The sequence below is a fragment of the Biomphalaria glabrata genome, chromosome 10 (genome assembly GCF_947242115.1).
Source record: "Biomphalaria glabrata chromosome 10, xgBioGlab47.1, whole genome shotgun sequence".
NCBI classification, from domain to species: domain Eukaryota; kingdom Metazoa; phylum Mollusca; class Gastropoda; family Planorbidae; genus Biomphalaria; species Biomphalaria glabrata.
Window position 1 is genome coordinate 15,554,916 of NC_074720.1, and position 487,512 is coordinate 16,042,427.

General features: G+C 36.5%; 15 protein-coding genes and 1 long non-coding RNA gene across 59 annotated transcripts; 8 read left to right on the forward strand and 8 right to left on the reverse strand.

Moving 5' to 3' along the window:
• The first annotated feature begins 5,198 nt into the window (after window positions 1–5,198).
• Window positions 5,199–6,554, forward strand: LOC129928764 (uncharacterized). Its single transcript, XM_056044566.1, has one exon. It carries the CDS (start codon window positions 5,199–5,201, stop codon window positions 6,552–6,554), a length of 1,356 nt encoding a protein of 451 aa, XP_055900541.1.
• A 10,329-nt stretch (window positions 6,555–16,883) lies between these two features.
• Window positions 16,884–25,298, forward strand: LOC106069901 (ABC transporter F family member 4-like). The gene is made up of 14 exons (XM_056043120.1): window positions 16,884–16,906; window positions 17,458–17,590; window positions 18,240–18,316; window positions 18,423–18,487; window positions 18,579–18,644; window positions 18,858–19,293; window positions 19,405–19,545; window positions 19,819–19,949; window positions 20,029–20,144; window positions 20,274–20,371; window positions 20,499–20,678; window positions 20,776–20,871; window positions 20,968–21,054; window positions 24,699–25,298. The coding sequence occupies exons 2-14, from the start codon at window positions 17,461–17,463 to the stop codon at window positions 24,744–24,746; spliced, it is 1,671 nt and encodes a 556-aa protein (XP_055899095.1). The 5' UTR covers window positions 16,884–16,906; window positions 17,458–17,460; the 3' UTR covers window positions 24,747–25,298.
• A 1,320-nt stretch (window positions 25,299–26,618) lies between these two features.
• LOC106069900 (liprin-alpha-1-like) lies at window positions 26,619–77,932 on the reverse strand. Of its 4 annotated transcripts, XM_013229674.2 has the most exons (25): window positions 77,351–77,932; window positions 56,022–56,123; window positions 53,088–53,327; window positions 50,541–50,684; window positions 50,093–50,314; window positions 49,785–49,931; window positions 49,070–49,204; window positions 48,811–48,894; window positions 48,293–48,487; window positions 47,965–48,041; window positions 47,779–47,860; window positions 47,090–47,307; window positions 46,188–46,389; window positions 43,584–43,676; window positions 43,340–43,482; window positions 42,831–43,030; window positions 42,352–42,439; window positions 41,797–41,878; window positions 41,001–41,201; window positions 39,831–40,006; window positions 39,546–39,643; window positions 39,031–39,206; window positions 37,471–37,539; window positions 34,988–35,020; window positions 31,352–31,491 (listed from the first exon to the last, which is right to left on the reverse strand). In XM_013229674.2, the coding sequence occupies exons 1-24, from the start codon at window positions 77,588–77,590 to the stop codon at window positions 35,000–35,002; spliced, it is 3,435 nt and encodes a 1,144-aa protein (XP_013085128.2). In that variant the 5' UTR covers window positions 77,591–77,932; the 3' UTR covers window positions 31,352–31,491; window positions 34,988–34,999. The 4 variants fall into 4 exon arrangements, with proteins under 4 accessions (XP_013085127.1, XP_013085126.2, XP_013085125.2 ...); XM_013229673.2 differs by lacking the exon at window positions 34,988–35,020 and having other exon boundaries at window positions 26,619–31,491; window positions 46,332–46,389; XM_013229672.2 differs by lacking the exon at window positions 34,988–35,020 and having other exon boundaries at window positions 26,619–31,491; window positions 42,831–43,027.
• A 7,405-nt stretch (window positions 77,933–85,337) lies between these two features.
• Window positions 85,338–99,139, forward strand: LOC106069899 (transmembrane protein 183-like). 4 transcript variants are annotated; one of them, XM_056043758.1, is made up of 9 exons: window positions 85,338–85,538; window positions 86,689–86,772; window positions 86,934–87,074; window positions 91,203–91,401; window positions 93,132–93,304; window positions 95,265–95,390; window positions 95,956–96,062; window positions 96,300–96,505; window positions 97,758–99,139. In XM_056043758.1, exons 1-8 carry the CDS (start codon window positions 85,478–85,480, stop codon window positions 96,468–96,470), a joined length of 1,062 nt encoding a protein of 353 aa, XP_055899733.1. In that variant the 5' UTR covers window positions 85,338–85,477; the 3' UTR covers window positions 96,471–96,505; window positions 97,758–99,139. The 4 variants fall into 4 exon arrangements, with proteins under 4 accessions (XP_055899733.1, XP_013085124.2, XP_055899734.1 ...); XM_013229670.2 differs by having other exon boundaries at window positions 96,300–99,139; XM_056043759.1 differs by having other exon boundaries at window positions 86,689–86,763; window positions 96,300–99,139.
• Window positions 99,140–99,532: 393 nt separating this feature from the next.
• On the reverse strand, window positions 99,533–116,743 carry LOC106069898 (transcriptional adapter 3-A-like). Its single transcript, XM_013229669.2, has 10 exons — window positions 116,637–116,743; window positions 111,671–111,808; window positions 109,919–110,094; window positions 109,142–109,303; window positions 108,516–108,777; window positions 106,990–107,110; window positions 106,238–106,341; window positions 104,949–105,059; window positions 102,702–102,895; window positions 99,533–101,732 (listed from the first exon to the last, which is right to left on the reverse strand). Exons 2-10 carry the CDS (start codon window positions 111,792–111,794, stop codon window positions 101,604–101,606), a joined length of 1,383 nt encoding a protein of 460 aa, XP_013085123.2. The 5' UTR covers window positions 111,795–111,808; window positions 116,637–116,743; the 3' UTR covers window positions 99,533–101,603.
• Window positions 116,744–116,773: 30 nt separating this feature from the next.
• Window positions 116,774–122,936, forward strand: LOC106069897 (GPI mannosyltransferase 2-like). Its single transcript, XM_013229668.2, has 3 exons — window positions 116,774–116,984; window positions 119,570–120,838; window positions 121,662–122,936. The coding sequence occupies exons 1-3, from the start codon at window positions 116,916–116,918 to the stop codon at window positions 121,977–121,979; spliced, it is 1,656 nt and encodes a 551-aa protein (XP_013085122.2). The 5' UTR covers window positions 116,774–116,915; the 3' UTR covers window positions 121,980–122,936.
• Window positions 122,937–126,350: 3,414 nt separating this feature from the next.
• LOC129928498 (trace amine-associated receptor 7d-like) lies at window positions 126,351–129,537 on the reverse strand. Its single transcript, XM_056042965.1, has 3 exons — window positions 129,256–129,537; window positions 128,674–128,837; window positions 126,351–127,079 (listed from the first exon to the last, which is right to left on the reverse strand). The coding sequence occupies exons 1-3, from the start codon at window positions 129,384–129,386 to the stop codon at window positions 126,373–126,375; spliced, it is 1,002 nt and encodes a 333-aa protein (XP_055898940.1). The 5' UTR covers window positions 129,387–129,537; the 3' UTR covers window positions 126,351–126,372.
• Window positions 129,538–139,957: 10,420 nt separating this feature from the next.
• Window positions 139,958–147,937, reverse strand: LOC106069896 (uncharacterized). Of its 2 annotated transcripts, none has more exons than XM_056045089.1 (3): window positions 147,811–147,937; window positions 141,590–142,485; window positions 139,958–140,472 (listed from the first exon to the last, which is right to left on the reverse strand). In XM_056045089.1, exons 2-3 carry the CDS (start codon window positions 142,471–142,473, stop codon window positions 140,301–140,303), a joined length of 1,056 nt encoding a protein of 351 aa, XP_055901064.1. In that variant the 5' UTR covers window positions 142,474–142,485; window positions 147,811–147,937; the 3' UTR covers window positions 139,958–140,300. The 2 variants fall into 2 exon arrangements, with proteins under 2 accessions (XP_055901064.1, XP_013085119.2); XM_013229665.2 differs by lacking the exon at window positions 147,811–147,937 and adding an exon at window positions 145,424–145,581.
• Window positions 147,938–183,305: 35,368 nt separating this feature from the next.
• LOC106067995 (probable G-protein coupled receptor B0563.6) lies at window positions 183,306–184,430 on the forward strand. The gene has a single exon (XM_013227280.2). The coding sequence runs from the start codon at window positions 183,306–183,308 to the stop codon at window positions 184,428–184,430; it is 1,125 nt and encodes a 374-aa protein (XP_013082734.2).
• Window positions 184,431–201,840: 17,410 nt separating this feature from the next.
• Window positions 201,841–296,908, reverse strand: LOC106067994 (oxysterol-binding protein-related protein 8-like). 10 transcript variants are annotated; one of them, XM_056044577.1, is made up of 22 exons: window positions 296,659–296,908; window positions 291,681–291,825; window positions 289,775–289,923; window positions 227,092–227,192; window positions 224,388–224,450; window positions 221,181–221,369; window positions 219,165–219,287; window positions 217,897–217,981; window positions 217,548–217,793; window positions 215,713–215,837; window positions 214,977–215,048; window positions 214,617–214,729; window positions 213,727–213,808; window positions 212,222–212,320; window positions 212,008–212,104; window positions 211,590–211,688; window positions 210,447–210,544; window positions 209,960–210,085; window positions 208,891–208,991; window positions 208,046–208,231; window positions 205,981–206,171; window positions 201,841–205,430 (listed from the first exon to the last, which is right to left on the reverse strand). In XM_056044577.1, the coding sequence occupies exons 3-22, from the start codon at window positions 289,866–289,868 to the stop codon at window positions 204,814–204,816; spliced, it is 2,907 nt and encodes a 968-aa protein (XP_055900552.1). In that variant the 5' UTR covers window positions 289,869–289,923; window positions 291,681–291,825; window positions 296,659–296,908; the 3' UTR covers window positions 201,841–204,813. The 10 variants fall into 10 exon arrangements, with proteins under 10 accessions (XP_055900552.1, XP_055900551.1, XP_055900549.1 ...); XM_056044576.1 differs by having other exon boundaries at window positions 296,653–296,908; XM_056044574.1 differs by lacking the exon at window positions 291,681–291,825.
• Window positions 296,909–297,125: 217 nt separating this feature from the next.
• Window positions 297,126–333,642, forward strand: LOC106054438 (vacuolar protein sorting-associated protein 18 homolog). Of its 3 annotated transcripts, none has more exons than XM_056044582.1 (30): window positions 297,126–297,344; window positions 300,807–300,916; window positions 301,434–301,507; window positions 301,829–301,938; window positions 302,994–303,142; window positions 303,960–304,044; window positions 304,141–304,220; window positions 304,739–304,839; window positions 305,128–305,216; window positions 305,309–305,413; window positions 306,216–306,294; window positions 306,387–306,473; window positions 306,683–306,740; window positions 312,521–312,624; window positions 314,170–314,230; window positions 314,741–314,805; window positions 315,183–315,318; window positions 315,791–315,946; window positions 317,321–317,414; window positions 317,918–317,991; window positions 320,106–320,261; window positions 320,404–320,544; window positions 322,106–322,237; window positions 322,450–322,534; window positions 323,104–323,231; window positions 323,732–323,853; window positions 328,537–328,654; window positions 328,773–328,904; window positions 331,567–331,625; window positions 332,512–333,642. In XM_056044582.1, the coding sequence occupies exons 2-30, from the start codon at window positions 300,839–300,841 to the stop codon at window positions 332,573–332,575; spliced, it is 2,922 nt and encodes a 973-aa protein (XP_055900557.1). In that variant the 5' UTR covers window positions 297,126–297,344; window positions 300,807–300,838; the 3' UTR covers window positions 332,576–333,642. The 3 variants fall into 3 exon arrangements, with proteins under 3 accessions (XP_055900557.1, XP_055900558.1, XP_055900559.1); XM_056044583.1 differs by lacking the exon at window positions 297,126–297,344 and adding an exon at window positions 298,889–299,104; XM_056044584.1 differs by lacking the exons at window positions 297,126–297,344; window positions 300,807–300,916; window positions 301,434–301,507; window positions 301,829–301,938; window positions 302,994–303,142 and adding an exon at window positions 303,245–303,346.
• Window positions 316,207–317,261, reverse strand: LOC129928769 (uncharacterized). Its single transcript, XR_008780234.1, has 2 exons — window positions 316,917–317,261; window positions 316,207–316,802 (listed from the first exon to the last, which is right to left on the reverse strand). It is a non-coding gene; the product is annotated as an uncharacterized LOC129928769 (long non-coding RNA).
• A 149-nt stretch (window positions 333,643–333,791) lies between the features above and the next one.
• LOC106054439 (uncharacterized) lies at window positions 333,792–354,394 on the reverse strand. Its single transcript, XM_056044586.1, has 4 exons — window positions 354,280–354,394; window positions 336,856–336,994; window positions 335,511–335,660; window positions 333,792–334,236 (listed from the first exon to the last, which is right to left on the reverse strand). The coding sequence occupies exons 1-4, from the start codon at window positions 354,332–354,334 to the stop codon at window positions 334,107–334,109; spliced, it is 474 nt and encodes a 157-aa protein (XP_055900561.1). The 5' UTR covers window positions 354,335–354,394; the 3' UTR covers window positions 333,792–334,106.
• An 8,073-nt stretch (window positions 354,395–362,467) lies between these two features.
• LOC106058482 (uncharacterized) lies at window positions 362,468–455,191 on the forward strand. Of its 20 annotated transcripts, none has more exons than XR_008780345.1 (15): window positions 362,468–362,725; window positions 399,490–399,717; window positions 417,099–417,518; window positions 418,143–418,934; window positions 427,348–427,414; window positions 428,837–428,864; window positions 429,569–429,626; window positions 429,849–430,811; window positions 433,262–433,722; window positions 434,568–434,717; window positions 436,948–437,224; window positions 444,496–444,537; window positions 448,009–448,092; window positions 449,166–449,289; window positions 451,413–451,552. XR_008780345.1 is itself a non-coding variant. In XM_056045131.1 (15 exons), the coding sequence occupies exons 2-15, from the start codon at window positions 399,535–399,537 to the stop codon at window positions 453,007–453,009; spliced, it is 3,864 nt and encodes a 1,287-aa protein (XP_055901106.1). In that variant the 5' UTR covers window positions 362,482–362,725; window positions 399,490–399,534; the 3' UTR covers window positions 453,010–455,191. The 20 variants fall into 20 exon arrangements, 18 of the variants coding, with proteins under 18 accessions (XP_055901118.1, XP_055901119.1, XP_055901115.1 ...); XM_056045131.1 differs by lacking the exon at window positions 449,166–449,289 and adding an exon at window positions 452,823–455,191 and having other exon boundaries at window positions 362,482–362,725; window positions 451,413–451,564; XM_056045146.1 differs by lacking the exons at window positions 418,143–418,934; window positions 449,166–449,289 and adding exons at window positions 419,581–419,688; window positions 452,823–455,191 and having other exon boundaries at window positions 362,492–362,725; window positions 451,413–451,564.
• Window positions 455,192–455,736: 545 nt separating this feature from the next.
• On the reverse strand, window positions 455,737–470,019 carry LOC106058484 (uncharacterized). 6 transcript variants are annotated; one of them, XM_056045160.1, is made up of 5 exons: window positions 469,918–470,019; window positions 461,867–461,966; window positions 461,347–461,494; window positions 456,962–457,189; window positions 455,737–456,775 (listed from the first exon to the last, which is right to left on the reverse strand). In XM_056045160.1, exons 3-5 carry the CDS (start codon window positions 461,486–461,488, stop codon window positions 456,363–456,365), a joined length of 783 nt encoding a protein of 260 aa, XP_055901135.1. In that variant the 5' UTR covers window positions 461,489–461,494; window positions 461,867–461,966; window positions 469,918–470,019; the 3' UTR covers window positions 455,737–456,362. The 6 variants fall into 6 exon arrangements, with proteins under 6 accessions (XP_055901135.1, XP_055901133.1, XP_055901134.1 ...); XM_056045158.1 differs by having other exon boundaries at window positions 461,867–462,380; window positions 469,918–469,992; XM_056045159.1 differs by lacking the exon at window positions 469,918–470,019 and adding an exon at window positions 469,166–469,343.
• A 40-nt stretch (window positions 470,020–470,059) lies between these two features.
• LOC106067913 (mediator of RNA polymerase II transcription subunit 18-like) lies at window positions 470,060–486,940 on the forward strand. 2 transcript variants are annotated; one of them, XM_056045163.1, is made up of 7 exons: window positions 470,060–470,248; window positions 481,923–482,037; window positions 482,560–482,644; window positions 483,485–483,607; window positions 483,965–484,043; window positions 485,831–485,970; window positions 486,781–486,940. In XM_056045163.1, the coding sequence occupies exons 1-7, from the start codon at window positions 470,183–470,185 to the stop codon at window positions 486,824–486,826; spliced, it is 654 nt and encodes a 217-aa protein (XP_055901138.1). In that variant the 5' UTR covers window positions 470,060–470,182; the 3' UTR covers window positions 486,827–486,940. The 2 variants fall into 2 exon arrangements, with proteins under 2 accessions (XP_055901138.1, XP_055901139.1); XM_056045164.1 differs by having other exon boundaries at window positions 482,569–482,644.
• Window positions 486,941–487,512: the final 572 nt, after the last annotated feature.

Below are 487,512 nucleotides of genomic sequence, written 5' to 3' on the forward strand. Positions count from 1 at the left end.
ACACCTCCCAATTTTTTTAAAATTAAATTCCTGGTAGATGGCTACGACATGAAGTGTTTTCACATCCATTTATAAACCTAAAAATATGTGTATCATGCAGATGATGTGTCATTATCATTTTTAAAAAGCCTTAAGCCCTGACCTATGCGGTTCTCCTGGTACGTGAAAAATAATGGTCGATTCCACATCTGTCAACTTTAACCTGGAGTCAAAATTAAATTTCTGCTGTGAAAGGAAAACCCTTATATTGGAAATGTATAGAAATGGACCATTCGCAGTACCGTTACAGTAGTTTAGCAGAAAATTTCAAAATAAAGTAGATTTTAACTAATTTCGACGAGCTGTTCCGCAAACATGCCTGCTCCGCAATAGTGACTCTACTATATGTGTCAGACGCGAATAGCCCAATTTTCAGTAAAAGAAATTACAAAAGTCATTTCTCTATAGAAGAAGTTACGAAGGCTATATAAAATGCAACCACAGACCTATATATACTACAATAAATATAGGTTTTTGATTGCTAGTTACGATTTATTTAGGTAAGTGCTTTTTTACTATTACATACCAAGTATTAGAGTTTAGAAAAACCCAGGTTTGTTTCTTGTGCAACGCTATTAGCTAACACCTCATGTCATCTCTCCATTAGTATATTTAGATCTATAATCTAATTCTAGTCTAGATCTATATATAAAAATCGAATAGATCTAGTAATAGTATAGATTCTATCTTGAGACTAGATTGCCGAGTCTAGCCTATGCTATGCCTATAGTCAGTTTTTATTAGAAAAAAGTATAGATATTAATAAAGACTAAAGTTTTTTAATTATTCGATTATTAGATATAGACATAAGACATAGATCTAATAATACTGTAATACGTTTACTGTACTCTATACTTAATCTACTAAACTAGAGATCTATGTATAGATCTATGTATAATCTAGTCAATCTAGATCTATACAATATTCATTATAATACTTCTACTTATGACTTATTTAATAAGTTATTACTTAGACTTAGATCTATTACATTTTATTAATAGATTAATTTTTTAATGCCTAGACCATAGACATAAATAAATATAGACTGGAAGTAGGAAGTTATTTTTATTTGGGGAAGTCAAATATGTTTTATGTACTCTATCTATGTGAAAAAAAATGGCGGCAATTGAGCTATAAATTCTAGGACTAACATTTCAGCCAATATATAATTATGATCTTTAGTTTTGAAAAGTACAAAACTGCCATATTCCCAATATTTTGCCTTTTTTTGATAATCATAGACATAGGCAAATATATATAGGTTTGTGATGTGGATCTATGTTTGTTGACATGGCTTCTTTATTAATGTATGGCGGTCGTCTTATCGATTCAAATTGTTAGAATTAGTTTTTAGTCAAAAAAGTCAAAGAAAATGAGCAGAACGTGCTCTAATGTTCGTAGTACGATAGGCCAAGGATAAATTCTAAAGTTTGAAAAAAAAATGAATATTATACACACTAACTTTTACTTTCAGTAAGTCAGAATAATTCAGTATCACTGTGACTGTGACTAATTTAATATTGATAGATCTAAATCTAATAAATATGACTAATATTTGTAATAACTAGGTCTAATACTTTTCATACTTTTTACTACTAACTATTAAACTAGTCAGTCTATCATCTATGCATGCAGACTATAGACTAGATCTAGTATAAGTATAGATTTTAGATCTAGTGACAATCTTGAATCAATCCTAGACTATTTATATACTAACTATAGACTATAGACTAGACTATACAGATTACAATTATAGTTTATAGTATAGTAGTATAGTACTAGTAAAAGTAGTATTTTTTTACTATAGTATCTATATAGACTAGATCTAAATCTAGTATTTAAAACTATTTATAATTAGGCACGATTATAGATATAATAATACAGAAGGGGTTCTATCAATTATGTAGGTTATGACTGAAAAGTCCTATTGGTGATCCTGGCCTCCTCGCGGCGGACTTTGGTAACGCTGTGAACGCCTCTAACAGCGGCTAACGGGGATCCCCTCCGTCTACGGTTTTCAAGGCCAAGTGGATGGAGCTTGTTAAATCCAGGATGTCCAACCCAATGTGTGGGTGCCTGGTTAAAAGCTGGATTAGGGTGCGCCGGAATGCGAGGCGCGCCCCATAAACGCCGTAGGCTCTAGAAGGTACGTTTCCGGATGTACGACATTGCATCTAGTCGCCCCACTGATGGCGAACTTTCTGGCGGTGAAAGCAACGAGTCTAGACAACCACTCATTATACCACAAGGTATTCGCGGCAAGCGTGACATTGGAAGCTAGCTCAGCGAACCCGAGTTCCTGAGTAGGTAGCATTGATCCCACTTGAGGAGATCGAATCCAACAGTCTAACATGCAACCAGTTTCGCCCGCACTCGGGTATTTCACTCACATGGCTTTACAAAATTTATCTATTAAACCCGAGTATGGGCATTACTCACTTGATAGGCCCCGCTCTATCAATCCTAACGACGGGTTGATGTTCAATAAGTTAGCTACCGTCGTTGTTCTTCAAGATGTCCGCCCACTAAGCTCACCGATATTGACAGCAAAAACTAACCAAGGGTTGCTGCAGGGTGGCCAGCGCCCCTCGACGCAAGTCGAGCCAAGCTACCCATCAAAAACCACGGACGGGGAAGTCGTGACCCCCACACCAAATGTGACCAATAAAAGCTCGGAAAAGGAACGCAAGAGGGACGGTCCCTCCAAGCCCAAACCTGTTAAAGGTACTGGGCAACTCAGAATCATATCATTCAATGCGAATAGGCAATTGCGCCTTAAAAAGCCTGAAATTGAGAGACTGCTGTCGGAACTCGAGGTTGATGCGTTCTTGGTGCAGGAAGCTGGCAACGCTGGTAGGAAACGGAGCTGTGTGCCCTCGCTCTCGGGCTTCACGGCCTTTACCTGTTCCTGTGTAAAATGTCAGAAGTTAGTCACTTTTGTCAGGAACCCTTTGCTTGCTCGTGTGAAGGGAGCCACCTCACGGGGATGTGGTGAGACCGACACGCTCTTGGTTGAAATATTTAAAGATGGACAGAGATTTGAATGCCTAAATGTCTATAATCCACCGCGAAGTGTCCTTACACTCGATAGCAAAAGCCTCTCCAGCACCAGAACGATAGTGGCGGGTGATTTCAATGCCAAAATCCAGGTTATAGGTTGTACAACAACCGATCTCTCGGGACAGAAAGTAATGGACTTATGCGACGGAACAAATTTGGTTCTCCTCAACGACGTTGATTCTCCAAACACATTCATTCACTCCGGGCATGGAGGGGAATCGAAACCAGATTTGTGCCTGGCGTCTGCGGACATAGTTGCTAAGAGTCGACTAGACGTCCTGGGGGACTTGGGATCGGATCATCTGCCGCTAATGGTCTCAATTGATCTCGGAACGACAAAACAAACAGCCTGCCCTAGACGTAAGTGGGTGTACGCTAAGGCGGACTGGGAGCTTTTCAGGATTTCATCAGATACACTCCTGGAAAGACTTGATATTGATTTTGAGAATATTGACGCAACTTACAGTCTCTTTGTGAAGGCTCTTTTATCTGCGGCTCGTAGGGCCATTCCGCGAACCAGTGGTAAGCGCAAGTACCGATCCTTTTGGTCTCGAAAGTTGGCACGTCTTGTCCGGCAACGAAAAGCAGCACGAAGACGGCTTGCTAGACAAAAAACGGAGGAGACGAGACGAGCCTACAATAAACTCACGGCATTGGTAAGGGATACGGTGTCAGAAGAGTCGTTAAAAAAGTGGTCGGAGACTTGTGCGAATCTGGACCTCGCGGATGGACGACAGGCATGGAAGTTACTAAACAACTTGGCTGGAGTGGGGGAACCGAGGGTAGCGGAGCCCCTGCAAACGCCTAGTGGCCCTGTTATTACTGACAAGAAGAGAGCGGAGGCTTTGAACAAACACTTTGCTGGAGTCTCCAAAGCACACAAAAAATCTTCCGTGTCGATGGCCCTTGACCGTGTTAGAAGAGCCAATGAAAAACGCAAGTGGGTCGACAGCAAGGCTGGGACGGAAACATTCTCAGAGCCCTTTACCATGATGGAGGTGGCTTTCGCGATAAAAAAGGCGAGACTACACAAGGCAGTGGGGCCAGATGGCATCAACGCTGAGATGCTAAAAAATCTTGGAACGATTGGCCTCCTGAAACTTCACGGCTTACTAAATCGGACATGGATTCAAGGGGACTTCCCAAAGGCATGGAGATTGGCTACCATTGTTCCTATCCTTAAAAAGGGCAAGAATGCAAACAGCCCTGAGAGTTACAGACCAATTTCCCTCACATTGTGTGTGGGGAAGATTGAGGAGAGAATCATTAACCGACGGCTTACGTGGTACCTAGAGTCCCACAATTTAATTTGTCAGGAACAGGGTGGTTTCAGACAGCGGCGTAGCGCAATGGATCATGTTACAGTCTTTATGCAAGAGGTGGCAGACGGTTTTCAGAGAGGCGGAAGGGAGAAGAAGGGTGAGTCGACACTCGCGGTCTTTCTGGATCTAAAACAGGCGTACGATAGGGTCTGGAGACAAGGTTTGTTGCTCAAGTTGATGGACCTTGGGGTAAACTCCAATATGTACCGATGGATCAAAAGCTTCCTAACGAACAGGTTAGTTCAAACACGTTATGGCGAGCAGTTATCGAATAAGAAGGTACTCGAGCAGGGGTTGCCTCAGGGCTCGTCACTCTCATGCACACTTTTTCTGGTATTCATCAACGATTTGACCAAACGCCTAGGGTGTCGCTCACTACTTTTTGCGGACGATTTGCTGATCTGGAAAACTGGGAGAACCGCAGCCGCTCTAGCTGCGGAAATCCAACGTGACCTAGTCACGATTTCTTGCTACACATGTTTGTGGAATATGGAGGTTAATTGCGCGAAAACAGTCTGGACCCTTTTCACTCTTGGCAAAGATATCTATAAAGAAAAGATTTCTCTCTCAATCAATGGTACCGAATTAAAGATGGAAGCCAAGCCGAAATACCTGGGAATCACCCTGGACCCAAAAATGGGTTTGTCCGACCATGTGAGAACAGTGCGAGAACAAGCGTCAGAGAGCCTTAAGGTAGTCAAGCGGTTAGCCACGACCAAGTGGGGGGCCAAAGCGAACGTGTTACGGGCCCTCTAAATTGGAGCGGTAAGGTCGAGGATGGAGTACTCGTCTCTTGCACAGGTCTATGCCTCACAAACGTCTCTAGTGGGGCTGGACTCAGTGCAGAACCAAGCAATTAGACTCATTTGTGGTGCATTTCGTACGACGCCAACTGCGGCATGTGAGGTCATGACAAATCTCCCACCACTGAGATTACGAAGGGAGCGAGCCGTTATGATCGCCTACGAAAAATTCAAACGGCTAGAAGAGGGCTGCCCAGTCAGGAGTCTGGTCGACAATTGGCAGGGCGGAAATCGGCTGAAGCGGAACTCTTTCATGCACTCGGTGCGGGAATTGTCCAAAGAAGTCGATTTACCCCAGAACAGAGCAGCTCTCGCTCTGCATGGGGCTTCTTCTCCGGCAAATGCTCCTGGAGTCCCAGAGGCGAGGAAATCGCTGATTGACCCAGAAGTTAACAAGAAATGCACAAAAACTGTCCTACGAAACACTGCCAGGAAAACTGTCGCCCAGTACCCAGCTGACTGCATTAAAGTGTACACAGATGGTTCCACGAGAGAGAACCTCGGACAAAAAACCTCTGGGTATGGTGTGGTGGTTCAATTCCCTGGCACGATTGAGAACGATGAGATTCTAGGTGCGTGTTCTGGCAGGAGCAATTACGTAGCTGAAATGGTTGCAATTCAAAATGCAGTAGAGTACATTGAAGAACGACTTAACGAGAAAACAGCACAACCCAGTCCTATTGTACTGTTTACAGACTCTCTGTCGAGCCTACAAGCCATTGAAAGCCCTGCAGATACGCTCCCGGAACCACTGGCAAAAACACTGGCGTGCGTGGGACGCCTCCAAGAAAAACACAAAATTCGGACGACATTCCAATACGTACCTGGACACGTGGATGTGGAGGGTAATGTGAAAGCTGACTTATTAGCCAAGCTCGGCACAAAACTGGACCCTGTGGACGAGCCACAGACTTTTGAGCAGGCGCGTACGATAGTGGACGAATGGGCAAGAAATAAATGGAGCAAAAGCTGGGAAAACGGTAATACGGGAAGGGAAGTCTGGCAAAACTTAAAAGGGCCCTCAAAATCGGACGAATGGTGGCAGCTAAATAGGGAAAAACAGGTGACAATCGCTAGGTACAGAACGGGACACTGTCCAATTGGTGCCTATTTTGCTAAATTTAAACCAAACTTCGACTCACGCTGCAGGCATTGTCGGGACGACATCGAAACAGTCAACCACATCCTTTACGAGTGCGCAACACTACACCCTAAACAAGGCCATTTGAGTGAAACAGAAACTGGTTTGCATGAAGAGCTGGCTCTGTACGGAGACAGAGAAGCTTTGAGAAGAACTGCCGCTTTCCTTGTCCGTGTTATCAGAGAATAGAGTTCTCAACACGGTGCCCCAGTGCGATGAGACTCACACGGTTATGACTGAAAAAAAAACAATTATAAATACTTTTAATTTTACACTGCTCATAACTGCTGTATAACTCATACAAACTTATCTTTTCCCAAATATTTCCCATAATAATTTTTATTTTATCGTCCAGTCTATATATATATATGTCTATGGCCTAGACCTAATAATAAAATTTGCGAATGATGTCTATAATGACTGATTATTTATTTATTTATTTTATAATAATAGGCCTACTAAATCTAGGTCTAGACTCCACTTAAATCTAGTAAAAAATAATGACTGTCTAAGACTCTAGATTATTGAGAAGTTCACATAGAGGTGTTTTTAATAATACGGCATGTCGGCTGAAAGTATATAAAGTGCTATTTTTTGGTAAAAATAAAAAAGAGGCTCCGGTACTCAGTGATAGATTGCCTAACTTTCAACTAATAATAAATTAACAATTAACGTTGAATTACAAGAAAAGTAATCATTTTTCCCGACATTGAAAAAAGGTGCCGGTACCCCGTACCGGTGCGTACCGTCACAAAAATATATGTAGGCCTATATCTCAATCTTCTTTCATTTAATTTTTTTTTTTTGCGGGGTTATTGCTACTTAATACATTGATACCGGATCGATTTAAATAGGGCCTAAGTATACAAGCAGGATTTCGAGCATTGGATAAATTTATTTTTTAAGTACAAAGTTTTATGGAAGAGGCAATATATTAGTTGTTTGAAGTTTGTAACTTCTTAAATTCAGGCTAAAAATATCGAAGCCTACATTTTTAAACCCTTTTCTAAACAATTTGAAGAGATGGACTGACTCATAGTGTAGCTTGTGTACATCTGCAAAAACACAAACTCAGTGAGACTTTCAAAACTATTAAAACAAAACTTAGTGATTATTTTTACTGTATAATTCTATTATTATTCCTTTTTAGAATTAGGATATAAACAAAAATCATTTAAAGTTTAAAATCACTACAATTTTTTCAACAATTATTTTGTGTATGAAATTGTGTATCGGAAAATGCCGGGAACATGAAATAAGCTAGTCCTAAAAAAGCAACACAGATCTTGGGTAAAATACTCATCAAATAAAGTACTGTAAATGTGTAGTTTCACGCGCTAGTTTCAGGTCTTTTCTTTTTATAGCCTCTATCGGGTTATATCCCAACTACCCTTATTTTTGTGCAGAATTTTTTTCTCTATCAGGTACACTTAAAATTATAGCATAATAATCTCAGTTTAATTTAAAAAGAGAACTGAAAAATACAAAGATATATAGGGAAAAAAGCGACTTCCGGCCCAATACTTTTTAATCAAAGAAACGAAACGGACTAGTCCAACAAACCCCATTGCACACCAATTTATCTTAGTTATCTTAAGAAAGACTTTGTTTTGGAAAATGTAGAATTCATACGAACTTTTTCATTTTAAGAGTAACAATTGAGATGAGTTATGAACCCAAATATTCTTTTCCTAGTCACCTTTTTCCAACCTTTACTCAATCTGATATTTTTCTAGTTAAACTCACAATTTATACTTAAATCCTAAAGATGCAAAAAAAAAAATTAGTGTAGAATCTAATCTTTACACTTAAATTCTCCTCCCACTTCCGAAATTTTTTGTTTAGAGCTTTGAATTATAGTTCTGTAACAAAACAAAGTTACAAACATGCCTATTGAACAAAATGTATTACTTATAAGTGAACTTTAAAAAAATATATATTATTTTTCGAATATTATTTTTTCGGCGGCGACACTCAAAGTCTTAATCTAAATATGTGGGGTATCCTATCTTTCATTGAACAAATCGGTTGTATTTGCAATGTAGAAAGGGCCTGTAAATTCATATTAGAATATTTTTCAAGTAAAACATTTTCAAAATGTCCTTTTTGAATAGGATGAATAATGAGCTTTTTTTTTTCACCAAAGGTTTTTTCACCAAAGGTTGTCGTTATTTTAAGATCCGCCAAACAGTCAAAGATCTTTAAGTTGAGACTTAAAGTTCGAATGGATTCGTATTTTTCAGTTCATTGTGTCTAACACAAAAGAGGTCAATTTAGCACCAACGCTATCGACAGTTACGGAAAAAGAATGCAAGCCATCACGGTGGAGCCTTGGCCGAGTAGTTTGTCCATGTCTAGACTGTACTTGTCCATGTCTAGACTGTACTTGTCCATGTCTAGTGTAATGTACTAGTTTAGAGAGTAGGTTAGTTTTGTTAGTTAAATATATTGTGTATAGTTTTAGCAACGGTAAAAGTAATGACGTAGTAAGACAGACTAATGACGTAGTAGACTTAGGCGAACAAGAGACCAACATGGCGTTATGTTAGAAGTAGGTTGTGTTTTGAATAGTAGTTGAATAGTAGTTAGATATAGCGACGTTTTAGAAAGACTGGACGAATTTCCCAGTGGTTAATAAAGTCTCATTTTATAGAACTGAATGTTGTTATCAAGTATATCTATTTTGTAATGTTCGGTGGCTAATGTTAAAGTAATAATTGATACATAGTCGAAGTCAGTTTAGATTAGCCCACAACACTAGACTGTACTTGTCCATGTCTAGACTGTACTTGTCCATGTCTAGACTGTACATTGACGTTAGACACATGCAGCGAGTCTCTCTGAACAACAGGAACTAAACCAATGAAGTCGAATGCAATCGCAATCAACAAATCGAACACTCAAAAAAAAAAATCTGCTCAGTGCCTGAGATATCTGCAGTTTCATCACTAAAATAGCCAGCAAATGCAGTAAATTCATGATGCTGCAGCTCGTATTATTTGGGTTCTTGCTGCTGCCAGTGCTCAGTTGATCCAACTCTACGTTTTGACTCAAACGATGGCATGTGAAGAACTTTCTTGTATCTCTGCTATTGTAAACTGGTGGACGTGTTTAACCTGCTGTTTTATCGAGCGCTGACACCGACCGCAACTCCGAAAGAGTACTGGACTGTCGCTCAGATTTATCTATGGTCCAGGGTTCAAACCCTGCCCACTCCCATCCGTCGTCGTCCTGCGGCAGGTTTGGACTAGGAAGTAAATATCTTCAACTCTGAAGAAACATCCGAAACATGCAAAACATTTTACAACTTTGAAAGGTCTAAAATATCATGATGTCGGATTATCAATATCTTTACTAGTTTACGAGATCTAAACGGGTCGGACAGACAGACATTCCACACAAAACTAATAGCGTCTTTTCCCCTTTCAGGAGCCGCTAAAAACGAGAAAATTCAAGACCAGAAACAATAACTATGCAAGCTGTTTTTTTTTTCCATAAAAATACACAATTTTTACATTTATTTACCATTAATAGAAACAAACTCAGGAGATGACTATATACCATATTTTTTTTACAAATTTATGCAAACGGTTTTAGATTTATTTATTTTTTTACAAATGTTTTACTAAGTTATGTAAGTTCTGTAACACCAATTACTGCATTTACCAAAACAAAGGTTACTATTTTTTTCTAAGAGAAAAACTCTCTGTAATATAAATATAAGTGGAACGTAATTTAAAACAATAATTAATAAGTAATTTTTCATATAATCGCATGAACTGCAGGGCGGCGACATAACTATAGGACACTTACCTATGGATTTTTATATTTTTAACGGAATTTTTTTTTTTTAGTTTGTGTTTCCACACAAACTGTCTTTGAAACTTTGTTATTGTTAGTCTATATCTATTACAAATTTAGGCTAAGAGAGTTTTTCTCTTAGAAAAAAATAGTAACCATGCTATTACAACTTTTTTATCCCTCCCAAAATGTTTTTAATTGATTAAAACTTAATCTAATAGTATTAGTTTCCCTTTGTAAAACAAGACTTTCTCCTTTTCAATTGTGTTTTTACCAAGGACAATGTTTTTAAAGTGTGGGGGGCTTTGATAATTTCTTTTTTTCTTTAGATTGTTTCTAAAAACGAGAACATTCAAGGCCAGAAATGAGTAGGTGCAGAAACAACAACTGGGAATCCCTCATGCGCTGCTATATTTTTTTTGTTTGTTCTGAAGTTTCCAAAAAATTTCTTATGTACGAATATCGTTTATATTTTCAAAGTATAATGGAATACCGGTAATTAGAATTTATATAAAATATAAGTAACTTTTTTATTTAACAAATTTTTTTAAAAAGTAAACTTGGAACTTGGAATAATGATTTGTCCCCCACCCCTAAATTCGACAATGCCCTCATTGCACAATATTATAGCTAGCGGCGGCCCTGCGTATACGGGTATTGACGAATTTATTATTAGGCTACGAATATGCAATATGGTACTAGCATTACCCACTGGCGGGTCCAGGGGGGGGGCGGTAGGGGCGGGCGAACTTTAGTATAGGATTCACACAATTTGTATACGAATTTATTACTTATGTTAAAAATATATACTAATTATTCATATTTCAACCTATTTTTAGATTATTTGGTCCCCCCCCCCTCTAGTATGTTGGCCGATTTGGTGGGGTCGGGAAGGGGCGACTTGGGATCGGATCATCTGCCGCTAATGGTCTCAATTGATCTCGGAACGACAAAAAAAACAGCCTGCCCTAGACGTAAGTGGGTGTACGCTAAGGCGGACTGGGAGCTTTTCAGGATTTCATCAGATACACTCCTGGAAAGACTTGATATTGATTTTGAGAATATTGACGCAACTTACAGTCTCTTTGTGAAGGCTCTTTTATCTGCGGCTCGTAGGGCCATTCCGCGAACCAGTGGTAAGCGCAAGTACCGATCCTTTTGGTCTCGAAAGTTGGCACGTCTTGTCCGGCAACGAAAAGCAGCACGAAGACGGCATGCTAGACAAAAAACGGAGGAGACGAGACGAGCCTACAATAAACTCACGGCATACGAATATGCAATATGGTACTAGCATTACCCACTGGCGGATCCAGGGGGGGGGGCGGTAGGGGCGGGCGAACTTTAGTATAGGATTCACACAATTTGTATACGAATTTATTACTTATGTTAAAAATATATACTAATTATTCATATTTCAACCTATTTTTAGATTATTTGGTCCCCCCCCCCTCTAGTATGTTGGCCGATTTGGTGGGGTCGGGAAGGGGCGATGGTATCAATCCCGCACCCCCCCCCCCTAAACTTTCGAGTGGGGGGGGGCGGTCTAATTTATTAGTAGAAATCACAGCTTGCTAACAAAATCAATTAAATATCTATGCTTTATATATTTGTTATTGATATTTTAGCCAATCTTTATATTATGTCGTTCCCTGTTTGCCGATTGGTGTAGGGGGGGGGGCGAATACCTCTACTGCCCTTCCCATCTAAACCCTTTGAGTGGGGGGGGGGGGCGTCCGTTTTTATGGAGAAATCATAGTTTGTGAACAAAATTAGTTGAATAAATATATAAATTGTATAATATGTCGCTCCCTTTCTGGTATTTTGGCCGATTCGGTGGGGTGAGGGGGGGGGGGCGATTGCATGTACTGCCCTCCCCACTCTAGCCCTCTGAGTGCTGGGGGGGCGGTCCTATTTTTGTGGAGAATCATAGTTTGTGAACAAAATTAGTTTAATATCTATATAATATAAACTACGTATTGATATGTGACCCATTGTATATTATGTCGTACCACACTCTAATCTCAAATTGTATCATTAGTAAATTTAAATGAAAAAGGGTTGTACCAGGTGCGAGGGGCGATACATGCAATCGCATTTCCCCCATCGGACAAATCAATACTTTTTCTTTTTGTATTACAGTTAAGAAATTACAAAATTTAAAAAATATGTCACTAATATAATTTATATATACTATAAATTAAATTCTTATATCGAGTCGCCCCAACCCTATTCTTTAATGCCAAATGCAATCTTTAGCAGAAATTATTAAAGGAGCAAGGATTAATCATTTTCACTCTACCGCCACTTCCCTTTCCAGACAAAGTTTATGTAATTTCCCATGAATTTATCATAATTATTTTAAGAAAGACTTTGCATTGGAAAAGTTAGAATTCAAACAAAATTTTTCAGTATAAGAGTCATGATTGAGATGAGTTCTAAACCCAGATAATCCTTTCTTAATCGCCTTTTCCCAACCTTTACTCAATCTGATATTTTTCTAGTTAAATAAATTTGGGACTATAACTCACAATTTATACTTTAATTTTCTTGAATACTATTTATCGAATAATTTTTTTTTCGGCGGCGATCCTCAAAGCAAAAATCTAAGTATAATGTGTATCCTATTTTTTCAAGGAACAAATCGATTTTATTTGCAATGTATTATGGGCCTATAAATTCATATTAGATTATTTTTAAAGTACAACATTATTCGAAAGGTCCTTTTTTAATAGTATGAATAATGAGCTTTAGGTCAGGAGAATCCGTTTCTGCAGTAAAGAATGCAAGAAAACACGTTTGGCGTCGGGGCTTCGCCCCGAACTCCATTGATGAATAATGAGCTGTACTTGTCAGGAGAATGCGTTTCTGCAGTAAAGAATGCAAGAAAACGCGTTTGGCGTCGGGGCTTTGCCCCGAACTCCATTGATGAATAATGAGTCGTAGATGTCAGGAGAATACGTTTTTACAGTGAAAAAAAGCAAGAAAACGCTTTTGGCGTCGGGGCTTCGCCCTGAACTCCATTGATGAATAATGAGCTGTACTTGTCAGGAGAATGCGTTTCTGCAGTGAAGAATGCAAGAAAACGCTTTTGGCGTCGGGTCTTCGCCCCGAACTTCACTGATGAATAATGAGCTGTAGATGTCAGAAGAATACGTTTCTGCAGTGAAAAAAGCAAGAAAACGCTTTTGGCGTCGGGGCTTCGCCCCGAACCCCACAAGAGAACCTTATGGCGCTGCCCCAGTTGTTTTGTTTTTCGCCGAAGGTTGAGAAATGATATATATATATATATGTGTGTGTGTGTGTATATATATATTCACCCCCCCCCCCGAATCCCCTGGGGGGATCGGAATTTAGTCACTGATTTTTTGCTTTGATTTTGTTTATTTTAGGTGAGATTTTAATACTAAACTATCACTTGCCTCAGCACAGCAAGGGAGGTTTTAGTTTAAAACCCCTACCAGGGGGTTTTGAGCTTAAAACCCCCTACAAGGGGTGTTTGAGGTTAAACCCCCCTGCTAGAGGGGGTTTGAGTTTAACCCCCCCCCCACCAGGGGTTTTTGCAGTTAAATTCCCCTCTTCTGTAACACAAAACAAACAAAAAATGCAAACGACAATCCCCCAAATTTCAGGAGCACAGTTAAGGAGGATTTTGATTTTTAAACCCCCTCCAAAATTTACGATAAACCCCCTCTTCAATATAAAAAAAAGAAAATCACACTCAAAATTCTACGAGCGTAGCCAAAGGGGTTTTGAGTTAACCCCCACTCCCTCTTCAGTAGGGTTTGAAGGTAAAAAATACCTCTTCAATACCCGGTATAAAAAAACGCAAATTACGCACTCAAAATGTTATAAGCGTAGCCAAATGGGGTTTGACTCAGTTTTGAATTTAAACCCCCGTTCAGCGGGGTTTGAAGCTAAAAAACCTCTTTAATATTAAAAACAAAGCAAATTATACACTTAACATGTTATGAGTGTATTCAAAGGGGTTTTGAGTTTAAATTCTCCTCCAGTGGAGTTTGAAGCTAAAAAATTCCTCTTCAATATAAAAAAAAAATAAAATTACACACTCAGAAATCTATGAGCATAGCAAAAGGGGTTTTGAGTTTAAACCCCCGCAAGCGGGGTTTGAAGGTAAAAATTACATCTTCAATGTAAGAAAAAAGCAAATTACGCACTCAAAATGCTATGAGCGTTGCCAAAAGGAGTTTTGAGTTTAAACCACCCTTCAGAGTGGTTTGATGCTAAAAAATACCTCTTCAATATAAAAAAAAATAAAAAATTACACACTAAAATTATTTGAGCGTAGCCAAGACGATTGGGGGTTTTGAGTTTAAATCCCTTTCCTACAGATGGCTTATTTTTTAAGTTTAAAACCCCGCCAGATGGTTTTGAGTTAAAAATCCCCATACAGAGCGTTTTGAGGGTGAAAACCTCTATCTTCAATATTATTCTAAAGCAAACTACAGTTACTAAATTCTATGACCGTAGCTAAATGGGGCTTTTAATTTTAGAACAAACATAACTCCAGAGATTTTTTAGTTTAAAACCCCCAACAGATGATTTTGACGATAAAACTTCCCTTTTCGATATAAAATCTAAAGCAAACTACAGTCACTTAATTCCAAGAGCGTATTCAAGAGAGGTTACACATTTCTACCAGTGGGGGGCTCAATTAATAAAGTGCAGTGAATAGTCATCTGCCGAAATTGAAAAACACTAAATGTGGCTCAACAAAGATGGCTAAGACAGATTTTAGGAGTCAGTTATAGAGATCAGGTTTAAATCAAGGAAATCCTATGCTAAACTGGGAGTCGACCCCTTAGTAAGATTGTGACAGAGCGTCACATGAGGTTTGCGGGACATGTTCTCCGACAAAATGAATTAGGCATAAGAAGAGTTGCAATAACATCCTAGTACAACTTGTTGCCACACATACATGGAGGTCCTCAGAGCAGGTGGGAAGAGGCTTCAGACATTACCAGTGACAGAATTTTGTGGAAACAGCTTGACGGCAAACGGCGCGGGAGGGTGTAAGTCAGTAAGAATAGCACTTTTTAATAGCAGGAAAATGCACTGTAGATACCTCAGAATATGCATTTTGTTGGCTTTCAATATCAGAAATAGTGTTTGGCGGCGGGGCTCCGCCCTAGCGCTCCCCCAGACCCCCTTGCTAGCAATGGCGGAAGTCTACAATTTTCGCACTAACTCCAGGAAGAACCTATTCTATGGCACAATAAGCGTCTTCCGAAAGAATGATGGGTCAGAATGTAATAAAGATTATATACACATACATACATACATACATATAAATTTTTTTTTCGAGGGGGGGAGGGCGGGGGGGGGAGAGAAAAAATCCCCCCCAACCCCCCCCCCCCCGAAAAAAAATCCTGGCTACGCCCATGATATATATTTATGTGTGTGTGTGTGTGTGCTGTACGTACGTTTATGCATAGGGTTAGGGTTTACTGGGCGTTAGGGTTAGGGTTTGGAAAAAAATCGCCCCCCCCCACTCCAAAGTTCTGGATCCGCTAGTGGTATTAACCAATAAAATCTTCTTTTCTAAAAGGCATGACAATTTTAGGGATATTACTTTTCAGGACTTGCTTATATTTAAAGGGGCCCACCGGCTCATTTAGGTACCGGCACACCGGGCATTTGCCCTAATGCCCATATAACCCCTCCCCCGCTTAGATCTACGTTAAAACTAAGTTTTGCAATTAAAGAAAAAAAAAGTTGCCTATCTACGAATAATGGCCAAATATTTGTCTTTCTTTTATAATTTCTAGATCTCTATAAGTTTCAGATGTTCCTTACAAAAAATAGGACCTAACTGTGAGTCCGATCGTCATGCTTGAATTCTAATTCGGGAGCATTCAGCATTGTAAAAGAGGTCTAAAACGCATATTAACAGCCACACAACTAACACATTCGTTTCAAACAATCTTATGATCATGCATAAGCATATAGGTCTAGATTTAGAATATGGAATATATTACAGAAGAACATAATAATTCGGGAGCATTCAGCATTGTAATAGCGGTCTAAAACGCATATTAACAGCCACGCAACTAACACATTCGTTTCAAACAATGTTATGACCATGCATAGTATATATATCTAGATATATAATTTGGAATATATAACAGATGAACAAAGTAAGGATAAATAGGATACAATATATTGTATATAAATTTTAGTTTCACCGCCGAAATGCACTTGTAGCCAGGAGGTAGTCTCTCCCATACAACAGTACAACAGATATCATGAATCTAAATGCATAGATCTAGATCTATATATTAGATTTTTTCGTTTGACTAAATAACAATTTTAAAATATAAAGCTGTTCAATCCTTTAAATGTTAAGGTTTAAGATGAACTATAGATCTATATACACTTGCTTTCATAAATATTTTGATCTATTACAGTGTACGAATGCATAGTTCAATTTATTTTCACATAATCCTAGCTATCGTGGCAATTTTGAAAAATCCGGCAATCCATGATCCCGCTGCAGAGCTAGCGCCGAACAGCGTTTTATTCAACGTGCGAACCCGGTAACGTTTTATTTTAGCTTTTGTTTATGTAATTTTTGTCCATTACGAAATATTTTGACGTCATGATTAATGATACTCATCATTGGCATCAAGGATATTTTTGTTTTTTGCTACATCAATTTTTGTTTGCGTCTAATCTAGATCTACTGTCTAGTCTGGAGTACTCGAGCAGATCTAGAATATCATGTAATCATCTCAGATCTGTGTCGACCTAATTCTAGATCTAGACATTTAATTAGACGTTCTAGCTAGACTTACTGCTAGATCTAGGATACAAACAAAGAATTTTCATAAAACAAATCTACAGACTTAAATAATTCCAATTGCTGTGCTAAGAGGCTAAGGATAATTAATATATTTTAGATAGTCCTCATCTATTCTAGTTACGCTAGATCTAGTAATCTAGTGTATAGGCTATAGCTATAGGTTTATTTTATAGAAAGCATTCATCTTCCCTTTCACCCATTTTCCCCATTAATTTTGTGTCTTCATTTTAAAAGAGTTCTAGATCTACAACTAATGGATTTAGATATATTAGTGTTAGGTACATTGTTACATTTGGTCATGCATAATCTAAATAATGTGAATAATTATGTCAATAAAAAAAAAGAAATAAAAAAATTATTTGCCATTTAGATCTGGCTGGATCTAATTGTGAATGTGGTTTTTAAATATTTAATTAGATTAATCAATATAAGTCATGCTTACTTTTAAATTAAACATGTTTTGATTCCTAGTTCATGATGGATTCTTCCTTATCAAATGGTGCCGGCAATGAAACACTTAAAGCAGAAGTAAAACAAGAAGCAGAAAAGTTTCCCAACTTTGATCTAGCAGAAGTCAAAACAGAACCAGATCAGTCTCTTTCTGGTAAGTACTGTTTTTATACAAATCCCATTCATTTTTTATGAATGGGTATTAGTTTACATGACTAGATACCTTAACTGACTGACATGTTGTGGCAAAGTTTAAAATAAAGCAGAATGGTCTCTTTTATCCAAAATACTGTCAACTTATTTGTTTGAATGTTTATTCACGCAAAGACTGTAACCCTAACCATTCCAATGATCAAGAAAATCTAGTTTGAGTTTGGATGACTTTCAGTGGAGCTAATTTGAAGTTACCAGTTTTTTTGTTTCCCTCAACCAATCATTTAGAGTGAATTTTCTAATTGGTAGAAGAAAAAAAAATCATGTAACATATAAAGTCAATGTCTAACAAATTCAATTCTAGCTTCTAGTTGTTCTGTCAATGTATGATTTTCATTTTATTAGTTTTATAATGTGAAAATCATTTATGATTTACATTTCCTCCTGGCATGGGTATGATCAGTCCTTTTCCTAAAATAGGCTTAGCTAAGCATTAATCCTGGATTAATTCATTGCTTATCTAGATGTAGAGATTTCGTGTAATTGCCAAGGAGTAGTGTGCTAGTTATTTTGAATAATTTCTAATGTTTTATTTTATAACTATAATAAAATCTGATCCTAATAATTTTTTGTTTTTGTAAAATTGATAGATGATGGAAAATCAAGTCGCTCCAAAAGGAAAAGAAAATTTAATAATTTAGCTGAAGATTCAGATTTATCAGATGGTGTAAGTATTGGCTAGCTTAAGAATCACAGCGTTTTAGTAACTTAAACATTAGGTAAATTTAATATACATAATCTTAAATATTTGTTTGAAAAATATTCATTTGTAGAGTCTTAATGAGAGTGCCAGTAAAACATCTAAACGTGGACGTGGTGGTGCTAGAGGGAGAGGGAGGTAACTATTTTATCATCCTACTTAGTTTGTTGATTTTTTGTTATGCAATGGTAAATAATGCAGCCTTAATATTTGAATTTATTCTTTTCAGGGGAAGGGGTAGAGGCAAAGATTTGCCTGCAAATATGGCTGACCCATCAAGAAGTCCCAGAATAGTGTAAGCTTTTATTCTTTTACATATATATTATTCTGATTTGTTTGGTACTAGTAAAAATGCATTTATAATATTTTAGTGGAAATCAATTTATCTATTATGCTGTAGCTTTATAACTGTTTATTTATTCTTACTATCAATATTAAAGCCATCTTAATTTGCTTGGATTAAAGTCTTAATATTTGAACATTATATTTCTGGTTTATCTGTAAACAGTCTGAAAAATATTACTACATCTGGGGATGACCTGATTCCACCAGAAAATATCAAACCTGATGTTGACAGCCCACAGCCTACCAGAGGAAGAGGAAGGGGCAGGACACCTAGAGCAAAAAGCACCCCTAAACCTAAACCCAAGGAAGAGCCAGAAGAAGAGGAGGAGGAAGAAGAGGAAGAAATGATTGATGATATGGATGATGAAGATGAAGACTTTGTGCCTGAAAAGAAAAAAGGAGGGCGTCAGTCTAGACAAGCTGTATCCAGGGGGAAGAAAGGCAAAGGGAAAAGAGGCAAACAGAGCCACAATTCAGAGGAAGAGGAAGAAGAAGAGGAGGAGGAGGAAGAGGAAAATGAAGATGAGGAGGAAGAAGAGAATGAGGTCCCTAATGAAGTTTCTGATAGTGGAGCAGATGCTAATCCTAACTCTGTACGGGTGAGTGCCTACTGTATATATTACTGTACTTATATTAAATTGGTATGATAATTCTGACTAACCATTTGTTTGGATATTACCCAATTCTCTCTATATCTATAATTTAAACAGACTGGTCAGTATCTCATTGAAAAGGCAGATCTTAGAAAATTGGAAAATTATCCTATTTGGCGCATGGAAGGTCCAAACATGCTTAGAAAATTTGAAATGATTGTTGCTGAAGGAAAGATCCGTCACAAGTCTCTTTATGCTGTATGTGAAATTATTATTTTTAATGGTCCAATTCTTCAGCTGTCTTTAAATTATATGAAATATTATTTTAAGTATATCCCCTTTGCAAGTGTTGATGTAATTTTGATGTTTCAATTAGACTCTTGCTGTTTTGTGATAATGTTGTAATCTTTTTTTTTAATAGTATTTCTTCTGTTCCTTTTTTTTATGCTTTAAGAAGAAATTTTTGCTCTTTTTGTGTGTGTGTGTGTCTTTTTGAAGTTTCTTGATTTTTTTATACAATACATCCTGCAGTATTCTTCATGGGCTCAGTCAATGATAGATCTATATGACAAGATTAAGATCAAACAAGTCTCTTCCCAGGATGGTGAAATCATAGTTGAGATTCAAGAAGAATTTATCCCACAGCCCCCCTCCCTGGAAAGGTAGTTTTCTTCTGCATTAGTTTATCGAAATATAACGACATAATGCGTGTACTTACAATGAAGTGATTTTGTGTTTCAGCCTGGAAAGTAAACTTGGTAATGATGAAAACCTGGACAGATACTATGTTTATGTTGAGGCCATGTTTAGACAAGCCATTGACCCCTCATTCTTAAAGCGTATCAAGGCAGAAGAAGGTGAGACTAATATCTATAGTCAGTGTGGAGTTTTACGTTAGCATATGAGCATGAAAACTTGACCATAAAGAATTTGTTTAAAATCTTTGCTTAACTGCAAATCTATATATTATTTTTTTTTCTTTTCAGATATGCATTTTATTGAACCTATCACCTATCTTGATAATATGATCAGAGAAAAGATTGCTTACATTGAATCACAGGTCTCTATGAAAGAAGATTTCAAGGCAAGAATTCTTTTTTTTTTTTATAGCATGTGGCATGTTTATGTCATATAATTTAAAAAAAAATAGTTAGAAATACATTACACTATGCTAAAGTTACCTTAAAACATAAACAATTTCATGTTCTCAGAACCGGGTACGCAATTGTCCCAACATGAAGACCATTCGGCGTCAAAATTGGTCTCAGACTGATCAAGCTACTGTCAACAAAACTACAGAGAAAGGAGTTCGTTCTGTGCTGATGTTTGGTTTTGGCTATGATCCATTTTATTTGGAAGAAGACAAATCTAAAGGAGTGGAAGTGGCACAGGTTTAAACAATTCTCTAGTGAACAGAAAACTTTCTTGATTATTAAGCATCTTATTATTTGGCTTTACAGTATTCTAATGCTATATTTTTAATTTTAGGAAGTAGTCATTGGCAATACAATGGATCAATACCTTGCTTCTTATCATGGCCTTACACATTTTAAGTATGATCTTTTAAGGAGATGCCAGGATAAGGTAGGTACATCTTCTTGAACCATTGGATTTTAGGTGTAGACTATAGTATTGCAGCTCTGTCAATAAAATGTATATTTTTTATTATTTTATTTTTAGGTTAAATTATTGACATCTCTTGTTCCCAACCTGGATCCTGTGACTGTACTGACCAGAAATTTGCACGACAGAGTTTGGATTTTACAGGTAACTTGAAATGTATTTTATTTCAAATATGTGGACCAGCTGGTTGTGTACATTTCCTTGTGGTTACTTTCAATGATTTTCCACCCCTATTATTGACCTGTTTCAAAGCATTCTTGATTCCATACTGATTTGTTCTTATTAGGGATTATCAGCCATGCACTATTTATATTGTTACTGAGCATGTTAGTGCTGAACAGAATTACAGGTTTTTAGCTGTTATATTTGTGATATGTTTTGATAGAGCAGCAGCAGTGGCATTGTTTTCTAAGGTTGCTGAAAGGAGGTAATGATTAAGAAGTAGCATTGAGTTGACATTTAAATTTTAACCTTAAAGTCTTATGGTTCAAATAACTATTGCTTATATATTATCAACATCAGAGTGAAATTGACTTTTTATCAGAACATTTTTTCTATGAAAAAATCTCAAATATAGTTATTACAAGTCATTTCTACTGAAATGCATTTTCATGTCAGTTATTGATTATTTCTATTTCAAAAGCTACAATTATTTAAATAGGGTTAAAAAAAACTTAGTACTGTGTTCGATCCCTTTAATCTGTTTCTTATTAGAGTCATTAGGCTTAGTATGTGTTTATATATTGGTAGCATAACAAAGAAGTCAAGGGGGGGAGGGGGGTCAAATTTCCCAACTTTTATTTTCTTCATAATCGTAAGATGGTCAAAAAAAAATTAATTTCTGCACACGTTAGTATGCCTGGTTAGTGGGTTTGGTCTCCATATTGACCAATATTTAGTTAACTATATTAGATGAACTTAAGGAAGAAACTTTTTATATGTATAATAAAAAACAAACCAATAAGTAAGAGTGCATAAGCATAATAATACTAAATCAGACACTAAGCACCTTTTTTATTTAATAGCTTGATGCTTTAAAATCACTTCTGTTATGACTAGCTCACCTTTTAGCCTTACACTGGCATTTTAAACAAAAATCTTTATTTGATTTCACTATTTGGAGTTACCTCCGTTTGACTTATCTGCATAAGACACAGCACGGGAGCACCTAACAATATTGTTACGTTCTTCTCTACCCTAATCAGGCCTTCTGTAAACACTGCTAAAAACACAGCAAATCTAACACAATAACTTGATAACAAGAGTTTCAAATAACAATGTTTTGGTTTAATGACAAATGCATCAACAGCCAATAAAACACTATTGGCTTCACTAACTTCAAATGCTTAACACAAAAGAACTGCCTACTAAACATTACTAGTCTCTCTAGCTCGTAAAGCTACATTCTCGAGGACTCACATCATACCGCACCGTCCTTGCTGTCCTGGACTCAACTGTCCTTTCTTACAGTCTCTTGATCGTAAAGGCTTTCGATCACATGACCATAACACTGGTCATAATTGCTTGTACTAGCAGTAATGTCCCTTGTTCAACAGCCGTTGACCTGTGTGTGATTCGCCTTAGTCTTGTGTGTCAGTAGGTCACACACATTAACCCTATCAGTCCACCACTGCAGTTAAAACAATATATTTTAAAATATTTATCCATAATTCACACAATTTTATCTATGACAGTTAAAAATATAAAATGATTGTCTCGAGCTCATTATCCAACTTCATTACCCAAAGAACAATCTAAAGAAAAAAAGAAATTATCAAAGCCCCCCACACTTTAAAAACATTGTCCTTGGTAAAAACACAATTGAAAAGGAGAAAGTCTTGTTTTACAAAGGGAAACTATTAGATTAAGTTTTAATCAATTAATAACATTTTGGGAGGGATAAAGGTTTAATAGCATCATTGCTAATCTAATTGAATTTGACTTAAATGCTAGGGTCAAATCAATGATGGTAGGTATTGTCAATTAGGAGAGAGTTAAACTAGCATTATTATATGTATATACATGTATATAATACATATATGTTAAATGGAATGCCTGAGCATTAACTATGGTTGGAACAATGTTGTCCACCCATTTCCCCAACGCTCCATGCAGCTGATATATCTGGCCAAGTTGGTCAACATCAGAATAAATGTGTTAGCTACACAAGTACCGTATTTTTTTTTAAAAATCACACCAAAAATTAGGAATGTGTATGCCCAAAATACTAAATAAAGACACTAAGCCCACCCCAGATCCATAAGTAATTATTACATTCTGTGCTTACCAGGGGTGCCACTTTTTCGGAATAACCCGGAAATCCGGGTTTTGAGGGGTCCAATTTTTCCTCCCTCCGGGATTGCCTTCTACAATTTTGTTAAAATCCGGGTTTTTAGTTGATATAGATTTTTTTCAAAATTTTCCCCGTTAATTTTAGTTTGCTAGTTCCGATCGCGCGAGCCGCTAATTGTAAACAAAATCGGCCAGTCTCGTGATTCGTAAGACTTTCACTTTGCATGCACACTAAGCTTTGTTTACCGGTACAGTATTTTTTTTTTAAAGTGTAAACATTCTATAGATCTAAAATTGCTAGACCTACGGAACGCGCCTCGAATCGGCTCGATTTAGAGTCTAGATCTATTTCTATGATCAATCTAGATCTGATCTAAAGTCTTGTATTTAGTATAGATCTAGATTAAGGCTAGGATAGTCTAGATCTACTCGCGTACCTAGTCCTAGATTTAGAATTATAAAAAAAATTCATGAGTGCGAAATAAGATTATTTTTTTTTCCTTTTCGTGTTTTATATTTTAATATTTGTATAGGTTCCATTCTAGACATTATAAAGCCTTAGCTTATGTCTAGAGCTATATTGGTCTAGAGTATTATAGAGGTAGGATCTAGATTTAGGTTGGACTAGATAACCATATTTACATTGTTTTTTAGATCAGAACTAGAATCAATGATTGAAGAATTAAATTAATAAGTTTGCGTTCGCCTGAAGACATAGAGGCTAGAAAAAATAGATCGATTGGTGATTGGTCAATAGATCTATGCAAATTATAATTATGTACATTCTAGCCATCTAAATCTACATTTAAATATTAGATGCTAAATCTAAATGTTCATTTTGGAGTAGATCTGGACTAAATCTGAAATCAATTTTATCTTTAGCAATACATTTACTGGTCCATGCGTGTACATTGATGGAATCAGTTTTATTTATGTTGATTAAAGTAGGCTGCTTCAAAGAAATAATGAGGGGAAAAAATGTTAAGAGAGAAACAACATTTAAAATAACTGTGTGCGGGGGGGGGGGGGGGTGTACAAGCATTTTTAATATAAAATTGTACTAAATACTTTTAACTTGTATTACGAACTTTATCAATAAACACACAATACACACAAACTCTATTTATTATAATGAAAAGCTTACTAATTACATATTTTTAAAACATGGGGGGCATATTATGATATAGATCTAGGTAGTAATTTACTACTGTTCTTCTTTCGTAAAATTTGGTGCTTAAATTGTATTTGCAGTACGTTTCAGGGTTGGTAAAGTTTGGGGTTTATGATTTCAGGGTTTGTAAAATTTGGAAATTCGGGTTTACAGGGTTTACTTGGTCTCATGGGTGGCACCCCTGGTGTTTACCCAATTTTTTTTTTTTTTAACTTTATCCAGACTTGGGAATTTTGTAAATTCCCTTTTTTTAAAAATAATTATAATAAAAGTTGTTTTTTATTATTTTTTTCAATTGTATTCTTACTATGTTTTTTTTTATTAGACCTTTGAGGACCTGAAGAGCTTGCTGGAGAATGAACATCTCTCATAAATGGATGCTGAAAACAAGCTGGAGAGCAAAACGTTTTTTTTTTTTTTCAACATTTCATTTTATCATTTGTGTATATTTCTGAGATGTTTCTAAGATGTAATATTTTATAACACAGCTAGCAAGTTTATCATTTGTATAACATTATTCCATTGTTATGTTTTTGGAAATGAAACAAAATATTCCAAAGTGGATTGGAATCTGTAAAATGTCTTTTCTAATTTGTGTAATTAATGCGACTACACCATTGATGTAAATTGACCATATATTTAGTTAGATCAATCCAGTGTGTGAATGTCAGGATAGATGGAAGATTGATTGGAAATGAATTGTGTACATGAACATAACTGGTAGATTAACTTCCTTTTTAGTTGAAAGCCAATGTTTTCTCCATGAGTTATTGTTTTACAATTATGCTGTTTAACTGTTGTGTTCCAGTTCATATAGAGTTTCATCATGAACTCGTAGTCATATTTTTAAGGACACATTTCAGAGAGAAATATGTCATGCATTATGTTTATGGCTATCAATAAAATTTGATTTTTATCTTATCAATTTTAAATTTCTTAGTCCATGATATATCCTATTTTGTCATGTGCAATTTGATATTGATAAGCTTGGGAACATAAGCATTTTCAGCATCTTAGCAGTTGATCCAAGTACAGCTCATAAGAATTTCAATTATACTTGCATAGATTATAAAACAACAGTTGTATTTCAATTACATTTTGATAGCTAGCAACCCAGTACCATGTACATGTAGTTATGATCATGATCACCTCTAAAACTTTTGTACACTATAGTACTCTTGTGTATACCAGGATCATTTATGTATATATTTCAAATTTAATCACTTATGTATATATTTAAACACCTGAAGTGGTAAATTCTATTACCTATAATACTAAAAAATGACTTTCATGGATGTGTGATATAGTTCTGTCTAGCTACTATTATAACAAGGTTTTGAATTTCTCATCCTGTAAACACTCATTCTTGGAAAAATCATTGAGACTTTAGAAATGTTGGATTTTGAGACATTCCCAAGTCTTCACTTCTGGCAAAGAAATGCATGAAAACCTGCCATAAAGACACTTTATGATAAGTGACTTGGAATGTTAGGAACATTTTCTAAGACCTTTTGACTGAACTTGTTGATCTTGATCATCATTTGTATTTACGATGTGGTGTTAGGAATAATACAACTTGAGCACTCACCTTAAGTTGCAAATAATTAAAGACTCAAATATAATCTGTAATAATACCCGTACTAGCTTAAGTTCAACAAGCAAACCAGAGAGAACTACCTATAAACCCAGGAAACTTCTATGGCACATTGTTTACAAAAACCCAATTGGCTGTACTACCATTTAAGGTGGCCAAAAAAAGTCACTAGAAAGCTCTTCAGCAAGTGAGGGAGTAGCTAAGAAAAGTTCAATTTCTATTAAGTTTTCACCAACAGAAGAGTTACAACAATTGAGTCCTCCCTTCTGTTTTTTCTAGCATTTTCAGGAAAAAAATGAATTAACACAATAGCTAGAGAACTTGGTATAATCATACAAAGTCAAAGAAGATCACAGCTCTGAGCAAAACAAAACCAAAAACCTGAGACTAAAACTATTGAGAATAAATCAGATTAATAAAGAATTGGAAGCATACAGACTGGCTAAAAAATGTCACCAAAAGAGCTCAACAGGTCTTGGAGTAGAGGGGTTAAATAAGATACCACCAACTGAGCTCAACAGGTCTTGGAGTAGAGGGGTTAAATAAGATAATCAGGTACCATGGTAGCATAATGGCTGTCACTTTCTCTTGTGGAGTGTTTTGAATGTTCAAGTCTTATACACTAATTATATTAATAAGTAACACCATGTATTTTCAAATTCAATGATCTTTTAATGAGGTTTTTATAGAATGACATAGAGCTTGATCTCAACTAAACATGACAATGTTTCTCATGGTCTTGGACTTTCTCTAGAACAGTTAGGAAGTAAACAAAATGCTATCACCATTGTGTATGTATGTGTGGTTTGCCACATTTCACTTCATCAAAAGTCAAACAAAATGAACACAAACTAACTGTACATTTGATTGATGTCATGCACAAGTGTCATACATGTCATCTACCAGTAGCAAAGAAACAAACTCAATGGTTGCAAACTAATTGTACACAACTTCATACAAAATGTAATTATTTGAAGTGCCATTATATATATATTTATATATATAACACTTTCTACTTCTGAGCCTTGTATATAAAAAAAAATATGTAAACACTAACAAATAAAATATTCCTGGAATACAATTTAAAATAAAATATATTACGCTACAACACTTCTGTAATCTAACATGCTTTAAAACAAAATATATATATTTTCACATATACATGTACTCAAGGCAAGTAACTCTAAGCTAACTATCATACTAGGTTATGGAAGCTTAGTTCACAGGTTGAACAAATAAATGAAAACACAACCTTGTCGTAAAGTAGGCAGTAGGTGCTATTGCACTGTCCCTCCACACATCCCCCCCCCCCCGCCCATTCAGTTGATATTGCATGTTTCTATGTATAAGAATTATGGTCCATTGGGTATCACTAAAAGTAATGTGCAGTGTTTTTATCTGTCATAACATAGGAGACAACTGTTGACTTGCGCAAGTAACAAGGGCTACAAATACACATGTATCTTAGAAGGCATTCTATTTTTTTTTAATCTAATGGTCAAGGTTAAGTTGTGTTCACATGTATCCAACATTAATCAAATGACTCTCACACAAAGTTTAATTATAGCATACATATAAGTGCTCTTAAGACCTCAATCTATAGTATATCAACATTGGAATTGGAGCCAATTTTCTTGTAAAAAATTTATAACTTTTTCAACATAAAAAACAAAAGGGCAGCCAAAATGATTCTCCAAACTGGCACTTGACAGTGTTGCAATTAGTCTAGAAAAAGTCCTAAATCTAGAAGTCTACACACACACATATGTAAATCTAGATCTATATTTACAATTGTGTGCCTATATTGACTTTATACTGATTTGTATTTTGAATATCATTTTCATGTGATAGATATTTTATGTTAATTATATAGGTTGGGCTTCACTTTTTGTAATCTATACTATAAAGCAGAATGTTTGGCGTATGTATGTATGTATGTCCCCGTATAGAAATAAAACCCGCTTTGACAAATCTTGATAAAACTTGGCAGAAATGTTCCTTGGGTACCAACTTAGACCGTAGTGAATGTATTGTGGCCCTAAAATAAACTTAAGACCCTAAAAAAAAAAATAGACCAACTCTATTACAGCTATAGTATTTAATGGATCTAGGCCATGTTTACAATGTTGATATGAGAAAAGATCGAAAGGATTTAGATCTAGATTTAATTTTAAGAAATACACTTTGCGCAGATAGTTTTTTACTTTGACACATGAAAATACAAAAGAAGGTCCATTGAATAAAATTAACCTTCAAATTTGTTTTTCAAAACCATTTTTTACATACATTAGTTCCTTATATCTGTGACTACAGATTTCCTGACGAACATTCTTTCATTAGACAATACTGTAATGTCCTAGATCTAAAACTCGAAGATGATAAAACTTCTCTTCGCACAGATAGTTTTATACTTGAATACATGAACATACTAATTATCATCCATTCATTTCATATTTTGATCAAATTAACATTCAAATTTGGTTTTCTAAAGCATTTTTAATACATTCGTTTACGAAAGCTGCGAAGCTGTGTTGAGATAGGCCTAGATCTATATTCATTCATGAATCGCATACTAAAAATTATTTGGTTTAATTGTTTGCTTCATTATCGCATTCATTTAACAAATCGGGTAAACCCGTTTTTAATATTAATCTATCGCTATTTTCGTTTTTAATAGATATGAATGTATCGGCTTCGGGTAAACCCATTTTCGCACAACTAATTTTATTTTCGTAGCGAAATAGAAAAAACTTGAAAGGATCATGAGCTAAGTTTAACATACATCTAAATCCAATCCACTAGATTAGTAAACCCAAACTTAGGCCCGCAGGCAATGTCAGGCTAGTTATGGTATAAAAACAATGTTGTTGAGCTACATGTTAGGTTTGTCCAATCTACATACAGTATACACAAGTTCTGCCACTGTAGAATTTGAGATCCTTGCTTTCACAAAGAGTGAAAGAAGATGTATTTTTTTGCCTTGTGTTTTAATACTATTAATGAGTAAATTTCTAGATCTTAATTTGTTCAATTCTAAAACAACACATTTTCAACGACATTAGTTTATAAACTCAGCCACTTTCATAGTCACTGCTTTTATCATGTCCAAAAAAAATTGTCTTATCTAAGAAGAGTTTGTAACTAATAAAAAAAAATTCAAATGACCTAACTCACTGTCAGCAGCAGACTAATGCACCTCCCATAGAACCATCTCCCAAATCATACCATCCTTCTTTTTTTTTTTTTTTTGGTTAGTCTCCTGCCCAGGATGTGGTGGCTGAGTACTTTGTTAGATATTTAAGTTCAAAGTCTGGTGAAGGCAAGGATTCCTTACAATTCTAAACAGAGTCAATTTTAAATAAAAAAAAAAAAATCGTAACTAAGAACAACTGAAAGTTGACTGTTATGAGAGTGTGTTTTTTTCATACAAGAGTAACTAATACTCATTTTTCTATTTTCATACCTTTGATAAAAAAAAAGGTGGTTGGAAAATTCTGCCAGGCTACTAAACGTAGGTGTCATAAGCCATATTAGTCAACTGTAAGACCTAGCCAAAAGTCAATATTTTTGAAAGACCCAGCCAGCAAAAAACTAGTAATCACTTCTGCAAAGGTTTCATTTCATTTATTCAACTAGTTCTTTAGGTTTGAAGACAGATCAACCCTAGCAATATTCTGAGGCCTGATGGGAGGCTGTGTAGAGTCAGCATATGGTTTGAAATAGACATAAACCAGAAATAGGAACATAATTGGAAATAACTGCAAATGTATCAGAACCATTCTATCTACTGTACAGTAAAGCTATGATAAATGCAGTGATAGGCAAGGTGCCCAGAAACATTCAAAATCTCACCTAAAGAAAAATGTTAAAAATAAAATAATTGACAAGCTTTGCTAAAAGACTAGATAAAAACCAAACTGTCTCAATAAATTACCATTGTACAATCCAAAATTAAAAAAAAAAAACTTTAATTTTAAAAAAATCGAACTATCCACTGGATAATGGTTTCAAGGGAAATAAAAATATATTACAAATTTTAATGTGACAATGTCATCTTTTTAATTTTTTTGGCATCTTCATATAATCTGCAAAGCAAAATAGAAAGAAAACTCAAACTAAATATAAATCAGTGTTAGATTTCTCTATGCCAGAATCTGGTGCAATACACTTACAGTCAAAGAACTGGCTTCACACACATCTACAGCTATGTACACATCACAAACACTGAATCAGATCATGTTCAGGACAAGGCTCTAAACGATCATGCCAAGGTCAAAGTTTGATCAAATCTAGTCCTAGACATCTCTCAACTGGTTGGTTATACCCAGGCTTTATTAGGTCTCTCCTCAAACAAAACTCAGCAGATTAGGTTTAGGACAAGGTTTCCTTGTCTAGGTCTCTAATGGAGCTTCAGCAGGTCTTGTCCAAGACATGGCTTAGCAGATCAACTTCACAGGTCAAATAATAAATTATGGGCTTGAGATTACATGGTCATACATATTGGTCCAACCTTCATAGTTTTGCTTGTACAACTAATAATGAGTAATGCAAACAACATCATAAACATGCTTTATGATTTTTGTTCATGAGTGAATAAATGGGTTTGAAGGAGCCTAGTTAAATATCACACACTCATGCACATAATGAACATTAATTGTAAACCAGAGTTTCTTAACCAGGTATGCACTGATATTCATCATGGTTCAACACAAAATGATCAGAAAAAAAAAGGAAGGAAAAACAACTAGATAGTATGGAAACAATGAAATAGATCACATTGCACTTGAACATCTTAGGGGATGAGTGGGGTGAGGACAAAGAGAAAGTCACAGAAACAAATGCAGCAAATCACAATTTGAGTTGTCTCAGCTCAAACAACAAAGTTGACTAATGGCCATTTTGTTTAGCCCTAAAATACATCTGCAGTTAACAACAAGGAGAAGGAAGAAGTAGAAAGAAGATTGAAGTGGTACAGATACAAGAACAGATGAAGATTGTATGATTGAAATGAAGACAGTTGGTAGATTCATCTAAAACTGTCTACTGAAAAAGCCCAGCAAAATTCTGTGTAATGAAAGAGTTTTGACTATGCAGCACAGTGTCTACGTTCCAATGATTGGCTGGTCTAAAAGTAATGCCGGCTACTTAATAAGTACAATAATTAAACAAACAAGACCATAACAACTCAGCAGTGTCTTTCATTTGGCGCTGGTTTCCTGCCATCTATGACAGATGGACCACCAATTAAAGGGTTGGTGTTGGAGGCTGCAGGACTGGAACCTGATGGAGAAGAGGTTGTGGCAGTTGCAGTCACAGTTGCTGAATTTGCAGCTGCTGCCGCCGCCGCTGCATTGGCCAAGGCAGTGTGTCGCCGTAAGTGCTGAGGGGATGATTGAACATAGGTGTCTGGTGGACTGGGGACAGCTCCAGCGGCCGTAGCCTCTCCTTCTTCACCACTTTTGCTGTCCTTATTGCGGAATTTTTTTCGCCAGGACGGAGCTCTTCGGAATCTCCCACCCTCACCCTGTAAAGAATAAAACAAAAGAAAAAAAATGAATAAATATCATAATGAGTAAATATGATTAAAGAAATTGAAAATAGAACAAAAATTACATTTAAGATTTCAATGTGTTTTAAGCACTTAAAAGTTCTGACAACAAAAGACATAAGCATTAGAACTCAGCCACATGCATTGTTTAGAAAAGAACATTAACTAATAATATTAAATACCTGCTTTATTCAAATACACATACATTACATTAACTTTCAGTTTTAAATTACACAAACATGAATCTTTTTATCATAGTGAAGTATACATTTTTTTAAATGCTGAAAGTTGAGAAAAATTAATAAAATTAAAAATAGAAACATTTATCTGTATAGTAGTTATTACATAAAAATAATTGTAAAAGTGAAGTCCTTCTTATAGTACTAATATACAAGACAGACTAAGACTTTCTAACAGATGATGTTTACATAAGTGAACAAGAGAAGCATTAGTTCTTAGTAACATATTCACAAGCTCTGTCTAAACTAAAGCTGACAAATAGTTAGTAGAAACAAGAATGTTAATCAAGGGGAAATAATGAGTGACATGCAACAAAACATGATTTTAAAAGAAACAAATAATAAACTCAAAGAAAATGTGTTGGGTGTTAGACAAGAAGTAAACAACATTATATGCTAAGAAATAGGTTTAGACTGAAACATAATAAACCAAACACAAACTATGTCAGTCAAAGATAAGTCACACCACATCTAAAACATTGTTTTTAAACTATTTGTCCAGACTTCTCCCCTTTCAACTACACCAAGCATAGATTCACCCTAATAAACAAAGTCCCATATTAAGTTTTGCAATATAGAGGTCTGACTATCCTAGATCAAACAAACCATGTTGTAGACAGCTTTACTAAAAACAAGTTGTAAAACCCATTGTGACTTTGAAAATGTTTAGAAAAAGTACAAGGCAATAAGGTTTCAAGTTAAGATCCCACTTATTGATTGATAGATAGTTTACACTACAATATGTTCAGCATTGTTGTAGTTCATAATTTTAAAGCTTATGTATGTACTATAGACTAAATCTCATGTCACATGACAAGATGAGAATTTCTAAAAGCTAATCATGGCAGTCCAAACATTTGTGTAAGTATTAGGAAAGCACTAAGTATCTAGAGAAGCAAAGGGAGTTAGAAGGCATTCAGTTCTTTTGATAAATACACGTGAATTACATTAAATCATTGCAGCTGAAGGAGAAGTTGAGCTTCATGATGTTAAACATTGTTTTTAATTTCAAAGTTCCAGTTATCTAGTTCCACTCTTTAAAGGAATATAGTGTGGTTACACTTGATGTATTGACAACTTGAGAGAAGATATTTTAATTAATAACAAAACTTAGTCTTAGCATTTTTTTTTTCAAAGTCTGACTGAGTTCACATTATAAAAAGTATGGATCTGAGTTTACATTATAAAGTATGGATCTGAGTTTACATTATAAAGTATGGATCTGAGTTTACATTATAAAGTGTGGATCTGAGTTAACATTATAAAGTGTGGATCTGAGTTTACATTATAAAGTATGGATCTGAGTTTATATTATAAAGTATGGATCTGAGTTTACATTATAAAGTGTGGATCTGAGTTTACATTATAAAGTATGGATCTGAGTTTACATTATAAAGTATGGATCTGAGTTTACATTATAAAGTGTGGATCTGAGTTTACATTATAAAGTATGGATCTGAGTTTACATTATAAAGTGTGGATCTGAGTTAACATTATAAAGTGTGGATCTGAGTTTACATTATAAAGTATGGATCTGAGTTTATATTATAAAGTATGGATCTGAGTTTACATTATAAAGTGTGGATCTGAGTTTACATTATAAAGTATGGATCTGAGTTTACATTATAAAGTATGGATCTGAGTTTACATTATAAAGTGTGGATCTGAGTTTACATTATAAAGTATGGATCTGAGTTTACATTATAAAGTATGGATCAGAGTTTACATTATAAAGTGTGTATCTGAGTTCATATTACAAAGTATCAATTGGTGTCATAATTAAGTGACAAAGCAAACAACTAAAGAATAGAAACTTTTGGATTTTAAGTTTCAAATGAGACTTTAAGGTTACACCCTTAAGACCTAAAATAAAAACTCCAGAAAAGTATCCATGAGACTTTAAAAATTAACTTTCTATAAAACATTCTTTAAGGCTTCAAAATTTTTTCACAAATGCATCAAGGCCTTAGAGGGAAACTTAACTAAAGGCACACAGATAATACTATACTCTAGAATAGATGAACTCAAACAAATGCAGAGATGCATGCACGTTTGATTCTGTGAGAATCCTAAGACCACAACCTTCAATGTAAAGGACAAAAATCAAAGCAAAAAAATATAAAAAAAATGAACAAATAAAGAGGGGAGAGGAAGGAAATCTCTGTATATAATGACAGTAAATATAAGGTGCACCCCTTGTCAAGGATATTTAATAAAGTCAGTGGCAGTCGGACAGACAAAGACAAATGGGTAGGAAGAAATAAATCATGGAACAGCTACAAATGATATTTCCCTTCTTCCTGTCTTAGTGTGGTACAACATTTAGAAAGTTAGATTGGTTTTATGATTTCACAACAACTACCATAGACAGTAGAAGCTTGTCCCCCTCCTAACCTCTTGATATTTGGTCTTCTACCTTTTGACTTGTTCTAACAAAATGAGAAATAGTGGTAGGTTTAAAGTCATTTTGTTGTAAACAGGATTGCAAAAGATGTTTTACACATGCTATGTTCATAAAACATTATCACAACAGCTGGGTTGTGATTTGTAGATTAGAAAACTAGTATTGATTTTAAAAAATAAAAATAGATGCTTCAAATTATTTTTAATGCTTAAAATTGAATTTTTTAATGAGAATTTATTTTTTTCAAAACTAAATAACTCTTTTAAAGAATATGAATTTAACAAAAACACTTGAGGCTCATTTTGTGAGAACTAGTCAAGTGCCTATAGATTTAAATGGAGAGTATTGAGAAAGGTAAAACTTTGTACACTCATGATCCCCAATACTAGCCCAGTGAATGATGAGATACACTCATGTTTTGAGATGCTCTAAATGATTTATAGTAAAACAAAAAGGGAATCTAAATAAATAGCTATAGATAAGTTCAATTTGTAGGGAATGAGGTTCTAATTGATTTCAAACATCATATTTATAGCTATTTTACAGTTATTTGATAAGTGTGTTTTATACTATCATATTCATGACCCAATTTTATATAATCATATCCATGACTTGGTTTTATATATCAGCCCAAATGATCTTTTAGTTTCACCAAAGGAATGAGTTAATAGAATCTAGCCAATTGTTAAAACCCGATCAGTTCAACACAAGCTCAAATGTTTTCAAAGAAATGATCTAAAGGACCAAAACAATTGCCAACAGTAAATAAAAATTGAAATAAAACGAAATGGCAATGAGTAGTGGCTGGGGTGGAGTGTGTAGGATTTACCTTGAGCTGTTCTCATCTGCGTTTGTTTTTAGCCTGGAGTGCAAAATAAATGTTACATAGAGATACATATATACACACAAACAAATCAAAGTAAAAAAAAACCTAATCATCCATTGGTGAAAGTTTTTTTTTTTAAAGCATATCTTAATTTCATGCATATGTAAAGCAGGAGAGATCAAACTTCTGCTTCATTAGAAACAGTAGCAGTATATGTGCATGAGTTGAGATAAGATAGACAATCTATTCTTAGTTTAAAAGATAAGATTAGGGTAATAATAGATTAACCTTTTAAAAGAAAATGTGAACATTTCTAGTCAAAACAAATTTCAAAAAAAAAAAAAAAATTAAAAAAAATACATATTTGAATGAAGAGATCAATCTTTGACCACAATCAGAAGACTATCAAGAATAGAACCAATGTTTTCCAAATTTTGAATCTAATATTCTTACTGCAGACAACAGGGAAAAATGGACAACAACAATTCAATGCAAAAGAATGCGATAATTGTATGACCTATCAAAGAATCTATAAACTAATTCAACAGCACCACAAGATAAATCCAAATGGGTATCAGTGTGGACTATGAAAGAGAATCAGTTTGATAGAGAACATGAAGGAAAGACCCTAGTCTTTAAATGCATAAAATAGTGTATGCACTGGCCTATGTCCTGCTTTTTATCTTGGTAAGGATCAAATTTTAAAAAATGCATCATAATTCCTCACCCATTTGGTAGGATGTACAGTAGATATAAACTTTCACCAGTGTCATAAAGCATAGCTCTATCTATAACAAATTAGAATGAGAAAAAAATATTCATATAAAAAAAAAAAGAGAGAGGCCCATTTAAGTAACATTTTCTGAATAGGCAAAGCTAACATTTACAAGAGGTAAAAAGAAAAAAACAGTGACAATAAAACAACATGAAACAAAACATTACACTGAGAATAATTCAAAAAACAACAAGGAAAGAGAAAGTAAAAAAGAAATACTTCTATATTATGGTTGAGGGTTAGGCTTATTATTCTAAGAATAACATCAACCTTTCAAGGATGTACAGCTTATATTAATGACTCTTTAATAAATAAAATCCTTAGTGTGCATAGATTTCTGACATTCATCCTATTTTATAATAGAAAATGTTGGTGACACATAAAAAGAAGAAGTCATAAAATATTGATATTTTCTAGAAGTGATGAATTAAACAATTAGAAAAGAACAAAAAAATAAAAAGATCAAGTAATAGGCATAAAGGTTTTTCTTAGATTTCCACTAAACTGAATGGTGACTTGTGGAAACAGCAGTCAAAGTCATGTAGAATGTATAATTTTTTTACACGAGTAACAGTTAAACTACAAATTCTTAGACTGAACAATGCAATTTACATTGTGATCCTGTTGGATTCAAGTATCCCCACTGTCGTTCAAAACATACAATAAATGATAACTTTTCTGAGTATACAAATTCAAGTTTAGTTCAAATTTAAAAGAGAGAAACCTGCTAATGTGAATAGCCAAGACATGCAACTAAAATATTCAGGACAAAAAAGCAAAATATATTTTGTTTTCATTTGAGTGTGAATGAACAGAGATGGAGCAATGGGAAAGAAGTGATATATAGAATTTAAAAAAATACCACCACAAATATACATAGCAGGAGGTGGCACATTTACAGAATGGTAAAACATAGCAAGAACATAATTGAACAATGGAAAAGAGAACAATGGAAATAATGAAACTCATGCAGATAATGCAAACTAACAATCAACTGTTAACTGTTGACTCCTAACTTGTTGGTAAGTCTTTCACAAACTAATCCAGACTAGTTGACATTTTATTTGGACACAGAGGGGAAATGGGAGTTGACTAATCTAAGAAATTCACTACACACTTTTGTTATGTGAAGAATAGAAACAATTATGGGGACAACAACATAAACTATTCCACCAGTGATATTAGGTAGAGTTTTTATACTCTATGCATAAATATCAAATCATGAAACACTACAAGATTGCATTGTTTTGTATAACTATTGTGCAATATTATTGCATATTGTATAATTGTATAACTATTGTGCAATAACTATATGTAACAACACATTAAATAATAATACCTAGCTTTTAAAATACTACTTTTAATTTTTTTTATAACATCTATCTGAATCATAATAGTTATATAGTATTTTGTATTACAACATAGTTATATAACATTATGAGCATTGCTTAAGCTATAAAAACGTGATGTGGGCACTATCAAAATGGTTTCCTAAATATTTTTAGTTTCTTTTCAACTTGACCTAAGGTTTCTCAATGTTCAATTAGAACTAAAATGGTGGAATCAGAGGTCAAAATGACTATGTTATGGCAGCCAATCCACTACACACCACGTGAAGGAAACAGCTCACTAAACACTTGCACTGTCTCCACAATGTTAAAGACGCACATTAAAAACACAGCTCTAATTATAGGCCACTCTATACACTTACTTCTTCTAAACGTCTATCTGTTCCTTTGGCTAAAAGATTATTAAATTCACGTTCTAAAATTTGACGAGCCTGAAATAGAAGGAAAACAGCTAATATCAATTTAAAATGTGTGAAAATATATGCACAGACATTTTAAAGCAACTAGACATGTTGACATCATTGCAAGATGTTCTATCGACTGTTACAAAACACAGAGAAAGCTGTTAAAGGCCTCCGAGCGGTGTTGATTCTTGACAATATGTCTAGTGTAGATCTGACTGGAAGTAACGCTGAACTTAACTAATTCAGTAACACCGGCGAAAGGCCGAAACAATCAAATATGTAGTCGACGCTGATGTTGTTCTATAACGATATTTAATAATGAAGAAGGGAATCGTCTGGTGTCAGCTATGTCTGTAAATCTGTATCTATTCTATTGTACTCAAGTCTACTACTCTACAAGAAGCGTCTTCCTTTTAGCATCGCTTAGAGCGTTCTTGTTTTTTAACCAACTTTACGTCATCGTCGCTAAGTAAAACTTTACCCTATTCCCGAAACAAATAACTAATTCCTAATCATGTCATAACAGTGCAAGAAATAGAAAAGAGAGGTAATCATCTTCATTGCCATTCAAGTTCTTTTATGGAAGACTGTATAGTTATCTATTGTTTCTATTTCATGTTTGTGTTCACTCAGACGACAAGCTAAAATAAAGGGGACTAATTCAGCTTATACCACCTCTTCAGTCAAGTACTATTTCAATACCCTTTTTGAGAAACCAAACAAAATAATTACCAATAATCAATTAACTAACTGTTAATTTTTTTTAATGATTCTTGTGTTGTCAGGTAAAAGAATAAATTGTGCGAAATTTCAGCTTCATTCGAGATTGGGTGTTGGAGAACAATGATGTGTACAAACTTTTGGCCAGACAGACACACAGACTGAGTTGATAAAAGCTTTGCAATTTTTTTTTAGCCAACTTGAAGCTATGGAGCAGACTTTTAAACAATGTGTCATTATCACTTTCCCCATTAAAGAGCTTTTAAGAAGAACATATTTAATTTCAGGTACGGTAAAAAGCAAATAACTGTACATTTTTTTTTTTAGCTATTCAACTAAATCCATTAATTGTAATAAATTTTGGGGAAAACAAAGGCTGTATACTTGATTAGCAAACACAATCAAGGCAAACAGAATGCAGATTTCCTTAAGAATTTCATTTGAAGATGTTAGTGTCTTCAGTTGTGTTTTTTTCATCTGTAGATTCAATGAGTAAAGCAACAACTTTTTATAGACAATTTTGTTTTCCATGAGATTAGTCTGATTTTAGTGTCGAGGGCTAATTTCAAGTTTTATAGACATTATTATATTATTTAGCCCAAGAGACCTTTGGAAAGCATCAAGTAAACCTAATATGTGGAGCAAGGGAAAGTAAATGCACTTCAACAAAACACACTTGGCCACAGACCATCTTTTAGTAGCACTACCTCAGTCAACTGAACTAAAGAGAAAGACTATGATATGAATGATGTACGTTTGCAAAGATGATGAAATCAAAGAACTCTTGTATCCTATTACCTGTTGGTTCTGAGTAGGTATCTGAAGAGCCAGAGCCATACTACAGTGATCAAAGCTTTCATCCAAGGCTATGAGTGCACCATGCACACCAGACTCTTGAAGATTGTTTGCATATTCTCTCAAGTTAATGATTTGAACCCACTTGATTACTCTCTCATTGGACCAGACTAAAACATCTGAAGTGGAAAGGATTACAATCAAATCAACATTAGCAATTAGAAATACTGTGACTTTATAGGATCTGATCAAAGAACTAAGTCTCATTGTGAGCATAAGAATTCAGTCCTTACATTGGGATGAACTGCTCATGGACTAGTCTTTTATTTTGAAACTACTGCTATCAAGTGAACTAATAAAAATTGAGTTATATTTTTGTCTGCAGTCTGATGTAGAGACTCATAATAACTTTAACCAGATTAACACATGCACAGGGTGTACTATTTTTCTTTTAGCATTTAGAATGTTTCAAATGTATATTTTGATGAGCTAGAACCCAGTATTTGGTTGTCACCAACCTTTCACATCATTCTGACTTTCTTCTCTCCTCCTCTCCAGCTCTTTCTTATCATAGTTGATTTTCTTTAAACAGTTAATGCCATACTGGAGACTTGTTCTACATTGAACAAAGAGAAAGAGATTAGATTAAACAATTTTAAAAAAATTAATATTAGTGTTTAAAGTTGCTGTTTTTTTTTAACTTATGACAGAACCTCTTCAGAATATTTTTTGTTTACTACATGCCTAGGACAGGTCTAAAATTTAAGTAAGAGAATCAGAGAGTAAAATAGTAAAAAAAAAACCTGTGAAAACTGTCAACCATTTTCAGTTGACCCCTGAGGTCTTTCTTGGTCAAGTGGTCAAGCATTCTAGCATCTACCAAACATTCCATAAAGTGACTTCTATACTGGGGCAAACCCAAGCTAGGAAGCCAGTCCTTACCAATCCATTCATGGTTCATATCACCAAATGCTAAAGTCTGAAACATAATCAATTGCAAATGTAACCTATGTTAACAAGAATTCTTTTAGTGGAAAATAAAAACATTAGTCCATAAAGCTATGAGCTGATCCAATGTTTGAAAATAGGAATTAAGAGACAGGTTTTGATCAACACAAAAGAAATAGAATGCAAACCATAAGTAGATTCACACATTGAGTTTGAAAAGAATATATTGAGGGCTAACCATATAAACAAGGAAGTATTTCATGTTAAATAAAACTAGTTTATTATTTAGAAACAATAGCAGAGATGTTGCATACTGTAGAATTACCAAACATTAGAAAAAGTTGACTCATTTAAATATCTAGAGTCAAACATAACAAGATAGAAGATCAATAAAAGAGATAAAAACCACTTAAAGCAAACTGTGGAAAATCTTCTCAGTGAAATTTAAACTGTATTCTTCGCTGATGGTCTCCGTACTCTTATATGGTTGTGAAAGTTGAACACTGAACATTGAAAGAAGAATCCAAGCTTTTGAGAGTAAATGGTACAGATAATGCTGGGTATCAGATACCAGAAAAAAAAAGGAGTTTGTATTCCTACAAGTCAACACTCTGGCTGGCAAAAAGGAAGAACTCATTACTGTGAAGAAACAAAAGCTGAGCTGGTTTGGTCATATTGTGAGACATGACTCATTATCAAAAGTCATTCTTCAAGGTACAGTGGAGGAAGCAGGAAGAAAGGGTTGTCCAAAGAAAAGCTGACTGGATAACATAACAGAATGGACTGGCCTCTATCTTGATATTCTGTTAAGAACAGCTGGTGACAGAGGAAAAGTGGAGGGATTTTGTTACGCAAACTGTCACAGCATTCCTAAAAAAGACAAGGGACAGACGATGATGAATAGTGGATGGAGGGTTGAGTGTTTACGCAAGTGGTAAGCTAAATGATATAATAATGCCAATCAAACTTATGAAGGAGGGTTCAAGTTTTATCAATATATAATTAAAATGAGTAGAAACAATTACCGTTCTGGAAGTCTTTGGAGCTGAAGGGCTGGTCAGTGAAACCATCTCTTGTATGGCCAGCCTCAGTTTCAGCCTGTGTAAAGGATTACTTATGCCAATCTCTCTCTGAATTTCTGTGTCAGACAGGGCAGACATTATGGCACCACTTTTCACATTGGCTCGACAAGCTGCTACATACCAAGCTGGCATACCAACCCATAACTGGTTGGCAGCAAACAAAAAGAAATGTAATGAATTAGTAACAAACAAAAGCAATTTCTTTACAACATCAAAACCAATTTAAAATGAATGAGTGCAGAATAAAATATTGTCTAGACTTAGAGTGTATGTGAGTGCATAGAGCTCAAACTAGTATTGCTTTATTTAAACTAAAAATTTAGTGTGTTTACAGCGCGAAGGTCTGTTACACAATAGTCATTAAATTTCTTACATTTTTTTTTTTGCATCAAAATATTTTTTAACAAAGTTTGCTCATGTTCCTAATGTTTACAATAACACTTAAGATAAAAAACAATGAAATCAAAATGTGATTGTATTTGATGAAAGGAAAACCTTAGAGTCAATACTAAAGAATAGTGCTTCAATGGCGACTTGTATATTTTTCTAATCTATTAAGATCAGAATTATTCTGATTCAATAATCTTTAAACAAAAAGTGTTTGATTAACAAATAGCATCTTCAGCGAGTGACTCAAAAGTTTGGTTGAGTAATTTGAAAAAAAAAATAAAAAAAAAAATATATATATATATATATATATATATATATATATATATAAATACAGATTTCCAAAACCTACTTCTAACCAAGCCACCACAGTTGGACCATTCCATAATGCAAAAGGCGTACTGGCTTTCATGGCTTCTTCCAAAAGTTCATGTCTAGTAAAATAAGGAAACAGAAAGCTAATGGCTAGAGTCTACTCAAATTGTACTGAAAACCCAAATGGAGCTAGCCCATCCACCTCTAACAGTAAGTTAAGAAATAAAGCAACAGCTGAAGAACACATTCTAACAACTTGTACTAGATGTTCAATAATAAACATTTTGCGAAAGTTTTTGGGAAATAAACATTTGGTTAAAAAAAAAATCTAAAATAATTTCTTTATACATCACTGTTTTAGTTTCACATTACTTTTAATGCAATAAACAGAAAAAAAAAGTTCAATAGATTCAATGTATTCCTATTTCATGAGCAATGTGTACACTAAAACACTAGCTGTATGGATAAGTCTATTTAAACAAAGCTTATAAAATACTATACAGTTACTAAAGACATACACAATCACAAACTTTAAGCAGCTCAAGTCCCAAAAGATTCAAGACAAAGTTCAAATAATGAAAATACTGCTTACTTCTTCTTTTTCCTCCTATCAAAGTCAGACTGACCCAGACCTATACCCATCTCTGAGCCACTGTTATCACCACCATCTATATAATTTCCTTCAAGATCAAACAAGCACATAAATTAAAATACATTTTTGTGTAAAACATCACATTTATTTTTACTATTGTGGTATTTAAGAAAAATTAGATTTACTTTTCTTTCCTAAAAAAAATTCAGTTTCTAAGTCATGTGATCTTTGGTCATATGACTTAGTTAGGTTTAAATTTTGAGTTCAAATCTTGTTTTATGATTATTAATTTTGTACCTACTAAAATGTCATAGATTTAAACTAAAATGTCCATATAAGAATGTAGAGAATGTATTGAGATATAGCTGAAAGTTAAGTGCAGAAAAGTTCTCTTATTGGCAGAAGATGCTATTTCTTTCACTTTATCACTAATTACAATTAGGATCAAAGAATCCAGCAGAGTTGAGACTAAATCTTACCTGCAGCCATTTCTCTAGCAAGCAGCTCCTTTGGTTTATGCTTCTCTTTTTTAGAAAAGAATCGACCTAGTGAACTCTTTAAGCCTTTTTTCTTTGGGTTGGGGTGTTGATGCTGTTTGTGGAGGGAGTCTTGACTGCTTGTCAAACTGCCCAGAGGACTGTTGGAGGAAACAATGCTGATCTCTTGTAAACGACTGCTGCTGAAACATAAAGACTCCTCTTTTAGAATGTATCCAAAAGGGGGGAAAGTTTAAGCGTAGTGAAAAAGTTCCAAAAATAGTAGGCCTATCTGGAAAAAATGTTAAGCTTTTTTTTTTTTATTATAGACTCTTTATATAAACAAAAAATAAATAAGATGAGTTTTTAACGACAAGGCTACATATGGAACATAGTTGTGGAGTTGAAATACACTTTTAGTGCTTATGTGAATCCTTTTCACTGTTTCCTCAAATGGTTAATACACACAGTATCTATTTTAATGTTCAAGTTTGATGAGACAAGCCTTTTACCTAATACTTTCTTCAGGACTTTTAGCTAGTGCTGCTGCCACTCTTTCAAGTCTTAGAGCCCGAGGTGTTGGAGGACTTGACTCACATTTTATTTGTCTAGATTCTTCTTTGGAATTGATGGAGCTGTCATCACGGCTATATTGCTGTGGGGGTTCAAAGACATGAAATATCCATTACAAATTGTAGTATTTATTGTCACTGTCTAAAAGGGAGATAAATACACATTATTTTTAAATTTGCTTACCTGTTGACCAGAAGGACTAGAATCAGCTGCTGTGGCTAGTTGAGGACTGGAAGAAGAGTATGTGTACATTTGTGCAGTCATACCAGCAGGCGCCTGAAACAATCAAATGGATCATACAAACACTTGGACAGTTAGCAGTCACTTGAATATAGAGTTTGCATTCTTAGTTCAGTGACAACAATCAAATATGCATGTAGAGAAGTTTCTGGTGGTTACAAAGGTTATTCAAGATAATGTTGTTTTTTCCACAGCAATATGTTACTTAAACAAAAGCTAAAAAACAATATTTCTTAAAATGATTTTTTCCCCACATTTTGTTCTTTTAAATCCTTCAAAGTTAATTTTGTTTTATTTCTTTTCTATTAACCATATTTTTTGTAAATCCCTTCTTTATGTAGCCACTGAAGCCAAGAATGATTTATGAGATTTGTAATCAATTGACAAAGCAGTAAATAGTTGCCTGAATATTCTAAAAAGAAAATAAAACTGTATGCTAGGTGTAGGTGATCTACATACACTTAAAGGAATGAAATATGTTTTAATAATACTATTAACAGTGAATGTACATAAACTTAAAGGAATGAAAACAAGTTTTAATAATATATGAACAGTGAAAGTGCAACTTCAATATTAATATCAAATATGTGATTCAAATTCATGAAAACATACAACATCATGCATTAGATTTTTTGAAAATCCTCTACCAGGCTTTAGAGTACAGGTTAACTGATATTAAATTTGTTTACGAGCTGCCAACTTTGAAGGAAAAAAAAGGTACTAAAGTTTGGTAATGTTATTTAAAAGCAACCAAATGGTCAACAATGGAAAAAAAACACATAATTACTTAGCTTATGAAACCAATGTAATGTTCACTATATGTCCTTTTATAACTTATTCTTTTAAAGTTTGAATCCTATGAAAGAAAACTGCAAGAGATTTATACCAGTGTGTGCACTAAATGGTGTAGGCCTTATTTATAAAGAAATAAAAGAAACATCTGAGTGTCCAAGAAAAAGAAGAATAGTATTCAAACACAAAATTGACTCAATCTCAATGTACATTTTTACTAATGATAATTTCTAAAGAAGGTTTGACATGAGACAAAGTGGGTTGAGGATTTGGACAAATGAGACTGAGTAATAACAAAAAATGGGTGAAGTAGACTTTGAAAAATACAAGTTCACTGCTGAACACATTTTTTTTTAAAGAAATCAGACATCTGAACTAATAAATATTTGAACAAATCAGACATCTGAACTTGAAAATGTTTGAACAAACATAAATAATTAAATAAAATTTCAAGTACTTTTTCATTTTATTCAATAGTTAATTTTTTTCTCTTTCTAGTTAATTACCCTAAAGTTAATTACACTAATGAATGAGTATGTTTAAAGATGGACTAACATATTCTAAGTAAATTGTGCCTGTTCACATTAATGGGTCTGTGAAAGAAGAGCTATCTAAAACTGTTACATCCATTGTGTATTTAAATGTCTCATACAATTTTAAATTGCAATTATTTAAAAATATGAAAAATCACACTAAAAATATAGAGATGGGCAGCTCAGCCTATAGCCTTTCATGTGCCATATTTTTTAAAATTGTGTTCTACAACTTATGTATCTTACATAAGCAGGGCAGCATCTAATTCAGAATAAAGCAATGGTGTTTTGCTAATTACAGTCTTTAACTTAGGACAAAAACACTGTTACACAATAAGTCATTAGTAGTCAGAGCATAAAACAACATGTCTGGTATTAAGAAACAAATTCCACAACATCAAATAATCAATACAAAGAAAAAAAAACATTAGTAGAATATGACTGTGTCGTGAGACAAGTGTAAATGGCTAACCAAACTGCAAGCAAAAATAGAACTGAGATTCAAACTTCAAGTGTCCAAATCAAAATGTATGTAAATCAAACTGGTACTAAGAGTGATGCAGGCAGGCAAGAGGTTACAACATCAATGACCAACTGCAGGGGAGGAGAACTCAGAACGCATTAGGAACCAATGCTAGTATCAAGTTAACCAATTTTTACATGTATGAGATGCTAATAGTTACATTCACAATCACACAATGTACTCTTCAAAGGAGTTTTAATCAATTAATTTTTTTTTTAATTCTTGGTTACTAAGTTGTAAAATTGAAGTGTTTGTTACTATCAAGTGTAGAAATGTTCTTCCCAGACTATGATTTATTTAGAAACTTATCAATTACAATGTTTTATTGAAAGCTTTATAATTCCGAGAGAGCAGGATTTGACAGCAAAAAGACATTCTACAATAATATTGAGTATTTACTGTCTTTATTTTCATTGAACTGATTTTCAGAAAAGTACTAAGAATGTAACTAAACTACTTAAATGAAATCTAATTGATTTTCTTAAGAGCTTAATACTTGACTACTAATGAATTTTGGGGAAAAATAATTTAAATTTATAAACATTTCAGTGAGTACATTTTAAAGGTGAACTATTTGTTATTTATATGGCTTTAAAAAAAATATTCAGATTTAAGAAACGGAAATATTAACAGGTTTCTCCTCTTCTGCAGAATGCCTCTAACACAGAGTGCAAAGGACATCCCAAGCCTGCAACTTACAGTGTGGTATTTCTGTAACGAATCTCTGGATTGGTAAGAGGATCGGGGGTGGGTAGGGGTTGAGCGACCACTAGCTGGTGGTGATGCTGAGCGCTCATAGCCCCGCCATCTCCCAGGTAAAGTATCCAAACTACCACTGCCTACCCTTATCTCCAGCTCATCTGCTCTCTGTTCTGTACTCTCCTTCTCTTCCTGGATTAACCTGTAATAATAGATGAAGAATGAGTCAATCCTAGACAACTGTTACAAATGGGAAATATTTTTCTTGGATTTACCAGTACTAACAACATGCTGAGGAGATATATATATATATATTATCACATACAAAACTTTTAAAATTTTTGTTCATCAAATAGAATTTTTTTTTATTGTAAGACTTTTTAAATGCCCACCAAACCAGAGCTGTAATGACAATAGAGTGACCACAAACCACTGCAAGATGGACAGGGAGTCTAACTAGGATAACTAAATGAATAATTTCAAATGAATGTTCAGAAGTTTTCAAGTTGTGTTTTATGATTAGTTGATATTCTTTCTGCTACTTTACCTTGTTTTACATGACAATAAATAGATGTAGAGATACATCAATGAAGTTTAATGACCCTACTTTGGAAGTGTACACAGAAATGGAAAAATATAAAATGATAGAGACTAATAAATAATGCTTGTCTAAAACCACAAATTCTTTAACATACATAATTAAAAAAATACTAATATGGTATATGCAGCTAACAGATGAAACCCAGAAAAACTTTTAGATTTTTTTTGTTTGAACTATATAGCTTAGGAAAAAGTATTAGGTATCTACATCTATTTTAACATACATCTGAATCATAGCTTCATTTTAAATATTTTCAAATTGATTATAACTTCAATGTTAGAGATAGCATGAATGTAATGACCTGATTTCATTATTAATGGCATCAAGTTGTTCTTGAAGCATGATAGCCAGGGTCTGAGCTCCAGTGTGACCTGATGGGGAGAGCAGATCCACAGCCCCAAATAAAGACTCACTGTCATCTGTACCCTCTGTATCACTGGTATCAAAGGCATGTGCCACATTAGCCAACACATGAGCTTGCTGAATCTTTTCCCACTCTTGTTCATTGAGTGTATTCACCTAAAGAAAACGTTCATTTATTACAGTCTTATGAGGCTTAAAGGTCACGATTCATTTCTTTGTTACCCTAGCCACTACTATTTACTATTTTAAACTGTCTAGTACGCATTTAGTGGGGGAGAAAATAAAGGCAATCGCTCTTGTTCGTCATTGGCAACAGAAATGAATTAACTTTAATATTCTCTCTTTCTTAAATTAATGTTTTCTTACTTGATTCAACAACATTATTGCTTTCATTTCAGTTTGTATCATTAATTTATTGTACATCTTCATTTTCTCTTTTCGTATGCTTTTCAAAACGTTTTTTTTTTATAATACATGGTAAAGAAAAAGCTTCAAATAATTGTATCATAAAGTAACTGAATTTGTTTTCCTTTTACAAGTATGTCCACTCTCTTCAATCAAAAGAATTCAGTAAAAGTTAAAAAACAAAACAAAAAACTAGTATTGATTCAAAAAAGATTTCTAAACCTTGGTTGGATCATCTGTCAATGCTTGCTCTCTCCCTCGATGTCGTCGCCGAGACACATTATCTTCAAAGGCATAGCCAGCTCTGATAGAAACAACATATACTTAAAGCTTCATATATCTTTGACAAACACAACTGCATCTACAATAACATCTCAATTATGCTTCATCAGTAGTAATAACTAATACCTCATCAACTGTTCCATCTGCATACGAAGTGTTTCCACCTCTTTTCTGTATCTTAGCAAATCATCATTGATCCGCTCCTATAGTTTCAAAACAGACAGACTTAGTTTATACTACTTAATTTCATAGATATCAATCAAAACAAACAACTGCGACAAGCTGGAATAATTTAATCTAAATTTAATCTAAATTGTTTCAAATACTGAATATGAAAAGCAGGTTAAGAAATGGCTGACCAGGAAAGGCCCATTCAAGGTAGTTAATATTTTGAAATAGCAGCTGCACTTAAGCTAGGATAACTAAGACTTTCCTTGATCCTCTCATTCTTTACCTTTTCTTGCTGAGTGTCATCCAAAATTTTAGTAATCCTCTGTAACTCGGCAGTCAGCTGGTTCTTGTCTTCTAAAGCTGCCATTCTCTCCTTCAGGTGCAACTGGAGACGCTCGTTGGACTCAGTCAGCAACCTATCAACTGTGGTGGAAAGTCTGACATTGTGCTCTTCATTCATCTTCTCTCTCTGGCGAGACTGCAATGAGAAAACATGTTGGTCTTTAATCATACAGAAAGAAATACTACTAGAGTATGGAGATCAATCATTATAAAACCACCAATAGTTGTAGTAATACATTATTTATGTTTAAAATATCATCGATGAAATTGAAAAAGGCGTTGTTTAAAAATATATTAGTTCTATTTCGTGAGACTGCAATTTAATTAATGAATATATGTACATGAACAATAATAATAATAAGGCTTGTCTTCGAGACATGAACAATTGTTAAAATTTTCCCCATAAATTATGTAATCTTCAATTGGTACTATCATTATGAAATAAAGTTTGAGACTTACTCTGAGTAATTCTGATTCCTTATCATGTAATGCTTGCTCTAAATTCATGATTCTTTCTGCTGTAGATCCATGCTGTTCTTCAGCCTATGTAGAGATAAAGTACACACTTGACAAACATTCCTTTCAACAAATGGTTCATAAATAACTTGTACACGCTATGAGTACAAACAGATATGCCGATAAAGAAATCTTTCAAATAAAAGTAACTTTAAAAAACAAAAAAAGAATATCTAAAGTAAACTGCATGCCAGAAATATACCTGACTTAGTGCTTCTAATCTCTGCTGCAGTTCAGCTTCTATGGAAGGCATAGCCTCAACTTTCTTCAAAGATTGGGCTAATTTCTGCTCAAGATGTTCAACTTTCTCTTGCAAGCTTCGCATTTTTTCTTCCGCCTTGAAAGAAAAAAATTTCTATTAAGCTTTTTTTAAAAAGTATATATTGTTTCTTTTTGTCAAACTCCGTGCCATTAAAAAATAGCTTTTCTTTTCTAGTATTTCCTTTAGATCATACAATATATATATCTATCTATATATATCAAGCCTTAATGTAACCTTTGAACTATTACTTTGTTTTACATATTTTGGTCATTTTTTCCGATTTTAAGACTATTACATCTACAGAACGTCGGTGATAGAAATGGGCAGAAATTGAACCAGGGACCATCGAGACGACAATCTAGTGCACATACTAGATGACCAGGCAGAGATCCAGAGAGCCCTCTCAGTTTGACATCTGTTAGAAAAATTGGGTCAGACATGACCTTACAGACTTACAAACCGTTGGTCATAAAAACAGTTGAACTCTATCTGCCTCTAAGTAGGGAAATGTAGAAACTGAACTTTGACATTATAATTTGATTATTTGAACACGTAGCACTAGAGGATACCTACATTAACATAGCATTTATTTTATAGTATTTGTAGATAAGATTCTAGGTAAGCTAAACTGAGTTTCACCAAGTAATTGACTTACACTCTTTAAACTGGCTTCTTTTGTTTGAACTTCAGCTTCCAACTTGTCATTGAGATCATGTACAGAAGTAGACTCTCTCTGGGCATTAAGGTAACGTTTCTCCAGTGTAGCTATCCGCTCTTCTTGATCTTCTTTCTGGGCCTGGGACTGTTAAAAAAAATTAATCTCACACAATCAAAAAGAAAACAAATCCTTTTAGTTGAGCCCACTGTTCAATATTGAACTTTCAAAGGACTGGGGGTATTAAATGAGTCCATGTTGCATCAAGTTATATATTTCTGACATTAATCCTAAAGGATGAGACATACCTCTCTAAGGTCTCTCTGGAGCTTGTTGACAGCTTCTTGTGCTTTGGCCAACTCCTTCTGACTGGTGGTGAAGCTCTCATCCAGCTCTGTCAGTTTGTTGTTCAGCTCCAAGATCTTGGTCCTGGCAGACGTCAACTCTGTGTTCTGCTTCTCTACTGTCTCTTGCAGGTCCATTACTCGACCCATTTCAGAGTCTGGTTCAATGGAGCCATTTGATAACCTCTGAAAGGTGAAACAAAATAAATACATATTACAGCAGAAAAATAAATGAGCACAACAGAGAAACTGCTAAATGAGTCCAATCTTTTATGACCGTGGAAGTTTCTTCAATGTAACGTCCTTGAATGTATTGCCTAAAGAAACATGTTTCAAAGTTAGCAATGACTGTAATCAACTAGTTCTATGGAGGTCTAGAAGTTTAACCCTTACTTATATAACATGCACATACCTTGGGAAGGCCTGATGTGGTAGTGGAAGACTCGCGTGAGTCAGCATCTGCCTGACTCGTTGAGTCAGTACGGTTAGACTTGATGTCCTCCGCGCTGCCGCTTGAGTGGCGAGACTTAGTCGCCTGTTCTCGGAATGTGAACAACTGAAATAAAACGAACAAAAGAAATGTTCATATTCTCAGGTGAGATCTCAGGTATAATTTGTAATTCATTTAAACAACAGCAACAAAAATAGATTGATCAATAAAAGGTTTAATTCAAAGGCTTTTACTTTCAGAAATCATTGAGTCATCTAATTGAACAGCTTACTAGTTAGAGCAGTTCTATTATGCTGAGTTCTGTATCAAGTTGCCAGTTAAAGGACTAAAGAAAAAAATCAATACTTCTCATCTTAGCAGCCAGATGAAGGTGTCAGAAAGTGAGACTTTGGGAAAAGGAGCAACTGATGTGATAGAAAACTAAATTCTTCAAGTACCGACATTGTAAACGTAGGATTTGTTACCAGTCTGCAAGATGTTATTAGATAGACTGTATTGAGTAAAGCAATCCAGAGACATTTTAAAGTAATGACTTTTCTTGTGGACAGGCTTGGATCCAGCTGAACCAAACATAAAGTAGTTAAATATTTAGCACAATTTCCACGACTCCAATAACAAGCTTGCCTTCACTTCATTAGTCATGCTTCACTGAGTATCCCAGTTTAACACTTGGAAAACCAGCCAGAAGCCTATGTGCAAAAAAAGTACAGTTCTTTTGTATACTGATAAAGAACGCTCTCTGACAAGATAAAACTGAAAGACCCTGTGCACCCCAGGTGACTTGCTTTGAGTATTTAAAGGAGATATCTGGTTTAGTTCACGTTACATAGATGGGAATATTTGTCAGCTACTTAAAATGTCTGTGAGCAAGTAATATTCAGTAGTTAATAGCCTGACTGGCTAGTACCAAAAAACAAATTTTCCTAAATCTATGCACAAGTTAATTATTTAGTTTTCAACATGAAGATAGCAGTAGCAAGGATTAAAAGCATAGGGGGGATAAAATGTGTTGGTCTTTTCACAATTGTTTCAGTTCATTGTTTATATTTCAAGTTTAATGAAAAAAAGCATTTTTTTTGTGCTGGCTATAATTAGACTAACAACAGTTAAAAAAAAAAAAAAGATAGTTACAAAGAGAAAGACTGAAAATAAGGACGCCAGACACCAAAGAAACTGCAGCAGTTTGGATTGAAAAGGTATATTCTAATTATAAGCACTGATGAAAAAAAATTCTGTATTGAATCTCATGCCTAAGATATTGATAAAAAAAATTACATATGATTGAGAACTGTTAGCTCTGAGGAATGATTAGGTCTTTCTCCTTCTGTACTTTCTCCTGTACTATACACTCTTTACACTAATGACATAAGAAGCATCTATGACTCAGTTAAACTCATTAAATTCGCTGATGATACTGCCATAGTCGGTCTTATTTCAGGAGACGAAACTCAGTATCGAAGCTCGATAGAAGAGTTTACAAACTGGTGCACCGACAACTTTCTAGAACTGAATGTAACAAAAACTAAAGAACTTATAATAGATTTTAGAAAGAAAAAACAAACTATACGTGAACTGCAAATAAACACTACATCTATAGAACAAGTAAAGACATATAAATATCTAGGCGTTATCATCAACAACAAGCTTTCATAGGAAGACCACCTTGGAACTCTGACAAAGAAAACAGCCCAGCGACTCTTTTTTCTATACAAACTCAACAGTTTTAAATTAAACAAGAAGATCCTTGAGACATTTTACGGCGCGACTGTACAAAATCTGCTAACATACGGAATAAGTTGTTGGCAAGGCAACCCCTCATCTAAACTGTTGCAACGTCTAGAAAACATCATTAAAAAAGCATAAAAAATTACACTCACAACATTACCACATTTAAAGGAACTTTTTGAACAAACGTGCCTAAGAAAAATCGAAAAAATCTTGGAAGACAACGGCCACCCGCTCAATCAGAACTATGCCAGGTCATCACGAAGTGGGCGACTGCTGTCAATCAAAACAAGAACGGAGCGGTACAAAAACTCGTTCGTACCTCACTCGGTCAGACTCTATCACCGCCACTCATTGATCAGGGAACATGAAATGCACCAAGATACCTGTGTGTAGTCGCTGAATGAACTATTTATGTTGTCTGTTGTATTTATGTGTATTTTTCTGTTGTGTTGTCTTTATATGAGAAACGAGTCCTTGTAATCACAACAAATTTCCGTAAGGATCAATAAAGCAGTCTTAGTCTTAGTCTATATTACTTATTCAGCATTTCCAATTTTTCAATGAATTAGGTTTCATTAAAATAACTTGTGTTAGGCAACCAATAAACTTCAAAAAGATCTCTACTCTCACAACAGCTGCTAAATGATTGAAAATATGTGATATGTGACTGCATTGAGCAGTAGATAACAGACTGACAAATAAGCTAACATAAGGCAGAATTCATTGCTCTTAAATACTATAAGCTAGCTTCTTGACTGGTATTAACTATCTCCTACTAACCTCTTGATTGGCACTAGCTAGCTCCTCTTCCAGCTGGGCCACTCTTTCTAAGGCAACTCTAAGTCGTTCTCGCACCTTCTCATCCAGAGCCTTGTGGTGCTCAAAGAGAGACTTAAGGGCTTTGAGCACTTCCACTTCACTGGACACTCCAGCTGGAGAGGAGGCTTGCCGCTTGACCACTGTCATCCTGAGAGACCGTTCGTGACGGGAAACTAGGCACTCTAGGTGTTCTAGTAGCAACTATCAACAAAAGATTTTAGCAAAAAATTCATTAAAGTAAATCTAAATGTACTCAATTTAAATATCATCATGCCATTTAATTTAAACCACTTATTCAACATATCCTAACTATATATTTTATCCCCAAAACATATCGTGAATGATTTTTTTCCCTTAAGAAATAGTAATGTACTCTAATTAAATGTATCACAAAATCTTAAATGCTGCCAGTAAGATCAATGGAAAAAACAAAAAAAAAAGAAACATAACATAACCTAAAAACAATGTAAAACAATAAATCTGTGGGATTAAAAATATTTTGTTACCAATTGTTTTCGTTTAGCGCTATTTCCTGCTTTTAGCTTTCTCACTACACTATGATCCTATCACTGGACCAGTTGGGATAATGGGAGCTGGGGGAAGGGAGGAAAGAAAGGAAAAGCATTTAACAAAAAAAAAAAAAAAAGGGAACAGTCTGAATTTGAATTTGTCCTCAGTGCTAACCACTCTGCTAGTGAGGTACTAAGGACTAGAGGAGATTGTATAGTTATATATTGTTTGTTTCAATTTTGAGCAGCAACCTATAAAGGGGACTAATTAAGCTTATACCACCACTTCAGTCAAGTAATATTTCTTTCTCTTTTTCGAGATACCAAACAAAATAATTAATTACCAATAGTTAATTAACTAATTGGTTAATATTTTTATTGATTCTTGTGTTGCCAGGTAAAAGAAATAATTGTGTAAATTTTCAGCTTGATCCGAGATTGGGTGTTGGACAAATAACGTACAAGTTTTTTTACCAGACAGACAGAATGACTTGATATAAACTTTGAAAACATTAAAAAAAGAAACTTTTATGTTGATGTTATCCTAGTATCATTATAAAGATGATACACATCAACTATTCAAAAAAAAAAAAAAAAAAGAAATTAAAGAATAAAACTGATAAATAAAAACTAATTTAGAAATAATTAGAAATTATTTTTAATAAGTGCAAAGACTACCAGTGGGTTACCATCTTGTTCTTATTAATTAAATATGCATCAGTATCAAATTACATTTGTGTTTTGTTGAATAAGGTGAAAAAGGCAGTTCAAGGGAATCAATGTAAAGGATCTAGATAACATCAGAGTGTCATTACAATTCTTTAGTTCATTCAAGAAGCATCCACCTAGAATTGTATTAAATTTTTAAAACCAGAAACAGGATCTTGCTGGTCTTATTTAGTTCATCCTTTCCTTGTAATACCCATGAATTAAAACACATTACATAGCATAGGTTGTTATTTTTTTTATACCTACTATATATCTATATCTAACTATCTATCTCTATACATATCTATCTATCTATCTCTATATCTATATCTCCATCTATCTATCTATCTATCTATTTATCTATCTATCTATCTATCTATCTATCTATCTATCTATCTATCTATCTATCTATCTATCTATCTATATCTATATATCTATATCTATATATCTATATCTATATATCTATATCTATATCTATCTATATATCTATATCTATATCTATATCTATATCTATATCTATATCTATATCTATATATCTATATCTATCTATATATCTATATCTATATCTATATCTATATCTATATCTATATATCTATATCTATCTATATATCTATATCTATATCTATATCTATATCTATATCTATATATCTATATCTATCTATATATCTATATATCTATATATATATATATATATATCTATATCTATCTCTCTCTATATCTATATCTATCTATCTATAAATTGTTTGTGACTTTGCAAGCAAGTATTATTACATTTTGTCTTTGAGTTAGTGTGTCACCTTTTGTCGTGTTGCTTTTTTTTGTGCATCCCTTTTTTACTTTTTTGTTTGAAAATCATGTTTAAAAAAATATTAAGAAAGAAAAATTTGGCAACCCTATTTTAGAGGGTTTGAGTTCAAATCCTGCTGAAAACAAGGAATTTTGTATTGAATATTTCACTTCAACTGAGAGGTGTTTGCAGAGTACCTAACAGCTGCATGAAAACCTCTTCACCCACATGTCCACAAAAGAGCTTGGAAGCATGGAATATTATAATACAAAAACAATAATTAGACCAACTTAACATTGGTATCACTATAATCTGGCATTCTTATGTCTCTAGACACATGCCTACACACAGGTTTCTTCAGGAATACAGTAGAATAAATTTCAAGCAGCACATCAGACAATTTTAGTAGATCCATTGACTTCTTTTTTTCTTTTTTTTTCAGCAGTTGTGTTGCATTTTATAAAATCAAATAAAAGCAGAACCACAGTGGCTAGAACATCATAGATGCTCAATACTTACCAGCTGTGGTTACACCATCCATTTAAAACTCTTTACTTTAACCAGTCTCTGTCTACCTACTTGATCAATTTCTGTGTAAATTGACCTGTTTCTGATAAACTCCTTACATCACCCAGTTTCTGATGAATACCTTAAATTGACCAGTTTCTGCCTCCTGGCTAAATTGACCAGTTTCTGTTGAGCTTCTTACATTACTTTGTTTCTGACAACATTTCAAAGTTGACCTGTTTCCCTACTTCAGCTATTCATTAGATGTGAACATGACCAAATGCCAGAAAGCAATTCATTCACAAAGACTTCACATACAAACAACTGATTCAAATCAAAGTACAGAAAGTACAATAAGTCATCAGAGGCTAAACTAATACTTGCCCTGGTATTGTTCCTCTCTGCTTTAAGCTCAGATATTTCCTCTTCTCTTTCCAGAAGCTGTTCCCTGACCTGATTCAGCTCTTTAGTGACTGTGGCTAATTCCTGAAGGAAAGAGAACACATCAGTTATACAATGAACAGAAAAGTCAATCAATCTGAAGTCTAATCTTATTTTCTAAACACATTAATATTTTAACATGGTATTGGGTACTGTAAGGTATTGGTTTAAAAAGGACTTTAGGAGTGTCTGCAAGTTAATTTAAGTTTTCTAACATTTTGGTGGGTAAAATTACTCACTTATACAATTAATTTCAATTGTATGAATCATTCAATAAAAAAAATCCAGTAACCTATAAAATGATTTCTTTCCTGATGTTAAGATTTCATTCTAAAGAAAAGGCAACAAGTGACAATGCAATATCTTGTATGTATGTGTGTAACTTTAATATTTGCCCATCAAAATGCAAACAAAGTTACATTAGGTTTAAGTCTTCTATGGCTACTACACTGTTGGCAAAGTAAGATATATAAAATAGCATGCACTACTGAAAAAAAAAGCGCTCTGAACACACATCTTAGACTTACTTAGACTTAGGTCCTCCCGCGCCGTTCGGCGCATTGGGCGGCAAGCTGTCTCCATAATGATCTGTCACTGGCAATGTCTGGAGCCTCCTCCCATCTGGTGTCCACTGTTCTGAGGTCCTCCATGAAGGTGTGTCGCCAGGTAATACGAGGACGTCCCTGTTTGCGCTTTCCTCGTTTTGGCTTCCAGGTTATCGCAACTCTTGGTGTGCGTAATTCATTTTGACGTAGAACATGTCCCGCAAACCTCATGCGACGCTCAGTCACAACCTCACTAAGTGTTCGACTCCCAGTTCGGCATAGGATTTCCTTGTTTGAGATCCGGTCTGTGTAACTGACTCCCAAAATCCGTCTCAGCCATCTCTGTTGAGCCACATTTAGTCTTTTCTCAATTTTGACAGATGACTTCCACGTCTCACATGCATATGTAGCAGTTGGAATGACGATTGTGTTGAGAAGGTGTATTTTTGTCTCGAGTCCAATGGCTTGGCTAGTCCAAATAGGCTGCAGCCTTTGGAAAATGCTCCCTGCCTTTCCTATTCGACATGCTACATCATGGTAAGCATCTCCATCATTTGTTATGATGCTGCCAAGGTACGTGAACTTGTCCAGCTCTTCAAGCTTTGACTCGCCAAGTCTGATGGGGACACCCTTTGCCTTATATCCCACTCGCATAATTTTAGTCTTATCCAAGTTTATGCGGAGGCCAATTTTGGGTGCCTCTCTGTCTAGGCTCTCCGTCATTTCTTGAATGCATTTATTTGTAGCCCCGAGTAGTGCAACATCATCAGCAAAGTCCAAGTCCATCAATCGGAGTTGTTCATGCCATGGAATACCAAAGGCAGTCTGGTTCATTGCTCTCCTCATTATGTAGTCGATGGCTAGGAGGAAAAGGAAGGGAGATAAGATGCACCCCTGTCTCACACCTGTCTCGATTGTAAAAAACTCTGTTGTTCCCTCTTCTGTTTTAATGCAGCAACTAGACTGACTGTAAAGGCGTCGTAGGATCTGGACGAATTTTTCTGGGATACCGTATTCTCTAACTATTTTCCATAGTGATTCTCGGTGGACACTATCAAACGCTTTTTTGAAGTCCACAAAACTGATCATTAGCCGTTGTTGGTACTCAAGACTTTGTTCTATGATATTTCGTAAAACACATCTAATCTTAACAAAAGACAAACTCAAACTTATTTTCCTTTCTCATTCCAGCCAGTTCTACTGTAATCCTCTTCTTCAACCCACAAATAAAATACAAATCCAAAGGCAATCTATATCAGTTTATTTTTGAGTCATAGTTAGAATTTATGCTGTACATCTTTCCACTTCTTTGCCTATAGTTTCAACTTTTGAAGAATTCGTTTAATAGAAATGCAATTATTGATTTTTTTTTCTGACCAGCAAATAGCTAGCCTAAAAATAGTTTTTTAAATGATTTATAGACATTTTCTTTGTAAAACCATGATAGAACTGAAAGATGGAATTGCTGTCAAAAAAAAAAAAATAAATAAAACTACAGGTAACATGTTCCTTCAAATTAATTGTCCTCACAACATTGTTGGCCTGTTGGTGATGAGAACTTTGACAAAATTCAAAGAACTGTTTACTTCCTTGTTATCCATTCTAGTCAAATAAAGCTCACATCTCAAGCTAAGAATCTAGATTTTAGACCACAAGCTAAAACTTACAGTTTTAACCCCACCTAAAAACAATGTAAGTAAACAACAACCTAAATGAAGTGCAACTTTGTGTGGCAGATGACAAAACAATCATCAGTTTGTGTGATTAAGAGACCAGCATGATAGCAAAATTAGTTAACTCTTTGACCATAAATGTCTTGTAACTATTAGTGCTGGCTCGACACACAGGGATATCCATTTAGGTAAGTACTTGACCATTTAGTTATAATGTGTAATCATTTGATGCTGGTCAATAAAAAGCAGTGCTTGGAGTTTGAGACTCACAAAGGTTCAAATTATTTACTTTATAACATAGACTAAACTGAGTGTATGAATAGCTAAGTAAAGCAATGTGTGGCCAAGAATAGCCTAGTAAAGCAATGTGTGGCTCAGAATGGCCAAGTAAAGCAATGTGTGGCCAAGAATGGCCAAGTAAAGCAATGTGTAGCCAAGTAAAGCAATGTGTGGCCAAGAATAGCTAAGTAAAGCAATGTGTAGCCAAGAATAGCCAAGTAAAGCAATGTGTAGCCAAGAATAGCCAAGTAAAGCAATGTGTAGCCAAGTAAAGCAATGTGTGGCCAAGAATAGCCAAGTAAAGCAATGTGTGGCCAAGAATAGCCAAGTAAAGCAATGTGTAGCCAAGAATAGCCAAGTAAAGCAATGTGTGGCCAAGAATAGCCAAGTAAAGCAATGTGTGGCCAAGAATAGCCAAGTAAAGCAATGTGTAGCCAAGTAAAGCAATGTGTGGCCAAGAATAGCCAAGTAAAGCAATGTGTAGCCAAGTAAAGCAATGTGTAGCCAAGTAAAGCAATGTGTATCCAAGAATAGCCAAGTAAAGCAATGTGTAGCCAAGAATAGCCAAGTAAAGCAATGTGTGGCCAAGAATAGCCAAGTAAAGCAATGTGTATCCAAGAATAGCCAAGTAAAGCAATGTGTAGCCAAGAATAGCCAAGTAAAGCAATGTGTGGCCAAGAATAGCCAAGTAAAGCAATGTGTGGCCAAGAATAGCCAAGTAAAGCAATGTGTGGTCAAGAATAGCCAAGTAATGCAATGTGTGGTCAAGAATAGCCAAGTAAAGCAATGTGTGGCCAAGAATAGCCAAGTAAAGCAATGTGTGGCCAAGAATGGCCAAGTAAAGCAATGTTTGGCCAAGAATATCCAAGTAAAGCAATGTGTGGCCAAGAATGGCAAAGTAAAGCAATGTGTGGCCAAGAATAGCCAAGTAAAGCAATGTGTGGTCGAAATTTTTCTTAATATGCTTTTAATAAGTGTGACTTTCTATTTAATTCTAAGAATGTCAGGCAACAAGATTAAAAAAAAGATTTGAAATTCCCGACATCAGTTTATAAATGCATCATCCAACTTATGAGAAATTCCAATGTGTTTTAAACCACTAAATCAAACAAACATCAGTGGACCTAAAAACAAAGTCCAGCAGTATCAAGGAGTCCAACTTTATTGACTACTAACCCTATCAATAAACCCTGAACCCTACAAAAGAAAAGTACAAAAGAACTCTTAGTTCTAACCAATGATAACAGCCGTTCCCACAATTCCATGGTATTGATATAACCCATTAACTAGGTGGACAACACATCGTGGAGTTGAATAATAAGCAACCATCTAAAGCAACCATCTTTATTAGACCAATCAAACTCATCTTAAAACGTCAACCTTCACATGCTCTATGGCTAGTCTGGAGGGGCATGTCTTTGAACAGTAACCTTGTCACGTCTCAAGTGGATTCGAAAGAAGAAGAACAAGAAACAAAAGTTGGCTTTCCATTTATTCATCCACAATCTAAACATTGTAACTCGCAGTCCACTTTTGGCGGCACAATTGGCCATGTCGCAGACGATAAGAATATATTGGCTATTTACACCACCACACCAGTTTCCGATTCCCATTTCCATCTATTCGCGCTACCTGTCATCGATCCATCTTACAAATACCAACGGGGAGGGGGGTGTTGCTATGCCTTATGGAGCATTCCGACCCCCTCTCCGGCACAAGATTAATTTTGTAATCATAATTTCTATGATCAATTAATCTGTTTGCTCATGGGCTTTCCCGAGAGATTTCCCAAACACACATCGCCTAAGTGGAGATGAACTGTTTACCTACCACACACGCGCGCTGAAATCTGCTGGCCAAAGTTATCAGACGTGAAACTTGATGAAAGGTTTTACTGAAGCATGGAGAAACAGAAGCCAATAGAAAGACGCGTGACATATATCGAGCACATCTATATTGTTACAAACGTCTAGAGTGGAGGAAAGAACTGAGAGGAGCATTCTACAGATTAACCAAAATAATAATAATAATAATAATAATAATTTTATAAAGCGCTGTTAACAAACAAAAATTGTAGGCTCAAGGCGCTGTGATAACATCACAAACATAAACACGAGAGCTAAAGTGCTATTATCAGAAGTGGCAATAGATATAAGTATTCCACTAGCAGTCCACTGCATATAAAATGCTTCCAATCAAATGCGTCTCAAATAGCCTCTGACAACCAGTCCAACTCCTGACATCACGTGTGGCTCAGATATTAGGTCCGGTGGAACTCGTATCACTGACAGGGGAAGGGGCAAAGACGAGCTAGTAGTGCCTAAACCACTAAGCAGGAGGAACTCATTAGCCCTGGGGAAGGAAAAGTCTCAATCCAAACTTCTGCTGCTATACATAAACATGGGAGCCTACCCTAATGAAAACTTAGTAGCAGGTGACCCTTAGGCAACTTACAGCACACAGTGCTACACCCTGGTAGAACCTGTGAAGCCGCTGATCCCAAGCCATTCCTTTGGATACAGCAGCTGCGTGCAGTGGGGGTGAATTGTTGTGTGGGCGACAAGTTTCCGACCCTAACTAATGTAGACAAGGCTTTCAGCTCATTTCAAGGAGATGAACCATAGTCTTCCACGAAAGAAGAGGGCCAACAAAAGTGAGAAGGTTTTTCACTCCCTGAAAGTCCAAATAGCACGAAGAATATAGAACGCTCATGCTTTGATGAGTTCGAACTGAAATGATAGTGGAGAGAGAGAGAGACAGACTCCTAACTGGCAGCTTGATCAAAATTCGAATTCTCTTTTCTAAATGGTTTATTAAAAAGAAAAGAAAAAGTGTTCAGGGCTGACAATGCCACTTGGAGTCAACAAGAAACTGTGAGAGACTAACAATGCTATTTGGGTAACTTGGCAGAGGTCAGGGTAGGACAAGTTAAGTTTTGATTTGTTGATTTACTAGAGTGACAGAGCAGAAAGTAATGGTTTTGGATTAGAAAGCGATTCAATCTCAACTGGTTATTGTGCCGGGCAACCATTTCATTGAGTATCACCACGCGCTTCAACAATGGCGCAGCCATTGCAGACATTTCTAAGGTATCGATTGAGTTACTGATATTGATAGTTGTTTTTTTTTAAGGCAAGAGAAATCAAACAAGGATAGAAAAAAAGTACATGTTCAATGAAGTAGGTTCTATGGCAGGAGAGACGTGAACAAGTATTTGGAAGCCAAACAATCTCTTCTTCACATTATTCGGTCTCATACCATGACTAGTTCGTGATGCCCTAACCATAAGGTGAAGACTTGAGACGCCCAGGTTAACGGGAATCTCACTTGCAAGTGCTAATAATGTAAAATGTCACATGATCATGAGTACTAAGAGAGTTTTGAGATACCAAGTAGACATCAGCCGCAGCAACCAATACATCGTATTCCAAACAAGAGGGACTAGCTCGTCTACTTGGTCTTGGATACACCTAGAGTATCAAACACAACACATTGAGCTGATTGATTTAGTTTTAGTCCAATCCATCAATCAATATGCCTAATAATGAACACTCTGTGACAAGGTTCAAACTGGGTGAAAATGTTATAGTAGCTAGACAGGAAGTGAACTCGACTGTCACTAGACTATACAGATCTACCCTAATTACCTCACACACATTTTCGAGTTCCTAAATGTACATACGAAATTTCTCGGACGATATTGCTTCAGAAGACAATTCCTCGGTTAACGCTTTTGAAGGGAATGCATTAAATGTTGTTTCCCTAGAAGGAATAGAGAAAGACGATTAGCCCATGATTATACAATGTTTAAAAAGTCGTGTTTTTTTTTTAATTAAGAGTTTTTTCTCATTGCTAAAAGGGCAAACTAGGAATAAATCTGATTTGCTCATCACACAGCTGTTAATTAACGCTTCAAGTACATTGATTGTGAGAAATACCTTCGTTACAATGAGACAGCTTACATAGGACATGTGTGTGTGTGTGTGTGTGCGCGTAAATAAGGGGAAAAAAAGTGGGGTGGGGAAATTGAGCTGATTATTCACAGTTGACATTGCACGCGCCAGCACCGAGTTGCCCTCTGGACCAAGACAACATCCCAAGCGGGGCTAGCAGCCAGTACACGAAACCCTACCAGTCAGAACAAAAAGGTCTATCAGTACAGCACAAGGTACATAGACGGTGGACAGGGGTGAGAGCCCACTTCAGACCACGTGACGTAGTAGTGCACAGCGCACTTGAACAACAGTTATGGCAGCATTGAAACAAACCTTGTGAATTTTGAAACAAGACGTAAGTGTGGAAGAGATGCCAGTTGGACTACATTTCAGAGCAAGTCATGACAGTATTGAACCCGAACTACTTCTTCAATGTATTCACAAGATAGCACCCAGCGCAATGGGTTCAAAGTCGAAAATGAGTTTTTGATCCTACGGAATGAGAGACCCCTGGATAGAAAGGGTTCACTAAATGATACAAGGTAACGAGGATGCGTGAAAAACAACGACCCCATCGCTTTGTTACCCCTTTAACTTACCAGTATCTACGGATGAGCCACTCGACTGATACGACTTTCCAACCAACTCCAGTTCGTTTACACCCTCAACTGAAGTCCTTATCTCTTCACAAGTACATTACAGAATGTCCCCATGACCTAGCATTGCAACGAAAAGGGAAACCAAAACAAAAAACTCCACGCTATCTTAGAGTTGATAGACACGGGCACGCATGCTTACAAACTACTATGCTATAGCATATATAATCGGCGATTACTATACACCTCTTAAAGAAGTTAATTTGAACATTTTGGGCAACTGTCTACTATCTATATTTATTCAAGGAATCGTGTTGATTGGATGGAAACATGTTTGTAGGCATTTTACGTTTCAATGCGGCCGAGATAGACGGACCAAAAGATGAACTCAATAAATATACAAAAACAAAAAATCCTTTCTATGGACTAAAGACACGAGAGTAGCTGTAGATACTTAGGATGTCTGTATTTTGAACGAGAAATGTAAAACATTGACATAAACTATTGATAACACGTTTCTATTGATAACACGAATGTAAAGGCATGATGAGGACAAACAAACAGCAGGCTCGGGTTTGTTTTTTTTTACAAGATCTTAAGGAGTCAATTAAAGAGATCGGGTCTCATAAAAGGAAATCCTTTGCCAAACTCTGAGTCGACCACTTAATAAGGTTGTGACCGAGCGTCGCGTGATATTTGCGGGACATGTCCTCCGACAATATACCAAGAGTTGCGATGACATGGAAGTCAATATGAGGAAAGCGCAAACAGGGACGTCCTGGTATAACCTGGCGCCACACTTTCATGGAGGACCTCAGAGCATTGGACACCAAGTGAGAAGAGGCTTCAGTCATTGCCAGTGACATCTTTGTGGAGACAGCTTGCCGCCTAATGCGTCGAACGGCGCGGAAGGAAGAACGTCTTAATTGTAAAATACATTAATATTAATCACTAATACATCTCTTTATTCTCCTTGAAGAATTGTGTCTTACAATTGTCCATTACATCGAACAAAACATTACAACAAAAGCAAACAAAACATCCTAGAACAGTTTCAGTCAAACAACTTGAACAAAGAAACACGTGCAAGTTGATTTCATATCTCCCTTTAGTCTTCCAAATATGTGCTGGGACAGGTCTTAACAAGCCCAATCTTCTTTCAGACTTGTGTACTACCAACTAAATCTTGTTTGAAACATCCATTAACAAAGCATCACAATTGACATCAACATTTGTTCTCATACATTCAAGAAAGTACAACAATACATTAACGTAGAGTCAGACATCAACATTTGTTCACATACATTCAAGAAAGTACAACAATACATTAACGTAGAGTCAGACATCAACATTTGTTCACATACATTCAAGAAAGTACAACAATACATTAACGTAGAGTCAGACATCAACATTTGTTCTCATACATTCAAGAAAGTACAACAATACATTAACGTAGAGTCAGACATCAACATTTGTTCACATACATTCAAGAAAGTACAACAATACATTAACGTAGAGTCAGACATCAACATTTGTTCTCATACATTCAAGAAAGTACAACAATACATTAAGGTAGAGTCAGACATCAACATCTGTTCTCATACATTAAAGAAACTAGTCTCACGTAGACAAAACAGCGGAGATAGCGCTCATCTTTCTTTTTCAGACAGCATACAACATACTCCAAACCACGGCGCTCAAGGTCCAAGTGGATGTCCAGACCGTTGGCCATCGGGTAATTCCAAAGTCATGAGGGCCATTCAGTGACCTACTTCATAGTGACCTTATTCCAGAGCGCAGGAATGTTCTAGCTTTCATTTCTACATCTCCTTCTGCTGGACACTAATAAACCCGATGCTATGTTTTATTTCCGTAAAAGTCTCCATAGAATTAAGCACCAAGAAAAACATAGAACAACTTGAATCAAACTAGATTTAACGCTAAGTCCAACAGACTTGTAGGAATGCAAACAGTCAACAGTAAGTATGCTCAGAAAAATCCAGTGAAACACATCTGGAAAAAAAAAAACAACTAATTCTTTTCACTTCTCTTCTCCACCATGCCACGAAGTCTAGCTGGCGATGTCGCTCAAGCAAGAGACAGTGGACTGAGGCGAAATGTCCCCCAAGTTCTCACTTCAACTGCTGGCGTGTGACGACTTGGAACGGGGAGAGCAATCCCAGCTTTTTTTTTTTTTTAAATGCAAAGAATTGGGGGGGGGGGTGGGGGGATAGTGATGGCGAGGCAGGAAAGGGGAGGGGGTGTAGGCGGGGAGATACGAACTAATCAGGTGGAACCAACGCTTTCTTTTAGTCCTGTGACAATGGCGTGGAATGTGACATTTTCTCCTAATATAACCCAAAATAACAGAGCGCAATAAATAGCTATATCGACTTGCCTACGTCTACGTCTGCTAATAGATACACCAACACAACGTTCCATAAGTTCAGTACATTTTAAGAGACGTCTGAGAAAAAAGAAAATGGAACAGTGTTCACGTGAAGTGAATAAAAAAATCTGGCTCAACAAAATATTTCTGTTAGACACTACATTATTCCACTCAATATTTGAATTACACAATCCAAGACACATACAAAAAATGCAATGTACACGACAGAATTCAGAAGTTTATTAAAGAAAATACTAAAAATAGAAGACATGATTTTAAATTAGGAACTACGCTAAAAAAGAAGACCTGTTAAAATAAAGGACTTTACTATGTGATAGTGAGATAAAACACACGCACATAAGGGCATGCAAGTGAGGTAATGTACAAAGTAGACAAAACAGAATGGCGTTGTGAATCACTAAGCTAGTGAGTATCGATCCAGTTTGGGTAATCAAATCGAACATCTGAGATGGTATTTAAATCCATTCTCGATACATTCACACCTAGCATAATACCAACATGCGATTAAGTTAGCCTATAGAATCGTACAATCAACATCCATGCGCACCAATGTAATCCAAATGCTCTTTATTGTATGTTTTTTCTCCTCAACAACATTTTGATATTTTCCAAAAGGATCATGGAGTGCAGGAACACAATACTTAGCAAAAAAAATATATATTGTAAGCTACATGCTATCTATTTATATATCTAACAAGCCATCTCGAGCAGATGATTGTTCTTAACGGACAATGGAATCTCCCCGACATCGACCCAGACACTGAGTGTTTATTGGACATCCACACAAATACAATCGAGATTCCCATACAAGGTTGTGTGGACTACCCCAAAGTTACATGAGAAAGCTCGGTCTTGTACTATTGTACCACTCACCTGAATCAATAACAAGCCGGTACATGTGCAGGAATGTATTTGACTAGTGAATTCTAGAACCATAACGTTAACTTAACGCCCAGACCACCATCTTCAAAGGTCAGGTCGACACGCCCCGTGAAACTGATCAATACGCCCTCATTAAACATTTCAACAAGGGACCACACTTATGAAACCGGTAATGCCATTTTAATAGAAACTATTTGCCATATTATTATTGGGCAGCGCATTGCTTTTATTGCTCATGCATCTACTCTAGTGACCCCTGACCCACTCGTGAACGAAGAACAGCTTTGGAACAAAAAATATCTTTTACTTTTATCTACCGAGCTGTGAAAGGGGAAAGAGGGGGGGGGGCACTGCAACTGAGTGGAACGTTGCCTAGGTTACACCCGATCCAAACAAAGCTGTTTTCATTGCATTGCCTGTGGAACAAAAGGTCAAACTGGGCTTGCAAAATGCTGTACTCGTGGCTCAATAAACGATTGTTACTGGAGCTAACAACAATGATGCCTCACAGACTTCCTCCCAGACATTGTTCTCACTCACTTTGGCTTTGTTCACAGGTAATAGAAACCGCCAAAGTTGTATAGGTAAGTGAGACCACAAAAGTTGTATAGGTAAGTGAGACCGCCAAAGTTATGTAAGTTAATGAAACCGACAAAGCCTTTCATTAATAATTTAAGTGAAGCGTACACCCCTGACGAGACCCCGTCTCTTTCTTCAGCTTGGTCAGAGACAAACCTCAAAAGTAACCGTAATTCATCCAAAACATTGAGCAGTAGAGCACTATGCAGCCGAAACAAAACATTGAGCAGTAGAGCACTATGCAGCCGAAACAAAACATTGAGCAGTAGAGCACTATGCAGCCGAAACAAAACATTGAGCAGTAGAGCACTATGCAGCCGAAACAAAACATTGAGCAGTAGAGCACTATGCAGCCGAAACAAAACATTGAGCAGTAGAGCACTATGCAGCCGAAACAAAACATTGAGCAGTAGAGCACTATGCAGCCGAAACAAAACGTAAGTTTATAAGCCCACCATACTGCTCCTATGTTAATAAGCACGCCAAACTGATCCTATATAATAATCACGCCAAACTGCTCCTATGTTAATAAGCCCACCAAACTGCTCCTATATAATAAGTCAGTCAAACTGCTCCTATGTTTAAAAACCCACCAAACTGCTCCTATATAATAAGTCAGTCAAACTGCTCCTATGTTTATAAGCCCACCAAACTGCTCCTATATAATAAGTCAGTCAAACTGCTCCTATGTTAATAAGCACGCCAAACTGCTCCTGTGTTTATAAGCACGCCAAACTGCTCCTGTGTTTATAAACACGCCAGACTGCTCCTATGTTTATAAGCACGCCAAACTGCTCCTATGTTTAAAAGCCCGCCAAATCGCTCCTATGTTTATAAGCAAGCCAAACTGCTCCTATTTGATTTTGATAAACGAATATGTTTTTAAGCTATCATCCATTTGTACTTTGAATGTCAAAATGTACATCAATGTTTATGTTCACTCAATAAACATGAGCTAGCAAGCCTAAAAACAATATGCATCTCAATAAACATGAGCTAGCAAGACTAAAAACAATAGGTATATACAGGGGGTGGGGGTGGAGATGAAAGCAATCAATAAGGACGCTAATAAAAGTGATCTTTAAGATCACGTGCCTACATACACAGAGAATGGTGGTCAACTTTTATGCATATCTGGCGTTTTCATGACGACACTGTCAACCTTTTCACAGCGCTCAGACACGCCCAGTCCCTGCACACCTTTTCAAGTCATCAATCTTTAGGAACAGGGTGACAGCAGGCGAGACAACTCTGGTAGCACGAAAAGGACAACTTCGATTTTCAACAAATACGCACACAAATCAAATCTTTGACGTATGTTGACGGTCAATAGCACTTAGTGGACAGGTAGTGTGAGTGTGGGGTGCGCGGGTGAGTTGTAAGCCGGCTAGACTTGAGCATGGAACCCACAGCACTTTTGTCTAATAATCTAAGGGAGAAAAACAAGGAAATAGTTGAAAGACAACTGTGGTTAACATTGGCCATTTGTTATCAAATGCTTCTGGTACTTCCACTTCCTGGGGCAGTGGATTTTAAGAAAAAGAAAAGTTACATTTTTTAATATTGTAAACTACAGCAACGGTTTAAGATGAAGCTCTGTCAGTAGGGCAATGACTAAACATCACCAAGTCAGACACCCATTTGTTGTTGCTCGGTGGTTGGTTTGTGGCTCCCAGCAGCTAGTACAACTTAACTGATGTAGGCGTATTACATTCTTATTTAACTCATGACAAGTACACGTCTTGACTGACTCGTGTCTCTGGCTAATCTCTTCTTCAACGTTAACCCCAGTCCTTCTTAGTCAGCGTCAGACCAACTCGTAGTTTCATTAGAAACTCTTCAGCTTACACAAAGAAAATCATCTTCACCCCTTTTCTCATGGTTACACCCTAAACATGTGTATATGCACTCCATAACACCATGTCAATTACATCTGTATTTTTTTTAGAAGCCCCACACAATACTCGTGATAGACTTAAGTGGGATGTGTACTTTTGGAGAAATAATGAGAGTTTGGATTTCGGAACAAATTAATTTATACTAAAAGCAAATCACGTTTCTAGGGACGCTGGCTGTACGGGACTTGACTACAAAGAAACGAGAGGCGCGGTAAGATGGCAGTCACGTGATGTAGTTTCCATGACCCGGTCCTCTCTACTATTAAAACCTGTAAGTTCTTTCAAAACGAAATCACGCCAATACAAGAGAGTTGAGTGCCAGACATATACAATAGTCTCTTTCCGAGGCTCAACTAGTCAGCTTAAAACAAAAAAATGTGTTGGTCTTTTTATAGGCTCGGAATGGGATTTACGGAGCTAGTGAATAGGTGCAAAAATGATGGTCCAAACAGTTTTCTGTAACCACGCCTTGTACATCACACTGATTGTGTCAGTTCAGTTTTTCAATAAGGTGGTGATGTCATCTTAAAGTTAAGAGCTACTAGTCGCTGCTAAAAAAAAATGGACGTAGACGACTAGTAGTAAAATAAAGAAGGGAAAACAAGAATGGAAACAAAAGGGAGTTGTTTTCTTTTTCATACGGGGTCATTTTATTCTTATCAAAGAGGCCTACATAACAGACAAATCGTGACTGTTTACAAGATGGTCCCTGTTCGAACCTACGGATCACCACCGTCCTTTGCAAGGACGTTATAAAATAATCTTTTTTGTATTTGGCATTTATTTATTTTTGGAGGAGCTTCTGAAACTTACCTACAAGTCTAGGTGTTGACTTCAATTCACAGTTCACAACAGTTTCATTTTAAAAAATCATTGTAACTCAAAGCAATAACTATTTGTATGTAAAAGCGCCGTTAACAAACCTAATGTAGGCTCAAGCCAGACCAATCGTTATAGAAGACCTGAACACTGACCTGCAACGTCACAGAAATGGTCGCGGCTCAAGGCAGTATAATAAAACCTCTCAAAGTAGGCCACCCAGAAACACCAATTTCAAGACTGATTAAAGGTGACAAAGGGTTGGGTTGGGGAGCACTATTTGATCATTCAAAAAAAACCCAGCTCCGCGAAAGGAATCAATGTAGTTTTATGAATAATTTAGTCAAGTTATTTGTTAACTTCAATCCATATAACTAGTTTGTTAGAACTGGTGGAAATAACATGGGTAACGCTCTGTGTGTCAAGACTTTTTGCTCGTCTCTAATTCCTTGAGAATCAGTCAAGTCACACTATCTGTAGGCCAGCATGAACAATCATAACGACTGCACCAAGAAGAAATAAACTTAAAAGAAAAGCTCCCCTCCAAGAAAGGCGCATACGCGGAAAGAGAACGTGACTTCCAGTTCAATGTTTCTATTCCTTTGAATCAAATCACTTTATGACCTAATTTGCAAAAGGGTCTGATATTTTGGTGTTAAGTTTGAAGCTTGCATTTCCTACACCGTAATTCCGACCTCGCAGAATTTTGAGTGGCTTCAAAGAGCCCGCCATGACCCATATTGTATTTGGCATTTATTGACATCAATTTATTTATTGAAGCCACTCAAAATTCTTCCGTAAATTCGTGGATAGACGACAATGCCATAGTATTCTTACGGGTGACGACGTATTTGCTCATCGCTGTATTGTTTTCCCCAACAGACAACCCATACAGAAATGAACTAGTTAATATCTCAGAATACCAGAGAACATGAATAGATCGAATGATGGCGCGAAGTTGTCAGTCATCAGTTTTTTTCCCGACGACAGCGCCCCCAGCCCGACGAGGTCGGAATTACGGTGTAGGAATACTAAGAAATGCAAGCTTCAAACTCAACACCAAAATATCAGACCCTCTTGCAAATTAGGTCATAAAGTGATTGGATTCAGAGGAATAGAAACATTGTCTTCGTGAGATTGATAAAGTGAAACTAAATCTCAAACAGAACGTTGAAGTAGGCCTACACTTAGAGTAACTACAGAGAAAGTGTGCAGACGTATTTATCAGGCTTCGGCTAGGACTCGATCACATAATAATAATCTTTATTGCCCATATGGAAATTAGTCTTACAATTTGTGCATTACACCAAACAAAAAAAAAAACATTACAACTATAAGAAACCAAAGTGTACATTCACACCAGACTCACTCATAATTTGCATGTGACAAAGTTTATACCAGATTGTTCTTATTTAATGATTTGATTGCCAGGGGAACAAAAGAGTGTTTGTGTCTGTTTGTCTTTGCTATCGGTGTCTTGTATCTCTTTTGTGATGGTAAAATCACAAAATCCTGACACAAGGGGTGATTCTTATTTCGAGGATCTTGTTAGCCTTTTTTATAGATGTTTGTCTCAAACAAATGTCCAAATGGGTTTTGTTTTTTTGCCAATGATTTTACCAGCAGCATTTAGGATTCTATAAAGTTATTTTTATTTTTAATGCTCAGATTGCCATACCAGGCAGTGATATTGAAACTTAAAATATTGCAGATATGAGCGTGATAAAACATAGCCAAGGCCTTTTTGCTAACATTAAACAAGGACAGTTTTCTTAGTAATCGTAATCTTTTGCTGCCCTTTTTTGCTGATATAATCAGTATTTGCAGTCAAATTTAGTTTATTGTCTAGGATAGTAGTAACCAACAAGGTATTTAAAGGTTTGCACAATTTCAATAGTCTCTCCAGCTACAGAAACAATATCATTTTCCTTCTTTTCCCTACGAAAATCGATTATCATTTCTTTGGGGTTTTTTTACATTTAATAATAAAAAATTATCTTTACAGTATTTTTCAATGTGTTCTATTTCTTTGAAATACTCATTTACGTCTGAGCTCTCTGAGAGCAGAGCAAGAAGAGCCGCATCATCAGCGAATTTTGTGAAGGAGCAAAAAGGACTATCGTATTGAAAATCATTGGTGTACAAAATGAACCACAATGGCGATGTCACCGCCCCCTGGGGCGCGCCTGTGTTAACTATGCGTTCATTTGAAATAACATTGTTTACCCTAAACCTCTGAGATCTCTGGGTCAAAAATTCATTAGCCCATAGTATTATGTATGGACTAATCTTCAAAGCTTTCAGCTTTTCAATGAGTAAATGAAGTTGTATAGTGTTAAAAGCTGATGAGAAATCAATAAAGAACAATCTTACATAAGTGTTCGGTAAGTCCAGATGTTTCTAGACACAATTTAAAATATTTAGGATGGCATCGTCTACACCTTTACACTTTTTGGTAAGCAAATTGTAAAGGGTCTAAGTTATTACAAAGATCATTCAGAAGAAACATTTTAACCAATTTTTCTAAACATTTAGACACAATGGAAGTAAGTGAAACAGGTCTATAGTCAATCATTTCTTTCGGTTTGGAAACCTTTGGCACAGGTACAATTATAGATGACTTCCACACAGGTGGTATCTCATGGTTTAGTAATGAAGTAGAAAAAATATCTTGGAAAGGTTCAGCTAGTTGTTTAGCACATTCTTTTAAGATTCGCCCTTGTATTCCACCAGGCCCACTAGCTTTCATTGGGTTGACGTTTTTGAAAATGTTAAAAGATAAGTAAGTAGTTAGAACTGCAAGACTACATCCGGTCCATTAAACACACATATCAAACGCGCTTCTGTTCAACTGTGCAACAAATAGAACGCACAGGGTGAAAGTGCACATTTTTTGTCTCCCATTTGATAAGATAGATCGTGATGATCTAAGAATGCACGTGCTCATCTAGCGCCTTATTGACCACTATCACCATCTTGACCAACTGAAAAATGTGCTCCTCTACAGCCCAACTCTCCCGGCTTTTTTTTAAAACACCACTGAATGTTCGACCAAATCGGTGAGGGACGAAAATAGCTTCAAAGGGACGCAACACCACATGGGGATTAAGGTCGGCGAGATTACGCCGCTTGTATACACTTTTCAAGGCTCCAGAACACATATCGAATTAATTCCAGCCACCTTTTCTCTGACTGATACACGAATATAAAAAAAAAAAAAATACATAGATCTATGTATAATGCATCTTAGGCGCAAGTGTGTGTGTGAGGAATAAAGCAAAGGAATAATGCTAGAGTGGCCAGATTTGTGTAAGAAACTCAAAGACACTATTACACTTACATGAAGACTAGAATCTGGGTAGGTTGTAAAACAGTAAATAAAAAATAATAATCTCCATAGTGACACTGGAGAGTTGAGGTTACCGTTAAGTACAAGTTGAGTTCTCTCAACAGAGATCATGATGTCCTGAATATTGTTTAGATACATATAGTCAGAATTCAGAATTGTAACAAAAATTTCTAAGGATTTTTTTTCTTCATTCATTAATTCAGATTTACACTAGCAAAAAATTAAAAAGTCACGACGGCATAGTTAAATCTCGCCATCTACACAGTGTCCAGTAGTTTAAAATAATAATGACATTTGAGTACAGGTCTATTGGCTATTAGTCAATGTTCCCAAAACATATTCAATGTCTCAAATTCTGTCAATGACTTTCTCAAACTCGAAGTCACTTCTCTGTGTGTGCAGGCTTCAATACAAATCTCATATTTACAACCACGTTTATCACAAGCCCGAGAGTGTTTAGAAAAACAAAAAGTGGTTAGTGTCTCACAAGCTGTTCTGGTGATAAAGCAGTTGAACAAAGGACATCGCCATTCACAGTCCCCGCTGTTATGGTGATAAAGCAGTTTAACAAAGGACATCGCCATTCACAGTCCCCGCTGTTCTGGTGATAAAGCAGTTTAACAAAGGACATCACCATTCACAGTCCCCGCTGTTCTGGTGATAAAGCAGTTTAACAAAGGACATCACCATTCACAGTCCCCGCTGTTTTGGTGATAAAGCAGTTTAACAAAGGACATCGCCATTCACAGTCCCCGCTGTTCTGGTGATAAAGCAGTTTATCAAAGGACATCACCATTCACAGTCCTCAAGAAAAGACTTCACAAAAACAATCTATTGATAAAAATCAACTCATTCCTTAGAGAGACTTAACGAAATAAATCAATCAAGTGTAGAATATTACTGACTCGAGCATCTACTGAACAGCTTTGAGTTGCTAAATCTGACATGGGGAAAGAACAAGATATGCATCTAAGTGTACCGATGTCCACTAAGATTATTACACTTTTTAACCTTGAAGTCATATAAAACTCTTATTTCAAGTCCAAGGGCTCAGGAAAAGAGATGGGGGAGGGGAGGGGAGTAAGGATTCATTCGAAGTGACAGAGGCTAGCAAGTACCCTGTGTCCTAGCAATTACCCTATGTCGTCACATTCTTAAGCTGGCTGGATTTTTTTTTTTTTTATAGATTCCATGATAACTGCGGGTCATTCAAGGTACTACAATAAAGTTCCAATGATTGCACACTTGTTCTGCTTTTATCGGCTGGGAAAGTAGCATGGGTAAATCCCCACAAACATTGACCATTAAGTGCACAAGAAAATAGATCAGCCATTTCATTAGTGTGTAAGTGGTGGTAGGGGGGAGGAAGAGGTGCAACCTATTAACTCAATCGAGTGTCCTTCTGGTACAGCAACATTTGTCTTTTATATAAAGAAAAAATTTGATGAGGTATAATATTTTGGGGGAAGGTTAAAAAAAAAAAAGGGAGGGGGGGGGGGTAGCATTATTTATTGAACTCAGTAGCATAAATGTGCATATAAATACATCCGAAATAAAAATTAATCCAATGGGTAAAAGACTGGGGGAAAGAGTCAATATATACCCACCCACCCACCTACACACACAGGTGCATGAAATCTTGTCAGGTTGTGGTACATGTAAATGGTTTCTGTATCTTAACACTACAGCAGTGATTCCAAAATGTTTATTCAGCAAATCTTTTCAATGCAATGTAAGTGTCAATAAATCTCTGCAGTTATAATAGTAAACTAAACAAGCACAGAAAGACAGACACAGAAAGATATATATATATATTTTAACGAATTTTTAAAATTCTAAAATAGCTAAAAACATGTATAAATGTCTTTTTAAAAATAGTTTTCCTTGTATATATATATAGATATATATGCCTCTTTTAAGAAATAGTTTTCCTTATATATATATATATATATATATATATATATATATATATATATATATATATATATATATATATATATATATATAAGGCTTGTCTTCGAGTCTGAAGAGAGAGAGAGAGATAGGGAGAGAGAGAAAATAAGATTTATAAGATATATAGTAGATATATATGCTCCATTTGCATGCAATGATTATAGATCATATGCAGTAATCCTTATGAAAAATGTGTTTTTTAAATAGTTATTTTATATCTGACAAAAAGAATATGTAGCATGACAGATATACAAATAAAACATTTTTTTTTGTGTAAATCTAAATGTTTCAGAACAAAATGATACTTTTAACTTTATAGAAATTATTTTGTACTTTACTGTAACATTTCTTGGTTTAACAGTATGTACACTATTTTTCAATTTTGGATGCCTCACTGTTTAACATACTTGCACTAATGCATACCATACAAACTTATTAAGGTTGGATTGTGCCTTTTAAAACTGAGAATATATGCATTGCACATACTAACACTACCCACCAAAATGGATATTATACTACTATTATTTTGTTCACAGTTATCTTTTTACTACATATAAACTTTACTCATGTTCATGTTAAAAGCAACAGTATGATTACATTTTTTTTTACTCAAGTATTATTTGGGATTAACAGTTTTTGAGTTTTTGGCACATTGGCGCAAAGTGAGAAAACAAATTAATTTTAGAAAGAAATTTTTTTTTTTTTTTAAATTACTTGCACTGCTTTTTAAATATATTTTTGACCAATAAATTATTTTGTTGCCTTTTATTTCAATCATAAGGCTAACTCATTGTTGAAATATTTCATCAGCGTTAAAAATATAAACAAAGAAATAAAATTTTTAATATTCATGTTACACAAGTTAACACTGAGTTGTGTTATTATGTATTATTCCTGAATACAAATGCAATGCTGCTTTAGTCACTAGAGAAAACACTAGAAACAATACAAAGTAGACTACCAGTTTAAGCATCAACTAAGGAAATAATCACTTCAGTCGACTGAAATAGGATACAATTTGTTTTTCTTGTCGAGTCAAACACCAGTGACAATGTTTTAGAACAAAGAACTATTAAAGGCTGCTGCTAGATAAATTAAGTTCATTCCTTATTTTTAGCTGGCATAACAGCCATTTATTGGAAACATGCAGCTTAAAGATACAAGAAATATTAGAATAATAAGTAAATATTTTCATTAAAATTATTAAGTCTACAACAGATTCAATCAACTCTGTAAGTTAAAAGTAACAAAAAGAGTAAATAAAAAACTAAGAGTCAAAAAAAAAGAAATAAAATTATTAAAATTAAAGAATTAATGGTGTAATTGCATTGTTTTTTTTCCTAATAAATAAAAAAAGATTTTACAGAAAAACTTTATTAAGTATTTACAATTAATTTAATACGCTAATAAGTTCATTAAAAGTGATAATGGATCAAAAAGAAATGTTAATATGTGCAAATCTAAGTCAGACTAATCTGCAGCTTAAGCTTGAATATTGAGGAGATAAATTGTGTCTTCATTTATTTCTAACCATACTGACATTTATTCAACTAGACCTACATTCAAGTGTGTTAAAGTGGTTTTACACAAACAATTATTTCTGAAATGATAATACATAACAACAAAGGGAATAATTTATATTATATATATATATATATAAAGGATCATGTAATACTAGTAAAAGCTCTCTTAAGTTCTTAACCTATTCATTTAGTAGGCTAAGTCTTAAGTGATGACTGAGATGGAAAAGGGTAAAATTGGAATGCAACTTTAGTATATACTATAAAAAAGAAAAGTGTCTCTAACTCTGTGACTGTAGTCTGTATTATGCCACTGGGACTGGGAGGTATTTTAACAATTTTATCTGGCTAGTCACTAATTTCTTTATTTCTGTTAAACTTATCTCACACTACACAGACAGAAGGGATATTGATTATTATAGAATTATTTCCCTCCTGCTTGGCTCCATGCTAGACTTCAGAATTCTAGTGAATGAGTGAGTGGATCAATCAATACTACAGCATTCCAGAACGAGGATGCTATGACATCATTCAAGGGAGCTAGTCCATGATTATTATCAATCACTATAACATAGTCACATGTAGTCTAGAAATATTTACTCTTTAAATAGATCTAAATATTATTTATAAAACTTGCAATTTGTTTTAGGCTAGAGGAAGTAGATCTAGAATTGATCTGACCTTAAATAAACTTTTAGCTTTAGATCTACTATTTTACTAAACTATTAATTAGCATCTCATGCTTTATCCATTTTTATATGTATTAATTATTAACATAAATTTTAATGTTTTAATGACATAAAAGAAAGGGGAACTAAATCAAGAGTGGCTTACTTGAGGAGTGATTTGCTGCAGTTGTTTTTGCATAATTTCTCTATCTTTATTTGCTTCTAACAGTTTGGCTTCTGCTAGATCCAAAGCTTCCTGTTTTTCTCGCAGACTCTCCATCAATTTATCTCTCTCATCTAACATGTTGACCATTAACTGCTCGAAGTTTGAGTCGTCTCCAGAACCCTGAGACTCTCTATCATTAGAACCATCTTCAGAGATGGTAGGCATTACGTCGCACATCATTTTCGTAGAATTTTAAGTTATGTAGTGTAGGCTGTGAAATTTAAATATCCAACGAATGCACAAAACTATCAATCAGAACACACACAAGACCATTACTTAGCTCTGCCCTACACACTAAACACCGGTATATCTAGGTTGATGGTCTCCTGAGAACACAAGGATCAGTAAAGGCCCCATTAAAATTTTAATTACTACTGCTTTGTAAGTCCACTTGTGTATATTTTTCTGATCCATTTTAAACCAAAGAGAGACTGTCGAATGTATTAAATAATAAACGCATTAACCTCCCGATCCAAAATGGGAGGCCATTTTCTAGACGAAAAGTGTGTCATACCCATAATTCTCTATATCATGTTGGGGTAACTCCATTGAATTTTTCTGAAAGGGATGTAAATTAGAAAAGACTGCAAACGAACGTCGTAAGCCGAAAATTTTACGGTAAAACAACTAAATAAATGAAAAATGTACAGCGTTTGTTAAGTTGAAAATGTATGATTCTAGGTAGCGTCACCTTGCGGATAGGAGGAGAAAAAAATCCTTATCTGATCCCCATACGTGTAAAGTAGTCGTTGTTGATATAGTTCGAGTTCTCTTTATAACAATTCTTTCGTTATGAGCGTTTCATTTAGGAGGTCACATTGAGGTCAGTAAAACTAGAATTACAAGATGTTAATTTACCAGATTAAATTATAATTTAACCCTTTTTACCAAGCTTATATCAACTCACTCTGTATGTTTGGTAAAAAGTTTGTAGGTAGGCCTACATGTTATTTCTCCGACACCCAATAACGGATAAAGCTGAAAATGTGTACAATTATTTCTTTTACCTGACAACGCAAGAATAAAAAAATAAACTATTGGTAATTAATTATTTTGTTTGGTATCGCTAACAAGGGAAAGAAATTTTACTTGACAGAACCTGGTGGTACAAGCTGAATTACTCCTCTTGGTAGGTCGCCGCTTGAAAGTAAGCTTCTAACAAACAAAAGGTAATTTATACAATCTTCTTATCTTATCTTATATAATACAGACGTTACTTCAAAAAAGAAGATGATTACGTCCTACGCGTCATGCATTTAGTCATGCATATTAACCAATGACTTAAATTCTGCCAAGTCACTGGTTTTCCTGGCTAGCTCAGGCAACCCATTCCATGCTCTAATAGCACTAGGGAAGAAGGAGTATTTGTACAAATTTGTCCTAGCATATGGGACGAGGAATGTGCTATGAGTTCGAATTCAGGTCTGGTCACTTTAGTATTTCTTTATATAAAAACCTTTTCAAAATTTCATGCTTCGTTTCGCGCATTACTGAACCGATCCGTCAATGGCAGAAGCACTAACATTCTGTCCCTCGATAAACTTCTGCATGTAAAACAGCCGCAATGCTGACAACAAAATGAGGCCACAATTCATCACGTGGATTATAGTTAGGCTCTTCTCTTGTGAAAAGAAATATGATTTCAAAAGCAGGATATAATTTAAATAGTCTCTCCACCAAATACTTCAGAGCTAACCACCTGGTCTTTCTATAGCCCAAAATTCGACGAATTTGCTTAAAACAACAATTTCACTTTATTGTGGGTTGAAGCATCTGTGAACGCTGTCAAAAACTGGGTATGACTAACCTGCTTTTTTACTTTGTTCGTTATATAGGAGCCAAACCTTTTGCGAGGATTACTTCACATTTGGTTCTTGCACATTTTATTTTGGGTCATACTTTTTTAAAGTAATTTCAAAGTGCAGTCCATTGATGCAAAACTATTATTATGGAAAACTGTATGATAGCCGAAAGTACCTTTAGCTGCTGTGAATTGTTTTATTATACGATATTTAAATGTCGGAGATGTAGGCGTTGTGGGAGCTACCAACTGAAGATGACGATCTGCATTCAGATATTTGGTTATATCCACTTGTGTGACAGTAAACTATGATCGACATTTCCAGAATCATGATCCACCGTGGTGGTTGGGTTTTCTTGCCCTCTTTCTAAACGGGAACTCTGTTGTAAGTCCGTCTGAACTTCGATATTTCGTATACGACATCAGCGACATCCCTGTTCCTGTCATTGGCTTGAACAGAAAGGGAAGTCAAACCAAGGAATACGATGGAATTGATTATCAGAATCAGCGAAAATCATGCGGAACGACAACACTCCAAGAGTCGAAAGAAAATGTACTAATGTTGGTTTCTGAGAAGAAGGCAGGATGCTGTAAGCCTAAAATACATTCCTCTAGCACATGAGTTTGCTAGAGAGTGATCATGAAAAAAAGAAAATTCCGAAAGGTGGTAATTTTAAGTTATTAGTGAAAAGATTAAGAAAATGTTATAATAAAAAGTGACACTGATCGACTTTTTATGAAAGCGGCCGTCCCGCCCGGACATTTTATGAAAAGCTGAAAGACGGTCTAAGTCGGGACTGTCACGCCAAAGTCTGGTCACTTTAGTATTTCTTTAAAAAGTCTTGCATAACAAAACAGTTCGCTTTCTAAAGACGAAAAAGTAGATAAACTCTCAAAGCTGCAAAATAAATATTTTCCCTATTTTTATTTCTAGTTTTTTTAGCGGCCCCCGTAAGGGGAAAAAGCCGCTATTAGGTTTGTGCAAAATGTCCGTCTGTCCGTCTGTCACACTCAGATCTCGAAAACTAGAAGAGATATGAAAAATATTATTTTATCATTAAATGCGGCTTGAAAAGTTTAGGTGCAACGGCTACTTTTGGTTTTCTAAAAGCAAACCGTTTAATTTATAAAATTAATTATGCAAACGATTTTTTTCATAAAAAATACACCAATTCTAAAACAATTACGTAAATGTAAGGGAGGCAATGTTACAATATGCTAACAAAGGTGGACAATTTTTGTGTATTTTCAGTATCACTAAGTCAAATATATTTTAAAAATGTACAGGAAATGTTTACAACAAATATAAATAATAGTTAAAGATGTTTTTTCTGGTCAACTAGCTGCTAAAATTAAAAGAAAACATTTCTGTTTGTTTATAAAGGCTAATAATGCATTTTGTATGTAAATATCACGCACATTTTTTTAAATGGACTTTTTATGCAGCGATTTTCGTGCAGTAGCGTAACGTCGCAACATGGTCAGGCGCTAAACCAATTCCTTAAACTTTTAAAAAAAATCAGATTTTATTTATGTTTTGTTTAGTGCCCCCATCCGAATAAAAGAAGATTATTTTTGTGCGTTTTGTCTGTCGGTCGGTCTGTCCGTCACGATTAGATTAAAAAAACTAGAACTCTAAAAGCTATTGAAAATCTGATTTACACTTTAATGTTCCTCCCGTAACATCTCAATATTTTTAAGTATCTAAAAATTGATTGTTCCGGATTTTTTTGTGCAAAACTTATCAACCCCAACAAATGTTTGTTTGCTCTTCTAATTTATATTACATTCAATTCCACGCTTAAACGTTGCAAAAACACATTATCAATAATATGTTGTTCCGTTTTTTATGTAAATAGCATATTAATGCTAAATCAAAATCTCTATACTGACTTATATTTCATTAATTGTAAAAATGTTCCGGATATTGTTTTATAAAACATGAATTATGCCTAATGATTGTTTGAGATCGCATAATTTACTAATATTACACTTATATTATTTGACAATGCGTCACTATAATTTGGTTATCAATATCAAATTGTTCCGTATTTTCATCTTTAAACAAATTTTAAAAATATCGACAATATGTTGTTCAGGGCTTTAAAAAAAAGTAATTTACTAGAATTGATTACTGAAAATTACTTTTTAGACATTTAATTTTTTTGCTAAAACATAACATAGAAGTTTTGTAATCGATAAAGAAAGTTCCGGATTTTGTTTCTTACAAATCGTCGCCAGAAATTTCCGAATTTATTTAAAAATCTACTAACGCCAAATAATTGTTTGAACTCCCTCTTCTAATTAATAAACAAATAATCTTCTCACTTACGAAATAATGTTTTTACGGATTTTTATGAAAAATATTTTAACTCACTACTCCCTTACAGTACATTTAACTTTCTACCTAAAACATTAAAAAATCTAATTATCGTTAATATTATGTTCCGATTTTTAAGGAAAACAGAATCAAAACACCAAAGTAAGGTATGAAAATCTCTCCACATGGCTGTAGTACATTTAATTTTTATACGAGACCATCCAATAAATTTAATTAACGGTATTTCATTTATCTGAAATTCTCTTTTTCTTTTACTATTTATACAAACATCCGGAACAATTTATTATATAAACTTTTCAATTGTGTTCATACCTAAAAAATTATTGCGATGTTTTGAAACGTAGAATAAAGGTTAATCAATTTTTAATAACTTTTAGTTGTTTTTTTTTTTTTATATCAAGATGACGGACAGACCGACTGACAGACAAAACACAAAAAACATGCGGCTTTGATCCTTTTTAAATAAATTCTATTAGAACTCAGTGCACCAATGCCTATGAACCCTCGTTAAATATCTCGTGTAAATAAAGACATTTTTTTTTATGGTACCGGTACTAGCCTATTGTGAGGTAATGGAATTTTTTTTCTTTGACGTCATATGAATGGACTCTTTAAATGTAATGTTAAAAGAACGCACTCGGTGCACCAATGTCTATGAACACTCGAAAAATTGCTTGTATTAATGAAAACATATTTTAGTCTAACTAAGCCGTGTGACGTAGTGTTTTTTTTTCCTTTGACGTCATATGGAATGAATTCTTTAAAAGAAATGCTAAAAGAACGCACTCGGTGCACCAATGTCTATGAACACTCGATAAATGGCTCGTAATGATGAAGGTGATTTTTATTCTAGCTAGGCCGTGTGACGTAGTGTGTTTTTTTTCCTTTGACGTCATATGGAATGAATTCTTTAATTGAAATGCTTAAAGAACGCACTCGGTGCACCAAAGTCAATAAACACTCAATAAGTGGCTCGTATCGAAGAAGGCGATTTTTAGTCTAGCTAGGCCGTGTGACGTAGTGTTTTTTTTTTCCTCTGACGTTATATGGAATTAATTCTTCAAATGAAATGAAAAAAGAACTCGGTATAGTAATGTTTATTAAGCCTCGTTATGTGACTCGCGTTTAAAAAAGGTATCTTGATATCTTGATTTAGATCTAATCTAGATTTTTTAAACTAGATCTAGATTTTTATTACAGTATATCTAGATCTGGATTTATATTCTAATTAAAATTATTTTAGAGTCTATATCTAGAATTTCTAGATCTAGTTTAGACTAAAATAGACTAGATTAAGATGTAGAATTTCAATTTCTAAACTTAAAGTGTAAAAAAAAAGTGTAGATTTTCATTTCCAAACGTTTTGATCAATATATTGTAATGTTTTAATATACTAAAACTAATCTACTATTTTTTTATTTAATTTAAATTTAAATTTACGGCAAATGAATCTTTGAAACATTATTACTTTTGACCATCGGATGGCTGCCTGGTCATGCGGTTTGCGCACTGGACTGTCGTTCAGATTTATGGATGGTCCAGGGTTCAAACCCTGCCCGCTCCCATCCCCCGTCGTCCTGTGGGAGGTTTGGACTAGGAAGTAATTATCTTCAACTCTGAAGGAACATCCGAAACATGTAAAACATTTTACATCAAAATTAAATCACCTCTTGAATATTATTTGCGAATATGCAGATCCGACATGGATCCGACTTCGACGGGGGCCGCCTCTGAGTTTGTGTAACACAAACTCTCTTTGTAATCTTGTTAGTTTTGAACTTGACGAGCTGGCAGCCGTACTGACAGACAGATCAAACTAAATTAACGCGGCTTTTTTTTTTTTCCTCGCGGAAGCCGTTGTCATGAGCAAACTGGGTAACAACAGTCTCCAAGTAAAATTAAACTGTATTTCAGATGTCCATTCAGAGTTGAAGATAATCTACTTCTAAACCTCCAGCAGGACGACGGCCCGGGGGATGAGAGCGGGCAGAACTTAGAACCAGGACCGGTCTTAGTAGCTAGTAAGGCATAGGTAAAATTAAGCAGCCGTCCAATTGAAGGGGACCTCGCACAGAAAAACAACTTTCGAAAAAAAAAAAGCGAAACTTGGATCCACTCTCAGATACCTATAGCTGCGATCTATGTCTACTAGCCTAACTCTACTATGTCTATAACTCATGGTTTATTCGTGAAGGTTTAGAACTTTACATCTACTTGTTAGACTACTTTGTTAGAAAAGCTTTGCTTATTCCTATTGGTGAATAGGCCCTATGTCAAAACATTATTTCGAGTCTGATGCTAACGCAAAACGCAAAGGAAAATTTTTCGATTTTTTATTTTTCACTTCGCCTAGGGCCTCTGGTTACCTAAGGCCGGCACTGCCAGGACCATCGAGACGATTGAATGACAGCAAGATCAGAGACGAAAGCTGAGCTGGTTCAGTCATGTTGTAGCCTAAGTCATGACTCAGTGTCAAAAGTCATCCTTCATGGTACACTGGAGGAGCACTGGATCGTCGAAAGAAAAGCTGACTGGACAAAAGTAAAAGAATGGACCAGCCTCTCAAAGCCTCACTAAGAACAGGTGCTGATCAGGAAAAGTGTAGGAAATTGATTATTATGCAAACTGGATCATACTCCTACGTAGGGCCGGTCTTACAAATTGCAAGACGAAGACCGGTCTTACTAATTGCAAGACCCAATTTAATGGATGCTTGCGAGGCCCCTCTTCTAAATTTTTAAAATAACAACTATTATTATTAATTAGATCAAATTATATTGTTACGGTTCTCCAACTATCCAGACTCTCACTCACTCTCTTCAAACTGCACCACACGACACAACGAACTTAAAGAACCTCACAACTCAGGGCTCCAAAGTATCAGTAACAGTTTAATTTCAAATACATCATAATTGGCAACAACATTAACACTGACTGTCCAAAAACCTAGTCTCTGCTCCGGACTGACTTCACACACCGTGCTGGTTCTGACTTCGCCTCGTACTGGTCACATTGCGAGGTAGCGTGAAGTGTCTTGACTCTAATACAATCGCTCTTATATAGGCTTCCTACAGGCCTTCCAGAACCGGATGTAACGTCGCTTGACCACTCAGGTTGATTACATTCGCCGTGACTTGCACTACCCCCATCTGTCTCACCACCAAAGATTATTATACAATATGGGTGGCTGCCTGGTCGTGCGGTAGGCTATATGCGCGCTGGACCGTCGTTTGGACCTCGATGGTCTCTGGTTCATACCATGCCCGCTGCCATCGCCCTGCGGAAGGTTTGGACTATAGGGTAGTAATTAAATCATCTTCAACTCTGAAGGAACATCCGAAACATGTCAAACACTTTACATTTTACAAAAAACTCAAACGCAATAGGCGGTTTTTTTTTCTTCTTCTAATGGGTTAATTAAAATTACGCCAATCGTAGGCTACGCTAAATATGTTAATCATTTTAGTCCTACATAGATCTATTTGTGACAAGATCCATGGCTAAAGTAAAGAGATATGCTAAATGTTGCCTATATTTCGGTGGCCCTGCCAGGCGCGGGGCCCAATTTGGATCAATCGGCCTAAGGCGCCGGCCCTGCCCCTACGACGAAAGTCAATTTAAAGGATGAGAGATAAATAAAGAAATTAATGAATATAAATCTGGATCTATTATTTATAACATACATTTGGGCTTAACCATGCATTTTTAGTAGATCTATATGTACTTCTTTTTAGTGTTTTTACGGTACCAAAAAAAAAAAAGTACATATTACCGAGAATATCATCATTTTAACATGGCGTCAGATGTGTATTGCATCGTCGCCACTTTCGATTTCAGTTTACTAGAAATATAAAAATAAAAAAATGTAGACTATTGTAGACTTTCTCTCGTAGTTTATTTCACTCTGCTTATAAATAATTTCAAGATGCCCAGAGACGGGAAAAAGGCAAAAAGACGCCATGGCCACGGTCTACTCAGTAGTTCAGGTAGAAATAGTAAATAGTAATTTACTAGAGAGAGTAGAGGCTAGAGCCAGAGGCAATACTTCATTTTACTTGTGTCTTGACTTAGACTAGTACTAGTAGTGACTAGACTTGAGACACTACTCACTAGACGTCTAGAGTAGTTAGACTACTTAGTCTGACTTAGAGTTAGAGACTCTTAGAGTACTTAGACTAATAAGACTAAGACCTTCTACTCTAGATCTAGTAGTCCGTCTTAGTGACTTAGATCTAATTGACTTAATTTAAAATAGGTTATCTCTAGTCTTGACTCATGTCACTCATGTCTAAATCTCTAGACTGTCTCTATAGAGTCTAGACCTAGATCTAAGAATAGAGACTGAGTCAGTGAGAGATAGATCTAGTCTAGTAGACCCCAGACTGAACTACAAATTTAAATTACATATCTCTGCCTCTCTACTGACTACTGACTCTGGTCTTCAGAGAAGTTGAACATCAAATACATGATAGATCTAGTCTAGGTCTAATTTATTAATTAAACTATACTGACTCTAGATCTAAACTTGTCTAGATTATAGATATTGTCTAGTCTCTAGTAGTGCATATTGATCATATATAATTTTTAATTTAATATAAAAAATATATGTTAAAAGAGGCTTTTATATATTAATGTTATATAGACTTAGACTTAGATCTATAGATATTATATCTATAGATTTCAGATCTAGTCAATCTAGAATAATAGATCAAATCTAGACAAATAGACTCACATTAGATAATTAGAGGATAGTCAATATATATACTAATGTAGTCTAGATTTTATAAATCTAGATTCTAATCTAGACAATTGACATTCTAGTAAAGATATATAGGTATACAGAATCTAAATTTAATTAGTCTTAATAGTCTGCTGTATACTACTAAAAGAATATTTAAGAGTAAGTCTTATTTATATAGATCTAAGTGAAGTCTAGTCTATTAAAATTATTATACAATACATGTCTAGTATTAACTTATTAAATTGTGACTTTCATAAATAGAGGATCTATATCTAGACTAAAGATCTAGCTATAGGTCTTGATCTACATCTTGAATCTAAATTCAGACTAAATTTACATTTTCTTTTTTTTTTTAGACCAGACAAAGTGATAAACTTGTGTTTTAATTATTTTAGATGTATCACTTCTTGACTTTGCTGATGCTAGAATCCCCCAGTCTTGTGGTCGACTCAGGAAATCTGTGATAAGTGGTATGGGAGGTAAAGCTTTATTTATTTTCATTAGTTCAACAAACAAGTAAAAAAAAACAACAACTGGCATGTTTTAGAGTGTTAAATGTAATGATATAACTAAATTATTAAAAAAACAAGTGTGTACTCTGATGTTGGCTAACTGTATATCTATCTATTTTACTTTTTAGCAATACCAAAAACAGCAAGTGCACAGAACATAGTTCAGAAAGAAGAAGAGGAAACTCTTAGTTGGTTTGAGAAGGACCTAGAAGACTTTGTCATTGGCGATGAGCCCGAACAAGATGAAGAAGATGAATCAGGAGTAAAAGGTGAAACACAATTATGTTTTGTGTCTCTCTTTAGAAATAATTTTAAAAATAATAATAATAATGGCAATGTCTTTGATTCCAAAGATTAAGGACGAGTGCAGTGTTTCAAATGATTAGACAAACCCAGTTGCGCCTCACATATTTTTCCACATCTAATGCAGAAAAATCTGCACACTTGAAAAAGACCAGAACACCATATATATGTTTCATTTAGTGTAGGCTGGGTGTTTCCTCAGGCTTTTTAAAAATATATAAATATATAGTCCCCGCATTTTAAGGGAGTTTTCGGTCTTGGCAATTTTCTCCAATACTGACATAAAAGGAAACATCTAGGTCTGAAGACTGTAACCGGAATATCCATGGGACAAGGTGGGGTTGGCCAATGGTCCATTCTCCGCCATCCATAGAGCTCTCCAAATGGAACTTTTCTGCAGTAGAAAGCTTAAAGTGGACTGTGCCCTGGGTATGCTCTGTGGAATCGTCACATCCTGGATCCAGGCCCCTTCACGATATCACATTCACCAGATTTAAAAAAAAACACTTCATGATGGGTTTATGTCTAGTATTAGAATGTAGTGAGACAAGGACCTCCGTCTGGTGTAGTGCAATCCAGACCTCTGTCAAAAAGCACCTAGAGGGGGGGAAGGTCCACTATTATTCACTTAGTGAAATGCAAGTGGAAAGGCAGTGGGGTTATTTATTTCTCTTGGTCATTTCCAAGCCCCAATACCCACATGGGGGAGTATCGCCACAGAGTGGAGGTTTGGAGTCAGAGTTTTCCTTCTCCTAGATGGGTTGCGTTATTTAGGCTTACGTGCCCCATCAACACGAAGCTAAACTGGTTTTGAGGCGCCAGTGTTCCGCCTTTCATCCCTTCTCCTGTCAGTTTGTAAGAACAGGTTCCGCTGAAAAGAAAACCTTAAGACAGTTATACACTGGATATGTCAGATCTGTAATGGATAACTGTCTCTCCATACAAGTAGCTGCCAACAAAACCTATCAATCATCATTAGATACAATCTAAAACCAAGCCTTGTGGTTAATTAGTGGAGGTATGAGAACTACTCCAACAGCAGCCTGTGAAATAGACTCCAATATTGAACCTCTTAAGTTAAGGCGCAACAGAGCAGCATTAGAAGCTATTGAGAGATACAGAAGGTTGGAGGACGATCAAATAAATTACTAACACAGAGAAATAGGAAAAACAACCAAAAAAAGCAAAGGACTCTGATCCAACTTACTGACGAACTAGCCCTAAAACACCACCTACCCAATAACAGAGAAAAAATTACCAGGTTTTCAAACATTACACCCGGACTAAACTACAAACAACCAACCATCAAAACACATTTACTAAATAACACCTTAACAAAAGAATCAAATCCACTGGAGTTCAAAGTAGGCACGCTTGAAACAATCGAAAGCTATCAAAAAACAGCTATCCATATTTATACAGACGGATCGGCTTTCAAAGCTACCATCAATGCTGGTCTTGGTGCCTTCCTGGTCTTCCATAAAAATAAACACTTTGAGATAAGCGCACCCTGTGGTGATTACTGCTCAAACTTCCAAGCTGAAATTGAGGCAATTACCATAGCACTCCAGACAGTGGAAAACAAATTATATGAAGGAGTGCAACCACCATCAGATATTGTTGTCTTTACAGACTCCCAATCTACTCTGCAAGCACTTAACAGCAGCACCTCAAACAGCCCAAGAGAGTTGACAACACTCATTGTGATAATCCACCAGATGATATCAAAATTAAATATCAATATTACACTACAGTGGATCCCTGGACACATTGGCATCATGGGAAATGAAAAGGCAGATAAGCTATCAAAGGCAGGTTCATCTATGGAACAACCAGATAGACCTGTTAACTACCTCACCCTAAGGCCAATGTTAGTCAACAATCACAAAGAGGAGTGGCTCAACCAATGGGCATCAGGAAACACAGGCAGAGCCATGTACAGAGAAATGACTACGCCTAACAAACTGGACAGTATTAACCCCGCAAAGAACAATCTACAATCTTCCAACTAAGAACAGGACACACACCACTATTAAATTACCACCTGAACAAAATAAACTCCACACAACTACCCCTTTGCAGACATTGCACTCACCCCTTTGAAACCGTAAACCATATCCTCTTTGAATGCCCCTCCCTAATCCACCTTAGGCAGACCCTACTTCCACTACAGCCCAACATAACCAACATCCTGTACGGCAGTGCTGAACAGCTGAAGAAAACAGCACACTTTTTTTCCTTGGCACAGTCTGCAAAAGAGCTCACAGCTCAGCAGCAATAAAGCTGGCTAGAAGAAGAAGAAGAATATATGTTTCATATTAAAAATGTATAGAATTATCTCCCTGCAGAGATAAATATATATTTTTGTGTTGAATTTAAATGTAAATATATTGTAATATGTTTTCATATTTACTTACTTAATGCCGCAACCACACCTCTCCACCGAACTCAGTTCTGAGCAGCTTTCTTCATCTGCTCCATGTCATTCCAGTACCCTCAGCTTCACTGATGACTGACCTCTTCCAGGTTTGCTTGGGTCTGCCCACTTTCCTCTTTCCTTATGGGTTCCAGTCAAGTGCCTGCCTTGCAACATTGGTAGCTGGTTTTCACAGGGTGTGTCCTATCCAGCTCCATTTTCGTTTTGTGATGTCTTGGGCTATGGGCTTTTGTCTAGTTCTCTCCCACAAATCGATAGTAGTTATCTTTTCTGGCCACCTAATTCCTAATATCCGGCGTAGGCATCTGTTAACAAAAGTCTGGAGCTTTTCCATATTTGTTTTAGTGACTCTCCAAGTTTCTGAATTGTATAGGACAGACTTAACGTTTGTATTATAGATTCATATTTTGTTATGTAGAGATAGTGCTATGAGCGCCAGATTGTTTGAAGAGTTGAAAAGGCAGACCTAGTTTTATTGATCCGAATTAGTATATCATCATCAGCTCTGCCGTCTTTACTAACTCGACTTCCCTGATAAGTGAAGTGGTTCGTATCAAGGATGTTCTCTCCCTGTAGCATGATTGGGTTCTCTTGTCTGTTGTTTATTCTCATAACTTCTGTTTTCTTTTTGTTGATTAGAAGTCCAGTCTTTTTCGCTATTTCTGAGAATTTGGTGAGTTTGTTTTAAGTCCTCTAAATGTTGTGTTAGTGTCCATTGTATGCCGCTTTTATTATCTAAGACTGTCTCATGACCCAATCAATCACCAGCAAAAATATCAAGGGCGAAAGCACACATCCCTGCCCCACACCTGTCCCCACCCAAAAAGGGTTTCATATTTATGTATACATAATTGATGGTAAGAAATAAGAAATAAATGTAATATAGAATGTGCTTGTCTTGTCTGTCATGTACTATAATTCTAATGATTATGTTGGTGATATCAATTGAATGAGCTGATGAAATGTGCAAAGGTTAGTTAGTTGAAGCAGAGCATTGATATTGAAAGCAGACTTGAAACATAATGTTTGCATTTATTTCTAGCACAATGAGGATGCAAGTGAAATTAGATTTTCATTGGAACTTATATTTTTGAGATATGAATGTTACGTACAGACATATGTAACAAACATACCTGTGGTTCTCCATATAGTCTGCATAGCAATCAAACATTAGACTTGAATTATTTGTTTCATGCATAGTTGTTATATTCAGCAATCTATTTATCATTGTTGAATTGGGAAGTTGGGAAAGACTATTATTCCATTTGAAAATTTCTTTTCCCAGAGGAATCCAACATGTTAGAAACCTACTAAAGGCTTTATATCATAGTCTTTGACACAAGTTTTTGCATCATTATGTTAGGATAATGGGGGAAATGACAATTCTCAAAACAATGCACAAGAATGGATGTTCCTTCAGAAATGAAGATTATTATGTTCTAGTCCATACCTCTTGCTGCAGGCTGGGTTGAACTTGAGATCATTGTGACAATAGTCTGAAGAACATACCCTCCGCCAGTTTGAGCCTACTAAAACCTTTTTTCCATCATACTTCTTTTGGTGTTCTTTTTGGCATTCAGACCATCATATAATAAATATATATACTCTATACGCTTGAAAACATGTTGTTTTTTTTTTAAATTAAATTTTTGTTTAGAATCATCATCAGTGAATTCCAAGGATTTAAAAAAGAAGAAGAGAGAGAATTGTTCTGGGGGCATTGTTTATCCGGCTGACCTTTGGTTTCTGATTGGCAAATATGTACATCCTGAAGATATCGGCAGATTTGCTGGGACTTGCCAAGCAGCTCGATTTGTGACCCATACCTCAGCTTTCTGGAGAGACCTCTATGTAAGGTACTGACCCTGTCGCAGAAAAAGGTTTATTGTTTGAATGTATGATAGAATAGATTCAGTGTAGACAGACTTGACTGTAAGAATGTCAGAGTTGAAGTGACTTTAGTGCTAAATGTCATATCTTTGTCTCTCTAATGGAATGTTGCCCTTAGTCTTTTCATAGTCGTTTCATAAAATAATGTCAGATCAATGTACATGCTAGATGAAGATGTGCTGTTATCGTAACAGTATTTGTTACTTGTTATTTTTTAATTTGTTGTATGGCTCTTTTTGATCTGGAAGAAGTAATCTTTGCTGTTGTGTTCAAAGAAAGTTTCTTATAAAAAATGGTTACTAAAAAGATTCTTTGGTTTATAGAGATTTTCTTATCTAAAGGGAGATAATTCTAACATTTTTAAATTTTCAAAATTTAATTGTGCTTAAAAATGTTGTATAATACTTACAAAGAAAGGGATACCTTTTTTTTTTTCCCTTTGGATTTCTCATGAATTACTCTGCATTTAACTTCATGTATAATTCTATGCCTTTTTACAAAGCGTACATTTACTCACTCCATCTGTCTGTTGGTCTGTCAGATTTTTCTACTCATTTTTTTCTCCCACTTCCCATTCTCATTCTTATTATTGTTGATAACAACATATGAATCAATTGAAAAACAAAAGAACAAACAATTAATTGTTAAGTGGTAATTAATTAATTTTGTTTAATACAGAAAAAGAAATAAAAATCTTGCTGTATTTAGAGATAAGGCAGTTCTTCTTCCTCATTCTCATTATTATGTTGTAGCGTTCAGATGACTTAGACCAATATTTGAGATGAACTGCACAGTGGTTTCCAAATCAGGGAGCTTTACATATAGATACGGCAGTAATTGAGCAGTTATTTATCTAATATAAGCATTGTATTTTTAAAAGTAATTTTTATATTTTGCTTGTTGGTGATGAAAACAAAATGAATTCTGAAAGGGAAATGATTGAAAAAATGAAACTGGAACTAAAAATAATAGTAAAGTTTTGTTATTATTACCTCTTATTAGAATGTAAATTTACAGGTGCAAAAAAATAAATAAATAAAAATAAAATTACTAGCTAATTGGCCATACAGGGAAAGTTTTGGTTTGGCCATTATAATTTTTCAAAATATTATCATCCTAAAATTAAATTGGGTCTGTTTTGAACATGTCAGTGGGAATTCTGGCATGTATTCAGTAAAGAGTTTAATAAATAGATGTATAGACATTAAGGAACATTTTGTACACCATCTTGTGTATAAATCATTAGCTGGGCTTCTAATTTGTGACATTATACATATGTATATAATACTTATAGAATTTTTCAATATTCAATACTAAATATTTATTATATCTTTAACTAGATCCATCTATACAGTATCCCTAACTAGATCCAGTATTCTAGTGTAGACAACTGTCTTATAATGTTTCCCAGTCTGGATTTGCATTACCAAACTCTTGAATAGATTTCAACATGGGAATAACTAGGCTGGGGTAGAGGGGATATTGAATGGGGGTAAACATTTTTTTTTTATTTCTTTATTAATTATTCATTAGTTATTGCGAACAAAGTAATCACTCTTTCAAAATGTCATCAGCTTCATGAAGAAAGAATTTTTTACTTTTCAAACTTTTTTTTTTTCTATGTTCTTTTCCTCATAATTTTTGTATATGGTTTCTAGTTACCACAATAAATCATAGTCCTAGTGTTTCTCCCTAGGTATTATGGTAAAGGAAAAGATGGTTTACCTGAGCAAGTTAAGCCCCATAGCATGGAGAAACTACATGGTCTGAGGGCTCGGGTGATTAGGGCTATGTTTATTCTGTACCAGCCACTGGCTCAGCGTGTGCAGAGCAGGGGTCCAATGGAAGATGAGCCACATTTATTAATAGGTGAACCATTTATTGATACTCTCTACATTTATTGATACTCTCTACATTTATTGATATTCTCTACATTTATTGATACTCTCTACATTTATTGATACTTTCTACATTTATTGATACTTTCTACATTTATTGATACTCTCTACATTTATTGATACTCTCTACATTTATTGTTACTCTCTACATTTATTGATATTCTCTACATTTATTGATACTCTCTACACTTGCCGCCCAATGCGCCGAACGGCGCGGGAGGACCTAAGTCTAAGTAAGTAAGTCTACATTTATTGTTACTCTCTACATTTATTGATACTTTCTACAGTTATTGATACTCTCTACATTTATTGATACTTTCTACATTTATTGATACTCTACATTGATTGATACTCTCTACATTGATTGATACTTTCTACATTTAATGATACTCTCTACATTGATTGATACTCTATTCTATACAATGATTGATACTCTATTCTATACAATGATTGATACTCTATATGTTTCAATGTCATGTGCTTTATTTAAAAAAAAAAAAAAGTAGCAAAAATAAATGTGATGAGATAATCTAACATATGTTTTATTTGTTATAATTAGTTAAAGAACAAATGAAATGGTGAAAAGACATACTGTTCTACAAAGAAATAAATTGTACCGGGTGACTTGACCAGACTGATGACCTATAACTGTATGACTGGAGAGACCGTAAAAATGGGTGGGGAAATGCTAGTTGGACCGTAGAGAAAAATTAGATCAGTCTGAATAAGTAAAGGCAGTTGGTTGTTGTGCTGGCCTCATAATACCCTTGTTAAACATGGACCACAGAAACAGATGACCCTTACATCGTCTGCCCCATAGATAGCAAAGTCTGAAAGGGGAACTTTATTTTTAGTCTTAGGTGAACCTTTAAAGTGTCTAATCATTTACTAGACAAGGACTTCAACTTCTAATTTTTTATAAGAATTAATATTAAATTAGTATTACAGTTATATCAAACTTTTTTCTTTTTTTTTCCTTTTTTTAATATTGTGATTTAAATGAATGGCCTCTCCAGAATGTCAGCTGTTCAATACATGTGATAATTAAAGTACTGAGAAAATGAATATGACAAAGATTTGAAAACATTGCTTGTTGTAATCCAGTGTACACTAGTAGATTTGAATGAAAATATTTTTATGTATACTGCCCTTTTTTTTTTCTCTTAACTCTGCTTTAGTAACTGCTAAAGGAATTTTGTAACTTATGAATGCTGAAAAAAAGTAGGAAAAAATACTTGTGGAGATTATTCTTAAAAGAACTTTTAGATAAAGCTTTTGTCACTTTTTACAAAACTTATATTAACTGACTCTGTCTGTCTGGGTGGAATCTTGTAATTTCTCCCACTTCCTAATCTCGGATCAAGTTATTATTTATTGACGATGACAAAACATGAGTCTGTAAAAAATTTACCAATTAGTTAATCAATTAGTCAAAATTATTTTTGTTTTAAATAGAATATTAGGTGTTCACAAAAAATTTTAAACTAGTAAAAAGTAGTCTATTAAACCTTCTATTTTTATAAGTATCATGGTGCTTGAATAGCTCATTGGCTAGTATTTCGGCTTTTCATCATGGAGGCTCAAGACTTCGATTTCATTATCAGACTCGACTCTAGCAACTTTTAAAAAATTGCTTTTGAAAAAGCAGCACGGAAATCTTCTCCCAGATACCCCCCCCCCTCACTGGTTCACAAAACTGATGGAACCATAGCACACTGAGCATGCTAAAAGCATTAAAGTTGTGCTAAAGAAAATCAATTTTAAACAATTATTAAAAATATTTCTAATCTCACAAATTCATTATTGTTAGTCTGGATATAGTAAAAATTAATTAAATGATTAATTAGAAATACATTACAATTAATTTAATTTCATTCAATTTTAGCTTTTTTTTTAAACTATGTCTTATATTTCACTTGTTTACTGTTTAGGGCACAGATGTCTTTTAGCTTGGCACCAACCAGCTCCTAAAGGTTGGCTGTTTTGTTTTAAATTTCAAAAGCCCTCATTACAACCTTTGGCCAGTAAACCTGCCACGAAGATAGATATTTATAAAGGTCAGTTTTTCATCAGATGTGTTGTAAATGGAAAGTGCTGGTTAACATTGATTTATTTTTATTTGAGCAGTTAGTATCATTTTTTTTTTTTTTTCATTGTTCAACTGTTTTGTAATCCATTCAATTTTAGTTTAAAATTTGCCAAATAATCTTGGACTAATACACACTCCTGCATAAAATCTCTTATTTTTAAAGATCAAATTAAGCAATTGAAAAAAAGGTTTAGACTAAAAAAAAACGTTGTCTGTTGTTTGACTTATATCTTAATTCTACTTGAAACGTTTACAAAATACTATAGTCTTCTAAAATGATTTTTTTGTGTTCTCTAAGCATCTCCAGAAAAGACATGGAATCAATTTTTCTTTTAATAAATGGCCTTGACCAAAACATTTTCTAGACCTGTTGGTCTATATTTATGTAAACAAACGTATGCTCAGAGTCATTAATAGTCATTATTGAGTTTTTCACAGTAAACTTGATTAAACATAACGCTGTGATTTCGATTTAATGTTGATTTTGGATACATATCATGAGCAGATGTTTGAAATGATCTTCTCTAACCTAGGTTACAATGACCTGTTTTACAACCCAGAAGGAGGCTGCTCAGTGTTACAGGTCACTTGCTGTCATTTTGCCTCTGTCCAGGCTGTCATGGGATTGCTGATGAACCAGGTTAGTCCATTAGTACCTGGGTTATCTACCTTTGGATACACAAAACCAAAGTATCTGATATGTTGCTACTATTTCATATTATATTGTATCTTTTAAAAAAATTCCTACTAGATTTTCATTAATGCTTTATTTTTTTTTTGTTTACACGTCTTTCAAAAATGTCATTAACAGATGCTTTTTTTTTTCCATTATATTTTAGATTTATTATGCTTATTATATATTTGTTTGTTTCTTTAGGTCTATGTCACACTGAGTGCAGGTTTTCGTCACCATCGTCTGCGTTTACACTTTGATTCTAGATATACCTCCAACAACCATTCCTCGTCTGACACAGTGGTGGTCTTGGACGATGTGATCTCTATCAAAGTGATGAAGTGGTGGTACCCAGGCTACCCTTTCACCTCTTGATGTTCCGCAATGAAATATTTCAAATTATTTATTTTGTAAGGATCTTTACATGAATCTGTATGCGTCACTGTGATTTAAAGAGCTGAATTACAACTACAGACTAAAAATGAGACTAGTCACAAAATGTTTCAATAGGACAATAAATGTGCAAATAGTATTAGGGAAGTACTTTGTAATACTTACTTCATTGTAAGATTATATTAGGGTTTAGGGTTTGTTTTTTATACACACATTTTTTAGCCTATTTTAAAAATATTTTGTTCCGATTTTGTTTTTATTCTTTGTAAAAATGTATTTTTTCAATTAAATTAGATTAAAAATGCATTTACAGGTTTAATGCAAACTTCTGAGAAGTTCATATATTATTTATCTTTAGAAATGAAACAACCAGAACAAGTTTATAATTTCTGTTATATATCGTTGAAGTATCAAACTAGAATTGTAAAAACAAAACCTTATACTTGAAAAAATCTCTAATTGTATAAAGTTGTGTGTGTATGTGTATGAAATCATTAAACGTGTTACAATTGTCATTATCCAACATAAGAAAAAGAACTACTTTTCAAAATTTGAAAGAGTATATGGAACAAATAATGAGTTCAACATTGTTCTTAAGCTTTTGTTTTTAAATCAACTTTTTAGAAAAATGCCAGATTCTAATAAATTGATCTCTGACTTTGTCTGCATCAGCTGGATCTTTGAAAATGCTTTTTACATGTAAGAACTTATTTAACTGGTAAGCTTAAAACAAGTGAGCACCTTGCTACTTGAATAAATTTAATTGAAAGGAAAAACAGTCCTAATTCAAAACTAAATAATATGGTTAATATTAATGCTGAGAACTCGAAATGTACATGGTGGCAAGATTTTTTAAAATATATTTTCATCAAACTTTTTTTTTACAGAGGAACAATGTACAAGAAGGCACAAATAAGGGAATCTTATTTTTAACTTTCACAAAATTTTAGTCTAAAATGATCTCAAATTATAGCTATATAATTGTATACATTTTTAAAAAGCCAATTTCATCATGTAAAGGATTATCACTTCTCTATCACAAACTTGTGTGTTCTTTGTTTTCCAACTTAATCATTGAGAGTTGACAACTCAAAAAAGACCTACATCCTTTTTTTAAGCTTATAGTTTTCTCTTGACAAAAAAAAAAGACTTAATCTTATGTTTCTTCTTCTGTAAAATACTGCTCTGTTTGTTAACTGTTTCTTTTTATCTGTTCTGTTTTTTTTTTTTGGCTAACAAGTTTGATGTGATCTAATTTACAATCCTCAGTTAATCTTGTGTTCCTGAACACACTTGCTTCACCTAGTCAGAACAAAGTACCAAGTGCCTAAAACCTGTTAGTATTCAAAATCCAAACTTAATTTATTAGCTTCTCTGTGATTCTATCAACACTAATTACCAGTACATGGAAGATTTACATTTTTTACCTTATATAAATAAGTTTGTAAAATATTTTGTTTGTTTGCTAATTTTTTTTACACATGATTTTAGTTTTTGCGAATTTTTTGTTTTATGAGATTCATTTTTTGTAGCAGCCCCACAGATCTAGTTTGTATTATTTAGTAATGAAGTTAACTTTTGCATGCAACTTGTAACACCATACAGAGTAAATTTAGAATTAACCATTGACTAGCAACAGAAAATGTAAAGTATATTTAGTTTAACACTGAAATGTATGATGTGAGATAATAATAAATAAAGGCCTTTTCTTACTCCATATGCTAGGACATATTCATACAAGTGCTCCTTCTTCCCTAGTGCCATTAAAATATGGAATAGGTTGCCTGATTCAGCCAGGAAAAAACAAGTTAGTCTCCCAACATGCTTAATTAGACTGACACATAGATACGCTTAGGACATAATTATCTTTTAAAAGAACATCTGTAATTTATAAGATTAAGTAAGAACTTAACACTTCAAGTGTTCTGAGAAATCAAACATGTTGGCTTCAATGTTACTAAACTGTATTGTGGTACAAAGTTTTAATGTTAAATTATAGAATTTGTGAATGTACATTCCATAGAAATATATTCAACCAAGATTTGTCTTTACTTCGTGTGCGAGAATTTACAATTATGTTGTGGGATGAATGGCACAAGGCCACCTGAGTGGTCTCCAGTTGGATTCCTGAGATAGACTTGAGCTGGGTTATCTAAGATACCCCCCTCCCAACAGCAATAATTTATATTCAATGAAGATATCAGATGGTAAGAGTTTTAGGAACTTCAAATTATTTGCATTCAGTCTTTTAAAACTTAAGATTAGCAGAATGTCTCTTAGTAATATATAATTCAACATAATTTATGCAAATTAGGGAAATTCTTCAGCAAACTGTTCCTAGCAGTTATTGAAACTGTGGTAAAAATACTTTGTATCCATTTATTGGAGGATAGTAAATCTGTTTGAAAGGTATACAATGCTAAAAGTGGGTGATTTAATTTCTACCAGGTAACAGTACTTTGTTACAAATCTAAAATGACATATCAGAAGTGTGCATTATGTTGTGAAAAGCTAGTTGTGTTCATAGGTATCTTTTAGTGTATTTGAATATATTCAATCAGGTTGTTTGTTTCATCATGAAATGTCAAACAATCAGGTACACTGTTATTGTAGCCCTAACATAAAAATAAAACTTTTGTTTGAGAACATAATGTTTTCTTGTGGACTTCCTGTGAACCCACCACTTTGTTCATTAAATAGGATGTATCAATGATCAATGACAACCCTTGCTGAGAACAAAAGAATTGAAGCGGCCTTAATCAAGAGGGAAAAAAAGAAAGCTGCCCTGTCCGCTAGCCCTGAATCAAAGGCATACACATGTATGAATTGTGGCAAAGTCTGTCGTTCTAGAATTGGCTTGATTAGCCACACCAGATTCTGCCCCGTCTCAAGATTAAGCCAAAATCAGTGACTCATTTGGGCGCATCCATTGCCTTTCGAAACAAAAGGAACCATATATATCAATGATCAATTTTTCCCCCCATGAAATGAATTCTAGAATCTATTCGATATCAAACAACTTTCATCAAAAATAGAACACACTGTAAATCAATAACTTTTTAATGTATAAAAACGTTAAAAAAGATTCTCAAAGTATATCTCTTCAGTGCTGACATTTTTAAAGATAAAAAAAAATTAAAATGAAAACATTACGCAAAAAAATAAAACTGTAATGCGGGCAACATTTTACACCACAAAATTTTATAAATATAACACAAAATATAAAATTTTAACAGGATGCTGTGTAATAGTCACATAAGAACCATACAACATAATAAGATAACAAAGGACAACACATCATACAGTCACATAAGCGCTTCCCAACATAATACAGTCACATCAGGACCACACAACATTGTAGTCATATCATTAGATTTCATCAGCAGTAATTCAACTGTCCCAAAGTTCTCACAACCAAAACACTTTTTAATCAAGAAAGTCATTTCATAATCCTTCATACACTAGTAACAATGCATGCATAAAGGTATGGAAACATTCAAATAGTTCAGACATATTTGAACATTTCAGTTTTAAATTAGAAAGTTTTTTTTCCAGCTAACCTCTAAACGTGGGCAGTGTTTTTTTAAATAGAGATTTAGGCATTACAATTTTAAGAAAATCACATTGAATGCTCATTTTATTTAAAGAAATGAATACAAAAAAATATTTCTTGAACGCAGGTAATCTGAACATTTGGATTATCATTTTCAACAGATAGTGAAATCCTTTGTTGCTTTACATCTTTGAGGTTACATGTTCACTTTTTTCTATAGTACTTTAATGTCATATCGTGTATGGTATTAGTTGTATCTTGCAGGACAGACTTGCTCTCAAGTGTCAGTAATGTTTTGTAGCAACATTAATTGACTTCAGGGAACTGTACCAGGAAATAGAAGAAGAGGTAGACAGAGGAAATAATGGGAAGATATCATCAAAGAATGGACAGGCCTGTCATTGTATGAAATTCTATCTAAGGCGAAGGACAGAGAGGAATGTAGAAAGACGATTGACAGATCTTGTGTGGTGCCCAACGATTCAACAGACTCTGGGAGAGGTGATGGTGATATTGACTTCATTTTATTTATGATTTAAAAAATTGAAGAAAATATGTGGAGGTTGCATTATTTATTTGCAGTTGAAACATTCTAAAAAAAAAAAAATATTTTTTTTTTACTAATTAAATTTAATATTAGTTTGAGTCATAAGTCTCTAAGATTAAAAAATGTAATGAAATCCATACAGCCTCTGGGAGCAAAGCAGTCTTAGATAAGCTTAAATGTTTCAAATCAATCAATACATACCTACACATGTATAACTAAGATTACCTTCAGTAATAAATATAAATAATGATTTGTGACAAGGATTTGCATTCAGTTTTGCTTGCTGTTTAGATTCAAGTGATGTACTATCACTGAAAGTAGAAGCATCTCTTTGAAACTAATATAACTGTTTAAATGTTTGAGTTTCTTATTAGGGTATGCGTTAACCAATATTTGCTATACTCAGTTCACATGTTTCAATGTGTCAAATTTTGTACACGTCTGGTCCTCAAAGACTCTTGATTTTTTTTCTGAAGGGATATGCATTTGACTAAAAAAAAAGGGACAACTAATTGATTCAGGAAATATATTTTTTTAAAAGTTTTCTATAGATTAAATTAGAAACATTGAAAATTTATTAAAAATAAAATAAATTAGGTTCTACAAGTTTAGTCATCGTAAATAATGACAACATTGATACATGTCCATGTAGTTGATAGACCATAAATTAACAGTGTAACTGTACTAGTCAAAGACTTGCCCATAGAAATACAAATTATTATTGTCGATGGGGGTCTAGCTTCTGACTTTAAAAAACTATCCTTTCAGTTATTATTGCTCTGAAAGGTGATTATGCATCATGTCCAGTAGACCAGCCAACACATCAACTTTTATAAACTTATAACTTCAATAAATGCAGTTTAACTGACAAAATGGAGCATAAAAGTTGGTGACACACTGTATGCTACTGATACTGGCTGTTGAGTCAGTTTGTCAACTTCATGGAATTCAGCGTTGAATTCTGTAGATAGGGCAGTCGTAATACTTAAGCCATTTCCGAGAGAAACCCATGTTCTTACAATTCCAAAGCTTTGATCAGAGCTTCTCTGTCTTTGAGTACTTTCATAATGGTTTCTTTTTCCTTCTTTGTGGGGGATTTCTTTTTTTGCCTAGCAATTTGAATTTTCCTGTAAGCATCCATCACCTAAGAAGAAAAAAATGTAATATAAAACATACTGAAGTATTTTTTTAAAAATAGTAATACTCAATCCATAGTTTTATACCTCTAGCTTGAAAAGAAATGTACTTATTATATATAATAATTGGTTAACTTAGAGCAAAAAAAAAAAAAAAGAAAACAAAATTTACTTCAATGAAGATCAATGAAACAAAAAGTTTAAAAAAAAATTGAGTTGTCAAAGTTTAATTCTGTCCAGCGTTCCAATTCTTTTTTTTTTTTTTTTCTAGTTTAATAATAGTGTATTTCAAATGTATGTTTGAGTATTTTTTTATTAAGTTTCATGAAGTGATAGGTACAAAAACACCTCATTTCACCTCATATTTCCTTTTGGACAGTGCTTTTTTTTTTTTTACAAAGCTTATATCAACTCACTCTGTCTGTCTGTCTGTCTGGTAAAAGGTGTGTACACGTTATTACTCCCACACCCATTCTCTGAATCAAGTTGAAACTTCCCACATTATTCATTGGCATGAATTATAAAAAAAAAAAAAAGGAACCAATTAGACAATAAATTACTGGTAATGAAATATTTTGTCTGATACCAACAAGGGAACCAAATACTTCAGTATTCACAGATATGGCTAAATTTGTTGGATTTAGTCCCCTTAATAAATTGTTAACGCTATTTCTCCCTCAAATTTTCTCAGATCAAGTTGATTATTTATCGTACCTAACAAAATATGAATCAATAAACAAAACTACTCAATTAGTTCATTAATTTTTTTTTTTACATTGAATACAGAAAATAACTTGTACATTAGTGATAGATATAGTTTTAAGGGTAGAGTTCTTCCCCTTTGGATAATCTTTGTTAAATTACTTTTATCTTGTTTTATGTAAGTTTGATGATTTTATCTATCTAGATCACAATAAATGGATTAGAGAAATCCCAATGAACCAAGAAGAGGAAGAAAAAGATAAAGTATGACTTGCATCAGCATCTACAGCCTGCAGCTTCTTCTTCAAATCCTGTCTGGCCATGTCCTCCTGCCCCTGCCTATATAAACTCTTCAGTATGTTAACATTTTGTTGACTAATGGCTCTCAGCTCTTGTTGCTTCTTTCTCAGCTCAGCCAAAATTTCATCATTGGGGTCATCCTCTTCTTCAGCTTCTTTCTCCAGAATGCCTTAAAAGTTCAAAGTAAATCATGGGCTTACTTTTAGGAGAAGGTTAATGTCCACTAAACATAGTACAGCTTGTGAAGTCAACCTGTCTTAACACTAATTAGTAAGATAAAATAATTACAATCATAATGGAGTTCCCCCCCCCCAAATAAAAAATGTTTTCCTAAGCGTGTGTTTGAGTGTGTGTGTATTTTTAGGGGCCCCCGAAAGGGGAAAAGACGCTATTAGTTTCGTGTGAAATTTACACGAAAAAAAAAGTTTACTTTTAGGTAAAGAGAAAAATCTGTTTAGTATGCATATAAGTTGGACATAATTTAAATTTTTCATATTATCGCATGAACTGCATTGTAGAACACTTAACTAAAGGAAAATTTAATTTTTTTTTTTTTGAGGAGTTAGAGATTGACCATTTACAATTCAATTAGATCAATTAGCTATTCATTATAAGACATCAGTTACCCCAGGTTCACATTTAACTTCACATTCACTTTCACCTATCCTTTGGTCTGCTGGACCACTGGGGCACCACACAAGATCTGTCCACCTTCTTAATACATTCTTCTCTGTCATTTGTCTTTGATAAAATTTAATTCTGATGTTCTTTCTGAAAATATTGATACCTGCCTTTTTACCTGCCTGGGTGGACCACTTCAGCCCCCAATTTTGAGTTTGTGTTTCCACACAAACTGTCTTTCTAACCTTGTTTCATTTCAAATACTTAGTTCATTTTGATGATAAGTGACAGAGATCTCCCCCCCCCCAAATATTTTTTCCTAAGTGTGTGTGTGAAAAAGGGGGGGGGGGTAGTTTTTCATTTCAAATACTTAGTTCATTTTGATATTTTGATGAAAAGTGACAGAGTTCGAGCCTCTTCAATTAATTTTACCAAAAAAAAAAAAAAAAAAAAAAAAAATTCAAATATCATTTGGTCAAAGATTTTGAAATACGCAAATGTAGCTTGTCACCAATACAAAAATTGTTGTGCCAATGGAGAGTACTACAACCAATATATTATTGCAACCCTTCAAATCAAACACACTCACTGACAGGACATGTTATTTTCAAATGGTGAAATTTGAAGTACCCTAAAACAATAACAGGACCAATTTAATCATGAAAAGTTGAAGGACCCCCGAAAAAGCAGAAATATTTCAAATAAGTTGTTGTTGTTGTTGTTGATTTGAGGCACATCGGCACAATTTAGGCCATGTCGTGCCTGCAGTCCCTTAAGGACTACTCTCTCTCTAAACAACAAGGGCCAGATTCTATACAGTCATATAATTAAAATCAAGGTCTATTCACAGTTAAAATAGTAAAGGTAGTAAAAATTTTAATATCATCGCCCCTAAAGGCTTAAATACTCATACACTAACAGAAACACTTCAGTGACTAATACAGATAGAATGAAGTTCTGCCAACTTAACAAAATTTAAGAAAAATGAAAAAAAAAAAAAAAAAAAGGGATAAAGAAGAAAGAAAGTATAAAGAGATCAATGAAGCTTTGTCTGACAGAAAAAAACATTCTAAAGAGATGAGGTGAATGCTTCTCTTAAATGAACAACTAGGAAGCTACATAAGATAATGAGAAATAGATCTTCCTGTTGTAATGATGCTGATAATGAAAAAAAATATTTTGCTGAGAAGTGTTGCCAGCAGATAAAAACATCTGACTTCAATTCATACAAGTAAAAAAATATGATCCAGAAGACAGGAGAGTGGCTGAAGTCTTGGTCTCTATCACTCACTTCCCTTGTCTCTGCCCAAACTGTCCCACTGTCAGAAGCCATCTAAGCAAATTCAGGTTTATAACTTTCAAAAGCAGCAAGAAAGAAAGAAAAGGCAGGTTTCAGATAGGGAGGCAGCACAAAATAACAGATCTTAAATCTAGGTAGTAAAATCCTTTGCAAAATCTCTACTATGTCTTTGCTAATTTTAAGGCCTTTACTAAGTTCAGCATGGCCATGTTAAGAAAATTGAACAGCAAAAGAAAATACTTAAAACATCCAGAAACATGGATGGCAATAGTATATTTAGTTATGTGTATAAAATCTCTACCTTGTTCTTCAAGCTCTTTACGTATTCTCCTCTCCAGAGTGGCTGGGTTACCAATGTTGAGTTGTTTAGCCAGCATACGAGGGGATATAGCTGGCGCCTCATCAGCACATTCTAAAGAATACAAAAGTCATTTCTTTAACAGGGTCCACCCCAACAACATAAAAGTTAAAAGAGAATTTTAAAAAATTATTTATTCTATAACTAGATCTACAATAAAAAGAAATAAGAATGTCAACAGTATGTTTATATGTGTAGTGTTGTTGTTGTTGTTGGCATCCTTTAGTCATGGAATGAGTATAGTCAGAACTATGCAGCATACAAGCAATTCCCCCCCCCCCCCACCCCCTTCATGCAGCTGGTGTATCCAAAGGTTGCGAATACAGTTTGACAGTTTCGGATTAACTGCATCGCAGAGTGTACCATTGCGTGCTGCAAGCCGCAGAAAGGTCACTGGCTCCTGAATTTTCCTCAGGGATGACTCATGAAGCCTTTCTTATGTTTTGGTATAGCCGCAACGCAGCAGAGGTTTGAAGAGTTTTTCTTCCTTGTATAGTTGTAGATGTTTTAAAAGAAATAAACCTACACATGTATGTATGAATAAATTTATCAGGAAGTTGTGCAGACACTATGCTGTCAACTAAAACATTTTGAGAAGTCTTTATCTCATTCCAGACAATAGGGAGTACGTATTGTCATGCATATAACCCGCACACATGTATACCCCCCCCCCCCAAATAACAAAAAATGTAAAAATATAATAGTAAAACCCACACCCACATGTGAAGAGTCGATTTATGACCCAACTGCTGCTGCCAATATGCTTTGCTTATTGGAAGAAAAAAGTGAATGATACAAATTTTGATGGCTTCACTAACTATAGCAAGGACACTGACATAAGTGAGACTGGCAATTGATTGCGAATGTACCAGTATCTGCAAATGTGTTTAGTTGCTTATTTACTTGTCAAAATGATTACTGATATATTAAAGATTCTCTGCCACATCGGCACAATTTGTTTTCTTGAGGTTTGTAATGAGATGCTCATAAAGCTTTCCTATGTCCATTTCACAACCACACAGCCAACTCTAGGAGGTATGGTATGGCCATAGTTTCTGTTATGCAATATTTATGACTAAAATGAATATTTTAAACCCCGCACAGCTGCCATTGATTTGTAAAAACTTTGCCATTGATTTGTAAAAACTTGTATAACACATGTGGGTTATAAGCATGAAAACAAGATATTGGCATTATAAAACAGAAATAGTGTAAAAAAAGATTGCATTTACCAGCAGTATCTGTCATAGAATCATCAATAGGCGTCATCAGGTTATCTTCAATGAGAGCTGAAATCAATCTCTGAGTCAGAGGACCAAAAGGGGAATCATCCATGCTGAAAGTTAATATATAAATAAATTATATTTAAAAAAAAAGTGAATTCAAGACAAACAGAACAATCAAACATAAAAAAACTCATTGGCGCTTAGAAACCTAAGGCAATGAAGACCTTTTTATATTTGCACATATTCATATGCTAGTAAATCAACAGTGAAACAGGCAAAATAGAAAATTCCCTTAAAAAAAAAAAAAACCCAACAAAAAAACATAACTTATCAGTGAGGAAGTACTCCACATTTACAACTATATATCTCAATAATGTAGAAATAATTTCCTTTTTAGATATCAAACAAAAAAATTAATTACCAATAATTAGCTACAAACTGGTTAATTTTGAATTGATTCATGTTTTGTTAGGTACAATAAATAATTGTTTAAAGTTTGAGCCTGACTCGAGAATGGGTCAACTGACACCTGCTTGTTAACCTTTGGCCAAAGAAACAGATGACTTAACATCATTACCCTGGTCTGAAAGGGAAACTTTACAGAAGTAGGTATCTCCAATAGGGGCTGATGGATTAAAGATAATGCACACATTTGTTCTTTTTTTTTTTTCATGTTTTCTTAATTTCTCTACATTGCATCAACTATGTTTAGCTAAGAAATTTTTTTTTAGCTCAAATGCTTCATTAGTCAGACTCACAAGTAATCATATTTCTTATACTCTGCTTTTTTTAACAATGTGGCTGCATCAGAATTAGTGGTGCCATTGACACCATTGCTGGCATGGACGGAAGACTTTTTCTTTTCTGTTATCCTGGAACCTGTCCACAATTAAAAGAACAAACATGACAATAATTACATTTTTGTCCTTCTCAATTACCAAGTGCATTCTTCAAGAACAGAGCAATTATTGAGCTAAAGGTATCGAGGTGGATCTAGAAGATGTGTTTGTTTAAATGACCAGTTTGTTACTGTGTATATAGACTTAAAAAAATAAGTGACCATGGTGAAACATGTGTGTCCACTGAAATGAGAACTGTGCTGTCAAACAATAAATTATAATAATATCTTTATTGTCCTTAAAGAAATGTGTCTTATAATTTGAGCATTACATATTACAAACATTTTTTTAATAAATAGAATGAATTTGAACTGATTTATCCTATTATTTAGTGTTTATGAGTGACTGTGAGAATATAGGTTGAGTGACATACAGAAGAAATCCCAGACATCTAGCCCTCTGTTGACCCCCAAAATCCAACCACCTGTTGACACTGTGCCCACCCTTATGACACTGTCAATCACACCCTTTTTGAATGCCCCAATTTAATTCACCTTAGACAGACTCTATTACCACAACAACCAAGCATTATTTTTCTTTGGCACAGACAGCGAAAAAGCTTACAGCCTAGCAGCAAAAGCTGACTAGTTGAAGAAGGTTGAACAACAGGAGTAAGGAGGGAGTGACAGAAGGGTTTATTTAAGAAAGTGATTTATGAATCAAGCTGGTTGTTATAGAAACAAGATATTCAGTCATTTTGAAAGACTTCTTTTATAATTTTCTCTTCATATTAGACAATTCTGAGCAGAAAAATAAAGTAATTAAAAAAAGAAAAAAAAATGACTTTGAAAACACATCTTTGAAAACAAAAAAGCTAAGATTTTCATAGTATAATTTAATTACTAAGTAGATATATAAAGTATTTTAACTCTGAGAAGTTTTATTTAATACAGCCATAGAGCTAATGGGCATCTTTATAAAAAAAAATACCACAAGCTTGTCAATTTTTATCACATTGCAAAACAACCAAGTAGCATATAATAATAATAATAATTAGCCATCACCTGTTCCTTAGGCAGCACTTTACCTTCTAAGTGGTACAAGGCTACCAAGAGACATCACACTATTCCTTAGGTAGCACTTTAACTTACTTCTAAGTAGTACAAGGCTACCAAGAGACATCACACTTTTCCGTAGGTAGCACTTTACCTTTTAAGCAGAATAAGGCTACCAAGAGACACCACTCTTTTTCCTTAGGTAGCACTTTACCCTTTAATAGAATAAGGCTACCAAGAGACATCACACTATTCCTTAAGTAGCACTTTACCTTTTAAGCAGAATAAGGCTACCAAGAGACACCACTCTTTTTCCTTAGGTAGCACTTACTCTATTCCTGTGAATATTCCCCTTTTAAGTACTACAAGACTACCAGTGCCTCAACTTACCATCACTCTGCTCCTCCAGCAGATCTTCCTCAGCCCACCTCTGTGTATAGTGCACACCAAGGGGAGGAATTTTCATGTACTCCACTTCATCCTCATGAGCCTTCAACATTTCTTCAATTACTCGTAAGTCATCAGTGCTGATGGGTGCACAGAAAGGCTCCACAGACAACCAAAACCTATTCACAGCATCATTCTTGGGCACTTTTGGTGTCTCAGAGATGGATGTGTCAGAACCAGTAGGATCTTCAGACTGACCTTTGGACTTTTTTTTTTTTTTTAAATAATAAAGTGAAGTCAAGTTATCAACATGAAATAAAACAAATTACTGATAACAATTTTTGACTATTTCAAATTTACTGTACTAGCAATATCAAAGGAATTAAAGTGCAGTACATTATAACATCAGTAAGATAAAACACAAATGATCTCTTACAAAATTTCAGATTTTTTCTAGACTTTAAAGAGTTTAGTTTAGTGCAATTTTAATCCTGAAACTTTCTGTTTTATTCAAATATAATTGAATCAGCCAAGTTCTGATCAAACATTAAAGTTAACACACACACAAAATTTAATCCAGATTTCTATCTAATGTTAATTCAAGATTAAATAATAATTTAAAAAAATACCTGTGAATTTTTCCCTTTGCTTCTAGGCCCTGAGGTTGGCGTTGAAGGCTGGGACGGGCGGCCATTGGAATCTTTAAACTTTTTACTTGAAGATCTCTCTCTCTCATCTGTAGGAGTTCCTTTTCTTTTAGTAGGCGTGCTTGACCTAGATGGAGTTTCAGGCTTTAAATAAAGAAAATTAAGAAAATTTTGAAAGGATGAAGATTTCAGAACAATGCATGCTTAAGGAAAATAGTATTTTTAATGTACAACTTTGAGATCTAAAATCTGATAACTGATATAATACCATTGATGTTGAGAACTAGAAATACAATTTTCTTTTAGAAAGTGGACCATAAATGATAGATGAAGAACTGCAAATGTAATTGATTCCTTCTTTAAAAAGAGCTAAACATAGTGAATAATAGGTGTTAATCAATACTGAATATGTATAACAATAAGATGCAGATCGCAACTGGGATTTGCATAGTCAAGTGAAACACTGCACTCGTCCTAAATCTTAATCATAAATCTTTAGAATCAAAGACATTGCTATTCATTAAAAATATACAATTATGAGAGGAAAAAGTTTGATTCAGTAACAAAAGTTATTGCCCTTTCAACAGTGTAAAACAAATCAATTCATCCATATATAGATAGATAATCATGTTTTACTTTTATTTTTTTAAAGCTAATCAATAAATCTATCATCAAACTATAGTTGAGGGTTTCAGTGAACTATTTCACCATTAGCACTAAGATTAGCAAGGCAATTCATAGACAGAAGTCAAAACTCACCCCTTTTCCTACAGATTTTTTCCCATCTTTCTTTTCAGGCCAACTCGCAAGGATATTATTTTCTGAGCCCAACTGTCTAAGTCTCTTTCCTACAGAGGCTAGGAGTATTTCAATGTCTGCTTGCAACTGGTCCAGCTCCTCCAGACTGATGTGTCCACCCTCCTCCCTTGAAACCACTGAAAATTGACAAATCGCACAATAGCTCAAAAGGTAACAATTTTTTTTGTGACAATTTTATTGTGTGTCTTCTTTTCAAGATTTTACATTAAAAAATAAACATAATGTCAGAATGAAATGTATTGTTAGATTTCTACCATATATCATTGTTGGGTGTGATAGTCTTCAAGCAGTTGTATACAATGTTTATTTTAGCAGCAAAACACATCTGAGATTGGAGACATTTTACAGTTCACCACAATACCATAAGAGTTCCATATAAATATAATACACATTTTTTTATGAAGCTCACATTTATTTGTAACTATTGCCATTAAAATCTTTCTTTCTCTCTTTAGATGCAAGACAATACAGTTGTACTCAAAGAGGACAGGGAAAACCATATTGTTAACATGATCAAGTTGAAAGTATCAATACAAATCAAATGATGTTTTGGGTCACTATCAAAAACTGTTAAGACTAATGCTTTTTAAAACTATAAATGAAGAGAACACCAGAAATAAATGACACATCGAATCTGTTATCTTAAACACATGGGTCTCTGAATCACCAAGAAGGCAATGACACAATTGTTGTCATGGTTTAACTAATACAGTAGCTTTAAATAAAAACATTAGCTTTATCCAATACATTAAAATAAGTCCAGTAATCAATGCTTCTAGCAGAAACAAAGGGGTAAGGGATAGTTTTTTTTCCGTCGCATCTTATGGGGCATCATGCCAATGGATATTTATAAATCTTAAGCTATATTTATCAAATACCCTTAAAAAATATAAAAAATTCTACTAATGATAAGGGATGAGCCAGGTACTTTCCATCAGAAGGTTACTTGTACAAAGTAGCACAAGGTCTAGATATTCATATCTTGGACTCAATTTTGGAAAGTATTACATATATTATCAACCTGGAAACTATTTTAGATTGACCCAACTACCATAGCAAAATTATGTGTTACTTATTTGGTTTTAAATTCCAAACAAGTTTTTGACCTTGAAAAGTAAGTCACCTTCTAAAACTCAAACTGTCAAGTATTTTTGACAAGTTGCACTTGGTAGAGGATGAATTATTGTAAGAATATCTTTTGTTTGGATATGCTTAGGCTTACTTGAAAACAAAAATCAATTTTTGAATATTTTCCAATTAAAGAAAGGCTTTCAATAAAATGTTTACAGTAATCAAAATCATATGCTGAAAATTTGATATTATTGAGTTTTTAACCAGCCATTACAAAGAGGAGTGGCTGAACCAATGATACTTAAGAAACACAAGCCTAGCTCAGCTGTAAACAGAAAAATGAGCAGCCCCAATAAATCAGACAATATTAAACCCTTCCCCCATGCTGTGAGCAAATTATAATTTTCTCAGGACTCAAAACTTTATAACTACAGGATTTCCATTTAAAGAGAACAAATCCAGCACAACCACTCCACTACAGACATTTTCCTCACTCATATGAAACAGTCTGAGAAAGACCTCAACTACCTTGTATAAGAGCTGAATGGCTAAGAAGAACAGTATACTATTGTGTTCATGCCAGGAAACTAAAGGCTAGAAGAAGAATGTTATAAAATTTACCTTGAGCATATTTGATGCAGTCTTTATTGTGATCTACAGTGTTCAGATCAGGGAACTGAAGTGGGCAGTCTTTAATATCACGATCCTTATCCTTGTCTTGTGGAGCCTTTCCTTTTCCTTTCATGATTTATTTATAATCTGAATTCATCAAAATATTCAAAAAAGATTTTTTTGTAACAGTATTGAAGATTAGGAAGAAAAATGATATGTCATAACTAAATGCTTAATTATGAGATGGGAAATGTACATAAAAATAATTATCATAAGTACAAGGGCTATATTTCACACCTTGGCTCCCTAACAGTTTAGTAATGCTCAACAGAACTGTAATGTAGAGCAACTTCATAAAGATTAAAGTAGAAATATAATTAACTTTATATATATATATATATATATATGTGGATTGGATTCATTATCAGTCCACTTTATCATTAAATACATTTCTAAATTTGTTGGGTTTAGTCCCCTTAAAATTGTTAATGCTATTTCTCCCTCACGCATTCTCTGATCAAGTTGATATTTTAAACAATTATTTATTGCATCTAACAAAACATTAATCAATAAACAAAAATACTCCATTAGTCAATTAAATTGAAAAAGTGCCAACATTTGAACACATGTACAAGAATCAAAGTAGTGGTTAGAACAGCAAAATTTCCAGTGATACTTAAAACAACATCGAAAAAACATCCAAGGAAGAAAACGAAGATTGGCCCAAATAGCCAACAGATTAAAAACTATTTGCAATAGGATTTTTATTACACTGAAAGTGACACTTATTAGAAACGTGTATCTGTGTCATTTGTGTATTTATCTGCAATGAGGTACTGTCAAACCAATGAATGTAGCAATCTTTACGTCAGTCACACTTCAGTGCCATTTGACCATCTTAATTAGAGGCTACATTTAGGTCTAAGCACACAGATCATTTGTAGACTCTACCTTTTATTTGTCTGATCTTATCTTATATGATACAGACGTTACTTCAAAAAAGAAGATGATTACATCCTACGCGTCATGCATTTAGTCAAGCAGAAAAGAATTTTTTATTTAATAAGTATAGAATCTACATGCCTGTTAAAATTCTTCCCATTATCTTCATGACAGTCATACTAGACATTATATACAGATGTCTAAGATATATTTAATATAGTCTTAGTGATGTTAGTGACTTTTAAATTAAAAAGATAGTGGTACATGGGCATGATACTACTTCATTTTCAGTTTCCTCACTAGATGAAGTGTGGTCGACAAGCTAAGTACGCTTGAACTTGGCTTAGCTACATATGATGGGGGCTTGAGGTTCGACACCCGACTGAGCAGAGTTATGTTTACTGAGCACCTAAAGGCAGCACGTAGAAGCGCTCTGAGCACGCTATAAGCATGAAAGTAGCGCTATATAAAAGCAATAACTTAGATGACTAAGTGTCCTCATCAAAATGTGTTATAAATAATAAATAATAGAATCTAGAGTAGCAGAGAATCTAGATAGAATAAATAGATCTAATCTAGAATTCTCAACAGGTCTGGGAAACCAAACATTCTTGACCTGTATGGTGACATGTATGCACTACGCATAACAGCAAGTTTTCTGTCCAGGGCTTTTACAAGAGAGGATTAGAGTTTCTCAAGCCCTCACTCAAATGGAGTTTGGAGTTTAATAAATTTCTAATACAGATGACCTCTTCTAGTCTAGTACAGGCTAGGATGATAATTTTTGCCTAAATAGCTGAATCCTCTATAGATATATATACTATCAGCTAACTATCTCTATATTATATATAAATCTAGATTTTCTAGATCTATAAAATTCTATATAGTAGGTCTAGATCTACGCATTTCATTCAATGTATCAAGCTCACTCCAAACATTTGCCCATTGAACCATTTATTCTCTATAAAAAAACAACAACAAACAAACTAATATAAGATCATTAAAACTGATATCCAAAACTAGTTGTTTGGAATAAATTTTGGTGGGAAAATCGTAATTTAATACTAATAATACAAACACCCTATAAATTTTTTTTGCATGGAATCAAACAACTTGGCTTATGAATCAAATAAATCAGCTCCAAAAAACAGAATATAAATATATGTTGGTGGGCTCATCAGCATAGAAGACTGCCATAGACTTAGCCAACCAAAAAATGTAGTCTTAACCCTATGATTACTATGAAGTATGAAGAGGCAAAGTCATCCTAGTAACAGGAAAAAATAAACACCCTGTCCCTGACTTTTTTCTTTTTTCTTAAATTCTTACATAAAAAGACAGCTAATCAGCCAAATGGAAGGAAATTCACTATTCAGTCAGAATCATTGGAAAATGGACATGCACATTTTCACATTATTTTATATAGAATAGCATGCTATTCTTAGTTTCATAATTCATATTATTAAATATCAAAATAAAGATCATATGATGATAGTCATAGAATGATAGAAATAGATGTTAATGATTAATGACCACAAAAAAAAACAGCGAGTTGTTCGGATTCATTTTCATGTAATGTCCAGAATGTGAATTACTCTTGAAGTTTCAAATTCATTGAAATTAATCATTAATGAAATTGCACAATTTTTAGTTTCCTTAGTCTTAACTTTAGCGTTACAAGTTTTTATATAAGCAATCTCAGCTTCGTAAGATATCGAATGCCATTTTAATGTTAAAAATAAACATCAAAGGGATATAACCCAAAGAACACAAAATATTTAAATTATATATTTTTTAATTGTTATTTTTAAAAATAATGTAATGCAAAGTACATATATAAATTACCCATGTGTTACAATTTGTATCAGCTATTTGTGGTTTACCGTAAATGTGCTATATTTTTCTAAGTAAATAGATTTACATCGATATGCACTAATTGTACCCATTTTAAAAGCTTGATTTTATGACACATATAGTTTGATGCTATTATCATCGTTGTGCTACCATAGGTGCAAGGAATATAGAATATAACACAGGAACAATGAATTTAGAATATATCCAGTTGTGTTTTTTTTTTCAGATGCCCCATTCTATTAACTTCTGAATTATGTTTTATAAACCAATACCCAGCGCATGTGCTTGATGTGAAGAGATATTAATAAAACGAAAGGGCTAAGGGGGAGGTATAGAATGTAGATATGGTATTTTGAGATAAAAATGTCTTTGGTAGGTAAAAAAAAAAAGGGGGGGGGAGAGAAACAGTCCAGACACTGTATCAAGAGATCATCAATAATTGATCGACCATTAAAATGTGACGTCAGCCCCAAATACATAGTCAGTTGTGCTTCTCGATCTAGACGTGTGGCGCAGGGTCTAAAAAAATTATATATAAAGTACTATATACCATAAAGTATGATAAAGCCCATAATGAGCTACAAAGACACTCCTTTGAAACATCACAAATACTCAAAATAATAACAATAACACATTTAACCACTCTCTTATTCTGCCTACACCCCCTTACCCACGCTTTCTTCTTACGCAATTCCACTCTCCAACATTCACACTTTTTCAGTGCAAAGTAACAACGTAAATTTCAAGACTCAATCCAAACGCAGCCACCAGACTAACACACAACAAAAAAAAAAAGGTCAGTGACAGCCCAACACACAGGTGTAAACCTGGCCACCAACGCAGACCCCAAAACATTGTTCAAGTTGTAGTAAGAACAATGTTGAGGGGAAAGGGGGAGGAGCCATCATTCGAGTACCTAAGGTCAAGCCGCTAATTAGGTCACAAACACTAGGCGTGATAGATATATAGATATGTTGTTTGTGTGTGTGTGACAAATACTAAGCGTGCTCTAAAATACGGTGGTTTTTTTTTTGGTCAACCAGGTGGTTTAGGGAGGGCGGATCTATCTACATCTATAGGTAACACAGCTCGCAAGCTACCATAGCTTTTCAGCACCCCCCCCTTCCCCGCCCAGATCGAAAAATATCTAGCACTCACTTTTGGGCTGTTACATACACTGAGTGTGCTAGATCGGCGGCTAGTTACGTAGGGCCGCGTACCGTATGTTTTGTTTTTAGGTAAACCAAGTAAACTGTTGTGTCCTGCAATGACTTGGGGAGGATTATCTATTGGCTACCAAAGCTTATTAGGCTCTCCCTCAAATAGATAATATATGGATTTAATTTATTTATGCCTTATGTCTCAAAATAGCTTAGACCTAAATAAGTACTACGGTAATGCGTTACTGAGCTTAGCACCGTCAGTTTCTAAGCAGAGCTGATCAGTGATAGATTATAGATTCCTTCGATGTGGACCATGTGAAAATGACTAAAATCTGTCTGTCTTGACATGGCGCAAAAAGAAAATGATATAAATAAAAAAAAATATAGATTATAACACTTTTGAAACACCATACTTTTCACAAAATTTTAAGATTATAACACTTTTAATTTTTAAAACACCATACTTCTCATTTGTAACAATTTGTTCGATAAGTTCTTAATATGTTCGATAAGATAAGATAAAAAAGTGTTCGATAATTTAAGCTTTTGAAATCATCGACCTGACTCACTTTAACATCAAATATAAGTTTAACTTTGGTAGTAATAGAATAAAACATGTCTACTTTTTAAGAAAAATGGATGAGGAGTTCATATTCATAGATATAATCAGTTTTTTTCTAGGTCTAATTTTTACGGAGATACACAAATTCAAACATAAAAAATGTCGGCGAATGAGCTTAACTTGTTCGATAAACGTAAGTTACTGTAGACTAGAATCTAGATCAGACTAGTAGATCTAGTAGAGTAGAGTGGCTAGAGAATAATTTTAGATTTAGATTTAGTGTTAGATTTTAGATCTACACGACTACACCTCTGGTAAAAAATTAAGGTAATAATGCAGTTACTCTAAAATGAACATATATATCTAGATCTAGACACATCTAGATCTATATAGAGTCTAGATCTTTCATCCATGTCTATTTATCTAGATCTAGATATCTAGGTCTAATTCTTACTTTTGACTTTTTTTGTTATTCAGATTTTCAGCACATTTTATTTATTTTTTTTCCTCCGGAAGTTTACTGCTCAATTATTCTTGTCTGCGCATGTTCAGCTAATTTTCGTATACAAATGAAAAAAAAAAAGTTAATTTTCTTAAACTTCCACCCATAAGAACATGTATATAGCTAGAAAATCAGCAGCAATTGTTTATATTGACTGTCTAGATCCTAGATCTAGAGAGATCTATACTAGAGTCTAGTCTGTTTCTACTACACATAGAAGTAGGGCCTACAATGAACATATTTGAACATCGACTCTGTATATTTGCTTTTTACTCAAGATTGTCCATTTTACTTCTTCAGGTTAATAAGGCGTAGCCGTAGAACGTAGCGTAGTCTTCTAGTAGTAGTACTCACGTAGTCGTAGAAACTAGGATAGATCCTAGTCAGCCTAGTGACCTACAATATAGTAATACTATTACTAAGAATCTGAATACTAACTATTAGTATTAGAGTATTACACATTTTAGTATCACTTGTCACTATCATAGTAGCATTACATTAGATGATTAGTCTGAGAGTCTATACTGACTCTGAGTGAACTGAGTCTATACAATGTTTAATACATGATTAGATCAAGATCTGTGTATGTGTGGGAGGTCAATATTATAAGCAGGCCATTCTAATGAGGTAGTTCCGAATTCCCCCCGAGTCACGTGGTTGTGTGTATACAACGCGCACCGTGCTTAGTTTTAGTTAGTTTGTAGTGGGAATCTGAAGCGTTTTAAGTCAATATTTAGTGGTTTCAATTTACTCATTAGCGCTAAACTATAATTTGTTAATAACAGGAGAATCTAGAGATACATTTTTTTAATAGTTTCAACTAAAACAAATAGTTATACCTTTGATAGAAGGTATCGAAGCGTTGGCCTATAATCTGCCATACTGAGATCAAGATTTCTTCATCTACAATGAATGACTACACTTACAGTTCTTAGCATTCGGGTAACCAGTCCTAGAAAAAAAAGTAACACTTTCACCCCCCCCTCCCTTTTTTTCCTCTCTGCCCAAAAGTAAACAAACTTGAACTTGAGTAGAGAACACTAAAAGTTGGACAGTAGACCAGTGTGTATTGGTCAGATAGCTCTAGGGCTAGTGTGTAGTCGATATGTCGACTAGTTGTTATAAAAGATAAAAAGACTGCCATGAGTTTTCCTTGTGCGTAATAGGCTTCAGTTGTTTAGCAAACAAATAACACATCTGATAGTCAAGGATTAATCTAGACCTACTCTTACAGTTACACAGGCCAAATGCGACTTACCCCGCCCTTTCATTGTTAAATTTGGTTTGTAAGTAATAAAATGGATCTAGATTTGTTTCGTCGACGCATTTGTGAAACTTTAATGTAGGCCTAACATTTTGTGAATTTCTTAAAAATGATAGACCTTTTAATACAAAAAATAATTCTTAATGTTATCGATGTGCATAATGTATTTGTGATTGGCGGAATATGAAATACATATAACGTTAAAAAATAGCTGAAGTTTATGAAAATAACAATCTTTCAACTAATATGCATAATATCCCATATATAGGCCTATAAATATAAATAAATATATTATAATAATAAATAATTATATATATATAAGTGTGTGTGTTTGTGTAGTTTATACCAAGCCTTTTTTTTAATCTTACACGACACGTTTGTAAAAACATCTTCTTCTGTATGTGAATGTATCATCGGCAATGTGTTGACGCTTGTTGTGGACTATAAAGGAAATATCATTGATAATTTAAACCTATCCTTAAACAGTTCTTGGCCCTTTATGAAAACATTTGTATAATTATTGGAACATTCAGGGAGTTCGTTGATGTACTCTGTATATTTTAAAATGTTTGTAAATGTAAAATTTCGTAAAAAGAGAGGAGCAACAGCAATGGAAATATAGGAAGAAAAGGCCATTCTCCTCTTTGTTGTCCTACTATCACGTGACTTTGGTTAAAGTAGGTCAGAAATACGAACTACCTCATTCAACATTACAAACTATAATATAAATCATGGGCCAAAAAAAATTATGTTACACATTGTTAGAGATTTGAAGATAATTACATCCTAGCCCAAACCTCCTGCATGGTGATGGGAGTGGGCAGGGTTGAAATTCATGACCATTGATACCACTGAACAACAGATTTATTTTCTAAGGCAATAAGGGGAGGCAGGGGAAAGTGATACAGGTAATCAGATTCACTGAAATAAAGTATATGGTTGGGAGGGGTAGAGTTATAAAGTGGGGCATGCCAATTTATAAATGTAACAGATTATAAATTCAAGTTTTGAAGAGGTAGAGGGGTAGAGAGAAAAGTGATATCAAATTGACAGATGCGTTTCGGAAGGCATTTTAAAGTGGGTCGTTCCAATTAAACGTTATCATATGGCCAAAAGGGTGTGTGTGTGTTTAAATGCTGGCAGTTCTATTGAAAGTATAAAAAAATAAGGGGCAGGGGATATAGCCAAAGTATTATGTGAGCATTAAAATTTGCAGGATGTAAAAGGTGAAAAGGGGCGCTGTCCAAAAAATAGCCGATCTAATATTTTAAAATATCTGAAAAGCAGAAGAATAGTCCAGACTCCAGTCTCTACAATCTGCTATCTAGATCTATTTATATCTGGAAGATTAAAGACCTACTATCTCTTTTTCTTTTTGACTGTCCCAGACTTTATATGAATTTCCATTTTGATTTGACAGAAGTTATGCAAGCCACTTGCTCTTTTTGTAAACATTTATTATTACTCCTCTATATATATGTGCTACTCACATCTGCAAGAAGACCTGACCCTCTGACATTTGTTGGAGTTTAATGGTGATTTTGATTAATATATATATTTTTTACTTTAAAATGTTTTTGATGTTGCTTCTGTTCATGAATACTTTTTTTTTTCATTTCAGTTTGTTTCAAATTTTCTTGTTCCTGACCATGATGCTAAAGTTTTCAACCCACCTCCAGAGCTGGATGATAACTCCTGGCTAGACCAACTTGTTCTCTACTTTGTTGGTGGTCTAAGAAGATGGGATGCTGTTTATTTTACACACATTATGCAATATGGATACACATATGAAAATTGTGTGGCATTTTTTCCTTTTTATCCTTTACTTGTGTCTAATTTTTCCAAAGCATTTTCCTTTGGGCTACTGAACTTCAGCTCTTGTCTCCTGCTTGTGGGAGTTGTTGTAAACATTCTATTATTTGTTGCCACATCACTGGTGTTATATAGGTTAGGTAAATTAGTGCTGAGCACAGACAAGGAAGCATTTTATGCCAGTTTGCTATTTTGTATTAATCCAGCAAGTATTTTTATGACTGCTCTTTATTCAGAAGTATTGTTTTCATTTTTGTTATTTTCTGGTCTGCTGGCCCTGAATCATGATAAGAAAATACTTTCTGCATTCTTAATAGGACTAAGTATTTTTACAAGGTCAAATGGATTGATTGCGATTGGATTCATTGCCCACTTGATCATTAAATCATCAATTCATACATTTCTAAAGCTCAAAGCAACATCTGTAAAATGCTCTAGTATTTTCAGTTTGGTTTTTAAAACTGTGATAGAAGTATTATTTTATTCTTTTATTTGTGTCATTCCATTTTTTATATTTCAATACTACATTTATGTCTTGTATTGTAAATCCTCCCCAGATTGGCCAAAGCATGTCATAGACTATGGCCGGTCTAAAGGGTATAAATTAGCAGGTGATGAGCCTTCATTGTGGTGTAATGAAACAATCCCACTCTCCTATTCCTATATACAGAAGCATCATTGGAATGTTGGGTTTCTTACATATTACACTTTGAAGCAGCTACCAAACTTTCTTCTTGCCCTTCCTGTTCTCCTCCTCAGTTTTAGGGCCTGCTCTTTCTATATTAAAAACAATGTTATGTCGTTTTGTTTTCTTGGTCTTACTTGTTCCAATAACAACGGTAGCAGTGGATCGTCACATGTGGAAATTTCAGACAGCAATCGTGAAGATGAAAAGCAGAGGAATAGATTTCTGCTTGATAAAAAAATTGAAAACTATGCTGGAGGCCAATGGGATGAAGTTAACAGCAACAAAAAACTGAAATGTGAAAAAAATAGTTGCAGGCAAACAGATCTGATTGTGTATGTTTATCATCTAGCGTTTCTCACCATTTTTGGCTGCTTCTTCATGCACATTCAGGTAATTAAAGGTCTTAATTTTACAGTTTGTTCTTCCAAATGATCAATGCAAACATAGATGTTGAATCTAGCCATTATCTTATTTTATTTTTTTACTTTTAAATATGAGACACTCCTAGTGCTTAATTCTGAAACAAATGGTGGTTTAAATAGTTTGTTAAATATTTAAAACAAACTGTAAAATTATTTTTTTTCTCTGCTAAAGCAAAGGTTTGTATAAATTAGGACTTTATAAATGTGAATCACAATTTTGAAAGTATTCATCTATGAATTCTATCTTTAATATAATATGACATACAAAAAATTCATTTATTCAGTGAAACATTCTCTTCTCACTTATTCACTTCTCATTAACCGTTGGACAAAGAAACAGATCATCATCATCCTTAACATCATCTGCCCTATTGATCAAAAGGTCTGAATGGGGAACTCTTTTTTTAAAACTCTCTTCTCACTTATTCAAAGTACAGATTTTGTATCAATCTCTTTTCTGTTATTCAATAATATTTTAAATAAATTATCTTCCCAAATCTACCATCTCTAAGCAGTCATAAAAAGCAATATGAAAGCCTTAACTTAACCTTAACCAGCAAACACTGTTGATGGTGGCATTTATGACCTTAGAGCCAACCATCATCTGGAACTCTGTGTTACCACTCATAACAATACATTTGTGACCAAGTAGCGTTATTTCAGTAATGTAATGGCAAAGGTGCTCCGTGCGGCTTACCTAATCCCTTTCCTTGACTGTCTTAACAAAAACTAATTTTTAAATCTTACACAAATATTCTAATTTTATGGTCATTTTCTTTCTTGTCTTATAGGTTCTCACACGAATGCTGTTTTCATCAAGCCCTCTATTATACTGGTACGTCGGCACTTTGTTCATCAACGGCAGTCGCAGGTTTAAACCCTCATCCCCTGCTGACAAGAAAACAAGAGAGGCAGAAAGTTTCAAGCAGGGCATAAATCTTCCTCAGTTCCTACAAAGTCTTCTTTCACTTTTCAAACTCACGTTCATCTCAGAGGCATTTAAAAATTGGTACTGCTTAAATGGGGAGTTTCGTGCCATCTTTGTTTATTTTCTGACCTACTCTGTGCTTGGAACTGTTATGTTTTCCAATTTTCTTCCATGGACTTGAAGCTTTATGTTGTTTTTTTATAGAAATAAATGAATTGATCTGACATGTCAGTTTCTTAATTGATTGTATTAATGATAATTTGCATTTTAATGTATGAAATTAGAACAAACATTGCAGCATAGTTTAGTTTATTTATGTTATTTAAAACGGTGGACTGTGCTTCTGTTATACAATTTTCCGTACAGAGTTATAACTAGTCGGTTTAGTCTTGCTTTCTATTTGTTGTTTATTACATTCTTGAATTTTGAATTCTTTATTTATTTAAGTTATGACTTATGGACTTCAGGTTGTATTCATAAAGTGGAACATAGTGACACATTTCTTAATATCATAATATCAGCAGAAGGGCAGTAAAGTTATTTATCCCCACTCCTGCTCAACTAACTCTATTTAATCATGTTTTTGTGGAGAAATTAATACATTTTGTGTGAACAAAAATCAATTTAACAATTAATTAATTATCCATCCATCCATCCCAGTGGAACTATAGGCAGACCAAGAAGGGCTCTGGCCTGCTTCAACACATCCCTCCATTCAGATCTTTACTGGGCCTTTCGTCCTAACCCCAAGCTGTTGCAGATCTGCCTCCACATCACGAATCCATCGCATTTGGGGTCTGCCTTTGGGTCCCCTTCCTTTTGTTTTTTGCATTAATTAATTATACATGTTTTTTTATTGATATGTCAAAGCCCTTTTCTAATTTGAAATTCAGCATTTGAAGCAAGTCAACAATGGGGACAAATATCTAAGAATTAGTAGTAAATAAAAAGGTGAAGGGGCGCTATCTGTTTAACATCTTCTCAAGGTCACAACTTTTTTTTTTACTTTGTAAAATTTTGTATCTTGATATGTATAATCATATTGAGATTAAAAAAAAAAAAAGACTTTATTTTATGTATGTATTTATTGAAGTATGAATGGAGCACATGAGATCAAAATAAATTTGATTTTTTGTTTCGTTTTTGCCTCCTCTGATTTTTTTTGTATTCAATGTCAAGGTATTTCTATTCTATACAAATAATTGTGTATTTGGATTTTGCTAATGTTTAAAATGTCTAAAATACGAGTCATTTGTAAACAATAAAAAAAAATTCATTAGGTGAATGGATTTTTCTAAGAGAAATGTTTTAATCAGGGACCCCCCCCCCACCCACCAATTCAAACGTTTAGATCTGTTGTTACTTTGAATGCCGACGTTATTCTACAACTACATGTTGGATTTTAATTGCAGCACTTACGAAAATCCCATCATAACAGTTTTTAGTTACTTTTTTTTTTTAAAGTTGCATACCGGTTACTTTAAATTGTAATTTCAGATGGTCTCCCATCAAATAAGAACATCTTTATATCTTCCATTTCTCAATATATATCAAGTCATTGATTAACATGCATGACTAGATTGACCTAGGGACACGCGTAGGACGTAATCATTTTTTAATTTATTTTTTTTTTTAAAGTAGCGTCTGTATTTGTTAATATAAGATAACACGAGGAAGGAAATGTGGGAAAGGTAGAAATGCCAGAAAGAATTCGTAGGTAGCGTTATAACGGATGTCATGATGAAGAAGACTTATGTTAAGGTCTTAAGTAATATAGTTAAATTTTACGAATGATCTGGTTAATAAAATTAAAAAAAAAATCACAATATGTATTTCTACAATTATTTTTATGTGTGAAATTGTGTATTGGAAAATGCCGGGTACTTGAAATAGACTAGTCATAAAAAAAATACATAGATCTTGGGTAAAATACTCATTATATAAAGTACTGTAAATTGTAAACACACTTGAGTCGGGTCTTTTCTTCTTATGAGCTGTATCGGGTGTTAGCCTAACTCCCCGTATTTTTTTGCAGATTTCTTTCTCCTGTTAGTTACACTTAAATTCACAGCCTAATAATGCCAGTTGTGATAGGCCTTGCCCTTGTTATTGGCTGTCTTACCTCGACAGATTACTCTGGAGATGTTTGCGTTTCTAGTACTAGTGTATTCGATGTACTTAACTAACACGTAACAAGGCCTACACATGGAACAAATAGAAATAAGTCCAAACCGTTATTCAAAATACATATGATGTTTTAATATTGAAAAGGCCAAAGTCGACTCTCTGTAATAGCACGTTATCCCTATGACGTCCTAACACCAACTGACTATATTTACATAAATAATCTCTAACCCAACTAAGTCGTGACGTCACTTAATGTGTTCAAAGTCTGTCAACTATGGTGCGTCTCTATACAAACTAATAATATTAAGTGTTTCACACAGTTTAATTTAAAAACAGAAATTAAAAAATGCAAAAGATATATAAGGAAAGTGATACTTCCGTCCCTTTCTAGTTTTGATCCAAGAAACGAAACGCGTCTGCGCAATATTGGCCATTGATACACTTTAAAAAAATATTTTTTGTATTTTGCGTGTTATTCCTATATATGTATAAGTACGTCTGCATCATGTAAATAGTTTCGGTTAAATTTAAACTTAGGCTCAGGCTGTACATTGTGATTGAATCATTGATCACCTTATCTTATCTTCTTATCTTATATGATAAAGAAGATGATTACGTCCTACGCGTCATGCATTTAGTCATGCATATTAACCAATGACCTAAATTCTGCCAAGTCACTGGTTTTCCTGGCTAGCTCAGGCAACTCATTCCATGCTCTAATAGCGCTAGGGAAGAAGGAGCATTTGTACATATGGAACGAAGAATGTGCCTTTATCGTGTGTCTTTCTTAGTATTTTATTAAATTTTGTATTTGAAGATTATGGTTCAGTGTTTTATGTATAAATGCTACTTTACTTTTGAGTCTTCTATCCTGAAGGCTTTCTAAATTTAGTGATTTTACTAAAGGTGTTACTCTTGTCAAATGTGAATATTCGTTTGTCATGAATCTCACTGCTCTATTTTGTGTCTGTTCCAGTTTCTTTATGTTTTTTTGAGTTGAGGGGTCCCAAACAGAGGATGCTTATTCTATTATTGACCTAACTAAGGTTAAATAACATTTCAGTGTTATGTTCTTGTTTGATTTATAGAGATTTTTTAAAATAAACCCTAATGCTTTGTTTGATTTTTTTAATAGTTTCATGACAGTTTTTCATTTATTATAACACCTAGGCATTTTGCGTTTTTAGTCTGTGTTACTGGTTTACCATAAGTGGAATTAATTTGTTTTAGTTTTTTGTTATTCTTAATAACTGACACTTTTCTGGGTGGAAAGACATGCTCCATTTTGATTCCCATTTCTGTAATTCATCTAATTCTCTTTGAAAAATTTCCGTATTTTGTGTTGTTTTTATTATTCTAAATATTATGCAATCGTCTGCAAATAATCTGACTTTTGTTCCTGAACTAATGCAATTTGGTAAATCATTTATGTAAATTAAAAATAGTAGTGGGCCTAGGACTGTTCCTTGAGATACACCTGAGTTTACTGTTATTGGTGTTGATTCAGAGCTATTTATTATTACAGTTTGTTCTCTCCCTATCAGAAAATCTTTTATCCACTGATGCAATGGACCATCAATGCCAAAATGTTTTAATTTTGTTAAGCAAACTATGGTGGTGAACTTTGTCAAAAGCCTTGGAAAAATCTAGTAAGATAGCATCTATTTGCTCACTATCGTCTAAATCTTTTGAAAAATCATCAATTAGTCCTATTAGTTGAGTTTCCCATGATCTATATTTCCTAAAGCCATGTTGGTATGGAGTAAGGACATTATGTTTGTCTAAGTGGCTTATGATATCGCTACATATTATGAGTTCTAGGATTTTACATGTAATGCTGGTAAGTGATACTGGTCTGTAGTTTCCTGGGTCAGATTTTTCTCCTTTTTTAAATAGTGGGTGACTTTAGCTTCTTTCCAGTTCCTTGGTACTCTGCCCTGGTTAAGATATGCCTGAAAAAGTATTTTGCACACTGGTGCTAGCTCATTGCTTAGTTCTTTGAGTAATCTAGCTGGAATATCAGCATGTCCAGATGATTTATTCGGCTTGATGTTGGCTAATAGTTTTTGGATTCCCTTTTCTTGTACTTACATATCTCCTATGTTGTCTACTTGATTCAAATTAAGTAATATGTCTTTGTCTCCTGGAGCTGAGAATGCTAATGCAAAGTATTTAGTTAGGATGTTAGCTTTAGTTTCATTATCATTATATGTGAAGTTATCTTCTCCTTTTAATAGCGCTATGCCTGTTGTTTCCATTTTCTTAGACTTAATATATGACCATAGGTTTTTATTGTTATCTTTCGATATTACATTGCAGCTGTCTGCTTACTTTTTGGGTTAGGTGTTTAATTTTCATATACTTTTTATAAACTCTGTCTGCCTTAGTTTCTTTAAATTTTCTCTGTAGGTTTCCTTCTGTTCACAAAGCTTTCTTGAAAAAAAGTGCTAATGTTTTTGTCTTTTATCAAAATTCATAACGATATGAAACATTTTTCTGTACTGGGAGCTCATTCTGTAATAGACAAATATACTGGTGCTGGAGTTAATAGTTTCAAACGTGAAGGAAACAATCCAAAACATCTGAAGAGTGTTGTTATATTTGCCGTTTTGGGGTCCATTTACTACCACCGCGGACAAGATACAATTGATGGTATAGGGCAGATATGCTAGAACCAGGACGGCCGCTAGAATAGCTACCGTCACACAGACTGTCTTTTCACGCCTTGAGAGCTCTTCAAATGTAGAGCTTCGGGAGCATGACAAAGTGCCGCGCCAGTTTGATTTTTGCCAAAGCTTGTAAACCAGAAGAGCTGTTGAGCAGATTAGAATGAAAAACAATAAGGTAAAAGTGGATGTGTTTAGGTAACCGGATATTTCGTTGACTGAAAGGTAGTTGGCGCCAAATCCCAGACCGAGAACAGATTTGTTGGTTGGTGGACGTGTGTTGTACTGAAGGTACATCGAGCCAGTGTAGACGTGCATGTAATTGACCAGCACACAGAACACCAACAAGATAGCCAATACCGACTGTGTCGAGGCAGTGGTTAAGATGGTTTTTACTTTTAGAGGTGAAATGATGCACAGGCATCTTTCTATGGTGATAAATACTGTGACACAGCATGTCATCTTGGAGAAAACGGCCCTTGGCCAGGCTGAAAATAATGTAACAACCAAACTAGACTTTTGTTTATTTAGAAAAAACAACAAAAAATAAAGGATGGGGGCATAGATCTATATTAAAATAGCGAAAAAGTAGCACTTGAACTAATTTGTCCCAGCATAAGTAATAAGAAAAAAGTTAAATGACGCTATAGTATTATCCATGAACATTAAATTGGACAGAATCTCAATAGGGGAAAGTCATCTTTGGCTATTTACGCCTTTGAAAATCTTTGATATCATGTTGAGCTAACAACGGGACAATTATTTGGCACTTATTTTGCAGTCGAAAAACATTAAATCGACTTACTGGCATTTTAATTCTAAACTATAGATGTCTAATGATTAACATTATTAATTTTTTGTTATTCTTGTAATGGAACATTGTTTATTTGTAATGTCGTTTCGCATCCCATATGTCCTATAAAATGTAAAAAAGAAAATTTCAAGAGGACAAGACGAATCAAGCTGACCACTCCCATCACTCCCATATGTTGGACTACTAGAAGCCCCAACCCGATTTTGAATTCGTGCGATACGGTTTTAAGAATAGTAACAGACACCGACGAATTCAAATTCTATATCACATCAACAACACCTTTTCCAAGCACATCGTTTTTTTTAAACCTTCTAGAGGAACTATATAAATGCCACATGTATTTTTTTTTTTTACAAAGCTTATATCAACTCACTCTGTCTGTCTGTCTGGCCAAAAGTTTGTACACGTTATTTCTCCCACACTCTGTCTCGGATCAAGCTGACATTTTGCACAATTATTTCTTTTAACTGACAACACAGAAATTCATACAAAAATTAACAAATTAGTTAATTAACTATGGTAATAAATTACTTTGTTTGGTATCTCAAACAAAGGAAAGAAATAGTAGGCCTACTTGACTGAAGTGTTGGCATAAGCTGAAATAGCCCCCTTTATAAGTCGTCGTCTGAAGCTTAGTGAACACAAACATGAAAAAGAAACAATAGATAACTCTACAATCTTCCATGCTCCTACGCAGAGTGGTTACCGTGTTAACTTGAGAAGGCTTTAGCCCACAAGTTCGAATTAATGTCGTTCACTTAAAAAACAAAACATTTAAAAAACGATCACCAACATGGCGTATTGAGAACGCTAAAAGCATGAAATTGCGCTAAACAAAAACAATTAATATTAATAATATTATTAGTAGTAATTAATATTTCAAATCGCACAAATGTATTATTGTTAATCTACATCTATTACAAATTTATTACACGATTGATCCAAACACATTAATGTAAGCTTTGTTTTAATTAAAAGTATTGGTTAGGTTTATGTCGGTCTACAAGATACAATTTCATCTGTAGACTTTGTAACTAAATGCTACGAGCAATTAGTGGTGCGATCCTTAGACGATAAAAACGATCTGGTTAATCAACAGTATAGATAGTAATAGATAGGCCTACCCAAACTGTTAGACTACAGATTGATTAGTGGCAAATTTAGCCTTAAAATCTGTGTTGATATGTTCGTCACCCCATCTTTCTATTTCTATGAACGTTCTTATTTACTCCATTACATTTGGGAGGGGGGGGGGTAAAATTTGTTACCCGCGGTGATGTAGCCAATAGCCAAAGGTTCGAAGGTCAAGTCCGGTATGTTGTTCACTATTGGAAAGCAGAAGATGTTGTACAGAAGCCCAGCGATGAGGGTGAACAGGTCAGACGTAGAGAGTACGAGAAAACTCAGATTTGAGGTGTCCACAAAGCCAAGCCTGGAAAGAAAATTAACAATAGCTAGGGAGCTTTCAAAACCCTTCTAATATCAAGATAATATGCCTAATAATCAGTTGTAAGAGTAAGATTCAAGACCGGAATTTACGGTAGTGAAGACTGTCTGCCTGCCTAGGGCCTAACTATTAGCATATTATAGTAGCGTAGCTAGGGATTTAGGGGCCCCGGGGGAGGGTCTTAAGAGGCCCCTGCATTTTCGACATCATGACATGACATAAGGGCGTAGTATTTAATGTAAGAACATTTCGGACACTCATTTCGGGGCTTCCCTCAAGTGGGGGCCGGGGGGAGGATTTTCAAATTTGGACCCCCTACCCAGGCTACGCCACTGGCTTATTAGTAGGCTGAATTAATTAGGTACATTTAATGAAAGAAGAAACACATGTCAGAAGTACTAACTTGATATAAATGATGATATTCATAATATTAGCCGAGACACCAAATACAGAGATGAGAGACACAAGGATGTCATTGAAGATCAAGTAACACATTTGGATCACTTCATCGGAGCTATCGCTGCTCACATTCATCTTGTACACTGTGTTCTGGGCTGGAAACCATAGGAAGCAGTGCTACATCTTTCAAAAGTAACACTTTGTGGATATGGGAGGAATAAAGGATATGGAACAATTAGATTTTAAAAAGATTGAAGGTCTGAATTCTGGTTTGGATAGTGAATGTCCTAATGGCTTCTTGGCGTCATCTGTGAACAGCGAATAGTCATTATGTTGGTTACAGTGCGCACAGGATTTTATTTTTCACTAGATTCTCATCCATCACTTGTATTCTCTGCCCTATCTCATCCATCACTTGTATTCTCTGCCCTATCTTATTCATCACTTGTATTATCTGCCCTATGATTGTCATTCATCACTTGTATTCTCTGCCCTCATTCATCACTTGTATTATCTGCCCTATGATTGTCATTCATCACTTGTATTCTCTGCCCTCATTCATCACTTGTATTCTCTGCCCTATCTCATTCATCACTTGTATTCTCTGCCCTCATTCATCACTTGTATTCTCTGCCCTGTCATTGTCATTCATCACTTGTATTCTCTGCCGTCATTCATCACTTGTATTATCTGCCGTCATTCCTCACTTGTATTCTCTGCCCTATCTCATTCATCACTTGTATTCTCTGCCCTTATTCCTCACTTGTATTCTCTGCCCTATCATTGTCATTCATCACTTGTATTCTCTGCCCTCATTCCTCACTTGTATTCTCTGCCCTATCATTGTCATTCATTACTTGTATTATCTGCCCTATCTCATTCATCACTTGTATTCTCTGCCATATCTCATTCATCACTTGTATTATCTGCCCTATCTTATTCATCACTTGTATTATCTGCCCTATGATTGTCATTCATCACTTGTATTCTCTGCCCTCATTCATCACTTGTATTCTCTGCCCTATGATTGTCATTCATCACTTGTATTCTCTGCCCTATCTCATTCATCACTTGTATTCTCTGCCCTTATTCCTCACTTGTATTCTCTGCCCTATCTCATTCATCACTTGTATTCTCTGCCCTATGATTGTCATTCATCACTTGTATTCTCTGCCCTCATTCCTCACTCGTATTCTCTGCCCTATCTCATTCATCACTTGTATTCTCTGCCCTATGATTGTCATTCATCACTTGTATTCTCTGCCCTCATTCCTCACTCGTATTCTCTGCCCTATGATTGTCATTCATCACTTGTATTCTCTGCCCTATCTCATTCATCACTTGTATTCTCTGCTCTATCTCATTCATCACTTGTATTATCTGCCCTATCTTATTCATCACTTGTATTCTCTGCCCTATCTCATTCATCACTTGTATTCTCTGCCCTATCTTATTCATCACTTGTATTCTCTGCCCTATCTCATTCATCACTTGTATTCTCTGCCCTATCTCATTCATCACTTGTATTCTCTGCCCTATCTCATTCATCACTTGTATTCTCTGCCCTATCTCATTCATCACTTGTATTCTCTGCCCTATCTCATTCATCACTCGTATTCTCTGCCCTCATTCCTCACTCGTAATCGCTGGCCTCACTAAATGAGATACCGAATTTAAAAGACTCAAAAATAAATGGTACCCCCGACAAAATAGCGCAGAAAACATAGCGCGGACAAAATAGCGCCGACAAAATAGCGCCAAAAAAAAAAAAAACAGCGCCTACAAAATTATTATTCATTATTATTCAGATATTTTGAAGGAAACACTTTAGATATCTTAAAACATAAATATGCAAACAGTAAGCAAAAATTATAATAAACTAAAATGAATAATTTCAAAATATATCATTTATTTACATTATAAAACTGTACGAATTCCGTAATGCTATTGGAAATCTTGCAGTTACTCGGGCTCAGGCGACCAGTATAGTTGTCCTCCCAATAGTCCCAACATGACGCGTAGGACGTAATCATCTTCTTTTTTGAAGTAACGTCTGTATTATATAAGATAGTCATACAAATTCCCTAAAACATCTGTTCGAGCTTCATTGAAAAAGATAAAGACATAAACAAAAATGATGCCCAGGACATTAAATTACTAATAACCCTCTTTTACACATCATATATAAGTCCGTGCTTTTTTGTCTTGCGCTATTTTGTCCGCGCTATTTTGACGGGTCACCATGATAAATACAATGCAAAGACGAATTTATTTTCTAATATAAACTCTTAATTTTCACTTATAATCCGTATCCCTACCCAAACTGGGCCCCGTGAATTCCGTTTCGCATAGGGCCTCACAATGTTTAAGTCTGTCCCTGCTATTTAGTGACGGGTGAATACAGAGTAGATTACTTGTTATATATATATATAAATGCGCCGCTGTTTTGCAGGGCCGGCCATAGGCCACAGTAACCTATCCGACCGCAGTGGGCCCCACACTTTCATAGGACCTGCGCTCATTCTATGTGTAAATTATTAAATTAAACCATTTTATAACTTATAACAGATTTCTCGCGACCGCCTGATTTACCAGGTGCTCCTGGAAATCTCCTGAATTTGCAAAATATATGAAAAAGTCATGGAAATCTCCGGAAATTATTAAAAATCTTTTGAAAACTCATACAAATCTCATGAAATGTATTGACAAAAATTGACATTTTGGTATGTCATTCAATATGGAAAACGCCAATCTTACGGGCGATAAATAAAAACGACATTATGCATTAGCTGTAATTGTGTAATCTGGTGAAAGAAGCTTCTCGCGACTCAAACTAATGAAGAATTACTTTAGTTCAACAATTCTCGTAGATAAATTGAAACATTTAATACCTTCTGCTGTTGAGCGTGATCTATGTAGGAAATAAAATTTTCATGTTACACTGTATGACTTCGCTACACGCAAGGCTCGTAAAGTTCGTAGGATAACTCTATCCGCAGAAATAAAAGAGTGATCTTACCTTTACTTCTTATTCTCGTACAAACTCTTGAGCGAAGAAGAGAATTATGTATATAGATAGTCGACCGGAGGCGTAGCATATTCCGCTATTTTGCATGGCCGGTCTTAGTCCACTGCAACCTATGCGACCGCAGTGGGCCCCGCTTTCAAAGGATCCGAACTTTCATAGGACACGCGCTAATGCAACGTGTATGAATTATTAAATTAAACCATATTATACCTTAAAACAGATTTCCCGCGCCCTCCTGTCGATTTACCAGGAACTCCTGGAAATCTCCCGAAATTGTGTAATCAGGTGAAAGAAGCTTCTCGCGCCTCAAACTAATGAAGAATTACTTGAGGTCAACAATTCTCAAAGATAGATTGAAACATTTGGTAATTCTTGCTATTGAACGTGATCTATGTAGGAAACAGAATTCTTATGATATACTGTATGAGTGCTACACGCAAGGCTCTTAAAGTAATTCTGTACATAGTAAAGAATGGATAAAATGCATAGACGAATTTATTTTCTAATAGAAACTCTTAAATTTCACTTATTATCCGCTTCCCTACCCAAATTGGCCCCAGGAAATCCGTTTCGAATAGGGCCCCACAATGCTTAAGTTTAAGTCCGGTCCTGCTATTTAGTGTTGGTAATATGTTTTACGTTCTTTCAGAGTTAACGAGAGTTTACTTCCTAGTCCAAACCTCCCGCATGGGATGGGAGCGGGCAGGGTTTGACAGTCCAGCGCGCAGCCATCCGTAGCGAGCTGTGAAAACGTATCCCTCCCCCCCCCCTCTTGTTTTTGTTTTGTGGGGTGATTACAACAGAGTGGATTACTCCCCCCCCCCCCACCCCTTTTTTTTAAACGGAGGTAGAAATAAATAAAAAAAAGAGTGATATTTCTTGGTTGCTTTTTTGTGACTACGCGTGTTCTCCACCCCCCCCCTTTTTCCCTTTTTTTTTCTCGTGGACTATTCGCAGAGTGATCTTCCCATTTACTTCTCGTCTGACCTGATTAGAGAAGAAGAGAATTATATAAAGATACACACATGATTTCAAAAAGTTTAATTGTAGGAAATGTCACGTAGAAATTCCATACTGACTTGTTTCGTACATTGGCAATATAACTGCAAGACTTCGTTCTCCAGCACTGTACCTCAGAATCTTGTTCTCAGTGTTCTTGTAGACATTGGGGTGACGACCGTCAATAGACAACTGAAATGCATGGTGCCATCCCTCCACTTAATTGTTTGTTCGTGGTAGATTGTCCTGTACACGATCTCTAACATTCCATAATGCTACCGAAAATCTTAGAATCACTCTGCGGTTTCGTCTCTGGTGACCAATATAGTTGTCCTCCCAATAGTCATTCTAATTCCATAAGTTCGCTCTGGTTTGATCAAAGAGAGATTCCGCAGATAATCAAGATTTCTAATTATACTATGACACACATGTGTAACACACACATCATCATACCTAACCCTTGAACGGGGTCACCACATTTAAAAATCATTATTATATTTTTAGGAGAATGAGATAAAGTTGCATGTACTCTCTTTCTCTGCAAATATGGCCTGCTTCTAGATCTATTAAACTTCAAGAAGATAGAGATCTCAACAAATATGGTCTGCTTCTAGATCTATTAAACTTCAAGAAGATAGAGATCTCAACAAATATGGCATACTTCCAGATCTATTAAACTTCAAGAAGATAGAGATCTCAACAAATATGGCCTACTTCCAGATCTATTAAACTTCAAGAAGATAGAGATCTCAACAAATATGGTCTGCTTCTAGATCTATTAAACTTCAAGAAGATAGAGATCTCAACAAATATGGCATACTTCCAGATCTATTAAACTTCAAGAAGATAGAGATCTCAACAAATATGGTCTGCTTCTAGATCTATTAAACTTCAAGAAGATAGAGATCTCAACAAATATGGCATACTTCCAGATCTATTAAACTTCAAGAAGATAGAGATCTCAACAAATATGGTCTGCTTCTAGATCTATTAAACTTCAAGAAGATAGAGATCTCAACAAATATGGCATACTTCCAGATCTATTAAACTTCAAGAAGATAGAGATCTCAACAAATATGGCCTACTTCCAGATCTATTAAACTTCAAGAAGACAGAGATCTCAACAAATATGGCCTACTTCTAGATCTATTAAACTTCAAGAAGATAGAGATCTCAACAAATATGGCCTACTTCTAGATCTATTAAACTTCCAGAAGATAGAGATCTCAACAAAAATGGCCTGCTTCTAGATCTATTAAACTTCAAGAAGATAGAGATCTCAACTAATATGGCCTGCTTCTAGATCTATTAAACTTCTAGAAGATAGAGATCTCAACAAATATGGTCTACTTCTAGATCTATTAAACTTCAAGAAGATAGAGATCTCAACAAATATGGCATACTTCCAGATCTATTAAACTTCAAGAAGATAGAGATCTCAACAAATATGGCCTACTTCCAGATCTATTAAACTTCAAGAAGATAGAGCTCTCAACAAATATGGCCTGCTTCTAGATCTATTAAACTTCAAGAAGATAGAGATCTCAACAAATATGGCCTGCTTCTAGATCTATTAAACTTCAAGAAGATAGAGATCTCAACTAATATGGCCTGCTTCTAGATCTATTAAACTTCTAGAAGATAGAGATCTCAACTAATATGGCCTGCTTCTAGATCTATTAAACTTCCAGAAGATAGAGATCTCAACAAATATGGCCTACTTCTAGATCTATTAAACTTCAAGAAGACAGAGATCTCAACAAATATGGCTTACTTCTAGATCTCTTAAAATTCACGAAGATAGAGATCTCAACAAATATGGCCTACTTCTAGATCTATTAAACTTCAAGAAGATAGAGATCTCAACAAATATGGTCTACTTCTAGATCTATTTAACTTCAAGAAGATAGAGATCTCAACAAATATGGCCTACTTCTAGATCTATTAAACTTCAAGAAGATAGAGATCTCAACAAATATGGCCTACTTCTAGATCTATTAAACTTCTAGAAGATAGAGATCTCAACAAATATGGCCTACTTCTAGATCTATTAAACTTCAAGAAGATAGAGATCTCAACAAATATGGCCTACTTCTAGATCTATTAAACTTCAAGAAGATAGAGATCTAAAAAAATATGGCCTACTTCTAGATCTATTAAACTTCAAGAAGAAGACAGAGATCTCAACTAATATGGCCTGCTTCTAGATCTATTAAACTTCCAGAAGATAGAGATCTCAACAAATATGGCCTGCTTCTAGATCTATTAAACTTCAAGAAGACAGAGATCTCAACAAATATGGCTTACTTCTAGATCTCTTAAAATTCACGAAGATAGAGATCTCAACAAATATGGCCTACTTCTAGATCTATTAAACTTCAAGAAGATAGAGATCTCAACAAATATGGTCTACTTCTAGATCTATTAAACTTCAAGAAGATAGAGATCTCAACAAATATGGCCTACTTCTAGATCTATTAAACTTCAAGAAGATAGAGATCTCAACAAATATGGCCTACTTCTAGATCTATTAAACTTCTAGAAGATAGAGATCTCAACAAATATGGCCTACTTCTAGATCTATTAAACTTCCAGAAGATAGAGATCTCAACAAAAATGGTCTACTTCTAGATCTATTAAACTTCAAGAAGACAGAGATCTCGACAAATATGGCATACTTCTAGATCTATTAAACTTCAAGAAGATAGAGATCTCAACAAATATGGTCTACTTCCAGATCTATTAAACTTCCAGAAGATAGAGATCTCAACAAATATGGCCTGCTTCTAGATCTATTAAACTTCACGAAGATAGAGATCTCAACAAATATGGCCTACTTCTAGATCTATTAAACTTCAAGAAGATAGAGATCTCAACAAATATGGTCTACTTCTAGATCTATTAAACTTCAAGAAGATAGAGATCTCAACAAATATGGTCTACTTCTAGATCTATTAAACTTCAAGAAGATAGAGATCTCAACAAATATGGCCTACTTCTAGATCTATTAAACTTCACGAAGATAGAGATCTCAACAAATATGGCCTACTTCTAGATCTATTAAACTTCCAGAAGATAGAGATCTCAACAAATATGGTCTACTTCTAGATCTATTAAACTTCAAGAAGATAGAGATCTCAACAAATATGGCCTACTTCTAGATCTATTAAACTTCAAGAAGATAGAGATCTCAGCAAATATGGCCTGCTTCTAGATCTATTAAACTTCAAGAAGATAGAGATCTCAACAAATATGGCCTATTTCTAGATCTATTAAACTTCCAGAAGATAGAGATCTCAACAAATATGGCCTACTTCTAGATCTATTAAACTTCAAGAAGATAGAGATCTCAACAAATATGGTCTACTTCCAGATCTATTAAACTTCAAGAAGATAGAGATCTCAACAAATATGGTCTACTTCCAGATCTATTAAACTTCAAGAAGATAGAGATCTCAACAAATATGGTCTACTTCCAGATCTATTAAACTTCAAGAAGATAGAGATCTCAACAAATATGGTCTACTTCCAGATCTATTAAACTTCAAGAAGATAGAGATCTCAACAAATATGGCCTGCTTCTAGATCTATTAAACTTCAAGAAGATAGAGATCTCAACAAATATGGTCTACTTCCAGATCTATTAAACTTCAAGAAGATAGAGATCTCAACAAATATGGCCTGCTTCTAGATCTATTAAACTTCAAGAAGATAGAGATCTCAACAAATATGGTCTACTTCCAGATCTATTAAACTTCAAGAAGATAGAGATCTCAACAAATATGGTCTACTTCCAGATCTATTAAACTTCAAGAAGATAGAGATCTCAACAAATATGGTCTACTTCCAGATCTATTAAACTTCAAGAAGATAGAGATCTCAACAAATATGGCCTGCTTCTAGATCTATTAAACTTCAAGAAGATAGAGATCTCAACAAATATGGTCTGCTTCTAGATCTATTAAACTTCAAGAAGATAGAGATCTCAACCAAAATGCTGCCCAGGACGGTCACTTACATAAATCCGCTACTTTTATACACATCATAGAGAAGTGCGCGCTATTTTGTCTTGCGCTATTTTGTCGGGAAATTTCGCGCTATTTTGTCGGCGCTATTTTGTCGGGTCACCAAAATAAATATTAACTAATTGATCTAATGTAGGCTACTTAAAACTACAGATTTTCAAATCAGTCTTTAACAACCGTTAGTCGGCCCTGTCCACTTGCAAGTCTATAAACGGTTACTATTCAGTTTGAAGTATCATGAAGAGTTTTAACTAAATTTTAGCGCTTTTGTGAATACTTAGTTTTTTGAAGTAATTTAAAGTATTTTCATGCACAACTCCAAAATATTCTTTAGAGAGCTGCAGTATTAGGATACACGAAAAGAAGAATGGCTTATATATCCTACACATTTGTATTATATTCGCTACAAGTTTCAATAGACGATGCACTATCTTCTATTATAATACGAATGCACTTAATATCACAAAGACAGATAGGGCAATATCTTTTTGCTTTGATCAGCCATTGTAATTATTATAAACATTGTTAGTACTTTCATTGTAATAGCGTTCAATTAAATCCTCTATGTCTGGAATGAAGTATATTCATTATGACTCTCAACTTAGCCGGATAACTAATGTAATATTTATGGTTAAAAGTGTTCAATAATTGTGTCACCCAGCATCGATTCATATAAGTTAATATCACGAATAGATACAAAAATCCTTTACTTAAAACTGTAAAGCTTACCCAGTGAGGTTATTGCGAGGGCTATATAATTATTTTAAACTTGTAGTACACTTGTAATTAGAAGGAACACCATCACATAATGGCACGTTTTCTTTGAGGATTGAATAAGTTACCAACGGAAACATAGCATTATTTAGACATTAAATGGGGCTACTGAGAAGGATTCAATCGATCTAGATCTAATTGTTTTTTTTTTAAACTATTAGACTACAAGCATGGACAACGCAATACTGGAACAAAAAAAAAAGTTTAAACCAAAAAAAAATTAAAAAATTAAAGTTTTTAAAGCTCTTCTATTTGTGAGTTTTATTTTATTGGCTATTTTGAGATTTAATTTGACATTGTTTAATCTACAATAGCCTGAGCCTAAAACTAATGATCGCTATTACATTGTAATTAAACTTAAGATTCAATGGTAGGTCTACTTGAGGGTTAACAGCATGATTTCAGTTGAACTTAAGAACAAAAAGTAAACGAACACCCGCAGCCTTTAGTTAGACTCAATTATCTACCTACGAATCATAGAAAAATGGTGTGTGTGGACGGGGGGGGGGGACATGAGATTAGCGCTGCGCGTACCGTGTGATCGCCTGTCATTTAAACCTTTTCCAAATGACATCAAAACGTGGTTTATACATTTTTTATGTTTTATATGATTCGAATGTTTCTAACGAATTGGATTTTTATTACATCCTAAGCAAAACCTCCCGCAGGACGGCGGGGGGATGGTGGCGGGCAGGGTTTGAACTCGAGACCATCGACACGACAGTTCAAAGCGCAGCTCACACGACCAGGCATTGCCACTGTTCTCTTGTTTCAAAACCTCATTAGGGAACATATTATTAAAAATACAATGATGAGTTCATAATCCAATTTCTGTCAGTGGCGTAGCTAGGGTGGGAGAGAATTTTAAAATTCCTCCTGGCCCAAACGTGAGGAGGGCCCCAAAATGAATGTTTTATATAATATATAAATAAATATTAAATATTACGCAAAATGCATGGGCCCCAAAAGAGGTCAACATGTAAAATACAAAAAATAAAAATAATACAACAAAACAAAGCTTATGGTAAGTGTAATTGTATGAATCATTTTAAACCAATCAAGGCTTATCTCCCCTTATCTAGTATTATCTCTTTATAAAACGAAATTAATAAAATTAAAAAAAAAAAATAATTGGTCAGTATATGGTATATGTTTTGTTAGGGCCAATGAATAATTGTCCAGTTGTAACTTGATACGTGAATGAGAAGTGGGAGAAGTAAACACGAATCCAGACAGACAGAATACGTTGATAGAAGCTTTGAATATATTCATTCCTTAAGACAAACTAAAAGATGGTCGAGTTGGAGTCTGAGCTGAGTGATGTTAACTGATGGTTGGTCACTGGTGAAAGGCCAATCTTTCATTCCTGGTATACGTTTACTATTTTGCATATTGTACTGAGGCTCAGGTTGTTCCAATAAATAAACACTGCTTATTCAATCTTTTTTTGAAATAGTTTTAAATTATATACATACTAAATGTAGTTTCTCTTTTTTTTAAAAAACAATCCAGCAACAGAAAACCCATTTTAAGAATATTAGTATTTTTATAAAACATTATTTTGAAAAATAACTAACCTGTCTGCCTAGATGCTCAATAACAGAAAAAAAAAAGGACCTGCCTAGTCTGCCCTGATTTATTTTTTTACTATTAATTGCATTTTTTTAAATGGTGTTTTTTAATGAAAAAATTGCCTTAATGAAATATTTTTATAAACAAAAACGGTTCACTTTCAGATTAAAATGTAGCCATTGCAAGCTGCAAAATTATTTTTATTTTTGTTTTTAGATCTAAGCGAGACAGACGGACGGACAGACAACACTATCTAATAACGACTTTTTCCCTTTCGGGGACGACAAAAAAAAAATTGACATATCTAGTGATTTGGTATGTATATATTTTTTAAAATTACATCTATGTACATATTTAAACAGCAGACACTTCACAAGCAGCATTTGTTCTTCTTTGAGTAAAAACATTTGTGGTAGCCTCTGGTGGAGAGTAAATGGGTTTACAAAAATAAGTGCTAAACAACAACAAGAACAGGATTTCATGTCGTGATCCTCTCTCTAGCCCAGTGTTACCTGAATAGCTGTTCCACGAACTACTGGAATAGTAGGCCACCACGTGAATTGATCTCTCTAAAATATAGACAAAGTGTTCCGCTAAATACTCAGAATGTGCGAAGTGTTCCGTTTAGGAAAAGGTTTGGGAAACACTGCTCTAGCCTTCTCTGACGTAGCTAATACTCAGGCCGGAAGTGCGGTGCGCAGGTCGGAGCAGCTCTAGCGTCTTTTTGACTCGATATCGTATTTCCGGAAACAGTAGGAATGTCATAGGCAGCAGCAAAACTTTGAAGCCTTCCAGAATGTTCACAGCAGCTTTCAACGTAACTCTGGGTAGACAAAAAACATATTAATAGTGGAATAAAATTAGAATAAAATAAAATAAAAATGAATATAGTTCAATCTGTATTTATTTTGTCTAAGAGAGCTAATCTACTCTTGCTTTCAGAATCTACGTTCTGCCAGTACAAGACTTATTATGATTGATGTATTAAAAATAAAATATATCAACTTTGAATGTTTGTCAGCACTTACAGATTCGAGCGTGTTTCCTTGACACGGTAAAACGTAATAGGATCAGGGCCGGATTTAAATAAGTGGAAGCCCGGGGCAGGATTTTTGTGTAGGCCGACAAACTTTTTGGAAAGCCTAAATACAAATACTCCTATGAATAATACTACTACTATATCCCAGCATGCCATATTTGGTCCTTTAGGCACATCAGCTGCGCGGAGTTGGGGGGTGGGGGGAACTGCTGTGTGGGCGACATCGTTCCGACCATAAACAATGTCCAGGCTTTCGTCTCGCTTGTTCGACTTCGACTTCTACGACTGAAGGAGGCCATATTTTAGAAGACAAAATAGGGTATCTCATTTTCCTTCTTTTTTTTAATTTTTTTTTTTATTAAAAATGAATATGTAAATTATAGTAAAGGGGGCAGTTACCCCACCTGCCCTCCCTTTAAATCCGGCCCTGAATAGGATACAAGTAAAAAAAAAATACTTTTAACAACCTCAAAAAAAAAAAGTCTTTATAAAAATACAATACATCCATTATAAAACATAAAATATGATAAAATAGAAAAACATTATTAAGCAAAAATATTTTTAAAACGAGTATCGAGCCCGTGAATTTGACACCGCCAGATGTGTGAACGTAGGCCTACGTCGTTACTGTCTGTCTGTCACCTCTGACGATCAGTCTGTCCGTCTGCCATGTACACATTTCATCTACAGATAAAGTAGCTAATTTAATGAGTTATTCCTTACAATTCACAGTTACCGTACTATTGCAGCACCCCTATATATATTACCCTTGACGGGATGAGAGCCATCAGTCAGATCCGAACAGAGGTCTTCTTCTTAAAACTCAAATCTCCCACAAGGCATTTACCTTAGACCAAACCTAGTTGCATTCGAATAGGGTTATTTTTGTAAAAAGTCTTACGTTACACAGTCCTTGTAGTAGCTGGATCTGATTATGTTCAGGACCAACCCAAAGTCGCAGGCGTAGATGATAACAGTCATAGCTACGTACGGCAGGACACCCTCAGCTTCATTACTTCCGCCGATCAGCTGGCGCGCCATTTCCCCTACGCCGGTTCTCTCTCGAACTTTCTTTTTCCAGCTCAGGAAGACGGTCGCCGCCAGACAAATTGCAATCAAGATGGCGGGCACGCCGATATTCAAAACGTAAAGAATTTTTCTGACGTCGAACATTCTCGTCCAACAGACGGTTTCGTTTTTGCTGGCCCTGGTTAACAGAATTTGTTGAGTATGAGTGAAGATCGTGGGCGGGACTACGAGGACCGAAAGAACCCAAGGCATAAGCAAAACACCAAAAGTTACGGCGATTGAAAGCCAACGACTTAACCTTGTGAGAAAGAGATCCGCGCCAAGGAGCGTGACCACAGCCAACGCGAGAATAAGAACGAGATTCCAATTGGAGACAAACTCATTAATGTAGAATATCAAGTTCATGGCCATGGTCTCAGGACACGTCCAAGCCTCGTTTCTGGCTACAGTGTACATGTACAGCGAGAATGGCAGATAGACCAGGCATTCGAAGAGGTTTTGAATACAAACACTGGAGAGTAGTCTGTTACGCAGGCGTAGACGTAGCTCCGCAGATGTCAAAATGGCTAGGAGCAGCCAGAGGTTCAGAACAGTGCCAAGGACGTCTGTGACAATATCCGACCACAGCATAGCCGTACGGAAATTCCTGTAGAAAGAGCGATCGAAGCAAGGCGTCGAATAGGAGACATTTCCGTAGAAAAGAGAGATGTTGTCGGTGCTGTTGATAAATCGAAGCAATCGTCTATTGTCGTTCATAGCTGTTTACACCTGAAACAGAGACGTGACAGTTCAAAACCTGACATGTCTAAATGTAGTAGTACTTAATGGATGAACCGAGGATTTGAGAGAAAGATTGTTGTATAGACTGATATACCTGATGTATAGGACTGATATACCTGATGTACAGATTAATATACCTGATGTTTTACCTATCCCTTAGCCTGTTGAACCGTTGGGGCACCATGCAAGATTTGTCAACAGTCTTTCTCCATTCCTCCATTCCATTAATATACTTGATGTACAAATTCATAAACCTAATATACAGACTAATATAGTTGGTGTACAGACTGATTTATCTGATGTACATATTGATATACCTTATAAACACTTTGATATACCTGATGTACAGATAGATATACTTGATGTGCACATTAATATACGGCATGTACAGACTGATTTACATAATGTACAGACTGATTAACTTAATGCACATATTGATATACCGGATGTACATAATGATATACCGGTAGCTGTTTACATATTGATATACCTGATGTCTACCCCCCCCCCCCCCAAGGGGCGGGTGGAATTTTGTGACTTTTTTTTTCACTTTTATTATTGTAGGTGATATTTTAATATTAAACCATTACTTGCCTCAGCGCAGCCAAGGTCGAGTTTTAAGTTTAAAATCCCCTTTCACAGGGTTTTGAGGTTGAAACTCCCCTCTACAATAAAACAAAAAGATAAAGCAACCGACTGTCACTAAATTGCATGAGCGTAGCCAAGGGTTTTTTTTAGTTTAAACCCGCTCCTCCAGATTTTTTTACTTTAAACACCACATCTTGCTAAGAAAGCTGAACAAGCAGCATACTAAGGCAACTTGAAGATGTTGCACGGTACCACAAAACTTCGTGCGTGAAAGTTCAAGAATCCAGAAAGACCTGCAAAAGACATGCTGGGCAACACAACTAATAACAGATGAATAGAAAGTTGGACTATTTCCTTGAATTATTGAAAATCCCCCTGACACAGAGCCAGCCATTTGTGAAAAGCATACTTGAGAAGAAAATCAGAGGGCTATCACAAAATGAAATATGGAAAGGCAGCATGACCTGATGACATGCCAGCAGAAGCCTTGAAAGCAGACCTGGAGTTTTCAGTCGAACTGCTCTACCAGCTTTTTGAAAGGACATAGGAGAAAGAGTACATACGGCCAGAATGGAAAGAAGGATACCATATTGTAACCATTTAAAGCTTCCCAAAAAGGGTCACCTCAACAACTGTAATAATTACAGAGGAATCACACTTCTTTTAGTCAGAGGAAAAAACTTCAATCGTATCCTCTTAGAAAGAATTAAGAACTCAGTAGACCATAAGCTGAGGAATGAGCTGGCCGGTTTTAGGAAAAATAGATCGTGTACAAACTAAATAGCGGCCCTACGTATCATAGTAGAACAATCGCTGGGATGGAGTTCCCCTCTTCTTGTTAGTTTTCTAGACCACGAGACGGACTTGACAGTGTGGACCGTGCCACTCTCTGGAAGCTACTTCGAACTTAAGGCATCCCTGAAAAAAGAGTGAGTATAATCGGAAACTCGTATGAGATGTAGAGCGGTTCAGTTTGAATGGCTGTCCCTTGGAGAAAGTAGAATCCTTTCACTACTTGGGTAGCATCATACATGAAACAGGTGGAACAGATGCTGATGTCAAGGCAAGAATTGGAAAAGCAAGGGTCGCCTTCATACATCTTAATAAAATCTGAATGGCAGGAGAAATTTCCCTGAAAACAAAGATGCGTCTCTAACTCAAATGTTAAGGCAGTTTTGCTTCAGCCCATGTAGCGAAAACCTGGAGAACAACTGAAACTGCCATTAGGAAAATGCAAAACTTTCATTAACAGCTGGCTACGAAGAACCCTTCACATTCATTGGCAAGACACGATCAGTAACAGTGACCTCTTGCAAAGAACCAACCAAGCTCCTGCAGAAGCAGAAATCAGAAAGAGAAGGGCTGGACTGGGCACACTTTGAGCAAATCTTCAACTAGCATCCCAAGGCAGGCATTGAAGTGGAACCCACAGGGCAAGAGACACAGAGGGCGTCCTAGAAGCATCTGGCGACGGAAACTAGAGGCAGACATATTAAAGTTTAGTTACACATGGAACAAGATGGAAAGAATGGCCCAGGGGACTATGGAGATCTAGTGTTGTTGGCCCAGTGGACTATGGAGATCTAGTGTTGGCTGCCCAGGACAGGGGACTATGGAGATCTAGTGTTGGTGGCCCAGGACAGGGGACTATGGAGATCTAGTGTTGGTGGCCCAGGGGACTAAGGAGATCTAGTGTTGGCGGCCCAGGGGACTATGGAGATCTAGTGTTGGTGGCCCAGGGGACTATGGAGATCTAGTGTTGGCGGCCCAGGACAGGTGACTATGGAGATCTAGTGTTGGTGGCCCAGGGGACTATGGAGATCTAGTGTTGGCGGCCCAGGGGACTATGGAGATCTAGTGTTGGTGGCCCAGGGGACTATGGAGATCTAGTGTTGGCGGCTCAGGGGACTATGGAGATCTAGTGTTGGCTGCCCAGGACAGGGGACTATGGAGATCTAGTGTTGGCGGCCCAGGACAGGGGACTATGGAGATCTAGTGTTGGCGGCCCAGGGGACTATGGAGATCTAGTGTTGGCGGCCCAGGACAGGGGACTATGGAGATCTAGTGTTGGCGGCCCAGGGGACTATGGAGATCTAGTGTTGGCGGGTGACCAGCTTAGAAAATTTTGTTATAAAAAAAAACACATCGCTTATCAATCCGTCCTTTTGTTTGGCAGATCAGATACACTGAGAAACTATTTATAACTTTTCCCGCTAAGTATGGAAATCTCCTATTAAGAAATTCATTGAATTCTTCACTCTATACTTATAGCTATAATATGGTAGAATGTTTATCTCTGTATACACCATGTAACTATACTCAACTTTGTTTTACTTACTTGTATTCACACTATAACATATATACCATAATATAAAATCTTAGTCCAAAGTCGCACTTGGGGAGGTTAGAGACTAAGATGGCAGGTCTTGCAACAGGGCGAGCTTAGTTGTCACCGTATGTCTGTCTTTACCAATGTGTGCGTGTGGCATGTTGGTGCTTAGGCCGATATGTGTCTGTGTGTGTGTGTGTGTGCGCGCGCGTTCAGGGACTGTTACTCTAGCTTACGTTGTCAGTGCTCTTATCTGTGATCAAGTTTCTCTAGTCATCTTCACACTAAATGAACAGGGGAAACAAATACCTTATAGTTTTATCTGCCTCTCATTCAACAAGCAAACTAACAAGAAGGACATACAAAAATACTTTAACGCAATAACCAAGTTTTATATTAAGTGGAGTTGTATCAATAAGTTTGGATTAAATTGGCAATATAAGTTGGCAATATAGGTTAACAACAATACGTTACCAATTGTTTTGGTTCATGCTGTTAGTTTTCTCAATATGCTATGTTATCACGTGTCTTGACCAATTGGAAAAGGGTTGGGGGAGAAAGAAGGGTGTTTCTGGGTGATCGCTTTCTAGATATTTTTTTTTGAAGTGAACGACCTGTATTAGGACTTGTGGGCTAAAGTCTTCTCAAGCCAACACGGTAACCATTTGCTAGTGAACAGCGTATGAACATGGAAGATTGTATAGTTTTCTATTGTTAGCGGCCCTCGAAAGGGGAAAAGACGCTATTAGTTTTGTGTGGAATGTCTGTCCGTCCGTTCGTCCCGTTTAAATCTCGTAAACCAGAAAAGATAGTGAAAACCCGACATCATAATTTTTAGGCCATTCAAAGTTTTGATGCAACGGCTACTTTTTTCTTTTCTAAAAGCGAAAAATCTCATTTTTTTATTCACTCATGCAAGCAGGTTTTTTTTTCATAAAATACACCACTTTCACAATCAAAAATTGTCAAGAAAGGGAGAATTTATAATTTTATGACAATAACCTTGTTCTCTCCTAAGAACGCTTGCTGCAGTTGAAATCCACAAACATACCAAAAGTATTGGAATATATGTCGGTAGCATATTGCTTGTTGTTCAATTTTTTTTCTAGATACATTCATCTATATTTTCATTAGTTAAAAAAAAAGGTAGTCTTGCCGAGAATATTTGACTTTAGTAAAAACTTTCAACATGTATGTAAATTGACTTTAGCATCAATTTCTGGCTCTTGCTGTCGTAATTTTCTAGACCTTTGCTGCAGTCTACTCGACGTTCATGATGGAAATCATGAATTGTGCTTTTGAAACTAGTCCTTCACAAAATTTTGTTTTTATTAAATATTCTTTGTATTATTATTGATATAAAATAATATATTATGTCTTTTCTTTTGAATAAAATTTTATTAAAAAAGAAGGAGACCCAAAAAAGAGGCTAAAGCCCAGAAAAGAGGTGAATGAAATACCCCCAAAAAGAGGCAAGAAAAGAGGCCTAGGGCCCAAGGATTCCTAGGATGAAAAAGCTAAAAATGAATAGCACAAATGCTGAGGTCTCCTAAAGAAAAAAAAAAGAAGAAGAGAGAGAGAGAGGAAGAAGAGAGAAAGAGAAAAAAAAGACACAAAGAAAAAAAAAAAAGAAAAGAAAAAAAGAAAATTATGCGAACGGTTTTAGATTTTTTTGTCAATTTTTAGAGGCCCCCGAGGGAGAGAGAGAAAGAGAGAGACAGAGAGAGAGAGAAATGAAATTTCATTGTAACAGATACACTAATCCAGGGGCTAAAAATATGTTAGGTTGATCATCAAAATGTGGCCCGTTTATTAAAATAAAAAAGGGGGTTCATACTGCTATTATGGTAATATATGATTATATGGTAATATATGATTACCATATAATCAATCATACACGTATAATCAAATCGTAGCCCTATATATAATATTATCTTAAAGAGGGAGGTGCTGTCAAGGACAAGAAGGCATTCTTAAAAGAGAACCGCCTTCTCTAGGCATGTTTCATTTGAACTATATTGATGACTACTCTGTGTTTCATTCGTTTATAACGGCAATACTGATCATTTCTTCTAGATAGAATATTAAATACATATTAAAGCCACTACATAATGCGAAGGAGGCGCGGTGACTGAGTGATAAAGCGCTTTACTTTCGAGCCTGGGTTTCCTGGCTCGAATCCTGGTGAAGACTGTGATTTTTATTTTCGGGATCTTAAGGGCGACTCTGAGTCCACCCAATTCTAATGGGTACCTGACATTAGTTGAGGAAAAGTAAAGGGGGTTAGTCGTTGTATGACCACACGACACCCTCGTTAATCGTGGGCTACAGAAACAGATGACATTTACATCATCTGCCCTATAGACCGCATGGTCTAAAAGGGGAACTTTACTTACTTACATACAGCAAGGTGTCCTAGATTTGAACTCCGGGAGTTAACATTGACAATTAGAGATTCCAGATGTCCCCTAGCACAATAGGCCCATTAAAACCTGGAGAAGAGAGAGGGCAGAGAACAATTGTAACCGACCGGATATTTGACCCGTCCACGACACGGCGTGTAACGAGCTGAAGACCTCACCGATAACATATCTGAGGAGGCCAGTAGATCACAGGGAACACTTTGACTTGACTTCAGTGGGACGTCACAACCAAGTCCACTTTGGCATTCATATCTTCTCGTAAAGAAAGTTTGACAAACGTTGAATTAAACATGAAAAACATTTAGAAAGATAATTTAAACAAGAAATAATATACAGGATTTTCTTGATATTTAAAAAAAGATGATTTATATGTAAACTGCGGCCTTTTAGGGAAATACCGAAAATACAATACAAAGATCTGTTCATCATCATCATCAAACTCCATTTGAGTGAGGGCTTGAGAGGTTCAAATCCTCTCTTGCAAAAGCCCTGCTGTTTTGCGTAGTGCATACATGTCATCATACAGGTCGAGATTTTTGGATTCTCAGACCTGTCAAGACGAAGATTAACAAGTCTGGAGCATTCAAAAAGAATATGAGACACGGTTTCCTCTTCTTCCCCTCAGCGGGGGCACCGTTAATTAAAATTTGGCCATAGCCGTGAGAAATATGAGCCAACAGGACAGTGGCCTATCCTGCACTGTGCTATAATGGCTTGCTCAGGCCTGGACAGTCTCCACCACGGGGGAGTGCTGTCAGGGCGCCTCATGCGCTCCCAGACTCCACGGGCTGTTTGGAACTTGCCCAAGCACTCAAACCACTTTTCTATTTCTAATTTTGTTTTGTTTGTATAGCCAGAGCCAGATGAAAAGTCACAGCCTCTGCTTGGTGGGTGAGCCCTCCCTAGTGGGCCAAGGAGTCTGCAATGGTGTTGCCAGTGACTCCTATCTGACTCGGTATCCACTACAGTATTACAGGGGTGCCATAGCGTTGCTTAATGTTGTGTGAAGCCATGATGACAGTGTCGATATTGAGGGGCCATGGTTCAGGGCTTTGCAAAGCCTGCAGAACAGATTTTGAGTCAGTGACCACAACAATCTATGTTGCCCTCAAATGTCTTTCGCCGACTAAGGGTTAGATTTGATAGAAAGCTTGCTGTTTTTCGCTATTAGAGGTCCCAAGGTAGCAAGGTTGCGAATCGCAGCATTTAAAAAATATATAACGAAAATAGGACTACCTGTATATTATTTATTTTCCCCTATTGTATTGTATTGTATTGCCTTTTTTAAAAAAAATATCTTTTTAAATGTTTTTCTTGTGTACGAAATTTCATGCGGATACGTACACAGTGTCGTGATCAATGAATCAGTCAGTGGTATTTTTATTTATATATATACAAATTTGATCAGGAGTCCCAGACTAACAATAATAAAACTGTGCGATTAGAAATATTTTGAACGATTGTTTTTGTTTAGCATTCCCAAGGCGCTATGATCCTCTCACTGGTCTGGACCAGTAGGGAAAAAAAGGGGGGGGGGGGAGAAAGAATGGGGTATTTTAAGAAGGTTACCGTGGTAGCTTTTTTAATGTATTTTATGTAACAAAAAAGTTGTACAATTTGAACTGGAGGGCTCAAGCCTTTCCAAGCCAGGACATTGATCCACGTGCCATCGAAATGTTTATGAAAAGGGAAGGTTTTATAATTATCTATCGTTAGTTTCAAACTTTTAAGCGACAACATAATTTTCTACACAAAATATAAAGGGGACTAATTCAACTTATAGCGCCATATCTGTCAAGTACGATTTCTTTACCTTGTTCGATACCAAACAAAATAATTAATCACCAATAGTTAATTAACTAATTGATATTTTTTTAAATTCTTGTTTTGTCAGGAACGAGAAATAATTGTGCGAAATTTCAACTTGATCCAAGATTGAGTGTGAGAGAAATAACGTGTACAAACTTTTTACCAGACAGACAGACAGAGTGAGTTGATCTAAAAATAGCAAACAAAAACAAAAAAAAAAAAACGCGAGGTCCTTTCAGCTACGAGGCCCTGTGCGGTCAAACACTTGACCAATAAAATCTGGGCTGGTAAGAGCCAATCAAATCAAAAATCTCAAATTCGACGTTGTCAAACAATATTCTCATCAAACGAGGGTGAGGCTATGTGTTGGCTTGATGTCACGTGACCTGAATCGGAGGAGTCCACTGTTATCCCAATTCCAGCCCAACTTCCAGCGTAATCTACACGCCACGTGAGGTACATGCTGACCGCCCTTCTCCAAGACAAGATCACGTGTCACGGTGCTGTTGTTTGCTACAGAAATAAACTGAAGTTTAAAAACTCTCACCTCACGTTGAAAGAGTTATAGAACTTTAATGATCTTCTCACGACATCCAGCAATTGATCAAGTATCAGTAGGCATAGAGAAATGAAACACAGTTGATTTTAAATACCACTAGATGCAGCTCCCTCCCGCCTCTCCGCCATTCGGGGATGTTTGAATGTTGTTAGCAACCTTTTTGCGCTACTAAATAACTAGTTCTACCCACCGGCTACGCCCGTTGGGATTTGTTCCCACCGATGTTTCACAAAATACTGTTTGATGATTTCAAGATGTTCCAAAACCAATTAAAAAAAAAATTCTAACTTGAGCTTATGGCCTATTTTTAAGCACGCCCCTCCACACACATTCTATTATCTTATCTTATATAATACAGACGTTACTTCAAAAAAGAAGATGATTACGCCCTACGAGTCATGCATTCAGTCATGCATGTTAACCAATGACTGAAATTCTGCCATGTCACTTGTTTTCCTGGCTAGCTCAGGCAACCCATTCCATACTCTAATAGCGCTAGGGAAGCAGTATTTGTACAAATTTGTCCTAGCATATGGGATGAGGAATGTGCCTTTATCTTTGTGTCTGAGTATTTTATTAATTTTTTTTTGTATTTGAAGATTATGGTTCAGTGTTTTAAAGTACTAGCACATGAATTCTAGTATCTCTGAAACTCGTGCTGAGCTGCTTTGAAATAGTAATCTATATTATAAAGTAGAATGTGAGGTGTATGTATGGATGTATGTTACTTATAGACATCAAAACCGCTTGACCAATCTTGATAAAACTAGGCAGGAATGTTCCTTAGGTACCAACTTAGACCGTAGTGTATGTATTGTAGCCCTAAAACAAACTTAAGACCCTCAAAAAAAAAATAAAGTTGTCCGACTCTATTACAGCTATAGTATTTTATGGATCTAGGCCATGTCTACAAAGTTGACATGAGAAAAGATAGAAAGGATTTAGACCTAGATCTAATTTTAAGAAATAACCTTTGCGCAGATAGTTTTTTACTTTGACACATGAAAATACAAAAGAAGATCCATTGATTTCATTATATAATAAAATTAACCTTCAATTTTGTGTTTCAAAAGCATTTTTTACATAAATTAGTTCCTTATATCTGTGATTACAGATTTCCTGACGAACATTCTTTCATTAGACAATACCGTAATGAATCGCGTACTAAATATTAATTCGTTTAATTGTTTACTTTATAATCCCATCCCTAGATCTAAAACTCTAATTCAACTCTAAGATGATAAAACTTCTCTTCGCACAGATAGTTTTATACTTTAACACATAAACATATTAATTAAAGTCCATTCATTTCAAATTTTGATCAAATAAACAATCAAATTTGGTTTTCTAAAGCTACATTCATCTGCAAAAGCTGCGAAGCCGAGTTGAGCCTAGATCTATATTTATTCATGAATCGCGTACTAAAAATTATTTCGTTTAATTGTTCACTTTATAATCCCATTCATTTAACAAAGTTATCGCTCTTTTCGTTTTCAATAGATATGAATGTATCGGCTTCGGGTAATCCCATTTTCGCAAACCTAATTTTATTTTCGTAGCGAAAGAGAAAAAACTTGAAAGGATCATTAGTTAAGTTTAACATACATCTAAATCCAATCCACTAGATTATCCAAAAGCATTTTTTACATAAATTAGTTCCTGATATCTGTGACTACAGATTTCCTGGCGAACATTATTTCATTAGACATTACCTAATGGTTACACATTAACACATCTCTCTACTGAGTCTATTCCTAGGCCTAGGTCTAAAACTCTTATTGAACTCTAAGATGATAAAACTTCTTTTCGCAAAGATAGTTTTATGCTTTAACACATAAACATACTAATTATTGTCCATTCATTTCATATTTTAATCAATTAACATTCAAATTTGTTTTTCTAAAGCATTTTTAATATATTCGTTCGCTGTTCGCTAAAGATAGGCCTATATTCATTCATGAAAAAAAGTTCACGCATGCCCAGCACAGAATGAACTCAATAGTCTATTAAAGCTCTAGATTAGTGTAGATTTAGATCTATGTCTACCTCAAGATCTACTTTATACTTTATACACATGAACATACAAAATTTAGTCTATTCATCTCAAATTTTAATCAAATATATGTAGGCCTACAAGCAAATGTTTTAATTAAAAAAAAATGGATTTAAGCCTATTAGCTATTCTGATTTGATAGCTTCATTCACACTATTTTTACATTGACACATTCGCTTTACTTATTACATTATTATTTCGTTTAATTGTTTACAAAACACTCTCAGTGACAATATCGACAGTAATGCGCAAATAAAGACCCGCGGGTCGCGGGTAACATATGTCTAGTAACCTATATATTGTTCATTTTGAGCATGACCTTCTCTTTCGTTTTTTTGTTCTCGAGAATTTACGCTTTTTTTTTTGTCACATTATAATCGAGACTGGAGTGACGTCACAGGCAGACAGCAGACGCGAGAAGTCAAATAAAAGTGTGTAATTTATTTCAAATGATTTGTTAATTTTGTACTTTTAAGTTCGAAGCTCGAAGCTATTTAATATTGAGAAATGTTTGTTTTAAAATCTATTGAATAACTAGAAGAGACTATCAACACCAAAGAATTTATAAAATAAAAAAAAAAAATGGAGAACGACCTGAATTAAATCTTATGGCTCAAGCCTTCTCAGGCTTCTCAAGCCAACACGTAACCACTCTACTAGTGGACAGCTTATGAATATGCAAGATTGTATAGTAATATATTGTTTCTATAGTCTCGTCCTATTTTTCATGTATCTGTTCGACGACGACTTATAAAGGGGACTAATTCAGCTTATACCACCACTTCAGTCAAGTACTATTTTTTCCCTTGTTTGAGATTCCAAACAAAGTAATTTATTACCAATAGTTAATTAACTTATTGGTTAATTTTTTTATTTATTGATTCTTGCGTTTTCAGTTAAATGGAATAATTGTGCAAAATGTCAGCTTGATCCGAGACAGAGTGTGGGAGAAATAGCATGTACCGGTACAAACTTTTGGCCAGACAGACAGACAGACAGACAGAGTGTGGGAGAAATAGCATGTACCAGTACAAACTTTTGGCCAGACAGACAGACAGACAGAGTGTGGGAGAAATAGCGTGTACCGGTACAAATTTTTGGCCAGACAGACAGACAGACAGACAGAGTGAGTTGATATAAGCTTTGTACAAAAAATACACGTGGCATTTATATAGTTCCTCTCGAAGGTTTAAAAAAAACGATGTGCTTGGAAAAGGTGTTGTTGATGTGATATAGAATTTGAATTCGTCGGTGTCAGTTACTATTCTTAAAACCGTATCGCACGAATTCAAAATCGGGTTGGGGCTTCTAGTAGTCCAACAGATGGGAGTGGTCAGCTTGATTCGTCTTGTCCTCTTGACATTTTCTTTTTTACATTTTATAGGACATATGGGATGCGAAACGACATTACAAATAAACTATGTTCTATTACAATTTTAATCAATAAAATGTTAATCATTAGACATCTATAAGTTAGAATTAAAATGTTAATCATTAGACATCTATAAGTTAGAATTAAAACGTATATAATTTGATTTAATTTTTTTCGAAAATAAATATTAAATAATTGTCCCGTTGTTAGCTCTACATGATATCAAAGATTTTTTTTTTGTGTTGTCAGGTAAAAGAAATAACTTTCAAAATTTCAGCTTGATCCGAGATTGGGAGTGGGAGAAATAACGTGTGCAAACTTTTGACCAGAAGACAGAGTCAGTTGTAAAAATTTATTTGAATTTCCTCTTAGTTTTATTTTTTGTTCAATCTCTACTGTTAGCGCCCACTTCCTTCAGATTCAAAAGTCAAACCTCGGAAGGTTATGAAACGAAACATGTCAAATACTCAAGTAAAATCATTTGTTTCAAGCTAAAACTTCGCAGTAAGTAGTATGGCTGATTAGCGATGTTGAGAGTCAATACTTTTCATTATATCTATATATATATAATTCTCTTCTTCCCTCAACAGTTTAAACGAGTAGAAAGGAGTAAAGGAAAGATCACTCTCTTATTTCTGCGTATAGTCCACTAGAAAACGAGTAGTATTCACACTACGGATGACTGGCTGCGCGCTGGACAGTCGTTTAAATGTATCAAACTCTACCCGCTCCCACCCCCCTTTGTCTAGCGGGAAGTTTGGACTAGGAACTAATCTAAGTAATCTACATAGCAGGGCCGGACTTACCCATTGTGGGACCCTATGCAAAACGGATTTCGCGGGGCCAAGTTTGAGTAGAGAAGCGGATACTAAGTGAAATTTAAGAGTTTGTATTAGAAAATAAATTCGTCTATGCATTTTATTCATTCTTTACAACGTACAGAATTACTACACGAGCCTTGCGTATAGCGAAATCATACAGTATATCATAAGAATTCTGTTTCCTACATAGATCACGCTCAATAGCAAGAATTATCAAATGTTTGAATCTATCTTTGAGAATTGTTGATCTCAAGTAATTCTCGGCTTGTTAGTCTGTCTAAGTATATTCATTAAAATAAGTAGTTCATGTTTGGTGGCTTATCGTACCAGCAGACGGGAACCAAAAGAAAAAAATTGCATAAGAAAATAAGAGCTAGCTAAGACTTAAATTCTTCCGTGCCGTTCTGCGCATGTGCGGCATATTGTCTCCATGGAAATTGGTCTCCATCAATGTCTGCAGTCTGATCCCAGCTAATGCCCTGACGTCCTCTATGAAGGTGCGGCGTTAAGTTATACGAGGACGTCAAATTATTTCGTTTTCCTTGTATCGGCCTCCACGTCATTGTTACCCAAGAGAAAGTTAGAACAGAGACAAGCTTCTCGCAGCGTTTGGAATTTATTTTGAAACAAACATACAAGAAACACATTCAAATAGGAATGTCAGTTATGTTTTTAAGAGATGTCATACATACAAGAAACACATTCAAATAGGAATGTCAGTTATGTTTTGAAGAGATGTCATACATACAAGAAACACATTCAAATAGGATCGTCAGTTATGTTTTGAAGAGATGTCATACATACAAGAAACACATTCAAATAGGATCGTCAGTTATGTTTTAAAGAGATGTCATACATACAAGAAACACATTCAAATAGGAATGTCAGTTATGTTTTTAAGTGATATCATACATACAAGAATCACATTCAAATAGGAATGTCAGTTATGTTTTGAAGAGATGTCATACTTACAAGAAACACATTCAAATAGGAATGTCAGTTATGTTTTGAAGAGATGTCATACATACAAGAAACACATTCAAATAGGAATGTCAGTTATGTTTTGAAGAGATGTCATACATACAAGAAACACATTCAAATAGGAATGTCAGTTATGTTTTGAAGAGATGTCATACATACAAGAAACACATTCAAATAGGATCGTCAGTTATGTTTTGAAGAGATATCATACATACAAGAAACACATTCAAATAGGAATGTCAGTTATGTTTTGAAGAGATGTCATACATACAAGAAACACATTCAAATAGGATCGTCAGTTATGTTTTGAAGAGATGTCATACATACAAGAAACACATTGAAATAGGATCGTCAGTTATGTTTTGAAGAGATGTCATACATACAAGAATCACATTCAAATAGGAATGTCAGTTATGTTTTTAAGAGATGTCATACATACAAGAATCACATTCAAATAGGAATGTCAATTATGATTTTAAGTGATATCATACATACAAGAATCACATTCAAATAGGAATGTCAGTTATGTTTTTAAGTGATATCATACATACAAGAATCACATTCAAATAGGAATGTCAAATAGGAATGTCAGTTATGTTTTGAAGAGATGTCATACATACAAGAAACACATTCAAATAGGAATGTCAGTTATGTTTTGAAGAGATGTCATACATACAAGAAACACATTCAAATAGGAATGTCAGTTATGTTTTGAAGAGATGTCATACATACAAGAAACACATTCAAATAGGAATGTCAGTTATGTTTTGAAGAGATGTCATACATACAAGAAACACATTCAAATAGGATCGTCAGTTATGTTTTGAAGAGATATCATACATACAAGAAACACATTCAAATAGGAATGTCAGTTATGTTTTGAAGAGATGTCATACATACAAGAAACACATTCAAATAGGATCGTCAGTTATGTTTTGAAGAGATGTCATACATACAAGAAACACATTCAAATAGGATCGTCAGTTATGTTTTGAAGAGATGTCATACATACAAGAATCACATTCAAATAGGAATGTCAGTTATGTTTTTAAGAGATGTCATACATACAAGAATCACATTCAAATAGGAATGTCAGTTATGTTTTTAAGTGATATCATACATACAAGAATCACATTCAAATAGGAATGTCAGTTATGTTTTTAAGTGATATCATACATACAAGAATCACATTCAAATAGGAATGTCAAATAGGAATGTCAGTTATGTTTTGAAGAGATGTCATACATACAAGAAACACATTCAAATAGGAATGTCAGTTATGTTTTGAAGAGATGTCATACATACAAGAAACACATTCAAATAGGAATGTCAGTTATGTTTTGAAGAGATGTCATACATACAAGAATCACATTCAAATAGGAATGTCAGTTATGTTTTTAAGAGATGTCATACATACAAGAAACACATTCAAATAGGAATGTCAGTTATGTTTTTAAGTGATATCATACATACAAGAATCACATTCAAATAGGAATGTCAGTTATGTTTTTAAGTGATATCATACATACAAGAATCACATTCAAATAGGAATGTCAAATAGGAATGTCAGTTATGTTTTGAAGAGATGTCATACATACAAGAAACACATTCAAATAGGAATGTCAGTTATGTTTTGAAGAGATGTCATACATACAAGAAACACATTCAAATAGGAATGTCAGTTATGTTTTGAAGAGATGTCATACATACAAGAAACACATTCAAATAGGAATGTCAGTTATGTTTTGAAGAGATGTCATACATACAAGAAACACATTCAAATAGGAATGTCAGTTATGTTTTGAAGAGATGTCATACATACAAGAAACACATTCAAATAGGAATGTCAGTTATGTTTTGAAGAGATGTCATACATACAAGAAACACATTCAAATAGGATCGTCAGTTATGTTTTGAAGAGATGTCATACATACAAGAAACACATTCAAATAGGATCGTCAGTTATGTTTTGAAGAGATGTCATACATACAAGAATCACATTCAAATAGGAATGTCAGTTATGTTTTTAAGTGATATCATACATACAAGAATCACATTAAAATAGGAATGTCAGTTATGTTTTTAAGTGATATCATACATACAAGAATCACATTCAAATAGGAATGTCAGTTATGTTTTTAAGTGATATCATACATACAAGAATCACATTCAAATAGGAATGTCAAATAGGAATGTCAGTTTTGTTTTGAAGAGATGTCATACATACAAGAAACACATTCAAATAGGAATGTCAGTTATGTTTTGAAGAGATGTCATACATACAAGAAACACATTCAAATAGGAATGTCAGTTATGTTTTGAAGAGATGTCATACATACAAGAAACACATTCAAATAGGAATGTCAGTTATGTTTTTAAGTGATATCATACATACAAGAATCACATTCAAATAGGAATGTCAGTTATGTTTTTAAGAGATGTCATACATACAAGAATCACATTCAAATAGGAATGTCAGTTATGTTTTTAAGTGATATCATACATACAAGAATCACATTCAAATAGGAATGTCAGTTATGTTTTTAAGTGATATCATACATACAAGAATCACATTCAAATAGGAATGTCAAATAGGAATGTCAGTTATGTTTTGAAGAGATGTCATACATACAAGAAACACATTCAAATAGGAATGTCAGTTATGTTTTGAAGAGATGTCATACATACAAGAAACACATTCAAATAGGAATGTCAGTTATGTTTTGAAGAGATGTCATACATACAAGAAACACATTCAAATAGGAATGTCAGTTATGTTTTGAAGAGATGTCATACATACAAGAAACACATTCAAATAGGAATGTCAGTTATGTTTTGAAGAGATGTCATACATACAAGAAACACATTCAAATAGGAATGTCAGTTATGTTTTGAAGAGATGTCATACATACAAGAAACACATTCAAATAGGATCGTCAGTTATGTTTTGAAGAGATGTCATACATACAAGAAACACATTCAAATAGGATCGTCAGTTATGTTTTGAAGAGATGTCATACATACAAGAATCACATTCAAATAGGAATGTCAGTTATGTTTTTAAGAGATGTCATACATACAAGAATCACATTCAAATAGGAATGTCAGTTATGTTTTTAAGACTAAGACTAAGACTAAGACTAAGACTGCTTTATTGATCCTTACGGAAATTTGTTGTGATTACAAGGACTCGTTTCTCATATAAAGACAACACAACAGAAACATACATATAAATACAACAGACAACATGAAGAGTTCATTCAGCGACTACACACATGTATCTTGGTGCATTTCATGTTCCCTGATCAATGAGTGGCGGTGATAGAGTCTGACCGAGTGAGGTACGAACGAGTTTTTGTACCGCTCCGTTCTTGTTTTGATTGACAGCAGTCGCCCACTTCGCGACGACCTGGCGTAGTTCTGATGGAGCGGGTGGCCGTTGTCTTCCAAGATTTTTTCGATTTTTCTTAGGCACGTTTGTTCAAAAAGTTCCTTTAAATGTGGTAATGTTGTGAGTGTAATTTTTGATGCTTTTTTAATGATGTTTTCTAGACGTTGCAACAGTTTAGATGAGGCGTTGCCTTGCCAACAACTTATTCCGTATGTTAGCAGATTTTGTACAGTTGCGCCGTAAAATGTCTCAAGGATCTTCTTGTTTAATTTAAAACTGTTGAGTTTGTATAGAAAAAAGAGTCGCTAAGCTGTTTTCTTTGTCAGAGTTCCAAGGTGGTCTTCCCATGAAAGCTTGTTGTTGATGATAACGCCTAGATATTTATATGCCTTTACTTGTTCTATAGATGTAGTGTTTATTTGCAGTTCACGTATAGTTTGTTTTTTCTTTCTAAAATCTATTATAAGTTCTTTAGTTTTTGTTACATTCAGTTCTAGAAAGTTGTCGGTGCACCAGTTTGTAAACTCTTCTATCGAGCTTCGATACTGAGTTTCGTCTCCTGAAATAAGACCGACTATGGCAGTATCATCAGCGAATTTAATGAGTTTAACTGAGTCATAGATGCTTCTGATGTCATTAGTGTAAAGAGTGTATAGCACAGGAGAAAGTACACAACCTTGTGGAGCACCCGTACATAGTACTCGAGTTGACGATTTGTTGTTGTTGACTTTAACATACTGGGGCCGTTGGGTTAAAAAGTTTAGAACCCATGCTTGTAAGTAAGGGTTTACATTTAAGTTACTCAGTTTGTTTATCATTAGATGTGGCTGTATGGTATTGAAAGCCGATGAGAAATCTACGAAGAGGACTCGTGCGTAGGTTTTGGGTATATCGAGATGCTTATAAAGATGGTCCAAAAGCAATAGAATGGCATCCTCAGTTCCTCTAGCTGCTTTGTATGCAAATTGGTGAGGGTCTAGGCTGTTATTGACTTTTGATACAAGTTGTTTAAGCATATATTTTTCAAAACATTTCATAACAATAGGTGTTAGTGCTACTGGGCGGAAATCATTTAAGCAATCTATTTTTGGTTTCTTAGGCACTGGTATGATTTCTGAAGTTTTCCAGATGTTTGGAATTACGCACGTTTGCAATGACTGGTTAAAGATATGACAGAAGATAGAAGAAATTTGCTCCGCACATAGCTTGATCAGCTTGCCACTAATTTTGTCTGGTCCAGAAGCTTTTGTTACGTCTACTCTTTTAAATAACAAGGTCACTTCATCCTCAGTTACAAAATTGACGTAGGGCTCTTGTTTTCCTTTGGACAGAGTGTTGAAAAGTTCTTTGTGTAGATCAACAAAATCTTCTTTGTCAAAACGAGAATAAAAATAATTTAGTTCGTTGGCGAATTTCTCATCATCAGCCACTAAAATTTGTTCTCGTTTTGAGGCGCAGCCTGTTATTTTCTTTAATTCCGCCCAGCATTGTTTTGAGTTGTTCTTGGCAAAGAAATTCTCAATTTTTTCTTTGTATGTTTTTTTCCCTTCAATTATTGCTTTTCTCAGTTTATTTTTAGCATTTATAAACTCTTCGTTGCTAGCCTTATACTTTGTTTTCTTTTCAGTAATAAGGTGTTTGATTTTTTTGGTCATCCAGGGCTTATTGTTTCCATAGACTTGTATTGTTTTTGTTGGAATTGTTAACTCCTCGCAGAATGATAGATATGAGGTAACAGTTTCTGTTAGTTCGTTTATGTCTGGACAGTTCTCAATAAGGATTTCCCAGTTAGTTTTCTCAATGCATCCTCGTAGTTTTTCTACAGCCTCTTCAGACCACATCTTGACCGTTTTTATAACTCTCTTTGTAGTTTTAAGAGTAGGTTTGTAATTTGGTATAAGATGGAGTAATACATGGTCAGATTCTCCAAGTGGGAACAAACTTTTACATTTGTAAGCCTGCTTAATGTTTACGTAGCATTTGTCGAGCGTTCTGTCCTGCCTTGTGGGGAGGGAGACATACTGGCAATAGTTTGACAGTGTGTTGTCAATATTTAGGTTGTTGAAATCTCCAGTTACGATACAAACAGAGTCCGGGTGTTTTGATTGTACATTGTGAAGCACATCAAAAATTATTTCCGACGCAGTCGCTGTGTCAGCCGTCGGTGGTATGTACACAACAACAACACACACCTGGGTGAATTCTCTAGGCAAGTAGTAAGGCCTAAGTGTGACACACATAAGTTCAATGTTAGGGTCACAAATTTTATTCCTGATGTTCACATTATTGGCGTTGCAGTATTCCTTGTTTATATAGATGGCGAGTCCTCCTCCTTTTGACTTTCCACTATTAACTGTTCTGTCTGCTCTATAAACGTAAAATTTATCGAGATCAACAGAAGAGTCGGGTATCGTATCATTGAGCCAGGTTTCAGTGAAACACATTAAGGAACACTCTCTAAATTGATACAGATGTTCACAGCAGCCTGTTAATTCTTCCATCTTATTTTGTAAAGACCTAACATTGCCTGTTACGATGGGTGGAAGAAAGCCTCTTTGTCCTCTTCTTCTACACTTAACTCGTATTCCTCCTCTACGTCCTCTCTTCTTACGTTTTGTGCCAGGTATTTGTTCGGTTAAAGCCTTAGACTTAGGCTCGTTATTAGGTTCCAAGATGGCGGGTGTGTTGTCCATACTGTCAAGCGTCTTACCACAAAACTCCACTGAAATACACGTTTCCACACAAATTAAAATCCATACCAACATTAGAATCCAAAAGACACAGTGCACATCCATTGAAACATTTGAGTAGTAACAAATTACATGAAATATTAACAGAAAAAAAAATAGAAAAAAGAGTCCAGTATAATCAGGTCGCCTGCTGTGCAGCGCCCCGGAAGCAGAAAAATGTATGTATATCATACATACAAGAATCACATTAAAATAGGAATGTCAGTTATGTTTTTAAGTGATATCATACATACAAGAATCACATTCAAATAGGGATGTCAGTTATGTTTTTAAGTGATATCATACATACAAGAATCACATTCAAATAGGAATGTCAAATAGGAATGTCAGTTATGTTTTGAAGAGATGTCATACATACAAGAAACACATTCAAATAGGAATGTCAGTTATGTTTTGAAGAGATGTCATACATACAAGAAACACATTCAAATAGGAATGTCAGTTATGTTTTGAAGAGATGTCATACATACAAGAAACACATTCAAATAGGAATGTCAGTTATGTTTTTAAGTGATATCATACATACAAGAATCACATTCAAATAGGAATGTCAGTTATGTTTTTAAGAGATGTCATACATACAAGAATCACATTCAAATAGGAATGTCAGTTATGTTTTTAAGTGATATCATACATACAAGAATCACATTCAAATAGGAATGTCAGTTATGTTTTTTAGTGATATCATACATACAAGAATCACATTCAAATTGGAATGTCAAATAGGAATGTCAGTTATGTTTTGAAGAGATGTCATACATACAAGAAACACATTCAAATAGGAATGTCAGTTATGTTTTGAAGAGATGTCATACATACAAGAAACACATTCAAATAGGAATGTCAGTTATATTTTGAAGAGATGTCATACATACAAGAAACACATTCAAATAGGAATGTCAGTTATGTTTTTAAGTGATATCATACATACAAGAATCACATTCAAATAGGAATGTCAGTTATGTTTTTAAGTGATATCATACATACAAGAATCACATTCAAATAGGAATGTCAAATAGGAATGTCAGTTATGTTTTGAAGAGATGTCATACATACAAGAAACACATTCAAATAGGAATGTCAGTTATGTTTTGAAGAGATGTCATACATACAAGAAACACATTCAAATAGGAATGTCAGTTATGTTTTGAAGAGATGTCATACATACAAGAAACACATTCAAATAGGAATGTCAGTTATGTTTTGAAGAGATGTCATACATACAAGAAACACATTCAAATAGGAATGTCAGTTATGTTTTGAAGAGATGTCATACATACAAGAAACACATTCAAATAGGAATGTCAGTTATGTTTTGAAGAGATGTCATACATACAAGAAACACATTCAAATAGGATCGTCAGTTATGTTTTGAAGAGATGTCATACATACAAGAAACACATTCAAATAGGATCGTCAGTTATGTTTTGAAGAGATGTCATACATACAAGAATCACATTCAAATAGGAATGTCAGTTATGTTTTTAAGAGATGTCATACATACAAGAATCACATTCAAATAGGAATGTCAGTTATGTTTTTAAGTGATATCATACATACAAGAATCACATTCAAATAGGAATGTCAGTTATGTTTTGAAGAGATGTCATACATACAAGAAACACATTCAAATAGGATCGTCAGTTATGTTTTGAAGAGATGTCATACATACAAGAAACACATTCAAATAGGATCGTCAGTTATGTTTTGAAGAGATGTCATACATACAAGAATCACATTCAAATAGGAATGTCAGTTATGTTTTTAAGTGATATCTTACATACAAGAATCACATTCAAATAGGAATGTCAGTTATGTTTTTAAGTGATATCATACATACAAGAATCACATTAAAATAGGAATGTCAAATAGGAATGTCAGTTATGTTTTGAAGAGATGTCATACATACAAGAAACACATTCAAATAGGAATGTCAGTTATGTTTTGAAGAGATGTCATACATACAAGAAACACATTCAAATAGGAATGTCAGTTATGTTTTTAAGTGATATCATACATACAAGAATCACATTCAAATAGAAATGTCAGTTATGTTTTTAAGTGATATCCTGCAGCTGTAATTCAAGTATACACAAGATAATTACATTTCAAAAGTGTCATTTATAACAACGCAAGCTGAACATATTACATCAGAGTTCCCGCCCCTTCTTGTCGTATGTGAATGCTTCTCTCATTGATTCTCATTATATCTCATGTCCACGTTGTTAGGAGTCTCATGATGGAACGGTCGCTCTACCTTGGTTTGCAGTCTTCTAAACTGAAAACAGAATGAAACGTTGGCTGTTATTCATTGAACTTGAGCATCAAGCTGGACACTAGTAAAGTACAAAGTACACGATAGAAACAAAGCCAGCAGTTCTCAAACTGTATTGAAGACAGCAGCTAGAAATTACTTTTATAATTTGAGAGTTTAGACCAAACACAAAATTAGAAACAACTGAAAAAGACACGAAAGAAACAACGTATTTAGGTCAGACAATCTGTATTGATTTAGAGAATAAACAATATAAAGTTTACTACAATGATTCGTTTATTTTTTTAATTTAAATTCAACATTTAAGAGAAAGACAATTTTTTTTAATTTTCTCACTAATTTCAAAGAGTATAAAGGCCAACAATATTTACCAGATTAATCTTTGCTAATCGTTTTAGGTCAAAATGTTTTTTAAGAGCACTAACTAAAACAACAACAACAACAACAACAAAACAAGATGATAAGATGAGATTTGTCCGCCAAGTATCCCTACACTTCTTGTCCCTAGTTCTTTTTGGAGTTCCTTTTTGTAGTTTGCACTGAAACAATAAAATCACTTCCTAAAGAATTCCTCGCGAATCACGCAAATCTTGGTTTGACTGAGTCTTTTGGTTAGGCACTAGTTTATGAACGTGACGCTCCAAAATGCCTCACACTCGGCCTCTGATCGTCGGCTCTATCCAACCTCGACATCACCATGACAACAGAGAACAGGAAATGTCTTTTATTTTCGTGTTGTGACTTAACTTCTCTTCAAATTTATATACATTACTGTAGATGTATTGGCCAAGTAGTTTAAATAAGGGGAGTAAATGCTACTTACTGATATATATATATATGTGGATTTAGTGCACTTATTACGTTTTGACACGTTTTTTGTCCCACTTACCATTCTCGGATGAAGTTTAAATTTTGCAGAATTATTCCTAGTCGATGACAATACACGAATCAATCCAAAAATGAAATAATTAGTAAATAATTTAGTACTAATTAATTCATTTTTTATATATTTGAAAGGAAGCTAAGCCCTGTAATTTTCAGATAAATGGTAGTAATTAGCGGTTATTTCCCATTAGATAAGCTTTGGTTTTTAAAAGTTTTTTTTTTTTTTTTCTATTGCTTGTTCATCTTCTCATTACAGGAATATCCTCGTGTTCACTCAATACCCTACTGGAGATGGGAAAGAAACGGCGGCTAATCGTTGAACTGGCTACGTGACATGAGCCAAGCCCTTTGAACCGCCGGGAAGAGGAAGATTATTAATTGCTTTTTAATCTACTAACTAGGTAACTACTTCTGTTTATAGCGTGTCGAAGTGGGGCTTGAAGGTCAAAGATTTGAGAAACGTTGGGAACAAAGTTCAACTGACGCCCATCAAGAGAGACGACTAAGTGCCAGTGACAAACGGATGATCACCTGTAACAAATGGATGATCACCTGTAACAAATGGATGATCACCTGTAATATGTTACCTGGCTTCGAGTTATGGCCTCTGCAAATGTTCATAAGTAAATGATGTAGATGAAGACTCCTGGAACGAGCACTTTCTGTTCCATGTTCAAGATGCATTACATTGACAGAAGGCGCTAGAACAATTCACTTTATCATGGGCAAACGATAATGTCATAGTGGCACGTTGTGTGTGTTTCAGAGTTGTGCTGTTCACACTATCAATTAGACTGCTGTCTCTCAAACTCAATTAATACACAGAAGAAACACTCAATCCAACCGCTTAACAACCAAAATATTTATTTTAAAAATCTTTAAAAACACAGTTTATCTAAGGAGAAGAACCTCAATATCGCTGCCATATGTCTCAAAAGTGCAGGAATAAACTCCCTTTGTCTATATAAAACAAAATTATTTAATTACTATTAATTGATTAATTAATTGGTTAATATTTTGATTGATTCGTGCATTGTCATCAGCTATAAAAAAATTATGTAAAATTTCAACTTGATGCGAGAGTTGGGAATTAGGAAAACAACGTGTACAAAACGCAATAAGTGAAATAACTCCATATATACAGCCACATCTCTAAATAAGTTGCATCTATCTCCCTTATTCGATACTAAACAAATCAATTAATTATTTATAATTGATGCAAATTTTGATCTAGTGTCAATTGTTTCATGTTTTGTTAGGTAAAATAAATACATGTGTGAAGTTTCAACTTGATCCAAGAATGGGTGTGGGAGAATTAAAGTCTTACAAACATTGTACCAGACAGGCAGTAAGTTGACATAACCTTTGTTGGATTACATTCACGATGAACAAAATTGACATGAAACATAAATCACGTGTACAAACTGAAATATGAATGATTTGTGATCAAAAGTCAGACCTAGATATCCTGTCAATGGTTGACTGGTCTCCACGCTACTCTCACAAAAACACGTTTCTTAATGAATACGTCATTTCTTTCACTGACCTGCATATTTATTGACTAATTAATCTCTTTAATGACTTGCAGAAGATTCGGTCTGACCCCCCCCCCCCCTTTTTTAATCATATCTATTTTGATCCCGATCTACACATGCAGCAGGTCAGTTCTAACACGCAAGGTGTAGGCGTTATGTGCAGTCAAGCGTGTCGAATAGTATTTGTCTGTTGGATCTCAAAGGACTTGGCGAATGATCTCAAGTCATGTAACTCGTCGAGTGTCCGATTAGGGTCGAGTTTGTGCCCATCTCTGACCCTTTGACCAATGTGATGGATTTTATCCAGAGGTCAGAACTGGGATATTGGCTCTTTACCGGTGCCGCATCAAGTCGATGATTATTTAATCACATCCGTTTTTATAAGACAGGACTCCTTGAGTCAACGTCATGCGTTCCTCCTCCCATGCAAAGGCCGGAGGCCGAGTTCACGAGAGGTTCTTATGTGTTCCTATAATCTACCGCCACTAGCCGTGGGAGGGCCATCACCACTCATTTTATCCCAGCTGGTGAACGGCATGGCATATGGGACTGGTTAGCTGGCCTTCTTACTCCTTCTCTCGTACACATCCTGTTCGCTATAAGGTGCTGTGGTTGCCCACTGGAGGCAGGGTTCTATCCCAGTTGTCCTATCCGTCTTCCCTAACGGACGTTTCTACGCGGATGTCACGCTGCGGCTGAGCCTTAAGGTTAAAAAGACAGTTTGTGTGGAAACAAACTGATAATCGGCCCCCGAAGTGGTCTACCTAGAGTCTTCGCCAGGATTCGAACACGGGACTTCTGGTTCCAAGTGCTTTACCACTCAGCCACAGCATCTCCCTATGTTCATTTAGCGTACACTTATATATTTTTTAATAATAATAATTAACCTTATCCATACATTCAAAATTAATAACATGTAACGTGTAATAAAGAGAAACTAAAAAAGATTTATTCTTCTTACAAAATTAGATAAATTGGCAACATGAAAAAAAAAATAATTCTTTACCTATTTTAGTTAGGTAGTGAGCTAGCAAGAAATGACTTGAAAGACTTGGAGTAGGTCTACTTGGACCAGACATTCCCCTCGCAAAAAAAAAAAATTAATATCTTCATTGTCATTTGTCATACAAACTAGACATAGATCTAGCTAGATCTAGACCTAGTTTTAGATCTACATCTAGATTCAAGATCTAAGTCTAGGTCTAGAAATAGAATTAAGTCTAGATCTAGAAATATATTAAATAGACTTAATAGATCTAAGTCTAGTCTAGAATTAGACTTAGTGTAGATGTAATTCTAGATTTATATCTAGATCTAGAATCTTTATCTAGAATCTAGAGACTAGAACTCGTATGAATTTAAATGAGGATATGTCAAAACTGCGCGCTATAATAGTAGGTCGTTATTTTTAAAACTTATAACTAAAACTAAGTTCGTATCAAAATTTTTGTTTAAAGAATCAGTATTCTATTAAATGAGTTAGTTAATAAATGGAAAATATATTTTATAATGAACCATTGACACTTTTACCATTGTGACTTAGATGTAAATTTGTTGTACCAATGCGCGAATCTATGAATGAAGCTTGAATTATTAATGAAGAAGTCCATGACATTTAAAAAAACAGTTACCTCACCTGAAGTTTTTCATTGAAAAGTGATATAATTTTTTGAAAAATCTGCTTGCATATATAATTTTTAAAATTAGATGGTTCACTTTCTGAAAAGAAAAAACTAGCCGTTGCATCAGAACTTTGAATGATCTAAAATATCACGATGTCCGATTTTCATTTTCTCTTCTAGTTTCTGAGATCTAAATGGGACGGACAGAGAGGTCACACAAAACTAATAGCGTCTTTTCCCCTTTCGGGGCCGCTAAATAAACAACAACACATTTAGCGGGCAGCCCAGTCAAAACTTTTGCGAACATTTCATTTTTAAGAGAGCCATGATACTTTAAAAACGAATATCAACCATTTAAAACAGCAATGATATGCTTCAAAACAAACAAACAAAAAACAATAATATTTTGTGCTGTGTGTAAAAGCACGTGACTAATCTACATATTCTAGTCTCGGAAAGGATTTGTTATTTCCAAATTAAAAGCGTTGTATTTGAGCTGATCAGTTCTGTACTTACACAAGAACTAGTTACGTCACAGAGTACACTTGTCTTGAAACGTCACGTGGGGGCGTTTCTTCCTATTTCCCCAGATCAATCTATTTAAAAGGAATTCATTAAAAATATTTTTTAAAAGTAAAAGACACTTGTATTTGAATAAGTCTTAGCTTCGCCATGAACGAAGTTTATTAATTTGATTCGTTGACAGTTTCCTTTCACTTAATGAATCTTTTTAATTGGACATTCGATTCAATATTTTTATTTTCTTTAGGGTATAAATGAGAGTGAATATCGGAAATCAGGGCAAATACAAAGACGATATTTCTTATTTATTTCTATTTTACATTGCACTTTGTCATATTGACATGTTAAAATAGTTACATATTAAAATAGTCACATGTTAAAATATTCACACGTTAAAAAGTGACATGCTAGAATATTGACTTAGAATATCAAAATGTTGACCTGCTTGAATATTGATATCTTAGAATATTAAAAATTTTATAATTATCGAACATTCTAATGGCTATAATTGATTAAACTGACTTGATTTCCAGAGATCGCTGAGAGGCCTAGCGAGCGTAACTGGTCTGGTGAAGGGAACTTTATAGGCGCCCCCAACCCACCCAGAGACAAAAGTTATACAATAAATAAATTGTACTCAATAATAAGAATATAATGCTGATAAAATTAGCATTTATTACCTAACTCAAACTGCAATATATATTACGATTAGGCTTTACCTAACTTCGCTTCTGCAAAACACTATTCTGATTTTTCGTACTAAAAAAAGAACACAGGACTAGTATTATTGACCCATGATAAAACTTACGCTGACCGCTTGTACCGCAACTCTACATTGTGTTGTAAAAAAATGATTTACATGTTTTGGAATCCGGGATCATCCAAGAGTCCAAACGACAGTCCAGCTCGCAAACCGCACGACCAGGAAGCCATCCCTGTGTTTAAGATTCTTGTTTAGCAGTTCTGTTGATTAGCAATAAAAAAAAGTTTAAATCATTGGAAATGCTTGCAACTTAGAACTTAAAATATGAATAAATACAATCGGAATCTAAGCATCCATATGAACAGTTATAGTGTCTGGAACACAGTGGCAGAATATATTGCAACGAAAATTAGTCTGCAATAAACATATGACTCGATAGAAAATATTCCTCTACATGTTAACAATTTCAAACCTTAAGATAATAAAAATGTTGAGTTTTTGAATATTAACTCTTTTTCTTTAAACTTCTAGCTAGAAATGATCAAATACTAGCTAATCATTTGTAAAATATCATGGACACGTCAAGAATTGTCTCAGCCGTCACAACAATATCAAAATGAATATATCCATCTTCTGGCATCCACAATGGAAAGTCAAGTAAAGAGTGAGATCCAAATAAAGAAATATTAGGGACTTCTATTTGAGTCGCCCCAATCATGGAAGTATAGTTCCATGCCCCAATCAATCTTTTCTGTCTTAGAAAAGTAATGATCTTTAGTTTTCAAAGTTTAGAAATAATGCAAAATCATTTCTCGGATATTCACGCAAATATATGAAACAAAGCCATTTCCTGTTTGTTTCCATTGTTTCATAATGTTTCAAAAATCCTAGATGGCAATAATTCATGTTGATTTAAATCATCTTATGTACATTTAAATAGATTGATTACCTAAATCTTTCTAGATTATGTATCTAAAAATTGCAAAATAATAATTATGAGATGAGAGTACTCTTATTTTTGATGTTCAATTACTAGATCTAGGTCTAAAAATTAAATTATGTTGCATAGGTTAGGGTTGAAAAAAAAAAAAAACAACTTTACTTCTTTTAACTACTTTACAAAACAACGCCTTGATCCAAATTTCTAAAAAATTTTCACGACATTTTTTGTAGTGTTAAAAAATCTCCATGCCAAGTCGAGTATAATATATAAGTCTATGAGTCAAACATTTTCCTGCTGCATTGTACGCTTACGAAATTCTTTAACCTTTAACGTATAATATCTCCAATTAAGAAGAGCGCAGAGCAAATAAAGTTCAATTAAGATGACGTGGGACGTGCTGATGCAGAAGAGGGAGAGACACTGGAAGCAGTTGGGCTTGATCGTCTTAATATCATCCTCATGTTCAGAAGACGTCTGCTAGCTGGCCTAAAAAACGTCTGCTGAACAATGGCACGTCGCTCAGAAATGTGACCGTTCTTAAGTTAGAAATGTTGCAATAAGCAAACAACTACCATGGCGGAAAACAATACTTTATTATCTTGAACGAGTGCAACTTTGCGCACCATATCAACAAGAAAGAAGGTGCTAAAATTGCAGTAGCTAAAATGTATTGAAATGTGTCTCTTGGGAAGCATTCTTGAATATATCCGGCATGAAGACATTATGAATTGAATTACTTGACTTAGTCCTTTTGACTCCCATGGGGCTGCAACAACACTATAATAATTTCTTCTCAGCTGGGTCCATGACCTTCCTGCCATCTTTGCTTCTTGATCTACTGATCATGTTTGTTTTAGCTTTCCAGCCTTTCTTTTCCCCTTGTGGGTTCCAGTCAAAAGCCTGTTTTGATTTCTTTTCTGTTGTTTTTCGCAATCTTTTTCCAATCCAAACTCATTGGCGTTTTTTTTTTCTCTATTTCTTGCTCTATCGATGTTTGCTATTTTTTCCCCTATAGAATATTTATTGTTTGAAACTGTGTTCGGCCATCTAACATTAATTATAGAAGCAGACATTTGTTAGTCCATGCTTGGAGCTTGTCCATGTTCGGCCATCTAACATTAATTATAGAAGCAGACATTTGTTAGTCCATGCTTGGAGCTTGTCCATGTTCGGCCATCTAACATTAATTATAGAAGCAGACATTTGTTAGTCCATGCTTGGAGCTTGTCCATGTTCGGCCATCTAACATTAATTATAGAAGCAGACATTTGTTAGTCCATGCTTGGAGCTTGTCCATGTTCGGCCATCTAACATTAATTATAGAAGCAGACATTTGTTAGTCCATGCTTGGAGCTTGTCCATGTTGCTGCTTGTTACTCTCTGCACCATATTAAAAAACTACTTTCACATTTGTGTTGAAGCAGGTTTTATTTCTTACTGGACGCAGTGTTTCTGACGGCCTGCTCGGTCGAAGAGTATTGAACACATGTCTAGCTTTGCTGATTCAATTTTTGACTTCTGCCTATGCTTCCATCTCTTTGTTTATGATGGGTCCAACTAGGTTGACTCCGCGGAGCTGTAGTGCTGTCACCTCAGTTGTCTTGCAACCGATTCTCAAGCCCGTCTTCTCCCCGTCTTTTAAGAGCTTGTTTAGTTTTGTAACTTTTGTGACAGGAGGCAGGTGTTGTCTGCTAAATCCAGATCCTCACTCTGTTTTGTCAGAGTTGTATGTCTGTGTTGCCATCAGTTGATTGGTTCATTATTTAGTCTACTACCAAAAGTAAAGATTGTTGGGTAAAGCATGAATCGGCCTGTCTCATTGCCGTCTTCATTTCAGACGACTTAGCAGCTTTCCAATGTGGACTATTTGTCATTCAAAGTCTTTGCAAAGATTCTAATACGGGTGAATTTATTTATGAAGACAGTATAAATAGGTCTTACGAGCAAAGGCGTTGTGAGTGCAGTGCAAGGGGGCGTCATGCCAGGGACGCCACACGTAGAGGGGTGCCACACGCAAAAGGAGCCAAAAGATTTTAAAAGAAAAATAGGATTTTCTGGAAATAAAAAAAATCAAGCTCTGGAAAATAATTTTTTTTTTACTAACAAACATTTTCACAAACATCTAATTACTTATTTTGTTTCTCGGACTGACTTATAAAAGACTTTTATGCTAGCTCTAATTCTACAAGACACTTCCACTTGCGTGATGTCATCACCGAGCTAGATACATGTACAACGCTCTGTGTTCATTGCATTTTGTCAATGTGCATTCTATTCATGAAGCCAACATTTTTTTTTTAAAGTTTAGAATAGTACATTCTCATTTTTTTTTCTGTTTTGTTCAAATTCTGAGGCCATCGTTTTTCAGACTGTTGGGGCTTTTGTGACCTCTCATGGTGCTGACAAGACAAAAACCAATTTAACTATTATATTTGAAGTGCGCCTATCAAAAGCAAAAAGGCCAAAGAAAAAGGTGACTTCTCGTAAACTTAAAGCCATAGACATTGCCTCCTTTAAAATGGACGTGACCTCTTTGCTGTTGCAACAGAGCAACACATGCGTTCTCAGCAATTACAGTTTTTGCTTGAAAAAGTTGCTGGAAAGCCATGCACCTTTTGTCACTCGTCTCAGTCAGGCCATCTGCACCCTGGATGTCGGAAGACATAAAGAATGCCAAACTTATTCGCCGACGTGCCGAACGTACATTCCAAAAAGACAGGTCTGACGATACATCGACAAATATATATCCTAGAAAAAAACAAGGTCAACCGTATGATTAGAGACGCAAAAGTTAGTCATATTCGACAAAAAATCGAAACTTCTAATTCTTCCATGGAGCTATTTAGGATCACCGCTGAAATGTTAGGGGGAGCAAATAACGAACGTTTGCCGTCATCTATCCCAGTATCTGAACTTCCTGATTCCTTCAAAAATATTCATTGGGAAGATTGAGCAGATTAGAAATGACATGCCATCCCTCTCATCACAGCTTGACCACTCTCCAATCTTTTAAAATTCTCCTTTTTGCGAGTTTCAGCTTGTATCTGAAGATTATGTCAAAAGTACTATTTTAAAGAGGCCAAATAAGTCATGTGACCTTGATCCCATTCCAACTTCCTTGCTCCTTGAATGTTTAGATGAGCTCGTACCCACAATTACTAACATTGTGAACTCTTCACTGACTTCAGGCATTGTACCACAGCAATTTAAGCATGCACTTGTCAGGCCCTTATTAAAAAAATCCAGTCTTGACCCGGAATGTCTAAAAAACTATCGCCCAGTATCAAATCTTCCCTTCCTGTCAAAGCTTCTGTTAGCGCAAATTCTTTCTCATCTTGAACAGTACTGTCTCTTGGAAGAATTTCAATCTGCATATAGGAAGTGCCGAAGCACAGAGACAGCAGTGGTCAGAGTACTAAACGACTTACTTCACAATTCCGACATAGGCCACATCTCAATTCTTTCAATGCTGGACTTGTCCGCAGCCTTTGATACGCTAGACCATGAAATTATGATGGCCAGGTTCTCTGCCACTTTTGGTTTAACAGGAATCTTCCTAAAATGGCTTGGATCCTACCTGACGGAACGCACCCAAAGTGTCGTTGTTAACGGAACAGAATCAACAAGCTTACTCTTGAAGTACGGAGTACCCCAGGGATCAGTTCTAGGCCAGTACTGTTCACTATGTATTAGCGGTGTCATACGGCCAACCGGCATCCTATACCATTTCTTTGCCGATGACTCACAGTTATGCGATTCCTCAGTACCATCAGAGGTGTCGCATCTGGCAGAGAAAATCAGTAGTACCGTTGCAAGGGTGAGCAATTGGATGGTTGAAAATAAGCTGAACGAAGATAAGACAGAAATAATTAAGATTGGCACTCGGAACAACGTCTCGAAAGTTGAAAGCACAGATTCTCTTTTTATTACGAACTGCCAGCTTCCTTATGTCCATGTAGTGCGGAAACTTGGAGTTTTCTTCGACTCAACACTATCTTTCGACCCACACATAAGTCAGCTCTGCAAGGGTCTTTATCTGCAGCTGCGTAGATTAGGCCAGATCCGACCATATTTAGCAACGAGTCAACAAAAACGCCAGCTGTGGCATTCATACTATCCCGCCTTGACTACTGTAACGCCGTGCTAGCAGGTATACCTAATGACAAAATATCCAAACTGCAACGTATACAGAACAACGCCGCACGAATAGTACTTAGAAAAACAAGACAAGATTCTTCTACTACGCTCTTGCGCATGCTCCATTGGCTTCCCGTGAAAGCGAGAATCGATTACAAGGTCGCCACACTTTGTCATCAGTGTATATATAACAATGAGATGCCCCTGTACCTTAGAGAACTGATTACTCCATATGTCCCCCAGAGAGCCCTGCGCTCAATGGACCACTGGCGGATTCAGGGGGGGGGGGGCGGTAGGGGCGATCGCCCCCCCCCCCTCGGCCGACCCCCCCCCCCCCCCCCGAAGGACGAATTTTAGTATAGAATTCACACAATTTGTATACGAATTTATTACTTATGTTAATAATATATACTAATTATTTATATTTCAACCTATTTTTAGATTATTTCGCCCCCCCCTTTCTAGTATTTTGGCCGATTTGCGGGGTCTGGAGGGGGCGATGGCATCAAATCGCCCCCCCCCAACCATAAACTTTCGAGTGGGGGGGCGGTCCTATTTATTTCCGGAAATCACAGCTTGCTAACAGAATCAATTAAATATCTATGTGATTAAAACTTGTTATTGGTATTTTAACCGGTCTTCATATTATGTCGTTCATCTTTGGCCGATTGGAAGGGGAGGAGCGAATACCTCTACTGCCCTTCCCATCTAAACCCTTTGGGTGGGGGGGGGGCGGTCCTACTTTTATGGAGAAATCATAGTATGTGAACAAAATTTGTCGAATATCTATATAATATAAACAGGTGGAAGTGCGATACATGCAATCCCCTTCCCCCCATCGGACAAACCAATACTTTTTCTTTTTAGTAAGAAATTACAAAATTAAAAAAATCTGTCACTATATATGCTATAAAGTAAATTCTTATATCGAGTCGCCCAACCTCTATTCTTTTATGCAAAATGCAATCATTAGCAGAAATTATAAAAAGGAGCGAGGATTAATCGTTTTCATTTTACCGCCCTTCCCCTTTCCAGACAGAGTTTGTGTAATTTCACATGAATTTATCATAACTATTTTAAGAAAGACTTTGCTTTGGAAAATTTATAATTCAAACGAAATTTTTCAATATAACAGTCACGGTTGAGATGAGTTCAAAAGCCAGATAATCTTTTCCCAGTCGACTTTTTCCAACCTTACTCTATCTCATATTTTTCTACTTAAATAAATTTAGGACTATAACTCACAATTTATGCTTACATTTTATTGAATATTATTAATCGAATTTTTTTTTTGGCGGAGGTCCTCAAAGCCTTAATCTAAATATGTTGGTATCTTATCTTTTCAAAGAACAAATCGGTTGTATTTGCAATGTATTAAGGGACTATAAATTCATATTAGCATATATTTCCACATTATTCAAAAGGTCCTTTATAATAGAATGAATAATGAGCTGTAGGTCAGGAGAATGCGTTACTGCAGTAAAGAATGCCAAAAAACGCTTTTAGCGTCGGGGCTTCGACCCGAACCCCACTGATAAACAGTGAGCTGTTGATGTCAGGAGAATGAGTTTCAGCCGTGAAAAATGCAAGAAAACGCTTTTTCGCCGGGGCTTCGCCCCGAACCCCACTAATAAATAATAAGCTGTAGATGTCAGGAGAATGCGTTTCTGCAGTGAAAAATGCAAGAAAACGCTTTTGGCGTCGGGGCTTCGCCCCGAACCCCACTAATTAATAATAAGCTGTAGATGTCAGGAGAATGAGTTTCAGCCGTGAAAAATGCAAGAAAACGCTTTTGGCGTCGGGGCTTCGCCCCGAACCCCACTAATAAGTAATAACCTGTAGATGTCAGGAGAATGAGTTTCAGCCGTGAAAAATGCAAGAAAACGCTTTTGGCGTCGGGGCTTCGCCCCGAATTCCACTGATAAACAATGAGCTGTAGATGTCAGGCTTCGCCCCTAACCCCACCGATAAAACTTACAGCGCTTTCCCAGACCCCAAGCTTGCAAGAGAAAGGCCTCAACATGACTGTTTTTTTTTTTTGCCAAAGATTGAGAAACAGTCTTTTTTTTATTCTCAAATATCGAATATATATATATATATATATATATATATATATGCATTTATGCATAGGGTTAGGGTTTACTGGGCGTTAGGGTTAGGGTTTTGGAAAAAATCGCCCCCCCCCCCACTCCAAAGTTCTGGATCCGCCAGTGCAATGGACTCACCGCTTTTAGTGGTGCCACGTTTCTCCCTCAAAAGCTACGGTCTGCGGGCTTTTTCAGTGCACGGACCAAAGGTTTGGAACTCACTCCCCATTGATCTCAGACAGACAACATGCTATACCACTTTTAAGAAGAACATTAAGACCTACTTGTTTAAAACTTTTTTAGATTAGTTTTTGATTGCAATAGTCGTGTTTGTGTTTGTAATGTTATTACAGCGCCTTGAGCCTACATTTTGTTTGCTAACAGAGCTTTATAAATAACATTATTATTATTATTATTATTATTATTATTATTATTATTAATGTATTTACAATCCATATTTTGTCTATTAATCCAGTAAAATCGATAATATTACCAATGTTTAAAAAATAAATGGATAAATTAAGTGAACTCGTTTCAACTCCCAGGTAAAATCTTTCACACTGTTTTAGTGACAATAAACGTCTGTAACAAGATCGAGTCGTAGAGCTTTTTAAAAAGATTCTGGCGTGTACTTTCTTACGTCAGAACGGTCAAATGTCTTCCGAGTGATGGACCAACGTTCAGTGAACGCTTTGTACGTCAACAATTAGAAGCCCTGCTATACGTCTTTATGGACACAAGTGTGATCTTTGAGTCAATCTTTGAGTCAGTCTTTGAGGCAGTCTTTGAGTCAATCTTTGAGTCAATCTTTGAGTCAATCTTTGAGTCAATCCTTGAGTCAATCCTTGAGTCAATCCTTGAGTCAATCTTTGAGTCAATCTTTGAGTCAATCTTTGAGTCAATCTTTGAGTCAAAGTTAAGTCCATTACAAACGTACATACTCAGCTCAATGTATCTCACACTGATGTATTAACCCATCCCACGCTTTCTTAATTTAACTTTGACATGCGCTTTTCTCACTAAAAGAAATAGCATGGCACAGGTATAGACCAGAGGAAAATGAATTTCGGAAATTCATAATGAAAGCTAACGTTTGGCCCTGGAGCTTACAGACTCACTCGCTGGATAAGGGAGGAGGGGCAAATGTAATATTTCAGGGGCTTACAGGAAACCCAGTATTAAAAATTTGAGAAACATTGTTTTAGGCCTGCGCTCTTCTGTCTGGAAGAACCATGAATAGTGAGAGATGTTTTCAAATATTAAAAAAATTGTTACAACGATTGGATCTTATTTGGCTCAATTAACTTCGACTAATTTAAACATTAATTAGACACAAATGACTAATAATCATTTTTTTTCCATTATATTTCTTGAACACCGGGTATGTAATCTGGTATTAGTTCAGTTTCATTGTAATAGTGTGATTTTAGGTTTATTAATGAACTATGGTTGGAATTTTTTTTTTCTAAATTTGAGGATGCATCATTAGCGTGTAATTCAATATATCCCCAAAAAATTTCTTTGATTGTAACATTCTTTTGGAAAAAGCAAAATCTGCATACGTAAAGACTTTCAACATTTGTTGTCAATGATTGATTACTTATGACGAATCAAATAAAAGTTCCTAATATTTATTCGTTTGATGTTACTAATGGACCTCATTCACCAATCGGAAACAAACAACATTTAGCCACGTGGTTCTCTATCTCTTCTTTACAATTTACGCAAGCCATAAAGGCTGTCACGTGACACGTTTTTTTCATCGTTTTATCAATTTTGTCACGTGGCTAAATGTTGTTTGTTTACGATTGGTGAATGAGGCCCAAACAAGATGAATACATTCATTTTGAAATTGTGCTGATAAATAAGACCATTTTTTTTAACATTTCCGTGACATTTACAAAATGATTTAATAGTAGTGGATCAAACTAACCTCCAAGTAAGATTTCCAACGTTTGGTTTGTAGGCCTGCCATCTTGAAGTTATACATTTTAAACATCGATGTAGAGGAATATGTTTAATAATGATATACTATATATGGGTTTATATTCGTTGCAATAGACTTTGTCAGTGTAACTACGTTGTATGTTTTTAAAATTCATTTCAACAAAACCGTTAATCTTGATTCTGAAACACAACGTAGAGTAAGTGCCCCTTTTTAGCACGAAAAACAGTCTAGTACAGGGGTTCTCAACCTGTTAGTCGCGATCCCCTTGGGGGTCGATTGACGATTTGCCAGGGGTCGCCTAAGACCATCGAAAATTATTATTTGTTAAAAATTGTTATTGTCTATTCCTCTAATGCTGTATGTGTGTGTGTGGGGGGGGTCGCTGAAGAGTTGGGGATTGTAAAAAGGGGTCGCCGAGCATAAAAGGTTGAGAACCGCTGGTCTAGTACTTTGTAGAAGCGAAGTTATTGACTATTCATAATGTAGATATTTTAGTTAGGTAATACCGTAATACACTCTAGTGCTAGTTGTAGTGTATTCTTATTATAAAATACATTCTATAGATAAGCCTATATTAGTATGAATTGTTTCTTGAACATTTTAGGGCGTGGAGGCGTCAATAAAGTGCACCAGGCGCCAGATATGCTCACTACGAGATAACATTCCTCCATCACTTCCATCTATCTATCTATCTATCTATCTATCTATCTATCTATCTATCTATCTATCTATCTATCTATCTATCTATCTATCTATCTATCTGTCTATCTATCTATCTATCTATCCATCCATCCATCCATCCATCCATCCATCCATCCATCCATCCATCCATCCATCTATCTATCTATCTATCTATCTATCTATCTATCTATCTATCTATCTATCTATCTATCTATCTATCTATCTATCTATCTATCTATCTATCTATCTATCTATCCATCTATCTATCTATCTATCTATCTATCTATCTATCTATCTATCTATCTATCTATCTATCTATCCATCTATCTATCTATCTATCTATCTATCTATCTATCTATCTATCTATCTATCTATCTATCCATCTATCTATCTATCTATCTATCTATCTATCTATCTATCTATCTATCTATCTATCTATCTGTACGTAATACATTTTCACTAGTGCGAGTCTGTTCATATTTTTTTTCGGAGATAAATCTCTTGACCCTAGAATGTTTTTCTGTATGAGCTTCAAAAATGTATTTGCTATAAGGTGTCTACACAACAATATCCTATTATCCTTCCATTCTTCTAACAAAAAGAGTTGCAGGTCAAATATTAAATTTGTTAATCATTGCACTTAAATAATACAGCCCAGCGACAGGTACGTCAATTTGTGAAACATTTTTTATTCGGGAAAGGGTTCGTGCCTCAACCGTCTATATCGAAGGTGCCGGTCGACCCCCACCCAGGCTACGCTTATGGACTTCGGCGTTTATTTTGGGGCGGAAAGTTGAGTCTGACCCCCTCCTCCCCCTGGAATTTTGGTGTTTGGAGTTGACATCTGGCTGTTGCTTGAATTCTAGTAGATTGACTTTATTATTGAAGTACTATGAAGTATTTTATTTTGGGGGGTGGGAAGGGGAGCCACACAATCCCGGCTACGCCCATGGAATCTGGTGACTGAAGTTGCTTTAGTTTTCATCAGACTGTTGCTTGAATTCTTGTAGATTTAATTAGGAAGGTAATCCAGGCGACTGGTGGGAAAACAGATCAGTGTGTAGAATGTTTCATCGATTTCGAAGGAGGAGAACAGTTTAAACCCCAAAACCTCTCCTAGCTAGCCCAATAAAATAATAATAATAACAATAATTAGTCATAATAATAATAGTAATAGTAGTAATAATAGTAATAGTAGCTTTAGTGACGATATCTGTATGTCTTTTGGCCTGGATAAGTGTGGCATCATAAGCATTAAAAAGGGCAAGGCAACGAACACCAACATTGAATTTGAAGGCATCGAGGAATTGAACTCCGCCTCTATTTATAAATATCTTGGAATAAACCAGAATGCCAAGATAAACCATAAGAAATTAAAAGAGGACTTCCTTGGCAAATATAGGCAAAGAGTTAATAAAATCCTCAACACCAAACTGTCTGGCAGTAATCTCATCACTGCAATTAACAGCTGGGCCGTCCCTGTGCTCCTTTACACGTTCGGTGTGATCAAATGGACTGACACCGACCTACATGACATTGACAGACTCACTAGAAAATTACTAACCAAGTTTCGATGTCTACACCCCAAGTCCTCCACCATAAGGTTATACCTGCCCAGGAAGGATGGGGGTCGTGGATTGCAGAACATCTTCAAATTGTGTAAGATGCAAGTTTTAAAAATACGATCAAAACTGCTCGCCTCCAGCAATAAATTAGTTTCCTTCCTACGGAAATACGACTCCGATACAACCCCTCTGAACCTACACAATGCTGATGTCAATATCGGTTTGGACGACGTAGGGCATGAGATTCGCCAATGGGAAGAAAAAACACTCCACGGAAAATTTCCGGCTTCATTACATGGGGACAACATCGACAAGGCTGCTTCCTTAACATGGCTCAAAGCAGGTCATCTCTACCCTGAAACAGAAGGCTTTGTTACAGCAATACAGGACAGAGTAATCAGGACAAAAAATTACGAGAAGCATATCCTGAAACTCAATGTTGTCGACAAATGCCGAAAATGTGGAAATGTGGGCGAGTCGATTGAACACATTATGGCAGGATGTCCAGCCCTATCAGAATCAGCCTACCTAGGTCGCCATAACCAAGTTGCAAAGTTAATACACCAACACCTGGCTTTGACGTACAAATTGATCGGTAAGGACACTCCCCCTTATTATAAATACTCTCCGCAAGAGGTTCTCGAGTCTACTGAACATCTGCTGTACTGGGATAGGCCTATTCTGACCGACAAAACGGTAGATTTCAATCGCCCGGATCTGCTGTTCATCGATAAAAAAGAAAAAACCGCTACCATTATCGATATCGCCGTACCACTGTCTCATAATTTAAGAAAAACTGAGATAGAAAAACAAAGAAAATATGGGAACCTAGGCTTGGAGATTAAGCGTCTATGGAAATTGTCCAAAATAACAATATACCCCATTGTTATATCAACCGAGGGGATAATAACAACTGACCTCACAGACACCTTCAAGGCCCTTAACATTCCTAGGAACATCTTCGTTGCCTGTCAGAAGGCGGTACTGCTGCAGACCTGCCACATCACCAGAAAATTCCTCAGTGGAAACTGTTAAAGGGACTACGATGAATTTTGTTTCTCTTTAGCGAAACTCGACCCTGGCAGCGCCAGAGAATGACTACTCGTTCATTTCTAACATAATAATAATAATAATAGTAATGTATAAAGTGCTATTAACAAACATAATGTAGGCTTAAGGCGCAATGGTAACATTACAAACATAAACACGAGTTGTACAAGATTACAAAGACAGTTTGTGTGGAAACACATTCAATATCGGCCCCCGAGGTGGCATCGCCCCCTCCCGACCCCACCAAATCGACCAACATACTAGAGGGGGGGGGACGAAATAATCTAAAAATAGGTTGAAATAAGAAATAATTAGTATATAGTATTAACATAAGTAATAAATTCGTATACAAATTGTGTGAACTCTATACTAAAATTCGTCCGCCCTTCGGGGGCGGGGGGGGGGGGGTCGGCCGAGTTGAAAAAAAAAAAGGGGGGGGGGCAAATATAAATTTACTTTTTTTTTTTACTTTGAAAAATTATAACGGTCAAACTAGTTTTCAGCGTGTGGCCAACGATCTAGTAATTATTTTTTTTTACAGCGATATACATCAACTGTTAAATTTCTCGGAAAATCGTAAGAACCGTTTTTGAGATCAGCTGTCCAGATTCCTGGATCCAGGTTCCATAAAGTTCTGACTTGAATAGAGGTATTGTAAAAGTACACACAATGTACACACTTCAATGACAGTGTACACATTGTTAATCTTAAATTGCTATATCAATAGCTACAAGCGATGTTAGTTCTTAATGAGTCACAGAGACAAATGCGAGCCAAATAATGAACTAATTCATACCAATAAGCTTAGGATAAAAAGGTTGCGTACAATTATATTCGGGATCTTTGGGCCCCTCTATAGATCACAAGGGGAACATTACTTTTGAAATGTTATATTCAGAGACGAAGCTGGGTATGGCATACAGATTTGTTGCTTTAGCATTGACATTTGACCCAGTCTAGCATACATTGACACAGAGTGGATGCTGTTCATTAGGTCAACCGTTTTGATCCGGTTCGCCATTGAGACTTCAGAAAACAATGAGACCGCTTTCCAACAACAACACGGGCTTCACGTGAATCTTTAATTATTTAATTGTTTTTAGAGTTTCCCTGTAATTCAATTACGGAATGTTCTGGATAAATGCATTTCATTTTAATTTCTCTATCCCGACCCCTCCATTTACACCAAAGACAGTGACTCTATCATCCATTAACAAGCAAGAAAATGTATGTCTACTGACATTTTTTTTTGGTTATCCATTAATGAGGGATCGTTTTACTCTCGGCGATGTCTGCTGCGTTTCGCCATTTGCCTCCCTTGCCATCGGCACTTACGGAAACTAACGAAGTTTCAATAAAATGTATCTCGGAGTCTGGCATAAATAGATATTGCGGTAGAAAGAGGGTTTTTTTTTTTAAAATATAAAGGTATTAAAAATACGAAGGTGGGTAAAGGAGGGGTTCTGCTTGTGATAGATGGGATGATGAGGTAATGGCCAGATAATGACCAGTGAGCGAGAAGGGCTAGATGCCGGTGGGTGGGAGGGGAACTCCCTTGACTATTTAAATCCAATATAATCGCAGTCATTGATGCAGTGCTCACAATACACAATGGAGACATTCAACCAACAATTTTTCAAGCACATGAAAATCAAAAAGAGAGGCTGAAAATCGTGATTCGAAAGTGTGGTGTAGATTCAAAGTTTACTTTGCAAGTGTTTGTGCCATTCTATTGAAGCTCAAAGTTACTTATTAAAAAGGTAAATGTATTAACTGGAAATGGCCACAACGGGGAGGTCGGCCAACGATCTCGACACGAATTTCAACACGTCTTTTGGAGCAATGACATCCGCTTTGCTAATGGCGAGCCTGCAGGCGCCTACAGAATCTCCATCTCGCGCCCAGGACAGCGCCATAGTGAGTGTGAACGACTTGACCACAATTGAATGGATCTTTGCTTTTGTGGCCGTACCCATGGTCTCGATCCCTGGTCTTGTAGGCAATGTCTCCAGCTTAATCGTCCTCTACCGCCACGGCTTCAAGAAGACCTCGAATATTTTACTGGTGGCGCTGTCTATAGCAGACGCCTGCTATCTCATCGGAGTCAACAACATCCCAGCATTCATGCATGAATATTCAACCGGTCGCGGCTTTCACTATTCAGTCACATCCTGCTACGTACTCTACGGCCTTTATAGATTGTATCGTCTGCTGGAGCTCTGGGGTAATTGGACGTCCTTGACATTGCCTGTACTGATCACCATTGAACGTCTGGTGGCTGTGTACCATCCTTTCAAATTCCCTCTGCTTGTTACCCCTAGAAGGACGCTGGTAGCTGTCGTGATCTCCTACCTTCTGTGGCTGCCTCTGAACGTCTATTATTTCTTCCTTGAAGATCTTGTCTTCGTGCAGCAAGGAGGCGTAATCGTCGGGCGTATCGTACCCACACGATACTACCAGGATAAAGCTTGGTATTCGGTGTACTTGTCCGTGAAAAAAGCAGCTATTATCCTGAGCGAGCCGATCCCGATACTACTGGTAGTGATCGGCTGCTTCATGGTCGGAGTGAAGATCCGGTTGGCTCACGCGAAGCGGCGGAAGATGATGTACTTCGTGTCCTCCGTCACCAACGCCAGGGCGACGCCGGCGTTTCGCACCTCCTGGACGCTGCTGCTGGTGTGCATCGTCTACAGTATCACTATCGGCACAGCTTTCTTTCTGGAGATGGGCATTTCGGTGGATGTCAGCTTCACCGCAAACATCGTCTTGGCTGCAGCCATTCGACTGGTCAAGTGCATTCACAGTTCCTGCAACTTTTTTATATACATCTACATAAACCGGAATTTTCAGGAGACGTACCGGTCAATTTTTGCTTCTTGGGTACGTAAACATGGACATAAGTAAAGGACCGTTTCTTTACACGTGATTTCCACCCACTCGCCTGTGCTGCATTCCTCCAAATGCTTTGCATACATTTCTAGTCAGAAAAACAAGACTACCAGGATCCTCCTTTGAATGACTGACCACGTACTGGACAGTAGGCCCAACATGCTTTCATCACTAAAGGCGATGCTTAAAGAAACTATAAACTTACAAGCCTCTTTGTTTCAAGCTTCAGATATCCTATACTCTTAAACGAGCAATTCTTGTATGTATGTATATATATTTATATATATATATATATATATATATATATATAGATATATATATATAAATTTTATTTCGAAAACGGCTCTAAAGATTTTCTTTAAAAGTTCACGGTATGTGCATAATAGTGAGAAAAAAATTCTCAACTCACTGGCCACATCGGGAAAACTCGAGCTCGACCGTTATATCGGTTTGAAAATGGCTCATTATCGAAAAATTTATTTTGGCTAGAATGTTTTATGAATGAAATTTTCTGTATGACGTCAATGGGAAAAAAAAACTTGACACCGCTTACGTCACTAGGCTCACAGCAGTACACTAAGACTTTTCTTCGCAAACAAGAAAAAGTTTTAATGATTCAATTGGCGTAATTAAACATTTGCGCACCATCTTATTGTACATTGATCCATTAGGAATTTATGGAAGAAAAATAATGAAATTAAATATCTTAATGTATAATTAGTTATTGTGTTTTAAAGGCTTTATAAATTGCTTACACTTTAATTGCGTACACCCGTAGGTAGCTTTTACTTTGTTATTATTTTGCTGGTGAATTATTGCAATGTGTTTAAGCTTCGAAGTCTACTGTCCAATACCAAAACATAGGAAATGGTCATAACACAGCATATCTATGCCATATTTGCACAATCAGGGCCGGCCCTAACATTTGCGGGGCCCTATGTGAAATGTGAGGATTGCGCGCGGACCAGTAAGGGTAGAGATAAAGATAATAAGTGAAAATAAAGATTTTGTATTAGAAAATAAATTCGTATTTGCATGACATTTTTATTAAATGAAAGCTGACGATGCCGTTTTTTTATATCACGCGTAGGACTGGCGTTTACCATATTGATTGACACCCCAAAGTGACAATTTTGTCTTTTTAAGGACATTTTTATGAGTTTCAGGAGATTTCCAGGAGCTCCTTGAAAACAAGGAGACCACGGGAACCCATTTATAAATTATAATGGTTTAATTTAATAATTTACACCTAGAATTAGCGCGGGGCTTTTGAACCTTCGGAGTCCACCACTGTGACAGCATAGGCCTAGGGCTGGCCCTGATGATATCCAGCTCGCGGTCAACGAATTTTCATCACGCTGCTGCCTTTTTTTTATTTGTTAACCTATAAACCTCGGTAAAACAGAAGTCATGTTCCAAAAGTCACCCAATAAAACCTACTCAGCCCAAAGATCACTGCGCATAGACATTCCTTAAAGTGGTAGATAACTTCACATTATCTGGGAAGCATTTTATCAATTGACGCATTGCTTTAAAGAGAGGTTGATATGTCATCATGTATAGTCGTGCTTTTGGACGCCTCCAAGCGAGAGTGTGGCGAAATAAATCGCTCCGCCTGTCTACAAAAATCAGTGTCAACCAGTATTCTCTCAACCCTCTCTATGTGGATCTGAGACATGAGTACTTTATTGAAAGCAACTAAGACTTCTTGAACGACTTTACCAAAGACCACAATACAAACAGCGATATTCTTGCAAAAGATAAGTGAGGAATGCAGTATTTCCCTTTGCTGTGCAGCCCCAACTGTGACCTACATATTTTGCCACATCCAGGGCAAGCATAACCATTGTCCGCAGGTGGCCGATTTAGATTTTCTTTTGGTCTCAAATGTGTATCTCGCGGCCTTCGTGAGAGACCTCCAGCTGTCTCGTTCTGAGGCCGCATGCAACCAGGTGCTCTCTTCTATGTCAGCCAAGGAAAGTTGACGACTAGGATGGTCTTTGAAGAATTTCCGTGGAGCGCCTCTGTTACGTCGACCACATTTTAGCTCACAAAAAAAGACTGCCTTTGGCATTCGTTCGTCTTCCATACGGGATACGTGCCCTACCCAGTGCAACTGTCGGACCATAAGAAGTCCCACTATACTGTCCATACCGGCGTTGGCAAGGACATCGCTGTATGTAGTGCTGTCCTGCCACCGTATGTCCATGATGGAGCGCAAGCATCTTTGGTGAAAGCACTCAAGAAGTCTTAGTTTTTTCTGTAAAGTGTCCATGTCTCAGAGCCATAATAAATATACTAATTGCAGTATTAAATGTCATGAAGTTTTGACTCAGTTTTGAGTTTAAATCCCACTTCAGCGGGGTTTGAAGATAAAAAATACATCTTTAATAATAAAAACAAAGCAAATTATACACTCAAAATCTTATGAGTGTAGTCAAGGGGGTTTTGAGTTTAAACTCTCCTCCAGTGGAGTTTGAAGCTAAAAGTACCTCTTCAATATAAATAAAAGAAAATTAATCACTCCAAAATCTATGAGCGTAGTCAAAGGGGTTTTGAGTTTAAACTCCCCTCCAGGGGGATCTGAGGATAAAAAATACATCTTCAGTGTAAGAAAAAAAGCAAATTACGCACTCAAAATGCTATGAGCATTGCCAAAAGGGGTTTTGAGTTTAAACCCCCATTCAGAGGGATTTGGTGCTAAAAATACATCTTCAATATAAAAAAAAGCAAATCCAATCGGTGGTTTTGAGTTTAAACCCTTCTTCTACAGATGGCTTTTTTTTAAAGTTTAAAACCCCTCCAGATGGTTTTGAGTTTAAGATCCCCCTACAGAGCATTTTGAGGTGGAAAACCCCCAACAGAAGATTTTGACGATAAAACTTCTCTTTTCGATATAAAATCTAAAGCAAACTACAGTCACTTAATTCTAAGAGAGTATTCAAGAGAGTTTACACATTTTTACCTGCAGTGAATAATCATCTACCGAAATCGAAAAACACTAAATGTAGCTCAACAAAGATGGCTAAGACAGATTTTAGGAGTCATTTATAGAGATCAGGTCTAAATCAAGGCCGAACTGGGAGTCGACCCTTTAGTAAGATTGTCAGAGAGCGACGCATGAATTACGCATAAGAAGAATTGCAATGATATCCCAGTACAACTTGACGCCACTCATTCATGGAGGTCCTCATGGTAGGTGGGAAGAGGCTTCAGACATTACCAGTGACAGATTTTTATGGAAACAGCTTGACGTCAAATGCTCCGAACGGCGCGGGAGGGTCTAAGTCAGTAAGGTTTAGGTTTTTGAAATAAAACTTTTTAATAGCAGTGTAGATACCTCAGAATATGCATTTTGTTGGCTTTCAATACCAGAAATAGTGCTTGGCGGCGGGGCTTCGCCCCGAGCTGGGGGAGCTCCTAGCGCTCCCCCAGACCCCCTTGCTGGTAATGGCGGGGAGTCTACAATTTTATGGAAACAGCTTGATGGCAAATGCGCCGAACGACGAGGGTCTAAGTCAGTAAGAATAGCACATTAGGTTTTTGAAATAGAACTTTTTAATAGCAGGAAAATGCACTGTAGATACCTCAGAATATGCATTTTGTTGGTTTTCAATATCAGAAATAGTGCTTGGCGGCGGGGCTTCGCCCCGAGCTGGGGGAGCTCCTAGCGCTCCCCTAGACCCCTTTGCTGGTAATGGCGGGGAATCTACAATTTTTCCACTAACTCATGGAATAACCTATTCCAGGGCACAATAAACGTCTTCCGAAAGAATGAAGGGTCAGAAAGTAATAAAGATTATGTGCACACACACACACACTCATAAATACATATAATTTTTTTTTCCGAAAAAAAAATGCTGGCTACGCCCATGCACATTCCCATTGTATTCGCTTTAGTATCTTTAAAATAATGGCCATTATGTAATGTTTTACTTCCATTTTAGAAGTTTATTTATCTATTTGTAAATTACAATCATCTTGGTTCTATGGTTTTCGAATGAAATGTAGGCCTAAATACATTTTTCTGGGTTTATTTAATAGGCGATACAATTAATTCAGTTATAAGTGTGACAATTTATTGAGAAAAAAAATTCTTAAAATCTGGGTTTGTTTTACAAGTCAGCTTGTAAAATAGTGGATATTGAGAATTAGTCCTCCTACAGCAGTCCATAAACATACAAATGTTATTCTGTACATGCCTACACTTGTGATTGCGAAGACTGTCCCTTTATTTTTTGGAAATTCCATGACTCAACTAGCCACGTCTTCAAGACCAGAATAAGTAGAGGTAGAAGTGATATCCTGAATTCCAATTTGAAACTCGAAGAAAATATTTTAAGCAAAATATTGTTGACTATATCTACTACAGAAATATTTGTTTGAAATATGCTCTTTAATTAAAAAGAGCCCGCGAAGGTAACCAGCACGCCATGACACAAAAGTGCACGCGACTAGATTGATGTGTTTTTTTTAGCGGCCCCCGAAACGGGAAAAGACGCTATTTGTTTTGTGTGGAATGTCTGTCCGTTCCGTTTAGATCTCGTAAACTAGAAAAGATAGGCAATATCCGACATAATACAATTTTAGACCATTCTAAGTTCTGATGCAACGGCTACTTTTTCCTTTTCTGAAAGCGAAAAATCTAATTTTTAAAATCAAGTATGCAACAATTGTTTTTTTTTTTATAAAAATACACCATTTTTACAACTATTCATTATTAATAGTAACAAACACTGGAGGCTAATTAGTAAAGGGGATAACTATTTACCTTATTTTAAACACATCTATGCAAACGGTTTAAAAATTTTTGTCAAAAAATATTCTTTTTTTACAATTGTATTACGAAGTTAAGTAAGTTCTGTCATACTAACTATTACATTACTATTACTGATCCAGTTTTCTAAATTACTCATGAGCTCATTGCAATGCTGTATGGCCTCAATCTTGGGTTAACGAAAAGTTAACATCTGGAAACCGGAACCGGTCTGTCCACTTGCGGAAAATTGTAACTAGCGATTAGGGAATAGCAATAATGTTAATAAAGTTCCTTTGGGCCCTTCATCCTGTATACAATGGCGTGGAACTTAATGACAGTGATGTACAGGCACATTATTTGCGATGATAAGCCCACATCGTGGTACATATAAATAGTTACAATAGGAATTCAAGCTTGCAGGTAAACGCACCAACAAAAACATTTATATTTCTTGAAACCTTTGGGCTTCTATAGGAAATAAAGACATATCCTTCCGAAAGAGTCCCAATATCAAGGATTTGTTCGTCTACAACAGAGGACAATGGACGACCTGTGACCGTCAAGTTTGGACAGTTTCTGAACAATGTTAACTTAAACCGGGAACTAACGTTTTTGTCTTTTGTGTTGTTGGTCATGTCATCTCTTCTACTGAAAACAAAAAAAAGAGATTGACGCTTTACAAATCAATTAGACCAGCGATGCCCATCATAAATCGACCTGCGGGCCATTTTAATTTCCGACACTGGTGTCGCGGGCCACATAAAGGAAAGGTACAAAAATGAAATGAAATTGACCTGAAACTATTTGATTAGAAACCCGTGGATCTAGTACTTACATTCATTAATGGGATATTATTATCTTTTTTTTTTCATGCGTCATAAAACGGCTTCATTTCTCTGCTAAAATAGTGTAGCTAGCTTTACCAACGACTCATATTCTTGACTCTTTTTGGTAGCATTAATTGTCCAATCTCTAGACGTAGTTTAACAATCTTTTTATTCAAATGACGTCAAATGTGTTTTATAATTGCGTTTCTTTTTTTAAAAAAGCCACACTTTATTTACAACTGAAATATATATTGGCTTTTATCATGTTTTGCCAAAAAAAGTAAAGTTCCCTTTTTTTTTTTTTTTTTTTTTTTTATAAATTCTACATTAAGAGTCTCATAAACGCACAAATGGTACCAGTCAATCGGAGAAAAATTGAGGACCCTAACGTAGGAAAAGAGACATTTTTAAACATTTTCTTTAGGGGTGGGGGGGTAGTGGATTTTATATACTTTGTGCAGACATTTCGGCGGGCCGGATGGAACCACGTCGCGGGCCGGATCCGGCCCGCGGGCCGTATTTTGGGCATCACTGAATTAGACCAATTAGATATGACATCAGTTAGGCCAGGTTCACATCTAACTTCACATTCACTTTCACCTATCCCTTGGTCTGCTGGACCGTTGGGGCACCACACAAGATCTGTCAACCTTCTTTCTCCATTCTTCTCTGTCATTTGCCTTTGATAGAATTTCATTCTGATATTCTTTCTGAAAATATTAAAACCTGCCTTTTTACCTGCCTGGGTGGACCACTTCGGGGGCCGATTTTGAGTTTGTGTTTCCACGCAAACTGTCTTTTAATCTTTGTTTTTTTTTCTTTTGCTGTGTAAGGCATTCCTGTTTTTTTTCTATTTTTTTTGGCGGTCCACGAAAGAGGAAGGCTGAGAGAGATTTGTCTAGTCTATATGTCCGCCAGTCTGTCACATTTAGTTCTCAGAAATCCAATTTCATCATTTTCTGTATCCTATTTCAACAAAGCTTTAAAGTTTGATATATTATATACTAAACATAGTGATGGCTACAGAATGTAACAGAAGTATTGGATATTTTTGTTTACCTTTATATATGTGTGTCTCCCTCAGTCTCGGGAGACAATGGATACACCTAGATGAATCACTGAGTTTTGCTTGTGTCCGGGCAGATTCTGGAATGGCTAAACAAGCCAATTGTTAAATGACAATGTTTGCCACAGTTTGTGCATTGGGAATGAACTGTTTTAGAGCTATCTGATAGAACAGTTTTTTTTCTATTTTCCCTTGCTCTCGGCGAGGTTTGTACCAAAACACACAGTCTGCCTCCATGCTGTCCGATCTTGCGAGATTTCCTCCCACATACTTTCATTGATATCTGTAGATTTCGCTAATAGACATCTCCGTAGATTAGCCTCAAGCTCGGCATAAAGGATGTGCTTAGGAATTCCTCTATCTGGCATGCGGGTGACATGTCCGAGCCAGCTTAGTCTTCTCTGTGTCTACCGAGCATAGATACTGGCCAATTTCAAAACTTCCTGATTGGACACACGATCCCGAGTCCAGGAGATACACTTTATGCGTCTAAATTATTATAATATAAATCCAAACTTTACATTTATATTTAGACTTTACTGCTCCGACTTTTATGTCCGAAATAAGGCAATGATTTCAAGTAAAAGTGCGACATTTTACTTAGTAAAGTTCATGATTTACCCTGTAACCCAGAGATTAGCATCAATCGATGTTCGATGAACCAAAGACGTCTTAAAGTGTGACATTTTACTTAGTAAAGTTCATGATTTACCCTGTAACCCAGAGATTAGCATCAATCGATGTTCGATGAACCAAAGACGTCTTAAAGTGTGACATTTTACTTAGTAAAGTCCATGATTTACCCTGTAACCCAGAGATTTGGCATCAATTGATGTTCGATGAACCAAAGACGTCTTAAAGTGTGACATTTTACTTAGTAAAGTCCATGGTTTACCCTGTAACCCAGAGATTTAGCATCAATCGATGTTTGATGAACCAAAGACGTCTTAAAGTGTGACATTTTACTTAGTAAAGTCCATGATTTACCCTGTAGCCCAGAGATTTAGCATCAATTGATGTTCAATGAATCAAAGACGTCTTACAAAAAAAGACATAATGAACTCGGAGCCTAACAAAAGTTCTGCTTCAATATTCCAACATTTCATGCACTGACTGCACTATTCAATGTCTGAACGTAACCATTGGAGCAGTTACACTGTAAAAACTTTCTTCCAAGCCAATGATAGGCCAATTGTTTTACCCAAAACCTGCAATGGAAAACGACTCGACGTGAACTTCGGTTTTTCTAGACTGTAGGGGCACTTCAAAATATTTTCTATTCAAATTGCCTTGTACAATGACATTTTGAACTAAAAAAATACAGAAGCAATTTTAAAGATTTGAAGTGGTTTTCTTATCATTCCTTTTCAACATTACAAAAAAAAATAATAATTTCTAAAATGAGTTCATGTGAATATAAACTTTCTTTGAAACATCCAACCGAGCAAGGCTAGGTCACCAAATATGAAGGAGAAACTGAAAGCTCCAGTCGCCATAGACAACCGTCTGGCTGGGGCGTTTTTCGACGCCTTTAAATGAGAGTATGGCATAATAGAAGTGGTTTTAACCACAAGTGCGTATGGCTATGAGACCTGGATATTCTAACCACACTTGTGTATGGCTCTGAGATTTGGATGTTCTATACAAGGCATCTAAGGCTCCTCAAGCGAGCCTAAGCCCCAAATTAGGCATAGGCTGGACAGACTACCTTACAAATAACCCTGTTCTTCTGGCGGCTGGTGTAGAAGCACCACATAGATCCATCTGCTCTCTCCGGTCCTGCTGCTTCACATTCTAATGCTTCTTGTCTTCACGACTGTAGCCACACGGACATTCAAATATTCCGCGTGCCTAACTGCGGGCTAAATTTTGAGCAGGCCTACGGTAGTGAATCATTTTAATGTCATGAGACAATAAAGTTGTTTTTTTCTATTTGCAATAAGACTAGAGCCTCCATTAACCAGGAACATAGACACCATAAGACAATTTACATCATTAGAGAAACATTTGTTTCCATTGTAAAATATTTGGATAACTACTAATAACTAGGTGTGACGAAAAATCTATGCAAATACTGACATTAACACGCAGGGATATTTGGGATACAATTTATTTATTGATATATAATAGTGAATATTTTTGCATATATTATATAAATTAAATTCTAAACTTTCTTGGTCAAATCATATTTGGAATCAGCGCATTTAATTTAATACAGGCTGGCGCATAAAGATCCCCCACATTGTGAATGAATCTATCAAAAGCCCAAATAACTAGACAAAATACTTATAGTTCTGAACAAACCATTAAAAACAGTTTTGTTTCAATGGATTTTAAAAATCCGGTCTAGTACAGATGCATTTCGACCGAGCACAAGAGAGTTGCTATAACAGGAAGTTGACATTCGACACGTCAAAAAAGCCACAATGCTCACCCAGCCAATCGGTTCTAATCATTCTCATTGAAAATAGTAGAGCGAGCCTACGGAATGAAGCCTGTCCTGCCTCTCTACTGCACCCCAGATGGTGCCCACTCCAAACGTGGGAGATCTTTAAGCCAGTGGCGTAGCATCCATGGCGCGAAAGGGTTCAATGAACCCGGGCCCACGACCAATAGGGGCCCACAGCTGTGGCGTAGCAACCATGGCGCGAAGGGGTTCAATGAACCCGGGCCCACGACCAATAGGGGCCCACAGCTGTGGCGTAGCAACCATGGCGCGAAGGGGTTCAATGAACCCGGGCCCACGACCAATAGGGGCCCACAGCTGTGGCGTAGCAACCATGGCGCGAAGGAGTTCATTACGCTTGGACCCAACCCATGCCTCAAGGCCAGTTGGAGCCCACATTAGAACTTAGGAAGAACATTTGTTTGTTCATTTGAAACACTTTTAAGTCGTTTAACTCTGTTAAGAAGTTGTAAAAACATTGACTTTTAAGACACTATTACTTATATGCAGTCCTAACTGAATCAAACGTTATGACATAATTACTTATTTAAAAAAAAAGGTACGATCTTTACATTGGAATGTCTTTACATTTAGATTACTCATTTTTTGTCACACACTAAATTTGTCTTATTGGCTGGAGGGGGGCCCACCAAGATGTTCTTGAACCCGGGCCCACGGGTACCTTACTAGGTGCTAGGTGTGATTCCGATATTTACTTGTGTAGCAGGCAGTGGTTACGCCGAACAGATCTACCGTCTCTGGTCGTCACCTAAATTAAAATTTAACGTAACACTAATAGTCCAAAATTTAAACTACATGCTTACATATTGTTATAACTCTGCCATGCGCACCGCCGCCGTTCAAGATAGTACAGAAGGTGCGCACTTCTAGAAACCAGACTAGGAAGGATGTTTACATTAGAAAGAAGAACGATTTCCGCCCAAGTCTAGATCTAGAGCCGAGATGAAGATGCTGTACTCAAGGCAGATGTTCTATGTGTTTGTCATGTCTCCGTGTAAATAAACGTCTATGTCTCGTTGAGTTGCCTCACTTAAGTTATTACAATATTACTTCCTAATAGATCTATGTCTTAAAACGAATAGATATTTATTAATAATATCGTTTTATCCCGTGCTTTTAAGAATGTGAGCTTATAATAGTATTAATACTGCCTCTAATTCAGTCACAAGAAGCACTGGCACTTGATTTCCAACATCAATTAGGTCCAACACCAAGCCGTGTTAATGCCATCTCCCATTTAGCTCGAGCCTGTCTTTATGGTCCTTTAAGCTATGTCTAATTCATTCTCTAATTTTTGTGCTATCACCCAAACGGCTTTAACATTTGATAAATTAAGCTCCAATCAAGAGTTATACCACACATGCGAGTCCGCACAGCTTTTCGGACGCTCTTGAAAGAACTGGATATCGCTTTAGTAAACCGTTAAAACGTGTATTTACAGGGGAAATGGTCGTCGTCTTCTACTCGATGAGTATCTACTCTGCCCTCCCTTAAATCCATCTATGCTGCGATAGATTACAATGAAAGCAAAAGATCCCGCCTGCTAACTCTTGTTTGAATAGATCCGACGTGAACATTACCTATATGTGAGCTTGAGCTCCCAGAGCTATTTTTTTAATGTGTATTTTCATAGGCTATAGCTGTTCTGTATATTCTTTTTTATAGGTTATTGTCAGATTTTATAATTGTACTTCCGCATATTTTTATATGGGTTAGGGCGGGTAGTATAAATAGTTATATCCAGGCTACATCCAGTGCAGTTGACCAGTGGTCAGTAAAGTATATCTCTGTCTATGTGACAGTTGATGATCTTAGTGATCTGGCATATGATTATTTAATCATTTCTATATTTCTGTACCTGGGACGGCCTGCTATTACCACTGCTGAATATAGCTGCTGCTGTATCTAATATTGCTGCTATAATTGATGTTGTAGATCTATTCTAATTCTAGGGAATCTAGTGTAACTAAGTGTTATTTTGTTTCTGCTATTAATAGTATTGTTATTGCTTCTGTAGATCTAGGGAATCTAGTGTTATTTTGATTTTGTTTTTGTAGTGTTGCCCTAGTCGGCTTAGACCTAGTGGTTTAGTCTGTTCTTAGTGAATAGTAAGGTACTAAGGTGTTCTTGTTTTAGTGTTAGTGTAGATCTAGGTCTAGTGTAGTAGTTGTAGTGATTTAGTTAGATAGTTGGTTTTTTCAGTTTGTGTTAGATAGTTGGTTTGGTTAGATAGTTGGTTTTATCAGTTTGTGTTAGATGGTTGGTTTGGTTAGTTTGTTAGTGTTTGTAGTGGCGTAGATTTAGAGGGTTTTAGTTAGTTGCTGGGTTCAGTTATAGTGGTTAGTGTATATATTGTAATAACTTAAGTGAGGCAACTCAACGAGGCATATATATCTTTATTATTTACACGACATCACAAGTTCATAAAACAACATCTTTCTTACCCACAGTCTTTTCACTTCGGCACTCAACTTGGGCGGAAATCGTTCTCTTCTTCTCTTCCTAATGTTGACATCCTTCTCAGTCTAGTTTATCACAGTGCGCACCTTCTAGCTTAGATGGCGGTGCGCATGGCGAAGTTACAACAATATTATTTTATTATTGATTTATTTTTGTACTAGCCTGGCATTACCCGCGGCCTGCGGGTCTAAGTTTGTGTTTACTAATGTAGTGGATTGGATTTAGATGTATGTTAAACTTAGCTAATGATCCTTTCACGTTATTTCTCTTTCGCTACGAAAATAAAATTACTTTTGCGAAAATGGGTTTACCCGAAGTCGGTACATTCATATCTATTAAAAACGAAAAGAGCGATAGTTTTGTTAAATGAATGGGATTATAAAGTGAACAATTAAACGAAATAATTTTTAGTACGCGATTCATGAATGAATATAGATCTACGCCTATCTCAACTCGGCTTCGCAGCTTTTGTAAACGAATGTAGTCTCTTAAAAATAATGCTTTAGAAAACCAAATTTGAATGTTTATTTGATCAATATATGAAATGAATGGACTATAGTTAGCATGTTAATGTGTTAAAGTATAAAACTATCTGTGCGAACAGAAGTTTTATCATCTTACAGTTGAATTAGAGTTTTAGATCTAGGGATGGGATTATAAAGTAAACAATTAAACGAATTAATTTTTAGTACGCGATTCATTACGGTATTGTCTAATGAAAGAATGTTCGTCAGGAAATCTGTAGTTACATATATAAGGAACTAATTAATATTAATGTAAAAAATGCTTTTGAAACACAAAATTGAAGGTTAATTTTATTATATAATGAAATCAAAGGATCTTCTTTTGTATTTTCATGTGTCAAAGTAAAAAACTATCTGCACAAAGTGTATTTCTTAAAATTAGATCTAGGTCTAAATCCTTTCGATCTTTTCTCATGTCAACTTTGTAGACATGGCCTAGATCCATAAAATACTATAGCTTTAATAGAGTCGGACAACTTTTTTTTTTTTTTAGGGTCTTAAGTTTGTTTCAGGGCTACGATACACAGGCCTACACTAAGGTCTAAGTTGGTATCCAAGAAATATTCCTGCCTAGTTTTATCAAGATTGGTCAAGCGGTTTTGATGTCTATAAGTAACATACATACACCTCACATTCTACTTTATAGTATAGAAGATATGTAAAAAAAAGTTTCGTTTTGTTTATTTATCCTAAACTAAAGTTTCGTTATCCTGCTTTCATTTAGTTTAGGTTAGTATGTCTGGTTACTTAGGCGACTCTAGCCCCTAGGTCATAGACTGAAGTGTCACAGATGAAACCCACCCAATAGCGCTAACATCTGCCTACTGTTAATAAAATTTAAAGTTGAGCAGAGAAAAGGTCTCACTCAGCGCCTCCTGACCTGCTCACATATATGATTTTATAGTTTTAAATTTTAAACAAAAAGACAGCAACATTATGTGTTTCTTTTCAAGCTCATACCGAGGATGGACGAACAAAGACTTGAATAATAAATAGCACTGCCTAGAATTAATCTTGTTTTAAGAAGCACACATGACTGAAATAAGGTTACATGCCAAAATTTCGTACGACAAAGTAGCGCTAACAAAATTATGTCTTTAAAATAGCGCCGACTTTTATCTCATGTCAAATATGCCTTGATCTAAAAATCATATTTATCTGGAGGCAGCAGAGGTTTAAATTCTGAGTTTTCCTTCTCCCTCAGGCAGGAGGAACTCGTTAGCTATAGGTAGCAACCAACCTTTTGTCCTACACGCTAAGCTCCTAAACGTTATCACCGACAGCACCTCGGGGGTGGGATGGAGGCTGGGGGCGCGAGACAGCGGGGAGATTGGTCATGAGGCCATACGGTGATAATCTGCAAAATCACTAACTCAGATTTACACTATGTTTCAGAAGAGAAAAGAAATAAAATAGATTCTAGAAACAACATTTTAGACACATGCAGATCTAGGTAATGTAACTCCGCTCCCTCGCCAGACTGATGAGAGCACCATTGAATACATGAGAAGACATGTTGATAGAAGACAGGAAGAAGGACTGCTGTAGATCCGGCTGCAGATATCTGCAGGTTATTGAAGTCTGGGCTATCTTGACTCGAGAGAACGTCCTGTGTGCTATCTATGAACTGTGTTGAGGACCTGGGGCAGCACTGGGAAGTGTGTCGTCGGTCTGTATTGATAGTTAGGTAGCAAAGTAGTAGTGTCACTTGAGATAGGACACTCTGGGACTTATAGCTGAAGTCCATGCCTGTTTGTACTGTAAATAAATACCTAGTTTAGTGTTACCTCCTGACGTTCGTTGAGTGCCTACCTTAGAGTTACAATAGTATTATAAAAGACTAAAGACTGAATCATTTATTTCAAAATAAAATTCTGCACATATTTTTTTTTAATTGGAAAACTCAGAATTTGCGCTATTCAATTATAACCAAACAATTTTTGTCAAGGACAAATAAAATATAAATGTTAAATGTTTTCTTGGAGGTTCAGCGATTGCCGATGTAAATTATTCCGACAGCGGATTCCAGCGGTGGTTGATTTTGAAACCAATACGATGCCAATGCCCACACATTCTCATCGTATGACTTCAAAACCATCCATTCGAAGTTTGTTTGTTTGTTTGCTTGCTGTGGTTGATTTTGAAACCAAAACGATTCCAATGCCTACTTATTCACATCGTTTGAAAGTCTAACCTACAAGAGTACAAAAGAGAGTTTGTGTTTTCTGTCAAGAACTTGATACTTGATGGCTAGAGTGGTTCTCACTACTTCGACTAATATAATGTATAAAGCTAATATCAGAGATGACGATAAAGTAAAGAAACACAATAAATAATTATATCAAGTATTATCTCACACTCCAGACACAAATTTGTATTTGAAATTGATCTAGAACTAGGCATTAACCACCACCATTGAAAATAATGAAAAAGAAGTAAGTGGATGTTTATTAATATATTCAGTTAGCCAACGTTTCATACGACATAAGGGACTATAATATGTAAAAAATAGTAATAATAATAATATAAAATGTTCTCTTAAACTTATGTGATTCCAGAACTAGAATATAGTAGCCTAATTCCTGAGACATTAATACTTGGCTACTGTCGTGCGCGCATAAAGTTTCTGTGTTTAATAGTTGTGTTTTAATGTATAGGAAGTAGTTTGTATTTGGTGCGTTTTGTTGTCTAGAATATTGTGTATGTGTGTGTTTACGTCATCCTTAGTTCCCGCACGAGAGAGAGTTTTTGGGTTAGCTGATAGTCTGTTTCCCCATTTTAACGGTACGTAAGTTTATTTATTCGGCTGATCTTTCGGTACGGGTGTCGCTATTGAAAAGTTCTTAAATGTAGCGGCATCGCTAGATCTAGTTGTTTTTTGTTTGTTTTTGTTTCAGGGTGCTAGGCTTGGGGCTATGGGAGAGAGTGTCGCTTTCTCGCCCTTGGGTCGTGTCTTTAGTTATCACTGTTGGAGGTGTATGAAGTTGCTGTTCTGTAGGGCACTTAGATGGAGTGTGTGCGTGTGGAAGGTGTGTTATTGTTATTTGAACAATTATTACTGTCCTGTTCACCACCATGAAGCTGATACATATGAAATATCTTGTTACTTTACAATTATTATTAAACATTGTTCGTTTTGATCGATTGTTGTTTGATCGATGATTTTGTTCGATCTTATCTTCGATGGCATTTATTCTTATTCAATTTATATTTCGTGGTTCATATTCTAGTATTCTTTATTTCGGTTTACACTGTTCAGGTGGGGGGGGGGGAACCCGGAAACTCAATGCAAGTAAGTAAACAGCATACCCTAGACATTTAACTCTGTTCAGAAGTTGTAAAAATATTGACTTTTAAGACACAATTACTTATATGCAGTCCTAACTGAATCAAATGTTATGACATAATTACTTATTTAAAAAAAAGGTACGATCTTTACATTGGAATGTCTTTATATTTAGGTTACTCGTTTTTTGTTACACACTAAATTTATCTTATTAGCCGGAGGGGGAGCCCCACCAAGATGTTCTTGAACCCGGGCCCACGGTTACCTGGCTACGCCCCTGCTTTAAGGGAATAAAACTGTTTTTCTCTCTCAGCAGCAAAAGTTTTTGCTGCGTGGCGTCGTCCCAAATCAAACATTTTTTGTCTTTTTTAAAATAAAGTAAAAACATTTGAACATGTTTTAAACTAGATCGAGTTGATCCCCAATTTGCATTTGAAATATTGCAGTGTTCAACGTAATGTGTGAGAACACTGTACAAATGACCCAGTTTCAAGTCCATAATGGAGGAGTACAAATGACCCAGAAGTCCGTAATGGGGGAGTACACATGACCCAGTTTAAAGTCCGTAATGGGGGAGTACACATGACCCAGTTTCAAGTCCATAATGGGGGAGTACAAATGACCCAGTTTAAAGTCCGTAATGGGGGAGTACACATGACCCAGTTTCAAGTTCATAATGGGGGAGTACAAATGACCCAGTTTCAAGTTCATAATGGGGGAGTACAAATGACCCAGTTTCAAGTTCATAATGGAAGGGGGGCGGGAGTACAAATGCCCCAGTTTTAAGTCGAGTTGCTGTTCAATTCTAAGTTTGGTTAATGTACAGTTTGATGTCAAAATAAAACAGTACCGGTACGTAATTATAGTCACCCTTGAAACAAAACAGTAAAATGTGGAGCCTGATGTGTAGTGTAAACATCTTTGTAGAAATTATGATAGTAAAAAAAAATGGCTTCTTGTTAAAGGCAAGATACAAATATCACTAGAGCTATTATGATGAAAGATTCCAAGAGTGTTGCCTCTGTCAACTAAACTTGACATTCAGTGCCAACATTGCAACACATTGTCTAGGTCAACAGGTCATCTAGTAGTTAACACGGCCCATCAAGTGTCTACTGGTCCTCATAGCTTTGAGGATCTCAATTAGTCCCATTACATTCAGGAGGAGGTCAAGTTTGACATTTAATTTCTAAAATGACTTCAAATCGACTAAGGAGGTGACACAAACATAACAAGAAAAACAAAAAAAAAAAAACTTTAAAAGCTCATATTAAGTGTAATTGTATCAATTAGCTTGAATCAGCCATATGTATGATTAACCTAGACATATAAATCTTTGTGACAGAAATATTGTTAGCGATTGTTTAGCGCTATGTTCCTATCACTTGTCTGGATCAGTTGTGAAAGGGGGAGGGAAGAAGGGGGTATCTTGGTGAATGTTTACATGGTCGTTTTTCATTCAATGCATAAAAAAAATGTTCACTCAGGGCTCCAGATTCCTCAAGGGAACTAATTCAACTTGTACCAACACATGATTGGTTTCCCTTGTTCAAGATACCAAACAATAATAAATTACCACTAGTTAATTAACTAATTGGTCAATTTTTTAAAAATTGATTCTTGTGTTGTCAGGTAAAAGAAATAATTGTGCAAAATTTCAGCCTAATTCAAGATAGGGTGTAGGAAAAATAATGTAGTAGATTTTTGCTAGACAGACTGAGTGAGATGATATAAGCTTTGTGAAAATGTTATTTAGTATAAGCTATACTGGTACACAGCAACCTGATGATGTATAAAGCTCAATTGATGCCTGCTACTTTTGTAAGCAGCTTTCTAGTTGTATTACCAAAGTAACATTCAATAATTGTTAGTACAATAATAGTCTCCAAATGTGGGGGCCTCGTGGAGGTGGAAATTATTTTAAAAATATTCAAAGCTGTGAAGACAAGAATATATTGGCAGTTTCCTGATCCATTGGTCAGGATCGTATTAGCTAAATGTAGTAACCATTGTTTCAATTAAAAACAACTACACAGTTCTCAACAAGACAAAACTAGACTTTTATTATGTAAATGAAACAAGCACATTAAACAAACATATCCCCCCCCCCCCCAAAAAAAAAAAACATTATGAGTTTTAGAATTATCTAAATATTCAGTTGAATATTAAAAGAAGGTGCAGTGACACACATTTCAAAGAAACAAAAAACAAAACAAAAAACATACTTTCTTGATGGAAAGAAAATGTCAATATGACCTTCTGACTAGAGACACACAGAAACACACAGGGTGAAGACTGAGCTGAACACCAAGGATCTAGGATAGGAATCTAAGTCTTTGTACGGTATTCCTAAGAAATACCCAGACTTAACTGAACACAGCCATCAACACTTATTGAATAAATAAGAACAAAATAATAATGCACTTCTGTGCATGTCTTTAAACATATATATCTTTTTTGGTTTTGAACACTAGCCCACTGCTAACATTACAAGTGAAGTTTTCAGAAGTACATCTAAGCTGTAGCATTAAGCACCCACAACAACAAAATTTGAACTACATCTCTAATGCTAAATTCAATTTTGAAAATCTGCATAAGGGAATCGAGAGGTATCAATAGACATTCAGTCAAAATGAAATGCTCTGAAATGTTCTGTTTATACAATTCCTATTCTCTTTAATAAGCTTTGTCCCTTTGATTTTATAATAATAAAATGTATAGCTATAAAATTATACATATTTTATATATTGTTCATGAGATCAGAGAGTACTTGAGTACATTAGCCATGGAAACAGACTGTTCTTGGGTACATATAACATGGCTACAGATATACATCGCTAAACAGTGACATCCTAGTGACCTCTCAATAAGAGAAAGGAACTGGCTATATCTGTGCTGATTTTCTTTTTTTTCATCTACTGTACTAAGTTTTCATGCAGTATAGACACTCTGTGAAACCAGATTCTCTTTAGTCTGATAGATAATTGCTAAACTTAAGGCTAAGATTTGTGAAGTAAAACACTGAAATACTGCCAAGATGAGCCACTAAGGTTTAAAGTTATACTCAAAATATCCAATCCAGAAAGTTTGGAATCCATCTAACAAATGCTTACGATTTATTTTTGTAAAGTACTATCAGTGTTGGAGTTTTTATTTTTTTAATGACAGACAACTTCAAGATAAAAATATGGACAAAGTCTTGAAAGCAGACAAAAACTATGGTGCATTTAAGTCCATACATCCTCAGATTTCTTTGGCTAAAAATATTTTAATTACAATTCTTTAATTAACTATGTACAATCCAATTAACTTTGTAACAATTTAGGCATCACTGGCCTAGAGAATAAAGTCAATCTATTAAGTTATATAAACTAAAAAAGTGTATAAGTGCTTCACATCCATAGTTTTTCTACAAATAGTCCAAGAACACTTTTAGTGCCAAAAAAATATAAAGTCACCTCCAGTTCTTCCAGAACTCAAATTGGACACTATCTTGGTGTAGAAATAAAATGACATTGGGTTTTAGTCTTTGCCTGCAAAGTGCTCAACCTCACTGCCACCTTCACAAGAAATGTCAGAATGTAAACAATGAAATGCAAACACATTGTCTGAATAGTTCTGACCATGACTGAACAATTTCTTTCACTTGGTCCCTAAAGTCTAACAAACAAATGATAAGTTAACAAAAAAAAAATTCTTTTGGTCATATTCTAAAATTACAGTTGAAAGGTAACTATTTTTGTTTTAATCACTCAAATTATGGTAGTTGCATTATTAATTAATTAATCATTTTAAGGTTGTAATATTCTTGCTTTAAAAAAAAATTATTAAAAAGTATGTCTAACTGAACACTTGCAACAAGATCTACTAAAATCTATATCAAGTTTGAGTGTTGACTAGTTTTTTTATAGTTACCATATTTTAATAATGTCTGTATTAAATAAAACAAAGTCTAAATTGTTAACAACAGAAAAAAAAAACGAATCAGGAACACAATTCTTTGAAAAAACTAAAATTGCAATGACAGAATGAGAAACCAAAATGAAAGTAACACAAAGTGTGGAAATGCAGCCACAAAATATCCAAGAGATTTGCTTTATTAACAGCAACTAGATCACATTTCCTTGAATGGAAACAACTTGAGGGAACGTTAGAGGATCAACATTTTAATTGAAACTATCTTGATTGCTGAATTCTGGCCTAACAAATGTTTCAAGAAATAGAGGTCTGATAATCAAAAGAAATGAAGTGTTAAGGAATTTCATGCCGTTTTTTTTTCATATTCAGTGAACAAATCAGGTTAAAATTCAAATAAAATTCCATGATTAAATAAGTATTGCAGATAATTTATACCAAAATATGTCAATCAGTTTTAATAAATCTTGGGTTTTGACAAATAACAATTTGACTTCTAGAACACAATTGAATAGACCAATTCTGTAGAGTAAATGAAATGAAACACACACACACATTATTGCTGTCTGCATAACAAACTTGTATTATGTCCAAAGAAAACTTTCCCTAGAATCAACGACTGATGGTTCAATAATAAATTAGTTTCACAACTTGCAATGCCGCCACATCATGGTGTTGGGTAAGCAAGGGATGCAACTCTCCAGAGAAGGAAGATAATCTCAAATTAAATAGCATTATTGCACAATGTTTCCATGCCAACAGGATGAACACAATTATAGATATCTAATGGGAAGCATGTATTTATTAAATGAGAACAATTGGCAGCATCATTATGACTTGGTTCTGAATCAAGCAGACTTACGTATGGTTTAACATACATAAACAATACTGCTTAGTGAGTATCTACAAGTATTCGTACAACGGCTGTCTTCAACAGGTGACACATGAATGTACAAATATATTATTTTCAAATATATACACACATATAAATATAGGTGTGTATACATAAATATATAATATAGGCTACTAAGTGATGTCCTTATTGTGCAACAAATACCTATACGACATGGGCCTTAGGGCTCTATGAGGTCTTCTCAACTGGATTTGGCGAAGAACCACTGCGCAATGGTCTGGAAGACAAGCAAAATGGCCACAAGAACCCAGTCTCTAACGAGAAGGCCGCTAGGCTCAGCCTGAGTAGGGGGCCTGATCTGAATGCTCTGCTGATGAACCTGATGGAGCTGATTGATCTTGACCACTACCTCGCCCAGCACAGAATGCATCTCTTGCTGCATTTTAGCTACCCTGGCCAGCAGCTGGACTTCCTGGTTGACCAGGCTTGACCTGTTCACAGCCACCCTCAAGGAAGGGCTGTTAGATGGGAGGGAAACCACCTCAGCACTAGGAACTGAAGCTCGGAGATTGTGCTGATTGGTAACCTTGAACATTTCCTCCTTTGTGGGCAATTTGGAAGGACTGGACTTGTCAACAGCGACCACATCATTGCTACTACTGTTCTTGTTATACGCTTGCCTCCTGAAGTTCTCTGGTGTAGTGGCCCTCCTGTCCACAGTGGAAAGGGATACATTAGACCTTCGCTGATCTGAGCTAGGACCTGCCTGGCGGTTGACGTGGGAGGCTTCCGAGCTGCTCATTTGATCAGATGGGCTTGACTTCCTGTTTGTGTTTCTACACCGAGCGTCATCAGATTCTGGATGGAAAGATAACAGATCAATCAAAATAAATAAGTTAATACATTCTTTTTAGACCGTCATGAAAACAGTGACTATGTCACAAATTTCCAGGAATTCATTTCAGAAAATCAGTCATTATGTGAGAAATTAATTGAAACAAAATAGATCTAGTCAAAATTATAAATTTTCTGGCTAGCCAATAATTAGTTCAGTTCTGTGGATCTTTATTTGTAGAGTAAATCGATCTAAAGAAAGTAAAGGTTATCCTGGATTTTGGCTTACTCTAGACAACGTAAGTAGACTGAGATTAGGTAACAAAAAAAATTCAACTTGGAAGAAAAATGGCTGAATTTAATCAAGGAAGGAAGAAAAAAAAACAGTTCATGGTAACAAAAAAAACTTAGACTGGGAATATATAATCAAGGAATGGACTTCTTAAATACCTAGAAGAATCATTTGAGGCAGAGGCATTGTGAGACTCTGATGTAGTGTACTCTTCAGTGATGTAGTGTACTTTTCAGTAATGTTGTGTTCTTCAAAGGAAAAAAAAATAGTCAAAAGAAATACCTGCTGCATTATTATCAGACGAGTAGCTGTCATCTGTGACAAGAGCCGAATGTCTGTTGAATGCCTTCAATCTGCCAGTCAAACAAGATGGACCGTGCCAGACTTGTGGTATGTTGTGCACAGTCTGAGTCTGTATGACATAATCTTTCTCATACTGGACACAATCTGTCATTGGATCCCATGGCCTGGCACTGAAAAGTACATTTCCAACACATTACAATGTAAGAGCCAAATTTTATTTGAAACTGAAACTAAAGCAACATAGAACTTCATGTTAATTGAAAACAATGAACAGCTATAGAACAAAAGAGAAAAACAAAATAAAGATTGAAAAACCCATTCAGCAAAGTTTGCTCATCAGAACAGAAAAGAAGATTTAAACTTGTATAAAATAGACATTCAAAAAATTTCACAGTGAGCATAGAAAAGTCCTTATTGTTGTAAAATACTTTAGTATTTAAGAGACAAAACTGCCGCATTGATCAAAGAGTCTCCATTATGTATTTTACTACAATGCTAAGCTGTAGAAGTATACTTAACTCCATCAAACTAGCCAGAAATAATGATAAAAAAAACAACACACAAACAACCTAGGTTTAAAATAAAACTAACAAAGTAGCATGCCAGCTAAGTCTAGTCTGATATGAATAGAACAAAGTCTAGAATAAAATATTTTAGATTTAAAAGAATGTGCAAGATTCATTACTCATGAACTGTATTAATGAAACAAGTAGATACATATGAGCTGTTTTAAACAGGTAGACACATATGAAAAGTTTGAAACAGGTAGGCCCATTGACTCCGGTTTCAGCCTGCTTTTCTTTCTGGGTATGCTCCCATAGCCTTTGATCAGTCAAGGTCATCTGCAAGGCAGCAGTTGTTTAATTTCGGAGTTGTCTCTCCTAGATGAATTACTATCCCTAGTTAACAAGTTTCAGAGTTTAAGTGCCTATACTCGCTTTTTGCAATCAATTCTCTGGATTTTTGAGATGTTTTTAGTGAATATCCTAACCACTGAAATATCTCACCGCATCCTAAGTGACTGCAAACCAGTTAGCATATGGCTGTTTATTTGATATTCACAGCTAACTCTTATATCTAAAAGTTTTTCCCCTATCTGCCACCCGGGGACGTGTTTGGTTGAAGATGGTAGCTCCCCCAAACAGTTTGAAACAAGTGGATACATATGAGCAGTTTGAAACAAGTGGATACATATGAGCAGTTTGAAACAAGTGGATACATATGAGCAGTTTGAAACAAGTGGATACATATAAGCAGTTTGAAACAAGTGGATACATATAAGCATTTTGAAACAGGTGGATATATATGAGCAGTTTGAAACAATTAGATACATATGAGCAGTTTGAAACAAGTGGATACATATGAGCAGTTTGAAACAGGTAGATACATATGAGCAGTTTGAAACAAGTAGATACATATGAGCAGTTTGAAACACGTAGATACATATGAGCAGTTTGAAACAAGTAGATACATATGAGCAGTTTGAAACAAGTAGATACATATGAGCAGTTTGAAACAAGTAGATACATATGAGCAGTTTGAAACAAGTAGATACATATGAGCAGTTTGAAACAAGTGGATACATATGAGCAGTTTGAAACAAGTAGATACATATGAGCAGTTTGAAACAAGTAGATACATATGAGCAGTTTGAAACAAGTGGATACATATGAGCAGTTTGAAACAAGTAGATACATATGAGCAGTTTGAAACAAGTAGATACATATGAGCAGTTTGAAACAAGTAGATACATATGAGCAGTTTGAAACAAGTGGATACATATGAGCAGTTTGAAACAAGTAGATACATATGAGCAGTTTGAAACAAGTAGATACATATGAGCAGTTTGAAACAAGTGGATACATATGAGCAGTTTGAAACAAGTAGATACATATGAGCAGTTTGAAACAAGTGGATACATATGAGCAGTTTGAAACAAGTAGATACATATGAGCAGTTTGAAACAGGTAGATATATATGAGCAGTTTGAAACAAGTAGATACATATGAGCAGTTTGAAACAAGTAGATACATATGGTACTTACTCAACATGCTTGTACAGCCACTTGTTGGTGGCAGGGTCCAGACAGAACCACTTGGGCACCCACTGAGCATTGGCCTTATATCTTTCCTTTGCTTCGCTTCTTTGGATCTCTTCCAGCTTGTGTTTCTCCTCTGTGGCAGCGTGCATGTCTTGGTCTATCACAGCAGCACTCACATAACGCCACAACCTGGGAACATGGCATGCAAGCTTTGAATGAGATTGTCATTTATTGCTATGCCATGTATTTCCCTCAAATCTGACCAATGGCAGTACACACCCAAAGCACTGGAAATCTTTTTCAGCTCATCTACAAACCACATGTTTTGTTAGTGTTTAGAGAATTAGGGACTTATTTTTTAAAGGTTAATATAAATATAGAAATGTGTACAGTAGACAGTAGAAATAGTTATGTGATACACAGAATTATGACATTTAGAGTAAAGCATAAAAATAACAACATCAGCTTGGCTTTGGTAGAGAAAATATCTTTTTATAGTTCTAGTGTAATGACTGCCATTTTTGATTCAAGGTTATAGTGATAGGAGGAAGCTGGACTTTCCCCCCACCATCACCCCTAATCTGTAAATAAACATTGTTGATGCTGTTTTCTATTCAACTTTTTGTTGTCGTCCTGTTCATTCTTTCCTGTGTAATAATATTAAATAGTAAATTGAGTTGTAAGCAGCATCTACACCAGCCTAAATTTAGGAAGTTTTGCACAAACTGAATGTACAACAGGTTCACTGTTCAAAAGAAAAATATTGATATTTAACTGTTCAAAACTTATTGATTTGTGTCTTTTTAACTTTTGTTTTGTTTGTTATTATGTATTGTGTGTTTCCTCACCTTTCAGATTCATTATCTAGCTGAAAGTCAATAGGTACTGTGTATCTAGTTAGACGTTTATTTCTTGTCTCTGGAGATGGGTCCCAAAACACAACTTTTTCCTTATAGAGAAAAAAAAAAATAGTTGTTATATTTTGCAGTGGTTTTTTTTTGGTCTAAAAATAGCACCAAGTGATCCATAAAACAGTTTCAAATACAGGTATCTGAGATCTTAGTGTTGTTGTTTTATTATTTTTCTTTATGTTGAACACATTTGTACAATATATAGTGGGGAGCTAATAATTAATGGATGAAAAAGTAAATAGAAATATATAATTTGACTATTTACACTATTTACAATGACTAAATAATCATGATAAAAAAGTAACTTTATGTATTATTGTTCAAATAAAAATACAACAGAAATAAAGAAATATAGCCTTTATGTTCAAATACTATATACATTTAATCTCAGTAAGAACACACAATATCATTTATATATTTCTGTAAGAACATTTATCTATATCTGTTTCAGAAAAACGATAGCTGCTTGGTTATGTGGTATGTGCCTTGGAACGTCACCTCAATGGTCCTTGGGTTTGAACCCTGCCCACCACCACTGACTGCTGTCCTGCGGGAGTTTTATGCTATAAGGTAATAATCCGAAGGAACACCCCAATACTATAAAAAGAAAACAAGTTTGGATGGTAATTAAAACAGTCAAATTAGCTACAACATTCACCATGTTGGTGATTAAAACAGTCAATGTTAGCTACAACATTCACCATGTTGGTGATTAAAACAGTCAATGTTAGCTACAACATTCACCCTGTTGGTGATTAAAACAGTCAATGTTAGCTACAACATTCACCCTGTTGGTGATTAAAACAGTCAGTCAAAGTTAGCTACAACATTCACCCTGTTGGTGATTAAAACAGTCAATGTTAGCTACAACATTCACCCTGTTGGTGATTAAAACAGTCAATGTTAGCTACAACATTCACCCTGTTGGTGATTAAAACAGTCAATGTTAGCTACAACATTCACCCTGTTGGTGATTAAAACAGTCAATGTTAGCTACAACATTCACCCTGTTGGTGAGCTCCTTGATATAAATCTGTTGATCCCAGTGCCCTTCAAATGTACAGAGCACCTCCTGGCCCATGGTGATGCGACCTGTGATCCTGTTGGCAGACTCTCCATTACCGAAAAATGGCTGAAACATGAAGACACACATCTCTTGAGACAATCAATCCCTTAAGTCTTAAGTCAAGGATTTGCATTTACCTCCCATTGACTAGTACATAAAATAAAACACCTAATTAAATAAATTACATTCAACACTAGTTTTAAAGAATGACTTCAAACAATTTCTTAACTTTATTATTAGGTTAAGGATCTCACACACATGTCATAAAACAATGCTATAAATATGTCTATGCTGTTTATCTGAATATTCCAAATGAGAAATAAAAAAAAAGTGTAATATACATTTTTTTTTATTGTTTTATATTTAAACAAGCTTTTTGTTTCATCTAAACATTGTATTCTGAATGTTGCAACAGTTTGAACTTTACCTTTAGCTTAAAATCCAGATCACAATGGTATCCAGTTTTAGGACAGTCAATGGATACCTTTCCACCCATTTCCATTGTGAGTGTGCCCAGAAGAATGCCTGTTAACAACAGAGACAAACAATTTGTAGTTCATTGAAAACATAGCAACATGAAGAAAAAGCTGAAGTTCAATTGGTGCTAGACTTGAGGAGAAACTTTTACATCTTAAAATAGTGATGTGGACATCAGGCTAAAATATTATCATTTCTAGGTTAGGTCTAAATTAGGAGTAGATGAAATATTATTGTTTAAATACATTCAGTTTTTTTTTAATAGACACATTTTTAATATGTTGTACCTTTGTATTTGGAAAAATGCAACATTCACATCATACATTGTGTTTAAACTTATTTCATTTTTTTATCACTGAGTTTTTCAAACCTACATTGAATTCAACCTAGGAACAATCAAGTTGCTTATTGGTGTCATATACATAATAATGATGGCAATATCTCAGATTTCAAAGATGCAGGTTAAATGCAGCGTTTCACATGACTATAAACCAAGTTGTGACCTGCATATTTTGTCACATCTAATTGCTGACACCGCCATTGTCTGCTGGCAGTCTATTTTAATTTTCTTTAATCTTTCTGCACCTGTCTTCCACAAGGGCTTTTCTTTGAGTCTCAAATGTGTGTCCTGTGGATTTTGTGAGAGCTTTCCAACTGCTTCTTTCAGAGGCCATCTGCTGCCAGCTACTTTCCTCTATGTCAGTGAGGGCAGAATGGAACTATAAAGATCAACTCATTTATATAACAACACAAGAAAAAGTGAAACTAATGAAGAAAAAAAATGAAAGTGATATATTCCTTGAAGACACAGGGCAGGTGATGTAAGTCTGTGAACAAGAGGTCAAGGCCAGTTGCTAACAGTGGAGTCATGATGACAGTTTAATCATCCATTGTCTTGACTTTTGTTCTACAGATGTTTATTTTATTACCCATCAGGGTTGGAAACAGGGATGCATTTAAATTCCAAATGGAAAATTCCAGCCTCTATTGAGATTTTTTACTCCAGACTTTAGGTTTAACCTCCAAGCACTTTACTACTCAGATACTACTTAAAAAGAAACACAAATTCTATCAAACTGAAACAGATCCTAACCTTTGCAATGAGCGTAGGGCATGGTCATCAGGTAGTCCTCACCACGTTCCAAGAAGGTTAAAGTCGCTACACCTTCTAAGATGGCTGAGATGGAATTGCCTGCAATAGTCCAAACAATAAAAAAAATGATGTAAGCTATGTTCACTACAAGTTACAATCTAAACAAGCAGGTGAGTTGAGTAGAGCTCAGAAAGCATGGTTTATAATGTTGCAAGAGAAATACAACAACTAATAGGCCCCCAAGCTAACTTTGGTCCAGCATTTGAAAAATCTCAATATTTCTATCCAAATTTTAACCTGAGACTTAAACTACATCAAGACTTAAACTACATTGTGATATTTCCTAACAAATGAAATGAAAAGTTGATCATAGGGACCATTAAAATTTCAAGTAAAAAGAAAAGACCAAATGACTAACCATAAAATTTAGACTTGGCAAGAATACATCCATTAATATTAAAGCCATCATGTCTGTTGGTTACATGGAAAGCAGAGATGGGAGGATGATGAGATATCTGAGGAGAAAACATTCAAAAACCTTTTTAAGCTGTTTATTTAAATCTACTCAAACCAAAACAAAAACTTTTTTTTCAACCATAAGTGCATTCACAAATGAAGAAGTAAGTTCTTACTTGTTCTGCCACATAGAAGGTTCTACTTTTAGTCTTTGGGTGAAACCAGTAACACCTGAGTGTCTCTCCAATGATTGGATTGTAAGGTTTTTTGAGACCCTGAAAACCAAATTTTGTTTAAAAGGGGATTTTACAATTTTTGAGATAAATTAAAAACTAGAATATTTACTTCAGTATTAGATCTCCAGGATAAAGGTGCTGAGATAGATCTCCTGATACTAATGAACAGATAGATCTCCTGATACTAATGAACAGATAGATCTACTGATACTAATGAGCTACTAATGAGCAGATAGATCTACTGATACTAATGAACAGATAGATCTCCTGATACTAATGAACAGATAGATCTACTGATACTAATGAGCTACTAATGAGCAGATAGATCTACTGATACTAATGAGCAGGTAGATCTACTGATACTAATGAGCAGATAGATCTACTGATACTAATGAGCAGATAGATCTACTGATACTAATGAGCAGATCTACTGATACTAATGAGCAGATAGATCTACTGATACTAATGAGCAGATAGATCTACTGATACTAATGAGCAGATCTACTGATACTAATGAGCAGATAGATCTACTGATACTAATGAGCAGATAGATCTACTGATACTAATGAGCAGATAGATCTACTGATACTAATGAGCAGATAGATCTACTGATACTAATGAGCAGATAGATCTACTAATACTAATGAACAGATAGATCTACTGATACTAATGAGCAGATAGATCTACTGATACTAATGAACAGATAGATCTACTGATACTAATGAGCAGATAGATCAACTGATACTAATGAGCAGATAGATCTACTGATACTAATGAGCAGATAGATCTACTGATACTAATGAACAGATAGATCTACTGATACTGATGAGCAGATAGATCTACTAATACTAATGAACAGATAGATCTACTGATACTAATGAGCAGATAGATCTACTGATACTAATGAACAGAGATCTACTGATACTAATGAGCAGATAGATCTACTGATACTAATGAGCAGATAGATCTACTAATACTAATGAACAGATAGATCTACTGATACTAATGAGCAGATAGATCTACTGATACTAACGAACAGAGATCTACTGATACTAATGAGCAGATAGATCTACTGATACTAATGAGCAGATAGATCTACTGATACTAATGAACTATCAGGAAATTGTTCACAAGCTGTATGGCATTACAAGATATGAGGATCCATTAAAGATTTACTTTAAAGAATGAAGACTCAACACAACAAATTAAATGATTAACAAGCTAAATCATTCTCTTTGTGTGAGTTTCTGACTTTCAAACAAAGTTGATTGCAAAAAAAAAACGTGGTTACAACTTGTTCGTATGTGAAGTGAATCTAAAAATCATTCCTAAAGCCAACACATTGTAAAAATACAGTTGACATCACTACAATACTTCTGTAAACCCACTTAGTGTATATATATATATATACTTAGATCTTTTTAGTTGTATTAGGATGAACTTACTTTTGGTTTCTTGTAAAACCCAGACAAGTACCACCTGACTACCATCTTCATTCTCTCCAGAGCTGTCTCTTGTTGTACAGCTCTACAAAACATGAGTGGGTGGGGAGAAGGAGGCACATTGGTTCATTAATGAATAATGACTGCTAGCTACAACATATAGATTGTCTACAGAATGGAACAAATAAAATGAAAAAAACAAAACAACCTTAAACTAAAAATAATATTTCTGTGTGATAAGAAATATTTTTATCAATTGTTTTTGTTTAGCACAATTTCATGCTTTTAGCTTTCTTAATGCGCTATCACTTGTCTGGACCAGTTAGGAAAGGTTGGAGGAAGAAAGAAGGTGGGCATCTGGGTTAATCACTTTTTTAAAGGCATTTTATATATTTAAAAAAATTGTATAAACTCAAGAGATCAAGTCTCCTCAAGACAATATGCTAACCACTGTGCCAGTGAAGTAATTATGAAAATAGAAGGTTTTATAGTTATTTATTGTTTGTTTCAAACTTTTAAGCAAAATATAAATGGGACTAATTTAACATATACAATCACATCAGTCAAGTATAATTTCTTTCCCTTGTTTGATATCAAACAAAATAATTAGGTTCCAATAGTTAAGTAACTATTTGGTTAATTTTAAAAATAGATTCTTTCTTTGTCGGGTACAAGAAATATTTGTGCAAAATTTCAACTTGATCCGTGCTTGGGTGTGGGAGAAATAATGTGTACAAACTTTTTAGACAGAGTTGATATAAGCTTTGTAAATAAGAAATGAGATGAAATTTTGACAAAAAGTAAATATTTCAAAGGACAACCTGGAGTATCCTTGAAGATCAAATAAGTAATGATGTCTATTACTAAGTAAACAAAACGATGCAATGACTTACTCTGATAAAATGTCAGCATGGTAGTAATAATCAGTGAGCTTATCCAAAAAAGATCTGGGCTCCAAAATAAATGTTGGAAGCACAACCTTAGATAAATCCATACCTGGTCTCACCTAGTTCAGTAGAAATACAATGGCCTAGAATAAGATATATTAACATAGCCAAGATCTGATTATTTGATTCTGAAATCATTCAATATCAGCTACTGGTACTACACAACTTTTGTGTCACTAAACATGGACATTTTGACTTATTTGTTATTTTAATAATCATAAATATTTCTTGTTTAATATAGACTCCATTTCAACAAAGTGAACATAGCAACATACACTGTTTTACTAACAACCCACACACACTGACCTGTTTCACTAATGTCCATATCAAACTTTTGTTTTCTTCATCCACCTCTTCTGTCTGGCAGGCATCACCTTGCTAAAGGCAAAGATCAAAATAGAGTTTACATTAATCTACATAAAAACATGTTGAAATGTTGGAATCTTTTATGAGAAGCACATACCAAGTGTCCCAAAAATGTATACACAGTTTAAATAATTGTGAACAGGTGGATTGGACAAAATGGTTCTGTTGAATATCCTCCCGGTTCACCAGACTTCACACAACTAAGTTTTTTTTCTTATGGGGATACTGAAAAGTCTATGCCATGAAACCAGTCAATGAAATGAGAGAATGTCCTGAACATGAATGTGCCAAAATACCAAGGGAATCATTTCATGATATGTGCGACTCCATTGCTTTGTGTTGTCAGCAGGGTCTGGATCAAAATGGATGTCAGTATGAAAACAGGCAGCGAACACAAACAATTAAATGATGCTTGTAAATATTTTCACAGTTTTGAAATAATAAGATCATAATAAATTTCAAGTTTACAATTATTTTTAATGTGAATACATTTACTTTTTTGACACCCTGTAGATTCATTTTATAAATAGTTAATAATGTTGCATTTTGTAGAGTTTATTCAGAATTTCCAAATCTAAGTCAAACTATCTTGTAGCTTTAAGATTCTTATAAAACTTCATTTTTTTTTTACAGACAAAATATTGCAAAATGTAAATAAAATGCTTGCAGTTTTTACCTGTCCAAGTTCTTCCACTTCATTGGATACATAGACAGTCTCCTCCACTTTAGGAACAGCTTGAGGCCTTTTCTCTTCTTCTGCCAGTTCAAAGTCTGACTCACTTAAACCCATACTGGAGTGATCTGAACAAACAAATCATCTTTATATAATCAACAACAACAACACTGACCCTCCAGTGACAACAAGAGGATCAACCCAATCAATAGAACCTACACAAGCAGCAGTTAGGTGATCAACATAACCTACACAAGCAGCAGTTAGGTGATCAACATAACCTACACAAGCAGCAGTTAGGTGTACTTGCAGATAGACTTGATACTAGATCGAAAATCATTTGAATACATTGGTAGTGTTCATTAAACAAATGATTCATATCAAAGAACAGTGAACTTGTGACATCCTGATAATAGGATATAGAGTCACTCAGTAACAAATGTTTTTTACAATTTATTATCACTCATGAAAAAAATGTTGTTTTTTTTTAAAATTACTTTTTTAGTAGTTGTATTAATTAGTTTGGATCAGTCATGTATTCAAATTTGTAATAGTTCTAGACTAACATCAATAAATCTGCACAATTACTAATATTTTTTAACCACTCTTTTTGTTTAGCGCAATTTCATGCTTTTAGCTTTCTCAATATGTTATGATCCTATCACTTGTATGGACCAGTTGGAAAAGGGGGGGGGGGGGGGGGGGGAGAGAGAAAGATGGGACTATGTAGGTGATAGCTTTTTCAAAGAAATAATTGTGCAAAATTTCATCTTGATCCTAAATTGGGGATGGGAGAAATAATAAACTTTTTTACCAGACAGACAGACTGAGTGACAGACATAAGCTTTGTAAAAAGAAGGATGCTTGCTGTTTCATACCCTACTATCATTCAGGTGAAATGGAAAATCAATAAATCTAGTGTGATTACTCAATTATTCAATAGGAGATAAAAAAAAGGTAGATCTCATGTGATAACCATGTAGTTGATTTCTAGAATGTGATGAGGCACAAAACAAAGATATTGCTAGTCTGGAAAGTGATATTTTTAAAAGCAACCGTAAACATTGGGAGATTGTTTTGATAATAGGTTTAGTGAACTATAGGAATGAACAAAATTCCAGCTCTGATAATAGGTTTAGTGAACTATAGGAATGAACAAAATTCCAGCTCTGATAATAGGTTTAGTGAACTATAGGAATGAACTAAATTCCAGCTTTGATAATAGGTTTAGTGAACTATAGGAATGAACAAAATTCCAGCTTTGATAATAGGTTTAGTGAACTATAGGAATGAACAAAATTCCAGCTTTGATAATAGGTTTAGTGAACTATAGGAATGAACAAAATTCCAGCTTTGATAATAGGTTTAGTGAACTATAGTAATGAACAAAATTCCAGCTTTGATAATAGGTTTAGTGAACTATAGGAATGAACAAAATTCCAGCTTTGATAATAGGTTTAGTGAACTATAGGAATGAACAAAATTCCAGCTTTGATAATAGGTTTAGTGAACTATAGGAATGAACAAAATTCCAGCTTTGATAATAGGTTTAGTGAACTATAGGAATGAACAAAATTCCAGCTTTGGTTCTTAAAAAAAACCAATACAATTATTAATTATTTTCTATCAGAATTTTAAAAAATCATTAGATTGAGATATTCTACATGAACTTTATATGAAGAACATGTATATATTTCATACAGCTCAAAGCAACTTTCCTGGCCTCTACTGCTTCAAGGCTTGTCATTACAAATAATTTTAAAAAGTCTGACAAGTTAATCTATTTGAATATTAGAACTATTAGGGGACAAAGTGACCAAACTATGTAGTCTACTCACCATCATCATCACTAAAGTGTTCTACTATGTCCTCTGACTCTTCCACAGCCTCTTCAGTATCATCAGCCAGGCTAGAGTTGAGATCTGAGGCCAGAGTGCTGGACAGATCAGTGGCCAGGCTGTGAGACAACTCAGGGGAGAGAGCCACAGACAGATCATTGGTGATGTCATTTGGCCTGGAGGTTGTTCTCTTAATCAGGCTAGTGCAGCGTAGTGCTAGCTCGAGTCCATCCATCCAACATTTACCTGAAAGAAACGTTTTCAATGAGTGACTTCAACTCTTCTACAGAATGAGAGTTTTCTTGGACAAAGATATTAGATAATAAATGAGCATTTGAAGAGATTCTACCTTGATTCTCTGAAGGAGCTCGAAAGATGGCATAGGACATTGGAAGTGGCTGTACAAATGCTCCTATTGTTTCTCCCTTTGGACCCTGGAGAATCACAAAATGGAAATAGTAGAAAATTATGACAACAATGTTGTATCAAAAAAATAATTAATTAATTCCTCTATTTAATTAGTTAATTGTTTTTTGTTTTTTTTAATTCATGTTTTGCTAGGAACAAAGAATAATTGTGTAAAGTTTCAACTTGATCCAAGACTGGGAAATGAGAGAAATAATGTGCTAAAAATGTGTACTAGACAGACAGAAAGACAAAGTGAACTGATGTATAGGATTGTAGAAAAACACTAACTACATTCAAACTTTTAAGTAACTAGCATGTATCTATTCTGGTCCAATGTGGCCAAACATATACAAGTGACTAGCATGTATCTATTCTGGTCCAATAGGGCCAAACATATACAAGTGACTAGCACGTATCTATTCTGGTGTAACCTCCAATTTGGGTAAATGGAAACATTCCTTTTTCTAGACTTACACTTACAAGGAAGAAAATGTTCAGACAAATGAAAGACTCTCTTTAAGTAATTTTGAATTCCCCGTATTTCATCATAGAGATAACACATAGAGAGGACATCAGAATATTATTATTATATTATTGACACTTCATATTGTCTTATCAAGGACAAGTACAGACAGAAGATTTGGACAGATTCCCTTCACTCTAGTTCAATAACAGTATTTAGAATGAAGGTTTCTTTTTCTGGATTGAGATTATATCGTCAGTGTGAGTTATCCGACAGAAACATAATGTAACATCAAAATTTAGTAGTCTTCTCAAGAATACCTCACCTTCAGGATTTTATGCCCAGAGATTTTTTAAAACATAAAATAATGTGTCCATTGCTAAGAAGCTTGATCTTTGGTTGAAGGGACATATTTTTGACACTTTATTTTCTCTGATCTAAGGCTGAAGGGCTATATTATTGACACTTCATATTGTCTTATCTTAGGTTGAGGGGGCCATATTATTGACACTTCATATTGTCTTATCTTAGGTTGAGGGGGCCATATTATTGAAACTTCATATTGTCTGAAGGGCCATATTATTGACACTTCATATTGTCTTATTTTAGGTTGAGGGGGCCATATTATTGACACTTCATATTGTCTTATTTTAGGTTGAGGGGCCATATTGTCTGGAGCTTGAGCCAAATAGTTGTTGTAACCCAACTAATAGTAGCATGTATCACTAGATCTAGCCTTCCCTTACTTTTGTAGCCCAGATGGACTGATCCAGTGGGTGAAAAAGCTTGAAACAAAAACCTTCTTTCTTGGATGGCCGCTGCAAGAGGTGACAAGTATTCAGAAGGATTGTACCCACCCAGTGGCCTGTCTGAGAAAAGTAAAGATAAAAAAAACATAATTAGATAAGCAGGTAAGCAAAATGGATCAAGGACAATTAAATAGCAAACAACAAAATTTTTCAATGTCTGAGTCAACCACATTTACCTGAGATAGTGTAATTTATTGCATGTTGCTTAACACTGTCTAGCAGAATGCTTTTTTTTTTTTTTTTTTAAACAGTGGTTCTATAACTATGATAAATTCAGCATTTGTTGAATAGGAGAAAATCAAGTAGTTGTCAGCTGTACTTAAAATACACTTTGTTTATGACACAGGGATCTTTCTAATAATTTAGGTATAATGCTAACAAATTTAGAGCATTTAAATTGTAAGTTCAAATTGTTTAAACTTTACAATTTGTATTAACTTGATCTCCTTTTTTGTTAAACCCAATCAATGAAATCATTTAGAACTAAACATAGACTATAAAAAAATAAAATAAAATAAACCTCTAGGCAAGAGTTCATAACCAATATGGTGATGGTGGTGAAGGGAGAAATTAAAATGTATACTAGTATCTCATATTGCATTAGAGAATGCAAGGTCAGCAAAAAATAAGACTGTGTGGAAACACAAACTCAAAATCGGCCCCCGAAGTGGTCCACCTAGAGTCTTCACCAGGATTCGAACACGGGACTTCTGGTTCCAAGAACCTTACCCCTCAGCCACAGCATCTTCACATATTCATTTAGCGTACACTTATATTTTTTAAAATAATAATTATTAACCTTATCCATACATTCAAAATTAATAACGTTACAATGTAATAAAAAGAAACTAAAAAAAGATTTATTCTTCTAACAAAATTAGATACATTGTAACACGAAAAAAAAAAAATTCTTGACCTACTTTAAGCTACAATTGTGTACAAATGACTTAACAAGACTTTCCCAATCGCAAAACTAGACATAGATCTAGCTAGATCTAGACCTAGTTTTAGAACTAGAACTAGATATAGAATCTTGATATAGAATGTACCATATCTAGACTAGAACTCGTATGAATTTACACGTTTGATCTTCAAAATTACTAGACCTAGGCCAATGTTATAATCATAAATAGTAGGCCTTTTGTTACCGGGTAATGGTGTACTATGCTGTTCGTATCCGATTCCTCTCTTAATGTGATACTATTATTTACATAATAAATAAATCTGCACCCATAAGCTTCCAGAAGAAGAGTTAATGCCTTAATAATTAAAATTTTGTTTAAATTATCAATACATTTATAATATATATATTATAAATATATCTAGATCTGGGCTCTATTTAGTCTTATTTAGACTGTCAAAGTAGGCCCCTATAATGAGGATGTCAAAACTGCTTGCTATAAAAGTAATTCTTTATTTTTTAAACTTATAACTAAAACGAAGTTCGTATCAAAATTCTTTTTTAAAAACTACATTTGAGTAAGTATTCTATTCAATGAGTTAGTTAATAAATGGAAAATATTTTAGAATGATCCATTAACACTTTTACCATTGTGACCTTAGATGCAAATTTTTTTTACCAATGCCGGAATCTATGAATGAAGCTTGAGTTATTAATGAAGAAGTCCATGACCTTTTAAAAAAAGTTACCTCCCCTGAAGTTTTTCATTGAAAAGTGGTGCAATTTTTTGAAAAATCTGCTTGCATATATAATTTAAAAAAATGGTAAAGAAAAAAGTAGCTATTGCATTAGAACTTTGAATGATCTAAACTATCATGATGTCTGATATTCATTTTCTCTTCTAGTTTCTGAGCTCTTAACGGGACGGATGGACAGAGAGGCAACAAAAAACTAATAGCGTCTTTTCGGAGGTCACTAAAAATTGGAACCCAGAGAACAACTCATTATCAAACAAGTTGCTGAAATATTTTAAAAAAAAAACACAACCTCACCTTCATCTTCTCACTTTTATATATAATTAACATCGCCGGCTTACAGACACACCACAACTTGCTCCAGCCTTTCAGTGTCCCTCTGACTTTGAGCCAGTCAGCCATCAACACAAAGGACTGGTCTGAGGCTGAGTTCATGATTTCTCTGGCCACTTCCTTCTTCTGACTTCGATAACTTTTCTTCTTCTCCTAAAACAAATATCAACCAGTCAAGATAGAATCAATACATCTGTATAACATACACAGAATACTACACACAAAACAAACCAGTATCAAAATCACTTAGGTCAAATATCCAGATAGTTCAGTGCCAGAAGTTTGGATTCATAGCATTTCTCCAACAAAAGACAATACTTGAATTAGGTGAAGCAGTCAGAACATACAGTGTTCCAGACTTTAGACAGTTTGCTTTATCAAAACAACTGCACATTGAATGTTCAATGAAGCAACACCAATGTGCTTCCTGGCTTCATGTTTCTATGCAGTCCATTCATGTGTGACCCATTGTGTTCATTGATACCCTAGATCCACTTGGTTTTACAACTGCATTGACACTTCACTCACAATGGAACTACACAAGTCAAAACTAGACAAACATGTACACAGCTTAACACTGGTCATGTGACAAGTGAAACATAGAATGACAAGAGGAAAAACTACACAATATTTGTAAAACATCATCCATGTCAACCCATACTAAAGAGAAAGATGATTGCCACAACAGAGCTAGTAAATGTAAGAATGCTAAACAGTTAATAATATAAACAATGAACCATCTCAACCACATTAAATATTAGTTGACTATTTAAAAAAAAATCTATTACTGAAATCTTTTAAAGAGCAAAAGCTCTGGTGAAGAATGAGCTTCATTTTTTATAAAGGTTATATCAATTCACTCTGTCATTCTGTCTGGTAAAATGTTTGTACATGTTATTTCTATCACACCCAATCTCAGATTGGAATTTTGCACAATTATTTCTTGTACATGACAAAATAAGAATTAATCTTTTTTTTAAATTTTACAAATTAGTTAATTAACTATTGGTAAATAATTATTATATTTTGGTACCAAACAAGGGAAAGAAATTGTACTTGAAAGAAGTGGTGGCTTTGTATAGAGAAGTAGATCTTGGCATTAAGGTTTGAAACTAACAATAGATAACTTTAAAATCTTTTATTTTTTAAGCACTTTGTTAGCACAGTGCTTAGTGTATTGATTTTGAATTTAAGTCATACAAACATTTTTTTAATTTAGAAAATTGTATTTAAAAACCAATCACAGTAACATTCACACAGATACCATGTTCTTTGCCCCCATCTCCTTTCCCCTCTTTCCTAACTGGTCCAGAGAATTGATAGGATCATAGTGAATTGAAAAAGCTAAAAGCATTCTATTGCGCTAAAAAAAAAGAATTGGAAAAAGATTAATTATTATTAGTCTACTAGATCTATTAAAATTCAATTACATGATTGATCCAAACCTATTTATACAATTACACTTAATATAAGTTTTTTTTTTAAAGTTTTTTTATATTTTTTTGCTTGTTGTCTCTTCAATGAAAGCAAAGAACTGAGTTGAATGAGGAAACAAGAACTGAGATGTATCTATCCACATGAAGATATAGTAAGCTTATATGGAGTTGCTTGTTATAAAATAGTGAATAGAAACACCCAAGTCTTAGCCTTTTGAGTTTTTAATAGCATAGCTAACCACAGACTAGTGTACTTTAAGACCACAGTTTGAGACAAGCTTTTATGACAATGCTTTGCTCTGATGAAGATGTGACCTTTGGTCAGTAAACACCATTCTTTCTTTTTACTTTAGTTAATATGAGAGAAATAAATGGTTTTGTAATGGTACTAAACAAATGTCAAATCATTCACGCAAGAAGAAAACAAACAAAACAGTTCAAAGAACAAAATAATGTTTAAAACAAATTGATTTATACTCTCTACTTAGATTTATTTTTGCTTGTTAGATTAACTAATGATAAACATTAATCATTGCTATTTGCGGCTGTTATCTTTAACATAGCGTGTGGTGTTTGGACTTCATTAGCCTGTCCACACCCTTGTAAGACTTCTATTGCCAATTGTTAAGGCTAGACAAGCTGAATGAAAATTAAAAAAAAAAGATACATTGGAAGCCAAAGTAAGGTTTAATGTTCCAAATGTGTCTATTATTGATTGAACTATTCAACACTTCCAAGTCAACCTAAATCTAGACATCCAAATCATCAATTGATGATGTAAACTTTTCAACCTAGAAATTCTTATCACTAAAACTTTGTGTGCACACATGCACAACTGTATAAAGATATGAACAAGAGAGACAAGGGAGAACATTTCAACCTTTCATTGAGGTCAATAGATCAATGCAATTTTGTTTTTGTACAGAAACCTTTCAATAAGCAGAAAAAATGTTTAAAAAAAAATGATTTCAATTAGCCAGGACCAAAGCCTTGTTCACAATTTCAATACCGTTAATGGAAATTTAGTTTAAGTTCTGTTGCCAACTAGAGTGAGTCATTAACAAGGAAGGAGAAATGGAAGAAAATCAATACAAGCTTGTAGTGTTCATTATGGATTAGTGAAGGAACTCCAAGGAACTAGGAAACATTATGGATTAGTGAAGGAACTCTAAGGAACTAGACAACATTATGGATTAGTGAAGGAACTCTAAGGAACTAGACAACATTATGGATTAGTGAAGGAACTCTAAGGAACTAGACAACGTTATGGATTAGTGAAGGAACTCTAAGGAAATAGACAACGTTATGGATTAGTGAAGGAACTCTAAGGAACTAGACAACGTTATGGATTAGTGAAGGAACTCCAAGGAACTAGTCAACATTATGGATTAGTGAAGGAACTCTAAGGAACTAGACAACGTTATGGATTAGTGAAGGAACTCTAAGGAACTAGACAACATTATGGATTAGTGAAGGAACTCTAAGGAATAACTAGACAACGTTATGGATTAGTGAAGGAACTCTAAGGAATTAGGAAACATTATGGATTAGTGAAGGAACTCTAAGGAATTAGGAAACATTATGGATTAGTGAAGGAACTCTAAGGAAGTAGTAAACATTACCAACTATGAATACAGAAAAAAAATTCTTATAAAAATTAATAAGTTCCAACTACTACTTCCCACATGATAAGGAAAACATGACACTAAGTTAAGATGAAATCAAAACAACTTACTTTGAGTGACTCTCTCTTGGACAACTTGCTGCCAGACACATGAGTTTTACTTCCACTTTGTTGCTGGAAGGGTCAATGAAAAGTGTTCATTGCAAATTAAGAAAAAATAATTAAAAGCCTAGAATAAGTTTTCATGTTTGGCAATAGAAACAAAACTAAACTAGGGGATTATATACCTAGTCCACCAAATAAGCCTTTCTATTACAGTCAAGTTATTGTAGATAACTTTTTTATTTGCAAGATTCAACTCACATCCACCTAATGAGTTTGAACTATTTATAATTATTTGTTTGTTTGACATGTTTCTGATGTTCCTTCAGAGGTGAAGATTGTTTCATCCTGACTCCAGCAGGATGGTGGCTGGCAGGGTTTGAACCCGGGAATATTGAGATGATAGTCCAAAGCACATACCCCACAACCAGGCACCAATCCTTATATTTTTCTTTTAAGTCTCAATACAAGAATGATGTGACAATAAAACTCCTGATGATTGTTTCAACTAATTATCTAAGCAATCATTGTAACAAAAAAATAATTCTACTGTACTTATAACAGTGTTTATAGCTAGCTATTATTATTTTTAAAATTAGGCAATAATATCTTATTTAATAATTGTACTTTGGGAGTAGTCTAGACATCTCACTAATTAGGCAACCAGGACTTTATAAAAACATTTAAAATATGCAGTGCAAGCATAAATAAAATGTAATCTGTAATAGCTTGACTGTATATGTTTATATCATATATGTCAGTAAACAGAATTCCTTGAAGTGATGTTGTCAAGGTATTGAAAATTGTTCCATTCCTAAAAATGGCAGATGGTGGAAAGCTTGTTGCAAACCAGTGTACAATTTTCTTGGTTGATGATTTTCTGACAATTGGATAATCATTTCTAACTTACTTTATTTGTATACTTGCAGTTCTAGGTTAGATTTGTTTCAGGTTACTGCTTCTTATGTTTTCTACAAAGCTTCTATCAACTCACTCTGTCTGTCTGGTAAAAAATTTGAACATGTTTTTTTTTCTCATTTCCCATTCTCGGATCAAGTTAAAACTTTGCACAAGTATTCATTGAACCTGACAAGATATGAATCAATCAAAAAAATTAAACAATTAGTTAATTAATTGTTAATGATTATTTTGTTTTATTTTGAAATAAGGGGAATAAATGCTACTTAATGAGAAATGTGGATACATATATAATGCATGGGTCACTCATGACCACTTTATCAAGGCCCAGGAATGTATATATATATATATATAAATAGTTCATCCAACATGGTTCAATGATGACCACTTTGTCATCCAGGGGGCAGAAGGCTTTGCACTGGGGTTCTATGCCGCCTCATGTGGCTAGTGAGACCTATGTGTGCCTGGAATGTTCGGCTGCACACTAGGCAGGTTATTCCAGCTGGAGCTAGTGTCATTGGCCTTGCTTTTCTTTTCTGGCGTTTTTTCTTCTGCCAGCGTTGTTCTCTTTTCCTCAGCAAGCGGTGTATCAGTTTTCGCAGTGCAACGCCATGATGCTCTGTCATGTGTCTCTGTCTCCCAGGTACTGGCTCTATGCTGAACACCTTCAGAGAAGCTTTAAGGGTGTCTCTGAAGCGCTTTCTTTGACCACCTTGAGAGCGCTTTCCTTCACTTAGTTGGCCATACAAGAGTCGTTTAGAGATGTGGTGGTCTTCCATTCTGCAGACTTGTCCTGCCCAACACAGCTGGGACTGCATCAGGATTGTGTGGATGCTTTGCAGACCCGCTCTTCAATGGACTTCAGTATCTGGTATTTTGTCTTGCCATTTGACATTCAGTATTTTTCTTAGACATGTCATGTGGAAGTGGTTCAGTTTTTTTGCATGTTTTCTGTAGACTGTCCACGTTTCTGAGGCATAGAGCAATGTAGGGAGGATGACAGCTTGATAGATCCCTAGCTTTGTATTTGTGGTGATACCTCATTGGTATATGTATATATGGATTTACTCCCCTTATTACATTTTGAAACTTTTTTCTCCCACTTCCCATTTTGGGATGGGATCAAGTTGAAATTTTGCACAATTTTTCATAATCTCTAACAATAAAAGAATCAATCCAAATTAGTTAATCAGTTAGTACTACATAATTAATTTTGTTTTATATAGCAGAATGGGAGCTAAACTGCAGCTAAACCCTATAATTTTAAAATAAATGGTGGTAACTGGCGTTTATTTCCCCTTTGATAAGCTTTGGTTTAAAAAGTTTTCTTTTTTTCTATTGCTTGTTTACAATTTTGAAAGATTTGTATTAACTGTAAAAGGAATCACACATTTCAATGTCACAAGTGTTATTCTGCCATCAAAAACTTAAAAGTTTACTATGGCAAGTAGAAGAAATAATTAATTGTGTCTAGTGCACAGTTGTTTTCAGGTAATGTTGGTCTACTATTAATGTAATGTAACTGTGTATCACACTATTATTTAGCCTTGTGATTTCATGTTAGACTAATTCATTGAGTCTTCCTCTCAAATACACCTGTAAAATGCTTTGTGAAGCTATTGTAATGATTCATGGCTGGTTTAAATATTTATGGAATATCAAGTGTGTCTTGTTTGGTGTCTAGTAAATATTACCTCAGATTCCTGACCATAATCTAAATATTTCTTTTGTGTGTGTACATGTGTCCAGACTATAACCTTGATGTTGACTAGTTCTAGCATTAATCAAAAATTACCTTGTACATTTTACGCTCCAAAGATTCTGGTGTGTCCAATGCAGGATCACACAGCTGAACTTTCCGACTGGACCCATCTCCTGTGTCTCCATCTAGTGAACCTGGTCAACAAGGAAATAAACTTGGTTAATACAAAATGGCTACATTTTGATTTTTATATGGACCTTTTCCAAGCTCAGCATGTGGAGTTTAAACTAAGAGACAAGAGTTCAGGAACACAGCTCAGGCTGGGTTCAATCTAGAATACAAAATGTATTTGGACCCTTATTGAAACCCTGACACAGTAGTGTGAAGTGTACAATTCAGAAGACAATTATCTCATTAGAGATCTTTGCTATCAAGTCAATAAAACAGCTGTAGATATAATGTGTAAGTAGAGAACTACACATGTGTAATTTTGCCGTGTGCATGAGAAATGAGTTTGTGTGCTACATTTTCCTAGTTCAACATTGATTTATCCATTACCATGGCCTTGTCACTCCACATCAATATGTGATAACACAGTTAGATAAATCAATGTTAACTTTATACAGCAGGACTTGATGATGTTGAAAATATAAAACTGTTTCTATCTACCGAGACACATTTAATAAACAAACAAACGAACATACATGAAGAAACACAGACAGACACATGCACTTCCACTTATAAATACATAAACACGCAACTACATAGATAATACATAAACACATACGTTGATTCTTACATACAAATACATCTACAATGCTTATGTCAAAACATGTATATTGTCACATAGCTATGATTGATTCACATACAATACACACACAACTGCAACATTGAAACAAATACAGATGTAATAATGGACAAATACATTTACAATGCTAAGGCAAAATAGAAAGTACTAGTTGACCGGCGGCGAAGCATACGCCGCTATTTTGCAGGGCCGGCCTTAGGCCACTGCAACCTATGCGACGCAGTGGGCCCCGCACTTTCATAGGACCCGCTCTAATTCAAGGTGTATAAATTATTACATTAAACCATTTTATAAATTAAAACAGATTTCCCACGCCCTCCTGTCGATTTACCAGGAGCTCCTGGAGATCTCCCGCAATCGCAAAATATACGAAAAAGTCCTTAAAATATATGGAAATATATACACAAAAATTGTCACTTTGGGGTGTCATTCAATATGGAAAACGCCAATCTTACGCGCGGCATTATGCATCAGTCGTAATTGTGTAATCTAGTGAAAGAAGCTTCTGGCGCCTCAAACTAATGAAGTATTACTTGAGGTCAACAATTCTCAAAGATAGATTGAAACATTACTACTCTTGTTTTCTCGTGGACTATCCGCAGAAATAAGAGAGTGATCTTTCCTTTACTTCTTCTCGTCCAAACTCTTGAGGGAAGAAGAGAATTATATATATAGAAAGTATACTGTCACACACCTATATAAACACAATGATTTACATAGACACAAAACACACACATATGTATAACACACAAATCCACAAAGCTACTCAGCACAAACACATGAACTCTGAAGGAAGGTTAACAACCTGTTGAGACTATGCGCAGATCAAGCTCTGTTTTGGCTGATTTCCCGTGAAAAGACCAAGTTCTCATGAGTTTAAAACGACTTTTCTTGGGCAGTCCAGGAAGTTTGACCATGCTGTCGCACAAGGCTTCACTGGACATGGTCATTATTGATTGTCCATTGCACACGCAAGCAAGAAGCAATTGAAAGTGAGTTTAAATAGCTTATTGGACGTCTCCATGGTAACAGTACAACAATGTCAGTATTTTAATATTCTGGCATCCATGTTCCTCTGTTCAATAAAGTACAAACTATTCTTGATAGAGCGCAAGAAATTGAAAGAGAATGCAAGGAATGATCCCACAATGAACTAGACACACCAAGACTCAGAACTAGACACACCAAGACTCAGAACTAGACACACCAAGACTCAGAACTAGCTCCATGCTGACAGAAATCTAGGAGTTTTCATTTTTTTTTTTTTACTACTTTCTTCTATAGACACAAGACCACAATTTGTAAGGTCAGTATAGGTTGACTTACAAATCACTTTTCTCTAGAAATCACCTGTATCTCAGATCACATGTGTATCTACAGATCACTTGTATCTACAGATCACTTGTACTATGTGGTCCAGTCAATAACCAATGACCAATTTAAAAAATGGCGATACTATTGTCACTAATTAAATAGTTTGCGACAAAGTTATTAATGTTAGTATATAGTATAACATGAACAGTATTCCCGGTCGGGTACTGAAGTCTATAATTGTACTGAATGACCATGTAGGTCTAGATCTTGATGTAGCCTTGGGGAACAAAACACGTGAATGTCCTGGCTCAAAAAAACGTATGTGTTTAAATGAGCATGTGTGTGTTTAAATGAGCGTGTGTGTGTTTAAATGAGAGTGTGTGCTTTTGATTCCAATGATTTGAAGCCTTGCCCTCATCTAAAAAGCAGACGTCAAATGCCATTATAAAGAGGTTTATCACGAATATGTGTGTGTGTGTATTTCTTCTCCAAATAGTTGTCGCTCGTCGTCTCTATTTTCTCCACGCATGAAGCTTCAGACAACCTGAACTCAATGAAAACTCTAGTTTCCATCTAAACTCAATGAAAACTCTGGTTTCAACATGAACTCAATGAAACCCCTGGTTTCCACCTGAACTCAATGAAAACTCTGGTTTCCACCTGAACTCAATGAAAACTCTGGTTTCCACCTGAACTCAATGAAAACTCTTGTTTCCACCTGAACTCGATAAATGAGATACAAAACTGTTCCTACTAAGGATAGCAGCATGAAGAATCAAAGGCGGGTTGACTCATTTAGTTTCACAGAGTGGACAGCATCAACATTCTCACTCTTACAAGGACTCCCCCCACCCCTTCTATCAACATCTGAGTGAAACTATGCAAGCAGTGACTAATGATGTTCCAAGCAGTGACTAAGGATGTTCCAAGCAGTGACTAAGGATGTTCCAAGCAGTGACTAAGGATGTTCCAAGCAGTGACTAAGGATGTTCCAAGCAGTGACTAATGATGTTCCAAGCAGTGACTAATGATGTTCCAAGCAGTGACTAATGATGTTCCAAGCAGTGACTAAGGATGTTCCAAGCAGTGACTAATGATGTTCCAAGCAGTGACTAATGATGTTCCAAGCAGTGACTAAGGATGTTTCAAGCAGTGACTAATGATGTTCCAAGCAGTGACTAATGATGTTCCAAGCAGTGACTAATGATGTTCCAAGCAGTGACTAATGATGTTCCAAGCAGTGAATAATGATGTTCCAAGCAGTGACTAATGATGTTCCAAGCAGTGACTAAGGATGTTCCAAGCAGTGACTAATGATGTTGTCAATGACTTCAAAGGAGACAAAAACGACTCATTGAAGCGCCGCCTCACATTAACTGGTCAAATCGATGTGGTCTATAGATTAGAAAGTATGAGTAGCTCCTGGTGTGAACAGCGCTCGGTGCCGCTGATCGATTGGGGAGGGAGAGAGCTAAAGGTAGGGAGTTGTAAGGTGATCAACTAGAAACATTGGCGTCACGTGATGGATGACGTAGCAGCCCATACTAACTGAATGTTATCATTCTAACAGCGAGATAGGATTGGTGGACTGAGTCCCTGACTGTCTGTATCACTGAATTGAGAGATTGAGTGTCTTCATCTTTTAAAATACAGTCGTTACTTCAAAAAGATGATTATGTTCTACGAGTGTCCCTAGGTCAATCTAGCCGAGCATGTTAATCAATGACTTAAATTCTGCCAAGTCACTGGTTTTCCTGACTGACTCAGGCTACTTATTCCATGCTCTAATAACACAAGAGAGAGAGAGAGAGAGAGAGAGAGAGAGAGAGAATAAAACCCAAGAAAACATGACGAGACACTTGTAGGATGAAACAAGATACAGAATATGTGAAATACAACTTCACTGTTAGATCAGACACTAAAAGTACAAGAATTCTAGCACAGAATATGTGAAATACGAAATACAACTTCACTGTTAGATCAGACACTAAAAGTACAAGAATTCTAGCACAGAATATGTGAAATACGAAATACAACTTCACTGTTAGATCAGACACTAAAAGTACAAGGATTCTAGCACAGAATATGTGAAATACAACTTCACTGTTATAATAATAATAATAATAATAATAATAATAATCTTTATTATCCGTAAGGAAATGGATTCTAGCACAGAATATGTGAAATACAACTTCACTGTTAGATCAGACACTAAAAGTACATGGATTCTAGCACAGAATAAACTCTCTCTCTCTCTCTCTCTCAGACTTTCCAATCTCTTCCTCTCTATTGAAGTTGTTTCACCTTTCTCTCTTATCGCTATGACCAACATTATCTTCTGTTCTAAGCCCATCACGTCAACGAGACACCGTGACCGCTTGTCAAGCACAGCGTGACAGACGGACAAGCATGGAGCAATACTTTCCTACCAAATAACAAACAGTGGAAATGTACTCCAGACGAAGTAGGTCGCAGTCTTAAGAAAAGTATGCCGCCTGCTTGTTTATTAAGATAACTGGACTAGCCTATTGGTTGGTCCACATCATAATTAAGAGGGTTAATTAACGGCATGGTATCAACGGACACGACCAACTAGTTTTGTGCTAGATACACAATAGTCTACGTGCCTTCTTCAACCATGGCACTCACAAGAGGGGGAAATAGGGAGGGGGGTCTAAAAATAGTCTAACCAACTGCCCCCCCCCCCCCAGTAAAACAGAGATCAACTATTAAAATAAAACAAATCATAAATAATCTTTTAAACACACACACTCAAGTTCTGTGCGTGTTATTGAAATCATGTGATCTGCATACGTTTCTAAATATAGCATGCTAATGAACGCAGGCTATCTTAGGGTCACTTGAAGCGTCAGCTTGCTTGTAGTCTACAGTTTCTAAACAGTGGAGCGAAGAGTATGTTTTTGAAATGACCATAAGAAATGTAAGACAGGGACAGGTCAAATGGTCAGGCGTGGTGCCCCAGACTTTAAGTACACAAGAAGACGATAGTAGCTTAGCCTAGTGTTAAGTCAGCGAGTAGGTTGTTACACGCAACAGCCATGCCACTAGATTAAAAAAGAGACAATTGGCTAGAGCTAGGACATTCCTAAGAAGACTATATGTAGGACCAAGTGTGATACACTTTTTTTTTCAAATCATAAACACATGAAAGTGAACTAATGTTAGGCGCTTCCGCGCTGTGTCTTATGCAGAGAAGTCGAAGGGAGGTAATACTCAAATAACGAAATCAGAAGTTAGTCGACGCTGAGAGCAAATGTCGAACAAGAAGTTTAATGATTTGATTTTGATTTGAGGCACATCGGCACAATTTAGGCCATGTCGTGCCTGCAGTCCCCCAAGGACTACTCTCTCTCTAAACAACAAGGGCCAGATTCTATACAGTCATATAATTAAAATCAAGGTCTATTCACAGTTAAAATAGTAAAGGTAGTAAAAATTTTAATATTTGGTAAAAATCTAATGTAAATAGTGCATGTTCATAAATTCAGAAATCAGATCTTCGTAGATAGCCCCACTTCCCGAATAAAGCCCAGTACCTTCCCAGGGTCGACATTATTAAATAGTGTTTTTAGATTAGTGGCTCTAAAATATTTCGCCCTGACATCCTGGTATCTGGGGCAATCAACGAGGATATGTTCCACGGTGAGGCGTGAGTCACAGTACTCGCAAAGTGGGGGCTCCTCTCTCTTCAGTACAAAAGAGTGCGTGATGTAGGTGTGGCCAATCCTAAGTCTGGACATGGTTGTGCTACCATGCCTTGTCAGACCCTTAGATGTGGGCCGCCACCTGACATCTGCCACAATCTGCCTGAGTTTACTGTGAGTCTCAGCCTCCCATCGGTTCTGCCACTCTCGATAGGTGGCAGAGGCAATACTTTGTCTCAGGTCCGAGTAGGGAATTTGGGTTCCTGACACCGCATGATTTAGGGCTCTCTTTGCTTCTCTGTCTGCGGCTTCGTTTCCCTCAATGCCAACATGGGAGGGGACCCAGATGAAGGTGACATCCCTACGGTCGGCTGTTATTAGGTCCAACAGCTTCAGGCTCTTATGTACCAATGGGATGTCAGTCTTCATCCGCCCCAAAGCTTGCAATGCAGATTTGGAGTGGGAGCAGATTATAAATTTACTCCTTTCTGATGCTTTTACGGCCATAAGTGCAAGCAATATTGCGTGCAATTCGGCCGTAAAGATGGAGCAGCCATCGGGGAGTCTACGGGAGATTGTTTTGTTCCGAAAGGAGCAGGCACACGCGACCTTTCCCTCCATTTTGGATCCGTCTGTGTAGATGGTGCCACAATCTCCGTAGCTCTCCTGCAGTTCCCTAAAGTGGACTTGTAGTATGCTTGGGTCTGTATTTTCTTTTTTGAAATTAAGGAGGGATAAATTTAATTTGGGTTTATTCATTAGCCAAGGAGGATTCTGAGGGGTTTCTATTTTAGAGATTTGGTCAATGGGTGGGGTTAAATTTTGGATGGGTTCTCTCATTCGAAGGCCCAACGGCTCTATGACGTTAGGCCTTCGATTGTATAATTCTACCTCTGTGGGGTTAAATATGGAGTCAAAAGCAGGGTTCGTGGGGTTGGATTTTAGCTTGACTATATACTGCATTGCAAGCTTTTTCATTCTTATATCCATGGGGAGTTCTCCAGCCTCCACATGGAGACTTGGGATAGGTGATGTACGAAACGCGCCGAGACAGAGACGCAGGGCAGCATTTTGTATTGGTTCCAGTATTTTTAGGTACGACTTCCTTGCTGCTCCATATATTATGGATCCGTAGTCTAGCTTGGATCGAATTAGACTCCGATAAAGCAGCAGCAAGGTATCTCTGTCAGCTCCCCAGTCCGTATGGCTGAGTACTCTTAGTATGTTTAATGACTTTTGGCATTTCTTCTTAAGTTCCTTAATGTGGGGGAGAAAATTAAATTTGGAATCTAAGGTGAGGCCTAAAAATTTTGTAGTTTTCACGACAGGGATCTTCTTTTTGTGTATAAATAGTTCAGGGTCTGGGTGGAGTCCCCTTAGATTACAAAAATGCATACTAACTGTTTTGGAGTCTGAGAATTTGAAACCATTATAGTTTGCCCAACCCTGAATTTTGTTTAAACATAACTGTAATTTCCTTTCTAAGGTGTTCATGTTTTTCCCATAAGTAAGAATGACAAAGTCATCGACATACAAAGAGCACTCTATGCCAGGGGACAGCGCATTTATGATGCTATTTATTTTAATGTTGAACAGGGTGACTGACAGAATGCTGCCCTGGGGTACACCCATTTCCTGGTCATGAGTGTCAGAAGCGGAGTTGCCCACTCGAACCTGAAATTTTCGATCTTTCAGGAATTCCTCCACAAAACGGGGGAGGTGTCCCTTAAGCCCCATAAGCGCCAGGTCACGTAGAATGCCATGTTTCCAGGTTGTGTCATAGGCCTTTTCTATATCGAAGAATACAGCTACTAGATGTTCTCTTCTGAGTAATGCATTTCTAATATAAGCTTCCAGCCTTACCAGGTGGTCAGTTGTTGTCCGCCCCTGCCGGAATCCGCACTGGTAGTTTATTCCTTTCCAGGTACCAGACCAGCCTACTGTTAATCATTCTTTCCATGGTTTTGCAGATGCAGCTTGTTAGTGCTATTGGTCGATAGTTAGCTGGGTCAGAGCCGTCTCTTCCCGGTTTAGGTATCGGTATAACTGTGGCTTTCCTCCAGCTGTTTGGGAAAGCGCCTGTTTGCCACACACAGTTATAGACCCCTAGTAGGACTGCCAATGAGGGTTCGGGAAGGTGCTTGAGGAACTGGTAATGGATTTCGTCTTCTCCAGGCGCTGTGTCATGTGACTTGTCCAGCGATTCCCTCAGTTCCTCAAGCGAGAACGGTTTGTTGTAGTCTTCATTGTTCTCTGACCTGAAATCAATGGGGTGTCTTTCCTCCCTGGTTTTGACTTTTTGGAACTCTGGCGTGTAGTGTGCAGTGGATGATTTTTCTGCTATTGAGGATACAAGGCAGTCAGCTATTTCTCTGGGGGACGTGACAGTTCGTCCTTGGTTTTTCAAATGCCCTATTGCATTTGATTCTTTCCCTTTGATTCGCCTTACTGCCTTCCAAACCGCTCTAGCAGAAGTTTTGGCATCCAGACTGCCGACAAAACTTCTCCAGGAATTCCTTTTGGCTGACCGTATGGTTTGTCTAGCCTTTGCTCTAGCTATCCTGAATAGCTTTAGGTTTTCCTGGGAAGGATTCTTTATAAATGCAGCCAGTCGTTTTTTCCTATCACCAATAGCACTTTTGCAAGCTGTATCAAACCATGGTTTGCTAGGCCGTTTTGGATTTGCAGAGGTTAGGGGTACAACTTTCCTGGCTATACTTAGTAGCTTGCTAGCAAAGGTATCAGCTGGGTTCTGTTCATGGAGGATATTTTCTGTGATATCCTCAGAGCATCTTTTTTGGAATTGTTCCCAATCGGCCTTATTCAGTTTCCACCGCTGAGGTCGTCCCAATGAAGGGAGATTGTTAGTAATGATGATTGGGAAGTGATCACTTCCCCGTAGATCATTGCTAACTGACCATTTAAAATCGTCCAGAAGTCCGGGGACGCATACGGTGAGGTCAATGCATGTGAATGATCCAGTTCCTGGGTGCAAGTAGGTCGGTGATGCATCATTAAGTATGCATAAATCATGTTGGAGGAAGATATCCTCCAGCATACGACCTCTTGTGTCGGTATTGTTGGATCCCCACATGGTGTTATGGGCATTGAAATCCCCAAGGATTAAATAAGGCCGGGGGGGTTGTTTCAATAGGTCCTCCATGTCTGTTCGGTTTAATGGAGCGCCTGCTGGTAGATACAGGCTGCAGCAAGTGATAACCTTATGAAGGGTTATCCTAGCTGCAAACGGCCTGTAGTGTGGTCTGTAGTTCTACCCTCTCATGGGGGATGCTATCCTTCACAAGGATACAGACTCCACCTGATGCTCTCTCTGCATCCTCAACATTCTTGGTGTAAGCACGGTAGCTTCGGAAGCTGATGCAATCTTTCAGAAATGTTTCCTGTAAGCAGACAGCTACAGGAGTCTCAGAGTCCATCAGTAGCTGCATTTCCTCGTAATTGGCCTTGAGGCCTCTACAATTCCACTGTACAATTCTGGAATCCATGGCTTATTCTAGATGACCTACTTGGAGCTATTTGGCCTTGGGAGGCCCCCGGAGGGGTTTCCCTTTATTCCAGTGACCTTGGTATTTTTATTCTTGGGTTTGGATGGAGAGGAGGACAACCCCCTTTTGGGGGAAGTCTTTCTCTCTGGAGAGGGGAGATCCCTCTGGTTAGAGCGGAGGTTATTTCCTCCTCTCTCACCTCGGGCATCCTCTCCGCTTTGATTTCTCCCCTTAGGGAGTTGGTCAACCTCTAACTCGGTAGAGGTTGGGGTGTCTGACTGGGTTCTCTGAGGAGAACCTGTGTCAGACATGATGTCTCCGGGTTCTCCCGGAGTATTGGTTTTGACATGCTGCTCAGTCTCCATGCTCTCATCAGCGAGCACAGAGAACCTGTTCTTTAGCATGACAACAGGGCTTTCTTGTTTCTTCAGAGGTGTGTTCTTTGGCGGTGTTTTCTTCTGAGTTGGGGGAGGAGGAGGGGGTGGTGGGGTCAATGTGTCCGTCTGTGTGGCTATGGATATTCCTTTCTTAGCAACAGCCTGGGCGTAGGTCTTTGTCAAGCCGAATTGGCCCTTGGGTAGGGCCAGTACAGCCGATTTCGCCTGGCTAAAGGTACATCCGTTTCTTGCCTTGTACTCCTGCACGGCAACCTCCTGTTTCCACACAGGGCAGTCCTTGGAGTAGGCTGAGTGGCCAGCTTGACAGTTTGGGCATTTGAACTGGGCTGTGCAGCCCTTGTCCTCATGACCCTCTCCAGCACATCTGGCACACACAGTGTTCCTCTTGCAGACTGCCGCGCCGTGTCCATAACCCTGGCACTTGAAGCACCTCATGGGGTTAGGTATGTAGGGCCTCACTGGAACTCGTAGGTATCCTGCCTTCACATACTCTGGCGGTGTCCTAGTTCCGAATGTGAGGATAATAGTGGCGGTTTTGACCTCCTCACCCTCCCTGCGCCTGGTAATGCGCCGGGCATGGGTGACTCCTTCAATGCCCTCCACTATTTCCTTCTCGGAACATTCCAGTAGGTCCCTAGAGCTGATTACACCTCTGCTGGTGTTCAGACTCTTGTGTGGCATGACTTCCACTTGGAGATCACAGAGTCTTCTGCATCTTAAAAGCCCATCAGAGTGTGTCTTGCTGTCTACTTCTACAAGGAGTTCCATTGTTTTGTGTAGCTTAGACACACTCTTGGGCTCTCCCACTACTGACTTGAGTCCCTTATAGATAATAAAAGGGCTCAACTTTGTCAGGCTTTTTCCCTCCTCTGTGCATCTAACCACCAGAAATGATGGCCAGGTGGCACAGCTTTTTGGGACCTCCTCTTTTTTATCGTCAATTCGACGTTTCTTGCCCAGACATAGGTCTGGGGCAAGTAGTTTTGTGTGTGTTTTTTTGTCCATATATATTTTGGTTAATTCGGCACCTGTGCTCCCCACCCGCCATCGAGTCCAACAAGGGGACGGGCCATTCGGATGTCAAGAATGAGCCCGCCAGGGCTACACAGGTGCTATACTCAGTCAGCTGCTACATCGGACATGTGTCCGATACAGCAGCTCCCTGATTGACCCTCCAGCCACCGCCCTCCAGCATAGGTCGACGACCTATGCTGGTAGCTCGGCATGACCAGCCGGTTGACCCAGAGCGGGCCATCTGGGTCTCAGGTCTAGGGGAACTTGGAGCCAAAGTATTGTGTTGTTGTGGTTTATCCTCAGATAGCCACCACTCAAACACCAGGATCTCTTTATCCCCCCTTACCCGTCGCAGTCCACGGCAAACGGACTGGTCTAGGACGTAGTGAGAATTTAAAGTTAAGGAGACAGTGTGATGATCAATGAAGGCAGACTTAGGAAAAGAGGAGGCAGACACAATGATAGAAAAGAAGTAGGGCACTTTTGAGCTCCAAAAGTGCTAAGGAAAGAGGAGCGCAGTTTAACGTCATGTCTCGGGACGATAAGAAGTTTAATAATAACGTAGGGAAGCCGTCGAATGTCGTCAAGCTGAATCTCTACGTCCATAACAACTGCCTCTCTATAAAGCCATAAAAACTAATCTGTTGACATTTCGCTATTCTTCCTAAAAAAACAACCTCCTCCTGTTGTTTAATTCGTCGCGTCATTGTCTCGAAGTCAAAACTTTCCATTTGTAGGAAACTTTTAGCGCCACTATTCCCGAACGTGCCAAAACAATAAATAAATAAATACTACTACTAAATCTGTGTATCAAACACACAGTTAATAAAACACTGTCTTGACATGGTGTACCCACTTCCTAAAGAATTCATTTATTCATTCAGGTAAACACCATAAACTTGAAATAATCCAAAGCAATGAAATCACTAGAATCTAAAGATTCTTGTAAATGACACTCTCGCATAAAGAAGAAAGGTAAACTAAATTTCACCAACTTCAATCAGTACATTTAGTTCCGTCACTAGATATGAGACTAGCCCCTAGGTTCTAAGAAAACTAAAACTCCTGCAATAAGTCACACACACTTGTTTACAAACACTTGCCAGTTGAGTTTAAAAACAAAAAAAAGTACATCCGAGCAGTCTATATATCTTCAGTACACTTGACTCTGGGAAGCGCTCAGCGTTGCGGGTTTTCCCGGTTATCTTGGCTAAAAGGGGGGCGGGGGGGGATGGGCAACCGCTGCGCCCAGAAGAGCAGACAACCAATGGGCGGATCCACAGACACGGTGCCTTACTAAAATAAAGGTAATTCATTGTATAGTAACACAGAGGGCGAGAACGAGCAGCAGACAAGAAAACAACAACAGAATCTTCATTAAGTGAACATAGGAAGTAGACAAACTGACTAGCATGGCCACACAGAAATAGAAAGTAGACAAACTGACTAGCATGGCCACACAGAAATAGAAAGTAGACAAACTGACTAGCATGGCCACACAGAAATAGAAAGTAGACAAACTGACCAGCATTACCACACAGACATAGAAAGTAGATAAACTGACCAGCATGACCACACAGACATAGAAAGTAGACAAACTGACCAGCATGGCCACACAGAAATAGAAAGTAGACAAACTGACCAGCATGACCACACACAGACATAGAGAGTAGACAAACTGACCAGCATGACGACACACAGACATAGAGAATAGACAAACTGACCAGTATGACCATAAAGTGACATAGGAAGTAGACAAAACTCCCCAGCATGGCCAAGTGCGATCTGACAGTTGGTATGATGACTATATAAAGCAGATCTGAAGATGTACCGTCAAAGTGACAGTGTTTCAGTGTTTGTCGTATTTTTTTTTTGTTCTGTCAAGGAGCTGCAACGGAAAGTGTTCACATTTCTTCCAGTCCAAATTAGGAACACGGAGACGATGATCTCTATATATAGATTTCTATCTCAGGCAACGCACTCTCACTGCACGTCGTCACATTGTCACGTGGTGTTAGGGTCAGCGCATCAATGGTGCGACGTATTTACATTGTATTCTATTGTAACTAACGTCTTGCTATGTACCAGACGCTTGGTAACCATTTCCACAAGCATTCACGCTTACAGTTAATTTATTTAAGATGATTCCTTAGTTTTATGAATAAAAATTACCAGAACGAAAAAAAGGTGTGTCTATGGGTCACCGAACCAAACATTTAATATTTAAATAATCATACGAGTTTTTTTTTATTCACTGTTTACCTAGGATCAAGTCAACTAATGTTACAAGAGCTTCAGACATTCAACAAACCATTCATCTGTATTAGTGACACTACTCTAGCTAGCAGAGGATCATTCATCAAATAACTTTTATCAAAGTAAAATGGTGCCCAGGTGGAGGTCAGCTAGTTCACGACCCGCTGAAGGACAGGAACGGATTGTCCGTACACAACAATACCATCTTCAACTGACACGTAGGACGATTGTAAAGCTTAGTGCTAAGTAATTCAAAATGGAATTAACAAGGAACACCGAGTCTAAGAGCAGCTCTAGGAGACAAATGCTAAGTGGTATCATAGGATCAAAATACCACCTATCGGAAAGTTTGTCTTTAGTGGTTGCAAGAGGGTCTAATTGTAGTTAATCCGATACCTGTTTTGATGTAAGCAGAATTGACCGAGTGGAAGATCAGTGGTTTGTGCCCTGTACTGAGCTTGTACTTTAAAAAAGTTTCACTCTGCCTCTTGTTAACTTTCTTCTTCTAGTGCTGCTAGGTGAAATGTTACCGACGGGAGTACAAATAAATGGAGGAAGTCAAATGTATTGCGGTCACAGGGCAACACACATGAAGCCTGCATCGCTTTTAGCACTACAACTATTAGCCCCTCGGTTAGAAGTACTGTATGAGTAGATATTGCCACTAAATCAGAGCAAGCCAGTAATACACAGACACAACAGATTTCTCTCACAGGACAAAAAACTGTAAAAAAAAATAATATAATAATAATGTTATAATAGAGATTTAACATCGGGCTACTGAAGTTAGAAACTTTAAACTATTGGGCAATTTCTTATCCTCCGAGTAAAACTTGCTTATTATCCACCTCCACCCCACCTCCTTTTACATTCTGCAATGCCAAAATAAACTTCACTATTGAATCATTCTTAAACGAGGAGATAACATGTTCCTGAAATAAAGTCCGATTAGATTGAATGGTTTCACAGTGTAAGCCAGTAGGAATGTGAAATAGAGTATTTGCTTCAGAATGTACACGTAGCTATTCCAAGCAAGTAATTAACAATGTGTAGGTAATCAAAAAGAAATGTGGATATGGGTAATAAAATAATGTCCCTGTTCATACATTGATAATCAATTCCTGGTCACCAGAGATCAAATATCAAATAGTTTGTTCAAAGCATGCCCACGCCCTATAGATACGCCTAACATTGGTCACGTCATGAGAGCTTTTCTGACTAAAACATTAGAGCGTTCTAAGAACAAGCTAAAGACCAACAACAACGTCTAGATTTTGATTTGTTGATTTGAGGCACATCGGCACAATTTAGGCCATGTCGTGCCTGCAGTCCCCCAAGGACCACTCTCTCTCTAAACAACAAGGGCCAGACTCCACACAGTCATATAATTAAAATCAAGGTCTATTCACAGTTAAAATAGTAAAGGTAGTAAAAATTTTAAACATTTGGTAAAAATCTTATGTAAATAGTGCATGTTCACAAATTCAGAAATCAGATCTTCGTAGATAGCCCCACTTCCCGAATAAAGCCCAGTACCTTCCCAGGGTCGACATTATTAAATAGTGTTTTTAGATTAGTGGCTCTAAAATATTTCGCCCTGACATCCTGGTATCTGGGGCAATCAACGAGGATATGTTCCACGGTGAGGCGAGAGTCACAGTACTCACAAAGTGGGGGCTCCTCTCTCTTCAGTACAAAAGAGTGCGTGATGTAGGTGTGGCCAATCCTAAGTCTGGACATGGTTGTGCTATCACGCCTTGTCAGACCCTTAGATGTGGGCCGCCACCTGACATCCGCCACAATCTGCCTGAGTTTACTGTGAGTCTCAGCCTCCCATCGGTTCTGCCACTCTCGATAGGTGGCAGAGGCAATACTTTGTCTCAGGTCCGAGTAGGGAATTTGGGTTCCTGACACCGCATGATTTAGGGCTCTCTTTGCTTCTCTGTCTGCGGCTTCGTTTCCCTCAATGCCAACATGGGAGGGGACCCAGATGAAATTGACATCCCTACGGTCGGCTGTTATTAGGTCCAACAGCTTCAGGCTCTTATGTACCAATGGGATGTCAGTCTTCATCCGCCCCAAAGCTTGCAATGCAGATTTGGAGTGGGAGCAGATTATAAATTTACTCCTTTCTGATGCTTTTACGGCCATAAGTGCAAGCAATATTGCGTGCAATTCGGCCGTAAAGATGGAGCAGCCATCGGGGAGTCTACGGGAGATTGTTTTGTTCCGAAAGGAGCAGGCACACGCGACCTTTCCCTCCATTTTGGATCCGTCTGTGTAGATGGTGCCACAATCTCCGTAGCTCTCCTGCAGTTCCCTAAAGTGGACTTGTAGTATGCTTGGGTCTGTATTTTCTTTTTTGAAATTAAGGAGGGATAAATTTAATTTGGGTTTATTCATTAGCCAAGGAGGATTCTGAGGGGTTTCTATTTTAGAGATTTGGTCAATGGGTGGGGTTAAATTTTGGATGGGTTCTCTCATTCGAAGGCCCAACGGCTCTATGACGTTAGGCCTTCGATTGTATAATTCTACCTCTGTGGGGTTAAATATGGAGTCAAAAGCAGGGTTCGTGGGGTTGGATTTTAGCTTGACTATATACTGCATTGCAAGCTTTTTCATTCTTATATCCATGGGGAGTTCTCCAGCCTCCACATGGAGACTTGGGATAGGTGATGTACGAAACGCGCCGAGACAGAGACGCAGGGCAGCATTTTGTATTGGTTCCAGTATTTTTAGGTACGACTTCCTTGCTGCTCCATATATTATGGATCCGTAGTCTAGCTTGGATCGAATTAGACTCCGATAAAGCAGCAGCAAGGTATCTCTGTCAGCTCCCCAGTCCGTATGGCTGAGTACTCTTAGTATGTTTAATGACTTTTGGCATTTCTTCTTAAGTTCCTTAATGTGGGGGAGAAAATTAAATTTGGAATCTAAGGTGAGGCCTAAAAATTTTGTAGTTTTCACGACAGGGATCTTCTTTTTGTGTATAAATAGTTCAGGGTCTGGGTGAAGTCCCCTTAGATTACAAAAATGCATACTAACTGTTTTGGAGTCTGAGAATTTGAAACCATTATAGTTTGCCCAACCCTGAATTTTGTTTAAACATAACTGTAATTTCCTTTCTAAGGTGTTCATGTTTTTCCCATAAGTAAGAATGACAAAGTCATCGACATACAAAGAGCACTCTATGCCAGGGGACAGCGCATTTATGATGCTATTTATTTTAATGTTGAACAGGGTGACTGACAGAATGCTGCCCTGGGGTACACCCATTTCCTGGTCATGAGTGTCAGAAGCGGAGTTGCCCACTCGAACCTGAAATTTTCGATCTTTCAGGAATTCCTCCACAAAACGGGGGAGGTGTCCCTTAAGCCCCATAAGCGCCAGGTCACGTAGAATGCCATGTTTCCAGGTTGTGTCATAGGCCTTTTCTATATCGAAGAATACAGCTACTAGATGTTCTCTTCTGAGTAATGCATTTCTAATATAAGCTTCCAGCCTTACCAGGTGGTCAGTTGTTGTCCGCCCCTGCCGGAATCCGCACTGGTAGTTTATTCCTTTCCAGGTACCAGACCAGCCTACTGTTAATCATTCTTTCCATGGTTTTGCAGATGCAGCTTGTTAGTGCTATTGGTCGATAGTTAGCTGGGTCAGAGCCGTCTCTTCCCGGTTTAGGTATCGGTATAACTGTGGCTTTCCTCCAGCTGTTTGGGAAAGCGCCTGTTTGCCACACACAGTTATAGACCCCTAGTAGGACTGCCAATGAGGGTTCGGGAAGGTGCTTGAGGAACTGGTAATGGATTTCGTCTTCTCCAGGCGCTGTGTCATGTGACTTGTCCAGCGATTCCCTCAGTTCCTCAAGCGAGAACGGTTTGTTGTAGTCTTCATTGTTCTCTGACCTGAAATCAATGGGGTGTCTTTCCTCCCTGGTTTTGACTTTTTGGAACTCTGGCGTGTAGTGTGCAGTGGATGATTTTTCTGCTATTGAGGATACAAGGCAGTCAGCTATTTCTCTGGGGGACGTGACAGTTCGTCCTTGGTTTTTCAAATGCCCTATTGCATTTGATTCTTTCCCTTTGATTCGCCTTACTGCCTTCCAAACCGCTCTAGCAGAAGTTTTGGCATCCAGACTGCCGACAAAACTTCTCCAGGAATTCCTTTTGGCTGACCGTATGGTTTGTCTAGCCTTTGCTCTAGCTATCCTGAATAGCTTTAGGTTTTCCTGGGAAGGATTCTTTATAAATGCAGCCAGTCGTTTTTTCCTATCACCAATAGCACTTTTGCAAGCTGTATCAAACCATGGTTTGCTAGGCCGTTTTGGATTTGCAGAGGTTAGGGGTACAACTTTCCTGGCTATACTTAGTAGCTTGCTAGCAAAGGTATCAGCTGGGTTCTGTTCATGGAGGATATTTTCTGTGATATCCTCAGAGCATCTTTTTTGGAATTGTTCCCAATCGGCCTTATTCAGTTTCCACCGCTGAGGTCGTCCCAATGAAGGGAGATTGTTAGTAATGATGATTGGGAAGTGATCACTTCCCCGTAGATCATTGCTAACTGACCATTTAAAATCGTCCAGAAGTCCGGGGACGCATACGGTGAGGTCAATGCATGTGAATGATCCAGTTCCTGGGTGCAAGTAGGTCGGTGATGCATCATTAAGTATGCATAAATCATGTTGGAGGAAGATATCCTCCAGCATACGACCTCTTGTGTCGGTATTGTTGGATCCCCACATGGTGTTATGGGCATTGAAATCCCCAAGGATTAAATAAGGCCGGGGGAGTTGTTTCAATAGGTCCTCCATGTCTGTTCGGTTTAATGGAGCGCCTGGTGGTAGATACAGGCTGCAGCAAGTGATAACCTTGTGAAGGGTTATCCTAGCTGCAAACGGCCTGTAGTGTGGTCTGTAGTTCTACCCTCTCATGGGGGATGCTATCCTTCACAAGGATACAGACTCCACCTGATGCTCTCTCTGCATCCTCAACATTCTTGGTGTAAGCACGGTAGCTTCGGAAGCTGATGCAATCTTTCAGAAATGTTTCCTGTAAGCAGACAGCTACAGGAGTCTCAGAGTCCATCAGTAGCTGCATTTCCTCGTAATTGGCCTTGAGGCCTCTACAATTCCACTGTACAATTCTGGAATCCATGGCTTATTCTAGATGACCTACTTGGAGCTATTTGGCCTTGGGAGGCCCCCGGAGGGGTTTCCCTTTATTCCAATGACCTTGGTATTTTTATTCTTGGGTTTGGATGGAGAGGAGGACAACCCCCTTTTGGGGGAAGTCTTTCTCTCTGGAGAGGGGAGATCCCTCTAGTTAGAGCGGAGGTTATTTCCTCCTCTCTCACCTCGGGCATCCTCTCCGCTTTGGTTTCTCCCCTTAGGGAGTTGGTCAACCTCTAACTCGGTAGAGGTTGGGGTGTCTGGCTGGGTTCTCTGAGGAGAACCTGTGTCAGACATGATGTCTCCGGGTTCTCCCGGAGTATTGGTTTTGACATGCTGCTCAGTCTCCATGCTCTCATCAGCGAGCACAGAGAACCTGTTCTTTAGCATGACAACAGGGCTTTCTTGTTTCTTCAGAGGTGTGTTCTTTGGCGGTGTTTTCTTCTGAGTTGGGGGAGGAGGAGGGGGTGGTGGGGTCAATGTGTCCGTCTGTGTGGCTATGGATATTCCTTTCTTAGCAACAGCCTGGGCGTAGGTCTTTGTCAAGCCGAATTGGCCCTTGGGTAGGGCCAGTACAGCCGATTTCGCCTGGCTAAAGGTACATCCGTTTCTTGCCTTGTACTCCTGCACGGCAACCTCCTGTTTCCACACAGGGCAGTCCTTGGAGTAGGCTGAGTGGCCAGCTTGACAGTTTGGGCATTTGAACTGGGCTGTGCAGCCCTTGTCCTCATGACCCTCTCCAGCACATCTGGCACACACAGTGTTCCTCTTGCAGACTGCCGCGCCGTGTCCATAACCCTGGCACTTGAAGCACCTCATGGGGTTAGGTATGTAGGGCCTCACTGGAACTCGTAGGTATCCTGCCTTCACATACTCTGGCGGTGTCCTAGTTCCGAATGTGAGGATAATAGTGGCGGTTTTGACCTCCTCACCCTCCCTGCGCCTGGTAATGCGCCGGGCATGGGTGACTCCTTCAATGCCCTCCACTATTTCCTTCTCGGAACATTCCAGTAGGTCCCTAGAGCTGATTACACCTCTGCTGGTGTTCAGACTCTTGTGTGGCATGACTTCCACTTGGAGATCACAGAGTCTTCTGCATCTTAAAAGCCCATCAGAGTGTGTCTTGCTGTCTACTTCTACAAGGAGTTCCATTGTTTTGTGTAGCTTAGACACACTCTTGGGCTCTCCCACTACTGACTTGAGTCCCTTATAGATAATAAAAGGGCTCAACTTTGTCAGGCTTTTTCCCTCCTCTGTGCATCTAACCACCAGAAATGATGGCCAGGTGGCACAGCTTTTTGGGACCTCCTCTTTTTTATCGTCAATTCGACGTTTCTTGCCCAGACATAGGTCTGGGGCAAGTAGTTTTGTGTGTGTTTTTTTGTCCATATATATTTTGGTTAATTCGGCACCTGTGCTCCCCACCCGCCATCGAGTCCAACAAGGGGACGGGCCATTCGGATGTCAAGAATGAGCCCGCCAGGGCTACACAGGTGCTATACTCAGTCAGCTGCTACATCGGACATGTGTCCGATACAGCAGCTCCCTGATTGACCCTCCAGCCACCGCCCTCCAGCATAGGTCGACGACCTATGCTGGTAGCTCGGCATGACCAGCCGGTTGACCCAGAGCGGGCCATCTGGGTCTCAGGTCTAGGGGAACTTGGAGCCAAAGTATTGTGTTGTTGTGGTTTATCCTCAGATAGCCACCACTCAAACACCAGGATCTCTTTATCCCCCCTTACCCGTCGCAGTCCACGGCAAACGGACTGGTCTAGGACGTAGTGAGAATTTAAAGTTAAGGAGACAGTGTGATGATCAATGAAGGCAGACTTAGGAAAAGAGGAGGCAGACACAATGATAGAAAAGAAGTAGGGCACTTTTGAGCTCCAAAAGTGCTAAGGAAAGAGGAGCGCAGTTTAACGTCATGTCTCGGGACGATAAGAAGTTTAATAATAACGTAGGGAAGCCGTCGAATGTCGTCAAGCTGAATCTCTACGTCCATAACAACTGCCTCTCTATAAAGCCATAAAAACTAATCTGTTGACATTTCGCTATTCTTCCTAAAAAAACAACCTCCTCCTGTTGTTTAATTCGTCGCGTCATTGTCTCGAAGTCAAAACTTTCCATTTGTAGGAAACTTTTAGCGCCACTATTCCCGAACGTGCCAAAACAATAAATAAATAAATACTACTACTAAATCTGTGTATCAAACACACAGTTAATAAAACACTGTCTTGACATGGTGTACCCACTTCCTAAAGAATTCATTTATTCATTCAGGTAAACACCATAAACTTGAAATAATCCAAAGCAATGAAATCACTAGAATCTAAAGATTCTTGTAAATGACACTCTCGCATAAAGAAGAAAGGTAAACTAAATTTCACCAACTTCAATCAGTACATTTAGTTCCGTCACTAGATATGAGACTAGCCCCTAGGTTCTAAGAAAACTAAAACTCCTGCAATAAGTCACACACACTTGTTTACAAACACTTGCCAGTTGAGTTTAAAAACAAAAAAAAGTACATCCGAGCAGTCTATATATCTTCAGTACACTTGACTCTGGGAAGCGCTCAGCGTTGCGGGTTTTCCCGGTTATCTTGGCTAAAAGGGGGGCGGGGGGGGGGGCAACCGCTGCGCCCAGAAGAGCAGACAACCAATGGGCGGATCCACAGACACGGTGCCTTACTAAAATAAAGGTAATTCATTGTATAGTAACACAGAGGGCGAGAACGAGCAGCAGACAAGAAAACAACAACAGAATCTTCATTAAGTGAACATAGGAAGTAGACAAACTGACTAGCATGGCCACACAGAAATAGAAAGTAGACAAACTGACTAGCATGGCCACACAGAAATAGAAAGTAGACAAACTGACTAGCATGGCCACACAGAAATAGAAAGTAGACAAACTGACCAGCATTACCACACAGACATAGAAAGTAGATAAACTGACCAGCATGACCACACAGACATAGAAAGTAGACAAACTGACCAGCATGGCCACACAGAAATAGAAAGTAGACAAACTGACCAGCATGACCACACACAGACATAGAGAGTAGACAAACTGACCAGCATGACGACACACAGACATAGAGAATAGACAAACTGACCAGTATGACCATAAAGTGACATAGGAAGTAGACAAAACTCCCCAGCATGGCCAAGTGCGATCTGACAGTTGGTATGATGACTATATAAAGCAGATCTGAAGATGTACCGTCAAAGTGACAGTGTTTCAGTGTTTGTCGTATTTTTTTTTTGTTCTGTCAAGGAGCTGCAACGGAAAGTGTTCACATTTCTTCCAGTCCAAATTAGGAACACGGAGACGATGATCTCTATATATAGATTTCTATCTCAGGCAACGCACTCTCACTGCACGTCGTCACATTGTCACGTGGTGTTAGGGTCAGCGCATCAATGGTGCGACGTATTTACATTGTATTCTATTGTAACTAACGTCTTGCTATGTACCAGACGCTTGGTAACCATTTCCACAAGCATTCACGCTTACAGTTAATTTATTTAAGATGATTCCTTAGTTTTATGAATAAAAATTACCAGAACGAAAAAAAGGTGTGTCTATGGGTCACCGAACCAAACATTTAATATTTAAATAATCATACGAGTTTTTTTTTATTCACTGTTTACCTAGGATCAAGTCAACTAATGTTACAAGAGCTTCAGACATTCAACAAACCATTCATCTGTATTAGTGACACTACTCTAGCTAGCAGAGGATCATTCATCAAATAACTTTTATCAAAGTAAAATGGTGCCCAGGTGGAGGTCAGCTAGTTCACGACCCGCTGAAGGACAGGAACGGATTGTCCGTACACAACAATACCATCTTCAACTGACACGTAGGACGATTGTAAAGCTTAGTGCTAAGTAATTCAAAATGGAATTAACAAGGAACACCGAGTCTAAGAGCAGCTCTAGGAGACAAATGCTAAGTGGTATCATAGGATCAAAATACCACCTATCGGAAAGTTTGTCTTTAGTGGTTGCAAGAGGGTCTAATTGTAGTTAATCCGATACCTGTTTTGATGTAAGCAGAATTGACCGAGTGGAAGATCAGTGGTTTGTGCCCTGTACTGAGCTTGTACTTTAAAAAAGTTTCACTCTGCCTCTTGTTAACTTTCTTCTTCTAGTGCTGCTAGGTGAAATGTTACCGACGGGAGTACAAATAAATGGAGGAAGTCAAATGTATTGCGGTCACAGGGCAACACACATGAAGCCTGCATCGCTTTTAGCACTACAACTATTAGCCCCTCGGTTAGAAGTACTGTATGAGTAGATATTGCCACTAAATCAGAGCAAGCCAGTAATACACAGACACAACAGATTTCTCTCACAGGACAAAAAACTGTAAAAAAAAATAATATAATAATAATGTTATAATAGAGATTTAACATCGGGCTACTGAAGTTAGAAACTTTAAACTATTGGGCAATTTCTTATCCTCCGAGTAAAACTTGCTTATTATCCACCTCCACCCCACCTCCTTTTACATTCTGCAATGCCAAAATAAACTTCACTATTGAATCATTCTTAAACGAGGAGATAACATGTTCCTGAAATAAAGTCCGATTAGATTGAATGGTTTCACAGTGTAAGCCAGTAGGAATGTGAAATAGAGTATTTGCTTCAGAATGTACACGTAGCTATTCCAAGCAAGTAATTAACAATGTGTAGGTAATCAAAAAGAAATGTGGATATGGGTAATAAAATAATGTCCCTGTTCATACATTGATAATCAATTCCTGGTCACCAGAGATCAAATATCAAATAGTTTGTTCAAAGCATGCCCACGCCCTATAGATACGCCTAACATTGGTCACGTCATGAGAGCTTTTCTGACTAAAACATTAGAGCGTTCTAAGAACAAGCTAAAGACCAACAACAACGTCTAGATTTTGATTTGTTGATTTGAGGCACATCGGCACAATTTAGGCCATGTCGTGCCTGCAGTCCCCCAAGGACCACTCTCTCTCTAAACAACAAGGGCCAGACTCCACACAGTCATATAATTAAAATCAAGGTCTATTCACAGTTAAAATAGTAAAGGTAGTAAAAATTTTAAACATTTGGTAAAAATCTTATGTAAATAGTGCATGTTCACAAATTCAGAAATCAGATCTTCGTAGATAGCCCCACTTCCCGAATAAAGCCCAGTACCTTCCCAGGGTCGACATTATTAAATAGTGTTTTTAGATTAGTGGCTCTAAAATATTTCGCCCTGACATCCTGGTATCTGGGGCAATCAACGAGGATATGTTCCACGGTGAGGCGAGAGTCACAGTACTCACAAAGTGGGGGCTCCTCTCTCTTCAGTACAAAAGAGTGCGTGATGTAGGTGTGGCCAATCCTAAGTCTGGACATGGTTGTGCTATCACGCCTTGTCAGACCCTTAGATGTGGGCCGCCACCTGACATCCGCCACAATCTGCCTGAGTTTACTGTGAGTCTCAGCCTCCCATCGGTTCTGCCACTCTCGATAGGTGGCAGAGGCAATACTTTGTCTCAGGTCCGAGTAGGGAATTTGGGTTCCTGACACCGCATGATTTAGGGCTCTCTTTGCTTCTCTGTCTGCGGCTTCGTTTCCCTCAATGCCAACATGGGAGGGGACCCAGATGAAGGTGACATCCCTACGGTCGGCTGTTATTAGGTCCAACAGCTTCAGGCTCTTATGTACCAATGGGATGTCAGTCTTCATCCGCCCCAAAGCTTGCAATGCAGATTTGGAGTGGGAGCAGATTATAAATTTACTCCTTTCTGATGCTTTTACGGCCATAAGTGCAAGCAATATTGCGTGCAATTCGGCCGTAAAGATGGAGCAGCCATCGGGGAGTCTACGGGAGATTGTTTTGTTCCGAAAGGAGCAGGCACACGCGACCTTTCCCTCCATTTTGGATCCGTCTGTGTAGATGGTGCCACAATCTCCGTAGCTCTCCTGCAGTTCCCTAAAGTGGACTTGTAGTATGCTTGGGTCTGTATTTTCTTTTTTGAAATTAAGGAGGGATAAATTTAATTTGGGTTTATTCATTAGCCAAGGAGGATTCTGAGGGGTTTCTATTTTAGAGATTTGGTCAATGGGTGGGGTTAAATTTTGGATGGGTTCTCTCATTCGAAGGCCCAACGGCTCTATGACGTTAGGCCTTCGATTGTATAATTCTACCTCTGTGGGGTTAAATATGGAGTCAAAAGCAGGGTTCGTGGGGTTGGATTTTAGCTTGACTATATACTGCATTGCAAGCTTTTTCATTCTTATATCCATGGGGAGTTCTCCAGCCTCCACATGGAGACTTGGGATAGGTGATGTACGAAACGCGCCGAGACAGAGACGCAGGGCAGCATTTTGTATTGGTTCCAGTATTTTTAGGTACGACTTCCTTGCTGCTCCATATATTATGGATCCGTAGTCTAGCTTGGATCGAATTAGACTCCGATAAAGCAGCAGCAAGGTATCTCTGTCAGCTCCCCAGTCCGTATGGCTGAGTACTCTTAGTATGTTTAATGACTTTTGGCATTTCTTCTTAAGTTCCTTAATGTGGGGGAGAAAATTAAATTTGGAATCTAAGGTGAGGCCTAAAAATTTTGTAGTTTTCACGACAGGGATCTTCTTTTTGTGTATAAATAGTTCAGGGTCTGGGTAAAGTCCCCTTAGATTACAAAAATGCATACTAACTGTTTTGGAGTCTGAGAATTTGAAACCATTATAGTTTGCTCAACCCTGAATTTTGTTTAAACATAACTGTAATTTCCTTTCTAAGGTGTTCATGTTTTTCCCATAAGTAAGAATGACAAAGTCATCGACATACAAAGAGCACTCTATGCCAGGGGACAGCGCATTTATGATGCTATTTATTTTAATGTTGAACAGGGTGACTGACAGAATGCTGCCCTGGGGTACACCCATTTCCTGGTCATGAGTGTCAGAAGCGGAGTTGCCCACTCGAACCTGAAATTTTCGATCTTTCAGGAATTCCTCCACAAAACGGGGGAGGTGTCCCTTAAGCCCCATAAGCGCCAGGTCACGTAGAATGCCATGTTTCCAGGTTGTGTCATAGGCCTTTTCTATATCGAAGAATACAGCTACTAGATGTTCTCTTCTGAGTAATGCATTTCTAATATAAGCTTCCAGCCTTACCAGGTGGTCAGTTGTTGTCCGCCCCTGCCGGAATCCGCACTGGTAGTTTATTCCTTTCCAGGTACCAGACCAGCCTACTGTTAATCATTCTTTCCATGGTTTTGCAGATGCAGCTTGTTAGTGCTATTGGTCGATAGTTAGCTGGGTCAGAGCCGTCTCTTCCCGGTTTAGGTATCGGTATAACTGTGGCTTTCCTCCAGCTGTTTGGGAAAGCGCCTGTTTGCCACACACAGTTATAGACCCCTAGTAGGACTGCCAATGAGGGTTCGGGAAGGTGCTTGAGGAACTGGTAATGGATTTCGTCTTCTCCAGGCGCTGTGTCATGTGACTTGTCCAGCGATTCCCTCAGTTCCTCAAGCGAGAACGGTTTGTTGTAGTCTTCATTGTTCTCTGACCTGAAATCAATGGGGTGTCTTTCCTCCCTGGTTTTGACTTTTTGGAACTCTGGCGTGTAGTGTGCAGTGGATGATTTTTCTGCTATTGAGGATACAAGGCAGTCAGCTATTTCTCTGGGGGACGTGACAGTTCGTCCTTGGTTTTTCAAATGCCCTATTGCATTTGATTCTTTCCCTTTGATTCGCCTTACTGCCTTCCAAACCGCTCTAGCAGAAGTTTTGGCATCCAGACTGCCGACAAAACTTCTCCAGGAATTCCTTTTGGCTGACCGTATGGTTTGTCTAGCCTTTGCTCTAGCTATCCTGAATAGCTTTAGGTTTTCCTGGGAAGGATTCTTTATAAATGCAGCCAGTCGTTTTTTCCTATCACCAATAGCACTTTTGCAAGCTGTATCAAACCATGGTTTGCTAGGCCGTTTTGGATTTGCAGAGGTTAGGGGTACAACTTTCCTGGCTATACTTAGTAGCTTGCTAGCAAAGGTATCAGCTGGGTTCTGTTCATGGAGGATATTTTCTGTGATATCCTCAGAGCATCTTTTTTGGAATTGTTCCCAATCGGCCTTATTCAGTTTCCACCGCTGAGGTCGTCCCAATGAAGGGAGATTGTTAGTAATGATGATTGGGAAGTGATCACTTTCCCGTAGATCATTGCTAACTGACCATTTAAAATCGTCCAGAAGTCCGGGGACGCATACGGTGAGGTCAATGCATGTGAATGATCCAGTTCCTGGGTGCAAGTAGGTCGGTGATGCATCATTAAGTATGCATAAATCATGTTGGAGGAAGATATCCTCCAGCATACGACCTCTTGTGTCGGTATTGTTGGATCCCCACATGGTGTTATGGGCATTGAAATCCCCAAGGATTAAATAAGGCCGGGGGAGTTGTTTCAATAGGTCCTCCATGTCTGTTCGGTTTAATGGAGCGCCTGGTGGTAGATACAGGCTGCAGCAAGTGATAACCTTGTGAAGGGTTATCCTAGCTGCAAACGGCCTGTAGTGTGGTCTGTAGTTCTACCCTCTCATGGGGGATGCTATCCTTCACAAGGATACAGACTCCACCTGATGCTCTCTCTGCATCCTCAACATTCTTGGTGTAAGCACGGTAGCTTCGGAAGCTGATGCAATCTTTCAGAAATGTTTCCTGTAAGCAGACAGCTACAGGAGTCTCAGAGTCCATCAGTAGCTGCATTTCCTCGTAATTGGCCTTGAGGCCTCTACAATTCCACTGTACAATTCTGGAATCCATGGCTTATTCTAGATGACCTACTTGGAGCTATTTGGCCTTGGGAGGCCCCCGGAGGGGTTTCCCTTTATTCCAATGACCTTGGTATTTTTATTCTTGGGTTTGGATGGAGAGGAGGACAACCCCCTTTTGGGGGAAGTCTTTCTCTCTGGAGAGGGGAGATCCCTCTAGTTAGAGCGGAGGTTATTTCCTCCTCTCTCACCTCGGGCATCCTCTCCGCTTTGATTTCTCCCCTTAGGGAGTTGGTCAACCTCTAACTCGGTAGAGGTTGGGGTGTCTGGCTGGGTTCTCTGAGGAGAACCTGTGTCAGACATGATGTCTCCGGGTTCTCCCGGAGTATTGGTTTTGACATGCTGCTCAGTCTCCATGCTCTCATCAGCGAGCACAGAGAACCTGTTCTTTAGCATGACAACAGGGCTTTCTTGTTTCTTCAGAGGTGTGTTCTTTGGCGGTGTTTTCTTCTGAGTTGGGGGAGGAGGAGGGGGTGGTGGGGTCAATGTGTCCGTCTGTGTGGCTATGGATATTCCTTTCTTAGCAACAGCCTGGGCGTAGGTCTTTGTCAAGCCGAATTGGCCCTTGGGTAGGGCCAGTACAGCCGATTTCGCCTGGCTAAAGGTTTATCCGTTTCTTGTCTTGTACTCCTGCACGGCAACCTCCTGTTTCCACACAGGGCAGTCCTTGGAGTAGGCTGAGTGGCCAGCTTGACAGTTTGGGCATTTGAACTGGGCTGTGCAGCCCTTGTCCTCATGACCCTCTCCAGCACATCTGGCACACACAGTGTTCCTCTTGCAGACTGCCGCGCCGTGTCCATAACCCTGGCACCTGAAGCACCTCATGGGGTTAGGTATGTAGGGCCTCACTGGAACTCGTAGGTATCCTGCCTTCACATACTCTGGCGGTGTCCTAGTTCCGAATGTGAGGATAATAGTGGCGGTTTTGACCTCCTCACCCTCCCTGCGCCTGGTAATGCGCCGGGCATGGGTGCCCTCCACTATTTCCTTCTCGGAACATTCCAGTAGGTCCCTAGAGCTGATTACACCTCTGCTGGTGTTCAGACTCTTGTGTGACATGACTTCCACTTGGAGATCACAGAGTCTTCTGCATCTTAAAAGCCCATCAGAGTGTGTCTTGCTGTCTACTTCTACAAGGAGTTCCATTGTTTTGTGTAGCTTAGACACACTCTTGGGCTCTCCCACTACTGACTTGAGTCCCTTATAGATAATAAAAGGGCTCAACTTGGTCAGGCTTTTTCCCTCCTCTGTGCATCTAAGCACCAGAAATGATGGCTAGGTGGCACAGCTTTTTGGGACCTCCTCTTTTTTATCGTCAATTCGTCGTTTCTTGCCCAGACATAGGTCTGGGGCAAGTAGTTTTGTGTGTGTTTTTTTGCCCATATATATTTTGGTTAATTCGGCACCTGTGCTCCCCACCCGCCATCGAGTCCAACAAGGGGACGGGCCATTCGGATGTCCAGAATGAGCCCGCCAGGGCTACACAGGTGCTATACTCAGTCAGCTGCTACATCGGACATGTGTCCGATACAGCAGCTCCCTGATTGACCCTCCAGCCACCGCCCTTCAGCATAGGTCGACGACCTATGCTGGTAGCTCGGCATGACCAGCCGGTTGACCCAGAGCGGGCCATCTGGGTCTCAGGTCTAGGGGAACTTGGAGCCAAAGTATTGTGTTGTTGTGGTTTATCCTCAGATAGCCACCACTCAAACACCAGGATCTCTTTATCCCCCCTTACCCGTCGCAGTCCACGGCAAACGGACTGGTCTAGGACGTAGTGAGAATTTAAAGTTAAGGAGACAGTGTGATGATCAATGAAGGCAGACTTAGGAAAAGAGGAGGCAGACACAATGATAGAAAAGAAGTAGGGCACTTTTGAGCTCCAAAAGTGCTAAGGAAAGAGGAGCGCAGTTTAACGTCATGTCTCGGCACGTACAACGTCTAGAGAAGATTTCACTGTTTGTTGACTAAGATATTCGCACACTTTTTGAGCCACATTTCTTTGGTTAAGTCCTGCTCCTTGGTGCAAATGATACCCATGTATTTGACCTACTCTACGGCCTCAGTCGCAAACCGGCTATGGATTATTTCATAGAAATGAGATGAATAAGATAGGAAATGGTCGGAACGATGTCTCCACGCAGCTGTTGTGTCCAAGGAACGGCGATTGCTGATACAGTTTGGGTTCAGTGATGTCGCAGGCTCTGCCAGGGTGTAGGACAACCTCCTGGCCATCATGTGTGGCTCTGATATTAAGTCAAGCGGATCAATTATCCCTAACAGGAGATGGGGCAAAGGCGAGTAACTGGCGTGTAAACACGTAAGCTTCGGGTAGGAGGGGCTCCTTAGCCTTTGCTGGCCACCCACCTAGGAGAAGAAAAACCCAAACCTTTGCTGTCTTACAGATAGACCCAAACATGAGAAAGGCTTCGGGAGTCAACCCTGAGGAAAAATCAAGAGCCGGCGACACTTAGGAAGCTTACAGCATATGGCAATGTCTTCGATTCCAAAGATTAAGAATGACTACGCAAACCCAGATGAGACCTGCATATTTTTCCGCCTCTCGTGCAGACAAAGCCGTTGACGCCGGCGATCTATTTATGTTATTTTTTCGTCTTCTGCAACTGAGACACATGAAATTGGTAGCATTGTAAAGGTAATGGAGTGCTGCAACTGAGACACATGAGATTGGTAGCATTGTAAAGGTAATGGAGTGCTGCAACTGAGACACATGAGATTGGTAGCATTGTAAAGGTAGTGGAGTGCTGCAACTGAGACACATGAGATTGGTAGCATTGTAAAGGTAGTGGAGTGCTGCAACTGAGACACATGAGATTGGTAGCATTGTAAAGGTAGTGGAGTGCTAAGGTGTATGTGTGCAGATTAATACCTGCATGTCACGGAATAAACAGGGGACAATATTTGTCTTCAAAACATCTTCAAGAATCACGATGATCAATATTTTAAGTTCAAAGAAATGTCGAAACTATTTACAACTCGGATCAAAGTTTTCCTCTTCAGCTGGTAGAAACTCCGGTAGTCCACCGGTACACTGTTCTATTGTTTATAGTCTCTCTATATATAACTATCGGTACACTGTTCTATTGTCAGTAGTTTATATATATCCACCGGCACACTGTTTTATTGACTATAGTCTATCTTTATATATATGTACCGCTGGTTAGTAGGCTAAATTGTTCATAAAAGATTCCTCATAGGCTTATGGGTTTGTTAGTTTTTAAAAATGTCTTGTTACAAAATGTCACGGTTGTCTAGCAATGTGTCAAAAAAGACATCCAATCTTATTTTCTTAAAGACTAATGTTAAGAATGTTTCTTTAATACATACATTAAAAAAAAGTAATATAACATTTTCACCATTATGTTTTAAACCTAATTACTATTATATGTTTGTATATATTCCGTGTAAGTGTCGCCTCATTTGGGCCAGGGCCCTCCGAAGTACCCTTCCCCACGCATGCACACAAGTCAATCAAAAGTTCATCCAATGCTTCGCCAGAGAAACTCGTCAGTTCCTCCACTTCCGGTAGAGGCAGCAGAAGATAAGACGTCATTAGTGCTCCATCTCACAGACTTGACAGAAAGCCGAGGCGTTAGGGATTTCTCTGGGTGGCTGTGAGGAAAAGGAAGCAGGGATGACGTTGACACACACAGCCCCCCCCCCCCCAATACATCCACTAACGCTAACGTCTGGCTCACCGCAGATCTAGCTAATTACAAATCGCCCCATTCTCCACCCCACCCCCCTCTTCAGAAAATAGATTTGAGACAAAGATTCCTGAAAATATTTTTTATTTAACCTCAAGATGAATGGAACTATTTGGTCAACGAAACAGAGAGAAAGACTTGAAACAATCCTGATGGCATCAAGAGAAGAGAAAGGTTTAGGTCAGAGGCAGAGTCGCTGTGTAGGGCAGCACCCAATAGGCCAGGGGGACTACCGCCATGTGGACTATTTGGAAAGGCAGAAAAGTCTGTATTTTCCTGTAAATGATTGTATACTAGTCTCTACTATATACTTTATAAAAGCTCTTTAACAGCGTAATAGACTAACATATTTGTAGCTTCATTCCCTTATTCACAATAAACTCATGGACCAAGTGATGTCCTTTAAACAGCGCTCTATTTGTAGGTCGTGTTGCCCCCATGCCTGGGCCGACTTTGACAGCCATTAGGCCACGATGAATATTTCAGGACTGAAAAGCCCAGTCGCACTGAGTTGTTTCTCTTCTGTCCAAACCTACACTTGTGAAAAAAATAGTTGATGGGGTACAAACGTGTTTTCAGGTGACATCAAGTCCAAGATTTGACATCAAGTTGGCTGCATTCGAAATAATAATTTGACAAGTCACGAACTTTAGCCTTTGATTCGTGAAGGGAAAAAAAAGAGAAAAGGGATTGGGGGGTGGGGTGGACATGGAAGTCTTCTTTAAAGAACTGACAGAAATAAATAAGGTCGAGAAAGTCGATAGTGCTGAACAAAGAGTTGATTTTAATACCTCAGTAGATCTGAATCCTGAGACGAAACCCTAGACTGGAAGTAGAAATGGATTTGCAGTATGTGTGCACTGGTCAGCACTAAGCTTCAGGCCCGCGTTAGAACTGGAGTGGCCGTTATACGTGCAGTGGTCAGCACTAAGCTTCAGGCCCGCGTTAGAACTGGAGTGGCCGGTATACGTGCAGTGGTCAGCACTATCAAGTCTACACTACACTTAGCACACCTCGTCGACATGGCAGTAATTGTTGAATCGCTATAGATCTCCTAAGACCAGAGGAGCATAAACATGTTCATGCCAGCTTGCTGATGTATAGTAATTCTCTCTACAGCTAAAACTAAGACTCAAATGTTAGCACGTGACATAAACGTTGCCATGGAGCACTAGGAAGTGAACTCGAATCCTTTGACGATGTACATTTCCGGTCAAACTTCATGCTGAAATTAAACCAAGTGACTTTCTTAATAGTCATTTTCTCACGGATATCTCCATGAAGTCAACTAGGATCTCAACACGTCAACAGTGAGTACAAATTGTGGGTGAATACTCGGTGTGGTGTTACAACAGCATGGTCACAAAAGTTGGCTAATTGCTCTTGGAGCACAACTTTTCATTCTTGATCTACATAATTTAATACGAGATTCTATGGCCATTAAACAACAAGGAGTGGCGATCAAATGGAAGAAGTCCTAGACATTGAGAATAAAAACAGAGTCCAATCACAGGACTGCATTAAGTCGCAGCTGACATCAGTTTTGCAATCCTTGTAAGTCATGTGAAAGGAAAGGTCAAACCTAATGTAACAAATGGACTCTAGCTTAAGGTCGTACCAGTTTAGTATTGCCTTGGAATGTATAATATAGCTTTCATCTCAACAGTTAACGTTGAAGAATGATGCACCTCCAAACGCACACATTTTGTGACTAGAATGCGCCTTGAGTCACCGGACATTTTGCACACGCTAACTTTTTCTTTCTAATATTTCATTGTTATACTTCTTTACGTCATCAAAACATGGGTATCATTGTTATACTTCTTTACGTCATCAAAACATGGGTATATATTCTCTAACCAATATCTGATCACAGCATGGATATACTAGGAGACAGAACCGAATCGAACGCGACATACAATGTGACGTGTTTAGAATTGGGGGAATAGCGAAACGGAATAAATTGACAGCTACTAGCAAGCCTTCACTCTGGCCAGTATCTAACGACGGACAGACTACATACAATTGATCCTATTTGATAACCATGAGTAATTGAACTTCTACACAGTTCTCATATTGGTTTTTTCAAGTTATTGCGGGACAGTTGATGATGAATTATGTTTCTGTTGTCGACCTCAAGTAAGCCATACTGAAAACATATTCATACAGACACCCCTAAACATCACCCAGCCCAAATCATATTACACCGAAACCTATTACAATACAATCACTAAATGTTGTTCTATTTTTTCTAGCATAGCTAAATATGTGGAAAGGGAAAATATCACATCAATGTCACTGAACATTTAAAAATAGAACAAGTGGCTAGACATCATCTGAGAGTATTGCCATGCTTCTTGTTGGTCTAACTGTTGATGTGTAACACAAGCTCACCATCAAAACGATCTTGTAAAGGTTAGTCAATTGATTGGTGAGGGCCATGAATGGCAAGACAATCCCGTCATGCCAATACATGGGCCAGACATTTCAATGGTATCACAGAAGTATCAAGAAAAACATAGTACTAAAAATGAACTGGTTACTTTGGAATAAACACAATTCAAGAAGCTCGAACTATCAAGAAAAACACAGAAATAAAACTAAAGACCTATATATATTATATTGAAACTGGTCTGGCCAATCTCTATACACTACACGTGACAACAAATAGCCTGGTACAGGGTGTCGTTTTGTAAAGTAGTTATAAGAAGTTGTTTTTTCAAACCTTACCTATATAACATATAATATGCATAATAAATGATGTCAAAGCTATAATGCCGTACAAATGTGTAGATGGAAAGGCAATGACTTTAAGATAGAAAGATCTATTTAAATGTACAATCTAACATTATAAGATGATTAAAATCAACAGCCTTGAAATATGTAGATTTATGATTGTCGAAAGAGCGACATGTTGGTATCTCCATGGAAACTAAAACGAAATCGGCTTTAAATCATAGCTTTGCATGAATAAATAGTTCTGTGATTATTAGCCTCTTATATTTAAATTCCGCGTAATGGGATTGTATTATTTCTTAACTTTGAAAACTAAAGATCATTATTTTTCTGAGACAAAAGAGCGATTTCAAAGATTCATATGGCGAGTTCCTTTACAGCTTGAAAGAATTACGTACATAATGATCTAATATGAAATTTGGCTGTACAGAACCATCAATAATAGGACATTAAAAATAAAAGCTCAGCTGGTATTTTACAATAGACAACAAACTTTTAATGAACATGAATTTCAAACATAGCGGATCAGTTCGGATTATCGCGGAAGATTAAATTTGTTATTAATCAGGATATAGCAAATAAAATCATGAAACAAAAATATGAGTTGTAGTTGAAGCTTATTTATGTCTGGTGATTTTGTGTGTGTGTGTGTGTCTGTGTCTGTGAAAAAGAGAGAGAGAGAGAGAGAGAGAGAGAGAGAGAGCTTGATCAGGGTTGTGTGTGTGGATTATTGTTTTGATATTTCTAAATTATTGTTACATTTGAAGCTCATGACTCATTACAAAGAATCATTTCTTAAAATGGCTTCATCTTTGCACTAGCTTCCCAGAACACATGTAACTCCCCTAACTGATAGATATAACAATAGGCCTAGAACACCACCAGATTCAGTGATTCTGAGGTACAACTGGGTGTCATGAAATCACAACTAAAAGTACCGCAGTACTTCAGATCACGTGACACTAGATCTTGAAGCGGTCACCAAAACTAAACACTGTTTACACGGTCAAACTGTTGAAAACAAAAACAAAAAATCAGCCAGACAATGAACACACGACCAGGATCAATTCCTGAATCGAATCCACATGTCCTGTACATCCAATAAACCTGTCCCTGCGTTCTCCCAGCGACATAGATTCCTAGTGAAATGTGAACCCAGTTACAGGTTAGCGCCAAGACATAACGTCTGTCCTTGTGGCAGCCGCACATGACGTCAATGATTCCAGGCGTGAGCAGTGCCGAACCACACCACCCGCCACAGTAGTTCCCCCGCTGTACTCGAGATTGGTAATCTTAACAAGATGGTTCTTTACGGTTGACCATGATCACCACTTAAAACAAGACGCACGCGTACAAACAAACCACAAACACCAAATAAACAAGAAAAACAAACAAACAAACAAACAAAAAACTTAAAAAAAAAAAAAAAAAAAAAAGAAGTGCAATTGTGTCAATTAGTTTGAATCAGTCATGTCATTAAACTTTTAATAGAACTAGACCAACAACAATACATGTGTGCGATTAATCATATTTTTACCAATTTTTTTGTTTAGCTCTATTTTATGCTTTTAACTTTCTCAATACGATTACTTATCTGGACCGATTGGGGAAAATGGGGGGTGGGGGTGAAGAAAGATATCTGGGTGGATTTTACCGTAATTGGATTTTAAAAACATTTTTTAAAAAAGGAGGGGAAACGACCTAAATTTAAACTCGTGGCTTACTCCTTTTCGGGCCGACGTGCTAACCACTCTGCTAGTTAGTTACTTTTGAATAGAGAAGATTGTATAGTTATATATTGTTTGTTTCAAATTAGAGCGGCGACCTAAAAAAGGGGAATAATTCAGCCACTTCAATAAAGTACAATTTCTTTCCCTTGTTCGATATACCAAACAAAATAATAGATTAATAAATTACAAATAGTTAATTATTTAATAGCTTAATTTCTAAAAAGGATGTCAGGTCAAAGAAATAATTGTTGAGAATGTATCCACGACTGAGTGTGGGAGAAACAACGTGTCCAAACGTTTGACCAGAAGGTCAGACAGAGAGATGTGAAGGTACGTCTAGAAAGGGAGATGCTGTGAATGAAACGTATTATGAGACGGAGAGGTCAACACTTCTGAAGGTTCAGGTCCAACATTTCCTTTGCCTCTACTAAACATCATGGCAAAAAAAGAAAAAAAAATGTACTGGACAATGATGGGTTGTTGGAGCATCAAATGTACTGGACAATGATGGGTTGTTGGAGCATCAAATGTACTGGACAATGAATGGGTTGTTGGAGCATCAAATGTACTGGACAATGAATGGGTTGTTGGAGCATCAAATGTACTGGACAATGAATGGGTTGTTGGAGCATCAAATGTACTGGACAATGATGGGTTGTTGGAGCATCAAATGTACTGGGCAATGATGGGTTGTTGGAGCATCAAATGTACTGGACAATGATGGGTTGTTGGAGCATCAGGTAAAATGCCTTGAGGGGAAGCCAGACATTCCACTCCGGTTTCAACAATATATAAGTAGATTAGAGTTAGACCCAAGACAATAATAGAACATACACAAGACAAATACATCAGGTTATAGAACACTATCCTCAGGCCATATGACAGACATTAACAAAAGAATATTATAAAGCAGGTTACATTCACGATAATTACAAAAACAAAGAAAAACGTAAAAGAAGATGAAGACGGATATAAAAAAAAAGGGGGGGGGAGGTTATAACAGGAATTTGGTGATTAATTGAAAAAGAAAAGACAATTTGCTGTAATTTGTTATTGGCTTATTGATTCTGTCTTTAAACATTGCTCTCCAGAAGTCTCCGAGCAAGCAGCACCCAGATAGATATCGAACACACAGCGGTCCAGTTTCAATTCGTTGAAAGGCCTTAAAACGTGATGAAAACCTAGGAATGGGAGATAAGCCAACACGTAATGTGCAGCAATCGCTTGTCTAAAGTCCTCGGAAACATATCTGTGTTAACGTTCATGCAAGCTGTCATTTAATGTGATCAGACAACTTGATGCACTGATTGGTCAACTGAGTGTACTGGGTAATCTACAAATGTTTGCAAAAAAAACAAAAAAAAACTACCGGTCATCATTGTACATAAACTAACTCAAAATGCTTGACAGTTATGACATCCAAACCTAAGCCATTTTTTTTTTTAGAATTGACGAACAAAGTCTAGATTATAAATACAAGCAACACCAACAAAAACACGGCTAGTTCTATACTATTGACACTATTTCTGGGATTGAATTTGGACTCATCGTCTTGAATCTACTCCAAAGTATTTTCTTGAAAGCAGTCAATCTACACCAAAGTACTGTGTTACCAAACATTCATTATGAGCAATCTACACCAAAGTACTGTGTTACCAAACATTCATTATGAGCAATCTACTAACAACAATTCCCTTGCACCTTCACCGATTTGTTGTTTCCAAGGTGGTTCTTTAATCTAAACGTTGATTGGCCAAACACCGAGATAAGCTGTGACTAGAGTTGACTAGAAATATGCGCTCTCTTTTTGTCAAGTATGTAAACAAGCACTTCGGTCTATTGATCAAGTTGAGGAGGGCGTGGGGAAGGTAGGGGGAGGAAGTCTGAGAGTGAGGGCTATGACATGACATTGCACAAACACAGAAGCCATTTACAGACGAGTCTGCACCATGACAAATAACTCTTGAACGAGCAAGCTCTAGGCAATTGATCGGCTTCTCATTTCTGTATAATAGGGGAGAGCTACCGAAACCAACTGAGGGCTTAGATTTGAAGGGTCGGACTCTACAGATCTGGGTGGAACGTACGCTGAGTGGAGAGACTATGTTGATACATTTGGCTGCTAACAAGTACATGGAGAACACACACACAAAAAGAGGGGATGGAAACTGAGAGTCTTGGATCGATGTCCTACTAGTGATAACTTCATAACTCGGCGTGTTGGACTTAACAGGACAGTTCTGGGAAACATTTTTAGAAAATTAGTAAATGTCAACATGGTTCCTTCAGACATAAAATGAGCATACATATATAATGTGACTAAAACATTTCTTGCCAAAGCGGCTGCGCCCCCCCCCCCCAAGAAAAAACGTCCTGATTCGTGAGGGAAAATCCAACCATGTACATCTTATATAATACCAACGTTACACAAAAGAAGATGATTACGTCCTACGTGCATCTTATCACGCATGTTAACCAGTGACTTAAATTCTGCCAAGTCATTGGTTTTCCTATGTATATCGAAGGCAGAACCCAAGAAATTCAAGAAACCCCAAGCAATATTTCTTGAATAAATGCATCTCTTAAAGAATGGATGCACCGTACAAAGGGAGAGTACTTACGATGAGGTAATAATCTCCCCCCCCCCCCCCCCAAAGAAATGTGCAATGCCTTGCGGTCAAGGAAAAAAAATCAATCTGAAGCTATCTTCTCTTCGTACTGGGCAATGTCCAGGAAACATAACGACAGGTGAGAGCTCAGGGACTACACACGAAGACCTACCACTGGCATCTCGTCTGCTGGCAGCTGAAAGGTGTCAGTGTCAATGTAGAAACTGATCCCATCCCCCGGTCTAGTTGGCATTGCTGAAGGGGGTGAGGGAGAATTAGGTGAGCATTGTGACCAGTGTCAATCAGTGCAAGCTAGAACACAAGTCAGAGTCAGAAAAAAGGTGTAAACATATCAAATGTATCTAAATTGTAGAGTAAACAGAACGAGGTCACAGTATCGATTCGTGACAATTTAGACCCGAGCACATTATGAATACAATGTTGTGTCCATGGTAAGGTATGTTTCATTTCAATGTCAAAGTTGGACTCTTTACAATGACAAAACAAATGTGAATGTCACTAAGTATCAAAGATGGGAGAACCGCTGATCCACACTTTATGTTGTATCTGAACAAAAGTGCGTATTTGTGATAAATCCACATCAATATGCAGGGCCGGACTTTGGCCACTGCAATCTATGCGGTCGCAGTGGGCCCCGCATTTTCATAGGCCCCGTGCTAATTCTAGGTGTAAATTATTAAACTAAACCATTATAACTTTAATAAAAGAGTTTCTCCTGATGTTTCAGGGCCTCGTGGAAATCTCCTGTAATTGCAAAATGTACGAAAAAGTCCTGGAAATCTGAAATTATTAAAATCTCATGAAAAATTTCCCGAAAAATAGACAAAGTTGTCATTTTGGGGCGCCAATCCTACGCGCGCGATAAAAAAAAAACAGCATTGTCATCTTTCATTAAATAAAAATTTTAAGCTAAGACAAATGTATTTTATAATACAAAATCTTAATTTTGAAATTATGCTTATCCATACATAAACTGGGCTCCGTGCAATACGTTTCGCATAGGCCCCCTCAATTGTTAAGGCCGGCCCTATCAATATGTTTATCATAACAGAAAAAGTATCGATTATTATTCCAAAGTTGTTCTGCACTATTGATCAATCTGTCTTTTCAGAAAACAGCCACGATTCTAAACAAACCATAAAATCAAACCTCCGCCTTCCCCTGGATTTCACCGTTACAAAGGACATCCCAGTAACCAAATCAAATGTCTGACAACCAGGAGACTAGTTGAAGAAAGTCCTAAGACCCGTAGTCGTAGAGACGTTGAGTGTCAGCTAATGGACATGCCACTCTACGTTATAGTGGAAGATTCCTTCATTGTGAACAGCTACATTTAGGGCTCCAGGTTGGAAATACTGAATCTCCATTGAACAGAATCCCATTCAATCAAAGTTGATGTTTGAAATGCCATGAAACAAAAGTCAAATGTTTCAGTCAAGTAACAAAAAATCTTCTGGCCTGAGGTCAGACTGAACTGCTTCCCATAATACCAGAGATGTTATTTCGAAACTGTTGATTATAGGATTAAAGAATAGTACCAATCGTTATCATTCGGTTCAATCAAACAGTTAACACTAGCTGTGTGTGCACCAGCACTTATCTTACTCATGGTAAACCAGTAATACAGACTAAAAACTCAAAACATCTAGGTGTTAAAATGAATGAAAGAAAAGCTATCATGGAATCCTCATATTGATGAAACTATTATACATAATACATTAAACCATAAAATCTTCAAATACAAAAACAAAGTATAATAAAATACACAGAAAGACACAAAGATAAAGGTACATTCCTCGTTCCATATGCTGAGCAAATTTGTACAAATGCTCATTCTTTCCTAGTGCTGTTACAGCATGGAATGTGTTGCCTGAGTCAGGCAGAAAAACCAATGACTTGACAGAATTTAAGTTATTGATTAACATGCATGACTAGATTGATCTAAGGACGTAATCATCTTCTTCTTTGGAAGTAACGTCTGTATTTCCTAAGATAAGACAAATCAATGGACACACAATTGTTTTGTCTTGACTTCTTTCAAGTCAAAACATTTTCTGAAGGGAAATAAAATGGCCGAGAATCCCTAAAGAAACAACAACAACAACAACAAAATGTGTTCGCTTCGAAGTTTCAACTTTTTAATAACAGTTGTGTTTTTCTTCTGCTCAAGACAGGTATCTAAAGTGCAATGAAAGAATGCTGTATGCTAGCATAGTGAGAAGCGCTAGAGAAAGTCTGTCTCAAGGAGATCAATCAGTGTTTCTCAAACCTTTACTTGTCAAGACACATTAGATATTAGATAAACGCCACCTTAGCATACACCTCAGCTTGAGCGTCTGAGATTTCCTCAAAGAGATGCGGGGCCCAGTGTACAGCTCCAGAAGCAAACGTTTGCCTTACATTTCAGAAGTAAATAGGCATTCTCCTTACATCATCGAAGTAAAAAAAAAAAAAGGGGGGGGGGATGGGAGACATTCGAAGGACATTTAGCGCAGGGGCGTCTGTAATGGTCGTGATCGTGGAACATCTTCGCTTGAAACAAATAATACCGTTCTTCAAAGGGAAGAATCGTGTGTTGTTGTTGTTGTTTTTTAAACAGCTTTTATATAACGCGAATCACTCCTAGTTGAAGCAATTAGAAGCCATTGATAGCAGGGATCCAGGAAATGTGAAGGATTGAACCCGTCAGTCTTTTATTACAACACCAAGTGTTAAAGTCTCCTTTACAAACCATGGGACAAACTTCCTGTTTCAGTGGGTTTTAGATGCGACCCGCGACATTTAGTTGGCCCGTAGGCAGATTAGGGTTGGGCATCACTGTCTCATGCCAACCGGTGGGAAAGGCAATCTCTGGGAGTAGGTTTGGAGTCGAGTTTCGAGCTCGAGCCCTCTGGATAAGTAGCCAAGCCCAAACCAAACAGCCCCTCGGCCACACATCCCTTATCTGCAACAGAATGTTTTGAGTTGATCTTGTTGCGGATACGTCTCGCGAGGTATAAAAGATACTTCAAACGACATTATTTGAATTTTATTTTTGTGGTAATGATTTTATATAAAAAAAAAGTAAACTTCCCCTTTCAGACCTTGTGATCTTTAGGGCACATGATGTAAAGGTCATCTGTTTATGTGGCCTATGGTTAAGGAGAGCGTCATGAGGCCAGCACAACAACTAAGCACTTTTCCCCAACTAATATCAGGTACCATTTAGAGCTGGGTGGACTAAAAGGCGCCCAAAGATCCCGAAATTGAAGATCCCAGTCTTCACCAGGATTCGAACCACCGCCCAATGGATGTTGATGTTATATTTAATCAATATTCATATAAGTATTGAGAACTGCAGCTTTAATAGAATGAGAATCGCTAAGATAGGGGATTGGAAAAGAAAAAGCTATTAGTGAATACAAGGCGAACCCTGAAATATGCTGCCGATGAAAAAAAAAAAAGAATGTGGGTTACATCTCTCTAAATGGTGACACCGCCCACGTGTGAGAGAATATCTCCGTGGCGTTGTCAAAGAGGGTAACAGAGGAATATGTGTCAAATAAAGTGAAAATAGGAGGACATCCGGGGAGGACAGGGGTGCTACCTAATGACATTGTTTAGATATCGATCTGATCGTGTGACGTCAAGGCTCAAAGCTCCATGATAAGGTCTTCAAAACATTGGGTTTAAGAGTGATTTAAGGTGAACAGGCCAGCTCAACTCGATGGTCAATTAAATCTCTAGAGTAAGCTAGACCAAAACCATAGCTCTAGTAACACGATAATACGATAGTCTGGATTGGGTTTGGGACGACCACTAAACTATGTATATTTTTTTTCTCCACGCTTTCTTTAATAAGATTAAGAGAATTTGTGTTTGTTTGTTTTTTTACAATACCTCTGTTCAGGTCAGAATTTAATGGAACCTGGACGCTGATCTCTAACGATTTCCCTAGAAATGAAACAGTTGATGTATATGGCTGAGAATAGAATGACTAGCGCGTCTATATACGGGGAAAACTCGTTTGACCGTTATCATTTTTCACAGTAAAAAAAAATAAATTTAATTTAAATTTGGCTGGAGACTATATCTACGTATAGAGCCAACTTGGCGTAGTCAGTCGTATTACCATAATTATGCCATAACTCAGTGGCGTAGCTAGGGATTTGGGGGCCTCTTGACCTCTTCAGGGGCCCCTGCACTTTGACATTCGACATGATATAATAGCGTAATATTTAATGTAAAAACACAGTTTGGACACTCACTTGTGGGACCCCTCGACAAATTTGTACCTCCCTACCAGGGGCGGACTGGCTATATGGGCATTTGGGCAAATGCCCGGTGGGCCGGTACCCAAATGGGCGGTAGGGCCACCGAAATGGCCTGATCGAAGTCACTATGGCACATATCAAGTTGTTAAAGGTTTTATAATATCCTTATTATGCTATTATTATTATTTTTATAAAAGGCCCTTTGAGCGTCGTGTTTAAAAAAAAATCTTTCTTAGACATTGCAGTGTAATACTCTTTTAATCAACACATTTTCCGAAAATAAAATGTAGAATGTAGTCAGTGCTACTATTAGTAGGCTTCATGTTTTTTAGGGCCTACTTAATTGCTGATTTAAAAAGACGCTATATTGCTTATTATACTATATAGAGTTCACTGTAGGCATGCATATCGATACATTATCAAACTTAACAATGATTTTTAAGGGCCGATACACCTAGACATGGATGCCCATCACATGATAGACAATTTGTGGGCCGAATTTTATTGAAATGCCCGGGCCGATTTTGACACCCAGTCCACTCCTGCTCCCTACCCCCTTCCCCCAGTCTAGGCCACAGCCATAACTGAGTCAATTTTAAAGTTGTTTCAATTTTTATTGAAGTGTATAAGCGTAGCTTATATTTGTACGTCGATCTACTAGAGATGACATCTAGAGTTCAGAATCTAAATCAGAACTTTAGGTCTTATTAATAAACATACCAATAAATAATCGCACAATTGTGCCTTCCTCGCTGGTCGAATCTGAAAGTGCGTAAGTTCTAGCAGATGACAGTGTCAAGGGGCTCGATACCCGAATTGAACCAAAAAATGTGTTAAAATTATTTTATTATATCTGAGGTTTAATAATGGTTTAAATATGTTTTTCAATGTTTTTCTTGTTCATGTGTAACTCAATAAAAGCCCCCCCCACACACACACACTACCTAACGTGGAACCAATCCACTAATTAAGACTCCAAGCCTAGAAAAACAACAAAAAAAACAACGTTGAACTAAGTACATCAAGGACAAATCTCTATCTAACCAAGACTAATGTCATCTTAAGAACTGAGCTTCAAGACAAAAGAAAGAAGCAATCGGTCTGGTAAAATGTAACAGACAGGAAAAAAGAGAGACAAAAGGACGAGGGAGAGGTAGAGATGGACAGAAAGAGTTAAATAGAGGGGGGGGGGAGAATTCGTCTGCGGAGTAGATTGAAACCAACCTGCAAACATTAAAAATGCATTTAAACAGCTAATGGCTGGAACAACAGACACTGGCTAATGCCAAGAGAAGGGAAATAACTTTAGAGCAGGCACTAATCAGAAATAGACAAGAGATACCCTCTCACGGCATTAGAAAATACTCAGTGCCAATGGAGATGAGTTGTGGAATAGCAAAACCAGATGTGGCAGAATCTGATTTATTGTACTAATTAAGGGCGATGGTTCTGAATGGACCAGCAGCCAATGTAAGTCGTTGCATCAATCCCCACAATTTGACACACTTCCATAGGGTTTTGACACCTAATCTTGTTCTAACCACAAAATGTGATAATCTTCGATCAGTCGCCAATTAAGAGCATCTTTAAAAGTAAACTTCCCAAGAGACCTAGGAGTAGGAACCTGTGGGTCAAAATGATATAGACATTATCTGTTTCTGTCAGCGGTGGTTAAAAAGTACATTATTTGACCAATTGACCAGCACCTCTAGGACTGCTTTCAACATAGTGCCTGAGAACAAAACCGAGACCAGATATGTCCACTGTGTAGATAGAACCTATTCAAAGCTTTTCCCCACGAACATAAGCTACTTTAGGAAACTTGAACGTTTACTTTAGCCATGGTTTGGAAATAGAATGATATAAACTGGGTTTAACTCTTCATGTACGTTTTTACATTTAGTTTCATTCTTATCCCCTAGTAATAGGTTTAACATTAAGTGTAACTTTATAAACACCTCACATGATTACACCTCAAAGCCAAAGCAATTTCAATGGGCGAAGGGGAATAACTTCCTTTTTTGTCTAATTTCCTAAAGCCTCGCATTTACTTCCCTTCTTGTAGTTCGTCGCCACTATATGACTGTTGTATGTTTCCTGATCAGGACGTTTGTTTCCCAGAGGTCGTGCGCTATCAGGATTGAGAGAAAGAGACAGTCGAAGAATGACAACGAGAGGGAAAGAGAAAAAGAATGGATAGAGATAGAGAGAATACTAGATGGACAAATAGGTAGACAAATGTCCCTACTGTCAATCTGTGAACACAAGTAACCAGTGTTAGTTGAATGAGTGTCACTGGTGCACAACTCACATTCAACTTTTTAATGACTACCCTGGGGATTAGGATCACTGTTGGTCAGAGGTTCACAATAGCTAATAAGTATAAAGGGGAAGTTCCAACTTTTCAATGACTACCCTGGGGAATAGGACCACTGTTGGTCAGAGGACTCACAATAACTAATAAGTATAGAGCGGAATTTCCAGAATTTCGTTAGTTGTCTCTGTTTTGTTATTGTTACCATCTCTGTGAATACAATTAGAATACAAATAAATCACTTGATGGCCGCGGGATGTCTTAAAAAAATTATTTACAACTTTAAGACAAGTAAAAAAAAAAAAAGTGAAATCAAACCCACCCTGCTTTGTGTTCTAGTAATCAAAACATTCTAGTTACCTCTAGTCTTACTTTCAACATTGGGAGGGGGGGGGGACTAAATAATAATTTAAAAAAAACACGAGAACTGAAAACTTATCACAAGGTCCGCTGGATTCGCAAGCACCTTCCTGCAGAGAACAGTACCAGAGAAAGAAGAAGAGACAGAGATAGCAAAGGACTAAGCAAATCACTAGAGAAAAAAAATTCACCTACATTTGCAGACACAAAAGCAATACTGGTGTGTACCTAACAGGATACTTGTGTGTACCAATGTTCAATGCTCTTGTATATGGATGGCTGTTTTATTTCACTTGTGTGTCAACAAAGGAAGATGTGTTGACATGTTTGCCGGGTGTGCTTTCATGAGTACAAAGTCAGTGCAGAAACTCAACCGACGATGTATAGATCTATCCTAGAGACATCGCTACCATACACAGAGAACGAAACGAAACTGGACCAAAGTTTCATGTCGATATCAGTGTTTGAATAGTTGGGTATATTCCACTAAATATGAGTATGAGTACCGGGGTATCACATGTACATGACTTTTAAATGCCTCATCTGTCTAGATCAGGGGTTCTCAACCTGTGGGTCGCGACCCCCTTGGGGGTCGATTGATGATTTGCCAGGGGTCGCCTAAGACCATCAAAAATATGGATTGTTATTGTCTATTCTTCTATTGCTGTATGTGTGAGAGTGTGAGGTGAGTCGCGGCAGAGAGGGAGATTGTAAAAAGGGGTCGCCGTGCTTAAAAGGTTGAGAACCGCTGGTCTAGATATTATTGGCGATTCTTATACATGTAACACTTTATGCCACAATACTTGATAAATGCACAATATATAAATACGTATTATAGTGCGAAATATAGTGTGTCAAGATCTGTGATAATAGGTGTAATTGAAATTCTAAAAAGACTAAGACTTTTATCCGACTTGAATAATTCTCTTGTATTTTTAAAGATTTTTTTTTTGTACGAGCTAGCATGTGTTAGGACAGCTTCATTAAGTGGAAAGTCCAGTGGGGATTGGGTGGGGGGACAATGATAACATTTCAAGTTCAAATACTCTTCAGTCAAAACAAAATCTAAACTGCAGATTAATAATAGAGGCATAGTAGAAAGTAGAAAAGATTGATCACACACACAAAAATAAACACGTGTTTGTGTGCGTGTCAGCACATCTCGAGCCTGTGTGTATTATTGAAAAGAAAACTTGGAGTGACAATGTTGATGTATCACACAAAGACAGGGAGTGCATCTTACAGCCAGTAACTGTGTGTAGACAGAGATACTGCCGCACAAGTAGATTGAAGGTATTGTGTACGCTCGTTCTTTGACACTATATAATCAATCATTATCCTGCGAATAATGTTGTTGTTTTTTTTCTCCACTAAATTCTGTTTCTTTAGTTTTGTTCCATGTACAATGTGAACTTTCAAGACTCTAGTAGAAAAACATTGGATACTTTGGTTCTTCTGACTTGAAACTCTTCTATGGCCTGCTCTCACTTATTTTAAAGACAGTAATTTAATCACACATACACACCTGTGACACACACACACCTGTGACACACACCCTAACCAAAGCATAGGCGCACTATGTCAACAGCTGAACTTTGAACATCTCAGATAATGACAACCATTTTGTCGTCTCCAATGTGCCCATCTTTCATTGAAACACAATGCTATAAATAGAAGAAACACTATGAACTGTGAAGGTAATCATGTCACTTTCGTGGAAGCTTCTGTTTGAATATAGTAATAATTGATCTAATATCAATAAACCACGCATAGTTGCAAGCAAAGCGTAGAGAAACAAAAGGTTTTTAAAAATGTGCTTCTGCTAAATCCTAGACCAATACTAAGACGTAACTTTCAAAACAAAAACACACATAGTATATCCACACGTTCTTTAGCTGGTACATCGGAGACACCAAATAGCTGGCCTAGTTACAGGCTTTCCGCCATGTAGGAACATCTCCGATATTATCAACGTTACAAAAGAATAGACTAAAAAAATATATGAAAAACAAAAGTACAACAAGGCCAAATTGACGAAGTGTGGTCAGCTGACCGAGTTCATCATTATAGTAGTCCTGCTTCTCTAAGTTGTTTTTAGTTGTTTTTTTTTTACTTATGTAGTGGGAATCTTAATCATCCTCTCACACACATACACACAGTTAAACACACGCACACACATCTATGTCGTCTACAGTATAGTGCATTACATAGTCGCTAAGAACCAAATGAATGTCACTTGTAAACTAAGGTAGCCGGAGAAACGTGTCGACCATAGGGACACAATAGGAACCATATTTCTATTCAGAGCAAACTCTGCTCACTCCCAGAGCTTGATTGTTTGATGACAAAATCAATGGTGGTGAGTTCAAGTACCATCGCCCCCTATCTACCCCAGTCAGTACAAACAAAACCAAACGTATCCTAAGGAGGGCGCTAGGTCAAAGGTAAAGACTGACGTCACCCTACTGTGACGTTGCATTCAGGACAAAACAGCAGAGACGTGGGAGAGGGGGTATGTTTACAATATGTTTTTTATCCCTGGTCGGAGAGAAGGGGACGCCAAACACGAGCCCTTGTAGTTACATTGACTGTAGATCCCTAACCCCACCCCCAACCATCTCTCTCTCTCTCTCTCTCTCAGTGAGTACCAGTAGTAACAGATGGCAGAGTGGATGACAGCTGGAATAAAAGAAAGAAAGACAAACATTCCTGAGTCCACAAGAACGCAATGGCTCGATGGATGATGAAGAAAAAAAACCGGAGAAGCAATGAATTTCAAGATGGTGGTGGTGGTGAATGGAGCGCCTGGTGAACAATTGGTGGTGGTGACTGGAAGCCTGGTGAAATGTGATGGTGGTGACTGGGAGCCTGGTGAAAAGTGGTGGTGGTGACTGGGAGCCTGGTGACCCAATGGTAGTGGTGAATGGGAGCCTCGTGACCAAGTGATGGTGGTGACAGGAAGCCTGGTGACTGGGAGCCTTGTGACCAAGTGGTGGTGGTGACTGGGAGCCTGGTGACTGGGAGCCTTGTGACCAAGTGGTGGTGGTGACTGGGAGCCCGGTGACTGGGCGCCTGGTGAAAAATGGTGGTGGTGACTGGGAGCCTTGTGACCATGTGGTGGTGGTGACTGGAAGCCTGGTGACCAAGTAGTGTTGGTGACTGGAAGCCTGGTGAAAAGTGGTGGTGATGACTGGGAACCTGGTGACCATTTGGTGGTGGTGACTGGGAGCCTGGTGACCAAATGGTGGTGGTGACTGTCAGCCTGGTGACCAAGTGGTGGTGGTGACTGGGAATCTGGTGACCCAATGGTAGTGGTGACTGGGAGCCTGGTGACCCAATGGTAGTGGTGGCTGGAGCCTGGTGATTGGGAGCCTGGTGACCAAGTGGTGGTGGTGACTGGGAGCCTTGTGACCAACTGGTGGTGGTGACTGGGAGCCCTGTGACCAAGTGCTGGTGGTGACTGGGAGCCTGGTGACCAAGTGGTGGTAGTGACTGGGAGCCTGGTGACCCAATGGTAGTGGTGACTGGGAGCCTGGTGACCCAATGGTAGTGGTGACTGGGAGCCTGGTGACCCAATGTAGTGGTGACTGGGAGCCTGGTGACCCAATGTAGTGGTGACTGGGCAGGGCCGGTCTTAGGCCACTGCAACCTATGCGGTCGCAGTGGGCCCCGCGCTTTCATAGGACCCGCGCTAATTTAATTTTATTTTAATTGCAAAATATATACGAAAAATTCCTGGAAATAACCTGCACTTATTAAAATTTCCTGAAAATCTCATGAAAATAGACAAAATTATCATTTGTGTGTGTCATTCATTATGAAAAACGCCATTCCTACGCGCGATAAAAAAAAAAAGACAATGTGAGAAACGGACGAATTTTCTAAGTTCCAATACGTATTTACTTTTATTGTCACTGGCATATAAATATGCCATAGGTTGCAAGATTGGTAAAGTAAAATTAACTTTATCGCAATTTTGTACTTAGAAAAGAATGAATAAAATGCAAAGCCGAATTTATTTTCTAATACAAAATCTTAATTTTCACTTATTATCCTTATTCCCACCCAGACTAGGCCCCGCGCAATTAGTTTCGCATAGCGCCCCGCAATCACTAGGACCGGCCCTGTGACTGGGAGCCTTGGCAGTGACTAAGAACTTGGTGACAGTTGTGGTGATGTGGCACTTGATGATGGTGACTAGGGCGCCTGGTGACGGTGGTGACATTTACATAAAAACCCAATCCAGCAAGATAAAATGGTAGAGTGAATATTTTAAAAGGGGGGGGGGCAGAAAAATGTGTTTCTCGTCAGTAATGATTGAAACGTTTTCAATAGCTGCAAAGTAAACGTTCTATCAGCGATACAAAACATCTCATTCTATATATAGGCATGCGCACAAAGTATTAACAAAGATGCTCTGGGTGGTGCAACTGCAAAGATTACAGGACAAAGACCGTAAAGTGTTCTCCTACTATAATGATGGTCTCTGACAGTTCCATTGATGGTTAATGTTGTGAGCACGACTGTGAAACAAGTACCGTATCAAGAGATGTTTAAACTAGATGTATACTTAAACATTGGGTTCGAGAAGCAACCGTGACTTATCAGTCGGATAAAAATAGGCGAGAATTTGAAAAATAATTAGAATTCTCATCCCTTTTTTATTGGATAAACTAATTTTAAAGAGGGTATTACACAAGGGAAGATAATAAGCGGGGTCAGTCAAAATAGTTACGAAACTTCACGTGAAGTCAACTTTTGTGAATCTATTATTGACATTTAGTTCTCGTGAGTGTTATTAATATGTCTTCAATTTGTTTGTGATTTCCACTTGGAACATTAGAGTGTTTTACTTCGTAAAGATTTGTTGTCATTTCTTCAACTAAAGTACTTCCGGCAACACAGTAGTATAGAAGTCATCAGGCCAGTGAAAATACAAAGACATTTTATGACTTTCCTAATGCCGTTGTCACAACGACACGAGTTTCTAAGTGAAATAGTTTGTTGAGTACGACTGATAAGCAGAGGACCACCCACTACTGTTTAAGTGTATACTATTATTTGTTTAACAACGATGCTAGATCAAATTTTAGCGAGTAAAAACTCTTTCAAACATTAAAAAGAATGCCATCGTATCTGTTCCCACTGTGAACACTGCAAGAACTCACAGGACCTAACGCTCAAAATGCTGCAGCCTGGAGCTCCCTTCAACAACTAAAATTTAATGAACCATGACTTTGCTTTCAATTATTGAACACCTTGGTGACTCCAATCAATGGAAACACTCTCTGCGAATAATGCGGTGGAACATCATCTGCATTGCTCAGACAGAGGGAACAAAATGAATGAATGTACGACCTAGAGACATAAACGTGCTTCTTTCAATAGAATAACGAATGACATTATTGAAGCATTTGTAAATCATTTTAGTTTCAAGTTTTCAAGTCAATAGCCCTTAAATGTACAGCAATCCATCGTTTGGTGAAGACACAAACAGTGCTAACACTGTTGACTTCCGGCAACACAGTAGTATAGAAGTCATCAGGCCATTGAAAATACAAAGACATTTTAGGACTTTCCTAATGCCGTTGTGACAACGACACGAGTTGCGTAAGGACTAGATATGATCTACAGTGTTTAGCATATGTTTAGTAGCCTACTTTTAATTCCTCATCAAGCCGTCACTCTAGTCTCCCTGAGCTGGTGGATCTGCTCCAGACACAGGCGTTACTCTCTCTCTCGTCTAAATCAATCGATGCCAACCAGTGGCATTTAGGAGAATAGAGAGAAAAGACGGAAGTCTGGGGGTGGGAGGGACACCACGAAAACGTGACTGGAACTATCGACTACAGAGGATATCACCCCCGTGTCTCACACATCACACGTAGTGAGCGGAACCTCTTGATGAAGTGACGAATTAAGGTCTCTACAAGATCGCACGCGAAGATCGGGAGGCCTACGGATCCCTCATTATTTTAATTAGAAGAAAAAACTTTTAGCAATGTATAACCATATCCTCAGCTCTATCTACCATGTCTCGAAGAACTGGTTCACATACAACATAAAAAAAAACAATGGTCACCAATTAGACCAGTTGCATCAGAAATGGACGAAGCGGTTAGCTCCTCTCAATTAAGGACTAGAATAGAGAGACTTCAAAACTCATTCCATTTTCTGCCAGGGCATTTCAAAGTCATTCTTCGTCACCAAGAATCATATAGGAGCCCAAGTCATCAAGCGGTGGACACTTGAAATGAAAATGCATTTCCATTTGTTAAGGCCAATACAATTTTCTGATCTTAAAAAGTAATTATGCTAGTACAAAATTTCAAAATAAAGAAAAAAGTTAAAAATACTTTTTCAAAAAGATAATACCTCCTATATGCAACTTATTGTGCGATTGTTTTTCACTTAAAAATTAATGAATGTTAGATTTAAAAACATTTCCCCCCCCCCCCAATTCTCCCAGAGAAAGAATCCTGGTTAAGCGAATGTATAGATCTAGTACACCTAGCTCTAGACTTAGTAGACAATGCGCAAAATTTTCCAAACAATGTATGAAACTCTTGAATCAATAATGCCTTACATTCGGAAATTCCCGAATGCGATAGTCCTTTCAAGAACGAGATAAGTCTTTTCAAAACCTATGTTGGATCTAGACCTAGATTTAGTCTCTAGCCAAATTTACATTTATCTTTTTTTTACTTTGAAAAATTATAACAGTCAAACTAGCGTTTTCCCCGTGTGCCAACGAGCTAGTCATTCTTTTCTCAGCGATATACATCAAATGTTAAATTTATAGGAGAATCGTTAGAGCCATTTTTGAGATACGCGTCCGCCAACTCTCCACGAAGAAGTGACTTGAATAGAGGTATTGTAATAAATAAATAAGTAAAATAATAATAATAATAAATCAAATTTCAACATCTGACCTGAAGCTATTGAGATTGTTTTTTACAAGTGGCTAAGCATCAAAATGAAATACCAGATGTCTAACATGATACATCACCTACAATATAGTACTGGTCGATAAACGTATAGAATCTACCTAATAAAGATAACAAGATACTTACAGAGATACATCACCTACAATATAGTACTGTTCGTTAAATGTATAGAATCTACCTAATAAAGATAACACGATACTTATAGAGAGATACATCACCTACAATATAGTACTGGTCGATAAACGTATAGAATCTACCTAATAAAGATAACAAGATACTTACAGAGATACATCACCTACAATATAGTACTGTTCGTTAAATGTATAGAATCTACCTAATAAAGATAACAAGATACTTATAGAGAGATACATCACCTACAATATAGTACTGTTCGTTAAATGTATAGAATCTACCTAATTAAGGATAAATGTTTAGAAGAAAAAACTAAATGCTTGTCAATGTTTCTGTCTCTTCAAGCGCACGTTCAGTGCTGCCAAGTATAAAAGCAAAACCTTTTTTTAAAACCAAGATGGATGCGTCTTATCAGAAGTGTAACTGTTATTACTTTGAAATCACTTGTATACGCCAAGAAGAAGAAATGTATTGAATGTAGTTGCAACTATTTCAGAATGGCCAACATAATAAACAAGTAAAAATACTATGAAGTCTACATTTTGTACAATCTATTTTTTTAACTCCAAAAAGAGGAGTCTTTAGTTGTTCTCACGTGTGGTTCCACTAAAGAGGTGAAACCGTGACATGCCTACACCCACCCCTCCAATCATTTTTCTCCACTGTCCTGAGACTTTGATGATCAATTCTTAGTGTCACTCAAGTTTTTTCTTCTGTTCACTCCAATTGTTCGTGTTCATTTCTTCACAGTTGAAGAGTTCCATGCTACTACTGGATGATAGCTGGCGTCACAGAATCACAACAACATAGTGGCAGAAGGGAGGGGGGGGGGAGGGTGAATGGATACTAAGCTGAACGTACAGTCGTAGACTGTTTGATACAACTGTCAGTTTAATCGCCCTCACTTTGCCATCTCAGTGCCATCAGTGCTGTGCCTTAATAGATCTCCCCATCTCTACCTGCACCCTAACCCCAATATAGTGAATATTGGAGAGAGAGAGAGAGAGAGAGACGCTAAATACACCCAATTCAACTGACAAGCGTGACTGGTTCAGACTAAAACGTAACAACTGACTGATGTCAAGACGTGCTTTGAAAGGAGGCCTAAAGCTCCATGTCCGTACATTCATTTCGGGTTCTCTAAGCCCAAAGGTAATACAAATTAAATACAAATTTCTTCATCCTTGCCCTTGGCATCCATAAACCTGATAATCCTGTATCTGAGAGATAATGACGATGTGAAACAATCTACTGTGATGAGGTGGTCGAGGTTCCCCATCACCCTAACATCCAAAAGCAGAGTTATGCTGTCTTTTCCACGGCTATCTTAGAAGTTGCTCTACGTACTGTTACACAAACTGCCAATAATAATGTGCGCGCGTGTGTGCTACAACTAATATCTGCAAAGAAAAAAAAATTCGCTGCTTCCTTGACCGCTAAAGTCGATGGTTACCCCCACAAAGTTTGCTATCTAATGTTATACACTTCAAAGCCAAGGACATGAATGTATGCCGGGAAAGGGGAGATGAGTAAAGAGGAAGTGGCGTATGTCAGAAAGCAAAAATCAATTTAAAAAGTAACAAACTTTTCACAACAGCTTTACAAAACTAGATCGAAGTTTCAGATACATCTGTGACGCAAGATGGAACAAGAAAGTCAAGCGTCAAAACGTTAGGTTCCTTTTCTTCTAAAAAAACTAAGCAGTCCAGTGCTACAAAATGTGAGTACAAGTTATGATTGTTGAAGTCCAATACATGATAACAGGTAACAGTGGAGTCAAGGCTAAATTTTCTCTGTCCAATGAGTGGCTATAAACGGCATGGCTATCTGGGTTGGGGGGGGGGGCTAGTTCGAATACCAAGGAATTTTTAGTTGATTAAAATAGAGCTTCGTTATGCCCAAAAGCAGTTGGAAATCTAAAAACCTCCTCCTCGTGAGATTAGACCACCGAGCAAGAAGACGCGTAATACAAAAAACCTGTGATAGAAAATGACATTTTCAATGATATCTTTGGTCAAAATAATACAAGATGAATTAATGACAAAGAAGTAATTGTCAATCAGACTCAAGAGCCTGGGGTTCAAATTCCATTATGTTTTCAATAATTTCAGTGATGAACGAACCAACAGCACTGTAGGCTAAAAGCCAGATTTAAAAAAAGTCCAATCACACTTCCTTGTTTTGTAGAACTCAATTATTTTTGGTGTTGAGGGTGAAAGTAAAAAAAAAAAAAAAAAAGATCATAGAATTCTTGGGAGAGAGTAACGACTCTCTAGTGATAACAACACTTGACAGAGAGAGAGAGTGTAACGACTCTCTAGTGATAACAACACTTGGGAGAGAGTGTAACGACACTCTAGTGATAACAACACTTGGGAGAGAGAGGGTAACGACTCTCTAGTGATAACAACACTTGGGAGAGAGAGTGTAACGACTCTCTAGTGATAACAACACTTGGGAGGGAGAGAGTAACGACTCTCTAGTGATAACAAAAAACTAACCATGTCGTTCTTACTTGATTTAATATGCTACTCAGCTATGGAATAATTACGATGCAAAAAATCAGATTTTTCGTTCTTAAAAAAGACTTTTTGCGCCGAACTAATTTTTTTAAATCTACATTTTTTAATGCGAAGACGAATATTGTGGTATCTAGCTCCTATCACTTATTTTATATTTTAAAAAGTTACTTGCCTTTGCAAAAATGCATTTTTCCACACAGGTGTCATCCTCTGATGGGTGCCACCCGGTGCGGCCCGCACCCCCGAGTGACGCCTCTGGTGTGGACAATTGATACATCTAGCTATTATGATGAAAATTCTTTGTTTTAAAAAAAAAAGAGTTTTGTTTTTATCAGAAATCAGAGCCGTCTCCATTGGTCAAACTTTAATATTGGAGTTTTTCAAACTCAAAGTTAATCCTATTGATCTGTTCTTTGTTATACTTACAGTTTTTACTTAGTGTCCCTCAAGTTTCATCTTCTGTTCACTAGGCCGTGTTCGTGTTCATCTCTAAACAGTTCAAGAGTTTCAGACTACTACAAGGATGGTACAATGCAGGTGTCACAACAACAGAGTGGCAGAAAGGAGGGTGAGGGTGAATGGATAATAAACTGAACTTACAGTCGTAGTAGTAGTCTGTCTGGTAGGATTCTTTTACCTTTTTTTTTCACAACCGTATAGGAGTAGAGACCACTAGCAAAGAATACAGCTTTAATTTTACTGGGAAGCTGGTGTTACTGTTCCAGATTATCCCCAGTTTGCTCACGGCAGCGGGTGCCAATAAAACAAAGTGAGAGATAAAAGGAGTAGAAAGACCTAAGAACTGCGGTGGCAATAAAATGGAACCGAAAGAAAATCACGCCAAAAAGGGAGGACAATTATTTTGAAATTGACAAAATAAACAAAATGTCATTGAAAGGTCAACTGTTTCCAGAGAGAGGGAGAGAGGCGGGTAGGGAGGATGAAATTAGGATTTCAAGAGCATTTCAGTTTTCAGTCTAAATGTGATGGACACAAAACCCTAACGTCTTCTCCCGACGGAGGCAGCTCAATAAAGATAGACGCTTTTTTTTTTTTTCAATTGTGAAAGTCTATTACTTGAACTGAAAAGATTCAGTCAATATGTATGTCCCACATATCTAGATCTACTTGTGTTGGGGGGAAAAGTCAGGAAACACGATAAAGCCGTGACTAGAAGATCAAAGGTCATAGGTGACCATTAGTGTAATGCAAGGCGCACAGTTGCTCACGCGTTGACATATAGACTTTAGCCCTCGGACCTATTCCACATTGTCTGCCCATTAGTGAATGGAGACACACACCCCAATCCTTTTCACCAATTAGTACCACACCCTCCCCCCGACCCACTGTAACCCCTTACCTTTTAAGGCATCTCCGACAGAAGATTTCTCCTTTCGGAGCCGACAACACAACATCATCCATTCAACGAAATGAACATCAAACAATGACCAATGTGGATGATTGGAAAACGTCCAGTCCACTCGAGCAGCAGTTGGTTCAGACACGAAATAGAGACGAAATAAACTAGATCTAGTCACAACTTACATTAGTTGTCACAGCTTCGGTAGGAGGACATTCTTCGGAGTCCATTCATCTCCCACCCCCCCCCCATACCACACGTTGATCTCTCGGTGTGAGTACGACTTTGATCGAGTCTTAGGATTCAATAATCCGGTTAAGGCTAGTTCTGTTACGGAGGAAGGGAGGTCATTCAAACTATAAGCTGATAACAAAAAAAGAACGACACTTCCTTTCAGTTGGTAAGTGTACGTCTGAATGTTGTGATGGTATTAACTTCAACAAGTTGACAAGAAATTGTTCAATCGACTTGCCTATGACAACAATCAACTGGACAAGAAATGTATCAATTCAAGGTCTTTTCATTCAATGTTTCCATCGACATGACAAGAAGCTATCAAACTGACAAGACAGGTATTAGCTTGAAGACAGTGATGCTATCGGCCTATTATGCATTTGATAGTCTTTTATATTTATTTTTGTGTGTTTCAACTTTGTTCTAGAAAAGCTGTATAAACAATGGAATGTTGACATCTTTCATTCCCTTACATGCCGTCCTTTGTGCTTTGCCTCGTCCAGTGAAACATGATACCTTTCACCATGGAGCTAAACTTCTCTCGGACAGAACACTTGGACAGAACTTGTTACCGGACAAATCCAAGTACAGAACCCACGACCTGCCAGAGCACAACGATACCTGGTGGTCTTGGTAAGACCGTGGCCTACAAGGGTGAAGGCAAGGTTTCTTCATATTTTATCAATGGTCCTTTTAGAGGCGTACGATTCTCATTTACTACATGATTACCTAAGCCCAAAAGTTCACGCATATATCTCCCAGACTCCCACACATACACACCTATCTCCCACACATACACACCTATCTCCCACACATACACACCTATCTCCACCACCTACTCAGGTTACACTCTACTCCTGTATAGATGCAGATGTCGTGTCTGTGCCCTTTCCGCTCCTCAGCTCCCCCCCCCCCTCCTCGCCACGTGCGCACCCACACACACACACCGCCATTATTTATCCCCATTGATTACCAATAGTAAAAGCGCTTATATCAACTCGTACGAGGCTGGTCCATCCAGTCAGCAGTGTTGCACACACACAGGGCACATCCTATGACAGGGAAATAAGGAGATGTTGTTTGAAAGGGTCCTCATTTCACTCATTCACCTAGATAGACTCTTGAGATCTACTAGAGATCGCAGCAAACCCTCACATCTCCACCACCCCTCTTTTTATCCCCTCGCTGTTTTGTGAGCTATTATTGTTCGCGTTGGTATTGAATGCCAGTTTAGGATTTCAGGAAAAAAAATAAGGGGGGGGGGGTAATTTGACTGACATGAACAAGAAAAGTAGAAAAGAAATAATCTGGAGCAAATTAAGCTCATTAGCAAAAGAGTTCTGTTCGGGCGGTTCTTTAGTGAGAGAGAGGGGGGGGTGGAGAGAGAAAGAGAGAGAGAGGTAGGGAAATAGAACAAAGGGAGGATATCATAGCATTATTCAGTAATCTCAGCACATTGGCCAGAACGGCCATATAAATTGAATGTAAGGTTATTGTATTGCATTGTATTGGACTTGTTAAATATCTATGTATCCAACTAAATGTCTGTTTTATTTGAGAAGTTAGATCAATTACGCCTTTTAAAAACAAACGTCCCAGAGATGAACTGATACATGATACCACAAGGTCAAGTTCAAACCGATTCTTAAAGCACTCAATGATTACCTAACCACTAGTTAAGACACAAGCCAGCCTCGTGAGTCAAATAACGCTATCATCACTGAGATATGTGGCTCAACCACTGAAGAATTCAAAACTTGTTGCGAAACAAACTGTGACCATGTGTTCGCCCAGGACAAAACTTAGTTTGAAGGCAGATACATTCAATGCCATTCCATTGTGTTATAGAATTGACAACACACCTATTCAATGAAACAAACAGAAACAAGCCCAAGATATTCAGAGAGAGTTAACAAGTGTCAAAAACTAGAGACTGAATATTGCCCTCGAAGTCTAAGAACAACACAGACAATGCAGCTTAATTCTGCTGATGAAAATATATCTCGAGTGAAGGTCCTCAAATAAAACTAGTCAAAATAAAGTAAGCTTTTTTTTTAATTGCTTTTGTCTAACGCGTCTTCCATACTATAGCTATAAGGTATGATAGTACGCTCTGATCCAATCTCTTTCTTTTGACCTGTGGGGGGAGAGGGGGCATCTGGGAGCAAGTATCCGTGCTGCCTTTGGGCCTTCCGCAAACACAGCTCAGCTCACGTCGGGATTTGAACCAAGCGGTTTCTGCCGGACAGCTACACGTCTCCGTAATGAAGCTGATAGTGGTCCATAATTTCTCATTTTATTTCGCTTCATTATTTCAAGGAGTCTTTCCAGTCAGCGGGGCACAATCAATGTCTCTGAACAGTCCAGCTAATGATGTCTACATAGGGCGGTGCGTCGAGTGAGGTCATTTCCGCTGAGGCTTTGTTCCAAATAACAAAGACCTAAGCCAAATGTACTGTTAAGATGATCCTAGTTTGACAAATGATAACGGGCAAACTAGAGTTTGTACTGTGTACCCCAATGAGTTATTTTTTTCCCCAAAGATACAGGCTCTACATTTACTGTCAATTTTAAGAAAAATCGTTAGAGCAGTTTCCGAAATACCCATCCCACTCTTGAAGAGTTTGCAAGCTGATAAAAGGAATTTCAAAAATAATTAATTAATTTTTTTTTTAAATGGGCACGAAAACCCCAGATATATCCAAAGTATATGCCACCGGACGATCGAAGTCAATTCAATTCTAAATGTAGGAATAAATGTATGTGTGAATTTATGAATAATGTGTGTATTTATGTGTGTATAAATGTATGTATAAAATTTTGAATTATGTTTGTATTAATGAATGTTTAAATGTGTGTATTAATAATGTATAAATGTGTGTATTATTAATGTATAAATGTGTGTATTAATAATGTATTAATGTGTGTATTAATGAATGTTTAATTTGTGTATTAATAATGTATTAATGTGTGTATTAATAATGTATAAATGTGTGTATTTATGTGCGTATAAATGTATGTATACAATTTTGAATCATGTTTGTATTAATGAATGTTTAATGTGTGTATTAATAATGTATAAATGTGTGTATTAATAATGTATAAATGTGTGTATTAATGAATGTATAAATGTGTGTATGGGTTTTTTTACGTACGGAGCAGCAAGTCTTTTTTTTTTTTCACTTACGACAATGTCCGCGCTATTTGATCATTATACTGTCATTAAGTATTGCAATCAAAAGTCCTCACTTGGACCAAAGTTTAGTATCGAAGGGTTTCGACACACACACAGACTGGACACCAAACAAAGCATTTGACGTCTGCTGTCTCCTCGGGTCACAGGCTTATCAAACATCGCAATACTACATTATCTACCCCCCTCTCTCTTTTTTTAAAGTTGATGTAGGCGCATTGCCTAACAAACGTGTGATCAATCCTGTTTAACGAGGCATGCTATTCATGCAGTGCTATCAGTGAAACAAGTGAATCAAGTGCCATGTCCATCGTAATTCAAGTGCCTTATCTTGACAGATTTTGTTGCTATTTCTTATTTGGAGTAGTTTACATGGGAACTTCGAGACGGTCATACAATGTGGCGCCCGAAATGTTCACAGAGTTATAAATCATGTCTGGAACAGTCCGAGAATACGTGTTGCAATGTGTTACGCACACAATCTTGGGGGACAAGAAGAAAACTAAAATTTAAAAAAAAAAGGTTTGGAGGAATTCACTTTGATAGATGATTGTGCACAAAGATCAAGGGCTAAGTTAGAACCAGGATGGCTGCCTAGTCGTGCGGTATGCACGCTGCTGTTCGGTCGTCTTGATGGTCTCGGGTTCATACCCTGCTCGCTGCCATCCCCCGTCTTCCTACGGGAAGTTTGGACTAGGAAGTAGATAATCTTCAACTCTGAAGGGACAATCCGAAACATGTATAACATTTTACATTTTGATCGTTGCCATGTTGATGATAAAATACTAAAAAATCACTGTTCTATAGGCCTACCCTTGTCTATAAATTGTCCTAGCTGTTAGATTTCATGTAATTATTGAGCACATTCTCACAGTGAAGCCGCCGATTTAGTTCTAATGTTACCAAGAGAGAGAGCTAGGGCTGGTAGCAGGAAAGTGAGAAGAGGGGATACATCACTTGCTCTTTATAGTACATTAGACAAACTATACATTGGTTTGCCTATCACTGCTCTAGAGCTTAACATTGTTTCTTGCAAGACTGTTCACATTTTTCTTGACTCTAATTTTATTAGCATATAAAAGAAGAAAAACAAAACTTCTTTGCAAATGTTCAAGTACCCAGCAGTTAGTCAGTAGAAAAAATAACCCACCCCCTTTTATTTCAACTTCACCTATTTATGAACTAACTGCAGAGCACCTACATTGCCCCTGCCCCAACGTTGTCATTAAAAGTGAACTCGCTGCACAAGTGACTCTGATTGTAGCCATAAATAAACAAACAAAAAAACGGACCCACCAAAACTCCACTTACCCATCTGGTCCGTTCATCAAAACTCCCCGAGTTCAATACAACCAAACTTGGTTTACTTTCCATCTAACTGGACAGCCACCAAGGATAAGAAAGAAAGAAAAACAAAACAACCTTGTGGTAAATATTGACAACAAAGAGTGATCCACCAGCCAGTATTGCATTGAGTGTCAGATCTTGTGGTGGCCAGAGGTAAATAGAGTCAAGGAAATATCCAACGTCTGTGTGCTAACAAATAGTTTTCTAGCCAAGCAAAGGGAGATTAACCAGCAATTAGAAGAGAGTTCACTTCCAACATCCCCATGCCATAGTACATTCTGTGTGATATCCTAGATAGCATAGGTTGGCACTCCTTTCAAGAGTACTACATTCTGTATGATATCCTGGATAGCAAAGTTAGATAGGTTGGCACTCCTTTCAAGAGTACTACATTCTGTATGATATCCTGGATAGCAAAGTTAAATAGGTTGGCACTGCTTTCAAGAGTAGTACATTCTGTATGATATCCTGGATAGCAAAGTTAGATAGGTTGGCACTGCTTTCAAGAGTAGTACATTCTGTATGATATCCTGGATAGCAAAGTTAAATAGGTTGGCACTGCTTTCAAGAGTAGTACATTCTGTATGATATCCTGGATAGCAAAGTTAGATAGGTTGGCACTGCTTTCAAGAGTAGTACATTCTGTATGATATCCTGGATAGCAAAGTTAGATAGGTTGGCTCTGCTTTCAAGAGTAGTACATTCTGTATGATATCCTGGATAGCAAAGTTAGATAGGTTGGCACTGCTTTCAAGAGTAGTACATTCTGTATGATATCCTGGATAGCAAAGTTAGATAGGTTAGCACTCCTTTCAAGAATAGTACATTCTGTATGATATCCTGGATAGCAAAGTTAGATAGGTTGGCTCTGCTTTCAAGAGTAGTACATTCTGTATGATATCCTGGATAGCAAAGTTAGATAGGTTGGCACTGCTTTCAAGAGTAGTACATTCTGTATGATATCCTGGATAGCAAAGTTAGATAGGTTGGCACTCCTTTCAAGAGTACTACATTCTGTATGATATCCTGGATAGCAAAGTTAAATAGGTTGGCACTGCTTTCAAGAGTAGTACATTCTGTATGATATCCTGGATAGCAAAGTTAGATAGGTTGGCACTGCTTTCAAGAGTAGTACATTCTGTATGATATCCTGGATAGCAAAGTTAAATAGGTTGGCACTGCTTTCAAGAGTAGTACATTCTGTATGATATCCTGGATAGCAAAGTTAGATAGGTTGGCACTGCTTTCAAGAGTAGTACATTCTGTATGATATCCTGGATAGCAAAGTTAGATAGGTTGGCTCTGCTTTCAAGAGTAGTACATTCTGTATGATATCCTGGATAGCAAAGTTAGATAGGTTGGCACTGCTTTCAAGAGTAGTACATTCTGTATGATATCCTGGATAGCAAAGTTAGATAGGTTAGCACTCCTTTCAAGAATAGTACATTCTGTATGATATCCTGGATAGCAAAGTTAGATAGGTTGGCTCTGCTTTCAAGAGTAGTACATTCTGTATGATATCCTGGATAGCAAAGTTAGATAGGTTGGCACTGCTTTCAAGAGTAGTACATTCTGTATGATATCCTGGATAGCAAAGTTAGATAGGTTGGCACTGCTTTCAAGAATAGTACATTCTGTATGATATCCTGAATAGCAAAGTTAGATAGGTTGGCACTGCTTTCAAGAGTAGTACATTCTGTATGATATCCTGGATAGCAAAGTTAGATAGGTTGGCACTGCTTTCAAGAGTAGTACATTCTGTATGATATCCTGGATAGCAAAGTTAGATAGGTTGGCACTGCTTTCAAGAGTAGTACATTCTGTATGATATCCTGGATAGCAAAGTTAGATAGGTTGGCACTCCTTTCAAGAATAGTATAGGATAAAGTGGTCAATTTGTAAGATGCCAACCCTTAGTTTTAGTACCCTTGTTTAGTATCCACTTAAGAAACCTGTAAAGTCAATGTTGATCTGTACTATTCTAAGGACTAAACTGCAAGATCATCTCATGATGTTCATTAGTGGTGCTTCAAATAGTCACTTAGAGGTCAATAATGTACTATTTAAAGTATTTATACATGGACCTGAATCAGTACAGTATGCATTTATCAAACACTTCCCCCCCCCCCCCCGAATTCCAGCCTATTTTTAGAAAACATTAATTTCCTCAACCAGCAGTGTAGGACAGCATCACCTAATTATGTGCTTGTAAATTAAAAGGCCTCCAGTAAACATAAAAACATATACATAATATCTAGGTGTGCTGTAAACAATAATCAATTATTTTTTTTAAATATTAATAAACACCAACATTTTAAAAAAAATCAAACTTTTGGACTAACTAGCAGGACTTACTTTTTCTGGATGATTCTGCTCGGCTAACATTTAACATTGTGACTTTCTTCACCTTCAACTTAGGAGTGCCGCCCTCTACAGAGGGTTGTGCCATTCTACTTCATCCAGTAGTAGTCTCATTGAAATTACAAAATGTGATCGTGTCCAACCTTCAATAGAAACACAAAGATTTATTTATAGTTAAACCATGTCAATATTTTATACAGTATATAAAATAATATTTAAAAAAAAAGAAATTTGATTGTTTAATGATAGGCCTACTCTTCTACTCTAAGTGGTATGAAGAATTCAGACATCTTGAAACTTTTTAAAATTTCCCTCAAATCATCTAAATATTCTGAAGATTTAGAGCTGCAGTTGTAATGATTTTACAATTGGCTAGATTGCTAGAACATTTAAACCTTTTGCCTTTCCTTACTAAGTACATCCAAGACAAACTGAAACTAGCTACATGGTTTCTGTAACTAGACACATGGTTTCTTATCTCTATATTCAATTTCTAAGAAATATGTCATTAGGAAAATACAATATATATATATATATATATATTATAAGATATTATATATAACAAAACAGCTCAAAGCTCAAAACCTGCTTTGAGTAGTTCCATAGCCATCAAAACATGAGCATCACACACACAGAGAGAGTGGTCCAATAGGAAAATTAACTAAAATTTCCATTATGCTTATTGCTAAAGCTTATTTTACCCAATTTTTTAAAGATTATAGTGAATGAGTGCCTATTCAATCGTTTCCGTAACAGTTGGTTGACACATTCACAGGTTTTTTTTACAGTGATCATTAAAGAGGGAGCTAAAATTGATTTTAAATGTGTTCTATTTATGAAAGACCCTGGAAAATAAACATCAAGTCTAATAGCAGTGTCAGAATATCATTGTTAATCCTCCAAATTAAATATCAATTCATTTTTTTTTCAAATGATAGAGTGTTTAAATAAAAACTATACTTATGTAGCTTTTGTGAAATACTCAATAGTAAATTGACAAATAGAATGACTGTAAGACAACGTAAGCAAGGTGAGCTGATTTCCAACCTATTCAGGCTAGTATTGATGTAAATATAGGCAAACACATTTTTTTTTCCACTTTTGAAGATAACTATTTTAATTCTAAGCACATTTCAAAGAATTATATTAAAAAAAATAAAAATAATAATAATAATAATGAACATAAGGAATGCAAATGTCACAAACTTTCTTTTGTTATCATCACAAGCTACTTATTTTTTCTTTCTTTGCCCAGAACTTTTCTTAAAAAAACACAAACAAAAACTTAAAGAACTTCACTTTAGCTTGAATAAATTTGATTTAATGTTAATTTTAAAAAAAAAAGAGAATTGAAAAAAATATTTTTTTACAGAAATCATCTCTTTATTCAAAAGCACTAAAATGGTAAAAAAAAAATTATTCCATGTGTGAAGTAGCTTAATTGCAGACTGGTTCTATCAGTATTAGTCCAAAGAAGAGCACATTGAATGATGACAAGTGATGCTCCACAGAAAATGGATTCCATAGATTTTATACTATTTTACCACCATACTTCAATGTGTTTATTTAGTTCAGGAATGTAAGGACTTGAGATCTTGCTGTAATTATGACTTTATTTCTATAAACTTATTACTCATTCACTTTCTACTGTCAAGTTTGTAAACTGGGTCAATATGTGATTTAGAAAATTAGTTTGCAAGTTAAGGAAATAAAGTTAATAAATGATGAAATAAAAATTTGCTTTAGACATAACCATATTACTATATATTAATATTAATATATATATATATATATACACCAGTGGCTAAAAATGAAAGAAACAGAAGTGAATACCAAATACTACATTTTGTTAGGACGTTCTAAACAGAGCCATAAATATCCATTTAAAACACGAGGCTACCTGTAGTTACAAATGAAATGAAGATGACAACAATAGATAAATTGCCAAGCTATTATATGCTGTCAGCCTGGCAGTCAGCACTCAGGTTTTACTTCCTCAAGTCCAGAGAGAAGGAAACAAATGACTCAAAAAGGGAAAGTCAGGCCTGAGTAAAAGCAAAAAAATATAAGAGATTTTAGTTCCTCAACTATTTTCATCAATAAAACAAAACAATATTTGTTTTAGTCTTGTTTTTTAAATTCCTCAATATTTGAGCTGGATACAGTACAAACATATTTATCTACTGACTATTTTAAAATGTAAACAAAGCTTATTTTCATTATATATCCTTAGATCAGTGTTTCTCAAACTTTTACTGGTGGCATCCCCCCTTTCCCAAACAAACAAAAATTATTTGCACACTCCTTAGGCAGCTCTGATCTGCGGATTGCAGTTGTAAGGGCCCACAGTGTGGTCTGGGAGAGTTTTGAGAATGTATTAAAAAAGAAATGAAACTTATATATAATTAAAACACAATTTTTTTTTCTTCATTTATTCTTTGTTGCAAATTTACAATATGTTTGGAATTCAAATTTATGTAACAATATTCATTAAAGCGGGTCTTTTTTTTTTTTGTTGGAAAAAAGTACCATCTAGATAATTATCAATTGCTTTGTAGGCTAGAAAAAAAACTTCTAAAGATAATATGTGAAGGTAGCAACTCCCGCTTCTATCAAGCAAGGGAGTCTGGGACAGAGCTCCAGTTTTCTGCCTTCTAAGCTTCAGAAAAGTATTGTCCTGCCATCTACAAAAATAACAATTTACTTTTCTCATAGTTAGAATATTATATTACATGTTAAAACAAAATAAAAAATGAATTGCTGAATGTCAAATTTAGTTTAATAAAGAATAAGGCAGCACTGGCCAATACAATTATGTGAGGGATGTTTGAGCAACATATATATATACATATAAATATAATATATTAATTAATGTTATATCACTAACATTATCAAGTCTATGGATTTTAATACGGTCCAAAAATAATTTATAAATGTGGGGAAAGCATGTCAATATAATGGTCTCAGGTAGTTATCTGACCTTTCATAGTTTGTTTTACATGTTTTGGATGTTGCCTCAGAATTAAAGATTATTTCATCCTGGCCCGTCTCCCAAAGGATATAAATATATAATTCATGTGCATATATATATAATATGTTATTATCTGGTATGCACTACCCTTCATATTCTTTAAATTCTAGATGATAGATAAGGCACATTTCTTATTCCATATGCTAGGATAAATTTGTATAAGAGCATGTACCTATTGCTAATGGAATGGGCTGCCAGGACAATCAATGACTTCTAGAGTTTAAGTCTATAATTAACATGCATTAACTAGGATGTAATTATCTCATTCAGGACATAATTATCTTCTCTTTTGAAAGAAACTCTGTGTAATTTATAAGACAAGATTTCAGTAGTCAGTTTTGAGTTTAGAATACACTTTAGACAATATTCATTCTTGATCTATTGTCAATAGTATTGCTATTCATCTTCAATGTCACTATCCCTTAGTCTGTTGAACCATTGAACCATTTCCCTCTGTCTTTTCCCTTGGATAGAATTTCTTTCAGTGACAGGCCTGTCCATTCTTTTACATGTCTTCCAATTACTTTCTCTGTCTGCCTCTTCTTCTTTTTCCTGGTAATGTTCCCAGAAGGAAGGTCTTTGCAAGCCCTGAGGACCTTGAGATATGGTGACAGAGTTTGCATTTTTGACAGTAGAAGGTCATCATAGGGTCCTATTGCTGCATTTATTCATGCTTCTAATTTCTTCATTTGTAGTGTGGTCTTTGTAAGTCTTGTGTAAGTAATACCTAGGATTTTTCTTCAGCATCTCAATTTCACTGCCAGTATTTTTCATTGACCAACTGAATATAACTGAATCTACTCTATGCTAGATCTATATGAGTGTTTCTCCAGGACTGGTGACAAATAGGTATTGGTTCACTAAAAAGTCTGTAACTCAAAAACTTCTTATTAAAATGTCACAATTTTCTTTTCATTGCATTTAGAAATGGTTTGTGTATAAATTGTGATATTTTGAGCTTGAAAGGTGCATCTATAGTGGAATTTTAAAAATGTTGAAAATGTGTGAAATAGTGCACAAAATGGCATCTTTTGATGTAACATGGAACACCTGGCTTAGATGGAAGTAATATTCTACTAAAAGCAAGGATTAATGAACAGACATTTTTGTTGAAATAGGTTAACAATATAATGTTTTGAAATAGGTTAACAATATAATGTTATTACATTATCTATATCTTTTTATTTTATATTTACTTTGGTATTACTTACTCGCTGTAAAAAAAGCGTCACAGGTGCATCACATGGTGTCCCACTAAATTTGAAATTTTAAACTTTTATCAATTGTAAACAAAGTAAAGGATTCTGCTCCCATTTGTGTTTCTATTACTCAAAACCTCAATGATTAATTTACACAGTGTAATTTTCTTTAAAACTGTAAAAATTTATATATAATTTTAGTAAAATAGGTCTTGGTGTCCCAGGTGAAGCACCTCAAACGCGCTTGACAAAAAGAACAATATTTTTTTAAACAAAGTTATTAATGTGATGGGAATTACTTAATGGTATCTATCTATGATACTGCTTAGTACACAATTAGCTCCATTTTCTTGAGAAAAGGCTACATAATAATTAACAGGAGACATTAAAAGACATGGTTTCCCACATTTTTTTTTACTGTAGCACCCAAAACACTGCATGTTGAATCATACCAGAAAATCTCAGAGATCTAGATATAAGTAGTTTTCTCACCAAAGTTTTGAATTATAATAAGAATTGATCTATATTATATAGGTCTTATGTAGATTAAAATCTACTCTATATACTGATATATATGTAAATCTAGTTTTCGATCTTGTTCTTGGTGCATTGAAAGTCAGAAAGCTGCACCTTTTAGTCTATGATTAGGTCATGTTTGAGGCAGTTATGTCTAATATATTTTTAAAGGATTGTTGAACACACACACACAAAGGCCTAGTGCATTCATTTGTGGTTACAGAAAACTATTTTGTGAATAACTAATAAAAGAATTTAAAATTGGTAATGTATTTACAGACTTTTAAAAAATTGTATTTCAGCATGTATTAACAAAAAATATAGATCTGATCTTAGTCTAAGTTTTTCTTGTTACTGTTATATATATAGATCTAGATTCTATATATATTATATCTTAAAACCATTACAAGTTAAATACTAGCTCTTGATCTCTATAATTATAGTATAATAGAATCTGGATTCTAATACATAGGCTAACTTTTTTTCTAGATATAGAGTACTCTAGTAGATCAAGAGACTTAAGACTAAGTTACACTTTACATTTTACAGTTAAGTAGACAAAATCTGTCAAAGTCTAACCAAGAAGGCAGGCCTAGATCTTGATCTATAGATCTAGATATATATATCTATAGATATCTAGATTCTACATGGTCCTGAATTAGGAATAGTCATCATTTTTACTGTAGTAGTCTATCATCCCTGTAGTAGGGGTAGTCACACTTTAGTGACTTTAGACACTTTAACTTTAGTCTTTAGTGTTACAGTGAAAGTAAATTTGTTACTGTCACTAGTGTCACTGTGGTACAGTAACAACAGTGTCTTAACGTCTTCAGTCTGTCCCTTGTCAGTCACCAGACAGAGTCAGTCAGTGGTCTGGTGGATGTAAATTTAATAAAATCATCATCATCATTTAATAGATCTAAAATCACTAAGAGTAAGAATCTAGATCTAAAATCTAATGATTCTAATCATCTAGAATTTTAGAATCTATATCTAACTATAGTCTAGATTCTACATTTTTTCTATTAGTAATGTCTAAAGTCTAGATTCTAGATATTCAACTCTAGTAGGTCTAAGTCTACTCTAAGTATAGATTTAGATCTAGATCTAGTAATCTAGTATTACTAGTAACTAGATCTAGTCTAGATCAGTAGTACTAGTAGTAGTTGATCTAGATCTAGTATAGAATTTTGAATAGTAATCTAGAATCTAGATGTACATAATATATCTAGAATCTAAATTATAGATTTATATTTAACTAATTATATAGTATATCTAATAGACATACTGTCAGATAGATCTATTAATATTTAATATTATAATTTATATGATTATATCTATAATAATACTATTAATAAGGTTACTATTATTATTATAATATATTTATTAGATTAGAATCATTAGATCTAGAATAATCTAGATTCTAGATCTATAATATATCTAATTTTATTTAATATTATTGCTCAATTACAATTACTGAAACTTAGGTATGATCAGAAACTTTAGTTATTATATCTAGATTAGATATAGACATAGATCTATATAGAATGTAAATGTTTGTAAAATGTTTTACATGTTTCGGATGTTCCTTCAGAGTTGAAGATAGTTTACTTCCTAGTCCAAACCTCCCGCAGGACGACGGGGGATGGGAGCGGGCAGGGTTTGAACCCTCGACCGTCGATAAATCCGAACGACAGTTCAGCGCGCAAACCGCACGACCAGGCAGCCATCCAGAATCTAGTATATATATAATATACTCATATACTATAGACTAGATCTATAATAATACTATAGTTAAGTATAGTTAATAGTATAGTATTAGATCTATAGTATTATAGTCTAGATAGTATTAATAATAATTAATATTAATAATAATTTATAATTATAATATTTATTAGATTAGAATTCTAGATTCTACAATATTAGATGTCTACTTTAACTTTAAGTCTCAGACTAAGTAAGAGTAAGTTAACTTAGTAAAGATGTAATTTAATAATAATAGATCTAATTAATATTATTCAATTTATTGCTCAATAACTAGATCTAAGTCAATTACAATTACTCATTTACTGAAACTTAGCCGACTTAAATCTTAATGTTAGGTATGAATATGATCAGAAACTTACACTTACAGCATGCTGCATTGCACTAAATTTAGTAAATATCCAAATGTTTTTGCGTAGAAATATTTATTATCATCTAGATCAATCCATACACCAACACTTGTTTACTGTTAACAGCATCCCTCTTGCAAACAAAAGGAACATTAAGCCTGCCTATCTGCTATGCCTAGAAATCGAGTCACTTTCGGAACGTTACTTTTTTTTTTTTTTTTTTTCGGAATCAGTAGATCTAAGAATAAGAAGGAAAATTAATTCTACATTTGTCTACTACTTTTAATTTTATGAAAATAACTTACTAGATTTAGATCTATAAACTTTACTTAAAATAGAATTTTACAAAATGATTGATCTCAGATTTATTTAAATGATTTTTTTATTTATTCTGTAGGTAGATCTAGATCTATTTCTTTTCATATATTTTATAATAATGTGAACGTTTGATATTTTAATATTTTACGTTGTCTGTGTCATGTGACCATTTCAAAATGGCCACTTTCCTGTGAAGATAAATACTAAATAGATTAAAAACTTTTTAGTACAAACTTAATCTAGATGTCTGATCTAGATTCTAGATCTAGTATATAGATTTACATCAAACCTTGACTAACATAGATCTAACTGCAGTGTTGTATTTAAATCGAAAAAAAAGACTTAAAATAAGTTAAAACTATTATAAAAGTGTTGTTTTTTTTGGGGTATGTTACTATCATTTACTATGTAAAGTAAAAAGACAGTAAAGTTGAATATTATTGTTTATTAATTTAATTTCATTATGTTAATCATTTTTAATGTTTTAATAGGTACTTTGACAAAAAAATCAAAATAAAAAGTCTATATAATAGTATATATGAACAAAAGTTATTTAGTTATGTAGAGCTTGCTGAGAGGGTTACAATGATTCACAATGATACATTTATCTTTCTATGTTATATAGTTATATAGAATCAAAGTTATGCCGTTTTATGTGTAAGTGTAGAAAAATGGACTATAGTCAACTATAGAAGACAATACTTGAATAGAGTCTATATAGTCACTATAGTCTATAGAAAATGTCCAAAAAGCTGTGATCGAAAAAATGAATTTTCGTCTTTATCTCATCATAACTTTATTGTCTTTATAACCATAATAGATAAAATAAAAGCTTGAAATTTGGAACACAGCTACCCCATTATATGATTTTTATTTTGAATGTTTCATTTCACATGCAGCTAACATTCATTCACAGCTAATCCAATTGTTTGAAAATTGACTTCGATCCTTTTTCTAGAATGCTGTTTGGTAGAAACTTCCTCAGCTTTATAATATTTATAAATATAATCTTGATAGCATTCTTTCCACTAGGTTGATCAAAGATAAGCTGTTAAACAATGTATTTAAATCATTTATATTATACTTCATATTATCCACGAGAATTACTAATGTCTGGCGCCACATGTCGCTGCATAATGGAGTGACTTCATTTAACATCGTCAGGATGGGCCCAAACGTGCCTTAATTAGCTGATTTTGTGTACCTAAGTATAGAAAAAAAAGATTTCTAACACTACTCTATAAAAGAAATAATATTGATTTTAATACTATAGTCATAGATTGTTATGGTAGTTATAATTTTTCCACTTACCCATTTCGAAAAATAGCCTAATTTGGCATCATTTATAGCATGTTAGGGGAAGTTTTTTTAATTTTGGAGGACAAAATTTCAAAAAATAATGAAATAACAAGCTTTAAGCATAAATCTAGGTCTAAATTCAATAAAAAAAATTCCAAGCTTGCTTAAAAATTATATTAAATGCAAAATCATTCTTACCTATGACTTTACTGTAAATTTTCTAAATAAACACGACTTTCATTTGTTGACAATGTGGTATGATTCAAAAGCTTAGGAATTCTCCTTCAAGATTAGCACGAGGGTTTTTAAAACATGAAGCAAATGTAAAGACAACAATCAATCAACTAACACCATGGTTTTGGAAGTCAAGCCATGGTGTTTCAAAACTATATAGCAGCTAGTCTAGCAGTTTATAGTTCAGTAGAGTTGGGATGTCAAAGTACCTAGTTTTAAAAAGTTTAGATTAGACATTAGTTTAGAATAATTTAAATTAATTTTAAGAGAGTTTAGACTTTAGACTAAGTTTAGAGAGAATAAATTATAAGACTTTAAAGTTAGACTCAAAGATTGTTATTGTTACTAGACTCTTAGCACTCTAGATGTCTACTAGATCTACATCTATGATCTAGGTCTTTGTATACTTTGTTATATTAACTGAGACTAGACCATTCCTGTTTTGAATTTAAAAACATTCATATTTGATTTATGCCTGTTGATTTACTGTATATATCTGGATCTGTGAATCTGTTAATAAGAACTCAGAGTAATACCAATCGTACAGAAACACTCAATCTTCAGCTCAACACAAACTCTACAGACACAGATTAGACATAATGTAATAGATCTAGTAAGTCTAGTAGGTATCTATATTTATAGTCAGTTATCAGTTAGGACAGTATCATACAATATATAGATCTAGAATATAAATATATAAACTAGATCTAGAATATAAATATATAAACTAGATCTAGACATAAACATTTAAACAAATTGTTTTTTATATTTATAAATAAAGAAAATTCTAGTTGGTGTAGAATAGATCTGAACTATAATCTAAAAAATGAATACATGATCATTCGTTCTTGTGTGATAATTAATTTACTATTTAAATTAGACTCAACTTTCAAACTGTTTCTGTGGCTTGGTTGAGCTTCCTGTGCATGGATCAGCTGGTTTCTAGATCTAGTTGTTGGCTTGTGGCATGTGCTCTTAGGTCTTATTAATGTCACTTGTAATATTTCATGTGGCAGGCATCAACTGAGAATGATAGATCTAGACTTTCACACAGTCCTCGCCTTGTACTTTACTACTCGAGTAATATACATTGTCACATTAATCTAGATAGATAAAGTAAGTAAATACAACTCAATATACATTGTCAAATCAATCTAGATAGATAAAGTAAGTAAAGACAACTCAATAATACATTGTCACACCAATCTAGATAGATAAAGTAAGTAAAGACAACTCAATATACATTGTCACATCAATCTAGATAGATAAAGTAAGTAAAGACAACTCAATATACATTGTCACATCAATCTTGATAGATAAAGTAAGTAAAGACAACTCAATATACATTGTCACATCAATCTTGATAGATAAAGTAAGTAAAGACAACTCAATATACATTGTCACATCAATCTTGATAGATAAAGTAATTTAAGACAACTCAATATACATTGTCACACCAATCTAGATAGATAAAGTAAGTAAAGACAACTCAATATACATTGTCACATCAATCTTGATAAAGTAATTTAAGACAACTCAATAATACATTGTCACATCAATCTAGATAGATAAAGTAAGTAAAGACAACTCAATTCTAAGTTTTTTCTTGGAGTTTAAAGATTAAGGAAGAATGCAGTATTCCACAAGGCTTTGGATGCCAATCTATGATTACCAGTATATACTTTACAGAGGCGCATGGGCTGAGTGGTAAAGCGTTTAACTTCCAGGTTTGAATCCTGGTGTAGATTCTGATTTTTACTTTCCAGATCTTTAGGGTACCTCTGAGGCCACCCAGCTCTAATGGGTACCTTAGAAGTACCTTACATTAGTTAGTGAAAAGTTAAGGCCATTGGTCTTGTGTTGGTCACATGACACCCTCGTTAATAGAAACATATGAGCTTTACATCATCTGCCCCATACATCACAAGGTCTGAATGGGGAAGTTTACTTTACTTTTTTTTATATACTTTACCACGTGCACTGTAGACAAAAACATAGTCTGCTGGTGTCATTTGAATTTCTCTTTTCACTGTTTCCCTGTTTTCCCTCTTCAGTAACTCACGGTTACACTAAATGCATCACTATAGTAGTTAGTAGAAATACTGAAAGTCAGTATCACAACATCAAAACAGTTCTAAATAATCTGAAATTTTAAAATCTCAGATTTTTTTTTTTTAGCTACAGCATATATGTGGTTAGCCTAAGTAGCATCTTTTCTATTTCACATACAATATTTTGAAAAATATACGTTAAATTGTTAATTACAGAATTAAATATCAATGCTTTAATATATTTTAATATTTTGCTAATTGCAGAAGTTACATGAGTATTTAAAGCTTTATAGAACATGGCCTCAATTTTGGACCAGTATGAAGAGGAATATAATAGAGGTGCAGTCCGGAGACCCAACCAAGTTGGTGAATTGGTAAGAGTTTACAGAAAAAGTACAATTAAATGCTTTGGCAAAACTGTTTGAAATGCTTGACGGAGAGTTAGAGCCACAATATTAACAAACAATACTTTCCTGACCAATTGTAAAAATTAAAAACTGACATGATCTCTTGTGATCATTTGATCATCTTTGTTGTAAAGTTCTTTGCACTGGTTTTCTTTGGTGGTGGTGTGGGGTTTGGGACTTACTGCTGACTCTTTTCAAAAAAGAATATCATCTTATGTGGTCTTTTACTCTCCTTATGGAAAAGACACATTGGTCCTGTTTTCTCCTTATCTCGTTTTCTTTGATTCACTTTCTTGCAACTAATGCTTTAAAGAAATACATTTATTAATTTATATAACTTAACCCTAAGTTACCAGCACCATTGTATTGTACATGATGCTTTTGCCATTAGATTTTTATTTTACTAGGTAACTAGTCTTTTTTTTCCCCAGTGTAAACAGAGAAAGAGTAGTGTGTATTATCAATCTGTTTTGTGTTTTCAAAGATAGGTCCTGGCTTTAGTGATGCAAGATTGGACGCAGATGTGCCCATTTTCAATAAAAAGAAAGTCAACTTTAAGTAAGTTAACTCCTAGAGATTTTTTGTAAAAGAAAGAATTCTAAAAAGATATCCCTTTAATCTGGACTGCTGCCTGGTTGTGTAGTATGTGCTTAGGGTTGTCATCACAATGGTACCAAGTTCTAACCCTGCCCACTTCCGTCCCCTGACATTCAGCAAGAGGTTTGTCTCGACATAACAATCTTCATTTCAGATGGAACACTTGAAACTTATAAAACAAAACATCTTTCATGTTCGTTCTTAACCTAGTTATTTGTACTATGACACACTGTGAATTATATACTTTTATTCAATCTATATGTTTCTATTATTAATGTCCAGACCTCAAGATCCTATTACACATCTTGTTGTGGCCAATAATTTCCTAGTCATGGCACAGAGCAGCAACATTTTGCTTCGTCTTGATTTAGAGCACCCTGATCAGCCAGATGGTGAGTCCCTAGAAATAGTATTTACCATCATAGTTGGATAGTTTTTTTTGTTTCTCCTTTTTCTTATCAGAGAGTTTACATTAGTATATTTTTATTCAATATAATAGATTTAACCCTACCAGCCCTGAGCAATAAAACAGGCAGTCCCCTTTGTTCTGAGCTCCTGAGGGCCACGTCCCTCTTTACTTTATGTCTTTGAAGCTCTAAATCTGATGAAAATCACAAATTTTTCTTATCAATCGATCTCTCACAGTACCATTCAATGGAAGTAAAAACAGAATTCTTTATGAAATTCTTATTCTTACTTCATTTAAAAATATATCATTCAACCTTTAGGATGATTACAAACCAAGTCCTACCTGGTTCATGTTTATTACTAATTTTCCTGTAAAACCACACCAATTCATTTTAACCACATGGGCTCAGCCACTTGCAAAGCTTAACGTATAGTTTTATTATGATTGGTTGGTTATTCTTTGATTCTGGCTCATTTTTTAAAATGAATCCTCAAGTACTGAAAAAAAATTGTCCACCAGCATAGCTGTCATTTTGGAAATTTCAGAAAAAGCAGTCCACCGGTTTGGTAGTGTTAATGTCCTTGTAACCTACACTCCTGTTGTTATAATTTAAATTTTGCTATGTAATAATCTCTCTTTTTTTTTAATGCCCAAGTAGTTGAGTCTTTAGTATGTCACCAACTAAATTATGTTTTTACAAAGCTTACATCAACTCACTCTGTCTGTTTGGTACAATTTTTGAACACCTTATTTCTCACTATTATTAGATAAGCTTCTTTTTTAAAAAACTTATAACAGGGAAAATATTGCTTCCTGTACCTTCACACTTATGGCTTTTCCTTGAGCTTGCCAATCACTTTGGATTCTGTCTTATAGACAAAAAAAAAGTTGTTTTTTTTTACTTCTTTAGCTTGATCTATTCAAGCTCTTAATTTTTTTTTCTTTAATAATTATCAATCTTTTTGGTAGAAATTTTTATTGAGGAAAATGTAACATAGTATATACGTTTTAATTTTTTTTTTAAATGTGTATGTGAAGAGGTGGAGCTGCCCCGTTCAGTTGAAGATAGAATACACAAGATATTCCTGGATCCCACTGGACGTCACTTGATTATATCAATGAATTCTCAAGATAACTATTATTTGTCTAGACAGTTAAAGAAACCAAAACCTATTGTAAAACTTAAAGTAAGTAAGATCACTAGACAGTTTATTATATCAATGAATTCTCAAGATAACTATTATTTGTCTAGACAGTTAAAGAAACCAAAACCTATTGTAAAACTTAAAGTAAGTAAGATCACTAGACAGTTTATTATATCAATGAATTCTCAAGATAACTATTATTTGTCTAGACAGTTAAAGAAACCAAAACCTATTGTAAAACTTAAAGTAAGTAAGATCACTAGACAGTTTATTATTACTAGAACTAAACATCTTTGTTTCAAGAAACACAAAGTCAGCCAGTCAGATGTTCATATTGGTTATCATGGATGACTGGTCTTATGGAGTGTGTGTGTTTCTATGGTGACGGGTGGTGGTGGCTGATTCTTGAAAGTGGTTGGCTTCCGAAACAATAGCTCCTGCATTTGAATCTCTGTGGACACAGGGATTTTTCATTTCAGGGTTCTAAGGATGCTCCTAAGTCCATCTAACTCTAATGGGTTCCTGCCTTTAGTTGGGGAAAGTAAAGGCATTTGGTCATTGTGCAGGCCACATACACCCTGCTCATTAACCATGGCTAAAGAAACAGATGACCCTATAGATTGTAAAGTCTGAAAGGGGGTACTTTACTTCCTTTTTTCTATCATGGATGACCAGAATGAACTTACCTGGTTTAAAATTAGGTGCTTTGGATTAAGGGGTTAGCATTTATGCTTGGTTTTGACTCCTTTGCTAGTTCAGGAAGGCTGCTTTATTAATAAAAACATTATAATTAAAGAATTTTTACAAAATTAATCAACTTCTTATTAATATGTGTTTTTTTTAACTATCTTATGTCTAGGGTCATCTGATTGAATGTGTGGGCTGGAACTGGCAAAATGCTAATGACAATACAACAAGTGCTATTCTCTTTGGCACAAGTCGTGGTATGAAATCCATTCATGTGCATTATAATATTACAATCTAATAACTGAGACAACATTTTTCTTTATCTTTATTGAATCTTTATACTTTTGTTTCAGGTCTGATCTTTGAATCTGAATTGTCATCTTTTGAAGACCGTACTTTCTTTCAAGGCAATGTAGAGCAGTACTTAAAACAGGTAGAAATAATTGGGCATGAATAGTGATGATTTGTTCAGCATGAAATTCTCTCTTTTTTTTATGTTAAATTTGAACAGAATCTCTAAAAAGGTAAACTTAATGACTAAAAGCTAATGGAGATTTCTAAATAACATTTTTGTTGACTCATAAAAGAGAAAATGTCCATCAGTTTCTATAACTATTGGCTCATAAAGGAATTATGTAGGCAGAATTATAAATATTTCCATTTTACAACTGATGGTAAAAAAGTTTTCTTCTTCATTCTTATTTGTATGTTGGAGGGTTCAGACTTGTTATCCTATATCAGAGATGAACCCTGCAGGGGTTTCTAAATCAGGCAGTTCTCCATCTAGTTTTTCTTCTATATGACCAACCCAATTTGCTTTGTACACCAGTCATGATATACTTTTCCAAAATGTGTGACTAAGCCTGTAGACCAGTTTAGTTTGAATTGTATTTTGTACATTTATTCTCTTTTGTTTTGTCTAACATGTTGACATACTTTTTATTTGACCAGCTGTTCACACTTCAGGGGAAAGTGACAGGTCTTGAGTTTGACCGCATGCCATCAGGAGACATGACTGTGTACAAATATTATATTCTGGCCACGACCCCTGGGTAAGGTTGGATTGGTTGGTGAAAGTGTTGAATAGTTTTCTATTGAAATTTCTTTTCTGAACTGCTAGGGCCATTTCTGTACTTTTGAATGAAATCTTTAAATTTTGTTTTGAGACCATTATAATACATTGACTTTGCTGTCAGTAATCTCTTAAAATGATCTTTTCTTAGAAGGTTCATGTTTTAAAAAAACTTAAATATGTTATTATTTGTAAGAAATTATTAATTTTTAGATATTAATGTATTTATGCATCTAGGATTTTAAAAAATGTTTCTGTTATATTCCAGACGATTGTACCAATTTATTGGTCAAGTTTCCCAATCATCCGAGCCTCCAATGTTTTTGTCACTATTTCAACAATATGAAAATGGGACTGGTAAGTTTAGTCATTAGAATTTATTTTTTTTTGGTAACATTTACAGTTACCCAAAGACTGTCATTCACTTGATTGCCCTTTATATTACTCAGAACACCCTCAATTTATAGAACTTCCTGGAGATTTTGGCTATAGTGAGCTGCAACTCTTTTTCACAAAGTTTAGACAACCAGCATGCAAATTTGCCTGGATGGCTGGTAAGTAATAAGTTTGTCTGGATGGCTGGTATGTAACAAATTTTGCCTGGATGGCTAGTACGTAATGAGTTTGTCTCAGTGATGGGAATTTTCTGAAAATTTTAAAAATTCCAAAAATATTTGGAATTCCGAAAATTTCTTGTGAACCATTTCTCTAACAAAATCAGAAATTTTCCCCTGGGCATCAATGGAAAAGTACAACATAAATAAAAACATAATATAAGTAATCCAGAACCTCTACAAGCAGGCCTCCAGTGTGGCGTACTTCAACAACAACATTGGAGACTGGTTTAAAACCACAGTTGGAGTAAGACAAGGCTGTCTACTCTCACCAATTATTTTCATTATCTTCCTTGAGAGGATAATGGAAAATGCTCTCATTTGCTTTAGTGTCTAGAAAAAAAAAGAAGAGGCAGACAGAAAAAGTGATGGGTAGATGCATGGAGATGGAGGGGTCTATCAATGAAAGAGATTCTGTCAGAGTCAAAAGACAGAGGAATATTGTAAGAAAGTCAATAAATTTTGTGTGGTGCCCCAACAGTCCAACAGACTAAAGGACAGGTGAAGGAAAGTACAAAAGCTCAATGAAAATAATAATGTGAGGATGTGAAATAATACAAATTATACAATCGAGGGCTTTAACCCTTTGTCTCCTTTTTTTCAAAGACTTTCAATCTAAGTTTAGATCTAGAAACATCCAGATTCTGCTTATTCAAAATTGTAACTTAATTTATAGCCTTTTAGGAATTTTATGAGCTATAGATTAAGAATATCATGACTCATTGATGTGTTTGTTTCCCAGGTCCTGGCATCTATTATGGTGACATCAACGTGAGTGGTTCATCTCCCTCTTCTGTCTTAGCTAACACCAAACTAATGAGGTGACTACAGTTTTTCTAGGTCTCCATCCATTGCTCTATAAACAATGAAATTGTTTTCACCATTAAATTCATTTCTAACACTGTGTTTCTAGTTATGGCAAGAATGAAGAGACAAAAACTTCCAAGCCATTATCTATGATACTGACAGAGTTTCATGTCTTGGTTCTTTATCCTGACTGGTAAAGTCTTTTTTTTTTAAATTGTTGTACTATTAACTTATCACAATCCACAAAATAGTTTTAATATTTCATCTGCTTCATCGTCAGTTTTGTTTTTCTTAATTTTGTTTCATTTTCACAAATTTTATTTACTATATCCCATAATACATTTTTTTTTTTAGATACAATTTATTTTGTTAGACTGTATTGATTCTGCTGATTTGTTACAGTGTGAAGGCTATCAGTAACTTGAATGAAGAATTAGTTTATGACGACCCCTACCCAGATGTAAGTATAAAATTAACACAGAATTAAATACATGAAATCAAATCTGTTCTTACAGTCATGGCTGATGGGCTAGTTATCAGATAATAGACATTTGTAGAGTTGATACTTATGTGCCCAAGTGAAATATTATACAATGAAGTTTGATTGTTATATGCCATGTAACTAACTTTCTATGTCATGTAACTAGGTGTCTAGTTTGTAGTTAAAAGACATTTTGATAATAAAAGAAAATTTTGAAATGAAAAAAATATTCTTTAAGTTGATGAAATAAAACTTTATTTATTGGTTAAAATTTTTTGTGAGTGTTACGTGCGCATGTTAATGTAAATGTGAAATGGTGCGAATGCGTGTTGAACGGAGAGGAGAAAAGAAAATGGAGAAAATAGAAACGAAATAGTGTTCTAGTGTTCATGAGAATTAAAATGAGTTCTAAGCGATGACGTTGTTGTTTTAGTGTTAATGTACTGTTTAAAGAGTCTTATTCTAGAAAGGAACGTAACAAGTGGCGCCCAACGTAAAGGTAAAACCTACGTAGTCCTTTATACACAGTTGATCTCCTGTCAACAGATAGTAGAGATATCATATTATATAGTCTAGATCTAGTGATAGGATACTATTCAATTTGATTAATAGTAATCGACTATGGCGGACAAGGCTGAGGTTGCAGCGTTGAAAGAAGAGGGAAGGTTGTTGGAGCTTGAAGGGGCAGAACTAAGAAAATATGTACAAGAAAGGTTGATGGAGAGGGAGAGATTAGCAATGGAGGACAAAAGAGAAAAAGAAAAGGAAAGATTAGACAAGGAGGACAAAAGAGAAAGAGAAAAGATAGCCATTGAAAGGGAGAAGAAAAACGAATTAGTTGCCATTGAAAGAGACAGATTGGCGTTCGAAAAAGAGACGGCCGAGAAAAAGTTAAAAACAACCCAAGAAAAAGAGAGTGATAAAAGAAAAGGGGAAACTACAGGGAACAAACTAGCAAAGTATAAAGGTGCAATATTCGAAGAAGCTAAAATGGACATAGACATTTTTTTGAAGAAATTTGAAATTGAAATGAGGGAACTGGAATACCCCGAAGACAAATGGTCATTCTTATTATCGAAGTCATTCGTAGCAGAGGTTCCATCGAAGATATGCATGAACCAGAGCAGCTATAGCGTGGTGAAAGAACAATTACTACGAACGTACGGAAAAACAGAGGCGTACTACCGTGAACAATTTGTTAACTGTGCGATAGAAACAAATGATGACCCACAGACATTCCTGGACAGAATGACCAGTAGTTTTGAAAATTGGACTGAAACCGCTAAAATAGAAAAGACCTTTGACGGTTTAAAGACATTTCTAATGATAGACAAAGCAATTTATGAGTGTCAGGAGGAATTAAAAATATTTTTGTTGGAGAGGAAACCAAAAGCCATAGAAGACATAGTGAGACTGATAAGGGCTTATAAAGTGGCACATCCCGATAAGAAACTATCCAGAGGCAGCGACATAGAAGAAATAGTTGCATTTAACAGAACAAGAGATACACGAGACAACTACATCAACGATGGAAGACGATTTAGATATGATAAACAAAATAGATTTAGAGGACAAGGAAGGAACCAAATGGGTAGTAGACAAGGACATTTTTATAGTAACCGAGGGCGATACCAAAGAAATGTACAGGGAAGATACGGCGGAGTGAGAGATAGAAGAGATCAAAGCCTTTCAATGTTAACATGTGCAGGAAGCCTAGAGTATTTTGAGACCTTCGTGGGAAACAAAATAGCAAGGACGATACGAGATTCAGGCAGTACAATTGTGGGTGTTAATAAGAAATTAGTAGAAGAACAAGAATATACCGGCAAAACCAGGAATTGTGTGATGTTTGATGGGAAGACTGTACAATTACCAGTTGCTAGAATTAAAATTGATACACCATATTTTACTGGAATTGTGGATGCATGTGTAATAGACCATGCTCATATTGATTTGATTATTGGAAATATTCCAGGTATAAAGAATTGCAATGAAAAGGATATGGGAAATTGGAAGAAGTGTTTCGGAATGAGTATTACTCGATCCAAATGTAAGGACCTGGATGCAGGAGATCTGGAAAAATTATTTCAGTTACCAGATAAGAAAAAAAAAAAAGAAGGATTAATAGGAAACTCAGAAACATTAGAACTTAATGAGGTAGTATTCAACAAGGAAAGGTTTATTACAGAACAAAAAAATGACCCAGAGATGCATCAGTTGGCCCAGAAAGGAGGTAGAGGAGGAAGATTTTATATAGAAAGAGGAATTTTGGTAAGAGAAATTGAGTCACAAGGAAGAAAAATTATACAGGTTGTTGTACCAGCTGAATTTAGAAATGTTATATTGAAGAATGGGCATGATGAAGCATATGCAGGCCACATGGGAATTCACAAAACAAAACAAAGAATATTTAGGGACTTTTATTGGCCATCTATTAGCAAAGACATCAAAAATTATGTGTTGTCGTGCAAAGTTTGTCAAATGAAAGGCACTAAAAAAATCAGAGCTCCATTACAAAAGGTAGATATACCAGAAAGGCCATTTAGGAAGATTGCGATTGATTTGATTGGACCCATGCCGGTGATATCAAATAGGGGTCATCGATATATTCTAACTGTAATAGACGTTTGCTCAAGATGGCCAGAAGCGATCCCACTAAAAAGAATTGAAGCCAGTGATATAGTTCAAGCGTTATATACATTATTTACACGGTTTGGATTTCCTGAAGAGGTACTGTCAGATAGGGGCACACAGTTCCACTGCCAACTAACGACAACATTTTTGAAAATGTTTGGAATTCGGCAACGGTTTACAGCCCCGTACCACCCGCAGAGCAACGGTATTTGTGAACGTTTTAACTGTACGTTAAAGAAAGCGTTGTCGAAAGTAGCAGATGACAATCCCAAAGAATGGGATGTGGCATTACCCTCAATCCTTTTCGCATACAGAGAAAGCCGTAACGAAACCACGGGGTATTCGCCATTTCAGATGATTTATGGAGGAAATCCAAGAGGCCCAATGGCAATCCTAAAAGAACTTATACTCCCACAAGAACATGTTGGAAATAAAGAAAGTTACGATATAGTGACAGAAACCAGAAATAAAGTAATAAAGGCTTGTGAGGAAGCGAGCAAACATGTGCTTGATAAAAATGAACTAACACAGTCTAGGGTTAATGAACACAGGAAATTGACCAAACTAGAAGTAGGTCAAGATGTTTTGGTATTACTAAAGGATAAGGAGAATGTACTATTCACGAAATGGTTGGGTCCTTATAAGGTAACAAGGAAAATTAGTGATGTGGATTATGAAATTAATATTGATTCAAGGCTGAAAATATTTCATGTGGATATGCTAAAAGAATTTAGGTCGAAACAAAAAAGTGAAAAAAGCAGTAAAGAAGACCCATTGGTCATGGGTACATCCGTGAGTGTAGACATTGAGACAGAAGAAAGATTGGGACACATAGAAACAATTTCAACCGATGCCAGTCAAACATGGAAAGATGTGGAAGTGAAGGGAATCTCGTCAGACAGAGCCTAGGAAGTAACAGAATTATTAGAAGATTTTAAGAATATTTTTACAGATTTACCAGGAAAAACGAATATCATAGAACATGATATCAAATTAACAGGCAGAGTTCCAAATAAACTACCTCAATATGCTGTACCATTGCATCACAGAGAAGCATTACAGAAAGAAATAGATGAACTACTTCAATTGGGAGTGATAGAACCATCTACTTCGTCATGTGCTGCACCAGTTGTACTGGTTAAAAAAAAATGTGGTAACATTAGACTGTGTGTAGATTACCGCCAACTAAATAAAGTTACAGAATTTGACCCATTCCCAATGCCACAGGCAGAGGAAATGTTTACTAAATTGAAAAAAGCGAAAATTTTCACCACGTTGGACCTTTCTAGAGGATACTGGCAAGTACCTCTAAAGGAAGAAGCTAAACCACTATCCCCATTTAAGACACCATTCGGAGTCTATCAGTGGAATGTGATGAGTTTTGGCTTAGTAAATGCCCCAGCCACTTTTAACAGGATGATGGCAAAGATACTGGGTCACAGAAGAGACACTATTTGCTATTTAGATGATATCTGCATCTTCAGTGAGGACTGGAACGAACACTTACAGAGTCTAAGAGAGATATTTGCTATTATCAAGGGAAACAATTTGACATTGAAACCAACAAAAATAAAAATTGGACTTAGTGAAATTCCTTTTTTGGGATACAAAATAAAAAATGAATCAATTACACCACTGGAAGAAACAGTTGCAAAAATAATGGATATTAGTGTACCAAAAACAAAAAAAACAAATTAGAAGCCTTTTAGGTCTGTGCAATTTTTATAGAAAATTTGTTCCAAAATTTGCAGAAATGATTGAACCTCTTACAAATCTTACCAAGAAAGGGAAATCTAACATTATAGTTTGGTCTGAACAATGTCAAAGATCGCTAGACAAGATTAAGAGGGTGTTTTCTGAAAACCCAATATTAAAATTGCCCGATAGTACTAGAGAATTTATTTTGGCAACGGATGCTTCATCCATAGCTATAGGGGGCTGTTTGATGCAAGAGTATAGTGGAATTGCACACCCTGTTTTTTATGTAAGCAGGAAACTAACCCTTGCAGAGTTAAACTATGCAACTATTGAAAAAGAGGGGCTGGCAATTGTGTGGTGCATAACAAAGCTAAGTTTTTATCTGATGGGGGCTAAATTCCAATTATGGACTGATCATGCTCCGTTGGCATTTATTAATTTAAATAAATGTGGTAATAATAGAATTGCTAGGTGGGCATTACAACTGATGGACTATAAATTTGAGATAAAGACAATACCAGGGAAAGAAAATGTTGTGGCAGATACATTATCACGATGTACTTAGGTTGGTGAGATTGTGTAGGGTATATAATGATTACTTACATGCTGTTAAGAATTAAGCTATTTTATTGTTTACAATTGTAAATTCTGGCACGGAGTGTAGTAGATATTCCACAGAGGATTGTCCAATTGGGAGTATACACAACAATGATTAGTGAACAGATATAGATTTAAATTGAATTATAGGCGGGGAGTGGTATTAACGAAATCTGCATGATTACATAGAGATATGCATAGATATATATATGTGTCAATTGTTCATAATAACAATTAGTATTGTGATTGTTACTGTCACAATGGGTGAATATAAATGCTATATGTTAAATCTAATGTTAGAATTGTATTGGTATTAATATGTCATTGTGTATGATTTTGTTTGTAGTACATTATGGTTCTCTATGTTACAGAGAATTTAAAGTAGTTTTAACTTGGAATAGGCTGATAAGATATGTGACAATTTATATTTTGGACGTTCGATGTACATCGAACTTGTTAAACAGGGGGGGTGTTACGTGCGCATGTTAATGTAAATGTGAAATGGTGCGAATGCGTGTTGAACGGAGAGGAGAAAAGAAAATGGAGAAAATAGAAACGAAATAGTGTTCTAGTGTTCATGAGAATTAAAATGAGTTCTAAGCGATGACGTTGTTGTTTTAGTGTTAATGTACTGTTTAAAGAGTCTTATTCTAGAAAGGAACGTAACAGTGAGCTTATGGTGAAAAACTGTTATTGTTTTTTTTTTTTGTAAGCTTTTAATTTTGAAAAGTAAAAGAAAAGAGCTCAAGCTAGATTTTTAAAAAATATTAACATTCAGTGTACTGTGATCATCTGTAACGAGAAATTCTTTTTAATTTTTTTTAAACTAGCGAGTTGGAAGACTTGTAGGTATTTGTAAGGATGTCCTCAAGGGTACCATCTGGACCTTCAGCGCCAACACTGTCTTCAAATACAAAATCACAAAAGAGGACAGGTGCGTGTTTGATTTCATCCCTCAACATTTCTAGTTTAGTAACTGAAAAAAACAAATTTAGTGTAAATATGCAACCAATTTGGTGTCAGTGACAAAATGTGTTCTTTTAAATCTTTTAATTTAATCTTTTAATAAAAAAATATGAGCACTCATGTTACATACTAACATATAAAGAGGACTAATGATGAAATGTTATGAGCCCCCATGTTACATATTGAATGTGAGGTTGCTTGTTAGAGTACCCCATGCTACATAGTAATGGGTATTGATTCTAAAAGAGCACCCCATTCTACATAACAAAATTTTGATCAATTTAATTTACCTATTAGCGGGTGTAGCTAAAAAGATTCAATTAGACTTATAGCTAGAATTAGGTATTTTAGATCAACAGATCAGTGTTAAAGGTGTGCTGGCATGTTTGTCCTGTGGTACATTGGCCCCTACTTGTATTTCCTAGGTTATTAAGTATAACCTCTAGGCATACAATTAAAATAATGTATGCAAAACAAGACTTAACAAAGTCGCAGGTAAACATATATACAAAGTTTATTTACATGAGTAAAATAAATGGCCATCAACTCACAGGCCTTCTCAACACAAAATAAACAAAAGATACAAATTCAAAAATAGTATGGCACACCGCCCTAATCATATAATATATACACTATCGTCACATACTGGAAATCACACATCAGTGTAGAAAAATGAAGGTCACAGGCCTCAGGTCAATACACGACCACTTTTGGCCTTTCTGGGGTTACAGGCTTCAGGCCAACATAGCCACTCTTAGCCAAAAAAACAAAAGGGTCATGATGAACTATAAGCTTTACCAATAGACATCCATTTGGTAAAGCCTATCTGATGATTCAATACAGGTTGAATCCCTCAGAGACAAGGCTACAAAAATACGTTTGGGAGTACCCTAGGATGCATAACATCAGGATTAAAATATACTGCCTGGAAATCATTTGAGGATATATCTACTAATTAATCACATTATATAAAATACAATAATGACTAAAGATATACTTAGCCCAAAGATCTCCAGAGCAGGGCACACTTCTCCTAAGTACCCCAAGACATACGACCAATAACTAACAGAAAAAAATATGTACAGTTCACAACACATGTCCAGTGGTCAAGCTGGTAACTCAGGAGCAAGTGGCAACTAAACATGGTCTAAATGGCCTTATATAAACTTTGTAAGGGGAATCACTCCTAACTTTACAACTACTCAAAAAAGAAAATTATTTCCCCATTATGTCACACTTCAAGTACCAGTAGTGTATTGAAAAAAAAAAACTCTTCATTTTCAAGTCTAGAAAAGAAAGAGCTATTTAGAATATCCCATATAAAGTACCATCTTGTGTAATTCCATTCTAAGTTTCACAAAAGTTATAGTTTGTGAGATTAATTACAAACTTCAATTTTCAAGATAGTTATAAGCAAAACATTCTTACAAAACCACATAACATAGAAATAGATTGAAGAAAATTGTATAGGTCTGTTCTGTAATGACAAAATAAAATGTATCTTCTTGTTTAGAGATGTATGGCAGATGTATCTGGAAAAAAATGAATTTGAATTAGCCAAGGAGTATTGTAAGGTCAGTGACATCAGAGTATCTGTCAGAGTACATGACTATAGAGTAACCATGTTGAGTACTGTCATTAAGGATTATTGTACATTTATATCATTGGTCATGGAGCTTTTTTAAGTGTTGTGAATTGTTTGTACTATTTTCTGTTGCATAATGAAATAAGTCATATTAATATTCTAAATTGATAAAATTGAACAAAATGTCAAAATTGATTGTTTAATTAGGCCCACACTTCCAATGTTAGCATTTAAGCCCTCAAACTATTTCCTATTTAAAAAAAAAAGGGTGGAAAAAATCGAACAATTCAAGATTTTCAATTTTCCTCAGTTTAAAAGAAAAAAATTGCCTAAAATAAAAAATTAAAAATATTTTTTGTCTTTATTAATTGTCTACTAGAATGAAACTGTAATTGTATAACAGGTTAACCATATGTATTTGCATTGTTTTCAAGGATATACTCATTTTCTTGTATTGTCTACTAGGATAAATCCATGCATTTTTTTTATTGCCTAGTAGGATAACCCTATGCACATGGACAAAGTTTTAACCAAACAAGCGGATTACCTTTTCGCTAATGGCAAGTAAGTTATGGGATTTTTTAATAGTTTTTTTTTTTTTTGGGGGGGTGGGGGTTTGTAAAGGATTCTGAGGATTAGTCTAATTTTTATTTACCTTTGTCATTGTTTAAGAAATCTGATTGTTTGTTCTCTCTATTTTTAATTGATTTCTGATATTATTGAAGAACCTTACTGTGGTGAAATAGTTGCTATTTGTTTATGTTTGTGTAACGTCGTGAGAATGTGTTCACAACATTGATTTAGTGTGCTACAGTCCAAGTCTCTTTCGTCAGTTCATGTGTCGTTCTAGTTTAATAAAGCCTTGTTTTAGGTTACTCCTCAGTGTTCCTTTATTTCTTATTACATGATCTGTAATGCTGTTTTTGTTTTCCATTGCACAGATACACAGAGAGTGCAGCTTTGTTTGCACTCACTCAGAACTCTTTTGAAGAAATTGCATTGAAGTTGATCAAGCTGCCAAAAAAAGATGCTTTAAAGATGTTTTTAGAAAAGAAAATTTCAGCTCTGCGGCCACAGGTACTTTGTTGCTTGAGCCAGTAGTTAAGCTCAAGGCTACTAACCTGGAAATCATGAGCTATGATTATTCTAGGGAAAATGTGCTTTATGAAAGTCTTTAAAAGTTAAGCAATAGAGACAATTCTTAGTAATTTCATTAATTTTATTGCTGTTTTTTTTTTAATTCACAATTTAAAAAAACAAACTTTTAATAACTTCACAAAATAGCCTCATCCACTGTCAGTCTTCCTTACTATTGGCTCATTTTATTTTATCCAGTTTAGCTTCAAATATTTAAAAACTAAAAAAATTACAATTCATTTCTTAAATACTATCATGTTATGCTATATCAATGGAGCTATCATCAACATTATTATTATTATGAATAGAAAAAAGACTTCTTATAAGTGATATTAACTGTAATTCAAAAGCTGTTTCTTACAAATAGTAAATTGGTTTATTTAAATCCACTGCAACTTTTCTTCCAATATAGGATAAAGCTCAGATGACTATGCTTGTCACCTGGATGATAGAACTTTTCCTCAATCAACTTGGTGAACTGAAGGAGCAGGGCCAAGATGCATCTGCTGAATTTGATAACATGCAGGAAGAGTTTAGAAAGTTTATGAATTCCAATATCAAAGTGAAAGTAAGGCTTTACAATATTCTGTTCTAAGAAAACTTACATTTATCTTTTAAGCTAGGAAATGTTTAGTGTCAGGTTCTTGTATTCTTGTATTTATCAAATTATTATTATATATTTCCAATGCAAATATTTATTAATATTAAATATTATTTCAATTTGTATTATTGTTATTATTTTCTGAACTTATAATATTTTGGCTCAAGTTCAGCCTGACAAGCACATCATACACATATAGTTGTAGATAAACTAATAAACTAAGTGTATGATGTAAATAACAATAAAATTTATTCTTGTGATATATTTACAAATGACTGATTCATGATGACTGATAATAATAGTATGAAATATCAATATGTAATAATATGTAATCTACAATGATCCAGTTAGTCTCCTTAGATACAGAACATTCATATAATTATGAAACACATAGTATATTACCTTAACTATAATAAGTAGTTCAATGGATCACATAGTCCTTCAATCTCAAAAACAACAACTGGTAATATATGTAGATCTAGCCTCTAGATCAGGTACTGTCCAATGACGACAATTCCAAAAAGTAGAAGTTCATAGTTGACACTACACCATCAGGTCTGACCAATGCAACCCGCAGTCTGGAATCTTGAACCTCAGACTCATGTACAAATCAACGTGCACACCAGACGACCAACTGAGAGAAAGACCTCAGTCCTGTAGACTGTAGACCTAAGGTTGTACTCTCAATATAGAACTGAGACTGAATAAACAAGTCTTGACACTGAGTCTTGACACAGAGTCTAACATATAGACTTGACACTAATACTTGAAATAGAGTCTTCAACTGAGACTACGACTAAAACTTAGTCTTGACGCTAAAACCCTATAGAAGATAAAAGAAAGGATTCTTCTAATCATCTATATCTAGTCTAATTATAGACTTACAAATACGAACGAATTCAAATAGAAAAACTATACAATGAAAAATAAAACTCACCCTAAACAGGGGTCAAGATAATCCAACAAGAAAATGTCCAAGGCAAATGCTAAGGCTATCCAATAACAAAAACCAAGGAGAAATTCCAGAGCTCTCAAAACACGTCTATCTGTACCAACGTACAAAACAATGGAGAGACTGTACTAGACGATAAATGACGCAAATCACACACACACTAAATTTACGTCACTAGAAATTGTGACAAGCAACAAAAGCTCAGTCCTCTAGTCTACACAAAAAATATTAATAATGTAATGACGTCATCAATATAGTGATCAACGCCGCACTATCAATTAGAGAACTAATTCTACTATACAGTTACATAGATAACTGCGACATTTAGCATGGGGATTAACTTATAATGTGATTGCTAAGGCTTTGAACAATTTTTCTAATGTCTCTAGGAATGTGTCAGTATCAATCGAAGTGTTGTGTATGACCTCATAGCAAGTCATGGTGACATTGAGAACCTGGTCTTCTTTGCAGTTCTGATGAAAGGTAGTGTTTTGGCTTCTGAATTGAAATATTTTTATGTATGGAGTAATTTTAGATTTTTAAATTTAATGTAGAATTAACCATTTTTGGTCATATGGTTATCAGAATATTATGTTGCCAATACTTTGATACTTTCACTAAGTGATTCGTCAGTGTCAGCAATCTATTGAATAATTAAAGTGACAATGAGAAAGTTTGTTATGTAGGTTTGGAGTTACTTCCTGGCCCAAACCTCCTGCAGCATGATAGGAGTTAGCAGCTTGACGAGATAGTAGCATGATAGGAGATCGCAGCTTGACATCAGATAGCAGCTTGCAGGACTTGAACTTGGGGGACCATCATGATGCATACCATATGACCAGGCAGACAGATATTCCTCCCCCACATGAACTGTTAAGGAAAACAAATTTTGTGGCCTTCATTTTATCCAATGTTGGCTGAATATAACACTTAAGTTTTCTTTTTTGTTTCATTCAATGTAATGGATTTACTGCTCTTTTCCTCAGACTTTGAACGAGTGATTGGTCACTACATTCAGCATGATAATTACAAAGATGCTCTAAATATCTTGACCAAACAGGTCTGTAACCTTTTTTTTTTGTATTTATCTGTTCATGTTTGCTTTCTTTTTAAATTTCTAAATAAGCAAAACATTTTTCTTGATCATAATGAAAGTAATGAAAAGGAAAAAAAATTGAACATACTTTTCAAGTTTTCCTTAAAAAAAATGTAATCAAATCTAAAAAAAAAAATTTGTAATAATGTCTAAAAAAAAAAAAAAAAAAAAAAAAAGCTATTCAGTGTTAGTATGGTCCACTTTAGAAATTTATAAATGTAAAAATCTTAGAAACTTTTTTTGATATTATTTTGGTTGAATAAAAAAATCAACTTTCACAAGTTTTATGGCTTTTTATTTTGGAACGGAGGAAGAGGGTAACAATTCATTTCTTACACGTTTCTTAAGTTACCATAATACTTCTTAGCTCTCCATCACATTTCTTAGGTTAACATCACATTTCTAAGGTCAACCAAATTTCTTAGGTCACCATAACATTTCTTAGGTCACCATCAATTAACCCACGAAGCGTCTTAAGAAACTTTCTGTGGCGTTCGGGGAGTTTTAGCATTTTTAATGCATGTTAGAAAATGGTCTTAAAATGCCATAAAGTGAAGGTTGATATCCATGTTTTATATATATTCTGAAAGGTAATTGGACAGCGAACACTATAGATCATATATTGAACACCTGAATTTGATCAGTTGACCTTGACCCTGACCTAATTAGTATGATTGATTTTTTTTATCAACAAAAAAGCTTGTTTGCTGACCTCTGTGAGAAACATTTTTAGAGCTATAACAAAAGTTTTGATGTAATTGGATAGCCCATTCATTTTCCTTTATAAATAGATATAATTTTGTTAAAAATGGACCATTAGATTTGAAAAAAAAAATTTTTTTAGTGACTTGGTTACCCTTTTAATACAAGTAACAGTGAAGAAAAAAAATAGATAAAAATCATTTTTTTTTTGTTCAGTTAAGTTAAAAGCATTTAAAGATTGAAATAATAGAATACTTAATGCATAAAGAAGTCAATATTATCATTAATATGCTTCAATCTATCTTAAAATGTCTTAAATTTCACTAAATTTTGACTAGGTCTAGGTGCAGATCCAGTCCGGTCTCTAGTCTAGATATAGAGTCTAGAGTCTAGATATAAACTCTAGACTTTAGATGACTACCGACAGTACGGACATAATAAATCATCGGCCACTTCATGAATAGATCTAGATCTAATATATAAAATATTCTCATTATTCCTAGATCTAAATCTAATTGTAATATTAAAAAAGAACAACTAAAAGTATTTGAAACTTTATGTTTTGTAACATCTCATGGACCCGGGCTAGCATCGGACATTGCAAGAAAAATTCGCCGGTGAATAATCAGCATGTAAACACAAAAACAGATGGGGAAATGGGCTATTTTTGGATCTGACAGGAAGAAGAATGTCTAATAGATCTGAAGTTTAAAAATGGTCACTTTAAAACGTGGATTGAAATAGAAAATCAGCAGTCTAAAGTCGGCCGATTATATCGGCCGGGACGCCACAGAAACGAAATGTCGGCCGATATAATCGGCCGACGACGCTTCGTGGGTTAAATAAGAATGTCCTAAATTCTGTAACTGAATGGTGTGAAGCATTTGAATTGAGTTGAGTAACTGGTTTCTAAAAAAATATTTCATTCCACACAAGACATGGTAAAATAATGTAATGCATATCACCTACTCCTATCCCTTAGGCAGTTAGGGTTACCACACAAGATCTGTTGACCATCCTTCTCCATTCCTGCCTTTTGCCTTAGACAGAATCTCCCTCAAATGCACATAATTTCTTACAAATGTTATTCTTATCTGGGCTTAAAACAAAATTTTCTATTTTATTAATTTAAATAATATTTTCGATCAGATAATATGTAAGATACTGCGCTCCGTTACTATCTCAGCTTGCTTTGTATTACCTTGTTTCAGTTGACATTGCCACTGATGTCTAGTGCACTAGTTTCCACTCATCACAAATGTGCTTTTACACTTTGATGCAGCTGAACCTTCTGTTTACATGCATTTTGAACAGACAATATTTGTTTTCTAACTTCTTATTTATTAAGACCTTTTTGCCCCTGTGGTCTTTTTCAGTCTGATATGGAGCTATTCTATAAGTTCAGTCCCTTGTTGATGCAATATGTACCCAAAGAAACTGTGGAGGCCTGGATTAAACAAGGGAAACAACTGGACCCTAAGAGACTTATTCCCGCCCTTGTTCAATATGACCATCAGAAACTGAAAGATCAGGCAAGTTGTGTCCCTAAGTAGAGAATGTTCTTCATCACTACATTTTATACATTTCTATTCATCTTTTTTAGCATTATATAATATAGCATTATTTTAATTATATCCTTATATACTAAACATGAGTTCTTAACAACCTCCTTAGGGCAGTGAAGCTATCAAGTATTTAGAGTTCTGCATCCAGAAACTGGAACACAAAGATCAGGCCATCCATAACTTTTTGCTGTCCCTATACGCCAAACTACAGCCTCAGGACCTGATGAGATACTTACAGCAGCAAGGGGAGGTAACTTTTGCCATTTATATTTCAATGATCTTCGACTTATAGAGACGTAACATAATTGATGACTTTGAACGTGACTAGTGACGCCATGACTTAGTTGGGTTACAAACTACCTTGAGACATAAAGTAGTTGGTGATAGGATTCCTTAGGGATAACACATATTTATCAACAGAGACTCGACTGTGGCCTTTTGAGTATTACACCATCATCTGAATTGTCTAACGGTTTTGGACTTCTCCACTTGTTACTTTGTGTAAGTTTGTTACTTTGTGTAAGTCTATGTTCTTGTTGGTTAGTCGCATTGAATATGCCCGCACAAGAAACTCAGACATCTCCAGAGTAATCTGTCGAAGTCAGACAGGCATCAATAACTACAAGACAGAAGGCTTATCACAGTTGATAAGAATTGGTCCATTTTTAGCGGCCCCCGAAAGGGGAAAAGACGCTATTAGTTTTGTGCGAAATGTCTTTCCATCCGTCCCGTTTAGATGTCGTAAACTAGAAAAGATATTGAAAATCCAACATCACAATATTATTATAGACCATTCAAAGTTCTGATGCAACGGCTACTTTTTTTTTTTCTGAAAGCGAAAAATATAATTTTTAAAATCACTTATGCAAGCAGTTTTTTAAAGAGAAAAAGCTAATTAGTATGCATTATAAGTTAGCCCTAATTTAAAACGAATAGTAATTTTGTTAACTGCATTTCCTTGAATTTTTTTTTTTTTTTTTTTTTTTAAATAAGAGGTTGAGTCTTTTCAAAACAATTACATCAATTATAAGACGTCAGTTAGGCCAGGAGAGGCGCAGTAGCTGAGCGGTAATGCGCCTGGCTTCCGAAAGGGGGTCCCGGGTTTGAATCCTGGTGAAGACTGGGATTTTCAACTTCAGAATCCTTGTGCGCCTCTGAGTCAACCCAGACCTGACATTAGTTGGGGAAAAGTAAAGGTGGTTGGTCGTTGTGCTGGCTATATGACAACCTCGTTAACCGTAGGCCACAAAAACAGATGAACTGTACATCATCTTCCCTATAGACCACAAGGTCTGAAAGGGGAACTAGTTAGGCAAGGTTCACATCTAACTTTGCATTTACTTGCACCTATCATTTGATCTGCTGGACCCTTGGGGCACTACATAAGATCTGTCAACCTTCTTTCTCCATTCTTATCTCTCATTTGTCTTTGATATAATTTCATTCAGATGTTCTTTCTGAAAATATTGAAGCCTGCCTGTGTGGACCACTTCGGGGGCTGATTTTGAGTTTGTGTTTCCACACAAACTGTCTTTGTAACCTTGTTTAGATTGAATATCTTTTGGGTCATTTAGCTTATAGAGCTCTGAAGTTTTTCTTTTCAAGCAGGAATTGTGATGCTTTTAAGTTTCATAGTATTTTTTGTTGAAATTCTCCTCACTTCATTATATATTTCCTAGGGCACCCTGACATTGCCCTCAACAAAGGCTCTCAGTTTATTTACATTTTTTTAAACATGCAATTCTAATATTGCTAATTTGGAAACATTATTTTGGCCTGTGATGTATTGACCTGATTGCATCTATTTTTAGGACCCTGAGACTATTTGTTATGATGTGAAATATGCCTTGCGGCTGTGTGCAGAGTTCAACCTCAAGAAAGCCTGTGTTCACATTTATTCCTTGATGGGACTTTATGAAGAGGCAGTTGACATGGCCTTGTGTGTATGTAGCTGTTTCATTCTTTTTTATAGTTTGTAGTGAAAACAGTTAAAATATGTTATTTAGATTGTGTCTATGTTGTTTAGATTTTGTCTATGTTGTTTAGATTTTGTCTATGTTGTTGTTAAGATTGTGTCTATCTTGATTAGATTGTGTCTATGTTGATTAGATTGTGTCTATGTTGATATGATTGTGTCTCCTATTGAACTATTCAGGTTGATGTTGAACTGGCTAAACAACAAGCAGACAAACCTGATGAAGACGATAAAGACATGCGGAAAAAACTTTGGCTTCGAATAGGTCGGTTTGACCCTAACCTGACATTATAAATACTGGGAAAGGTTATGGTAGCATGTTCTTAGTAAGCATCTGGTAACATTCACCTGACCAAATGCTCTTATTCTTATCTGCTGATTCATGTTGTTCCTGGAATAAATAACTCTTTCTCTCCTAAGGGACGATAACATTGATTGGAACCCATTTAACTAAATGTATTTTGGTTTGTAAAAAGAGAATGTATTCTCCTATAATTCGATACCAAATATAACATTTTCTGAAAACAAACAAAACAGTTATTGAAGTTTATTCTGAACAGGAGAGTGAAATGCAAAATGAATAACACCATTGGAAAGAGGAAAATAATTACGGAGAGAAAGAGTTAACACTATGTCATAGAAATATTTTGTTTTATCAATGTCCCAATGCTGTACACTTTTTGAAACAGTCTTTATATTTGAACCATTCTTTCTATTCCTAAAAAGGTTTGACATGGTTAACTTTAAAGCCAACTATTTATTTTCATTTTGACAACAAAAAGGAAATGTTTCCTCTGCTTGCTTACAGTCACATGACTTTTTGTTGCCTTGCAGCTCGTCATGTTGTAGAAGAAGAGAAAGATATCAAACGAGCCATGGAGTTCCTCCATGAATGTGACCGTCTCAAAATTGAAGATATTCTGCCCTTCTTCCCTGACTTTGTGACCATTGACCATTTCAAGGTGTGGTGACCACATTCGTTTTTACAGTTAGGTTATGATGGTTAGATAAAAATTTAATAAAGTAAAGTACCCTTCTCTGACCTTGTGATCTATAGGGTAGATAATGTAAAGGTTATCTATTTCATGTGTCGTTAAAATCTTCTATCTTATTCTGGGCGTTAAATATTATTTATTATTTTGTGGTTTGGTAATGGTTTATTAGTCAGTTTAGGTTTATGAATTGAATTGTAACATTTGGTTAGTTCTTGGCTAAGCAGAAAGATCAAGGCTATTTAATAATGCTTCGGAAATACATTTTGATATTTATTTTTGTTAAAAAATTGTAATGTATATTTTTCTGCCACCATCTTCTAAAAAATCTGTAAATACTCTTTACCGTAGAAGAAATTATTAAATTACATTTTATAATATCTCAACAATTACTTGCTACATTGTTTTTGTAAATTTAAAATATTTTTAAAAATTTACGATTTCATTATTTGAATGTTTGATGTGTGTAGGATGCCATCATTACCTCCCTTCAAGAGTACAACAGCCATATTGACAGTTTGAAACAAGAGATGGATGAAGCCACACAGAGTGCTGAGGAGATTAGGAAGGAAATACAGAGCTTTAGAAACAAGTGAGACAACTCGTGTTGCTTTGGTTTGGTCTAAAAACATAACACAATTTAATTTTTTATAAAACAAAAAAGTATTTCAATATTAACTTACACATGAAAGATCAAGATCTAGAACAGAGGAAAACAAATTTGAACCAAATAGATTTTTTTTTATCCCATTAATCCATATTGTCATAAAACGTAATATACATATTCATTTAAAACCTAAAATCGACATGTTGAGCTAATCATCCATGTTCCTACAATAAAAAAAAGAAAACAGACAAAGTGTGGACAAGGTAACAGCTTCATCTAAACCCAAGAAATTAATTAATTAATAAAAAAATAACATTTTATGACATTTGTTTATCTTTTCACAAAACTTTGTATATAACTCATTTAAAAACACATGACATGATTGTTTTGAGCTCTTCAGACCTGCCTACCAAAAAAAAAAGTCCAAATGTATAATGCTGATGGTCAAAATGCATATTTTGGCACCAAAATGCGTAACACTTACGCGATCCACTATTTTGTCATATATGTATGAATAATATTAGATCTAGATGTCATGATTAGATCTACAATCTAGATCAATACGACAATAGAGATGATATCTAGACTAGATCTGGATCTATATCTATATAATGAATATAATCTAGTCTAGATCTGGGTTCGAGAGTGTTACCCATGCCGTGAATCCGCTACAAACGTAGATCTACTCTAAACTTTCGTAGGCCTACCTTCATTTTATATAATACAGACGTTACTTCAAAAAAGAAGATGATTACGTCCTACGCGTCATGCATTTAGTCATGCATATTAACCAATGACTTAAATTCTGCCAAGTCACTGGTTTTCCTGGCTAGCTCAGGCAACCCATTCCATGCTCTAATAGCACTAGGGAAGAAGGAGTATTTGTACAAATTTGTCCTAGCATATGGGACGAGGAATGTGCCTTTATCTTTGTGTCTTTCAGAGTATTTTATTAAATTTTGTTTTTGTATTTGAAGATTATGGTTCAGTGTTTTATGTATGATTGCTACTTTACTTTTGAGCCTTCTGTCCTGAAGGCTTTCTAAATTTAGTGATTTTACTAAAGGTGTTACTCTAGTCAAATGTGAATATTCGTTTGTTATGAATCTCACTGCTCTATTTTGTGTCTGTTCCAGTTTCTTAATGTTTTCTTGAGTTGAGGGGTCCCAAACGGAGGATGCATATTCTATTATTGGCCTAACCAAGGTTAAATAACATTTTAGTTTTATGTTCTTATTTGATTTATAGAAATTTCTTTTAATAAATCCTAATGCTTTGTTTGATTTTTTTGTAGTTTCATCAATATGTGGATTCCATGATAGTTTTTCATTTATTATAACACCTAGGTATTTTGCATTTTTAGTCTGTGATACTGGTTTGCCATGAATAAGATAAGTGGAATTAATTTGTTTTAGTTTTTTTGTTACTCTTAACAACTGACATTTTTCTGGGTGGAAAGACATGCTCCAATTTGATTCCCATTTCTGTAATTCATCTAATTCTCTTTGTAAAATATCTGTGTCTTGTGTTGTTTTTATTGTTCTATATATTATGCAATCGTCTGCAAATAATCTGACTTTTGTTCCTGAACTAATGCAATTTGGTAAATCATTTATGTAAATTAAAAATAGTAGTGGACCCAAGACTGTACCTTGAGGTACACCTGAGTTTACTGTTATCGGTGTTGATTTAGAGCCATTTATTATTACAGTTTGTTCTCTCCCTATCAGAAAGTCTTTAATCCACTGATGCAGTGGACCATTAATGCCGAAATATTTTAATTTTTTAAGCAAACTATGGTGGTGAACTTTGTCAAAAGCCTTAGAAAAATCTAGTAAGATAGCATCTATTTGTTCACTATTATCTAAACCTTTTGAAAAATCATCAATTAGTCCTATTAGTTGTGTTTCACATGATCTATATTTCCTAAAGCCATGTTGGTATGGTGTGAGGACATTATGTTTGTCTAAGTGGTTTATGATGTTGCTACATATTATGTGTTCTAGGATTTTACATGTGATGCTGGTAAGTGATACTGGTCTGTAGTTCCCTGGGTCAGATTTTTCTCCTTTTTTAAATAGGGGGGTGACATTAGCTTCTTTCCAGTCCTTTGGTACTCTGCCCTGGTTAAGTGAAGCCTGAAAGAGTATTTTGAACACTGGGGCTAGCTCATTACTTAGTTCTTTGAGTAATCTAGCTGGAATACCATCAGGTCCAGAAGCTTTATTTGGTTTGGTGTTGGCTAATAGTTTTTGAATTCCATTTTCTTGTACTACTATATCTTCTATGTTGTCTACTTGGTTCAAATTCAGTAATATGTCTTTGTCTCCTGGGGCTGAGAATGCTGATGCAAAGTATTTGTTTAGAATGTTTGCTTTAGTTTCATTATCATTATGTATTATGTTATGTTCATCTTTTAATGGCGCTACGCCTGTTGTTTCCATTTTCTTAGACTTAATGTATGACCATAGGTTTTTGTTGTTATCTTTAGATATTACATTGTTTATGTATTCACTCTGCAGCTGTCTGCTTACTTTTTGGGTTAAGTGTTTAATTTTTATATACTTTTTGTAAACTCTTTCTGCATTAGTTTCTTTAAATTTTCTATAGAGGTTTTCCTTCTGTTTACAAAGCTTCTTTAGTCTATTATTAAACCAGCATTTATTTATTTTGTTTGATGTGTATTTAGTTGGTATATGATTTTCTATTATGCTTTTAAGATGGTTTCTAATGAAGTTCCAGAGGTCATCGACTGGTTGGTTAATGTCTTTTTCTAATAAGAATGTTTGTTGAAAGTTTAGTGCAGCTTGGTGTAGTTGTGTTAGGTTACATTTATTCCAGAGTAAGATTTTTCTTTTGGGTTTTGTATTGGCTACTGCTTTTATCTGACTGTGTATTTTTATGATCTCATGGTCTGATAGACCAGGGATAATTTCATAATCAACTACTAATCCAGGTCTGTTGGTTAAGAAGAGATCTAATGTGTTGTGATCCTTGATCTATTCTATACTAAGACTAAGAATCTAGTCTAGATCTAGACTAGGTGGTAGTAGATGTTATCGATCTAGATCTAGTCAATCTAAATAATACTACAACTAAATTGGATCTAGATTGTAGAGTAATGTAGAGAATCATGACATAACGTAATGACTAGCTAGACTCTAGCTAGATCTATTCCTGTATAACAAGTTATCTAGATTCTAGATCTAGAATCCAGATCTAGACTAGATATCTACAATGTCACTCAATGTGTTTTGAATCGATAGCACTTCGATATTTTTTTCTATACAAATGAATACGGGAATCAGGGATTCAACATAATTAATTTCTACTAATGAACTTATAAAAAAAAAAAAGTCACGTTGGTGTATCAGCCAACTGACGGTACCAACCCGCCACTCCCTCACTCTTGCGTTCTTCATTTCTAGACTAAATCTAATTGCTTTTAAGAACTAATCAATGTATAGATCTGGACACTATGTGTTTTTGGGAGATTTTGCGTAATGAATATGCATTTTGCGTAACGGTAGGCAGGTCTGGCTCATTATCCGAAATCTCTACTATCTTTAATACCAATGTCAAGAAAATAAAGCCTTTTTAAGCCCCCACTATTTAATCACATCTTTCCGGATAAAAACACATTGAAAGAAAGAAACTCTGGATATGTATCAAAGGGTAACTTAAGATAAAGTCTTAAGCAATTAAAAACGTTTATGGGAGATAAAACCAAAATAATAATTTTACAGCACCAGCATTGATCAGCGCACTAGGATCGGGTCAAATCAACACGGGAGCATCATTACAGAGTGATTGAGTTAAATAATGATCATATTTTATTAAAGGTTAAAAAAAAGATACAAGCTTTCAAGTAATGATAGAAATAGTCATAATGTCCTTATTAAGTTTTAGCTTTTTCTAGTAAATCTGTATTTATTCCATAAGTTAACAAAGCAGATAGAAATAACTCATTTAAATTGAATGGCAGGAAAGATTATACAATGAATTCATTTAGTTTGATTTGCAAACTAATTTGGGTTAAACTTACAATGTCAATTAGAACAGCAATAATTTTAGAACACAAATATAGATGATATTGACTAATCTTCTGAAATAACACATCAATGCACAATGTCCTATCATATAACTTGTACGATAAAGAAGCTAGTTTGAAACTATAAGCATTTTAAATAATGTATTGTGGAATAATTGTGACACATTATTTAGTAAAACCTTATAACTTATAGTTATGATATTAATGAAGTGTGGTCTGGGATTGAAAAAGCTCCAATATAGCCTGAAGAACAAAATGTAAAGCTATCTGTACCAATTATTAGACACGATTATTCTGTGTGATAGGGAGGGTCTCATAAATCTGTTTCTAGAGTGTAAGACTGGGAGACATAGATATAATTATACAAAGTTCTTCTTGAAACACACTGTGAAATATGACATTTCCATTGATTCATTCTATCTTATTTTCACAATACAATGTAACTTTACTCTTGCATTATTATTTATATTCTTTTTTCACAATAAGATGTAACTTTACCATAATTACCCTTGCCACAATCATTTATATCTTATTTTCACAATAAGGTGTAACTTTACCCTTGCACTATCATTTATATCTTATCATGCCATTGAATCATGATTGTATCTTATTCTCAGATATGCTTTTGTCAAAGCTGAAGATAAATGCTCAGCCTGTGGCTATCCTTTAATGTCAAGGGCATTTTATTTATTTCCATGTGGCCACAAGTTTCACATGGACTGTTTGATTTCTGAGGTGAGCCAACTCAACTAGTTTCATCCTGTTCAGTTCTATATATATTGTCACTAGGCTCTTGAGGCTTTGTATTTTAAACCAGTTTGTTCACAAAGATTGTATTTGTCTGCATCCCCAGGTCTTACCAAGTCTTCAATCTTCCAAGAAGAGTCAGGTAGAAGCTCTACAGAGAAAGCTTGCTGAAGGTGACAGTGGTCCATCACATAAGACAATGTCCTCATCTACCGGATTGAAGGACATGGATGTCAAGGTAAACTTGGGGGATAAGGGATCTGTAGAACTCTGGTGTCAGCAATTAAAACATTAGGAATAATGAAAATGTCTAAATTTGTCATACCCCACCACTGTTGGTCTGTCATACCTCACCACTATTGGTCTGTCTTACCCCACCACTATTGGTCTGTCATACCTCACCACTACTGGTCTGTCATACCCCACCACTATTAGTCTGTCATACCCTACCACTATTAGTCTGTCATACCCCACCACTACTGGTCTGTCTTACCTCACCACTATTGGTCTGTTTTACCTCACCACTATTGGTCTGTCATACCCCAACACTATTGGTCTGTCTTACCTCACCACTATTGGTCTGTCTTACCTCACCACTATTGGTCTGTCATACCCCAACACTATTGGTCTGTCTTACCCCACCACTACTGGTCTGTCATACCCTACCACTATTGGTCTGTCATACCTCACCACTATTGGTCTGTCATACCTCACCACTATTGGTCTGTCATACCTCGCCACTATTGGTCTGTCTTACCTCACCACTATTGGTCTGTCATACCCCACCACTACTGGTCTGTCTTACCTCACCACTATTGGTCTGTCATAACCCTACCACTATTGGTCTGTCATACCTCACCACTATTGGTCTGTCTTACCCCACCACTATTGGTCTGTCTTACCCCACCACTACTGGTCTGTCATACCCTACCACTATTGGACTGTCTTACCCCACCACTACTGGTCTGTCATACCCTACCACTATTGGTCTGTCATACCCCACCACTATTGGTCTGTCATACCCCACCACTATTGGTCTGTCATACCTTACCACTATTGGTCTGTCTTACCCCACCACTACTGGTCTGTCATACCCCACCACTACTGGTCTGTCATACCCCACCACTATTGGTCTGTCTTACCCCACCACTATTGGTCTGTCATACCCTACCACTATTGGTCTGTCATTACTTCAGGAACAAAAGTCAGATTATTTGCAGACGATTGCATAATATATAGAACAATAAAAACAACACAAGACACAGATATTTTACAAAGAGAATTAGATGAATTACAGAAATGGGAATCAAATTGGAGCATGTCTTTCCACCCAGAAAAATGTCAGTTGTTAAGAGTAACAAAAAAACTAAAACAAATTAATTCCACTTATCTTATTCATGGCAAACCAGTAACACAGACTAAAAACGCAAAATACCTAGGTGTTATAATAAATGAAAAACTGTCATGGAATCCACATATTGATGAAACTACAAAAAAATCAAACAAAGCATTAGGATTTATTAAAAGAAATTTCTATAAATCAAATAAGAAAATAAAACTAAAATGTTATTTAACCTTGGTTAGGCCAATAATAGAATATGCATCCTCTGTTTGGGACCCCTCAACTCAAGAAAACATTAAGAAACTAGAACAGACACAAAATAGAGCAGTGCGATTCATAACAAACGAATATTCACATTTGACTAGAGTAACACCTTTAGTAAAATCACTAAATTTAGAAAGCCTTCAGGACAGAAGGCTCAAAAGTAAAGTAGCAATAATACATAAAACACTGAACCATAATCTTCAAATACAAAAACAAAATTTAATAAAATACTCTGAAAGACACAAAGATAAAGGCACATTCCTCGTCCCATATGCTAGGACAAATTTGTACAAATACTCCTTCTTCCCTAGTGCTATTAGAGCATGGAATGGGTTGCCTGAGCTAGCCAGGAAAACCAGTGACTTGGCAGAATTTAAGTCATTGGTTAATATGCATGACTAAATGCATGACGCGTAGGACGTAATCATCTTCTTTTTTGAAGTAAAGTCTGTATTATATAAGATAAGAAGATAAGATATAGTATTGATATTGTCTATTGCTAAGATATAGTATTGATATTGTCTATTGCTAAATTGTATAAGTATTACATTCATATGTAAATTGTCACACTGATTCTAGCAGTCCAGCTAATGATTTCTACATATTCCTAAACATCTATTATTTATTTAATTCTTAACTGAATACATCAAGGAATTAAGATGATTATTTTAAAAAATTATAATGGTCAAACCAGAGTTTTCACTGTGTGACAAACTAGTTATTACTTTTTTCTCCAAACTGTCAAATTTCAATGGAAATCATTAGATTTCTAAATCCATGTCCAGTTTACAGTTTCTATGAATTAGCAAGCTAATACGAGGATGTGTCCAAAAGTGGTTGTTTCAAGTTCATAAGAACAAGACCATCAGTGAAACTGTAAACAGTGGGATGTGTTGTTCACTGGCTTAAACCACTTGGCTACCTGAGGGGGACTGAGCTCAAATCCTGAGGGAATTTTTATTTGGAGCTGTGGTTCATGGAAACCAGACTTTCCCCTCTTCCCAACATGTCCACAAAGTCATTGGACCAAAGTGTACTGAACATGCTATAGGGCCATGGGAAACAGGCTTTTACAAAGGAAATAATAAATACAATTAGCTTTGCCCAATTTAAAACTTTAAATAGCAAGTATGACTAAATTATCACAGATCTCGTAAGTCATTTTTTGCAATGGAACGTATACTTACTTTCCTAACTTTATTTTTTTTTTAACCTAGAGTTAACTGTAATTACTGGATCCTACATTTTTTTTTATGACCAAAATGAAATGTGTATTTCATTTATTTTCTCCCAGACAAAGTTGGATGAATTGGTTGCCTCCGAATGTATTCTGTGTGGAGATTTTATGATAAGGTTAGTACTCAAATATTTCAGATTTTTTTTTTAATTGAATGGTCAGGTTGTATTGGAATATTAATTAGTGTCAATGATGTTCTGAAATACTTACCAAGCCACGCTATAGAGGATTTTTTTTGTTACTAGATATTCTAGACATTTACCCAGTCATGCTCTAGTGAATTTTATCAAATTTGTTTCTAGATCTTCTAGAAGAGTTAGCCAAGCTCATAAACAAAATGTTGCTAGATAGTCTCTGCATTATTCCTTTAAAGACACTGAAACTGAAACTTTTTCTCTGCTAGAGACAGGTATCAAGTGGTTTACTTATATAAAACCTGTGGTTTGAGTGCTAGCCACAGAAGTGTTAAGTGATTTGCTCATATAGAACCTGTGGTTTGACTGCTAGAGACAGGAGTATCAAGTGATTTGCTCATATAGAACCTGTGGTTTGACTGCTAGAGACAGGAGTATCAATTGATTTGCTCATATAGAACCTGTGGTTTGACTGCTAGAGACAGGAGTATCAAGTGATTTGCTCATATAGAACCTGTGGTTTGAGTGCTAGCCACAGGAGTATCAAGTGATTTGCTCATATAGAACCTGTGGTTTGAGTGCTAGCCACAGGAGTATCAAGTGATTTGCTCATATAGAACCTGTGGTTTGAGTGCTAGAGACAGAAGTATCAAATGGTTTACTTATATAAAACCTTTGGTTTGAGTGCTAGAGTTCAGTCTGAGAATTTCTAAACATAAAAACTAGTTTCTCAGGTTCAAAGAGGATTTATTTAGATTGAGTATTAGGCTGACTACCTCTTGTAATATCCCGTCAACAAACAAAAAAGTCCTGTTGGTTCATTTTAATTTATGAATTCTTTAAAAAATTTTATTTCTATACATTTTAGGTGTGTGGATAAACTATTTATTGAAGAAGATGAATGGTCATCAGTTGCTGCTGAGTGGGAATAGTTGACTCCATTTGTACTGGGGATCTATTGAACTTTCACTACAATTGTATGTAGTGGAGATGTTCTTGTGAATGCTGACAGAATAGGAGGCAGTAATGAGCAAGAGTGTAAGAGTTCGCTCATACATTCATGCATTGCACAACTTGTATCAGATATATATGGGCTACAGATAGTAATTTAGGACATTATTTTACTGGATAACAAAAAGGTGGATTTTAAAAATAAAATTATAATGACATGACCTTGACATTCCAAACCAAAACTTCAATTTTTGTGTGTGGCTGAGTGACATAAATCTCTTAACACGAGGCTCAAGTTCAAATCCCAACTCAAGCTGAGCTGTAATTGCCGAATGCCAAATGGCAGCACAGAAACCTTCTCCCAGATCCCCCCTCCTCCCACAAGTCCACAAAGTTCCACAGAGCATGCCATAGTATAAAAAAAAATTCACTATGAAAAAAAACAATTTTCAAAAAGTAAAAATTGTTCTCAGACTCTATTTGCTTTAGAGATCTATTCATTTTTAAGTTCTTTAATATGTTCAAACTTTTAATATGCTCACCCTGCAGCATACTGTTTTCCTTTTCTGTCAATTCATCCTTTTTAGTGCTGCAAAAATGTGTCTAACAAATTGTATTTTGACCGAAGTTGGCAGTCGCAGTGTGTGATCTTAACAAAAGACACGTTTGTTCTGAATGGCTAAAAAATATTTTCAAAGCTTCTCTAGTTGGCAATGTGTTTGCTGTGATATATAGTTCATGTCCTTATTGTGTGCAATATGTTCATTTGGATTTCTAAGTGAGAGAAGTGTGTCTGTCAGTGTGGAAACCTGTTTTGTTTGTTGGGTCATGTTGATGAGTTCAATTCATTGTTCTCACTAGGTTGAATTAGAACAAACAAATGTCAATTCATGCCATTATTTAATGTCATCAGTACAACTGTTACATTAGGTTTACATTTAAATATGTTTGTTTTGGTAATTCTAATGAAATTAAATTTATAAATGACATTATTTTAAAATGTTAACAATAGTCTACATTAAATACATAAAAAAATCACAAATCACAATTTCTTTTTGTAATCCATTTTTTATATAACAATGTTATTCTCTGTGTCGGGTATAGGAGGAAAATACAGTATTACTTTCATTTTTTAAACTAAAGTAAATGATCATTGTTATTCTTAACACTCTTGAAGTAAGAGTTAATGCTACACATGAGCACAATTTCTTGCAGGTCTTTTTTTATTTTTTGTTCCCAAAAGAGCATGCATTTAGAAGGACTTGTATGGAAATCTAGTAAAACATTATTGTCTATTCAATTAAATTTTTACACCAAGTATAAGTAAATAGTTACATTTTTAATATCTGCTTTTAAAATGGGACAGACATTCTAATGGACACATGACTTTCATCACAATGATACTTTTAAGTTGTACACATGAACATATTTGGTAGCTAACACTGGGTCAAAATATATTCATTGATCAGTACAGAAGTATTTAAATTTCTATGTGTTGTATTGCACTGACAATTAAGCTTTAGTTGATAGGTACATTTTGTTGGTTGACACCAATGTATTCTGGTCTGAGGTTAAATTAAAAAATGAGTTGTCTCCCTGTCTCAGCTGCTTTCTGCAACCTGGCGTACACAGGTTATAGAACCTGAAAATAAACATTTCTCTTATCAATGCAAGTTTCCTATATAACAGACAGTGAGTCTACTTATAAATGTGATAGTATTTTAGTACACCAAGTTGTCACGAGTCGAGTCTGTGACCTATTTCGACCAGTTTCTAGAAGCGAGTTCAAACCAGTGCAAGTGTCCAGCGTAAACAAGTTAATTTTAGATATCCAATCAAAGAAAGAGGTTAAGGAAAAAAATAGCACACGTCAGCTTCTAGAAGGTCAAAGTTACTAAAATAATTAGGGGAGAAGTTTCCATGATTCTGGAACGTATGATCAAAGAAAGTATAAATTAGGGGAAAGTCAGTTAGACGGGGGGGTCCTCGCATAGTAGTAGTTCTTGTAGAGCGATGGTCCTCGCATAGTAGTAGTTCTTGTAGAGCGATGGTCCTCGCTCAGTCCTCGATTAGTAATGGTTATAAGTTTTGTGATATTAGCGGATCCATTAGTTTGAGTTTTATTAGTTGAAGTGGAAGTTATACTAAGTGAAGTTTCATGTATCATTTAAGTTTTATTTATGAAGTATCAAGTCAAGTTGTTATTGAATTGAGAAGTTAATTTGATGTGAAAGTTGAAGAAGTATTATTAAAGAAGTTTAAGAAAATACAGAAATATGTTTCTTTCTTCATTTCATTGAATTGTCAAGTTTGATAATATAATCCCCGGCAAGTGTGATCGTCACACAAGTACACTGACTGAAAAACCAAAATAAAATATCTAGTCAAAGAACACTCATTGGTGACAGAATGCCCAGATAATGCTTCTCAGTCTCAACATTCTGTCAAGGTGGAAACGTTTATTTGAGGAGACAAATAAGCCAAGAGTGAAACAAAACTCCCAATGAAGTTCTTATTAGAACCAGAGTTCATTTCACTGGCAGGGATGCCCCAACAGGTTGTCACAATCCACATGGGGTCGTTTTAATGGTAGATCTCCATACATCAGATGTGGTATAGAGAATGAAAACAGAAGTTTCTCCCCTGGGTTGCTCAGTCTATACCCTCTTACCTGAGGGTCTTATGATAAGAACTCCTGTACCCATTCAGAGAGCAAGATTTCTTTTATTCAGGTCGATGGACCTAGGAGTTCAATTCTAATGACAATCACAAATCTGGTGTCAGAATGTTAAAGCACAAAGCCTTACCATCTCCCCCATTGTTTACTTATCATTTGTTTCTACGACACTTATCTTATGTTACCTTCGACACATTGTTTACTTATCATTTGTTTCTACGACACTTATCTTATGTTACCTTCGACACATTGTACTCTTCCAATTGATGACTGCATCTTTGAGTGTGGGGGATGTAAAGAATTCAGACTGTCCAGTCAAATAGCGCACAATAAGACAGATGGAGATGAGGATCACTGAGACCACTAGAAGCAACCAGAGCATTTGTTGCCTGAGGAATGAAATATAGTCATCTACAACAGGGCTGGCTGCAATAGCAGACCAAGAAGAGATGCATGTGGCATTTGTGGGAAATTGATAATTCTATTAGTTTTTAATCACAAAACAAAACAGGAATCAATTTTTAAAAAATAACCAATTAGATATTGGTAATTAATTAATTATTATTATAATTCCTCATTTAGCTTGCAAATTCTATCAATTTTACTAGAAACTCGACTAAAATATCATGATGTGGAGTTTCAATATCTTTTCTAGTTTACGAGATCTAAACGGGACGGATGGACAGACAGACCACACAAAACTAATAGCGGATATTCCACTTTAGTGGGCCGCTAAAAATATTTCATATCACACAAATGTATTATTGTTGGGCCTACTCTATATATATTAAATTTTAATTACATGATCGATTTTTTAAAAATCTACCATTCACTAGTTATTAAGAGCACTCACAACCATTAAACGTATTGTAGATATTCTTACGTACGCACTATTTTTCCATTGCTCCTCACAACAAGTAAACGTATTGTAGATATTCTTAAGTACGCACTATTTTTCCATTGTCCTCACAAGTAAACGTATTGTAGATATTCTTACGTACGCACTATTTTTCCATTGTCCTCACAACCACTAAACGTATTGTAGATATTCTTACGTACGCACTATTTTTCCATTGTCCTCACAACCACTAAACGTATTGTAGATATTCTTACGTACGCACTATTTTTCCATTGCTCCTCACAACAAGTAAACGTATTGTAGATATTCTTACGTACGCACTATTTTTCCATTGTCCTCACAACCACTAAACGTATTGTAGATATTCTTACGTACGCACTATTTTTCCATTGTCCTCACAACCACTAAACGTATTGTAGATATTCTTACGTACGCACTATTTTTCCATTGTCCTCACAACCACTAAACGTATTGTAGATATTCGTACGTACGCACTATTTTTCCATTGCTCCTCACAACAAGTAAACGTATTGTAGATATTCTTACGTACGCACTATTTTTCCATTGTCCTCACAACCACTAAACGTATTGTAGATATTCTTACGTACGCACTATTTTTCCATTGTCCTCACAACCACTAAACGTATTGTAGATATTCTTACGTACGCACTATTTTTCCATTGCTCCTCACAACCACTAAACGTATTGTAGATATTCTTACGTACGCACTATTCTTCCATTGCTCCTCACAACAAGTAAACGTCTGGTTTCTCTCACAGCACTCTGTCCGCACTGGGTCATCACAGTTGTAATGGTTGCCTTCTCTGTTGCCAATCTCCTCTCTCTTTGTACAGACTTTACCCCCTGTGAAAGCGAACAGTAAACAATGTTTAGTTGTTATTTTGTATATGCGATAAACTGTTGTTAAGCTTACTTATCAGAGTTGACTGCTTGGGGGAAAATAACATTTCCTCGCACAAGAGATGAGAATCTCCCCTGTTCTCCCTCAGTATATTCGCCACCTCAAGACAACGTTGTTTTGTATTGACTTTAGCTTGTTGGCCGAAGAATGATGAATGCGTATCCTCTGTTCAGTCTATTGCCAACTTGATCAGTCACGGAAAATATTGGTCCACACCCCTCCATGGTGTAGTGCAGTGCTCTTCAACGGGGGCGCTCCCGCCCCTTGGGGGGGGGGCGTTTTAGTGAAATTGGAGGGCGCTGGGAGCCAAAGAAAGGCGCTGGGCACAATAGGGGCGGTAAGGGGGCGTTGGGCATACGGGGTGAAATAAGAAACTAAATGTGCACAGAAACAAAACAAATTTTAAAAAATCTACAAAATTAAAGCTGGCAAACTAAACATACACATATTATAGTTAGCTTGCTTCTAGTTTAAGAACAGAAACAACGTTAGAAATGGAGTTCGGGAATCCCGTTTTCTATTTTTAATTTTTTTTCTCCGTTGCTGTAATTGGAGGGTATCTTATTTATGATTTGATAAACAAAATAGGTAATACGCCTTTTAGATTATAGTGTTTTTTTTTATCTACAATATGTTAATATGTTGATATGTAAAAGTTAATTTAAAAAAAAACAAAACGTTAAAGCTAACATTCAAATAGAAAAATTTAAACGTTTCTTAAACAAAAAACATTGACAAAGTGTTGTTACAAAAATTCCTTGGTATATGTCACAAGACGCTAGCAGTGTGCTGGCGCCTCCTGCAACTGGTCGTTGTCTAGGGTGATTCTGGAGGCCCGACTGTTGACGCTGGAACTTTGGTGGCTTTAGCCTTGTCGCGATTTTGGTGTTATAACTAACATATATATGAGATATGCAACTCAACACCGGAATGTAGTTAGAGACTACAACTCTAAACTGTAACTTTATTTTAAACACAACACATAAACTTCCAAATGAAACGTTATATACAGGTACATCAACTACTAAAACTAAACTCAGATCTCTAATGACTATGTCTCTAGTCACGAAGTCCTTCTGCTATAGTTTTCTCGTACCAGATTAGGAAACTAGCAGGAGCGGGAAATACAAGCGTCCGCTCTACAAGACCCACGCCAACTAACTCCCTCCTTTTCAGAGCAAAAAGAACTCCCACGTGGACTACACAGTGGTTACGTCCCCTTGCATCATCAGTGACGCCTAACCTCAGTGGTTACGTCTACATGCATCATCAGTATCTGACCAGTGATGACCACTGCCCCTTTCCCTAGATTTCCCAGATCACCCCGCCCTCGTTGTAGCCTAGGTACTCTGGTCCCGTGACAACAAAATAAACATTAAAGCACACAAAAAATACTTATTTCCCCTTACAATAATAAAACAAATCTAATTAAAATATATTAAAACATAAATAATGACATTAGATCTAAAATATAAATAACAGGAATCGACTTAAAACTTTACACATTAACTAAGGGTCAGCTAGGTTAACATTCCTTAGCTAGGCCCGTAGTGGGTTACGGTTGTTCTGTTACACACACACAAACGGTTGTGGGCTCACAGCCATTTGTGACACACCCCCCAACTCAAGCAGAACAACACGGTTAATAGGGTCATTTTGGTTACTGTTGGAAATGGTAAGAAAAAACACATAAATTCTTACTCTAACAACTCTACAACTAGAAGAGAATTGAGGAAGAAACAAGACTTCTTAGGTATTCAATCGTCTACCCATTGGTAGAAAAGTAAAAATTTAAAAAATTGCTACAATGTAATACAATTTATTCTAATCACCCATTGAGGTCACACACACACACACATACACACAAGTGAACAAAGAAGTACCGTAGTAATTCAGTTAAACGAACCCAATGGATACAATGCAATGAATAGTATATAAATACTCAGCTATGTAAAGAAGAAACAAATAGATACATAGTAGTAAGACATCTGGTATTCATTTCGATACCCGGAGTATCTGAATATGTAGTCTCCTTTTAACAAGTAAATAATAGGTATAAATACAAGCAGTTTTAACATACATGAGTATAGTGTATAGAACTAAACTAGATATGTAGATATACGAAAATCAAAATTAAGATACTTAATCTAATACAACTCTGAAAAGATATGACAATAAGCACGAAAGGCTGCATACAAAAATAAAAATGAGAATTTGAATCAAATCTACTTAAGCTGAAATAGAATAAATGATAATAAAATAATAAAAATGAAGTTAAGTGAATACAATAATGCAAATGTAGATTGACTGACTTGTGCACATTAGGTTCATACAGTGGCATTATCAATCATACTGTCCTGCAAGCCTGTTCTATAGGATAACGGCCCCAACAGAAACATCACGTTCCCCTGATTGGCTTTCTCCTACTTTCTCTCTATCGGTATAGAACTTAAGTAAGTTTCCATGGAGTAGTTTTGGACCCTTAGGAAATTTAATCCTATAATCATTGAGCCCAACCTTCTCAATAACTTCATATGGTCCCTTCCATCTTACTAATAACTTGTTCTGGTCGTCGGACAACAGAACGAGGACCTTTTCACCAGGGGAAAACACCCTGATTTTGGCCTTTCGGTCATAATACCGTTTGGCCCGAGCACTAGCCTTCGACAACTCTTTCATGGCGGTCTGGCAGGTGCTTTCTAATTTGTTACGGAGATCCACCACGTACTGATAAGTAGTGCGTATCTCGGGAGTTTCCTGTTCCCTCGCCCATAATTCCCGAAGAATTTGACTAGGGCCCCTAACAGTTCTCCCATACAACAATTCAAAAGGAGAAAACCCCATACTCTCTTGAGGGGCCTCCCTATATGCAAATAGGACGGCGGGGAGATACATGTCCCAATCGTGAGTTCTATCACCACACATGCGTCGAAGCATGTTCTTCACGGTCCCATCAAACCCTTTAACCCGCCCGTCACACTGGCGATGGAACGGGGTGGTAACCAATTGCCTCATCGACAACAAACGGGTAATTTCACCCACAAGTTTTGAGGTAAACTGTGCCCCTTGATCGGTGAGCATTTCCCTAGGGACTCCAACCCGGGCAAATATCTCAACCAAGGCCTCGGCCACTCGAATTGTGTCAATTGAGCGGAGTGCAACCGCCTCTGGATAGCGCGTTGCATAATCAACTAGAGTGAGGATATACCGATTTCCTCGTTCAGTGGGTGGGTCAATCGGTCCCACGATATCCACTGCAACTCTAGAAAAAGGGGTGTCAATCAAAGGCATTTGACCCAGATGAAGCTTTCCTGTTCGGCCTCTGGGAGATGTGCGTTGGCACATGTCGCAAGAGGCGCAGTAGCGTTTTACATCGGCGCTTAACCCAGGCCAGTAAAACTCTGCGGAAACTCTATCTATGGTCTTCTTAGACCCGAGATGTCCCCCAAATAAAATTTCATGCCCAACACGCATGACTTCTTCACGGTGGTCCTTCGGAACAACCAACTGAGTGGTTCTCATTCCTTTTTTATCTATAAGTTCTCTATATAAGAGACCTTCCTTATGGATAAACTTCTCAGAGCCCCATGTAGACTCTCTAGTTCTCCCAATACCTGCCCATTCTCTCTGTTGAACGAAAGTGGGATCTGACTGTTGGGAAGTTTTAAACACATCTGGAGATATACCGGTGGGTGGACAAGGTGGCGTGGCAAGTGGTTTGACAGCCGCCTTTTCCCTCCTAGCAATCCCACGGGTGATAGCTGCCCCAATTTCAACGGGCGAGCCTGGGGAATCCACCCCAGCTCCCTCTGTAAAGTGTGAGATATTGGCCCCATTGGCCTCACTCCTTTCCAATGTATCAACTACATTAGGTGAGCTTGGGCACATCATCCCAACCACCTCAGCAGAAGAAGAGATGTTGGCACTCTTGGCCGCACTCTCTTCAGATTGTGCGTCACATAAATTAGGTGAGCATGGGGGAATCACCCCATTCATCTCTGCAGAGGACGAGATCTTGGCACTTCTGGCCTCACTCTCCTCAAAAGTTACCTTAGCTGAATTCCCCCAATTAGGATTTGGCTGAAAAGGATCTGCAGCGCCAGGTATGTTTCCAACTACACAATCATATAGTGGATGATCCAACAAATGGGCCTCCACTTCCCCAGTAAAATAAGGCGAATCTATCTGCACCATGGCAGTCGCCACTTTCAACATAGTACTGTCGATGGTTTTAATCCACCTAAATCGACCAGTACGCTTAGGTGCCAGGGTAGATCGCACAACTACCACTGAGCTCCCAGTGTCGCGTAACACTTTAATAGGAGTTCCGTTCAGGAACCCATCAGCTATGGGACGTCTTCCCTCTTCTTCTCGCCAGACCACAGGTTTCCTCCCCCTTCCCTTATGGCCTGCTTTGAGTTTGAGAGCGGTCGCCCTCCCTTCCTGTACAGCACCTACCGGACTCACCATCCGAAGGTCGCATGACGTGGATTTGTGCCCTATCTTCCCACACCTATAACAAACAATTTTTGCATCCCCCTCGTTTCGCCTATTATCGTACCTGCCTGCCTGTCTATCATCTAAACCTCCCCTTGGACTAAATGTTACCCTCTTATCAGTTGCGTAATTGGCATGGGATGTGGAACGACTCCCCATGTATCCTAGACTGGATCCTTCCCCCTTGGGTTTAGATTTCGATGTTTCTAAACTCCTGGTCGCATGGGCCAGTCTATAGTTTTCGGCCAAATCTAAGGTTTGGTCCCAGGACGTGGGGTTTCTTTCCTTTAGAAATATAGTAAGCCCTTCTGATGCCCCATACAGTAGCTGAAGAAGGCCTTCGAATGTCTGTTCGGCCCCAGACATTTGCACCCATTTATTTAGGTATCCTTTGATTCTTGTCCCAAAAAGTTGATAAGTTTCTCCCCTTTCTATACGAGCAGTCCTAAATTTCCCTTTATACCCATCACTAGTGTATTCGAAGGATTTTAACAAGGCTTCCCTCAGAGATGGGTAATGTTTCGTGACCTTCACCTCGTACCTCATTGCAGTATTGAGGGCTGTGTCTGTCAATAGGGACAGCAGATAAGTGGCCCAGTCATCCTGGGACCACACAACAGTTTGTGCATGGCGTTCGAAGCGGGTGATGTAACTATCTAACTCATCCACCTGTTCGTCAAATTGTGGGAGCTGTGGGGGTTTAACAGGATTACGGGGTGTATCTAAAGAAGAGCTTGTTGACGAGTTATCACTAGTGTCCGTTTGTCTATTTAACCTAGCTAACCCTATTTCCTTCTGAGACTCTATCCTAGCTAGCTCTCTCTCAGACTCTAACCTAGCTATTTCTAAATCTTTGTCGGCCCTTTCGGATGCAATCCGTGCTAACTCTAACTCCTTTTCCCTATCTGCCTTCTGTGCTTCTCTCTCAGCCTGGCGTTCGGCCCTATCGGCCTCAAGTAACTCTAGCTCTAACTTCCTCTCATTCTGAGCAAACGAGAGAATGTCCGACTCAGGGACACCGATACTCCTACCTAGCGAAATGAACTCTTGGAGGTCTCTTACCTTAGCCATTACAGAATTGAAAGTATAAAAGGTTTTATTCTAAAGGGAGGTAGAAGCTACAGAAAATTAGAACTATGAGAGTATTCTAAAGACAGTTTGCATACAGCGGAAAATGAACTAATTTATAAGAATTCACAACTACATAAATAGCCCAATAGGAAAAGATATCTGACTAGAGAGTAAAGATAGTGACTAGACAAATCAAGGTCTAGATTAAAATTAGCAGCCTTAAAATAAACACTGTAAACTATAGATTAACATTAAACTCCCACTAGCAAGGACAGTATGGCGACAATAAGTTACCCACTGAATAAAAAAAATTATATAGTGCAAAAAGTCAGCCTACCTTAAAGCATGGAATTTTAGTTAAACAAACACAGCAGCTGAAGATCCAGTCTCTTGCGCTGATCCGTCGACGAAACTTGTTTTTGAAATGTTTGATTAATTTGATTTTGTATTTAAAAAAATGAAATACAGTGGCATAAAATTAACTTAAAGTCAATGTCACCACCACTGTAAGTAAATTATATCCATACGATTCACAACAACACATCAGCAGTATCGACAGCACAATCTGGACTCGATTCTAGTACAGTAAAGTCAAAGTAAAGTCCTAGACCTTACGGGTGTAGACTTAGACTCAGGCTCTGGAGATGTAGACTAGACTGTAGTGGTTTCTCGGCTTGAGGTCTATAGTAAAGTCCTAGACCTTACGGGTGTAGACTTAGACTTAAACTCTGGCGATGTAGGCTAGACTGTAGTTGAATAGTAGGCTATCAAGTCAGTTACATTTGACTGGTTCCACTGGATTCTAGTATAATGGCTCTGCCCCCAGCGACGATTGTGGCTAAAGTATCCGAAAAAAAAAATCAGCAACAGTTCCAAACATACAGCAGTTGATCAATCAAGGACGAGCCGTCCACTTTAGTTGATAAATCAAGGACGAGCCGTCCACTTTAGTTCCAAACGTACAGCAGTTGATCAATTCCGGACGAGCCGTCCACTTTAGTTGTCACAAGACGCTAGCAGTGTGCTGGCGCCTCCTGCAACTGGTCGTTGTCTAGGGTGATTCTGGAGGCCCGACTGTTGACGCTGGAACTTTGGTGGCTTTAGCCTTGTCGCGATTTTGGTGTTATAACTAACATATATATGAGATATGCAACTCAACACCGGAATGTAGTTAGAGACTACAACTCTAAACTGTAACTTTATTTTAAACACAACACATAAACTTCCAAATGAAACGTTATATACAGGTACATCAACTACTAAAACTAAACTCAGATCTCTAATGACTATGTCTCTAGTCACGAAGTCCTTCTGCTATAGTTTTCTCGTACCAGATTAGGAAACTAGCAGGAGCGGGAAATACAACCGTCCGCTCTACAAGACCCACGCCAACTAACTCCCTCCTTTTCAGAGCAAAAAGAACTCCCACGTGGACTACACAGTGGTTACGTCCCCTTGCATCATCAGTGACGCCTAACCTCAGTGGTTACGTCTACATGCATCATCAGTATCTGACCAGTGATGACCACTGCCCCTTTCCCTAGATTTCCCAGATCACCCCGCCCTCGTTGTAGCCTAGGTACTCTGGTCCCGTGACAACAAAATAAACATTAAAGCACACAAAAAATACTTATTTCCCCTTCCAATAATAAAACAAATCTAATTAAAATATATTAAAACATAAATAATGACATTAGATCTAAAATATAAATAACAGAAATCAACTTAAAACTTTACACATTAACTAAGAGTCAGCTAGGTTAACATTCCTTAGCTAGGCCCGTAGTGGGTTACGGTTGTTCTGTTACACACACACAAACGGTTGTGGGCTCACAGCCATTTGTGACAGTATATAAAGGAATATTTACAAGAGTTTTAGTGACTTACCACTACATAAAAAGTATTCCAATGTTCTACTTTGAATGACGGCATTTTCAGATGTGGTTATGATACTAAGTTGGCTTCACGAACATTTAGCAATATCCAAAAATAATTTAAGAATATTCATGAACAATTATACAAATCTACTATCAAACAATATTTAAAACAAAAAAAAGCCGGCAAAGCAGGGTATGTTCTAGTGGTCTCTTAGAAAAATGCATAGCTTTTTTTTAAAAAAAAAGTCTTATGATATTGTTTGAAAACTGATTGAAACTAAAATTAAAATCTTTCAAAACTTATCTGTTGCACAAAAAGATTTTTTTCGTTAGTGATTAAATATCATTTCAAAGTTGTCTAGTTATGTAGCTTATGACAACATATAGGGAACCATCAGTGGTTGGACGCTACAATGGCTTTATAAGTAATATAGAATAAAGAACAGATCTATTCACTATTCACCTTGTGAGTTATGATACACAGGTAGTGATGGGAACTAAACTAATTTTTTTAGTTAAACTAAAACTAAGTTTGAACTAAAAAAAAGTAATTAAACTTTTAGTTAATCACAAATTGAAAAAATTAGTTAAACTAAACTAAGAAATTTTAGTTAAACTTTTACAAACTATTTTGACCTTTTTTAAGGACGAAACAGCCATACATGAAAAATATAAAGCACAACCAATCTCTTTAGCTAAATGTAATAAACATTTATTTGTGCACATGAAACAAGATTTAAATGTCTTTATGAGATAGATGTAGATCTTAATAGAATCACTAGAATTAGAATACTATTATAGAAAGAAATTAGAAGTAATTGTCCAAGTTCTAATATAAGTTACCTTTAGAAGTAATGATAAAACTGCACTCTAACTAACTCGACCTAGATTCTAGAATATTCTGGATCTAGATCTAATATCTTCTGCAAACGAAATTATCAGAAACATAACCTGGATCTAGAATTAAATCTAGCTACTAGACCTAGATCAAATAATTAATATTGTTGTAAACCTGGTGGTGACACAGATGGGGGTAGTGCTGTGTGTTTTTAGCCTACTCAAATCGCCACAGTCCAGCGCAGGACGAGCGGTCAACTGTGACCTGTGACAGTACACGCCAGTCCAACAACGACCTGTGTGTAAATATTACGCACGCAAGTCATGACGATTGTGATCATTCTGAGTGGTCAAGAACGTTCCATCCGATTCTAGAAGGCCAGTAGAGACAGTATATAAGAGCGAGTGTGTCAGAACGACTGGACTTCATGTTACCTCGCAATGTGACCAGTACGAGGCGAAGTTAGAGACAGACGGTGCGTGAAGTCAGGCGGAGCAAGGCTAGGTTTTGGACAGTTAGTGTGATGTTATTGCCAACTGTACAGTATTAGTAATGTATTTGAAATTAAATTGACTGATACTTTGGAGCCCTGAGTTGTGAGGTTCTTTAAGTTCGTTGTGTCGTGTGGTGCAGTTTGAAGAGAGCCTGGATAGTAGGAGAGATACGTAACACTGGAGTCTGAAGTTGGATCGGATCTACTATGGCTCTTCTGAAACTGCTGAACGAACTTGAATTGAAAGAACTGAGACGAGAACTCCGTGATCGAGGGCTGAAGGCAATAGGAAAGAAAGAAACCTTGCAAGCACGCCTTAGAGAAGAACTAACTGAAGAAGGTGAAGATCCAGACACCTACCTGTTCGAGTTAGAACCCGATGTAGTGCAGCTGCTGATCACCTTTCAACAACAGATGCTGGCTGACTTTCAGAATGTGTGGAAGGGTGACTTACAGAAAGATACCTGTGCCAGAGTAGAACAGATGTACACTTCAGTGAAAGAAGTGACGAGCCCCGAGCTGAACGCTTTGAACGAGGGGGTAGAAACCCCGTGCTACGAAATACTCACATACGATGGCCATGCTAGTGAAGATGGTGCTTCCTGTGACTCTAATAGCAAGCCGTACGAAAGTAGCTCCCATGAGAAGAAATGTGATGATTGCTGCGATATCCTCAGCGAGTACAAACCTGATGAAGCTGTTAAAGAACATTTGCATGATGAAAGCTACCGGCGAGGTTTGAAACCTGCAGATGTCTGTCTAGAGGTCAAGATCAACGACATAAGCCCTGGTGATGATTACGAACACCCACCGAAACCTGATGACGCAGCAGAGACCCCCTTGCAAGTAGAAAGTAATCGAAAAGGTCTCAACCCAACAGACGATTGGTCCGCTGCTGAGACTAGTCGACCGAAGCCTGATGCGCAGCCTGATGCCGAAGAAGAGGGACCATTGCGTGTGGAGAGTTACCAACCTGCCCCACAAGCATGTCCTCCATACAAGTCTGAAGATGACGACCTGTCCCATAATTTCCCCTCCAGTGAACCGGAAACCCATCCCAAAAGTCATCGTCGAGAAAGCCATTTGAAACCACCTGTTAGGCCATTGATTTTGGTGACACCGGCCCTGGCATCCAATCCCTCCCCATGTGTAAAATGGCTGCCCGCAGTACAGAATGACAGAAGGCGACGTTTGGTGATGCAACCACGACGTCATTGCAACAAGATGAAGATCGACTGGAGGAGAAGAAAGCGACGTTGGCTGCGTTCGAGGATGGCGATGCGACCACGATGTCAGTGCAACCAGGTGAAGGTCAACTGGCAGAGAAGACGAAAGCGACAGTTGCTGAATTCAACGTGGGTGGCTTCCTCTAGCTCTAGAGGCAAGCCCACTGTCACCCCCACCGATCGACCCCCACCTGCAGCGATGAAACTACACATCCCATGTTATGAGATTGATGCTGTCCGGGACGGACAGATCTAAGGAGGGGACAGTGTTGTAAACCTGGTGGTGACACAGATGGGGGTAGTGCTGTGTGTTTTTAGCCTACTCAAATCGCCACAGTCCAGCGCAGGACGAGCGGTCAACTGTGACCTGTGACAGTACACGCCAGTCCGACAACGACCTGTGTGTAAATATTACGCACGCAAGTCATGACGATTGTGATCATTCTGAGTGGTCAAGAACGTTCCATCCGATTCTAGAAGGCCAGTAGAGACAGTATATAAGAGCGAGTGTGTCAGAACGACTGGACTTCATGTTACCTCGCAATGTGACCAGTACGAGGCGAAGTTAGAGACAGACGGTGCGTGAAGTCAGGCGGAGCAAGGCTAGGTTTTGGACAGTTAGTGTGATGTTATTGCCAACTGTACAGTATTAGTAATGTATTTGAAATTAAATTGACTGATACTTTGGAGCCCTGAGTTGTGAGGTTCTTTAAGTTCGTTGTGTCGTGTGGTGCAGTTTGAAGAGAGCCTGGATAGTAGGAGAGATACGTAACAATATTTTAATCAAAAAATAATCTAAGAAATACTAGTTAGGCCTACTACTACTACTACTACTATATTAGTAGCATATTAGTTGAAACATTGTTATTTTCATAAACTTCAGCTATTTTTTAACGTTATATATTTCATATTCCGGTTATTGTGTTGGATACATGATGTATTATTATGTTATTAAAAGTTCTATCATTTTTTAAGAAATTCACAAAATGTTACATTAAAGTTTCAAAAATGCGTTGACGAAACAGATCTAGATCTATTTTATTACTTAGAAACCAAATTTAACAATGAAAGGGCGGGGTAAGACACATTTGACCTGTGTAACTGTAAGAGTAGATCTCGATTTATCCTTGACTATCAGATGTGTTATTTGTTCGCTAAACAACTGAAGCCTATTACGCACAAGGAAAACACATGGCAGTCTTTTTATCTTTTATAACAACTAGTCGACATATCGACTACACACTAGCCCTAGAGCTATCTGACCAATACACACTGGTCTGCTGTCCAACTTTTAGTGTTCTACTCAAGTTCAAGTTTGTTTACTTTTGGGCAGAGAGGAAAAGGGGGGGGGGGGATGAAAGTGTTACTTTTTTTTTCTAGGACTGGTTACCCGAACGCTAAGAACTGTAAGTGTAGTCATTCATTGTAGATCAAGAAATCTTGATCTCAGTATGGCAGATTATAGGCCAACGCTTCGGTACCTTCTATCAAAGATTTAACTATTTGTTTTAGTTGAAACTATTAAAAAATGTATCTCTAGATTCTCCTGTTATTAACAAATTATAGTTTAGCGCTAATGAGTAAATTGAAACCACTAAATATTGACTTAAAACGCTTCAGATTCCCACTACAAACTAACTAAAACTAAGCACGGTGCGCGTTGTATACACACAACCACGTGACTAGGGAGGAATACGAATAGTAGAATCTCTAACTAATAGTTCTAGTCTAGTCTAATAAAGTAAAGTAATATAGATTTCAATTAATAGATCTATATTATTGACTTATAATTTTAAATTTACATCTAGATCTAAGACTAGGCTAAGAGTTAGACTCTACTTAAGACTAAGAGACTAAAATAATTAAATATAGACTATTATGCCTATAGATCTAATAGTAGTAATAGACTAATTCTAATACTAATAGACTAGACGTCACTAGACTCTAGCTAGATCTATCTACTAGTAAAAAGTTTTAAAATAAAATAGAGTCGACATTTCTTTTAGATCTATAGTAAAGCAAAATTCTTTGTCTGCAGCTATACAGGAACACACTGGTGTTTAAAAAAAAAGCAACAAAATGTAGATCAATAGAAGCAAGGAATTATCAGGGTTTATCAAGCAGCGAAACTTGCTAGAAATATAATGAACACGTTTATTTTTCTCGCCTTTCAAATACATTGGGGAATAGCGACCATTATAGGGTAAAGGTCAAAAGGCTTTCTAGTGAGCTGTGCACCCTCTAGTTATTTCTCCTCTATATTATTTATTACATATATTCTCCAAATTAGATAGATCTAAATATTTATTGGTATGTCTGTTAAAAAAGTTTGTAAAATTTGTAATTAAACTTTTTAGTTTGTAACTAAAAAAAATTAATTAAACTAGGATTTTAACTAAACTTTTTTTTTTAAATTAAACTTTGGCCTTAACTAATTTTTTTTAGTTAAACTAAAAGTTAGCAACTTTTTAGTTAACTTTTGCCCATCACTATACACAGGCAACATCTAGTTAAAATTACAAAAATAAGCTCATCTATCAATAGTTTTGTGAAACAAATGATAAGCAACATGTTAAACTCTTATTGTAAACTGAGGTTCGCGGGATTTTGAAAGGGAGTTTTTAGTGCTTGTTTTGCTAAGCTCTTAAATACAATTTAATTATTTTTTTTGAGAAACAGGAAGCTTTTACGGTTGACGATGACTTAAAGTAGGCTAAAAAAAAAAGTTTTACATGGTAGGCATCTAACACAAATGAATGAAACCAAGCTCCGACTGCAACGGAAGAAATCGACTTTCAATCATTGATTATATCATTTTCTCTTTTATCGAGATATGAAATCTATTTTAAAGGGCTTTACAATGTCACATAACTTTTTTGTTGACAAATGAATTACTGTTTATATTAAACATTAAAACTAAGTTTAGAATCAAACCTAAAAAAAAGTAGGCCCTAAAATTCAGTAATTTAAAAAGGAACTAAGCTTAGGATTTGAAAGAAAGTCATGACAATGAGATTAATTTTTGTAATTAATCACTGCTAATTATTTGACATTATGATTATAATTATGAACACGCAAACCCAGTTGCGACCTGCATATTTTCCCGAATTTCGTGCAGACAAAGAATTGGCCCGCTGGCGGTCTATTTAAGCTCTTTACGTCTTTCGGCACCTGTCTTCAATAATGGCTTATCTTTAAGTCTCAAATGTTTGTCCCGCAGCTTTTGTGAGAGATCTCCAACTGTCTCTCTCAGAGGCCATCTGCTACCAGGTACTTTCCTCTATGCCAGTGGCTTCTGAGTTTATCTTTATAGCTTTTATGAGGGGCACCTCTGTAACGTCGTCCTCCTCTAAGCTCGCCAATGAAGATCGCCTTTGGCATGCGGTTTTCCATGCGGGATAAGAGTTATTGACAGCATAAAAATTAATAAAAAGATGACATTTTGTTCAGATTTTCCTTCTTACGCTTCATTATAAGTGTTTTTCTTACAGGTGGCTCTGGCGGATTTTTTAAAGGAAAAAATGCGAAAAGGGGGCGGTAGGCCAAAAAAAGGTTGAAGACCAACTGGTGTAGAGGTTAATCCTCAGAGGTGACAAGGTCAGTGACGCAAAGCAAGTAATAGTGATCTTAACGAAGCTAAATGAATGCTTCTCCCATCATAACAGATTTTTATAGTCACAAAAGAAAGTGTTCTATGACATGATGAGCCATAGATCTAATCGTTCTACGACTGAAAGCAGCTAGAAACAAAAGAACAACTGAAAGCAGCTAGAAACAAAAGGACAACTAAAAGCAGCTAGAAACAAAAGAACAACTGAAAGCAGCTAGAAACAAAAGAATAACTGAAAGCAGCTAGAAACAAAAGAATAACTGAAAGCAGCTAGAAACAAAAGAATAACTGAAAGCAGCTAGAAACAAAAGAATAACTGAAAGCAGCTAGAAACAAAAGAATAACTGAAAGCAACTAGAAACAAAAGAACAACTGAAAGCAACTAGAAACAAAAGAACAACTGAAAGCAGCTAGAAACAAAAGGACAACTAAAAGCAGCTAGAAACAAAAGAACAACTGAAAGCAACTAGAAACAAAAGAACAACTGAAAGCAGCTAGAAACAAAAGAACAACTGAAAGCAACTAGAAACAAAAGAACAACTGAAAGCAGCTAGAAACAAAAGAACAACTGAAAGCAACTAGAAACAAAAGAACAACTGAAAGCAGCTAGAAACAAAAGAATAACTGAAAGCAACTAGAAACAAAAGAACAACTGAAAGCAACTAGAAACAAAAGAACAACTGAAAGCAGCTAGAAACAAAAGAACAACTGATAGCAGCTAGAAACAAAAGAATAACTGAAAGCAGCTAGAAACAAAAGAACAACTGAAAGCAGCTAGAAACAAAAGAACAACTGATAGCAGCTAGAAACAAAAGAACAACTGAAAGCAGCTAGAAACAAAAAGACAACTGAAAGCAGCTAAAAACAAAAGAACATCTGATAGCAGCTAGAAACAAAATGACATTTTATATGTCAATATATAAGAGCCGTTCTTCAACGAAAGCGGTTTGTTCTTTGAGCACCGTCAAATGATGTAGCGTTTACAAAATTCAGGGTCTAAGGTCACTTCCTGCAAGACGTTTGGACATTGACCTAATCACGTGCAACTTCTCAAACGACAACAACAAAACGCGGCCCCCGAAATGTCCACCCGTGGGTCATCAGTCTGGTAAGCAATTCATGTCAAAAAGCAGGTTTCAATATTTTCAGCTTGAAAATCATAAGCTATGAAGTAAAAACTGTCAACAATCTTGGTCCACTTTTATCATACACATAGGATATTGTAGGCCTACGGCTTAGTCAGCTGGCGCTTTTATTATTGGTATTATATATATTGTTAATATTCATAAATATTCAATACAACGGATTGTTCTTATCTTATATATTACAGACGTTACTTCAAAAAAAAAAAAAGAAGATAATTACGTCTTACGCATTTAATAATAATAATAATAACTTCATGTGTCAATCTAGTCATGTGTGTTAATCAATGAATTAACTTTAAAAGTCGTTGGCTTTCCTGGTTGATTCAGGCAACTCATTCCATTCTCTAATGTACTAGGGAAGAATGAGCACTGATATGGATTTGTTCCAGCGTATGAAAGAAATGTGCCTCTATCTTTGTGTCTGAGTTTTTTTTTATTAGGTTATTTTTTTTTCTCCTTGTAAGTTATATGGTTTATCATTTTATGTATTATATTCTTCTGTCCTGAAATTTCTATAAGTTTAATGATTATATTAATGGTGTTACTCTAATCAAATGTGAATATTCGTTTGTTATAAACCTCACTGCTCTGTTTTGTATTAGCTCTAGTTCCTTTATGTTTTCTTGAGTTGGTGGATCCCAAACAGGATGCATCTATATATATAATTCTCTTCTTCCCTCAACAGTTTGGACGAGAATCAAGCAGTCAAGGAAAGATCACTCTCTTATTTCTGCGGAGTCACCCCACGAAATAACAAGAGGGGTAGGGGGAGAACACTTGGGTATTCACACGTCGCTACGGATGGCTGCGCTCTGGACTGTTAAACCCTGACCGCTCCCATCCCCCTTTGTTTTTACAAACACTAAATAGCAGGCCCGGACTTTAGCATTGTGGGGCCCTATGCAAAACGGATTTCGCGGGGCCAAGTTTGGGTAGGGAAGTGGACAATAAGTGAATTTTAAGAGTTTGAATTAGAAAATAAATTCGTCTATGCACTTTATTAATTCTTTACTACGTACAGAATTACTTTACGAGCCTTGCGTGTAGCAAAGTCATACAGTATATCATAATAATTCTGTTTCCTACATAGATCCCGCTCAATAGCAAGAATTACCAAATGTTTCAATCTGTCTTTGAGAATTCTTCATTAGTTTGAGCTTCTTTCACCTCATTACACAATTACGGCTAATGCATAATGCGCGTAGGATTGGCGTTTTCGATAATGAATGACACCCCAAAATGACAATTTTGTTTTTATATATTTCCGTATATTTAAAGGACTTTTTTTTGTATATTTTGCAATTTCGGGAGATTTCCAGGAGCTCCTGGTAAATCGACAGGAGGGCGCGGGAAATATCTTTTACGTTATAAAATATGGTAAAATTTAATAATTAATAGTCTACACCTAGAATTAGCGCAGGTCCTATGAAAGATCGGGTCCTATGAAAGTGCAAGGCCCAATGCGGTCGCATAGGTTGCAGTGGCTTAAGGCGGCCCTACAAATTAGCTGCGTATGCTACGCCGCTGGTCGACTAGTTTTTCTTATTTCTGTCCCATATTTCTTTGTATATTTGTTCCATTAAAGAATTTGGTTCGGAATTTTTCAATTATTTTTTGCCCACACCTTCTTCCTAGTACAAACGACAAGTTAAACTTTTTAAAATTTTAAGTAAACAAAAGATACATTAGCAATACCTTCTTACAAAGACAAATACCTCCTTTATATGAAGATTGTTTGTCTCTTAATCACTATTCACTAGTATTCTAATATTGACCATCTAGTTGATGGTCGCCCTACTGGCAAGGTGTTTAGGGAATGGCCAATCTCTCAGCCATGAAAAAAACAAAAAAAACTTTTCCTTTGGTTAGGGACTGAGCGCCTCTAGCTCTTTGTGACAAAAGGATTTACATTATTAATAAATAACAATTACCACTGTCTAAAACTTTTGTTTTTAAATATGTCTATCTATGTACACACACAATGCATTCTTTCTTTTTAGAAACAAAAATACTTGTTTTCGGTAAATGATTAGTACCGTAGCTCACTCAACAGAAAACAGAAAACTTTTTTTGGGTGGAAATAACAAAACTGTATGCATAGTAGGCCTAATTATAAAATATGCTCAAAATAATAATCTCTCTTACTTTATATAGCCCTCCTGTTGTTGTTTTTTTACTATTAATAATATATAGTTTTAAAATTGTTTATTTTTATGGGGAGAAAAAAACGGCTTAGAAATTTAATTTTACAACAAAGCGTTTCACTTTGAGAAGATGAAAAGTATACATTGAAAAGGTTACGTTTCAGCCAAACTTTGCAGGCTTTAAGATTTCATGACATTGGATTTTTCATCTCTTTTCACGTGTTTTGCTCTAAACGTGACGGACGGACAGACAGGCAGACCACACAAAAGTAATAGCGGCTTTCCCCTTTCGGGTGCCGCTAAAAATGTAGAAATAAATTTCAAACCTGCTTCACTCAATATCATGCACAGACAACAGAAGAGAAAGCGTCTAGTAATCATTCTCCAGAATGAGGCTAAATCGCATGACGCGCGCGCTTGTCCGGTAAACGCCTTGAACAGTTTCGATCTAGTTTAGACTTGCTAAGCGTTGATAACTTTCTAGCCATGTGTGACGTAATAATTTGGTGACACCAGACTGTATACGCAGACGTGAGGTTGTGAAGGAAATGGAGGCGTTTCTCAGAGCGTTTCAAGAGCGCAAATAGTGAGGGTAATCTTTCTTTAGTGTGACAAGAAACTTGATCTGTCACCAGAGGTTTTGCAAAAAAAAAAAGCAAATTTATTAAATCGAAAATTATTTTTTTTAAGGAAAACAGCGAATACTGTTTAAAACTGTAAAATATATTAAAAATCAACATTAGATTACAAAAGTTCCTTCGGGTTCATTTAAATCAATTTGCTAAAATTAAAATTAATTAAAGCGAAGACAAAAATGTTAGTTTAATTATAAACTTTTTCTTAAATGTCTAGTTCAATTTCTTTGTATCATTAAATATTGCGTCTATTCTTTTTAGTTTGGGATAGAACATTGAAAATAGAAAAAAAAAGTCAAAACTGGTATTTCTCTCTATTACAAATCTGCAAAACCTTTGTGAAGTTTGATATGTCAGTTTATGTCAGATATAGGTTTAGTCATTTGACCTGCCCAATATGTCAGTATATATCAGATATATATAACTTGTTATTTGACCCGTTAAATGTGTCAGTTCATCTCAGGTACAGGACTTGTTATTTGACCCTTTATGTGCCTGTACATCTATGATATAGAACTTGTTATTTGACCCTTCCTGTGTCTATGAGAAAACAAAATGGCAGATACGATCAACGACTTTCTTAGTTTTTACAAAACTATCAAGAAATTGAAGTTTAACCTTTGTTAAACCATTGAATCTAAACATACTAAACACCAGCTTTCAAATTCTATCTTCAGTTGAAGTCCCATAATAACCTCATTACATCGATCTAACCGTGTCCGTCTGTTAGTGATGGGAATTGTCAATGCGTGCGTGAAGTCATCACAGCTAAACGTGATGATCACAAAAGTTGACGGAATTAGTGCCAATAGCCACTTCTTACAGTCACACACACACACACATACACACACACACATAACCTACAATTGTACGCAAACACTTGAAACGCGAACACATACCCCAAGTGCGTGCAGAAAGACATAAAGACTCCTTCTCTTCCCACCCCATGCAAGTTTTTCTTTTAGTAGTTTCCTGCGAAGATTGCACCAAGATTAAAGGTGGTGTCACTAAACTGGAGACACCCCAGTACAAAATATAAACGTAAAATATCCATTTCAAACAGACAAGAAGGGAGTTTGTAATATACACAAACTCGAAGGTGGGCTCTCTGGGTCAGTAGTACATGTATTGCGTTACACATAAACCAACACTTACATCGCATTCATCTATTGCTTAATTTCAGACAGTGGCGTAACAACTATGGAGCGAATGGGTTCATGAACAAAGGGGCCATTTAAAGAGTTTCTAAAAGGGTAGAGAGCGGCATCGTATTCTTAAACCCAAGTACCTAGCTAGGCTACGCCACTAGATCATGATAATATTAGCCTATCATTTAGAGATTTTCTTGTAGAAAAATTTGTTTTTTTTACTCTTAATAACTGGACTTTTTCTGTGTGGAAAGACATGCTCCAATTCGATTCCCAATTCAGTAATTCATCTAATTCTTTTTGTGAAATTTCACCATTTTGTGTTGTTTATATTGTTCTAAATAATATGCAATCGTCTGCAAATAATCTGACATTTGTTGCTGAACTAACACAATTTGGTAGGTTATTTATCTTATCTTATATATAACAGACGTTCAAAAAGAAGATAATTGCGTTCTTCACATTTCATGTGTCAAGCTCAGCGTTTCTCAACCTTTTTAGCTCCGCGACCCCCCCCCCCCCCCCCAATGCAATGTTTCAGTTGGCATCGACTCCCATCCATAATTCTCGTTCATAAGCCTATGTAAATGTGATTTAGCTAATGTTATGAAATCGTTATCAAAATGTAGATCACATTGTTAGAGACTGAATATAGCAAGAGCTTTATTTAGTGTTAAATATATTTGCGCTTCAATTACAAAAAAAAAAAGGTATTTTATAACTTTTATTTATTTACTTTTTAGCGGCCGCCGAAAGGGGAATAGACGCTATTAGTTTTGTGTGGTCTGTCAACATCAACTATGCAAGCAGTTTTTTTTTTTTTATAAAAACACATCACTTTTACAACTATTCACTATTAGGCCTAATAGTAATAAACACGGGAGGCTATTTAGTAAGGGAGGTGACTCTGGTGACTATTTACCATATTTTTAACACATTTATGCAAACGGTTTTAGATTTGATGTCATTTTTTGTATCAATGTATTGCAAAGCGAAATAATTTCTGTCATACTAATTACTACATTTACCAAAAAAAAAAAGCTAAAGTTTTTTTTTAAATAGAAAAAAATATATGTAATATGCATATAAGTGGAACATAATTTAAACAAATATTTAATAAATAATTTTTCATATTATCGCGTGAACTGCATCACACTTTTAATATTTAACCCAATTTTTTTTTTTAAGCTTTGAATAAGAGACTGGCCCTTTACAAAACAATTACATCAATTAGATAATCATTATATGACAACAGTTGGGCCAGGTTCACATCTAACTTCACCTTCACCTAACCCTTGGTCTGCTGGACCGTTGGGGCATCAAACAAGATCTGTCAACCTTCTTTATCCATTCTTCACTGTCATTTGCCATTGATAGAATTTCATTCTGATATTCTTTCTGAGAATATTGAAACCTGCCTTTTTACCTGCCTGGGTGGACCACCTCGGGGGCCGATTTTGAGTTTGTGTTTCCACACAAACAGTCTTGTTAACGTGTTTATTGCATGTTTATGATATTCATGGTGCATAAATAAATGACAATTAAAAAAATATTGCTAAGCTTGGAAAACGTACAGTCTTTGACACAGTAAACTTAAGCTATAAATATTGTTGCGACCTTATTTTGAAACACGCCAAAGTTATGACGAAGGTTGAGCTTGTTTCTATTTCCCTAGATAAGGAATTCACAGTTTCTGCATCAAGTTTATTTCTGTATTTAGACTTGATAACGAACAGGCAGAAAAAATCATGTCTCGCAAAAGATAGGTTGTTGGAAATGGAAGAAGATGTGAGAAAATCTCAACTAGAACAGAATGACTGCCAACAATGGATCCATCATTCTGTAACTGACATTGAAGAGAAATCATATTTAACTGCCTTGCTATTGGTTGAGCTTGTTTCTATTTCCCTAGATAAGGAATTCACAGTTTCTGCATCAAGTTTATTTCTGTATTTAGACTTGATAACGAACAGGCAGAAAAAATCATGTCTCGCAAAAGATAGGTTGTTGGAAATGGAAGAAGATGTGAGAAAATCTCAACTAGAACAGAATGACTGCCAACAATGGATCCATCATTCTGTAACTGACATTGAAGAGAAATCATATTTAACTGCCTTGCTATTGGTGTAATGCTTGTGGCAGTATCTTTGTTGCTAATATATATCAATGAATCATACAGTGAGTTACGGTGCATCTTTATGGTGACTCATTCTGTACCAGACATTTAAATCCAGCAGCATCTGTGCAGACACCACAAATATTTTTCCAAGAGGTTTTTTTACTTTTCCAAAAATTTACTAACTTTGTCAACTAGACCTACATCACGTGCTGCAGAGGTCATTTTATAAAACGTTTGCATAGAAACTAATCTTTATAATCGCTATTATGTATATATCTCAAGAAAACCAGTAATTGGGAACAATTCACTACGTCTGTGGATTCATCAATCTGGATGCCAAATATTGGAAATGGATAAGATATCATATTTCATGAATTAATTACCTGATTGATAATATCAGCAGAGATGTCAGTTTTTTTATTTTTCCTGTGAGCAGTGTCATTAGATAATAAAATTGCACTAAATTTAGTTAAGAATTCGGCTCCAATCATAACTCGAGCAATGTCTTTGGCCCTTCGCAATATTAATTCTTGGTAATGGTGTGAGTTTTCATTGCTCTTGCAATTCTGAGAGCCACCAAATAAAAAGCTTCAAGGGTTGCTATGTTTTGGTTATGCTAATTGCCACCAGAGTCAAGTCTGGATATCTTGACTCCATCAGCCATCCATTAGGTGTTTGATTTTAAGGCAATTTTTATGGACTTTTTCTGCCTTAGTTTCTGAAAATTTTTTACATAGATTTTCTTTCTGTTTGCGAAGTTTCGTAAATTATTATTAAACCAGCATTTTTTTAAAAGATATATCCAGTTGAGATTTGATTTTCAATAATGTTTTTAAGATAGCTTTTAATGAAGTTACAGAGGCCATCAACTGGTTGGTTAATGTCTTTAATTAATTAATTTAGAATGCTTGTAATCTGTATGCCCATATCATATTGATATAAACATAGCCAATCTTAATGTGCATCCCGTGCATTCGTTATGTGCAAAATTTATCCCTTTCAGAGTCAGACCTTGCAATCTATAGGGGCAGATGATGTAAAGCTCATCTGTTTCCATAGTTTCATTATCCATACATGATCTTAAATACAAAAGAGCGCTGTTATAAGCCGTTGAATTGACTAAAATAGTGTTACGATTCTCTCTCTCCAAATCAGGCCTTCTGTAAACACTGCTAAACACTCAACACAACACATCAACACATCAAGAACTTGACAACAAGAGCTCCACAATATCGGGTACTTTAATAATGAGTGATTAAGTAGATAACAGCCAATACTAGACAATTGGCATCAAACACAACAACTAAAATGTCACTCTGTACATCACCGTACAAAACTCTACTGTCTCTCTTTCTGGACTTGTACATCTTTGCACACACATGAGGACTCGACCAGGACCGACTTCATAGCCGACTAACAGTCCCGGTCTCGACGCTCTCCGGTCTTGAACTGCCGCTTCCCTACACATTGTCACTCGTACACCCAGGCTTTCGATCACATGACCATAACATTGGTCATATTTGCGTGTAATCGTAGTACTGTCCCTTGTCCATGGCCCCGCTGACCTGAGTGATTCACGTGTGTGTCAGCTGAGCCTAAAGTTAACCCTTTTGCGCCTCCAATAGGGTCATAACAATAGGCTACCAAATTAAACAACTCGGTGAAGGCGGTAATAATAATAATACAGCAAGGAAGAATACATGGATTTACAGACACATTTTAGACTATAGACATTTACAGACAGATAGCATAATAGCAAGACATTATATATACATTCAATATTTTTAAACAGTGCTTCTAATAGGTCTATATTAAAAGTTTATTGAGAAGATTAAAAAAAAAAACGATTCTGTCAGCCACGTTGATTTGAACACGCTGAGTTCATTATGGACTATAGAAGCTTTTGACTAGAGTCACTAGGTTAATGTGGCAGGTGTAAATTAATATTGCGGACAAATCAGCATGACCATTACAAGTTTTACTACTTAACTTAGCAGTGAAAATTAATGTAATTAAGATAGCGTTTCTCAAACTGCTGGTGGAGGGGGGCGAGGTCCTCTCAGTGGTACGCGACGCCCTAACAAAAGAGGTTGGAGAGAAGCCGATTTATTTATATCAAGGTACACAATAAAGAGAAAGCATCTTAAATAAATGTGGTAACAATATATATCTAACTAATGGGGCCAAAACAAATAGTAAAAAGATTGCGAGACATTCTGAAATAAATAAACAAAATTTAAAAAATCAAAGAGGTGGGGGAGAAAGAAGGAGGTATCTGTGTGATCGCTTTTTAAATGCATAAAAAAACAACAACAGGTGAAGGACCTGAATTCGAAATCGAGGACTAAAGCCTCCTCAATCAAATACACTAACCAATCTGCCAGCGAATCGCTTATGAAAATAGAAGTTCTATAGTTATCTATTGTTTTCTCTCTACAGAATATAAAAGGGACTAATTCAGCTTATACCACCACGTCAGTCAAGTACAATTTCTTTCCCTTGTTTGAGATACCAAACAAAATAATTAATTACTAATAGTTTATTAACTTAAATTGTTAATCTTTATTTTATTATTGATTCTTGTTTTGTTATGTTAAAGAAATAATTGTGCACAATTTCAGCTTGATCCGAATTTGGGTGTGGGAGAAATAACGTATACAAACTTTGTACCAGACAGACATCGTAACTTGATATAAGCTTTGTAAAAATGACTTTGAGTTACAAGCAAACGTTGAGATTCTACTGTGTTGATAATGGCACGACAATGATATTGTTCTAACGCTAGCTTGCAAAGCACCATTCAAGTTAGTGCAGAAGCTGCGTTCGAAGTTAATTGTGAGCATTGTTAGGAACTTTACTAGAAATAAATGTTGACTTTAGAGAGAGACAGCAGAGTTCAGCCAAAGTCTAGGGCTTACGAAGAAGCTGTGCTTAAGGCTGACTGTTATGATCTATGTTTATGATGCCCTGTAAATAAATATGTCCTCATCGAGTTGCCTCCCATGGATAACACTATGATCTATGTTTATGATGCCCTGTAAATAAATATGTCCTCATCGAGTTGCCTCCCATGGATAACCCTATGATCTATGTTTATGATGCCCTGTAAATAAATATGTCCTCATCGAGTTGCCTCCCATGGATAACACTATGATCTATGACATAACTGCGCGTATTTTGTATACCGGTTACACCAAAGAGCTTGCTCTTTATGACTTCCCCTTCATGTATGACAATCTCCATGCTTTCTTTCCTTAAACGTGATAGGTGTCTTGCCCACATAGAGAACAGTATAATAAGCAGTGCCTGTACACTGTTCACACCGGCATTCAGAGGAATAGTGTACATCGCCATAGGGTGGTAGTGCCTTTATAAATCCATGATAGGGCGTAGGCATCTTTGGTGAAAGCGTTCAAGAAGTCTTAATTGCTTTCTTTAAAACATCAGGGCCTCTGAAGGATTGAGAGAACAACTGGTTGGCAGACGTTGTTGTTGGCAGACGGATAGAGTTTTTCCCTTCACACTGTTGCTGGAGGGCAGCTAGCCTTAGGCTTAGGCTAGCTATGCGACTATTTAAATAATGCTTCATTGGACACCGTGCTTACAAAATACAGAAAGAGGTTCACCACATTGAAGGGAATGGCAATTCATGGTGATCAGTGGGGCCTAGGAGATTTTATCAAGATATTTCTATTACATGACTTTCGTTCCATGATTGATTGTTAGACCAAATGCAGCGGAAGCTAATTCATTGACGACGAGAGAGAGCTTATGTTCGGTCTCAGCAAGTAGGGTGCAATCATTGACAGAGAGAAGCTACGTGACGATCATCCCTTAAATTTAGTGTTAGTAGCCTACAGGACATTAGGTACTGTATGCTGAATACCTTGCATCTGAGCGGAACTTGGCGTAGATGCCTTCTTTCAAACGGTGTTTCATTTGACCAAGCTTTACTTCCACGACAAAGAAGATAGCGAAGAGAGTTTGAATAGGGTCCCATCAGTTTGTTTCCGCCATTTTTTTAATGGATAGAATAGAGCAGATAGGTCAACATTATGTCCCATTTGAGCTTATTGTTTATCATAAATCTGCTTGAGAATGGATAGAAACCTTGGAGGAATAATGTCCTATGTACCTTTACCAGCTTTAAGACCACACTGGACTTCTTCCATTTGGAAAGATATTTACCTACTATTGATAAAATGCCAGGGTAGTTGGACAGAACAGAAGTCACATTACACCAAACATTTGGACGTGGCTAAAAAGTATAAAATAAAACGTCCCTCCAAGCTCGACAACCCATAAGTACAATCTAATTGTGAATATTAACGCAGTTGTTTCCCTTATAATTTTATCACGAAGTTTCGCGAGGAATGATACGCCCTGCATTTGAAGAGCTTATTAGAGATAATATAGATTAGAGATTTAGGAAACATCAATTTTGTAATTTTTAACATAGTAACGTTTTATAATATAATACTGTGGTGAAATTTATATTTAGATTCTAATTTTCTTTTAATTAATTTGTTTTGCATTAAACCTGGACTTCTAAATCTAGAAATCTTTTCTCCGGCTTCCTTTCTTCGCACTTATTATTCATTTCTGATTCTGATAGTATTGTTTTCTTTGTTTACAATCCTAAATTTGTAGAGGGAGCAACGGACATCCTGAAAAGAATTAATCTGCTACCCCGGAAGTGAAGGGAAGCTTAAATCATATGAATTACTGATCGTCGTTTTGCATAATCTGATTTATTTAATTACGAATTATCATTATCAATATAATTTAGTGATCTAGATCTAGATCTAGAAAGTAGTCTACAAGGATTCAGAAGTTTCGATGAGACAGATATCTGCACATCATTCCAACGGTAAATTTAGTTTCTTCATTAACATTTCTATGATTTCATTTTTATTCATTTAATTAATTTAAATTTTAATTAATGAACATTCAATTCATTAATTCATTTATTTTTATGATGATTTACTAGATAGATGTAGTCTAGACTGTAGACTAGCTAGACTTATACTAGACTGTCTAACTGTCTTAGTAAACTTAGTTAGTGTCAAGAGTTAGAGTCTAGACTAATCAATCTTAGACTCTAACTTTAAGACAGTAGTACTAGTAGACTAAATCTAGTGACTAGATCTAGATTAATTCTAGATGGATTAGACTTACAGTGACTTACTTGACTTTGACTTAGAAGTTAGAGTTTAGACTTTTAGATGTCTTAGTACTCTTAGTCACTTAGTCATTAGATAATAAAGACGATTAGTCAGATTAGTTAGTTTAGACAGTTAACCCGCTTATTAGACTTATTACTCTTAAGTCTTAAGACAGCATTTTAGCATCATGTCTTGTGCCAAAAAGATGGAGCACTATTTTCAGCCTTAATAAAAGGCCCTTAGCCTTAACACTTCAAAGTCACGCTTATTTATGCGCATAAAATTTCTAAAAAAGTTTTTTCAAAACTGGAAACAAACACCTTCATTATTGTCACAGTGACAGTCACCCATTTATGACTCAGGGATCATTTTTTGAGCTGTTTGTTGGTCAGAAAGTTGGCATCATATTTATTAGTCTGCCTGACAAATGTTTGAACTAAATTGATAGTAAAAAAAAAAGCATAAAACAGTCTATTGGGTGCTAATCCCTTGGTTCTCAAATGGGTCTTCTCTATCCAGCTACCCACCCTTACCACTAAACCATGTTACCAAGAATAGACATCGTCAACACATACTAAATCTAGATCCACTATTAGTGTAAACTTAGATCTAAAGCTTTCCTCAATACTGCCCTTATTTTTATTAGGACTATCATTGTTTAAATAAAATCAGAGTCAGTGAGTTTGCTTTCATCAATATCAACGGCTGAAATGTTAAAATTTTCACCTCTCACTAGCTAACTTCAAAAAATCAATACTAAAACTAATCCGATTGGCTGATACAAACACTGGCTAGCCAATCCTGTGGTTGAAAACATTGCGTCCAATAAATCGCCGCCTTGTCTTTTTTGCCAAATAGCCTTGGGCCGATAGATCGGCCACCTCGTCTTTTTCGCCAAATAGCCTTGGGCAGATAGATCGGCCACGTCGTCTTAAGAAGGTTAATATAGAAGGTTATATAGTAGACATAGAAGGCAGAGTTGAGCAGCAGCTATTTATAAACTCTATGAATAATTTTTTTTTATATATATTATATATTTATATGCAAGTAAAAAATACTTCTGCACAATGAACAATTAATGCACTTTTTTTAAAGATCATTTTAAGCACTTTAGGTTGTACTGTACAAGAATGTAGCTATTGTGTTTGCATGCCATGTTTAGATCTCAAAAACTAAAAGCCCTCTATATTTAAAATATAATTTTACCAACTTCATTAATCATGCTACAAATTGGTGATATGACTATTTGTGTACTTCCAAAAGCATGTATAGCCTTTTGTTTTTAAGAATAGGTTTCCTATTTCTTGCAACTGCTCATTTGATTAATGTTTTTCATTTAAAATAAGAGATAACTATTTTCTTCATTATGCTAAAAAATACATGAATTGGTTATTATTATTAAGTCTTCAAACAAAAAAAAATTTAAGCGCTCATCTTGTGTTCACTTGTTTATATATTAACCATTTAAAACAAGAAAAAAATGGTCAGTTTGCCTTGGGTAGAGACAGAATTCACAATATTCATAGTTATAAATAGAATGTACCTGTACATTAATTGATGTCACTTTTTTTATTTGGATATTTCTTTGTTCTCATTTTTTATATTGGGGGGTTTATATCAGTAATCCTGTATCTGAGATGAACCATGCAATGGTTTCCCGATCAGGCTGTTCTCCATATATAGTTTTTCTTCTATAGGAAGGTTTTGAGTCTTGTTTGGGACACTTGATAAAGTATGTCTCATTGAAGGACATGGTCAGCATTCTCTGGTGACACTCATCAAGGGCAAGTTTTAGACTTTTAGCTTTTGGAACATATGTTATTTCATTCTGTTGTCCGGTTCTGAGGCGAAAAATTATGCATTGGTCATGTTGGGATATTATTTTATTATATCAAAATACAAATACCAACTCTCATGTATTCTACTTTCTATTGTTTTCTTAATTTCTTCTGGCAAGAGAGGAATTTTCATTGTTTGTACATTCTTCCATTTTTGGCCAGTATTTGGATAGTGTTTTTTATTTTCTTATTTTGAAACATGGGTCACATTTTTTAAAATATTTTTTTTCCTTGGAAATTAAAAAACGTTTTCCTCCTGTCGCTTTGTTAATAGAAATAGAATGGCTCCTTGTTTGGCCAACAGATTCTTATTAGTAAACATACAAATTTTATTGAAACAAAAAACAATTACTTGTATAATGTGTTGAAACTTAAGTCACAGGACATAAGGTTCCATTGTACAACTCAAGGTGACTATTTATGTGTGGATTGATACATCAGTGATTTTATGACGACTGTTGTACAGTAATAAAAAATATGGTAATATGTCTCCACTAGAGGTCATAGTTTTTTTAAACTTATAATGCAGCAGCCCTTAAAGTGCTTGTGTGTAGTATATATATATATATATATCATAAGAAACAAAATAACTTTAAAAACCACATAAAATACTCAAAAAACACAAAGGTAAATGCATATTTCTTATTCCATATTCTAGGAAAAATTTGTACAAGTGCTTCTTCTTCCCTTGTGCCTGTTAAGCATGGAACTGGCTGCCTGAATCAGCCAGGAAAACAATTGACTTAGAAGAGTTGAAGTCTCTAATTAACATGCATGTCTAGTCTAGATTAATGCATGGACATACTTATCTTCTGTTTTGACGGAACATCTGTAATGTATAAGATATATCTTATATTTGGTGATTGATTTAGTTTCGATCTGGACTACTTACCAATAAAATATCTACTGAAGTGGTAATACACTTACATACTGACTTTAAAACTAAGCAGTTAGAGAAAGAGTTGGAAATAGGTAAATCATTGCCTAGAAACCAAATGACAATTTATAGTGGGTCAATACATGACAGAAACACAAATGACAACTTATAGTGGGTCAATACATGACAGAAACACAAATGACTATTTATAGTGGGTCAATACATGACAGAAACACAAATGACAATTTATAGTGGGTCAATATATGACAGAAACACAAATGACAATTAATAGTGGGTCAATACAGGACAGAAACACAAATGACAATTTATAGTGGGTGTCACAATGCAAGATGTTACGATGTGTTGTGATGCCGGGGATTTTACTTGAATTCAATAGTTAACAAAAATGACGATCTAGAACTACAATTGACGATTCTTTTGATAAAACAAAACTCTGGAACTTTATTTAAATACAACGTAAGTACAGTTTATGTACAAATTACAAATCAATGAGCATGGAACATATTACAAAGGCTTTTCAAACAGAGCTCTTAGAAACGTGACTATCTACAAGAACATTATTTATTCGACTCCTCTTTTCTTTCTTACTACCGCCAATTCTCTGGCGCTAACTCTTTTTAAAAAATGTCTTTTGTTTAAATTCAAATCAACCAATATATTTCAAACATACTAATTACGTCCCTTGGGTAAATCCTGACTTGAATGTCAAGTGTCTAAATTTGAGGATTAAATCCCGAGACTCATGTCGAGGGCTTATATTTCTTTCAAAAGTGAAATGTACAAACAATTCTATAATGTAATCTGTGACATATTACCCCCCCCCCCTCCATTTAGCATTTGTATGGTAATAGAAATGCTCATATGTATTAAAATATTTAAATATACACAAAATACCATACATGAAATTATAGAAAAATGGTTGAGGTAACATATGACGAAATAAAGTCAACTTGGAGATAACAACAATAATAAAAAAAATGTAAATGTAGTGAATAAAATTTTTGATAACTTTGAACACCTGTCTCACTATTCAAGTGGTTATGAAAATGAGACAACGCTTGTCATGAACAATATCAAAAGTTGTACAAGGCACAATACTTGGATAAATTAAATCTTGAATTGAATAAGTTATGAAGCTTCATGATGAAATTAAAATATGACAATACAAAACTGATATACTACACCTGTGGAAGAAAAAAATATATACAATTGTGTTAAGAATTAAATACATCTGGAAAGTGTGTCAGCGAAGACATTCTCACGTCCAGGAATCGTCTTGACCTCAAATTGGTAGTCTGTGAGTTGTAGACTCCAACGAGTTAACCGACTGTTCGCTAACTTCTTTGAGTTCAGAAATGCTAGTGGTGCATGGTCAGTTAGGAGTGTGAAATGAGCACCTAGTAGATATCTGGAGAACTTGGCTATGGCCCATACAATGGCTAGACATTCCCGTTCTATGGTTGAGTATCTGGTTTCAGCTGGTGACAACTTCCTGCTGATGAAAAATACTGGGTGTAAAGTCTCTTGGCATTTCTGTGAAGTGTCTTGGTATTTCTGCATTAGGCATGCACCTATAGCTGAAGATGAAGCATCTGTGGCGAGGTAAAATTGCTTCTCTGGATTCGGAAGTTTGAGAATAGTGTCTCTTGAGAATTCAGCTTTAATGTTCTCAACCGTGGTATGTAGCTCTGTCGACCATGGAATCTTCGTTGGTTGTCCTTTCTTAGTGAGTTCAATCAATGGAGCTATGAGTGCTGTGTAACCTGGTATGAAATGTCTGTAGAAATTACACAGACCCAAAATACTTCTCACTTGCTTTTTACTGGTGGGGACTTTGATGTCTAGTATGCGTTGAATAATGTTCTCTTGTGGTCTCAGCGAATTGTAGCTGACTTTATAACCCAGGAAGGATATTTCTGACATGGCTAGTTCTACCTTACTAGGCTTTATGGTAAAACCATGTTGTTTCAGTATGCTGAAAACTTCTTGTAGCCCTTTGATATGTTCGTTCCATGTCTTATGGAATATGCAAATGTCATCTATATATGACACTGTGTCGGAGCGATTGCCTAGTATGCTGTGAATGGCTCTATTAAAGGTGCTGCTGGCGTTGACTAGACCAAATGGCATGAAGTTGAAATGGAATAGTCCATAAGCTGTGGTGAATGCCGTAAACTGTTTGCATTCTTGTCTGACTGGTATTTGGTAATAACCTCTGGATAGGTCTATTTTGGTGAAGAACTTTGCCTCTGAAAACTTGGTCATAAGATCTTCAGGATTTGGCATAGGATATGAGTCGAGTTGGGTTATTTTGTTCAACTGTCTGAAGTCGACACACATTCTTGGAGTTGTCGTTTGCTTTCGTTTGACAAGAACTATTGGTGCAGCATATGGAGAGTTGGAATGTTCAATGACTCCTTGCTCTAATAGTTGGTTAATTTCTTGTTTAAGAAAGTCTCTGTAGTGTACTGGTAATGGGTAAGGTCTTGCTTTTGTAGGCTTGGCATCAGTAAGTACTATATTGTGTTCCGCAATTGACGTTTTGCCTGGAACATCTGTAAATATGTCTGAATTTTCTTTGAGAATGGTAGTCAGTTCTTTCTGCTTTTGCGGTGTCATTGAATTGAGTTTGATGTCTTGCCAAAATTCAGTTTGTTTGGTAGTTGTTTGTGGTATATTGATGTCGTCAAATTCGGACGTGTCGTTTTCATCTTCTTCTGGTATGACTGCAAGACATGATATGGCTCTTTCATTTTGTTCTGGGCTTGTGGTACCTTCTGTTATTGTGTTATATTTTTGTAACATGTTGACGTGATAGATTTTCTTTTTGTTGCGTATGTCTATCTCATAGTCAACATCTGTTATCTTTCTGAGTATGGAGAATGGACCTTGCCATTTGATGAATAGTCTGTTGCTTTTGTCTGGTAGTAGCAGACATACTTGATCTCCTGGTTCAAATTGTTTCAGTGTTCTGTTTCTATTGACTCTCATTCTGGTATTGGAGTTTGCTATGGCTGTGGCTTCATTTGCTTTTTCACATGCAGATATGACTATGTTTCTGGTATCTTGCACATGTTGAAACGCTGTCTTGGTTTCTGATGAGATTGAGTTTTGGCGAATAATAGCTTCTTTGAGAATTGCCATCGGTCCTCGTGGGTTGGCGCCATAAACCATCTCGAAAGGTGAGAATCCTGTGGTTTCTTGAGGACTTTCTCTGTATGCAAACAGAGCTGCTGGTAGCAATAAGTCCCAATTCTGCGGATTGTCGTGTGCTATTTTTGAAATGCACCTCTTCAAAGTACCGTTGAATCGTTCGCAAAGCCCGTTGCTTTGGGGATGATAGGGCGTTGTGAACTTCATCTTGATGTGGTACATGTTCATGAAGTCTTTGGTAATGTCAGCTGTGAACTGTGTGCCTCTGTCAGGATAACTTCTGGGAAACCAATTCTGGAAAATATTTCTGACAAAGCTCTGGTGATGTCAAGCGCTGTAATGTTGACTAGAGGTACTGCTTCTGTCCATCTTGTACATGTGTCAATCAATGTCAGGACATATCGATGGTTTCTTGCTGAAGCTACTGGCATAGGACCAATCAAATCAACTGAGACTTTTTGGAATGGCTTGTCTGTCAATTCCATATCTTGAATAGGTGCCTGTGATTTGTTGTTCTTAGGTCCTTTGACTTGGCAAATATGACATGACTTCACGTATTTCTTGACGTCTTTAATGATACTTGGCAAATAAAATTCTTTGAGGATTCTGGCTTTAGTTTTGACTACACCCATATGGCTGGCGTGTGGAATGTTATGTCCTGTTGCCAGTATTTCTTTCCTGTATTTCTGTGGCACTATTATTTGCTGAATGGAATTGTCTTTATGCATGGCATTTTTCACCAGGAGGCCATCTTGAAAATATGGTTTATTTGGTAGATTCAGCTGTTTGTTTGCTTGAGCCTTCTGATAAAGTATTCGCAATGTTGGATCTCGTTTCTGTTCTTCTTTGAAGTCATCATGTGTGAAATATGACTTGTCTTGATGGACTTCAGTTTGGCCAGTTAGAGTTCTTGTATCATTGTTAGAGACTCTGGGCATGTCGTCTAGTTCTTCAAAGTTCAACAATGGACATTTGGGAATTGGAGGTGGACTTATGACCGGTAGGGATGGGCTTGATGTAACTGGGGGTGTCCATGTTGAGTGTTCTTGATTGTTGCTGGCTACTGGACTAGTAACTGGTTCTGTTGCATTCTGCATAACTTGAGTAACTGAGGTAGCCATGTGATTATTTTAGCTAACTTGTTCAGGTGCCAAATGTTCTTGTTGTCTGGACATGGATCTTGTCATTACTGCCAAACATTTTTGACCTTGCTGTATGGCATTTGTCCATTTAGTAAGTTCTTGAGGAGTGCATTCTTTAACTCCTTCTATGTTTCCAATGATTAGGTCCACTGGTAGATTGGGTGTTACTAATGCTTTTGTTTGACCACTGAAGAATGGTGTAGTAACATAAATGATGGCTTCAGGTAACTTGCTGACAGTTCCGTTGAATGCAGTGGCTTGGACGTGGTTGCCTGTGAAACGGTTTGCGTGTACGAAGCGTTTATGTACTAATGTGGACGTGCTTCCGGTGTCACGAAGAACTTCCACCTTCTTGTCTCCTACAAAGCCTGGATAAAATTTGAGACCATTGGACTTTGCAATGACTGTCATAGTTGAGTGCTCATTGTAATAGCTTCTGTTAGGCATATATTGTGGTCTGGAGTCCTGTGAATGACTTCTGTAGCGAGGTTTGTTGTTATCTGGTTTATTATTTCTAGGTGCTTTGTTGAGATTGTATTGCTCTCTATTGCTGTATCTTTGAGTTGGTGATGTGGGTCTATCAAAATTTTGATTTTTGGAGACTGCCTGTTTTTTCCAACATTCATGAGTTTGGTGACCCTTTTTATGGCAATATGAACATTCTGTGGTTCTGCTGCGGCATTGAGACGTGAAATGCCCTAGTTTATGACATTTGTTGCATTTGACTTTGTCATCTGACTTATATCTTGCATTTTTGTCTTGAGCAAAGCAGACAAAATTTTCTTCAACAGATGGTTTGACTGACTTGTTTGGATAGGCTGCTCTATATTGTCTGATGATCTTGGTTAGTGTCTGGATATCAGTAGGATTTCTCTCTATAATGTAGGATTGAATATCTTCTGAGTGAGCATGGGTGATGTTGTCGATAATAATATGTTGACGAAGAGCTTGGTAACTTTCTTCTATTTTGGCCATGGATACCCATCTATCAAACCACATTGACATATTAGCTACAAAAATTTGAGGATCATCATTTTGCTGTGGCCTTTCATTATAGAATTTCTTTCTATAGTTGGCTGAAGTTGCTCCGTATTGGCGCAGTAGAGCTTCCTTGATATCAGAGTAAGTGCTGCGTTCATTGATTGACAGTTGTGAGCAAATGTTGACAGCTTTGCCAGTCAAAAGGGTGAGGAGTGAGCTCGACCAATGTGCTTCAGGTAGACCGGATGTTGTAGCTATTTCTTCAAATCTTATGAGATACGAGTCCATATTGTCAATGTTTTCGTTGAAAGCCGATATTTTGTTCATTAATCTGTATTTGTCAAACATACTTGAGTGACCTTGAATTGGAATGCTTTCTTTATTTTCTTTATTTTGCCTTTCGAATTCCATTTTTTCTTTTTCATGTTGTCTTTGCTTTTCGGCGTCTTGCCTTTGTTTTTCGGCGTCTTGTAATTTTTTTTCTTCTAATTGCATGCGTTTTTCAGATTCTTGCCTTTGTTTTTCGGCGTCTTGTAATTTTTTTTCTTCTAATTGCATGCGTTTTTCAGATTCTTGCCTTTGTTTTTCGGCGTCTTGCAATTTTTTTTCTTCTAATTGCATGCGTTTTTCAAATTCTTGCCTTTGTTTTTCAGATTCTTGCTCTTGATATTCTTTTTCTTCTTGTTTCTCTGCCCACTGGTCTGGCTTTGAAATTTGCTTTTCTTTGGCAAATTCTATTAATTCGAAGAATCGTTGTGTTCTAGCACTGGAAGCCATATTTAATTTTCTTGTTAGTTTCTTGTATTGGAGCAGAATGTTCGATATCTGGATTTTGGCTTTATCTCAGAAATAATAACAATATAGGTCTAGATCTAGTGACAAAGTTCTTGAAGCCTCAATTTGCTAATAAATTCTTGACAGTAGACTTGTAGTTACTGGAGTCGTATAATTGAATATATAGATCTATGTACTTTTTACTGGTTTAACAGTTGGTTAAATCTGGTCTTCTGTTTACTTTGTGCTGCTCAAATGATTATTTACTGGTCTTCTTTATAATGCCAGTTATTTGATTTACTGGTCTTTTTATAATGCCAGTTATTTGATTTACTGGTCTTTTATATTGCCAGTTATTAGCTTTACTGGTCTTTTTTATTGCCAGTTATTATGTATATTGGTCTTATTCCTTTTGCCATTTACATATAATAATAGATTTCGTGAGTTATACGTAACTCTAACGAAAATCTTTATAAAAGAATTATCGATAACCAACTGACCTGTTAAACACAGAAATTCTGTCCTCCGTTAAATAAGAATGAAGTTCCTTTGAAGAGTTTAGAAATTGGTCCTAGATCTTGAAAAAATTTCGTTAAAAGTTGTCCATGAACTTTTATTAGTCGGAGAGTGCCAGATATGTCACAATGCAAGATGTTACGATGTGTTGTGATGCCGGGGATTTTACTTGAATTCAATAGTTAACAAAAATGACGATCTAGAACTACAATTGACGATTCTTTTGATAAAACAAAACTCTGGAACTTTATTTAAATACAACGTAAGTACAGTTTATGTACAAATTACAAATCAATGAGCATGGAACATATTACAAAGGCTTTTCAAACAGAGCTCATAGAAACGTGACTATCTACAAGAACATTATTTATTCGACTCCTCTTTTCTTTCTTACTACCGCCAATTCTCTGGCGCTAACTCTTTTTAAAAAATGTCTTTTGTTTAAATTCAAATCAACCAATATATTTCAAACATACTAATTACGTCCCTTGGGTAAATCCTGACTTGAATGTCAAGTGTCTAAATTTGAGGATTAAATCCCGAGACTCATGTCGAGGGCTTATATTTCTTTCAAAAGTGAAATGTACAAACAATTCTATAATGTAATCTGTGACAGTGGGTCAATACAGGACAGAAACACAAATGACAATTTATAGTGGGTCAATACAGGACAGAAACACAAATGACAATTTATAGTGGGTCAATACAGGACAGAAACACAAATGGCAATTTATAGTGGGTCAATACAGGACAGAAACACAAATGACAATTTATAGTGGGTCAATACAGGACAGAAACACAAATGACAATTTATAGTGGGTCAATACAGGACAGAAACACAAATGACAATTTATAGTGGGTCAATACAGGACAGAAACACAAATGACAATTTATAGTGGGTCAATACAGGACAGAAACACAAATGACAATTTATAGTGGGTCAATACAGGACAGAAACACAAATGACAATTTATAGTGGGTCAATACAGGACAGAAACACAAATGACAATTTATAGTGGGTCAATACAGGACAGAAACACAAATGCTCATCATTGTCTGCTTTCTCTAGTGCTTTAACTATTTAATTTGCTGCTATTTTTTGTTTAGTAATGCTGAATGGAGAAATGACTTAACCCTGTTTATCATTGTTAAATGAAGTAATGACAACCATTGATTATTAATAATTATTATTGTGGGTCTAGGTTATGACTTGACCATTGATTATTAATAATTATTATTGTGGGTCTAGGTTATGGCCATTGATTATCTTTGTTGAACAAAGTAATGATTTAACAGTTGAACTAAATAATGATGATTTAATCATTGTCCCTTCTAACACTAGACTGTTGAAACCAAGTTGTCATCAGTTCTCCTTGTACATAACTTTTCACTTGTCTCCTGTGCTGGGGGACTGCTGAGATTTGTAGCAGAGACAAAGCCATGCATGAATAAAGAATGAGTCATTGTGTGACCATGATAGTGTCTCAGCACATTGATCAATGCCTGGCACTGACTAGACTCTCTTCTCCTGTCTCACTCAGGCTTTCTCTCTCTCTCTCACACACTCTCCCCCTCTCTTTCTCGCTGTCTGTACGTCTTTACATCAATGATTTTACAATATCAAGCTATTAACAAAGAAATAGTGCCTGTGCATTGTGTTTAAAAATTGTGAGTTTGAGAACTATGTTGTCAGCAGTTGCCCTGCTGTAGACCAGTGATATACAAAGTCAGTGAACTTCTTGTTCATGTGGAATTCAATAAGCCCGAGATCTAGTGTCTCTTCTATAATCTGAATGTTTTTTTCCTGTGCTGTTGAGATATCATAAACTAAGAATAAATTATATGGCTTACTGAGCACACTTTTAACACTTATGACTTATGGTCCCTTTACCCAGTCACGTCACTTTGAAAAAAAAAAAAAACCCACAACATTTTAATGTGTGTGTGTGTGGGGATTGGACTGAATCATTTCCATCCTTCCACTTTGTCAGGTCACCAACCTAGGTAGACATGCTTCTTCTGGATGTGTCAACACAATCTTGGGAATGTTTCTGTCAGCATATCAAGCCACCAACTCTGTAGTGTCACGTTGAAATGGTTGAACCTGCTTTACTGTTTACTCTGGACACATGAAGATATTTGTGTATGTATCCCCTTGCTCCCACCCGTTTTGAAACATTTCTTTCAAATGACCTGGGTCTACTAAATGTCACTGTAGAAGTCTATGAAGCGAAACGTGACGTAATAGAGTCTGTTCGATCAGGCTTATAAGCCTAGAGTTCGAACAGCTTTTGGCTCAACTCTTTTGACAATAAAACGGCTTCCACATCATTTCTGGAATAAAACACTCTATATATTCTCTTTGTTTTTATGCCAAAAAAAAAATACATTGAGGTGCCCACATGACGAGTCGGTTAATCCTCTTAATTAGTCCATCCATTATTTTATAGATTAAACCTCAAGAAAAAATTAGTTTTACCCAAAAATCATTGTTTTTTTTTCTTCTAAATCTTTTTTTTTTTCGATATAATACCTAATTATTGAACAAGAGATTTGTAAGTGACGTGATCTAATAATGCAAGTTATAGATTTAATGAAGTGAAAGTATTACCCAGGATTCCCTGACTACCGTAAACTCTTTGGTGAACCTTATTCACGTCTAGACAGCGGAAATTCCCCTTTAAAAAAACAGTTGGGGGGGGGGATGACTCATTCCGTTTCTCATCTTAAAATTAATCAGGACACACAGCCTGCAAACCCTTTCCGGGCTGAATGCCTTACCAAGTAGGGATCAGGGTTGGCCCATTTCCAGTTACAAAGGGGTGTCAGCTTCTATTTACAGCTTTAAATTTGTTTTCTTGCATTCCTTCTGCTTGAGTTAAGTTTTGTCAACAGTTTCACCGTGCTGCCGGCGCTCTATTTTCCTGATAGGCTTATCTCTCTCTCTCTCTTTCTCACTCACTTTTTTTTTTCTCTCCCTGCCTCTCTCACTCGTTTTCTCCCTCATCCCCCTTCTTTTTTCCTCCCTGCTGTGTTTCTTTCAGCGCAAACATTTTCAAGACTAAATTACACCAGGAATAAAAAAAAAAACAAAATTGGGCCTATGAAGGTGTATTTGTGTATTTTAAACTTGACATTGTTGAGGCAGGTTAGTGAGGGTGTAGGTGTTTACAGATTGTATCGATCTACAGTACGAGTGTGTGTGTGTGTGTGCGTGTGATAGTCTACTTGTACATGCAGTCTTCCAACCAGTCAGTAGATCTCTTCTTCTCGTGTGCTCTTCTCTTTCTACAGAGTCGTTTATTTAGTAGCTCTTCCAGTACACGAGAAATGTCAAATCTTTGGGTTGATAAAACATGCTAGAGGACAGTCGAGATCATGTGGTCAGTACACTACCCATCGACCCGTGTATTCCTCCCAACTGCCTTTTTGCCCATTGGACACTATCTTATCTTATCTTATATAATACAGACGTTACTTCAAAAAAGAAGATGATTACGTCCTACGCGTCATGCATTTAGTCATGCATATTAACCAATGACTTAAATTCTGCCAAGTCACTGGTTTTCCTGGCTAGCTCAGGCAACCCATTCCATGCTCTAATAGCACTAGGGAAGAAGGAGTATTTGTACAAATTTGTCCTAGCATATGGGACGAGGAATGTGCCTTTATCTTTGTGTCTTTCAGAGTATTTTATTAAATTTTGTTTTTGTATTTGAAGATTATGGTTCAGTGTTTTATGTATGATTGCTACTTTACTTTTGAGCCTTCTGTCCTGAAGGCTTTCTAAATTTAGTGATTTTACTAAAGGTGTTACTCTAGTCAAATGTGAATATTCGTTTGTTATGAATCTCACTGCTCTATTTTGTGTCTGTTCCAGTTTCTTAATGTTTTCTTGAGTTGAGGGGTCCCAAACGGAGGATGCATATTCTATTATTGGCCTAACCAAGGTTAAGTAACATTTTAGTTTTATGTTCTTATTTGATTTATAGAAATTTCTTTTAATAAATCCTAATGCTTTGTTTGATTTTTTTGTAGTTTCATCAATATGTGGATTCCATGATAGTTTTTCATTTATTATAACCCCTAGGTATTTTGCGTTTTTAGTCTGTGATACTGGTTTGCCATGAATAAGATAAGTGGAATTAATTTGTTTTAGTTTTTTTGTTACTCTTAACAACTGACATTTTTCTGGGTGGAAAGACATGCTCCAATTTGATTCCCATTTCTGTAATTCATCTAATTCTCTTTGTAAAATATCTGTGTCTTGTGTTGTTTTTATTGTTCTATATATTATGCAATCGTCTGCAAATAATCTGACTTTTGTTCCTGAACTAATGCAATTTGGTAAATCATTTATGTAAATTAAAAATAGTAGTGGACCTAAGACTGTACCTTGAGGTACACCTGAGTTTACTGTTATCGGTGTTGATTTAGAGCCATTTATTATTACAGTTTGTTCTCTCCCTATCAGAAAGTCTTTAATCCACTGATGCAGTGGACCATTAATGCCGAAATATTTTAATTTTTTAAGCAAACTATGGTGGTGAACTTTGTCAAAAGCCTTAGAAAAATCTAGTAAGATAGCATCTATTTGTTCACTATTATCTAAACCTTTTGAAAAATCATCAATTAGTCCTATTAGTTGTGTTTCACATGATCTATATTTCCTAAAGCCATGTTGGTATGGTGTGAGGACATTATGTTTGTCTAAGTGGTTTATGATGTTGCTACATATTATGTGTTCTAGGATTTTACATGTGATGCTGGTAAGTGATACTGGTCTGTAGTTCCCTGGGTCAGATTTTTCTCCTTTTTTAAATAGGGGGGTGACATTAGCTTCTTTCCAGTCCTTTGGTACTCTGCCCTGGTTAAGTGAAGCCTGAAAGAGTATTTTGAACACTGGGGCTAGCTCATTACTTAGTTCTTTGAGTAATCTAGCTGGAATACCATCAGGTCCAGAAGCTTTATTTGGTTTGGTGTTGGCTAATAGTTTTTGAATTCCATTTTCTTGTACTACTATATCTTCTATGTTGTCTACTTGGTTCAAATTCAGTAATATGTCTTTGTCTCCTGGGGCTGAGAATGCTGATGCAAAGTATTTGTTTAGAATGTTTGCTTTAGTTTCATTATCATTATGTATTATGTTATGTTCATCTTTTAATGGCGCTACGCCTGTTGTTTCCATTTTCTTAGACTTAATGTATGACCATAGGTTTTTGTTGTTATCTTTAGATATTACATTGTTTATGTATTCACTCTGCAGCTGTCTGCTTACTTTTTGGGTTAAGTGTTTAATTTTTATATACTTTTTGTAAACTCTTTCTGCATTAGTTTCTTTAAATTTTCTATAGAGGTTTTCCTTCTGTTTACAAAGCTTCTTTAGTCTATTATTAAACCAGCATTTATTTATTTTGTTTGATGTGTATTTAGTTGGTATATGATTTTCTATTATGCTTTTAAGATGGTTTCTAATGAAGTTCCAGAGGTCATCGACTGGTTGGTTAATGTCTTTTTCTAATAAGAATGTTTGTTGAAAGTTTAGTGCAGCTTGGTGTAGTTGTGTTAGGTTACATTTATTCCAGAGTAAGATTTTTCTTTTGGGTTTTGTATTGGCTACTGCTTTTATCTGACTGTGTATTTTTATGATCTCATGGTCTGATAGACCAGGGATAATTTCATAATCAACTACTAATCCAGGTCTGTTGGTTAAGAAGAGATCTAATGTGTTGTTTAATCTAGTTGGCTTTTTAATGATTTGATCTAAACTTAGGTTGTGTAAAGTTTCTATGAAAAGCTCATTTATGTCCTTAAGGTTTTGGTGTTTATCTATGGTTAGTGTTTTCCAATTTATATCAGGTAGGTTGAAATCACCCATAATCCAAAAAACTGCATTTTTATTTGTCTCTTTAAGTGTAGTAATCTGATTACATAGTTCCTGCATGTATTCTAAACTAGAATTTGGTGGTCTGTAAATGCTGCCTATTATTAGGGATGTTGAGGTGGTATTAATTTTACAAAATGTTGATTCTACATTTTTTGAGTTAGGTAAGGTAATTTCTTCTGCTATAAGAGTGTTTTTTATTGCTAAAAGAACTCCTCCATGATTATCAGCCCTATCTTTTCTAAAAATTTCATAATTACTATTGAAAATTTCTGCATTATAAATTTCAGGATGCAGCCAAGTTTCTGTTCCTGCAATTATGTCTGGTTTGTCACATTCTAATAAAATTTCTAAGTCTGCTGTTTTGTTCCTAATGCTTTGAAAATTTATAACTAAGGTTTTAAGGTATTTTGGTATTACTTCTTTAGTAGGTTTGTTTAGTGAGGCTGTTGTATTAATTTTAGTAGATTTAGGTTTAACAGGAGTGGATCTGGCTAGTGGTTGGTGAGTTTGGTTCGGGATGGTGTTTAGGATGTTGTATGGGTTAGAAGTGTCCGCATCAAAGGAATCAAACAGTCCTGATGTAAACTGAGGTAACCCACACGGTACACAGTGCCATGATGCGTCTTTGTTGCCTAAGGCATAATACACAGGTGTATTCATATGGAGACATGATGCATGGTACCATTCATCGCAGGTGTCACATTGAATGGCTTTCTGTTTCAGGGTGCATATTTTTTTGCAGATGTTGCATCTATCTTTAGATCTAGGCCCTGGATTTGACTCTACATCTCCTGCCATTAATATTAACAGTGATAGGTATTTATTTCTGCTGTGTCTGATTGAGAACTTCCATTTGTGATGGGTAATCTTCTTTAATGTTATAGATGTGTATGTTAGGTTATTTTTGAAGTTGCATTGTTCTAAAGTGTGATGATTGATTATGACTGTTGTTTCCTTTTTAAGTTTAGTGTTGACAAAGGTAGATCTAGTTCTGTGTTCAGCTAGTGTGCATTTGGTGATTATTAGGATAAATAGCCAGAGCAATTTCATGATGACTGTTCTTGATTTTAGTTTTTAAAGGAGTCTAGTCTAAATCTAGTTTAAGGTTTACAATGCCTAAGTTAAGGTTAGGGTTAAATTAAATTAAATCAAATCAAATGGTTTATTAAATTCAAAATGTGGACCTAGACTAGATCTAGATTCTAGATCAATATATTTACGTGTATAACTAACTACATAGAATATTACTATTAGTTATTATTAGTAGTATTAGTAGATGATTAGTAGATCTAAAGCCTTAATTAAAGTCTAAGTCTAACACTAGACATAGATCTAAAATCTAAGGATATAATAATAAATATAGACTAGATCTAGATCTAATAAATTATTATTATAAGGATTAGTGAGACAAAATAGTCCTAAGCTAAGAATTGTTAATTTGAATTAATTAGTAGAAAAAATGCTGAATTAAGTTAAATATATAATTTAAAGATATTAGTTTATTAGTTAAATAGCTTTTTTAATGAATTTGGTTTGATTTAATACAACAAAACGAAAAATTTAACTCATCTCTGATTACAGTAAACAGGGAGCAGCCATCTTGCCAAGAGCGCGTAACTAGATTCACTAGACATGAATCAACGCTTGAGTGGGCTATAACTTAAACAAATGGACCTCATTCACCAAGCGTAAACAAACAAATTTAGCCACGGGATAATATTGATAAAACAACGGGATAAAAATGTCACGTGATAGCCTGTGTGTATTACGTAATTTATATAGAAGAGATAGACATCATGCCTTTTTACCTACTCAATACATAATTAACAATTGATCTAAGCACCTTAACAATTTACATTGCTGATAAACTGTTCGAATCTGTCAGTTTGCTCACATTTTTTTGTCACAGCATAGTCACTCTCTTTGTGACCTCGAGACTCCAACACATATGGCATAGACTTCACTCTGTCCTAGTCTCGGCATTTTCACTCTCTTTGTGACATAGACTCGAACACATAGACTTCACTCTGTCCTAGTCTCGGCATTTTCACTCTCTTTGTGACATAGACTCGAACACATAGACCTCACTCTGTCCTAGTCTCGGCATTTTCACTCTCTTTGTGACATAGACTCGAACACATAGACCTCACTCTGTCCTAGTCTCGGCATTTTCACTCTCTTTGTGACGACTCGAACACATAGACCTCACGCTGTCCTAGTCTCGGCATTTTCACTCTCTTTGTGACATAGACTCGAACACATACACCTCACTCTGTCCTAGTCTCGGCATTTTCACTCTCTTTGTGACATAGACTCGAACACATAGACCTCACTCTGTCCTAGTCTCGACATTTTCACTCTCGTTGTGACATAGACTCGAACACACAGACTTCACGCTGTCCTAGTCTCGACATTTTCACTCACTTTGTGACGACTCGAACACACAGACCTCACGCTGTCCTAGTCTCGACATTTTCACTCTCTTTGTGACATAGACTCGAACACACAGACTTCACGCTGTCCTAGTCTCGACATTTTCACTCTCTTTGTGACGACTCGAACACACAGACCTCACGCTATCCTAGTCTCGACATTTTCACTCTCTTTGTGATGACTCGAACACACAGACTTCACGCTGTCCTAGTCTCGACATTTTCACTCTCTTTGAACTTTGTGACATAGACTCGAACACACAGACCTCACGCTGTCCTAGTCTCGACATTTTCACTCTCTTTGTGACATAGACTCGAACACACAGACTCACGCTGTCCTAGTCTCGACATTTTCACTTTCTTTGTGACGACTCGAACACACAGACCTCACGCTGTCCTAGTCTCGACATTTTCACTCTCTTTGTGACATAGACTCGAACACACAGACCTCACGCTGTCCTAGTCTCGACATTTTCACTTTCTTTGTGACGACTCGAACACACAGACTTCACACTGTCCTAGTCTCGACATTTTCACTCTCTTTGTGACGACTCGAACACACAGACTTCACGCTGTCAAATTCCAAGAACGTTTATGTGTATCAATGTTATCCAACGTCACGCATGTGGCTCCTACCCTGCGACGTGTCCAGCCTTCTAAATAGTATTTACAGTTCTAGTCCTGGCTTATCCTACACACACACACACACCATATCATGTGTCTCAGTGGCACCATTATCGAGAACCTATCACCATACTTTCCTTAACTCAATTGTTGATTACTGGTCTGTCATCAGATATGAAAAGTCGCTGGGTTTTTATGTGGGTTACGAACTTTTTGTTTGGGTAGTTGTGTGTATGTGTGTGGTAGCTGAATCCCAATGAAAGGGATCTCTTGACTTCATGTGTAAGTCCTTTCATTAACTGTCTAGAGTTGTTTGTAAGGACCTACTCGTGGGCTTCTATCCCTACAGTACTTATTGGTGGACTAACGTAGACTTCACACCTGCAAATGTTAGCACGTTCACCAGCTCTTTCCCCGTCGTGTCTTAGGATAATGAATGAACGTGCGCCCGTAGCAAGTATGTGGCACAGTTTGATTTTTTCCCCCTGTACCTGAGCCTCGCGTTCAGATCCTTAAGACATTCCAAGCGTTGTTCAGCCCTTTACTACTTCAGGTGTCAGTCATAGTAACTGTTGGATGTCACCAAAATGTGTGCTATCTACACACATCATGTATCTGTTGACTCAAGTTGAACGTTGAGAAGCCTCTCCCCACCTTTCCCCAAAGTTGACAAGCCGTTTTGACCAAAACAAAAAAAATATCTGGTGATGTTATTTACCTTTTTTTTCCATTAAAAAAATCAAAAAAAAATCTAGAGGTAGATAAAGGTCAAGGCCAATCGAAGCCTTCATCACGTCTGAGCAAGATAATATGGGGCGTTTGAAAGTAGAGTTGAAACAAGTCTCGCTGAGTCTGTTATGTTTTGGGTGTCTGCAGTTTAATGGGAGAATTCGCCTGTCTGCTGGCTTCCACTCCCATCTTACTCTCTAGGTAGATTATGTTTATGTGTGTGTGTGTGGGGGCCACATTGTGTCCTGCACTGTCACTTGGTGACATATTGTTTCAGAAAACATTGCATACGAAATGAAGGTAAACCAGGGGGGGGTGTTTAACGTAGTACATCTACTTGTGTACTGGCTCTGGAATGTGCCGGTCCACTCCTGCTGTACATCACTCACTTAGCGACACCTCATCTTCTCCTAGCACTCCCCTGCCACGTCTAGAATAACACACACACACACACACACAAATGCCAGGAAGGGGTGGGGGGAAGCAGGCCGGCCAGAACCGAGGATTAGAGAAAGAGGTTTCCGCTTGTGGAGTGAAAAAAAAATTCTGACCTCGTACATTGCTTGCTCACCAGAGGTCTCTCACCGTCCCCACCCCTGTCCCTTTTTATCTTTGACTGATTGGCCCAGAGTGTTGTACACTTTTTCTCTCGTCTCCAGCCCTGTGGTAGGGGAGTGTATCTGTTGTTATATGCCGGTAGACTTGATTTGACCAGTGAAGCGCAGGCTGTAGTTTCATGGACTAGTATTTGCTTTCTTCACTCCTGCAATCGTAAGTGTGTCTTTCTCTCGTTCTGATGTTCTCACAGTGTACATTAACATGTAGATCTTGTGGGTTCTCACTGTGTACATGTAGATCTTGTGGGTTCTCACTGTGTACATGTAGATCTTGTGGGTTCTCACTGTGTACATGTAGATCTTGTGGGTTCTCACTGTGTACATGTAGATCTTGTGGGTTCTCACTGTGTACATGTAGATCTTGTGGGTTCTCACTGTGTACATGTAGATCTTGTGGGTTCTCACTGTGTACATGTAGATCTTGCGGGTTCTCACAGTGTACATGTAGATCTTGCGGGTTCTCACAGTGTACATGTAAATCTTGCGGGTTCTCACTGTGTACATGTAGATCTTGCGGGTTCTCACTGTGTACATGTAGATCTTGCGGGTTCTCACTGTGTACATGTAGATCTTGCGGGTTCTCACTGTGTACATGTAGATCTTGCGGGTTCTCACTGTGTACATGTAGATCTTGCGGGTTCTCACTGTGTACATGTAGATCTTGTGGGTTCTCACTGTGTACATGTAGATCTTGTGGGTTCTCATTGTGTACATGTAGATCCTGTGGGTTCTCACTGTGTACATCTTGTGGGAACTGCTTTGTTTAGTGTGCCATGCTAGGTGCAGCTCATTTCTTCAACCAGCACATTTTATTACATCCTCTTTCATTGTACATCCCACTTAGAGGAGCCTAGATCTAAGGCTATTCCAGACTACATGATACAACGGAAAATATTTTTTTTTGGTTATTTCCTCTTTTGAAAAAAAAAATTATCTTTTTAAAACCGTATGTTAAACAAGCGACATATAAAAAAATTACTTTATAAAAAAAAAAAGCTTAACTAAGGGTTGTAACTCCACATTTACAACCATATATCTGAATGCTGTAATAATTAATGATTATTATTATTTCCCTTTTCGATATCAAACAAAATTAATTGATTACCACTAATAAATACACTATTTAATTTTGTGATTGTTTCTTGTATTGTCTTCGACATTAAATAGTGGTGCAGACATTAAATAGTGGTGCAGACATTAAATAGTGGTGCAGACGTTAAATAGTGGTGCAGACGTTAAATAGTGGTGCAGACATTAAATAGTGGTGCAGACATTAAATAGTGGTGCAGACATTAAATAGTGGTGCAGACATTAAATAGTGGTGCAGACGTTTCAATTTCATCCAAGAATGGGACATGCGAGAAATAACGTATTCAGACAGACAGACAGGCAAAGACAAATGAGAGATAAGAATGGAGAAAGAAGGTTAACAGATCTTGTGTAGTGCCCCAACGGTCCCGCAGATCAAAGGATAGGTGAAAGTGAATGTTAAGTTAGATGTGAACCTGGCTGTCACAGATTACATTATAGAATTGTGTGTACATTTCACATTTGAAAGAAATATAAGCCCTCGACATGAGCCTCGGGATTTACCCCTCAAATTTAGACACTTGACAACACGTCAGGATTTACCCAAGGGACGTGATTAGTATGTCTGAAATCTATTGGTTGATTTAAAATTAAACAAAGACATTTTTTGAAAAGAGTTAGCGCCAGAGAATTGGCGGGGAGTAGGAAAGTAACGCCAGTCGATAAAATAATGTCCTTGTAGACAGTCACGTTTCTAAGAGCTCTGTTTGAAAAGCCTTTGTAATATGTTTCATGCTCATTGATTTGTAATTTGTACATAAACTGTACTTACGTTGTATTTAAATAAAGTTCCAGAGTTTTGTTTTATCAAAGGATCGTTAATTGTGATTCTAGATCGTCATTTTTCTTAACTATTGAATTCAAGTAAAATCCCCGGCATAACAACACGTCATACCATCTGCATGTTGTGACACTGGCATAACTAGTTCCCCTTTCAGACCTTGTGGTCTATAGGGCAGATGATGTAAAGTTCATCTGCTATTGTGGCCTACGGTTAACGAGGGTGTCATGTAGCCAGCACAACGACCAACCGCCGTTACTCTTCCCCAACTAATGTCAGGTACTCATTAGAGCTGAGTGGACTCAGAGGCGCCCAAAGATTCCGAAGTTGAAAATCCCAGTCTTCACCAGGATTCGAATCCGGGATCCCCGGTTCGGAAGCCAAGCGCTTTACCGCTCAACCACCGCGCCTCCCCTGGCCTCCCCTGGCCTAACTGATGTCTTATAATACTGCTTGCATAACTGATTTTAAAAATTAGATTTTTCGCTTTCAGAAAAAAAAGTAGCCGTTGCATCAGAACTTTGAATGGTCTAAAATATTGTGATGTCCGATTTTCAACATCTTTTTTAGTTTACGAGATCTAAACGGGACGGACGGACAGACATTTCGCACAAAACTAATAGCGTCTTTTCCCCTTTCGGGGGCCGCTAAAAAAACCAAAGCTAATACGAAGTGAAATTGTATCAATTAGTTTGGATCAGTCATGTAATTAAATGTGTATTAGATCTAGACCAACAGCAATAAATCTGTGCGGTTAGACATAATTTGACCAATTGTTTTTGTTTAGCTCTATTTCATGCTTTTAGCTTTTTCAATACGCTAGGACCCTAGCACTTAGTCGAACTCATGGCTCAAGCCGACATACTAACTGTCGGGGTTGTAAATTTGGCCAAGGCTCGTCTGCCCGGGCACCCCTAACATTTGCTAGTGGGGTGCTTATGAAAATAGAAGATTGAATAGTTATCTATTGTTTGTTTCAAACTTATTTTAAAGTGGCGACCTATAAAGGGAACTAATTAAGCTTACATCACCACTTCAGTACGTCAGTACAATTTCTTTCCCTTGTTCGAGATACCAAACAAAATAACTAATTACTAATAGTTAATTAACTAATTGGTTAGTATTTTTTGTATTGGTTCTTGTGTCGTCAGGTCAAAGAAATAATTGAGCAAAATGTCATCTTGAACCGAGATGTTGTGTGGGACGTACAAACAATTGACCAGAGGGAGTTGATATAAGCTGGGTGCAAATTAGATGTCGATCTGTTTATAGAGTGAGTGTGCATAGGATTGAAAGAAAAAATGAGATTGAAACCTGCGATAATATAGTCCATATAAAAGTATGTGTATGGTCAACAAAAAATAGTTAATAGTTAATAACCCTCCCCCCCCTCAAACCATGTATAAAACATGCTCCTGGCTAGAGCCTTTCGATTTTGCATTCAATATATCGGAGAACCAAATAGTTGGTGTCTTATCTCTTAGGATCGATTAATTTGTGTTTGAGTCAAAACGTTGTGCACAAGAGTTGTATACAGTCTTATTACAATAAACCTGAATGAGTCACGTGATCTCCAGTCCAAGTGAGTAGAACAAATGTGGTAGAGGATGTAGCTGGACATATATGTGTGTGTGGCGGAGGGTGATTAAAGATGTAGCTGGTCATGTATATGTGTGTGTGTGGCGGGGGGTGATTAAAGATGTAGCTGGACATGTATATGTGTGTGTGTGGCGGGGGGTGATTAAAGATGTAGCTGGACATGTATATGTGTGTATGTGGCGGGGGATGATTAAAGATGTAGCTGGACATGTATATGTGTGTGTGTGGCGGGGGGTGATTAAAGATGTAGCTGGACATGTATATGTGTGTGTGTGGCGGGGGGTGATTAAAGATGTAGCTGGACATGTATATGTGTGTGTGTGGCGGGGGGTGATTAAAGATGTAGCTGGACATGTATATGTGTGTGTGTGGCGGGGGGTGATTAAAGATGTAGCTGGACATGTATATGTGTGTGTGTGGCGGGGGGTGATTAAAGATGTAGCTGGACATGTATATGTGTGTGTGTGGCGGGGGGTGATTAAAGATGTAGCTGGACATGTATATGTGTGTGTGTGGCGGGGGGTGATTAAAGATGTAGCTGGACATGTATATGTGTGTATGTGGCGGGGGGTGATTAAAGATGTAGCTGGACATGTATGTATGTTTGTATATGGGGAAGTAGAACACCTACGATTAGAGGTAGAAGATGTAGCTGGATGTACGGGAGCATGTGGGGGAGGGGGGGGGCTTTGGACTCGTGACATATTGACCCAGATTGGCACGTGCTTGTAGACACAGTGGGAAATGTTACTTAAGTCTAGCTGAAGGAAGGGACCGCTAAAATTATTGAACCCGAAAGGTCATAGTTCGTAGGTAGTGCTTGATGGCCTCCCCTGAAATGTAAGATAGCGTCACGCATTTGAAGTAAATAAATCTTCTGACAGAGTCAAGTGTTGAGTCATAAACTGGCAGTGATCGTGGGATGAACATCTACTGGAGGGATATTCTAATATTCTGCTTAGGTCTGGTTTGCTTTCATTTGGAATCATTTACATTAAGGGTGACTTAGCTTTATTAGTATTTGTGTTGTATTTGGTCCTACAGAGACACATTCCGTGTGTTTATACGTTGTGTTGTATTTAGTCCTACAGAGACACATTCCGTGTGTTTATACGTTGTGTTGTACTTAGTCCTACAGAGACACATTCCGTGTGTTTATACGTTGTGTTGTATTTAGTCCTACACAGACACATTCCGTGTGTTTATACGTTGTGTTGTATTTGGTCCTACAGAGACACATTCCGTGGCCCTCAGTTGTCCTTCCAGCAGAAGATTTGCTCCATGACGCTATAATCTTTTTAAGGGCAATGTGTGTCAAGTCACTGCAAGAGTTCATTTCTCATATTTCATTCTAATAGAGTTGGATATATCATCTTTGGCAGTCTTTGCTTCTTTCATTGTGTGTACTGTGTACCAAGTTGTACGGAACGATGACGTGTAGATATGCTGGACAAGAAGGTTGGCCAACTCAACTATGCCCTCCACTCATCAGGTCCCCACCCCCCTACCAGGTTTTTGGAATGGTATATTTGGAGGAAATATACTGTGGTGAATGGCCCACTTTGGAGGAAATATACTGTGGTGAATGGCCCACTTTGGAGGAAATATACTGTGGTGAATGGCCCACTTTGGAGGAAATATACTGTGGTGAATGGCCCACTTTGGAGGAAATATACTGTGGTGAATACACGGCCCACATTGTTGATGTTGTCATCAGGTATTTCATTGCGAAGTACACATACCAATGTGCTCTCCTGTTTCGTGTCAACCGTTTCGTCTTTGATAAATTTTCGGTACCTATATGTGTATATTAGATCAGGGACAAGTATATCAGCTGATGGCTAATTGATGGTTGGATAAAGATGAAAATGTGGGACTTTGAGTCCTCCCTTGCGTTACAAATAACTGGAGGGCATGTAGAGACAAACGAGTACGTTAGGCCGCTTCCTAAATCTGATGCCCCGTGTATGTCTACCTTATATGTTGACAGACATTTGACTGGTATGTCTGACTGTAAATAGGAAATCAATGCATGTAATCGAACTATTGACAGTGATATTGTGATAGATGTATTTGACCAAGCAATCTCAGTCTTCTAGAGTCTTGGGCAGGTATGTCATTCTCCGTGCTGATAGAGGCTAGTGAGATTCTTGTCCACACCCCACCCCTCTCTAGGCAGCCGTTCACTTGCTCAAGCAGAACTATTTGAAGAGATGACCTGCAGTGAACCTTCGGTCACGTTTCTCTGAAGAGTCCCGCTAAGGTCAGCGTGACATTCGTTTTGTTTTTTAGTGGGGCGCAGTGACGTCAAGCTAATGGAGTGCAGACCCCATCTTTATTTTTTCTTTTTCTAAACAAATTAATCAAGATAAAGTCTGTCTCTTCTGAGTTAAGCCATGCACTATTTAGAGAGATCTACTCCTAAAAGAAGGCTGAACCGCATTACAATATCATTGGAGCTTTATGTGTAATTCACTCGCCTCTTCATGGAGAAACGGTCGTAGTACGTTATTAAATATATATATAAATAATACGATGGCGTGTTGTGACTGATAGAGAGATGAGCCATTGTTCTCTGAAGAGCGTCTCGTGTCGAACACAAAACATCCTCCCAATAGCCACTTGTCTTGAATATTCCAAGTCGTCATCAGATCTTGTTCAGTCCAGACGTTCACACTTCACAGGTTGATTAGTCACTCCACTGTTTCTTATAGACACACATTTCAGGTGTTTCTTGTAGTGTTCATGTCAAAATAAAAACAAAAAGACGAAGTCGAAACAGGACGGACGTGGGGGTGAGCAGGACGTTTGATTATTATAAGCCTGTTCAAATGCGCGCGCGAGATTAACCATGGCACTGAGCCCATTATCCTTCAGTGATTCACTTTTGAAATTATGCTAATTGGTGTTTAACTTTTTTTTGTCTGGCACTAGGCCGTGTTCGTAGCTTATTGAAATAAACATTTAATACTGCTACTCAAGGAATCAGCTAGGGGCACATGCTGTTTTTTTTTTTTTTTTTTTTTAATTTTTAAATGGTTCAGTTCAGTTCTGTATTGTATTTTTTTAAAAACTTAAAACTTGTTAGATAGCTTGGGCCTGGACTCAAGACTCATTCTTGTTTCCTGTCACACCAACATGAAATATAATTTTTCTTCTTGTGGTGGCTGGGACAAAAAAAAAAGATAAGCTCTCTAGTTAGGCTTAGGTGACTGGAGCTTGTCTAAGTCTAATGAACCAAAGAACCATTTCAACTTTATTTACAACACCAAAGAACCATATCAACTCTACTTACAACACCAAAGAACCACATCAACTCTACTTGCAACAATACGTTTTGTTGTAATAATGCGAATCCAACAAAACTGTTTCATCTTAAAACATTCTATTGAAATTTTTTTTTTTCTTCGGCCTTGAACAAATCTGTTTTCCAATGAGTGAAGTACAATACATCTGATACTAATGAAAACAACGTTTGGAGTTCACAAGTTAGGTCACATTCTCTCCCCCCCCCCCCCCCCCCCATGAATCTTTAGGTTTGTCGGATGCGTTCCTCGAACAGTCTCACCTCATCACTTCATACTTTTGTGGCTTTTTGTGTGTGTGTGTGTGTAGACAATCTAAATTTCGAGTTCTATACAATGATCATCTAATTTAAAATGAGCGATACATCATGTCATACCCCCGTGTACCCAGATCTACCTGGCCTGCCCGTGTACATCATGTCACCCCGTGTACCCAGATCTACCTGGCCTGCCCGTGTGGTACCTTTCTGCTAGTCATTGGTTCGAAAGTCGTTTGGTTGGACTCTCTCGTGGACGTGACTTCCTCTTGTTGATTCAGTCAGGCTCTCAAAAGTACACGGCCTAATGAGTGCTGCGTCTGGTCAGTGGCTAGGCTGGATTGGTGCCACGCTTCATTTTGGAGGGAGAGGGGGGATAGGCCCGTGCTATTTGTGAATGTGTTCGATCGGTGAAAGACTCTTGGAGTTCGCTTTTTTTGCCCCGCAGAGAACCTGTCTTCGTCTCTTACACGCCGGCCGGCTACCGTTGTTCAACTCTGGCCTTTAACCTTTTGCCTTGAACGAAGTAGAGTAACAATGCGCGTGCTGGATGGCTAAAAATAGAACGGTGTTTATCGTTGTGTGCGCGCGAGTTCTATTCTCGGACCGGTGTGTCATCGGTCTGGCACTTGAGTTAGTCTCTGGTCTTCTAGTTGCTGCTCTCCACAGCTCTGACCATTCGCCACTGTCCTGGAGTTATTGTTATCACTTCTTTCTGGTAGTATACTAACTTTTTATAGCCAAATGTCCGCTTAACACATATGTTAGGAGTGTTTCATTTGCATAATTTAAATTTAAGCATTCTATTCATTCTTTCCCCCTCCCTATACGGTCTAGTGAGTCAAACAAAGGTATATTCTTTGTAAACTATCTTGAATGTATTCATAGGTCACGCCGCCAGTTCCTATTTCTACTTTCAGTTTCATTGGGTTGAGATGTCTGCATTAGTCTACATGCTATTCAAAATACACAACCACATTTTCATGGAGTCTTGAAGTTTGTACTTGTAGATGTAGTGATTCAAACACGGCCTTTTAGGAACTGGCTGTGTGTGTCTCGAATGGGTTAATCAAACATTTTAATTAGTCATGGGAAAAACGTGTACTCGTGTCATTTAGAAGTGGATGTTAGGTTAGAAAGACAATTAATAGTATACATTATTCATGTAATTAGATTTGATTTCCAAGTCTCGGGGGATGGAAATATTAGTGTGGTGGGAACAGTTGGAGCGGTGAGTATAACGCTTCACACGCACACACACATAACATTTGTCACACATTGCACTCCACATACAAGTAAGACTTCTCACACATGTAACAATCTTCACACATTGGTCTTAACACACATGTAAAACTCTTCACTAGTTACAGTCTTCACATACATGTAACATCCCTCACACACATAGCATTCCTCACACTTGTAACACTCCTCTTACACATAAAGCTCCTCTCACACATGTAAAGCTCCTCTCACACATGTAACACTCCTCACACACGTAACACTCCCCACACACGTAATTTTCCTCTCACACATGTAACACTCCTCACACACAAATTAAACTCCTCACACAGGTTACACTCCCCACACACGTAAACTTCCTCTCACACACGTAACACTCCTCACATGTAAAAATCGTCAAACTAATGTAACCTTACACTCATGTCAAAGGCTTTGTTTGCGCCATCATTACCCAGTGTTTGCACTCGTTCTTTTAAGAGAGGAATCTAATTGTTAGAGTTTTGGGATGAGCTTTGATTGTGAGCACTTGAGTTACTTCATGATGTACCCCTCTCTCTCTGTGGTATTCTCAGTCCAATACGTTGTAGGATCCTGTCTTTAGTGGAACCTTCATTATTCTCTATTGCCTGTCTGTTCGAATGACTCTATTGCCTGTCTGTTCGAATGACTCTATTGCCTGTCTGTTCGAATGACTCTATTGCCTGTCTGTTCGAAAGACTCTATTGCCTGTCTGTTCGAATGACTCTATTGCCTGTCTGTTCGAATGACTCTATTGCCTGTCAGTTCGAATGACTATTGCCTGTCTGTTCGAATGACTCTATTGCCTGTCTGTTCGAATGACTCTATTGCCTGTCTGTTCGAATGACTTTATTGCCTGTCTGTTCGAATGACTCTATTGCCTGTCTGTTCGAATGACACTATTGGCTGTCTGTTCGAATGACTCTATTGCCTGTCCGAATGACTCTATTGCGTGTTGTGTTTTGTTTCGGAAAGACGAGATTACCTTGTGCTTGACAAATAAGAGACTGATGCATTATTGAAACCTTTTTAGAAGCGGGGAGGGCACCTCATTAGCTAAGTATCTAAAGCTTCCCATCATCATTGTGTGTGTACACTCTGACCCTACACGTACACATGTTCTGTGACTGAAGTAGTACACTTAGTGCCAGGAAGTCAGTGAAGGTCAGTGTCATTACAGTCTCTCCACGCTTTGTCCTCAGAATCTAGATTTGGTCAGTTCAAACTGGCACACACACAAATGGACATTGGAAGGCAGAAGGGAAAAGCGACCTCTGCTCATTTACCAGAGAAATTCAAGTGGAAGAGCAATTGAAGTCAGCCCCCCCCCCCTTTTCCAATCCAATTATAGTCGATAAACTAGGCCTACGTCTGTTTTAGGATGTCTAATGTTGATGAAAAACAAAATTACTTACCGACTGAAAATGTGTTTTGAAAAGCAAAAACAAAACTAAATCTTAATGACAGGACAATTCATCGAAGCCAAAGATCGTTCATGGTAGGATACAAGGCCGAATGTAGGGATGGGGAGGCCCCCACACTTTATTGAAAGCTTGAAGAAAAGTCCACTTACTAATACTAATAATACTTAGATATAAAAGCATGCTAATACTTAGATCTAAAAGCGTGCCATATTTTAGAAGAAGGAAATTGAATACTTATAAATTCAGTATCATTTTTTAAAAGATTTTATGTTATATGTATATATTTTAGTTCTAAAAAAAATGTATATTTTTGAGTTAGTGAAGGGTAAGGACCTGGGTGAACACACTTTCGTCGGTTGTAATGTCGTGATAGGTAGTGTCACTATTGTTCATCGAGGTGTCACTATTGTTCATCGAGGTGTCACTATTGTTCATCGAGGATACCATGAATAATGACAAGAAAATGAGGTGTATACCTATTTATCTAAACTGGTCCAGGTGACATACAGTCAAGAAGTTGATCAATACATCGTATTATTTTTAATTACATTTTGTAAACATGTATTACCAGTCTTGGTGTACAGTCGACTGCAGTGTCTTCCTTGGAAGTCTGTTGATTGAGATCATGTTGTGCATGTTTAATGATGATAAGTATTACTTGTGAGCTCGCTCTATTAATTTGGTCATTGCTATACAACCTTCTCCTATTGGTGTCTCTAATCCTTTCCTGTAATTGTCGTTTAGTTTTCAACGTTCGTAGTTGAACTGGGGGCTTGTGGTGTCGAGACCTATTAGGACTTTCATTTATCTTTCCTTCATTTTCTTCTTTTTTCTTACTTTGTTTTCATTGACTGCATTCTTGTCGCGTTTTGTTTTTGTTTTGTCAATGTATCTCCATCACTTTTTTGTCACTCTATTGTCCCTTTCAGCCCTCTCTCCTTTCCCTTCTTTTCTACCCCCTCTTCTCTCTCTCTCACACACAGGCCAACACTTGTACAGCTAACAAAGTCTCACATTTCTCTCTGGATATTACATTTCTTGATGGACTTTCTTGCTTCCGGGACGCTCTTCTTTCCTTTAACTCCCTCTGTGACCAGATACTGGCATCGATTAGGTCACACACACACACACACACACGAGTTTCATGCCCCCCCCCCCTATCCTTTTCTTACACATTCTTTTCTGAGACTGATCTTGAGTCCTCAACGCTTTTCCCTACCGAGTCACGTGATCATGGTCCTGCTTATTGTTAGTCAATTCAAACTCTATCCAATAATCCAGCCTTTTTTTTGTGTGTGTTTTAGTAAGCTTCTATCAACTCACTGTCTGTCAGCTTGGTCAAAAGTTTGTCCACGCTATTTCTCCCACATCCGTTCTCGGATCAACTTGAAACGTTACACAATTTTTCATTGGCATAGACATTAACCAATTAGTCAATTAAGTACTGGTAAGTAATTATTTTGTTTGATACCAACAAGGGAAACCAATCCTTCATTATTCACAGATACGACTAAATATGTAGAGTTTCGTCCCGTTAGATAATTGAATACTTTGTTATTCCCACACCCATTCTCGGATCAAGTTGAAACTTTAAAAAAATATGTATTGTGCATATTAAAACAGGAATCTATTTAAAAATTAACCAGTTATTCACTTAATTATTGTTAAGTAATTATTTTGTGTGATATCGAATAAGGGAAAAACGTCTACATTATTAAGAGATATAGTTGTAAGTGTGGAGTTATTTCCCTAAGATAAGCTTTGTTTTTTTTAAAGTATTAAAAAAAAATTTGCCTGTTTCATTCTGTGTATTTGTGTTTGCATTAGACTGAGTCTGTGTGTAGTGCCTGTGTTCGATCTTTCATAATTTTTTTAAACTGCACCAGTCAAAGGAACACATTTGAAGAGGGCTGATGATGAGACTATAGCCCTCCTATTTCGGCTGTTTCATTCAGATCTCTACAAAACCAGGTTAGCCCAGGGGACTAACACAACATCTTCTTTTTTGAAGTAACGTCTGTATTATATAAGATAAGATATCATAACATAACTTGTCGTACTGTCATTATAGGAGTTTTTTTTTTCTTTTCAAAACATTCGATTCAGACTTGATTCTGACAGTCTTAAAGCAGTGATTCAAGTTCGAAGTTGAGTGTATAGCTACTGATTGACTTGTCTCGAGAAACTTGGACAGGATGTATTTAGTACTCGATCTAGTAGTGACAGTCAACAAGCTACATAGACTTATTTAGTACTCGATCTAGTGACAGTCAACAAGCTACCTAGACTTATTTAGTACTCGATCTAGTGACAGTCAACAAGCTACCTAGACTTATTTAGTACTCGATCTAGTGACAGTCAACAAGCTACTTACACTTGATCGTCTTGATCTACTTTTTAGTTGTTCATGAACACATCACATTGCTCTCTCTCTCTCTCTCTCTCTAGGATAAAATAGTATCTTTGAACCGAAAAGAACACTTTGAGATCTATGTAAACATTGAAATTGACTTGGATTCTTATGTGAGTAGAACGGGGGGGGGGGGTGATCGATTACGAGTCTCTGATATAGTTCTTATTACTCTTGAACTTAGCAATATAATGTCTAGAGCTCTTAAAGATAAGACAGTTCTTGACTTGATACTCGCCAGGATGTCAACAGTGCAATATTTGTGTGTGTGTGTGCAGCTCGATCTCTGGTCGCTTTGTTTTTACTAGAGCTGATATTTCTGTTAGTTGACAAGACAGTGGCTTTGTGTTGTTACCGTAACGGCATTCATTTGGAGATCTCGTGTCACGTCTCAGACAAACATGACGGACACGCCTCTGGGAGTGTTAGGGACTCTCGTGTCCTCCTGAGCTAGATTTGCTCTGTGCAGGACCAGGTTATATTGGGGAAGACGTTTTGTTTCTGCGCTTGTGGTTTATTGAGTATTTAGTCAAGTGAGTCGAATTTTGTTACTTTTTTTTTTTTTTTTTTTCATTACTTAGGGCACACGTTCATTCAGCCCACACTTATCTTTAGTTGGCTACATTTGTGTTTTACCAACCTTTTCTTTTTTTTTTTTCATTACTTAGGGCACACGTTCATTCAGCCCACACTTATCTTTAGTTGGCTACATTTGTGTTTTACCAACCTTTTCTTTTTTTTTTTTCATTACTTAGGGCACACGTTCATTCAGCCCACACTTATCTTTAGTTGGCTACATTTGTGTTTTACCAACCTTTTCTTTTTTTTTTTTCATTACTTAGGGCACACGTTCATTCAGCCCACACTTATCTTTAGTTGGCTACATTTGTGTTTTACCAACCTTTTCTTTTTTTTTTTTGGCTACTTTTACTTTTTTCTCTTTGGCTACATTTCATTTTCCTCGGCCTTTCTCATCTTTCTTTCCGTCTTTTCCTTTCTTTCTTCAGTAATGTTTCTCTCACTTTCTCTCTCACACACACTTTCTCACAATCTCTCTCTCTCTCTCTCTTTATATATATATATATATATATATATATATATAATCTCACACACTATCTCTCTCTGCCCTCCTGTCTGTTCTTTCTGTATTTCCCTACACTTAGCTCTACTATCAGGACAAATAACTTTATATTGTCAACGCTATATTGTTCACGCATGTCTCAATTGATATGTAATTTTTAGTTTGACTTTGAAAAGGAACAAATCTTGAGCTCTAGATTGTGTCATGCCTTGTGTGGTAGTTCACAGAGAGGCATGGGAAATAGAGGCGGAATGTCCAAGCTCTTAGCTGCCAGGTCAAAATCTCTTGGTTCGAGACTTCCTCTTGTTGATGGGACATTACTGAAGGCATTATTTAAAGTTGTTATCAATAACATAAAGAGGCTACCTTTTATGCTAGCCCCACACTATCCTGTGTGCTGTTGACGGCCGTTGACTTGTAGCACCAAACTGCTGGTAGACAACTCAACTGCTGTCAGTGTATTGATATCTTAACGTATGAAACTTGAAATAACTTAAAGTAACTTCTTGGTGAACAAGACTAAATAGAACGTTTGTTACATCGTTCCGACCACAGCATTCATCTCACCGAGATGATCGCAACTGCCGCGATAAAGATAAACTTATGTCACTATCAGACCATCGTACAATTCGAGGTCCTGATATGACACTCGCACTGGGCCGCCTCTGCCTACTACCTACAAGTCTTTAGTGGCAAATTTCTTCGTTATCCACACTCACACAGCGTCTTTGCACCAGCCAATGTCATACACACCGCTTGTTTATGTTTTGCACATACATAGCAGTTATTTAACCATACAACTTAACATGGTACTCTCTTTGTCACTGTATAAGGATATAGGTCAGTTCTTCCACTGGTCTTGTTTTTACTAGGTAGATACTGGGTATTTTGACCTCTCCTCTCGCGCGCACACACATACAGAAATGGGAATCAAATTGGAGCATGTCTTTCCACCCAGAAAAAATGTCAGTTGTTAAGAGTAACAAAAAAACTAAAACAAATTAATTCCACTTATCTTATTCATGGCAAACCAGTAACACAGACTAAAAACGCAAAATACCTAGGTGTTATAATAAATGAAAAACTGTCATGGAATCCACATATTGATGAAACTACAAAAAAATCAAACAAAGCATTAGGATTTATTAAAAGAAATTTCTATAAATCAAATAAGAACATAAAACTAAAATGTTATTTAACCTTGGTTAGGCCAATAATAGAATATGCATCCTCCGTTTGGGATCCCTCAACTCAAGAAATCATTAAAAAACTGGAACAGACACAAAATAGAGCAGTGAGATTCATAACAAACGAATATTCACATTTGACTAGAGTAACACCTTTAGTAAAATCACTAAATTTAGAAAGCCTTCAGGACAGAAGGCTCAAAAGTAAAATAGCAATCATACATAAAACACTGAACCTTAATCTTCAAATACAAAAACAAAATTTAATAAAATACTCTGAAAGACACAAAGATAAAGGCACATTCCTCGTCCCATATGCTAGGACAAATTTGTACAAACACTCCTTCTTCCCTAGTGCTATTAGAGCATGGAATGGGTTGCCTGAGCTAGCCAGGAAAACCAGTGACTTGGCTGAATTTAAGTCATTGGTTAATATGCATGACTAAATGCATGACGCGTAGGACGTAATCATCTTCTTTTTTGAAGTAACGTCTGTATTATATAATATAAGTAATACACTGTTTCTTTCTCTCCAATGTTAGTAATATAGAAGTAATACTTTGTTCTGTTTTAGTGTGGGTAGAATTGTTTTCAGTGTGAGAAGTATTGTAAATATTAGGGGGGGGGGAGTAAGTTGTCTAGCATTGTTTGCATATGTAGCAGTGACATCTGTTTACAAATGTAAAACCTTGTGTGAGATTTGACATCAGATAGACCATCCAACGTTCAGGTCTACGGATTGCTAACTGTTTGGATGATATGACAAAGCAACACATCGAATCACTGAAAGAATAAACCCCACCTAATACTATGCTAATACCTCCCAACCAACTATTGTATTTCTAGTCAGTGTTTCCACTGTTTACATCCCGAGTTGAATCTCTTGGCTCGCTCTGTTGACTCTATAGGGCTGTCTAGCAGACGATCTTCTCCCAATATTCTACGGCTTTATGTGTCTGCTGGGACCCCCAACTATCTACCGTCTTTGGAAGTAAAAAGATTAGAATGGGTTGGGTATTGAAGAGGTATGGCCTTGACATTGAGGACACGAGAAATGCCGCTCACATCTGGAACTTGAGACCTCTTTTTTTTTTTTTTATCTCCTCCTCAACTTCCAGCCTTTCCTCCCCCTCTCACCTCTTCTTGTTGAGATCAATACGACCCTCCCCTCTTCCCCCCCCCCCCTTTTTTTTTGTTCCTCCATCTCTTGCTCAACGGAGAAGTGTGTCAGTGTCTACCGTCTTGTTTCATGGCTCTCTCAGTGTCCTGGAGTTTGTAGTGAACTAGTCTACCGTCTTGTTTCATGGCTCTCTCAGTGTCCTGGAGTTTGTAGTGAACTAGTCTACCGTCTTGTTTCATGGCTCTCTCAGTGTCCTGGAGTTTGTAGTGAACTAGTCTACCGTCTTGTTTCATGGCTCTCTCAGTGTCCTGGAGTTTGTAGTGAACTAGTCTACCGTCTTGTTTCATGGCTCTCAGTGCTGGACTATACTTTCTGACCCTGAATGGACATCTTGGTTCGTGTTGGCTTTATTATCATTGTAGGATCTACTACTAGTAGTAGTTTGAGTGTGTGTGTGTGTGTGATCGCGTGAGCTCTAGCACTTGACACTGTGACTCACTGTTCGATCTTGTTCTTCACATTCAAACCAGTCGTTTTGACCACTGCCCATGTAGATTAAGGAGCAGCCTCTTTGGGAAAGAATAACATGGTGGAAAAGGAAAGCCTTTCTCCTCTAAACTCTTCCCCCCCCCCCTTTTTTTTTTTCTTCTTATTCAATCAGGATAATCCTTTGCGTTGAAGTAGATCACATGTTCGATAACCCTGGGACTTATTGTTAGACATAGATTCTCTTCTTATGAAATGCATCCATCCATCTTAAGTACATTTTTTAATTTGGCTTAGTCCGAATGTATCACAACATAGACATACAGCTGTCAGGTCGATCTAAAAAGATCTGACTCACCTCTGAGCACTTAGTATCAAGTCTAAGGTGTTAGGACTTATCATACTGGTTTGTCTCACGTTGGATTAGTCACTAAATTAAAGTTTCTTGATGACCTTCACGCATCACCTGATCTTTGGCTTCATTTAAAAAAAATTTTGTTTTAACGAAGTAGATATAAATAAAGTGATGTCTACAGTTATGTGCGCATTGTTACTTACGAAAGACATCCATTAAAAGTCTTTGATCATCCAAGTCCTAGACTTGGATCTAGATGTTTGTATTACTCCGAGTCACTGAATGGATGTTTGAGAACTAAGAGAAACTTTGTATGTCCCCATGTTCGCTGTGATGTTAACTTTCAATTATGAAAGTTTAGATTTCTATGAAGAAACGAAGAGTTTTTGTTTGTACAAGTGTTTCAGTTGAAGACAAGCACTCCCCACACATCAGTTTCTCAGTTCACATAAAATGTTCCTTGTTTCCTTCCTCACCCCAATGTTTCAAAATGTCCTTGTCTCATGTTGACTTTTTATTTCTTCCAGATATTTGTCGAGTAGACCAGTAAGTTCTTCTCTCAGCTCACCGCCATGTCGGCCTCCCAATTTGACGATCTATTGGGCGACTTTGGCGACTCCACTTCTTCTTCTTCAGTCAAAGCCACGGCTAATGGTAACGTGGACGAGTTTGACCCTTTCGGCCCTTCCGGGGCAGAACAGACCACCAACGGCGGGGATTCTGGATTATTGGTGGACTTTTCCATAGATACAGAGGTCAGCCTATATGTTTGTTTTATCAGTGGATGTATATTTGTCATATTGTATTTGTATGTCTTAACGTTATGGTCAAGTTTCTTACAAAAGAAAGTATCTGCTGCTGAAAAGATAGAATTACTCCCCCAGAACAGATAGAATTACTCCTCTAGAACAGATAGAATTACTCCCCCAGAACAGATAGAATTACTCCTCCAGAACAGATAGAATTACTCCTCCAGAACAGATAGAATTACTCCCCCAGAACAGATAGAATTACTCCCCCAGAACAGATATAATTATTCCTTCAGAACAGATAGTATTACTCCTCTAGAACAGATAGAATTACTCCTCTAGAACAGATAGAATTACTCCCCCAGAACAGAATTACTCCCCCAGAACAGATAGAATTACTCCTCTAGAACAGATAGAATTACTCCTACAAATCTTGTCAAATGTAGTACAAGATTTCTGCTTTTGAGTTATTCAAATCTCATTGTGTCATTCACAACACCCAAAATATTGCACGTCTAACAGATTTAATAAAATTATTTTCTTTATTTATTTGGCATCATATAGACCAGATAGTTTGTTTATGCAGGGATCCTATGCATTAACTTTCACTCGACCTATAGAGGGAGGCAGACATTAATTTAAAAACAAAATTACTTGCATTTCTTCAGTTGTTTGTTTGTTTCCACACAAACACACACAAAACATTTTTCACTTGAAAGATATTACACCGTACATCTCTTGACTGTTATAAACGTGATAGATATTACACCGTACATCTCTTGACTGTTATAAACATGATAGATATTACATCGTACATCTCTTGACTGTTGTAAACGTGATAGATATTACATCGTACATCTCATGACTGTTATAAACGTGATAGATATTACATCGTACATCTCTTGACTGTTGTAAACGTGATAGATATTACACCGTATATCTCTTGACTGTTATAAACGTGATAGATATTACACCGTACATCTCTTGACTGTTATAAACGTGATAGATATTACATCGTACATCTCTTGACTGTTGTAAACATGATAAAAAAAAACTGTGCCGCCCCCCCCCAACTAGAGGGGAACTAAGGCTGGGAAGGAGAGCAAGAATGTCGTCTTTTTAATATTTTTATTACAAAGCTTCTATCAACTCTCTCTGTCTGTCTGTCTGTCTGGTACAAAGCTTCTATCAACTCTCTGTCCGTCTGGTACAAAGCTTCTATCAACTCTCTGTCCGTCTGGTACAAAGCTTCTATTAACTCTCTGTCCGTCTGGTACAAAGCTTCTATCAACTCTCTGTCTGTTACAAAGCTTCTATTAACTGTCTGTCTGTCTGGTACAAAGCTTCTATCAACTCTCTGTCTGGTACAAAGCTTCTATCAACTCTCTCTGTCTGTCTGTCTGGTACAAAGCTTCTATTAACTCTCTGTCTGTCTGGTACAAAGCTTCTATCAACTCTCTGTCTGGTACAAAGCTTCTATCAACTCTCTCTGTCTGTCTGTCTGGTACAAAGCTTCTATCAACTCTCTCTGTCTGTCTGGTACAAAGCTTCTATCAACTCTCTCTGTCTGTCTGTCTGGTACAAAGCCTCTATCAACTCTCTCTGTCTGTCTGTCTGGTACAAAGCTTCTATCAACTCTCTCTGTCTGTCTGTCTGGTACAAAGCCTCTATCAACTCTCTCTGTCTGTCTGTCTGGTACAATCTGTATGTCTGGTCAAAAGTTTGTACACGTTAGTTCTGCAACACCCAATCTCGGATCAAGCTAAATGTTTTAGTGTTCTCTTAACTATTGAGTTTTTCTTGCCAAAACAAAAGTAAGTGTTGTTTAAAATGTATTTAAATTAAAATTCAAATTGTTAAAATTATAAAAACGTATCTGTGACACAAAAAGACTTATCTTTTTGGTTAGTGATGAACTATGATTTCAAAATTGTACAGGTAGGCCTAAGTAGCTTATTGCGACATATGGGGCACCATCAGTGGTTGGACGCTACAAAGGCTTCCTAAGTAATATAGATCAAGATCATCCCAATCTATCCATTATTCACCTTGTGAGTTGTACTACACAGGCAACAGCTTGTTAACATTGAAGCCTACAATTCATTCCTATTTGCATCGAATTATAACAACTGTAAATAAAATACAATTACATGCATAAAATAAGCTCATCTATCAACTGTTTAGTGAAACAAATGATGAGCAACATGTTAAACTCTTATTGTAAACTGAGGTTTGCTGGATTTCGAAACGGAGTTGAATCGCTCGTTTTGTTCATCTGTTTAATACAAGTTCGACATTTTTCTGTTGGCGATGACTTCAAAAAGCCTAAAAATGTTTGACATGGCAGGCATCTAAGGTTAATGAATTAAACCAACCTCATTGATTCAATCAGTTTCTCTTTAATCGAGATATTAAATTTAACATAACTTGTTTGTTGACGAATTACTGCCTAATGACATCGATCTCTATGCAATTCACCAAACAATGCTCTGTGAAAAAATAACGATTCGCTTCTAAGATGTAATAAATTTGAAATATTTATATATATAAATGACAATTTTTAAACATCTGTTAGTGATGTTCAAATTGAATTGCAGGAAAAAAAAATAGATTTACTAAATTACAAAATTATGTCTTCAGTGAAAAGAATGTAAACATAGGAGGCAACACACCAGAGATATGGCTGCACTGAAATGTTGCTTTAAAATTCCAAAACTGTCGAAAATGGAATTATTTTTTTGCTTTTCTATCAACATACATGGTTAAGTTAGATCGAGTGGGTAACAAACTGAACGAGTAAGCAAATAGACTGAATCTAGCCACTAGAGGAGACATTGGCCTTGCTTGAGGCTCATTTAAAGCTTGACGTTTCTAATATTGTCAGACTGCAGGAGGCATAAGGCTTAAGTTACAGTTCAACCTAAAAATAGTAGTCCTTAATATTCAATAACTTTAAAAGTTACTATTCAAAGTTTTGTAAGAGTCATGACAATGTGATGAAATTTTGTGTAGTCACTGTAAGTTATTGACAAACTTTTGTATAATTAGTTATATAATCAACGATCTGTTATTGGGAGCATGAAAATTAATACATAAATGACATTTTATTCAAATTTACATTCTCACGCTTCTTTATTAGTATCTTGCTTAGAGGGGGGACGCTGGCGGATTTTTTCAAAGAAAGAATACGAAAAGGGGGCGGTAGACCAAAAAAGGTTGAAGACCACTGATCTAGATCTATTACAAATTTAATGATATGACTGATCCAAACTCATTGATACAAATGCACTTCGTTAAATCTTTGTTTTTGTTTTTTAAACAAGCATTTTGTTGTTTTTTTTTTTCTTGTTTCATAGTCAAATTTGTTAAATTATTTAAATTGTAATTTCTTAGTAAGGTTTTTACAAAATCCGTTTCATCATCTTCAACGAACTTTTCCTGCTTGTTAGTGAGAGACGTATCCAACAAGATGAATCTAAAATGTTCTTTCAATGAAGATATGCCCATACGTCTTCGTCAATGCATCAAAACGGTTAAACTTGTCCCAAACGTCGTACCATCGTTCGTTGACGTATTTTGCGTGAATAAAACAGGCCCTCCACTTAACCGTCTCATAGTCAAAAGAGCTGAGCCGAAGGCTCTTCGAGCTCTAGGCTTGTAAGCTTGCTTGAACAACCGTTCTGTCTGGAAGAGATCCAAGTCATTGCCTATGTAAAGCATTGCTATTTTCGATAAATCCGGCACTCCGGGCGCATGGACTAGAATGCATGGCCGAAGGCCGAGTACACCGGGAACATCCGCCATTTTCCTATGTTGTACCAAGCTAATCGTGCAGGACTCGCCATTAGTGTAACGGTCACTTGAGGAACGGCGCATGAATTATCGACAGGGACGTGGGAGCTCTCTTTCAACTCCGCTCCGTGTAATGGGAAAGCTCTCGCATTCCCTTGGACACTCCCACAGGAGTTTTGTTTTGCTATTCATTTAGCCTTATCACGTCCTCAAATGATCGTTTCCACCCAAGTGCCACGTTGAGGCAGAATAGCATACCCGGGCCTCCACTTAACCAGGATGAACTATCGACTATCCAACCTGTTTCATACATGCTCACATGCTCTACTGCCTCCAGTGTCTCTCACCTTCAGTAGCGTCCCTTTATTTGACCCCCACTATTTCTTACAAGGAGAAATAGTGCAGAAGTCAAGAGAATGAAATTCAGCAGCACAGTATTCTGGAATATGTTTGGCATCGGGGCTTAGCCTCGAACCCTTCAGGGTGATCTTGCAGCGCTATATAGGACTCCCTAGAGTGGCCTAGCTGATTTAGTCGGGACGCTAATGTAAATGTTTGAAAAATGCTGCAATATATAGTGACGTTCCGTGGTGTTTGAAATTTTATTTCACGTAGAGCCCCCCCCCCCCCCTTTTTTTTTTTTGCAATGCATTATTAAGTAGTTAAACTTTTAAAAAGTACTCTTTTAATGAAATCCGACCGTCGTTTATGAAGTATCGAGTCTCTATGTGCTACAATTTGTGTTAGATTTTACTGCTACACAGAAACAATTTGTGTGTGAGATTAACTGCTACATAGTAACAATTTGTTGTGAGATAAACTGCTTCAGAGTAATAATTTGTGTGTGAGTTTACTTCTACACAGTAACACTTTGATGAACGGTTTGTGCACAGATTATAAACTATTCTAAAGGGGGTAGGGAAATGCTCTATTGTGGTTATGCTGAGGGCTATTGAATCCATAATTGTATGATTGAAAAACAAAAATCAATAGCTTGGAGCTATGTTGTACCCTTAGTTGTGACTCGACTTGCTGTGTGGGCGTGGTTAGGTGCCTGAATGGAAGTGGTGGGAGACACGGTGCTACTGTAGAGATAGACGAACGTACAAATTTTAGTCCAGTCACTCATTCACTAGACCATTGATCCAGCGCTCAGGTAGTACTAAAAATACGGTCTGCCCTAGTATCGGGGACCTTTTTCTTTCTGGATTTTGTACACTGTTTACTCTTGGGATTATTGGCTATTGACCAGAAGGATTGCTCTTCTGACCGCTGGTTCAGATTCTACGTTCCTTATCCTCTACTCTCAGGTAATACTTCATCTTGTACAAGAAATAATATAGCTATCAAAGGACATAATGCAGTACTGATGAAACTGACATCATTACTGAACTTGAGAATAATGAGCTTAGTTTATCTACAGACTAGATCTGTGCACAAAATCAGAATAATTAGCACTAGTCGACACGCGGCGTAGCATACGCCGCTATTAACCGGAAGTATTCATATAGGCAGCGTATTGTCGAGCAGAGCGTATGACTCTGCTTCCGTGAGTAAGAACAACGGACAGGGCGTCGACATAGTTATCCCAATGTTCGTAAATAAAGCTTTCAGCTGTCTTGCGAATTCATATAGGCAGCGTATTGTCGAGCAGAGCGTATGACTGTGCTTCAGTGAGTAAGAACAACGGACAGGGCGTCGACATAGTTATCCCAATGTTCGTAAATAAAGCTTTCAGCTGTCTTGCGAAGTTCGAGAGCAACAGTTTCGTCGATGACATTTTCCCAGAAATATGCGACTGATAGTAATAAACAGTTACCTGATGCAGGAATGTCGACTACATTGAAAGACCTGTTGACCCCAAGAAATATATCTGAAGCGGTGGCCATGGTTAGCAATGGAAGAGCAATACGAAGGTGCAAAATCATAACAAAGCTACAGAAAAATTATGCAATTATTTTGATGACACCAGATATGGAGATGTGTAAATACACACATAAATTTAGTCAAATATAGAAATGTAAAGAGAAAGATTACTTGTTCTTCCTCCCTCCCCCCCCCCCTTTTTTTTTTTCTGAGACGTGCTCTCTGTCGCCACGAAAGTTACGTGGGATAACTCTAGTCCTACTTGCAGAAACAAAAGATTTCTCTTTCCATGACTTTTTCTTGGTGTCCCGCATGATTGGGCCACGAAGAGAATTATATATATATATATATAGCTAGTTTATCTACAAACTATATATGTGCACAAAATGAGAATAATGAGCTTTGTTTATCTACAGACTAGATATGTGCACAAAATGAGAATAATGAGCTTTGTTTATCTACAGACTAGATATGTGCATAAAATGAGAATAGTGATCTTAGTTTATCTAGTGACTAGATCTGTGCACAAATTAAACTCGAGCGAATAAGAGAAGATTGGTTGAAATGTCAAATCTTGAATACTAGTAACAAACATATTGAGAGTAGTAGATCAAGGTCTGCCCTAACATGTGGCATGGACTGTGTCTTAGGATGTTTTAAGTTATGTACTACCCTGAAGATAGTTTTAAAGTTGACTCTGCATAGATGTACTCCAGGTAAATGTATAGGCCATGGTTATAACCTGAAGGTTACTAAAAGGTTTGAATGAAACCTTTTCGTTTTACCTCTGTATGTTTTAAAAGTGACTTTTTATTGAACAGTCTTCTGGTTCATGCCTTGTATATAGATAGAGGTATTAGTAGAAGCTGGATCACTTTGACTTAAACTTAGTAGGATCTATTGAACATTTCAGTATTTAGAGGTATTAGTAGAAGCTGGATCACTTTGACTTAAACTTAGTAGGATCTATTGAACATTTCAGTATTTAGAGGTATTAGTAGAGGCTGGATCACTTTGACTTAAACTTAGTAGGATCTATTGAACATTTCAGTGTTTAGAGGTATTAGTAGAGGCTGGATCACTTTGACTTAAACTTTAGTAGGATCTATTGAACATTTCAGTGTTTAGAGGTATTAGTAGAGGCTGGATTACTTTGACTTAAACTTAGTAGGATCTATTGAACATTTCAGTGTTTAGAGGTATTAGTAGAGGCTGGATCACTTTGAGTTAAACTTAGTAGGATCTATTGAATATTTCAGTGTTTAGAGGTATTAGTAGAGGCTGGATCACTTTGACTTAAACTTAGTAGGATCTATTGAACATTTCAGTGTTTAGAGGTATTAGTAGAGGCTGGATCACTTTGACTTAAACTTAGTAGGATCTATTGAACATTTCAGTGTTTAGAGGTATTAGTAGAGGCTGGATCACTTTGACTTAAACTTAGTAGGATCTATTGAACATTTCAGTGTTTAGAGGTATTAGTAGAGGCTGGATCACTTTGACTTAAACTTAGTAGGATCTATTGAACATTTCAGTGTTTAGAGGTATTAGTAGAGGCTGGATCACTTTGACTTAAACTTAGTAGGATCTATTGAACATTTCAGTGTTTAGAGGTATTAGTAGAGGCTGGATCACTTTGACTTAAACTTAGTAGGATCTATTGAACATTTCAGTGTTTAGAGGTATTAGTAGAGGCTGGATCACTTTGACTTAAACTTAGTAGGATCTATTGAACATTTCAGTGTTTAGAGGTATTAGTAGAGGCTGGATCACTTTGACTTAAACTTAGTAGGATCTATTGAACATTTCAGTGTTTAGAGGTATTAGTAGAGGCTGGATCACTTTGACTTAAACTTAGTAGGATCTATTGAACATTTCAGTGTTTAGAGGTATTAGTAGAGGCTGGATCACTTTGACTTAAACTTAGTAGGATCTATTGAACATTTCAGTGTTTAGAGGTATTAGTAGAGGCTGGATCACTTTGACTTAAACTTAGTAGGATCTATTGAGCATTTCAGTGTTAAAACAAGACAACGACTACAACAGTGTTTGTAGACATGAAAACACGAGGGCTAAGACACAGTTCTTGTGTTTGAATTAGTGTCTTACCACTTAGGTCATCAAAATACAGTTCCTTTAAGTAGCATTGTAGCATTCCATCTTCTTAGTGACTCTGTGTTACATGTGACGTTTGGATAAAATATGGGGTCTGTATTACATGTGTGTGTGTGTGTGTATGATGAAACATGTTTGTATTACATGTGTGTGTGTGTATGATGAAACAAACATGTTTTACATGTGTGTGTGATGAAACATGTTTGTATTACATGTAATGTGCATGATCATAGTATCATCATCATGTTGTCTGTATTACATGTGTTGTATATGATAATACATGTTGTCTGTATTACGTGTTGTGTATGATGAAACATGTTGTCTGTATTACATGTATTGTGTATGATGAAACATGTTGTCTGTATTACATGTGTTGTGTACGATAATACATGTTGTCTGTATTACATGTGTTGTGTATGATAATACATGTTGTTTGTATTACATGTGTTGTGTATGATGAAACATGTTGTCTGTATTACATGTGTTGTGTATGATGACACATGTTGTTTGTATTACATGTGTTGTGTATGATGAAACATGTTGTTTGTATTACATGTGTTGTGTATGATGAAACATGTTGTCTGTATTACATGTAATGTGTAAAGCAAGTTGTCTGTTCTTCTTGCATACGTGTACATTATTTTTGCCAGAAATGTCCTGCTTTATGTCCCCTCCCCAGATAATGTCCTTGTCCTCCATGGACATGTCGCGTGCTTGTTTGTGCACTTGCATGTGCTCTGGTATGAACACGACATAGAAGGACAACAGAATGATTGTTGAAAGCAAGTCCCTGGATGATGTCTACCACACTTAGTGGTCTGTTTGCTCGTCTGTCTCTGACCTGCTGTGTTGATGGTGTGCGTGCCTGCCTCCTTGTTTGTCTGTCTGCTGCTGATAGTGGGCGTATGGTGGGAAGTCCCAGAGATTCATCACTGGTCAAGTGATTGGACGTGTGCAATCAATTAACCCTAGCAAGGGAGAACCCCGCAATTGCTGGCCTATTTTCACCATGTTACATTAATCACTTGCATTTCTTATATATATATAATGTATAGGTTATAAAATAAATATTTGTGTAGACTTTAGACTTTAGAGCATCTGTCGAGGTTGTAAAAGAAGTTCATTTTGAAGTCGTCTGTTTAGACATTGATTTCTGTTCTGCTTGCTCCGGAGATAGTTTTCAGGACATGCAACACCACACCATGCAATGTCCACAGCAAGATTGCTGCTGAATATAACATACTATTACATGGAGTTGTCGGTGTAGCGAAAATGAACCTATTTTGTCACGGTGTTGGCGGTTTAGGTAGTTTGAATCTATTAGACATGCGGTTGGCTGTTTAGCTTACATGCGGTTGGCAGTTTAGTTAGCTTGAACCTATTTTGTCATGGGGCTAGCAATTTAGCTAGCATGAACCTTTTAGACACGAGCTTGACAGTTTAGCTAGCTTGAGCCTAATAGCCATGAGGTTAGCAGTTTAGCTAGCTTGAGCCTAATAGATCTGAGGTTGGCAGTTTAGCTAGCTTGAACCTAATAGATCTGAGGTTGGCAGTTTAGCTAGCTTGAACCTAATAGATCTGAGGTTGACAGTTTAGCTAGCTTGAACCTAATAGATCTGAGGTTGGCAGTTTAGCTAGCTTGAACCTAATAGATCTGAGGTTGGCAGTTTAGCTAGCTTGAACCTAATAGATCTGAGGTTGGCAGTTTAGCTAGCTTGAACCTAATAGATCTGAGGTTGGCAGTTTAGCTAGCTTGAGCCTAATAGATCTGAGATTGGCAGTTTAGCTAGCTTGAACCTAATAGATCTGAGGTTGGCAGTTTAGCTAGATTGAACCTGCCTTGCCGCTGATGTTAGTTGATGTGTCGGACGTAACAGTAAAAGAGGTTTTGTATCAGAAGTAAAAACATGAGTGTGTCACTCTGACATGTACATTTCTCACGTGAATGACAGAGAGAGAGAGAGAGAGAGAGAGAATGTGCTAGACATCGATCGTGGGAGCACTAGCAAGTGTTAGGATGTGATCTGTGCTAGATCTTCGTCATGTACCAGTTGAAAAGTGGAATCACTTGATAGTCCTGGGTGATACTCAATCTACTCAATACATGACAGTCATGCAACAGAACACTTGACAAGTCCCTGGGATACTTTGAAACTACTCGTGTCCTTAGTTTCTTGGTGCTGTGACTTGATCCATTGACGAAAACTACACTTTCAATGTTTTGCTAGACCATTCAAAATTCACCACTTTATATGTTCTAGTTTAAAGTTTCAGGTCGTCATTATCATCTGTCTCCACAGTTGGAGTAAGCAAATCCCTTTCCCCCATTAGCATCTGTTCTTAGCAGAACATCATAAGAGAGGTGGCTCCATTCTTTTGCTTTGTCCAACCAGTTCTTTCTTTGGACGACCCATTTTTCGTGCTCCCTCTTCTGTACCTGCTTGAAGGATGACTTTTGATAATGAGTCATGTCTTAGAAATATAGGACCGAACTTCCTCAGCTTACGTCCCTTCACAGTATTGGCCTGCCGTTGAATTGTAAAAGTCATTTCCACAAAGCTTTTATCAACTCACCCTGTCCATTTCTTCGTCTTCAAACAAAATATAAAAAATATTGTTTCAAATGTTGTCACGTGACGTCGTATTGCTTCCAAACAAACAAAAACAAATCTAATGTTATGTTCTACCAGACAAGCCTAAGGGATTTTATCACCGTTCACACCAATCAACCAAACAAAAAACAAAAAAGTAAAGTTCCTCTTTCAGAGCTTGCGACCTATTGGGCAGATAATGTAAAAGTCATCTGTTTCTGTGACCCACGGTTAACGAGGGTGCCATGTGGCCAGCACAACGACCAACCGGCTTTACTTTTCCCCAACTAATGTAAGAGACACATTAGAACTGGGTGGACGCAGAGGCGCCCAGAGATCCCGAAATTAAAAATCTTCACCAGGATTCAAACCCAGGACCACCGGTTCGGAAACCAAGCGCTTTACCACTCAGCCACCAAATGAACCAGAAACTTAAATGATGTTTAGGCAGGTGTTCACTTAGGCACAGCTTGGTTCTTGACATGGCAGACGTTCGACGTAAGCAACAAATCTAAATCTTGAAGCAGCTGAATGGAACAGCAATGCCTGGCACTAGAATGACTAGTTGTATTGGCCCAAGTCAAAAGAAATGTCGTATCTGGTCGGCATAGAATCAAGTGCATTGACTTGGTCTAAGAAATGTCGTATCTGGTCGGCATAGAATCAAGTGCATTGACTTGGTCTAAGAAATGTCAAAAGAAGTATAACGGAAGCGATATACATTTGCTCAAGAGTTAACTGTAACCAAAAGTTGTTTTTCTAGCGTACTGTAACCAAAAGTTGTTTTTCTAGCGTACTGTAACCAAAAGTTGTTTTTCTAGCGTACTGAAACCAAAAGTTGTTTTTCTAGCGTACTGTAACCAAAAGTTGTTTTTCTAGCGTACTGAAACCAAAAGTTGTTTTTCTAGCGTACTGAAACCAAAAGTTGTTTTTCTAGCGTACTGTAACCAAAAGCTGTTTTTCTAGCGTACTGTAACCAAAAGTTGTTTTTCTAGCGTACTGTAACCAAAAGCTGTTTTTCTAGCGTACTGTAACCAAAAGCTGTTTTTCTAGCGTACTGTAACCAAAAGCTGTTTTTCTAGCGTACTGTAACCAAAAGTTGTTTTTCTAGCGTACTGTAACCAAAAGCTGTTTTTCTAGCGTACTGAAACCAAAACTGTCTGGAAGGCTCCACTGTTAAATATCAATGTGTGCCAATATTAATACCTTTGTGTCAATGTGACTTGCTTTGGATGAAATCCTAATATTTGTTTGTGACCCGATGTATGTTTGTCTCTACCAGATCATAATCTAGATGTGGACATTTCCAACTAATAACATATGGAGACTTGAGACTGATGCACAGAATGGAGCTTCTTATTTGCTCTATAGGAAATGGTACAAAAAGACTCACTCACTTTCGTGGTATTTAGCTGATCTATGACTGGTGTGAAGCTAGTACTCTCCCCTTAGTCCCTGGAGGGATTGGGGCACTAGCCCTACAATTAAGAACCACGAATGTTACCTGAGCGTGTCTAGATCTGGAGGTAGACTTGACATGTTTGACATTGTTTTCCAGGCTTCATTTACTTCACACTGTCACATGCCAGTGTACGCTGTGCAAGGGTATCGCCAGCACATGTGTAACTCTACCCGCGCGAACCCAACTTCTCCCTCTAGCACCCCATCACCCATAGCACTTTGATGTGATACTGTTACGTAGCGCCTAAACTTTGTATGTGTATAATAAAGGTAGAATCTTGAACTGCGCTGTGAACGAAGCGGATACACAGCCCAAGTGATGGACATGTTTGTTCTATACACTAGTGTTTCTCAACCCTTTTACAAAGCTTATATCAGCTCACTCTGTCTGGTCAAAAGTTTGTAGATGTTATTTCTCTGACACCCAGTGTCGGATCAAGCTGAAAATTTACACAATTATTTCTTTTACTTGACAATACAAGAATCAATATAAAAAAATTAACCAATTAGTTAATTAACAATTGGTAATAAATTATTGTGTTTGGTATTTCAGACCAAGCTAAAGAAATTGTACTTGACTGAAGTGGTGGTATAAGCTGAATTAGTCCCCTTTATAGATTGTTGTCTGAAGCGTAGTGAACACAAACATGAAATAGAAACAATAGATAACTCTACAATCTTCCATGTTCATAGACTCTTCGCTAGTAGAGTGGTTAACGCGTTGGCTTGAGATGCCTGATGAGTAGGCTTTAGCCCACAAGTTCGAATGCAGGCCTTTTCTTTTTTTTTATTAAATTTTTAAAAATAAATTTAAAAGCTATCGCCCAGATACCACGTTCTGACTCCCCCTCCCCTTTCCAACTGGTCCAGACAAGTGATAGGAGCATAGCGTAATGAGAAAGCTAAAAGCATGAAATTGCGCTAAACAAAAACTATTGGTTAATAAACTATTTCTAATATCGACAGATTTATTATTGTTAGTCTATATCTATTAATTGAATGACATGACTGACCCAAACTAATTGATACACTTAATATAAGAATATCAGGTGACCGAGCCTCGCTCGGATGAATAATTTGTTAAGGAAGTCATACCCGAAGTCATTTTGGGAATATTCTTGTAATTACGAAAATGAACGATCGGATAAAGACTACTAATCTGAAGAGTTGTTTTAGTGTTCTGTTAGTTCTAATTGTAGGCCTAATTGTACATGTCGATTAAATTTAAAGTCTTTTAAGTCCTCCTACAGCCTAGACAAACTACAGCTCACGTCCGTCTTATAGTTTTACAATCCATCTTTTGCGTAAAACAATTGTAGGCTTACTATTAATGGCTTGAAAGAAAGTCATTGCAGTGTAACTTTTCTACGTTATAGGGTAAAACATGCACTTAGTGACAAAGTAAAATGGCGCATTTTTTCTTATTAGACTTAAATCATCGCATTAGTTTTCTAAAGAAACGTTTCCGTGGGGCACCTCAGTTGCGCCGAACAATATGCTCGTTACCCATACGGGATACGTGCCCTGCCCAGCCTGACTATAAGAAGTTCATACCGGCTTTTGCCATCCTTCCATCCCAGTGGTGCTACAGCCCGTGGAGGGATATGGCCTGCTTTTACACATCCCTCCATTCAGATCTCTCTTGGGCCTTCCGTCAACACGCCCTAACTCCAAGCTTTTTACCGAGGTTTATAGTTAAATCAAAAGAGACTGCAGCGTACGCAAACTCGTTGACCGCTAGATGGATATCATGTTTAGTGTGAGCAAGTAAGGCGTAGAGAAGCTGTGTTATGACCCTTTCCTTTGTTTTGGTACAGGAGAGGTAGACACCGAAGCATGAGCACATGGTAATAATTCACCAGCAAAATAATAATAATAATAAGGCTTGTCTTAGAGTCCGAAAATTAATGAGGATTGCAGCTGTGACCTACATATCTTGCCACTTCCAAGGCAAGCATAACCGTTGTCCGCGGTGCTCGATTAAGATTTTCTTTTAGCGTCTGCGTTTGTCCTCGGCAGCAAATTTTCTTTTGGTCTCAAATGTGTATCCGAATTCTTTAAGTCCGACAGTTACGCTGGACAGAGCAGTATCCTGTATGGGAGACGAATCTCAGACGAACGCATGCCAAAGGCAGTCTTTTTTGGTGAGCTAAAAAGTGGTCTACGTAACACCGAAACGCTTAAAAGACCAGCTTATGGCGCAAACTTGACTTAGCTGACATAGAAGAGAGCATATGGTTGCATGCAACCTCAGAACGAGACAGCTGGAGGTCACCAGCAAAATAAACAACAAAGTAAAAGGTATCTACACCGCTCTACACAATTAAAGAGTAAACAACTTATTAAGCACTTAAAACACAATAACTAATCATATATCGGCACATTTAATTTCATTACTTTTCTTTCATAGTTCTATAATAAATCAATCTACAGTAAGATGGTGCGCAAATGTTTAATTAGGTCTATTGATCCTTTAGAACTCGATCTTGTTTGCAAAGAAATATTTTAGTATACTGCTGTAAGCTTAGTGACGTAAGCAGCGTTTTTCCCGTTTACGTCATGGAAAATTTTCATTCATAAAACATTCTAGCCAAAATTAATTTTTCGATAATGAGCCATTTTCAAACCGATATAACGGTCGATCTCGAGTTTTCCCGATGTGGCCAATGAGATGAGAATTTTTTTCTCACTATTATGCACATACCGTGAAATTTTAAAGAAAAACGTTAGAGCCGTTTTCGAAATAAAATTTATATATATATATAAATATAAATATATATACATACATACATACATACATACATACAAGAATTGCTCGCTTAAGAGTATAGGATTTGTTGTTGTTTTTTTAAAGTTTTGTTTGTTTTTTATGTGTGTATTTTGCTTGTTTCTAACCGGAAGTTCTCTCTAAGTTAAGGTTCCCTAATTTCCAATGAAACCTTTACACTCCAGCCACGAACCAGCAGGTCTATAGTTCCCAACTCCAGGTCTCTAGTTTGTTCTTGTCCATGTACTTTTCAAGTCTTGTTTTCAGTGTCTTGTTTCTCGTTGACTAGTCCACCACGTCCCCTTCTCTCTTTCTACGGAGGGGCTATGCGTAGCCCAGGTTGAGAACCGCTGGTCTCCACTCTGCTTAAGCAAGTGGCTTGGTTTGGGAAATCAATCACCCTTGATTCATTCGTTTTTTTACTTTGGACTTTGGTTCATTCTTAAAGGCAAGCTAAAAATCCAGAGTCGCATGTAACTAATACACCACGGCCTGCTTTAGATGTCAACAAATTACGTAGAGGTGAAAAGAACTGAGCCGTGACGGGGGGACTTCTGCAAGAGGAAAGAGACATTCTGGTTGTTGCTAAACGTGCACGGTGTCGGAGTTTCTCGTTTTGAAAGAATCTTCAAACATGTTCTCACACCTAAAACTAACCAAAAGTGATCAAGTATGGTACTAGCGTTTCTCTAGCCCTTAACACTGAAAGACGTTTATGTAGATGGGATTTGTCTATGTGGATGGGTTCTTTCCCCTTGCACTTTAAGCCCTAGATCTAATAACGAGTTGTGTGCCCTGAGATGGTGATTTATGTCCAGTCTGCACCGTGGCACTAAAAGTGCTGAGCTATTGCACGAGGACAACTAAGTAGTGCTTCCCTGCACACACACACGCACACACACACGTCAATATTTCTTCCAGGCCACTGTTGGCTAAAGTTTTTGTTGACATTTGGGTGATTGATGTTAATACTACATAGCAGGTATACATCATGAGTACAGCAGATCATTGGATAAAATTCTGAAAATTAAAAAAAATATTTTAAAAAGTTATAGAAACAGTAGATGTTTACAATTACTTGTTTAGCCTCCACACAGCAATGTGCATGTATTAATTAGGGTGTGCTTAGGGAATGAGAAGGAATACCTGGCATCGTGACTTAGATCTACTTGCTTTGAATTGCTCATTTAGCGCTTCCAAGTGAACTCAAAATAAAAATAACTGTATTCCTGAAGTTATGGAACTTGTTTAAACTGTTTGCCACTTTGGTGAGCAAGTAGCGAGCCAGTCAAGCGAATACGATCGTGACTCAATCTGACTGAGATTGAAAGGGTGTCAGAAATGAATGGAAGGAACTGGCCAGTGGGGCTCAACAGACTCGTGTGGCTAAGTTGTTTTGCTTTGTTGCGGGGGAAGCTCATTTTACCCGTTTTCGTGACCATTGGTTGATGAGGATGTTAATTAGCCAGCACAGCAACAAATAGACTGTCCATGCCTGATGCCCTACTAGAGCTGCTAGGTGTACTCAGGAATGGTGTGGGCTGTGGAAAATGCACGCTTGTCTGCTTTAGGATTGTGTAACTCTCTTCACCATTGAGCTAGGATGCACCATGGTACTGCCAAAATTTACTTGGTTGAACTAATTAACGATGCATCTTGACGTCTGTTTGTTACAATGAATGTGGTTGTTGACTAACTCTAGTCTAAACTATTTTGACCACCCCCCTGCAATGTTCTTACAGTAGTAGCTATCAAAGTGGCTACTAGGAAGGAAAGTCAGTTTGGTGTGTACTTTGTGTATTGATCAATTCATAGGTCGTTACTGTCTGGCTGATAGCGCACCAAACTGACTGGTGGGCGTCACCGTGCTTTGAGATAGTGCGCGAGCTCGGCTAGTAGTGGGTTGAATACCTGGAGGTGAAGACCACTACACGCCCCACCCCTTGTGTCCCAATCTGATCCGTCCACATGGATGATCGTTAAGCAAAACAAAAAGTTGTTTTCTTGTTTTAAAACCATTTGTCTTCAAGTCAAATACCTGCTTTGGAGCACAGCTGAGGGAATCCCTATTCACGGTCGCCCAAGGCAAGAATATTTTAATTTTACTACTTGAAAATTCATTGCCATCTCTCTGTTCAATCTGGCTGATCTCCTTTTGAATGGCTGAAATCATTGAGATGTGTGTCTCCTAGGGCACTACGTTTTGTGTTAGTGACTACGTTCAATGCGTTCTTTATGAATTGTTTGATAACACTGAAGGAAAGGAGGTAATGATTTTGTGTGCTCATTCCATGTACTTGTTTTTCTTTTAATGTGGAGAATTTATACATGCAAGAACATCTTTACCACAATTCTTACAAACAAAACTTTTTACAAAGCTTATATTTACTCACACCGTCTGTAAGTCGAAGTGAAATGTTGTATACATTATTTCTCCCACTTCTCATTCTCGGATCAAGTTCAAACTTTGCACAATTATTTATTGTCGATGACAACACTTGTATAAATTTAAAAAAAAACAACTCATATTTTATCCTCGTTACATCTCGAAAGTGTTTTTCATTGCCAAGTACTCCGGCATACATTCACTTCAAAAAAATTACTGCTTAAGTAACGTTACAGTAGGCGTACCCTTGAAAATAGATTGATATAGAAACTGAATAGACTTCATATCACGGAGTCTCTCATTACATTTAATGTTTTAAAAAAAAGACATACTACTGTATTCAAACTAACTGTTCTGTACTGAATGGTTGTGTAATCCGTTGTTCTAAACTTTGTGTTCTCTCTCTAAGGTCAGAAATGGAGATTCCAGTAATGGTCTAGACTTTGACTTCCACGGCACATCTTCCGAGACCGGCTCGGCCAATCCACTCTACGACATGTCCACCAACGGGGCGCAGTCTTCCAATCCCCTGTACGATCTGTCCTCCTCCAACCCCTTGTACGACTTCTCCATGGAGGACTCCAACCAGTCGGCTAACCCGCTCTACGACATGGGCACGGACATTGCTGGCAGCCCCCAGCCTTCCAACCCGTTGTACGACCTGGAGGGGGACAGCAGCGGCCAGGACTTTGACGGGACCAACGAGGAGCAGGAGCAGTACAGCGAAGACCATGGGGAGCAGTTTGAGGAGCAGCGCCACGAAGAAAACACCTTCTTGCAGGCATCAGTTCCAGACGTGGTCCAAGAGGAAGTAACTGTTATCACTCAGGTAATGGCACTAGGTCATTGTATTGTGGGTAGCTTATTGGCTCGTGATTTTCTGTTTTAGTTACATGTCGTATAAGATTGAATCAAAATAGTTCAGATAATATAGTCTTTAAATTACACTATTAATTAAGAAAATTGAGCCTTACCAATTCCAAACATGTTTTCAGTTATGTTTTCATATCATGTTTGTATGTTCCAGTTTAAGTTTCATGTCCTCTTATCTTTCTCTAGTTTTTGATTCAAGTTGAACCTGGTAGTATTTTATGTAGGTTCTGGCTTGCAGCAATAATAAACTATCCATGTGGATATTCATATTCACACACTGCATTCAATGTTAATATGTGGAGATTAAATTGACATACGGAGATATGGCTGTGTATAATTCAATTTTTTTGTAGTTACATTTCAGATTTGTTTAGTTAATAGTACAGATACTAGTCCCTAACCGACCTTCTGTTTGATTTGTTTTTTTAAAGCATTTTCTTATTCTTAGAAGATTAGACTTACACATGTAGGAGTTAGGTTGATGATTTAGAGTTGGACATAAGTCGATGGTTTGCATGCCATATTTTAAGGTGTGTATCTGGTTTAGGTCATTATTCAATGCAGTTATCTACCCTTGTAGGATGGTGCTAGTGAAAATGTTGATCAAGGGGAACAAATAGAGCTGGAAGACTCTAGAAATGTTGAACAGGATCAGTACGACCAATTCGAAACAGAACAAATAGAACAGGAACAAGTCGACCAAGTTGAGACAGAACAAGAGGTTCCATTAGAACAGGAACAAGTTGACCAAGTTGAGACAGAACAAGAGGTTCCATTAGAACAGGAACAAGTCGACCAAGTTGAGACAGAACAGAACGAAGACATCGAGCAGGACCAAACCGAGCATCAGGATGAAGTTGCTCAGGGAGACGATTCTGGACACAATGAACAGTTTGTTGCAGAAGAACTTCACGAACCGTCCCTAATTCCTTCTGTAGAGATCACCCAGAGCCCAGACAACGAAGATATGCAGCAGGCCGAGCTGGCCGGACACGAGGAGCATTCCGTCAGCGAGGAACACGACTACTACGAAGCCACCGGGGGCGAAGACAGCAGCTCGGCCATCGGTTACCATGATAAACTGACCCCGCCGGAGAACTATGGCCACGACCGCAGGGAAGAGGACCTGGAGAACTACTGCATGGACAGAGAGGAGTCTGACCTGATGGAAGAGCAGGACAGCAGCGAGACCCAATGCAGCCTGAAGCCCAGGGAGGAGAGGAGCCGTTCACCCAGCAGAAGCATCGGCCCAGATCTTCAGGAGGAAAGCGACGTATCTGAAGAGCTGGACACACTGAGGCCGAGGGGAGACAGAAGTCACGCTCCCAGCAGAAGTCTGGAACCGGAAGTCAGACATGAGAATACCGCCGAGGTTAGAGCTTTGCCCATTACTCTAATGTTGTGCTGAGCATGGTGTCTTGTGGCATGCCATCTACACAAGTTTTCTCTCTCCAGCAACACTTTGATTGATGTTTCACCTTAAACTTTCTGTTGTTGTCTTTCTCTTCGTTTTATGTTGATGTTTCTTTCAGCATTTTGAGTGAATCTTGTGGTGTGTATGCTTGTAGCTAGAGCATTGCGCCTGAACCTTGCATGGCATGAATACATTAAACCAGCTTTCTCCTCTGATTCAGATTTCATTTATTTATCTGATTTTTTTCTACATTTAGTGCAATCAATTTGATGATTGCTTTACAAAATGTCACTTTCTTTAAAGAGCACTACATCTTTACAATCTAACACACATCTAACAAAACACAATTGTATGGAAACGTTCTGATCCAATCCATTGGGAGTTCTGCCAGGCACACTGTCTCAGTGAAACTAGAGCTTAAGTTGAATGCCACCTCTAGACTATTTCTGTTGTCTCAGCCATCCAACTGTTTTCTTGTGCTCCTAAATGTAAGCCAGGTCTTCCATTGCACACGACACCAACCAAAGTGTGTCTGTCCTAGTTGTATCGCTGATATTCCCATCCAGCTTTTGATCAAACTCTGTTGTTTGCACGTCGTGTATAGGATGACAGACACGCGGCCACCACCACCACCTTTAGATCTACCAGTTGTATAGTATTGTCAGCGCCCACCTCGCCGCTGTCCCAGTCCGCCCCTGGCAGCGACCCGGACGTAAGTCTTGTCACACTATCTGTAACTTTCTGTAACTTAATATGTATTGACTGTATCTTGTCTATCGTGTAGCATGTATCATTCAATGTCTCTCCCTCTCACCCGACACTCACAGCTAGCTTGAGTTCATGTAACCTCCATGTAAATGTAATGTTATTAAGCCGAACAAAACTTACTCATCTGTGTGTCTCATATATATGCTCTAAATGTATATTATTTATATCTGTCGTAACTCGCCTTTACACATTATGTATATATGTCAGTGTAGCATGTGTACCTCCTTCAATAGCAACCATGTCACAAACTAAACTATTTATATTTTTGTCACATCTGAAATATATCCTGGGATATGATCCTAACACTATGACTCACCACATTCTGATCTTGGCATGCACTTGGCATGCACTCCCCACTTCTGACACTCAGCATTACGTGGAACTTTGTAGCACCCGACAACCTGGTTAGATAAGCTTAATCCTTCAATACATTCTGTCACAGTCGTAGTTCTTTGACAAACCCGGAAGCCCATTGGGAATGGATTGTTTGGAATGCATTCTTTCTAGTAGTATGACCATGTTTTGTTTACACGAGAAGTAATTGAGTTTGAGACATTGATCTATATGGACTCGACATTTAGACATTTAAAGTGGCACTGCTGTTTTTAATTGACTGGAGCTTTGGCTTGGTCACAGCATGCCTTTCAGATCCGTTGATTAGATAGTATGTCATCCACTTCACGCTAGTTCCATAGCACAGAAGTCAACAGCGCAAACAAGTTCAATTTACAATTATTTTGTTTAAAACTTGAAATAGCATAAATTAGTTTGAATCAATCATAAAATTAATTTTTTTCTAGATCTAGACAAACAAAAATAAATGTGCGCGATTGGAAATAGTTTTGGTTGTCTGTTAAGCGCAATGTTCATGCTTCTACCAGGCTCAGTGCGCTATGGTCCAATTACTTCCGAGGACCAGTGAGAGAAAGGGGGGGGGGTATGTGTTTCGTGCTGCCTTTTCTAAAGCAATTAAATAAACAAAGTTGCCTAGTCGGACTCCACGATGGGAAGCCGACGTGTTTACCACTGACCTAGTCAAGTGCTTATAATAATAGAAAGTTGTCTAGTCTATTGGTAGTTTCACATTTTCAACGAACGAAATTCTCTACACACAAGACACATTTATTTCCCTGTAGGCTCACTTCCTACCCGTGTACTCACACCTGTCAAGTCGTATGCCATCTTTCCCACTAATTGATTTAGGAATTGGTGAATTTTGTGTTTGATCCATGTGTTGTCATCAACAATGGGCCAAGTTTCCACTTGCTTTAAGGATGGGAAGGGGGGAGAACTAAGGTCTAATGTAAACGAGTCCACCCAGGCGGACAAGAGTCAGTTCATATAAGCTGTTTAATTTTAAACTTGGAAGTAAAATCTAGCTGCCATTTTGTTTTTCACAGGTATTATGAAAAAAACAATCATAGACGTAATTATATCAGGTTAAGCCATAACTAATTATTATTATGTCTATACTTACTGATATGAGTCATTCTTAGTTTGATTATTGAAACCTATATGGTCCCTGATTTATGAAACTATTCAAGTTTTAACCCTTTAAGAAAAGAATCTCTAAAATGTTTTCATTTGTGTGACAGATTTGTGAACCACTTAGTTGGAGGTGCTGTGACCAAGGTTGCACCACGGGGTAATTGACTCCTGAGCTCACTTCATCCTGAGCCGTGTCCACCTGGTTCTCATCCGAACTTCTTGGCAAAGCTACACAACTATGTCCGTAGCCAGGCGAACGCTAATTACCGTATTGTATTTACTTGCTATCTGGAAACATCTAGCTTCCCCCTTCCCCACTCACTCTTCATCACACTCACGTGACTTGTTGCTTCGTAGATATCTGCCATCTCCCCCCCCCCTTGCTATTGCACAAATAGAAAGCAGTTGTCCATCCAGGTAAAGTCTAGCACACAGTGTCACTTTGTTCTCTTGTTTCCCCGCTACCTGTTGATCGCGTGTAGCTGCAGTCTAGAGCAGCCTAGATTGTTTCTCTCGGGGTAAAGAACAAAACGAGACTTGCTTCTTCTCTTCAATGAACTCTCACAGAAGTGCGTGCTAAGAGTGCTACTCTAGGGAGGAAATGTAGATGTAGGCGGTGTAGATTCAGATAGCTTAGTGCTGAGTTTTAATGCATTGAAATGTGCTTCCCCCATACACCTACAGATGTAGATCTACTCCAAATTGAAACATTTGGTAGATATCATTTGTAAACAAAACTGGTTGTTCACCAAGAGCATGAGAACTGCTGTGGGGTTTGAGTTTGAATCTTGACATTCACTTGTAATGTATTCAGCCTTAGACGTATGTACTGAACATAGAGATGACGCTCCCTCCTCCTCCCCTGTGTTGTGGGTGTACATTTATGTGAGCTCTACCTGTGCTCACTTCCTACCCGTGTACTCACACCTGTAAGCTCGTGTGCCATCCCCCAGTGCCTCTCTTGGCTCACACATACACACACCCACTCATTCTCTCCGTCTCTCATCAGTGCCACTATTGGCTCACACATACACACACCCACCCACTCCATCTCTCCCCAGTGCCTATTGTTTGAAGACATTTCGAAACAGTGGACGGGAGTAGCAAGAAGTCTTCAGTTCAGAACGTAGCTCAAATCTAAACTTACACAAGGGAAAAAAAAAAGGTGAACAAATGAAATGTTCAGAGCAAAGACACTAGACGTGTGGTCTTGTTTCTCAACAGTGTTCCCTGTGTCGTCCACTCTGTGTGTGTCTCTTGTGTGTCTTCGTGGGGCGTACCGGCGAAGTTGAATGGAATGGCAAACACAAGCCAATGTCCGCCTGTGACTTTTTTTCAATTTGAGTTTGTGCATTTCCTAAAAAAATGGGATATTACATTTTTTTCATTGGATATTTCCAACGTGTGACATTTAATTCTACTGCAATCTTCAGTTGGATTCACTTGAAATGTTCAGCATTTTTGTTATTGCTTTGATTTTTTTATTTTGTTTTCGAGTCCTCCAAACTCCCTTAGTGTCTTGTTTGTTATTTCCTGTTGAAACTGAGGCCTAGATGTCATGTACTAGGACGTTATTTGGTGACATGAAATTATCGAGATCATTTTCTCGGTGTTTAAAGGCGAATGTAGTAGAACATGTTCTCTCACACTACTGCGTTTTTCTTTTTGTACCACTGCATGTCTGTTATTCTTGTTTGTCTGTCGCGAAGGTTTTCCTGAACCCTGCTGTTGTCCACAGTCAAACTCCCTCCCTGGTGGCGTATGGTTTCATTAGTTGCAAACTATTTGATCCTTTTCATTTAGTCTGACTTGACGTGAACATTGCCCCGTGTCTTCTCACTTCACCTTCCTACAGATTGGCTTTTATTTGGTCTTCTCATAGTGCTCGTGCCAAATACATCAAGTTGCCAGTTAGGATACGTTTTCAATCTACATGTATTCAAGTTACACGAACTTTTCTTGTCAAGAGTTAAAGATGCATCGAGTTTAGGGAGGCAGATCTCACTAAATTTGTACGGTCATGGGCTCATGATGAAATTCTGTAGTCAGCACAACTTGAAACTTGGAAGCTGGTGGTAGAGTTTTGATTCCCAATCCAAAGATCTTCAGCTCAAATCCTGGTTGATTTGAGAATGTTGTTTAGTCCAACCAACTCAACTTGGAACCTGTTAGCGGTCCTCGTGTTAAAGCTGTCTTTGGGAAACGTTTTTCTTTTTGTCTATGGACATGTCCCATGCACCTCATCCAATGTGCAGTCACAACGTTCGCTGAGGGGACAAGAGCCCGTTCGGTAAAGGTTTTCTCTGTTGGTGACCCGAATCTCTGTTTGCTCTACTTCCCTTAGCTCTAGTTGTAGAGGAAAGTAGAAGGTTAAGCCTAAGAACTCTTGTCAGTTGTAGATTCGGCATGTAGCTTTTAATGTCTTCAACACCTACAACAAACAAAATAGAAAAATCCTTAAAAAAAAAAAAGCTTATCTAAAGGGGAAGAACTCTGTCCTTAAAACTATATCTGCCAATAATGTACAAGTTATTTCCCTTATTCGATATCAACCAAAGTAATTAATTACCAATAATTAATTGACTGAGTATTTTTGTTTATTAATTCATGTTCTGTTAGGTACAATAAATAATTGTTTAAAGTATCAACTTGATTGGAGAATGTGTGAGGGAGAAATAGCGGTAACTATTTAAGGGGACTAAACCCAACAAATTTAGCTATATCCGTGAATACTGAAGTATTATTTTCCCTTGTTGCTATTTTTTTTTTAAAGTATGAATTACCGGTAATTAATTGTTTCCATTCTTTCTATTGCTTCATGTCCTGTCTATGTCAATGAATGCCAAGTTTCAGCTTGATCTGAGACTGGAAGTGCGAGAAATAACGAGGACACACTTTGGACCAGACAGACTAGAGTTAATATAAGAAAGACATCTGGTTGTTTAGTAGAAGTTAGTTTCACAGTTCCCTAGCGTGGATTGTATTTACCCAGTTGTAGATTCAGTTTGAACTTGTAAGGAAGTGTTGTCCTTGTATGACTAGTATCAACCTATCATACATATACCAGCATAGTGGACTGTAGAGAGCAGTGCATGTGTTACTGTGTATAGTTGGCTATAAATAGAACAACCTCGGTTAGAGTACTGTAAACACCACTCACATACTTAGAAATCTGCATTTTCTTTTTAATTTAAATTTCTTTTTTTTCCCCCATTACCTCCTCTCTCTTCCCTCTCCCAGTCTCCCTTTAGTGTTCTCTCCCATGCAATTTAGCTCTCTCTCTCTCTCTCTCTCTCTCTCTCTCTCTCTCTCTCTCTCTTTCTCTCTCTCTCTCTCGCACGCACACACCACTATTACATCCTAACAAAAGGAAATATCTGAACATTTCCAAAAGGTATCAACGGGTTTCTGTTGGAGTACAATAAACTCCCTTCGTCTGGTCTGCGCTGTACGTTTTACCAGCTCTAGGTAATAAACCTTAGAACTAAAAGCACTGATGTCACTGGACAAACCCAGGTTTTGTCATTTGCTATCTTTCCTTGACTCCCTCGTCAGTTTGATGGATCAACACCAGACTGTTGTGTCACGGTGTCACACAAATCTTTATGGTAGAGGGACCTACTAGCGACATCGTTGAACCAGTAGAAAGCCTAAAAGCTTATTCTTGTGTATTACTGATGCCGAGGTCTTCTCCTTCAGCAGTGTAAGACTAGTAAGAAACCTACACTGGCGACTATCTATAGTCTAAGGTCATAGAAGCTCCCTAGTAACTAATCCCCCTCTTGTAAAGTTAGACTTTCCAGATAGTGTTTAGACCTGTGAATTGACTATGTCCTATTGTCATTGTGACTCACTACAACTGCCCCTTTAGCCATTTTCATTGAAAGTCTAGTCCTTGTCCTCTTCTCTTCTGTTGTTTTATTCATGTGTGTTTTTGGAACAGTTTCTCCCTAAAAGTTATCTTGTTGCTTAACATCTTTGGTAGTGACCAGCCAACATGGTGAAGGTTGGTAGTGACCAGCCAACATGGTGAAGGTTGGTAGTGACCAGCCAACATGGTGAAGGTTGGTAGTGACCAGCCAACATGGTGAAGGTTGGTAGTGACCAGCCAACATGGTGAAGGTTGGTAGTGACCAGCCAACATGGTGAAGGTTACTTCCTAAGCAAGACTTGACCATTTACTAAGATATAACATTATGCACTCTTTTTTTTTTTCATAAGCTACTAGTCAACATTCTTTATTCATTGCTCACACAACTAGTTGGCTTACTGTCTCTTCATGGAGGGAATGTACTTCTAGTGTCAATTATAAGCTGTCTCTTCATTGAGTGAATGTATTTGTAATGTCAATTATAAGCTGTCTCTTCATTGAGTGAATGTACGTCTACTGTCTATTATAAACTGTCTCTTCATTGAGTGAATGTACTTGTAGTATCAATTATAAGCTGTCTCTTCATTGAGTGAATGTACGTCTACTGTCTATTATAAACTGTCTCTTCATTGAGTGAATGTACTTGTAGTGTCAATTGTAAGCTGTCTCTTCATTGAGTGAATGTACGTCTACTGTCTATTATAAACTGTCTCTTCATTGAGTGAATGTATTTGTAATGTCAATTATAAGCTGTCTCTTCATTGAGTGAATGTATTTGTAATGTCAATTATAAACTGTCTCTTCATTGAGTGAATGTACTTGTAATGTCAATTATAAGCTGTCCCTTCATTGAGTGAATGTACTTATTCTGTCAATTATAAGCTGTCCCTTCATTGAGTGAATGTACTTATTCTGTCCATTATAAGCTGTCTCTTCATTGACTTAATTTACCTCTAGTGTTAACTCTTCTTGAAATCTGTTCACTGTATACACTGTACTATTAAAACCACCAACACCTAGATGTCAGGGGCTTGCATGCAGCCCTAGAGTGAACTGCTTGTTGTTTAATACATTCTTATGTTGCATCTGAAAATGTTGTAATCATACCTTTGTACATCATTATACTTGAAGTGTCAGTGTTAGGCTTTTGTTACAGTTACAGATGAACTACATGAGACTTGAACTGTAACATTAGCCTTCACTAACTGTAACTCTCTCTCTCTCTCTGTGAACTCTTTGTCTACATAACATTGTTCTTGTTCTATGTAGCTTAGCATTGGTGTAGTGTAGATTCTAAGTATCCAGTAATGAGATTGTAGCTTCATCACAACAATTGAGCAGTAGTTGTAGCTTCATCACAATTGAACAATGGAAACCCATTTAGTACACAAATGATTCTAACTGTACCAGGGGCTAAATGCTCTAATTTTAGGCTTAAAATCAAATATTTGTTTTCTTGCTTCTCTAAACAAATCTATTTATTTAAGTCCTATCATAAAAAACAAAAAGTGGCACGTTTTTGTTTGACTGTATTTTATTTTGTTAGGGGAGATAATGCCATACTGTTACAAAGCACTATTTATTGTCTAAGGGAAACAATGCAGTCAATGTTATTAACAAAATGTTTGATATGTTAAATGCTAAAACAAAATTGCAATATGATTCTTTTGTAAATGATGAATATCAAACTATATACATATCAGTCTTGTTTTTCACCTACACCTCCGCTTGTTACATGCTAATATGTCATGTGTGGTTGATATATTTATACCTCTATATATCTTTCATTTTCCATGGGTAGTCTTCACTGATATCTCTTAACAAATCAGCAATCACACTAGCAAATGTAATGTGTATCCCAAATACCTGAATCTTAATTTTAACATCTAGCTAGGCTGATAACTATGAAACAGAATTGATAGTCTTTGGAAATACATTGCTAACTAGTTGTTAATAGGGTAATTTGCAGTGATTAGTTAAACAATTCCATGAATTTCAGGAATATTTCATTGTCTTCCACTCAAAAATAAACAGTTATAAAAAAAACGTCAAGCCTTTTGTTTAAAAATAAATGAGAAAACTGTAGCACAAAGTATTTTCATCAAAAGAAACTAAATTAACTTGAGGATGTCGAGGAATCGTTCAGCCGCAGGCTCTGATTACTTGAACATGTTAACTGCAAGGTACAGTGGCGGCCATGCTGCCTCTCCACAGATTAAAAAGGAATCCTATTCTTCCTTTCAGGAGGAGGAAATCATCCAAGATGGACGCACCATCTCCAAAACAACACGCACTGAGAACAGATACTCTGGTAAGTAGTGACTTGTGTTGTTTTAGGGACTTACTTAGTTTGAATAAAAGCCAAGTCAAGCTTAATGATAATACACGGTAAAAGAGATTTTAAATAAAAAGAAACAAAAAAAGAAAAAACTTATTGACACTGAATAGAGTGGAGCACTTGAGTAAACCAATGTGTTATATCCATGTGTGTCAAGCTTTGTCTTTGTTGTACTTTCAGCCCTCTGATTCAATAGCTAGTTGTACATTGTGATCTCATCAGAAAAAAGGGATTTGAATCAATATGGCAGTTTTTGCATCTTACTGGCATTTTTGATGAGAGATTAAAATGATTGGTTCCTGATTGGTTGGTCCTGCAAATGTAGCTTACTTTGATTCTTTCTTGTTGTTCTTCTTCCACATAAAGATTAAGTTCATTAAATGAAATAAAAACATTATAATAAACTTGTTGCTTTCTATCTACTCTGGGGTCAGGGCAGGTTGGTGAAAACTAAAAAAAAAACGTATCACCCTCTTTAAAAAAAAACAACAGCTTGTAAATACACTGTTTATTTTCTTTCATGTTACAGTTTTGAGAGAGAAAAAAAAAAGTATTACTAATAGGCTATTGTACCAGATTGTACACATACTCTACTAACAAGGAAATGGACCTTACTGTTCCATATATCACAAATTATCATGACTAGAACAGAATTTATCTGGATTCTATGCACTGATAATGAAGTGATGAAAGAAGAGAACAAAAAAAAACACATCACCACAAATTAGAGCCTATCTAATCATGCCCAAATGAAGTTAGTCACTAGTGTGTGTGTGTGTGTGTTAGGAGACACCCACTAACCTCTGTGCAGTTGACTGGTAATAATATTTTGTACTTATTGTTCTGTTGGAGTCAAAAACACTTTTTAAAAAAGTTGCTATTCATTTGGCATAGTATTTTCTTTTCTTTTTCTGCTCCAACGGGAAAGGGAATAGAATATTACTGGACATTTTCATTAGCTTGAATTGTAAGTTGTTCCTTTACAGCTGATTTTATTTGTTTGTTTTTTTCAACTCAAACATGTTTCATAAATTATTAGGAAATAGACACACATTGATTTGCTGAACACTTTTTGTTTCTATGTTCAATCTGTACATCCATCAGATGTTGAAGGTAGTGTTGTAAGCATATCCCAGCTCTTCAAAGAGACATTCACATCTTGGTGGAATTTATTTTTCTCATGTGCATTCTTAACTTCAAACAAAAAATAATAAAAGTTTGGTAATCATTGTGCCTGTTATACCATACATTGTGTTGATCTAATGGTATACTTACTAAGACTCTGACATAAAGGCTGCTAGTACAAATTGAGTCTGCTCGTCTTATTGTATATTATTATTTAGAAGGAGCAACATTCACATATTAACTTCTTGTTTGTTTTTTTTTTGTTTTCAGATTCTGGGTACACACAGTCCAATCAGTGGTACGACTGATCTTTATCTCTATCATTTCTTTAAATAGATAAAAAATAAAAAAAGTTGACTTCCCCTTTCAGACCTTGTGGTCTATAGGGCAGATGATGTAAAGGTCATCTGTTTACATGGCCTACAGTTAACGAGGGTGTCATGTGGCCAGCACAATGACCAACCGCCTTTACTGAACTGGGGTGGACTCAGAGGCGCCCGAAGATCTCAAAATAAAAAATCCCAGGCTTCACCAGTATTCAAACCCCGTACCCCAGTTCGGAAGCCAAGCTCTTTACCGCTCAGCCACCGCCCCTCCTTTTAATAGACAGACATTTCTAAATTTGAGGCAAAAAAAAGTATCAATGCATTGAAACATTTTTTTAAAATTTGGGCTTGCATCTCTCTCTCACTAAATAGTCAAAAAAAAATTAGTAATATTTCATTAATATAATTCTGTAGAAGAAAACAGTGGTTATGAAAATTATAATATTTTGTTTATGTATATTCAAAAAAATCATTTGCATTTCAAAGATTACAAAGAAGTTTTAACAAGACAAAAAAAATTTACTATATCTATTAAAAAGTCCATTTCTCTATTATTAAAAATAAAATGACCTAATTACCTGGGTAGGTGTGTCCAACTATAATATTAATAACATGACCTAATTATTACTGTGTGTAACACAAAGCTGTATTTCATGAATATATTTGTTCTTTCCAGGGAGGAACAAAGAAATGAACAAAATGTTGAACAGGACAGACAAACAGAACAAGACGTGGTCAGTGAAATGTTTTAAATAAATGTGCTTTCTCTTGCACTTATAGTCTGAAATTATTCTTGGGATTCTAGCTGCTACTTTCTGAAATTTATTTGTTACTATGAAAAGAAAGGTTCTATTCTAGGATTGTACTTGTGATTAAGTTTTGTCATTGCTTTCAGTTGAATGAAACTTAAATTGACTTCTAGTGTAGAACAATTGTTTTGTTTTTTTTCTTTTCAGATACATTTTACTGAAATGTCTTCAGTGAAAAATAAGTTTGAGTCCCAAGCACCCCCAGCAGAACACAAAAGAGCTGATATTAGAGAAGAAGTAATGTCTTCTGAAGGTGGTGTCTATGAGAGCCAGCCTCAGAGCTTCCAGCAGTGGCAGAATGAGGAGGAAGAAGAGGAAGGAGTCTACGAGAGCACACCAGCCCCCCGCCCTGATATTGCAAGAGAGGCAGATAAAGACCTCACAGCTGATCTTCCACCTGTGGGCACAGCTCAGAGCATTCGTGCTAAGTTCCTGGCCAGTACCTCACAGGACAACACGCCCAAGAAACGGGAGGTTACTCCACCTGCACATGGCTCTGGTGGGGAGTATGTGTCAGAGCCTAGAGGTTATATTGAGAAATATGAGGGCAAAGCTGATGCCGGCGTCTTCGAGAGCCAGCCTGTTGCTAATCCTGATGTTGTGACCTCAACAACAGCATTAGAGGATCCCAAGCCGGAACACGGCTTTGCTAAAAATGTGGCAGCTAAATTTAAAGAGCTAGAAAACAAAAAAGGTACCTACACACCTACCAACAAACGAGAGCTGACCCCTGACAGATCTGGAAGGATCGAATATGTGTCAGAACCACGGGGCCAGTTTGAAAGATACGAGGGCAGGGCTGAATCAGGAGTGTTTGAAAGTCAGCCGGCCGTGAATCCAGATGTAATTAGGTCAGGGGAAGAGGTGAGAGAAGAGCTTCCAGAAAGAGGCACAGCTAAAAACATTGCTCAGAAGTTCCGTCAGATCAGTTCCGAACCTGCCACATCTACTTCCAGAGGTAAAAGAGAGTTAACGCCAGACAAGTCAGGACGTGTGGAATATGTGAGTGAGCCAAGGAGTCAGATGGAAATGTACGAAGTCAAAGTAGACTCAGGTGTCTTTGAAAACCAACCCCAACGAAATCCTGATGTAGTCACTTCTGAAACAAGTGTAAGATTCATTTTTTTCTTCTGGTAGTCTTATTAAGTGTGCAACAAGCTCTGCATTGACTTAGTGATGTAGAATTGTAGATGAAGAAGAAAAAAAGTGGTATTCTATAAGAGAGATTATGTTTTATATAGCAGTTAATATAACGGAAATACATTTGTTTAAAATTTTAATTTTGAGCTTTTGCATTTGTCTTAAAGTTGGCAAAATATAGTTGTAGGTCAAAAGTTATTTTAATGTTTCTGAAGTTATTGTCTTGGGTGACTTTTTATAGATGATAGTATTCTTTTCTCATGACATTTTTTCATGTTTATCCAAGATTTTGATTTTTTTTATGCATTACATAAAGAATGCAATGTTTACCAAAAAAAAAAAAGCATTCATAATTTTTTTCTGGTTTAGAAATTCTTCAAAGAACACGAATTACATAAGTAATGCTTCATGAATGCTAAGAGAGACATTTAATATATAATTTTTTTTTCTGATTGCTTCAGGATTTGTTTGATAAACTAAAGAAATGGGTCAACTATTTTTACTAAAGCTCCCCATTAAAGTATCCACTTTGAACTAAAAGTGGAGACTTGACAAATGAGTTTCTCTTTATTTAGTTATACTGACATAACATTGGTAGCTCTAACTGAAAAGTTCTGAATCTTAAGATTTCACCTTCACTGGTAAGGCATTTTAATTAAACCATTGTCTTTTGAGTTCAGAGACAAAGACTAGTGCATTATTTCAAACAACTTTGCAGACCCAACCATGGTCTCTACATATTTGGACATAGCAGATGAAGATGAAACTGTTATCTTCAGTTTTCTCTCTACACTTAGTTTTGGCTGTAGCTTTTCTTTGTGCCTCATTAGATGCTTTGGATCATTTAGAGACTTTCAAGTGTCTTTTTCAAAGTCAATTTTTGTTAGGAGTTTTCTTCTAGACTTTAAAGCATTTCTTTGCAAAGTTTTAGTGACAAAATTCTTCTTTCAGAATGATGTATAGTATAAATAGTATAGTATATATATATAAATATATATATCTCCTTAACAATTGCGGGGCCCTATGCGAACCTGATTGCTCGGGGCCTAGTCTGGGTGGGAATAAGAATAATAAGTAAAAAGTTTGTATTAGAAAATAAATTCGACTTTGAATTTTATTCATTCTTTACTAAGTGCAAAATTGCGATTGAATTAACTTTACTTTACGAACCTTGCAACCTATGGCATATATATATGCCAGTGACTATAAAAGTAAATAAAGTATTGGAACTTCCGATTAAGGTGAAAATTCGTCTGATTATTTCATTTTATTACATGAGAGCTGACAATGCTTTTTTCTTGTATAGCGTGTAGGATTGGCGTTTTCCACAATAATGACACCAACTAATGACAATTGTGTGTATTTTTTTCAGGAGATTTGTATGAGTTTTCAGTAGATTTTAATAAATTCAGATTTCCAGGAATTTTTTATATATATTTTGCAATTTAATAATTGCACCTAAAATTAGTGCGGGGCCTATGAAAGTTCGAGGCCCACTGCGACCGCATAGGTTGCAATGGTCTAAGACCGGCCCTGCTCTTAGATATCTATTGTATCTCCCCCCAAAGTTCCCTAGTAGAGGTCACATGAATGATGTTGGCCTACAAACTGTTATTCACTAATCTTGTTTATTTTTTTCTTTCTGTATGCTAAATCTGGAAAATGAGTCTCATTTGTTTTTTTTTTAAAGTTTTATAAAATTCATTCATAATTTAAAACATCTTTATTTATGTCTAGTTAATATGGTTATGGAAATGAAGTTTTTAAACAAATTTATTTACAGCAGTATTTTTATGCTAATCTAAATATGGAACCCTAACTAGGCTTAATAAAAAAATGTTTTCAAACTACTTCTTATACTGCACATTATATAAAATTGTAATTGACCATTTCATTTAGAGTTATGTTTGTATGCTTTATTGGAATCAAAACATGTCCTCGTCTGTTTTAATTCTACTAAACTGCAAAGAATCATGGGACAAAGGGTAAACAAGAAAAGCATTAGAAAATAGTTTTATTGAAAAGACAATACCTCCTTTATAGAACTTTTGCTTTTAATAACTAATGAATGTTAGATTTTAAACATTTTTTTTACACCAATACCCCTTGCGCCTGCTGAGAAATAATCCTGGTTAAGCAATCGTATAGATCTACTAGACTGTATAATACTCCAATGGTTGACCTTTAGTTCTAGTGTTAGAAGATGATGTGCACAAGTTTGCTGAATATTAAACTCTTGAAGGAAAAATTCCTAGTCTGTTCAAGATAAATATTTTCTTGTTCTCCAGCTAAATATCTTTTTTGTCTTTAAAAAATTAGAACAGTCAAACTAGAGTTTTCCCAGACAAAAAAATCTTAGCTAAAATGTTTACATTAGCTATTAACTTGTATTAACTTGTATTTTGTTTTTCATCCTTTAGAATGAAGAATATCTTCCTGAAAGGGGATATGCTAAAAATGTTGCTGCCAAGTTCAAATCTCTGGAATCCAATGCTAAATCCCCACCCTTGTCTCCTGGGAGACATAAAGAGTTTACTCCCCCCAGAGAAGAAGAACGAGCCAGACAAGCTGTTGTCCTGGAGAACACTCCTGATTTCAAAACAGAGATCATCCATTCTGGTGACCAGTTGGAAGAGAAGCTCCCAGAGAGAGGCACAGCCAAAAATATTGCCCAGCGTTTCAAGCAGTTAGAGTCTGAGAGCAAGAGCCCCAGTGCCCCAAGACAGAAGAAGGACTTCACCCCACCACCCCATGATGCTGGCGTGTACGAGAATCAGCCCAAGCAGTTCCATGCAGATTACAATAGGCCAGCAGAATCTGGAATCCTGGAAAACACTCCCATTGTTAGAGATGATGTTATCAAAGCAACAGAACCCAGGCGGTAGGTTACTTTTCTAGTTCTTTGTATTAATGACCTAACTTTGGGGTTTAAAAGGGGAAATTACCTTCAAACTAGTAGAGAATATTGATGTTTACATATTGGTAGACTGGATATTGTTGGCATTTAAAAATATCTTTGTGATTATTTTGTTAATTCATTTTACAAAGTGCAGTGAAAATTTTGTGTGCTTGACACCCTGCAATCACTTGAGGAATGTCACATTTGAAAGTTACTGATACATGATGATGATGATGTCTTCTGTTAGTGACATTACTACCATAGTGATAAATACTTTTCAGTCAATTATCATGCAGAATTTGATGTTTCAACATTAACAAGTCATCCAGTCTAGACATGTATATTTTTTTTTGGTAGTGTACAATGCTTTATATGTATTACGAAAAAATTAATATTAACGAACTCTATAATAAAGGTGATTCCTTTTCAGTTTAAGCAAAGTCCCCCTCCCTGCTAAATATTTTGTGGTTCTAAATATTGGCTTTTTAATTTCACTTTTTTTTTTGTTCTCCCTGTTTTCACAGAGTATTAACTTTTTTTTCTATTGCTTATGTCATTGTTAATCTAACAAGTAATACCTTGGATACAAAATAATAAGAGCTTAACTTAACTCTTAACAGATGTTAGCTTTGAGATTGTTTTCAGACAACAAACACTTCCAGCATAAAGATTTCATTTAAAGGCATTGTGATATAGAAGAAATAAAAATGGCTGGTCAAGCTTAATCTAGATTTGCATTTTCAAGAGCAAAAAAAGTTAAATCAGATGAGAAAAAAAATGTAGCTAGATGCTAGTCTGTCACTGATTAAGAACCATTGTATTGCTAGGTATGAAGAGGAACTGCCGGAAAGGGGATCGGCAAGGAACATGGTCAATAAGTGGAAACAATTGGAGACTGCTAAATCTCCAGGCTCAACTGGTCGTCCTAAAGAGTTCACTCCTCCCAGAGAAGAACCTAGGATAGCTCAGCAAAGAAAGTGAGTTCTTGCTGCCCCCCCCCACCACCCACCCCTGGTTTTTTTCTTTTACATCATCCTCTTACTTCTGGGCACTCTGTATGGCTTGTGTGTGTGGGCACTCTGTATGGCTTGTGTGTGTGGGCACTCTGTATGGCTTGTGTGTGTGGGCACTCTGTATGGCTTGTGTGTGTGGGCACTCTGTATGGCTTGTGTGTGTGAACTTGGCTTTGAGATGTTATCATTGGCTTCATCCCATGGCAGTGGATGGCTTGTGTGTAAACTTAGCTCATAGATGTTCTCTTTTGCTTCATCCCATGGCAGTGGATGGCTTGTGTGTAAACTTAGCTCATAGATGTTCTCTTTTGCTTCATCCCATGGCAGTGGATGGCTTGTGTGTAAACTTAGCTCATAGATGTTCTCTTTTGCTTTATCCCGTGGCAGTGGATTTTTTTTTTTTAATATCCTCTTATTTGGCTTAGAAGTGTGTGTTTTATTTCACCATCTTTATATATAGCTACAGTGCTCAAGATTGTTTGCTATTAATACAGAGTGCTTTGTGTACTGTGCTAGTCTTGTAGTTATCTATTTCATCTTCTAATTCATCAATGATACCTACAGTAACAAAAAAAAAATCCTTTTGTAAATTTTATGTGTATAATTTTTATTTTAAAAAGAAATCTGTTCCCTGTGTCTCCACCTCCAAGGTACCACTGTTAAGCTTTTAGCTTGACCATGACTAGTGTATTAGAATTAATTAGAATTGGATAACTAAAATAGAAATAATTTTCTACTAAATATTTTTGTTACCTTCAATTCTTTAATTAACCTAAATGGCATTAATTAGTGGAAAAAAAAAGTAAATATAGATTTTATTTCAAATATCCATATATAAACCAAGAAACAAGTCTGGTAGTCTGAAAATAAAATATCATTGAATAACAAAGGCATTACATATTAGTATCCATTTGTTTGTTTACTAGATGTGACCTAGTGACTGTATCTGACTGAGACCAGTATAATCTTCAAATACAAAATTTAATAAAATACTCTGAAAGAGAAAAAGATAAAGGCACATTCCTCGTCCCATATGCTAGGGCAAATTTGTACAAATACTCCTTCTTCCCTAGTGCTATTAGAGCATGGAATGGGTTGCCTGGGCTGTCCAGGAAAACCATTGACTTGGCAGAATTTAAGTCATTGGTTAATATGCATGACTAAATGCATGACGCGTAGAGCGTAATCATCTTCTTTTTTGAAGTAACGTCTGTATTATATTATATAAGATAAGATAAGAAGATAAGACCAATCGTTATAGAAGGCCTAAACACTAACCTGCAATGTCAAAACCAGTGGGCAGTTTAAACCAATAACTTGTGGCTACTTCACAGGTCTTGATGTAGCAACAGGCTATTGGTCTAAACTGCCCACAGGTTGTGATGTCACAGTTGAGTGTTTAGGCTTTCTGTAACATCTGGTCTTGATCTTACAGTTTCAGATGTTGATTAGTACTGTTCTTCTATCTTGATTTTACAACATCTTAAAACATCTCATTTGTTCAACCCTAAATAAAGTTTCAAATGATAATTAGTTGTTTGACATTATGTAATCATCTCATGGCTTTTTACTAACCCAAGTTATCACACTTATTTGGCTCAGCAATCAGATGGTTACTACTCATCTCCATAATGTTTGCTTGCTGGATTGAGCACTTCTAGCACTTAGCAATGCTTGTCTTTTCTAAGCTTACAGCATGGAAATCATTTTTCTTTTCCCCAACTGAATATTTTGTCTTGAAATCCAATCTTACCTCCCACAGATTCAAACATTACCTTAGACAAAAACAATACTTACCAAGAAAAAAAAAAGATTTTCGTTATGCTATGTAGTTAAACTCTAATAGAGTAATAGTGTTGTTTTTTTAATTGTCTGTATATTCTGCTAGTGATTAGTAACATGAAACACAGTAAGATATTCAATGGTTGAACTGAATGTGATGTCTGCAGATGCAATCACAAAGAAGTCAGAAGACATACTTTTCATATGCTCTGGAAATTGTTTCTAGTAACTTCTTAAAGACACCTATTTTTTGTGTTCATTATTTTGGGAAAAAAATATTATTAATCTTAATAGTTCTTGAAAGTTACTGGATCATAATGTATCTGTTTTGGTAGCTGAGCCTGCCAGCATGCTTATACTGTCATTGAGTACATTCTATCTCACATTGTCTATGCTTGATATAATCCAACAGCCCCAAGTCACCAAGAACCCCACTGTCCCCTAGTGGATATGACCAGCTGGACAATGGGTCTGTTCATCCGAGAGACTTGCCTGGGCAGTACCAGCCCCTGAATGAGCCGACCGTCTTTGAGTCCACCCCTGAAGTGCGGGAAGGAGTCCTGAAGGAATCCGACACTGACTGGACTGAGGGTATGCCCAAGAAGGATCAGGCCAAAAAGATGCTGGCCAAATTCCAGCACATTCAAGAAGAGGCCAAAAAACAGTCACCTGTTCCTGTGTCCCGCAAGGTAGGACCAAACATGACCTAGACATCATGGCATCAATCTTATTAAGTTGATACAGACATCATATTTTTTCTGGTATTGTTTAGAAGAGGATGATAGCTACATCTGGAAATTTACATTTACACATTCTCATTTTTACATGAAATCATCTGCATAGACATCCAGTTCTAAAACATCCTCCATCATTCCATCACTTTGCTTGTCTCTCATTGAAATGAATTGTTTGCCTCCACAGTCTGGGACAATTTTTTTTAATTTCTTTTTCGCAATACACAAATCTGTTCTTCTTTATGTTTGTATTTTCCCCTCATTTTACTGCATAAGTGAAGGGGAATTACTAGTCAGTCTGGTATATCTGTTTATTTTGTCAATTGTCTCCCTTAGTTGTTTTTTTTTTTAACCTCGGGAGTTAATGACCCCTATGCAGCTAAAGATAGATCAAATTCCAGAAGAAACCATCATTTTTGGAGTGCAATTAGAATGTTGTGTTTATTTTGGACCTAAAAATTAGCTTGGAATGTTACTAGTCAACAAAAATAAATTATATTTTTAAAAACATTTTTTTAGCATGACTCCTGTATCCCACTAATACTTATGATTGAGCATGTTTCACTTACAAATAATGCAAAAAAACGTATTCAACAAAGATATGAAACTTTTATTTTTATCTTTTAAAATACATTTTAGCTATAGTTCTATGCAATTATGTGTATTATTATTTAATAACATACATATTTGTTCTGCAGGAATTTTTTTTCACAATTGATTTAAATTTTGTTGTTACAATTTCTTTGTTTTGAGTCCAAGGCAGTTTCTTAGTGTCTTTGGTTTTTTTTCTCTCTCTCTCTTTAACCTTTGGCCTTTAACTGTTTATTTTGGCTAGAATTGTTTGATTGTTGTCCTTGAGTTAGGCTATGTTGATATTTATGATATTGTTCCACGTTTCCTGTTTATATATTTATCAATTTTCTTTCACTTAACATCAGCGTTCATATTAAATTCTTCCATGTTTAGCTTTCTCGGTCAAGGAGATTGAATACTTCAGACTTGTTTATATTTTTAGTTGTTGTTTTTTTTAATTACATTTTAACATTACATTTTTTTTTAATGCATGAGCAAGAATGAATGTAAGTCACATGACTTTTCAGACCTGCGATGAAACGTTTTGATAGATTAGTTTAATTTGTTGTCGGAAGATAATAACAGCTAAGGTTACCCAGCTCTGTCCTGTGTTGTGTCGTGTTTCAAGCACACCAGCTGTTTAAAGAGTGCACTCATGGATGTGCTTGATGTGTGTGAAATGTTGTGCTAGGTTTACTCTTCTCCCCTCCCCAATTAGGACATTTTCTTAACTAGCGCCCACAATAGTCATATGCTAGGTTTAATAGTAATATGCTAGGTTGAATAGTCATATGCTAAGTTTACAAGCATCCAATCATTAGGCTTGCTCCTCTGTTGATTTATGTCCCTTGCTTTATGTTTCCAAAACTGCTAGATCTGCCCACTCCTATTGGTTGATTGTATCCCCAGGGCATGAGGCTTTAAACTCACAAGATTTGAGTCAGTTGTAGACACTGTACAGTGTATGGTTTTCTTTAAAAAAAACAGGCCCAGTGTTGGTAACAGGGATAGATGCGTGGGGATTAGATTAATGTTTTAATAGTAAGAGATCATCTCATTTAGCACAGGGCAACTCATTCTGTACTTTAATAGTTATCTCCATGCCTCCTTTGTTCTGTACCATCCTCCCCCCTTTCCACCCAATACCAACCTTACCAAGAGAAGGTCACAAAAAACTGTAAACCTGATTTGTTCACAAAAAACTGTAAACCTGATTTGTTTACAAAAAACTGTAAACCTGATTTGTTCACAAAAAACTGTAAACCTGATTTGTTATAGGTCCCTGTGGGTTTCTAACCATATGCCCAATGATAAGTATTTCTATTGTTATTTTGCTAATGTCTGCTCAGTTTAATGTCCATTCAGAACATTATTCTCAACCTAAAGAAAAGCACAGAAATAAAGGCACATTTCTTATTCCATATGCTAGGACAAAGTCGTATAAGTGCCATTAGAGCATGGAACAAGTTGCCTGAATCAACCAGGATAACCAATGACTTAGCAGTCTCAAATTAGCTTGAAGGGGCGTCTGTAATTAATAAGCTACATGCTAGAATAGATCTATCATTGCAACCCCAGTGAGTAGTCAACCTTGTGCTGGTGAAATGGTTAGGACTAAACATTGCTAGGAACTAGCTGCTTGTGCTCATTAGGATAATTGCTCGACTCAAAACTCATTAAATGTTTTCACTTCAATTGACCTACTTTAATAACGTCTATGGCCATAGAGACATATTAGACAAGTGGCCTGGTTAGCCTGCCCTGAGAGCTGTAGTGTCTTAATGATGCTTATCAAACTGACAGATTAACTCAAGTTAAAAAGCTCCTAAACCTCCCTGTGTAGATCTGACTAGGGCACGTCCGCAGCCTGCCCTCCCCCCCCCCCCCACCACCCCCGCGACGTGATGGTAAAGTAGTTTATCCTTCAATGCATTGTGCATGAATTCAGTTGGAAATATAGTGCACAGCTGCTGTGTGTTTCCCCTTCTCATGTCTGGTCGTATCAAATAGGCTGGATGTGTGTGATCAGGAGAAGTGAACTGTGTAGTAAGTCTTCTGTGTAGTTGGTTCAACACCCTACAGATAACGAATCAATTGTCTTTTTCCCCCCTCCCTCTTATCTCTAGAAGCAAAAAAAAAAGTTCATTATTTCTGAACATTGATTTTGAGTCTTGGATCTAGTGCGTGACCCTTTATGAACTCAACAAGTATTGAGCACAACAGGAAAGTCTGACTAATGTCAACTTGACCCTTCATTTCATCTGCTTTTTCTAAAGGCATTGTTGAGCATCCCCCATCCAAAAGTTGGGGCTACTGACCCCCTAGGCTGTGCAGAGAGGGGTTTAGACAACATTAAGTTAGCGCGAATATTTTGATTTGTGGGCGAAAAAATGTTAATTCCGTGTCTTAAAAAGAAAATGCAGGGTAAACTAACTACCAGAGTGAACGGGCAGTCCCCACACACACACTATTTACTTATCTAGCTGCACGACTCGTCTGCTAGAACCAGATTGATAGAACTGCTTTGCAACTCTTGATGTGTGCGCCCCGATCACTGGTTTCATCTCTTTGTTCAGGTAATTCACGAGCGGCCAACAGAGTTGCCGGTCCTATCGATAGTCATGTGACAGTCATGTCCTCTCCCGCCCCACCAGTTAAATTTATCACGCCCTCCCTCCTCCATATCCCCCCCCCCCAGACCGCCTCTTTCCCTTCTCGTTTTATTTGAATAAATGAAAATACGTTGTTTCTGTGGGGCTCGGGCGCCACTGAGTTTGCAATGCCGGTCAGGCTGTGTGGGACCATCCTTTGTGGCTGCTCCTAGAACTAGGACAGGCATGACGGCATGAGATATCGTCTAGTACTAATGTGCACACTTGGCTCGTGATTGATGACTGTCTTTTAAGTCCAGTTCACATCCAAGTCATTAAGGTGTGAAATTGTTTTCGAAACGCAGTCTAATTGAGCACCTATCTGGAGTAGCAGACGTGTTTTTACACCTACTCAGGTCACTGGTGTGGAACAGATGTGTTTATGTTGGCGACACGCTTCGGTGAACTTCGGTCTAGTCAGGTCACAGAGGATCTAACTCACCTTTTTCGTTGAGTCTAGCTGGATTACTAGCGAACAAAGACTACGTTAGAGACCTAGGTCTAGACTAGTAGTGTAGTCGGCTACTGTTTCATTCTAGGATTTGTTCAGATCATTACTTCTTGAAGTCAGGGTGTCCTATTGTGGTAGGTGTCTATAGTACGTATTATTAAATAGATATCTAGACTCAAGCCAGTGCATACTAGACTTAAATAGATCTATTGGATAGCCTTGTCTGTGTTCATTACTTAAACAATCTTGAATTACGTGTTGTTAATAGATCTATAAAACGTCACACCAGGCAAGTTTTACAACTTACAAATAGATCGCTTCTAATAACAACTTTTTGTCACATGTGATATTAAAGACTTTGATCTAGATCTAGTCATTAAGACAACCTGCTTCATTGTAACTGTTAACCTGGCGTCGAAGACAGAAGCTTGTGGTTATAGCTTTTACATAGATTCAGTTTGATGCTTTGTTAAGGCAATAATAGCGTGAATGAAAGTATCCAGCGAACTGTTCATAAGCTACTAACCTGCAAAGTATCTTCACTATTTTTTACCTACATCTAGAGATTTTCTCGCGTCAACTCAGTGTTACGGACGTACCGTTAAGCATTGTATTTTGTCTTTGTTTTCAGGGGACAAGCGTCTATCGGAAACTTTTCATTTTCTGCGTGTAAAATTGAACTTATTGGGGCTCCAGCTTTGGCTTGTAAATAGTGTAGACTCAATTGGAAAGTTATTGATACAAACATGTTTTTCAAACCAGCCTTGACGAGCGTGTCGTAACACACTACACAGCTAACACACGAAGTTGGTGTCTGATGCTGAATTTCACGGTTCACCCTTGTAGCGTCTTTGAAAAAAATGTCATGTCGTCAGGCAGTTTAAGAGTTAAGTTAATGAGGCATTCCATTAGTTGGCAGATAGTCAAATTTTAATTCTTAGCACGAATGAGTGCGTTGGCCTGACTTCCCTCCTCTCAGTGTTTCAGTGCTAAACTCTCGTGAGTACTCATTGGATTGACCGAATGGGAGGAGGGTGCTGTAAAACTGCTTTCGGCAATGGTGGATACGTGGAGAAAAACACACTCTGAGTGTAGAATGTTTAAGTGAAAGCAGTGACATTCTTGGCTTCGCACCTCTCTCAGTGTGCCACCCCTGGTAGGATATTATGGATAGCTGCGAGCACACTCAGGACTAAAACCTTTCACTCACTAATGAATCTACGTTTTATGAGTGAAGATTACAATTAGTGCTAATTGAACACAGCTAAGCTCTAGTATGGGCGAGTTAAAGTTACACCTATTGAACGTTGGGTAAAATACCGGATGTCCGTCCGCCCCCCCCCCCTAATTTTTCATCCTGCCATTACATAAATATGCAGACGTACATATTTTGTTGTGCTTATCGCCCTTAGACACACCCAGTAACTCTATATTTCTGTATTTTCCCCATAGCGAACCTTCTCATCTATCTTCAGACAGATTAATGGGACATGTGCGAGTGATTAGACCGACATCCTTTGGGTTATAATCCATGATCAACGCGGACTGTGTTTCAGGATCTGCATCTAGTGATGGGTGGGTTAGGTATAAACTTGGATATATCTCCTCAATTCAATCTCTCTGCTATTAGGTTTGATTGGGTGACGTTTTGAGGATTGCAACACCATCTCCAATCTATCAACTATTTTGTTCTAGCCATGAGTGTGGAGAGTTCTGAGGACGTCCTCAGGGAATGTGTGTCACTACTTGTCTAGCCATGTCCAACAAATTGGTCAATAGAACGATAGGAGGATTTTCTTCTGATGTGAAACTGAATACATCTAATTGTTTTAATATGCAGAACTGTGTTGCCAGTCACTTGTCAGGTAACCGGATAGAAATGCACATCGTAACTAGGTCAGAGGTAGACACAAATCTACAAACTTGGCTTACCGGTGTACATATCATTAGATATAATAGAAAAAGGCTACCCCAGTAAGCTTAGGCCTGACAAAAACTAGTTGTCTTTTAGGATTTCTCAAGCTTGGTGAGGCTACCTTTTGCTACCTTATCTGTAGTATAGGATTAAAATATTAATGAAGACAGACATTATCCCCATTGTTGATACTGGGATCTTGAGAGATGGCCTTCTCGCGCTGTCACATAGTTGTATACTTACCATTTGACTAGCGTCATTAGACATCATCAAATGTGTTGACTAGAGCCTTGAATTTTCAAGTGCTAATTGATACAAAAAAACAAATATGCATCTACCCCCCCCCCCAAAAAAGAACCCCCCCCCCAAAAAAAAAAAAACAAAAAAAAACCGAGATCCTTAAAATCTGCTTAAAGGTAGAGCCATTTTTCTTTAAGTTTTTCTTACTTTGAATGTTTGATTCTGACTGCTACAGGGCAGCCACACAACTTGACATTGGCCTGCGACCACTTAGATCTAGCTTCGTCTGCTCGATCTGTTTATAGAGGCTTTCCTGTTGTTGTTCCTGAACTTGTTGACCTCATTAAGACATGACCTTGGTGTCTTGACCTGGTGAACACTTGCAATAAGTTGTTTCTTGAGGGATGCAATAAGTTGTTTCTTGAGGGATGCAATAAGTTGTTTCTTGAGGGATGCAATAAGTTGTTTCTTGATGGATGCAGTAAGTTGTTTCTTGAGGGATGTAATAAGTTGTTTCTTGAGGGATGCAATAAGTTGTTTCTTGAGGGATGCAATAAGTTGTTTCTTGAGGGGTTCGTTTTGTCTCACGTTGAAGTGCTGGCCCCTCCCACGAGAAGGTGCCTTGACCACACCTGTGTGTGGCTATACCTAATATGTTGACCACACGTGTGTGTGTGGCTATACCTAATATGTCACGTGCCTTGATCACACGTGTGTGGCTATACCTAATATGTCATGTGCCTTGACCACACGTGTGTGTGTGGCTATACCTAATATGTCATGTGTCTTGATCACACGTGTGTGTGGCTATACCTAATATGTCATGTGCATTGAACACACGTGTGTGGTTATACTTAAGATGTCATTTGCATTGACCACACTCGTAATTAGCCATTCGCCTTGACCGCACTTGCGTAGTAGTGATGCATTTTTAAATTAGACGATAACCTCGAGCCGTAAGTTTTGGTGGCCATTAGTTTTGTGTGTAGACTTGTTGGTTAGTGGTCATCCCGCACTCTCGTCTGGATTGTTTTAGCGAGCTGTGACAGTGTTGGGTGAAGGACGACCTTGTTTAAGAAGCACTGACTGTAAGTGATTGCCCATGTTTGCATTGCGTGCCCGAAATGTCTCCGTGTCATCGCTGACCTGTTTGTGCTGCCACAGATGTCAGGGGAAAAAAAAGGAAACTACTCTAGCAGTAATAAACATTAGTTCTCTTGTGCTTGTGTGACTTCCATTGTCTCAATGAATGAAAACCAGTTTTGTTTTTATAGTCAATTACTGGACCGACGGAACAAGTATTTGCAGGCAGACCCTGCCCCCTTCTTTTCTGTTTGTCGGTCATTCCACTCAAACTAACCCTCATCCTACTAACACCCTTCTCTTACTCCAACAGGAAGAAGCGGAAGTAGAAACTAAACGCAAAACTCCCAGGAAGGTTTGTAATTCATAATCTGTTGTCCATCACACTGTTGCCTACTAATTACTTGTTTTGTTTCACACTTTCCTGTTTCGTTTTTTTAAATGTTATATTGTTTCATTGCACTATGAGATTTGTTGTTTTCAATCTTCAATATCTTTTGCTTGTTGTTGCATGGAGTCTCTCGTCTTAACCTTTTAGTCTGGACACGCACGTCACGACAGACAGTAACTAGTGTAGAGATGACGTAGTGGGACAGGAACCTCAAAGTGTGTGTGTGTGACTTTACAACTTTAAGCCCATTCCTAAATGAATGCAATGTTTCATGTTTTAGAAAACGGTTTCTTGATGTAAACAAACGCAGTAATAGTCATGCAACTACCATGTCACAACCTCACAGCAGCATCTTTGTTAACTTGTCCAGGAAGACTCCTTTCCAGTGGGCTGACAATCAGGCCTCCAGCGTATGCGATAGGAGGCAGTCATCTTACAATTTTCTTTCAAACTGGTGTGTAGTCTATTGACCTCCCCCTTTCGTGCTCCCTTTGTCTCTTTAACCCTTAAAGTGCTGATCTGTTTAACGAGTACATACAAAATGGAATTACAATTCTGATGTTTAGAGGCTAAACTACCACACGCGTTTTAAAGGTTAGAGCTAGCCACGCCACTGACCCAAGACAATTTATTTTGATTTAATTTGTTTTTCTTTGTGGAAGATAGGGTCAAAGGTCCTGGACACTTTAGTTGTTGTTCTTACCCACACACACCGTTTCATAGCAGTTTCTTGTATTTACTGGACTCCCCAATGACACCAGTGGTAGACATCTACTTGACCAGGTGACCAGGTCATTAGATTTGAGTTTTGCGTGTTAGCACTTGCAGTACAAAGTAGTCCAGCAGCCAGTAGGACAAGCACGCCTCATCTTTCTAACGTTATGGAACCAATCATTCGCAGGGGAACATCGATCTTGTAAAGACAACTACGGACATGGTGGCGTAATGAACATACTTAGATCTCTGTCATGTAAACGTGATCGATAGATGCAAATCTGTGACTACATTGTCTAGAAAATACAAATAAATGGGGGGGGGGGCGAATGGGAGAATAGTCTGACATTTGGAGACTACTTTATTTTGGACGAAATTATTTAGACGTACAGCGGTAGCATGCACTGAAAGTCATTCCACTGAAAGTCATTCCACATAGTTTTGTTTTGGTCAGGCTGGAGGTCCGAGGTTCGAATCTTCGTCAGAGCGTGTCTTTGTTTCACCCTATTTTCCTGTACTTCTCTAGATCATTTGTTTACCCCCCCCCCCCAGTGCTACTTTTATGATGCATGGCTTTCACAAGGTCCCCCACCCCCAGTAATTTTTTAATTATTATTATTTTAATTGGATTTGTGACAATCTTGAGCATTTGCTTTATACTTTATCAATGCCACCATTACACGCATATTTAGACTATGTCACTATTTCAATTTAAGGATTGATTGGGTCAAAGTATGTATGCATTTTTATTTTTGGATAGACCATCAGACAGAAATCTATTCGACATGTGTGTTTTGGTTCGAGACTTTTTCTTTAGTCCGATGTACTGTTTACTTTACTATACAGTAGACTAATGAAAGTCCCACATCTCGAACAGCTAACGCCATTGATAAAGAAGGTTGAAAAAATGGCAGTTCTAGCCTACGTCTGTTATCTCCGGCTAATCATGAGACTAAGAGTTATCCTCTCTTTCCTCATCGCCGCCAATACACAAATATTTCGTGTTGGGTGATGGGCTAAAAGGAGAAGAAGAAAAAGTTCGGCTACTCCCATACTCACTGGGTTTCCGCTCTAAAAATAGTGTCGCGTGTATGTGCTGTAAGCTTTCCCACCACTTATGTGTTAGGAACACGACTCAGTCTGTGGGTTGGTCTTAAACTGGAGCCACATGATATCTGTGTGCTTTTGAGTGTGTGTCTGTTGTAAGGATAGACTTTAATTGAGATCTAGTAAGTATGTAGCAAGTGTGTATTGTATTGTTATTTTAAAGAACCTTTAGATCTAGCTGATGATATATCTAGTTATTTGAAATATTTGATTAGGAAATACATTAAAACGTTTGACGATTTAGCTCTAGATAAAAGAATGTGATCTAAATCTTTCGCATTTTGACTATAGATTAGTATGAGTGTGACTAAGCAGTGTTAAAAAGGGTGACGGATGCCATTAGTTAGCACTGTGATGCAGCTAGTATGGTGTACTAGGTCTTCATAGTTTGCTTTACCGGTACGTGTTAGCTCTACGTGTGCCGACTTAGTCAGCGGCAGGGGAGGTAAGCATAGCTGCACGTGCTGTTTTTTTTTTTATTGTGGTTTGGTTTCATGTCTCCCTTGCACAATGAATCAGATTGTTAGTTCAGAGAAGCTACGGGGAAAATGTGTATGACTGTAAAAGTGTTTGGTTTTCATACATGTCTCGAGAGATTTCACAACTTGCACTCGACTCTAGATCTCAACATTGGGTGTTTTTTTTTATTTTTCTTGGACCCGTCTTAGAGTTTTGACACTGGCTGCCGTGGAACTTGTGCCCAATTGCTAAGTCTGGCTTGAATCATTCTCTCTAAATGTGATTAGATCTAGTTGTCTTGACTTGCGTGGCGCTAGAAAAACACATCAGTTTACATTGCTACCACACAACACACGCTATCGTTGTAGAGTTGACTGAAATCAGGTCTCATCGTGGAGCAGACTTTTAACATACTGACTTGACAAGGTCATGCGAGGACTAGCACTAATGGAGGGATCGAACATTTGTAATGAAAAGGTCGATGGCCAGTGTGTTTCTAGGGAACATACGTCATAAATAATATACCAAGAGCTCACCGCCACAGCCCCCCCCCCCCCCAATATATCTTGGCGGCTCAGGCCCTCCCACCACACATTTTTTTCTTTCCTTGTCTGACTTTTGACCTTTTTAACCAGTTGCACCTCTGAATAATCGTCTGCTCAGTTGCTTGTTCTTTAAATAGTAGACACCGCCATTGACAAAAATATTCTTGTACAGAGCTTTTGATTATTTCACCAGGGCCCACATATTAGTAGTATCAGTTGCATACTAGTTCTCAAATGTTTTACAAAGGCTCAGAGTTCTTTCTTGTTTCTCTATGGCTCACCTAGGTTCTGGTCCCCAATATGTCTACATTATTTCTACCATTTATAAACATATTTCTGAACATGGCAGTCTGTTTAGCAAAGAAGTTAATGGATAGGACAAAAATATTGCATTTACTCTGAGTTTCTGTGAAATTAGCATGTAAGACTTTGTGACAAAGCAAGAAGACATTTATTGACAAATCAATCAGTTTCAGTTACATTATTTACAAAAAAAAAATATTGATTGATTGTATTGCTGCTGGGTGTATGTTGAGTGAACTGAAGGGTCTAATGATTGCTGTTGATATGAGACGAGATGTTGTTTATTGTCTTCCACCCCACTCTGTAGGACTCAACGTACTCAGAGGGTATCGAAACAGAAAGTGATCACACCATGGAAAATGACAATGTTAAGAATGACATCGGAGACAAGGTTTGTTAAGTCAACGAGGCAACTGGGGGATAAAGTATATTGTTTGCTAGAGGGGCCTGTTTGGGACCTGTTCTAGTCACTTGCATATTTTTTTTACTCTAATACCCTGGAGAGAAATCAATATACCAACTTTTTTTTTCTGTTTCTTTTGTAGGCCAGGGAATTAGTTAGAAGAGACTACCTGGCATTTTTAGAATGATTTAAAGTATTAGTTGGCTCCTGGCTGTATGACTTGAACCAAATGTAGGAAAAGAATTCAGCAGTTGTTGTTTTTTTTAAGTTTCAACCTAAAATATTGTTGAACAATTGAGTCAATGCTAGATAGCTTGAACTGCATGACAGACAAGGCCACAACAACAGAATAACTTATTTAAAAGTATTCCAGTACCTATTTAAAAGTACCTCAGTACTTTTTTTTTAATGTACACTTTTGAGAGAACTTAATTGTCTGAATTTGACTTGTACTATACATTTGTTTCTTCTGTGTCAATAATGAACTGGACACTCTGAATTATATAAGAGAGCAAGTATTGGACACTCGTGCAACTTTGTATTTGTTATAGACAGGAAATGGGGGGGAGCTACAGTAGAAATGGCCAATTATCTCTATAACCAATGCAACAGATGTATATTTTGAATATAATCTCTGCAGCTGTAGTAATTTCTTCTTTAAATACCGGCAATAATATGTTCTAGCCAGTGTTCATTAGGTTAGGATTCGTTTCAAGATGTGGAGTTTTGGCTCTATGACAATACTGTGAATAAGTCTGAAAACTAATCTAAACCACCCAGCATATCTTTTGGTTCGGTAAAATACATTGGTCTACTGCTTAAAATATGTATATACTTCTATTCTCAACACATTTTGACAATTGTTTTTCCCCTGGGGAAACTTGTAATAAATGCCAGTTAGTTTTTTTCTTGCCAATTCTTTGAACTCATTAATTTAGGATCAATACTAACATCAATTTTTTTGTTTCTATTTGACTAATACTTTGTGTACTGATCAAAGTAAGAAAAGAACATCACTTTTATAGAGATATGATCTCATTTTATTATGACTAACACTGTAGGATGTGATACAGAGAGGGATGGTGCTTTGTGATACATTTTGAACGCATGCCAACTTGAATTGATCAAAGAACTTAAGCCTGACTGTAGCTGACTGGGAGAGTTTATTTCTGGTCCCATGTATCTGTATGCAGTAATCTTCCTTTGACTTCTCTTTCTGGTTCTTTGTGCATCTTTAGTTCGATGTCAAATATCTGCTTAGTCTTAACCAACATAAACCTTGAATAGTTAATGACTCAATATTCATATTATGTTTTAAGTAAAATAAAATAGAAGTTGAAGCAATTCTTTCAATTGTAATCATGTAAATAAAGTATTGAAAACTTGAGTCATTAACTAAAAGATGTTTTAGTCTCTAAAGCTGGTGCTTATTGAAGATGCATGTTTGTATTAATAAAAATGTTCAAATATTTCTTTTCTAGGCATTTGAATGAATAAAGTATTTTTTGATCATATGAAAATAGTGAGAAACAACTTGCCTCTAAAAGCATGTATAGACAACTATAAATATTTTGCATTTAACTGAAGAATAGAATCTATGTTGTAGCCAAACAAAGATCCTTTACATTTATGCATACTGTCATATCTTATGAGTGTGATTTAGTATTAAAACATGCTAGTAATAGTACAAGTATCGGTAACAATAAACTTTGTACAATTTTATGCAGTAAGGTAAAGTTTCCAGTTCAGACAATTCAATCTATAGGGCAGAAGATGTAAAAGTCATCTGTTTCTGTGGCTCATGGTTAACAAGGTTGTTGTGTGGCTAGCACAACGACTTTACTTTTCCCCAACTAATGTCAGGTACCCAATAGAGCTGGGTAAGACTCAGAAGCGCCCTTAAGATCCAGAAATTAAAAATCCCAGTTTTCTCCATGCTTTGAACTCCATACCCCAGATTAGGAAGCCAAGTGTTTTACCACTCAGCCTTCGTGCCTCCTAATTTTCTCCAGTACATAGGTCATTTGTTTTTATTTTTAAATGCATTGAACTGGATTCATTTATTATTTAGTAATGTATACAAATTAAATTGTTCTCTTGAAGCTCTTCATTGAAAAGAGTTATTAAATAATTCCAAATTTTCTTAGTTTCATGTGACCAGGAAGTGAAAATATCATGTAAAGAAAAAAATCTAAATTTGTGAAGTACTATGGTTGTTTATATTAGGAATATAGCCATCTGCAGCACTTTATCAATGAACAAAAATATTAGAATTTTTTTAAGCACTTTAATTTTCTGACTAAATTGTAAGAAATGAATAAGCATCGAACAGATTTTGTTTTCTTTCAGTGTAATTAAAGCTACTAAGCTGGAAGGCTACATATTTAGCTAATTAATTAATTAATTTAACTACCGGTACCTTAAACTCAAAATAGGTCGAAGCATGTGTCAGAAGAGAGTTATTAGCTGCTTGAACATCACAAAGAAATACAAGCTGCAGTTTTTGGGTTAGGGTAATAAACATGATAGGGTATCATTTTCCCATGATTGACTTTTGAAAGCCTTTGGAGACTAATTCATATACTAGTAACAAGACGTATTGAACTGAATTGCTCACATCACAAACATTTGTAACACTCTTAGTTGGCATGTAATCTTTTAATACTTTTTTTTGTGTCCACCTTGCAGCTTCTTCTAGAAGATAAAGAGCATGCTTTGTGTTTTATTTTGAGCTAATATTGAGCTGACACTTTCTAACTAATGCTTTGTGTTGCATGACTGCACTTTTCATCTCTCTGTTTGCATGGAGAACATATCCAACAGTCTTCAACTCTAATGCTTGATTTTCTCTTAACATTTCACACTTAATTTACACTAATCAGATCATGTAATCTTTCTTTTAAGTAACAGTAGATAGTTTGTTAACAAATTACTTCTACATGTTCATTTAATTCATTTATTATTTATTTAATAATCCTGTTAAATTAGCTTAGTTTATTTTATTAATTTAGATTGAATATTTGCAGCTATTTTAAATGAAATTTTCCTTTTGTTTTAAATAAGAGTGATTATTGCATTAAGTCTTAATTTCCATGTAACTCTGTGTGTTACTTTTGTTTTAAATAGATTGGTTTGCTATTAACCATTTCTATATCTAGTTAGACTGGTGTGACGTCTTATTCCTAGCCTATTTCTAAATTACTCAATTAAAAGATTTAGTATTGTTACTCTTTAAAGAAAGTCAGAAATGTTTGCAGCTTGACTTGTTTGATGCTATGTTTGTTTTTTGACTAATATCGTCCTGTTAGGTGGGCCGGAGCAAGAGCATGAGGGCTGCCATTCAGACAGAGAAATGCGGGGCATGTGACAAAACAGTGTATGCCATGGAGCGGCTGGAGATGAACAAACGGGTCTACCACAAAGCCTGTTTCAGGTGTACACAATGCAAAGCTGTACTGACGTAAGGCTTGTCCTATTCCCCAAGCTTCTACTCAACTTAAAATAGAATAGATATGGTGGAGAATTAGAAACAGACACATTTAGGCTAACATTTGAACCCAATGTTTTACACAAGAAATAAAAGTAAATTTAAAACAAAACAAAAAAAAACTTCTTTCATATTTTTACACTACCAGTATAAGACAATTCTGTTTGGAAAATGTATCCAACTTATCATATTTATATTTTATACAAATAATTTCCCCCTTTTTTTTAAAAAAAAAAATCTATAATGTTAATTTGCATGTTGTTGTACTTCTGCAATAGCTTAGAATAGACTTTGCAGCAGTTAGAGATAGTTTAGGCGAATGAACTTTCTTTATATGTAGCTTTTAACTACTGGACCCTGAATAACTAAAAGTCAACCAGTGCATGTAGTGGCCTAATAATTTAACAGCCTTTCTCTCCCCCCCCCCTCCCCCCATGTTGCAATAACTTTTTTTTTGTTGGTTTCATTTCCTGTAACCATCTTAACAAAAAATATTTAGCATGAGATTTATTTTCTAATAATACTTATATTTGTTTTGTGTGTCCAAGTTTCTGCATGTCAAAGGTCACTCTGATGTCATGGCAATGTTTATATATTGTAGCCTAATGCCTGGCCTATGGTAACAAAAGAGTTTGTGTCGCCTCTAGTATAGGCATGAGAAAAAAACATAAAACATGGCACACTAGGCTGTGTGGTCCTAATGATGGTTTCTATCAGACTCAAATTCAATTTGAAAGTCATATAGGCAAGGATCAAAATAGTGTATAGGTATTGTTCTACCCCCCGCCCCCCCTTATTTCTATATAATTTTTTTGTTCATGATTTTGGTTGTGAAGATTTCCGTTTGGTGTTGAACCATAAATCTGTTGACTACTGGTAGTTGAAACTTCATCATCTCTCATGTCTCATCTTGTACACTGATCATACAGACTTGTTATTGCTGGTCTCTGTCCAGATACATGTTTCCTATCATGACCTATGTGTTGCCTCTTTTTGAACAGCTCATCTACCAATTCCTTCATATTTCTATATTACATGATTTATTTTTAGAAACAATTTTGTTGCATGAAAAATGATTTTCAATTTGTTTATTTGCATTTTTTTTCCAATGTGTTTTTACTTTAATTAAATTTAAGCACAAATGACTACCGGTATTCACTTTCATCTTCATTAATGAAAACATAATATATCTTAAGTTTAATGGATTTATTTTTTTTACTTTTATCCCCAGGCCAAAGACGTTCGCAATCAATAATGAGGTTATATTTTGCACTAACCACTATAAACAACTATTTGCCACCAAAGGAAACTATGATGAGGGCTTCGGGCGTGTTCAGCACAAGAAACGTTGGAGCAGTAACCCCAATCTACATGAGCGGGAGGGGGAGGAAGATGGCAAACACACAGTCAAGTCATAGTGATCCAGCACATTACCTTAGCCTTAGTAGAATAGTTCATTTCTCATCTTGAGTGTCCCATTTAGATTCATCAGCTGAACTCATTGTTTTTTTTTTCCCTTGGAATGAAAACCAGAATAGTTTAAAACTGGAGAAAAAAACAACATAAAATGCGGTCAAGAGAAAACATTGAGCTCAGTTGATCCTATTGGTTTGTTGTAATTGTGTTAAAAAGACCTGAGGTTGAGGACAACTCTTGTCATGGTCTGACCCATGCATTTAGTTGAGTAAGCTGTCCTAAATACACTTTCTGATGTACACATCATAGGTCAAAGAGATTTGAGTACTAAGTTAGATCATTGTTCCTATATGTGTACATGTTTTAAAATTCTCTTGTTGGAAATGACAAACTGTTAAGTCATGCTCTCAATTATGAATCAAAAGTATCATGCATTATTAATGCCAGTTTGCCAGATAAAATAAAATGTAAGTTTATTTCTAGAGAACAGTGTTGAGTTTTGTGTCCAAAAGATTGCAATACAGTAGTATTGGAGTTCCTTTATTTGCCAGTTGGTCCTCTATAAAGCCACTTCTAAAACTCTCTAAGTACTTGTTGATATATATAAGAGCTTCTTCTATATATTGCAGTAATAACATCTTATTACTGGAGTTCATGTTATTTGTATTACATGCTCAACAATTATTTTTCTTTACAATCATTTAATGTAATGTGACTTTTGTAAGGATCAAGTATGGACTTTGTCAAACAAATATCAAATAGGGAGATTTTGTTTCATGTGACATTTATTTATTTCCTGTGATGTTTCTTTTTGTTATGTAGACAAACCTAATAGCAGTTCACCTTGTATGTGTGTACATAATGGTTAGCACTATAGACGATTTCTGCTTGTTAATTTACAAAAACTGATTAACAGGTGTGTTTTGAAACTTTTTTTGTGTGTAAAATCAAAACTTAATTTTGGTGCCTTTTTAATCCTGACACCAAAAACTTGTTTTGTGTGAATGAATGAAAAAAAACAAACACCCTCAACCAAACATTTCGTTGGTGGCAAATAAGTGTTGGGTTTATGAATACTTTTGTACTTTATTATTATTGTTGTTGTTGTTCACTACTGCACTAATGATTTGCCTGCTTTGAAAGTGAATGATGGTCTTGCTGACCCAGGCAGTTGTTTCTTTTTTGCTGACCTGAAGCCAGGTGGCATGTGAATGTGTGGCTTTTTTTTTTTTTTCATTTCTTTGTTGGCAGTATTACCAGTGTAACTGTCAACACAGCATAATTTGCATTGCATCATCTCTACTCACTCAACATAGTCTAGAGATTCATCGTTTCTTTGTATATAATCTAATACAAAATATACATACATATATATAACATACTATAAATAATCTTTTTTTAGGGACATATTTTTAAAAATGGAATTTTTATTATGATGAACAAAAAATGTCAAGTATTATATACAATATAAAAAAAAACAACACAAAAGTATTTATTTTAATTCTTCTCATTTCTGTACAAAGATGTTTTTGTTTTCATTGTTCTGTGTGTGCTTGAAAACATTCATTTAATAATAAGAGAAACTAATATCTACTTAACATTCAAGGTAGGAATTCAATAATTTCTTTAAAAATGATTCAAATTATGTGAATGGTGTGGTTAAATTATGGAAAACAAAGTTGCTAAAACTGTATTTGTAAGCCCTGTATAATTAAAACATTTATTTAAATTTGTTACAATGATTACTACAATTTTAAAATTTTGTTTTGTTTTAATGTCTTTTTGTCCTGTAAAGTTAAATTCCTGATGTAAAAAAAAATGTATCAGCTGAGCACGTTTTCTTGATTAGAGAATTAAAACCTGCATAATGTTATGAGGCTGCTCATTGTTTTGTGTTCAGAGATGACTTCACATTCTGCATGCATCACACACTGAACTTTTTGATCCAGAGACTTAAAGCAAGCTCTGGTCGCTTATGACAAGGAGATGTCAACCCCAGCCAAATAATGCACTGTGGTGTCAGACTTTCAATTACACTGTTTAGTGCATTCACCAAAATGTTAACAAACATTTGTATTTCACTTGATCAATTTTAGTTTTGTCATTTCTAACTCTTCTTAATTTTGTATCAAATAATAATTCATTCTCTTCAAACTACTGCAAATAAAACATTGATAAAAGCTTTGACACTGTTATATTAGTTCTTCACAATTGTATTGTTGGTTCTTTGTTGCTGGTTTGTTTTATTTAAACTTAAATGCTAATTTATTGAGTGTAGTCCTAGTCTTCAAATAAAAAGGCAGATGCTGTCTTATCACCACCATAGCTTGCTTAAATAACAAAATATTTTGGCACTGATGGTTTTCATTACATCAATAGATTCAGGATTTTCTTATATCAACACCAATAACCGTAGTAAATTCTGCTGGTGTACCTCAAGGAACAGTCTTAGGTCCACTACTATTTTTAATTTAACATAAAAAAGTCACCTAATTGCAGTAGTTCAGGAAGAAAAGTCAATTTAATTGCAGACGACTGCATAATTTACAGAACAGTAGACATTTTACAAAGAGGGATTAGATGAATTACAGAATGGGAATCAAAATGAAGCATGTCTTACCACCCAGAAAAGGCAGTTATTAATTTACCTAATTCATGGTAAACCAGAAACACAGACTAAAAATGCAAAATAACTAATGAAAAACTCATAGAATTGATGAAACAAAAAATTAAACAAAGCATAAAGGTTTATTTAAAGAAATTTATACAAATCAAACAGGAACATAAAACTAAAATGTCATTTAACTTTGGATAGAAAACATTAAGAAACTAGAACAGACATAAACTAGAGCAGCGAGATTCATAACAAATATTCACAATTGACTAGAGTAACTAACACCTTTAGAAAAATCACTAAGTTTAGAAACCCTTCAGGACAGAAGCAGTAATACAAAACCTAATAAAATACTCTAAAAGACAAAGATAAATGCACATTCTTTGTTCCATATGCTAGGACAAATTCGTACAAATGCTCCTTCTTTCCTAGCGCTATTAGAGCATGGAATGGGTTGCCTGAGTCAGCCAGAAAAACCAATGTCTTGGCAGAATTTAATTCATTGATTAACATGCCTGACTAGATTGACCTAGAAAGTAATCGTATTCTTTTTTGAAGTAACATCTATATTTCATAAGATAGAAATCTAAGTGGAGTCTTCGTATACCAGGATTATTTATGGAGTTGAAGCTTCATATACATACTCTGTTTTTATCCCCGTTGAGGTGTGCTTATTATGGGAGTCACAGATAAAAAAAACTTGATGACTATTACAGTTAATTTCCATTCACAATAATGTGACTATCTTACAATTAAACCCAGCAGCTGAAGTATTGCTTTCATTGCAGCTCTCTGTGTCAGTCTGCTGGATGTAAAAGATGGTTGTAAATGATGTAGACTTGGATCTGACTGACACTCTCTCAGCATATCATACTCCAAGTGAACACCTGAAAGTACAGCACAACCTGAACCAACTTCCATTTTGACAATAGCTGTTGGTTGGTCAGTGATATCTGTATATATGGCTATTTTAGTCCAACTGGTCACTAGAGAACCAAGTTTCGGAGGATCACTTGGATAAAAGGCACCACCCCCACCAATCATGCTGGAAAATGTTGCAGTAAAATTACCTGTACTAAATGTAATATTTGCTGCATGCAATCCTTTGTTTGAGCCATATTGAAATCCAGGATAAACTGGCCCTCTGCCTATTCCTAAAGAAAACCATGGTGGGGAAACAAAAGTTAATAAATAAAGCCAAATTGGATGTACATTTAAAAATGTAAATTAAAAATGAAGGGATAAAATCAACTGCTAAAGTGCCTTGACAACACTGAACAAAAATATAATCATAATGTAAGATGTATTTATATATATACCAGTACTTAAAATTACTTAACCAGGATAGAAACGCAATTCCCTCTCAGCCATTTTTTCTAAGGGTCCATTTTTGTCAAATTCAATGTAGTCACAACCAAAATATCCTCCAGCCCCAAGTCCAAGATAAGAGCCACCACCTAGAACAAAGTCTCTCAAATTTTGCATTCCTTTAGCCCCCAGTACATTGACAAATCCAGTGGTGTATCCACTGCCAAATGTCAGCAATGCTGCACTGGTCAACTTTGAGCCTGTAGACAAAAGAAATTGTCTCATAAAAATATGCTAACTACCGGTATTAGAATTTCATACATACAGTACACTGAAATGGAGAAGGGGGAGGGGGGGGGGGGGGAATAAGCTCAAACTCTGTTAAATTTTTATTTTAACAGGAAAGGAATATTGGAAACATATTTATAGATGTATAAAAAGTTACAGCGGATAAGCAGCTACCTAAAATTCAATCAACATACTAGTAAAAACATGAGGACAGTGTGACAAGGTAGATTAGAATTTGGACGTTTTGGGTGTCTAGTGGATTTTATAGTTTGAGAATCCACACTTGCACATATAATCCACAGGCACAGCTTTATAATGCAGGCAACAAAAACTAAGATGTAAAATTATGTACAGTTTATTATACAAGAAAAATAATTAAAAGGTGAAAGGCTGTACAGTTGCTAAGATGGGATCTAGCGCATTTACAAGTCTATCATCATTAGATTTTTGAACCAAGTGGTCTGAGTGTCATTAGGCTGGTTGCTTAGCTTTCAGGTCCGGTGCTGCACTGATGAGACGGGTGTGGCTAGTACTGTCGCTGTCTGCTGGTGGGCTGGCATGGTGGATCCAGGCTCCGGATGCAGTCCAACGTTGTATGGTTGCAGAGCTAAGCTGCGTCTACCATTTAGTCAAGCCAGTGACGAGTCTGTGGCTAGCGTTGTTACTTGGACTCTTGAAGGATTAGGACTGATGTCTGCAGATCTGGTGCCAACAAATCTGGTATCAGCTTTAGGTTGCTAAGATTTCAGGCGGATGTTGCCTATAAATAAAAGATTATCCATAAGGAATACACAAATATATGTACACAAATAATGTGTAAATAAATGCACAAATATATATATACACACTACTAAGTAAATTGGTTCTCAAGCACTTTACTAAGTTACATACCACCAATCCAAAGTGAAATAAGGGAATGAAAATAGTCCAGAGCTCAAGCAAGAGATAGATGTGCTCCCTGTGGGCTCTCCAGCGTGAATGAGATTGGACGATGAAATTTCGTCCATATACACGTGGAGAGTGGGGGGGGGGTGTGAATGGCGGGAGAAGAGTGCAAAGGTGGTCTAGACTATCTGGCCTCTTTTGACAAAGGGATCCCCGCTTGACCGTGCCGAGAGTTTCCGGGAGATAGACATTGCGCGAAGGCACGAGTTGAAAGTCGAGGACATTTGCCCAGGTGGTCAGAGGATATGAAAAGGGGGGGGGGGTATCAGAGCTCGGCCAGATCAAGGGAGATTATACCTTGATAATAGCCAGCGCTAGACGATCGGGGAGATCGCCACCCAAGGGGGCTCTTTGAAGTGCCAAGCCGCTCCTGAAAGGGGGGGGGGGTGTCAACGGATGTTTGCCAAGATAGATAAAGGGGAGCATACTCTCGTCAAGAGTCTAGTGTGGCACGTGTCGAGGTGGGGATAATAAAATGTGACACCGATGCCAAAGGGGGTGGGGTTGGATTGGAGGGATGGTGGCTGTATTTTTAGCGCTTGATTGGCTAAATTAGTAAAATTGATGTTTACTGTGTTTAAATAAATTAATTAAATGCTTAGACCTGAGTGATACCTTGAGTGAGCTAAAACGGGTTTGTCACAGACAGGTAAAATGATGGTAACAAAAATATGTTTTTGATTGTTCATTATTTCTAATTGTTGTAATAAATGTGAGCAGAACTTTCTGGTGTACTATAGGTGACTGAAGAGACTTATTTTTCTTTTCATTATAAAAGTGTAATTTGAAGTCTTCAACTATTTTATTTTAATGGTGATTTTAGAATATCTTACATGTTTATTTTATAATTAGTATGTAAATTCTAAAATCCCATTTGAAAACCATAGTTAAATAGGTCAAATACCTGTCAATGCTTATTAACCTCACCATGCCACTCGGGTGGAAACGGTCATTAGAGGAGACAATTAGGCCAAAAGGGAAGCAAAAAAGAACCCCCTTTGGGATGCCTAAGGACCGAGTTCATTGCACTGGAAGGGAATAGAAGAAAGCCCCAACAACCACACACTGTTCTTCAAGGGAGCATTTTTTTAAGGCGGACACCTGCACGTCTGATGTGGTACAGAGAAGAAATATTGGGAAGTTTCCCAGTGTGCTCAGCCATTGGCTTTGCTTCTAATCTGAGTGCCTTGGGATATGAGCCATCTGTATTAGGGATGTAATAATTTACATCTGCTTGGATCTTTCACAGACAAAAGTTTGTTCAGACAGGCAGATGGTGGCAAGCCTAGAGTTCTAAGAATCATAAACTTAACTTTTATGACAATTAAAAGAAGAAGGATTGTAGGTATAATTAGACTGATTTTTCATCGTCAACATTGCACAAATAAAAGTCATAAAAGCATAAAAAAATATTCCATTTAAGAAGTAAGTTTCACATTTAGCAAAATTACTATCTTCTTATCTTATATGATACAGATGTTATTTCAAAAAAGAAGATGATTATGTGTCATGCATTTAGTCATGCATATTAACCACTGAACTAAATTCTGCCAAGTCACTGGTTTTCCTGGCTAGCTCAGGCAACCCATTCCATGCTCTAATAGAGGTAGGAAGAAAGAGCATTTGTACAAATTTGTCCTAGCATATGGAACAAGGAATGTGCCTTTATCTTTGTGTCTTTCTGAGTATTTTTTTTTTTAAATTTTGTTTTTGTATTCGAAGATTATGGTTCAGTGTTTTATATATAATTGCTACTTTACTTTTAAGTCTTCTATCCTGAAGGCTTTCTAAATTTAGTGATTTTACTAAAGGTGTTACTCTAGTCAAATGTGAATATTTGTTTATTATGAATCTCACTGCTCTATTTTGTGTCTGTTCCAGTTTCTTTATGTTTTCTTGAGTTGAGGGGTCCCAAACAGAGAATGCATTTTCTATTATTGGCCTAACTAAGGTTAAATAACATTTTAGTTGTATGTTCTTATTTGATTTATAGAAATTTCTTTTAATAAACACAAATGCTTTGTTTGATGTTTTGATAGTTTCATCAAATGGGGATTCCATGACAGTTTTCCATTTATTATAACACCTAGGTATTTTGCATTTTTAGTCTCTGTTACTGATTTACCATGAATAAGATAAGTGAAATTAATTTGTTTTAGTTTTTTTGTTACTCTTAATAACTGACATTTTCTGGGTGGAAAGACATGCTCCAATTTGATTCCTAATTCTGTAATTCATCTAACTCTCTTTGTAAAATTTCTTTATCTTGTGTTGTTTTTATTGTTCTATATATTATGCAATCGTCTGCGAATAATCTGACTTTTGTTCCTGAACTACTGCAATTTGGTAAATCTTTTATATAAATTAAAAATAGTAGTGGACCTAACACTGTTCCTTGAGGTACATCTGAGTGTATTGTTATTGGTGTTGATTTAGAGCCATTTATTATTACAGTTTGTTCTCCCCTATCAGAAAATCTTTAATCCACTGATCCAATGGACCATCAATGCCAAAATATTTTAATTTTTTAAGCAAACTATGGTGATGAACATTGTCAAAAGCCTTGGAAAAATCTAGTAAGATAGCATCTATTTGTTCACTATCATCTAAACCTTTTGAAAAATCATCAATTAGTCCTATTAGTTGAAGGCACATCTAGTTTTTTTTTTTTTATGATTTGATCTAAACTTAGGTTGTGTAAAGTTTCTATGAAAAGCTCATTTATTTCCTTAAGGTTTTGGTGTTTATCTTTGGTTAGTGTTTTACAATTTATATCAGGTAAGTTGAAATCACCCATAATCCAAAAAACTGCATTTTTATTTTTTTCTTTAAGTGTAGTTAACTGATTGCATAGTTCTTGCATGTACTCTAAACTAGAATTTGGTGGTCTGTAAATACTGCCTATTAGGGATATTGAGGTGGTGTTGATTTTACAAAATGTTGATTCTATATTTTTTGAATTAGGTAAGGTAATTTCTTCTGCTATAAGAGTGTTTATTATTGCTAAAAGAACTCCTCCATGATTATCTGCCCTATCTTTTCTAAAAATTTCATAATCACTATACTAGTTTAAAACATCAGGTCTATTTCAATAATATTATTATCTACTATAGAAAACAAGATAATTTATAAATCTAATTGTTAGGCAAAATTAATAGTAAAACTAGATTTAGGAAAACCTTACCTTCAATTATATCTTCAGCAGAAATAAGATCAACTTTATATATGTCAGGATCTAAATGTGTTTTGAGTGAATTTAGAAGATGAAAGCATCCATTTTCATTGGACCCAAGACCGCTGTAAACAAAAACATCACTTGGAGACATGGCATGCTGGGAAAGAAAACACAAAATGTTATCATAAAACATTTCTGTATCACAGGCTATAAAGTCTTTTTTGAAAGCGTAAAACATTATCTTTAATTATAAGTTGTTTACTTTCTTCCTAACTACCAGATAGGGCCTATTATAAATGTGAAATACTTCAAATGACCTTTATAGCTACAAGAAACATTCATGAGATAAGCCATAGACTCCAGTTGTCTTACAATGAGGGCAGTATTATGCATTATATTTATTAAATAAAAAGCTAAGAACAAAAGTTTCGTGGGATGAAGTGACTGGGATTCACATTGGCCTATATAAAATTCTGTTAGGTACTTATTGCTGGAAGTGGTAATGAAAATAAGCACTCCAGTAGCCTACCTATAAAATACTTCCAAAGCCATAAAAATCCTCTGATAACCAGTCTTACTGCTGGACTTCACATGAGGCTCAGATATTGAGTCTGGCTGAACTGTTATCACTGATAAAAGAAGGGGGAAAAGTGAATAACTGGTGCATAAACCAATATATAAGCTTCAGGCAGGAGGGGCTCATTAGCCTTGTGAGAAGGAGAAGAAAAATTCCAGCTTTGCAGCTATAGATACCCAAACATGGGAAAGGCTGATGAAAAATCAGGAACTGGTGAGCCTTAACCAGCTTGAAGCACAGTGTTAAACCCTGACAGAGCCTGCGATGCGACTGATCCTAAACTGTATTGGCTCTTGTCATTTCACAACTGGAGGAGGCTAAATATACAAAAAATGATCCCTCACTGCTTCACTTTTTCTGGCTTCACCATTTTGTGGGTTTTCAATAAATATTAATGACAAAAATAATTCATGGATCTTTGCTCCTTTCTGTGGAACTCGATTGGCAGATTTTTCCATAAAAATATCTAAAATTACATAAAAAAAAACAAATAAATATATACAAATTTATTACAAATATTAACTAACAAATAACTTAATGCAAAAATCGAGGGATCACTGTATATAATTATATATAAAATTAAATAAATAAATAAATATATATATAACTAATCTTTATTATCTGTGAGGAAATTTGTTTTACAGTTGTGGATTACAAAATAAAAAACATTACATGTGAAATTTACAACGGTAAGTTACATTTTGTTCAATGATTTAATTGTCAAAGGAATCAAACAGATGTGTCTATTTGATCCAACTTACTGACGAACTAGCCCTAAAACACCACCTACCCAATAACAGAGAAAAAAATACCAGATTTTCAAACATTAATTTGATTTGATTTGTTAATTTGAGGCACATCGGCACAATTTAGGCCATGTCGTGCCTGCAGTCCCTTAAGGACTACTCTCTCTCTAAACAACAAGGGCCAGATTCTATACAGTCATATAATTAAAATCAAGGTCTATTCACAGTTAAAATAGTAAAGGTAGTAAAAATTTAAATATTTGGTAAAAATCTAATGTAAATAGTGCATGTTCACAAATTCAGAAATCAGATCTTCGTAGATAGCCCCACTTCCCGAATAAAGCCCAGTACCTTCCCAGGGTCGACATTATTAAATAGTGTTTTTAGATTAGTGGCTCCAAAATATTTCGCCCTGACATCCTGGTATCTGGGGCAATCAACGAGGATATGTTCCACGGTGAGGCGAGAGTCACAGTACTCGCAAAGTGGGGGCTCCTCTCTCTTCAGTACAAAAGAGTGCGTGATGTAGGTGTGGCCAATCCAAAAGCAGGGTTCGTGGGGTTGGATTTTAGCTTGACTATATACTGCATTGCAAGCTTTTTCATTCTTATATCCATGGGGAGTTCTCCAGCCTCCACATGGAGACTTGGGATAGGCGATGTACGAAACGCGCCGAGACAGAGACGCAGGGCAGCATTTTGTATTGGTTCCAGTATTTTTAGGTACGACTTCCTTGCTGCTCCATATATTATGGATCCGTAGTCTAGCTTGGATCGAATTAGACTCCGATAGAGCAGCAGCAAGGTATCTCTGTCAGCTCCCCAGTCCGTATGGCTGAGTACTCTTAGTATGTTTAATGACTTTTGGCATTTCTTCCTAAGTTCCTTAATGTGGGGGAGAAAATTAAATTTGGAATCTAAGGTGAGTTTTCACGACAGGGATCTTCTTTTTGTGTATAAATAGTTCAGGGTCTGGGTGGAGTCCCCTTAGATTACAAAAATGCATACTAACTGTTTTGGAGTCTGAGAATTTGAAACCATTATAGTTTGCCCAACCCTGAATTTTGTTTAAACATAACTGTAATTTCCTTTCTAAGGTGTTCATGTTTTTCCCATAAGTAAGAATGACAAAGTCATCGACATACAAAGAGCACTCTATGCCAGGGGACAGCGCATTTATGATGCTATTTATTTTAATGTTGAACAGGGTGACTGACAGAATGCTGCCCTGGGGTACACCCATTTCCTGGTCATGAGTGTCAGAAGCGGAGTTGCCCACTCGGACCTGAAATTTTCGATCTTTCAGGAATTCCTCCCCAAAACGGGGGAGGTGTCCCTTAAGCCCCATAAGCGCCAGGTCACGTAGAATGCCATGTTTCCAGGTTGTGTCATAGGCCTTTTCTATATCGAAGAATACAGCTACTAGATGTTCTCTTCTGAGTAATGCATTTCTAATATAAGCTTCCAGCCTTACCAGGTGGTCAGTTGTTGTCCGCCCCTGCCGGAATCCGCACTGGTAGTTTGAGATCACTTTATTCCTTTCCAGGTACCAGACCAGCCTACTGTTAATCATTCTTTCCATGGTTTTGCAGATGCAGCTTGTTAGTGCTATTGGTCGATAGTTAGCTGGGTCAGAGCCGTCTCTTCCCGGTTTAGGTATCGGTATAACTGTGGCTTTCCTCCAGCTGTTTGGGAAAGCGCCTGTTTGCCACACACAGTTATAGACCCCTAGTAGGACTGCCAATGAGGGTTCGGGAAGGTGCTTGAGGAACTGGTAATGGATTTCGTCTTCTCCAGGCACTGTGTCATGTGACTTGTCCAGCGATTCCCTCAGTTCCTCAAGCGAGAACGGTTTGTTGTAGTCTTCATTGTTCTCTGACCTGAAATCAATGGGGTGTCTTTCCTCCCTGGTTTTAACTTTTTGGAACTCTGGCGTGTAGTGTGCAGTGGATGATTTTTCTGCTATTGAGGATGCAAGGCAGTCAGCTATTTCTCTGGGGGACGTGACAGTTCGTCCTTGGTTTTTCAAATGCCCTATTGCATTTGATTCTTTCCCTTTGATTCACCTTACTGCCTTCCAAACCGCTCTAGCAGAAGTTTTGGCATCCAGACTGCCGACAAAACTTCTCCAGGAATTCCTTTTGGCTGACCGTATGGTTTGTCTAGCCTTTGCTCTAGCTATCCTGAATAGCTTTAGGTTTTCCTGGGAAGGATTCTTTATAAATGCAGCCAGTCGTTTTTTCCTATCACCAATAGCACTTTTGCAAGCTGTATCAAACCATGGTTTGCTAGGCCGTTTTGGATTTGCAGAGGTTAGGGGTACAACTTTCCTGGCTATACTTAGTAGCTTGCTAGCAAAGGTATCAGCTGGGTTCTGTTCATGGAGGATATTTTCTGTGATATCCTCAGAGCATCTTTTTGGAATTGTTCCCAATCGGCCTTATTCAGTTTCCACCGCTGAGGTCGTCCCAATGAAGGGAGATTGTTAGTAATGATGATTGGGAAGTGATCACTTCCCCGTAGATCATTGCTAACTGACCATTTAAAATCGTCCAGAAGTCCGGGGACGCATATGGTGAGGTCAATGCATGTGAATGATCCAGTTCCTGGGTGCAAGTAGGTCAGTGATGCATCATTAAGTATGCATAAATCATGTTGGAGGAAGATATCCTCCAGCATACGACCTCTTGTGTCGGTATTGTTGGATCCCCACATGGTGTTATGGGCATTGAAATCCCCAAGGATTAAATAAGGCCGGGGGAGTTGTTTCAATTGGTCCTCCATGTCTGTTCGGTTTAATGGAGCGCCTGGTGGTAGATACAGGCTGCAGCAAGTGATAACCTTGTGAAGGGTTATCCTAGCTGCTACGGCCTGTAGTGTGGTCTGTAGTTCTACCCTCTCATGGGGGATGCTATCCTTCACAAGGATACAGACTCCACCTGATGCTCTCTCTGCATCCTCAACATTCTTGGTGTAAGCACAGTAGCTTCGGAAGCTGATGCAATCTTTCAGAAATGTTTCCTGTAAGCAGACAGCTACAGGAGTCTCAGAGTCCATCAGTAGCTGCATTTCCTCGTAATTGGCCTTGAGGCCTCTACAATTCCACTGTACAATTCTGGAATCCATGGCTTATTCTAGATGACCTACTTGGAGCCTTTTGGCCTTGGGAGGGAGGCCCCCGGAGGGGTTTCCCTTTATTCCAGTGACCTTGGTATTTTTATTCTTGGGTTTGGATGGAGAGGTTAGAGCGGATGTTATTTCCTCCTCTTTCACCTCGGGCATCCTCTCCGCTTTGATTTCTCCCCTTAGGGAGTTGGTCAACCTCTAACTCGGTAGAGGTTGGGGTGTCTGGCTGGGTTCTCTGAGGAGAACCTGTGTCAGACATGATGTCTCCGGGTTCTCCCGGAGTATTGGTTTTGACATGCTGCTCAGTCTCCATGCTCTCATCAGCGAGCACAGAGAACCTGTTCTTTAGCATGACAACAGGGCTTTCTTGTTTCTTCAGAGGTGTGTTCTTTGGCGGTGTTTTCTTCTGAGTTGGGGGAGGAGGAGGGGGTGGTGGGGTCAATGTGTCCGTCTGTGTGGCTATGGATCTTCCTTTCTTAGCAACAGCCTGGGCGTAGGTCTTTGTCAAGCCGAATTGGCCCTTGGGTAGGGCCAGTACAGCCGATTTCGCCTGGCTAAAGGTACATCCGTTTCTTGCCTTGTACTCCTGCACGGCAACCTCCTGTTTCCACACAGGGCAGTCCTTGGAGTAGGCTGAGTGGCCAGCTTGACAGTTTGGGCATTTGAATTGGGCTGTGCAGCCCTTGTCCTCATGACCCTCTCCAGCACATCTGGCACACACAGTGTTCCTCTTGCAGACTGCCGCGCCGTGTCCATAACCCTGGCACTTGAAGCACCTCATGGGGTTAGGTATGTAGGGCCTCACTGGAACTCGTAGGTATCCTGCCTTCACATACTCTGGCGGTGTCCTAGTTCCGAATGTGAGGATAATAGTGGCGGTTTTGACCTCCTCACCCTCCCTGCGCTTGGTAATGCGCCGGGCATGGGTGACTCCTTCAATGCCCTCCACTATTTCCTTCTCGGAACATTCCAGTAGGTCCCTAGAGCTGATTACACCTCTGCTGGTGTTCAGACTGGTGTGGCATGACTTCCACTTGGAGATCACAGAGTCTTCTGCATCTTAAAAGCCCATCAGAGTGTGTCTTGCTGTCTACTTCTACAAGGAGGTCCATTGTTTTGTGTAGCTTAGACACACTCTTGGGCTCTCCCACTACTGACTTGAGTCCCTTATAGATAATAAAAGGGCTCAACTTGGTCAGGCTTTTTCCCTCCTCTGTGCATCTAACCACCAGAAATGATGGCCAGGTGGCACAGCTTTTTGGGACCTCCTCTTTTTTATCGTCAATTCGTCGTTTCTTGCCCAGACATAGGTCTGGGGCAAGTAGTTTTGTGTGTGTTTTTTTGTCCATATATATTCTGGTTAATTCGGCACCTGTGCTCCCCACCCGCCATCGAGTCCAACAAGGGGACGGGCCATTCAGATGTCCAGAATGAGCCCGCCAGGGCTACACAGGTGCTATACTCAGTCAGCTGCTACATCGGACATGTGTTCGATACAGCAGCTCCCTGATTGACCCTCCAGCCACCGCCCTCCAGCATAGGTCGACGACCTATGCTGGTAGCTCGGCATGACCAGCCGGTTGACCCAGAGCGGGCCATCTGGGTCTCAGGTCTAGGGGAACTTGGAGCCAAAGTATTGTGTTGTTGTGGTTTATCCTCAGATAGCCACCACTCAAACACCAGGATCTCTTTATCCCCCCTTACCCGTCGCAGTCCACGGCAAACGAACTGGTCTAGGACGTAGTGAGAATTTAAAGTTAAGGAGACAGTGTGATGATCAATGAAGGCAGACTTAGGAAAAGAGGAGGCAGACACAATGATAGAAAAGAAGTAGGGCACTTTTAAGCTCCAAAAGTGCTAAGGAAAGAGGAGCGCAATTTAACGTCATGTCTTGGGACGATTCAAACCTTACACCCGGACTAAACTACAAACAACCAACCATTAAAACACATTTACTAAATAACACCTTAACAAAAGAATCAAATCCACTGGAGCTCAAAGTAGGCACGCTTGAAACAATTGAAAGCTATCAAAAAACAGCTATCCATATTTATACAGGCTTTCAAAGCCACCATCAATGCTGGTCTTGGTGCCTTCCTGGTCTCCCCTAAATATAAACACTTTGAGATAAGCGCACCCTGTGGCGATTACTGCTCAAACTTCCAAGCCGAAATTGAGGCAATTACCATAGCACTACAGACAGTGGAAAACAAATTATATGAAGGAGTGCAACCACCATCAGATATTGTTGTCTTTACAGACTCCCAATCTACTCAGCAAGCACTTAACAGCAGCACCTCAAACAGCCCAAGAGAGTTGACAACACTCATTGTGATAATCCATCAGATGATATCAAAATTAAATATCAATACCACACTACAGTGGATCCCTGGACACATTGGCATCATGGGAAATGAAAAGGCAGATAAGCTATCAAAGGCAGGTTCATCTATGGAACAACCAGATAGACCTGTTAACTACCTCACCCTAAGGTCAATGTTAGTCAACAATCACAAAGAGGAGTGGCTCAACCAATGGGCATCAGGAAACACAGGCAGAGCCATGTACAAAGAAATGACTACGCCTAACAAACTGGACAGTATTAACTTCCTCCCCCGCAAAGAACAATCTACAATCTTCCAACTAAGAACAGGACACACACCACTATTAAATTACCACCTGAACAAAATCAACTCCACACAACTCCCCCTTTTGCCCACCCCTTTGAAACTGTAAACCATATCCTCTTTGAATGCCCCTCCCTAATCCACCTTAGGCAGACCCTACTTCCACTACAGCCAAACATAACCAACACCCTGTACGGCAGTGCTGAACAACCGAAGAAAACAGCACACTTTTTTTCCTAGGCACAGTCTGCAAAAGAGCTCACAGCTCAGCAGCAATAAAGCTGGCTAGAAGAAGAAGAAAAAGAAGAAGTCTATTTGTTTTTGTGATCAGTTTCTTATATCTTCTTTGTGATCAGTTTCTTATATATCTTCTTTGTGATGGTAAAGAAGAGGGTGATTTTTGTATGCTTAGATATTTTCATAGTTTTTTTTAGCAATATATGTTTATCTCCAATCTAGGTGTCCAAGAGCGGATTGTTTGTTACCTATGATCTTATTAGCAGCATTTAGAATTTTATAAAGTTAATAAAGTTTATTTTTATGTTCAGATCGATTGCCATACCAGGCAGTGATGTTGAAACTTAAAATACTGCAGATGTGAGCATGATAAAACACTGACAAGGTTTTTTCACTTATGTAAACACTAAACTTTTCACTAAAGGAGGACATTTTTCTTAGTAAATAGCCTTATTAATCTTTGTTTGTTGCCCTTTTTTGGTGATGTTTAAAAATGTTGTTTGTAAAATGTTTTACATGTTTCGGATGTTCCTTCAGAGTTGAAGATAATTACTTCCTAGTCCAAACCTCCCGCAGGACGACAGGGGATGGGAGCGGGCAGGGCTTGAACCCGGGACCATCAATAAATCTGAACGACAGTACAGTGCGCAAACCGCACGGCCAGGCAGCCATCTGAATGCAATAAAATTAATTTTATTTATTTTTATATATTTATAATATATACTAATTATATAGATCTATTACTATTATATATATATTTTAATGTCATTATAGATTTTTTATTATTCTAGCTAGATTGTAAGATACAATTAACTTGAGACTTGAGTTAACTAAATACTAAATTGTAACTAAATTCTACTCTGATTCTCAAATTCTGTATAATATACTTATATACTACTTATAGATTATAGAATAACAATAATTAATAATTTAATAATTATATTAATAATAGATAGATGTATATTATACTATAGACTATAGTATATACTATTACTAATAAAATAGTCACTAGATTTACTAGATCTAGATCTAGATCATAGATGTAGTGAGTAGTGAGTTAGGGCTAGGCCGGCTAGGGTTATCTGGAATTTATACAATATATTGTTACATTATTATTATAATTAGATCTATAACTTAAACTAAAGTTATATTGCTTATATTCATAATCAAATTCACTAACTAAAACATAGATCTAGATCTAGAATCTAGTCTAGTAAATAAATTTATAATTTATATAGATCTATTCAATCTATTGAGACTATTGATACCTAGATGATCTAAATCTAGTAGATCTAGATCTAGATTTATTTATGTCAGTGAGAACAATGTCCATGAACAGCTTTTATTTCATTTTGTTTTTTATATATGTCAGTGTCAGTCTTTATAAAACTAATTCTTAGAAACATTTGAAACGAAATTTCGTTTCATGATAAAGACAATGCTACTGCAGCAGTCTATGAAATAATGATAGATCTAGCTTTGAAGTTACAGATTCAATTATAAAGTGATCGCAATATTATAACTCTTGTGATCATGGAAACTACCTCCCTTGCACCGTCTTTGAAAAATATAGCTCCGCAACAGGAATATTTACTACAGGTGATACTTAACTTACTGATGATTATATAAATTATAATATATAAATTATATAATAATTAGATTTAATTAGATCTACTAGATCTAGATCTATAAAAATCTATATATATGTAGGGATGTGAAATATCTTTGAAAAAACAATTTTTCGTTAGTACATCATTAAAATACATTGAAAGAACTTTCCAATGGTGTATAAATTATGAATGTAGGTTAAACAGTTAGAAAGTTATGATTTTTTTTGTGGTGTTTTGACCTAACATTGCCATTGTGGTTGACATGGAACAATGAAGATGAGAGCGTCTAGCTCGCTCAGCCAGCGAGACTCTTTAAAATCTATTTAGACCTATACATAATCGCTATTTATAGATTCTATGTGTTTGTTGTTATTTTTAACTATGTCCATAAACCATAAGTAGATCTATATTTAGTCTCTATCTTACGCAGCTAATAGTTTTTAAAAATTATTTAATCTTTCTAGATCTAGAAATCTATTAGATTTATGCCTAGATTTAGATCTTTAATAGGAAAAAAAATAGTGTTTTTGCCGATATATCTAGATTCTAGCTCTATCATCTAGATAGAACTACCAAGTATCCTACCTACTTGAATCTCTTCTCTTTAGTATAATTGACTAGATCTAGATTTTTTCCACTTTTTTAAAGTAGTTTAAGATGTAGATCTAGAATTCTAGATTTAGAGATCTAATTAAGCCCTACTAAGTTTATAAGCTCCTATGAATTATATTTAGATATAAAATCTTAGATTTAATCTACATTTAGACTTAGACAAGATTCTAGATCTACACGTGTACATCGCAGTTACTAGATCTAGAAATGACTACTAGATTTAGAATAAATTAGATCTCATATTTTTTCAATGTTAAAATCTAGTTTTAAGCCTATGAATAATATTTAGACGTAGAGATATATTTAGAATTTAGACTTAGGCTAGGGTCTTGATCCAAGCGTGTGGCCCGTGTACATCGCTACTTGACTATCTACTTAAATCTACTATAAATGACTTGATTTAGATCTAAATCATCTAAGAATTTTTCCACGTTAAAATCTACTGATATAGACTCTAGTCCTAATTCTATAAGTTACTATGAATTATATTTAGACTAGACTACATCTAGATCTAGTCTGATCCACGCGTGTGTACATCGCTACTTGACTATCTACTAGAAATGACTAGATTTAGCTCTAAATCATCTCAGATTTCCTAAATCTATAAGTTATTATGAATTATATTTTATTATATTTAGACACAGATATATACAATTTTAGATCTACATTTAGTCTAGAGACTAGACTGGATCTAGATCTAGTCTGATCCACGCGTGTGTACATCGCTACTTCACTATCTACTACTTAGTCTTAGCTACGACTAGTACTACTACTAGAACTAGAAGTGACTATATTTAGATCTCTAGACCTTTTCACGTTAAGATGTAGATCTAAGTCTATAACAAATTACTATGAATTATATTTAAACAAAGATCCAGATCTAAAATCTTTATCCTAGTCTAGATCCGCGCATGTTTATTTCCATCGCACGCTGGCAGCGCAAAAAAAAAAAGGACGCATTTCCCGAGTCATGATGTTATTTGAAATGAGAACAAACGACACTCGTAGTGAAATGTAAAATATTTACCTAAGCAGTTGATATTATTGCTCTTGGCATTCGTAAATAGAACCTGGGCAGATGGCCTGGAAACGTGCCACCATTATTCCTATACCAAAAAAGGGAAAAGATGCTTCCACTGCTGAGGGCTACAGGCCCATCTCACTCACATCTTGTGTGGGAAAGATGGCTGAAAAAATGGTAAATGAGCGTCTGGTTTGGTACCTTGAGAGTGCCCGTCTTATAGCTCCAGAACAGGCTGGTTTCAGGGCTGGAATGTCCGCTATAGACCAAGTCAACATCTTTGTGCAGAGCGTAGCAGATGGATTCCAAAGGACCGAAAGCACATACGCAGTCTTCTTTGACTTAAAACAGGCATATGATAAAGTATGGCGGCCTGGTTTGCTTCATAAGATAAGAGCCGTGGGGGTGCGGGGACGGATATATTACTGGATTAGAGACTTCCTACAAGAGCGTACAATAAGAACAAGGATGTACGGAGAAGTCTCAGGGGAAATGACCCTCGAGCACGGCCTCCCCCAGGGCTCCGTCCTGTCATGCCCCCTTTTCACGGCCTTCATAAATGACCAGGGTTCGTACGCGGTCTGGAAAGTCTGGAAAAAGTCTGGAATTTTAAAAAATGAATTTCAGTCTGAAAAAAGTCTGGAAAATCAGTACTTTTCACTCCGACTGAACAAAAATGTCTGGAAAAAGTCTGGAATTAAAAAAAAAAAGAAAAAATATTTCTCGCAAAAAAAAAAAGTCTCGGTTTCGTTTTATAATGATAGCGGCTAGCCTAGAAATCCATATTTAAATGTAGTAATGCATCCGGCGGAAAGGCGCGTTCTGCGCATGACTAGATCTACTAAAACATCCGTTTATTTGAATCCGTATCATTGATGATTCCTGCATTGTCTTGTCAGTCTGGCGGTTGATAACATATATCGTGACTCTAGACACGGCCTATTTTGTTTTTTCTGTGACTTGTGTGAAAATGGGAAAATGTTATTTTTCGAATCAGTGGCTTGAAAAAATAGAATATAAACTATGGTTACAAAGTGATCCTAAAAATGTTTGCAATGCTGTATGCCGTATTTGTAAAACAACCTTTGATGTTTCTAATATGGGTGAACATGCTTTAAAAAGCCATGCAAAAGGTCTAAACCACAAACGAGAAGTTGATCGTATTCAGAAGGTTGAGGAAGGAAAGATACCTGTGATGGTTGACTATTTTACTACATTTAGGTGAGTATTTTTTATCAACTAGAGTTACTAGAGCTATATATAATATTAGATCTAGATCTATATATTTATTTACAATTGGATTAGACGATTAGAATCTATGTTAGTAGATGGTAGATCTATATCTAGATAGATTCTAGATCTATGTACTAATACTAATGTTACATATTGTAACATATAGATCTAGATTTAACCTAGTTTAAGTTGTGGATCTAGATCTATATTACTTATTAGACTTGGATTAATTAAAAGTCTAGGTCACGTCTAAATCTAACATTAAAATTTATTATAGATTTATTTTATTCTAGATCTAGACCTAGTCATTTCATCTAAGACATTCTAAGAACTCAAATAGATCTCTAGAAAAGCTATAGATCTATCCTAGATCTAGTAGATATATTAGATCTTCTGATCTAGAATGTAGTTTAGTAAACTTAAAAGAGTATTATTCTATGACTGTAGTCACATTGTGATTGTAGTGAGATTATGAAAAAAAAAAGGGTAATGATTCTTATTATTTATTCATCTAAATTTTGGAACTTGAATAGATCTGGTAGTTTCTAAATTCAATAATATAACCAAGATGTGTATAAATTTACTTTTTAAAAATTTAGCTTGTATTTACTTTTTTTTTTTTTTCCTCGTTTCAGAAAATCAACATCCTCGCATGCATCTACTGAACCATCTTCTTTAGCCAACTCACCTACAACTTCATCTTCTAAAAAAACACTCCTTGCTACTGGAGATAGTGTTTTGACTGCTGAAGTGCTTCACTGTTTGAACTTGGTGGAAAAGCACCATTCTTTTAACAGTAGCAACAGTAGTTCAGATCTGTACAAAAAAATGTTTCCTGACTCAGCTATTGCTTCTGGTTTTTCCTGCTCAGAAAGGAAGGCAGCATATATGTCAACGTTTGGCATATCCCCATACTTGGCTGAATTACAATGAAAGGCTGTCCTCTCTGAAAAAGATTATGTGCTTTTGTTTGATGAGACACTAAATGGCCCACTACAATCAAAGCATCTAGATGTTCATGTGCATTATTGGAATGGCAGTAGTATAACAACAAGATACCACATGTCATATTTTCTAGGCCATTCAAGGGCTGATGACCTCCTAGATAAATTAAGAGAATCTAGCAGATTCTTTAATAGAGGTGGACTGCTACAGCTTTCCATGGATGGTCCAAACGTCAACTGGAAAGTTTTTGACATCTTTCAGGCAGAGCTTATGCAAGAGTCTTCTGTAAAACTTTTGAATGTGGGATCTTGTGGACTCCACATTGTCCACAACTCATTTAAAGCAGGCCATTCTGCCACATCCTGGGATATTGGATCCTGGCTGTCAGCATTACACTGGTTGTTTAAAGACAGTCCAGCTAGACGGGAAGATTTTATTAATCTTACAGGGACAAGTACATTTGCTTTGAGATTTTGTGGACACAGATGGCTGGAAAATGTTCCTACTATTCAGAGAGCTCTACAAATATGGCCAGCAGTGAAAGTGTTCTTAAACAAAATAAAGGGTGATAAATCTAAAGAACCCACATGTAAGTCATACAAAAATCTTGTGGACTTTGCTGCTGATGCTCTGCTAGAAGCCAAGGCTCAAATTTTTTTGTCCATTGCACAAGAACTCCAGCCTTTTCTGACTAAATATCAGACGGATTCACCTATGATGCCATTCATTGCTGAAGATTTGTTCACCACAATTAAATCTTTGCTAAGAAGGATACTTCAGGCTGAAACACTGAGCAAATTAAAAAGTCCACGTGATCTTATTGCTCTTGATCTTAAAAGTAAGGACATCTTTTTGGCATATTCAAAAATTGAGATAGGAATTGCTTCGTCTAAGGTGTTGCAGAAGATTAAGGCAACAGATCTGCAAATAATGACTCTAAAAAATGAGTGCAGGCAATTTATTTCAAGTCTGGTGGCTAAATTACTAGACAAGTCACCAGTTATGATTCGTTTAGTACAGAAACTGTCCTGTCTGAATCCATCATTGATGGCATCATCTCCCCAACTAGCAGCTTCCCGATTTAGGGATTTGTTAATAATTCTGGGAGATTCAGGAAGGATTTCTTTAAATGAATGTGACCAGATTTACAACAAATTTGTCAAATGCCTGGAAGCTTTGGAAGAAAACAATGTGAAACCAAAGTTTGAATTGTTTCACCCAGCAACAGAGCGTTTGGATGATTTTTTATACAACAATTTTAAACCACTTGATACAGCTCTCTGGGATGTTTTGAGACCCTTACTTTTGTTATCTCATGGCCAGGCGACTGTTGAAAGAGGATTTTCTTATAACAAAGAAGTCATGATTGAAAATATGCATGAGGAAACTTTAATTGCACAGAGAAGAATATGTGACTTTTTAAAAGTAAATGGTGGTGTGTTAGATGTAGCCATTACCAAACCTTTACTGACAGCTGCTGCCTCTGGACGTCAGAACTATAATCAATATTTGGAAAAACAAAAGACTAAAAAAGCTGAGATGGCCAAAAGTTTGAAAAGAAAAAGACATGATGATGAGCTGTCAGACTTGAAAGCAAAACGGAAAAAGCTCATGGAAGAAGAAAAATTTTTAAGGTCATCGGCTGACAAATATGCAGATGAGGCAGAAGCTAAACAAAATTTTAAGCTTTTGTCGAAATCTAATGACATGCGCCACGAGGCTAAAGTCAAGTCAGCTGAACTGGTTGTTCTAGAAAGAACAATACAGTCAAAGCTCCAGGAGCTTTTAGACTGTTGAGTTTTTCATCATCTGTATATATGTATATATTAATCTCTTTATGTAAGTAAAGAAAATGTTTTTTATTTAATCATATATTATTTGTCTTTTTAAAAATTGGTACGATTTGATGAATTTTTTGAGTCTGGAAATTTTTTTTGAAAGTCTGGAAAAAGTCTGGAAAATGTCTGGAATTTAATTTTACTTAAGCTGTATGAACCATGAATGACCTACCGGCTCAGCTAAAATGCCAAAAGCTGCTATATGCTGATGATATTGTCCTTTGGAAATCCGGAAGGAGCGCATCCTCTATACAAAAAATGCTACAGGAGGACCTCCATACGCTCTGCTCATACACACAAAAATGGAGGCTAGAAATAAACACCTCCAAGACGGTCTATTCTCTGTTCACGCTCGGGACTGGCATTCTCGGGCAACCTTTCCAGCTCTCCCTCAATGGAGTGGCTCTCAGCATGGAAAAGCTACCCAAGTACCTTGGTGTAACTTTAGATTGCAAACTAAAAATGTGTGAGCACATCCAGGATGTTGTAAGAAAGGCCTCAGGGAAACTTTGCATTGTGCGGAAGCTGGCATCCACGAAGTGGGGAGCCCGAGCAGACATGCTCCGATCCCTGTATTTAGGAGCAGTCCGATCACAGAAAGACTACAGCCTACCTGTGCAAATTTATGGCTCTAGGACTGCTCTTGAACAACTTGATAAAATACAGTCCCAAGCACTAAGATTTGTCTGTGGAACCTTTAGGACAAGTCCAGTGAATGCGGCTGAAATAATGGCTAATATAGCTCCACTAACCCTTAGGAGGGAAAGGTCAGTACTGACCTGCTATGAGCGGTATAAAAGGCTGGATGAATACCTCCCAGCTAGAAAACTAGTGGATGGTTGGAGATGCAGAAGACGTATCCAGATGCAGTCTTTTATGCATCATGCCACTAGACTATCTGATGAAGCTGGCCTCTCCACCAACCGACAAAACATTCAACGCTTTCATCCCCTTCCCCCTTGGTGTCGCCCAACAACCCCAGACATACGCTTGAAATTAGTAGACCCCAATGCCACTCAGCAAAGCCGTTCATCTAACGACCTTCAAATCCTAGCTCTGGAGACCATTAATACCTTCAAGCCCAGTGCTATTTTTGCATACACTGATGGATCGGCATCAATAGATTCTGGAAGAGCAGGCTATGGAGCCTACATCGACTTTCTTGGCTCTCACACAGTCAAAATCTTTGGACCATGTGGTAGTGTTTGCAGTTTTGATGCGGAGACCATGGCAGTCTGTGAAGCCTTAAAAGTCATTGACTCTCAACTCGGCGAGGGAAATTTGAGGGCAACACAGATTGTTGTGGTCACTGACTCAAAATCTGTACTACATGCTTTGCAAAGCCCCGGACCATGGCCCCCAAATATCAACACTGTCATCATGGCTTCACATAACATCAAACAACGCTATGGCACCCCTGTAATAATGCAGTGGGTATCGAGTCACATAGGTGTGACTGGCAACACAATCGCAGACTCTTTGGCCCACCAGGGAGGGCAAATTCCACCCACTGATCAGGCTGTAAGCTTTCATCAAGCCCTGGCTATAATACAAAAAACAGAAATGGAAAAGTGGTTTGAGTGCTGGGACAAGTCCCAAAAAGCCCGTGGAGTCTGGGAGCGCATGAGGCGCCCTGACCGCACTTCCCCGTGGTGGAGGCTGTCCAGGCCTGAGCAAGCTATTATAGCACAGTGCAGGACAGGCCACTGTCCTGTTGGCTCATATTTCTCGCGGCTATGGCCAAATTTCGATTCACGGTGCCCTCGCTGCGGGGAAGAAGAGGAAACCGTGCCTCATATTCTGTTTGACTGCCCCAGACTTGCTGATCTCCGTCTCGACAGGTCTGGGAAACCCAAAATTCTCGACCTGTATGGCGACATTCATGCACTACGCAAGACAGCAGGGTTTCTGTCCAGGGCTTTTGCAAGAGAGGATTTGAGCCTCTCAAGGTCTCACTCTAATGGAGTTTGATGATGATGATGATATTATTTCAAAAAATGGTCTGTTATAGTTTCAGTCTATGAAAAGGCTTAATAGATGTTGTCGGTTCCACTTATTCCGCGAGAATGAATAAAAAATTAAGCACGATGAAAAAAATTGATGAGGTCAAACTGTCCCGACACACTTCCGATGGGCTTTAAAAAAAACATGGTTTTTTAAAAAACTTTATTTTTTTTATACACCAAAAAAATAAAAAATAAAACACTATGATTGCTGAAATAAAAATAAACGTGTTTTGAAATTAAAATTGGTACCATTTAAATGATATTTTTATAAAATTGTATGCATAGTTTCACGACCGCACAAATTATGAAATGGCATCGAGGCTATTTTTTTTTATTTTTAAGATAAACTAACAACTTAATTTCTTTTCTTTTTTCTCTATCATTTAGAACAATCATTTCTAAACAGTAAGCATGCATTATTTCATAGTAATGATATAGGTTTATATGTTTCTTACCTTTTCAAAGGGGAGCACATAAATCCAAAAGTAAATCCTGTGTGTCTTTTTTTGCATACTTCATGTCATTCACAAATGCACAAATTTCTTATAAAAACGAATTTCAAAAAAATATTGCTAATGAAGCTTCCACCAACATAGGTCTACCCATCAGTAAAAGGAAATATACCACAGATGTTGTATATATGGAGAAAATGAATAATGAACTTCAAAAATGCATTTTCAATAGAAAATCTGTTTTCCGCCATATGTACTATCCTATGCATGATTTTATTCTTAAAATAGTTTAGTTTTCAAAAAAAAATTAAAATTAAAAATCCCATAGGGAGCAGTGCAAATTTATGCATCAACATTATAATCAATAACAATTAAAGTGGACAATGTATCGTGATAAAACTGATTAATGGCCAGATATATATTCTATTAGCACAAAAAAAATCAAGTTCTAAAACGTAACCTGAAATGAGTATCAGTAAAAATAAAATCAAGTTTTTATTTTAAAGTCCACATGAAAAAAATGTTCCTCAATATAAAATGTATCCATATTCACCCATTTTAGCCACGGTTTCAATGGATTTAAAATCATAATTGATTTCTATCAAGGGCCTATGAACAGAAAGTAAGAAAAATGGAACTCAAAATTTGACGCCATTTTTTTACTTCCGGTCTTACGGATTTTCACATATCTACTAGATCTTCATCTTGAGTTTGAGTTAAGTGATTTTGATAATAAATAATCACAATCACAGATCATGAGATGATACAGATGAGATAATCATAATTTATAATGATGATAATCAGCTAGCTAGATCTAGAAAATTCTAGATCTATATATTAGTAGATTCTTATATAAAGCACAGCTCATCGAATTCTCCTTCAAGAAATGCGTCCCTTTTTTTGTTTATAATTAATTTGTTTTTATGTTTGGAGCTAAAAACGAAGCTTTGGGACAGCGCATGTCCAATTTTAGATAAGTTCCAATATTTTTGTTCCAATTTTCCAAAGCAGAGGGCAGTTTTTTAGATTCTCTGTAACCATGTATGTAAAGCTATTGTTTTAACCTCCCCCGGCAATTCATACCCTTATAAGGGATGAGGGCTATATTATGAGCCTGTTTGATCGTAGGCTGGTGGATATATCAAAATAAGCTTCCAAACATCTTTAGAAAGACATTCCAATCACATTTATACTGTTAGCTGTTAAATAAAATAAAAAAAAGGAGGTGTTTCAACGAATAATAATGAATTTAACACATTCTCCTGTAGAAAACAAGGCAAAATCGTAATAAGAAATATTATTGGGATTAATAAATCTATGAATTTTTCAATGAATAAACATGACCTAGATCGAGATATCTAGAATATATAATATATGAATGAAAGAAAAAGTGCGGGCTGCTAATTTGAAGCCAGAGACCATGCCCACTGCAGGTGATCACGCCAGGTGAGCTGGCGGTGAGGAGAGATATACACTAAGCGTGTAGTGTGACAACCTATTAAACAGGCATGGAGGGAAGGGGAGAGAATCATGAAATGAATTATAAACATCTATGGGAGGGAGGGGATGTTAAGGTGTAGCAAAATGAACATCCAAATTATGAAAAGAAGAAGAGGGTCCTTGGATGGGAATTAAAAGAAAGAGTGAGAGAGAGAATACATGTAGCCAGTTGAAAATATCATGTTTATTAAATTATAATAATTTATTTATAGATCTATAATTTATATATTATTTCTCTCTGTTTCTACACATAGATTATATAGGTAGGCATATATAAATAAATAAACTAAAAACGATATATATATATATATATATACTAGACATATGTTACCCGCGACCCGCGGGTCTTTATTTGCGCATTACTTTCGATATAGTCACTGAGAGTGTTTTGTAAACAATTAAACGAAATAATAATGTAATAAGTAAAGCGAATGTGTCAATGTAAAAATAGTGTGAATGGAGCTATCAAATCAAAATAGCTAATAGGCTTAAATCCATTTTTTTTTTTCAAATTAAAACATTTGCTTGTAGGCCTACATATATTTGATTAAAATTTGAGATGAATAGACTAAATTTTGTATGTTCATGTGTATAAAGTATAAAGTAGATCTTAAGGTAGACATAGATCTAAATCTACATTAATCTAGAGTTAAAAATTGGCTTTTATAGAGTTCATTCTGTGCTGCGCATTCGTGAACTTTTTTTCATGAATGAATATAGGCCTATCTCAACTCGGCTACGCAACTTTAGCGAACAGCGAACGAATGTATTAAAAATGCTTTAGAAAAATAAATTTGAATGTTAAATTGATTAAAATATCAAATGAATGGACAATAATTAGTATGTTTATGTGTTAAAGCATAAAACTATCTTTGCGAAAAGAAGTTTTATCATCTTAGAGTTCAATAAGAGTTTTAGACCTAGGCGTAGGAATAGACTCAGTAGAGAGATGTGTTAATTTGTAACCATTTGGTAATGTCTAATGAAAGAATGTTCGCTAGGAAATCTGTAGTCACAGATATCAGGAACTAATTTATGTAAAAAATGCTTTTGAATAATCTAGTGGATTGGATTTAGATGTATGTTAAACGTAGCTAATGATCCTTTCACGTTATTTCTCTTTCGCTACGAAAATAAAATTAGTTTTGCGAAAATGGGTTTACCCGAAGCCGATACATTCTTATCTATTAAAAACGAAAAGAGCAATAGCTTTGTTCAATGAATGGGATTATAAAGTGAACAATTAAACGAAATAATTTTTAGTACGCGATTCATAAATGAATATAGATCTAGGCCTATCTCAACTCGGCTTCGCATCTTTCGTAAACGAATATAGCTTTAGAAAACCAAATTTGAATGTTTATTTGATCAAAATATGAAATGAATGGACTTTAATTAATATGTTTTTGTGTTAAAGTATAAAACTATCTGTGCGAAGAGAAGTTTTATCATCTTAGAGTTGAATTAAAGTTTTAGATCTAGGGATGGGATTATAAAGTAAACAATTAAACGAATTAATATTTAGTATGCGATTCATTACGGTATTGTCTAATGAAAGAATGTTCGTCAGGAAATCTGTAGTCACAGATATAAGGAACTAATTTATGTAAAAAATGCTTTTGAAACACAAAATTTAAGGTTAATTTTATTATATAATGAAATCAATGGATCTTCTTTTGTATTTTCATGTGAGAGAGAGAGAGAGGGGGGGGGCCAGGCAGGCAGGGGCAGGCAATATACTATAAATACATAATGCAGAAGTGAATCTACTTCTTTTAATACAATCTAAATAATTTTTAATTAATACAGATATAATTTATTAGCAATAACATAGTGGTGTTTACTGTGCGCTACAGGAGAAAGCACAAAAACTGCATTTAGTATAGGAGCATGAAGTGACCTACTTTATTTTAAAATAAAATCTTGACTATGAGTGGTAATTCAAAGAAACACAGCTATTTTTATAGTCCTTTAGTTGCAGAATAAGATTCCTATTTTATTTTGTTCAACTCTGCTGGATAGATTCATTTTTCTCTTCTTTCTTCCAACTCTGTAGGCTAGTATTCTTGATGCCAACAGAGATGTTTTGCTGCACCGGTTAAGGGGACTTTGTGACAATGCTGAAAGTAACTTTGAAACTTTTGCTGATTATGAAGCAGTTTATGTGTTAAGTAAGTGTTTCACTTTGAAGTTTGTAGGACTAGTCAAGAAAGGTAGAACTCTTATAAATGGTTTGTAGTTTATGTACATTCTCCATGGCCATTTCTTTCTCCAATGTTTATTTGTAACCATGAGCATAGAGACAGTACAGTTTATTAAATGAAGATTAGAACTAGGACATAGCAATCAATCAATAACTTTAATTGAAAACAATGAATGATACTAAAAAGGACAGCTGTTTCTACAGTAAATGAATGTTTTTGTTGAAAGAGCTAAGTACTGCATTGACTGATATACAATTGAAATTCAAAACCTGCAAACCCTGGATGGTTTAGGAAGTGGGAATTTTCAATTCTTTTAAATAGAACATCTTGATGAGTTGAAAAAATTAATTTAATTAACCTGTGTTTATTTTTTGTGCATTTGAATTTTCACACTGGTAAACAAAAATTAAAAGTTAGTTTTGTCCTTACTGTACAATCTCTTAGCTTATTGTGGCTATTTGTTTGTTTGCTGCTTTTTTTATTTCTTTGGTTTTCTAGAAAGTTCTGCTGTCCAACAGAGTCAGGCTGTATCATTTCGTGTCAGACATGCACTTGATGACCCAGAAGCTCCTGAGTATGTTTATTTATAGATGTTTTTTTCTTCTCAGTTTTCAAAGGATCTATGAACATTTTACCCTTAGTTTTATAGTTGACATGAATGGCTTAAATTCTAAGTTTTAGAAAGTGCATGAATTGTTTCCTCTAAATTAGATTATAATTCCCATTTAAAAAAAATTCCTAATATTAACTCATCATAATAAAAAATTTAACATTAATTTTGATTAGTTTTAATTATCCTGTTAAGTTGAAATGTCTCACATAAACTCTCATGCTGCCATGGAACACATTTCATTTCAGAGAGATCACTTCATTAAGTATGGAATTAATTTTAATTCAACATTTTTTATTTTTTTTAGTGTTAAAGCCTAATATGCCTTTTGCATATGACCCCCCCCCCCTCCAATGGAAAGATACATTCTTTCTTTTATTTATCTCTCCAAAGTATGCATGACACCTTCATTGACCATAAGCCACAGAAACAGATTACATCATTTGCCCTATAGACCACAAGGTCTGAAAGGGGAACATGTTGTATAGTATTTTGTATGAATTGGTTTCCTGTTAAGTGAGAATAGTTATAATACATAGAGACACCTTATGAAAAGGAAAATTGAAAATGCAGGAAAAGAATCCCTTTCTATTTAGCCACTGGTGTTGTATCATTTATCTCTAGAAATTAGAATTTGTTATGAAATTGTGAAAACCAAAATATTAATATTTAGTAAACTAATGTATTTGAACAAGTAGGAATTATTTTCTTTTTATTGTCATTATATTTACTTATGTTTTAAAATCATATCTTTTGGTCACTTTTTAAAAGTTTGGTAATAAATGTTTCTTTGGTATCCCCCAGTCATATTCGTTACATAGGTCAGGCTGAACTTGGTGATAGAGCCAGACCAACATTAGTAAGAGCATGTCTTGATGTGGCCTGTTCCAGTAATGTTAGAGAGTTCTTGCAAGAAATGGGCTTCAAGTGAGTTTTTATTATCATTATTATTATTACCATTTTGCCAGACTATAGATTTATGTGACATTTACTGATTGAATTACATTTTTAAAAATCTCTTTTTATTATTATTTTGTCGTGCTAATTGGAATTTATTTTTAAAAAATTTGATTAGAACGGATTTTAAAGTTTTTAAAAATTGTTTCCTATTGTTAGTGTCAACATTTTCTTTTAATGGAAGAAGAAAATAATTGATAACTTTGATCACTAATGTTCGAACTTAAAAATATTTAAGGGCTTAAAATGAATGATCAGATTTTGACAGGCTTGTTCAGGTTTTAATCACTGTATTAAAGTAAATGTTTTTGTTACTTTTTCTTTTAGATTGGATTACGACTGTGTTATGAAAGGCTACTTTTTTCATAAAGGTCGAATGAAGGTTACTGTTTATAAAATATTCAGGGTAAGTTGAAGCATTCTTGTTTTTTTTTAAACATCAGCAGAGCTGTTTTTTTAAGACTTTGATAAGACTTATGTGTTGTTTTTTTTTAATCATCTTTGCTGCCCAATCATGTGTAAAGTGCCACTTTTAAAATGTGTCTGTCTTTTTTAGAATTGAATTACTCAAGAGATGTTTGAGTGTTTTGTTTAGGGCGGGATTAGAAGGCTAAACACAGTACAAAAACTACAAGTGAAAGACTAAGTTTGTGGCTGTCAACAATTGAAAAATCTTTAATGTAGAATAAAAGGAAAGTTTCTGTCACTAATAGATGGTACCTAAAAGTCATTATACCAACTGATTAAAATAATTCATAGATAAAGAAAACCCACTATCAGTGACGTCAATAAATGTCACATTCAAATCACATAACACATAGCACAAATCCAGATTTTTTTTTTGTTATAATAGAGTATGGAGAACAAACTCTTGTTACAAGCCTTGTTTGGTAATAGTAGGGCTAAATTTAGATTCTCACTCTGCTTCAGATATTGAAAGGTTGACCATGGTTTTTATCCTTTTTTTCACCTTTAACATAATTAAAACTTTTTTTTTTACCAAAAATCTAACTTAAAAAAATCACTTGGTTAAATATATCCCCTCATAATAAATGTTTTCCACATATAGATAATTAATTTTTTAAATATTACTTTTTATGAAATATATTATTTTTGTACCATTGCATCTACTGGGCAGCTCTTCTTTCAAACTAACTAGGATGTTGTTCTAGATCTAGTGTCAATCATTGTAGACTAAACTGCTGGTTGAAAATAATATAATTTTTAAAGTTTGTGGGTCTGGGGGAGAACTAGGGAGGTGAGGGGGGCTGCTGTAGAAGGTAAAGAATTAAAGACATGGATGTTAATGCTGTTGTTGTTTTGTTTTTTTTACTGAGCTTATATCAACTCCATCAGTCTGTCTGGTCAAAATCTTGTACATGTTATTTCTCCTTCTTCCCATTCTCGGATCAAGTTGAAACTCTGCACAATTAGTCATTGTCACACATGAATCAATAAAAAAAATCAAGCAATTAGTTAACCAATTAATCATAGTTAATTAATTTAGTTTTATATTGACTAATGTACAGAATTAGGTCTTTTGCTAAAAATGTAAAACTAATAACAGACTAATAAAACCTTCTATTTTTATTAGTGCTTGAATAGCATAGATATAGTGGAAAAACATGTCAGCCTTCCTTCATGGATGCTCGAGCTAGAATTCAGACTCGAGCAATTTTTTTTTTTATTGCTTTTGAAAAGTCAGCACAGAAACCTTCTCCCGGAAACCCCCCCCCCCCCTCCCAATACCCTTACTGGTCCACAAAAGTGACTGGAACATAGAGCACTGAGCATGCTATAAATTTGTGCTAAACCCAGATATAAAATGCACTATATACCAAGTTATATATTGCAGCTTTGTATTTAATGATCTAATATAAAATTTAATAGGAGAATTTCCTGTACTTTAATTAAGTGTCAGATAATAAAAAAAAAAGGGGTTGTTTCGCTACACATGGATTCTTGAAATCACTGTAAGCTTAGGCTATGGACTCCTTTAGTCGTGAAGCCACTATGGATCATCTCATGGAAATGAGATGAATGCCTGGGGATTTTTCATCAGGGTTGACTTCAGAAGCATATCCCATGTTTGGCTATAGCATAGGCAGCAGAGGTTTGATAAAAGGTGCAATATTAATTCAGTGACTTGACTTTGGACTTGGCTGAACTAATGTACACACATTGTATTCTCAGCTTCTTCAGCCTGGTAAAACTGATAGCAGCAACTGGGAACCACTCAGCATGTCTCACCTTGTTGAACTGAGTGTTGTGGCTCCTTTGGGACAGGAACAGATTGGAGAAGATATGAAAAATTTTGCTGAGCAGCTGAAACCGTATCTTTTTTTTTTGAAATATAGTTGTATATGTTATCGTACCTAAAAGATTTCAAAATTGATGATGAATCTGTAACACATTAAGCTCTTCTTATCTGACTTAACAGGCTGATGGATGCAACTGAGACTTTTGTTTTCTGCCTTTTCCCTTTCTTTTGTTTGTCAGATGTTCCTTCAGAAATGTAAATTATTACATCCTGGCTCAAACCTCTTGCAAGTCCTATCTCAAACCTCTTGCAAGTCCTAGCTCAAACCTCTTGCAAGTCCTAGCTCAAACCTCTTGCAAGTCCTAGCTCAAATCTCTTGCAAGATGGGTGTGAATGGCGGGGTTTGAACCTAGCACTAATGTGGCTGGCATGTTATTGTGTATTTATATAGGATTAATGTGTTATTTATATTTAGCAATTAAACATTTTTCTTGACTATGAGATGACCATTACAAAAATAGTTTTATAAAGTTTTAGTCATCACAATGGTATAATTAATATTATTTAGTATTCTTGGAGAAACTTATGAAGGCAAATGCAAGCTTACATTTTTATTTCATTAATGCACCTGAAACAACAACCTAACCCTTTAGCCAAACTTTCTTATTAACTATAAAATATGAGAATTTTCCATTCCTCCCAATGAGAGTCACATTTTCTAAATTAAATTCAGAGTTATCAAAAGTTAATGAAATGTTGGTAATTATCATTTGAGTACATTTTTCTGTTGCCTAGTTCAATTATTCAGTTGCTCACAGTAGTTTGGTAAGATTTTTAGAAACATTTTAACATTTGAACTTTATTATTCTTTAACTTACTGCAGTCTTGTTGTGCTTGAAAAGTTTGACCACCGGAGACTTCACAACTGACCTGCAAACTTTGATATACATTATTTTATCATAAATCACTGTAAAAATTCATTTTTTGTACATATGTCATGTGTAATGATCTTTTTCTGGTTAATAAATGTTTGCAATATTTAATCTGTTCAGACTGTTGTATTTAAATCTAATGAAAATATTTGAAAAGTTTAACTCTTACACCAACACTGTTCCTGGAATACTGAGTTGAAAAAGTAATTAAAAAAATTTTTCATTTGATGGGGACGAAATCCAGAAACTGATAGTTATTACTCTGTTAATATATTTCAATAATTCAACCCAATCTCATCAAACATATTAGTTTAAAGATGATTGAATTGATTCAAATAAACAAACATTTAAGTAACCTTATTACATCAACATTGTTGTTCTTAGACATTCACAAAGATCCTATTGCACTACATTAAAATGAGTTGGTTTAGTAAGAACTCTTGATGAATGCAGTAAGCTTTGTTTTATAAATAATTTAGATAGTTCTTTCTATGTCTGTGCAAAATGACTATGGTCTCTTCTCAGCTTAAATACTAATGAGTATGGGCCTTTTTGGCTACCATATTGGTTGCAGTTAAACAGGCTCTTGAGCAGAAAGTTGGTTTGTCCTCAGGTTTATTTGGTAAAATGTTTTCTCCTTGCCATTTTTCAATTTGCTTCACAACTGGCATTGAGATCTGGGT

Coding starts and splice junctions, on each gene's coding strand:
- LOC106069896 (XM_056045089.1), bottom strand. CDS start 142,473: ATGAACGACAATAGACGATTGCTTCGATTTATCAACAGCACCGACAAC. Junction 140,473..141,589: donor TACTACAAGGACTGTGTAAC/GTAAGACTTTTT, acceptor TTGTCTACCCAG/AGTTACGTTGAAAGCTGCTG.
- LOC106058484 (XM_056045160.1), bottom strand. CDS start 461,488: ATGTCTCCAAGTGATGTTTTTGTTTACAGCGGTCTTGGGTCCAATGAA. Junction 457,190..461,346: donor TGCTGAAGATATAATTGAAG/GTAAGGTTTTCC, acceptor TTTTGTCTACAG/GCTCAAAGTTGACCAGTGCA. Junction 456,776..456,961: donor GGAATTGCGTTTCTATCCTG/GTTAAGTAATTT, acceptor GGTTTTCTTTAG/GAATAGGCAGAGGGCCAGTT.
- LOC106054438 (XM_056044582.1), top strand. CDS start 300,839: ATGGCCTCAATTTTGGACCAGTATGAAGAGGAATATAATAGAGGTGCA. Junction 304,045..304,140: donor TCTCTTTGGCACAAGTCGTG/GTATGAAATCCA, acceptor CTTTTGTTTCAG/GTCTGATCTTTGAATCTGAA. Junction 315,319..315,790: donor TTTCAGCTCTGCGGCCACAG/GTACTTTGTTGC, acceptor CTTCCAATATAG/GATAAAGCTCAGATGACTAT.
- LOC106058482 (XM_056045131.1), top strand. CDS start 399,535: ATGTCGGCCTCCCAATTTGACGATCTATTGGGCGACTTTGGCGACTCC. Junction 427,415..428,836: donor CACTGAGAACAGATACTCTG/GTAAGTAGTGAC, acceptor TTTTGTTTTCAG/ATTCTGGGTACACACAGTCC. Junction 429,627..429,848: donor GACAAACAGAACAAGACGTG/GTCAGTGAAATG, acceptor TTTTCTTTTCAG/ATACATTTTACTGAAATGTC.
- LOC106069899 (XM_013229670.2), top strand. CDS start 85,478: ATGCCCAGAGACGGGAAAAAGGCAAAAAGACGCCATGGCCACGGTCTA. Junction 86,773..86,933: donor TGTGATAAGTGGTATGGGAG/GTAAAGCTTTAT, acceptor TTTACTTTTTAG/CAATACCAAAAACAGCAAGT. Junction 93,305..95,264: donor TGAGCCACATTTATTAATAG/GTGAACCATTTA, acceptor TTTACTGTTTAG/GGCACAGATGTCTTTTAGCT.
- LOC129928498 (XM_056042965.1), bottom strand. CDS start 129,386: ATGAATGTGAGCAGCGATAGCTCCGATGAAGTGATCCAAATGTGTTAC. Junction 128,838..129,255: donor AATATCATCATTTATATCAA/GTTAGTACTTCT, acceptor TTTTCTTTCCAG/GCTTGGCTTTGTGGACACCT. Junction 127,080..128,673: donor TATTGGCTACATCACCGCGG/GTAACAAATTTT, acceptor CATTATTTTCAG/CCTGGCCAAGGGCCGTTTTC.
- LOC106069897 (XM_013229668.2), top strand. CDS start 116,916: ATGAACATATTTGAACATCGACTCTGTATATTTGCTTTTTACTCAAGA. Junction 116,985..119,569: donor TGTCCATTTTACTTCTTCAG/GTTAATAAGGCG, acceptor TTTTCATTTCAG/TTTGTTTCAAATTTTCTTGT. Junction 120,839..121,661: donor GCTTCTTCATGCACATTCAG/GTAATTAAAGGT, acceptor CTTGTCTTATAG/GTTCTCACACGAATGCTGTT.
- LOC106069901 (XM_056043120.1), top strand. CDS start 17,461: ATGATGGATTCTTCCTTATCAAATGGTGCCGGCAATGAAACACTTAAA. Junction 19,294..19,404: donor CTAATCCTAACTCTGTACGG/GTGAGTGCCTAC, acceptor TAATTTAAACAG/ACTGGTCAGTATCTCATTGA. Junction 21,055..24,698: donor ACAGAGTTTGGATTTTACAG/GTAACTTGAAAT, acceptor TTTTTTTATTAG/ACCTTTGAGGACCTGAAGAG.
- LOC106067995 (XM_013227280.2), top strand. CDS start 183,306: ATGGCCACAACGGGGAGGTCGGCCAACGATCTCGACACGAATTTCAAC.
- LOC106054439 (XM_056044586.1), bottom strand. CDS start 354,334: ATGATTACTAGACGCTTTCTCTTCTGTTGTCTGTGCATGATATTGAGT. Junction 336,995..354,279: donor CATGATATTGAGTGAAGCAG/GTTTGAAATTTA, acceptor TCGCTTTCACAG/GGGGTAAAGTCTGTACAAAG. Junction 334,237..335,510: donor AAGAGTACAATGTGTCGAAG/GTAACATAAGAT, acceptor GTTTATTTTCAG/GTTCTATAACCTGTGTACGC.
- LOC106069898 (XM_013229669.2), bottom strand. CDS start 111,794: ATGAAAGGAAAAGGAAAGGCTCCACAAGACAAGGATAAGGATCGTGAT. Junction 106,342..106,989: donor TATAAGAAATATGATTACTT/GTGAGTCTGACT, acceptor ATTAACTTTCAG/CATGGATGATTCCCCTTTTG. Junction 105,060..106,237: donor TTCTATGACAGATACTGCTG/GTAAATGCAATC, acceptor TGTATTCTTTAG/AATGTGCTGATGAGGCGCCA.
- LOC106067913 (XM_056045163.1), top strand. CDS start 470,183: ATGGAAACTACCTCCCTTGCACCGTCTTTGAAAAATATAGCTCCGCAA. Junction 470,249..481,922: donor AACAGGAATATTTACTACAG/GTGATACTTAAC, acceptor CCAACTCTGTAG/GCTAGTATTCTTGATGCCAA. Junction 484,044..485,830: donor CTGTTTATAAAATATTCAGG/GTAAGTTGAAGC, acceptor TTGTATTCTCAG/CTTCTTCAGCCTGGTAAAAC.
- LOC129928764 (XM_056044566.1), top strand. CDS start 5,199: ATGGAGTACTCGTCTCTTGCACAGGTCTATGCCTCACAAACGTCTCTA.
- LOC106069900 (XM_013229671.2), bottom strand. CDS start 77,590: ATGATGTGCGACGTAATGCCTACCATCTCTGAAGATGGTTCTAATGAT. Junction 43,031..43,339: donor AGTCCTGAAGAAAGTATTAG/GTAAAAGGCTTG, acceptor TTTATGTTTCAG/CAGCAGTCGTTTACAAGAGA. Junction 42,440..42,830: donor TGCTAGAGAAATGGCTGCAG/GTAAGATTTAGT, acceptor TTGATCTTGAAG/GAAATTATATAGATGGTGGT.
- LOC106067994 (XM_056044573.1), bottom strand. CDS start 228,756: ATGACCATGTCCAGTGAAGCCTTGTGCGACAGCATGGTCAAACTTCCT. Junction 224,451..227,091: donor TGGAGCGTAAAATGTACAAG/GTAATTTTTGAT, acceptor TGACCCTTCCAG/CAACAAAGTGGAAGTAAAAC. Junction 219,288..221,180: donor ATAAAAGTGAGAAGATGAAG/GTGAGGTTGTGT, acceptor TACTTTTCTCAG/ACAGGCCACTGGGTGGGTAC.